The following is a 576,716-nucleotide window of genomic DNA, read 5'->3' as shown; positions in this document are numbered from 1 at the left end:
TGTCACGGGGGGATGCTGGCACAGGCCATAACAGTAGGACACTGGCACAGCCTATAATGGGGGACACTGGCACAGGCTGTCATGGGGGGATGCTGGCATAGCCCATCATGGGGATGCTGGCACTGCCCATCAAGAGGGTATGCTGACCCAGCCTGTCACAGGGGTGATGCTGGCCCAGTCCGTCATGGGGGGATGCTGGCCCAGCTCATTGCTGGGTGACAGTGGCTCAGCCTGTCACGGGGCAACGCTGGCACAGCCCGTCACAGGGGGATGCTGGGACAGCCCATCATGGGGGGACACTGGCACTGCCCATCACAGAGGGTGATGCACAGACCGTCATGGGGGGATGTTGGCCCAGCCCATTGTGGGGTGACACTGGCCCATCCTATCACAGGGGATGCTGGCACAGCCTGTCACAGGGGACGCTGGCATAGCCTGTCATGGGGGGACACTTGCACAGCCCATCATGGGGGAACACTGCCACTGCCTATCATGGTGGATGCTGGCACATCCTGTCACAGGGAGACGCTGCCACAGCCCATCGCGGGGTGACACTGGCCCAGCCTGTCATAGGAGGATGCTGGCACAGCCTGTAATGGGGGATGCTGACACAGCCCATCACAGGGATGCTGGCACAGCCCCTCATGTGGGGACACTGACCCAGTCCACCATGGGGGGATGCTGGCCCAGCCCTTCGCAGGGTGACACTGTCCCAGCCTGTCACAGGGGGACACTGGCCCAGCCCTTCACAGGGGGATGCTAGCACAGCCTGTCACAGGGACGCTGGCACAGCCCATCTTAGGGGGACGCTGGCACTGCCCATCACAGGGGTATAAGAGAAGTCCTCAGAGTCCTCCACAAATAGCCTCCATAAGGGAGCTGGCTGAGAATGGCCCCAGAAGGCACCACTGAGCAAAGGGCAGGAGGGGGAGAGCTCAACAAAGCTCAGGCAATGCAAGGGCTGAACGATAATCCCAATGGGCTAGAACTGCAAACAGCATGAACAATTAAACCTCATTAACTCCGCAGACAAAGAGCAGGACTGTTCTGAGAAGAGGACGTGACTGAGGGTTGGAAGGCACGAGAACACACACTGGTTACACAGACAGCCATGAAAAAGCTCTTGAAAAAAAAAACACACTGCCTTACCATGCAGCCCAGTTGGAAGCATGGTCCTCCGGAAGCCAGTCTGCCATTGGCCTCTCACCTTGAGTGGTGTCTACATTGCCTGTTAACAAACTGCAGTGACCCCCAACCTTCTGTGTGCTTCATCAGCAGGAAACTGCGAAAGGCCCAATCCTGCTCACCATATGCACCCCAGCAGACCCTTTATGTCCGGGGTGGGCAAACAACGGCAGGTGGGCCGCATCTGGCCCATCAGACCTTTTAATACAGCCCTCGAGCTCCCACCAGGGAGCAGGGTCAGGGGCTTGCCCCGCTCCGTGTGTGCCATGGCTTCGCGCGGCTCCTGGAAGCAGCGGCATGTCCCCCTTCTGGCTCCTACACATAGGGGCAGCCAGGGGACTCTGCACACTTCCCTCACCCCAAGTGCCAGCACTGCAGCTCCTATTGGCCAGGAATCATGGCCAATGAGAGCTGCAGGAGCGGCGCCTGTGGATGGGGCAGTGCGCAGGGCCACCTGGCCGCGCCTCCATATAGGAGCCAGAGGAGGGACATACTGCTGCTTCCAGGAGTTGCTTGAGGTAAGCGCTGCCCGGAGCCTGCACCTCTGACCTCCTCCCACACCCCAACCACCTGCCCCAGCCCTGATCCCCCTCCCACCCTCCAACACCTCAGTCCCAGCCGGGAGCACCCTCCTGCACCCCAAACCCCTCATTCCCAGCCCCATCCCAAAGCCCGCACCCCCAGCCAGAACCCTCACCCTCCCCCTGCATCCCAACCTCCTGCCTCAGCCTGGAGCCTCCTCCCACACCAGAACTTCTCATTTCTGACCCCAACCCAGAGCCCGCACCACCAGCTGGAGCCCTCACCCCCTCCTGCACCACAACCCCCAATTTTGTGAGCATTCATGGCTAGCCATACAATTTCCATGTCCAGATGTAGCCCTCAGGCCAAAAAGTTTGCCCACTCCTGCTTTAGGGTCACGGTCTACTCACTGTTACACTGCTTGTCAAGCCAGAGTTGACGGTGGGGTGACTGAGGACACCAGTGGCATGCTGCATTCCTCTCCCTTTTGACCAGACACAGAAGATCCCAGTCCAGGTTAGGAATTGCCTTAGGAGCCTCACCAGGAAGCTCTCCATGCGACTGAGCTAAGTCCTTGAGGAGGAATGATCCCTGGTGATTATTTACTGTGGCTTTTTCTGCTCATACCTGCTGGGTTTAGGGCAGCATTCTGCCCACCTAGCCAGCCATTCTGCCTGTGCTATGGAGCTCATAGAAAATTGTGACATGGCTTCTTCCCCACGCGATGTCCATGACCTCACAACCATCTCCACAGCAGCCGCAGGTGATGTCACATCTGAGGATTATGACACCATGAGGACCAGCATTTTCAAAAGTAGTCTTGGATTTGGGGCACCTCTGTTTTCCCTGGGCCTGATTTTCAGGGGTGCTGGCACCCTCAGCTCCCCATTCACTGTAATTAAAGCTGGGGGTGCTCAGCGCTAGGTGCCTCAGACTGGATACCTGACCCTGAGGCACAGCGGCTCCTGTGGCAAGTGCTGGCTTGTGGGTGTAAGTGGAGAGGTGCTGAATGCCCTGAGTTGCTACTGACTCCACGGGGCTGAGCACCTGTGACTGTAGGGGCAAAGAAGACCTTGGGGGCTGTCCAGTACTACCTTCCCATTGCATCTCCTCCTTCCATCATCAGACCCATTTGTGAGCCTTGAAAGCTGGAGCCTGATCCTGTACCCAATGAAACCCGTGAGAGTCTTTCCACTGACTACAGTGGGCTTTGGGGGCTCCTCTATCCCCTCATGTCTGGGCTTTTCTTTCAGGCCAGTGCTCCTGTGTGGGTTATATGGTTAGCTGCATGACATCCAGCTACTCCAGGTCCTGCTAGTGCAGGGAAACTCTTATGCCTGCTCCCCAGGAAGAATTGCCCACTGACACCAAGCCAAGAGGCCCCCACTGCTTCCTTGTAGCAAGAGGAACTCATGAGACCTTCCAATGGCCATTAGGGTCCCAAAGACAGCCCCCTGGATGGCCCAAGGGAGGCCACGTAGATGTAGTATTGCATGCTGGACCTGTAATCTTCTCTGGCAGAGTTGGACAAGGGTGGGTATAGATTACATGGTTAGTCCTTTTGTGCATACATTTTCTGTCCCCAGTGAATGACAAGCAGTGAAAGAAGATGGTCCCTTCAGAACCCCAGCTCCTGTGTTCATGCAAATGGCCGTATCTCCTCCGCAATGAAGAAGCAGGGAAGAGTCGGCCATGGTGGAGAGGCGAAAGCAGCATGTAATTATTCTGAAATAGAATGTCTCTCAGTGTTGTGCAGGAGGCATCAGATGCTCTTTAATGAAGCCTGGGTTTATTTTTAAATGCCTTGGCCATCCGTGATTCGCACGCTGTATGTTCTTGTGTATCCCTGGCAAGCCTGGCATGACAAATACAGTTAAAAATAGATGTTCTTGAAGGAATCAAACATGTGGCGAGGACACAAATTGTCGTTCTCCCTGTATGTGTGGGGAACCAGACTGCCAGGCAGATTAAACACATCAGCGGCTCAGCTGACAATGTGGTGCAGACCCGTTGGGAGGTGCATAGTGAGGAGGCACAGTCTGGAGAGTGGTCGCTTTCAGCAGTTCAGTCATCAGGGCAGAGTGCAGGAATTAGAGACTGGCAGAGGCACTAGAACACACCTCACAGCAGAGCTGGACAGGAGCAGATGTAGGATGGCCTCATTAGAACAAACCACTGGCTTCTGTGAGCGAGAGCATCAACAGAGACAGCAGCTGATCTGAGCTAACTCCTCTTCTGATGTTTCACCTGATGCCCCAATTGCCTGCTCCTGCCTCCTGTGCTCTTCACTTCTCTGGACTCCAGCTGACCCTTTTGCCTCTCTCCCCCAAGACACAGGCACTCTCTGAATCTTATCACTATGTGCCTTACTGCTGTGTCTCAATGACAAGTCACCCTGCTCCCTGGGCCGGGACAGCAGCCTTGGCTTTGTGCATGTGAGGGACGGCTACTCCGTCCCATCCTGTTCTGAGGACAATTGGTTTTTTGAGGCATGTCCCACTGCTTTTCGTAATGGCAGGTAATACTTGCAGCAGAGAGATCATTTCACCTAGCACCTAAATGCAGCCACCACTCAGGTGGGATGAAGCATCAGTTATGAGAATACTAGCCATGCTACAGAGCAGCTTGGGACAGGACAGGAAGAGGAAAACCTTATCTAAGTGAAGCAACAGCAGAATATTTTCACTGGCTCAGCTGGAATCTGGCCAGCCCAGCAGGGTTAACACCTCAACTCCCATGAAAAGGACCAGGAGCAGAAGTCAAGAATCTTCTTTTACGCATCATCGATGATGCCTCCCCTACTGCAGGACCCCCTAAAACTAGGCTGAGGCATTGGGTCAGTGCTCTCTGTCAGAGAAGCATATCCCTGCCTCAGCCCCCACACTCCCAGGGCTCAGCACCCAAGTACCATGTCAGTGCATTGAGCCAGTACAGCCTCTTCCAGTGTCTACTTGTATTTTCCTTGGCAGCTCCCATGCCCGCACTGAGCAGACACAGATCGTCATAGCTGATAAGCTCATGGCCCAATTTGCCAAGGACTTTCCCCAGCCATTGGGAGGCTGCAAAGCATCTCTGGATGGAGAGCATTGTCAAAGTTAGAATCAAGACTCACAGTTTGTCAGACCACTCTGTTTATTAGCGCAGCGCTCCGCCAATAACATTCAGAATATGTGAGTGGCCATGCAAGGCCCAAACAGTCTTATATATACAGATAAAAGAGCGGGAATTTAGACAAAGGGACAAAGAAATCAAAACAGTAAAATTCACCTGGGGCGCAGCATGCATATCCTATTTCCTTACTAACTGTTATCGATCTAAGGCTAATGCTTCACCAATTGCCCTTAAACGGTGCAATTGTTCTATGTTAATGTCTGTATTCCTGACACCTGGTTGCAACATTCCAACAACTTTGCTTAAAGGTACAGACAACATTTCTTTAATCCTTTCTATTCTTACTATATAATTCATTCTACTTTCACAGCATCATGGCGCTAAAGCACAATTCCACCCAGCACTGATTTTCTCCTTGGGAGGATGGGCATTCTGCATAGCTCCTCCTACCTCTGCCATTCATTCTACCTTAACCCCCCACCAAAGCCCCTATGACATGGTGACCTCCTCCCAGGGCCCATTTGTGTCTGCACTGCTCCACGGGGCCACTTGACATTACACAGCAATCACAGCTTGGGATCCTGGAGCAGAAGCCATGCTGGGTCCTCCCAGCCAACAGGTCTGCATGCTCCCACTGGCCATCACAGCCAGCAGATATAAAGCACCTGTTTGATCTTGAAAGAAGTGGGGGATAGAGGAAGAAAATAACAAATGTAAATGCAAAAGGAAGGCAATATTTTCACTTGATCATAAATATCACCTAGTAATTGCCTCCCTGCAGCTTTATTGGAACAATCTGGGTTAGTAATTAAATCCCCAGCAGGGACCCAGTGTCATTGTGGGTAAACACATGATAAATTATCTGATACTTAAAGGTCAATTGCATGGAAATTTTCTTTTGTTAACTTCATGGCAATAAAGAGCTCCCCAGGGGCCTGGGGAGGCTGGTCACTGGCTCTCAGCAGAAGGAGGACCAAGACGTTCTCTTCCTTCACCTTTGGGTAATCCATTTCTGGGTGCAGACCAACTCAAAACCCATCATGAGGGTGGCTGGGAAAACCTCTTGAACTCATTCTCTGGTCATGCCATCTTGGAGGGCTGCTGGTGATCTTTCTGGTGCCATACTGTGGTGCATGGTTTAATGCCTGGACTCATGTAGGCCCATATTGAACGCTGAGCATGTGCAAATCCCATTGCCTTCAACTGGAGCTGCAAGTTATCAGCCAATGTCAGGGTCATTGTTACTTCTGGGTAACACTAAATCCATGTAGTGTTCAGGGATCCAACCCTTGCCCTCTTTCCTGACTCCGTGCCTTCTCCATCCTCCACCTCCCCACCTGCTCTACCATCTCTGTTGCAGTCATCATGCCCAGGAACTTGCTGCCTTTGAGAGCAACGCTTGCAGGAGAGATGTCCCATTGTGAGGCGATGTTTCTTGGCCAATGTCAAGATGTTAGAGCTGAAACTGTCTACTTCTAGGCTATGGCATTGCAGAGAAAGATGGAAGGGTCACTGCAGGCCCCACTGGTTCAGTGCCACAAGGGCTAGTTTGGAGATGTTGAAGATGCTCAGGGGTTCTGGGTACAAGTAGCTTGTCCTGTCTCTAGGATTACGGTCTGGTGGTATCCAACAATGCCATCTCATCCAGCCTCCCAGCACGTCACAGGAAGGGCTCCTCAGCATTCATCCTGCCAAGTCAGCCACAATGTTTCTGCCCTAAGAGAGATGCCAAGCCAGCTATATGTTGTGGTGATGAAGACACCCTTGCTACTCCTGAGTGTCTCTCGTCCCACACCTGATGGAGCCACCCTAGGGATGGCCCACCGCAAAATATAGTAAACCAGGGAAAACAAGCCCATTTCCTCTGTTTATGTGGGCAGTTCCAAGGCTTTGTCTTAAATTTTCCCCATGTTTCCCACGGTTACTTCCGCCAGTGGTTAGAGCAGTGAGGGCGCAAGGCTGGACTCCCACTGGGCTAAGTGACCTTGCTCAGAACTGGTCTCAACAACACAATGGCAAAGCTTCTGTAGACAGGGGCTTCTGCCATTGTTCCAGAGCAATAGCTAGTGTAGACAGGCTGAGTGTCCCACTATGCCCTGGATCCTGGCAGAACATGTTGCCATGAAGGGGTGAGGAAGCAGCTTTAACATCTACTGGAGACATCACAGGACCTCCCCAGGTGGACGTTGAGGAGGCCATGCCCTGTCTTAGCATATGCACCCAGCACCTTGGCCAAGCCTTCTCCACAACCAGTGCCACTTGCTCATGGCAGGTTCCTTGGTGAAGGGGAGATTGTTGCTGCTTCCTGCCTCTGGCATAAAGGCAGGCTGGATTTAGTCCTGTAGCATCTGGTATGGCAGGGAAAAGGCAGGACTTGGGGGCAGCGAATACAAAGGGATCCTGTATTGAGGCTGCTGGACACAGACAACTCTAGGGCTCTCCCTGGCTGTCCAGCTCCCAGACACCACAGAGGTCTCCCTAAGTTCTAGCCAGGGCTCAGCAGCCCTGGAATCCAGGCTATAGCTCTCCCCAGAGTTCCAGTCATCTGAGCAGCTCTCAGGCAGAGAAGGATGTCACTGAGGAGGGCTGGATGGATGACAGACAGGAAGCCTGCCATCATCTCTGCCGCCTAGATCAGCAGGGGCCAAAACTCATCCCCGGGGGTGACAGCTGGGAAACCTCCGGCCTGTGCCACATCCCCAAGCCCTCCAAGCCATCTGCACTCACTGACCCCCTTGTGGGCAGCCCTCAAGGACTGGCTGGGCCGTGGACACTGAAATCCCTTTGACCCTCCAGGGTAGGGCTCAGGCACATGGTGGGAAAGTCTGCGCTGCCAGTGCTCCAGGTGCCCAACTCAGAATGCAGCATCTCAGCAAAGTGACAGCATAATGGCCCGTTCCATGGGGCCAGCTGATGGAGAGAGGGATGCAGGGGTGAGAGTGAGGCAGGTGCTCTGGGAAGACATTTGTGTGGGGGCTGGGAGGACAAGGAGATGGCACTTGGGGATTCTGCATTCTGGCCAATGAAATACCTTCCTGAAACAGCAGCGGTGAGGCGATGCAGGATCTGTGGGCTGTGCCAGCACGACCCAACCTGCTCAACAAGGGGGTTGGGGAAAGCCACAGAAACAGCAGGCGGAGCCTCTGAGCACCTGGGCTGCTCCATGCCTCCCGGACCACGGCAGCCTGCTTTCAGTGGGGTGTTTTACAAGTGAGTTGGAGACCCAGATGGGCTTTGAATTATCAGCGAATCACTAGCCAGGGCTAGATCAATGTATCATTAACAAGAGGTGATGGGAGCTGGAGAAGGGAACCGAAAGCTGCTAACAGCACAGGAGGGAGTTTGAGCAGTGTTCCACCTGTCAGCATCGTCAATCACCTTAACGAGGGGATCGGATCCGGATTAAGGAATTGGGGAGGATAAATAATTTTTATTGGGCTCGCAGCTCCTATTTACTAACTGGGATCAATAGCAGGGCAAATTGAGTACACAACACACAGTGCAGCACAATTATTTAGCTCTGGGTTAAGATCCTTAAAGACACTGCAGCTTGCTTGGCTTGTTCCCTGTGTTTCTATCCCTTCTTTTTCTCTCATATTATGTGTATGTCTCTTTCCCTTTTTCTTCTCCTTCTCTGCATCTCTTCCTCCCTCTGTCTCTTTCTGCAGGTACATGTCTCTCTCTCACACTTTCTAGTTTACTCTGTAATGACTGGAGGGAGGAGGCTAGAAGCAGCAGCATGTGCCAGGCTGCTATTTATAAATGTAATCCTGAGCAAGAAGCAATCTGCATACTTTCCAGGCGGCAAAGTAAGGTGGTTTGCTTGCAGTTCCTCTCCTTGGAAAATATGCCTGGCTTGGGATCTCCATACCATAGGCTTGGTATGGAACATCCACACACCCCATGAAAGTTACCCGCTAGCAGAGCAGAGCCAGTAATTAGCAGGGGGTGATCTGATCACCAGTGTTGTCCTTTCTTCTCTTCATAAACTCTGCTGTGGAGCCTCTTGGCCATGACCATCTAGTCTGACCTCCTGCAGAGTACAAGCCAGAGAACTTCATCCCCCCATTCTTCCTGAACTGAGTCCAGTAACTTGGGAAAGCCACTTTAAATTTCACAACATTCACAGGCACGATCAATTAACATAACCCACAGACTTCCACCCCCACATGGACACCAATTCAGGACTGCTTTTGTTGGTAAGTTACAATAGTCATGTGATATTGTTCCCAGCCTCTGATTGGATCCCAACCTGTGGGACGGAGAAGGTTATAACTATGCAGTTGGACACTGGCTGCTTGTGCCAAGTGTTGGCTCTTTGTCAGGATTCACCCTCAGAAACCCTCTGGTTCATAAACCTCTTTGGACAGCGAACCCAAAAGGATCCCCAACAAGATTGAACCAAACTTAGTTTTCAATTTCAAATGAATGTTCAGGGACTTTTCCCCTTCTCTTCTCTCATCTCTGACACCATAGGATAGGTCCGAGCTCTTACTAGGAACTATTTGTATTCCTGCAGGGTCTAGCAGCTACAGTCATAAACCAGGGCCCCTAGAGACTAAGTGCTGCACAATACACAGAACAGACGGGCCCCAAAGAGCTGGCAATCTAAGCTGTGAGGCACTTGGTCAGATAAGGATTTTTGTACCTGAACCTCCAGCCCTATTTCTCAGCCCCATTCAGGATTTCAGTTATTCTCCCCACCAAGCCAATGTGGAAATTACAGGACTATTTACCAAGCACGCCAGTGCAAATCAGCACCCTTTCGGCTCGGATCCTTTTACCCTGGTGCGGATTACCACACAAGGTACAGGGACAATGGTGGATCTGTCCCCTAGGCCTTGTCTAGACTAGGGCACATCTAGGCTACAAGGACTAGCATGGCCCAGCGACAGTGCTGTAGCTATGCTGGCAGAACTCTGTAGGTGTAGGAACAGCACTTCCTTGAGCGACAGTAGCCAGGTCAACAGAAGTATTCTGCTGCTAGGTCGGCATTGCTCCCTCATTCAGTAATGTGGATTTTTCACCTCCCTGAGCGCTGTAGGGATGTTGACCTAAATTTAAAGTGTAGACCAGACCTAGGATTTAATGGAGCAATGTTACAGCAAGTTACCTGGCGTCTAATTAACTGTAAGAACCAGCAGCAGCTATAACTAACTTGCTCTCCACTAACAACCCACTGTGGACACAGAACACAGGAAGTTCTGCCTCAAGTGTTCTGACAGACAGTAACCTCATGAGTTTTCCCACATTATATAAACCCAAGGGGCATTCCAGGAAGTGTCCAGGAACAGCATGAGTCTTCTGTAGCTATCATGATGATTCCTGCTCTTGGACTCCTGGCTTCGACCTCAGTTTGATTTGTACCTCGCCTCCTGACTGGGACCCTGAAACCTGACTCTGACTCCCAGCCTTGGTATCAACCCTGGGCTGGAATTTGACTATGAACTCCTCCACTTCCCTCAGCCTCAAGTTTGACCCTTCTCTGAGTCTTGGTCCTGACTGTCTTTGTCACAATCCTGACTGTAACATCTTCTAAGGCGTTGTCTTCGCTGCACCAAGAGGTGTTAGCTAACTCCAGTTCAGAACACCCTCATTCTTCTCAGTGAAGACAAGATCAAGAACTCAAACAATTGTACTTTAGCACATAGTAAACTGAGTCAGAACTTGTAGCAGAGCCATAACTCTCCCTGCTAAAATGGAGCTAAATGTCTTATTCTGTGCCCCTGTGGGGTTTCCAGTCAAGTTAAGATGGCTAGATTTAGCTGACTTCATCAAAAATCACCTCTTTTTCTAGTCTAGGTAAGCTCTAATTTGGTCCTTTCAAAGGGAATGTCTTCACTGCACAAAACCCCTAACAGGGCCAGTGCAACCATTTACGTGACCTAGGCGGTCGCCTAGGGTGCTAGCATTTGGGGGGGTGCCATTTTCTTCAGCAGCGACCGCGGCAGCTGGATCTTTGGCCACCCCGTTGCCGCCGGCATTTAGGCGGAGGGAGCTGGGCAGGGAAGCGCGGGGAGGGCCACCTGCAGCAAAGAAGGGATGGAAGGCGGCACATAGGGGAACTCCTCACCCTAACTCACTCCTGCCCTGCCTCCTCCCAGAGCACATCGTAACCGCTTCACTTCTCCCCCCTCCCAGGCTTGCGGCGCCAATCAGCTTAGGCGCCGCAAGCCTGGGAGGCGGGAGAAGTGAAACAGCCACGGTGTGCTCAGGGTGCTTGTGCTCAGAGCAGGGTTGAGCTGGAGCAGGGGGGGTTGCCTCAGGGTGGAGGGTAGGGAGTGGGGAGCTGCCGCAAGGGGGGTGCCTCAGGACAGGGGCTTGTGGGGGGGAGGGCACAAGGTGGAAGTTTCGCCTAGGGCCCAAAACATCCTTGCACTGGCCCTGACCCCCAAGATGTGTTCTTACCCCCCCTTAGCTAACTTGGCTTTGAATAGCAGTGATGACGCAGCAGCTTGGCTTTTAATTTGGGTTAGCAGCTACTGAGGACCCTGGGACTGAACTGAAGCTGCTCATCCAAGATAAAACACACGTTAAGAACACACCGGGGTGTTTTGCAGTGTATATCTACCCAAAATGTTAAGTAGGTCTTGCCTGCTAAAAGGGGTGATGTTAGCACAGAAACGTATTCTAACAAACACAGAGGAAGAGTCTAGTGTAGACAAGGCCACTCTGGCTTTAACACACGCAAAACTGGTCAAGTTACAGTCTCTACTGTAACTTGACCAGCTTCTAGACAAGGCCGGTGATCTGGTTTGCCTCTGGTGCCCCCTCATGACCCATCCAGTTACAACTCACCCAGCCACAGGTCTCCACTGATTGATCACTGTCTCGTGTGAGGGACAGCATTGTCCTCCAACCAAGGCACACTTGTTAAGGTCTGACAGAAATCAGGAAAAGCCACGACTCAGAACAGGGTCATCCGATGAACCCTCAGTGTGAGACCCCACCCTTCTGTTCAGGGCTTGACTTCCTATAACCAATACTCTGGCCACCCTGCCAGGGTCTGGCCATCCCTTCCACTGGCCATCTGTTCTGGCTTGTCATACTGGCAAGTTACCTCAGCCTCTGGACTTCTCTCACATAAGAGAAGCTTTGCTCTCCTTCCTGGCCAGCCCTGAAATGGGCTAGGTCTCCTTTTAACTCCCTTTCCCGTGCCTGACATCTGCTGCAGGTGTAGGGTTGCCAGTTTTGATTGGATGTATTCCTGGAGGTTTCATCACAGAACATAATATTTAATTAAAGATTAATCTTTAATTCCTGGAGACTCCAGGACAATCCTGGCAGGTTGGCAATCCTAGGCAAGTGTAGCAGGAGGGCCCAACTGGGTCCACAGGCCCTCATTAACCCCCTCCTTGCCAGAGTGGGGTGTATGTGCCCCATCATAAGCTGTCAGTTTAGAAGCGAGCTAGTCAAAATACAGAACAGCTTTCCAGGAGAAAATGCAGCTTCATAGAAATTGAAACATTTTCTGGGAATGTGTCCATTTTGACAACATTTTTTATGGGGAAACCATCTGAATGAACCATTTTGCCTTTCTCTATTCATTTTAATAATGTCAAAACAGGTCATTTTTATAAGAGAAAAACATTTCTGTGGTATTTTTCAAACTGTTACAATTACAAGCTACTACTTTAATTGTAAGGGGTTTCCTGACTGCTTCAAGGTCTGTAGGAAAGCTGTGGGATCTGAGTCTGTCAGCTGTCACTCTGCAAAGAGTCAGCCTAGAGTAAGGTGGCATGAGTTGTGCCTCACTGCCTTGAGGAGCAGCCTGCTTTGTTTCTCTCTGGTTTTGGTCCTTGTATGTTAAGGTTCTCAGTTTTGAGAAATTAAGTTGCGTTACATTGCAACCTTCCAGAAAGATAAAAACATAAATAACTAACTTCTCTTATGCTGTGAACATAACACTTTTGTTTCAACTTTATTGTTTGACTTCATTCCATTTAGATTTTTATACCATTCATTTTAATATTATAATTACATTATACTATATTATATTATATTGAAATAAAACCTTTTTATATATCAATTTTTTCTGAATTTCCATTCCAGGAGAAATTTCAACTTTTTGTTCCATTTCAGAACAAAATGAATTTCACATGTAAGAGAAATCCCATTTCCCAACCATCTCTAGCCCAGACAAGGCCCTGAGACAGAAGAAAATGTGGCAGGTTGCCCTTTGGCCAAACCAACTAAAAAGGTAGGTGAGGAGAAGGCCGGTCTGGAGGGAACAAGGTTCACACAGAGAGCCCCAAGACCTGGCTTCTACTCTGCTCTGTCACTGCCTTGCTGAGCAACCTTGGGTGAGTCACTTTCCTTTCAATTTCTCCCCCTGTGGAATGGGGACAATGGGTACAATACATCTGGCCCATGTGACTGGGGAGGCGCTGTTTGTAAAGCACTTTGCAATAATTTGGTGGGTAGACACACACTGCAGCTTGATTCATGGATCCTGTCTGCTGCCTGCCCAGCTTAGAAAGAGGTGTTTTATTTTTCCAGAGCTGAGTTATTTAAAGGTTCTCATTAATTTTATGTCCATTTCCTCGGCTGAAACAATTCATTTAAACCAGGGCTTCCTGCTGAGCCCCAAGGACGGATTGGCCAAAACACTGACTGTGAGAAGAATGAATTTGCTTGTCAGATAAATGGAACACTTAAATAGGAATGCTGCTGTGATGGAGGGGCCCGGGTATCTATCAGCCTCTGTCCACCCTAAGCCAATCACTGCCAACAGCCAGTCCCATGTGACACCTGCCCAGGGGCCTATGGACAACCCTAAGCTGAGATATTTACCCAAGGTGATCCCATTTCATGCAGAGAGAAACTCCTCCCTCAGGCCCTGCAGTGATAGGGGCTCATCTCTAGAATGTCCCATCATCGCTGGTGTGGAACACATCAGCTCTTTAGCAGGGTGCAGCAGCACTGTATAAGAGCTGTGGCCAGGAAGTGAAGAAGAATCTTCTGTGATGCTGGCGAACCAAGTGCCAGCTCTGGCCAAGGCCTTAGGCGTTAGCTAAGAACTGACAAACTCATAGCTGGAAACCAAACCAGCTCCCCTGTACATTAGTTTTGTTCAAAATCAGTATTAATTGTATAAGAATGTATTTAGTGTTCAGACGCTATGAAATGCTTGCAAGTTGCTGCCTGCATTAATCTCACTGGTAGTGTCTGTATCCCAGGCTAGAAGGAAATACATATCTTGCTTTAGAACTTGGAAAATGTTTGCTCTGAACTTGTGAACCCAGGCACAGGAATCACACACCCCACCCCACCTTCAGGAGGCCTGTCAAGACTAAACGGGCCACTAAGGAGCATAATAACACAAAGGACTGGTGAATGGCCATCTTGTGCCTTGGAAATGCTACATGCCAGGGAGCTCGTCACACAGCCTGGAAGGCTAAATATAAGATGAAGCAGGATCACAGGAGAATTTTTCATGTCTTTGCTGTTGGAACTCACCCAGGGCCAGAGACTCTAAACTGAAGAGAGAGATCGTCCAGGGTTATCCTGGGTTTGCCCTGAAAGACATTTTGAATTGACAGATCACTCCAAAGCGGTCACTCATCGGATTTAGATTGCAACTTATTGGTGTGTATATGTTTGCTCGCTTTAACTTGTCAATAATTCTCTTATTCTTTTTCCTAATTGATAAACCTTTAGATAATTTATTACAGGATTGGCTACAGGTGTTGTCTTTGGAGTAGAATCTAGGGTCCCAACTGATCTGGGGTAAGTGACTGGTCTCTTGGGACTGGAAGCAACCTGACCATTTTGTGATTTTTGGTGCAAGTGACCATTTATCATCAAATCCAGTTTACTTGGCAAGACAGACTGGAAAGCCCCAGGGGACTGTCTGTCTGTGACTCCATGATAGGTCTGTTACAGTGATCCAACAGCTCACATTTGTTATAGGGTTAATGAAATCTATAGAACACACCACCAGTTCGGGGTGTCTGCTCTGTTCCTGACAGTCTGCCCTGGAGCCAGTGCTCACAGCCATGAGCCCCTCCAGACAGCGGGATACCCCCATGCAGCTGGACCAACACACGGCATTTTCCTTTCTCCTTTGACCAACAGGTTGCATTAGCAGCCACGCTATCCCCAGCACAGATGGCGATGCCTGAGGACTGCTCTTCTGGAGATCCCTGCACGCAGAGCCATGGCTGCAGCACTGAGTGCAAGGGAGGAGGGACCAACCACGTGGCCAACACCCTGGGGTTTCTGTACGAAGGCTCCATCCTGACCCGACACCAGTCTGCTTTGCACGGGAATCGCCATGCTCCTGCAGGGGAAGAGTGTTATCTCACGATGACAGAACAAGCTTGAGAATTCATATTAGGAGGGTGCTCAGTGGCCCACCCAGATATCCTCATTAGCAAGGGGTTACTGCATGCCTCCCCAAGAGCCTGCTCTGCAGGAGGCGGGGGTCCTAACCCTGTCACTCACTCACTGTTACCTCAGACGAGTCCCTTCTCTCTGTTCCCAGGTGGGGAGCAGCATGAGGGTCAGTGAATGCTGGTGGAGCACCCTGAGTTCCTGGCAGGGAAGATACAGAGGGTGCTGACACTGGAGGTCTCTGTGGAGCCTTAGGGCAGGTCTCCATTCCATACAAGCCCAGCAAGCCGCAGCACAGGGAGGGGGGACGAGGCAGCAACAACTAATGCACCAGCTGAGCTGCCTCTTGCAATGGGAACCTGCCAGTGGATGAATTCTGCAGGAGCAGTAGCGCTGGGCAGGAAAATACAAGTGAAGTAAGCAGGGAGCAAAGCTGTCCACTCCAATCTGCGTCCCAGCTGTCAGCAAGCAGAAGTGCCACTGCCCCTTTGGTGACCAGGGGCGTGGACTAAAGAGGAATTAAGTTAAGATCCTTATTGTTGCATCAGATCTAATCACGGTGCCGTGTAGGTGTGCGATAAAGCCAGGCAATGGGCAGGCGGCCTGACAGCGATCAATGAGAGAGAAAAGCCAGGAAACCAGCAGCAAGATTCCCCAACTCATCCCAGGAAACAGTGTTATTGCTTGTGACGGGGCACCCAGAGCAACAGAGCAAGGGCCGACACGGCCAACCGGGGGCTAACACAGCCAACTGGTGCCCGACACGGCCTTGTCAGCTCCAATGAGTGAAGCAGGAACGTGGAGCGGAGTCATGTCTTCCTGCCTGTAAGACGGGGCCTATATAGCATCGCCTGCAGCCAGGGGGTACTACAGAGAGATACAAAGCACGCCTCCCACCTCCTACTGCTGCCCCTCAATCGTGCCCCGCCCGCGTATCCAACCCACAGCCCCACTTGCCATTCCAGCTCAGAGCTGTGATAACATAGAGCCCTGGATAGGCCCAGACCATGTCTGCAAAGGTGGAAAGCCCAGGAACCAGAGACAGGGCCAGAGAGTCTCTACAGCAGGCCTGCACAACTCGTAAAGTGGCGAGGGCCATATTACTCAAAAGAAAACAGCTGAGGACTGAAACCCCCCCACCCACAAGCACTGCCCAGCACCACTGAAATACACCCCCACCAATGCCACCCAGCCCCCCCAAAACACATCCCCCACCCCAGCGCCGCCCAGCCCCATGGAAACAACCCCCCTCCAGCCACCGACTCGCCGCTCGCCTCCTCACCCCCCGCCCAAGTATAAAGCCTCGCCGCCACTGCCTGCCCGCTGCTCGGCTCGTCAACCCCCCATGAAATAAGGGGAGGGGAAAGGGGACAGTTTGAAGGGATTTTTTTGGGCTCTGAACTAAGGGAGGGGAAAGGGGGGCAGTGTGAAGGGATTAGATGTGACTGTCCAACCCACAAACACAGGAGCCACAGAGAGCTGGGGGTGGGGGACGGTGTGATAGGGGCTGGGGAGGGGGAAGGTCCCTGGACTAGCGAAAGGGGCAGCAGTCGGCAGTGGCATAGCCAGGTTCTAACAGCAGGGGGAGCAAGCAAACATAAAAAAGGCGCCCCCCCTTTGGCTCCTCCTCCAGCTACGCCCCCGGCTCCTCTGGCCATGCTGTGCCCCATCGCCCCCTTGGCTGGCTCCTCCAGCCACACTGTGGCCATGCTGCCCCTCCCCCCCATGGCTGTACAGGGAGGCTGGCAGAGCACAGAAGTACGAGGGGAGGTGAAGGGGAGGGAAAGGCAGGGGCATAGGGTACATGGGAGGGGTACACGGGGTATGGTGTTTGGGGAGGGGTTACCAGGGATGGGAGTGGACTGGGCTCCCCGGGGCTCTCTGTGCCGAGAGGGCTGGAGTTGCCCCCAGGACCAGGAGAGCCTGGGAGGAGCTAGCCGCTTGCAGCACCAGCCTAGGCTCAGCGCTGGCCCTGCCCCTTGGGGGGTGGGAGAAGAAGGCAGCGAGCCGCGCCAGGCGCGGTCCGAGCGAGCTGCAGTCCAGCTCGCCCGCTCAGCCTGGGGGGCACTGCCCTGCCCAGGGCTGCTGGCGGATTCTAGCTGTGGGTGGGTCGCACTGACAGGCCATGGTGGGAGGGGGGAAGTGCTCTCCCCTCCTCAAGGGAGTTTTATTCCAGTGAGCCGCGGGCGGTGCCGAGGCTCCTGCTGGGAGTGACCGGCCATGGGTCTGCCCAGTGTGGCTGCCATGAGCAGCACAGAGCCGTGGCATCCACTCCTCCAGCATGCACGGGCTCTGCTGCTGCCTCTGCTTTGCGGCTGCCTTGAGGTGAAGCAGCTGCTTCCATTGAACCCCTCTAGCTACGCTACTGGCAGTCGGGCCAGGGCAGGTGACACAGAAACACACACACACACGTCTCCCCTGGAGATTTCCTGGCTGCTCACAGACAGGTCAACGCCCCCCACCCCCCCCATCACTACAGAGGCTGCCCTGGGACCAACAAGCGCAGTAGCCGCCCTGCCCCCAACCGAAGGGGGGAGTTTACGTGGGTCTTGGCCCAGTCCTCCCCCCCATTCCCCTGAGCTGTGGCTCGAGTCCTGGCCGGGTGCCCCTCCCCTCACTCAGCACTTACCATCTCTGACTCGTGCCCAGCGCTTCCCGCCTCATAGACTCATAGACTAAGGTCAGAAGGGACCATTGTGATCATCTAGTCTGACCTCCTGCACAATGCAGGCCATACAATCTCACCCATCCACTTCTATAACAAACCCCTAACCTATGTCTGAGTTATTGAAGTCCTCAAATTGTGGTTTGAAGACCTCAAGTTGCAGACAATCTTCCAGCAAGTGACCCATACCTCATGCTGCAGAGGAAGACAAAAAACCTCCAGGGCCTCTGCCAATCTGCCCTGGAGGAAAATTCCTTCCTGACCCCAAATATGGTGATCAGTTAAACCCTGAGCATGTGGGCAAGACTCACCAGCCAGCACTCAGGAAAGAATTCTCTGTAGTAACTCTGATCCCATCCCATCTCACATCCCATCACAGACCATTGGGCATACTTACCTGCTGATAAAATTAGGCTGTCCCACCATACCATCCCCTCCATAAACTTATCAAGCTTCGTCTTAAAGCCAGATATGTCTTTTGCCCCCACTACTCCTCTTGGAAGGCTGTTCCAGAACTTCACTCCTCTAATGGTTAGAAACTTTCGTCTAATTTCAAGTCTAAACTTCCTAGTGTCCAGTTTATATCCATTTGTTCTTGTGTCCACATTGGTACTAAGCATAAATAATTCCTCTCCCTCCCTAATATTAATCCCTCTGATATATTTATAAAGAGCCATCATATCCCCTCTCAACCTCCTTTTGGTTAAGCTAAACAAGCCAAGCTCTTTGTGTCTCCTTTCATAAGGCAGGTTTTCCATTCCTTGGATCATCCTAGTAGCCCGTCTCTGAACCTGTTCCAGTTTGAATTCATCCTTCTTAAACATGGGAGACCAGAACTGCACACAGTATTCCAGATGAGGTCTCACCGGTGTCTTGTATAATGGTACTAACACCTCCTTATCTTTGCTGGAAATACCTCACCTGATGCATCCTAAAACCGCATTAGCTTTTTTAACGGCCATATCACATTGGCGGCTCATAGTCATCCTGTGATCAACAAATACTCCGAGGTCCTTCTCCTCCTCTGTTACTTCCAACTGATGTGTCCCCAATTTATAAGTAAAATTCTTGTTATTAATCCCTAAATGCATGACCTTGCACTTTTCACTATTAAATTTCATCCTATTACTATTACTCCAGTTTACAAGGTCATCCAGATCTTCCTGTATGATATCCCGGTCCTTCTCTGTCTTGGCAATACCTCCCAGCTTTGTGTCATCCACAAACTTTATTAGCACATTCCCACTTTTTGTGCCAAGGTCAGTAATAAAAAGATTAAATAAAATTGGCCCCAAATTGATCCCTGAGGAACTCCACTAGTAACCTCCTTCCAGCCTGACAGTTCACCTTTCAGTACGACCAATTGTAGTCTCCCCTTTAACCAGTTCCTTATCCATCTTTCAATTTTCATATTGATCCCCATCTTTTCCAATTTAACTAATAATTCCCCATGTGGAACTGTGTCAAATGCCTTACTGAAATCAAGATAAATTAGATCCACTGCGTTTCCTTTGTCTAAAAAATCTGTTACCTTCTCAAAGAAGATCAAGTTGGTTTGGCACAATCTACCTTTTGTAAAACCATGTTGTATTTTGTCCCAATTACCATTGACCTCAATGTCCTTAACTACTTTCTCCTTCAAAATTTTTTCCAAGACCTTACATACTATAGATGTCAAACTAACAGGCCTATAGTTGCTCGGATCACTTTTTTTTCCTTTCTTAAAAATAGGAACTGTGTTAGCAATTCTCCAGTCGTACGGTACAACCCCTGAGTTTACTGATTCATTAAAAATTCTTGCTAATGGGCTTGCAATTTCATGTGCCTCTTCCTTTAATATTCTTGGATGAAGATTATCTAGGTCCTCCGATTTTGTCCCATTAAGCTGTTTGAGTTTGGCTTCTACCTCGGATGTGGTAATATCTACCTCCATATCCTCATTCCCATTTGTCATCCTACCATTATCCCTAAGCTCCTCATTAGCCTTATTAAAGACTGAGGCAAAGTATTTATTTAGATATTGGGCTATGCCTAGATTATCCTTAACCTCCATTCCATCCTCAGTGTTCAGCGGTTCTGCTTCTTCTTTCTTTGTTTTCTTCTTATTTATATGGCTATAGAATCTTTTACTATTGGTTTTAATTCCCTTTGCAAGGTCCAATTCTACATGACTTTTAGCCTCTCTCACTTCATCCCTACATGTTCTGACCTCAATAAAGTAGCTTTCCTTGCTAATCCTGCCCATCTTCCACTCCTTGTAGGGTTTCTGCCTTTTCTTAATCACCTCTCTGAGATGCTTGCTCATCCAGCTTGGTCTACAACTCCTGCCTATGATTTTTTTCCCCCTTTCTTGGGATGCAGGCTTCTGTAAGTTTCTGCAGCTTTGACTTGAAGTAACTCCAGGCCTCCTCCGCCTTTGGATCCATGAGTTCTTCAGTCCAATCCACTTCCCTAACTAATTTCCTTAATTCATTAAAGTTAGCCCCTTTGAAATCAAAAACCCTAGTCTCAGATCTATTTTTGTTTATCCTTCCATCTAGTTTGAACTGAATTAGCTCATGATCACTTAAACCAAGGTTGTCCCCTACAACCATTTCTTTTATGAGGTCCTCACTACTCACCAAAACCAAATCTAAAATGGCATCCGCTTTTGTTAGTTCTTCAACTACTTGGTGAAGAAATCCATCAGCTATCACATCCAGAAAAATCTGAGCCCTATTATTGTTACTAGCACTTGTCCTCCAGTCTATATTTGGGAAGTTAAAGTCTCCCATGATCACACAATTCCCATTAGTGTTTACTTCATTAAAAACATTAAAGAGGTCTCTATCCATATCCAAATCAGATCCCGGCGGTCTGTAGCACACCCCAAGCACTACCTCAGGGGAGGCTCTAGTAGCATTCTTCCCCAATGTGATTTTTGCCCAGACAGACTCTGTCTTATCCATTCCATCACTTCTTATTTCTTTACAGTTAACCTCATCATTGACATACAATGCTACTCCACAATGTTTGCCTTTATTTCTGTCTTTCCTAAACAGCACATCGCTTTCAATACCTGTACTCCAGTCATGACTACTATTCCACCATGTTTCTGTTATCCCTATAATATCCAGTTTCACTTCCTGCACCAGTAGCTCTAGTTTCTCCATTTTGTTACCTACACGCCTCGCATTAGTGTACAGACATCTTAATTTTTGCCGTTTGGCCTCACTGCCATTCTTTACCCAGTTAGGCACAGACATTCTACCACCAGTATCACCCATTAGACTGGTATCTACAGTACCCTTCCTCCTTATGTCCATTTTTCTGCCCATGGCTGTATCCTCTCTTACTTTGTTTTCTTCCCTCTCAATGTTGAATTCCGGCGTGGAGATTACCTGGACATCTCCCAACCATCTCCCCCAAATTCCTAGTTTAAAGATCTCTTAATCAGTTGTGCCAGACTCCATCCTAGAAGCCTATTTCCCTCCTTACTCAGGTGAAGTCCATCCCAAGAGAACAGTTATCTGTCCATGAATGTTTCCCAGTGGCTGTACATCCCAAAGCCCTCCTTATAGCACCACTGCCTGAGCCATCTGTTCATCGCCATAATCTTGTCATACCTTTGTTGCCTTTCTCTAGGAACAGGCAAAATCCCACTGAAGATCACCTGAGCCTCCATTTCCTTAAGCATCTTACCCAGTCTGGCATAGTCTCCCTTAATACGTTTCAGTGAGAATCCAGCCGTATCATTCATTCCCACATGAAAAACAATCAATGGATTCTTTCCCGCTCCTGTTAGGATCCTTTTCAGCATCAGGTCCACATCTCATATCTTAGCACCCGGCAGACAGCTCACTCTTCTGTTCTCTGGATCAGCTCTAGTTACAGGCCTGTCTATTCTTCTCAGTAAGGAGTCCCCAGTCATGTAGACCTGCCTTTTCCTGGTGACAGTGTGATTCTCCGGTCTATCCCCTGCTCCCACTGGCTGCAAGTCCTCTCGATTCCTATTCAGCCTTGCAATCCTCTGCAATCCATCCCGTATCCTCCTAGGGCCCATATTTGGTGTTGTCTCCATTGACTCTTCCCCTCTTCCTGTACGACTAGCTGCTCTTCTCTTTTTCCTTGCCCTCTCACCATCAGCGACCACCTGCTGTGCCCCTTCTTCATTTTCCAACTCTGCAAATCTGTTCCTGAGTTCTATTTCTCCTTCACTGGCCCGTCTTTTCCTCTGCCTGGTTCTCTTAGCCACAGGTTTCCATTGTCCACTTTCCTCAACCAGCAGTCTCCCCTCAGAATTCTTTGGTCCTGCTTCCATCTGCAAGTCTGAGCTTGTCCCTTCAGCCTCCTCATGTCTTTGCTCCATCATCTGCTCGAACCCCCTTCTAAACTCAACCAGAGTTTCCACCTGCATCTCCAGTCCTCGGATCTTTTCTTCCATAAGCTCTATCAGGCGGCACTTCATGCAGACAAAACTCTTTTCAGGTACCCCCTCCAGGATCGTGTACATGCCGCAGCTTCCACATCCAGTCATCTTCATTGTCTCTTTCACTGCTGCCTCTGTATCGGTCATAGCCTTCCCACCTAAAACCTGTTAGTCCAAGAAACACAAAGCAAAACAAACCCCCACAACAGGCACCAGAACACTAGCAGACCACCACCCACTCCCGTCACTGACCTGTCTGCTCCTCTGCCTAGGTCTCTACGTCTCCCCTGCAACCTCCCCCTGTAAACTCCCACTGAAACTCCCCTGTTTACTGCTCTGTTTGCTGGCTGCTGTGCTGCTGCGGTTGTCTATGCCACTGCCTGACTGGCTGGCTGCCTTTATAGGATCCGTAAGCAGGGAAGCCCCGCCCCTAAACAGGGCTCAGCTTCTCTCCCAGCACACTGCCCCTACCAGCCTCCGTGGGCCCTGGAAGTGGTGCACCTGCTGTACGCCAGGTCGGGGGAGCAGGAGTCAGAGACATGTGCGGTTCTGGCCCTAGGACGGTTGGAGCGTGGCGCATGCACGTGGGGCTGTGAGGTGCCTCCCCCCACCCCAGGCAGGGGGTGAACCCAGCAGCCCCACCCCACCGCTTGCCCGCGGGCCGCACAGTGAGCCCATGCAGGCCGCATGTTGTGCAGGCCTGCTCTACAGCCAATGGGTGGGGGAGGGGAGCTGACTAGGAGGCTGGGTGGGGCTGGCAGGTGGTACGGTGGCTATCCGGGAGAGGGATGGCCCTTGAAGAGCACATGGCCTCAGCCAGCCTGTGGTCAGTCTTACTAGAGTCTCTGCAAGGGGACCTTGGCTGGCAGGGATCAGACACTACTGAAAGGTGGGTACAGGCCCAGGTCGAGGAACCCTGGCCCCCCTGATAAGACTTTCCTACCCCTTGCCCCTCTGATTCTGTGGCCCTCTGAGATATGGTGAGGAGGCTCATGTTCATTTCCCCTTTCATTATTATGAGATAGGCTGGCTATCGATTGCATACATTGTTCAGCCTGGGATGAAAGAATCTGCAACCTCGGAAATGGGATGTCTCTGGGCTGTCCCACCAAAGGCCCATGACCCAAGAGTGCTGCCACCCTCCCACAGCTGCACTGGGAGTGGAGAGAGACCCCTTTGCCCTTCCCCTGCGTCCCTCCCCACCGCCCGTCCAACAGATTAAACAAGCCGCAAGTTTTAATGAAGCCGGACAGGTCCATAATGCAGAACAGAGGGAGAACAATTGCAAGGAGGAAATGAAGGATCAATACCCACAATCCAATTCATTAGGCAACTTTTAAAGAGACACAAACAACCTGCCAATAGCACTGTAGTCATCTGAAGCCCATTAACTCTTAACGGATGGTCATCTGGCTGGGTTTGACAGGCAGAAATTGGATTTCCAGGGCCCTGCATGAGTCTTCCCATTTAAAAGGCAAAGTTACTTGGCAATCCAGAGGGCTGGAATCAGTTTTTCATTTGTAACAAAAGAGGTGCCAGGGCTCAAGCAATTAGGTGCTGGGGCGCAAGCAATTTTTTTATGTTCATAACTGATGCAGCAAGCCCAGAGGTGCCGGGGCTATGAACTGCTGAGCCCAGAGGTGCCAGGGCTATGAACTGCTGAGCCCAGAGGGGCCAGGGCTCAACCCTGGCACAAATTAAGCACTGGCTGAAACTGGAGAAGGCCCTAGGCAGCCTTGGCCTCGCATTCAGTGTAACACATATGCTCAGGCTCCTGCTAGCTACATTGAACACCAGGCCATAGCTACCACAGAGCCTTCCCCAGTTCCGGGCTGAGCCCTGGCATGTGTGGGCTCAGCAGTTCATAGCCTCGGCACTTCTTGGCCTGGCAGTTCAGAGCCCCGGCTCCTCTGGGCCTGGCAATCCTGCTATTGGAGAAAGATGGGCCATGAAATTGTTAGTTGGCGCTGTGCAAAAGTGCAGGGCCCCAAGCAATTGCCTCCTTTGCTTGAGGCTCTGCACCCTTTTTCCCAGCCACCCCCTGTGATGGTGCACTCCATATGATGTTATGAAAATATGATCGTGAGTGTGAATATAATGTAACTGGAATATGTTTCATGCAAAAGGTCTCTAGTAAGGTATCATTACAATGCTTATAATCTACTAAATATATTCATTCTATTTGTTTGCATGTATAATTTTTGTATTTGAAGTTATGACTACTGGCTATGTACTTGTTTGATTTTAAATAGCCTCAGTGAAGCAGTTGGTCAGCTTCTTGAGAAAAGACTATTCTCAGTAAGTGCCAAATCAAGAAATACTTAAACTGACAATGAACTTTGAGAGATGCCAATCCACATCTGAGCTTTCCTGGGAATGTGGAATCTGCCTGTAAAGTTCTGAGTCATGCATGGACATGTGCCTTGCCCATGTGACTCCAAAACTCCATCTTGCAGCTGGATTCTGCATAGGAGATGTCATGGTATAATTCCCCACTCTGAACCTTAGCGTCCAAAAGATGGGTACCAGCATGAATTCCTCTAAGCTCAATTACTAGCTTAGTACTTGTAGCACTGCCACCAACCAGGAATTCCAGTGCCTGGTACACTCTGATCCCCTCCAAAACCTTGCCCGGGGACCCCTAAGACCCACTCCTTCTGGATCTTAACACAAGGGAAGTAAACCTTTTCCCTCACCGTTGCCTCTCCCAGGCTTCCCTTCCCTGGGTTACCCTGGAAGATCACTGTGATTCAAACTCCTTGAATCTTAAAACAAAGAGGAAAATTCACCTTCCCCCCTCCTTCTCTCTCCCCCTCCCAGACTCTTCCTGAGAGAGAAAGTAATCCTAACACAGAGAGAAAATAACCTTTCTCCCCACCAATTCCCTGGTGGATCCAGACCCAGTCCCTTGGGGTCTCACCAGAATAAAAAAAACAATCAGGTTCTTAAACAATAAAAGCTTTTAATTAAAGAAGGAAAAACAGTAAAAATTATCTTTGTAAATTTAAGATGGAATATGTTACAGGGTCTTTCAGCTATAGACACTGGGAATACCCTCCCAGCCTAAGAATACAAGCACAAATTAAAATCCTTTCAGCAAAATACAAATTTGAACTCCTCCCAGCCAAATACATATTTGCAAATAAAGAAAACAAACATAAGCCTAGCTCACCTTATCTACCTAATACTTACTATTCTGAACTTATAAGAGCCTGTATTGGAGAGATTGGAGAGAAACCTGGTTGCACATCCGGTCCCTCCAAGCCCCCAGAGTGAACAACAACCAAAATCTAACAGCACACACAAAAACTTCCCTCCTTCAAGATTTGAAAGTATCCTGTCCCCTGATTGGTCCTCTGATCAGGTGACAGCCAGGCTCACTGAACTTAACCCTTTACAGGCAAAAGAGAGATGAAGTACTTCTGTTCTATTAACCCTTAACTATCTGTTTATGACAGGAGAGCAGAAGGGGTTTCCACCCACAAGAGAAAGGCTATTTAAGCTCCTGGGAGACACCTCCATTTTGTCTTCAGCTGGCTCAAGAGATGGCCTTTCCACCCCCAAAAGATACCTGAAAGAAACTAGAACAAAGGACAGTAACTACAGGGGTGTGAGTGTTTGCTGGATCCAAACACTTTTACAGACTGGAGGCTAGTCTGTAAAAGAGGCTTATTGGAACATCTCTGAGGGTGAGATTTATCTGTATTTAGCTTTTTACTGTATTAGCCTTAGACTTGCAAGTTTGATTTTATTTTGCTTGGTAATTCACTTTGTTCTGTCTGTGATTACTTGGAACCACTTAAATCCTACTTTTTGTATTTAATAAAATCACTTTTTACTTGTTAATTAACCCAGAGTAAGTATTAATATCTGGGGGGAAGGGAAAACAGCTGTGCATGTCTCTCTATCAGTGTTATACAGGTTGAACAATATAAGAGTTTACCCTTGTGACAGGGTCAGGCCAGATGGCTACAGAAGAGTGTTAGAAGGCAGATATATTAGTCCCAGATTAAGTAGATCCTTTTTCCCTGGATAAGGTGTCAGGGACAGTTCCAGAACAAGTAGGAACTTGCTGGAACCAACAAGGCAGGCAGGCAGGCTGGCTAATTAAGACACCTGGAGCCAGTTAAGAAGAAACTGCCAGAATCAGTTAGGACAGGCTGGCTAATCAGGGCACCTGAGTTAAAAAGGACCTCACTTCAGTTTGTAGTGTGCATGTGAGGAGCTGGGAGCAAGAGGCACTAGGAACTGAGAGTGAGAAGACCTATTGCTGGAAGACTGAGGAGTACAAGCATTATCAGACACCAGGAGAAAGGTCCTGTGGTGAGGATAAAGAAGGTGTTGGGAGGAGGCCATGGGGAAGTAGCCCAGGGAGTTTTAGCTGTTGCGCAGCTGTACCAGGAGGCACTCTAGACAGCTGCAGTCCACAGGACCTTGTGCTGGAACCCAGAGTAGAGGGCAGGCCCAGGTTCCCCCCCAAACCTCCCAACTCTGATCAGACACAGGAGGAAGTGACCTGGACTGTGGCTTCTACCAGAGGGGAAGGTCTCTGGGATGTTTCCTGACCCACATGGTGAATCTCTGAGGTGAGCAAATCTGCTAGTAAGTGCAGGACCCACCAAGGTAGAGGAGGAATTTTGTCACACTCTGTATAAGCTTTATACAGGGTAAAATGGATTTATTTGGGGTTTGGATCCCATTGGGAGCTGGGTATCTGAGTGTTGGAGACAGGATCACTTCTTAAGCTGTCTTCAGTTAAGCCTGCAGCTTTTGGGGGATGTGGTCCAGACCTGGATTGGTGTTTGCAGCAGGCAAGTGTGTCTGGCTCAAACAAGGCAAGGCACTGAAGTCCCAAGCTGGCAGGGAAAACGGGCTCAGAGGTAGTCCTAGCACATCAGGTGGCAGTTCCCAAGGGGATTTCTGTGATCAGGGGCGGCTCCAGGCACCACCACAGCAAGCATGTGCCTGGGGTGGCAAGCCGGCACGGGGAAGCAGCGTGCTGGTCGTCATGAGGGTTTCAGGGAGCCTTCGGCGGCAGATCACCCGCAGAACTGCTGCCAAATCCATGTTACCGGTGGACCTCCCGCAGAAATGCCACCAAAGGCTCCCTGACTGCCATGTTTGGGGTGGCAACAAACATAGAGCTGCCCCTGTATGTGATCCAGCCCATCTCCCCCTCACCTGCTCTTGCGCTGGGAAGCAGGTGTAGGGAGCTGCAGTGCCAGCTTTACACCTTGTAGTGGCAATTCTCAGCTCACTGGATCCACCAGGTTTCTGGCCGCTTTGCATCTCTGGAACGTGGACTGAGACATGTCCCAGTCATGCTGCATGGTTTATACTGAGCGGTTATCTAAGCAGCCATTCTTTCATATAACTGCTTCTCTGTTGGGAAGGGAGTGGTGATCAAGGGATTCATGCATAGCCAGAGCTGAATCAAGCAACCCAGTCCCCCTGCCAATTACACGGGGAAGAGAGGGAGGAGGACAGCCATGAATGAGGGCATGCAGAAGAAGGTCTCAATGCTGGCGTACTCCTCATGGCTAGGTACGGCACAGCAGCTCTTTCCTCTCCAGCACTCCCTGCAGACAGTCACTCCAGCCCAGCAGTGGTCTCTGTCTCTCTCTCTCTTCAAAGCCCTTCAGGCAGGATCAGCCTCTTCCATGCTAGGGTAGCAAGAAGTCCAACAAATAGTCTCGATCCTTAACTGGGATCTTCAGCGCCACCTCTGGGCCCTGTGGGACCTGCTCTCCTTGTCTCCAGGTTTTCAGTTATCCTTATTCTCTTATGTCAGGGGCCTCATGCTACCTTCCTAAGGGCTGGGTGGGAACCAGGCCCTCCCTCCACACTGGGTTCCAGTCCAGGAGCCTAGGACAAGCACCCACGGTCTGCTCCGTCATGCATCTTGCTACTGCCTCTTGGAGTCCTTCCTACCTTTCTTCAGGCCTTTTCCCCATCCCCTCCCTGGGCTCTTTGTGACAAGCACCACCACGGGTTCCACCTGTGGGGCAGGGTCAGCTGTTGGAGATTGGAGAGGGTTCAGAGAAGAGCCACAAGACTGAGCCGAAGCCCGGAAAAGCTCCCTTACAGGCAGATTCTAAAGGAACTCCGCCACCTGTTCTTCCATAAGCTAAAGAGATGAAGTGACCTGATCAGGGTTTATGAAGGCCTGCCTGGGGGAAGATGGCCAATATTGAAAGGCCCTTTAATCTAGCAATGATATGACCAGGAGCCAATGGCTGGAAGTTGAAGTCAGCAAAGTTCCATGTGGAAATAAGGCACTCATTTTGACCAGTGAGGGGAATTAACTACTGAAGAGATCCCCACGGTATGTGGTGGATTCTCCTTCACTTGGTATGTCTGAAGTGAGCCTGGATGTTCATCTAAATGACCTGCTGTAGCTCAACCAGATGTGAGGTGCTTGTATACAGGAATCACTGGGTGCGGTCCTCTGGCCTCTGCTATAGCACTGCAGAAATGTAGGGCTGGAAGGGGCCTCAAGAGATCATAAACTCCACACCCCCATTCTGAGGCAAGATAAAGTAAACCTAGACCAACTCATTCTTAAAATCCACCAGTGATGGGATTCCACATCCTCCCTAGGTAATGGGTCCCCTATGCAGGAGGTCAAACCAAAGGATCACACAGGTTCCTTTCTGGCCAGTCACACCCCCAGTTGCTATCTGACCCCTACATAGGCACCCTGCAGGACAGATCTAGGGATCTTCTGCCCCCAAAACACACCCCTCCCTGACTGAAACTCAAGAGAAATCATTGCTTGTTACAGCAGTGGCAGTGTGTACAGCCACTAGGGGGCACACAAGCATGAGATTCTCTCCTGCCATTATGGTGCATGCTGCATGCAGACAGGGAAACAACAGAAGAAACAGGAATGACAAGTGGGGAGGGGGGTTGTAATGATCAGCCAGATTCTGGGTCCTAGCCACAATGGGGCAAAGACACTCTGAATCATTGGGCTGCCTTTCCAAGGAGTGCCTGCTTACCCTCTAACCAATCCAGTCGACCACACATAGGGTGGGGGGGCTCAGTGCTGATGTACAGGAGACAGGGCAAGTAGTGACTTACAAAAGCCATTAACCAGGCCTGGATTCTATTCCCAGCACTGCCACCAACCTTCTGGGTGATCTTGGTCAAGTCACTTAGCTGCCTTCTGCCTCAGTTTCCCCGAGGGTTGCCAATTTTGGTTGGCTATATTCCTGGACATGTCATCACATGACACAATCTTTAATTAAAGATTAATCTTTGATTTCTGGAGACTCCAGGCCAATCCTGGAGGGTTGGCAACCATAGTTTCTCCTCCTAACCTTTGTCGTGTCGATTTAGTTTGTAATCTCTTTGGGGAAAGCCGGCAAGCTCAGGAAGTTTTGACAGGGCCAGCCATGGATCCAGCCTTCAGGGCTGGTCCTCATCTCTGGAATGGGCTGAAGTTCTGGATCCAGACTCTGTAGTTCCAGCCTCTCAGCCATCCATCCCTGGGGTGTCTCCCCTACCACCACCATAGTGTCTAAGCACTTCAGACTCTTCACAGCCCAGCCTCCTCAGCAAATTCCCTTTTCACCAGCACTGCCTCTTTTTGCCGCCTCCTTCTCTCACTGCCTTTTCTCTGCCCCCTTCAGGCAGGTCCCAAGCCCCATCCCCAGCTCAAGCTGCCTCTCAGTGACTCTCTCTCCCTCCAGGCCTGTGTTCTGTGCTGCTGCATCCCTGCTGGAGTGGGTGCTAGAGCCAGGGTCAGGGACACAGCACTCACCCTCCCTTAATGGTCCATGTCCTCATGTATACTGTACTATCTTAATCATTGGATATATTTAAACAGGTGACATTTTACTGTCCTAACATACATGTAGCAGATTCCACCACTCCCAGAGCTCCGGCACTTCTACCCCAGTCACCTCTTCAATCAATCCTTTCAGAGGGATCCCCAGATTTGATCTCACACTTGCCTGGGGATTTGCCAGCAGCCCCACCTCCAATACCAGCCTGTTTTCGCTTCTAGGTGTCTGCCCTGCTATCAAAACCCACTTCTCGATCAGACCCCCACATCATTTCCCCTCGTCAAGAGCTGGACCCTGCCGTTCACGCACAGTACCAGGGTTCTGAGCCACCATTTTCACTGGGAGATTAACTTCCGCAGATTCCTGTGGCCAATATTAGTCACATGCTCATTAGATTCCATTCAGATTTCATACGCAGGTAAATTTGCATAGGGGATGTCAGTCACGATATATGGCTCAGGCATCCATCTGTCAGCTAACTTTCCACCCCCTGTGTGTTTCAACAAGACTTTCTCCCGTTATCCAGGGCTCTGGACTGGCTGTTTTATCATAGTACTCTTTTGTGGGAACTTAACTTTTTCCATTTTCTGTTGCACTTGGGTTCTTGCCACGTTCATTAGTTTATGCTGTTCATATACCCAATCGGACACATTAGGGATGTTTTACTCTATCTTAATCCATAAAGCTATGTCCATCGGCAACCTTCCACGTCTACTGAACATTAGATAGTATGGAGTGTAACCAGAGGAGCAATGCACTGAACTATTATAGACATAAATTAACTCAGGTAATAACCTAGGCTAGTCTGCTCTCTCTTCCTGTTGCAAATTGTTAATCCTTCCAATTATAGTCCAATTCATTTTTTCACACAATCCATTTGTTTGAGGGTGATATGCTGTTCTCAGTTTATGATCACCATAAAGTGTACAAAGTTCTTTAAACAACTGGGACTTAGAAGCAGCTCTCTGATCTGTCAGTGCTTTCACTGGGTATCCTTAAGACCTTGCAAAATATGCCTAGAAGGCCTGGCCCCTAGTCTGCGCAGACAAATCCTTCACAGGAACAGCCATCACAAATGTTGTGCAATGATCAGTCATGATATGTACCTCGGAAATTCCATCCCAGCTGTGTTCCAACTGTAAATGATTGAAGGCCACCAATTCCACTGGACTCTTGCTATCAACAGGATGTAAGGAGGCTCTATCAGAACTGCTGTGAATTTTGCAACCTGACAAATGAAGCATTTCTGACACCGCTGTGTGATGTCATCCTTCATCTCAAGCCCACAGAAGATCTGTTTTAAATTTAATTCTGTCATTTTATGTCCAGACTGTCCAGATGCATTGTGATAAGCTTCTGATGCCAGCTTTACTCCCTCTCTGGGCAAGACAATCAGTATTGGATCTTTGTTAGATTTAGGATCTATAACCTTCCTTATTAACCTCCCATTCTCATCCTGGAGATGCTTTTGTTGTCTCTACAGTTTTACTACCTCAGCTGGTAACATTTTCCAGCAATCAAACATCAGCACTTGATCTTTTCTCAGATGCCTCACTAATTCTTGGATTACTGGACTTTGTGATTGTATCTCCTTCCATAAATCTTGCTGTACGTCGAGTTCTAGCTCTTCATCCCCAACTTCATGCCTTACGTAGAATTGGCAATAAACCTCTTTGACAGGAACATTCAGAAATGGAGGCATTTCCAAATCCTCCCTTTCATCTGAGTCTTCATTTGGAGTCACCTTTTGTGAAGGCCTAGGCAATACATGGACATTGACATTAATTCTGCCTCATCGGTACCTGATGGTGAAGTTGCAATTCACCAGATGAGAAGCCCACCATTTCTCCAATGCCCCTAGTTTGCCTGGTTGCAAATATGGCACCAGTTTAACTGTAAATGCTTCAGATGGGGTTGCTGTAAGATAATGGTGACACTTTTCTGCCACTACCCAGACCAGTGCTAGGAATTCCAATTTGAAAGAACTGTATTTCTCATCATTTCTTTCAGACCCCTTTAAGCCCTGACTTGCATAAGCAATCACTCACTCCGTACTATCTTGCTCCTGAGCAAAGGCAGCTCCTCATCCTTTGTTGCTGGCATTAATATGCACTCTGAAAGGTAGTTCCTAATCAGAATATGCCAGGATCAGTGGTTGCACGAGAAGAGGTTTTAATTCTTCAGTGCTACTTGGCACTCTGAGCTCCATTTTACCTGGGCAGCTTTAGAAATGTTCTTGTATCCAGTGTCTCATAACAATTCATGTAATGGCAGAGCAACTTGGGCAAAGTCCTTAATAAATCAATGATGCTAACTGAGAAATCCTAAGCACTTCTGAATGTCTTGTACTGAAGCAGATACTGGCCACTCCTCTGTCACTGTCTGGGTCAGGAGCCTTCCCTGCGGCAGACATTGGGTGTCCCACATAGTCATCTTTTTTTAGGAAATGACACTTTGAAGGTTTTATTTTGAATCCATACTGTGTGAGTCTATCAAATACCACATATAAATGTTGCAAATGTTCCCCAAAGGATTTTGAATATACAATGTCATCATCTAGATACATTAAAATGGCATTAAAGTTCTCAGAGCCTAGACAATGCTCCACCAATCTCTGAAGTCCAAGGAGCATTACATAACCAAATTATGAATTTACAAGAATGCCAAATTCCAGGTTTTTTTCTTGATCTTCTGGTACCACTGGAATTTGCCAGTGCCCACTTGCTAAATCGATAGTAGAGAAGAAACTTGCAGACTTTAATGCTGTTAAGGAATTTTTATTTCTGGGTAAGGGATAGACGTCCTTATGGGTGACCTGGTTCCATTTTCGGTAATTAACACAACCGTGTCGTTTCCCATATTTTTTTTTTTTTTTTTTTTACCTAGAACAATGGACACAACCCGTGGACTCTGACTCTCTTTTATTACGTTAGCTCCAACATCTCCTTTTTCATTTCCTTCACTGGCTATGATAAAGCTGTAGCTATTGATCAAAATCATTCCCTAATTGGAGGATGTACCCCTGTGAGTATGATGTGCTTTTCTGGGAGGCTCACCCAAGATCCAAAGGACGTTAGGCGAAAGCTTTTTCATGTTTCTGAATCAACTGTACTAATCCTTCTACTTGCTCTGCAGATGCTGAAGGACTTCCCAAGTCTATTTCCTTCATCCATGTATATGGATCTATCTACTCCACCATCCCAGATCACTGTCTGACTTCCCCAATCTGTTCCCCAGGCACCAAGATCTCTGCCCAACCTGTGCACATCATATGCCAACCACCTGATTTCTATATAGTGTCACAGGTCTGGCCCCATAATTCACACCCTAACTCAGGAGTGGCCAACCTGTGGCTCCTGAGCTGCATATGGCTCTTAAGAGGTTAATATACGATTTCATACCTAGGTACTGATTTCCGGGGCTGCAGCTATAGACGCTAACTTTCCAATGTGCTGGGGGGTGCTCACTGCTCAACCCCCTGCTTTGCCCCAAGCCCTGCCTCCACTCCCCCCTTTTCCCCAAGGCCGCTGCCCCTTCCCCTGAGCCTGACATGCCTTCACTTCCCCCTCCTCCCCTATAGCCTCCTGCATACGTGAAACAGCTGATTGAGGTGGGCAGGTGGAGTAGGGGCTGATTGGTGGGAGGAATTGGGGAGTGGATGGAGGTGCTGATGTGTGGCTTATTGTGGCTCTTTGGCAATGTACCTTGGTAAATTCTGGCTCCTTCTCAGCCATCTCTGCCCTAACTGGTACTAATCCTGTTTCCACTGTGATAACACTTTTTGCCACCATTGTGGGATCTCCTTCTGTACCCCAACAAGGTTGCAGTAAAGCAATATACACCTGACCCTGTAGACCAGCTTGTGGTTTACAAATGAGAATAGTTTCTGTATTGGGTGTAGCTGATGGGGATACAGATCTTTTATTCTCCCTTTCCAAGGTTCCCCGCATTGACTGGCAAAACATTGATAACTTCTTACACACTCTGGTGTTCTGCCAAAGGTTCTTGTTTTGACTGAGGAGCTGCTGCCCCTGCTTCTTTAATACTTGTAACAACTCCTTGTAACAATGCTGCCATGGATCCAGTCAGGTGATTGCTGGAGGTAAACATTCACTGCTGACATTTGCTAACAGAAATACCCAGGGCTGGAGATTTAGTAGTTCCAATTTGAATATCAGCTGCCACATAGCCAGCCCATGGGATAGCCAAACCATTTCCTGCTGCCAGGCTTACCCTGTTTTTAGCATCAACAACCAATCAGGAGTTCAATGTTTCCTAAAATGTGGCTCTGTAAGGTGGTGACTTGAGATCCGGTATCTAGCAAAGCCCACATGTCTATCCCATTAGCCTTAACCAACACAGTTGGGCACCTCCCCGCAGCTGTAGCCTGTCCTTTAATGCCATTTGGGTCTATCTCTGTCTCTGCAAAATCCCACCCCCACTCCAGGACACTTAGCATGTTACACTGAGGATAATAATGATTGTGTTTAACGAGGTTCTCCTGTTTGCCCTTGCACTTTGTAACCCTGTGCCCACAGATCAGCCGGAGACCTCTTCTGGGTGCAATCACCAGTGCCTTTTATTTACAGTGTCAGTTCCCACCACCTTCTATTTACAGATTGTTCCAAACTGGCAACCTGGGGGACAGCTCCCTTCTCTAGCCAGCAGGGAGAGACAGCCTTTGGCTCCTTTTTTTCCCCCCACCTTTCACTTCCTTCCTGCCAGGCCTATATAGCCCCCTGGCTAATGAGGCCCACAGGTGCTTTCCTTCTATCAATTAGGCGTGGCATACTCAGCCAGCCTCAATTAATGCTTCTTAGTTGGAGCTGGGCTAACAAGGGCCTGGCTCAGGACCTCCTGGCCAGCACCCTGTTATAGGAAGGAGGGACACATCTGAGTGTATGTCTCCCATCACCACATCTTCTGCAAAAAAGGTTACCATCATGATCAGACTTACCAGTTGTCCTGTGTCCAATTCTTCAAACCCTCTAGCTCCCTTCTACATCTCCTCTGAAAAGTATTTTCCATTGCAGAATTACCATCCTCTGACTTCAGGCTAGCCTGCACCTCACCATTTTGACTGAGGAGCTGCTGCCCCTGCACCTGCCCCCAGGATCTCCCAGCCACGAGGCAATGACACATTTGTATCCATGCTGGGGACACACCACAACTGCCCTGCCTGGTCCTTTACCTCCTAGAAATTGTATAGCATCCTCCTTAATGTCTAGGAAGGAAATGTCTGGATTCTGTCTTTGTGACAGCCTTAGTTCTCTCCGTAATGTATCAGCATGTAACCGCTCAACAATGTGTCCTTCGGCATTAATCTGTATCTTGGGCTTCAGGCAGTTCTAACTTTTCTGTTGCTTGCAAAGTCTCTTGTAATCCGTTGTGTGTTCCCTTAGACTCCGCTGGACTCTGGGGAAGAACTTTTGCTTTAGCTCTGACAAGGTGCGAGTGTCCAACATATAGCCCAGCATTCTAAGTATCTACCCTACAGTTCCTTCACTTTCCAGCCACGTCCACACTTCCCTTCTAGCTGCACCCTCTAACTGCCCTAGCTGCAGAACCTCTGTTTTCTATCTTTCCAGCAGCTCATGCCATCTAAACACTGCCTTCAATTCCCCAAAGGAAACAGCCCAACTTTCATAGTCTTCTTCAGAAAACCTAGGTAACCCAGGTGCTCCAGAGAAATACGACATGCTTAGGGGTGTCTTTTCAAGGATCGGTTGGACTGCACCTCTCAAGCCTTTCTCCTGACTGACTCAGGTCTGTAATGATAACCTCCTGCTCTGGACTCCTCCAATACTAATTGTGAGGCCAATTGCAGTGACCCAGGCCTCAGTTAGACTGCGCCTACTATGAGGAGTGGAGGAGACAAACCAACACAATGGAGATAACCTTCCATTTTTAAATTTTATTAAAGGAAACCCCCAGAAATTTGGCAGGAGCGTCAGTAACAGAACAATAGAATAACAAGTAGCATCCAACACTTGCTTAGCAAAATAATAAACTGTAAATTGTCAGCACTATGAAAGAAGGTTTCCAACCCCATGCTGTGTCATCCCAGGATGGGGAGCAGCTCCTCCTCTGCCTGGCTGCAAACTCCAGTTCACCCAGTTGAAGTGTCTTCACCTCTCTCCAGATTGCCATGCTCCTTTTCTCAGATGCTGCAGCTCCACCTGCAGCCCATGGTGCCTCACCTACAGAGTCATGCCCACTCCCCAGGTGCCCAAACCTTAACCCTCTGTCAGTGTCCCAATGGTCAACCTCACCAGAGATAGCTCTGTGGTCCTCACGGCCCAGCTTCCTCAGCAAATCCCCTTTTCACCCAGTGCCGCCACTTTCCTTTGGGTCCCAAGCCCCTTTCCCAGCTCAAGCTGCCTCCCGGTGACTGTCTCTCCTCCCTGGGCAGTGTTCTGTGCTGCTGTCTCCCTGCTGGAGCAGGTGCTAGAGCCAGGCCTACTACACCAAGAGACTTGCCCAACATTATTGGAGTCTATGGCAGAGCAGGTAATCAAACTTACGTTTCCCACATCTCAGGAGAATGCCCTGGCCCCTGGGCCTAACCAGATGGCCATCCTTCTCCCAGTGTAACATATTGCTTGTAGCTCTGGCACCAGGTGACTTCGGAAAGCATGTGTCTGCACTGCAATAAAGTTGGCTTGGGCTTAGGCTGTGTGGCTATAAAATTGCAGTGCAGACATCTGGGCTTGGGCTGGAGCTGGGGCTTTAAGACCAAGTGAGGGGAGAGGGTCTCAGAGTCCTGGTTCAAGCCCAAGCCTCTACACAGCTATTTTGAGCCCTGCAGAAGCCAGCAGCAAAATCATAATGGCCACCACTGGCTCCACAGGGCCCACTGACCTCCATGGGCCCCAAGCATGCCCAACTGAGGGCAGAATCAACCCCAGTGCTCATTCAAAGACACTCAGCCTTGCCTCATCCTCTTTGGAGCTACAAACATGGAGGCGCGGGAGCCGGCTCCCTGGATGGGCTCCCATCTCGTTAAGGATGCAAATTAAGACTCAGACATCAAAAGAATTGAGTTCCACTAATCCTTTTTACAAAGGTGTAAATTGCTAATCTAATTTCAGTGTAAGGCTGGCTGATTTGTTTAACAATCAATTGAATACAAAGGTATCCCTGGGGCGTCGAGATGCTGGGAAGCGTGGGGCTTCTCCCAGACAAACTGTATTATTCCCCAGGGTGGTTTCTGGCTGGTGTTTGCGTCCCCCGCCCCCGACGTCACTGCCAAGGCCCAGAGCCCAAGCTGCTCCCAGCTGGCGAGGCGAGAGCGGGAAGCCAGCCCCTCCCCGCCCGATCAGTGCCTGTTCCAGAGAGGAGGTAAAGGAAGTGGAGTGGCACGGCAGATATTGGCATGGCAATTTTCTTTGTGGATGAGCTCTTCGCATGTGCATTCTCAGCATGTAAAGCAGCTTTAATGGTCTTTTCTTCTCTGTTTAGAGCCGCCATAAATAGTAATTCTCTCCATTCCCCGCTCGGAAACTCTTTGTTTGTTTCCACCTTTTGGGGGATGAAAAGTGACTCGGAAGAGAACCAAACTGCAATCACGGTCTCTGCGGCCTAGTCCTAAACAGATGCTGCTGAGTTTCCAGCAGGGACTGTGGCTTGCCTGACGGCTGTTCCTCTAAGCACACTCTACCTGGCTCTACACAGGGGTAGATGGCGAAAGCTCTCCCAGCTAGCAGTCTAGGCTGGTGTTCAGCACTCCAGTATGTTTGTGTTCACTTTCCAACACAGCAGCTGCAGCTGGAAATTATTATTATTACAGTAATACCTAGAGGCTACTTAAGATCAGGGCCCCATTGTGCTCGGTGCTGTACACAGAGAAGAGCCGCGCCCAGAGTGCTTACAATGGTAGCTTCTCTGCAACATCTTTATCATCACTCATTGCTTCCTGGTGCCTGTGGGGATCCCCCCAATTCCCACACAGCCAACTGCTTCTGGAAGCTTTTCCCTATGCAATGGGTGTGGTGACTCTCAAGAGAGAGTGGGGCATGGCCACAATTTCCCTGAGGGTCCGGAGCCACCTCCTATTCATTGCTGACGCTTGTTTCCTGCTGAGGCAGATCTGCTCTGACACTTGAAGCAGTCCCGCTCAGATGCCAGGGCTCACCCCAGCGGCTCAGGGCGGGGAATTTCCCTTCAGCCTCCATCTCCCTTTGGCAGTCACTGAATGCTTCCTTTTTAACTAAAGGGTTCCTTGCAGATCTAGGCAGGATCTCAAAGCACCACCTGTGTGCAAGCCCTGGGAAGCAGGTCAGTGTTTTCATCCCCGTCTCACTGATCGAGAAACTGAGGCACTGAGAGGGAAAGTGACCGGCACAATGTCACCCAGCACACCAGTGGCAGATCCAGTGCACGAGCCCAGGCCAAGAGTGGCAGTAGGCTGGTAGGAGCCAAGGGAGGTTACAGAGCAGCACTGCCTGTCTCACATGTTGCTTGCTCCCTTCAGGCTGGGAGCAGGAACAGCAGGCTGCCATGACAGCTGTCAGTCACTTGGTGACCTCATTGGAAGGGCTGGGGGGAGGGGCTCTGCCAGAGACTGCCAGCGAGATCCAATGTCTCCAGCCCGCTCCTGTCAGCATCACTCTCCCTTACATCTGCATTGGAGCACTGACCCTGCTGCTGCACTGGGATGCTGAGCAACGGGCATTTCACCCAGGGGCCACACACGGCTGCCTGGCTAACAGAGGGAGCTGCTCAGCCATAAGCGCACGGACCCTGTATGACTCGAGTGCCCCCGGCAGGAGCTATTATTGATGATTATCTGCCTGGTGCCCACCACCGCAGTGTCTGGGAGCATGGCCCGTGGTTCAGATGAAGGCACAAACACTCCCTGGCTTAGGAAGATATGCCCCTGCCAAACCTCTTGGCACCAGGACACAGAGAATGGATGGTGGGGGAGTCACTGATCAAAGGCCTGGAGAAACAGCTGCATTCAAGGGCATTTTCTGTCTGAGGCCAGACTGAGGCTCTGAGGAACTCCTGGCCCTTGTGAGAGCCAGAGGAGGGCCCCAGCTCCTGAGGACATGCTACCCCCAGTTAACTCCGTGATGCTTCCCAAGGCTATGCAGCACCTCGCTCCAACCGGCCCTCAGCATGAAGCTTGGATCAGGCTGGCAACACAAGCAGGCCTCGTTTGATCATCCTCCGGCGCCCTGCCCCTAATCCACTGAGCACTCCCTGGACTCTGGGAACAGTGCATCTGAGGAACAGCAAACATCGGCTGGCAGGAGTCAGCTCAGGATCCTGGCTCTGCTTAGCACAGCACTGAGATAGAAAGGGTGAAAACAAGACTCTTACCAACAGATTTGAGCGATAGAAAGTAAGAATACCGGAAACAAAAGGCTACATATAAAATAAAATCCTAACATGCTTTCTAAAGCCTGCCCTTAACTCACAAGGCATATTCCTGTCTCCTACAGCAGTGGTTTTCAGCCTTTCTTCATTTACGGACCCCTAAAAAATTTTGAATGGAGGTGCAGACCCCTTTGGAAATCTTAGACGCAGACTGTGGACCTCTAGGGAGTACATGGACCACAGGCTGAAAACCACTGTTCTATGGTAACGACCACCCCCACCCCCGTTTACCTCTTCCCCTTCATTTCCTCCTGAAGCCTCTGCCAGCTCCTCATTAGCATTTGATTCCATATGCTAATAGGCAGCTGTTGTATTACACACAATACACAATGGTCCCCCAGGGAAATAAATGTTTCCCCCGTCCTGCCTGGAGAAGTTTGTTTCAGACATGCTACCTTTGAGTGACCTGTTTTTACCTACAGACGATGAGCACAGAATTGTTAGTGTATGTACGTGTATATCTGTGCCTTCTGCCAGCTGGCCTCTAGAGGCCTTTGGGTCACTGCAGCCCAGGCTGGAGGGCTGAGCAGGTAGGGTAAACTGGCCCTAGGACTCTAGGAACCTGCCTCTTGAATTCCAGGCAGCAGCCTCCCAGCAGGCAGCAAAGAGCAATAGGCTCCCCTAGCCAGCCCGGTGGGGAGGTGAGTGTGCACTGCTGTTGGCTGGCCCCTGCACTTAGTCCCAGGTGGCAGCAGTGCTGTAGCCCAGCATGGGTGATGGAGGCGAGACGTTTGTCACACAGGAGATCCCACTCAGGCAAAAATGTCTCAGGCCATTTTGACCATGGGTGTGGGAGGGGCAGATGCCCTGGAGTGCTGAGGCTATGCCAGCCTTTGCCAGGTCTCAGGATGCTTCCCCCTCCCAGCTGGCCTCACCTTCATCTCGTCCTAGTTGAGCTGAAGCCAACTGGCTTTCATCCAGGTCTGTGTCTCTGCCAGACGCTGGTAGGGCAGGGAAATGCCTTTGTCTGGATCTGATGGAAAGGAGACGTAGGGCTCTGCTATTAGCATACTGATGGCCCCTGGAGCCCCTCACCCCAACAGCTGTAGGAGACTCCCCAGCCAAGGGGGTCGGGCAGGCCCCTGAGATGCTCCCTGGGATCTCTGCCACAGGATGAGTGGAAACACTCTGAGCTTCAAAGTCACGATCCCTTATTAGGTCACTCGTATTCCTCTAAGCCTGACTCCTGGATAATGACTCCCCTGCCCTCAAATAAGCTACTGGATGAGACTCCATGAGCTACCCTGTCTGGTAGCAACGTATGTAGCGCTGTGGGTATATTTGTACAGATCTGCACTTGCGGTATGGTTCCATGGAATGACGTGGGTCTCCAGCGTGTTGGTGTGAATGACTCGGGAGCTGGGTGAGCCATTGGGAGAGCCAGATCCCTCTAAAGCCTGACGGATACACCAGTAGCTCGTTCTCCCCATTCAGCCATCGACTGCCCTCAGTGTGGGGTGAGCGGGTCTGTAACTGTGCCAGGGTGTGCCAGGTAAGCCTACTCTCAGGAACGGCTCCTATCTGATGGCAACTGTATGCAAGCCATGGCGGTGATTGCACCAACTTCACAAAGACCCCATGTTGGGACATGCCTGCCACAGAGAGCCTGGCAGCTGCCACTATCTGTGCGCCCAGATGGCAGGCAGTAGTTGCACAATGCGCACAATCCCAGCAGGCAGCCCATGGCAGGCGCAGCTTGGAAGGGCCAGGGGAGAGCTGGAGTGGGAGGAGCTGAGGAGGGAGTTCACACCTGATTGGGTCCAGCCAGACATTTAAGCCCCACCTCTGCACACCTCCCATTTCTCAGCAGCGCTAGGGTGACCAGACAGCAAATGTGAAAAATAGGGACAGTGGGTGGGGGGTAATAGGAGCCTAGATAAGAAAAAGACCCCAAAAGTGGGACTGTCTCTATAAAATTCAGACATCTGGTCACCCTAAGCAGTGCTTATTGGCCCAGTGCCCTATAGCCGGGGATCCTTCCCAGACTGGGTCTCTCAGGGTGTGACTAGGCCTCTCCAGCCTGAGCTGTGTCCCTGGGGCACCCCCAGTCCAGCTGTTACCATGGAGGGGCAGAGGAGTGTCCAGAGGTCTGCTTTCCACTCCTTCTCCCCCCATGTCTCGCTCACTGCCTGCCTCTGCCTGACACTGCTCCAAGGATGGCACAGCAGACCCAGCAGATCTGTAGCCAACATGTCCCCACAATTTCCCCAAGACTCCTATTCTGGCACCAATCTCCTTCCCATTCACCTACCCCCAGCTGCTGTTCCTGGCACTGAAGGGGTTAACACTGGGATATGCACTACATCAACTTGCCTGTCTTTACCCAGTCTTGGTACTGAATGGGTTAATGTTGTGATACGCACTAGCCCAGTCCCCTTCCTCCAGATATCGGCACTGAAAGGGTTAATATGAGGGTGGGCCCTAGTCCAGCTCAGCTCCCTTCCTCCCCCTAACCTGCCAGGGGGGTAGATGCCATGGTATTCACTGGACCAGACCAGATGCCAGTATCCTCATCCCACTGTTAAAGGAATTACTGTTTGGAGGGATCTACCCAAGCACAGCATGTCTCTCTGCCCGCTCCAGTCCTGGCACTTAAGAGACTAATGCAATGCTATACACTTGCCCAGGCTAGCCACCATCTCCAATCCTGGTGCTGACGGAGTTAATACTTTGAAATGAACTAGCCCAGCCTGGCCCTCTCCCCCTGCTCCAGTGATCAAGGGGTTAACCCAGTGGCAGGCCCTAGCCCTCCCTCAATCTAGTGCTGAAGGGGTTAACTCAGCGGTATGCCTCCTCTCATCTGGCGATAAAGGAGTTAACCCAGTGGCATGCCCTAGACCTTCCCCAATCTGGCAACGAAGGGGTTACCTGAGTGGCATGCACTAGCCCTCCCCTGGTCTGGCGCTGACGGGGTTAACTCAGTAGCATGCCCTAGCCTGGCCTTGCCCACATGGTAACAGACGGTCACAGTGATTTCACCTGTACTTTTCAGTGTCGACACTTAATCCATTCCCATAAATCACAGCGGCCACCTCGATTATTCCTTCATTATTTCCTTCTATTCAGCAACATGGTCCCTCGCTCAGCCCAGCCCGCACAGCACTGAGCCAGGCCTGGCGCATGGTGTTCTGCAGCTCCCGCCCCATCTCTGCCCCTGCCCAGCCTACCCTTCCCACAGCAACAGGGTCACCTTGAGCTGCCCCTTCCCCTGGGACTGGGCTAGATCCCCAGCTAGGCTGGCTCCCAGCCCTTTCATCTCTTGCACAAGGGAAGAGTCTCAGGCTTAGGGAACATTGCAGTCACGCCCATACAGGAAACAGCTATAGATGATCCTAGACAGGCTCCTCTAGATCCTAGAACCTGCTCCTTCTTGTTGCCATTAACACTTGGCAAAGGGTCACACTAGGTAAGAGCCTCTTGATTTCATGTCCACTCGATTCTCCCTCAACAAGGACCTAACCCACGCTAAGGCCTGATTTCTAAGGGATCCAGCATGGGAGAGATGGGCTAGCCCAGGAGAGACAGCAGAGAGCAGCTCTTAAGGACATAAATGAAGGCCTCAATGCCTTGTTGCACCTGGGACTGAGCCAGTTACTCAAGCCCACACAGTTGGGAGGAGGGTTGGAAAATTACTGATTATCCCATCAACATGGCAGATTCAGTCGGTGATTCAAATGACTTGGAGCTGTCATGTCCCATTCTGCAAGTAGTGGGAGTGGGAGGAGCTAGAAAAAGTCCAAGCCCCAGCTGAAATGTCACCCTCTCGAAATGTATCTGAACTGACATGGCTCCTCGGCATGATCGACTTTTGGTGCTAATTCAGACCTGATCTGGCCCTAATAGGCCAAGTGCTCTATGAATGGCTTACAAAAGACACTCAGGAATCAAGTGCAGTTGAGGATCTACAGCTTCAACTGACCACCTCCCACCATGTGAATGTTAGGTTGTTTCGGAGCCTACAACCATTTGGGCAGTTGCCGGCGGGGTGGAGTGCTACTCCACTTATACTGAGATGACTGGGAGCCCTTAGCATGTTTTTCCAGGTGACTTTCACTCTTCAAGAGCACGTATCCCCTGCTAGAGAGAGAGAGGGTGAAATCCTGGCCCCATCAAAGTCAGAAAGATTTGCCATGTTTCCTCGATTGTCTGGTATGGGCATGGGCAGGCAAATGGGTCCTAAACTATTTTCAGGGTCTTGATAATATCAAGTTTGTGACAGACCATGAGCCACCCACACCATTAATAAACAGCAACAGCTTAGTCAAGGTGTCCTTCGGTCCCAGAGATTTCTCATAGACTCATATACTCATAGACTTTAAGGTCAGAAGGGACCATTATGATCATCTAGTCTGACCTCCTGCACAATGCAGGCCACAGAATCTCACCCAACCACTTCAGTAACAACCCCCTAACCTATGTCTGAGTTATTGAAGTCCTCAAATTGTGGTTTGAAGACCTCAAGCTGCAGAAAATCCCCCAGCAAGTGATCCGTGCCCCACGCTGCAGAGGAAGGCATTTGGAGAAATTTAAACCTGTATGAATCATAGAATCATAGAAGATTAGGGTTGCAAGAGACTTCAGGAGGTCATCTAGTCCAATCTCCTGTTCAAAGCAACTAAATCATCTCAGCCAGGGATTTGTCAAGCCCAGCCTTAAAAACCTCTAAGAATGGAGATTCCACCATCTCCCTAGGTAACCCATTCCAGTGCTTCACCACCCTCCTAGTGAAATAGTGTTTCCTAATATCCAGCCTAGACCTTCCCCACTGCAACTTGAGACCATTGCTCCTTGTTCTGTCATCTGCCACCACTGAGAACAGCCTAGCTCCATCCTTTTTGGAACCCCCCTTCAGATAGTTGAAGACTGCTATCAAATCCCCCCTCATTCTTCTCTTCCGCAGACTAAACAAACCAAGTTCCCTCAGCCTCGCCTCATAAGTCATGTGCCCCAGCCCCCTGATCATTTTTGTTGCCCTTCGCTGGACTCTCTTCAAATTGTTCACATCCCTTCTGTAGTGGGAGGCCCAAAACAAGATCTAGATCTGGCTCTAGATCTCTCTGGACGCTATCCCTACCCTCCAGGGTATCTGCCTCTCCTCCCACTTCAGTGTCATCTGTGAACTTGCTGAGGGCGCAATTCATCCCACCATCCAGATCATTAATAAAGATGTCGAACAAAATCCTGAGTGATCCCATCTTTTCTTCAACTCTGGGTAACAGAGAAGCCCACGTAGTTACCACTTTGAGGGGCAGGTCAGCCATGGCAGAAATTAGACCTGATTAAACTAGCCCCTAGTGTTATACAACTAACTGTACTCATGGCTACCAGACATGGTTGGCTCAGTCACCAATGGGGATCCCACATCCAGCCTATGACTCCTCTGCAATGAGATGGGAACTCTCCAAAACTGCAGGTCTGATCTCCTATGGCCATCATGTTGTAGACCCACAGACCTTGCAGGACATGATGGAGAGGCTACATGTGAGACACCAGGGCCTCACAAAATGCCAGGCGTGATTCTCAGTACTGTGGCCCAGCACAGAGCAGGAAACAGTGAGGAAGGATGGCCCAGTGGTTAGAGCGCTAGCCTATCACTTGAGAGACCAGCTCTGAAGTCCCAGTTCTGCCACAGACTGTATGTGTGACCTTGGGCAAGTCACTTGTCCCTCAGTTCCCCCTCTGTACTATGGGGATAATACCCTGCTTTGCCAGGGGATGGATAGATTAAGGATTTGTGAGGTGCTCAGGTACTATGGCAAAGGAAGCCCTACAAGCCCCTAAGATAGTTTGACGTGAAAAGGAGGGTGGCACCATGTGACTCTTACCAAATGACCAGAGAGACACAACTCTAAGGAACTCTTAGCATGATGTGAGAAGTTTGGAGGAGCCTAGCATGAGAGCTGCGTAAAGACCAGGACTTACCTATCAGGGAGCCATTGACCTAGGGCCATAAAAATTGTATTTCTCATTGGATCACCAGGTCACAGAGTAATAGAAAGGCAACTTCTCTCCTTCTGGCATCCAAGAGTAATAACCCTGGCCAACAGGCCATTGTCTGCCCACTTTGAATGCCAAGCTTGGGGAATACAGTATTTTTTCAGGCATATTTATGCCAGCGCCCACCACCCAGCAGGGGATGGACTGGCCAAGAGAGGAGCACAGAGAATTCCACCCTAAACCCCCCACGCTAACACTGCTGAGTTACACCCCACCAGTCCCTGCAGTCAGCCCAGGGACTCATCAGAACAACTCTGCCCCAGCCCTAGACATAACCTCCATCCCACACGGCCCTGAGGAAATAGCTCCAAATCCAAGCACACTCAGGCCTTCTGTAACTGGAGGAGTGCAGCCCGACTCTTAAACCAGTTTTGGTTATCACCTGTCCTCACTGCACCCTGACACCCTACCTGGCTGAGACTGGTACTAAGTACTCAGTGCAGTAGACCAGGGCCATCCTCAGCTGCCCTGAAAGCCTGCTGATTGGCTGTGTGACCCTCAGAGAAAAGGCGCTTATCCCACAGCTGAAGATTGTTATGGTGACACATGCCCTCACCTTCCGGAACAGACTTTACACATTGGGATGTGAAGTCCAAGTGCATCCACTAGACAAACACAAGCTGAAGGCCAGCTGAGTGGATCCAGGCAGGGGCTGAAGCAGGTGACGTGGCTGGATCTCTACAGGCTGTTGTTAAGTATTTACTCTCGCTAAGGATGGTTTGTGCTAAAAAATGGTGGGTAAGATGTGTGTGCTGTGTCTTTGAATTGGTAGCAAGAAGCCAGGTGGGGTGGGGCCTGGGAAGATTGTAGCAGAAGTGACAGAGAAGCAGAGAGAGGGAGGAGATTCTGGGATAATGCTGGTTCCCTTATTCTAATAAAGCTCCTTGTTCAGTATTAGAAGAAAGTGACTCTGGGATTCTTTACCATTGGTACATAGCAAAGTATTAATCTGAGCCTTTCGGGTGGAGGCAGGGAGAGCATCTCTGGAGGTGGTGGGGGGCAGACACAGCCTTTATCTGAGGCCCTTGGGCAGGCATGGGGAAGTGTTTAAATGGTGGCATTCAGCGGGCTCGGCACAGGATCTGAGCCCCTCAGGTGAGTATGGGGCAGGATTTCAATGGTGATGATTGGCAGGGGGGACTGGGCACGGGATTTCTCTGAGTCCTTCCAGTGGGTGTTGTGTGTAGGTAACTAGGGAGCCAGCCTTAAACAGCGTGGCCATGGCAACCAGGAGCCCAACCGGCATGCGGTAATGAAATGCCACCTGCAGCTGGACCAGCAGCCCCCTCCTGGGCCAGGCACCTGCCAGCTCCATGGTGTGGGAACTGCTGCATCATGGCAACTGCGCTAGCAACCAGGAGGGGCCTACCAAGCCGTTTGGCAAGCAGCTGCTGGGAAGCCAACTGACCTCCTGGATGTGCCCCCCCTGCAGCTGCGCCCAGTGCTGCAGAAGAATGGCCCCTAGGGAAGGTGGTGCTGGCAGGACTAGAGAGCTCCCCTCTCTGCCCCATGCACAAGCAGCTGCCAGCGAGACTCTGCTCCCTCCAACGAGTCCCCAGCATGGACTCTCCTGCTTGGCCTTGGGCCTCTCAGCCTGCTATGGGGTGGGATGGCTCCGGAGAGGTGAGGGGTGAAGGGGGTGCTCTCACTAAGGTCAATGGTGGAGGAGGAAGAGGCTGTGCAGCCCACGGTAGGCCACTGGGAACCAGAGGCAGCTGTAGAGGGCATTCCTCGAGATCACGGGTGAGAGCATTTGGAGAGGGAGAGGAGAGCTCTGGTGACTGCGGGACAGGATCTGGGAGGGGATGTCACATGGCATAGCTCATACAGCCCTTGGAAGAGGGGAGGGGAGCAGTCCGTTACCACACACACCAGCATGGCTGGCTCCTTGGGGGCAGTTGCATTGAAGGCCAAGGACGAAAGGGGCCACGGAGAGGGGTGTTCTCCTGCCTAGGGCTGATCTCTACAGGGCAGGACAGCCTGGGGTAAGTGGGCCCTGCTGCCTGCACTGCACCTGCCCTGTGGATAGACAACAGCTGCCAGGTGCTTTTCACTCAGCATCCCCACTGCAAAGCTCTGAGCAAGGTAATAATCAACCGTCTGCTCTTCCAGCGGAGCAGAACTGGAGGATGGAAAGCTGCATGCAAGAGCACCACACAGCGGGGACTCAGGGTCACCAGCTGTGCCCTCCAGATCTCAGCTCTGAGCTCCTAGCAGGCATGGAGGCCAGCAAGGTGTGGGTTCACTTCTCAGGGGGTTCAACAAATGGCTGAGGCAAAACCAGGAGAGCAGCAGCTTTTATTTCAATGGCAAATACCTTTTCCTAAGCATACCGAGCTCTGGAGATTTCCCAGCTCCTGGGGGAAGGGTTTACACACTGGGGAGCAAGTGAGAGAGCATCAGGCTGCAGATGGGGTATATCCAGGTGTGTTTGGGCACAGCTGAGTGATACGTTGGACATGTGCACACACCACACACGCTTAGGGGCAGAGCGTGCAAGCATACCCGCAGACCTATGAACATACACGTGTGCACGGTGCTGCGGGCATCTGACAGCATCTGGCTGTGCAGGTGGCTATAGATCTCAGATGGGTACACGTGGCTGTGGCAGGACAGCTGGGCGAGCGTGCCTCTGGATGCGTGGCTGTGTGTGTGATGGGGCATGGCGGATGCAGGTGTTTGGTGCGAGCATCTCTGCGTCTGGTGCACTCAGGGCACTGACATCTGCAATGGAGCTGAGTCCTGCTTGCCAGCCAACAAGGGAGAGACTAAGGCTGCTCCTAAAGGCACTAGTGGCATGAGGTGCCTCCACTCTCCAAGGCAGAGGCTGCTCCACTCCAAGGCCATAACACCAAAAGTTGTGTTACTACCAGCTCTGTTTGCTTCCTGGGCTTTTTTTCCTCTCCAGAGAGAAGGAGCATTTTCACTCCCACTAAATTGTCACTGGGCTGTCAGTCACTACTGTGGAGTGTCAGTGCTGGGATGGGCTCGGCGCACTGCTGACGCCATTGGTGCCAGCAGACAGGTGGTATCATTGGCTGTGCTTTGCCTCCCCCACACCAGACGCTGCAGCAATGACTAACTCCATCTGCTTCTCCCCAGCCCCCTCCATGCTGTGGCCCCTCACTTCCATCCCCTCCCCTCTTCATAAGAGCCTGGGAACACCAAACCCCCATGTGTGGCTCCTGGACTGAAGTCTGGGGTGAGCTTCCTGCCACAGGTAGCTCTGGCCAGAGCCCAAACTTGCTTCACAGGGGAGGCTTCCCTGGTATCGCTTGGGGCAGGGTGGGGGGAGCCTTGTGTGCTGGATGCGGGGGTACACTGAGACCCATCCATCGACCTCAGCGGTGTTACACCAGGGATGAATTTGGGCCTTGGCTCTCAACTTCGCACATGGGACTCAAGAGTCAGCTGTCACCCTCTCAAGCTGCCTCCTTGTCTTAGCAGTGTTGGGCAACTCTCCACAAGGCCAGGCCGCAGTAGGGCAGCTTGTGGGACATCAACATCTGCTCAGTTCTGCAGCCAAACCTGGGCCCCCATCTCACAGGCAGTCCGAAGCTGTGGGTACAGAACAGGGCAAAGCTAGGTAAATCTCAGCCCCCACCATGTGTGCGCAGGACCATAGTTCAGCTGAGCGGAATATCCAGCTCCCATTGGCAACACCTGGGAGTTCCCCCTGAAGCACCCATGGGTGCAGCTGAATTCAATGGGAGGTGCTGGGGCTCAGCACTTCTGACAAACCAGCCTATAGGCAGCGAGTCAGTCACTCCAAGGCCGCTGCTGGAAATCTCTGATCTTACCTAAGCTTGGGTAAACCAAACTGATCCTGGCCTCTGGGTTACTCCAGCCTGATATTCACAGCAAATCCCTGATGTGGATCGGGCTGCTTTGTCCCATCTGCACCTCCATTGCATCCCATGGCCTCTGCAGCCTTGTCCAGACAGGCAGCAGACTGTCCTCATGCTGTGGAGTGCAAGAGAGACAGCAAGGTAGCCCAATGGCTCTAGGAACAGGGAACGGGACAGCACCTTTGCCTCCAGGCTTGCACGGCAGATCCAGCCCAGGCTGACACCATCACAAGTCAACACCAGTAGATGGTCACTTGGTGGCCAATGGGAGGGTTTCTGACTCCACATTACAGCTGGCCCCATATGGGTAGGTGCAGCAGAGAGACCGAGGATCAAATGGAGTGTGGGAAGTCTAGTCTACTCTCTAGAGGTTCTCATACTGTGCCAGTCACCTCATACCAGCTAGGTGGTATGCTGATGGGTGCTACAGGGGAAAGTGACCCTGCTGCTATCTGTGCGGGGCCGGGCCGGTCCTGTGTCCATCTAGCCCCGTTCCTCACCTCTGGTCTGGCAGCTCCATGCCGGGCTAAAGACCCCCATAGTGGCTGCTGAGCTGCGGTGAGGGGTTGGCCCTTCGACAGCAGTGTAAGACATTTTACCAACAGTCCCAGAGCAGCTGACATACGGGATGCAAGAGCTGGTGAGGGGATGGGGAGGGGAAGAGAGGCAAGAAGTGAGGGTGAAATAGGCTGAGAGGAGGGAAACACCCCGCTCTGGGTGGGGGGAGAAAGAAAAGGCTGGAGGCAGGAGGTGAAAGGAGCAGTCAGATAGAAAAGACATATAATGGGAGGCCGAACCCCTCTCTTCCATGCCAAACAAGCAAGGCCCTTTGCTACCAGAGCACAGAAGAAGCTCGCCCTGCTACTTCTCAAGCTGTGCCCATGCTGTGTGGTAGAAAGGGCTCCCCAAGGCAGCCTCATGTTCACCGCAAACTGATTGGAAAGCCAGCCTATGGGAAGTGTGTGTGGGGGTGGGGAGGAACAGTGTCTCTGCTCAGAGTCCAGGTGGCCAGGCCTGACAGCACAACTAGCAGCCCCAGGAGTGTGCACTTCTGCGGCTGGGCAGGAGGGCCCCACTCTCCTCACCCCTGTGCTCTGAAGCCAAGAACGGGCGCAGTGCGAGGCAACCCCTGCCAGTCAGCTTCTGCCTACCTGTGCCGGCTTCATGCAGAACAAAGGCATCTGCGCCGCATAGTAACAATTTACACTGCATGGGAAAAGCTACAGCCACCTTTAAAAATAGAAAGGGATGAGAATCCTTCCCCTTCACATGGGCCACTCCTCGCAGCTCCTCACAGAAAGGGAGAGGGGCACTCGTCTCCAGAGCAGCACTGCCCCCAGCTGGCACCTCAGCCACACTGCCTGAAGTACAAACAGCCATTCCAAATATGATCAATGTCCACTGGTATCTGCCTCCCCCAGCCCTGTGACTGTGCCAGGAAGCCTGGCTGAGGGGTGACTGGGCGGTGTTACACTCAGGAATCACTGCCACAAAAGGGAAACCAGGCATGATCCCCAGCGGGGTCACCCAGAGCTGAGGCCCTACTGCCAGTGAGTGTGGGGTCGCTGGGGGAAGAGGCTTAGGGGGAAAAGAGGTAGAATGGGGGTGGGCCAGGGGCAGAGCAGTGGGGGAGATTAAGAGGCAGGGCCAAGGGAGTTGTCCCAGGCCCCACAGCCACTAGGGATGGGCCTGCCCCTTGCAGTAGGCTCAGACCGTGGGGGGCCAGTTGGGGGATAGAGCTGGCTGCCAGAGCTGGTGCTGCCACGTATGCAACGTGCAACTGGCTAGGGCACCATGAAATTTGGGGCAATTTGGTGCTGCAAATTTCCTGGTGCCCTACGCAGCTACGTCTTCTGCGTATGCTAGGGACAGCCCTGCACGCAGGCCTTGCGACCCCACTCAGAGAGTCAAAATGGCCCCAGTGCATCCGCTCTTTCTGGCCACAGGGGGAAAGATGGAGGCAAAGGAAAGAAGCAAATGTTGCCACAGTCCTGTCTCCCTGTTGTAGCTTTTACTTCTGTTCCCTCCCCCACTCCTCATGGCAGTTATAATGGCAGGGGGTACACGGCTGCCTTCTGAAGCTGGGCCCATGCACCTTACATCTGCTCTCTCCCTGTGCAGCACACAAACTTTAAATGGCAAAGCCCACTCTGCATGGCAAGTGGGTGTTTGGTATGTGCCCCTACAGAGCAAGCAGCATATCTCACCCTTCAGCAAACATCCAACATAATTAGGCTTGGAAGGAGATGATTTTCAATCGGTCAATGTCAGTTGAGGTCACCATACACACACAAAGTGAGGAAAAAATATTTCCATCAATAATAATCAAAATGTATAGCTAGGCAAAGTAAGAAAAATGCTGCTTGAGAACTTGATTTAAGGATATTTACTTTGTATATTTTGACATGTGATGTTCATAATTTGTGTTTTAACAGTTATAAAACTTTTTGAATCTCAATATCGACTGTCATTATAATTGTGTTGCCCTCCCCTCCCATAATTTCCCATACCTGTGAAAATTTAAATGGATAAAAACAAAAAAAAGTGCTTAAACAAACATTGATATTATCTGACAAAATTATATTAAAATAATCAAATTCTGCTAAGCTTAAACATAAGAATGGAAAGGAGTGTAACACTTTATATTGCTACAAAGGCATTTAATCACGTATTAACAATATCAAGCATTCCAAAATCATGATTCAACGTCCACCCCACCAAAAAGAAGTCATGAGGTTGCTTTAAAAATCATGAGATTTAAAAAAAAAAAGAAGAAATGTTGGGATCTTTTTATTCCCCTTGTGGAGTTTTGAGCCCTAAGGGGTCATGTTTTCAAGCTTATCCCCGCACCAATGAGGGCCTGAAGTTTTTAAAACAAAAGCTGAGATCTCACATGACTCCAGGAGTTGGGGCTTCAAGAAAAAATACCAAGCAGTGCCAGTCTCACGATGAAATCATGAGAGCTGGCAACACCTTTTAAGATAAAAATGTATCTGGATTTTCCAGAAAATTGCTCTCAATAAGTTGAATGATGTTTACAATAGTTACAAACTTACATGATAAAAGCAATACTATTGCCTAGCTCTTCTATACTGCTTTTCATCCATAGACCTCAGAATTTTTATCATTCCCATTTTACAGATGGGGAAACTGGGACATGGAGAGGGATAAGTGACTTGCCCAAGGTCACCCAGCAGACCTAAAGCGGAACCGGGAATGGAACCCAGGTCTCAAGTTCCAGTCCAGTGCTCTAACCACTAGGAAACATGGCTTTCCAGTGATCTTTATCATAAAAATCATGCATATTAAACCACTTGCAACTAAAGGCACCAATTTTTAATACTGCATTTGGGAAGTCTGCCTCATTCAGCACAGAATGTGTGGCACAATCCAATGTACTTTAAAGACAGCAGTTTCCTATTTTCTTTTTTGTTTTGTTTTTTAGTAACATACATCGTAGGCAGTAAATTAATTTACCCCCTTCTTTAAATTAGATACAGTGATTAGGCTGTTTCAACTGTTCTTACCCTGTAGGTCATGGCACTGCTCAGATTGCTGCCTGGAAGGGGCACTCTACTATGGAAAAGGTTGGGACGTGCAATACTATTTCATACTATAATGCAGGGTCCCTGGAAATGCTCCCTCTCCTTCCCTCCATTTAACAGCACCCTCCATGCATATAGGCCAGTACTGAGGGCTTTAGCTCGGCAGTGATTTTCAACCTTTTCTCATTTGCAAACCCCTAAAACATTTCAGATGAAGTTGTGGATCCCTTTGGAAATCTTAGACAAAGACTGCGGACCCCCAGGGGTACATGGACCACAGGTTGAAAACCACTGGCCTACAGAAACAGCAGATCTCCCAAGTCTGTCCCCTAGTGGTGACAGGAAGGACTGCAGACAATCATCCCTTTAAGAATATACTCTAGAACTAGAGATGAAAAATAAATTGAAACTCAGCCACTTCTGGATATTTTTAATGAAAATGTAACAATCATAACATCTGAACAGTTGTAGAGAAGTGACAGCCAGAAGTGGCTCATTTAAAGCAAAGTTGCATAGCGTTCCTATAGTGCAGCATCTTGTCCAGTACAGAAAAACTAACCCAAAACCAGATACCAGTTGGACTTTCACCAGGAGATCCTATCTGTCCAAGACAAGTGTCTCAACTCACTGATCATCCAGTGAACAGCTGAGCTGGTCCCTACCTCTACGAGTGTACAATAAATTCAAATGAAGACAAGAAGATGATAAATCTGAGCCAACCCTTGCTGCAGGGACTCCACCGGGAGGTTGGATACACTGACTGAGAACTGTGTGAGGCTGCATACCCAAAGGGACTGGCCAGTGAGGGCCCAAATGGGATTGTAATATCGTTGGGCAATTCTCTTAGAGCTTCCTAAAAAGGAGAAGGCAAGAAGGAAGCTGAGGGAGGAATCTGGAGTGACTGCCTCATAGAGGCTTTGGGGGGTCACTCTCTTGAGACAGGCAAGAGAAGGCGGCAGCATCCAGGGTAAGGAGCAGAGGCAATGGTATGAAGAGGAAAGCACAACTGGGCTGTAGGCAGAGTGGTTAGGAGGAACAAAGGGAAAAGAAACAGCAGAACAAACAAGGGCTGGGCTGAATGGCCTGGGCTAGCCAGTCCCCACTAACAGCTTGTGCTTGGTGTGGAGAAAATCTTACATGCCAACGGTGTGTCCACACTAGGAAACAAGGGGGGGTATTACCACACAGTAACAGTTTAGCATGGAGAAAGTAGTCTGTAGTTTTAACACCTTTAGTGGTCAAGGTAAAAGCTAGGCAGAGCCTAAGGTTTCATCTGACCAACTAAAACTACAACTGCCTGCCCCACCTGGCTAAACTCCTTGTGCCCCCAAGACCTGAGACCAGTCACAAGCTATATAGTTAGGCACACAGCACGAGCCAGGCCAGCCTGGCTTCCCAGCAACATCATCATGCTCAGGCATGTCCAGGACAGGGAGCAAACCCTGAGTTGAGGCCTCTGCTCCCAGAGGTAGGCAGGCATGGAGGTAGATGGGAGTGGAGTTGTTCTGCTGCACTAGGAGTCAGGTGCAGTAGCACAGGCAGTGCACAGGCAGGGCAGGGTCTGCAGGTTCCCATGCTGGTGGGAGGTGGCAAGTGTCTGCTCTGAAGTGACGCTCACACTGGTACTGCGGTGCTGCATATGTCACTACAAAGTAAAGAGGCTTTGTAGCTGCCAACCTGGCAGCTCCAGCCTGGGCTCTTCTACACACCAAACCCTGTGCATCCCCAGTGTGATAGCTGACTGAAGCCCAGCAAGCTACCCTGCTGCAGATGGGCCAGGAGCCTCACCCAGCCTGCTCTAGCACTGGGACGGACTGGAGAGGCACCTTCTCTCTTTGGGACTCCTCCTTTATTGTATTTAAAATTCAAACAGTAGAAAAAAGGCAAAGTATCTAAATCAGCTCATTGCAAGAACAAGAGCAACAGGGACGCCCTGTAGCACATGGGAGCAGTTATCATCCAAGAGACACACACAGCATGCAGGGCAAAGGGGTGGGGGCAGCTGAGCTCTCCATTCAGAACCCACTGTATTCAGCATCACAGTATCCTGTAAAGAGAGGCTGCGCCGGGATGCCTCGCCTGGAACAGAAGAGACATAGGGATGTTACACGGAACCCAGGCATTCAGGCTTCCAGTCCTTAAAGGGGAAGGAGTTACTCTAAATCTTTTGGTGCCCTGATGAAGGTGATGTGCTGAAGTAAAGGGTTCATTTCTTCTCTCCCCGGCATACTGAAGTTTTGAGGTATCTGATGATATTTTAGGTCTCAGGAAAGTGAGAGTTAAGATCAGTTTTCACAGGCTAAGCAGGGTGAAGCCTGGTCTCTACTTGAAGGGAGACCCTCAAGAAAAATCCACATGCTACAAGAAGCAGTGCTGGCAACTCTGTAGGGAGTGTTCTGCCATTTAATCAGCACAGAACCAATGCTTCAGCATGGCACTAGGGGTGCTGTGCTGCTGCGCGGTGCCATCTACCAGAGTTGGCAAACTAAGGTCCTGACCACTCATGGGAATTAATGATGCCATGGCACTTTGCATAACTCCAGTGCCCTGGTGAAATCCCAGCTCCCAGTTATGGTCTGCCTCCCTAAATTCCCTAGCAGTTCCAAAGGGACTGCTCACTGCTGCATCACCCCAGAGGTGACTCAGTGATTTCCTGTGTCCAGCTGGAGTCTGGATGAAAGGAGCTAAGCCAGTCACCATTACCTGAGCAGCGTGCAGCGGAAATCTGCCAGTCGTATATATGCATCTTGCAGATCTCTCACCGTCTTATTGCTCCACAGTCTCTCAGCTATGGCCCCAGCTCTTGGCCTTGAGAAAATGAGATGCAAAGATATGTTACTCTATGCAGGAGGTCAGAGGGCTGCTAAAAGCAGGGACTCCCAAACACTCCTGCACTGAACTGTGAGATGAGACTTTTCCTACTGAGGCAGAAATTCAGGGATGTCAGCAGAAAAGCCGGACTAACCCACTGGGGAACGCAAAAGGCTCCAGTAGCAATCCCTGGGAGTGGAAAGGCACTACTAACACCCAGGTCGCTATACTTTGCTATACGTGGGGTCAGCACAGACATGATTTAACTGAACAAAAGCCTCTCCAAGGCCAGGAAAAATTGGAACAATGATGGAAGAGGCTGGGGAGCTGTGAGAAAAAGAATGTCAAATATGCCTTGAATATTATTAGTAACTATTAGTCCTTAAGACCTTAAAAGAGAAAAGCAACCATTCTATTCCATTCTCCATGGTAACCAGGACTGCAGCCACTACCCTTCTGTCTGTTCCAAATGTTAGTTCCTCCTACAGCAGAAGTGGGCAAGCTATGGCCTGCGGGCCACATCCGGCCCATGGGACCGTCCTGCCCAGCCCCTGAGCTCCCAGCCAGGGAGCCTAGTCCCTGGCCCCTCCCCTGCTGTACCCCTTCCCTGCAGCCACACAGCCACATGGGCCACCGCTCCCAGTAGGCTGCATGGGGAGCACAGCTGGCTCTGGCCAGGTGTTGCGGCTTCAAGCTCCTGCTGCTGGTAAGGAGGCGGGGAGCCGGGGAGTTGGGTAAGGGAGCGGGGCGTCCTGGGGGGCAGTCAGGGAGGAGGGGGCAGTTGGATGGGATGGAGGTTCTGGGAGGGCGGTCAGGGGATGGGGAACAGGGAGGGTTGGGAGTGGGAGTCCTGGGGGGCCTGTCAGGGGGAGGGAATGTGGATAGGGGTCGGGAGAGTAGTCAGGGGACAGGGAGCGGGAGGGATTAGATGGGGGTAGGATCCCAAGGGGCAGTTAGGGGCGGGGGGGGTCTCAGGAGGGGGTGGTCAGCGGATAAGGAGCAGAGGGCAGTTGGATAGGGGGTGGGAGTCCCAGGGGGTGGGAAGTGGGAGGGGGAAGATGGGTGAGGGGGACAGGATGTTTGGGGAGGCACAGCCTTCCCTGCCCAGTCCTCCATACAGTTGCCCAACCCCGATGTGGCCCTCGGGCCAAAATGTTTGCCCACCCCTGTCCTAAAGGAACTCAAGACAACAAGAGATTAACATCCACCTCCACAGTGCAAGACAGATGGGGTTAAGAAACCACAGACCCCCAGAAATAAGAAATAGGAAACAAACTCTGCAAGCTCTTGTTACTCAGACAAGTTCCTCTCATGACCTGCATGTGTACAGAGCATCTTGTGATGCTAGCTGCCTGCTATGAACACCCCATTTCTCTTGCCCATCAAATCCCGAAGGAACACCTTGCTTTCCTACAGCAGTGACCATTAGCCTGTTTCATCCTAGGAGTGAATTAAGTGCCAGAGACTTTTTTTTGGGGGGGGGGGAAGGGGGTGAGCAACTATAAATCAAATAAACTGTTCAAATAGTAGCTCACTCAGAAAACTAAAGGTTCCACAGGCCAAACTTCCCAATACTCCAAGAAATCCAAACCAACTAGCTTTCACCTCAAATTTGAAGCTGTACATTTGCTTGCTTTATGAATAAAATGCAACCTCTCTCCAGTCTTGTTCCTCCAAAATATTTTCTCTTGTATTGCAAGCCCTCAAGGATGTGAAATGCTGTATATATAATCAAAGAATGAATGGACTAGGTCCACTAAATTTAGCAGAACTATAACGGATTTTGTTGGTTTTCTTTCTCAATGATTGTTGCCCTCTAGAAGTGATATTAATTGTAACGAACAAGGAGGAAAAAGCTCATTGACAGATATAAGCACCTATACAGGGTACAGCTTTGAAATATTGAAAGAAATTGCTTAAAGGGGAGAAAAGTCCAGTTAACAGTAGGGATAAACAGAGAAATACAGTCCTTGAAATAAAGAACAAAAACCTCGGATAAAAAAATCTCTGATGAAAAAACACCATTTACTGGATATTGAGGGAAGCAGCGGGAAAACTGAGTGCTGAAATCTGAGAGTTTGTTTGGTCAGTATCCAATTGGCAATAAGAGCCACGCCCCCTCCAACACTCCCTGTCCCTGAAAAGGTGTAAAACTGAGGTCACCGTGAGGGTGGGGCTCAGTTTGCTGAACCTTCTCTCCAAAAAATGCTGCAGAAGTGAGATTCAATACCAGACACCTGACCAGCCCCTGGAATGGGCAGACTCTCCCTTTCCAGAGTTCCCAGCACAAAGGAGGGGTGAGATTTCATTTCAGAGATTGTATTTCTTTCTGTTCTTTAAATAAAAATCTGAAAGTTCCCTTGTTGAGTCACCACCCCCTTCTAGTGAGACCTCAAGGAACCCGATATTGGATATATAAAATTGTCCTAAGAGAACCTCAAATAATAACTTGAAGCAATTGCTTTTGATGTTTTAAACTAGTCCTTTGTGTACTAAACACTAGGACCACACTGCTAAGATTGCCTTAAAACAAGCACATCCTAACTCTTTGCAGAATTACTAGAAATAGGACAAATGTACTACAGATACTAAAGAACTGATAACTGACAATTATAAGCATAATAAGAAATATTGGTTATTTGTACTATTCTATGGCATAAACAGCATGTTGTATTCAGCACACGCTAGAACTTCTGACATCTAAACTTGACTATAGACTATTGATTATATACTTATGTGGTTCTGGCTGAATACATAAACTTGTTGATTGGTTAAGAACAACTCAGTGTCCTGATTAGAAAAGCACTGTCCCAAGGTAAAAGTAGATCTGAAAAGAAGGCAATGTGAATGAGTAAGCTAGTGCTCCCTGTACTCAATAAAAAGGCGTTCTCTGCATTGTTTTCCATTCCAATATTGGCTAGAGCATTTATTCAATTGGCAAATCTAGTTCGTTAGATTTCAGCTTTAAAATCTAACTGACACCTGAGCACATTAATAACATTGCCCCATTCATGCTTCCAAGTCACTGGGAAAGCAGAGTGTCATTTGCCTGCGGGATTAATGGTGTGGCTGCAGCTCAAGCCAGCACACCCAAACTAGCTTTAATCTATCTAGCTTAGGGTGCAGATTAGTGAAGCTGGGAGCATGAACTTCAGCACAGGCTGTACAAATCTTTCCACAACTGCCATGGCTTCGCTGTTACTGGCACCTGAGCTAAAGTAAAGCTAGCTTGGATATGTCTACAAGTGTGGCAATCACACCCTGTGGTTGCAGTGTAGACAGACCCTAGAAGGTGGGTGGTGGGAAAGAGGAGAAATAGGAGTCTCTTAGCAAACAGGATGTTATGCTAGTCCACAGCCAATACACTGAGTGTACTTAAGGAAACCCGCCTGCTGGTTCCTCACAGATGTTCCTTAAACAAACAGCACACTGCTTGTGTGCACCAACATGCCTACCACTGCCATACCTGGAAACAGACTGAATGGGGTGAGATGGCAGAGCAGACAACACAGGATTACATGCTCACTGATATTTTGCAGCAAAAACATGAGCCCCCGCCCCTGCGTAGTAAAGTGAAAGTGGAGAAGAGGAGAAAGCTGAGCTGAGGTTGACCAGTCTTTCTACAGAGAATTTAAGACAGGAAGATTGGCTAAATCCTGCATAAGGGTCCCTGGATCAGGTATTGACCAACAGTTATATTCATTCATTTAGAGCTTCATAAAGGGGAAACAGCAGGAAGGAAACACAAGGAGGATGGTAGCATGACACCCTCACAGAGGTTTTACAAAGCCTCCCTCTTGGGGGAAGTAATGAGTCCCACAGAGCCAGAGAATGCTACTGACACCTCTCCTTTGCCAACTGAGCTGGGGGCCTGGAGCAGGCCAGTTTGGCATGAGAATGACAGGAGCAGAGCAAGGTCACTGGGCTGGTGGGACAACATTTTAAGTCAATGAAATTATTTTTTATTTTTATAGTAATTTAGCAAGTGAGTGTTTAAAAAAAACAAAAGCCCTTGGAAAACAAGAGCTCAAGGAAACACTTTGGGCCCAGCCTATGGTATCAGCCAGTTAACTCTGCTCCAGAGGGAACTGGAGACTGTAAATAATTAGGGCCATTCAGTTCAGCACAAGGCAGTTAGATGGAGGTGGGTTTCACAGTAAGGCACAAGGACCAAAGCCTGGTACCATTCAGCACCCAAAAGATGGGGACTCTAAAGCACTGAAGCAGAGTGGCTCATTTACAAAGGTTGCATGTGTGCCTACCACCCAAGGCCTGTGCATTTACACTGGATACATACCCAACTGGAAGGCCGCTGTCTGCCAAGATGTGCCAGTACATCTACATTCTGAAAACAGGGAATCCTGCACTGCACAGTCTTCCTCCCATAGAGCGTCGTGCTAGGCACAGGTCCCCTACACCCTGAGCTGCTGTGATGCACTCACACAACATGGGGCTTCCCTTTTGCTCCCCTCTGTGGAGTTTCACTATATCCAAGCAGATAGCCATAAATTCAGGTTTATAGGTGAGCCAGCCACTACAGTGATGGGAGACAGATTAGGAGACCACCACACCTGCAGTACTCCCACTGAGACACAAGGGCCCAATTCTCTTCTTCCCACAATCTCACCCTATTGGCCCCAGTGGAATGGAGTTCCCTGCAATTTACACAACTCAGTGGACAATCGGGCCAAGGACAGTTGCTCATGTTAGAAAAGAAGGGCTCATGCCAGCCCTCCATCACAGAATCATAGAATATTAAGGTTGGAAGAGACCTCAGGAGGTTATCTAGTACAATCCCCTGCTCAAAGCAGGACCAATCCCCAACTAAATCATCCCAGCCAGGGCCTTGTTAAGCCGGGCCTTAAAAACCTCTAAGAATGGAGATTTCACCACCTCCATAGGTAACCCATTCCAGTGCTTTACCACCCTCCTAGTGAAATAGTGTTTCCTAATATCCCACCCAGACCTCCCCCACTGCAACTTGAGACCTTTGTTTCTTGTTCTGTCATCTGCCACCACTGAGAACAGCCGAACTCCATCCTCTTTGCAACCCCCCTTCAGGTAGTTGAAGGCTGCTATCAAATCCCCCCTCACTATTTTCTTCTGCAGACTAAATAAGCCCAGTTCCTTCGGCTTCTCCTTGTAAGTCATGTGCCCCAGCCCCCTAATCATTTTCGTTGCCCTCTGCTGGACTCTCTCCAATTTGTCCACATCCCTTCTGTAGTGGGGGGACCAAAACTGGACACAATACTCCAGGTGTGGCCTCACCAGTGCCGAATAGAGGGGAATAATCACTTCCCTCGATCTGCTGGCAACGATCCTACTAATACAGCACAATATGCCATTGGCCTTCTTGCCAACAAAGGCACACTGCTGACTCATATCCAGCGTCATACACTGTAATCCACAGGTCCTCTGATGGGTTCTCTTACCAGAGCCTGGGCGTCAGGTTAGTTACATCCACAAATTCACCCCACATGCAGGCCTCTCCGCCAATCACAAGCGCCTTCTGCTCAAGGCTGCCTGTCAAAAGAGATGCTTGTTCAAATGACAAAGGATTGGAAGATGGGGTGAGATCCATGGAGCAGTGTGTGGCATGTCCCCTCTGTCTCCAGCCCACAGAGAGGAGTTTGTTACAGCCTCCAGCTACGGAGCCTGGCTCATCAGCTCAAGCTGTAGAGACTCAGGGTTCTGCCCTGGAGGTCCCCGATGGCAGCCATCAGCTGAAGGACAGTTTGACTGGTTTCATGCCAGAGGGAGGCTGTTCAGTGCCCATCCCCTGACTGGCAGGACAGCTGCCAGTCACTGGAGCCAAAGCCACAGGCACTTGTGCTCATTCGGTTCGGCAGCAGAAAGTTCTCGACTGGCTTGCTTGTTAGTTGACTGACCAGCCAGGATTGCCACATCACCCTGTTGACAGCTAGCTATGTGTGAGGCCCTGCAGGGGAGGCTGACACAGCCCACAAGCGCAAGGGACACACCTTCAAACTCCAGAGGCTCCACCTGGTAAGCCGCCTGCCAGTCCTGTCCATATGAGATGCGGTTGAGATACCAGGGGGCAGACAGCAAGGCCCTGTAACCAGCCTTGGTGACTCGAGCCACCTCCTGCTGGTACGGCCCAGCGTTCTCCCGCCACACATGGATGATGGTGTCCGGCTTCACCTGGCCACACATGACAGAAATACGCATGATGCTCCATGCAAGGCGTCACTGTGCCCCACTCCCCTAGCACTTGAGAAAAGCCAGGCCGACAGCCCGAGGCAATCTGCAGCACACAGCACTGCAAGGCACACACCACCCACATGGGGACCTTCAGCAGGGACATGGGAACAGTGCAACCCAAGGACGACCCTCAGTTCACACTCCCCAGAGCCACATACACCCCTGAGCTATACACACTTACCTCCTGCTAGCTCAACCCTGGACCCTGCAGCAGAAATGGGAAGTCACTGCTGCATTGATAATGGCAAGAGTTAGAGAGATGATTCTTCTAGACAACCACACCCCAACAGCAATGCAGCACAGGCACGCCGCGCCCTCATGTGAAACTGACCCCATGGAGGACACTCACGTCGTGCTTTCTACTCCACGGACCCAGCCCAAAGGGTAAACTAGGAAGGATGCTCTAGCAGCCAGGGCACTGGACTAAGACTCTGGACTTTCTACATGACCTCAGACAAGTGTCTGAGCTCTGCCTGCGCCTCAGCACCCCATGCTACAGCCCCTTCGGGCCTTCCAGTGAGAAAAGAGTGTGAGGTGCTCAGTTACTATGGCAATGAGGGCCAGGTAAGTACCTAGACTGCTCGCTCCCAGGGGAGTCCCTGCTGCTCTTCCCCTAGCTGACACCCTCTCTGACCCACACAATCCCCTCACGGTACCAGGCAGAAGTGGCTGGCTTCAGCTGGGGAAAGAGAAGCAGAAGGGGCCTGGAGAGAGAGATGCTGGGAGTGCCTTCCCTGAGGGGGGAGCAGCGAGGTTACAGCATCAGGGCAGCTCTGAGTTCTCAAATGCCATGCCAGCAAGTGACAGTGCCTGGCTGTATTCCTCATCCATCCCCACCACCAGCAGGGCCATGGTGTGAGCCAGGCCCCTGCGCTGGCCTGGAGTGGGTATAGCGAGCAGCTGATACAGTAGGCTGTGACTGAATAGGTACACCTACTGTGGAGGAAGCTATGGGTCCAAAGGGAGAGAGTGCCCGGGACAGGATCAAAGATCTGCCTTGATTATGGGATCAGGCCACAAGGAGCCAGGGGAAGAGCCATAGCCAACAAAAGAGGGAAAAAGCCCATGGGTGAGGGTGGAGAATTCCTGCCCCCCCTCTGCCAACCCTGGCCCAAGAGCGAACCCAGTGCCTGGCAGAGCCCAGCAGGGGATGGGCAGGAGGAGACCATGCAGTAAGCAGTCATCCCTCCACGCAGCCAGGCCCCTCCCTTCCCAAGGCACACTGGGACACACTGCATTGGCTGTTGCTGAAAGCCAGAGGCCTGTAGCAGGGAAAACAGAGCAGCTCTCACCTTCACACCATTATCAAACACCTCCTGCCACACCACGTAGCCCTTGCCATAGGAAGAGATGATATTCAGCAACCTGGAGCCAGGAGAGAAGCAGTACAGAATAAACAGGGACAGCTCCAGCCAGCAGAGTCCAGCCAGAGCCGCCATCACTTAAGTCACGACCTGTGTCTAGACCAGGGGTATCAAACTCAAATGACCACAAGGGTCACATGAGGTCTAGTGCATTGACCCGAGGGCAGCATCACTGACATCCCCACTCTCACTGCCCCTGGCCCCACCCCCACCCCTTCCATGAGGCTCCCCCCACCCCACCTCTTCCCACTCCCTTCCTCAAAGACCCCACCCCAACGCTGCCCCTTCCCTGTCACCAGGGGGTTTAGGAGGTGTGCAGGGTGCGGCAGGGGGCTCAGAGCAGGGAGTTGGTGTGTGGGGTGCAAGAGGGGTGCAGCAGGGGGTCGGGGTGCAGCAGATGGCTCAGCGCAGGGAGTACAGGAGGAGTGCAGGGTGCAGCAGGGTGCTCAGGGCAGGGAGTTGGGGTGCAGGAGGGGTGTGAGCTCCGGCCCAGCACCGCTTACCTAAAGCGGCTCCGGGGTGGCAGTGGCGTGCATCGTGGCCAGGGTAGGCTCCTGGCCCCATGCCGCTTCACTCCAGCATCCAGAACCACGCCGCTGGGGGAGCAGGGGTGGGCACAGGGCTCTGCTGCTGCTCCTCCAGGTACCTCCCACGAAGCTCCCATTGGCCGCGGTTCCCTGTTCCCGGCCAATAGGAGCTGTGGGGGGTGCTACCTTGAAGAGAGGCAATGCAGGAGCCCTCTGCCTCTTTCCCCCTCCCCTCCAGCCCAAAGGGATGTGCTGCCAGCCACTTAAGGGAGCAGCGCGGGGCTCACGGCGCCACGGGGGGCAATCCCGCGGGCCGAATCCAGCCCACGGGCTTTAGTTTGTCCACCCCTGGCCTGGAGGTAGGCAGAGGGGCAGAGGAAGGGAAGCTTGGCGGGCCGCACAAAAGAGCCCCACAAGCCGCCGCGTGTTTGAGATCCCTGGTCTAGACAGGAACATTACCTAGGCCAGGTGCTTACAGCAAGACAGGAAGTTACCTTGGTTCTCTCCCTTCCCCATTCCAAGGCAGGTCCTAAGCAGGGCTCCCAGTACATCCTCCACCCACTATCATCAACTCTGGTCCCCTTTGGGGTAAACTCTCCACACAAGCCTGTGCGGAACAAGGTATGGTGGGGCCATACCCAGGTACCAGCTTTGGAGTGGTGGTGGGTATTCTCAAGGGGTCTTGCTCCCCAGGAGGAAATAGAGCGGTGGGGTGGATGTGTGAGCCACAGAAGGCAAACTGGTTGTGCCACAGCTGCTGCTTTTCTGATGGCCCCTGCCATGGCCCTCACCTCTGGATGTAGAAAGATTCCAGTTTGGCGTAGTCTTGGCCAAACCCCATCCACTGCATGAAGGCCTGGATTTCCGGATTCGACCTCCTGCGCGCCAAAGAGAGGAGCAGTATGAAATCACAGGCCACACTGCAGAGTGTCCAGTGCCCTGGGGACATGTGCCAAGAGTGACAGGAAGGAGAGCAAGTCACGGCGTTGCTATGCCACACTGGCCATATCTACAGGGTGGGAGGGATCATCCCCGATGGCCCGATGGATGCAAGCCCGAGAGCTGTCTCTGGATGGGCTGGTGGTGTCTGCTTCTCTCAGGCAGCTGCTCAGCGCTAATGTCTCTTTCCTTGTGTAGTTAGACAAAGACTAGGGGCTGATTTGTTTTATTAGGCCAAGAGTAACTGCTAGTGAGGAAGAATGGTCTGTGGCCAAGGCACAGCTCGGGGGACCTGGGTTGTGTTCCCAGCTCTGCCACAAACCAGTGTGACCTCATGCTTCTCTGTGCCTTGGTTCCCCCTCTGTGCAATGGGGATAATAGCACTGCTCTCCCTGTCTTTCTCTTCGATTTAGCCTGGAAGGTCCCTGGGGAAGGGACTGTCTCTTGCTGTGTTTACATACAGTGCCTAGCACAGCAAGGTGCCAATCTCATTTGGGACTTCTAAGCACTGCTATAATCCAGACCCTTCCTAGCTAGTGATCACAGTCGACAGTCCAAAGCCATTTACCCCATGGACCTATCCCTGCTATCCCAGCCCCTGTTGACCAGCTACAAAGAAGCATAACCCACCAGCAGGTGAAGTCAACCTCGTCGCCGCCAAGGTGGAGGTAGAAGTCTGGGAACACGGTGCTGACCTCCCTAAAGAGCTCTGTCATGAACTGGTAAGTGCTGTTGAGGATGGGGTTGACCGGCCCATAGGCCCCCGAGGGAATCGAACCTGCATAGCAGGGCGTCAGCAAGCCCGGAGCACCTGGGTTAATACCAAAGAATGCTGTATGGAAGAGTTTATGTGCCACCAAGCTCTGGGTCACTGGCTGGCCAATGCCGCCTGCTGCTCCCCAACATGGGAGGGGACAGCCAGGCAACTCCAGGCAGAGCAAACAAGGGGGTCAGGGAGAGGAGAGTGCAAAGGCTCCACCCAGGACAAGCAGTTGCTTGGTTCGAGCCGTCTTCTCCCATCTCATGCTTCAGTGATACATATCCCAGCACACAGCCCCCACAACACCAAGTGAGCATGTCCCAGCCTCAGATCTCAACACTGCGCACAAGCGGACAGGGGCAGACTGTGGCAAGAGAGGGGAAGTGATGTACCTAAGGTCAGCCAGCAGGTTAGTGGCAGGACTGGGAACAGACCCAGACTTCCGGACTCCCTGTCCAGTGCTTCATCCAGGTCAGGCAGCCTCAGGCATGCCAAGTAAGGCTGAGAACTATGCGGCTGTGCTGGAGCGGGAAGCTGGATGCAGGGAGTCATCTCTGCAGGATGGGAAGGGGCCAGAACCTGACCCCCCTCCACACCAGGCTCTTAGCCTACGTGGGGAGATGGACTGGGAAATGCAACAGTTGCATGGATTAAGGTCCTACAAGGGGGCCATGGCTCCAGACTATTGTGCTCCCGAAGGAAAGCACAATACTAACTGGACTAGCCAAGATCTGGACCAAGACTGGATTACAGGCCCACACACACCCCATCCTCTCCCTTACAAATTCAGTACTTGTGAAGCAGATTAGCAAGCAATGTTCTGAGACAGGCATGAAGCAGGTGTGTGCAGAGATGAGCTAAGGCATACTGGCAGAGGCGTTGGGGGCCCACGACTAGGATAGCAAGGATCCTGTAGATCAGGAGTGAGGTGCACAGTCTGGTGAGGACAGCACAAACAGTGCCTCCCTGTACTATACCTGGTTATATCCTCCCCTGAGTTCCTCACATCCACCAGACAAGCAGACATGATAGCTAAGAGCAAGTTATTGGCCAGGCCCAGGCTCTGACAAAGGGATGCACACACATCTAGCTGGATATCAGTGCTAAGACCTAGATCACTGAGACCCATCTTTTGGCACAACCCCAGAATCCCCAACCCATCCTTTGTTCTGGGCCCCCTGGGCAGGCTCAGTTACTTACCTGGGCCCCAAGAGAGAGTGTGGCCAGGGGTGTCAAACTCCGAAATGACTCGGATCCCACGTAGCCTGGCATACTCAATCACCAGCTTCACGTCGTTCAGCGTGTACACATGGGTGGCGGGATTGTAAGCCCCCTGGGAGAGCACAGGAAGCATAGGTCCCTACTACTCCAACATATGCCCATTTCGACCCACCTCGCTCTACCGTTAGCCATCGCCACTAGTCAGCTCCCCGCTGTGCTGACAGGAAAAGCCCCGTGCCCGGCCCAAGCAATCTGTAATGACTGGAAAGCTTTGGTGCAGCGCACAGATATCTGCCTCCATCCCACAACAGTACCAGCTGGGCAGCAGCCACTGGCAGCACCACTTCCCACTTGGGGCAGAGGAGTCTGGATAGACAACCCCTGCTGAGTAACTGGCCGCACTTTACGTGCTCCCCCAGCAGGCCAACGTGTGGTTGGGAATTCCTCCTGTCAGGCTGCTGCCCAGTCCGGGTTTCCAGCAAGTTTCCAGGAACTGCATAAGTATGATTTCCTTACATCTGTTCTGACACGGTCATGTAAGAATGAAAGAAGATGGGGAACTGCCCCTGGGGGACCCAGATCTTGTCCCCAGGGCTGCTAACAAGGAAGCTCTTGCTCATTACAAGTCACCAGCATTGCTCCTTACATTCTAGGGTGAAATTAGAGCAGGGGTTCTCAAATTTCATTGCACCACAATCCCCTTCTGACAACAAAAAATATACAAATCCCCAGGAGGGGGGACTGAAGCCTGAGCTCGCCCAAACCCTGCTCCCTGGGTGGGGGGCAAACCAAAGCCAAGGGCTTCAGTCTCAGGCAGAGGGCCTGTAATTTGAGCCCCGATGCCCAAGGCGGAAGCCATTTGGGCTTCTGCTTCGTCCCCGGGCATTGGGTTTCGGGCTTCCATAGTTTGAAAACGGCTGCATTAGAGAATGCAGCTCTTAAACTGAGGCCAGTCATGCCAGCTAAAGTGCAGCACATGGCCACGGTCTCTCCATTCGCAGCCCTGGACCTGCATTTCCCACTGTCCCAGCTCTGACCCGACACTGCATTGCCCGTGCACCCCAATCCTGCCCTAACCCTCACCCTACTATCCCAGCCCTGGATCCATCAGACACCAACACTGCCAATTATGCTAAGTTATGCATGTTGCGATTCAGTGATGCAAATATTGTCCAGGGCCTGGACTGAGATCACTGGACTCATTTCACTTGTGATCCAGGCTTCTATTTCAAACCTGATCTTTCCTTGCAACACAAAGCCAAAGAATGCATGATGCTGCAGTCTCCAACAGATACTAACAGAATCAGGTACTGAGGGCAGCACAGAGGTTTGGCCTGGAGGCATATGGGCTGAGGACCACTTTTTACATAGAGAGCACATGCACGGACATCCATCAGGAGAGGACAAGAATACAGGGCCCACTTCTCGTTTGCAGGACATGGGATTCCAACTGGTTTTAATGGGGGCCTCATATATCAGTGGTGGGAGAACAGGGCCCCTGGAGCTTGCTCTGACAGCATGCTTTAGGGTGCTGCACAGGAAAGTGGATGCACTACCTTTCGGCTGAGCTCCGGGAAGGCTGTGCTCTCATACGGGAAGGAGGGGTCATCCACGATGTGCCAGTGAAATACATTGAACTTGTTATAAGCCATGACATCCTGGGGAGCCATAAGAGAGCAACAGTTCAGATAAACATACCCATGCCCTACTCTGGCAGCTCAGCCAGCCTGCTTTCACACACCTTCTATGCCAAAGTGGCCTCCAAGCAGGGATCAGGGCACCCAGGGCTATTACCTCTCGACTTCCACTTGGAACAAGCTCCAGTCACAAAGACAGGCTCATACACATACACGAGCCCTTCCTGTTCCCTCTGGGATCTGAGAATCACGGGGGATCTACCCATTGTTAATTGGAAAGAGGTTCTGCAGGTCTGCCCTTGACACTTGTGAAACTGCCACAGGATCTGCACAAGAGGAACTGATGGAACATAACTGTGTTGCCAACGCAAAGGAATCCTGCACTAACCCTTTTACCTTGGCTTGGCAGGGCTACAAGCACAGTAAAGCCTGGGATTTGTCACTAAGGTCAGAAACTAAGACTCCAAAAACAAAGTGGGCAGACCAATAAGGGCCATGTTTCAGAGCCAAACACCAATCTGAGGAGTGGCTGGAAATATTCTATTTCAGACTAATGATCTGGGGTCCCTTGCTAAGGGACAGTTACACAGACCTTCCCATGGCTTCTTATGTCTCTCCAAGCCCTAGATCACTCTCTCCTTCCCTGTCATTTTCAGAGTCAAAGATTCGAAGGGCAGAAGGGAGCATTATATCATCTGGTCTGACCTCCTGAATAGCACAGGCCAGGGAATTTCACCCAGTTACTCCTGAAGCAAGCTCAAGAGTTTTAATCCATCTTCTCCTCCCTTAAATTGGGAATCATTTAAAGAGACACTAGTCCCTCTCAAGACTGCCCCACACTTGTTCCTGTAAACCAAGCTTGTCCTGCTGTAGGAACTGCTTTGCATTTCGTTCTGTGAAAGAGATGCCAGCATCAAGAGAGGGTGAGAGAGATTAGGCTCAAGGAGGTGAACGAGTCCCTCATTTACAAAGATCCTATAAATAAGGTCAAGTAAGGAAATACCCTAGGTACAGCACAGAAAGGCCCCATGGGTACTCCCTTTGTACAGAAAAGGGAAACCATGTGGAGGCAGGTGAGGCCCCTTCATTAGTCACACTGATCTATAGTCCTTTACTCCCTGGGGCTGGCAGGAAACACCAATGCTCCCCAGCGTGGAGGTGAGGGCGACTTGGGGAAAAGATACCAGAAGCATAATTCCAAGGGACTGTCTGCAAGGATTCCATCTGGCCCTGTTCTTGCTGGAAAAGCACAGAAACATCAGCCACTGTGGCTTGCTCCAAGTGCAGTGGGCTAGTGTTCCTACTGCCTAGAGAAAAGGCCAGCTTTGAAGCGAAGGGAAAAGTCTGTGGGGCTCGCTCTCTTTCTCCAATTCATCTGCACAGAGAATGAAAACAGCTCAAATGAGGCAGCTGCAAGTTCCCCAGGGAGTGAATCTACAAGGGGCCTAAGGAGGACAGCAAACCAGAAGGAATACAGGGCATTAGCAGCATTTGTCCTTGGTTTAGATCCACCCCCACCCAATCCCCTTCCGACAGCCCCTCTCTCCACTATGGCTGAAACCTATCAGGTAGCTTCACTCTGTGAGCTCCTCTCCTCGCCCTTGAGCGTTGCCATGGTGCTTTATCTATACCCAGCTGTAAGGGCTGGCCCTGGCTGGGAGGAACTATCTGACCCTGTAGCACCATTAAACACGTCTGCAGAGCCAATGCAGTGCCCAGGCTCAGAGGCCCTCAGCTGCCCTGCAGAAGGGAATGGCTAGCCAGACTGCCCTGTCTACAATGCCACATCAAAGGCTGGCAAGCCTGCCAGCAAGGCAGGGCATGTGCTTGGGCACCCGGGCACACACCAGAGTCTCTAGGATGGCTCTCAGAGGCAGGTAGTGGCGAGATGTGTCCAGCAGCAGGCCCCGGTGAGCAAAGCGGGGAAAGTCCACGATGTTCGTCTTGTTGAGGTAGAACTGCAAGAAAGGGCATGTGGGTGATGAGCAGCCCCTCAGGGAAGGCTCAGAGCAAATACACAGACACCCTAACGTCATCAGGAGAGTGCTTTCTACAGCAGGGTTAGCTGCCTCCCCAGGCAGAGATCTCCACCTCCCTGGGGCACAGGAGGGCTGGGCAGGAGCACTTTCATTAGCCTGCAGATAGCATTTTGGAAAAGCCAGCTAGAAGAATCAGTACAGAGCTCCAGGACATGGCTCCCTCCAGCCAGGGGCTCGGCCCTATTCAGAGCCTTATACTGTCAAATCATGTGGTCCCCAGCCCTATCTGTGCTACCTCATTGGTGCTCCAGGAGTTGACTTGCGTCCCAGGTCTAAAAATTCCCCCCCTGAAGCCCCAATCCTTGAGGTGGAAGACTCAAGAGAATTCTCTTTGCAGTCCATCCACAGTGCGGCCACATTTAGCAGCTAAGCAATACTTCCCCCATGAGGCAGAGCAGGGCAGGGCATCCCCACTAGAGTTTGCACCCATCACCCTGCCCTACTTCAACGCCTCCCTCCAGTTCAGCAAGTGTCACACTCACCATCCCGTCCTCATCTCTCCAGATGAGCTGGCTGAAGGTCTCCAGGCCTGCAGGAAGCAGACAGACGGTTAGGCTTTGGGCATGGATTCCTCCCAAAGGAGAAAAGCCCAATTAACAAAGCAAGCTAGAACACATTGGAACAGGGAGACGCTCCATCCAATGGGCCTGGGAGTAGAGGCAGCAGCAAGGCTCAACAGAAAGCACTAAAGGGGACAGACACCCCAAATGAAAAATGCAGCCTCACCTCGGAGAGCTCCCCAGACACTCTCTGAAGATAGCAGCGAAGGGTCCTCCGAAGTGGACAGCTTGTCTGAAACACAGCAACACACAGGATGTTAGCACCTCTAGCAAAGCCCTCCCCAGCCAGGTGAGCCCCACTGCGAATTACAGCCCCAGCTCCATGACATGGATTGAACTGGACGCTGCCAAGTTTTAGATAGCTTAAAGAGGAATGTTTCAACAGGAACCCTTGCTCCCAACCAGGGTCCAAGCCACACTGCTTGCCTAGCTTAGTGCCTTTGGCACTCTTGGGTCACTTCAACAATAACTGGTGTACCCCAACAGATGAGACTGAAAGGTGGACTTCTGAAATAATGGAAGATGTGTGGGAGCCAGATATAATCAACCCCCTCCTTAGCCTTCCCATTTATACAGTCTCAGGTGAAAGTGTTTCAAGAAAGAACAGGGCAATAGTAAATGTGACTTTTGTATGAAAAGCAACATAGCCTAGCAGATAAAGCACTAGAGATGGGGTCAGAAGACCTGGGTTCTACTCCTGGTTCTCCCACTAGCCTGCTGGGAGACCTTGGGCCACTAGTCACTTCCCTGTCTGTGCCTCAGTTTCCTCAAATGTAAAATGGAAATCATGATACTGCCATCCTTTGTAGAGGGCTTGGAAATCTAGAGATAGAGAGCACTATATATTCCTGACAATTATAGGTCCAAAACCAGCCTCAGAGTCACTTGCTCACCAGTGAGGCACGACTCAAGATCCTGGGCATAACAGACAGAGCGCTCAAGTTTCAGAGGGGTAGCTGTGTTTGTCTGGATCTGTAAAAGCAGCAAAGAATCCTGTGGCACCTTATAGACTAACAGACATTTTGGAGCATCCGACGAAGTGGGTATTCACCCACGAAAGCTCATGCTCCAAAACGTCTGTTAGTTTATAAGGTGCCACAGGATTCTTTGCTGCTTAGACAGAGCACTGAAGTTTTCCACAGTAATGACCCGGGGTGGACACCAGCACTGTGGGTTCCAGAGAACAGGAGACTCCCTGGTTAAGTGTCTTATTGACAGCTGCCAGAAGTCATTACTCCCTAAAAGAGGGCACATTTTGTACAGCTGTGTACACCCTTCATTTGTTGCACTGCATCCAGGGCTTCCTGGCAATGCTGTTTGGCTGCAGCTTAAATCACCTCATGGTTTAAAGTGGGCCTAGATCTTTGGTCCTGATCATAGCTACCCAGCCAGCATAGTTCTTGCTTTGTGATAGACTGATGCTTACAGCTCTCCACAGAGTCCATGTCGGGAAAGCCATCACAATGCGGCGTGGAAACGGAGACCAGCAACTCAGTGCAAAGAGGCTCCCAGGGTCGCGTATCTTCTGCAACACACAGAGAATATGGATTAACCAAACACTGATTCAGCACACTCTGCCTCCCAAGCCCAGTTTTGCAGGATAACTGCTGTCTGTTAAGTGATGGAAATGCTGACTGATCCCTGCTCACGTGTGTGGCAGGTGTGGCTTTTAACTACAGGCTGGAGCTAAGGAAGGTTGGAAGGGCTGTGAGGGCAGAGTGAACTAAGGTCTGGAAGAGAGGTCCTGCAGAGAAACTTTACTAACAGCCTAGTCAAGGCGACAAAACTTAGACTGAGCTGAATGTCATGTTACTGTTGCTTCAACTGCAAATAAAAGAACTGCCCCAGCAAGTGGGGCAAATGCAGGTGTTAATCCAGAGAGAAGCAAGAACTCTGCCTGTTTATAGAGTCATAAAGGTCAAGAGACAGGGGCTTCATCAGACAAAAGGGGATAGCGAATTCCAAACTCAAAGGCCTGTTCTGGAAGACATTGCCAGAGCAAACAAACAACCCAGCCAACCCTTTGCTAGGCTGCTGCCTAATTCTCTCATTCCAAGAAAATAGTAACGTGAGTAATGTGTGTGGCCCCTCGGACCCTAACCCAAACACCTGGAACAACAGCCTGAAGTAGGAGAATCTGATGAGCGCTGCCTTGGACATGATGGGAGAATGAGCAATGGGACCAATACCTAACAAACCACCTGAGCAGGAAGTGCCACCCTCACCAGTGCCATAGGCCCTCAGTGCTAGAGAGGCCAAAGGACAGGCTGGCTAGACTGATTAGTGGCAGCTAAGGGAGACCAGAGCCCACATTATCACCAGCTCACACAGCACTTTGGACAGCAGAACTCTGTTTGGAAAGCAAAGAGGGGAGGTCATGTTTTATTAGACTGAGGCAGGCAAACTTTTTGGCCCGAGGACTACATTGGAGTTGCACAACTGTATGGAGGGCCGGGTAGGGAAGGCTGGGCCTCTCCAAACAGCCAAGCCCCTGGCCCCTATCCACCCCCTGACTGCCCACCTCAGAACCCCTAACCCATCCAACCCCCCCTACTCCTTGTCCCCTGACCGCCCCCTTCCCGGACCCCCGTCCCCTGTCCAACCCCCCTGCTCTGTGTTTCCTGACTGCCCTGCCCCCTGACAGCCCTTCCCCCAAGGTCTCCCACGCCCTATCCAACCGGCTTCTGCTCCTCATCCCCTGATCACCCCCTCCCGGGACCCCTCGCCCCTAACTGCCCCCTGGGATCCCACCCCTTTGTCCAACCCTCCCTGTCCCCTGACTGCCCTCCCGACCCCTATCCACATCCCCACCCCCTGAAAGGCCCCCTGGGACTCACACTCCCAACCTTCCCTGTTCCCCATCCAGACCGTCCCCCCAGAACCTCCACCCCATCCAACTGCCCTCTCATCCCTGACTGCCCCCTAGGACCTCCCGCCTCCTTACCCCCCCCCCCCACCCCGTTGTCCCCTTACCAGCAGGAAGAGTTCGCAGCTGTGACACCCGGCCAGAGCCAGCTGTGCTCCCCACACTGCCCAGCGGGAGCGGCAGGCCAGAGCACGGCCAGCGCGGTGACATGGCTGCGGGGGAGGGGTCGGGGACGAGGCTCCCTGGCTGGGAGCTCAGGGGCCGGGCAGAATGGTCCTGCAGGCCACTGTATTTTGCCCACGTCCCTATTAGACAGTCTCAGGGACTGCAGGGTCCTTGGATGGAGACACAGGCCCCAGGGCATTCCTCCCCATTTCCAAACACTGTGAGGGAAGATGATGATGCATCTCCGAGTGCATCAAGAGCTTATGGAATGGAATCTTATCACCAGGCTCCAATCCAATGAAATTAGTAAAGAGAGTCCCCACTGATCAGACCCCTCTCATGTGGTTGGCCAAGGCAACAACAGGGTCGGAGGAGACTAGCCCAAGCCAAATAAAAGAGTGGAGAGGATACAGTGGCACTTGGTGGCCCACTGGGTGAGAGCCCTAGTCACTCCTTCCTGCAAACCAGAGCCCAGTTTTGATTTGGGGTAGGATTTTCCGAAGTACTCATTATCAGCCTAACTCTGCTCCCCCTGGAGTCCCTGGGCAAAAACACTCATTGACTCCAATGGGAGCAGCTAGGTCAATCTGAGCAAAGGGTGGGACTGTCCAAAGCAATCTCAAGGATGATTAATTGAGGGGCCGTAATGTAAAGCCACCACTGGGAACCATGATCAGCTATGTCCAGTTTCAGCTCAGAAAGAGCTCAGCTCTAGAGTAGAAAGAGGTGCTGCCCACCAGGCCCAATGGCATCTGCTTATACTTTGCCCACTTTAACCAGCACCATTAGCTACTCCCCTCCCTGAGCATTAATTCATGGGGGGAACCAGTGCCAACACACTTTGGCTGAAGATGAAGGGGATCAACATGCTAAAGGATCCAAATGAGAGTACACACAGTTACAGAGACTAAGACTTCCCAAGGGCTCTGTCCCACCAAGTTTCAGATGGCATGAGGGTCCACATGCTGTGAGTTAAAGTTTGCAAAATACTTCCATGACAGATTGCAGGATATGGGGAGGGAAGAAGGGGTGGGTAGCAAGCCTTTTAATTTAACTCACAAATACAGAGAGGTCAGTAACAAAGGCTGCCACATTGCCCAGGCTGGGTAAAGCAGAAAATCAAGATCCCTGAGTGTATCAGGGATAGGAATGTCCCTTTCGCACAACCCCACTACTGGAGGGAGAGAGACAGCAATATCCACCACTGAACTGAAGAGGTAAGGCCTCGGCTCACCCCAGGGCTCTTCTTGGGACCAAGAGAAAGAAGGGACAGCATTTCCCAGCCTAGTCAAGTGGAGAATTGAGTCAGGTGAATAAGGGATTTTTTAGATGGACTTCTTTCTGAGCAGGCAGAGGAAGGCCAATAGAACAGGCTATAAACAGCTCTCTCCAAGTGCAGAACAACAGCTGTGGTTCTCCTCTTGCAAGGCTGAGCCAATAAGGGCAAAATCGTTTCTAATGCAAAGTTCTTTCAGAATTTTCCATCAGGCATCCGCTGTCCTTTAAGTAGCCTCGCTAGGAAGCAGTGGAGTTGTCTGCTCAGTGATGAACCGAGAGCTGGCAGGGCACTCACTAACCAAACAGCCCATATAATTCTAACCTGTCCCAGAAAGAAATGTAAACCACTGCCCCAGCTCTCCAAGGAGCATGCGAAGGGGAATACTACATGCAACAGAAGTGGGTTATGTAAAGAAAGCACTGAGCCTTGACGGAATCTCCCCCGACAACCTTGCCCTGACGACCGGCCCAGTGAGATCTAACAACCAACCCCACTGAATGCAGATAATCCTCTAATACAGAGAGTGCAGGGAGCATCAGCAGAGCAAAGTGCACCCATATGCCTTTGAGAGAGGGCCATCCCCAGGATGGGATGAAATCCACAGCCAGCAAGGAATTTAATGGTGCAACAATAACCAAGCAGAGCCTGCAGCTGAGTCCCACCCAGCCAGCCCCATGCATCTCAGCTAGAAAGAGTATGTTTGACTATCAGAGAGCAAGCAATCAGGCAGCAGAGCAGCCACACCCCTTTGAAAAACATAGATAAAGCAGGCATCCAGAGGGAAGGGGACATGCTCGCCACTTGAGCTGAGACCAGCTCTGGGACATGGAGATAATCACAAGGAACCAGGCTAAGAGCAGTGCCAGGAAGTTGTTGTATGAATCAGCTATTGTCAGAGACTGGAACACAAGCAAGGGTCTTTAAAAAAAACAAAACAAAAACAAAACCACAATCACAGGAAATTAGGGTCAGTGAAGCACCAAAAGTGATTGGAACTGGGAGTGCAGACTTGAGTTCCCAACAAGGTCCTGAGACCTGCACTGGCCACACTTGATTTCCAGGAATTTAAGATATTGAGTTTGCTGTTGGTTGCTTTCTTCAGGCAACCAATAGAAGTTACTAGATCACAGGCCCTGGTTCTCATGAGGGACGTCAAATCATAGATTCATAGATTCTAGGGTCAGAAGGGACCAATGTGATCATCTAGTCCGACCCCTTGCACAAAGCAGGCCACAGAACCCTACCCATCCACTTCTATAACAAACCTCTAACCTATGCCTGAGTTACTGAAGTCTTCAAATTGTGGTTTGAAGACCTCAAGCTGCAGAGAATCCACCAGCAAGTGACCCATGCCCCACGCTGCAGGGGAAGGCGGAAAACCTCCAGGGCCTCTGCCAATCTGCCCCGGAGGAAAATTCCTTCCCGACCCCAAATATGGCAATCAGCTAAACCCTGAGCATGTGGGCAAGACTCACCAGCCAGCACTCAGAAAAGAATTCTCTGCAGTAACTCAGATCCCATCCCATCACCGACCACTGGGCATACTTATCTGGCAATAATCAAAGATCAGTTGCCAAAATTAGGCTCTCCTGTCATACCATCCCTTCCATAAACTTATCAAGCTTAATCTTAAAGCCAGATATGTCTTTTGCCCCTACTACTCCCCTTGGAAAGCTGTTCCAGAACTTCACTCCTGTAATGGTTAGAAACCTTCGTCTAATTTCAAGTCTAAGCTTCCTAGTGTCCAGTTTATACCCATTCGTTCTTGTATCTACATTGGTACTAAGCTTAAATAATTCCTCTCCCCTCCCTAATATTAATCCCTCTGATATATTTATAAAGAGCAGCATATCCCCCCTCAGCCTTCTTTTGGCTAGGCTAAACAAGCCAAGCTCTTTGAGTCTCCTTCATAAGGCAGGTTTTCCATTCCTCGGATCATCCTAGTAGCCCTTCTCTGAACATGTTCCAGTTTGAATTCATCCTTCTTAAACATGGGAGACCAGAACCGCACACAGTATTCCAGGTGGGGTCTCACCAGTGCCTTATATAACGGTACTAACACCTCCTTATCTTTGCTGGAAATACCTCGCCTGATGCATCCTAAAACCGCATTAGCTTTTTTTAACGGCTATATCACATTGGCGGCTCATAGTCATCCTGTGATCTACCAATACCCCAAGGTCCTTCTCCTCCTCTGTTGCTTCCAACTGATGCGTCCCCAATCTATACCTAAAGTTCTTATTATTAATCCCTAAGTGCATGACCTTGCACTTTTCACTATTAAATTTCATCCTATTACTATTACTCCAGTTTACAAGGTCATCCAGATCTTCCTGTATGATATCCCGGTCCTTCTCTGTGTTAGCAATACCCCCCAGCTTCGTGTCATCCGCAAACTTTATTAGCACATTCCCGCTTTTTGTGCCAAGGTCAGTAATAAAAGGTTAAATAAGATTGGTCCCAGAACCGATCCTTGAGGAACTCCACTAGTAACCTCCTTCCAGCCTGACAGTTCACCCTTCGGTACGACCCGTTGTAGTCTCCCCTTTAACCAGTTCCTTATCCACCTTTCAATTTTCATATTGATCCCCATCTTTTCCAATTTGACTAATAATTCCGCATGTGGAACCATGTCAAATGCCTTACTGAAATCAAGGTAAATTAGGTCTACCGCATTTCCTTTGTCTAAATAGTCTGTCACCTTCTCAAAGAAGGAGATCAGGTTGGTTTGGCACGATCTACCTTTAGTAAAGCCATGTTGTACTTTGTCCCAATTACCATTGACCTCAATGTCCTTAACTACTTTCTCCTTCAAAATTTTTTCCAAGACCTTACATACTACAGATGTCAAACTAATAGGCCTATAGTTACTTGGATCACTCTTTCTCCCTTTCTTAAAGACAGGAACTACGTTAGCAATTCTCCAGTCGTACGGTACAACCCCTGAGTTTACCGATTCATTAAAAATTTTCGCTAACGGGCTTGCAATTTCATGCACCAGTTCCTTTAATATTCTCGGATGAAGATTGTCCGGGCCCTCGATTTTGTCCCATTAAGCTGTTCAAGTATGGCTTCTACCTCAGATGTGGTAATGTCCAGCTCCATATCCCCATTCCCTTTGTCATCCTTCCATTACCCCTAAGCTCCCCATTAGCCTTATTAAAGACTGAGGCAAAGTACTTATTTAGATATTGGGCCATTCCTAGGTTATCCTTAACCTCCTTTCCATCCTCAGTGTGTAGCGGTCTCACTTCTTCTTTCTTTGTTTTCTTCTTATTTATATGGCTATAGAACCTTTTACTATTGGTTTTAATTCCCTTTGCAAGGTTCAACTCTACTTGGCTTTTAGCCTCTCACTTTATCCCTACATGTTCTGACCCCCTAAAATAGCCTACCAGGAGTGGAAGAAGGGTGGGGTTAGCAAGGAAAGCGTTCTGCTTTTTCTTAATCACCTCCCTGAGATGCTTGCTCATCCAGCTTGGTCTACAACTCCTGCCTATGTTTTTTTTTCCCCTTTCTTGGAATGCAGGCTTCCGATAGTTTCTGCAGCTGCGACTTAAAGTAATTCCAGGCCTCTTCCGCATTTAGATCCACAAGTTCTTCAGTCTAATCCACTTCCCTAACTAATTTCCTTAATTCTTTAAAGTTAGCCCTTGAGAAGTCAAAAAACCTAGTCCCAGATCTATTTTTGTTTATCCTTCCATCTAGTTTGAACTGAATTAGCTCATGATCACTCGAACCAAGGTTGTCCCCTACAACCATTTCTTCTATGAGGTCCTCACTGCTCACCAAAACCAAATCTAAAATGGCATCCCCTCTTGTCGGTTCTTCAACTACTTGGTGAAGGAATCCATCAGCTACCACATCCAGAAAAATCTGAGCCCTACTATTCTTGCTAGCACTTGTCCTCCAATCTATATCTGGGAAGTTAAAGTCTCCCATGATCACACATTTCCCATTAGTGTTTACTTCCTTAAAAACATTAAAGAGGTCTCTATCCATCTCCAAATCAGATCCCGGCGGTCTGTAGCACACCCCAAGCACTATCTCAGGGGAGGCTCTAGTAGCTTTCTTTCCCAGTGTGATTTTTGCCCAGACAGACTCTGTCTTGTCCACTCCATCACTTCTTATTTCTTTACAGTTAACTTCCTCATTGACGTACAATGCTACTCCACCACATTTGCCTTTATTTCTCTCTTTCCTAAACAGCACATAGCCTTCAATACCCGTACTCCAGTCATGACTACTATTCCACCACGTTTCTGTTATCCCTATAACATTCGGTTTCACTTCCTGCACCAGTAGCTCTAGTTCCTCCATTTTGCTCCCTAGGCTCCTCGCATTAGTGTACAGACATCTTAATTTTTGCCGTTTGGCTTCACTCACATTTTGTACCCTGTTAGGCACAGACATTCTACGACCAAAATCACCTGTTGGTCTGTTATCTACACTACCCTTCCTCTTTATGCCAATTCTTCTCTCCACAGCTGTATCCCCTCTTACGTTGTTTACTTCCCTCTCAAGGTTAAATTCCGGCATGGAGATCTCCTGAACATCTCCCAACCATCTCCCCCAAATTTCTAGTATAAAGCTTTCTTAATCAGGTCAGCGAGCCTCCATCCTAGAAGTCTATTTCCCTCCTTGCTCAGGTGAAGTCCATCCCGAGAGAACAGTCTTCTGTCCGTAAATGCTTCTCAGTGGCCGTACATCCCAAAGCCCTCCTTATAGCACCACTGCCTGAGCCATCTGTTGATCGCCATAATCTTGTCACATCTTTGTCGCCCTTCTCTAGGAACCGGCAGAATCCCACTGAAGATCACCTGAGCCTCGATTTCCGTAAGCGTCTTCCCTAGTCTGGCATAGTCTCCCTTGACACATTCCAGAGAGTATCTAGCAGTATCATTCGTTCCCACATGAAGGACAATCAACGGATTCTTCCCCGCTCCCACTAGGATCCTTTTCAGCCTCAGGTCCACATCTTGTATCTTAGCACCCAGCATACAACACACCCTTCTGTTCTCCCGATCAGCTCTAGTCACAGGCCTGTCTACTCTTCTCAGTAAGGAGTCTCCAATCACGTAGACCTGCCTTTTCCTGGTGACAGTGCGCTTCTCCAGTCTATCCCCCACTGGCTGCAAGTCCTCTCGATTCCTATATCCCCTTGCAATCCTCCTGGGGCTCACATTTGGTGTTGCCTCCATTGACTCCTCCCCTCCTCTTGCAGGACTATCAGCTCTTCTCTTTTTCCTTGCCCTCTCTCCTTCAGCGACTACCTGCTGTGCCCCTTCTTCATTTTCCAACTCCGCAAACCTGTTCCTGAGTTCTATTTCTCCTTCACTGGCCCGTCTTTTCCTCTGCCTGGTTCTCTTAGTCACATGCTTCCACCGTCCACTTTCCTCACCAAGCAGTCTCTCTTCTGAATTCTTTGGTCCTGCTTCCATCTGCACATCTGAGCTTATCCCTTCAGCCCCCTCGTGTCTGTGCTCCATCATCTGCTCAAACCCCCTTCTGAACTCAACCAGAGTTTGCACCTGCATCTCCAGTCCTCGGATCTTCTCTTCCATCAGCTCTATCAGGCAGCACTTCATGCAGACAAAGCTCTTTTCAGGCGCCCCCTCCAGGATCATGTACATGCCGCAGCTTCCACATCCAGTCATCCTCATTGTGTCTTTCACTGCTACCTCTGTATCAGTCATGGCCTTCCCATCTGGAGCCTGGTAGTCAAAGCAACTCAAGCCCCCAGCAGGCACCAGACCACCACCGTATCCCTTAAGTACCTTGTCAGTTCCTCTGTCTTGGTCTCCCCTGCAACCTCCCACTGAAACTCCCCTGTTTACAGCTCTGTTTGCTGGTTCCTGTGCCGCTGCCTGACTGGCTGGCTACTTATATAGAATCCCTGATCAGGTAAGCCCCACCCCCTAATGAGGGCTCCGCTGCTCTCCCAGCACACTGCCCCTAGCAGCCTCCACACACACACACACACACACACACTACACAATACAATCCACAAACTACAAAAACCTGCTTCTCCAACAGAACTCCCACTGAAACTCCCCTGTTTACAGCTCTGTTTGCTGGCTCCTGTGCCCGATATCCCCGATATCTGCTGGGAGAGCAATACAGCAGGGCACAGACAATCCAGGAAGTTTTTGGGAAGTGTAGGGGACAATTTCCTAGTGCAAGTGCTGGAGGAACCAGCTAGGGGCAGAGCTCTTCTTGACCTGCTGCTCACAAACAGGGAAGAATCAGTAGGGGAACCAAAAGTGGATGGGAACCTGGGAAGCAGTGACCATGAGATGGTCGAGTTCAGGATCCTGACACAAGGAAGAAAGGAGAACAGCAGAATATGGACCCTGAACTTTCCCTCAGGGAACTGATGGGCAGGATCCCCTGGGAGAATAAAATGAGGGGGAAAGTAGTCCAGGAGAGCTGGCTGTATTTTAAAGAATCCTTATTGAGGTTGCAGGAACAAACCATCCTGACGTATAGAAAGAATAGTAAATATGGCAGGTGACCAGTTGGCTTAACAGTGAAATCCTTGCTGAAGTTGCTGATCTTAAACACAAAAAAGCAGCTTACAAGAAGTAGAGATGACCAGGGAGGCATATAAAAATATTGCTCAGGGCATGCAGGAGTGAAATCAGGATGGCCAAACCACACTTGGAGTTGCAGCTAGCAAGGGATGTTGAAAGTAACAAGAAGGATTTCTTCAGGTATGTTAGCAACAAGAAGGAGGTCAAGAAAGTGTGGGCCCCTTACTGAATGAGGGAGGCAACCTAGTGACAGAGGATGTGGAAAAAGCTAATGTACTCAATGCTTTTTTTGCCTCTGTCTTCACAAAAAAGGTCAGCTCCTAGACTACTGCACTGGGCAGCACAGTATGGGGAGGTAGTGACCAGCCCTCTGTGGAGAAGGAAGTGGTTCAGGACTATTTAGAAAAGCTGGACAAGCACAAGTCCATGGGGCCGGATGCACTGCATCCGATGGTGCTAAAGGAGTTGGCGGAGGTGATTGCAGAACCATTGGCCATTATCTTTGAAAATTCATGGCGATCGGAGGAGGTCCTGGCTGACTGGAAAAAGGCTAATGTAGTGCCCAACTTTAAAAAAGGGAAGGAAGAGGATCCGGGGAACTACAGGTCAGTCAGCCTCATGTCAGTCCCTGGAAAAATCATGCAGCAGGTCCTCAAGGAATCAATTCTAAAGCACTTGGAGGAGAGGAAGGTGATCAGGAACAGTCAGTATGGATTCACCAAGGGCAAGTCATGCCCGACTAACCTAATTGCCTTTTGACGAGATAACTGGCTCTGTGGATGGGGGAAAGCAGTGGATGTGTTATTCTTTGACTTTAGCAAAGCTTTTGATATGGTCTTCCACAGTATTCTTGCCAGCAAGTTAAAGAAGTATGGGGTGGATGAATGGACTACAAGGTGGTTAGAAAGCTGGCTAGATTGTCGGGCTCAACAGGTAGTGATCAATGGCTCCATGTCTAGTTGGCAGCTGGTATCAAGCGGAGTGCCCCAAGGGTCGGTCCTGGGGCTGGTTTTTTCAATATCTTCATTAATGATCTGGAGGATGACGTAGATTGCACCCTCAGCAAGTCTGCAGATGACACTAAACCGGGAGGAGTGGTAGACACACTGAAGGGTAGGGACAGGGTCCAGAGTGACCTACACAAATGAGAGGATTGGGCTAAAAGAAATCTGATGAGGTTCAACAAGGACAAGTGCAGAGTCCTGCACTTAGGATGGAAGAATCCCATGCACTCCTCCAGACTAGGGACCGAATGGCTAGGCAGCAGAAAAGGACCTAGGGGTTACAGTGGACGAGAAGCTGGATATGAGTCAACAGTGTGCCCTTGTTGCCAAGAAGGCTAACAGCATTTTGAGATGTATAAGTAGGAGCATTGCCAGCAGATGAGGGGAGAGATAGCTCAGTGGTTTGAGCGTTGGCCTGCTAAACCCAGGGTTCTGAGCTCAATCCTTGAGAGGGCCATTTGGGGATTGGTCCTCCTTTGAACAGGGGATTGGACTAGATGATCGCCTGAGGTCCCTTCCAACCTTAATAATCTATGATGATGTGATCATTCCCCTCATTTGGCTTTGGTGAGGCCTCATCTGGAGTACTGTGCCCAGTTTTGGGCCCCACACTACAAGGCGGATGTGGAAAAATTGGAAAGAGTCCAGAAGAGGGCAACAAAAATGATTAAGGGGCTAGAGCACATGAGTTATGAGGCTAGGCTGAGGGAACTGGGATTATTTAGTCTGCAGAAGAGAAGAATGAGGGGGGATTTGAATGCTGCTTTCAACTACCTGAAAGGGAGTTCCAAAGAGGATGGATCTAGACTGTTCTCAGTGGTATCAGATGACAGAACAAGAAGTCATGGTCTCAAGTTGCAGTGAGAGAGGTTTAGATTGGATATTAGGATAAACTTTTTCACTAGGAGGGTGGTGGAGCACTGGAATGGGTTACCTAGGGAGGTGGTAGAATCTCTTTCCTTAGAGGTTTTTAAGGTCAGACTTGACTTAGCCCTGGCTGGGATGATTTGGTTGGTAATTGGTCCTGCTTTGAGCAGGGGGTTGGACTAGATGACCTCCTGAGGTCCCTTCCAACCCTGATATTCTATGACCTACAAGCCCCTAAATGATTGAGGTTCTGACTACCTACGCAACTGCCTCCCTCACCACCTGATACCATGACAGTTGCCATCAGCTAAGGCAATTTGAGTTTGCAGCCCCCTGTGTGGATGGGAGAGTACTGCTGGGAGGGTGTTCTCAGTGTCAGTGTGAAACAACACCTCCATCTGCCAGAGGCCAGGTTTAGCAACCAGGTAGTCAGGCTGCAAAGTTTATTTGTTTGAACAGGCTCTTTCAAGGAGGGCAAGAGGAGGTTGAATAGATGGGAATATTTTGGGGAGCTCAGAGAGGGTTTAGTTTGCGGGAACTGGATGCTCACTCCAAATACAAACAATCCAGACCAACTAGATCAGAGTTCTGCATGGGCACATTTTGAATAAGTAGATAATCCACACTGAAGTCTCCCCAACTCTCTGAAATATGATCACTAGGCCCCTTTCTAACTGGAACTTCAATTCAACACTAGTTCAATGGAACACAATATTCCTTTCCATATATGGCTTGGATTTTTTCCTTTTCTGTGTTATACCTGACAAAACCTTGCAATAAGTTTTTTTTTTATATCAATAAAATTAGACAAGTCACAAGGGAGTAATTTTAGCCCATATGAGCCACTGTACTTTGGAAAGACTGCAAGGACATGTTGAAGCTGAGGAGGAAGATCTAAGCACACACGATCACGAGCCCAAACACTAAGAAATGTTCCAAGTGATTTGATGGGCATGTTTTCCTGCTGGCATAGATGGTGAAGTGTGAATAATAGTTTTATTCTTTGTTTTCAGTGTAGTGTAGCCATGTTAGTCCAAGGATATTAGCAAGACAAGGGGGGTGAAGTAAGATATTTTAGTGGACCAACTTCTGTAGGTAAAAGAAAAGATTTTAAGCCACACAGAGCTCTTATCAAAGAATATCAGGGTTGGAAGGGTGCTCAGAAGGTCATCTAGTCCAACTCTCTGCTCAAAGCAGGACCAATCCCCAGACAGATTTTTGCCCCAGATTCCTAAATGGCCCCCTCAAGGATTGAATTCATAACCCTGGGTTTAGCAGGCCAATGCCCAAACCACTGAGCTATCCATATCCCCGCTTTCGTCAGGTCTGGGAAAGGTCACACAATATCACAGCTAAATACAAGGTGGAACAGATTGTTTAGTATAAGTAGTTAACTCATATTCTAAGAGACCATTCTGTGTAAGTTTAGATTTCTAGCAACATCTAGAAATGTGGGGTCCTTTCAGATCTTAAATCAAAAGTTTTCCACTGCAATTTACAAGAGTCAGATTTGAAAGAGAACCACTTGTTTATTTTCCTATCTGGTCAAACCCCAGCTCTATTCACCTGTAATGTTAGCATAAGGTGCATTAACAGTAGATTGTGCAGAGTAAATTCTAATACTACCAATTCCCTTCTTTCCTTGTCCGCTTTGATCAATGGTGAAATGGTTCAAATTATTAGGCATCTGATTTACTGTTTATTTTTGATTAATGGGATGTATTTTGTGTTTCTCAGAGCTATTGCTTCAGGCTGTCTGCAGACTTAGGCAAACATTACAGCCTCAGTGTACATTGGTTTCACAGCCTCATGACAACAAGGGCTAGGGGAATATTTTTAAATGAAAGAGTAGATTCTGGAGGACAGGATGGCAGCCACAACAAAAAGTTACCGGCTTACTGGGAAGTCATGAGCCATCCCACACCAAGTTTCTGCCCTTCAGCACTTCACCTTGTAGCATGAACCCAGGAGTAAGTCATGTCCCCTTCCTGCCAGGATTAGAAAAACCTTGCTTTTTGTCTTGGGAACAGGAGTGCTTGACAATTTCCCCTACCAAAGCAGGTGCTCCTGAATGGAGAGAATGTGGATGGAGAGAATCTGAGGATACAGATGCCTTTGTGAGGGGGTAATGTGGAGGGGAATTCTTCCAACTACTCTTCATACAGCGAGTAGCATGTTCAGGGCCAGGGCTATGCTGGAAAGGGAAAGAGCTGATACAGTGGAGAAAACCAGAGCTGGTGCAGTTACAGCAGCAGCAACCCACTACAAGCGAAATGGGGGGACGCAAGGTAAAGAGTAGAACCCCAATGCCATGGATGGGATTTGAAGAGAATGAAAGAAGCCAAGAGACCCAAGGAGAAAGCGACAGAGAATGTATTCACACATAGAACCCTCCCAGAGAGCGAAGTGTGGCAGCTGATTCCTTACTGCCTCTGCACTGACAGCATGAAGGCTTGGAACTGGCCCAGCTTGTTTTAATAAGAGACTAGACCAGTAGTCCCCAAAATTTTGAGGGTCACCCCCCACCCATCTGCGCCCACCCGCCCAGGGGGATGAGGAAGACACGGACGGCGTAGGGGGGCCGAGGCTGGGGCCAGAGCTGTGGGGTGGGTCTTGGGCTGGGAGCAAGGCCAGTGGCCAAACCTGGGCAGGGGGCCGGAGCTGTAGCTGGGCTGCGGTGGGGACCGACAGCCAGACCCACAGCCAGGTGCGGCTCTGCTCCCATCCCAGCCTTTGCCCTGGACTGAGAACAGAACTGCGGCCAGTGGCTGAGGGTGAAGTTGTGCCGAGGCCAGGGATGAGGCCAGGAGAGGGGGAGGTGGCTGGGGGCAGGACTGGAGCAGAGCTGAGAGGGGCTGGATGGTGCTTCCTCCTTGCCCCCCATGGGGACTGGCCCAAGCCCACCGCACCCTCTCCCCAACGTTTCTCCACACCCCCTATGGGGGCCTATCCCACATTTTGGGAACTTCTGGACTAGACATATTCTCCTGCAGTGAATGCCCTCCCATATTTACAACAGTAATGAACTCCAATAAGGGGCAATCCTCCAAGTACTGACCTTGGGTTACAAGCACATGTACCAGAATTGTAGGCCTCACATCATCTACGCCTAGGTTACCATCACACCCTGTGAACACCCAAAGAGGATGAGGTGGAATAAAATAAGTGCTACTTTCATCTTCGGAGCAGGAGCATCGACTAGTAGTTGAAGTGCTAGTGTGAAGGACTGCTCTGGATTCTGTTCCCATACTTATAAACAGTTATGAGTTTGGGCAAGTCACTTACATCCAGATCCTCAAAGGCACTTAAGCACCTAACTTTGACTTGGAGTTAGGCACCTAAATGCCTTTGAGGGTCTGGCCTGTCAGCTCTGCCTGTTTCTCCATTGGTAGAATGGGGGTGACACTTCCCTGACAGCAGTACAGGTTAATTCATTAATATTTATGAAGCACCTTGAGGCCCAGGCACAAAAGGGAGGAATGTAATTCAGAACAGAACACACAGGCCAATTCAGCAGCCTCATCCCATACAGATGAGAGCTCAATGAGCATTCAGGTTACTTCCATATTTAATCAAGTATGGTCAATTTATCACAGGGGTCTGCAACCTTTCAGCAGTGGTGTGCCGAGTCATGTATACACTCTAATTTAAGGCTTTGTGTGCCGGTAATATATTTTAATGTTTTTTAGAAGGTCTCTCTATAAGTCTATAATATATAACCAAACTACTGTTATATGTAAAGTAAACAAGGTTTTCAAAATGTTTCAGAAGCTTTATTTAAATTAAATTAAAATGCAGGTCTTATCAGTTTAGTGTGATCCTTGCCCTTGCTTTTCCTTGCTGAGTTTTCCAATGTCTGGCATGTATTTGGATACTTTAAGCTGCACACAGGCTTCTGAGTGATTAGTTGTTACCCAGCTGGAACCCCAGATAGGCAGCTGAGGTGAGTGGAGCTGGCGGCTGGTAGGGCACAGCAGAGCCTGAGGCCTGGACTCTGTCTGGCAGTGGGCCTGCGCTGGAACTCCAACCGGAAGCAAGGTGAGTGGGGCTGCAGCAGGGGACCCCGGCTGACAAGGGGCCAGCAGTCAGAACCCAAGGGCAGTGACTGAGCGGCTCAGCCCGCCGCTGCTGCTCTGGGGTTTCTGCCACTGGCTTCTGCCAGCCAGAGTCTCAGCCCACTGCCAGCTTGTGGTTCCTTCACCCAGGCCAGCAGCACGCACTGAGTGGGACTGGCGGCGGGATGCCGGCTGGCAAGGGGCCAGCAGCAGGAACCCCAGAGCTGGGGTGGGCTGAGCGGCTCAGCCCGCCCTGCTCTGGGGTTTCAGTCACCGGCTCCTGCTAGCTGGGGTCTCAGCCTGCTGCCAGCCTGGGTTTCCTTCACCCAGGCCAGCAACGGGCACAGAGTGGGACCAGCGGCAGGCTTCTGGCTCGCAAGGGGCCAGCAGCAGGAACCCCAGAGCGGTGGCGGGTTGAGCAGCTCAGCGGGTGCTGAGTGTGACCAGCGGTGGGATCCTGACTGGCAGGAGCTGGCAGTGGAAACCCCAGAGTGGTGGCGGGCTGAGAAGCTCAGCCCGCACTACATTCCATCAAAAATTGGCTCGTGTACCATCTTTGGCAAGCATGCCATAGGTTGCCAACCCCTGATTTATCACAACTCTTAGAATTAAGATTGGATTGCCAATGAAAATGGGATCTAGTGTCTGCCTGTGTTAGACAGAACTAACAAACAAGATCCAGGAAGTGAGACGGGGAGCAAAACTGCTTTGTTCGCCTGTCTGGAGGCTTGGTAATCATTGATTTTAATAAACCAGAACAAGCCTCTTTTGCTTAAACAATCTACAGTGTATTGTTTGAGTATGCTTGAGTGTTTTATACACATGTTCAGGGGATGTTTGCCAAGTCACTGCTGTGCTTCATCTGGTATTAAGGATTGGGATATCTGCTACAAATGATTAACCTGACATCTCAGTGTGATTTTGTTTATGTTTCTTACACTTTTATGTTAAAATTGTTAGTTCTTTGGTGCAGGGAGAACACTGAACTAGGAATTAGAAGACCTGGGTTTTACTCCAGCTCTAGTACTAGCCTGCAGGGTGACCTTGGGCAAATCATTTCACCTTCCTGTGCTCCAGTTTCTCCATCTGTTAAATGAGGATAATGTTACTGACCTCCTTTGTGAAGCACTTTGAGAGTGTGGAAGTACAGAAAGAACTGACAGGGATTTGTAGGGGATCTTAATGAATGACAGGCTCTGTTAGCCAGAGTTAGCCTAGCTGTAACCCTAATAACGCGAGATTTGTAGAAGCGAAAATTGTGTGAGGCGAGTGGAAAAGAACTGCATGAGAAGTTATTTTTCAACTTTGTGTGGATAATACAATATGTAGACTGGCATCTCTTTAAGTGAGAAAAACAAGATATCAGAATGACCTATGTATAAACAAAATGCAGCTGTTGCTTATTATTGTCTGTAACAAAAGTATAAATGCTTGCTGTAATTGTTTACCTGTTGAAAGACCTGTCTAGGAAGGGAGACCCTATGTCCTAGTGCACTCTCTTCCTGTTGTAGCTGCTAAACAGAATAAAGTATCTGACTCTGCTGCACCTAAACAAAAAGCGAGAACTGAGTTTTTCTCTGACAAGAGGTACTGACGAAAAGTCTGATGTAAGAACTAGGTATTATTTTCATTCAGCAACTAGTACATCTTTAGCTTGATATAACGCTGTCCTCGGGAGCCAAAAAATCTTATCGTGTTATAGGTGAAACCGCGTTATATCAAACTTGCTTTGATCCACCGGAGTGCGCAGCCCCGCCCCCCCAGGAGCACTGCTTTACCGCGTCATATCCAAATTCGTGTTATATCGGGTCACGTTATATCAGGATAAAGGTGTACAATGGGACTCCAATCTATGACTGGGACTACTAGACTCCAATAGACAACTAATAGCCAGTTTTGTTCTCAAAGGAAGCCAGTTTGGGTATAAATCAAGGGAAGGGACCCATTAGGAGGGTTGAAACAACTGACTTTTCAATGTTTTGAAATCTCAGAATTCACAGCACCATACCACAGGTTCATTTTAAATGAGGAGCCCACTTTGGCTCTCAGTTTACCAACATATAATCTTACTATGAAATTTAAGAAGATTAAGCTTTTTAGAAGACGGAAAACAGATGTGTGTGCATTTAAAGGAAGAACTTACATATTACTTGTGTGACCCAGGGAGAGGCAGGTGGGCTCATATATACAAATCTAACTGTACCCACTCACAGCCTCCTGCCCCAATTGGGCTAACATGGTTTTGGCTTGTAGTATTTGTGGGACAACAGCTATAGGTCAATGCTACAGCCCAACAAGTCCAGTACTCACTACAAAGAAAAAGTTGTGTTAGAACACAGATGTTCCATAAGCTATTATTATAGGACATGTAGCATAGATGTGATCTAAAAGCATCGCCTGAATTATTTTTGCATAGCTGCTATTTGTTGCCCTCTATCCATACACGTTAATTTCCAACTGTAAAACCTGCTTTGAGGAGCAAGGGCATGTAGACCAGCAGGAAGCACAGACTTTTGGCTACTGTAACCAAAAGCCAATCCAGTGCATACCCTTTTCATAATCAGACATGCAAACACTTTGAGGACACCTTGTCCAAAGGCTGCCGTTTTGCAACTGACAGGAAGAGGGGCTACTGGCTAAGTCAATACAGTCACATTATTAACCTACACTGTGTTAAACCAAAGCACTCCATTTCCTTCACTCTCAGAATCAGGAGTCATGAAGCTGGTAGCATATTTGTTTGTATTAATTTTTTATTTCAAGTTGCCAGCGCTGCAAAGACTGCAGTGGAAGATGTGTGCCTGAAGAAGTGTCTCTATAGGTCTCTCTTTTAAAACTCCATGGAAATATTGCTACTGATCTTGAGTTTTGTAAAAGTTTTGATGTCAATGCCCAGTGCTGACATAGGGCAAGCTATCCCAGCCCCACCAGCCTCCAGTCCAGCCAAGCACCCCACTTTACACAAGGAGTTAGTGCTTTATTTTGTGCTTCCTGAACAGGACGGAGGTAGCAACGTGAAGCACCCCAACACAAATAAGCATTCTGGTCTGCAGTATCCCTACAAACCCCAGCCCAGGCCAAATACCTGCACCACAGGGGAATCAAGATGGTACCTGGCCTGCCAGCCTCGAGCCTTCATTGGGAATACCAAAATGTGGGTCTTCGCAGACTAGGGAACCATTTAGTAGAGCAGGATCACACCCCCCACTCTAGGGCAGTTCACCACATCCTCCCCCGACTATACCACCCTTCTTCACCAGAGCAACACACTCCATCCCCCTCTCACCACACCGCTTTCCCAAACTCCACGGCAGCCCGGCCCAGCCTCCCCTCACCATAGCGCTCCCCCCACCGAGCAGCGCTATATCCGTGGAGCCCCCGCGGCCTCGGGCCCCTCACCTGGCGCGCGCGGGACGGCGTCGCGTAGCAGCCGCCAGTAGCGCGCGAAGGCCTGGTCCAGAACCGCGCATCCCGGTCCCACCGCCGACGAGCGCGCGTAGCCGAACCGGAACCGGCCGGGGCTCAGGCGGCAGCGCTCCCCGCCCGGCGACTCGCGAACCAGCTGGGGCTGTGGCCACACGGCGCCCGCGGGCACCGGCACCAACCCCACCAGCAGCAGCGCCAGCCCTAGCTCGGCCATGACAACCGGCACCGGTCATGTGACTCCAGCCTGGTCAGGTGACGGCGGGTCGCGTGACAATCACCCCCGCGGGGCAGGGGCAGGGGCAGGGGCAGTGGAGTCCAGGGCTCTGGCTACAGGAGCGGGGTCTCCCAGGAGCCTGCCCAGGGGGCGTAGAGAGCAGGGTGTTCTGCGGCCAGGGCCTCAGCTTCACACCAAGGGCCTTGCACAGCCGCTCACCACAGTTTCTGGGGACCTCATTCCCTCCACCCCTTCAGCCTCAGGCCCGGGGATAGGGAGCGCCCAGCTCCCTGGTGCAGGACGGCGCAGAGCCTCTAGAGGGCCTAATCCACACACATGGTGCACAGTTACCACACAAAGGCTGCTTATACGGGGGCCTGGTTTCATTTGAACTTAAAAATTAGATCAACCAGCTGCATTGTTCAAGGCAGGCACGAGTACTGTATTAAGGGTACATGACACTGCTAGGGGGACATAATTCTATCACCCACCCACCTACTGCCTCCCAGCGAGATAGATTAATTACAATGACAGAAAGCCCCCTTCCGTCAAGATAGGAAGCATCTACAGTGCCATGTTGTAGCTGTGCTGCTGTAGCACAGATGTAGCCTAATACAGCTATTCTCCCATGAGAAGGAGTATGTGCTGTCCCAGTATAAGGGAGCTTTATAGCTCTATGACTTTGTCCTGCTAGGAGCTGTACAGCTATATTGGTAAAAAAAATTACATCCCTAATGGATATACCAATACCCTGTTTACACTTGACTACACTACTGGCTGGGTTTTATAATTACAGATTATACACTGTCATTAATCTCACTTGTCAGGGGAGCCTTTCAAGGAGCCCCAAACTGTCAGTGTTGGTAGCAATCCCAATGCCTTATAGTTCACAGGTTCAGCTGAAAGATGGCTCCCAAGGGCCTCCAGTTTGACTGTAACTTGCAATGACAGAAAAATAGTGCAAACAATATGTCAGTGATGGAGAGTTTGAACACCACGAGCACTGGAAGAGGTTACCTAGGGAGGTGCTGGAATCTCCTTCCTTAGAGGTTTTTAAGGTCAGGCTTGACAAAGCCCTGGCTGGGATGATTTAGTTGGGGATTGGTCCTGCTTTGAGCAGGGGATTGAACTGGATGACCTCCTGAGGTCCCTTCCAACCTTGATATTCTATGATTCTGTGAAATAAAACAAATGTTGTTTTGGACTGGAACATGAAGCATCAAGTCACATGGCAACATCCAGGGCATATTGGAGTTGGCAGGCCCCTAAGTTTCTTCTGTTTTTCACCCTATAACAATGCCACATAGCTTCACACACACACTTTTTTTCTTTTCCTAGCTCCCATTTCAGGAGGAGGTATCCACCCTCAGTTTACCCTGTATTTCTATGGTGGCTGGTCTGTCCAAAAGCAGTACTAATATTTAATCACATAAGAAGAGCAGGCTCCGGAGAAATAGCAGAACTGCACTGCCCAAACTCCAAACATTGCCATTGCCTCTTCTATCACATATTGCTATGTACAAGATGGCAAGAAGCCTTGTGACCTCTGAGCAGGTTTCAGAACAGAATTAGCTGTAGGAGCCATTGATCAGCTGTTATTTTCAGCTTTTTCATTGGGCTGGAGGGGTCTGAGCCATGGGGAGGGAAATGGGAAGTGTCCATAGTACATATTGGAGGTGAGTCCCCTGATTCCTGCTAGTTTGTGTTTGTCCTTGCTGAATGACCTGTTCTGGGGATGAGAACTGACTCACACCCTGGTGCTCTGTGCCAGAGGTGGGATGGGAGCCACTTCCAGCTTGTTCTGTTGGGCAGAGGGGAGCTCAGAGGTTTCTTTGGGGCCTTTGCTAGGGAGATTGGATGGATCCCCAGGGGGCACAGAGGCTGGGGGGTATGCGGCTGAGGATGGGAATAGGTCAGTTCGCACTCAGTGGGGCAGGGGGCAGCCTTAACTAGAGATGAGTGGGATCTGGGGTGGGGTGGAATTTGGGGTTTGCCCTCATTGTATCTGCAGCTGGGCCCAACCCATTTTTTGTGTCCCAGCTAGAGGTGCCCATGGGCAACACCAGTGTGGGCAGAGGTGTAGGGTGGTTTTGTGCCTCTGCGATTTCAGATTCTCAGGCAGAAGCTGCTTCTGGCTTCGACTTGTTATTGAGCTCCTGGGAGAGGGAGAGCTGCAGTCGCTGGCATCCAGAACCACAACCAGTTCCTGCAAAGGGATGGGGACTGTGGTGAGGCCCAGGGAAGGGCAGTATGTACAGTTGTGGGGACCCCAAAATCCCCTGGGGTCAACGTCTGTAAGGACATACAACTCACCCCCATGAGAACAGCCCAGTGGGTCCCCAGGGCCAGTGTGACTCTTCCCAGGTGTATCCAGGGTGTGAAGTACCTCGCTACCACATGCCCTTAGTGTGAGAAAGCTGTGTCTGTGCCAGGTGGGGGTCAGCTCCCCAACACCGCTGGTCATGGGCCCTCCGAGCACCTCCCTGGAATGTCCAGTCCCTGATTCACTGGACACTTGCAGTATTCACAGATCCGCTGCTTCCAAAACCCAGCGCACTCTAGCTTACCTGTCCCACCTGAGATCATCACTCTGCTTAACACACAGCACTTCAATTTGTTGACAGTGAAATCAAGGATAAGTTTATTAGCAAAGCCCAGAGATTCAAGTGATAACAAGTAGAAGTGTTAGAAACAAATGGTTACATATGGAATAAAATCATAACACACATTCTAACGCCTAGACTTCATTAACTAGGTACACTCATGTCTTGTAGAGTAATGCTCACCCAAAGTCTCTGCAGCATTTTACAGCCAGGTTGTCTGTGACCCTCTTTTTATGAGACAGATAAACTGTCAGCTTGCCTCCTCGGCAAAGGGTCCCCTGTGTTTCCTTGCACCACACATACACCAGAACAATCCTTTGTCTTTGTTCATAATCAGGATGCTTGCCCCTCCTACCCCCGCTGTTTCTTTCATCTTGTAGATTTTGCAATCTCTTATGTTGCCTAGAGGCCTCCATTGTGAGGCAGACAATACACACATGGCCAGATGGGGAGATAGTGTCAGTTATCTCCTGCCTGAAAGGAACATCTCTGAGGTGTGACACCTCCTGGTGACCTGCCTTGACTCCAAGACCTTAAGGGCATAATTGGACATATAGATACAGTAATTCCTCACTTAATGTTGTAGTTATGTTCCTGAAAAATGCGACTTTAAGCGAAACCATGTTAAACGAATTCAATTTCCCCATAAGAATTAATGTAAATAGGGAGGGTTAGGTTCCAGGGAAATTTTTTTCACCAGACAAAAGACTATATTATATATATACATACACACATGGTATAAGTTTTAAACAAACAATTTAATACTGTTACACAGCGATGATGATTGTGAAGCTTGGTTGAGGTGGTGAAGTGAGAGGGTGGGATATTTCCCAGGTAATGCCTTACTGCTAAATGATGAACTAGCAATCGGCTGAGCCCTAAAGGGTTAGCACGTTGTTAATGTAACTTCACACTCTACAAGGCAGCACGAATGGAGGGATGGGAAACAGCATGGCAGACAGAGACAGAGACACACACCATGTGTGAGAGAGAGTGTGTGAAAGATGCTCATTGCTCCTTTAAGTATGCTGACCCCACTCTAAGTACACTGCCTTTTTAAATAGATCAGCAGTTGAGACAGCAGCCAGAAAGCTCCCTCCATCCTGAGCCCTGTCATGTCCCCCACCCCCCACGCTATGGAAATGGGGTAAGTGGGCTGCAGGAGCAGGGGGGAGGGGGACACCCTGACATTAGCCCCCCCTCTGCACCGCCCCTTGCACAGCAAGCAGGAGGCTCTGGAGAGCAGCTCCAAGGCAAAGGGCAGGAGCAGCACATGGCAGTGGGGGGAGGGACAGCTGAACTGCTGGCAATTGATAGCCTGCTGGGCTGCTGCTGCATGGGGAACTGAGGAGAACGGAGAGCTGATAAGGGGGCTGCCAATCCAACCTGGTTCCAAGCCCCCATCAGCCAGCTCCAACAGGCTGCTCTTCCTACAAGCAGTGGACAAAACAGGTGGCTGCCAAACAACCTTATAAGGGAACATTGCGCAACTTTAAACAAGCATGTTCTCTAATTGATCGGCAATGTAACAACGAAACAACATGAACCGGAACGACTTTAAGTGAGGAGTTACTGTACAGAACTCCTTCAGTATTCTCCATACACACATTTCACAGAGATTATGATGACTAGTGGGTTATGGCTCTCAGTAGAGACCTGACAAGCTACCCTTTGGAGAATTGCAGATCTCCAACCCAGGGGATCCCTGTAAACTGCTGTGTATCCCCTGTGCCCTCTGCCAGTAGGCATCAAGGGGTCTCTGGGTCACAACTGGTCTCCTCTTTCCAGCAGTGGCCTATCCTCGACACTTCAGTGAGAGGCAGTATCCCTCATGCACCTGCTTAATTGTGCCCCTTGGACTGGGTGAATCCTCCCTGCCCCGGCTCCCTAGGGAATCAGGAGGTTTATAGCCAGGATCATCTGCTCCCAGCAGTGCTCTCCCATCCCCCACAGGGACACTGGCAGCTCCTGAGCCTGCAGGGTCACTGTGTTTCTTCCACACTCTACAGCTGGTGTGAAGCAAGGGTCCCATTGGAGCCAGGTGCTGGCCCATGACTGCTCTGGGGGATGGTGGCCCAGTCGGGTTAGGCTGGGGCTCTTGGTACCTAGGGGATGGTGGCCCAGCTGGGATTTGCGAGGAGTCTGGGAATGGGGGGCCCAGTTGGGTCAGGGTGGGGCTCTTGAGTCTGGAGAATGGGCACCCAGGTGGGTCAGGCTGGGTCTCAGGTTGGTGGGGTGCAGCGGTTCCCACTCCATGACATTGTGAGTCTGTCCCATTTCACAAGGAAGGGCTCGGGGGTGGGAGGAGCGGGGCAGAACAAGGTGCTCAGGAGACCTTGGAGGGACAAGGCTAGACGGCAAAGCAATGAGCTAGGCAAATGCAGCTACCCCAGCTGGGTTCTGCCTGGTGCCTTCGCCCCTGCCCCCTCCAAGCTCCATCACTGAGACCCTTTGTTTTGCAGATGGGGTCCAAGGAGCCCTGGGGATCAGAGCAGAAGAAAGGCTCTTGGGCAAGAGCGATGGGTTTGGATGGAAATCATGAGGGGGGAGAAGTGGGGTGAGGCAGATGTTGTTCGGATAGGGGTTGCCGGCCCACTTCTGGGACACAGCGTCAGCCCTCACAGGCTGGATCAAGGGCCCCTCAGGCTGCCCCCAGCTGAGCCCCCGTGCCAGGTGAGGGGAGCTCATGATGCAGCTGTGGGGAGGGGGGACCCTTCCTGACCCCTGTGGGGATCGACTGACGCCCTGATGCCTGAGGGCCCATTACAGCGAGGGGCCAGTGCAGCTACAGAGGGGCATGTTCCGGGGCCCCTTTAAACCAGTATGTTGGGGCATGAGTTCCGCAGGCCGCAGCGATGGGGAGACACCTTTGGGAGATCACACTGGGGGGTAGGAGCCCCTGCAGCCAGCACCCTCTCTCACATGGAGCACAGAGCCAGCGCCCCCCAGAGAGAGACAGGACAGAGAGGGACTGGAGATGGGGTTGATATTCAATAGGGCTCAAAAAGAGACTGGATTCTTAATAGCGACTAGGAAAAACAATTTATTATTATTACATTTTGTATTAGTATTTATTATATATTACTATTAATTAGGATGTTAATTATTATTATTTACTATTTATCTATATATTATTAATTGCTATTTTATTAGTTGTTACTATTAATCCCTAATTGTTGTTGTATTTTTGCACTTTTCCTGTTACTCTTTTAGGGATTTTTATTCTCATACCATAGTTAGTGGGAGCTGGGATGTGGCTGAGGTAGGGGAGGGGTAGGCAGAGGTGGGACGGGGAGGTGTTACTGTGGTTGTGTGTAACGGGCTCTCTGTTCCCCCCAACATCCAAGCAGCTGAGTCAATGGTTCTGGTGGCCAAGGTGAAGGAGCTGCCCCATCAGATAACGCTGACACTGAAGGACATCTCTCCCTGTCTCTGTGTCCATCTGTCCACATAAGAGGCAAGTGGGCTGGCTAGAGAGTCAGTGTCCAGCGATGACACATCAACTCTGGGCATGGGATTGCTGCTCACAAGCCAATCACTGTGCTAATCACTGTGAGTTGGGTGTGGGAGCTGACCTTTTCCATGACATTATTACAACAGTGGTTCTCTGGGGCCTCTGCCTCAGGAACAGATGCAGCGTGGCCAAGAAACAGAAGGAAATGACAAATAAATTAACCTTCCAAAAAACTCCGGTAACCTCAATCATGGGAAGAAATAGGGAGAAAAGAATCCCCTCTGAGAAACGCTAATCTCATCACTTCCTGCCCTTGTGGGTGGTGCTCAGGGCTTGGGTGAGATGAGAGTGGGAGAAACATCTGAGTACTTAGACTGTAACCTCTTTGGGGCCCTGGGGTCATCTGCTGTTCTGTGTCTGTGCAGCACCATGCACAATGGGGGCCTGGGCCATGACTAGTGCTCCCAGGTGCCACCACACCAATAGTCATCATGTGGCTCATAATAGTAGCCAGAAGTATAACTGCGTTCAAAAAAGAGTTGAATAGGTTCATGGAGGGTAGGTCCATCAATAGCTATTATTGATCATGGACACAACCCCAAGCTCTGGGTTTCCCTAAACATCCAACTGCCAGAAGCTGGGACTGGATGACAAGGGATGGATCACTCTATCATTGCTCAGTCCTGTTCACTCTCTCTGAAGCTGTCACGGAGTCACCGGGCTAATAGGCGATGCTCTGGAAATACTCCATACGAAGCCAGTCAGGACTCTGGGGAAGCATGTTTCTCTCTCTGAGCACACTGTCTCCAGAGCAACAAGCTTACACAGCTTCGACCTTTCTGGGTCTGACTTCAGAGCATTCAGCATCGTCTTTTCACACCGTGCACTTCCTGCAGCGAGTCCACACAGGCGGAGCTCCTGGGGAAGCCAGAGGGTCCTGCACCCCAACTTCGCAGTCAGCCATGACTCTCAGCCAGCCAGTAAAACAGAAGGTTTAATAGACAACAGGAACACAGTCTAAAACAGAGCCTGTAGGTACAGAAAACAGGACCCCTCAGTCATGTCCATCTTGGGGGCTGGGGAGACCAGATCCAGGTTCTGGGTCTCCCCTGGTCTCCCCAGCCAGCTCCAAACTGAAACTCCCTCCAGCCCCTCCTCTGGCCTTTGTCTCTTTTTCAGGACAAGGAGGCCACCTGATCTCTTTGTACTCCAACACCTTCAGTTGGCACCTTGCAGGGGAGGGGCCCAGGCCGTCAGTTACCAGGAGACAGAGTGTCAGCAATTCTCTGTGCAGACAGCATCACATCTGCCCTCTAGGGCTCTGCAACAATCATACACCCTTATTCCACCACCTAGATACTTCAGACATGCATAGGGGAAACCAAAGCACCCACACAGTATTCAGAGAAAACATTAAGAACATTCCCACTTCATCACAGAAGCATCTGGCACTGGCCACTGTCAGAAGACAGGATACTGGGCCTGATGGAGTCATAGAGTCATAGACTGTAAGATCAGAAGGGACCATTATGATCATCTAATCTGACCTCCTACACAACGCAGGCCGCAGAATCTTATCCATCCACTCCCACATCAAACCCCTAATCTATGTCTGAGCCACTGAAGTCCTCAAATCGTGGTTTAAAGGCTTCAAGGTGCAGAGAATCCTCCAGCAAGTGACCCATGCTGCATGCTGCAGAGGAAGGTGAAAACCCCCCAGGGCCTCTGCCAATCTGCCCTGGAGGAAAATTCCTTCCTGACCCCAAATATGGCAATCAGCTAAACCCTGAGCATGTGGGCAAGACTTACCAGCCAGACACCCAGGAATGAATTCTCTGTAGTAACTCAGATCCCATCCCATCTAGTATCCCATCACAGGCCATTGGGCATATTTACTGCCAATAGTCAAAGATTGATTAATTGCCAAAATTAGGCTATCTCATCATACCATCCCCTCTGTCATAACTATAAAGGGAAGGGTAACAATCCTCCTATATACAATACTATAAAATCCCTCCTGGCAAGAGGCACCAAAATCCTTTTACCTATAAAGAGTTAAGAAGCTCAGGTAACCTGGCTGACACCTGACCCAAAGGACCAATAAGGAGACAAGATACTTTCAAATCTTGGTGGGGAGAAGATTTGTTTGTGTGCTCTTTGTTTTTGGGTGTGTTCACTCTTGGGACTAAGAGGGACCGGACATCAATCCAAGTTCTCCAAATCTTTCTGCACAAGTCTCTCATATTTCAAACTTGTAAGTAACAGCCAGGCAAGGCGTGTTAGTTTTATCTTTGTTTTCTCAACTTGTAAATGTTCATTTTGCTAGAGGGTTTACCTCTGTTTGCTGTAACTTTGAACCTAAGGCTAGAGGGGGTTCCTCTAGGCTCTTGGAATCTGATTACCCTGTAAAGTTATTTCCATCCTGATTTTACAGAGATGAACTTTACCTTTTCTTTTAATAAAATTATTCTTCTAAGACCCTGATTGATTTTTCATTGTTTTAAGATCCAAGGGTTTTGGATCTGTGTTCACCAGGACTAATCGGTGAGGGTATACTCTTAAGCCTACCCAAGAAAAGGGGTGTAAGGACTTTTGGGGAGGAATTAGTCTCAAATCCGCCCAGGAAAGCGGAGGCTAGGGACTTGAGAAATATTTGGAGGAAGGCAGAGTTCCAAGTGGCTCTCCCCTAAGATTTGGAACATGCTTAGTGGTGGCACCTTACTGTTCACCTAAACTGGTAAATACGCTTAGGGGGTCTTTCATGCAGGTCCCCACATCTGTACCCTAAAGTTCAGAGTGGGGAAGGAACCCTGACACCCTCCATAAACTATCAAGCTTAGTCTTGAAGCCAGATTTGTCTTTTGCCCCCACTACTACCCTCGGAAGGCTGTTCCAGAACTTCACTCCTCTGATGGTTAGAAACCTTCATCTAATTTAAAGTCTAAACTTCCTGATTGCCAGTTTATATCCATTAGTTCTTGTGTCCACATTGGTATTGAGTTTAAATAATTCCCCTCCCTCCCTGGTATTTATTCCTCTGATATATTTATAGAGAGCAATCATATCTCGCCTCAGCCTTCTTTAGGTTACGCTAAACAAGCCGAGCTCTTTGAGGCCTGGTCTACACTACGAGTTTATCTCGCATTTAGCAGCAGTAAACCGAATTAACCCTGCACCCGTCCACACAATGAAGCCCTTTACTTCGATATAAAGGGCTCTTAATATCGATATCTGTATTCCTCCCCAACGAGGGGAGTAGCGCTGAAATCAGTATTGCCATTTCAAATTAGGGTTAGTGTGGCCGCATTTGACGGTATTGGCCTCCGAGAGCTATCCCAAAGTGCACCATTATGACCACTCTGGACAGCAATCTGAACTCAGATGCACTGGCCAGGTAGACAGGAAAAGCCCCGCAAACTTTTGAATTCCATTTCCTGTTTGCCCAGCATGGAGCGCTGATCAGCAGAGGTGACCATGCAGTCCCAGAATCAAAAAAGAGCTCCAGCATGGACCATACGGGAGATACTGAATCTGATCTCTGTATGGGGAGATGAATCTGTTCTATCAGGACTCTGTTCCAAAAGACGAAATGCCAAAACATTTGAAAAAATCTCCAAGGCCATAATGGACAGATGCCACAACAGGGGCTCAACACAGTGCTGTGTGAAACTTAAGGAGCTGAGACAAGCGTACTAGAAAGCCAAAGAATCAAATGCACGCTCACGGCGGGAGGGGCGACTGACAACTGTAGCTATCCCACAGTTCCTGCATTCTCCGAAAGCCATTTGAATTCTGGGCTGAGCTCCCAAAGACTGAAGGGTCAAAAACATTGTCGCAGGTGGTTCAGGATTTATGTCATCAGCCCCCCTGTCCGTGAAAGCAAAGGGGAAAAAGTTGTTTCTCACCTCGGCCAGGAGCACCCATGACAGCAGAAGAGGGTACAGTATGACTGATAACCATCATTGCCAACTTGCAAAAGGCAAGAGGATGCTGTTGAGTAGAGCTGCAGTACCACGTCTGCAATCCAGAGAAAAGGGCGTGAAATGATTGTCTGCCATTGCTTTCACGGAGGGAGGATTGACTGACGACATTTACCCAAAACCACCTGCAACAAATTTTTGGCCCTATCAGGCATTGGGATCTCAACCCAGAATTCCAATGGGCAGGGGAGACTGTGGGAACTATGGGATAGCTGCCCTCAGTGCAATGCTCCGGAAGTTGACACTAGCCTCGGTGCATGGACGCACACTGCTGATTTAATGTGCTTAGTGTGGCCACATGCACTCGACTTTATACAATTTGTTTCCAAAAATTGATTTCTGTAAAATCGGAATAATCCCGTAGTGTAGACATACCCTGAGTGTCCTTTCATAAGACAGGTTTTCCATTCCTCGGATCATCCTAGTAGCCCTTCTCTGTAGCTGTTCCACCCAGAACTGGGCCCTGTCATACTGAGAGGCTCTATCCCTGCTGTGAAGAGGAGGAAGAAGTAGGCATCTGCCATGACTCCTTACAGCTGGGACTGCTGGACATGCTTATTTCAGGAGTCTGATCCTGGAAAGTGGGCAGTGACACTTGGCTAATGCTGGGCAGCAGAGTCACCACTCAGAAAGGGGGGATGGGAGAGCTCAAGTGAGCATGTTAGTGTGGCAAGGGGCAGGGCTGGTGCAACCATTTAGGCGACCTAGGTGGTCGCCTAGGGCGCTAGGATTTGGGGTGACTCCATTTTCTTTGGCAGCAACTGCAGCAGCCAGATCTTCGGCTGCCCTGGTCGTCACTGGCATTTAGGCGGAGGGAGCTGGGGCAGAGGAGCGTGGGGAGGGCCGCCTGCAGCAAGTAACGGTGGGGGTGGCATGCAGGGGAACTCCCTGCCCCAGCTCACCCCTGCCCCGCCTCCTCCCTGAGCATGCCGTGGCTGCTTCACTTCTCCCTCCTCCAAGGCTTGCGGCGCCTAAGCCGATTGGCGCCGCAAGCCTGGGAGGCAGGAGAAGTGAAGTAGCCACGGTGTGCTCGGGGAGGAGGCGGGAGAAGTGAAGCAGCGACGGTGTGCTCGTGGTGCTCGTGCTTGTGCGCGGAGCAGGGGTGAGCTAGGGTGTGGGGGGGTGTCTCAGGCGGAGGGTGGGGAGTGGGGAACTGCTGCTGGGGAGCGCCTCAGGGCGGAGGAGGGGAGCTGCTGTGGGGAGGGCACAAGGTGGAAGTTTCACCTAAGGCATGAAACATCCTTGCACCTGCCCTGGCAAGGGGTAACTAGGGTCTCTGGGCAGTGCAGGCCTTTGGCTAGGGGTGCAATGGCCTCATGGGTTGGGTATTGGTTGCAGAAGCCCTGGCCCCAATGCTGGGTCTCATCTGCATTCATTGGCTTTTCACTTGGCTTCATTTTCCACATTGTGCCTGTTTGGGAGCATCAGATCCCTGGTCCAGCGGCCCAAACCCTTTGAGGATCTGAGTCTGGCCAGGGGACTCCTCTGCAGGGCTCTCAGGGCCCATCTCTGGGGGGAAGGGACTAGTGTCAGGGAACCCTGGAGTAGAGTTTTGGGCCCAGCTTTGTGGCTGAAGATAAATGACTCTTGGTTGTGGGGGTTTCCTGGGGGGAAGGTTACACTGGATGAAGCTGAGGAGATACTTGGGGGAGGAGAGCTCCAACCTCACGGTTAGAGGGGCCTTTGAGGAAAGTGCCTTCCTCTCTGGGATGCAGCCCTCTGGCATTCTCCTGATTTACAATACTCTCTCTGCAAAGACCCTAAGTGTGATCCATTAGTGTCAGCCCCAAAATATAGCACAAGAGGACTGAGTTAAGGATCCTTGGGAAAAGGTAGTTCAGGCACTTCTGAGCTTGTGAGTGATTGGCTTTGCCACCTAAATGTCTGTTTAACATCAGGGTGTGGGGTGAAATAGGGAAAGAGACAGAGCCCAGATTTGGGGGTTTGTCTCAGGAACTAGCCCATATTGTCTAATACATAAACTGATCGCAGGAGCACCTGGAAATGTGTCCTTCATTGAAATCCCCACATAAGAAATGCTTTGGGAAATATCTGTTACATTTTCCATGTTTCCATGACAACTAGCATCTCTGCCTTTACCCAGGGAAGGTGCTGTTGCAGATAGTGACACTGGCCCTTGTTCTCCTCCCACTCCCCACCAGTTTCACCCCTGTGCCTGCCATTCCTTTCTGTGGAGTTCCTCCTGATTCCTCTGGTGTGAGATCAGAATCAGACCTGCAGGTCCAAGTTAGGGGAAACGCACTTCTGGGAATGGGGAATGTTTCCATGAATTGACTTTTATGGCATGAGAGGCCCTGGTTCAGCAAAGCAGTTACGCATGTGCTTTATTTAAAGCATGTTATAAATCCTACTGGAGTAGAGTTTAGGTATATGCCTAAGTGCTCTGTTGAGCTGGGACCTGAGGGTCAGATTTTCAAAGGGATTTTGGCACCCAAAGATGCAGATAGGTGCCTAACTCCCTTTGATTTCCAGAGTGACCTGTGAAAATATGCCCCAGGTGCCTCCCAGACACCCAGGGCTCATCCCCTAGAACCGTGAGGAAGGGAAGCACTGAGGGCTTTGACAAGGTCACCCCAGGGTCTGTGGCAGAGCTGGGGATGGAGCCCAGGACTCCAAAGGCCCAGGCAGTGCTTCAACCACAAGTCCATTGGTTCCTTGCCGGGCGCCGGCTATTCCAGGGGAGCCTCATGGGGCTGGGATACTTGTTCTCTAAGTGCAGCCATGTGTTCAGAGAAGTGGACTACACTTTCGCTGCAGATACTGTCCAGAATGAGGCCAAAGGGCCTGATCCTGGGAGAGGCTGCGGGGAACAGAGTTTCTGTGGGAGTTAGGCATCTTGCAGGATTGGGCCTCCAAACAGCTGGCTGATGCTGCCATGACACACCTTCATATAGCTGTGTCCCCTTCGCAGAGCCCCACCCCTGTGGGTAGCTGCTCCCCATTCATGCCCCAGCTCAGCATGGCACTTAAGAATGTGCCCAAATGTGCTTGAGAGGAGTCCTACTGACTTCAGTCCCCATGGCACTGGCCTATTCCTCCCATACAGCAGTGCTAGGTTACTCAATGGTGTAGCAACACCTGTGGAACTCAGTGGGCAGAGCACAGGTTGCAGGATGCACATGGCTGGAACATTAGTTGCCCTGTCTCTGTTAATAGTTCTCTTAATGAAGAGCCAGTTTAGTTTTAGAAACATGGAGCCCTCTCCGATTATTATCCAACGTGTGGTACATGAAACAAGGGGCAGGTGCCCCAAAAGGTAATGCAGAGTTGGGTGTTTCTGAAGGGTCTTTCAATCCCTCTCTGTGTCTCTTCCTGCCTAAAGGCAGCCTCCAAGTTATTTAATATGGTTTGTTGCTCCCTGTTAAATATGGTTTTTGAAACTCTGGTTTGTTGTAATAATTCAGACAACAGTAAATGATTTTGGAGTTACCGAACAACACTGGACTCTTAACATAAGAACACAAGAACGGCCATACTGGGTCAGCCCAAAAGTCCATCTAGCCCAGTGTCCTGTCTTCTGACAGTGGCCAATGCCATGTGCCCCAGAGGGAATGAACATCCCCTGTCACCCATTCCCAGCATCAGGCAAACAGGCTAGGGGCACCATCCCTGTCCATCCTGGCTAATAGCCATTGATGGATCTATCCTCCATAAACTTATCTAGTTCTTTTTTGAACCCTGTTATAGTCTTGGCCTTCACAACATCCTTTGGCAAGGAGTTCCACAGCTTGACTCTTCCTCCAAGGAACTTAACCTTGTTCATGGTTTTTTAGTCCTTAACAAAAATGGGTCCTGATCACTTTTGTCCATTTTATGTCAGTGAAATTCCACTGACTTCAGTGGGATTACTGCTGATTTACACCTGTGTGAGAGAGGAATCAAATCCTGGGAGTGAAGGGGCCTGTCTACAATCCTAAATGTTGCCATGGTTAAAATCACATCTTCGGTTGAATCTCTGCAATGTTGTGTATAGACCAGACCTAAGTTAAACATTCTGCAACTGGTCCTTAGCAACGCTACAGTTCCACTTTTTGTGTATTATTTTTTGTTGTTGTTTTAGGGGACTTGGTGTCTCTCAAGTGTGATTCAAAGACTTTCACCTCCCAATCACTGGCTTAATTTGAAGCTAAGGTCCCAATTCACAAAAGCATCCTTAGTCAAGAAGGATGCTTAAGCATGTGTTTAACTTTAAGCATGTGCTTAAGTCCCACAGCCTCAAGTGCCGTTTGAATCTGGCCTAAATCAGTCATGGCCAAACATCATTAGCATCAGATAGCTCTTTGATGGCCTATGTGAAATTAATTGATGGTCTTAGTATACTACCTAGGGGAGAAGTTTGAGCCTTAAATTTAAAAAAAAATGCTAATTGGCCTCATTTGGGTAGTTCAGCAGACATCCAGTACTGAATAAATAGACTGAGCCCCCTTAAGCCTGGGGGGTCCCTTAAGGTGACTGATGAGCAAAGATGGGGTAGGGAATACTGTGGGGGATTTCACCATCGTCCATTTTGTACCTGTTGTGCAGATATTTGAAGATATATGTTGTGATCTCTTCAAATTGCATCAGCTGTGCCATGGTCCAGGAAAAGTTGCTTTAGGAAATGGTGCTGCTGATTCAATCTGGGACATACTTCCCCTTGTGCCAGTGCTATATTAGTGACTCAGCTGTGCTGCTGGAGGACCTGCCTGGTAATAAGAATCCCTTGCCATTATTCTCAAGAGAAAAGAGAGGACCTCCACTGTCCTGCTAATTTTAAACTTGGATCATTTTGGGCTGTCTAATTTCAGTGGGATGAAGACAGTCTGCGGGCTGTCAAGTGGAGCCTATAGCTTCAGCACTATTCTCTTCATGTTTTCGTAAAGCATAGAAATGTCTGATATCTAACACTTACTTGTAACATCATTTGAATCCTTCTGTAACTAGCAGCCAGATTTAATATGTATTCCTCCCCAGCAAGAACGGGGAGAGCTAGCATAAAGGAAATAGTAAGAACTGGTTGAACAGTGGCCCAATTCAGCAAAGCACGTGTAACCCTTCTGCCCCTCTGAGTTGGCAGCAACAAGGGCCGGGTTCAGTATCCAGGGGTTCTGTTTCAGTAACACAATGCATAACCGGCTCGAGCCCCCACCCAGTGACCTGGGACACTCACATACCACACCCCCCTGGGCGCCTCTAGGAGGCAATACTTCCCCTCTCGCAAGCACGGAGTCTGAGTGTAGCAAAATCTTTTTAATAAAGGAAGGAATTAATGCGGCATCCCATTGGAGAAACACCACAAACAGGGTTATAACACAACCCATAAACAAAAACCCACCTCCAAGTACGTTTGGCACTGTCCTTTTTCCCTTTAGGGTTTTAAGTCCAATCACCCCAAAGTCCAACAACCCAAAAGTCTCTGGTCAATGCCACCCCAGAGTTTGAGAGTTTATCTGTAGAGGTCCCTCCCCCCAGCATGGATAGAAAGGGGCACCTTACGTGGTCCGGGGCCAACTGCCCTGCCTCTCCGTGGGTTCTGCTTCCGCCTTCTCCACGAACTGCTCCACTTTACCAGCTGCTCCACGCTGCTCCTCCAGCCGTCCTCAGAAACTGCTCCGCTCCACCAGCTGCTCTGCTCCATGAGCTGCTCCAGTTCTCTCTGCAAACTGCTCAGCTCCGCTCACTCTGTGGGCCACTCCACCCGTCCCACAGCTACTCCGCTCTGTCAGCCGCTCTGCTGCCACCAGCTGTCCCGTGATCCGCTCCAGCCGTCCCCACAAACTGCTCCACTCCGCCAGCAGCTCTGGTCCACAGTATAGCTTTGGGCTCCCCACTAGTTAGCACCATACTCAGTGCTCTCAGCTCAGTGATTTTAGCTTTTCAGTGATTTTCAGCTCTTAGTGATTCCAGCTCATAGTAGGGGAGCCCTAGTGCTAGTGCACCATTAGCCCAAAGTGATTTCAGCTCAGTAACCTGTATTTAAATTCTTAAAGGAATAAAAAAAAAACAACTCTGACATTCCACAGTGGAGAGAGGAAGAAGTGCAACTGGTGCTTCTGGCTCCACAAAGCAACTACTGCACCGCCAGGCACAAATACCTGTCCCCAACCTCTCTCAATTCTCTGGGTTTTGGAACCCATGTCCCATGTCTAGCCAGTACCACCCAACTGAGGGTGAGCAATTTGTCACCAAGCAGTCCCACAGCTTGGGAGTCTGGGATAGGGTGGGCGTGCCTATGCAAATACACTCTCTGAAATTCTTTCCACCAGATGTCAGTGTAGAGCTTATCCTGACTCTGCTTACACACGTGCTTAAGTCCCACTGAATTTAAGCATATGCTCCAATGCTTTGCGGAAATGGAATCTAAATGAGGGTGCTAGCTGCTAAATCCGGACGGGTTTGCTTTCCACATCAATTAACATACATGATCCTGGAGATCTGATTGGACAGCTTGCTCTAATTCCCTGTTTGCTTTGCTCTTTGACCTAAAGGCTCCTTCAACACACTCAGTTCTGAGTGACACCAGCTTCCAGTCTTTGCCTTGGGTCAAGTGGACCTGTTTATATGGTGGGCTGAGGACAGCATTGGAAAACAGATTTATTCTTTCAGAAAAGCCAGCAGCTGCATGCATCTCTCTGACTTGAATTTTGACATTTCAGATTAAAGGGATTTCTTTTCCTACTTGCATTCTAGTCATTTCTATCAATCCCTTTTAATCTTCTTTAAGAGAATTAAGAGGAAATATTTGAATGGGATTTAAAACACAATGAGGGCCCGATGCTGTGAACATTTATCTGATGCAGGAACTTTACTCATGCCTGTGGTCTGCTGGGAGTAACAGTAATGGTGAACCCAAACATTTGCAGGATTGGGCCCTTATATTGCAAATCTCTGTACTTTTGGAACAAGGTAGCTCAGGACAACGTCACATAAGAGCTGGAATGTAACAAGCCACCTGGATGAGGTGGTGTCTGGCATATTTACTGTGCTATATTGGAAGTAAAACGAGAATGTATTTCCTTCATTGCTGTCATAAACAGATAAGTAAGAGTTAATAGAACAGAAGTACTTCGTCTCTCTTTTGCCTGTAAAGGGTTAACAAGTTCAGTGAGCCTGGCTGTCACCTGACCAGAGGACCAATCAGGGGACAGGATACTTTCAAATCTTGAGGGAGGGAAGTTTTTATGTGTGCTGTTAGATTTTGGATGTTGTTCACTCTGGGGGCTCAGAGGGACCAGACGTGCAACCAGGTTTCTCTCCAATCTCTCCGATACAGGCTCTTATAAGTTCAGAATAGTAAGTATTAGGTAGATAAGGCGAGCTAGGCTTATGTTTGTTTTCTTTATTTGCAAATGTGTATTTGGCTGGAAGGAGTTCAAATGTGTATTTGGCTGGAAGGAGTTTAAATTTGTATTTTGCTGAAAGGATTTTAATTTGTACTTGTATACTTAGGCTGGGAGGGCATTCCCAGTGTCTATAGCTGAAAGACCCTGTAACATATTCCATCTTAAATTTACAAAGATAATTTTTACTGTGTTTTCTTTCTTTAATTAAAAGCTTTTCTTGTTTAAGAACCTGATTTTTTTTTTATTCTGGTGAGATCCCAGGGGATGGGGTCTGGATTCACCAGGGAATTGGTGGGGAGAAAGGAGGGAAGGGGGAGAGAAAGGTTAATTTCTCTCTGTGTTAGGATTACTTTCTCTCTCAGGGAGAGTCTGGGAGAGGGAGAGAGAAGGAGGAGGGAAGGTGAATTTTCCTCTCTGTTTTAAGATTCAAGGAGTTTGAATCACAGTAATCTTCCAGGGTGACCCAGGGAGGGGAAGCCTGGGAAAGGCAACGGTGAGGGAAAGGGTTTACTTTCCTTGTGTTAAGATCCAGAGGGATTGGGTCTTGGGGTTCCCCGGGCAAGGTTTTGGGGGGACCAGAGTGTACCAGGCACTGGAATTCCTGGTTGGTGGCAGCGCTACAAGTACTAAGCTGGTAATTGAGTTTAAAGGAATTCATGCTGGTACCCCATCTTTTGGACGCTAAGGTTCAGAGTGGGGAATTATACCATGACAATTGCGTTTGGAATAATTTATCTGGGAGTCAGTTTTACTAAAGTTTTTACTGCTAATATATAGTCATTCTAAATCCTGTAATGTAAGCCAATCTCTTGGATGATCAGGGCTAAGAGTTAAAGTAACTGTAACCTGAATTGGTGGTTGTTATGGTTAAAAAATGACAGCTAAGTACAATGTAACACAGTTATTAGTAAAGAAGATCCTAAGCTAAAGACAGTTTTGATTTGGTACCTGATGGTGCAGAGAACTTGGATTGACTACCCTCTCTGTATCAGAACCCTGGTTCTAATGCAGAGATTCAGTCCGGGGTAATTTTGCACCAATTAAAAAGCAATCCATGACATTGCAGCTGGATTGGTTGTTGACATTCACAATATATATGGCTTCCTATTACATTATATTCTGCTGCTGAATAGGTTTAACAGATGAATGCGGTTAATTTATTTTTCAGATAGAGTGCAAGTGAAAGGACTTCTGGAGATGTGAGGGCACAAGGAAGCATGACAAAATATTAGCAATTTCAGTATTAGCAGACAGGCAAATTCTCAGCTGTGGATATATTTGTGAATGGGAGCATTTTAACAAATAGTAACTTAAAAGGCAAGTTTACTATAAAAAGTTTGGGATGAGATTTTCAAAGCTAGGGAAAGGATGTGGCTATCCAGTTCAGGCAGCTTTGGAAACCTTTACCTCACCCTTGAGGGGTATTTGCACAATCAAAAACATATTGGATTATTATTATTTTTTTTTTTGTAAAGCATCTGTCATAAACAGATAGCTAAGGGTTAATGTCTCTTTCACCTGAAGCACCTGACCAGAGGACCAGTCAGGAAACTGGATTTTTTCAACGTTGGGTGGAGGGAATTTTGTGTCTGAGTCTTTGTTGTCTGTCTGCCTGCTTTCTCTGAGCTTTGGAGAAGTAGTTCTGTTTTCTAATCTTCTGTTTCTAAGTGTAAGGACAAAGAGATCAGATAGTAAGTTATATGGTTTCTTTTCTTTGGTATTTGCATGAATATAAGTGCTGGAGTGCTTTGATTTGTATTCTTTTTGAATAAGGCTGTTTATTCAATATTCTTTTAAGCAATTGACCCTGTATTTCGTCACCTTAATACAGAGAGACCATTTGTATGTATTTTTTCTTTCTTTTTTATATAAAGCTTTCTTTTAAGACCTGTTGGAGTTTTTCTTTACTTCAGGGAAATTGAGTCTGTACTCACCAGGGAATTGGTGGGAGGAAGAAATCAGGGGGAGATCTGTGTGTGTGTTGAATTTGCTAGCCTGATTTTGCATTCCCTCTGGGTGAAGAGGAAAGTGCTTTTGGTTTCCAGGACTGGGAACGGAGAGGGGGAGTCACTCTGTTTGGATTCACAGAGCTTGTGTCTGTGTATCTCTCCAGGAGCACCTGGAGGGGGGGAAGGGAAAAAGGATCATTTCCCTTTGTTGTGAGACTCAAGGGATTTGGGTCTTGGGGTCCCCAGGGAAGGCTTTTCAGGGGGACCAGAGTGCCCCAAAACACTCTATTTTTTTGGGTGGTGGCAGCAAGTACCAGGTCCAAGCTGGTAGTTAAGCTTGGAGTTTTCATGCTAACCCCCATATTTTGGACGCTAAAGTCCAAATCTGGGACTAAGGTTATGATAGCATCTATTTATTTGTGGGTGTACAAAGCACAAATATCTTTGTTGTTTTCAGCTCACAGCTTTGTTGCTTTCAATACTGGGCAAACTGCAAATATTTGTATAGTATCTAGACTAGTAATACAGTGGTATTAGTTAATGAGTATATTGGCAGTCAATTAACTAGTTAAATCAGGAAGTCAAAGTCTAGTCTAGAAAAACCCTTCCTGTGTGATCACTTCAAATGTCTCCAGCTAAACAGGGCTGGGTCAATAGTGGGAATGGAGACCTCCAAAGAGTACCTATGGTGATGCTGCAGGAAGCGATATTGATCTAGTAGGTGGCACTCTTTCCTAGGAGCAGCCCTGTTGCCTTTTGAAAGAGATGTAAAACCAGAATCTTGACCATGTAAGAGGATTGTAAGCTCTTTGGGACAAGGTATGTTATTTTCTATATGTTTGTACAGAACCTAGTATAACTGCTGACTTGGTTGATGCTTCTGGATGCTACCACACTATTAATGATGGATAATATTAATAATTAAAGATCTTGTGCACTTGTCAGTATAGGAATGTTAACCTTCCTGGCCTGTCCAACTCAGATAGCTGCATTCTGCATATCTACAAATTTCCTGTGCTATTTAATTTGGATACAATCTTCTTATCTCTTTGGAACTGGTGCTGTGCACTGTTAAGCAGTTGACATGTTCCATCCCAAATATAGCTGCATTTCAGCACTGGGTGAAATTATTCCTATATTTCAGCATAAGTTTGTGAATCCCTTCGCTGTAATGAAAAGCATCTCATACTGTGCAAGTTATAATCCTAATACAACAAATGCATGCATGTATAAACCAGTTTAACACATCTGATGAAGTGGGTATTCACCCATGAAAGCTTATGCTCCAATACGTCTGTTAGTCTATAAGATGCCACAGGACTCTTTGCTGCTTTTTACAGGTTAACACAATGTGTCTTTGTTGCCCTCTAGTGGCTAGACTATTTAGAGGCATCTATGAAAGCTACTCACTGTCAGTTTTTGGGACCTACTCCTTTAATCAAGAAGTAGAGGCTCATGCTTTAATCCCCAGAGGTCCCAGAGATGACCTAACCAAGGGCATCATTATATGAGGAAAGAAAAAAAGTTGTAACATTAAATACAGAGGCTTGCGCCTTCTTATAGGTAGCAGGGAGGTTCCTCTATATTCAAGGGAGGCCTTGCAATAGATACAGTCTGATTTGTATCATCTGCTATTCTTCGACTCGGAGCATGGCCCTTTGTATGTTTGTTTTGACTACCCAATTCCAGACGTCAGCAGCATTGGCTGAGAGGTGGACATGTTAGTAGATAAGCTCCTGAGAATCATGCAGGCTGAGAATCTTCAATGTGTGAAATTCTCAGGTCTGTGTGTAGTGGGGGCAGGGTTTATGGAGCCACGAATTCTGTCTGTGAGGACAGTGACAGAGTTAAAGCAGTTAGCTGAACCTAAATCAACTAGTAGCCAGAGATGTACATTGGCAAATTGCTCAGTCTATAATGATATGTCTACACTATAAGTGCTACAGCAGCACAGCTGTGCTGTAGCACTGTAGTGTACATACTTACTACAGTATCAGAGGGGTAGCCGTGTTAGTCTGGATCTGTAAAAGCAGCAAAGAGTCCTGTGGCACCTTATAGAATAACAGACGTATTGGAGCATGAGCTTTCGTGGGTGAATACCCACTTCATCGGATGCATCCGGCGAAGTGGGTATTCACCCACGAAAGTTCATGCTCCAATACATCTGTTAGTCTATAAGGTGCCACAGGACTCTTTGCTGCTTATATTTACTACAGTGACAGAAGAGAGTTTTCCATTGCTGTAGTAAATCCACTGTCTCAAGAGGAGGTAACTAGGTTGATGGATTTTTCCAACCCTGAGCAGTGTATCTGGTGGACCTAAGTTTTATATGTAGACCAGGCCTAAATGAAATGAGTGTGTTGAAAGCCTCTAGTTCAATAAAGCAGTTAAGCATTTGCTTAACTTTACCTAGGGTGATGATTACAGTGCAATATTTCCTCTTGTAAGTTTCAGTGTTAACAGTTATTAAAACTGTTCATGTAATTATCATAGAGTGAAATAGCACAGGGTGCCCACTTACATCTAAATCACATTTTAACCTGGATAGAAACACTCAAGGAAAAATTAAAAACAAGAGCAAGCAAAATCTATACTTCTTCAAAAATTGTACTCTAGATACAATTGTAACTAGGCAGCAGTGTCATCTTACAAGGAAATATTCTCTCTAAGAAGTAAGTCGGTAATCAGTGAATATCAACATTATGGAATTGTGATGAATAATTAGCCCCTGGATAATTGAGTTCCATAAAATTGTATGAAAAGGAAACCAGAGAGTGGCAAAGTCTTGACACATATCTTGTAGTAAATGAATCAGTTTCTCCATGTTAAAGATTCTGTCAGTCGTAGAATCATAGAACTGGAAGGGACCTCAAGAGGTCATCTAGTCCATTCCTCTGCACTCAGGGCAGGACTAAGTATTATCTAGACCAGGGATCAGCAACGTTTGGCACGCGTCCCATCAGGGAAATCCACAGGTGGGCTGAGGCGGTTTGTTTACCTGCCGCGTCCGCAGGTTTGGTCGATTGCAACTCCAGCTGGCCATGGTTTGCCAATGGGGCCTGGAGGAAGCGGCATGGGCCGAGGGATGTGCTGGCTGTTGCTTTTCACAGCGCCCATTGGTCTGGAAGGGCAATGATGGAAAATCCCCAATGACGGAGATTCCACAACTGCCCTAGGCAATTTATTCCAGTGCTTAACCACTCTGACAGGAAGTTTTTCCTAATGTCCAACCTAAACCTTGCAGCAACTTAAGCCCATTTAAGCTAAATCCCTTCTCTTTCTGTAGGAGGAGAATTTCATTTTCCCCTTTTGCACAAGGGCAAGAAGATGATCTCGTGGCTGTTTATAAACATTTATCATTGGGATGAAACCCAGAAGGAAAAATTCAGGTGTAAAAGGCAGCTGAGGTCTGAAACTTCTCTGTTTGAATAACAAGAAGCAGGGTAGATTTGATTTAAATCAATTTGATTTAAATCATGATTTAAATCTCTAGTCAGGAAGACTCGATTTAATCATGGGTTTCTACATAAAAATACATTCTTCTTGGTTGTTATAACTTTAATACATAGTCTTCACAACTCAGAGATGGATGTAGATTTCATTTTTAGAAGGTACACACTATACATCTTTTAAATGATTTATTTTGAAAACTTTTCAGATTAGCTTTACAGCTATATCAGAAAATGAATGATTGTTTGGTTATTTCATTTACCAAAGGTAATTGAAGCAGATATTTATGAAGTCATTGGGAAGTGAACTATCTCCAGTTCAACAGGTTAATCATTAATATTTGTAGGATTTTCTTGCCATGCTGTATTAGGAGGAGAACATCACCAGACAGACATTTAAAGTGGTGTATTTAACTAAAACAACAACAGCTCCAGGTTTGCCACCCCAAGCGGCGAAGAAAAGAAAAAAAAAGAAAAGCCCAATTCCGTAGAGTGATTGAGCTGCCGCCAAAGTGCTGCCAAAGAGGAAGTGCGGCACTGAAGGGCCCACTGCCGAAATGCCACTGCAGGCCTGGACACGTTGCCCCAACAACGGATGGATTGCCACCCCTTTCTATTGGCCACCCCAGGCTTCCTTCACTGGTGTCTGGAGCCAGCCCTGACAAAAACGTTATCTATTCTGGATTTTTTTTCTTCAACAGCAAACAGGATTTTTTAATAAAACAAGCATATGAATTTTTGAATTTAGTTAAACATTCAAGTTTTTTAAATTCAGGTTTGTTTTTGTTAAAATTGTTTTGAACTAAAATAGTTAAATTAAATATAAAAGAAAAATTAAATTGACTATATCAGCCAGGTCAACATGGGAAGCCTAAAATATTGGCTTCTGCAACTAACTTCAGTCATCTTCACCATCATTTTCCTGTTCATAATCCGGAAAAGAATAACAAGCTTTCCTGCTTTTTCAGGTCCTAAACTATTTCTCAGTTTGGAATGAGTTAGTCCAAAGGAAGAAAATATTCTTTCTACACCGGCAGAAGAAGCTACTGCTGTTAAAAGTGAGATTACCCCTTCAACAGTCTCTGAATCCAAGTGTATCATGGTACAATTCCCCACTCTGAACCTTAGCGTTCAAAAGATGGGGTGTACCAGCATGAATTCCTCTAAGCTAATTACCAGCTTAGAACCTGTAGCGCTGCCACCAACCAGGAATTCCAGTGCCTGGTACACTCTGGTCCCCACAAAACCTTGCCCGGGGACCCCCAAGACCCAGACCCTCTGGATCTTAACACAAGGAAAGTAAACCCTTTCCCTCACCGTTGCCTCTCCCAGGCTTCCTCTCCCTGGGTTACCCTGGAAGATCACGGTGATTCAAACTCCTTGAATCACAAAACAGAGAGGACAATTCACCTTCCTCCCTCCTTCTCTTTCTCCCTCCCAGACTCTTCCTGAGAGAGAAAGTAATCCTGACACAGAGAGAAATTAGCCTCTCTCTCCCTCTTCCCTCCTTTCTCCCCACCAGTTCCCTGGTGAATCCAGACCCAGTCCCCTGGGGTCTCACCAGAATAAAAAAACAATTAGGTTCTTAAACAAGAAAAGCTTTTAATTAAAGAGAGAAAAACAGTAAAAATGATCTTGTAAATTTAAGATGGAATAGGTACAGGGTTTTTTAGCTATAGGCACTGGGAATACCCTCCCAGCCTAAGTATACAAGTACAAATTAAAATCTTTTCAGCAAAATACCGATTTGAACTCCTTTCAGCCAAATACACATTTGCAAATAAAGAAAACAAACATAAGCCTAACTTGCTTTATCTATCTAGTACTCACTATTTGGAATCTATAAGAAACTGTATCAGGGAGATTGGAGAGAAACCTGGTTGCACATCTGATCCCTTTGAGCCCCCAGAGGGAACAACAACCAAAACTAACAGCACAGCACAAAAACTTCCCTCCCTCAAGATTTGAAAGTATCCTGTCCTCTGATTGGTCCTCTGGTCAGGTGATAGCCAGGCTTACTGAACTTGTTAACCCTTTACAGTCAAAGAGATATAAAGTACTTCTGTGCTATTAACTTTTCTTATCTGTTTATGACAAAGTGCTTAAGTGACTTCCACCAGTTCACTGCTCTGACTTTCTTTAAAACATCATCAGCAAACATAGATTTCTTGAATGGTTCTTATTACCAAACTGGGTCTCTTTTACAGCCTGCTGCCATTATAGGTTTTCCCTTCTAGTGAGAGAATGGTATGGTAGATCTCAAATCAATGAAGGCTACACTGAAAAAGACCTCAAGACTTCTGGAATATGCTGCTCAAACAGTTTCACTTTTGTTTCTACTGCTTGTCCCTCCCTTCTTACATTTATCTAGCCAAAACAGCTAGCCAAAAACTCAAACAGCTAGCCAAAGCAGCCAAAAACTCAAACAGCTAGCCAAAAACTCAAAAGGTAATAACAAAATGTTTTTTAAATACGTCAGAAGCAGGAAGCCTGCTAAACAACCAGTGAGGCCCCTGGACGATCGAGATACAAAAGGAGCACTTAAAGATGATAAAGTCATTGCGGAGAAACTAAATTAATTCTTTGTTTCAGTCTTCACGGCTGAGGATGTTAGGGAGATTCCCTAATGTGAGCCATCCTTTGTAGGTGACAAATCTCAGGAATTGTCACAGATTGAAGTGTCACGAGAGGAGGTTTTGGAATTGATTGATAAACTTAACAATAACAAGTCACTGGGACCTGATGGCATTCACCCAAGAGTTCTGAAAGAACTCAGATGTGAAATTGTGGAACTAATAACTATGGTTTGTAACCTGTCCTTTAAATCAGCTTCTGTACTCAGTGACTGGAAGTTAGCTAATGTAATGCCAATATTTAAAAAGGGTTCTAGAGGTGATCCCAGCAATTACAGACTGCTAAGTCTAACGTCAGTACTGGGCAAATTAGTTGAAACAATAGTAAAGAATAAAATTGTCACACACATAGAAGAACATAACTTGTTGGGAAAAAGTCAACATGGTTTCTGTAAAGGGACATCGTGTCTTCCTAATCTATTAGAGTTCTTTGAAGGAATCAACAAACATGGACAAGGTGGATCCAGTGGACATAGTGTACTTAGATTTCCAGAAAGCCTTTGACAAGGTCCCACGCCAAAGGCTCTTATATATGTAAGCAGAGTCAGGATGAGGGCTACCCTGACATCTGGTGGTGAATTGTAGGGAATGTGGAAAGAATTCCAAGAATTTCAAAGAATGGGGAAAGATTTGCATTGGCATCCACCCCCTACTTAGCATAAGCCCACAGCAGACTGGGATGGTTATTTTAACAGCTCTGGGATCCCCAATTTCTTTGTTATTGGGGCAGGAGGAAAAAAAAAGTTTGTCACCCTGATTGTGTGAATGGGGAGCTGTGGGACTGCTTTGTGACGGAGATGACTCAATCTCAGTTGGGTGGTACTTGCTAAACATGGGACATGGGTTCCAAAACCCCATGAAGGGAGAGAGGTTGGGGGCTGGTGTGTGTACCTGATGGTATGGGTCCCCTGTGAGGGCCTAGAACACCAATTGCACATCCTCCTCTCTCCACTGTTAAAGAGTAGAGCTAATTTTGATTCTATTAGGAGTCTATTTAAAGACTGCTGAGCTGAATTCACATTGAGCCAATGGTGCACCAACCCCAGGGCTCCTCTACTAAGAGCTGAAATCACTGAATGGGCTGAGCTGAGATCACTGAGTGCTGTGTTAACCTGTGAGGAAGCCTGAAGACCTATTGTTAAGTGGCTGGCAGAGTGGAGCAGTTTGCAGTGTGTTGGAGCAGCCGTGGTTGGAGCAGTGAGCAGAGTGAAGCGGTTTGCATGGACAGCTGGAGGAGTGGCACAACTGGTGTGGTGGAGCGGGTCATGGTGAAGGCTGCAGCAGAACTTCACGGAGAGGTGGAGCAGTTGGCCCTGGCCCATGTAAGGTGCCCCTTAACACCCTGTGTGGACTCTCTCCCCTCCCTTTCCACCCAGGCTGGGGGGGTAAAACTTGGCAGATAAACTCTTGAATTCTGGGATGGCACTGACCAGAGACTTTTGGGTTGTTGGACTTTGGGGTAATTGGACTTAAGACCCTAAAGGGGAAAGGACATTGCCAAATGTACTTGGAGGTGAGTTTTGTTTATGGTTTGTGTTATAATCCTGTTTGTGGTGTTTCTCCAGTTGGATGCCGCATTGTTTCCTTCCTTTATTAAAAGGATTTTGCTACACTCAGACTCCGTGCTTGCGAGAGGGGAAGTATTGCCTCCTAGAGGCGCCCAGGAGGGTGTAGTATGTAAGTGTCCCAGGTCACTGGGTGGGGGCTTGAGCCGGTTATGCATTGTGTTATTGAAACGGAACCCCTGGATACTGAACCCGGCCCTTGTTGCTGCCAACTCAGAGGGGCAGAAGGGTTACATATAAATTAAATTGTCATGGGATAAGAGGGATGATCCTTTTATGAATTGAGAACTGGTTAAAAGACAGGGAACAAGGGGTAGGAATAAATGGTAAATTTTCAAAATGGGGAGAGGTAACTAGTGGTGTTCCCCAAGGGTCAGTCCTAGGACCAATCCCATTCAACTTATTTATAAATGATCTGGAGAAAGGGGTAAACAGTGAGGTGGCAAAGTTTGCAGACGATACTAAACTGCTCAAGGTAGTTAGGACTAAAGCAGACTGTGAAGAACTTCAAAAAGATCTCACAAAATGAAGTGACTGGTCAACAAAATGGCAAATGAAATTTAATGTGGATAAATGTAAAGTAATGCACATTGGAAAAAATAACCCCAACTATACATACAATATGATGGGGGCTAATTTAGCTACAATGAGTCAGGAAAAAGATCTTAGAGTCATCGCGGAGAGTTTTCTGAAGACATCCATGCAGTGTGCAGCGGCAGTTAAAAAAGCAAACAGGATGTTAGGAATCATTAAAAAAGGGATAGAGAATAAGACGGAAAATATCTTATTGCCCTTATATAAATCCATGGTGCGCCCACATCTTGAATACTGCATACGGATGTGGTCTCTTCATCTCAAAAAAGATATACTGGCATTAGAAAAGGTTCAGAGAAGAGAAACCAAAATGATTAGGGGTTTGGAACGAGTCCCATATGAGGAGAGATTAAAGAGGCTAGGACTTTTCAGGCTGGAAAAGAGGAGACTAAGGGGGGATATGATAGAGGTATTTAAAATCATGAGTGATATGGAGAAAGTGAATAAGGAAAAGTTATTTACTTGTTCCCATAATATAAGAACTAGGGGCCACCAAATGAAATTAATGGGCAGCAGGTTTAAAACAAATACAAGGAAGTTCTTCTTCACACAGCGCAGTCAACCTGTGGAAATCCTTGCCTGAGGAGATTGTAAAGGCTAGGACTATAGCAGAGTTTAAAAGAGAACTAGATAAATTCATGGAGGTTAAGTCCATTAATGACTATTAGCCAGGATGGATAATGAATGTTGTCCCTAGCCTCTGTTTGTCAGAGGGTGGAGATGGATGGCAAGAGAGAGATCACTTGATCAGTACCTGTTAAGTTCACTCCCCTCTGGGGCACCTGACATTGGCCACTGTCGGTAGACAGGATACTGGACTGGATGGACCTTTGGTCTGACCCAGTATGGCCATTTTTATGTTCTTATGTCCAGACTTCTTCTCCTTGTCCAGGTCTATTTCACCCCCAACAATTTTCTATTCATTGAACTTTTTGAAACTTTGCACTTTTAGAGAGAGGTAAGGTATTGATTCTGTGTACACAAATTTGCAGAGGGACAATAGGGTTGAGGTCTATTATTTCTCACCTCTATATATTATTTATGTATTTATTTAACAACATTTTTGCTGTTAACAAGCATGTTACCTCTGGAGACACAAATCCACAGTTTGAGAACTGCAAAACTAAGCATCTCTGATGGTATCTTTTAGACTGAGCACTGAGTCCAATTGGGTAGATAGAAAGATTAACCTAAATAATCTATACAGAAGCTCCATGGGACCCCATAAAATAGAGACATACCTATCTTACAGAACTGGAAGGGACCTTGAGGTTAGTAGTCCACTCCCCTTCCTTCACTTGCAAGACCAAGTACTAGTCCTCACAGTCTCCCCTGCCCAAGATCCCTAAATTGTCTCCTCAAGGATTGAACTCACAACCCTGGGTTTAACAGGCCAATGCTCATCCCTCATGAGAGTGGGTCCCTAATCCATGAACTATTGGAACTCATTTACAACACTTTTCTTAACCATTACATGAATATATTGTCTCATACTATGGAATTAGAATTTATAATCCCTATTCCATGATCACATATCTTTGAGCTATAATGTATCTTAATTCAAACTATCTTTAGATAGGTTTTTTCCTCAAAAAGTATTTTATCAAAAAATCTGATTTAAATAAAAAATCCATTTTTTTTAATCTTTAAAAAAAAATTATTGATTTGTATCCACCCTGACAAGAAGGAAGAAAATTTGGAGCATGGTCACCCACAGATTTAATGGGGTGCCTCTTTGAAAAGAAAAGACAGTTTGCTAGAGTCATGATCTGTTCTGAACTTAAATGAGGCTTCTTGACACAGGATGTTAAATATGTTTCAATATTAGCAACTGAGAATGGTTAAATATGTATTCTAGGTGAACATGTACTGTGCTGCCGTGTAAACAATGTTGATGTATTCCTACTAGTTACTTAAACAGGGAATTTGATATTCCAGAATAAAATTTAAGGATGTATAAAAACTAGAAATTAAACATGTGGCAGATGAGCTAGTGAATATTGCTGTTTCTTAGTGTCTGGGAGCCTGGGAAAGACAATCACTATATAGATGGTTTGGTGGTATAATATAATCACAGAAATTCTGCTCTAGGGCAAGATTTGAGGACCTCAGCTTGAACAATTTGTTTGGTTGGTAATAAACTTATGCACAAAAAAACAAGACAATTCTAATCATCACTGATAGCAGAGACTCAAGCATAGCTTTTTAGTAAGGGTGTTCACGATCAGTTGGAGAAAAAGGCAAATTACCAAAAACAATGGCGTGATCTCTTGTAATGTTGTCCTGAACAGCAGTGGCATCTCCTGTGAATGGATAGCTTTCTAACCTAGTTTATAGATGTGACTATTCAGTTGACGCAACTCTGCCACCCGGCCAGGGGCAGCTCTAGCTTTTTTGCCTCCCCAAGCATGGCAGACAGGCTGCCTTTGGTGGCATGCCTGTGGGAGGTCCCTGGTCCTGCGGATTTGACGTTATGCCTGCGGGAGGTCCGCTGGTCCCGCGGCTTCAGTGTACCCGCTGCCGAATTGTCGCCAAATCCGCGGGAGTGGCGGACCTCCTGCAGATGTGCTGCTGAAGGCAGCCTGCCTGCTGCCCTCTCAGGGACTGGCAGAGCGCCCCCCGCGATTTGCTGCCTCAGGCACCCGCTTGGAGAGCTGGTGCCTGGAGCTGCTGCTGCACCTGGCAATAGAAAAGAGAGATACAGCCCAGTGATGGGACTGAAGATGAGGAAAGTTAGTAAATAAACACAACTATGACATAGTTGGCATCACAGAGACCTGGTGGGATTATACGCATGACTGAAATATTGGTATAGAAAGGTACAGCTTGCTCAGGAAAGACAGGCAGGGGAAAAAGAGAGGAGGTTCATAGATACCATAGACTCTAGGACTGGAAGGGACCTCGAGAGGTCATCGAGTCCAGTCCCCTGCCCTCATGGCAGGATCAGATACTGTCTAGACCATCCCTGATAGACATTTATCTAACCTACACTTAAATATCTCCAGAGATGGAGATTCCACAACGTCCCTAGGCAATTTATTCCAGTGTTTAACTACCCTGACAGTTACGAACTTTTTCCTAAGGTCCAACCTAAATCTCCCTTGCTGCAGTTTAAGCCCATTGCTTCTTGTTCTATCATTAGAGGCTAAGGTAAACTAGTTTTCTCCCTCCTCCTGATGACACCCTTTTAGATACCTGAAAACTGCTATCATGTCCCCTCTCGGTCTTCTCTTTTCCAAACTAAATAAACCCAATTCTTTCAGCCTTCCTTCATTGGTATGTTCTCAAGACCTTTAATCATTCTTGTTGCTCTTCTCTGGACTCTCTCCAATTTCTCCATATCTTTCTTGAAATGCGGTGCCCAGAACTGGACACAATACTCCAATTGAGGCCTAACCAGTGCAGAGTAGAGCGGAAGAATGACTTCTTGTGTCTTGTTTACAACGTACCTGTTAATGCATCCCAGAATCACATTTGCTTTTTTGCAACAGTATCACACTGTTGACTCATATTTAGCTATGACCCCTAGATCCCTTTCTTCCATACTCCTTCCTAGACAGTCTCTTCCCATTCTGTATGTGTGAAACTGATTGTTCCTTCCTAAGTGGAGCACTTTGCATCTGTCTTTATTGAACTTCATCCGGTTTACCTCAGACCATTTCTCCAATTTGTCCAGATCATTTTGAATTTTGACCCTGTCCTCCAAAGCAGTTGCAATCCCTCCCAGTTTGGTATCGTCTGCAAACTTAATAAATGTACTTTCTATGCCAACATCTAAGTCATTGATTAAGATATTGAACAGAGCTGGTCCCAAAACAGACCCCTGCGGAACCCCACTTGTTATACCTTTCCAGCAGGATTGGGAGCCATTAATAACTACTCTTTGAGTACGGTTATCCAGCCAGTTATGCACCCACCTTATAGTAGCCCCATCTAAATTGCATTTGCCTAGTTTATCGATACGAATATCATGCAAGACCGTATCAAATACCTTACTAAAGTCTAGGTATATCCAGGGCCATCCTTAGCCATAGGCAGAATAGGCAGCTGCCTAGGGCACCAAAAGGTCTGGGGGCACCTCTCTGCAGGGAGCCCAGACAGAAGGGAAGCAGTGGAGAATGTAAGAGCAGGGCTGCTGGGTCCTAGAGAGAGCCGAATGCAGCACAGTCTGAGGGAGGAGATTGGCTGCTGGGAAGTCTCTGGGAAGGGGTAGGGGAAGGAACTCACCTGCAGGAGTGGCAGTTTATATGGGCTCAAGGTGCTCAAGCACCAGGAATATTCAAGGCTGGGGGCTGTGCTCCACCAATATTTGGAGCTGGGTTTCTCCTCTGCCCCCACCTCGGAACTTCCCTGGCTGAAAGAAAACAGCCAGTGCCTCTCTCCTTTGTTTGGGCTGCTTTTGCCTAAGGCTATAGAGATCATTGGGAGGCAGCCTCTTGGAGCACTGGGGGAGGGGAAGAGGGAGAGAGGAGGGGGAAGGAGGCACACACATGCTTGGGAGCTCTCTCCCCTGCCCCCCCCCCGGCACTCAGTGGCAGCAGCAGGGATGGGGAGGCCACACATGATGGCAACCCCCCCGCCCTGGTACCCATCATAGGGGAGGCGAGTGGGCTTTCTGGACCTGAGAGAGTCACTAGGAGCATGTGCAGTGACTGTAGTGCAGAGTGAGTGTGCTGCAGGTGGGGGGCAGGAGAGAGAGGAGGGGTCCCTTCCCTGGAGCTTGCTTCTGCCAGTAAGGAGGGGGGAGAGTCCTCTCTGGCCCCAGCCCTGGGCAGCCTGTCTGCATCCCAAGTTCCTTATCCCGAGCCCTGCCCCACCCCAGAGCCTGCGCCCCCAGCACCCCAACCCTGAGCACTCTGCTGCAGTGTGAACCCCTCATCCCTAGCCCCATCCCAGAGCCCTCACTTGAGGGGAAAAAACATGCAACTTAAATTTGGTGGTCAGTTTGGAGTATCATTGTGTTTAGCACAATACTTGATTATTTTACACCCTTTAAAGTATACAGGTGTTACAAAGTGGGAATGTTCTTAATGTTTTCTCTGAATACTGTGTGTGTGCCTCAGTTTCCCCTATGCATTTCTCAAGGATCTAGATGGTGGGATAAGGATGTGTGATTGTTGTAGAGCCCTAGAGTGCCAGTGTGATGCCGTTTGCACAGAGAATGGCTGAAACCCTGTCTCCAGGCAACTGATGGCCTGGGTCGCTCTCCTGCAAGGTGCCAACTGAAGGTGTTGGAGAACAAAGAGATCAGGTGGCCTCCTAATGCCTGGAAAAGAGACAAAGGCCAGAGGAGAGAGTGTCAGTGCCTGTTTGGACTTCCGGGAAGTGCATGGTGTGGAAGAGGATGCTGGGATGCTTTGGAACTACTCCATACAAAGCCAGTCAGGACTCTGGGGGAGCCTCCTCTCTCTAAGCATACTGTCTCCAGAGCAAGATGCTTACATCTTCCTGGGTCTGACCTCAGAGCATTCAGCATGCCCTTCCACACTGTGCGCTTTCCGCAGAAAGTCTGTCCAGGCAGGTCCTGGGGCAACCAGAGGTCCCTGCATCCCAACTCTGCAGTCAGACGTGACTGTCAGCCAGCCAGTAAAACAGAAGGTTTATTAGATGACAGGATCACAATCTAAAACAAAGCTTGTAGGTACAGAAAACAGGACCCCTCAGTCAGGTCCATCTTGGATGGTGGGGAGCCTAGACCTAAGTTCTGGGCCTCTCCCCATTTCCCCAGCCAGCTCCAAACTGACACTCCCTCCTCTAGCCTTTGTGTCTCTTCTGGATCTCTTCTGATCTCTTTGTCCCCAGCACCTTCAATTGGCACCTTGCAGGGGAAACTGAGGCACCCACACAGTATTCAGAGAAAACATTTAGAACATTCCCACTTTTTCACAAGTGCAACAAAATATAATACTGTATATTGAAGCAGGCAAGTGCTGCTTCTGAGTTTACACTTTTAATTGACCCTTGTAATCTTGTGGTGCCAATGCATTGTAGCTTCATTTTATATTGGCTTACAGGGCGACAGCGGGGGGGAGGTGGGCGGGCACCACCATTTTGGGCACCATCAAAAATTATACAAACTTGCTGCCTATGCTCACCTGTGAGTGTGACTCTTTCCCCTGGCATGAGGGCTGTCAGGGCTGTGTTGGGTGAGGTGCTGGGTGGGAACTGAGGCTGGCTGCCTACCTGCTGAGGAATGACAGTGAAAGTAACTCACTTCCTCGCAGGCAGCCAGGATTGGAATGGTCACACACGGCTCGGCTGGGGATAGCCAGATAGCATGTGCGAAAAATCAGGACGGGGTTGCGGTAGGGTGAGCAGATGTCCCACTTTTATAGAGACAGTCCCATATGTTGGGTCTTTTTCTTATATAGGCTCCTATTGCACCCCACCTCCCATCCTGATTTTTCATACTTGCGATCTGGTCACCCTAGGTGGGGGTAATTGGTGCCTATATAAGACAAAGCCCCAAATATCGAGACTGGCCCTATAAAATCAGGACATCTGGATCTGGTCACCCTAGCTGAGGAGTGCATCTCTCCCCCGGACTGGCAGTGATCCATCTCATCCGGGGGGAGCTGCACAGGGCAGGATGAGCTGCTGTGGCTCCATGGGTGCCCCGTCCCTGAGATCAGATGCTGTGCTAACTTCACCATGATTCGTTGAGCTGGCGGTGGTGCCCATTGGTGTGTGATCAGACCTGAGGATTTGCTGCTGCTGTTGCCGCTCTGCACCCCAAGACGTGGATTTTGGGGTCCTGCAGTTTTCCACCTCTCCTCTTCTACTGCAGCTGTTGAACCAGCAGGCTGGGGGGGTGAGCCAAGCATGAAAGCAGTACTGTGTTGCCATTTTGATTGTCATTGAGCAAATTTGTTTGCTAAAAATGCTTGCTAAGAATCCTGAATTCAATTTCAATATATATATATATATTTTTTTTAAAAATCAATATCTTAGCCAAAAACAGAAAATGAAGTTGTTGACAATTATTTGTGACAATTTTGGAATGGGGAAGAGAGTGGGCCAGTTTTCATCAGAGAAACAAAAAATGTTGACTGACTTTCCTATAGCCCTGTTACTGCTAAATAGAGCCCTCCAACAACTGTAATATGCTCATCTCCTTACTAGTGTATAGAGCAGGGGTCGGCAACCTACGGCACATGTGCCAAAGGTGGCACGTGAGCTGATTTTTGATGACACGCAGCGGTGGGCTGAATGGCTCAGCGCACCGCTGCTCTGGGATTCCGGCTGCTGCCCCATTGCCACTCAGGGTCCCAGCTGCCAACCCCACTCAGCACCCGCTGCTGCCCTGGAGACCCCCAAGGAACCCCAGGCTGGCAGCAGGCTGAGCAGGCCGGCAGCTGAGACCCTAGCTGAGCCACTCAACCCACTGTCGGCCTGGGGTTCTATTCACTCAGCTGGCAACGGGCTGAGTGGGACTAAATTCAACGAAATAGGAAAACAAGAGCAACTAATCACAAAGTGCAAGAACCTAGAGCAGTGGTCACCAACCTTTTTCGTCTGGCGTGCGCCAGACGAAGGACTGTGGTGGTGGACGAGCATCTGCCGAAATGCTGCCTAAATTCGACGGCAAGCAGTGTCATCCAGAGGCATTGGCGCCAAAATGCCACCGAATTTCGGCGACATTTCTGCAGATGCTCGTCCTCCGGCCAGTATGTGGGTGCACTGAGAAGCCCCTGTGGGCGCCATGGCACCCGCGGGCACCACATTGTGGATCCCTGACCTAGAGAGCCTCCTGAAGCATGGTGATCATTTTGATTTAAATGGACTTGAACTGTACGAAGAACTGAGTTGTTGCCACATGCAAAATCAGTGATGGACATTGTACAGTTTATTCATACCAGCAAACTTGCCACTCATATTCTACTGACAATTCCTGTAACAGTAGCATCAGGAGAATAGAGTTTCTCAAAACTAAAGCTCATTAAAAACTATCTGCACTCTACAATGAGTCAGGAACCTTGACTGGTCTTGCTATTCTTACAATCGAACAAGACATCACTTTGTCTTTGTCATACAATGACATTATTACTGATTTTGCAGCCAAAAAAGCCAGAAAGACTGCTTTTAATTAAAAACTAATCCTTGTTTCAATACCTCTTCATATAAATTTCCAATAAAATGTTGACAAATTTAAAAAAATATATTATTTGCATCATTCTGTCAAATCAGAATTTTTTCTATAGTGCGACTTTTTAGTGTTAGTTCATCAGTATTACAGTGTGCTTAATTAAGTTAAACTGGTTTTAGTAACATGCCTGTGGAAAGTTTTCCAATACTGTAAGCTTATGTTTGTGTTGCTAAGAGCAAGACAGGCACAGGGGCACCAGTTTAATAATCCCGCCTAGGGCACCATAAATCCTAAGGGCGGCCCTGGGTATATCACATCCACTGCTTCTCCCTTATCCCCAAGACTCGTTATCCTATCAAAGAAAGCTATCAGATTGGTTTGACACGATTTGTTCTTTACAAATCCATGCTGGCTATTCCCTATCACCTTACCACCTTCCAAGTGTTTGCAGATGATTTCTTTAATTACTTGCTCCATTATCTTCCCTGGCACAGAAGTTAAACTAACTGGTCTGTAGTTTCCTGGGTTGTTTTTATTTTCCTTTTTATAGATGGGCACTATATTTGCCCTTTTCCAGTCTTCTGGAATCTCTCCCATCTCCCATGACTTTCCAAAGATAATAGCTAGAGGCTCAGATACCTCCTCTATTAACTCCTTGAGTATTCTAGGATGCATTTCATCAGACCCTGGTGACTTGCAGGCATCTAACTTCTCTAAGTGATTTTTAACTTGCTCTTTTTTTTATTTTATCTTCTAAACCTACCCCTTCCCATAAGCATTCACTTTGTATAGTGTAAGGTATTGCCATATATATTAAAAATGTATACACTTGGACTGAGGTTGAGATGGAAATAGGAGACAGACTTGTTGAAAGTCTCTGGGGTAATGATAAAAGGGGTAAAAAACAAGTGTGATATCATGATAAGGAGGCTACTACAGACCACCTAACCAGGAAGAAGAGGTGGATGAGGCTTTTTTAAACAACTAACAAAATCATTCAAAGCACAGGAGTTGGTAAGTAAGGGGACTTCAACTACTCGACATCTGTTGGAAAAATAACACAACAGGGCACAGATTATCCAACAAGTTCTTAGACTACGTTCGTGATAATTATTTATTTCAGAAGGTGGAGAAAGCTAGTAGGGGAGAGGTTGTTTTAGATTTTATTTTGACAAATAGGGAGGAACTGGTTAAGAATTTGAAAGTGGAAGGCAGCTTGGGTGAAAGTGATTATGAAATGATAGAATTCATGATTATAAGGAATGGTAGAAAGGAGAACAGCCAAATAAAAAACAATGGATTTCAAGAAGGCAGACTTTAGCAAACTCAGGGAGTTGGAAGGTAAGATCCCTTGGGAAGGAAGTCTAAGGGGAAAAACAATTTAAGACAGCAGTTTTTCAAAGAGACATTATTAAGGGCTGTCATGGTATAATCCCCCACTCTGAACCTTAGCGTCCAAAAGATGGGGTACCAGCATGAATTCCTCTAAGCTCAATTACTAGCTTAGTACTTGTAGCGCTGCCACCAACAGGAATTCCAGTGCCTGGTACACTCTGGTCCCCACAAAACCTTGCCCGGGGACCCCCAAGACCCAGACCCTCTGGATCTTAACACAAGGAAAGTAAACCCTTTCCCTCACCGTTGCCTTTCCCAGGCCACATTGCTCCATTTCCTGCCACAGGTGAGAGTGGGGGGTGGGACTTCCCCTGCACTCACCGGTGGCGGGAAGTGAAGCGCTGCGGCTGGGAGCTGGTGGAGTAGAGTGGACTGAGGCTGAGTTACTCCGCTTCCTGCTGCTGCCAGTGAGTGTAGGGTCAGTGAGGGAAGAGGTGGAATGGGGGCAGGCTGGGGCTGGAGGGAGTTGTCCAGGGTTCTACACCCCCCTAGGGACAGCCCTGCCCCTTGCAGGAGGGGCCAGCCGAGGGATATGGTTGGTTGCTGGTGCTGCCACTGCCACGTATGCAGCATGCAGCTGTGTAGGGCACCATGAAATTTGGTGCCCCAAATTTCATGGTGCCCTACGCAGCTGCACATGCTGCGTATGCCTAAGGATCGCTCTGGGTGTATAACTAGCTGGAAAACTGCTCCCAGAGATTAGTTATCAGTGGTTCATAGTCATGCTGAAGAGCATAATGAGTGGGGTCCAGCAGGGATTAGTTCCGGGTCTGGTTCTGTTCAATATCTTCATCAATTATTTAGATAATGGCATAGAGAGTACACATAAAGTTTGCAGATGATACTGAGCTAGGAGGGGTTGCAAGTGCTTTGGAGTATAGAATTATAATTCAAAATGATCTAGACAAACTGGAGAAATGGTCTGAAGTAAATAGGATGAAATTCAATAGGGACAAATGCACTTAGGAAGGAACAATCAGTTGCACACATACAAAGGAGTACTAGGAAGGAGTACTGCAGAAAGGGATCTGGAGGTCATGGTGGACCACAGGCTAAATATGAGTCAACAGTGTAACACTGTTGCAAAAAAAAGGGAACATCATTCTAGGATGTATTAGCAGGAGTATTGTAAGCAAGACACAAGAAGTAATTCTTCCACTCTAGCGCTGATTAGGCCTCAACTGGAGTATTGTGCCAGTTCTGGGTGCCACATTTCAGGAAAGAGTCCAAAAGAGAGCAACAAAAATGATTAAAGGTCTAGAAAACATGACCTATGAGGGAAGATTGAAAAAAATGGGTTTGTTTAGTCTGGAAAAGAGAAGACTGAGAGGGGACATAACAGTTTTCAAGTACATAAAAGGTTGTTACAAGGAGGAGGGAGAAGAATTGTTCTTCTTAACCTCTGAGGAGAGGACAAGAAACAATGGGCTTAAATTGCAGCAAGGGAGGTTTAGGCTAGACATTAGGAAAAACTTCTTAACTGTCAGGGTGGTTAAGAACTGGAATAAATTGCCTAGGGAAGTTGTGGAATCTCCATTATTGGAGATTTTTAAGAGTGGGTTAGACAAACACCTGTCAGGGATGGTCTAGAAAATACTTAGTCCTCCTGTGAGTGCAGTGGCCTGGAGTAGATGTTCTCTTGAAGTCCCTTCCAGTCCTATGATTCTATAACTTCTGTTTACTCCAACTCCTCATCAGATCAAGCCCTTATGTACAGGGTGGAGATAAGAAGCTACTCCTGACACATGCGACCCCAGATCTGAGTTACCATTTTCCTGCAGGCGACCAACACTTGCTAAGAGAAGAAGCCAGCCCCCATGTTGCGCGGCTGCAATTGTGATGGGTGGAGGCAGTTGAGCTGGAGTCCCTTTGGTCCAAACCCATGTTTCCTGGGAGGTCCTTGCGTATAGAAGTCACTTCCACTTTGATCCACCTGAGCACAGCCTAATTCTGGTGATCTTTGTCACTTCTCTTCCCAGACATTTGGGAAGGGTGACGAGAGCATGAACTGTTGGGATGGGGTATGGAGGGTCTAAGAGGGGTTAATAACAGAGCACTGTAGTTTAGCTGGTTAAGGCAGCTGTCTGGTAACCAGAAGAGCCTGGGTTCAAATCCCAGTGGTGCATAATACAGGGTTTTTGGTAAGCGGTGTAGTCTCTAGTGCCTAGATAGCTAGAAGAAGCCTGAATTCTATTCCCCATTTGACCACTAATGTGCCATATGACCTTGGTTAAGTTATTTGCCTGGCTAAAATTCTCTAGCCTGTGTGATTCCAAAGGTCAGGCTAGGTGATCATAACAGTGCCTTCTAGCTTGAAAATTATGATTACTTAAGGGGTATTGCTGTATGGTGAGGGCAGTGGACAGTTTTGCCTATAAGTTAGTGCAGTGTTTGAATGGTGTCAGACACCTAGGACCAGAGTTTCAAAGGTTCTTAGGCACCTAAGGAAACAAACAGGCATGCAGGAGGGTTTTCAAAAGTGCCAGGCAGTCAATGGGAGTTAGGTCCTCTATGGTGCTTTGAAAATCCCACTGTGTGCCTGCATCTTTAGGCTCCTAAATACTTTTGACAATCTGCTCTTAGAATATTAAATAGAAAAAATGTTGTTAATGCATCGGCAAGACTGCCCAGTGATAACCCATGCTCTTCCAGAACACTGAGTTCAGCAAAATTAAAACCTCTGAAAAGCAGGAAGTAGAGAGTTAAGGAAATGTCCACACAAGCTTAACTTGGCTCCCAGGAGCTAGCTTTATAAAATTAACTAATAATTGCTGGCAAGCACAGTAGCTTATTTGGCAAGTTATTATTTAATTTATTTTATCTGTTTATTTATATTGTGGTAGCACCTAGGAGCCCCAATCATGGATCAGGACCCCATTGTCCAACAGATCCTTTGTTGCTGCCTAGACCAGTGTCCTTTGTTCCTGTGAGGCTGGGCTGGGTTTGTCCCATACACACCCTGTTATAGTTTTGGCCTTCAACATTCCCTGGCAAAAAGTTACGCAGGTTGACTGTGAGTTGTGTGAAAAAATACTTCCTTTTGTTTGTTTTAAACTTGCTAACTATTAATTTCATTGGGTGTGTAAGGAGGCGCCCTGGCTCCCCGCCGCGCCTGAGGGGGACGAGCCAGAACAGGCGCCTCAGTGGGCGGAGTCAGCACGGCCTGTCCCCGCCCCCTGGAAGTCAAGGGATGGGACAGGAAGTATAAAACCCCGGCCCCAGCACTCAGTTGGGCGCAGGCTGCCGGAGAGGACAGATGCTAGTGCCCGAGCTCCCGCCGGGCCGGACCTGCCCCGCGCCCATTACCCGGAGGAGCGCTGCCCGGACCTGCCTCGCGCCCACTACCCAGAGGAATGCTGGCCAGACTTGCCACAGACCTGGTACCCGGAGGAACGTCGGCCTGACCTGCCGTGTGCCCGATACCCCGAGGAGTGGCCTGAGCTTCCCCACGACCGGTACCCGGAGGAACCCATGGTCTGGGACCCACCAGACGACGCCGGCAAGAACCAGGTACCCAGAGAGGGGGAGGTTGGAAGTAGCCCGGGGATAGCCGACCCTGGTTCGGCTCCTGAAGAGCCCGAACCCATGTCAGTGTGTTGCGGCCAGGATCCCCACTGACCGCAGCGGGTCTTGACTGCTGCTAGGGCCCCGGGCTGGAACGCAGTGGAGTGGGAGGGCCTGCGTTCCCCCTGCCACCCGTAACCGGGTGGCAGACTCCCCCTCTTCCCGCCTATTGCCGCTGCTCTTCCCTGATCCAAAGGGCCAGAGCGAATTAGACTTGTGTTTGGTGCCCCGCCCGAACCAAGGGCTGGGCCCCATTGACTTTGCCACTGCTCTGCCCTGACCCAGAGGGCCAGAGCTAAATTAGACTTGTGTTTGGTGCCCTGCCCGAACCAAGGGCTGGGCCCCGTTGACTTTGCCATTGCTCTGTCCTGACCCAGAGGGCCAGAGCTAAACTAGACTTGTGTTTGGTGCCCCGCCCGGACCAAGGGCTGGGCCCCTTTGACTTTGCCACTGCGCTGCCCTGACCCAGAGGGCCAGAGCGAACTAGACTTGTGTTTGGTGCCCCGCCCGAGCCAAGGGCCCGGGCTGATACTGTGTTTGCTCAGCCCCTGCTAGGGGCCTGAGCCTGAACTATTACTGCCCGGCCTGTCCAAGGGCCGGGGCTTATTGACTTTGAGAGCCCCGACCCCGGCTAGAGGGCCAGGGCTCTACCCTGTTTACAGAACCTGTACCCCGCTCAACACCTGCTGAGGGCTAAACCTACCCGGACTGCAGAGCGTAAGGAGGCGCCCTGGCTCCCCGCCGTGCCTGAGGGGGACGAGCCCTGACACAACCGGCTTACACGTGGAGGCACCACTGGGAGTTACACAGCGCCAGGATGTGGGCGCGGACCCTTAACGCCGGTGAACGGAGGGCCACGGGAGAGGGAGCTCCCTCCCCCGAGATGGACCTGTCCCACCTCGCCGCCCTTCTGACCGAGAACCAGGATCGGCAGCAGGCGGCGCAGGCACGACGGCAAGAGGAGCAGCAGGCTGCCCAGCTTCAGCAGCAGCAGCAGCTCATCGAGCAGCTGGGGACTCAACAACGCCAGCTGATCCAGGACCTGGTTCAGCAGCAGCAGGAGTTCCAGCTGAAATGCCTCCAGCACCTTGCAGCGGAGCGGGGGCCCCGAGAGGGGGTCCAGTCGGGGGGCACCGATGGCGGCCCGGGGCCCCGCCCACCGATCTGACTGACCAAGATGGGCCCGGGTGATGACCCGGAGGCCTTCCTGGTCACCTTTGAGCGGGTGGCCACCGTCGCGGGGTGGAACCCTGACCACTGGGCCTCCATCCTGGCGCCGTATCTGACAGGAGCGGCTCAGGCAGTCTACCGAGGCCTGTCTGCCGAGGCCGCCCAGGACTATGGGCAGGTGAAATCCGCCATCCTGGACACCCTCGATGTGAGCCCGGAGACGTTTCGACAGCGGTTCAGGGGCCTGACGTATCCCACGGGGGCCCGGCCTCGTATGGTGGCCCAGGAACTGCGGGAGACCTGCCGGCGGTGGTTGCAGCCCGACCGTCGAACGTCGGAAGAGCTAGCCGAGCAGGTGATCCTTGAACAGTTCACTCACATCCTGCCACCATGAGGAAGGGCCTGGGTCCTCCGTCATCGACCAGCAACTCTGGCCGCCGCTGTCACCCTAATGGAGGACTTCCTGGCGGCAGAAGCACTGATGGGCCCGACAGGCCGACCAACCCCACCAGGACCAGAACGCCCCAACCCCGGGAAGAAGGCGACACCCACTCGGGCTGCAGCCCCACCAGCACGGCCGGCCCAAGCCCCAACGCCCGCTCCCCGGAAGGTGCCCGGGAACCCCGCCAGGGACTCCCCGAGGACCCGGCCCCGAGTCGGATGACCCGACTTAGGGCCTTCTTTCTCCTGTGGCAAGTCGGGACATCTCCAGAGGGATTGCCCCCAAAAGGAGTGTACCTTTGGCCAAGTCTGCTCTGGGGAGGCTCGGGCCCGGCGCCGACAGCCCGCCAAGATTACGGCGCCTGTGACGGTGGAGGGATACCCGACTGTGACACTCCTCGACTCCGGTTGCGGACAGACCTTAATCCGCAACCACTTAGGTCCCCCAGCGGATGCACGCCTGGGGGAAATTCGTTTACAATGCATCCACAGCGACATACGGCCGTACCCCAGCACCTGGGCGCAACTGACAATTGACGGGGAGACCCGACGGATGGTGGTAGGTCTAGCACCGAGTCTGGCCTATCCAGTAATCCTGGGCCGGGACTGGCCCGGGTTTCCAGCCGTCCTACGCCGACATGCCGGTGGCAGCCTAGGTCCCATACCAGCCTTAGAAGGAGAAGCCTCAGGAGGGAAGGATGATGAGCAGAGGCACCCAGAAATAGAGAAGGATGAGCTGGACCTCCCGGAGGACCCCTCCGCCGAGGATGGGGACGATGCTTCCCCGGGCGAGGCCAGGGATTCCTCGGCCCCCACGGACTTCTGCTGGGACCAGAGAGCGGACCCCACCCTCAGCAAGGCATATGAACAGCTCGCCGCCATGGATGGCACTATCCTCGATCCCGGGCGAGCTGCCCGGTGGCCACACTTCGAGTTGCGCCAGAACCGCCTGTATCGGGTTGAGAGGGACCCACAGACCAAGGAGCCCTGATCACAACTCCTCGTACCCCGCTGTCATCGGCGAGCAGTCATGAAACTGGCCCATGACGTCTCAGCTGCCGGACATCTGGGTACTGAAAAGACCCTGGCCCGAATATTGGGGCGCTTCTATTGGCCGGGGATATACCGCGAGGTGAAGGACTATTGTACCTCGTGCCCGGAGTGTCAGTTGACTGCGCCAGCGAGGACACCCAAGGCACCACTGGTCCCGATGCCGTTGATCGAGACCCCTTTCGAGCGGGTGGCCATGGACCTGGTGGGACCCCTCCCTAAGAGTATTGCGGGGTACCAGTACATACTCGTGATGCTGGACTACGCCACCCGGTTCCCCGAGGCGATCCCGCTCCGGAACATCACCGCCCGCACCATTGCAGGCGAGCTGGTTAAGGTCTTCGCTCGCGTTGGCTTGCCCCGGGAGATCCTCACGGATCAGGGGACCAATTTCACCTCGCGGCTGTTGGAGCAGGTGTGCAGGCTCCTGGGGATCAAGCAACTGCGAACGTCGGTGTACCATCCCCAAACAGACGGCTTGGTAGAGAGGTTTAATCGCACCCTAAAAGAGATGTTGCAAAAATTCCCCCCAGAAGACCTCCGCCGGTGGGACCAACTACTCCCGCCCCTGCTCTTGGCGGTGCGAGAGGTCCCCCAGGCCTCCACCAAGTTCTCGCCGTTCGAGCTATTATATGGCCGCCAACCGCGGGGCCTGTTGGACCTGATGAGGGAAACCTGGGAGCAAACCCCCTCACCCGCCCAGGGTCTCCTGCAATACGTGATCCAGCTCCAAGAGCGTCTCAAGCAGGCTGGGACCCTGGCACAGGCAAACTAAAAAGCTGCTCAAGAGATGCTGGCCCAGGCGTACAACCGGGATGCACGTACCCGAGACTTCCAACCTGGAGACGGGGTCTTACTCCTCCTCCCCTCCAGCAAGTCCAAAATCCTGGCTCGATGGCAGGGCCCGTACGAAGTGGTGCGGAAGGTGGGCCCCGTCACCTATGATATTCGTCAGCCCGGCCGGCAGAAAGAGCTTCAACGATATCATGTTAACCTCCTTAAACCCTGGCGGGAGCGAGAAGGATTGCTGATCAATCCCTGTCCACCAGAACCCGAACTCGGGCCCCAGGTACACACTACGGAGGACCCTGAGGGGCCCCAGCTCGGGGAGACGCTGACAGAAGAGCAGCTGGAGCAAACCCGCTACCTCCTTCGAGCATTCCCTCGCACTTTTACGGCCAAGCCCGGGTACACCTCCATGGCCTACCATCAGATTCAGACGGAGCCGGGAGTGGTGATCCGGGCCACAACCAGACCCCTGCCGTATCACCGGAGGCGAATCGTCGAAGACGAGGTACGGGCAATGCTAGACCTGGGAGTAATTGAGCCGTCACAAAGTGAGTGGCGTAGTCCCATCGTCCTGGTGCCTAAACCCGATGGCTCCCAGCGTTTCTGTATAGACTTTAGGAGCGTTAACGCCATCTCTAAATTTGACGCTTACCCCATGCCCCGAATAGACGAGCTGCTGGCCCGGTTGGGAGAGGCCCGCTATATTATGACCCTGGACTTAAGCAAGGGGTATTGGCAGATTCCCCTGGATCCGGCCTCCCGGGAGAAGACCGCGTTCGCCACGCCGACCGGCCTGTATCATTTTACGCGGATGCCCTTCGGCCTTCATGGGGCACCTGCCACATTCCAGCGCTTGATGGACCGCCTCCTCCAACCACACCACGACTACACCGCAGCCTATTTAGATAACGTGGTCATCTACAGTCGGCAGTGGGAGACCCACCTGGACAAGGTCGCCGCCGTTCTGAGGTCCTTGCGGGAGTCTGGGTTGACGGCCAACCCTAAGAAGTGTCGCATCAGCTGGCGTGAGACCACCTACTTGGGGTATACTGTTGGCAATGGACAGGTGAAACCTCTTGTGGACAAGGTTCAGACCCTTGCCGCCTGTCTGCCGCCAACCACAAAGCGCCAAGTCCGCCAGTTCTTGGGGCTGGCGGGATATTATCGGAGGTTCATCCCCCAGTTTGCAGCAGTGGCCGCCCCCTTGACCGGGCTCCTCACGAAGGACAGCCCGCCACACGTGCGCTGGATTTCCAAGTGTGACGAGGCTTTCCAGACGCTGAAGGCAAGCCTCTGCAGCAAGCCAGTCTTGTTTAGCCCGGACTTCCAGCGACCATTCATCCTACAAACAGATGCGTCGGAAGTTGGGCTCGGGGCTGTCCTCTCACAGGAGGTGGATGGGGAAGAGCATCCGGTTCTTTACATTAGCCGGAAGCTGTTCCCCAGAGAACAAAACTACGCAGTCGTCGAAAAGGAGGCCCTCGCGGCGAAATGGGCCTGCGACGCTCTGCGCTACTACCTCCTTGGGGCCCCGTTCACTCTGGTCACTGACCACTCCGCCCTCCAATGGCTAGGCCGGATGAAGGACCACAACGCACGGCTGCAACGGTGGTACCTAGCCATGCAGCCCTATGCCTTCACCGTCCGCCACAGGGCAGGAAAGGACCACGCCAAGGCGGACTTCCTTTCCCGCCTGGGGGGCATGGACGAGCCTGTCCCCGTCGCCCGGGAGCCAGCCTTGAGGGGGGGTGTGTGTAAGGAGGCGCCCTGGCTCCCCGCCGCGCCTGAGGGGGACGAGCCAGAACAGGCGCCTCAGTGGGCGGAGTCAGCACGGCCTGTCCCCGCCCCCCGGAAGTCAAGGGGCGGGACAGGAAGTATAAAAGCCCGGCCCCAGCACTCAGTTGGGTGCAGGCTGCTGGAGAGGACAGACACTGGTGCCTGAGCTCCCGCCGGGCCGGACCTGCCCCGCACCCATTATCCGGAGGAGCGCTGCCCAGACCTGCCTCGCGCCCACTACCCAGAGGAATGCTGGCCGGACCTGCCCCGCGTCCACTACCCAGAGGAGCGCTGGCTGGACTTGCCACAGACCCGGTACCCGGAGGAACGTCGGCCTGACCTGCCGTGTGCCCGATACCCCGAGGAGTGGCCTGAGCTTCCCCCACGACCGGTACCCGGAGGAACCCATGGTCTGGGACCCACCAGACGACGCCGGCAAGAACCAGGTACCCAGAGAGGGGGAGGTTGGAAGTAGCCCGGGGATAGCCGACCCTGGTTCGGCTCCTGAAGAGCCCGAACCCATGTCAGTGTGTTGCGGCCAGGATCCCCACTGACCGCAGCGGGTCTTGACCGCTGCTAGGGCCCCGGGCTGGAACGCAGTGGAGTGGGAGGGCCTGCGTTCCCCCTGCCACCCGTAACCGGGTGGCAGACTCCCCCTCTTCCTGCCTATTGCCGCTGCTCTTCCCTGATCCAAAGGGCCAGAGCCAATTAGACTTGTGTTTGGTGCCCTGCCTGAACCAAGGGCTGGGCCCCATTGACTTTGCCACTGCTCTGCCCTGACCCAGAGGGCCAGAGCTAAATTAGACTTGTGTTTGGTGCCCCGCCCGAGCCAAGGGCCCGGGCTCATACTGTGTTTGCTCAGCCCCTGCTAGGGGCCTGAGCCTGAACTATTACTGCCCGGCCTGTCCAAGGGCCTGGGCTGATACTGTGTTTGCTCAGCCCCGCTAGAGGCCTGAGCCTGAACTATTGCTGCCCGCCCTGCCCAAGGGCCGGGGCTTATTGACTTTGAGAGCCCCGACCCCGGCTAGAGGGCCGGGGCTCTACCCTGTTTACAGAACCTGTACCCCGCTCAACACCTGCCGAGGGCTAAACCTACCCGGACTGCAGAGCGTAAGGAGGCGCCCTGGCTCCCCGCCGCGCCTGAGGGGGATGAGCCCCGACACAACCAGCTTACAGGGTGACTCTTAGTTCTTGTGTTATGTGAAGGAGTAAATAACACTTCCTTATTCACTTTCTGCAAAACAGTCAAGATTTTATAGACTTCTGTCATATCCCCTCGTAGTCTTCTCTTTTCCAAGCTGGAAAGTCCCAGTATTTTTAATCTCTCCTCCTATGGAATCTGTTCCATACCCATAATCATTTCAGTTGCTCTTCTCTGAACCTTTTCCAATTCATATATATATATTTTTAGATGGGGCAACCAGAACTGCATGCAGTATTCAAGATGTGGGTACATCATGGATTCATATAGTAAAAGTGGAGGAGTTTGGTCTGCCAGACCAATCAGCAAAGCCAATACTGACAATCTACATGAAGAGGCTGCAAAACACCATGCCTCTGGACTGTATCGACATGCACAAAGCCTTATAAGACAATTACTGTCAAAGCCAATTTTAGAAGTACTTAATGAGGCTGTTAAGAATGCTGGACACACAACACAGTTTATGCGAACAAACATGGCTGTCGCATCATACTTTCTATTTAAGCAAGAGATACCACTGTGATGGGTTAAGTCACAGAGATCCCCTTGGGACTGTCACCTGATGTGCTGAAATTACCTCTGAGCCCATTTTCCCTGATGGCTTAGGACTCCAGAACCCTGCTTGTTGAGCCAGACACTCCAGCCTGCTGCAGCACAGACCCAGGTCTGAACCATGCCCCCAAAACTGCAGGCTTTAACTGAAAACCACTCAGCAGGTTATTTATCTCCAGCACCCAGACACCCTACTCCCCAAATAAATCCATTTTACTCTGTAAAAAGCTTATACCGGGTAAATTCATAAATTGTCTGCCCTCTATAATACTGATAGAGAGATATGCACAGCTATCTGCGTCCCCAGGTATTAATCACTTACTCTGGTTAATTAATAAACAAAAGTGATTTTATTAAGTATAAAAAGTAGGATTTAAGTGGTTTCAAGTAATAGCAGACAGAACAAAGTAAGTCACCAAGCAAAATAAAACAAAACATGCAAGTCTAAGCCTAATACATAAGAAACTGAATACAGGTAAATCTCACTTTCAGAGATGTTCCAATAAGCTTCTTTCACAGACTAGACTGCTTCCTAGTCTGAGCCCAATCCTTTCCCTGGTACAGACTTTGTTAGTTCCAGCAGGCATCTTAGGTGAAAAGCAGGGATTTCACATGACTAGGAGCCTTTTGTTCTGTTCCACCCCCTTTTATATCTTTGGCACAAGGTGGAAATCATTTGTCTCTTACTGGGTTCCGACTCTTCCTTCTAAATGGAAAAGCACAAGGTATAAGATGGATTCCAGTACCGGGTGATATGGTTACATGTCCTGTGAGACCCCCAAGCCTCCATTCTTTCTGGCCTGACTCACACAAACACATGAAGGCTTAAAAGTAAACAGAGCCATTTACAACCAATTGTTCTAGTTAATGGGAGCCATCAAGATCCTAAGCCACCATTAATGGACCACACTTTGCATAATTACAATAGGACCTCAGAGCAATACTTCATATTTCTAGTTTTAGATACAAGAATGATACATGCATACAAATAGGATGAACACACTCAGTAGATTATAAACTTTTGCACAAAAATATTCCAGTTATATTATATTTACACTCAAAAGCATATTTCCATAAAACGTATGGAGTACAACATTACAACCACATACTACAAACTGGAGGCCAATGTTAAATGCATTGTCACTTGTTAATCTTGAAGTTGGGCACTGGTTCTGAACAAGACCAGCAAATGCTCACTGTCTTTCTACAAGAAACTCATCTGACTGGTTAGAAGCATGAAGTGCAACAGAGAAAGACTCAGCAGTTGAAAAAGTGAAGAACTCTGTCACCACATTCAAAAAAATGTGCATACATGGTTGATGAATGCGCCAATGCAAATGGGCATCAATTATTAAGTCACTGTGTATGTTATCTTGCTGTCAGTGGTAGGCCAATAGATGCATTTCTAGATGTTAAGGTTATAGAACACACTTTGGCTGCAGGTTCAGGTTATAGAACCCACATCTTAGAAGAGTTAAATGCTTGTAAATTGAACCTGAAACAGATGGCTGCTTGTGCATTTGATGGAGCTGCAAAAGTCTCTGGAAGACATAGCGGAGTACAAGCTTTGACCCATCCCTATGCCAACCCCAAATCTCATCCACTCATCTCTATACCAACCCCCTACTGCAAATCCCAACCATCCATCCCTATGCCAACCCCCTATGTCAAATCCCATCCACCCATCTCTACGCCAACCTCCCACCCCAAATCCCATCCATCCATCCCTACCAGGGCTGGCTCCAGGCACCAGCTTATCAAGTAGGTGCTTGGGGCGGCAACTCTCGAGCGGGGCAGCACTTTCAGGTATTCAGCGGCAATTCGGCGGAGGGTCCCTCACTCCCGCTCAGAGCAAAGGACCTCCCGCTGAATTACTGCTGATCGCGATCGCGGCTTTTCTTTTTTTGGCTGCTTGCGGGGGCAAAACCCCTGGAGCCGGCGCTGATCCCTACGCCAACCTCCCACCCCAAATCCCATCCACTCATCCTTATGCTAACCTCCTACCCCAAATCCCATCCACCCATCCTTATGCTAACCTCTCACCCCAAATCCCATCCACCCATCCTTATGCTAACCTCCCACCCCAAATCCCATCCACTCATCCTTATGCTAACCTCTCACCCCAAATCCCATCCACCCATCCTTATGCCAACCTCCCATCCCAAATCTCATCCACTTACTCGTACACCAACTCCTCACCCCAAATCCCATTCACTCACCCACCCCTACTCTAACCTTGCAGCTCAAATCCCACTAGCCCATCCCTACGCCAACTCCCCACCCCAAATCCCACCCGCCCCTCCCTTTGCCAATCCTCTACTCAACCCCCCATAGAATTGCCTCCCCATCCCTATCACAAACCATCCCTGTGCTGACCCCTCCCAACATGCTATGGGATGGGGCTGCGGTGAAGGGGCTGCGTGCCCTGCTGGTGGGGCTTGGCAGTGTGTGCCAGACATGGGCTCACACAGCCTGAACTGGGCCCCCACCCCCACACAGAGGGGCCCATTGGTGACTTACTTGCTTAGCTACCACAGTGGACATTGCCTAGAACCTTCACCTACAGACTAACAGTGCAGCAATGGGGGAGGGGAAAGAAAAGGGCTGCCACACTCAACATGGCGGATACAATGCGAGGCCTAGCAGGGTTTCGCCACATCCAAGATGGCCTCCGTAACGGTGCGTAAACCAGCCGGCGGAACCTTTTGCCACACTCAAGATGGCCACAACACCACCCAAGATGGCAGCCGCAACGGAAATGAAACCCAGCGCTTTGCCACGCCCAAGATGGCCGTCGCAACGCTGCTGAAGGCCAGACCCTCCTCCGGCCTCACTCAAGATGGCGGCCGCGATGTAACGGCGCGCACGGCAGAACCCCGCCAAGCGTACGTGCGTGGTGCGTGCGTGTGGCGACGCGCGGTGACGGAGCTGGTCCGCCGCGTCCCTTTGTTGGCTCAGCGGCGGCGGCGGCGCTGTGTGTTGTTGTCCCGCGGGCAGAGGCAGGCCGCGGCGCAGGAGCAGCCAGGAGCCCGCGCGGGGGGAGGGCTCAGGGTCGGCGCGGGCAGCCCCGGGCCGCCGCCTCGCCATGGACTCGGACGAGGGCTACAATTACGAGTTCGACGAGGACGAGGAGTGCAGCGAGGATAGCGGCGCCGAGGAGGACGACGAGGAAGACGACGAGCCCGACGACGATAACCTGGACCTGGGCGAGGTGGAGCTGGTGGAGCCCGGGCTGGGCGTAGGAGGCGAGCGCGACGGGCTGTTGTGCGGGGAGACGGGCGGGCTGGGCCCCGGCGGCGGCAGCGGGCTGGGCGGCGGGCCGGGCCCCGGCGGGGGCGGCGGCGGCCACGAGCAGGAGGAGGACTATCGCTACGAGGTGCTGACGGCCGAGCAGATCCTGCAGCACATGGTGGAGTGTATCCGGGAGGTCAACGAGGTCATCCAGGTGCGGGCCGGCCCGGGCGGGAGGGAGGCGGCCGGGCCTGAGGGATCGGTTGCCGGGGACCCGCCCCTTAGTCGGGAGCGGTGCAAGCGCGGCGGTTTCGGGGAGTGGGGGTGGGGTTAAAGCAGCGGGCCGCCTTTGGTGACTGGGTGAGGGGCACACGGGATGGGGGGGCGGGTGGCAGTGGCAGGTTGGGGGATGTTCTCCAGAGTGGGTGGTATGTGGGATGCACCCACCAGACTGGCGGGGTTTGCCAAAGGCCGAACAGTTTCTCTGCAGAATTATCAATGAGGCGGGCGGTGATAATCTTTCTCGCATCCACGATAACAGCACAAGGGTCTGAATCGTATCAGAGGCAGGGACCCCGGGAAAAAATCTTCTGCTGCAGCTAATCTCTTTTGTCTCTAATGTCTGTACTATCAGACTAGCCTGTTGTGGATCACCTGATCTTTGTCTCCTGCGCATCCTTGGAATTCAGCTTCAGGTTGGAACTTGGGGTGTGGAGGAGTGGGGCTAAAATCATCCTCGGACTCCTGCAAGGGTTCAGCTCTATCTTGGTATAACAACTATTCCATACTTGACATCTCAGGAAACTTGTTGCTTGCAGTGTCTTAATCGAGAGGGCTAAGAGATGGTTCTAAACCTGTAGTAATTTATTAGCTAAAGTATGTGGTTCTCCCATCTCCTTCTGACTTCCCGTTTACCATTTTAATTAAGTATGACATGGTGTTTCCTTCTGTAGTCTGATTTGATGAGAGGATGGTAGCACATGCACAGAGAGGAATGAGAGCATGATTGCTTCTACTAACTCAGAAAATAAAATTTGGTTAAGAGGACAGGTTTCCTCAAATCCATGGTCTCCTGTTGATGAATTTGGATTGTTTCTTTTGATGTAACTACTTGATGTAACGTTCTCTCAGGACTGGGTGAGCCCAAGAACTGCCTCTTAAAAAAAAACCAAAAACTCCACCACCACCAAACAAAATAACAAACCTTCTGGTCAATTAACTGTGTTGGAGTTGAGCAAACTGAAGGTAGTTTTTGTTTTAATGTGTGTGGGGGCGGGGGGAAGAGGTTGGGGAAAAAAAATTTACTTAAAAAATTAAGATTTTTTTTTTTTTGGTCTATCCAAAGAACTTGTTGTGTGTATAGACCAGTATACATACCTTTGGCTAACTTTGCAAAATGCTTGTTCTATCTGCTTGAGTCACTATTCAGTTTATACAATAAAATGGAGATACATTTGATACTCAACAGAATTATTTCCTTACATCCAGATTCGTCCCCCTCACTTGTTCCTGAGTGTATTTAGCAAGTTATGTAGTTAGTAAGTACATACAATGTGAGTAATGAATGTGACACTGACAGATTATTTTTTCTGGCTGTCTGGCTATAGAAAATTTAAAAAAATTAAAGACTATAACAGAGTGGTCTAAGTATTAAACAGTCTTCCAAACCAAACCTCTTATGTAAAAATCTTCTACATCAGAACGCTATCAACTGACAGTGTAGAAGGTGCTCTCTATCCTAAGTGTTGTATTTTGTCATAAGGTAACTTAAGCTATCATGCTTATGTTGGTACTGTACTATGTTGCATTAAATTATTAGGCCACTTTCAGCATGGTTCTTTGCCTAAGATATGACATTCTATCACTAATGTAAAATTAAAAAACACAGGCAATTTGAACCAGATTAGCCTTACTCTAGTTCATTTGCGGACTGGATGCATTCACAGTGCCCAAGGTTTTGATTACAAATTAGTAAATGGTAGGAATTCTGGTGATGGTTAAAATTGTGTTGTTAATTAAAAGGGCTGCTTCATCTACTGCCTTCAGACAATATGACAATATTTTTATACTGATGACTCACTACTTAGTCTCTCTTAATGCATTTTGTTGCATCTGAACCAGCTTCCTGACTGCTTCATAGCAATGACATGAGTTTGCTTTACACAAGCTTACCAAGGCCCATATTAAGCTTAAAAGCAAGGCTATGGTATGTTATAAATCGGAGAGTTATTTTGACTATCATTTCTAATTTTCCTTTAGTCTTTTTCTGTTTAATTATAAGTTGTGTAGATGAGGCTTTGTGGATGAACAGCAGTGACCATGAATTGATAGCATTATTATTCTAGAACCAGAGAAAAGGTTGCACAGTTGTACTCACAAAAAACTAAATCCTGCCCTTTAGTATCTCTTCCATTCCAGTGCTGATTAGGATAGATGAATATGATTTTTATTGGATTTTTGTATTTAAATACATCTATATTTTTAAACTATTTACAATTAAATTTGAAATTGATGAACTTATTATAATATCTTAATATTTAAATAAAAATTAAGCAGTACATATTTGCTGCTGAAGTTTTAAAGAAAGTTAGACTGCAGAACTGGTGGGGAAATCACTTGCTAAGCGTCTTGCTAAGCCACTTCTTGACAGTAGTAGCCTGTTTTGCAGCTGCAGAGAATGTATTATCTTCATTTTTAGTTTGTTCAGCTAGTTCAGTTTAATGAGTAGTTTATTCAAAGTTGAGAAGCCGATTGGGAGCTGAAAAAGCAGGAAAGCTTGTTTTAGTATTCTGATCTGGGGGCGGGAATGAGGTGTGAGGAAGAGATCTACTAGTTCTAAACTCTTGAAGGACATTGCTTCTGGTAACTATCAGTTAAATACCTTAACGACAGAATACTTTCTTAGTTTAAATAAATCTGTTTTTAAATACAAATAATGTTTTATCAATTTTTTTCTGATGTATGCTGCACAATTAAGGTAGTTTTATTTAACTAATAAAAAGTTTTAAAATACTACTTGCACATTTTAATTGAATTCCAAGTTCCATCCAAATGCATCGTTACACAAATCACAAGTAAAAAGTTAATCTGTGTTAATATAAAAAGTTAAATAAATGTCATTCACCATTTTCTAACATCATAAATTCAAAAATTAAGAATCTGAATAAATGTTAGTTATTTAACTGCTTAAATAAATGTGTATAGATAGACTATATCTTCTGGTTAGGCAAAAAGTGCCAAATATAGTATAAAGGCTGTATTTAGCTGCAAATCAACATGTTTTAGTGAACCAATCAAAGAGAACCAACTTTTCCTTAGGAAAATAAAGTAGAAATGCAAAACAAAATTAAAATTGATGGTTTAAAAAAGGTTTCCTGCTTGCTGATTTAAATTGCTTTTAAAATTGGTGATTTAAATCAAAGTGATATAAATCAGTCCCGATTCATTCCTCAGCAGTCAGTCAGTTGTACCAAGTGTGTATGTAAAGTTCTAGAGAAGTATTAAGGGGCCACTGAAGACTAGATTGAAAATTGCGTTTTTCTAGACTTGAACCACTCAGCAGCTTCTCTGCCTCAGTCATTAATTTCTAAGTCAAGGTGTGGTCTTTTGTGCATATCTTTATTTTTTTAATATTGCCTCTTGGAGCAGTAGTAGTTATGTGTATGTGGTCACCTGGACTCCTATAGTGGGCCTCTCGAGACAAGACGTCCAGAGTTATGTAAAGTTTAAAAAAAAACAACCCCCCCCACAAAAACCCAAAACCAAAAAACCCAGCCCACTGCTCATATACATGCAAGATACCCTGATCCTTCATTACATTAATATATTCTGAGGCCAGAAGGACCATTGTGGTCATCTAGTCTGGACAACACAGGCCATAGAACTTCCCCAAAATAGATCTTAGAGCATGTAGTAGCAGAGACCATTAATTCCATTGGGGTCCACACAGACATTATGGTCTGTCAGTCCAGAACAACTTGTAGAATCAAAGCCATTTTACTGCTGTGTTATATTTTTATGGCTCTGAATTAGCCCTAAGTCTGCAAGACTTTTTTGTTTAATTCACGAGTTCAGAAAATCAGTTTCAGTGCTTGGGCTAGAATAGTAACAAGTAAACTTTTGACCTACAATCAGCTTAGGCGCTAGAGGGAATCGGAGGAGAGTTGTTGATTTGAATGCCAGTGGATTTAAAATCTGTTCATGGATAAATAAACTTTATTTGGTATTTATAAAGATATACAGTCAGGCTTTTTTTTTTTGTTTAAATTGATTTTCCAGTGATTGCTATTCTCTACTTCTCTGTTGCTTTCTGATAAAAGATTCCAGGATTCTCATCTGTGTTCTGTCTGTGACATTCAAGATTGCTGGTGCTGTTTTAGGTTCAGTAAACCTTATTTAGGATCGCGTAGTAGTACTGGCCCAGATTCTGCTGCAGATCTGTGGTTGCAGTCACACTTGTTCCATTAGATGTTTTGGCTTCTCTGTATCTTCATTCAGCTTACTGATAGTGTTCAATGTCAAGCAGTGGATAAAACGGGTGGGCAAACTTTTTGGCCCTAGGGCCACATCTTGGTGGGGAAATTGCACGCAGGGCCAGGAATGTAGGGCTGCACCAGGGAGTTGGGGTGTGGGAGGGAGTGCGATGTGTGGGAGGAGGCAGGAAGGGGCTCGGCAGGGGGTTGGGGTGCAGGACGGGTGTGGGGTGTGGCAGGGAGGGGCTCAGGGCAGGGGGTTGGGGTGCAGAAGAGGGGTGCGGTGCGGGCTCTAGCCCAGCGCCGCTTACCTGGAGCGGCTCTGGGGTGGCAGCGGTGCACTCTGGGGCCAGGGCAGGCTCCCTGCCAGCGGCGGGCACCACATCTCTGCAGCCGCTGGGGTAAGAGGGGCAGAGGGCTCTGCGCACTGCCCTTTCTTGTGGGTAGCTTTCCTTTTCTTGGCCAACGGGAGCTGCAGGGGTGGTGCCTGCAGACTTTGGCAGCGGTGTGGGGCCTGCGGCTCCACTGAGGTGGCAATCCCGTGGGCCGTAGTTTGCGCACCCCTGGGATAAAATCATGTTTACAGCTATTTTGTAATGGATGATCATTCATATCATATTAAAGTGAGATTTTTGATGAAGAGTTGCCCAATATCCAGGAAGTTTAGCATTGTCTGGCAGTTCTGCCAGAATTAGTGAATATACCTGTGTCTGATCAGAATCTAGGTGCAAAAGTTAGACTGACTTTGTAGAATTTTTTGACTAACAAACTTGCAGTTGTAGCAAAGGGAAAAATACTAATTAAAGCTGGAGAAGCTACACAAGGATAAAACACAGAATCTGGCTGGTATAATTTCCATGTGTTAGCAGGTTCAATGGATCTTTGGCTATATTAAAACATTTGTGAGAAAGCATAATAAAGGCAAGTCTTAAACAGGAACAGTTTATTATCGGATTTGATTTGGTCTGAGCCCATGCTGAAATTGTAACTTAATTGAAATAAAATTGTAGGGCACAAGCATAGCAAACTAACTGATAAGTCTCAAAACATGATTGTAGACAGGAAGTTATCATCGAGGAAGTATGTTTATAGTGGGGTCACACTGGGATCTATTGGTCCTGCTCTGTTTAACATTTTTATTTGAGAAAACAGAATCATTGCTGATAAAATTTGCAGGTGACTCAAAAATTGGGGGAATGGTAAATTTTGAAGAGGACAGGTCACTGGGAGCAATCTGGATTACTTGGTAAACTGGGTGCAAGGAAACTGTGTTTTTAATATGACTGAATGTAAATCTAGAAACAAAGACTGTAGGCCATATTTACAGAATGAGCGACTTTATCCTGGGAAGCAGTTACTCTGGAAAAGATTTGGGGGTTTGTGTGTATAATCAGCTGAACATGAGCTCCCAGTATGTTGCTGTGGCCAAAAGGGTTAATGCGATCCTTGGATGCATAAACAGTAGACTCTTGAATAGGAGTGGACAGATTATTTTACCTCCATATTTGGCACTGGTGCGACTCCTGCAGGAGTATTGTCCAGGACTGGTGTCCACAATTCATAAAGGATGTTGGTAAATTGGAGAAGCTTCAGAGAAGAGCTGTGAGAATGACTAAATGATTAGAAAACATGCCTTACAGTGATAGATAGACTGATCTCTTTGAGTCTATTTACAAAGAGAATTAAAGGGTGACTTGGTTAGTCTATAAATACCTCCACAAGGAACAAATATTTAATAATGTGCTCTTCTAGCAGAGAAAGGTGTAACGTGATCTAATGGCTGAAAGTTGAAGCTAGACAAAGTCAGACTGGAAATTAAGAGTAGTTTACCAAGGATCAATTTACTAAGGATCATGGTGGATTTTCCATCAGTGACAATTTTTAAATCAATATTGGATGTCTTTCTAAAATAAATGCTCTGGGAATTAATTTGGGGAAATTCCCTGGCCTGTTAGAAAGTCAGAGTAGATGATCACAGTGGTTCCGTCTGGCCTTTGAATCTATGAAAACTTAATTGCAAATTTCCTGATGATAGAATTTGTCATGCTGTTGAAATGCTGACTGATTATGTCATTTTTTTTTTCTGAGGCTGGATACTCTACATTACATTAAAACGTCACATAGTTTGCATCATCAACTCCCATCAAGAATGACCATACAATTCTAGGACCATTCTGGAGATTATGTTAAATGATATAAATTCTTGGCCCAATGTCAGTGATTCAGCAATCTGCAAATTCTTGACCTTTTAATCTGAAAATGACTGCTTCCAGAACTAGGTGAAACTTCTTTTTTACCTCTAGAGTCTGGTGTACCAGAGCCAATGGAAACAGTACCAAATTACTCTAAACTGCTGAAAACACCACATTTATTATATCTGCATGCTTGCAGAGACATAAGCAGAATTGCAGATGCTTGGTAAGGTTTGCTACATATAGCACTAAGCATTTATGTTGCTAATATCTGGTTAGAAACTCACTCTTCTTTTGAGGAAGAACTGTCATGGGGTGCAGCTAACACAAGGGGAAGACGTGTAAATAAGTCACTTAATTCCAGACGGGAACATCATGAGTTTTTCAGCTATCCAATCTTGTAACTATAGGTCAGAATGTTATCTGTGTTATTTCAGAATCTGATTGTGTACAGCACTGAACCACTTTGCAAACCACTTTGGGTTTTGATCATCAAAATAAGTATTCAGATTTCTTACATATTTTCCCCAAGGCTTTTGCAGAGTAACTTACTGGGCTGATTTTTAAATGAACAAACATATATGCTGGGAGATGTCTGAGATCTGATCCACTAACAGACAAGGCTTTCTTGTTAAAAGGGACACTTCTGATACAAGTGACTGTCTTGCCAAGTATTTCTTCTGTCAAATCTTTATTAATAGGATTATGCCTGAATAAATGATTCACTAACTATGTTAGTATTGAGGCTTTTCTGTATCAGGTCGCTACTTCTATCTTGACTCTATTTATTTGCATTCAAGTTTTATTTTGTTCTTCTGTGAATAACACAAAATTGTGAAAATTAAGTTTTAATCTTTTGATCCATATTTCTACTTATTTTGATGTCTCAGTAGAATGGTTGGTAATGTGGATAATTAGCTTTCTTTGTTATAGCTTTCTTTTCTTTTCATTTCAAGCAAAAGGCTTGTGTGACTTCAGTCTTTTCCCCATCTTGGTAAACAGGCTTTACTTGAGCCTCTGAGTTATATCAGTAGCACTGTTGCCCGTAGCAGAACTGGTCTTTTGCAGTCGTGGAATGGATAAAGGTATTATGAATATTTGACTAAAAATCCTAGGTGGCTGACATGGCAAAAACATTGCTCAAATCTTATGAAGAACCCATCGACATGTAAGGGAAAAACTGTTGAGAGTCTGGCAGGGTTTCATAATTGCATAATTTTGTAGTTTGGTGCTCTGTCCTGCAAGGATGTTGAGCATTTTGGCCCTGATTCAGTGAAGTGCTTAAGAATGTGCTTAGTTTTAAGCATGTGTTTAAGTGCTTTGCTGGATTGGAACGAAATGCTCAGCACCATGGAGGATCCAGACCTAGTACAAAAATACCACTATATCTTAAATTTAACATACTGGGTTCTCAGTAGTTGAACAGATGAAATGTAGTATATTTGAGTGCTTGTAGTATTGAAAATTAGTACCTCAGTTAGGGCCTAGTCCTGCTTCCATTGACATTAGCAAGTCTTGTTGATCTCTGTAGGGGGAGAGTCAGACCCCTACTGGATAAAAGCCTTCACACAGAGACAAAGAATATCCAGGGCCCTCCTAAGTTGCAATGCAGTGTTTGTTAAAAGTATTGAGGAACAGCCTTTTCAAGAGTACAGCACAAATGGGGCCATGCAAATTCCCCAGAATGCTCTCTGGCAGTTAAATAGAGCTCTTTTGTAGCAAGCGTGAACTTATTGTTGCTTGGAAAAAGTGGTACTATGAAACAATGGTTTTCCTTAATGTTCTGGTTAGTACAGAATGCACTGATTTCCGGCCATGGGATTTATGAAATATCCTCAATGTTGACTAGACTCAGTATTGCTGGCAACACAGTCAAAACGTGTTGCCCACAGCTGGATTGATTTGCCAGTGGCTGCAGAAAATGCTGATACCATCTTGGCTTGTATTAAAAATCTTACCTAATGTCTCAGATGGACTCTTGAATTATGTGCTCAAAACTGCCTGATGCTAGCATTCTAAGTAGGTGTATGTTGTAGGAATAGGCACATTTAAATCTAGTTGGCATTATGTTCTGATCTGTCCTAGTAGCCTGTATGAGGTAAATTGTGACACCTTGGAATCTGTCTTTTCAGTGAGTACTTAAACAGTATTTCATTACAAGCTAGGGTCCTAAGCATTGTGATGCTAGAAGGAAATGCTTTATTAAACTTCATGCTTCTGTCATATGGTGTTTATAAGGTGTTTCATTATAGCAGGAATGCATTATGTTTCCCAGGAGCAGGGCAGCTTTCATTCTGACAAAGCTCTCCTGTAAGAGCTGCTTCTTGTAATTATTGTGTAGGTTTAAAAATGATTATATAGTATTTGTTTGTATAAATTGGTCAATTGGCTCACCTGTCAGTTAATTTCAGACATTTTCCATTGCATAAAATAGCTATTCTTTGGAATTAAAGATTAATTTCTTATAGGATGGTTTAAACAAAAGAAGATCCTGCATCTTGGCAGGGGATTAGACTTGATGACCCTTGTGGTTCCTTCTAACCCTGTAGTCCTATGATTCTATATATATATTTTGAATTCTTTTCTTTAGTAGGATAGGCAAGTCCACTATATTTGTACAAGTTTACATAGCTCTGAAGTTCAGGTTACTAAGTGGCATATTTGGCTAATGCCTTAGACTTCTGTCTCTAGCAGTGAATTAAAATTCCAGCTCTGGTAATGAGTTTAAAAAAAATAATAATAATTTGCTGGTCTCATTCTTGCCCTTAGCTTGATTTCTTGCAAAAATCACCACAAATCAGTGGGATTGTGGCAGCCTTCACGTAAGAAGCCCAGGACTGTACTAGGAGATTGACACGGGTCAGCACTAGATGTGTTGGAGATGCTTTCATGGTGCCTGAAAACATTTCCTTGTTCTAGCTCCTGTTAAATCAGAGGTGGGCAAACTGTGGCCCGCAGGATCCTCCTGCCCGGCCCCTAAGCACCTGGCCCGGGAGGCTAGCCCCTGGCCCCCTTCCCTGCTGTCCCCCTACCCCACAGCCTCAGCTCACTGTGCCATTGGCGCAATGCTCTTGCTGGGCAGCGCAGCTGCAGAGCCGCGGCCTGACCTGGTGCTCTATGCTGCATGGTGGCATGACTGGCTCCAGCCGCGTGGCACGGTTACCTGTCCTGGTGCTCTGGGTGGCTTGGCTGTAGCGCTACCAGTGCTCCAGGCAGCGTGGTAAGCGGGCAAAGAGCACGGGGGGTTGGATAGAGGGCAGGGGAGTTCGAGGTGGTAGTCAGGGGTTGGGGGTATGGATAGGGGTCCAGGTGGTCAGAGGGCATGGAACGGCGGGGTTTGAATGGGGGCAGGGATCTCAGGGGAGCAGTCAGGAATGAGAGGAGGGTTTGGATGGGGAAGGAGTCCCAGGAGGGCCATCGGGGGTGAGAAGCAGTGGGGCGGGGGGGGGTCAGATAGGGGCCTAACAGGCCCTCCATACAATTTTGGAAACCTGACGTGGCCCTCAGGCCAAAAAGTTTGCCTGCTTCTGTGTTTAATGTTCACTTCCATGAGCACCAAAAGTCCCAACTTAAAAAATAAAAGGATCGGTGAAACATATTTAGTTAATATATAGCTAGGGCATTTAAATGAAGCAGGGTTCACCTACTAGTTCTCGCCAGCTGAAATGAAAGAACTTGACATGCCAAACTATAATGTATTACTAAATGAATGGCTCACTGTGTGCCACTGCACAGTTACAACTGAGACTGTAGTTTTCATGGAACTCTTAACTTGGAGCAATATATGTTGTCTTGGACATCACCTTACCTGTTCAGAGGCATGAAACCATAGTTCAGGTTTTGAAGCTTGCCACAACTGAGGATCAGTTTGCTTTTGGTTTTAATCTTGTATGAATTTTATTTTCTTATAGGAAATAAAAGTAAACTTGGTGCTTTACCATATTTTATGGTATGGCAATGATACAAGGCAGCCACTGTGCATCCCACTTGTGCATGTTTTTCACATCTTGCTCAGAGCTATACAGAATGCAAAGTTAAGTTTAGTAATATGAAGCACTGAGTTTTGATATGACAGCGAGTGTTTAGTTCGGGGTATATTAAAGTTATACCTGGAAAACTACAGCATTTGTCTGAAGTGACACCATTAACTCAGATTAAAAGTAGTTTCATAAACTGCATCTTCAAATCCACCTGCCAACTGTTGTACTTTTTCACATTCCTATTCTGAAAAGTGTTCCTCTTTCCCATTACTTTGTGAAAGAGCCAGCTCAATAGGAGAAACTGACTACGCAAAGTGGTGTCAGATGCATTAGAACAGGCTGGAGAAATTTACTTTCGCCTGTATCTTTGTGTTGTAACAATAGTGGGTTAAAAACTTTCATACAGAAGTTATGTTTAGGTTGTGCCTCTTAATGCAGAATATAGTTTCTTGTTCTATTAGCCAAAGTGACTTAGTGACTGGTACAGTTTAAAACACAAAGATTCTACGTCTTGTGGATGTGCAAATACAGACTGTTGCTGGGTTTTTTAAGTGTAGTTATACAATAGCATCTGGGTTTGCCAGAAAATTGAAGTCTTGTTGGTTGTAAACATACACAGATACTGTGTACTATGAATGGCATGTTAGAGCAGGGCCATGATACCAATTCAAGTTGAATTCCATGTAGGTGAGTATTAAAAACAACCTCTACCAAGCTTATAGGGATGCTGGTGAAAGGGTGTTATCATAAAGAGGAAGCGTCTGGCTCTGCTTTTAAAGTATTTGAATTCTGTTTTGTAATCTGATATGAACATAGTAGTTTGCCATTGAACATATCACTATTCTGGGCTTTTTTGGTCAAGAATATTGAGAAGCCAAAGATTATTTTTGATCAGCGTTTGGCTTCTTCACCTGCCATTCTTATTCCACACAACTTTATATTTTGTGCTGTGAGCAAAGTCATTTAGTTTGTGCACTCTGTTCAGTAATGTTTTTGATTATTTCCCATGTCAACTCAGTTCCAGTATAGTTTGTATTTTTCTGGAGTTCAGTGTCGTTTCCGAAGCATTTAAAATGCCAGTATCTGGAATACAGACAGATGACTTTCAAACACACACTTTTTACATGGCATAGTTCAGAGTACTTATTCTTAGTATTCAAAATACTTTGTACATACAAGTATAATGAATTAACTTATCTGAAAACAACAGCTCAAGCAACTATTTGCATTAAGCCTTTCACTTTCTCAGTGTTAGTGGTCCTAGAGAAAACTTTGGCCAATATCTATACTTGCAGCTATAAAACAATTTTTAAGTCCACATTTACATGCCTAATGCTATGATTTTCAAAAGCTAAGTGGGACCTGTGCTTCTAAGCCACATAGACACTTTTGAAAATCCAACCCTTAGTAGCCTACTTTAGGCACCTATTTCTGAAAACTTTGACCACTATTTCAGAATCAGCGTGCACATCATTGTAACTTCCGGAAACACTAACCTTTTCGACAGCCTCTTTTGAAGGCAGGGCCTACTGGTGCTACTGTTTTGGGTAGCGCTAGGGAGCAGATAGGCAGGGTTCCTGGCTGTTGAGAATTGGGACTCTGTCTATGGTGAGGAGTGCTCCCAAAGGACTAGGTTGTAGTGAGGGAGCATCCTGATCTTGTTGCACATCTCTAGGAAAAGTATGAAGTCAAACTCAGCTGCTGGCATGCAGTGCTGCTGCACAGCTATGCCAGAGCTGTGTCCTTCCCCTGCTGCCAGGAGCTGCCACAGCAGTCCTGCATTTTCCTTGGCAGCTGGGGCATGCTCCAGTTTTCAGCAGCTGTGGGGGAAGAGGAGGAATCCAATGCTGCCATTGGGGTAGAGGAGCAGTTGAGGATTTTGTAGCCAATGCCAGCAAGGGAAGTGACTGGTTCCTAACAGCAGTCTAGGAATACCTAAAGAAATCACCTGCCTTATACAAGGAGCACCTAACAAGAATTCTGCTCCTTAGGTTCTCTTGGCCCTAATGGAGTTCCCCTACTGTACTCTGTGGTTTCATCCTGAAACCATGGAGTTCCCTCACCCCACTTTTCAAGCAAGGTCATTTGCATCTGTCCTAAACAAAAAAAAACTCATATCAAGGAAATGTTTTAACTCAGTCTTTACTATCTGGAGACCTTGGGGAGCAGTGGGAGACTCTGGGCCACTTTCCCCCATACTCTGTACTAGGGGTAACTGTGGCTTGATTGTGAAGGCTAGAGTGAAGCATGCAAGTGAGGAGTCTTTTGTCCTAGCTGGCTCACCTCCATCTCTAATTTCTTGGTCTGAGCTAGCCCACTCTAAATGTTAAAAACATCTTAAAAGCATGCCTTTACCCTCAACAAATATCAGGTCGGAGAAATGGGGGAGGAAGGGGACTGGTGGCAACAGCAGCATGTGAAGCTGTGCAAAGCATGATGGGGATCTAGCTACTTCATAAATTGACATGTCAAAGGAAGCCTTCTGCAGCTGTGCTAACCAGTGACTTTGATTTAGGCATTGGGATGTACGTTAATTTGAAGGCCTGGCTGTAGTTTGCAGGATTCTTCATCTGTTTCTTCAACAGCAGACTAAGTTGGGTGAAATAAAAGGTTTTTTGGTGAGTAAGGAGCTGCGTGTGGGCAATAAACCCTGTCTTGCAGTTGTTTTACCTTTTGATGCACAACAAAAATGTGTGAGCAATTGGCTAAACTCACTGTGCAACTGCAGAACTACATGTCAACTGGCAAAATAACTTCTGTGTATTTTCTCTCAAGTATTTTAAATTTGGATCTACCCCATCCCTTAATTCAGGGGAATGTAGGAAGAGACTCTACTTCAAAAATTAAAATGAAACCGTCCCAAACCTTTCCACTTCACATATTTGCTGTCTTCACTCATGTCTGCTCAGTACCCTGAGAGGACAAAGTTTACAGCTGTCAGCACTGCAGAGCCAAGATAGTTGCTGAAGAACTAAGCTGTTTTCTGCCTCATGGATCAATGAAATAGCCAGTGAAGTTCAATTCCAGACTGTTTAATGGTGGTTATGATGTGATATGATATGAAAGAAACACAGCTTTGCTCTTGTAGGTACTGGATAGATTTTTATAGTGCTTGTAATTTAAGTCAAAACTTTTTTTGTTTTAAACATGGAATGTACATATATGGGGCAATGGGAAATAATCTAACACTGCCCTACTATGCTATGTCAGGTCTACATTAGAAGTGTTTTGCCATTTAGGGTACACGGATATCCTATGCTGGGAAAGCACACTTAGCATATATACAGTGTGTACTGGCAAAATTGTGGTTTTGTCTGTACTGGGATTTTGATGACACAGCTGTCTGGTTGCACCATCATACTCCTGACTGAAATGTCCTGGCAGCAAAAACACAAATAGAGGTTAAGGGAGCGTATTTTCTATTTTTAATACAATAGGAAATGTAAATTTCCCCAGAATTACACCTCAAACTCATCATTGTCAGTTGTCATGTTTTCTGCAGGCATGCTGAGAGAGATAGGCCTTAGGAGGAACTTGAATGTTATGAAGGTAGCTGAGTCCATGCCTTGTAGATGAGCTTGGGAAGGGCATTCTTTGCATAGGGACATGACATGGTATGGAGGGGCTTGTTTGAGAAGCTGACAGATGAGTAGATGAGACCAACATCACTAATGGGGCCATGGGGTGATACGGAATAAGATGATGACTGGATCTAGAATGGAAATAGTTGACATTCTGTTTCTTATGCGTGCGCACACTTGAACAAGTCCATTGTAACAGATATCACAATGGATTGTTTCACTGACAGTATCATTCCTATGAATCCTTTAGGTATGTGTGGTGAGAAATGGCAAATTACGTACAGGATTACAATGAGGTCCTTGGTTCAAAGAATGTAACTTTCCTTCAAATTTTACTTTAGAGTCAGTTTGATGCTCATGAAACTGAGGGATTATGGGCAGTTACTGATAAGCTTCCCATTATGACTCTGCTTGTAACTTTAGCAGACCCTTGCTGTTTCAATACTTAGGCCTTTCAAGCATGGGATATCAAACCGGACAAACTATGCATTCTGTTTGTGTTGTGAACATGCAAACCTACGAAGCTACTACCTCTTGCTTGTCTCCTAGAATAGGACTTGATCTTTGGGTTTGTGACCTCTGCATCACCAAGCCCTCATGTGTGTGTGGTGCATACACACGCTTTTACCTTTTGGAGAACTGCTGCAAGGCTGTTCCAAAAATCTTATTTACATCACAGTTGATATCATTGGGGATTGCACCTATTTTTGCTCAACAGTAGAAAGCAAACATAAGCTGTGTTCAGTGGAACTTACAAAATAAAGTGGGGAACAACATGAGAGAGCCAGAATAATCTGGACAAATAGGATTCCAATACACTGTTGTAGGGAGGAAGAGTAACTGGGTGAAAATTTATCTCTTCATATTGATGTTTTTCATAGGAAGAAAGTCCACAATCTACAGTCCATTGAGGTACTTGGATCCCTTATGCGGACTCTGGAGTTTGGAACTTTAGTATGCTGAGATTAGGCAGCTGGAGAGAATGATTAGAAGAAAGATTAGGAGTTAAATATATAAACCTTGGTTAGGAGACAGATAATGTGTGTGGGGTGGGGTTAGTGGACACAAATCTGGAAGGGTTTATATTGTGAAAGCAAGTGTAACTAGAACTAGTAGGACAAAATTGAAATTGAGTCTAAATGCCACCTAATGATGAGATTGGACTCCTGGACAGTCTCCCAAGGAAGTGTCAGAAGCCTCATTTCTTGATGCATCTTAAACCTAGACTGGACAAAATCCTAGGAAATATATCGAAGGGTACAATACTGCATTGACAGAGAACTCCTGGATAACTTCATCTCTTTTCTATGAGTCTATAAACTGAAGTTGTGATAATGCACTCTGTTTCTGTATAAATTCTGAATGCATCTTTCTAAATTTAACCAAACTTGTGCTAGATCTGTCTTCAACTTAACTGTCAGCTTTCACTATGGTGGAAGGTTTTTATGTGGCAGGAACTTAAAACCGCCTGGCAAGCATCTAGGACGGGGTGGGGAACCTTGTTTCTATCAGGGGCCACTGACCCACAGAGAAAAAAAATCAGTCGTGGGTCGCACTCCACCCCAGGAGAGGGGCACAGGCTTGTGTCTTCCCCTAGACTTGGAGGTGGGGCCAGAAAAGAGGAGATTGGGGTGTGAGGTCTGGGAGGGAGTTCTAGGCTGGGGCAGGGGGCTGGGGTGTGGGCTCTGGCCAGGCAGTGCTTGCTTCAGGAGGCTCCTGGTTGGAAGTGCAGTGTGGCTAAGGTAGGCTCCCTGCTTCCTGGGGCTCTGCGCTGCTTCTAGAAGTGGCTGCTGTGTCCAGCCTCTAGGCAGAGGGGCCAGAGAGCTGTGGAGCCTGCATTGGGTGAGCGGGCATTGCACGGAGCTTCCCTGATCGCTTCTGCTCCTAGAGGCTGCAGTGATATGCTAGTTGCTTCCAGAAGCTGTGTGGAGCCAAATGGGCTTTTAGTGGCCTGGGAACCCTAGCTTCCTCCTGCAGTGGGCTGGATCCGGCCTGCAAGCTGTAGGTTCCCCACCCCTGATCTAGGAAATGAGGGGTGGAACACTCCTGTACTATTACCATAAAGGTCTGCAGAACAAACCCACCCAAAGAGCCATTGTCAATGGCCAGAGAATTTCAAATAATAATTTAAGGACTTCTGGGTGGATTGAGTCAATTTTTTCTGTTTTTAGATATGAACTAGCCAAGGGGGTTTTGAAAAGCTTTTTTTTTTTTCTGTAGAAAGTATACATAAGACTTTTCTTACTTACATCTGAGCTTGTTTAGCTTTGAAGGATCTAATTCAAATAATATATTAAATAAATGTTCTTACCTGTATTGCTGAAAGCTGAAATAAATACTGAATTGTAAAAATGCAGTGTGTGTACTTGTAGGTTCTTATATTTTTCTGTCAGTTTGGGCAAAGGAAGTTGATGGTGCAGCCTAGTTTTGGATAAGCTTTTCTGTTAACAGTTCAGATAAATGAGGTTCATAGCCAAGCCTGTCCTATCAAAGGTGCTCTGTGTATCGTGGTATAGATCTTGAGGGCTGTTAGAAACATAAGATATTTTGCCCTTGGCTAGGAGTGTGAAAACTCCTTACTGTGCTATTGTAACTAGCCCTGGAGTCCCATTCTGGAAACTGGCTATGTAAATAGCTCACTATTTGATTCTTGCTTCATTTTCTCCCTGGGTCTCTGGATTTCTGTTGATGCACTTTCTCACATCCTTCTTTGTTTTTTGCCGTGGAACTTCTGATGCCAACACTTCATCTTCCTGTAAATGTGCATGTTGCTTCCTTTGTGCATAACGACGGACAAGCGAATCCTGTCCTGCTTACCTCCAGTCCTAGAAAGACTGGCATTGGAAGATTGTTTCAGCAGTCTTCGCTCTACCACTAGTCATAGCTATGGCTACGATTATGTCATGGAGGTCACGGAATCCATGACTTCCAGAGACCTCTGACATTTTCCACTTCATCCCAGGAGCAACTCTCAGCTGTTGCTGGTGGCAGGGGCCCTGTAGCTCCCAGCTGCTACAGGTACTGGACCCTCCTCCTCCTTTTTGTCAAGGATATTTTTAGCAAAAATCATGGGCAATAACCAAAAATTCACAGAAGCCCGTGACCTGTTCCTGACATTACTAAAAATATCCCTGGTCATGGGCTTCTGTGAATTTTTGGTTATTGCTCATGACTTTTACTAAAAATATCTGAGACACAATCTCAGCCTTAATCATAACAGAAGTTATTAAAACATGTTGGATATGCCAAGATGCTGCATCATTTTGTGGTGATCTTCTTTGGATATCAGAGTGCTCTGTGGTTTGTCCCTCTCCAGTAATGGGCTTTTCATTCAGGCTAGCCACAATGTTAGTGTCTAGTATTTTGGAGGAGGTAGTAATAGTAATTCTGTGAAAGCAGGGCCTGATATTCATTCAGTGCCTAGTGACTGATTTGACCAGACAGTGTCCAGGGAGCAGGTAGACTGTGCAGTCTGGAATATGGCATCTTTAATCCCATTAAAAGTGTGTTGATGATAGCATAGCAACATTTTTCCTTTACTCAAAGTACAAAAAATCCTGCTGTTACTGAGTGGAAGTAATCAAAGTAGTTCAGTGGGCAGGACAACATGCGGCCTGCTCCTTTTTCTCTTCCAAAAATTCTTGGAAACCTTGACTGACAGAGACAGCAGCATTGCCATCAGACATGGGCAAACAATGTCAGTCTCTTGAAATGTAGCTACAACAGAATTAGACAACCAACCCATTTCCAAGCTCATATGGTTGAGTGCCACATAGACTAGAGACCTCAGAGTAAGTGGTCCCAGCTGGAAAATGCTGGCATCTCAGCCAGATAAAAATGCAAGCAGTTGGAGTTCTTTATAAATTCAAATGATAAACTACATGGCCTAGTGTCAGAGCTAAGTTAGAACACTGTGCTATACAGTGCTAGCAAACAAACAAGTAATGATCCAGAGGAGCATTGTAATAAACAGTTATGCGACACTGTCAATAAACTCAAGTTTAGAAGATTTCCCCTGCCAATCTCAATAGCTTCAGTAGTTTGCAGTTTTTAAAGGCCTTGCCTTTTGTTGTGTGAAACTCTCACAATCAGGATAATACTGACTATGAGGAAGTGGTAAAATTTGAATGTGCAAATTGTCAAACGCACAAAGTAAACAGGGAAAAAAATCTCTTTTCCTAATCTTTATTTTATAGGAATCTTAGTGTTAGTTGCAAACAATAGTAGGTAAAATAGCTTCACAAGCTATTGTCAGATTTAGTCCTCTGCCATTTTTTCCCTGTTCTTCCCCTCCAAAAAAAGTAGTCTAGCAGAGAAACGTTACTACTTATGTGAATGAAACTGCCAGATCCACAGCTCTCTGAGGCTATGTCTACATTGGAACTTTGTCAGCAAAACTTTTGTTGTTCAGGGGTGTTAAAAATGCACCCTGCTGAATGACAAAAGTTTTCCAGATGAAAAGCGCCCCTGGCAGGAGAATTTTGTTGACTTTGTTGGCAGGAGAGTGCTCCTTGGTAAGAGGTGGCCTTACCATGAGGGGAACTGAGGCGGCTGCCTCAGGTGCTAGACTGTGGGGTGGCGCCACTAGGACCCAGAGTGTAGAAAATTGTCTGCTGCTGGTGCATATGTATTCTCTAGATTCACAGAGATGGTGGAGTGCTGTGCTGAAGGAAGAAGGGCCCAAGAGACATAATAGGCAGGCAGGTGAAAAGGTGAGGGGGAATAACAGAAAGCAGCAGGAGCTGCAGGGAGAGAGGAGGAGGAGCCTCTTACGTACCTCTCTATTACCCCCTGGAGCCTGGACTGATTAACACCAGCTTCTCAGGGAGCTTCCTGTTTCCTGCTGTTTCCCTGAACCCACTTGAGAACAGGCAGTGTAGGAGCCAGGTAGGCCCTTAAGACACTGATACCTTCCCTCACTCAGGCCCTGCTACCAGCCTGTTTATTTGTCCCCTTCAATTGAGTGTTGAGAGCCGGTATAGCTGGCACAGAACAGCAGTCGTGAGTGAAAGAAGAAAACGCTCCTCTGGGGCAGCATTCAGAAAAAGAAAGAAAGCAAAGGAAGCCTTTCTATCTAAGCAGGAAGGAGCTCTACTGAGATACATAAGATGCAAATGTTCACAGTGAGCCTTCCGGCCCCAGTGAGGATGTGAGTGGTGAGAAGATGCCTGATCTTCCAGTTAGTCAGAGTACAGGTGACCTGGCAGCTACTGCAGCATCTATATCTCCATCTCAAATGGATGTAACCATGCACATTCCTGAAGAAAAGTGTAGATCAGAGGAGAGTGTAGTGGAGGTGCAAGAAACAGCAGCTGCTGAGGCCTTGGCTACACTCACACTTTACAGCGCTGCAACTGGGGTGTGAAAAAACACCCCCCTGAGCGCTGCAAAATACAGCGCTGTAAAGCATCAGTGTAATCAGGGCAGCAGCGCTGGGAGCGCGGCTCCCAGCGCTGCACGCTACACCCGTAAGGGATGTGGTTTACATGCAGCACTGGGAGAGCTCTCTCCCAGCGCTGCCGCTCTGACTACACTCACACCCGGCAGCGCTTTGAAATTCCAAATGTAGCCATACCCTGAGTTTAGTTCCTTAAGTGCAGATGATTCAGGACTGTGGATCCTCTTGAGCAGTAGCCTGAGGGACTTCCTTGTACTGCATGGGCCACAGCAAGTGAAAAGCTTCGTGTTCCCCAAAGACAATGAAAACAGAAGTTTCCATTCAACACTTTACTGGCGTGAAATCCCCAATGGTGACGAAGTGGAGAGGCCATGGCTTATGTATTGAAAAACTCAGAATGCTGCGTACTGTTTTTGTTGCAAACTCTTCCAGTCTAATGTTCCAGCCACACTGGGTTCTACAGAAACAAAGGACTGGAAAAATCTGGCTAGAAATCTGTCATGCCATGAGAAGGCAGCAAATCATCAGAGAGCATTCCATAGGTGGAAGGAGCTTGAGAGGAGACCATAGATGATCAGCATCAAGAGAAGACTGCATCAGAGTCTCTTTACTGGCAAAATGTTCTGAAAAGGCTCATTGCCCTTGTGAGAGTGCTTGCTACCCACAACCTAGCACTGTGTGGCACTTCAGATTGGCAGTATGTGCCAAACAATGGAAACTTCCTTAAAATTGTGGAGCTGATGGCTGAGTTTGGTGCTGTATTCCAGGAGCATCTAAGAAGAGAACATGACCTATGAAGGAAGGCTGAAAGAATTGGGTTTATTTAGTTTGGAAAAGAGAAGACTGAGAGGGGACATGATAGCAGTTTTCAGGTATCTAAAAGGGTGTCATCGGGAGGAGGGAGAAAACTTGTTCACCTTACCCTCTAATGATAGAACAAGCAGCAAGGGAGATTTAGGCTGGACATCAGGAAAAAGTTCCTAACTGTCAGGGTAGTTAAACACTGGAATAAATTGCCTAGGGAGATTGTGGAATCTCCATCTCTGGAGATATTTAAGAGTAGGTTAGATAAATGTCTATCAGGGATGGTCTAGACAGTATTTGGTCCTGCCATGAGGGCAGGAGACTGGACTCGATGACCTCTTGCGGTCCCTTCCAGTACCAGAGTCTATAAGAGTCACCACCCAAGAAATGTACACACACCACTGCCTTGTAAAAGCAATTCAAAATGAGATCATAGTTACTGGCAACAAGAGTCAAACGGAAGATTGTGGCAGATCTGAAATCAGCAAGCTATTACTATGTTATTCTGGACTGCACACCTGACATCAGCCATATGGAACAAATGTCTTTAATGGTGTGTTTTGTAACAATAAGAGAACCTAGTGAAAATGTCCCTGCAATGGTGACTGTCAGAGCATTTTCTAGAATTTATTGGCATTGATGATACTACAGGAGCTGGTATGATAAGTGTGCTTCTTAAAAAGCTGGAAGATACAGGAATTGCGATAGCTGACGTGAAAGGTCAGGGCTATGATAATGGTGCCAACATAAGAGGAAAGAGCAGAGGAGTGCAGACATGGATCTGAGAGTTAAACCCTTTGAGCTTTTTTTGTCCTGTGCAGTTCTCCTTCATTTAACGTAGTGGTCAGTGATGCAGCATCAGCTTCTAGTGAGGCTGCTGAATTTTTTAATGTAATTGAAAGCATCCATTTTTTTTTCTCTGTATCAACTCACAAGCTATTCCGCTGGGTAGGAAATATAGAAAATGTGGCAAAAGACCAGCTTGGCTTAACCACGAGATCTTGCATGATCTAAAAAATAAAAAGGACTTGTATAAAAAATGGAAACTAGGACAAATTACAAAGGATGAATATAGGCAAACATCACAGGAATGCAAGGGCAAAATTAGAAAGGCAAAGGCACAAAATGAGCTCAAACTAGCTACAGGAATGAAGGAAAACAAGAAGACTTTTTATCAATACGTTAGAAGCAAGAGGAAGAAGACCAAGGACAGGATAGGCCCACTGCTCAGTGAGGAGGGAGAAACAGTAACAGGAAACTTGGAAATGGCAGAGATGCTCAATGACTTCTTTGTTTTGGTCTTCACCAAGAACTCTAAAGGAATGCCTAACATAGTGAATGCTAATGGGAAGGGGGTAGGTTTGGAAGATAAAATAAAAAAAAAACAAGTTAAAAATCACTTAGAAAAGTTAGATGCCTGCACGTCGCCAAGGCCTAATAGAGGAGGTATCTGAGCCTCTACCTATTGTCTTTGGAAAATCATGGGAGACGGGAGAGATTCCAGAAGATTGGAAAAGGGCAAATATAGTGGCCAACTATAAAAAGGGAAATAAAAACAACCCAGGAAACTACAGACCAGTTAGTTCCCTTCTGTGCCAGGGAAGATAATGGAGCAAGTAATTAAAGAAATCATCTGCAAACACTTGGAAGGTGGTAAGGTGACAGGGAATAGCTAGCATGGATTTGTAAAGAATAAATCATGTCAGACCAATCTAATAGCTTTCTTTGATAGGATAATGAATCTTGTGGATAAGGGAGAAGCGGTGGATGTCGTGTACCTAGACTTTAGTAAGACATTTGATATGGTCTCGCATGATATTCTTATCAATAAACTAGGCAACTACAACTTAGATGGGGCTACTGTAAGGTGGATGCATAACTGGCTGGATAACTGTACTCAGAGTAGTTATTAATGGTTCCCAATCCTGCTGGAAAGGTATAACAAGTGGGATTCTCCAGGGGTCTGATGTGGGGCTGGCTCTGTTCAATATCTTCATCAGCCACTTAGATATTGGTATAGAAAGTACACATATTAAGTTTGCAGATGATACCAAACTGGGAGGGATTGCAACTGCTTTGGAGGACAGGGTCATAATTCAAAATGATCTGGACAAATTGGAGGAATGGTCTGAGGTAAACAGAATGAAGTTTAATAAAGACAAATGCAAAGTGCTCCACTTAGGAAAGAACAATCAGTTTCACACATACAGAATGGGAAGAGACTGTCTAGGAAGGAGTACATCAGAAAGGGATCTAGGAGGTATAGTGGACCACAAGCTAAATATGAGTCAACAGTGTGATGCTGTTGCAAAAATAGCAAGCATGATTCTGGGATGCATTAACAGATGTGTTGTGAGCAAGACACAAGAAGTCATTCTTCTGCTCTACTCTGCGCTGGTGAATGTGTTCCATTCACTGTGAACCTGATGGATATCTGACCTAACAGATGCCCTGTCTCCAGTTTCTCTGGTACATAAATTAACTGTGATAAAGGACAGGAGGGGATAATATCTGTCCTAGTGGCCGCAGAGTTGAAGAGATTACAATGGGGCATCTCTCCAAACAGCGTGGCTATGCCCCCAAACTTGCTGATGGGTTGGCTAGTAAAAGGAAATACATTCTAGTGCTGAGTGGATTTCTTGGAAGTCAGATGGTGCATTGAGCTGCTGCATATCCCATACCCCCAGGCACTAGTGCTGTGTCCTGACATTAACCTGCCTCCTATCCCTAATTATGGATACACAGGGGCACTGTTTGGAACCTGATCCCTATGTACCTTCTCCCCTGAGATCCCGGTCGTATCCCTCAGAAGTGGGCGTCTTCAGTGCTGTCGGTATCATAGGTGAAGGAGCAGACTCTAAGGGCTTTGGAACATAAACAAAAATAGTCTCCAGGCAAATGCAAGGAGACTTTATTCCCTCTGTCACTTTTTTTCACTGTGTGATCCCACATGGTTCCATCCTCCTTCCCAATTACTGAATAATGTTACATTGATTTCTCCAGGATGCTGCTTTTTCGAGCCAAATTGTGATGGGACTACTAGCAGCAACTGGCTGAGAGTTGTTGACATCAATGCACTGTTGCATCATCTCCTGTGGAACATGAGGCTCCCAGCTGATCGTGATATCCAAATAGGCAGGCTTCCCTCCCCACTGGAATTCCAGGTCACACCACAGATTGCCTTCAGAACAAGAAAAACAGGAATAGAGAAGCAGGTTGTCCTGTGGCTAGTACAGAGGCATGGGAGTCAGGACCTATGGATTTGAATCCTGGTTCTGCTGCTAACTCCCTGTGACTCAAGCATTACACTTTTTTGGAAGCAAAGTAATGGTATTTTTGGACAAAATCCCAATCACTTGCAGTTAATGAAGGTTTAGTTACACTTTTTGCAGGACCGGGGGTTGTCCATCCTCATAGGGACTTGAGGCTTAATTAATGGTGAAGAGGATTCAGAGCCCGCTTACACTGGGAAAATCAACCAGCTTTTACAGTTTTCACTTCCAGCAGCCTGGGCTGGCTGGTAGCAGTGGAGTGGGAACTGCTTTTAAATGAGTTTTGGAAAGCAATTTTGAATATCATTTTGGTTAGAGCTTTGCCCTACCTACCTGTTCCAGCTGAGTTAATGTGAACTTTTACAGTCTACCATTGAAAAATTATTTTAGGATGTGGTCCACTTCCCTTTGTAGATAGAACCCATAAATTCAAAATACTCCATTAAAAAAAAACAGAGTGCCATTCCCTATGATGACACCATACTGGCTATCTCACTCCATGATGTAACACTGATGACCCCTGTCCTTTCCATTAACGTGCAGTGATAATACGTGCATCTTGACATTTGTGATTAAGACACTGGACTAGGATTTGGTGTCTGCTTTCAGTTCCCAGCTGTAACAGAGTACCTGTGCAAGCACGGACCATAACTTACTCTGTTTGTCCCCATTTTACAGATGGGGACGAGAATACTTTCCCTTCACTATTTAGAATATAAGCTCTTTGGGGCAGGACCTGACTCATTTTGTGTACAGTGTTTAGCAGTATTCAGCTCCCGTCTTAACTGGGGCCACTAGGCAAAACTGCAGTACAACTAAGAATTGGCACCTTTTACACAAATTCCACGTACACATTACCTTACATGGGGAAAAATGAGATCTGCTGGTGCAAAGCTAAGACAATCAGACCACCACGGCCTCCCCTAGCATCCTAGAAATCCCACACAAGGAACAAGCTCACTATTTTCCAGGGTGTAGGTCTGTGCTGCACCAGCTGCTGTACACTGAGAACTTAAAACATTGACATAGATAGATGTATCTATAAGGGGTGTGGATTTTCACCTTTCAAACTAACCTCGGTATAGACAGTGCTAGGTCAATGGAATAATTCTTCAGTTGACTTACCTACCACCTCGCAGGAGATGGTTCTGCTGTCACTGCAGTTAATCCCCTTTCGTTGCTGTAGACTAGAGAGTTTCAGTCCTGGAGTGCCACAGCTGCTGTGGCGCACTGGTGCTGCTGTAGCATGTTAAGTGTAGACATACCCATAGCTCTTTGTATAAGAGGCGTGGTTACACATGACAAAGTTCCTTAGCTACATCATTCCTTTTTAAGGCAAATCTAGTTTTCCACTGTCCTTGTGAATCTCTGAGCCAATGGAATATGTTTTTCATCTAACTCTATGCTTTAATGCAGGGGTCGGCAGCCTTTCAGAAGTGGTGTGCAGAGTCTTCGTTTATACACTCTAATTTAAGGTTTCACATGCCAGTAATACATTTTAACATTTTTAGAAGATCTTCTAGAAGTCTGTAATATATAACTAAACTATTGTTGTATGTAAAGTAAATAAGGTTTATAAAATGTTTAAGAAACTTCATTTAAAATTAAATTAAAATGCAGAGCCCCCCAGACTGGTGGCCAGGATCCGGGCCGTGTGAGTGCCACTGAAAATCAGCTTGCACGTGCCATAAGTTGCCTATCCCTGCTTTAATGCTTTAAGAGCTATGGCTATTATACTGGCTTGACAAGATGTGGAAATTGAAAGGGCTGCCAATCATCATTCCTGGTCTTCCAACATGAGGAAGTTGTTCTAAAAGACCATTAACAGACCAAAGTAAGTGTTATGTTGAAAGGTATTAATGGCTGCCATCTGATGCCTCTTTGATTCAAAGATAATCACAGACCTAGGCCTAGCCTACCCTAAAAAGTTAGGCTGACAGAGGTTCTTGCATTGACCTGTTTGTGCATGTGTCAGTTAGAAACAAATTTTGAGTGCAAATGTAAGCGCCAAGCTACAGCGACAAAGTAAAACCACCTCCCTGAATGATGTAAAGACATGCTCAACCTACTGATGTCCATGCTGTGCGAGGGCAGACACTGCGTGACCTGTGTTGACTCAACAATCCTCCAGCAGTTATTCACATTACCCTATTCCCTGCAACAGTGACCGTTCTGGTAGCAACTGTGACCTACAGTATCTAGGTGCCACGAAGACCGGAAGCCACCCCCTCTTAAAAATACCCTGCATATTTTTGAAATGCCTTTTCCTGATTGCCCAGGTGGCTGAGCACACCTAGCAGATCTTCCTTGTTGTGTGCCACTGGCAACGCTGGCTCCGTGTACTGGATGCATGCTGGCCTGGAGTAGACAAAAGGTATTGGATCTCCTGGGGGAGAAGAAGCTGTCAAGCTCAACTGTGGACCAGCCATAGAAACATGAACATCTATGAAAAGATTGCATGGGAGAAGTCAATGGTGTGTCAAGCATTCCTCCAGGCTCACTGGAAGGAGCAATTAACTACCTTCTGTTCTTTTTATATCTGTGTCTGCTAAATACAATTGAGGGACTGCCCCAAGCACAAGACTGGTCAGAGCTAAGTTCTGTGGACTGAGAGGATTTCCCTGATTGTAAACATGGGTTTTGATATTGGCTTTCCAGGCTGTGTGTGTTAGAAGGAGAAAGCCAGAGGAGAGCCTGTAGAAGCAGGTGAGTTTTTGATCATGAGAGGAAACAAAGCTTCTTGGGAATAGAGCTCGCTGAAGTTGACAACATCCTTGGGGATTTCTGAGCAAGGCAACTGCCTGCTCTTTCTACTGCATGCAGGGAAACAGGACTTGGTGTACACCTATTCTTTATCACTTACATATTGAATTCCCATCCTAAAAGAAACTAACCTGCAAGGCTCCAAATATTGATTAAATGCTTCGGTCTAAGGGGCAACAGTAGCATTTGCTAGAAACTAAAATTATACCTGGATGAAACTAAGGGCCCTCTGCACCTCAGGATTGCAAAACTCTCTGGGGTCCCAAAGTCGGGTATAGTATAGAGCTTCCAGAGCAGATGTGGGCAAACTACAGCGCATGGGACCGTCCTGCTCGGCTCCTGGCCGGGGAACCTAGTCCTGGGCTCCTCCGCCGCTGTCCCCTCTCCCCTGCAGCCGAGTGGGCCGCACTCTGGCCCGCCCCTCCTGCTGGGGAGCGCAGCTGGCTTGGGGAGGGAGGGAGGTTGGATAAGGGGGTGGGATCCTGGGGGGCAGTTAGGGGTGGGTTGGATGGGTTGTGGGTACTGAGGGGGGCAGGAAGTGGGAGGGGGCCGATAGGGGGTAGGGGGCCATGCTGTTTGGGGAGGCCCAGCCTTCCCTACCCGGCCCTCCATACAGTTGTGCAACCCCAGTGAGGTCTTTGGGCCAAAAAGTTTGCCCACCCCTGTTCCAGAGGCATCTTATCTAAGTGGCTCACTGTAGTACTTTAACCCTTGTGTGGAGTGTTACAGCCTTAGGGTAAAAATTGTTTGTTCTTTTTCTGTAATGACTATACTAAGATGCTGCTGGGTTATATTCTGCTGTAATGGCAGCCTGTCTTACAGCCCTGTGGGTAACATTTCAGAAATCTGTAAAGGGTTAAACCAATGGTTTTCAAACTTTGTATTGGTGACCCCATTCATATAGCAAGCCTCTGTGTGACCCCCCCCTTATAAAATAAAAAAAGGGGGGTAATTTAATTTAATGGGGGGCTGTCCCTAAGGAGCTGACTACTCAGTGATCTGCGTGTAACCATCTTGCAACCTCTTGAGGGATTCACGACCTCCAGTTTGAGAACCCTGGGTTAAACTGAAGAACTGTTTGCCAAGGGACCAAGATTCGGTGATGCTTTGTTTTCCGTTTCTTGAAAGGTGTCCAATGGCATTGGTCACTGTTTATTTGAAAATGCCTCTAAATTTGTGGGACTTTCTTCTGGTGTTTTTTAAAGGCTTAGCTTTATATACTAAGATGTACCACAATGAAATGCTAATAGTCAAAATATTCCTGATCGCAGATCTGTAAAAATTTCTGTTAAAAATCTGTCCCTATTCTGAAACCATTGATCCTTATCGTATAAAAACAGATGTCAAAATCTGACCTTTTTTAATGCCTTGATTGCCTGCAATCCATATGCAGTTTTTAATTGTCATGATGCAGTAGCAGAGCTTATGCAATCATCTGAGACTGCTTGAGGAGCTTGACAAATCAAGTTGATTTCTAGTTGAGAAATGTTACTAGTGCAGAGGCTGAAGTTAACATTCCTCACTTGGGAATTCATACTGGTATTGTCATTTGTGTATTCAGTGTTTTAAGAGCTTGATGAAGCAAAGTAACCTTTTGTGCCTGTTAATGGTTAACCTAGAACAGGGGTAGGCAACCTATGGTTCTGCACACAAGCTGATTTTTAGTGGCACTCACACTGCCCGGGTCCTGGCCACCAGTCTGGGGGGCTCTGCATTTTAATTTAATTTTAAATGAACCTTCTTAAACATTTTAAAAACCTTATTTACTTTACATACAACAGTAGTTTAGTTATATATTACAGACACAGAAAGAGACTTTCTAAAAACATTAAAACGTATGACTGGCACCTGAAACCTTAAATTAGAGTGAATAAATGAAAACTTGGCACACCACTTCTGAAAGGTTGCCGACCCCTGACCTAGCAGCTTTCCAGAGAGCACTCAAACAACAAAATATAAAGCAGCTGATTAGTCTCTTTCTGTCCATTATTAGGCTACATTAGTGATTGGCTATCTTTTTGTGCCATAACTATATATATCATTTGTAGAAATATTGAACTGAATTCTAAATCACTGCCCTGATGCGCCATTACCAGCCAGCCTTTTTTCAGTAGGCACTGCAGCAGTCTGGGCCTTTAGGTGGAACTTGGAGGACAGTGATGATGAACTGATGAGTTCTGGAAGGCCAATTCCAAGCTTAGGAGTGGCATGCCAGAATGCATGGAAATATTTTGAAAGTGACAAAGCAGACATATGAAACTGACCTAATTAGCAGGGTTGAAAACTAGAACACGCGGCAGGTTAGATGGGCTTGTCTACAGTGCCCCAGCTTGTTGTTCAGTAACTTGCTGCGTGGACACTGCTATGGCGCACTGAAAGTCCCAAAGAGTGGCTTGGCTTGCTTTTAAGTGTAGAGACATTACTAGGTGGCAAGCTTGTGTGCTATAGAGTCACACCTTGTTTTGCTGCAGAGTAACTTGCTGTGTATACAAGCCCAGAGTTCAGCAGGGCTTTGCAAGTGTTAAGTTCAAACTTGAACTGGGGAGGAAAGAGAAGGAACCAGCGGAGGGATTCAAAAGGGGTGACATGATCGAAAAAGGAGACAAGGTGTTCGATCTTAATAAGTGCATTTTATGTGGACTGGATAAGGTAAAATTGCAATCGAAGGTCAGTAAGGCAGAGCTTAGAAGAAACCAGATGGGAAATAGGATGTGAACAAGCTTCAGCTTTAGGGATAGAAAGGCTGCATCTTGGTTAGGAAGGATTTGGTTGTGGCTTGAGGGGTTGTGCTAGAGAGGGAGGAGTTTTGTGCAGGTCAGAAGCCTGAGTGACTGATGGTATTCAGTGGCAAAAAATTGGGGTTACAGCATGTTAGTTTAAACTGGCAGAGACACGTTTTGGAAAGAGTGTCAGAGGCTGTCACGTCTGATTCCCCACTCTGGCACTTCGAGTGCAGAAAGTGGGAGCCCGCAAGGACTCTAAAAAATTAATACTGGCCATTCCAGGCTTGTATTAAACTTCCAGGGTTACAGCTTTTCTCTGACCTTGGATAGGTAGATGCTGCCACCACCCAAGTGCAAAACCCCTTTGAGAGACCAGAGGGCACACTTGGGAATTCCTTCCTGTGGGGTACCCTCAAGCCCTTTTCATCCACCCCGCCCCCTGGAGAGCTGAAAAGAAAAATAAAGGAAATCAGCTGTTGCCACCAGCTAATTAAACAACATACGTACAAACCTCTTAGGACACAAAAATCCAATCCTGTTCTTAAAATGGGTAAATTTTATTAAAAGCAAAAAGAAAATATATCTGGAAACTCAGGCTATTGCTAGCTTTAAAAAAAATCACTTACAAGGATTATGCATCAAGAATAATGTTCTTGATGTCCAGCTTAAAGGTTACAGGTGAAACAAAAGCATTTGAGGTTAGCACAGAGGAGTCTACAAGCCATAAAGAAATAAAGAGAGAAACCTGATCGTGTCTTCCTAGACATTTCCTGATCTACTTACTTATCTGGGGTTTCAAATGAGTAGTTTCTAGGTATAATACCAATGAATTTTCATACCTGGCCCCGAGCTTCTTACAGCATAACTCTGCCCTGTCTGCTTCTCCCTGAGAACAACAGACAGACAAAAAAGGAGTATTGTTTCAATTTTAAAAAGTTCTAGTAGTCCCATTGGCTCTTTTGGCCAGGTGCCAACTCACTACTTTTAGCCCTTTACAGGTAGAGCAATTAGAGAACAGCAACTAAGAGGGATTTTATAGCTACTGGCTCGCTGGGTGTCCATAAAAGGGAGCTCTTCCCTCCCCACCCCCTTTCATTTATCACAGAGGCAGAATGGGTGAAGAGGAGTCCGGGAGTGTAGAAACATTTACAAGTAATCAGTACAGCAATAATAGCTGAAAACATGTAACAATACATGAAACGTGTAACGAAACATGAAAACAATAGCAGCTGAAACCACCCAGAGATGGTGTAGACTAAGAGGAGGAGGTGGCTACTAGTACAGCTCTGTGTTGCCTAGGGGGCAATAGGAGAGATGAAGAGGATCAGCCAGAAGACACTGAATAACTGAGCCTTCAAAAGCAGAAGCAGGAGAAGAGAATAATATTATGGAAACCCAGTTGAGGGTCTTTGAGGGTGGTGAAATCATGCTGTTTGATGCTAAAAAGGCAGAACTACAGAAGAGAACAAATTTGTAATGGAGGAAGTCCATGTGGTCACTGAGGACTGAGGGCTTGGCTACACTTGCAGATGTAGAGCGCTGGGAGTTAAGCCAGCCTTTGGAGACCGCAGCAGGGAAAATGCTGCCGTGTGTTTACACTATCTGCTGAAAATGCACTAGCGGAGCCACATTAGCAGCTCTTGCAGCGCCACAAAGAGCAGTGCATTATGGTAGCTATCCCAGTGTGCAAGTGGCTGCAGCATGCTTTTCAAATGATGGTGGAGTGGAGTGTGACAGGAAGTGTGTTGTGTGTATGTGGGGGGAGAGACAGTGTGTTTTGGGGGGCAGAGAGTGTCAGCATACTGTCTTGTAAGTTCAGACAGCAGCTGACCCCCTCCCCCACCTCTCTCTCACATTCACAAGGGCAGCATTCCACAGTAATGGTTTGCTTTGTCCTGGAGCAGATAAACATGCTGGCTGCCAGAAATGGAGCTTTGAAAGGGGATATCCACATGCCTGTAGCAGAGTTCAAAACAGTGACAAGAGTAGCCACTTGACTTCGGGGGATTATGGGACGTTTCTGGAGATCAGTTACAGCACAGTAATGCAACTTGTTGTCCATACTGACACCTGGGCATTTCTGCTGGGGCACAGCAAGTGTTATGCTTTTCATGGAGGTGGATTACCAGGAGCGCTTCAGCTGCAGAGTCCAGGCACTCTACATGCTTTGCCAGTGTGGACATCTCAGGAGTTAGGGCGCCTAGGGCTGATTTAATGTACTCTAATTTGCAAGTGTAGCCAAGCCCTGAGTCATGCAATAGCAGTTGAGTGGTTGGAATCTGGAACTGAGCCAGGATTGGGGTTTATTTTAATAGGGTGGACTTTGTGCTGAAAGAGAAGGGTAAAGAGTCAAGTGGAGGGGAGAGGAGTGGGAGGACTTGACAAGTCTGCAGAGGCGAGGGAGGTGGCAGAAAAGTGAAACTGGTGCATTTGGTGTGAGGGGTAATGTTAAATGAGATAACTTAGCGGTTGATGAGAGGAAACTCTGATATGGAGAAAGATGCAGGGGCAGTGTTTAGCTATGCAGCCTTGTCTTCACTGTTTTGGTGAGTGGGGGAGTTGATGGGGTTTGAAAGTCAATTAAGGAAGTGTGGGTAAGATGGGGGAAATTAAGAGATAAGACTGGAAGTGTGGAAGCTGAGCCCATGTGGATTAAGGTGGCAGGCTGACTACAGGGCAGAGCCAGGTGTCAGGTCAGAGGAGGTAGTTGACAGCTGTGGGGGAGGGAAGAGAGGGTGAGTAGTTTGATGCAGTGTTGCTTGGAATAGGGAAGAGATAACAAGTGGGAGAGAAGCATGCCCACTATATCTGGGAGTAATAATGGGTTATGGGGAGGAGAAGCCACGAAGAGTGGAGCTGCAGGGGAAGCGTAAGATGGGGAAATCCTGGCTTCAGTGAGGGCAAGGAGATGTGGGGAGTAAAAATAAAATGTGAATGATATTGGTTTTTTAGATGAAACAGGTATTTGAGAATGGGGAAGGGTGAGAATGGAGGTGAGGCTGCAGATTATGGGGTGAAATATACTGGGCTGTTGGCTGGCAAGGGTTGGCTGGTGGTGGAGGGAATGCTGGCTTGAGAGATATGACACCAAAGGGGGGAAAGGGGGATTGCAAAATAGGAGAATATAGGGGTGAGGGTGGATTGGCAGTAGGTGGCAGAGCCTCTTGTGGAGGGGATGATGAGATTGAGGAAGAGCTGACAAAAGGATAGGAGGGAAGGGAAAATGAAGATTAGGATGGTACAAAGACCATGTCTATATGTACAGTACTGCTGCTGCATGTGTGGTGATGATGCTCTATGCCGACGAGAGAGCTCTCCCATCTGCATAAAACTACCTCCGCAAGTAGTAGAAGCTGTGTTAGTGGGACGAGCTCTCCCACGGATATAGCGCTGTGCACTCGAACGCTTATGCTGGCATAATTTACGTTGATTGAGGGTGCTTTATTCACCTCCCTGAGTGACATAAGTGATGCCAGCATAAGCTAAATGACTGCTGATGAAGTGATTTGACAAAGATTAGGCAGAGGATTATTAGGCAGCAGTTATTTAAATTATTGAAGAAGCCCCCTGGACACTCAGTCTGAGTTTGTTGAACATTTACATGTTTCAAAGCCATGAGTCCTGGAATTACTCACCTGTAAGGCCCAAGATATTTAACTTTGGTAAACTGAGAGATGCCTGTCTGGGATTTCTATAGAAATCCCCTGTAAGAGTAAATGGCCTCTTTTACAATTAGAGCGCTCACAATAGAAGTGTAAAACAAATTGAGCCTTGTTCTGGCAATGTTCTGTTAGTATGAATCAGGCTAAAAGAAGGTGTAAACATACTGAACAACAAGTGCATGTAATGTTTAAGCTCTAATTCAGTGACGGGGCCGGTTAGGATAGGAGAAGGCTAAAATAGCACAGATGACTAGGTTATTGTTTAGTAGGCGGTAGTGTAGATTTCAAGTCAGCTACTAAACGAACAATAGAAACAGGTATATAATGTTCAGTGCCTCCTATCAGTTGCCTTCTTTTGTGTAGCAGTATGGGACTTGAGCCATTGCCATCAAGACGGAGATTTAAAGCCCTCTACTCACTTAGGTAGGACATTGGAGATTTGTTGGGATGTTTTTCTGAGCTGCTCTTGTTGGCATTGGTGCACTTTTATATTGGATATTTGCATCTGAGTCCTGACTCCCATGTTTAACTCCCCCACCCCATTAATTTAGACCATTCCAGAGAGCTATGGAAGTGTGCGCAACCCAGAGGTAGTCCTGGAAATGAGTAGCTTGAGGTCAAGAAGCTTGATAGCTACCCTTAAACTGGACCGTGAATATGCACAAACGGCTGTGGAGGGGACAGGCTTTATTATATTGCTCAGGCAATTGAGAGGATATGATAGATTTTTATACAGGTTGCTACGTATAAATGAGTTTACCTTTAGTGGTGGTGTTGCTAAAATACCCAAGGTATAACATTTCATATCAATATGTGGACCTAGATCAACACTACACAATGCTGACCTGACCTGTACACTAGTTTTATAAGACAGATCAGTGACTTGGCAGAGAGAGGATTTTCTACACATGCTCAAAAATGCTTGGCATGTCAATGTTGGCAAACCCCCTTTGACTGTTTAAATATTTGCAGCATGAGATGACTGCAGCACTAGCTTGATGCTGCTTTATTAAAGGAAGATGTCTGTGGTGGTTGTACATGTGGTTGGCAGTTGCCAACTTTCACGTGGTAAATAAGCACCCTGACTTTCACAATAAAACAAAAATCAAGCTAATCCCTTTTGAAAACAAGTCAATCCCAAAGAACCCCAACACTCTGTGATTAGATCCCCCCCATGTGCAATCTAGGACTGTGGTGGGCCCACTGTGCACCCCTGACTCTTCCCCCCCCCCCATCCCTGCTTGCCTGGAGCCGATCCACCCCCCCCCCCCCAGGGCAACAAGCTGCAATGAGCTACAAGCCAAAAACTAGCCAACAAGCAACTAAGAAGCCAGTTAAGCCAAAAACAAGCCCGATTTCTGCGCTTTTTCCTGCAGGTTTGGCATGTCTGGGCTGTTTCAAGCACTTAAGCAGTTTAAAAACTGGAAGTTATCTTAGAGTCCTGTCTTACACCAGCTTATATAAGATGTCATCGCCAGGTAGAATTTTGCATTCTGTATGTTCAAACACCTACTTTGAAACCAGCCGGCTGCCACTTGGTAAGGAAATTAAATACCATCTTTCTTAGCGCACGTCCAGACTAACCCGCGGCATCGGCGGGTTAAAATGGATTGCTCGGGGATCGATATATCGCGTCTAGTCTGGACGCTATGTATCGATCCCCGAGCGCGCTTACATCGATTCCGGAACTCCATCAACCCGAACGGAGTTCCGGAATCGACACGGAGAGCCGCGGACATCGATGCCGCGCCGTCCAGACGGGTAAGTACCTCGACTTTAGAAATTCGACTTCAGCTATGTTATTCCCGTAGCTGAAGTTGCGTATCTAAAATCGATTTTAATACCTAGTCTGGACGTGGCCTTAGAGTGTATGCCAGTGGAATGTACCTGAGCCTGTCATTCAAATACTTGAGCCATTTGAAGAGCTGTAGAGAGGTTCAGGCAGAGTCAGCATTTTTGAGGGTCTCTGCATGGTCAACTCATGAATATGAAGTAGTACGACAAAAGACATAGATAGCATGTTCAATCAGAAGTTGTATTTGAAAGGTTTGACCACGTAGAGTCCAAATAAGGCTTAACAGTGGCATGTAGGTTCTATTCCCTGCTGTCAATTTAATCCTTTGATGTAAATTTTCGAAATGCAGAAGCTGCCACATTTAAATAAATGCTGTATAATGGCAATATCCAAGATGAGGAATTTATCAATGCCCTTGTCTTGAGGGAGTGGAGGAGTTTTGCTGGGGAGCTAACCACGAGCTGAGTTATTATTAAAAGGCTATTTTATGTGTACTGAACACTCAGATTGGAACAGCAGGTTGGTGAGAAGCTGATTTCTTCAAATGCGTTTTTGTTTATCATCATCTAAAAGAGTTAAACTGCCTAGAAAACTTGTCTTGAAACTGAATGCAGTGACCAATCAAGTACTGCAAAATGTCACTCAAATGCTGTTTTCAAAAGCCCCATTTTAAATTAATGTTCTCATAATCTCTCCTAAACTAGTTCACAATTCATATATTAATGTATGTACAGGGTTTTAACTTTTCTCTTTGGGGAGAGGGACTTTCCTCTTTCATGCCCCCCATATGGGAATTGGCCAACAATATATGGGAAGGTTTCTTTTGGTAGCCAAAAGAAATTGAATCTAACACTAAGTGGAATTGTAGCTTAGCTATAAATACAGTCAACCCCTCAAAATTAAGGCATTTGTACTTCAATCACCCATCACTTCCCAGTAGAAGTACTCCAAAACTCCATCAAACCTGCATTCTAAAGTTTATAGGATCCTCATCTGTGTCTTCCCTGCATTTTTCTTTTCATGTTTGCTCTCTACTTCTGCTGTATCTAAACACCAGAAATAGGAAGGTTAGAGATACTCATTTAGAACAGATTGAGTCTTCAGACAAGTAGTGACAGTCCTTCAAATTCTGTGAAGCAGTTTGGATTTTCTTCCCTTCCTCTATAGGCAGATTTACTATATGTATATTTTACTAGAGTTGTCAAAGCTTGTCTTTAAAGTGTTGCTAGAATTTCTTTCAACAAAATGGCTGCTTTCCTCTTTTTTAGGTTTCCCTTACTATCAAGATATCAGTAGCTTTTTGACTACCTTCTAGTGAGCAGTAGGCAACCTTCTTTCTAGCTCTAAACATGTACAGTTAACATGTCTTGTGTGATAAATCTATTTTGGCTGTCCTCTCAAACATTGTTTGAATATAAATCTAATATTGGAACACAAGTTAGTTTTTCCCTTGCTTGCCATCTGTTTCTGGCTGCTTTATTTGGTTATTAAAATGTATTTTTGTAAACAGGAGATGTCCTTATAACCCAGTTCTTCCTGCTACTGCTTCAGACTAAATCCTATCTTTGCATCATCACAGCCTGCCTGTAGCGAATGTTTCTGGTGGCACAAACAAAGGATTATTATCGTGTGCGCAAGAGAAGTAACTCAACGAATAGAGGAACAAGGAAGCAAGATGATATGCGGTTGATGTCTATTAAAATGCATCAGTTTAACTGTCCTGTAAAGTTCCAATTCATTGTATAGGGAATAAAAGAGCAATAAGAGTAAGTAAATATATGTTCATACAGTAGTAGCAGTGTTAAAGCATTGCACAGTCAGGTTTCACAATGAAAGTAACTTCCTTCAAAAACGTAGTCTGAGGCATCAATTGCACAGATTATTTTTTTGGGGGGGGGGTAACTTTATATTGGGCTGCTAGTAGTCCCTTTTAAAGTAGCACAATCCTTAAAGCCAAAGATTTTCACATCTGCAGTTAATTGTGCCTAAAATAACATGTTGATTGTTACCAAATTAAGCCTTTAAAACTTTTCTACTCCCTGGTTTCCAGGGTGCTGTATTGCTTAATTCATGGACAAAGATTTTACTTCTGCTAATACAGTAGGGACAAAGGGGCAAAGATGTTGTGGCCTGCCTTCTGTATCAACAAAACAACTAGCTAAGTTTTAAATCTTGAATTTTTGCTGTGGAAAACAGAACCTAGTGTTTTGGATCTGGTAGGAGCTTGGTGTGCTGCTAGTAAATCTTTGACTACATTTGATTAATTTGGTAGTGAAGTAGCTAAGGGAAACTGAACCCCAGCAGGTTTGTAGAGGTGAACCACTTTTTTCTGACTGCAAACACATTGCAACATACTGGGCCTGTAATGTGACATTAGTGTCACAGGTATAATTCTGGTGTAGCATACCCTTTAGTGACACTGAAGTCTTCCACTATTGAAGGAAGAGAGGAAAAGAGTTTCTCTTCATTGTTACATTGCTGAAGATGTCTTGGGGACCCTGACTTAGAGGATTTGCTGTAGAAAGCTGCAGTGCCACTTCGCTGGGAAAAGAGCAGAATCCATAAATGAAACTAATTCATCTTTCAGTCTTTCAAAATACTTACTGTAAAATGTCAAGTCAAACAAAATTTTTTCACCAAAGTGCAATCTGTATCCAAAGCATTTAACTAAAAATTGTTGCTGATCTTCAAAATAGAATAGCCACTGGTCTTAAGATGCCTGATGCGTCTGTATCCACACTGTCCTCCTGCTTTCCCTCCTGTGCTACACAATTTATTACAAAAAGGGCCTACCTATCTGCTGCTGCTGTCCCAAGTTGATATCTGAAGTGCTTAGTGGGAACTCGCAGAAGTGTGAATTTAGTGGTCCAAGGGCCTGGTGGGTGCTGTAGCAGAGGGAGGAAAGTACTTCAAGATAATTAAGACCATCTTCGCACCTTAAGGGGGGAAAAAAATAGGAAAACATTGCTTCCTTGTGCATCCTTCTGACAAATTCACTGCAACAGGAAATATCGTAGATTACATTTGTAAAAAGGCTACATGTTCATAGAATCATAGACTATTAGGGTTGGAAGGGACCTCAAGAGGTCATCTAGTCCAACCCCCTGCTCCAAGCAGGACCAATCCCCAGATTTTCACCCCAGTTCCCTTAATGGCCCCCTCAGGGATTGAACTCACAACCCTGGGTTTAGTAGGTCAATGCTCAAACCCCTGAGCTATCCCTCCCCCCTCCATGTTGTTGGAGATTTGCTTAGAATTCGAGTGCAAGGCAAAGCTAACTGTCTTTGATTTAAACAATGTGTTTTATTTTAATGTGTGATGATGCTGGGATGATTAGCTGGAGAAAACCATATATGGCATTTGTCTGATATGCTTGGCAGGACAAGTTTTGGTGATTGTAAATTTTGAAATTGTAACTTGTGGCCTAGGTAGTCTGGTGGTAAAATCTACTCAAACACCAAAAGGGCAGTGTCACAGAGGGTCGCCCTTTCAAGGGAATTAGGGACCAGTCTTTCCATGATGGGCTCTGATAAGGGGAATGAGCCAACCCAGATCCACCCAGGTGACTGTATGGAAGTTAACTCTTTAGGGAACACCTGGGCTTAATAAAGGCTTACGAGGGTTCAGTCAGCCCCAGAATGCAGAGGGGATGCTCTTAGCTCATCAGAAAAAGGAACCTAGGAAACCTCCTCCTGCAGAGAGCAGGTTCCAAAAGGGCTACAAGTGAGAGAGCCCTAGGAAGGCCCAGTGCCAACAACAGGATCTTGCCAGACAGTAGCAAGAGGCCCAGGTCGTTGGGGAACTGCATGCTGCTCCAGAGAAGAGCTGCATCAGCTTGACCTCTGCAAGGGCCCTGAGTCTGCAAAAGGAACCCTTCCCAAGGTGATGGCAGGAGGCCTGACTCCAGAAGAGGGTCCCAGGTTGTGAGGGCATTAGTAGTGAAGAGCCTGGATAGAGGACTCATGCAGAAGACAGACTGATAGTAAGTTGGATATTAGGAAAAACTTTTTCACTAGGAGGGTGGTGAAGTGCTGGAATGGGTTACCTAGAGAGGTGCTGGAATCTCCTTCCTTAGAGGTTTTTAAAGTCAGGCTTGAGAAAGCCCTGGCTGGGATGATTTAGTTGGGAATTGGTCCAGCTTTGAGCAGGGGATTGGACTAGATGACCTCCTGAGGTCCCTTTCAACCCTGATATTCTATGATTCACTCACCTACCCCCAAGCTAGGATACAGGGAGTGAAGACTTGATTTCATGTCTATTTGGCCTTTGATTAAATAAACTGCACTCCCAAAGAGGCAACAGTAGCATTATACAAGTCTCACTGAATTTATTGATAGCCCACAAGGGGAAACTAAGGCAGGGACACATTAGCTGCTCCACACTGGGCTGCCAGGAGAACATAATAACGGCCATACTCGGTCAGATCAGTGGTCCCTCTAGTCCAGTATCCTGTTTTCTGACAATGACCAGTGACAGATGCTTCAGAGGGAATGAACAGAACAGAGCAATTTATTGAGTGATCCATCCCATCGTCCAGTTCCAGTTCCTGGCAGTCCAGGGTTTAGGGACACAGAGCATGGGGTTGCATCCCTGACCATCTTCATTAATAGCTGTTTGTGGCCCTATTCTCCATGAACTTATCTAATTGTGTTTTGAATGAATATATATACTTTTGGCCTTCACAACATCCCCTGGCAACTAGTTTGATAGGTTGACTGTATTGTGTGAAGAAATACTTCCTTGTGTTTGTTTTAAACATGCCGCCTATTAAGAACCGGGGTCACCCAATTAAATTATGTGAAGGGGTAAATAACATTTCCTTATTCACTTTCTCCACACCATTCATGATTTTGTAGACTATCATATCCCCCTTAGTTGTCTCTTTTCCAAGCTGAACAGTCACAGGCTTTTTAATCTCTCATATGAAAGCTGTTCTGTACCCCTAAACATTTTTGTTGCCTTTCTCTGCACCTTCTTCAATTCTAATATCTTTTTTGAGATGGGGTAACCAAAACTTTATGCAGTAATCAAAGTAAGGACATACAATGGATCTATATAGTGGCATTATGATATTTTACTGTCATCTTATCTATCCCTTTCCTAATGGTTCCTAACGTTCTCTTGGCTTTTTGACTGCTGCTGCACACTGAGTGGATGGGTAGTTCTCTGAAAACATGATTTCTTCAAGATCTTGAGTGGTAACTTCTAATTTAGATCCTATCATTTCGTAAGTCTATTTGCAATTTTTTCCAACATTCATTACTTTGCATTTATCAACATTGAATTTCATCTGCCATTTTGTTGCCTAGTCACCCAGCTTGTAACTCTCTGCGATATGCTTTGGCCTTAATTATCTTGAGTAATTCTGTCATGTGCTAAAGTTGGCAGCTCACTACCCCCTTTTCTAGATCATTTATGACTATGTTGAACAGCACTGGTCCTAGCACAAATTCTTGGGGGACTCCACTATTTCTCTACTGTGAAAACTAACCATTTATTCTTGCCCTTTCTTTCTTAGCTTTTAACCAGTTACCGGTCTGAGAGGACCTTCCCTCTCATCCCGTGACTCCTTTCTTTGCTTAAGAGCCTTTGGTAAAGGACTTTGTCAAAGGCTTTCTGGAAGTCCAAGTACACTATATCCACTGAATCATCTTGGTTCACAGGCTTGTTGACTCCTTCAAAGAATTATAATAGATTGATGAGGCATGATTTTCCTTTACAAAGGCTGTGTTGACTCTGTCGTGCAGCGCAATGCCAGTGTTGACACAGATGCTCTGAGGGCAAGCTCTCACGCTATAACAGGCATCTATTTTAGTGTTCAGTTACTACAGGAAATATTTATGGTTATATTGGACATAATTATGTGATTATCTCCTGTCTGTTCAATACTTGCATCACCCCAGTACTTCAAGGGCTTTTCCTGTCATTCCCATCCACTAAGAAATGGATCTTAACCCACTTTGATTTTGCTTGCACTAAACAGAGAATATCTGTGGGATGTTAAGATAACTGTTGTCCAGAGCTTCCTGAAGAAACATGATTGGGTTGTTGTGAGTTTATGTATCTAGGGTCCGAGTTGATCATGTGAGAAGGGAAGTGTAAGAAGATAATGAGTCTTGTCCCTTCTGTAACAGCCACGGTATGCTTTCAGACACCTGGTGGTTGGTTGATCCTAGTCTGTGGGATATCATTAAATTACAGATCATATGTGATGGGGACCGCATCCTTAAAGAAATCTCTCCCAAACCCCTCTTCTGGCCTTCAAACTCTCTTCCAACCTTGCCAAGTTCAGCATCAGAAGTAAGCTTCATGTAGATTAGGACCTACCAAATCAAAGTGATACCAGACCCTACCATAACAAATGCAAAGCCGGCGGACATATTTCCACTGCTGTGATGAACAATACCTGCCACAACATACTTTTTAAGATCTCTGGGTCCTACCCATGCATATTACAACATGTTGTGTACCTCATACAATGCACTAAATGCTCCAATAACTGTGGGTGAAATCAAACAGTCATTATGATCTCGAATGAACTCTCTCAGAAAAATGCTAAAAGACAAAAACACTATAATCTGTGGGTGACCATTTTTTATACAGTCGCTCAACCTCTGATTTCAGTCCTCATCCTCAAAGGAAACCTGCATACCACCTTCAAAAGACAAGCCTGGCAGCTTAAATTCATATTTTTGCTAGATACTAAAAATCATGGTCTTAACAACACTGGATTTATGGCTTATTACAACAGTCTGTAACCCACTAACCCAATTTTTTTGTCCTATGACTTGCAGGGGTGTTAACAAGCCACTTCACCTTGATTAAGCAGCAAAGAGTCCCTGTGGCACCTTATAGACTAACAGACGTATTGGAGCATGAGCTTTCATGGGTGAATACCCACTTCGTCGGATGATGTATTCACCCACGAAAGCTCATGCTCCAAAACGTCTGTTAGTCTATAAGGTGCCACAGGACTCTTTGCTGCTTTTACAGATCCAGACTAACACGGCTACCCCTCTGATACTTCATTGGTTCCTTAGAATGTGTTAACTTCTTATGCTAAACAATCTGTTCCACTTTGTATTTAGCTGTGACTCTTAAGTACCTTTCCCAGACCTGAAGAAGAGCTCTGTGTAGCTTGAAAGCATGTCTTTTACCAACAGAAGTTGATCCGAAAAAAATACTACCTCACCCCCCTTGTCTCTTTAGTGATAAGCAGTAGAAATGAAGTCAGCTGCTGTGGTGACTTATATGGAGCATTGAGTCTACAAAAGTTTTTTCCATTTTGCTTAAATGAATTTCTTAGGGTAGCACTTATGAAAAATGCTTATATTCAAACAAATTTTAAGCCTATTTAATTTTTCAAATGTGTTTATCTACTTGGACTAATAATTCACCCAGTGTGGAGATGAGGACAGTACAACTTGTCAATAAACATTTAGAATCCGTGGCCTCCATGTTTGCTTGTCAAGTGCCTTATTCAGGTCCCTGATCACCCATAGACTGAGTTACAAGAGTGTACTGTTGTTTGTTGTACATTATATTATTATTATTTTTTTTCTAGAATCCGGCAACTATCACCAGAATACTACTTAGCCATTTCAACTGGGATAAAGAGAAGCTGATGGAAAGGTAAGTAGCCACCTTTTCGATAGACAGACACCTTTCACTTGAAACCCATAAGAAGTGCAGATGACTGGATTGATCTAGTCATGGATTAGATGAATACAACGTGTATGGAGACTCTGTGAGATAGAGGAAATCTTTCCTTTTTACATAGCAGTGCACACCAGCTATTGTTTTAGCCGTGATAATTTTCAGAGGCTAATGGGGAAAGTAAATACCCATGAGGGGTATTTTTTTGCTTTTTTTTGAGGGGGCATTTGTTGCTCTTGACTCTTTTTTCCATCCCCCAATTCCCTTCCAGTTTCATGTGTATATGCTCTCTGAATTTTGTATTTCTGCAAGAATTCCAAATGCCCCAAGACAGGGTGGGCAAACTATGGCCTGTGGGCTAGATGCAGCCCACGAGCTGTTTTAAGCCAGCCCATGCGCTCCTGCTAGGGAGTGGGGGCTGGGGCTTGCCCCGCTCCAGCTGGGGCGCTGGGTTGGGGGCTGCACTGCGTGGCCCTGCTCCAGCTGGGATGCTGGGTTGGGGGCCGCACTGCGTGGTCCTGCTCCAGCTGGGATGCCGGGTTGGGGGCCACACCGTGTGGCTCCTGGAAGCCACGGTATGGCCCCGCTCCAGCTCCTAAGTGTTCCAGTGGAGCTGCAGGGGGGTGCCTGTGGATGAAGCAGTGTGCAGAACCGCCTGGCCACACCTCCAGGTAGGAGCCGGAGAAGGGACATGCCACTGCTTCCGGGAGCCGCTTGAGGTAAGCACTGCTCTGAGCCTGCGCCCCGAGCCTCTCCCCATGCCCCAACTCCCTGCCCCAATCATTCTCCCCACCCCACCCCGCTCTCCAAACTCCTTGATCCCAGCCTGGAGCATCCTCCTGCACCCCAAACATCTCATCCCCAGCCCCACCCCAGGGCCCGTACCCCCAGCTGGAACCAACACTCCTTCTTCCCATGTTCCTACCCTGATCCCCCTCCCGCCCTCTAAACCTCTCAGTCCTAGCCCAAAGCATCCTCCTACACCCCAAACTCCTTAACACCTGCACCCCCAACCAGAGCCCTCCCTCCACCCCCATACTCCAACCCAAATTTCATGAGCATTCATGGCCCGTCATACAATTTCTATTCCCTGACGTGGCCTTCGGGCCAAAATGTTTGCCCACCCCTGCCCTAAGAGAAGCAAGCACACACACGTTTCTGTTACCTTGTAAATTCTTACAATACTCAGATTGGGTGCGTTCTGCATGTCATCCTTGCATGTTGGTCTTTTTCTGCGTCTAACATGTTGAGTCTTGGGTGGCCAGAAATAGACTCTGCATTAATCCTGCAATGACTAAATTGCTCTTGACCGATACAGGGCATCGGTATAGTATGTTCTAGCCTACCTTGTTTTCATCTTTTGGACACTGATTTTTTTTTGTCTTTTTTGGGGTTGTGATTTCAATCTTGAGTTTTCTATGGAAAAGTATTTTGCTGCTACCTTTTGATTTCTAGTCAATGTTGCCAGAACAGAATGTTTCTTCTGAAAACACAAAGATTTGTACTTTTGGAGTGAAAGAAGGCTTTGCTAGTTTGTGGTGTTGCTGTATAACCTCTGAGCCCAAATCCAGCAGCTAGATTGGTAACAAAGACAAATATGATAGTCTCTGTAAAAGAGAATACGGGAGCCAGGGAAGTCAGGGTTCTCATACAAGTTGATTAAACATTGGGACATCAGTCTAGAAACACTGGTAAGGCAGTCGTGCTGGTTCTTTACCTTGACCTCACTTATCTCCTCCTTGCTGACGTTAGAACTCCACTAATGAAGACAAGAAAAATGTAACTTCAGAGAGAGAGAGAGAGAGAGTGAGTCTATGCAGTGCCGTGCAGTAGTATGGAATCTTGTAGGATAACTGCTTTTTCTGGCCTGCATTGGTTACAGGGGGATCTCTGGCCTATGAAGCTGTTTAGAAGAGATAGTAATAGGGTGATCCATGGCCTATTTTGGGTACATGTGGAAACCATTTCTTTGGTATGTGTTGGGAGAATGTGGTAACTGATCAGTACAGGTTCAGTTAATTGGAGAAGTGATGATGGTGGATGTCCATTCCACATAATGGAAAAAGGCAGGATCTCATGTGACCCATATATAAAGTAATGTGGGGTTTAGCCCATAATGGGAGTATGGAAGGAGTCTGACTTTAGCTAATTAGTGGGTGGGTTTGCAGTTCAGATGCTCTTATGTAGCTTTGCTGCAGGATAGTAGAGATCTGTAACAGTAGCTGAATCGTATATGGTAGTCAAGGGTAAGGAGACAAAGATAAGGCTGATATTAAAACCTTAGCCATTACCAAAGTTTTGACATTGAGATTTTCTGAACTACTGGTACAACTTTCTAGATTCCTGACTTTCAAACTTAGTAATATTTTAAGAGCTAATATTGAAAATATCTAAAGGGTTTTTTGTTTTGAAAGAATGCACTTATGTTGAGGTCACTTAACTAGCTGACTGCAAGCAGTAACATTTGGATTCTTCTACATAAAGCTGCTGTCTTTTTCTGTGGTCTTATTTGTCTGAATTTCCCCATGTTGAGTATTTCAGCCAGGTCAGATTCTAATCTGGCTGCCATCCTGGAGTTTTCACTTTGCAATAGTGGACACCTGGACATGCTTGCTTAAGCATCAACACTTGTTCTTGGCTTTCTCACTTACCACCTGTATACTGGCCAGTAGGAAGTAGAATCAGTTTGAGAAAGGAAGACCACAAGTGATATTTTAAGGGGACATTGTTGTAAGATTAGGCATTTAAAAGGATTTTACAGAACCCAGCAGAAATCTTTTAAATACACATGTATTCTTGTAACATACTTCGGTAAATATCAACCTTGAGTAATGTCATTTGTTACAATGCTTGTCTTTTGTGCAAAATTTGAAAATTACAGCCATAAAGCAAGCTCTGTAATAAGTGATCCTTGCCAGCCAATGCTAGTAAACAACATTATCAGCTTGCTAACAACATTTCCTACTACATCAATGGTATTAAAACAATTCCTCCCAAGCCACTATTGATGCCCCCAACCCTCTTTTCCCAGAAACCCCCCCCAGCAAAGCTTTGTAGCACTCCCCTGAAGCTCAGATGTGTGAAACCGGGGGGGGGGGGGTGGTTTCATGAAAGTTTGTGTGTTCATTTTTCATAGAGAACACCCAGCTGACAGCCTCTTTTTATACCAAGGTACTAGCTTGAGCGCTTCTGATGACTAGTTGGTGTTACGTAATATAGTGGCGAGGAGATAGTCAGTCAGTCAGTCAGTCAGTCAGTCAGTCAGTCATTTGAGCATTCAGGGCTTTAAATTTCACTCTGCTTCAGTGAGTTGGGGGCAGAGCTGGAAATGAGCCCAGGGTCCCCAAACCCATCTTTTGCTCTCATCCCTCTATTTCAGTGAGAAGCTTCTATTTAAAAGAATGTGGCCACCTACTTAATGTAGATATGGTAGTCTTACAAAACCAAATACATATTTTAAAGGCTTGTTTAGCTTTAAATATTCTCTGGCAAGTGTTAACTTGGCATTGTGCTAGTGTAGGTGATACTGAAAATGACTAGTGTTTTCCTTGTCTGAGTAGAGTGGAATCCAGAAGTCAGCCAAAAACAAAATAAATTCTGTTAAAATGTATTTAAAGATACTAGCAATATGCCTTTTTTTTAAAGAAAGTAACTTTTGACCACACACTGTCCACTTACACATCCCCCTCTGGAGTGTTGGAGAGTCAGACAGAACGACGTTTGCAGCACTTACTGGTTCTTAATATTATTAAACTTGTGTTCCTAATATAAAGCACATAAATAAGTAGCCTGATTTTTTTCATAGATTCTGAGTATCCACATACCCTCATTCCTTCAGCGGTATAAAACACTTCCTCTTGAATTATAAGAAGGCAGTACCATGGGTGAAAGCTATCATGATATAGTCTTTTCGCAGAATATGGAGATCTCCTCTCTGTCCCTTGGTACATTTTGCAATTGTCATGCACATTTTATATTGAACAGGTTAATTTTTATACTTTTGTGATGACACTTTTGGTGTGGCATTATGAAGAGTCCAGATCATGGTCTATGCGTTTCTCTTATACTCAGAGCAGGTTTCAGCAGATTCTGTTTAATGGTATTAGCAAGACATTCAGTCAAGGGAAACAATTCTATCCGATGACTAAGCATCCATTGTCCTCAATGTGTGTCTGAAAGCAAAATTGGTATTTGGAAAGGATCGCTGGAAGGTTGAGGTTTGCGTGGAAGTAATATTATTTAGCAGCAGTTAACATTTGATGCCCAACATGCTGCTCAACTCCAGGAGAACAAAAAATGCTCAAGTCTTGCTATTTCTCCCTCTTGATCTCAAAGATTTAACGTATCTAAAAGGGTGTCATCAGGCGGAGAGAGAGAACTTGTTCACCTTAGCCTCTAAGGATAGAACAAGAAGCCGTTGGCTTAAACTGCAGCAGGGGAGATTTAGGTTGGACATTAGGAAAAAGTTCCTAACTGGCAGGGTGGTTAAACACTGGAATAAATTGCCTAGGGAGGTTGTGGAATCTCCCTACATCTCCATGTATCAGGGATGGTCTAGACAGTATTTGGTCCTGCCATGAGGGCAGGGGACTGAACTCGATGGCCTCTCGAGGTCCCTTCCAGTCCTAGAGTCTATGAATCTATGAATATACTCAATCATATGCTGGTTCATTTATAAGCTAACCCTCCCAAGATGGATAAGTAAAAATGGAAAAATTTTATGACCTGTTCATAAACCCACCCTATAATTCAGGGGTAAGCAAACTTTGACTCCTGGGCCATGAGGATAAGCCGCTGGTGAGCCAAGATGGTTTGTTTATCTCGAGTGTCTGCAGGTACGGAGGTAAACCTAAGTAAACAAAATGTCCTGGCACGCCAGCTGCTTACCCTGACGGGCCAGGACAGCAGCTGCTGAGGAAACTTTTTTTGTGGGGGAGAAGCTGGGAGTCAGAGGAGTAACCCCATGACCCTCCCCTCCTTAACCTGGGACCCCCACACTCTTTCCCTGTCCCATCCCATCTTATCTAGGAAGGGCCGGGGAGGATGCCTCTGGCCTGGCCGCAGCCTGCTCCGGCGGGCCAGACCGGGCGGCCTGGCCGCAGTCTGCTCTGGAGGGGCAGGGCCAAGTGACACGGCTGCAGCCTGCCAGCCCTGGAGCTGCAGCTGTTTTGGAGGCTGAGGGGAGAGCAGCGTATCCAGAAGCAGAGACGCTCTTGCCCCACCTCTTCCCTTCTGGCACTGCTGCCTCTCCTTGCTCCCTCTGTTGGGGGGAGGGGCTGTGTCCCACCTCTCCCTCTCTATACCCATTCATAAGCCGACCTCCTTCTCTGGTGCTTCCCTTTTTTACTTAAATTCAGCTTATGAACGAGTGTATAGGGTATGCTACTGTCATTGCAGTTGGCAGAATGCTGATGCTTGAATTTCCCCAAAGCTTGAACATGCCTCTGGATGTATAAACGTTACTAGTTAGTTTGTGACAGGAAGATATACATCCTTATTCTCTATATGACTTGTTTAGAAATGACAAATGTGCACGGAACTGAAGTTTTGCTACCTTCCATAATTTACACTTTTATGCCTGGGCTTTGAGCTACTACATCTGAATCTCTTACTGCTGAGTATATCAAAGATGAATCTAGGATTTTTCCATTTAAGTGTCTTCTGAATGGTTACTTTTTGTGATCAGATGTGGTAGTCTTCAGCTTATGGAGTAGTATGTTTAGTTTTATTGTTTTCTAATATTTCTACTTCTGAAGATAAGTTGGAGTGGGATCAAGACTACCAGACACCAGCTTGCAGGATCCTGAACCCTCTTCCTTCCAGCCCTTGGCTCAACCTCTCTTCGAAGTTTTAATGGTCAGCCTGAGTTAGTCCATCTGTACATATGTGAAGTTTATGAAGTGAACAGTTGCCTTTCATGACTTTTCATATTGTGACAAAGCTCTGTCCTTGTCTCCGTGGGTCCTGTGTTTCTTGGTGGATTTCACTAGCCTCAGAGGCTCACTGTGACTCTCCACGTAGCCCTTCTCTCACTAGAGGCAAGGGTCACAGCCTACTGAGCCATTTTCATCATAAGCCAGTGAGGGAGGTGAGGAGAAACTATCCTCCGTTGCACAGTCTCTGTTGTCTCCCAGTCTCAGTGATTAATTGGGGGAGTAAAGGAGGGAGCCATGGCCCACCCTCTACTCTGGGCTACAGCCCAGGGACCCTAATAGTATCAGCTATGGTAGCTGACCTTTTAGAAACAGAATGCGTACAATACCCTGGGCAACTTCCCCACAGCAATCCCCACTTCCTCCAACTCCACTTCACCCTTACCTCAGGGCCTCCTTCCTCGTGCCTGATATGATGTGTGCTGCTCAGAGTTTGGCTACACTTGCAGCTGTACAGCGCTGGGAGTTAAAGCTGTCTTCGTACAGCTGTGTAGGGAAAGCGCTGCAGTGTGGCCACATTTGCAGTGGTTTTGGGAGTGGTGCATTATGGGCAGCTATCCCAGTGTTCAAGTGGCTGCAACATGCTTTTCAAAAGGGGTGGGGTGGAGTGTGACAGGGAGCGTGGTGGGGAGAGTGGATTTTTGGAGCCAACACTGTGTTGTCAGCTCCCTGCCTTGCAAATTCCGACCACTTCTACCACCCCCTCTCATTCACTCTTAAATGCAAATAGCCTTCAGACCAGATAAGCAGCTGCTCTGACGGACTTTCCCCCCGCCCCGTGCTGTTTCTCTCCTCAAGCAAACACTAGCTGTGGACATTCCCTGCCTGCCTCTGCTCTAGCAAACAATTGCTGTGTTTGTTTTTTTAGATAAGCAGCTCTGGGAGCCCCGAGTTCACAACAAAACAGAGAGGCATCACAACAAAACAGAGTTCTTTAGTTAAAAGCATTATGGGAAAATTCCGGAGGTCAGTTACAGCATAGTAAGATTAATCACTGTTTACACCGGCACTCCAGTGCTGCAGCACAGCGCTGTTCCCTTTATTCCTCTCGTCCATGTGGAGAGCACTGTAGCCAGGGAGATACAGCTCTGTATGTGCCTTGCCAGTGTGGACGGGGAGTAAGTTACAGCGCTGTAAAGCCACCACCAGCGCTGTAACTCTCAAGTGTAGCCAAGCCCTATTAGTCTCTCCAACAGTGCAACTTCCTCCCACAGCTCCTGACGTGTGTCCACTTGACTAACTGGGAGGTTTTTAACAAGTTTCAGCCAGCCCCTGATTGGTTTCACGTGTCCCAGGGTTTGGCTACACTTGCAGGTGTGCAGTGCTGGGAGTTAAAGCTGTCTCCCTACAGCTGTGTAGGGAAAGCACTGGAGTGTGGCCACACTGACAGCTACCAGTGCTGCAGTGTGGCCACATTTGCAGCATTTGCAGTGGTGTTGGGAGTGGTGCATTATGGGCAGCTATTCCACAGAGCACCTCGTCCCATTTTGGCTCCATTTTGGCCCTGTGGGTTGTGGGAAGGGGGCGGAGGGTGCGGGTCATTCTGCTTCCTGTCCCAGCGCCCCGTGATGCATCGCTTCACATCCCAGCAATCCCTGCTTTTCCGTCCACGTTTGGCGCCATCTTGACTCTCTCAACGGTTTCTGTGCAGCGCAATTTCTATGGGAAATGGAGCCTGAACTGCTGAGGAATATGCTGACGAGTCTCGCCAGCACATCACGTTTGGCAGTTGAGCTATTCCTTAAGATACAAAGTGATGAGGAGTCTGACGATGATAGCGAGTCGCCTGATGCGTATGACACTTAATTGCTTCTGGCATTCACGGAAATGCTCAGCACCGTGGAACGCCGCTTTTGGGCTCAGGAAACAAGCACTGAGTGGTGGGATCACATCATCGTGGAAGTCTGGGATGACGAGCAGTGGCTGCAGAACTTTCGGATGAGAAAAGCCACTTTCATGGGACTGCGTGCTGAGCTCGCCCCCACCTTGAGGCGCAAGGACACGAGATTGAGAGCTGCCCTGATGGTGGAGAAGCGGGTGGCTATTGCCATCTGGAAGATGGCAACTCCAGACAGCTACCGATCAGTCGGGAACCAGTTTGGAGTGAGAAAGTCGACCGTTGGAATCGTGTTGATGCAAGTTTGCAGGGCCATTAATTGCATCCTGCTAAGAACCGTGACTCTGGGGAACGTGCAGGACATTGTGGATGGCTTTGCACAAATGGGTTTCCCTAACTGTGGAGGGGCGATAGATGGGACGCATATTCCTATTCTGGCACCACCCCACCTAGCATCCGAGTACGTTAATCAGAAGGGGTATTTCTCTATGGTTCTCCAGGCGCTTGTAGATCACCGTGGGCATTTCATTGACATTAACACAGGCTGACCTGGAAAGGTGCATGATGCACGCATCTTTCGGAACAGTGGCCTGTTCAGGAAGCTGCAGGCAGGGACTTTTTCTCCAGACCGGAAGATCACAGTAGGGGGCGTTGAAATGCCTGTTGTGATCCTTGGAGACCCCTCTTACCCGTTAATGCCTTTAGCTCATGAAACTGTATACAGGGAAGCTTGACAGGAGCAAGGACCGGTTCAACTACAGGCTGAGCCGGTGCAGAATGACTGTGGAGTGTGCTTTTGGCCGTTTAAAGGGATGCTGGCGATCTCTGTATGGGAAGCTAGACTTGAGGGAAAGCAGCATCCCTGCGGTTATATCTGCATGCTGTACCCTCCATAATATTTGTGAAGGGAAGGGTGCAACATTCAGTCAGGCATGGACCTCCGAGGTTCAACACCTGGAGACTGAATTTGCACAGCCAGAGAGCAGGGCTACTAGAGAGGCCCAGCACAGGGCTTCAAGGATTAGGGATGCGTTGAGGGAGGAATTTGAGACTGAAAGCCAACAGTAATGTTTGGTGCCTTGCACGGGAGTGAAGTGCAATGGTTACAATGTTAGTAGGAATCTGTTTTTTCCTAAGCTGATTTTCAGTGCCTGTTTCTTTCCTAGGCTAAGGTATCTTTGACTTTCTGCAATAATAGACTGTTTTCAAATCCAAGAATTCATTTATTGAAAAAATAACTGTATTGACAGACACACAACATTTTGGGAACCTAAAAGGGCAGAGGGGTGGGGTGGAGAACTGTACAGTCACAGGTTTGAATATGTCCTGTCTGGAGTGCTGTGCAATGACTGCTGCACTTCAGGATGCCTATACTGCATGGTGATGGGGGTTGAGTGCAGAGGGTAAGGATCGTAGTTCTCAGGGCTGGTTGGTGAACGTACAGGTGTTGAGGGCAGCCGGTGGTGGTAAGAACCTGAATGCTGGGGAAGGGGGTTTTGAGCTGACATTGGGGCACAAGGGAAAGAGCTTTGGGATGGGGAGGGGCCGGCGCGGTATGTAGTGCTCTGCCTGCATGACTACGAGCGCCTGGATAGAGTCTGCTTGGCGCTCCAGGATGCTTATCAGCTGCTTTGTGCTTTTTTTCCTGGCCGCTGTGTTTTTCTGGTGGATCCTGCTTTCCCTTTCCCTCCAGTCCTGCACTTTTTGATTCTCTGTGGCAGAGTGATCCATAACTGCTTGCAGCAGGTCTTCTTTGCTTTTTCGCGGCTTCTTCCGGAGGTTTTGGAGTCTTTGAGCTGTTGATAACACGGGCAGCCGAAAACTCAAGGTTGCTTGTGGAAAGGCAAGAAAGGCAACACTTAACAGAGGCGGCATTGTTTATATCTCAGACAGTTATTCCCACACAGTGAAGGAGTAACATTCTTCACAATAGCATAATTTTCCCATACCGGTGAGAGTGCACAGGAGCCCCGAAATGATGAGTAAGGGGAACTGATTGCTTCAGGGCTGTACTGTCCTTGCGGTTTCTGTGCGTTGGGGAAAGCAAACAGCTGCAGGGGGCACCTACACTGAACACTCTCCCAACATTTTCCACAGGAGTTGATCCTGGAAGATATCTCGCTGCTGCGGGTCACCTGGGAAGAGCGAGAGGGTCTTCAACAGCAATGCAGATTCCACCCTGGCCCCTATGCAGCTTGCCTGTGTGCAGCAATGGTTCCCCCCACCCCTCGCTATTCCACATCTAGGCATGCATGCATGCAGAACCCTCCCTCCTCTCCTGAAAAATTTCTATCCTGAAAATAAAAGCCGCTTACCAGGAACCCGCTCCTCTGTTTGTCCTCCACCAAGTACTTGTTGCTGCTACTGGCTACCTTCCTCCTGGCTTGAGAAGAGCTCCTGGCTACATGCCTCCAGGGACTCTGGGGTGTCTTCGCCCACCCCTCACTCTCGGTTTCCTTTTCCCCCCACTCCGCCGCCTCCTCCTCCTCCCCCCCCCCCGGCTCTGAAGTGTCCATTGTGGTCCTCGGATTGGCGGTGGGGTCACCCCCAAGTATCGCGTCCAGCTCTTTGTAAAAATGGCAGGTCTTGGGAGCAGCGCCGGAGCAGCTGTTTCCCTCGTGGGCTTTGCAATAGGCACTCCACAGCTCCTTCACTTTCACCCCACACTGCAATGCGTCCCAGTCATGGCCCCTTTCCAGCATGGCCCTTGATACTTGCCCAAAGGTATCGTAATTCCTACGGCTAGAGTGCAGCTGGGACTGCACAGCTTCCTCCCCCCAGGCACTGATGAGGTCCAGCAACTCGCCATTGCTCCATGCTGGGGCTCATTTGGCATGTGGAGGCATGGTCACCTGGAAAGATTCACTGATTGCATTCTGCACCTGGCTGAGCAAACAGGAAGGGGATTTTTCAAATTCCCGGGGCATTTAAAGGGCGGGTCACCTGAGGCCAGGACAGTAGAGTTCGAACTGATGAGCAGAGTGGCTGAACAGGCATTCCGGGATACCTCCGAAGGCCAATAACAGCGCTTTTGGTGGCCACACTGGCGGAGCAGTGCTGCGTCACCAGCACTGCAGTCGTTATTCCCCAGGCCAAGGTGGAGTACAGCCAGCGCTGTAGCCAGGGAGATACAGCGCTGTATGTGCCTTGCAATTGTGGATGGTCAGTGAGTTGCAGCACTGTAAAGCCACCACCAGCGCTGCAACTCTCCACTGTAGCCAAGCCCCCAGTCAACCTAGCTGTCTCTGCTATTCTCTGGAAGGATCTTAATTGGCCCCAGGTGTCTTGATTAACCTGGAGCAACTGCCATTTGACTACCATGGTAACAGGGATTTGTTTAGCCTGGGGCTAACATACCTGTTTCTCACTACTTTCTTATAGCCATCTGGCCTTGTCCCGTCACAATATCTTTCTAGCCACTGACCTGACATCACTTCTTTGGATACTGAAAAAAGGTATACTTGTTACTCAGTCTTCAAGGACCGCTCTCGTCTGAAAATGACTGTTAAAATGGTATTGTGTGGGGGTGCTATGTTCATGTGTCAATGATTTTATGGCAAAAGCTTGTGGTTAACAAAGAAAAATCACTGTTTGTCCACTATATAAACTTGGGGGATATGAAAGTCAGGCTCGGTTTTGTTCTCATTCATCACCAGCAATGAACATGGTCTTTTCCCCATGTCATGGTATAATCCCCACTCTGAACCTTAGCGTCCAAAAGATGGGTACCAGCATGAATTACTCTAAGCTCAATTACCAGCTTAGTACTTGTAGCGCTGCCACCAACCAGGAATTCCAGTGCCTGGTACACTCTGGTCCCCCCAAAACCTTGCCCGGGGACCCCCAAGACCCAGACCCTCTGGATCTTAACACAGGGAAAGTAAACCCTTTCCCTCACCGTTGCCTCTCCCAGGCTTCCACTCCCTGGGTTACCCTGGAAGATCACTGTGATTCAAACTCCTTGAATCTTAAACAGAGAGGAAAATGCACCTTCCCCCCCCCACCTTCTCTCCTCCTCCCAGACTCTCCCTGAGAGAGAAAGTAATCCTTACACAGAGAGAAAATAACCTTTCTCTCCCCCTTCCCTCCTTTCTCCCCACCAATTCCCTGGTGGATCCAGACCCAGTGCCCTGGGGTCTCACCAGAATAAAAAAAAACAATCAGGTTCTTAAACAAGAAAAGCTTTTAATTAGAGAAAAACAATAAAAATTATCTTTGTAAATTTAAAAAAATGGAATAGGTACAGGGTCTTTTAGCTGTAGACACTGGGAACACCCTCCCAGCCTAAGTATACAAGTACAAATTAAAATCTTTTCAGCAAAATACCAATTTGAACTCCTTTCAGCCAAATACACATTTGCAAATAAAGAAAACAAACATAAGCTTAGCTCGCCTTATCTATCCAGTACTCACTATTTTAAACTTATAAGAGCCTGTATCGGAGAGATTGGAGAGAAACCTGGTTGCACGTCCGGTCCCTCTGAGCCCCCAGAGTGAACAACCCAATTCTAACAGCACACACACAAACTTCCCTCCTTCAAGATTTGAAAGTATCCTGTCCCCTGATTGGTCCTCTGGTCAGGTGACAGCCTGGCTCACTGATCTTGTTAACTCTTTACAGGCAAAAGAGAGATGAAGTACTTCTATTCTATTAACTCTTACTTATCTGTTTATAACACCCTATGAAAGGGAGCGTTGGTCCATTATCTTAGGACTTGTGTTTAACTTCAGTGGTGCTGCTAACCTACTCCTGTTCATATACACACATCTCTAGCTTGAGTTAGCTGGAGCTGAAAGCACCATCTATCTGCTCAATTGGAGGGCGAATTGAAGCTTGAGTGCTGCTGATGTTCAAGTTAGTAATGTATTGGGATGCAGCAGCTCATCATCTGCTAACCTGATCACTCTGTGTCGTTCTAGTGATATTTTTTAGTGTATCTGCTCTCACTTGAGCTGGCTAGGCTAGGCTAGCTTGAGTGTAGTAACTCAAGCCATCTGTTACAGTGAAGGCAAACCTTAGTTTTCTGCTGGAGGAAAAAACAGCACTATCAGCAACTTTCATTTGTGATAACTGTCTGTGTTACACTTCATTCTTTATTTAACCCCAAAGCATAGTAGCAAATGGTGTGGCAACAGTAGACTTAGCATCAGAGCCAGTTAGTGCCTGATAACCAGGAGTTTTTCACTGTCATGACTCAAGAAGAACGAATTGTTTGGATTTTCTTCAGTTTTCTCTCACAGGCCAATCTAGCGTCCAGTGGAAAAATCCAGTTTCATGCATTTGTGGAAGCTGTCCTCAGAGATTCTAGGGTATGGATTAATGATAGTTCTGTCAATTTGGCCCAATTTTTTTTGTAAAGATGAGCTTTTAAAATACCCAGTTCCAATAGAAGTGCTTCCATGAGATTTACAAATGCCAGTGAAAGTACTTTAAACATAAATGCCCCTATTATGTTTGCAACTCAAATATTGTGATAATACATGAGAATACGTCACACCTATAAAGGTAATCGGCATGTAGTGTTTCTCCAGAGCCATATAGTCCTTAACACATTGAGTCCACTAAGGACTTCAGGGAGGGCTGACTATAGTATTCAAATCCTTGCTTTGATACTAGATAGAATTGGTTGCCTTGGTTTGTCACCATAGAAATCAAAATATGATTTAAGACAATGATTTTCAACCTCTTCTGTATTAAGACTTCCTGTTACAACAAAGTGTCAGTGTCCTCCATCTAACCGTAAAAAAAGGAAAGATGGTTGCAGTCTGCTTTTACCTGTTTGACAATCTATGGCGTAGCCCACAGGCCCTTTGCCTGTTCTGGTTTCTCTTAATCAGTAAGGCACTTGTGCCCACTCTGAACCTTAGCTTTCAAAAGATGGGGTACCAGCATGAATTCCTCTAAGCTCAATTACCAGCTTAGTACTTGTAGCGCTGCCACCAACCAGGAATTCCAGTGCCTGGTACACTCTGGTCCCCCCAAAACCCAGTCCCTCTGGATCTTAACACAAGGAAAATAAACCCTTTCCCTTACCGTTGCCTCTCCCAGGCTTCCCCTCGCTGGGTTACCCTGGAAGATCACTGTGTGATTCAAACTCTTTGAAACTTAAAACAGAGAGGAAAATTCACCTTCCCCCCTCCTCCTCTTTCCCCCTCCCAGACTCTCCCTGAGAGAGAAAGTAATCCTAACACAGAGAGAAAATTAACCTTTCTCTCCCCCTTCCCTCCTTTCTCCCCACCAATTCCCTGGTGAATCCAGACCCCATCCCCTGGGATCTCACACCAGAATAAAAAAAAAAAAAATCAGGTTCTTAAACAAGAAAAGCTTTTAATTAAAGAGAGAAAAACAGTAAAAAATTATCTTTGTAAATTTAAAATGGAATAGGTACAGGGTCTTTCAGCTATAGACACTGGGAATACCCTCCCAGCCTAAGTATACAAGTACAAATTAAAATCTTTTCAGCAAAATACCAATTTGAACTCCTTTCAGCCAAATACACATTTGCAAATAAAGAAAACAAACATAAGCCTAACTCGCTTTATCTACCTAGTACTCACTATTCTGAACTTATAAGAGCCTGTATCGGAGAGATTGGAGAGAAACCTGGTTGCACGTCTGGTCCCTCTGAGCCCCCAGAGTGAACAACAACCAAACGCTAACAGCACACACACAAAGACTTCCCTCCGTCAAGATTTGAAAGTATCCTGTCCCCTGATTGGTCCTCTGGTCAGGTGACAGCCAGGCTCACTGATCTTGTTAACCCTTTCCAGGCAAAAGAGATATGAAGTACTTCTATTCCATTAACTCTTAACTATCCGTTTATGACATGCCTTTTCCTTGAATTCCAAGGTGTCAAACAGCTTGAATTTCCAGGGGCTCTGGCAAATGGGTAAATATCTGAAATTGCACCAAATCAGGTTGGTGTCATCATGTTATGTCATCTGGTAAGATACCAGAGGAAGGTGACAAGGCTATAGTGGTACCCAGAGGGTATCTCATGCATCCTCATTCTTGATAGCAAAAAAGTCAGTTTGGGCTGATTGAAGGGATAATGTATTAACTCCTTCCCCACAGTGCCCAAAGGAAGTAGAAATCTGGGTTGCTTGATTGGTGATCTTTTAGGATGGTTCTTAGGTGGCTGTGTCACAAACATAGTCTTCTCTGTTTAGCCTAACAAAAAGAAGGCTGAGGGGGGATATGATTGCTGTTTATAAATATATCAGAGGGATACATATTAGAGAGGGAGGGGAATTATTTAAGCTTAGTACCAATGTGGACACAAGAACAAATGGATATAAACTGGACACCAGGAAGTTTAGACTTGAAATTAGATGAAGGTTTCTAATCATTAGAGGAGTGAAGTTCTGGAACAGATTTCCAAGGGGAGTAGTGGGGGCAGAAGACATATCTGGCTTCAAGATTAAGCTTGATAAGTTTATGGGGGGGGATGGTATGATGGGATAGCCTAATTCTGGCAATTAATTTGGCAACTAATCTTTGATTATCAGCAGGTAAGTATGCCCAGTAGTCTGTGATGGTATGTTAGATGGGGTGGGATCTGAGTTACTACAGAGAATTTTTTTCCTGGGTGCTGGCTGGTGAGTCTTGCTCACATGCTCAGGGTTTAACTGATCGCAGTATTTGTGGTCGGAAGGAATTTTCCTCCAGGGCAGATTGGCAGAGGCCCTGGAGGTTTTTCGCCTTCCTCTGCAGCATGGGGCACGGGTCACTTGCTGGAGGATTCTCTGCAGCTTGAGGTCTTCAAAGCACAATTTGAGGACTTCAGTAACTCAGACATAGGTCAGGGGTTTGTTACAGGGGTGGGTGGGTGAGATTCTGTGGCCTGCACTGTGCAGGAGGTCAGACTAAGGTCAGACGGGACCATTACAATCATCTAAAGTCTGAGTCTATAAAAGTAAGGAACCTCTGGGAGTGGCATAGCTGACTCAGTAAAAGATGTGTTGGCTGTATATAATAGATAAGCTGTGGCATAACATGTTTACTGTACTCTGCACACAGCAGATAGCAGTTGGGGCCATAATCTCCTCGTATAACCTTGCATCAAATATTGAGATTTTCAGGAGTATGTATATCTAATTTTTCTAGGTTTCAAACCTTTAAAATCTTTTAACGTATTTGAATCTTAACCTTAACAAGGAATTCTTGGATTTGTAATATTTGTTTGGGAAGTAATTCCCGTGTTCATGTAATGCATTTTACTCCCAATTATTGATAGATACTCTAAATTTTAACTCCGTGTTAATACAGCTATTGTCTGGGTATGATATAAGATTTTCAAAGGCACACATGATGGTTAGGCACTTAATTCCTTTTGAAAGTCATTGGGAGTGGGCACCTACTCTCTCCCCCTTAATCACTTGAAATCTGTGTCCTTTTAGAAAAAATAAATTGTCCGCTAGAACAACTAATACCCATTGAGACCGTTTTCCAAATGCCTCTGGCATGTTTCCATATTACAGTAAAAGCTCTTTATCCAGCACTTCCCCAACTGGCAAGTTCTATAAACTGGCATTTCTGATCTGCACAGAAAGTCTTGTTTTATAGTGCGGTTGATGTGGGACTGGCAGGGGGCTGAGGCGCAGGAGGGGTTTCAGGGCACACTCTGGGAGGGAATTTGAGTTTGGGAGGGAGCAGGGGATTGGAGCACTGGAGGGGCTCAGGATGCCAGATGTGGGGAGGGGTACTCACCTCTGGCAGCTCCCCTCAAGTGGCTCCCCATCCCTGCTGTTACTGGTGGAGGCATGGCCAGGTGGCTCTGCAGGCACACTGCCTCCATCCCACTCCTCGAGCGCTGACTTCAGGGCTCCCAGCCTATTGGCTGGGAACTGTGGCCAATGGGAGCTGTGGGGGGTGCCAGGAGCAGCAAGGACAGGGAACCACCAAAGGTGAGTGACGAGGATCATCTCCCTTCCCTCCCCCCCACAAATAAAGGCAGCCCAAGCCCCGTCCTGGACTTACTCCTAGAGCCTGTTTCCCATAGCCCCTCCCCACGCACCTCTCCGAAATGCCAAAGCCCTCCCTCTGAGTTAACCAGCATTTTTAATTTTACTGGCACTGCCCCCATTCTCCTAGCATGCCGGTTAAAAAAGCTTTTACTGTATTCAGATCTCCAGTCTAAGTACAGAATTTTATTACATGGAAGAAAATACCTTTTGAATGAACTTTTCATATGCAATTGTGATCAGAATGACTGTTTACTAAAGATTAGTTGAACGGGGAACTTGAAAATGCATTTACACTATCATCTGCTAATAACTCCCATTAAATCAGGGAAGTTGCTTAATAGCATGTGAGTTCTGAGATTGAGTCTTGTTACTAAGAGTATTATAGAATCATAGAAGACTAGGGTTGGAAGCGACACAGGAGGTCTAGTCCAACCTGCTGCTCAAAACAGGACTGATCCCAGCCAGGGCTTTGTCAAGCCAGGCCTTAAAAACCTCTAAGGATGGAGATTCCACCACCTCCCTAAGTAACCCATTCCTGTGCTTCACTTACCCTCCTAGTGAAATTGTTTTTGCTAAATATGAAATAGTTCTTCCTAATGGTGTCCTTGAAACCTCATGTAGTCTAGATAGATGGGCAACAAAAATGTGTTAATTAAAAGATGGACTCCCTAATGCCTGTACTCTCCAATGAGCATAATTTTATCAAGTGTGAAGAATGGGCATAATTTAAATTCTCTAGTTCTAAAACTGGATGTTAAGACCATGATTCAGTGCTGGATAGCTGTTATCCTACATGCTCATAAATGGGAATTCATTTGCTATATTGGTTGACACTTACCCAAATTAGATTTCATATAATTCCATTTCACAGGAATCTAGCTCTGATAGTTAATGCAAAAACTTAAAATACAACATTGTAAGAAACACTCAATTGGAGACATTACATAAGACTCAAGACTACTTCAAGTCAGACTGTTTCTACTCAGGGCTTGTCTACATCAGAAAGTTACAGCGCTGGTGAGGGAGTTACAGCGCTGCAACTTAGGAGGTGTACACATCTGCAGGGCACCACCAGCGCTGCAACTCCCTGTTTGCAGCGCTGGCCGTACTCCCGTTTTGTCTCGGGTATAGAGGATCCAGCGCTGGTGATCCAGCGCTGGTAATCAAGTATAGACACTTACCAGCGCTTTTCTTGACCTCCGTGGAATAAGCAGGTATCCCAGCATACCTGAGGAAGCCTCCGGTAATCAAGCTGGTCTCCTTCCCCGGCTTGCTCTCGCGTTCCCCGAACCCCGAGCAAGCAGGTCTCCGTCCCTGCGGTTTGCAGGGTGGTTCCGGGAACGCGAGAGCAAACCGGGGAAGGAGACCAGCTTCGCCGCGGTTTGCTCTCAGCGTTCCCCGAACAAGCAGGTCTCCTTCCCTGCGGTTTGCACGGTGGTTCGCGGAACGCGAGAGCAAACCGCGGCGAAGCTGGTCTCCTTTCCCGGTTTGCTCTCGCGTTCCCCGAACCCGAGCAAGCAGGTCTCCTTCCCTCCGGTTTGCAGGGTGGTTCGCGGAACGCGAGAGCAAACCGCGGCGAAGCTGGTCTCCTTTCCCGGTTTGCTCTCGCGTTCCCCGAACCCGAGCAAGCAGGTCTCCTTCCCTCCGGTTTGCAGGGTGGTTCGCGGAACACGAGAGCAAACCGCGGCGAAGCTGGTCTCCTTTCCCGGTTTGCTCTCGCGTTCCCCGAAACCCCTTGAAGCCGCCCAACAGCGCTGCAGTGTGGCCACATCTAACACCACTTGCAGCGCTGGTTGCTGTAAGTGTGGCCACTCTGCAGCGCTGGCCCTATACAGCTGTACAAATACAGCTGTAACAACCAGCGCTGCAAAATTTTAGATGTAGACATGGCCTCAGATTTTCAGAGCTTGAGAAATGACTAAATGTCCTAGCCGGAAGGTCTTTACTACAAATTTGTCTGATACATTGCTGTTTACAGTGGAATGTAAATTGTCCTGTTCTTCCGGGATTGACATTATCTTCTGTTCTAGTTATGTTTCTGCAGAAAGAAAAAATGTCATTAAAATAAATAGATATCACTGATTGTGTACAGGGAACAGATCTCTTCTTTCAGTAAGCAGGTGCTATTTTTACATAGTCCCTTTCCAGAGTGAGACTCACAAATACAGTAATCTTGAACTAGGAAAATGTGGTTTTTAAAAACACTGACCTGGATATCCAAACTGCCTACCAAATCCTTGTAACTAGTTGTCATATCGTACATCTTCATTGTCTGTTCGCATATTTCTGTAATTCTCTTCACGCAGCATCCAAGAGTATTTAAATAGTCACATCAGTTTCTTCAGAATGATGTGGCTAAAAGTCTTGAAGCAGGAAATAGGTGGAATAAAAATAATTTCATTTATTTTGAGCCTTCCAGATACAGCATAGCTGAGAGTGAGCTGAATTTTACTTCCTGTGCATCACAACTGTTCACAAGCCTGCAATTAGATGGGTAGTTAGTTACTCACTCATTCAAATCCTCTGAAAGTATTGGGGTCAGAGCAATGTCTGGCCTACAGAATCTCCCTTCTTTCAGTCCCATCAGTGCATGCTTTTGACTTAGGTAGGCCCCTTCTGGCAGTGTTAACTCCCTGACCCTTTTTTTGAGGATGTATTACCAAAATGCTTGAAACTGTGATTTTGAAGACAGTTGAATATGTGACTTATACTTGGAGGTATCTCAGTACTTCCAAATCTGCTCTGAAATCTGCCAAAGAATTCCAGTTTACTTATGTCTCTAACTCTGAGCCAGTTTTATCCCCAACCTTTAGTGCAGTGTGACATGTTGAGGATCATTTAAAACTTTTCACGTTGTAACCGTGTAGCTGTTGGCAAAAATTGAAAGGAGGGAGGGAGGGGAAATAGTCGATCTGAAATTGTTACTAATTTGGCATTGAGAGGAGGAAGACCACCTCAGGTGAAAAGTAGTAGTTAGTGGTGAAAAGATGATAATTAATGGGATACAGTAATACCAAGGTACAAAATGTATACAAATGACAGAGTAGGTCATGCTGATGGAGGAGTAGTACTATATGTGAAAGAAAACGTTGTTAAATGTAATAAAAAACTTAAATAAATCAAACTGTACCACTGAATCTCTATGAATAGAAATTCCATACTTGAATAATAGTACGGCAGTAGGAATATACTACCAACCACCTGACCAGAATGGTGACTGTTATTGTGAAATGCTAAAGTAGATTAGAGAGGCTGTGAAAACAGAAAACCCAGTAATAATAGGGTGAGAGGTTTCAATTATCCCCATATTGACTGGGAACATAACACCTCGGGATGAGGTGCAGAGATAAAATTTCTAGATACCATTAATGACTGCTTCTTGGACCAGCTAGTCCTGGAATCCACAAGGGGAGAGGCAATTCATGATTTAATCCTAAATAGCACACAAGGTCTGGTTTAAGAGGTGAATAGAGCTGAACTGCTTGGTAATAACAGTTATTAAGGATATAATTTGATCACGAAGATAATGGAATCCATGACTTTAACAAACCTCAGTGATTTCCATATCAGCCCCATGTGGCAGGGCTCAGGCTGCCGGCCTGTGAATTTTAATAAAAATCCCTGTGCCAAAATCTTAACCCTAGCGATCATAATGAAATTTAATTTTATAGCCTTTGGGAGGGGGAGAGAGGAGAATACCAGTGAAACACACCCAATAATTAACTTCAAAAAAGGGAACTACACAAAAATGAGGAAGACAGTTGAACAGAAATTAAAAGGAACAATTACAAGAGTGAAATGCTTGCAAGCTGCATGGAAACATTTTTAAAACGCCACAATAGAGGATCAAACTAAATGTATGTGCCCAATAATAGTAATAAAAACAGAGAACCAAAAATGCCAGTCTGGCTAAACAACAGAGTAAAAGAGGTGGTTAGAGACAGATATCCATTAAAAATTGGAAATCAGATCTCACTGAGGAGAATATTAAGAGGCATAATAAATTCTGACAAGCTGAATATAAAAATGTAATTAGGCAGGCTAGAAGAGAATTCAAAGAGCAACTAGCAAAAAACTCAAAAACTAACAGCAAAAATGTTAAGTACATCAGAAGCAAGATGCCTACCAAACAATCAGTGGGGCCACTGAACAATCGAGGTACTAAAGGAGCACTCAAGGAATACAGGATCATTGCAGACAAGCTAAATGATTTATCTGCACTAGTCTTTGTTGAAGAGGATGTGAGGGAGATTCCCACACCTGAGCCATTCTTTTAGGTGACAAATCTGAGGAACCATCCCAGCTTTAGGTTTTGGAACAAAGTGATCAATTGAACAGTCACTGAGTTCTGAAGGAACTCAAATATGGAATAACAGAACTATCACTTTATCAGCCTCTGTACCAGATGATGGGAGGATAGTTAATCTGACACTGATTTTAAAATCAAAGGCTCCAGGAACTCTCATGGCAATTGTGGGCCAGTAAATCTAACTTCAGTACCAGACAAATTGGTTGAAACTATGGTAAAGAACAAAATTATCAGACACATATATGAACATATGTTGTGGGGAGGGAGAGAGGCAACATTGCTTTTGTAAATGGAAGTCATGCCTCACCAATCTATTAGAATTCTTTGAAGGTGTGAACAAGCATGTGGACATGGGTTATCCAGTGGATATGGTATGCTTGGACTTTCAGAAGCCTTTGACAAGGTCTCTCACCAAGGGCTGTTAAGCAAACTAAGGATTCATGGGATAAACAAGAAGATTCTCTAAAGGATCAGTAACTTGTTAAAGGCTAGGAAACAAAGGATAGGACAGGGGTCGGCAACCTCTGGCATGCGGCTCACCAGAGTAAGCACCCTGACGGGCCGGGCCAGTTTGTTTACCTGCCGCACTGGCCGTGGTTTGTCGTCCCAGGCCAATGTGGGTGGCAGGAAGCCGCGGCCAGCACATCCCTCAGCGCTTCCTGCTGCCCCCATTGTCCTGGGATGGCGAACCGCTGCCAGTGGGAGCCGTGGTCCACCGAACCTGCCAACGCAGCAGGTAAATAAACTGGCGAGCTGTGGCCCAAAGGCTGCCGACCCCTGGGGTAGGAATAGGTCAGTTTTCACAGTGGAGAGAGGTAAATAGTGGTGTCCCCCAGGGACTGCGAAATATTACGAAGGGATCTCATGAAACTGGGTGGCTGGGCAACAAAATAGCAGATGAAATTCAGTGTTGATAAATGCAAAATAATCTGCATTGTAAATCTAGTTAGGAATATTTTTTCCAAAATGGTGGGGTCTGAATTAGTTGTTACCACTCAAGAAAGAGATCTTAGAGTCATTGTAGCTAGTTCTCTGAAAACATCCTTTAAATATGCAGCAGTAGTGGGGAAAAAAGTTAACGATGTTAGGAACCATTAGGAAAGGGATGGATAATAAGACAGAAAATATCATAATCCATGGTACGCACATACCACTGCTGTGTGCATTTCTGGTCTCCCCATCTCAAAAAAGATATATTATAACTGGAAAAGGTGCAGAGGGGGCAACAAAAATGACTGAGGGTACGGAACAGCTTCCATATGAAGAGATTAAAAAGACTGGGACTGTTCATCTTGGAAAAGAGACTATTAAGGGAGATGGTGATAGAGGTTTATAAAATCATGACTGGTGTGGAGGAAGTGAATAAGGAAGTGTTGTTTACTCCTTCACATAACACAAGAACCAGGGGTCACCCAATGAAATTAATAGCAGCATGTTTAAAACCAACATAAAGTACTTCTTCATACAAGGCGCAGTGAAGTTGTTGAACTTATTGTCGGGGGATGTGAAGGCCCAAAGTATAACTGGGTTCATAAAACATATTATGTTCCTCTGTGTCTGATAATTCTGTTCTTTACCATAGTTCCAGCCAGTTTGCCTGGTACTGAAGTTAGACTTATTGGCCTGTAATTGCCATGAGACCCTGGCACCTTTTTTGTGTTATAAATCAGTGTCATATAAATTATCCACCCATCATCTGGTACAGAGGCTGATTAAAAAGGTAGGTTACATACCACAGTTAGTAGTTCTGCAATTTCATATCTGAGTTCCTTTAGAACTCAGGTGAATACCATTTGGTCCTAGTGACTTATTACTGTATAATTAATCAATTTGTTCCAGAACCTCAATCTGGGACAGTTCTTCTGATTAGTCACCTAAAAAGAATGGTGCAGGTGTGGGAATCTCCCTCACTTCCCTTGCAGGAAACACCGATGCAAAGTATTCATTTAATTTATCTTCAATGGCCTAGGCTTCTTTGTGTGTTCCTTAAGCACCTTGATTGTCCAGTGGCCCCACTGATTATTTGGCAGGCTTCCTGCTTCTGATATATGTGAAACTTTTTTGGCTATTTTTTTTTTCTTTCGCTAGTTGCTCTTTAAATTCTCTTTTGGCCTGCCTAATACTTCTACACTTGACATTGATAAAATAAATTAATATAATGGGTATGCAATGAGTTTATTAAACCATTCTAGATTTTTTTGGCTCCTTATCTTTGCTGTATTTGAAGAGAATTACAAGCTGTGATCAAATTTAGTCTCTCAACTAACATCAAAAACTGTTCCAAGGCCCAATATATTGTGGTGTTCCCAAATTTACCACTTCCTGCAGAATTCAGAAATTTTACACTGAGCTCTGATACCTATGCAGTGTTTCTGGGTCTGAAAACCCCTTCAAACAACTGCTCTAACAGATGTGAACTGTCCATTATCTTAATGGTATGTTAACTCATAACCCTAATGACATTTGAAATGTCAGCATCATTATATAAACTGCTGGCTGGTGTGGCATGCCAAATTAATATGCTCATTTGTTGGACGCAATGGTGGATATTGAGATTGGAAATAGTGGGGTAGCAGCTGGCTGTTTGGATGGGGAAACTGGAAATTCAGGTCTCCAGCCTGCCCTTAAAGGAACGTAGGGGAGACAAACATCCCCATCTCACTCTTAAAAGCCTCAACACCTTCTTGTGAGGGGACAGATCCCTAAAATCTCTCCAACACTTTCCCAGGGATCAGAAGCCCATTCTCCATCACCACTGCCAGAACGCCATCTAACATAAGTTTAATTCATTAAAACTCAATTCGTAAATTTAGCTGAATCTGTGGCACTGTAATGTTAGAAATCAAGGTCCTTGCTGCAACATTTATGACCAGCTTGTAGGTAGGGTCCTCTGTAGTCTCAGGTACTTACACACTGAGAAAATAGCTTTGCTAAACTGGATTGTTATAGACGATACATTGGGGAAATGGACTAAATGAGCCCTAATAGGACACTTCTGATTAGTTTTCAAGTACATAAAAGGTTGTTAATGAGGAGGAGGGAGAAAAATTGTTGTTCTTAACCTCTGAGGATAGGACAAGAAGCAATGGGTTTAAATTGCAGCAAGGGCGGTTTAGGTTGGACACTAGGAAAAACTTCCTAACTGTCAGCAGTTAAGCACTGGAATAAATTGCCTAGGGAAGTTGTGGAATCTCCTCCATTGGGGGATTTTTAAGAGCAGGTTGGGCAAACACCTGTCAGGGATGGTCTAGATCAGCGGTCGGCAGCCTTTCAGAAGTGGTGTGCCAAGTCTTCATCTAGTCACTCTAATTTAAGGTTTCGCGTGCCGGTAATACATTTTAAAGTTTTTAGGAGGTCTCTTTCTATAAGTCTATAATATATAACTAAACTATTGTTGTATGTAAAGTAAATAAGGTTTTTAAAATGTTCAAGAAGCTTCATTTAAAATTAAATTAAAATGCAGAGCCCCTCGCACTGGTAGCCAGGACCCGGGCAGCGTGAGTGGCACTGAAAATCAGCTCACGTTCCGCCTTTGGCGCACATGCCATAGGTTGCCTACCCCTGGTCTAGACAATACTTAATCCTGCCTTGAGTGCAGGGGGCTGGACTAGATGACCTCTCGAGGTCCCTTCCAGTTCTCTGATTATACTATAAGAAGTTTGCTCATGTCCTTAGTATCTCTTCAGTTGCGAATGTTTTGATATCCTTTTGGGGCTCATTGAATCAATTTTGGTTCTCATTTTACATCCTTCCTTTGTAATTATAACTTGCAAACAATGCTGGTGCACAAGCAGCAGAATTCTTAGTTGATGGTGGTAGAGAATAGAATTTCATTTACAAAATATTAATAAGCTTTTAATTTGGCATGTAAAGCCTTTTAATACATGTACAGCTGGAGGAGAATTGCTGAAAACTCCTGGGCTCTAGAACAATTGAAGCAGCGTTAGCCCCCACTGACAGGAAGGCGAGGTTAGCTAGTTATTCTTCCAGCTGGCATAGTCCCAGGCTTTTGTGTGAAACAGGTGTTTCTTTCCAGCAAGCAGTTTCGACTGCCCAGTGAGAGGAGGCTTTGTTGTTCCCACTAGAGCCCAACATTCAGATGTCTTGATTTGTGGCAAATTGGATACATGGTTTTTAAAGACTCTCTTTGACCATGACTGGTTCTCCACACACCTAGCTACATGGACAAGTGTCTGCTGGAAATAGAATTAAGACAATCAAATCCAGTTCTACTGAATCACTATCAAATGGTGGCAACTTTAGGGCAATTGCCACCTGGGTTGGATTTAACTGTCTGACTTTTGTTGGGGAGGAAGTGCTGTCACAACAAATAGCCCTTTTTGTTCCCCCATGTTGAGCCATTTACAATGAATTGAGTTCAGCTGTTCATCTGTCTGGCTTGGTGAGTCACCGAGAACTACCACAGCCTCATGGAAGATCTTGTGATATCTTGATGTTGTGTTTTCAAAGTCAAATCCTCTTGGTGCTCTGTAATTCACGGAGAAGGGAATGATGATCTCCCTGAACCCTTCTGCCAAAGCGGTCTTCAACTTGCCAACCTTATGATGGAGGAGGAGGGGCATCAAAATACTGGGGTGACCATGGCTGTGGGATTTGGAAGAAAAGTGGTCCTTTTTTAAAAAGGGAAGGGCAGAGGGGAATGAAGATGAAGAAAGAATAATGGCAAATTGGCAATCACTAGAGAAATTTTTTTCTCCTTTGGTTTTATTAGTGTGTTTTAACTAGTTCCAAACATGGAAGGGATGGGGGAAGGATAGCTCAGTGGTTTGAGCATTGGCCTGCTAAACCCAAGGTTGAGAGTTCCCTCCTTGAGGGTCGATTTGCGGATTTAGTTGGGGATTAGTCCTGCTTTGAGCAGGGGGTTGGACTAGATGACCTCTTGAGGTCCCTTTCAACCGTGGTATTCTATGATTCTAAGCCTCTCTGCTTGGGACACCACTCAGCTAATAAAACGCTTCATGTTATAATGTTGATGATGGATTAGATACTACTGGGGGGCATTCTGCACCAAAAAAAAAAAAAATCTGCACACACTATTTTAAAATTCTACAAATATTATTTGTCAAAATAATGCTACATAATCATGCCAGTTTCAATTTTGGTATTTATTTCCAAATACCTGTCAGCAAGTATGTCTGTAACAATACAGATGCACGCAAAAATTTGAAACACAGTTCCTATTTCTCTGCCCCTCTTACCCCCTCCCTCCCCCCAGCCCAATTGGAGGGCCAGACAGACACCCACAACCTCTCCCCTCCAGAGCCCACCTGCGGGGGGTCCCCAGCCAATACACCTGAACCCCCTCCTCTCCAAAACCCAACCATGGGGACCCCTAGCCCAGATACTCACACCCCTCACCCATCCTCCCAAAGTCCAGGGAAACTGCTGTCTGTGGGGCTGAAGCACTCTAATCAAATAGTCCTGTTAATTTGTTTGCCTGTCTCATTCTTATTGCTCTGTACAATATCAATTAAAAAAAAAAACTACTTGCTTTTTTAAATAGCCGGTGACTCTGTCAGAAAACCTAACTAGCTTTTTGGTTCCAAAACACATCATCACTTCTACTTTACTGGCCCTGAATCAAATTTGTCCTATGAAATTTTATTGAAGGATGCCTTTATTCCTGTTTCCCAATTCTGGCAATACCTAGTTGTCACTCAAATTCATAACCACACAATCTAAGTTTTACTTTATTATAGGAAGCGAAGGCTAAACATGCTCAGTCTTCATCTTCCTCAGATTTGTGTACTAACTTGGCTGGAATTCATGAGGTCTTGGCAATGCCCTGTGACACACCCATAGGTTTCCACAGGAAATGGACTCAGGCCCCCAAATCTCCTTTAAGTTATACATTTGGCAGTTTCTTAAGTCTTTATAGTACAGTCCTGGACAGTGTTCCAATGAAGAGTTATTGTGTGGACCTATTCTTTTTAAAAGTAACAGGGCTTTGACAGTTTTTTCTGAAACTTTGGACATAACTGTGAATTTAGTACAATTTACTCAAAAGCACAACCTGATCAAAGACACTAACACAGAATTTGAATTGAAATTATCATCTGGTACAAGCAAAATTCTTTCATTCATTAAAAATTAGTGTCTAGCTTCTTTGAAAAGAAAGAATTGTTAGATAATTTTTGCCTCTGTTTTATTTCTGTTCAAGTGTGGTGGCTACATTCTCATCCCCTTCCTGTGTGCATCATGCAGGTATTTTGATGGCAACCTGGAGAAGCTTTTTGCTGAGTGTCATGTAATTAACCCAAGTAAAAAGTCTCGAACACGTCAGATGAACACAAGGTCATCAGCCCAGGACATGCCTTGTCAGATCTGCTATCTGAACTACCCCAACTCGGTGAGTACCTGGCCGCTCAAGGCAGAGAGCAATTGTTTATAGCCCAGTGCAAGTCTCTTTTCTTAAACTGAAGAATCACAGTTAAGTTTTCACTCTGACTATAGACATGTTTTATGGGCAAACTGATTCCTTTAAATGTGTTACCACTTAAAAGTTGTGTAAGCACTGAGAAATAGGAAAGCAGCTCCAAACAAAAAATTATCTTTGCAAAGGGACATTGAAGTCACTAGGGCAGGGTTCTCAAATGTTATTGCACCGTGACCCCCTTCTGACAACAAAAATTACTGGGAGACCCCAGGGGACCAAAGCTGTAGCTGCCGCTTCTCTCCACCGTAGGGGGCACCGAAGCTTGAGGGCTTCAGCCCTGGGTGGTGGGGCTTGGATTTTGGCTTCAGTCTCGGGCCCCAGCAAATTTAACAGCCCTGGGGACCCCATTAAAACAAGATCATGACCCACTTTGGGGTCCCAACCCACAGTTTGAGAGCCACTGCACTAGGGGTTGAAACATCTAATCTAGGTAGAACTGAAAAGCCTTTGTTTTCCAGGATCAGAGTTCAGGGTGCTATTTCTCCTGAAGCAGTTATACTTCACAAGTATTGTAGGCCTCAGTGTCCTATAGCAGCACATTAAATCCAAATTACATGGAAGGGACTATGGAATTATGTAATCTCTTCCTTCCCTCCTCCCCCCCGGAATCCTCTACTTTTAATTTCTTCTCTTCAGTTCAGTACAGAATGGTTAAACAATTTATTTCCTTAGTCATTTAGAGTTTATTTTTAAAAACCAAATTGAGGACAGGATGGTAATTCATCAGAGAAGCAAAAGAGTACAAGCACATCTTCAAACTTCAAAGTTTTGCAAATGCCAGTTCTGATTTTTTTTTTCATGCAGATACAGTAGAACAGGGGTGGGCAAACTACTGCCCATGGGCCAGATCCAGCTGGGGTTGCCACCCCTGTGGCGCTGCGGGGCTAAGGCAAGCTCCCTGCCTACCCTGGCCCTGTGCCACACCACTCCTGGAAGCGGCCAGCACCACAGCCCGGGGAGAGCGGGGGACAGAGGGCTCCGTGCACTGCCCTCGCCTGCAGGCTGGCCTCCCCCCCCAACCCCGCTCCCATTGGCTGGGAACGGGGAACTGCAGCCAGTGGGAGCTTCGGGGTGGTACCCACAGGCGAAGACGGCAGGCAGAGCCCTCTGCCCCCTTCCCAAGGCTGGGACCCTTCCTGAGTGCACCATTTCCACCCCAGAGCCATTCAAGGTAAGTGGTGCCAAGCCAGAGCCCACACCCCAAACTCCTCCAGCACCCCAACCCCCTCCTCAAGCCCCCTGCCACACCCTTTCTGCACCCCAACCTCCTGCCCTGAGTCCCCTCCTGCATGCCACACACCCTCCTGCACCCCAACCCCTACTCTGAGCCCCCTCGTACACCCCTCATCCCTGCTGTGCCCCTTCCTCCACACTGCACCCCTTCCCACACCCTGCACTCCCTCCTGCACCCCAACCCCCTGCCCTAGCTGTACATTCATGGCCCCACATGCAATTTCCCCACCCAGATGTGGCCCTTGGGCCAAAAAATTTGCCCACCCCTGCAGTAGAACCTGAAAGATACGAGCACCAGTGAACCAGACCCAGTGGAACGGGAAGTCCTCAATCAGGCAGCAGTGCAAACCAAAAGAAAGCAAAACCTCAGGACTTCAGCCATTGAGGGTTGAGGCTGCAGCTTCCGCAGGGGACGGGGGCGTTGTCAGGGCTCAGAGGTGGAAGGACTGGGAGCTTCTGACTCACGGGAGCACTGGGGTTTAGGCTTTAGATAGGGGATGGGAGCACTGGGGCTCAGGGCTTCAGTCCTGCGGTTCCGCTCCTGGTTTCAGCCTCGGGAGGGGGGGTGCCAGGGCTTAGGGCTTCAGCCCCGTGTCTGTCCCAGCTTCAGGTGCCAGGGCTTGGGGCTTTAGCTACAAGGGGAGGACCAGTTTCAGTCCCAGCACTCCCCCCGTAGTTAAAGCCCCAAGCCCTGGCAGACTCTTTGCTCTTCCTGCCCCGCTCCCTGCTCCCAGTTGAAGCCAGGAGTGGCACCGGTACCCTCCGCAGGGCAGAGGTTGGGAACGAAGCTGAGGGGCTAAAGCCCTGAGCCTCTGGTGCCCCTCGAAAGATGGAGCGGGGCTGAAGCCCTTTGCTCCCCCTATGTTTAAAGCGCTGAGCCCTGGTGCTCTCCCGTGGGGCAGAAGCCCTGAGGGCCCAAATGTGGCTGAAGTCCATAATCTCTTGTTCAGTGTTATGGAACATTTCAGAGTTAGACATTCTCCATTCCTGAGGTGTATGGAACTCTTAGGTTCTACTGTATAGATAAAATATAATCACTTTGAGTTACACTATTAAATTTGTGATGCACTAAATCTTTTCATATAGAAGTGATTAGTTTCAGATAAGATTGTGGCATAACATTTGAGTAATGAAAGAAAGGTGTTACTTAACAAAGCGTGACTAAAGGCTGCACTGAAAACCGTTGCCATGTATCCAGAGTTAGGTTTGTTACATTCCAGCTGTATATTGACAGTTACTGTATTTGCAGATACATTATGGTACACTTTAAGGCAGTGGTCCCCAACCTTTTTGTGCCCAGTAGCACATTCATGTTTTCAGAAGAATGTGGCGGGCGCCATCAATTTTTCAAGGCTTATTTGTATTTGTACATTAAATAATACGAAAAACAACATATTTAATATAACACATGAACCCAGAGAGAAGCCGGAGAGAAGCTGCGAGGACAGAGAACACCGGCGCCCGCAGTCTGCAGACCCGGAGTACTGTCCCCGGCAGGCATGAGGCCGCTGCTTCCCTCCGGCTTAAGCCGCGGCCCTGCGCCTGCCAGGAACCAAGAACACCAGCACCTGCAGCCCCGGAGTTCTCTGTTCCCATCAGGTGAGGGGCTGCGGCTTGTCTTTCCTGCTGGGCAGGAGACAGGCCCCGCGCCTGCTGGGAAAAGAGAACACCGTGCTTGCAGCCTGAGTTCTCTGTCCCCATCAGGTGCAGGGCCATGACTTCTCTCCCCTGCTGGGCACTAGGCGGGCGCACATAAATGCCCTGGTGGGCACGATGGCGCCCATGGGCACCACATTGGGGACCATTGCTTTAAGGGGTGCTGTCAGGTTGTGGGCAACAATGCACTAAAGCCGTTCGCAAAGCATAAACCAAACCATTAGATCAAATTATTTTTTAAAAGGTCAGATACTCAATGAGACATGCAGAGAAACGTCACAAGTCTAATACTGAGTGTTGTAAAAAACACTAGAGGAGAAGCTGGTGGATATAAATAAAGTAGGACAAGATAGAAAACTTTTTAAAAGAGTACATGATAGGATTAAACTGAAATGTGGAGTCTAGGGAAATGACTGGAAAATGAAATTACACTGTTTTCTGCAGCGAATAAAACTAGCAGATGTGGAATTATCTATCTAATTCTTTATACTATATGCACAGTAGTTCTGTGTTTGTGGAATAGCTTAGGTGGAATGGTCCTCCAGTGGCTGTAGTTCAGCCTGCTGAGTCGTTGTGGCAGTTTACTTTCCCAAATGTAAGTTATATGTATCAAGGTTTCAGGGCTGCTATGTGCCATGCAGACAAATAACATAACAATTCCCGTCCCAGAAAGCTGACAGTTTGGGTGTTGGGATACTACAGATGGACAGAACAAACAGGGAGAGGTAGGATAAGATTGGTAGAAAAATGTTAGTCTCTGAAACACAGAAGTCTCAGCTTTTCTGTGGCTTTGCCATCAATTAACATCCATCAGGAACTTAGTTTTCTTTATTTGAGCTTGCAGTTCCATATGGAGTGGGAATGATCTTCAAAAACAAGTGGCACCCTGGTTTGATCTCTTTTGAAAACAGGCAACCTTTATATAATCAAGACATGAGAGCTTTCCATTTTTATGCTAGGTTTGTTTATTAGCCTACTTTTGAGGTCTCCATTTTGCACTTTGGTTTCATGAGCTGTCTTGAAAAAGAGTACTGTTTTGTTGACTGGCATGGCTGCAAGACTTTCCCCAGTGAGGAACGGGACGTGCGAGCTCTGTGTGCAAGGAAGAGCAATGCACAGATTCTACCACCTGCGAGAGTCTCAGCATTGTGCTGCACTGGAGGAATTCACCATTGGGTACCCTCTAGCCAGTAAGGAATAAAACATTGTCTCCAGAAATGCAAATAAATGGTTGAGGAAATATAAACTTGCCCAGTCCTCCTCCCTTTATATCTTCAGAGTCTTCTGCACTCCCTCTTTGCCTTTAAAGGTGAACTGCAGGGGAGATGAGTGTAGATCTGCTTTGTTGTATAAGGATATTTAAAAAATCTGCTTGAGTAGAAATTCATACTTGTTTTTCATTAGAAATTCATGTCTAGTCTACCTTGGAAAAGTCTGACTGAAGAGTTAGTAGGGTTATGACATTGCAGTATTGAGAAAGTGAAACTTGGCTAAGAGCGAAATGATTTTGATTGACTATTAAACTGCCTAACTTAAATAACTGAGAAGGGACATCTTTACTCACTTTTAAATATCGGTGTTCATTTGAGAATTCCAGCAAGTCTAGCAAAGCCAGGGACAGGCAAACTTAGCATTCCTAATACAGAGTTCTAAGAAAGCAAAGAAGCCATCTTAAACAATCTATCATGAAGAAACAGAAAGGGCACATGTCTGATTTCTCTCCCCTACCCCCCCACTTACAGGTCACCTTACCTCTTAGAGTGTGCATGCGCACCCCCCACCCCCAAATAAAAAACCACTTTCCACTGTTCTATATTGAAAGTGGAGCATAGTAAATACAACGCAAACCTCCTGCCCCAAGTGGGCTCCTCGCCCATATCTGTACTACCACTACATATTTATACCTTGCCCATCACTGTGACATCTGCCATAGCCCCTTCTCCACACGCTGCTTTTAAGCATCTGGGTATTAGTCATATCCATGAAGTTAATCTTACACTTTCAGGCACTGGATTGTTTGGACTGTTTTCTTGGCTGAGGAATGGGCACTGCTTACTCAATATCACAGTGGGAAATTATCTAGCTCAAAGATTCTTATCTTTTTCTTTCTGATGCCCCCTCAACATGTTATAAAAACTCCATGGCCCACCTATGCCACAACAAATATTTTTCTGCATATAAAAGCCAGGGCTGGCTTTAGGGGGCAGCAAGCAATGCAGTTGTGTGACCCTGCAAAGCTAAGTTGCTCAGACTTTGGCTTCAGCCCCGGATGGTGAGGCTCGAGGCCCTGGGCTTCTGCCCCGCACAGCAGGGCTTTGGCTTTCCTTCCTGGCTCCAGCAAGGCTAGTGCCAGCCCTGCTTGACAGACCCTCCCATAACCTGCTCGGGGCCCCCCCAGGGGGCCCTGGAACTCTGGTTGAGAACTGCTGATCTAGCTGAAAGTGTGGAAACATGGTGTGGTGTTACTCCTGCTCCCTGGTTTTTCCAAACCTGTGCTTTGAATACATTTGCCAGACTCCATGCTTGTCTTCTGGAGCTCTTCATAAACTTCCTGTTCAGTAAAATCTCGCCCTTTTTTCCCACAGGCAAATAGACTGTCTCAGTATTCTGCTTTCGTGTGTGTGTGTGTGTGTGTGTGTGTGTGTGTGTGTACGCGCGCATATAATTGCTTCCGTTCTTTCAGTTTCCAGTAAATCTTCCATAATAAGTAATTTTAAAGCAGTGACAAAGACAGACTGCATTTGGCAGTTCTGTTTCTCATACCACCATGGGAATACCAGTGAGTTAAGTATGGAGGGTCTTACACACAGCAAGCTCAGCACAGTTGGCAGTAGCGTATTGGCCAAAACAATGTAATAACTGAATTGCCTATCGCTCTTGGAATAGGGGTTCTCACAGGTCAGGGTTGAAGGGAAGGGGGCATCAGATAATGATCTGGAAATTTCGTACTGACACTTGACATGGATTTTCATGTGGCCAAAGAAACCCCTGAGGTTGAATAAAGTTACTGTGCTATGAACAGCAAAGGTAAAACTTACGACTGCAAGTCTTCTCCCTGTCACAATTTTGGGACCAGTATATTGTAACAGTATGCTCCCTGCTGTATGTTCCATTTGCTCCATTTCCTGTTCTCTCAGGGAGCCTGAGTGCTCACTGTAGGTGTTTCTGCTTTCCTTTGTACCTTGAGAGCAGTAGCGTAGGGGTCAGTAGGAGAACAGTCTAGTCCTTAGCTTAACTGGAAGGAGGCTAGTGTCTGTTAGGGAACGCCTCCAGGGTGAGGGTATAAAGTTTAGGCAAAATGGAAGGAAATCCTCCGTTTTTTTCAGCATATGAAGAATCTGGGGGAAATGGTGCAGAAAAACCAGGCCCTTTAATCTCTCTCCTTTTTTTATGAAAGGCATGAGTCTCTGTTCATGCCTGAGGTCGCTGTCAGTCACCTAGTTTGGATTTGAATTGAAGCTTTTGCGTTGGGGGTATGACTGTGCTGTGGACAGTAGGGATTATTCAATGAGGAGTGGAGGAATGATAACAGAAAATGTGGAAATAGCATAAATATTTTGTTTCAGTTTTCACCAAGAAAGTTAGTAGCGATTGGTCGTCTAATATAGTGAATGCCAGTAAAAATGAGGTAGGATCAGAGGCTAAAATAGGGAAAGAACAAGTTAAAAATTGCTTAGACAAGTTAGATGTCTTCAAGTCACCATGGCCTGATGAAGTACATCCTAGAATGCTCGAGGAGCTGACTGAGGGAGATATCTGAGCCATTAGAGATTAGCTTTGAAAAGTCATGGAAGACGGGAGAGATTCCAGAAGACTGGAAAAGGGCAAATATAGTGCCAACCTACAAAAAGGGAAATAAGGACAGCCCAGGGAATTACAGACCAATCAGCTTAGCTTCTGTACCCAGAGAGATAATGGAGCAAATAATTAAGTAATCAGTTTGCAAACACCTAGAAGATAATAAAGTGATAAGTAACAGCATGGATTTGTCAAGAACAAATAATGTCAAATCAACCTGATAGCTTTCTTTGATAGGGTAACAAGCCTTGTGGATGGGGGGAAGTGGTAGATGTGATCTATCTTGACTTTAGTAAGGCTTTTTGATACTGTCTCGCATGACCCTCTCATAAACTAGGGAAATGCAAGCTAGATGGAACTGCTATAAGGTGGGCACATAACTGGTTGAAAAACTTTTCCCAGAGAATAGTTATCAGGAAGGGCATATTGAGTGGGGACCCACAGGGATCAGTTCTGGATCTGGTTCTGTTCAGTATCTTCGTCGGTGATTTAGATAATGGCATAGAGACAATACCAAGCTGGGAGGGGCTGCAAGTGCTTTGTAGGATAGGATTAAAATTCAAAATGATCTGGACAAACTGGAGAAATGGTCTGAAGTAAAAAGGGTGAAATTCAGTAAGGACAAATGCGAAGTATTGTATCTGATGCGCACATACAAAATTGGAAATGACTGCCTAGGAAGGAGTACTGTGGAAAGGAATCTGGGGAAATAAATTGCCAAGGGAGGTTATGGAATCTCCATCACTGGAGATTTTTAAGAGCAGGTGAGACTAAAACCTGTCAGAGATGGTCTAGATTAGTGGTCTCCAATCTTTTTACACCGAAGATCACTTTTTGAATTTAAGGGCATCCCAGAATCTACCCTGCCCTGCTCACTCCATCCCCATCCTCTGTCGTTTGCTCTCCCCTACCATCACTCACTTTCACCGGGCTAGGGCAGGAGGTTGAGGTTCAGGAGGGAGCGCAGGTTCTGGGCTAGGGTCGAGGGGTTTGCAGTGTGGGAGGGAGCTCTGGGCTGAGGGTTGGGAGCAGGATGGGGTGAGGGGTGCAGGCTCTGGGAGGGAGTTTGGGTGCAGGCAGGGGTATGGGGTGCTGGCTGTGGAAGGGGCTCACAGCTGGGACAGGGTCTTGGGGTGCAGGAGTGGGTATGGGGGCGGGGCTGGCTTCGGGAGGTTGCAGGTTGGATGGTGGAAGAGAAATGCTGGTCCAGGAGCAGTGCAGAGATCCCTGCCAGCCACGGGGGCATGCTGGCCACTTCCAGGTGTGGTGTGGGGCTGGGGCAAGCAGGGAGCCTACCTTAGTGGCCCTGCTACACCACCGGAGATCGCGGTTGACTGGGAGAGTCTCCAGGATCGACCAATGGATCGCAATGGACCGGTTGGTGACCAGTAGTTTTAGATAATACTTAGTCCTGTCTTGAGTGCAGGGGAGTGGACTAGATGACCTCTTGAGGTCCTATCCATTCCTATGAAACTATGGGGTATATATAGACCTAAATAGATATTTTTAAAAACTGAACATTTAACCTAAAAATCCCAGAATCCTTTACCTACTTAGTTTAGAAGAACTTTGATTTCTTTCCTCGGTCATCCAAAACACTGCAGTTTTGCTAAGAGTTCCTTTCTACTTTTAGAATGCTGGGGATTTCGGAGGTTTTAAATTTTAAAAAATGCTAGAAATTCACAAGAGACAACTTTGTGGTGCAGAGATTGCAGATAGTATCACACTCTGCCTTCTCTGACTAGTGGGAGTGTAGATTTTGTGTTCCTTTATAGTAACCCATCTGACCTGTTCAGGAGAGGTTTTGATTGAATCCCAAATTCTACTGGCAGAATGGTGGCCACCATGACACAAGTTTTGAGAATGATGGGGAATACCTGTTGGAGAAGAGCCTTTTGCTGCTATGTCACAAGTCTGAATCCAGCAGTGACAGTTGGCCTAAGTGAAACTTGTTGATCTGTTTGGTTCCTAATGGATTGGTGTCAGACAGTCAGTAATCACACCGTGACATCTTGTTGGCAGTCTTAGAGGTGAGGATAAGAATTGAAAGGTAGACAGAACTTCGGCCTTCCTCCCGCCCCAGTGTCCCTTCAGATCAGGTTTGATGGGAGCATTAACAGGGTAGTGTTTCTGGGAAACTTGTTCTGTAGCCCATGTGGTGCACTTGTTCTGTGGATATATAGATGGCTTCTGTGGAATTGTCACTGTGGTACCTTTCACTGAGCTATTTACTAAAGAAGAAAAATGTTTTGAGTGGAGCTGCTCTCAAAAATGTCAGTCTTGGATCAGCAGAGTCCTTGCTGTGTTTGCTCAGTTATTGCTTACAAAAGAGCAGACACTGATATCAAAAGGTAGTATAATATTGATGCTAGAGTTCTTGCAAATAGGAATATGCAAAACGCAGGAAAATGACTGTTCCTGGTCCCCCCCAAATGGGGTCATTAGAATCTCATCAGTATAGAAAGGTAAGGTGAGAGTAAGGTAATGTCTGCCCATGATATGCCATTTTTGGAACAGAAGCATTACTTATCAGCTGTCACAATTTCCAGGGGTGTGTGGAGGGGGCAGCTTTATTGGTGGTTCTTCAAGTGCTTGCTCCTGTGTATTCAACAGTAGGTGTGCGTGCTTGCCACGTGCACCGGTGCCGGAAGTTTTTCCCTCAGCAGTACCCGTAGGGGGAGTGCTGCTGCGACCCCTGGAGTGGTGCCTCTATAGTGTGCTATAAGGGGAGCCGCACGCTCTCTCCACCCTCAGTTTCTTCTTGCTGCCAGTGATGATGCATCGGAACTACTTGCTCCAGATTTGCTGCAGCTTGTCCCATAACGTGTTTAGTTATTAGTAGTATCTGTGTTAGTTCAATAAAGTTTCAGCTTAGTTAATTAGTTAGTGTTCGGGCCGGGGCATGCCCCGGGCCTCAGGGTTTAAATCGTTCGAGTCTTGCAGGTGTTCGATGCCTAGAAGTGACCTGCACACCGATTAGCTCTGCTGCTTGGGCAAATCTCATATCGGTGATCACTGTAAGATCTGCAGGTCCTATAAACCCAGAACTTAAAAAGAGAGACATTAGACTACAGGCCCTTGTCATGGAGTCGGCACTGGCCCCAACCCCGGTGCACCGAGTGGAATCAGCACCGGGCACTTTGTCTTCGGTGCGCAGCGATCTCCCGACACTGCTCCCTGTCCAAGAAGCAGAGAGAGGCCCCATCCTCTCAGAGGCATTGAGGGAAAGCAAGGGACGAGGCTGGACCCCGTCAGGTAGCCCCAGTTTCCCTCCCCCCTCGGGCTCCAGAACTCTGACTCGGGTTGAGCGGAGCAGCCCCGTTGCATCAACTCAGGCCTCTCCTGATGTCCGCATGCCTTCGACACCGGGGGCCCTGCAGGTTACCAAGGACATTATGACTCGGCAGGTGCCCGGGGCCACCGGCACCTGGACCGCGCTCCAGAGGCAAGCCATCACTGGACTCCCGTCAGTCAACACTGACCCGACACAGATCCTGGTCAGGGGGATCGCTCTTGGGCTCACTCGGTGCTCAGTGTCGTGTCAGGACCTAGCCTCTGCTTTCATCGCCCAACGAGTTGTCTGGTCAGGTGCCATCAGAGCGAAGTTCCAGGAACCACTCCACGCTGAGTTCAGAGTATTGGCGGGACAGGTGCAGATGCCATAGACACTCCCATTCTTGGCGGAGCTACCGAAGCTGCTCCTGACGTGGGTGCCGTCGCTGGTCACGCTCCAGCTCTCTTGCCTTGAGGCACTTTGCTCCTGGCGGGAATCGCCAACTCCGCGTTGTCGGGGATCCAGGCATCGAAGCGTCTCGGAGTACCAGCTCAAGGCTACACTTTTGCTCTACGTCGGAGTCCCAGTCCCATGGCAGATGTTGCTCCCGGCACCACCGCTTGTACCGCTCCCATGGCACTGATAGGTGGTTGGTAACCCCAACCTTGACGTGGCGCCCTACAACTCAGCTGGGTCAACCCAACCGTCTGGTGCCACCAGTGCTGCACCAGAGTCAATGGCAAGGACCCCCATGGCAAAACCAGTGATACCACTGGACCACCTGGCCCTCCGTACACGCCCAGCAAGGCTCTTGGTCACTAGCAGGGCCATCGGAGGCTCCTTCAGCCAAGCTATCCAGACCCCCGAGGGATAGATCAGCGAGTCATGGATCCTCGGCACCGCATGAGGAGTCTGACCAAGGGTTGGATTCTGTGGCACCGGCCGACATGCAGAGCCCTGTGCCAGCCTCCTCCCCCACACCAGATGACACAATTGCAGCCCCACCCACCTCCACACTGCAGGAGGATGTCAGGGCTCATCAGGAGCTACTAAAGCAAGTAGCATCCAGTTTCCAACTCCAAGCTGAGATGGAGGGACCCACAGACTCGTCGTTTAACGTGCTCTCATCCTCAGTACCGGGCAGAGTGGCCCTTCCGCTGCACGAAGGATTTTAAGGCGCTGGTGGAGGAGGGCACTGCCGCCACAACGGCTACTCTGCAGGCGGCGTTGGATGCAGCTGACACGGCTGCTTGGTCCATGGCCTTGGCCATGTCCATGCGCAGGGCATTGTGGCTACTGCTGTTTGGGCTTTCTGTGGAAGCACAGTCTCTGATGCAGGATCTTCCCTTTGACGGCAAGGACCTGTTCGCAGAACAAACAGACATGAGGCTCCATGGCATGAAGGACTCATGTACTATCCTTCAGACCCTTGCGCTCTACATCCTGTCCGAGGTAAAGCCTAAGACGTAAGCCTTCGTCCCTGTGCCCCAGCCGAGATACAAGCCCGCCTCCAAGAGGTCCAGGACCCAAAAGAGGTGACCTCAGAGGCAGCTTCACTCTGCCCCGCTGCCTGGGCCCTCCAGGGGCAAACAGCAGGGCAAGAGGCAGTTTTGACTGGCTGCAGGAGGGTACCCCAGTGACTCCCAAGAGGACCTTCCTACCAATAAAATTTACCTTCAGAAACCTCTTGTGTGCGTTCCTTATGGAATGGTCCCAGATAACATCGGACTGATGGGTCCTCAACACCATTTCCCAGGGTTACACGCTACAATTTCTCACCCCCGCCCTCCCACACCCCCCCCCTCGGACGGCAAGGGGGATCCATCGCATTTATCCCTGCTACAGCAGGAAGTGGGTCAGCTCCCCAGCTTGGGAGCTGTGGAGAAGGTTCTGTGAGAGTTCCGGGGAAAAGGGTTTTTCTCTCATTACTTCCTGATCCCCAAGGCGAAAGGGGGGCTCAGGCCCATCCTGGATCTGCAAGACCTCAATCAGTTCATGGCAAAATGCCGGTTCCGCGTGGTCTCTCTGTCATGTATCATACCCACTCTGGACCCTGGTGATTGGTATGCGAGCCTGGACCTTCAGGATGTGTACTTCCATATCCATATATTTGAGGGGCACAGACGCTTCCTGCATTTCCTAGTGGGACAGGACCACTACCAATTTACGGTCCTCCTGTTTGGCCTGTCCACCGTGCCCAGGGTATTCACAAAGTGTTTGGCGGTAGTGGTGGCCTACCTCGGATGCCGAGGGGTACAGATATTCTCCTACCTCAGTGACTGGCTGCTCAAGGGCAGCTTGTGGTCCCAGATGCAGAACCACATGGACCTGCTCTTGGCTACGTGTGCCAACCTAGGCCTCCTAGTAAACGAGGCCAAGTTGACATTGGTTCCGGTGCAGCGCATAGAATTCATAGGTGCTATCTTGGATGCCTCCAAGGCCACAGCCTCCCTTCCCCTGGACAGGTTCCAGACCCTGAAGGGGCTTATAGCCTCGGTCACAAAGTTCCCCGTCATCACAGCCAGGCCATGCCTGTGGCTCCAGGGCCACGTGGCAGCATGCGTGTATGTGGTCCGCCACGCCAGGCTTTAGATGAGGCCCCTCCAACTCTGGTTGGCCTCAGTGTTCTCCCAAGCCCGGGACAAACTAGACAAAGTCCTCTCGGTATCAGCACGGGTGATTGCCACGCTACAATGGTGGTCCTGTCCGACCAATATACTCCAGGGAGTTCCCTTCCAGGACCTGAGCCCATGTCTGACGCATTGGACCTGGGCTGGGGGGCCCACATAGGGAACTCACAGACCCAAGGGATGTGGTCAGCCACAGAGCTGTCCCTTCACATAAACGTCAGGGAACTCAGGGTGATAAGCTTAGCCTGTATGGCATTCAGCTCCCAGCTGCATGGCAAGGTGGTCAGAGTACTCATGGACAACATCACTGCTATGTTTTACATCAACAGGCAAGGCGGGACAAGGTCCTCGGTCCTCTGCCTGGAAGCCTTCAGCCTCTGGGAGTTCTGTATAGCCCATGACATCTCCCTGAAGGCTTTCGACCTACAAGGCATCAACAACGCACAGGCCTATTGCTTGAGCATGGTTTTCTCCTCCCGACACGAGTGGTCGCTCCACTTGGAGGTCACTCACCAGCTCTTCCGAGCATGGGGCACTCCGAGCATGGGGCACTCCCTAAGTAGACATGTTTGTAACCTGACAGAACCGCTGTTGCCACAGGTTCTGTTCCGGGCAGAGGAACGCGATCTCAGATGCCTTCCTCCTGTCATGGTCGGGTCAACTTCTCTACGCCTTTTCCCCATTTCCCCTCATTGGTAAGGTCCTGGAGAAAGTGAAAATGGACAAGACGTGCGTCCTCCTGATCACCCCAGCTTGGTCCCGGCAGCATTGGTATGGGACTCTCCTGGGGTTGCTCGTGGCCCCTCTGCAGCCGTTGCTGCTCCGCCCGAACCTACTCTTCCAGGACCAGGGCCACTTCCTCCACCCCAATCTGGCCACCCTCCATTTGACAGTGTGACTGATCAATGGCTAGATGCGGAGGAGAGAAGGTGTTCGGAAAGGGTCAGGCATGTCCTCCTTGAGAGTAGAACGCCATCCATGCGCTGAGCCTACCTGGCAAAGTGGTCCAGGTTCTCCAGGTGGGCGGGCGAGTGGGATACTTCCCCAATGTCTGCCCCACTCCAACTTATCCTTGAGTACCTTATTCACCTTAGAACTCAAGGCCTGGCCCCTTCCCCCCATCAGGGTGCACCTGGCGGCTATGTTGGCATTCCATCCGCCGATCCAGGGCTGCTCAGCTTTCTCCCATGCCATGGCCGGGCTCTCAAAGGGCTAGACCGGTCCTTTCCTCATGCTATTGCCCCTGTCCATCAGTGGGGTCTAAATTTGGTGTTATCCCGCCTCATGGGGCCCTCTTTCGAACCTCTGGCCACAAGCTCATGGTCTCACCTTTTCACAGAAGGTAGCCTTCCTTGTGGCCATCACGTCAGCCCGGCGGGTCTTGGAGCTCAGGGCCCCGACCTGCGACCCCCCCTTACACAGTCTTTCACAAGGACAAGGTTCAGCTTCGCCCACACCCGGCATTCCTCCCTAAGTTGTTCTCTGCTTTTCACATGGGACAGGACATCTTACTGCCTATCCTCTGCCCCAAACCTCATGCCTCTAACAAGGAATGTCACCTCCATACACTGGATGTGCACAGAGCACTAGTTTTTTATCGGGATCAGACTTAAGCTGTTCCGCAGGTCTTCACAACTCTTCGTTGCTTCAGCCGAGCACATGAAGGGTCAACCGATCTCCACCCAGAGGCTTTCCTGGTGGATTACATCGTGGATCCACACATGCTACAACCTAGCAGGGGTTCCCGCACCACCTATCATAAAGGCTCACTCAACAAGGGCTCAGGCCTTGTTGGCGGCCTTTGTGGTCCATGTCCCTATCCAGGACATCTGTAGAGCCACTACCTGGTCCTCAGTACACATGTTCACATCGCACTATGCGATCATCTCCCACGCCAGAGATGATGCTGGTTTTGGCAGGGCTGTGCTTCAGCCAGGGAATCTTTAAACTCCTATCCACCTCCATCAGACATAGCTTGCAATCACCTACTATGGAATACACATGAGCAAGCACTTGAAGAAGAAAGGACAGTTACCTGTTCCCTAACTAGCGTTCTTCGAGTTGTGTTGCTCATGTCTATTCCACATCCCGCCCTCTGTCAGAGTTGGTCCAGCAAGAAGGAACTGAGGGTGGAGGGAGCACGTGGCTCCCCCATAGCGTGCTATAGAGGCGCCACTCCAGGGGGCTCAGCAGTGCTCCCCCCTACGGGTACTGCTGAGGGAAAAACTTCTGGCACTAGTGCATGTGATGAGCACATACACCTACTGTGGAATAGACATGAGCAACACATCTGGAAGAATGCCAGTTACGGAACAGGTAACTGTCCTTTCTTCTCAGTTTGCCTGCAGCTGACTGGCAAGAAGGGAAGTTCCTCAAAGTAAAGGCTAGATAGAGAAGCAGATGTTCTGTACAGCTTGGGAGGAGGCAGTGACTGACAATGATAGTTCCCTATTTCAGCTTTCTTGCTGGAAGCCATCAAAATCAGTCTTGCATTAAGGACACACATTTATCTCTTCTCTTTTCTGGGGATGTTGTTTCCTTTGGTATAGTTGCTTCCATAAGGATAGTTAAAGGATATCTTTGTTAATGATAATTTTAGGCTGTGAACCCCCACCCCATGCAGATCAGCCTTCTGTGCCATGGTAACCATAGATCTGGAGTAAATCAGTGGAATCGTCAAATCTGTGGTCTCCCAGAGTTCCACCCAAATGTGCCAGAGACTTCTCGAAACCTCAAAAACAAACAAACAAAAACTCTTTCCATTTGACTAAAGCTCCATCTCCAGGGGAGTACTGTTTGAGCACAGGAATGTTTGCAGAGCCTCAGATGTCGTATTGAATGAGATGTTCAAATAATAATTGAAAACTGAACCAGTTCTTCTCCCATGTGGAGATTATGGCCTTGTAGCTGCCTGCATCATTGATAACTGAGTGCTGACAGAAGATTAAGGTCTTCTCCCACAGGAAGCTTCCACTTAGAGGCAAAGCCCTGTGTAGATGTCCCTTGGCCTTCACTTGAGCTGTCTAGGTTAGTAGAGGGGAAGGAGGAGTGGACCTGAGAATGACTCCAGGCAGAACTACTAATCTAGACAGCTCTAGTGGAGGCCAAGGGACCCTCTAGCAGGGCCTTGAGACGAGTGTGTAGGTGAGTGCCCCCCCAACCCCCCCGGAGCGGTACCTGAATAGGTGGTCATGCTAGTGAAGGAAGTATAAACTAATTATACTCCAGTGTCAGATGCCCAAAATAAAGAAACATAAAACTTGTAATCTTGAATGTTGTTTGTAACAATACTTTTTCTGAAAAATTGATTTTTTTTTTTCCAAGTTGAAGGTCTTTTAATTGACAGAATCTTGCTGCTGTTGTATCATCCTGCTGTCCAGGAGACATCCTGTTATCTGTATAACCTTATGCAAGTGTATGGTGCTTTACAGGCAGAATGTAAAATGAGGGTTCAATTAGAACTTGCACAGTGGCAGTAAGAGAGATTCTTCCCCTCCCACCCCCCCCTGTGATTTGAAACATAATTGTCCTGTCTGAATCTCATTTATGTAGTACCATCACTTCAAAATTACTCTTCTTTAGCAGTCCTATTTATTGCGCTTGAGTCCCCTCCCCTATCCCCCCCCCTCCCCCCGATATATGCCATCATGTGCCAGCAATGCCCCTCTGCCATGTACATTGGCCAAACCGGACAATCTCTACGTAAAAGAATAAATGGACACAAATCAGACATCAAGAATGATAACATTCAAAAACCAGTTGGAGAACACTTCAGTCTCCCTGGCCACTCGATTACAGACCTAAAAGTTGCAATATTACAACAAAAAAACTTCAAAACCAGACTCCAGCGAGAGACTGCTGAATTGGAATTAATGTGCAGATTGGACACCATCAAATTAGGCTTGAATAAAGACTGGGAGTAGATGGGCCTTTACACAAAGTAAAACTGTTTCCCCATGTTTATTTCCCTGCCCCCCTAGTTCCTTACATCTCCTTGTCAATTGCTGGAAATGGCCATTTTCATTACCACTACAAACAGTTCTTTTTCTCTCCTGCTGATTATAGCTCACCTTAACTGATCACTCTCCTTTCAGTGTGTATTGTAACACCCATTGTTTCGTGTGTGTGTGTGTGTGTATGTGTATATATATATATATATATATATATATCTTCCTACTGTATATTCCACTCCATGCATCCGATGTAGTGGGCTGTAGCCCACATTTATCTTTATGCTCAGATAAATTTGTTAGTCTCTGAGGTGCCACAAGTACTCTTGTTCTTTTTACGTAATCACTTGAGTCCCAGAAGGTGTTTTGGCACACTTTGTGTAGAGGATAATGCACATAAAGTCAAAGTTGTTCTTGCTGGGTCACTGTCTGCATGATAAACATATCAAATCTCGGTTAGAAATAAGCTACCAACGATAGGTTCTTCAGCCTTCTGAACAGATGAACATCTGGGTTCCAAAGGGGCTAAAGAGTACCAAGCAAGTTGACATACTCAAAGTTAACTTTTTTCACTCCATGCATCTGATAAAGTGGGTTATAGCCCACAAAAGCTTTTGCCCAAATAAATTTAAGTCTCTAAGGTGCCACAAGGACTCCTTGTTGTTTTTACTAATACAGACTAAGATGGCTACCACTCTGAAAGTTAACTGTATACGTCAGTTCACATAGACCTCTAATGCTGTAAACTCCTGTTACTCAGTGTTAGTCCTATAACCCATCCTATTCCCTCTTTTTTCCTTGCTGCTTCTACCTGCTTCGGCAGTGTCTTAGCTGCCTTGGGCAGAATGTGGTAGGTAATCATTCTGGAACTGTGAGCGATTGAGCGTGATCTCCAAGTGGAGGGATGAGAGTGCAGGAAACAAAACGCATGGGTATCTTTTTAACTCTAACCATAGTTCCTGATGCAGCATTTGTTAGTGAAGGCTAAGATTTAGTCATGGGTATTTTAGTAAGTCATGGGCAATACACAAACATTCATGGCCTGTGATCAGTCCCTGACTACTTCTATATAAATACCTCTGACTAAAACTTAGCAGCTCTGGGGGCCAGTGACTAACTCCTGCACTGGCTGCGGGGGCTACTACCCCCAGGCAACTTGTTGCTCCAAGGCCTCCAAACTGCTCTTCGGGGCCTCCCCAGGGCCAGCTACCCCAAGGACTGCTGCTCAGATGTTCCCCGGGGCCTCCTGAGCAGTGGCTAGTGCGGATGACTCCAGGCTGCCCCCAAGACCACTGCTTGGGGGCTCCCTGTGGCTGCTGGAGCAGTGGCCATTGTGGCTGACCCCCAGGGCTGCTCCTGGGACCACTGCTTGGGCGCTCCCCGGGGCTGGCTTCTCCCAGAGCTGCCGGTGTGGCTGGCCCCGGTGCACCTGAGCAGCTGGCCCTGAGGTCAGCCACCCCAGCCACTGTTGCTGCAAAAGTAATGGAGGTCGTCAAATTCACAGAATCCATGACTTCCACGACCTCCGTGACAGAAAGAGCTGCCTTACTTACAGTAATAAAGATAGGAAAAAAGGTGTCTCATACCAGGTGCATGAGTCAAAAGCTACATCTAGCTAGAGGTGTTGGTGTGATTCCCAGCTTGAGTAGACCTACTCACGCTAGCTCCTCTTGAGCTAGCATGCTGAAAATAGTAGTGTAGCTGTGTAGCATTAGCACTGGAGGCATGGTCTAGCTGCCTCAAGAACATACCTCTAGAGTCCAGACAGGTTTATACTCGATGCGGGCTAATTTGTGCTGCTGCTTTCGCTACCATGGGTACACTACTGTTTTCAGCATGTTAGCTCAAGAGGAGCTAGCGTGAGTAGGTCTACTCCCGGTTCCATGTAGACATAACCTAAAATGAAGGACAACTTAGAAGTATTTGAGGAAGGAGGGGCAAATCCTACATCTCCATTTTTCCTGCTGCTGTTAGGGATGCAGACTGCAGCTACATTGAGTGCACATTTAAAGCTGCTGTAACAATGTGGTGGTATGATGATGATGCAAGGTAAACAATACGATATTGTTGGAACAGTCAGATTCTGTACTGCAAGTAAGAGATGAGTAAGCGAAACTGCACAGCTCCAGGAAGGATGAATGGATACAGTGTCACATGTCTTTATTGTTGCAGTACTTTACTGGCCTAGAGTGTGGACATAAGTTCTGTATGCAGTGCTGGAGTGAATATTTAACTACCAAAATAATGGAGGAAGGCATGGGACAGGTAAATATTGGATCTCTGTGACTTGTGCTGGTCTTGTGTTGGGGAAAAGGGAAGGATGGGATGGAGGCAGGGGTCTTTTCTAACAAAAATGAATAAACAAGGCTTGGAGGTTGAATTCTTCATCTATAGAGTGCATGTGGGTTTCATAGGGAACTGTATGGGCTCTGTCTAAGCATCTCATCCCTGGTTGATGGTCATGCTGCTCAAGGAGGTATGTATATGGAGTTCTGATTTTGTTGAGCCAATATGGCCAGTTTGCAATGAAATCCTGTGGGGTTCCTCATGAGGATAAAGGGGCACAAAAAACATTCCAAGACCTTACTTGACCCATTTTTCCTTTTTCAGACTATTTCATGTCCTGCTCATGGCTGTGATATCTTAGTTGACGACAATACAGTTATGTAAGTACCACAGTTGAAGGGTGGCATCATGTTACCCTTCCTCTGTTAATGATTTTCCATTTTTCCCCTCCAGTAAATGTTGTGTGTATGAAATGGCTCATTTAAAGCTCCTTTAAAGTCTTAAAGTGTAAAGAAATTGATGTTCAAGGCACTGTGTTGGTGTACTGATTCTCAGCTCTGTGCTAGAGGGGAGAATCTCTGCCATACTTATTAAACTTACAAATAGAATAAATGCACTTGCACACTATCACCAAAACCCCAGTTAGTTGCCTATACAGTTGTTAGTTTCCTCTCATCTGACTAGGAATATAGAACTTCCTACGGCAGGTCAACATGCTGGTCCATCAAGTCCTGTATTCTGCTTTGGCAGTGAAAAATACCTGAAGCTTCAGAAGAGTACTCTTGTAATGCGTTTGGCCAACGCTGATGGATTCCTTCACCAAGTAGTTGAAGAACCAACAAGAGGGGATGCCATTTTAGATTTGGTTTTAGTGAGTAGTGAGGACCTCATAGAAGAAATGGTTGTAGGGGACAACCTTGGTTCAAGTGATCATGAGCTAATTCAGTTCAAACTAAAAGGAAGGATAAACAAAAATAGATCTGGGGCTAGAGTTTTTGATTTCAAAAGGGCTAACTTTAAAGAATTAAGGAAATTAGTTAGGGAAGTGGATTGGACTGAAGAATTTGTGGATCTAAAGGTGGAGGAGGCCTGGAATTACTTCAAGTCAAAGCTTCAGAAACTGTCGGAAGCCTGCATCCCAAGAAAGGGGAAAAAAACCACAGGCAGGAGTTGTAGACCAAGCTGGATGAGCAAGCATCTCAGAGAGGTGATTAAGAAAAAGCAGAGCCTACGAGGAGTGGAAGATGGGCGGAATTAGCAAGGAAAGCTACCTTACTGAAGTCAGAACATGTAGGGATGAAGTGAGAGAGGCTGAAAGCCATGTATAGTTAAACCTTGCAAAGGGAATTAAAATCAAGAATAAAAGGTTCTATAGCCATATAAATAAGAAGAAAACAAAGAAAGAAGTGGGACCGCTAAACACTGAGGATGGAATGGAGGTTAAGGATAATCTAGGCATAGCCCAATATCTAAATAAATACTTTGCCTCAGTCTTTAATAAGGCTAATGAGGAGCTTAGGGATAATGATAGGATGACAAATGGGAATGAGAATATGGAGGTAGATATCACCACATCCGAGGTAGAAGCCAAACTCAAACAGCTTAATGGGACAAAATCGGAGGGCCCAGATCGTCTTCATCCAAGAATATTAAAGGAAGTGGCACATGAAATTGCAAGCTCATTAGCAAGAATTTTTAATGAATCAGTAAACTCAGGGGTTGTACCGTACGACTGGAGAATTTGCTAACATAGTTCCTATTTTTAAGAAAGGGGAAAAAAGGTGATCCGAGCAACTGTAGGCCTGTTAGTTTGACATTGGTAGTATGTAAGTCTTGGAAAAAAATTTGAAGGAGAAAGTAGTTAAGGACATTGAGGTCAATGGTAATTGGGACAAAATACAACATGGTTTTGCAAAAGGTAGATCATGCCAAACCAACCTGATCTCCTTCTTTGAGATGGTAATAGATTTTTTAAACAAAGGAAACGCAGTGGATCTAATTTACCTCAATTTCAGTAATGCATTTGACACGGTTCCACATGGGGAATTTATTAGTTAAATTGGAAAAGATGAGGATCAATATGAAAATTGAAAGGTGGATAAGGAACTGGTTAAAAGGGAGACTACAATGGGTCGTACTGAAAGGTGAACTATCAGGCTGGAAGGAGGTTCCTAGTGGAGTTCTTCAGGGATCAGTTTTGGGACCAATCTTATTTAACCTTTTTCTTACTGACCTTGGCACAAAAAGTGGGAATGTGCTAAGAAAGTTTGTGGATGACACAAAGCTGGGAGGTATTGCCATGATATCATACAGGAAGATCTGGATGACCTTGTAAACTGGAGTAATAGTAATAGGATGAAATTTAATAGTGAAAAGTGCAAGATTATGCATTTAGGGATTAATAACAAGAATTTTAGTTATAAACTGGGGACACATCAGTTGGAAGTAACAGAAGAGGAGAAGGACCTCTGAGTATTGGTTGATCACAGGATGACTATGAGCCGCCAATGTGATATGGCCGTTTAAAAAGCTAATGCAGTTTTAGATGCCTTCCTGACCCCTTTGTAGGGAATTGTATTAATTACACCCTGAGTCATGAGATTCAATTACCCTTTTATGTGAGCCAGTGTGGGGTGGAGCAAGGCACATTGTGGTGTTGTAGTGAGACTTAATTTTAGTTTTTGCGTAGTATTTTAGATGCCACCTTTTTAAGTACACTTTCTTTGTAGGGGTCTTCTATTAGTGGGAATCCAAACTTACCCACCAGTGTGGCTTAGACTACAACAGTGCAAAATGAGACTTGCCCAGAGGCATGTATCTACACTAGGAACTTGCAGCGGTGGAACTATCTCTCTAAAGTTCCACCCAGGAATTACTCTTCTCTGAACAAGCGCTTCGATTTTAAATTCCTGTTTCCATTCTTCCCTAATCTTGCAGAAGAACCTCTGGAACGTTTCGGAGGTATATGAGCCGTAACACCTTAACTGAAAGTGTGAAGGATGCTCAACTTTTAAGAGGCTTCAAGCTATTAAGTAATTGGAATTAAACAACTGCAAACAAGTTGTTTTTAATATTCTGACTAAAAAGCCCTTCCCTATAAACTTTCATTCTTAGCTCATGTGATGTCACCTTTTCTCTAGCTCTCCAGCCTTAGCCTTCCAGACTACACAGTACCTGAATTTCTACTTCCATTTTTTTAAGGCATATTTAAAAGAAAAAACACTTTTTTCAGGGCTTCTTAAACCACCCTTAAAGCAGAGAAATAATAGACCCAGTTCCACCTTACCCGAGCCTATGAAGCAGTGGAATCTCTAAGCTGCTCTACCTGTGAACAGGCCAGTTTCAGCAGTGAAGATACTCTTTCCCAGATCCATCACTGTATAGCTATATTCTTGTCAGTTATGCTTCCTATGGCTTTTATAGCTATTGATCTTGTGGGGAAGAAGGTTATCTTAAATCGTTCAAGACCTTCAAACCAGCTAAAGATAATCTGTTCTATCCCTTCCTCACCCTATCTAATGCTGCTGGTAATTGCTTTAACCTACATGCCATGTTGTTGCTTTCATTAATAAGCACAGCAAGCTGCCTTTATTACTGGTGCCAAATGGCTGCTGCTGTCACGTAGCCTCTGCAGTCCAGTAGCAACTGGCTAGAATCTTCCTTCTCAGCTTCTCTACAACTTCTGGTGACATTTATGGTACAACAGTATGTCTCATTCCCATTTGGTCTAGTGCTAAGAAAGTTCAGACAAAATTGAAAGGACAGTGTTGAGGAACTCTGTAAAAGAGTGGAGGATGCAGCAAGACAGAAGTGCTGTTCTCCAGCATTAGTGCCTTATTTTTTAAGTTAAAGGACCACTTAGGTGAAGCTTAATGGAGCTGTTGTAAAAACATTTCCCTAGTATATAGCATTTATTTCCTGTCCTTTTGTTGCCAGTAGAGGTTAGTGAGTAAAAAATTTTCAAGCAGCTGCTTCTCCTGCTTGATTCCTTCAGTGAGGTCAGTCTGTATGTGTACCTTAGTTTGTTAATGAAGGAAGAAGGAAGCATGTCTAGTTGGCTAGAGCATGGGGGCTGGGAATTGGAAAGAGATGGGTTTTATTCCAAATGACTATTGATTTATGACCTTGGGCAAGTCACTTACCCTGTTTGCCTCAGTTTCCTTATCTGTTTAATAATTCCCACCACCTTACGGGAATTTGTGATCCTCCGGTGAATGGCACTATAGAAATGCAGTTGTCATTTTAAAGTGACACTTTTTCAAATCCAACAGACAGGAGCAGGGTGCAGTTGTGAAGGTGGCTTATTTGCCTAGTTTGGTAAACAGCACATATAAGGGATTCTAGTGCCACACTAGCTGTATTCTAGTTAATTTGGGGGTAGCTCTTGCATCCTAAATTTTGTCTTCGATTACGTGGAGCTTTTGGAAAATTTGGAGCTGAAATTTATCATTACTATTCTCATCCCAGAGGTGTACTTCTTAGTAAAGTTCCATACATGTATATTATGAATTAAATTAAAATTAATTGTATTCTCAGATAACAAATGGCTTCATTTAAAAACTGGTAAATTAGCTATGGACTTGGTCCTTAATGATAAGTTTTTGACATGTTTGAAGACATTTTAGTTCAAAAATGCTTACAAATTTGAAAATCCCATTCTGCGTATGCACCATTCTGTGCTTTGCATTAGGTCAAAATCTATCAATACTTGTATGTGCTAGAGTTAGTCTGGAGTGCTGTACGATTCAATGCAGGTTCATTTCAATCTTTATTATTAATATGAATATGTGAATGCTCATTTGATTACACCATGAAGTGAACACACATCTATGGATGAAAAGTCCTACATAAGAGCTTGGTACTATAGTATTTCTTACTGTGTACTAGTTTCAGTATTTACTTCTAAGTGGCCCTCTGGATATAAACAGATTAGTGTGCATGTATGTAGTAAAAGTTTTTAGTATTTATTCCAGTGTGTGATTACAAAGTGTTTTTAACAATAACTTGTGCAAAGTGTAAATCATTTCAACTTCATAGGTTGAGATTTTAAATACTCAAAAGGAAACTCATAGTCCTCAAGCAGTCATAAGTGTGCTGCCTTATACACATGAAGGCTTTAGGGCTGTCAAACAATTATTAAAAAAAAAAGGCAATTGTGAGATTTTTTTAAAGTTGCAATTGCAGTTTTAATTGCACTGTTAAACAATAATAGAATACCGACTTAAATGTATTATACATATTTTGGATGCTTTTCTACATTTTCAAATATATTGATTTCAGTTACAACACAGAATACCAGGTATACAGTGGTCATTTCATATTTTTGATTATAAATATTTGCTCAAGTTATTTAGTTAATTTGTTTTGCAATAATTGCTTGAGTTAACTGGGATTGACAGTCCTAAAGTCTTGTTTGTGTAAGTGTTTCCAGTAATGCATAATTTAATGTTGTTATTTACAATGCACCAGTCCTAAACTCAGCATATACAACATAATTATAAAACCCAGAATCATGCAGATTGGATCAGTAAATATAACTGAAAGTGCTCCCGAACTCCCCTAAAACAATTGAAATGATTAACTTAGTGAGATTTTATTTGCTTTTGCCGCTGTCCAGAAGACAATGTATTTTGCTGATCTTGCAGCTTTAACTTGTTGCCTTTCTGTATATGACTGTATCAGCAATATATCATTAAAGTTTAAGCTGATGGTCATTAACATTCAGTTGAAATCCAAATAACATTTGGGCATACCTGGTGCTGGTCAGTAGTGCAGCGAGTGCTGTCTGGAGCTTTTGAAAGCAGTTTATAGGAAACATGCAAATCTGACATGAATAGAAATTAGCAAAATTGTTTACTGTACATCTTGGACTCTTCAAGAAAGCCTTAGAAAATTCAGGTACACTCCTCAAATCAGTCTTGTTTGAACTGTACAACTTTCATTTGTGCTTCTGTATTAAGAATCTGAAATGAAAGTTGTAAGGTTCAAAGTGTTTGTATTGTGTTGTTGTAGTGCTGCACAAGTAGGAAACAAGTAAGTGTTCCCGGACTGTGGATCCTGATACATGTTTGTGTAACTGCAAGCATATGGGAAAGCAACCACATTCTTACACTGTCTCTTTAGTTGTTGACTGTGTAAATAAATGAGTTTTCTACTACAATGAATGTTTCTGCATTTCTCTTCTTTCCATAGGCGTCTGATCACAGATTCAAAGGTTAAATTAAAGTACCAGCATTTAATAACTAATAGTTTTGTAGAGGTGAGTTTTTTTATTTGAAATTATTTAATGAAAGAAATCATTCTGTTTTAATCTTTTTATTCTTCTACACAGAAACAGTGAGATCCCTTTGTTACCTAGCTTTGATTATTTCCATTTGTAGTGGTGTGTTGAACACATTTTTGATTGCATTGTGGCTCAGTGGTTGGTGTTGCGGGATGGGGGCTTGCTTCTGTTTAAGTCTAAAGGCTTATTGTTAACACCCTTTTGTTTTAATTAGGTGGGTTCTCTTGTGCTAGGGGACAATGTAGATTTCTAAATTGTGAGAGGATGTATGCATGTGAGAGCTAGTTGTCAACATTTTTCCTTTTGCTATGTTAAAGCTTTCTTAAAATGAGCAAGCATTTGTCATTGAAGGCGGAGTTTGCATTGACTCTTATGGCAATATGCTCCAAGTCAGCAGAAAACGAAGAGCTTTCCAAGTTTAATGGCTATAGACTTCTGTACAGGAGATGATCTAATTGTTTGTAACAAGGTAGCGCTCGTGCAGCAAGTGTTTATAAGCCATTTAGCCTATGTGCAATTATGGGGAAAATATTTAACACAGTATACCAGGAAAACACATGACCCAGAAAGATATGTACTGGGTGAGAGGGAGACACAGTGGAACATTACTTAGAAATTTAGAAAATTACTGTCACAGTAGATGGGCAAAATGCAGTAGGTGTTACATAAGTCCTGAGAGGGATTTAATGGTCCTTGTCTTTCCAATGTGGTAATCACTGTATTTGGGTAAGCTTTTTTCAGCCTCAAAACCAGGACACACCTAGCATTAAAGTGTAAAGGGTACCCCAAGTGCCAGTCTTTAAGACATGATGATGTATAACTGCTTTGAATGAAATGTCAGTGTTCTGTTAACTACTGGCTCCATAACTGACAAATGAATAAACCTAGATACAGAAACGAAGATTTAAAAGATGCAAGTTGAGAAATTTTCATTGTATTAACTCCTTCACTGCATCTGTGTTGCAAATATTCAGGTATACTGTAAGTAGCCTGTTCAGTAATCAGAAATAGCTTGGGAAAGTTAAAGTTGCAGTCAAACAATAAACTTCTTGACTCTTGTTTAAATCGATCTTCTTGACATTGCACTAATGCAGCATTGGGGATGCACGGTTGTTACAATCCACAAAGGTTTATAATGGTTAGAAGAAGTCCTAGAAGTCCATTGGTGGCTGCAGTAAAAATGCAAACAAAGCAGTGGGATGTGTTACCAGAGGGATTGAGAATGTGTATGGCTTGTAAAGGTGAGTTCCTGGACATGGCTGTAGGTAGACAGTGTTTCATTAAAAGGGTGTCACTGCAGCACAGAGGTTGGGAGATGGGCCAAACTGCTCTACGTTAGTTGAACCAATACTTCCCCAAAGGAAAGCTTAAACATTTTACACTTTCTTCATGAAGAAAGTATCTTCCAGGTAGCCTAGTAGATGCGTTCAGAATACAGGAAATAAAAGTGGGACAGCAGTAACTGTTCACACTACTGCTTGTTCAGAAAAAAGGTTCAACAGTGAAGTAATTGACTGATTTATTCAGTCACTTGTTCTGTGGGGATAGTGTGAACATGTAGAATAAGCAGACGTGAGGCCACTGCGGATAGGAATTTAAGACAGGAAGGATATGTCTACATTGCAGCTAGACACCCATGGCTGGCCCATGCCCATGCCAGCTGGCTTGGGTTCAGGCTGCAGCCCAAGCCTGGAAGTCTACACTACAGTTAAACAGCCCTGCAGCTCAAGCCCGTGTGCTCAAGTCAGGTGGGATCAGCCAGCTGCGGCTTTTTTATTGCAGCGTAAACATACCTGAAGACTCTTAAGGTTAAAGGATACTGGGACAATGGGTTACAAGGGGGAAGGAAGATTTGTTAGGTTGAGTGTCCTTTTCCTGGTAGTTCTTCGTGCCATGTTTTCTCATTTTATTTTCTAGTGTAATCGACTGTTAAAATGGTGTCCTGCCCCAGACTGCCACCATGTTGTTAAAGTTCAGTATCCTGATGCTAAACCTGTTCGCTGCAAATGTGGACGTCAGTTTTGGTAAGAACACTCCTCTGAATTAATTCAGAGCTTCCAGGACCATTCAAAAGTTAAGAGTTAAGTACTATATAAATATCTTGTTGAGAAATTGTTTTAAGTGCCAGAGGTGTCAATATGAGCAGGGAGAGCTTAGTAACCATTTGGAAGAAGGGGAGAGGTTTTAAAAGCAAGGATTAGTTTTGTGGTTCATCTTTCTTTTGCTTCAGTTGAAAATGTTCTTGCCCATCTTTCTAATTGGAAAATAAAAATGTCTTTTCAAGTGAAAATGTCTAGCAGCTGACAAGGAGAAATCTCTCTCTCAGAGAAATTTCTGGTGCAATTCCAAATCTCTTGGCTTCTCTCCCTCAATTGATTCACTTAATGAAGGGAACAGGAGTCATGTTCAGCAAACTGAAGATGCTTAAGTCAGTTCCCTCATTAACCAAATCATTCTGAGAAATCATTCTGAGAGCACTTGGTGATGGGCATATATGAAATTAAAAGCTGAAGCTGGGAAATGTATTGATAAATGCCTGGAATTTCATTTTAGAAATGGCAAAATTAACATGTTGACAGTGTAGGGTCATCTTGTGGATAAAATCTAGGACTGAGAATCAAGTTAGTACCATTACTCACTCAGTGGCCTTTGAAAATTCAGTCATCCTCTCTCTACATTGGTATCCCATCTAAAGTGAAGGTAGTTCATGTTCACAGGCAGGTTAAGGCTGAATTAATCAGTTTGTCAAGTGGGAAAGTGCCTCATGTGAGGCGCCTACAGCAAGGAATTATTATTTATATTGTGCATAAAGTGCTTTTTAAAGGGGCTTTCAACCCTAATTACATCTTTCCACATTCAATGGGAGAATCAACAGCTGTAACCAAAACCCAACAAACAAGTTTTTAAATGCTCTTGAAATGAGCTGGGAAAGAACTGCCTGAGACCTGAGTTACATGGAAATCTGCAAACTGTTAGGGCAGTTAACCTCATTCAAACAGATGATGTTATTCAGTAGAGGAAACACTTTTGGGGAAAAAAGTTTTAAAACCGACATGGAAACTCCCTATAAACTAAGGGGTCCTTTTTTATACCCCTCTAGCCATTTGAAGGGCCGTGCATAGATGAAGTTTTCTGTTCAACATTATACTTTTTATTAAGAGCCCAGATGTCTGTTTTATTTTACAAAACAGCCTTTTACTTCTGGATGGAAAACTAATCCATTTCAGATCTAATGTTAGTAGCCGGGCCCCTTTGGGAAAACTCTAAAGTGTTTCATGCACCCATCAGGAGGCATGGGATTCTAGTTTAACTGATTATCAGAGGGATAGCCGGGTTAGTCTGTATCCAGAGTAACAACAAGGAGTCCGGTGGCACCTTAAAGTCTAACAGATTTATTTGGGGATAAGCTTTCATGGGTAAAAAACCCCCACTTCTTCAGATGCATGGAGTCCATGCATCTGAAGAAGTGGGGTTTTTTTAACCCACGAAAGCTTATGCCCAAATAAATCTGCTAGACTTTAAGGGTACGTCTACACTACAGGATTATTCCGATTTTACATAAACCAGTTTTGTAAAACAGATTGTATAAAATTGAGTACACACAGCCACACAAAGCACAATAATTCGATGGTGTGCGTCCATGTACCGAGGCTAGCATCGATTTATGGAGCGTTGCACTGTGAGTAGCTATCCCATAGTTCCCGCAGTCGCCCCCGCCCATTGGAATTCTGGGTTGAGATCCCAATGCATGATGGTGCAAAAACAGTGTCGTGGGTGATTCTGGTTAAATGTCGTCACTCATTCCTTCCTCCATGAAAGCAACAGCAGACAATCATTTCACGCCCTTTTTCCCTGGATTGCCCTGGCAGATGCCATAGCATGGCAACCATGGAGCCCATTTTGCCTTTTGTCACTGTCACCGTATGTGTACTGGATGCTGCTGACAGAGGCGATACTGCAGCGCTACACAGCAGCATTCATTTGCCTTTGCAAGATAGCAGAGACGGTTACCAGTCGTTCTGTACCGTCCGCTGTGCCATTCTAAATTGGCGATGAGATGATGGTTATCACTCGTTCTGTACCGTCTGCTGATGTCATGGGTGCTCCTGGCTGATCTTTGCTGAAGTCGGCCGGGGGCGCAAAGACAAAAATGGGAATGACCCCCCAGGCCATTCCCTCTTTTATGGCGTATCTAAAAATAGTCAGTCCTGCCAAGAATATGGGGCAAGTGTACTAGAGAATCAGTGTATCAGAGAACCAGAGAGCACAGTCGCTCTGTGTCAGATCCCACAGAAATGATGAGCTGCATGCCATTCTAGGGGGTGTCCTTGCAACAACCCCACCCGTTGCTTCTCTCTTCCCCCAACCCTTCTGGGCTACCGTTGCAGGGTCCCCCATTTGTGTATGAAGTAATAAAGAATGCAGAAATAAGAAACACTGACTTTTTAGTGAGATAAAATGAGGGGGAGGCAGCCTCCTGCTGCTATGATAGTCCAGGCAGTACAGAATCTTTTCTTTAGACATGAAAGGGGGCGGGGGGGCTGATGGAGTTCAGGCCCCAGTTGCTATGATGAGGACGGTTACCAGCCGTTCTGTACCATCTGCCGGGAATAACCGGGAGTCATTCCTATTTTACCCAGGCGCCCCTGGCCGACCTCACCTGAGGCCAGCCAGGAGCTCTCACGGGCTGATGATGAGGACGGCTACCAGGCCTACTGCACTGTACCGTCTGCCACCGGGGAAGGGAGGGAAGAGGATGCTGCTGTTCATTGCCCCAGCACCTTGTCTACCAACAGCATGCAGTAGACATACAGTGACATTGAAAAAAGTCAATAAACGATTTTTTCCCTTTTCTTTCACGGGGGTGGGGTTGTAAATTGACGAGATATACCCTGAACCATCCCGGACAATGTGTTTGACCCTACAGGCATTGGGAGCTCAGCCAAGAATGCAAATGCTTTTCGGAGACTGCGAGGACTGTGGGATAGCTGGAGTCCTCAGTCCCCCCCCTCCCTTCCTCCATGAGCGTCCATTTGATTCTTTGGCTTTCCTTTACACTTGTCACACAGCACTGTGCTGTGCTGTGGACTCTGTATCATGGCCTGGAGATTTTTTTCAAATGCTTTGGCATTTCGTCTTCTGTAACGGAGCTCTGATAGAACAGATTTGTCTTCCTATACAGCGATCTGATCCAGTATCTCCCGTACGATCCATGCTGGAGCTCTTTTTGGATTTGGGACTGCATCGCCACCCGTGCTGATCAGAGCTCCACGCTGGGCAAACAGGAAATGCAATTCAAAAGTTTGCAGGGCTTTTTCTGTCTACCTGGCCAGTGCATCCGAGTTCAGATTGCTTTCCAGAGCGGTCACAGTGGTGCACTGTGGGATACCGCCCGGAGGCCAATACCGTCTGTTTGCGGCCACACTAACCCTAATCTGATATGGTAATACCGATTTCAGCGCTACTCCTCTCGTTGGGGAGGAGTACAGAAACTGGTTTAAAGAGCCCTTTATATCAATATAAAGGGCTTCTTGTGTGGATGGGTGCAGCATTAAATCAGTTTAACTCTGCTAAAATCGGTATAAACGCGTAGTGTAGACCAGGCCTGAGGTGCCACTGGACTCCTCCTTGTTTTAGTTTAACTGAAATACACTTACAGTAATTGCCTTCAGCAAGATCTGGTGCCCAGATCCTTTCAGTGGAGTAATCCAAGAGACAAAAACTACTGTAAAAGTAAGTTTAATGGAGTTATGATTTAATTATAAGCATAGTGTGATAGCTAAACTTCTGTGAATTAATTCTCTTTTTCACGTACAGCTTTAACTGCGGTGAAAATTGGCATGATCCTGTTAAGTGTAAGGTGAGCATGTCCAGCTTCTTCGCTGAACCCACAGCTTTGCAGAATTAAAGGGCTAAAGTTAAACTGCTTGTAGGACCCCCGGCAAAGTAGCATGGTACTGTGGGTGTTTAGTGTCTAGGTACGAGCCCATAGCTGCCTTACAATAACCACTCTCACCCATGAGCTTAGTTTGGGCGGGTGTAAGCAGGGTGTTGCCTTCAAACTGCAAGCCTCGTGCACATGCAGAATTTGTTCACCCACGTTTGGCCCCATTGGCCTGACTGGAGATGAGAAGTCTGACTACGCCTATTCTCACACCAAGGAGCACTGTAGGCTTCTGCCTCTTTATGTGAAGGAAGTGACAAGCAGCACCTGAAGTCTGTTAGTGGTCTTTCGGGTCACAGCTCGGCGTTGCCTTTGTGAAAAGAGTGTTTTAGATTCAGTTGTTGTGGGATAATGTTACATCAGTAGAGATGGGTGACCTCAGGAATAAACGCTTCACTCTACAAGGAGTATTCCTATTCTCACAACACTCCTGTGAGTGCTTTAATACCTTAGTAACCTCATAGATTGCTTTTGGTTTTAATATTTAATCTCAGTGGTCCTGATTTCAGCAAGATCTGTGGAAAAGATTATTATTTTAATACAGTAGCACCCAGAGGCCATAATAAAGATTTTGTGGGACCCCCTTGAGTTAGGCGCTGTGCAAACACACAGGAAGACTTGTTCCATGTCCTAAAGACAATTCAACCTAAGTTCTGAAGTGGAAGAATGAGCGCAGTTAGCTACCATTGGGGCAGTAAAGGAGGGCAGGGGGTTGTAGCTCAGTTTATCAGCATTTCCATGAGAGGTTCAATCAGTTCCTGATCTACAAGGTATAAGAAATCCCATTTTCTTCTTCAGTGATTTAAATCATTGACTTAGCACTGTTCCTCTAGAAATGTAGGGAAGTAGATGAAAGTAAAGGTTGTGTAGGCTTTTCAAGTAGCCCCAATGTGCATCTGAAATGCAACACTTGCAGCAGCTTTAATACAAAAAACAATTTACAGGAGGGAATAATATGTAATTCTCTCATGACATAAAACTAGCTAGGACATTGTAGGAATCTTATCCTGTGGAGGCTTTGCATCTTTGAGTTTATGCAGAGAAATGTTTGAACGCTGCTAGTCAATGGAATGTAGCGCATGAAGATCCCCAGAGACCCAACATAGCAAATTGGGGTAATACACATTATCATTAGAGAAGAAAAGCAACCCTGTTGTACAGCCTGCCAGAATATCACAGCTAATGTGAAGGAGGGAAAAAATAGCATTAGTACTCTTTCCTTGCTTTTCTTAGCTGGTAGACTAGCAAAGGGAAACTGAGATTTGTTAGTTTAGTCTGTGTGCTTCTACTAACTGGGCCATGTTGGTATTTGGGGCAGAGCCTGCACAGAAGCAAGTTACTTCCAGGGCTTACCTTCCAAAAACTTGTTGTTCTTCTGGACTCACGAGTAAGACAGTCCCTAGAAGATGGCATTCTGGTATATCTGTGGTCCTATAATACTCTTTTCTAGGGTTTATCTAGTGATTCTGGCAGACAAATTTTCTGCCACAAAAGGAATTGTCAAGTTAAAGCTCACTCACTCCACCCTGCTTGGCAAACAGTGTCATTCAGGTGTACCTTTGCCCCTCTCCTTTTATGTTAAATGCTTAGTGTTAGCTTATTGTAATGTCTGTGCTAGAAAGATTTAAACTGTATAAAGTCTATGGATTCTATTTTTTCACTTTCTGAACAGTGGTTAAAGAAGTGGATTAAGAAGTGTGATGATGACAGTGAAACTTCCAATTGGATTGCAGCAAACACAAAGGTTGGTTTCAATTTCCTTCATAAACATACTACACAGAAGCGCTGATGGAAGCCAGAACAGCAGCTTAAACCTTTGGCATTAGGAGTATGCTCCACCCCAGCACAGTGTTGTTGTCAGCGTCAAACGCTGATGACACCAGTAAGATAAAATGATCATCCTAGGTGCAAGCAGAAGTGCATCTGCTAATGGATGGATAAGATTCTTCATATTATAGCCGAGGGACTGGCATTTGGTTATTTGCTTTTGTACTAAAGAGTTAATTGGAAATCCAAAGCATGATGAAGCTATTGCTTTTAGGGCTTCTGTCCAGCACTGATTGTCCTTCAGCAAATTTGTGCTTCGTTCTGTTGTAAGTGTGGGAGATGTTTATGCCCCCCGTGGCTTGGTTAGGCTGGGTTAATTTACATCTGCCTTTAAAAATCCCTTTGGTTTGGCTTTTCAGGGGTTGTTTATTTCTGTTGGGCAGGATTCCAGATGGAGACTGGCAAACCAGCTGTTAATATTTTATTATGCAAATATATTGGTTCCAGCCAGCCCATCTTTACATAAAACTTCAGCGGTATGTTTTTGTGTGCTTTGTGAGAAATAAAAACAAGGGTTGGCATGGTAGCAAGGAGGCAAAATATGTAACTATCATGTGGGGAATGTAGTTCAGGAGCAAACCTGGGCCTTTGCCTGTGAAGACAAGAGGCTGCGTGTGTGAGAGATTTTGCTGGGAATGGCAAGGGATTAGGAAATGGCCGCTCTGTTTTCTTATTAGTTTTGCAGTGTAATCTGGTAACAGCATTGTTTGCTGTAGACAGCTGCTCCTGGTCGGGGGCGTGCATTGCTTATTTTCTGTTTAAGTTGGATCAGATACATTTAGTGGGATCAGAACTACCCACTGTACTGAGATGTTTGGTTGAAGTGCTGCTTCCATTGCAAGACTCTGTTCATTTTCTGTCTTTCTCAAATTCTGAAACTTGCTATGCTTGTGCTCTGCTTCTAGGCAAACTTCTGGGAATTTCTCAGTAACACACTTTTTTTTTTTAAGCTTCTGTGGAAAATACAATGATTTCCTAATGCGTTCTGAAGCAATGGTTTTCAGCCTTTCCAGGCTACTGCACCCCTTTCAGGATCTAATTTGTGTACCCCAAGTTTCATCTCACTTAAAAACTACTTGCTTACAAAATCAGACATAAATACAGAAGTGTCACAGCACACGATTGACAAATTGTTTCCTTCCTCATTTTTACCATATAATTATAAAGTAAATCAATTGGAATATAAATATTGTACATACATTTCAGTGTATAGTATCTAGAGCAGTATAAAACAAGTTACTGTCTGTATAAAATTTTAGTTTGTACTGACTTCATTAGTGCTTTTTATGTAACCTGTTGTAAAACTGTCTAGATGAGTTGATGTACCCCTGGAAGACCTCTGTGTACCCCCATGGGTACATGTAACCCTGCTTGCGAACTACTGTTCTGAAACATACTTACAACAGCAGACACCACTTTGTTCAAACTTTGCTTGCTCCTTAGAGCTCACTAAAGCCAAGCTTGAAGGAAATTGGTTCCGTAGCTTTGATAGAATCATCAAAAATATATATTGTTTTCCTCTAGGATTTTTTGCTTAACCTGAATCTGAAAAATTAGGGGGATGCAAGCATAGTAGACTTAGATGCACACTTAGGATGACCAGATAGCAAGTGTGAAAAATTGGGATACCTTTTCTGGGAGGTGGGGAATATAGTTGCCTATGTAATACAAAGCCCCTGATATCAGGATGTCTGGTCAGACACAATAGACTTTGCTACTCAGTACTGTTAATTTAAAGTAGCGTTAAGGATTGGTAGTACCATGAAGTGCTTTTGTAAATACTTTGTCTCTCTTCTAATCTTGAAAGATGGAGGTGATCTTCCTTAGCGCGCTTAAAAATGTTTAAAATGGGAATTTTAACTTTACCCGGATCTGAAATCTGTTGCATGGGAGCCATACCTAGTAGTGGTGCTGAGAGCTGGAGCACAGTGGTGTGTCAAGATCCAGGATCTACCTGGAGGGGCAGGAAGCCTCTTTAGGAACAAACATCCGTAGAGGGTGAGGGAAAAGGAAGTTGGGGGCTCGCCATGCTAGTATGAACCCTGCTAATCTGTCAGCTCCTGAAGTTCTGAGCTAGCAACAGTAGAGATGTGTCCTAGAACATCCCTGATTTTTTAAGTTACTCTTTATAATATAAGTGTACAAGACACATCTAGAGCAAGAAAATACTTTGATAGCCAAGACTGTGCAGTAGCAACAAAAACCAGTGTATGGTAATTACATCAGACATCTGAGCAGACCCACTGCCATGGAGTCTTATGGTATGTGTAGCAATTGGTTTAACTACAGGACAATGTCACAATTATTATTCTCATAGAAGTGACTGGATTGAATTGAGGAAAGCTGGCATGAAATGTTATCTACCCCCACTAATGAACTCTCTGCCTGCTAGTGGGCAGTGAAGACATGGACGATTGTAATTTTACTCTAATGATTAAGTACTAGCAATGATGACCGGAACACACTCAGGTTGAGCCTTGTCTGGTGATTATTGGTATGCCTCAGGAGAACCAGAGCAGCACAACATTCTGGCAGGTCTGCAGGCTTGCCAGCAACCTTCCCCACTCTCCCTTCCTCATTCCTTCCCCCCCCCACCCCCACCCCCCAGGCTGAGTTGCCCACTGGCTGCAGTCCAAATTCCCAAAGAAACCTGAGCGCACATCTGACTGTGGCAAATGTTTACCACCAGTCAAAAAGGAACTAAATATTTGTATTCTAAAAAATCCTTTCCTGCTCAAGCACAAGAGAAAGAAACAGCTATACATAATGATTCCAAAGGGCTTTTAGGCCCAGAATAATTCTGCAATTTATAAACTGAGGTACTTCTTAAAGCAAAGGGCCTTGAAAGGAACTGAAATAATCCAATTTTGAAACTCCCTCTTGGGTGAAATAGTCTCTCTTCATCAATGTCTTATGAAAAATCTAGCTTTAATGTTGAGTTTCATTTACATTGCTTTATTTTCGGCCAAAGATATTGCTGCTGCTTTTAGCCTCCAAAAAATTGCTGTCCTTATAAGAGATGGCCTCATTGGCGCAGAAACGTATGGCAGTATTCATTCTTTATGGCCTCCTCTCTGTGCGGGAAAACTCCCCAAATTTTACCAAGACCAAGGCGTAATTTGGGAAGATACCTGGTCTGTGTTCTGTATATTCAAATTCATGGTGGTCTTGTTGCAAATACACTAGGATAACATGGAATACATTTTGTTCAAGCTTGTCTTATAACAAAGGAGTACCATGAGGCTTTAAGGAAAGTAATGGTAAGGGGAAACCAAACAACTGCTCTGTGAGAGACCACAAATGAAACCTAGCTTAAATGTGGTTTGCATTCGGGAATTACTGTGCATTCTTCTCTATGATTTAATTGATTGGATTTAAAGTGAAAATTGTTGTTAAATTATGTTTAATGTTGGAGTTGGCCTGGAGGCTTCTAGCAGGAGTTAGCAAAACTTTATTCTTTGGCACATTGGAGCTTTGTCAGATCACCTAACAGATGGCTGAAAGTACCACTTAGCCTTGTCTACATGTTAAACCAGTGAAGCTTTCCCTAAATCAGTTTAAAATTACACCAATTAAACCAGTGCAACTTCAAGTCATTAAGGCCTTAAATTCTCTCTCTCCTTTTTTGGGGAAGCCAGGAAATTGAAGAGGCTTTTTGTATTCCTTGCTCTGTTTTCAATTTCTATCAGATTCCAACCTTATAGTATCTGAGGATATGTTCATCTAACCTTTTAGACATGGTTTTGGGCATGAAGACAACTTCTGCAGAACAAATGGATACAATGCTGCATGGCCTGAAAGACTCCCGCACGACCCTCCAAACTCTGGGTCTCTGTGTTCCGGCTCTGGCTAAACCTAAGTTCAAGCTGCCACAGCCTCCCACTCAGGCCACCCACCCAAAATATGAGACTGCTTATAAGAAGTCACGGGACTATAAGAGGCACCTGCAGAGGCAGTCTCGCCCTGCCCCCCCAGCCTGGGTCTTCCAAGGGCAAGGAGGCGGGGAAAAGACGGGTTTGACGGGACACCCGGGGACGTCCTGCCAGTTCTCATAAGGGATTCACCCCCAATAAAGCTTCCCTGCTCCAATCGGTTGTGTGCTTTCCTCCCGGAATGGTCATGGCTGACCTTGGACTGATGGGTCCTCAACACCATCTCCTGGGGCTACGCCCTCCAGTTTACTTCCTCACAGCCTAACTACCCCCTCCCCCTGTCCCTCCTGGGGACCTCTTGCACGAGGCCCTGCTTGAGCAGGAGGTGGGGTGGCTCCTGGACCTAGGAGTGGTGGAAGAGGTACCCAGGGAATTCAAAGGCAATGGGTAGTACTCCTGCTATTTCCTTATTCCGAAGGCCAAAGAGGGGCTCAGGACCATCTTAGACCTGTGCCGCCTAAACCAGTATGTGGTGAAGCTCAAGTTCTGCATGGTGTCCCTGGCCTCTATCATCCCCTCCCTGGATCCCATGGACTTGTATGCCACCCTCGATCTGCAGGACGTGTACTTCTACATTCATATATTTGAGGGGTACAGACACTTCCTCCATTTCACGGTCCTTCCGTTTGGCCTGTCCACTGCCCCCAGGGTATTCACAAAATGTATGTCGCCCACCTAAGGCTCCGGGGGGTCCAGATCTTCCCCTATCTGGACGACTAGTTGGTTAAGGGCAGCTCCTGTCCATGTGCACCACTTTGGGCCTGTTGGTAAACGCCAAGTCCACGTTAGTCCTGGTTCAACGCATAGAGTTTATCAGGGCAGTCCTGGATGCTTCATTGGCCAGAGCCTCCCTCCCACCGGACAGGTACGAGACCCTGAAGGGGCTTATCAACACGGTCACAAGGTTTCCGGTGACAACAGCCAGAGTGTGCCTCCAGCTCATTGGTCATATGTCGGCATGCACGAATGAGGTCCATCACGCCAGACTCAGGATGAGGCTGCTCCAGCTCTGGTTGGCCTCCGAGTTCTCCCAGGCCAGAAACGGGATGGACAAAGTCCTCATGGTACCCGAACCAGTGATCACCTCCCAACTGTGGTGGTCCTCCCCGAGAAACATGCTCTAAGGGGTCTGTTCAGGGGCAGGGCTCTGTTGCTGGAGCTGGTGTCCATCCCAGGTCTGATGGGTTGGGGGCCCATGTGGGGAATGTTCAGACCCAAGGTCTGTGGTCAGCTCGGGATCTGATTGAACACATAAACGTCAAGGAGCTCAGGGCAGTATGGCTGGCGTGCATGACCTTCTGCTCGCACCTGGAGGGCTGGGTGGTCAGGGCCCTCATGGACTCATAGACTTTTTAAGGTCAGAAGAGACCATTATGATCATCTAGTCTGACCTCCTGCACAATGCAGGCCACAGAATCTCACCCACCCACTCCTGTAATTAACCTCTAGCCTATGTCTGAGTTATTGAAGTCCTTAAATCGTGGTTTAAAGACCTCAAGGTGCAGAGAATCCGCCAGCAAGTGACCTGTGCCCCACGCTGCAGAGGAAGGCGAAAAACCTCCAGGGCCTCTGCCAATCTGCCCTGGAGGAAAATTCCTTTCCAACCCCAAATATGGCGATCAGTTAAACACTGAGCATGTGGGCAAGACTCACCAGCCAGCACCCAGGAAAGAATTTTCTGTAGTAACTCAGATCCCATCCCATCTAACATCCCATCGGGCATATTTACCTACTAATAATCAAAGATGAATTAATTGCCAAAATTAGGCTATCCCATCATACTATCCCCCTCATAAACTTATCAAGCTTAGTCTTGAAGCCAGATATGTCTTTTGCCCCCACGACTCCTCTTGGAAGGCTGTTCCAGAACTTCATTCCTCTAATGGTTAGAAACCTTCGTCTAATTTCAAGTCTAAACTTCCTAGTGTCCAGTTTATATCCATTTGTTCTTGTGTCCACATTGGTACTAAGCTTAAATAATTTCTCTCCCTCCCTGATATTTATCCCTCTGATATATTTATAAAGAGCAATCATATCTCCCCTGAGCCTTCTTTTGGTTAGGCTAAACAAGCCAAGCTCTTTCAGTCTTCTTTCATAAGACAACACAGCCTCTATGTCCTACATCAACAGGCAAGGCAAGGCCTGATCCTCTGCCGTGAAGCCCTCAGGCTGTGTATAGCCCATGACATCTCCCTACAGGCCTTCCGTCCGCCGGGCGCCCAGATCGCGTGGGCAGATCGCTTGAGAGGGACATCTCCTCTCAGCACGAGTGGTCTCTCCACCCAGAGGTGGTGCACAGGCTTTTCCAAGTGTGGGAGACTCCCCAGATGGACCTGTTCATGAGTTGGCAGAACCGTTGCTGTCCCCGGTTCTGCTCGGGGCTAGGGGGGGCTCTATCTCTGATGTCTTCCTCCTGTCCTGGTCAGGCCAGTTTCTCTGCGCCTTGCTCCCATTCCTGCTTATCGGCAAGGTCCTGGAAAAGTTAAAGACGGACAAGGTCCAGGTCCTTCTGATTTGCCCCGGCATGGTCCACACAGCATTGGTAGGGGACCTGCATGGGCCTGGCAGTCACCCTGCCATGGCCATTGCCATCCCACCTGGACCTGCTCTCCCAGACCAGGGCTGCCGCCTCCACCCCAACCTAGCAGCACTCCACCTCAGGGTGTGGCTGCTCAATAGGGAGGAAAAGACACGCTCTGAAAGGGTTCAGCGTGTCCTCCTAGAAAGCAGGAGGCCCTCCACACGCCGAGCCTACTTGGCAAAGTGGTCTTGGTTTTCCAGATGTGTGGACAAGTGGGGCATTTCCCTGGGGGCAGTCCCAATCCATCTTATCCTGGATTACCTCCTTCACCGTAGAGCCCACGGCCTGGCGCCCTCGTTAGTCAAGGTGCACCGGATGGCCATATTGGCCTTCCATCCGCCGGTGTAGGGCCACACTGTATTCTCCCATGCTATGACTGGCTGATTCCTTAAGGGTTTGGATCGTCTCTTCCCGCATGTTAGGCCCCCAGTCCTGCAGTGGGACCTAAGCTTGGTGTTGGCCCGTCTTACGAGGCCCCCATTTGAGCCACTAGCCATGTGCTCCTGGTCACACCTCTCGTGGAAGGTGGCCTTCCTGGTTGCGATCACATCGGCTAGGCGGGTCTCGGAGCTCAGGGCCCTGACCTCTGAGTCCCCATACACGGTGCTTCTTAAGGATAAGGTTCAGCTCCGCCCACATCCCTCGTTCCTCCCAAAGATGGTCTCTGCCTATTACATGGGTCAGGACATCTTTCTGCCTCTCCTCTGCCCCAAGCTCCATGCATCTAGTGAGGAGCGCGACCTCCACACGCTGGCTTTCTACCTGGAGCGGACTAAGCCATTCAGAAAGTCCACACAACTGTTTGTTTGCCTCGGCCGAGCACGTGAAAGGTTGGCTGTCTCTCCACTCGGCGGTTCTCCAACTTGTGCATCCATACCTGTTGTTATGTCCTGGCGGGAATCCCTGTGCCACCAATTGTGAAGGCACACTCAACTCAGGCGCAGGCCTCGTCGGCTGCCTTTTTGGCCCACATCCCCATTCAGGACATTTGTAGGGCTTCCATGTGGTCTTCAGTTCACAGATCACACGTTCACCTCACACTATGCGATCGTCTCCCAGACGAGGGTGGAGGGATAGCTCAGTGGTTTGAGCATTGGCCTGCTAAACCCAAGGTTGTGAGTTCAGTCCTTGAGGGGGCCATTTAGGGAACTGAGGTAAAAATCTGTCTGGAGATTGGTCCTGCTTTGAGCAGGAAGTTGGATTAGATGAGGTCCCTTCCATCCCTAATATTCTCTGATTCCATGACGAACTCCTACCCACCTCCAACAGATATAGCTTGGAATCACCTATTGTGGAATACACGTGAGCAATCACTCGAAGAAAAGACAGTTACTGTTTCCATAACTGGTGTTCTTCGAGATGTGTTGCTCATGTCTATTCCACATCCCACTCTTCTTCCCCTCTGTTGGAGTTGTCTGGCAAGAAGAAACTGAGGGTGGGGGGAGCTCGCAGCACTCCTTGTACTGCGCCATGGAGGCGCCACTCCATGGGTTGCTAAGGCATTCCCCTACTGGTACTGCTAGGGGAAAAACTCCCATCACTGGTTCACGTGGCGAGCACGCACACCTGTTGTGGAATAGACATGAGCAACACATCTTGAAGAACACCAGGAAAAGGAACTGTCTTATAATACACTCACTTAGGGTTACTTCGTGCATCACAGCAGGGTAGATAATCTAGCTGGAATAATCCACTGATCTGATTTCCTGACCAAATGTTATTGCTTGGCCATAGTTCTTTATGTTCAAATCTTCCTTCCCTTAGTCCTCTCCCCCTTTCCCCTTCCCCTCTGCTTCTTAATCCATAAATGATCTCTCCTATGCATTTTTAGTGACTTGAATAGTTACTGCTATTGGTTTTTCTGCTACTGTTCAGCATTTCTTCTAATTGGGGAACTCGTTCATAGACATGCTGATCTTGCTGTTTATTTCACCTTCCTTGGGCCTTGAAGGAGTATAGAGATTTCAGTGATGTGATGAATCAGGTAGCACAGTGGTTATAGTTAGGGTCTTTGTACCTGTTTGCATTGTGGCAATTTAGGATTCCCAGTCATGGGCCCAGGGCCACATTTGGCCATACACTGCACAAACACATGAGAAAAAGATGGTCCCTGCCCCAAAGAGCTTAGTCTCCTGAGATACTTTTTAGGTGAATTTTAATGCTTGTAATTGAAGAAGTCAGAGGTACTAGTTAAGGATAATATTAAACAAGCAAGTGATCTGGAAGTTGCACCACACAGTTCCCAGATGCACCTCATTCCTGAACTGTCATCCTGTTTCAGTTCTAAATGGATCATAAACAGGGACTGCCACCCCTACTGATTTGTAATTCCTTGTCCTCTTTTTCTGTTCTCCCACCACCCCCATAAGAACACAATACAAAAAATCATCTGAAACCAAATATATATTCAAAGGGAATTTTTCATAATTGCACCAGACACCCACTTCCACTCCAGAGCAGCATACCTTGGGACCAATGTTTGGTTAATTGTTGGACCAGTAACATAAAATGTTTTTTAATTTAGCAGCATAATAAAAACAGATATGTTGTTCATAAGTCTCAGCAAAATTATGCAGAAATTGTGGCTTAGTTGTCTTGAGTCTTTCCATGCAAGTGTGAAAGGTATCCATGTGGTAAATCATTTCTGACTCCCTTGCATTTAAACGAAGATGACAGGAGAGAGAGAATGAAATCTCATTAGAAAGAAATGACATTAAAATCCCCATTGTAAGCTAAAATGTTGGATACCCTCCTGGAATGGAGACCTGTCTGAATCTCTGTGGCTCATAGAACTGGAATAAGAAGCCCATACGGGTGGATACTTCCCAGCAATATGACCAGCTGGTGGATAGCCTGGCAGGCTATCCAAGTTCTTGTGCATAACAATTCATACTGAGACTCCCATGTGCCCTTCTCAGCTTTATTCTTCTAGATCACTTTTGCTTAGTGATGTAAATTTTCTTTGCTCTCTGTGGATAGGATGGTTCCATTTCTGGTTAGAAACCTGAATTTTGGCCATTTTTATTCACAGAGAAGCTGTAGGAGCTATAGGAGCACCAAAATCCCTTTGCTGCTCAGCCAGTGAAGATACTGGGGCCCTTATTGAAGATGGATTGGAAGGATGCAGTGACACAGTTCCAGCTTCTCTTACAGTAGCAGTTATCAACTTCCAGAGGGGGTTCTAGTATCACCAGTTACCACCCAGTTTCTCTCTGATCATCTCAAAAATGGTTAGAAGGTGGTGAAGCATTTTTGTTTGTGCATAGAGTACTCAGTTTTCCTTAATCCTGGTCAATTTAGTTCTGGGCTTGAATGTAGCCCTGGTTTCCTTGGCTGGTTGGGTTTCTGGTGATGGAAGAAAGCAAAGCATCTGATTCTCCTGCGTCTATCAGCTGTCTTTTCAACTATTGGCCATGAAGTGTTACTACTTAGTTGGAGACCCTGGCATGGATACAGCTGCTCTCGGCTGGCTCAGTTTCTTCACTTTCATGTGACCTAGAGTGTTGTGTTCAGCTGCACTGTTTGCTCTCGTGAGGTCCCACAAGGTTCTATATTGTCATGCACCCTATTTATGTGAATGTGGAGATAGTGAAGAACTGAGATTTCTTATGAATGGTTTGGCTCGATTTCTGTTTTGTTAGACTTAGCTAGTGCATTTGATTGGCTTGTCCAGCATCCTGCTAGGATCAAGGTTTTGATTAGGGTAAGTTGGCAGTGATTCAACCTGGAAGAGTTGAGTTGTGCTATAGGGGAACCAGCTATAGGGAACCAGCTGGAAGAAATAGCAGGGTTGATATTTGCTTCCTTTGTTATAGGAAATCTGTTCTCTTATTACTGTTTTGCAAACTTGGTGTCCTCCTGGATCTCCAACTATTTCCAGGTGGCCAGGTACCAACAGTGGGTAAAGCACCTTTTAATTAACACAAAGGCAGTGATATCTTAGTCAGTGACCTTCTCTCAGCAATCTAGGCCATTGTCATAATTGGATTACTGCATGTGGGGCCACACCTAAAGATGGTGCAGAATGCCACAGACTGTTAGTTGAGGGGTATTTCTTGGAGAGAATCATAGAAAAATAGTATATCAGGGTTGGAAGGGACCTCAAGAGGTCATCTAGTCCATCCCCCTGCTCAAAGCAGGACCAACCCCAACTAAATCATCCCAGCCCAGGGCTTTGTCAAGCCTGACCTTAAAAATCCCTAAGGAAGGAGATTCCACCACTTCCCTTGGTAACCCATTCCAGTGCTTCACCACCCTCCTAGTGAAAAAGTTTTTCCTAATATCCAACCTAAACCTCCCCCACTGCAACTTGAGACCATTGCTCCTTGTTCTGTCATCAGATACTACTGAGAACAATCTAGATCCATCCTTTTTGGAACCCCCTTTCAGGTAGTTGAAAGCAGCTATCAAATCTCCCCTCATTCTTCTCTTCTGCTGACTAAACAATCCCAGTTTCCTCAGCCTTTCCTCCTAATCATGTGTTCCAGCCCCCTAATCATTTTTGTTGCCTTCTGCTGGACTCTTTCCAGTTTTTCCACATCCTTCTTGTAGTGTGGAGCCCAAAACTGGACACACTACCCCAGATGAGGCCTCACCAATGCAGAATAGAGGGGAATGATCACATCCCTCGATCTGCTGGTAATGCCCCTACTTATATAGCCCAAAATGCCATTAGCCTTGGCAACAAGGGCACACTATTGACTCATATCAAGCTTCTTGTCCACTGTAATCCCTAGGTCCTTTTCTGCAGAGTTGCTGCCTAGCCAGTCAGTCCCTAGTCTGTAGCAGTGCATGGGATTCTTCCATCCTAAGTGCAGGACTCTGCACTTGTCCTTGTTGAACCTCATCAGATTTCTTTTTGCCCAATCCTCTAATTTGTCTAGGTCCCTCTGTATCCTATCCCTACCCTCCAGCGTATCTACCACTCCGCACAGTTTAGTGTCCTCTACAAACTTGTTGCGGGTGCAAACTACGCTGCCCTCCAGAACATTAATGAAGATATTGAACAAAACTGGCCCCGGGACCGACCCTTGGGGCACTCCGCTTGATACTGACTGCCAGCTAGACATGGAGCCATTGATCACTACCTGTGGAGCCTGACAATCTAGCCAGCTTTCTATCCACCTTATAGTCCATTCACCCAGCCCATACTTCTTTAACTTGCTGGCAAGAATACTGTGGGAGACCGTATCTAAAGCTTTGCTAAAGTCGAGGAATAACACGTTCACTGTTTTCCCCTCATCCACAGAGCCAGTTACCTCATCCTAGAAGGCAGTTAGGTTAGTCAAGCATGACTTGCCCTTGGTGAATCCATGCTGACTGTTCCTGATCACTTTCCTCTCCTCTAAGTGCTTCAGAATTGATTCCTTGAGGATTTGCTCCATGATTTTTCCAGGGACTGAGGTGAGGCTGACTGGCCTGTAGTTCTCCAGATCCTTCTCCTTCCCTTTTTTAAAGATGGGCACTACAGTAGCCTTTTTCCAGTCATCTGGGACCTCCCCTGATTGCCATGAGTTTTCAAAGATAATGCCAATGGCTCTACAATCACATCTGCTAATTCTTTTAGCACCCTCGGATGTAGCGTATCCGGCCTCATGGACTTGTGCTTGTCCAGATTTTCTAAATAGTCTTGAACCACTTCTTTCTCCACAGAGAGCTGTTCATATCCTCCCCATACTGTGCTGCCGAGTGCAGTAGTCTGGGAGCTGACCTTGTTTGTGAAGACAGAGGCAAAAAAAGCATTGAGTACATTAGCTTTTTTCACATCCTCTGTCACTAGGTTGCCTCCCTCATTCAGTAAGGGGCCCACACTTTCCTTGACCACCTTCTTGTTGCTAACATACCTGAAGGAACCCTTCTTGTTACTTTTAACATCCCTTGCTAGCTGCAACTCCAAGTGTGAGTTGGCCCTCCTGATTTCACTCCTGCATGCCTGAGCAACATTTTTATACTCCTCCCTGGTCATTTGTCCAATCTTCCACTTCTTGTAAGCTTCTTTTTTGTGTTTAAGATCAGCAAGGATTTCACTGTTAAGCCAAGCTGGTTGCCTGACATATTTACTATTCTTTCTACGCATCAGGATGGTTTGTTTCTGCGCCCTCAATAAGGATTCTTTAAAATACAGCCAGCTCTCCTGGACTCCTTTCTCCCTCATGTTATTTTCCTAGGGGATCCTGCCTATCAGTTCCCTGAAGGAGTCCAGGTCTGCTTTTCTGAAGTCCAGGGTCCATATTTTGCTGCTCTCCTTTCTTCCTTGTGTCAGGATCCTGAACTCGACCATCTCATGGTCACTGCCTCCCAAGTTCCCATCCACTTTTGGTTCCCCTACTAATTCTTTCCTGTTTGTGAGCAGCAGGTCAAGAAGAGCTCTGTCCCTAGTTGGTTCCTCCAGCACTTTCACCAGGAAATTGTCCCCTACACTTTCCAAAAACTTCCTGGATTGTCTGTGCCCTGCTGTATTGCTCTCCCAGCAGATATTGGGGTGATTGAAGTCCCCCATGAGAACCAGGGCCTGTGATCTAGTAACTTCTGTTAGTTGCCAGAAGAAAATCTCGTCCACCTCGTCCCTTTGGTCTGGTGGTCTATAGCAGACTCCCATCACAACATCATCCTTGTTGCGCACACTTCTAAACTTAATCCAGAGACTCTCAGGGTTTTCTGCAGTTCCATACAGGAGCTCTGAGCAGTCATACTGCTCTCTTACATACAGTGCAACTCCTCCACCTTTTCTGTCCTGACTGTCCTTCCTGAACAGTTTATATCCATCCATGACAGTACTCCAGTCATGTGATTTATCCTACCAGGTCTCTCTTGTTCTAATCACATCATAATTCTTTGACTATTCCAGGACTTCCAGTTCTCCCTGCTTATCTCCCAGGCTTGTTGCATTTGTGTATAGGCACTTAAGATAACTTGCTGATACATCCTGCTTTCTCAGTATGGGGCAGGAGTCCTCCCTTCATGTGCTTTCCTGCTCGTGCTTCCTCCCAGCATCCCGCTTCCCCACTTACCTCAGGGCTTTGGTCTCCTTACCCCAGTGAACCTAGTTTAAAGCCCTCCTCACTATGCTAGTCACCCTTCTTGTGAAAATGCTCTTCCCTCTCTTTGTTAAGTGGAATCCGTCTCTACCTAGCACTCCTTGGAATACCATCCATGGTCAAATCTAAAGTCCTCTCTGACACCACCTCCGTAGCCTTTCATTTTCCTTGCACAGGGAGGATGGACGAGAATACCACTTGCGCTTCAAACTCCTTTATCCTTCTTTCCAGAGCCATGTAGTCTGCAGTGATCCGCTCAAGGTCATTCTTGGCAGTATCATTGGTGCTCATGTGGAGAAGCAGGAACGGGTAGTGGTTTGAGGGCTTGATGAGTCTCAGCAGTCTGTCCGTCACAGCATGAATCCTAGCTCCTGGCAAGCAGCGCACTTCTTGGTTTTCCCAGTCAGGACGGCAGATAGATGACTCAGTTCCCCTGAGGAGGGAGTTCCTGACCACCCCCACGTGCCTCCTTCTTTTGGGAGCGGTGGTCATGGAACCCCCATCCTTAGGACAGTGCATCTCATGCCTTCCAATTGTCATCTAGTCCATTCTCTGCATTAGTACCTGTGGAGAGAACATGAAAATAGTTGCTCACCTGTATCTGCATTACTGGTACATGGACATTCCTCTTTCTTCTTCTGGAGGTCACATGCTGCCAGATTTCTTCACTGTCCTTCTGTCCCTGTTGCACAGCTTGCTCTGATTCTTCAGAATATCGTGGTCCACCACTAGGGAGCTACGGTAATAAAAATAAAAAATTAAACGAGTGCAGGTCCTGGGGCACTAGCTTTGTAATAGCTTCCTGATGCAACTTAACTCATTGTCTTTAACCTAGAAAGCCTTAGTTGCATTAGGGTCTGGTGGAGATAATTCTCTCTAGGTGTGATACTGTGGAGATCAGAGGCACTTGAGCTAAGTGCTCCCTGTGCAACTGTGAGGGCAGAGAAGAGGCGACCATTTTGGTGAGAATTTGACCTTTGGGTCACATTGCAAGGTTCGCTTGCTCTTCCTGGTTTTTTTTTTTTTTTTTTTTTTCCCCCTGGAAGAAGGGTCACAGGTGGATGATGGGAAAGGCTTGAATTTTAGCCGGTGACTTGCAGAGGAGGCTTGGTTTTGGATACTGATCCTTAGTTGTATTTTAAATGTGGACATGTGCTCAGAGTAGCTGGATATGAGTCAGAGTAGTGGGTGGGCACTCTTTAAAATCTGAATGAAGAACAGTGCAGACTGAAGCAAAAGAAAAGCCATCTACTTTATAGACTGAACCTTTTTCTTTGAGCTCCTTCTGTGCAGGGGATGTGTATAGAAAAGGAATAATTCAAACATCTGAAAGTTTAAACTTAACATTTTAGAGGTCCAGTGGTTATGGCACTAGCCTGGGTCTTGAGCAGTCTGGATTCATTTCCTCCTTTGCCACAGATTTCCTGCGTGACCTTGGGCACTTGCCTTTGACACTCAGTGTCTCAGTTCCCCATTTGTAAAACTGAGGTGGTATTGCTGCTTTACCTCTCAAGGGTGTTGTGAGGATGAATACATTAAAGACTGAGGTGCTTAAATAGTACCGTGATGACAGGGTAGGGGGCAGCCAAGCACCTAGGAAATTGTTTTCCTGATACTTCTGAAGACTTGAGGAGAATAGTTACCTACTCGTTTCTAATGCAACATGGCTAACCTGGGATCAGGGAGCTTAAGGAAGTTTTGATTGGTTGCACGGTGCTCTGAAACAGAGAAATAACATTTCTTCCCTGTTCCCAAGCCAGGAGTTACATTTAGAAATACCCTATTTCTGCCTCAAGACTCCAATCCTCAAATGTAAATGAGCAAAACTGAAGTTCAGATTGTAAAAGTGATTTTGTACAGTGTGTTGAATTGTGTTCCGAAATAAATGAAGTGACTGCTGAATAATACCTGTAAACCAATTTTAAATCTGTTTTAGCCCATTGTAGAGCATCTCTCTACTGCACAGGTATGCCCCAAGAGTGCAAGAAGTAGAAATCATATTCTTGGTATTTTTGCAATTTGGCAAATAAAGTGTAGAGATGTCCCCTTAGCTGGTAATGCTGACTGTACCCCCACACACACTCTCTACTGCTGTAGCCACATAGCAGTTTGCATATGGTTTGAGAGGTCTTGGAAATTTTTTTTCTCTGGGTCTTGCTTCAACTGTTTACCACACAGTAGGCAAGTCAGCAAATATCTTGTGTCTAATGTAGAAATCATTAAATTACCCTAAAGAAATATGTTTGATTTCCTGACAATACCATGTAGGAGGGAAGGTAGCCCATGAATACAATGAAGGATGAAACAGTGTCTTTCTAATGACATGGATGGTTCACGTGGCTGGGGCACTGGCTTTAGGAAAATCTGTTTTGGAAATGGTTGCCACAGGTAGTGCTGCATTCCTGGCACCCTTTTACCTAAAGCCAACTGAAAACTGTTGGCAGGCTCCAGAGGGATTATCACCTAGGCCCTTGCAGTAATGCAAGGCCTTGATTGGGGTGGCACGTGAGGGGAGAGGAGAGTACAACAGGAATGTGGAAAGCGCTACTGGGAAAGTGTGTGTGAGATGAGAATCCTTAATTCCATTCTAGTTTCTTGTAGGCATATTCGGTGAACTAATGGCCTGTTTAGTTGATGGGGTGGGGAGGTTGAACTTTAGAAGGAGGAACTTTTTTGTGTGTCTGAGATGTTTTTTTAGATGAAATGTGATAACAGTTATTGTCACTGATCCAGGACAGCCTCCAGGGCATTTTAAGCTCTGATATTGAGTGTATGTGTTGGAATAGACCAAAAGTTTTGCTGTGAATAAAGCAGGATGCTGCAAAAGAACTTCTGGTGTTCATTACAAGAACTGTCTGCAAAACAAACTGCTGCCTAAATTGGGATGTTGAGACGTTCTGCCCAAACAGAGGAAATATTTGAGTACAGTAGCTCTTTACATATTGGGGACAACTTTAAAAATTAGCAGTTTACATCAACACAGATTGGCTTCTGTACTTGACAGCCAGATATTTAAATACTTCACAATTTTCAGCCAATCCAAAAAGTCTTGCTAGTATAAGTCTATCTTGGCCTATCTCAGCCTTGGTCTTCAAAGTTTAAAAAAAAAAAAAAAAAGTGAATCTCCCAACATGTATGGAGCACATTTAGTCTTACTACAAAATACTCTCCTGTTCTGTGAGCCACTCCATTAGGTGCTGGTAGCAGTAGAGCAGTTGTTGATTTTACTGAGGATCATAAAATTACCTTTTTCCTCTGGAGTACCAGGGCAATATTGGCAAGTCAGCTAACAGGGACTAATCATGTAACCATATGAGTTATTCTTCAAGCTTTTATAGTCCTGCCTCTTCCAGTATTTGAAAGTCTCTTGGGGCCTGATTCAGGAGAGAAGAGAATCATATTGACTTTTCTCCTGCCTATTTCGTTTCTGAGGGCGTGTAATTTTTTACAGCTCTGTTGTAAACTGAGTTGGCTATATTAGGTTCATATTTGTGTTGTGTTCTAGCAAGATCTGAAAGATTAGAGCACATGTCCTGCTTCTAACATTAATAGCAGTGTCTATTCTGTTCACAGGAATGCCCAAAATGCCATGTGACCATAGAAAAAGATGGAGGCTGCAATCACATGGTCTGTCGGAACCAGAACTGTAAAGCAGAGTTCTGCTGGGTATGTCTTGGCCCTTGGGAGCCACATGGATCTGCCTGGTAGGTTTAGTACCTTAAACTGGCGGAAGGACAGGGCAGCTGTATTGCCAACATTCTACATGTTTTAACTTCAGCCCATGAATTCGGTCTTTTGTCTTTTTTCAGGTACAACTGTAATCGCTACAATGAGGATGATGCAAAGGCAGCAAGAGATGCACAGGAGGTGAGTACATAACTCTTGGTGGAGATTGAAAGAACCTCCAGTTTTGAGGAAAAATTTATTTTGAGTTCTGTAAACCTTTAAATACTGTATATTGTCACTTCTTGTTAAAATACACAAATAGTGAATGAAGGTTGACCGTTAACCTCCAGGAACTGAATGAGCCAAAGTCCAAAAGACATTTAAATTTGATCATAACGATGAAATTTTCCTTTTGAGATAAGGTCAATGTACAGTGTCCTCAGAACATTTTAAACTATGTGCTGTTTTTGCCTGCTGGTTTGTTGATTGCAGGCATCACATTCACTGAGATGTTCTTGAAAGGCAGACTTACTGAATTGCAGCTGGGTTAAACATTGTAGTGTGAATATGGATAATGCAATCAGGAGGACTCTCTCAAACGGAGGGATTGCACCCTGTATACTGCAGATTGCAGCAATTCATTTCACCCACTTTGGCTAAGTATTCCTATATAGCTGGTAACTTGCTTATTTTCTGAAACACCCTCTACTACAAATGGCTGTAACATGTACTGAAGTATATTACAAGCCATCATCTTCACATCATATTTATCCTGTGCATGTCATTAGTACCTCAGCTAATCTGCTGGTGAAAAGAAAATTAAGATGCTTTTGATTCATGCCTGTACTATTAATCAGTGATGCATTTCTCCATACTAAATATATTGCACCTCTTTCCCATACTCTGAGATCAGGTTTTTCCTTGATATAATGTAAATATCGGTATTGTGAAACTATTTAATATTTCATCTCTAACTGCTAATCTGAAAATGTAATTTAAAATTTTTTTGGCTGTACAATCAGTCTTGGTCATAAGTATTATTTCTTACAACCACATTGTAGTAACCTATAAGCAGCACTTAACTTGGAAGGGTGTAAATCAGTGTTCTAATTAGGATATTAATTTCCTTTGTGGGTTGGACTCAGAGGTTGCAGTCAGGATCAGGCTCTTGTGTGCTGCACTGTACACATACTGGAATGAAATGACCCCACAGTGGATCACTTCCTGTTGTTAAATTCCTGAAAACAATTGTTGAATGTTCATAAGGAGATGATTTTGACATCCCAGTGGTCTATCGAGCATCTAACAACTGTACTGAAGATGTGGATTTACTTTGTGGGTCTAACAGCATGGAATGACAGGGATTAGCAGTGATGCTGAGACAGAAGAGATTAATCACCATTCTGGTCTGGTTGGGGTTTTGAGTGGACAATTTTATTTTCCACTTAGAGGCAGTAGTGGCCCCAAAGGAGCTATGGTTGAAATGGGGGCACAGATCTTGAGGTATCCAACAGGAACCAGCGGGCCTCCTTTTAATAAATAAATAAATGTTCTTCCTTAGATTTTGTTTTTTGGGTGCCAGCATGCACGCAGTCCTGTGCTTCATCTACAGATAACTGGCTTTGTAAGGAGATGCATGCTAACTAAGGTCTTGTGACAAAGATGTATGCCTACTTGTCAAGTGCCATTTAAAGGGTACGTAATACCAGATGACCTGTAACAAGTCATCAGTACAGATGAGCTGTAATAACTCCTTTGATATAGTTGCGTAACTCTTCCCATTATCAAAACTTCTTCGGCAGTTTTTTTGACCTGCTCTAATGTCTGCTTGGTTTGCAGCAGGGATTTGAAATCTGCCAGGGGGGTGGCCCTGTGGTCAGAGGGGTGCCTTTTGCTGCCTGGCAAAAATACATTAAGGGATTGGATAAAATGAGCTTTGAAGGGATAGTAAGTTGTTTAAGGCCAACCCTGGCTGGCTAGCCTACCTTTCTTGTGTGTCTTTAATGCTGTAGGGACAGGGTGGATGCCTGTTTAATATTTAGTACTGAACAAAATTTCCACTCCCCTCATTTTCTTATGGTCACACATGCAAACAACAAAACCTCTGGGCAGGGGACACACCACTGCTCTTTCTTCTGCTGCTGACATGGCCTCTTCCTTGTCGATCTCAGTATTTTTGACTTAAGGCATGAATTCTCTGACTGCCTTCCCTCTCCCATAACTAGATGGGAGTGGGAGGCCCTAAATTTCTGTTGTAATCTGGGTCTAGAAGAGTTGACTGCGCATGCGTGCGCACACTCTCATGATTTGATTTCCCCCATCTTCTGAAACTCAGGGGTGGGTCATGATCTAGAAAAGGTTGAGAACCACTGACTTAAATGAAGATACACTTGACTGGGAGCAAGTGAGGTTCTAGAGTTATGTTCCTTGCTGACTGTTGGTGTTAATTTTGTACCTTTCACAAACTTTATTAAGAGCAAAGCCTCATACTCCCCTGAGATTACACAAGGGTCACTTCTGGCAGAACTGGGAAGAGACCCGCTATCTCCTGCATAGTGGAACATAGTCTCACTTGCTTAGCCATACTGCCTCTCAGAATCTGCCATATCTGCACATGGCTGTGCTGTCTGTAAAATGGGGCAGCTCTTGTGTATATATAACCCACTGCCTTCAATGTAGTGCTCATCCTTCAGTGGCTGTTCCACAGAGGAGAATAACTTTCTCCTGCTGACAGCTGCTGAAGTTACTCTATTAGCTCAGGTACAGAAGGTCCAGAGTTCAAACCTTGCAGATAATTGGGTTGGGGTATTAGTTGCGCAAAATAGAATGTTTTTTCTTTTTAAAAACCTACAAAATTACATACGAAAATCTACATTGGATTATTAAAGAAAAACCAGGCACTCAGCAGTTAGTACATGCCAGAATTAAACCTGCTATTGTGCATATGCACCAACACATTCCTCCATGCTTTCCTCTCCTCTCCAAATAGGAACCGTGCCTTGGTCAGTGCTTGGCATGACAACCCATGTGAGCATGTGTTCTGTAAATGGATTGTGTTTTAGAAATGTGGTTTAATTATTCTTCTAAATGTCATGGGTTGGGATTGCCTCCTGAAGTGCTAACGCCCTCTGTGTGACTTGATTTTCCCCAGAGGGTGTGGACCTGCTTACTCAGAGCTGCACAATGTCTGGGTGTGTTTCAGTGGTGCCCTGGTCCCAACTGAGCCTGATCTTTTGGAAGGTGCAAAAACATCTACCGAATGGAAACTCTCTGGTCTGTTGGTCACAGCTGGATTCCTTCAGACTATTTGTTCTCTCTTGGTTTTCAGCCATTACTTTGTTGTAACTATTTATTTTCTTTTCTCTAATGGGAATTAACACAGCGATCCAGAGCAGCCCTGCAGAGGTACCTGTTCTACTGCAACCGCTATATGAACCACATGCAGAGCCTGCGCTTTGAGCACAAACTCTATGCTCAGGTGAAGCAGAAAATGGAAGAGATGCAGCAGCACAACATGTCGTGGATCGAAGTGCAGTTCCTGAAGAAAGCAGTTGATGTCCTCTGCCAGTGTCGTGCCACACTCATGTACACTTATGTCTTTGCCTTCTACCTCAAAAAGAATAATCAGTCCATTATCTTTGAGGTAGGGAAAACACATTTGTACTCCTTACTTCCGGCAAGCAACACTACTGGGTACCATGGGGGGACTTGATCCATGGAAAGGAGTTACTCAGAGGCCATACAAATGTGGGTTTATTGAGTATTCTTGAGTGCTGGTGAGACTGTGTAATAATCAGAGGTCATCTAAGATCACATGAAACATTCCCTGCTAAGGAAAGGGGAAAGTAAAGTAAACTGGCACTGTAAATCATTGTCTAACTGCTGTCTCATGCTATAAAATAATCACTGTATTATGAGACCTACAAAAAGCAAGTTTTAGGTTTGATCTGTTGAAAGTGTCACCTAGATCTTAGCTTTCTTCTTCGAGTGATTGCTCATATCCATTCCAGTTAGGTGTGTGCGCCGCGCATGCACGTTCGTCGGAAAACTTTTACCCTAGCAACTCAGTGGGCCGGCAGGATGCCCCCTAGAGTGGCGCCGTCATGGTGCTCGATATATACCCCTGCCGGCCCACCTGCTCCTCAGTTTCTTCTTACCGCCCGTGTCGGTCGTTGGAACAGTGGAGCGCGGCTTAGCTGACCTCCACTTCCCTAGCTACTCGTAGTTCTCGTATATAGTTATGCCGTTATAATCCTTTTATATATATATTTGTATAGTTATACGTTTTTTCTTTGCTAACATAGTTAGTTCAGTAATAGTTAGTGGGGTTCAGGAAGTAGCCCCTTCCCTGCACCTGGTGCCGGAGCCCATGCACGGCTCACCGGGTTTTAAAATGGGCTCGGCCTGCCAGAAGCCGATGCCGAAGGGAGATCTACACGACTCCTGTTTGAAGTGCCTCAGGGAATCACACTTGACAGCTAAGTGCCCCATTTGCAAGGCTTTTAAGCTGAGAACAAAAAGGAGCGGGACTTTCACTTACCCCTCCACCTTTGGCACCGAGCGATGATCAAGCGGCTGGCAGAAGCGCCTCCTCGGCACAGGACCCCGCCGGTACTGCCAAGGCCTTTCGGCACCGGCCGTCGCCAGCACCGAAGTCGACTCGGCACCGCTCCCTTCCTCCGAGGTCGAGAGAGCCTACAATTCCTGCTGGTGCCTGACGGCTCCCCAGCACGCGCCGTGGTTGAGCCCCCTGCTCCTGCTGCTTCCGTGCCACCTGCATCGCAGCCAGAGAGCTCGTCTAAGTCGGATCGCCCGGCACCGACACCTGCTGAGGCACCGACGACGTCGGCACCGTCGATCCCGGTCCCACAAGGGCCGTCGAATCCGGTGCCTGACGGCTCCCCGGCACGCGCCGTGGTTGAGCTTACTGCTCCTGCTGCTTCCGTGCCAACTGCACCGCAGCCAGAGAGCTCGTCTAAGTCGGATCGCCCAGCATCGACACCTCTGAGGCACCGACGACGTTGGCACCGTCAATTCCAGTCCCACAAGGGCCGTCGAATCCGGTGCCTGATGGCTCCCCGGCACGCGCTGTGGTTGAGCTTACTGCTCCTGCTGCTTCCGTGCCGACTGCACCGCAGCCAGAGAGCTCGTCTAAGTCGGATCGCCCGGCACCGACACCTACCGAAGCTCTGACGACGTCGGTACCGTCGATCCCGGTCCCACGAGGGCCGTCAAATCCGGTGCCTGACAGCTCCCCAGTATGCACTGTGGTTGAGCCTGCTGTTCCCTCCACGCCGGAGACATTACCAACGGCGAGGGATCTCATTGCCATGACAGAGTCGATGCTGCCTGATCCCGGCACTGCCGGTGCGGGTAATACAGTCTCTTCATATGACCGTCCTCTGTCAGCACAGCAGAGCGGCACCGTTCATGATCACGGTCCCGCAGACGCTCCAGGTCCCGTCGGCACACCCGACACCACTTGCAGTCCCGGTGCTGTTTTCCTCATCGGTACTGGTCACACTCGCCGCACCGGTCGGTATCCCGTTCGCCGACCCGCTACTATCGGCACCGTTCCGACTCCCGGCACCGCGACAGGTACCGTGACTCCCGTAGCCTCTCCCTGAGCCTCGAGATCTCAGTCGACCTCCCGGCACCGTTCTGGTTGCAGGTCTGGATCTCGTTCCAGGTACCAGTACGCCTCCCGGTGCCGGTCCCCGGTGCCGAGTTGGGCAAGGTCCGATAGAGTCAGAGACTCTGCCCATGCCTTTTTTTAGTACCTCCATGGCCATCCAGACACGCATCCGTGTCATCCCACATGCGCAGATCTTATGCTCAGGACCACGATTCTGATACGCCCCCCGACAACCTGAGGTGGAGGAAGTCCCAGAGGTAGAGGACCCGGTATGGGGCCCTCTAAGGGGTACGACTACTCGTCTGTCCGCTCTCCTCTCTGCTCACTAGTCTTTCAGTCTGCTAAGGAGAGGTATTGGCATGGCCAGCGGGCGCCAGCCCTGAAACCAAAGGAGGCTTGGCGAATGAACCTACTTGGCTGCCAGGTGTGCTCTGCAGAGGCCCTGCAGCTCTGGGTAGCAAAGCAACAAGCCTTGCTTAGCTGCTATAATTATAGCACCTGGGTGAAGGTAGTTTAGTTTATGGAGTTTCTCCCTCCAAACTGCCGCCAAGAGTTCGCTGCCGTCTTGGAGGACGGGGGAAAAAGGTACCCAGAGCGTCCCTCCAGGCCTCGTTGGACGCAGCAGACTCAGCAGCCAGGACTCTGGCCTTTGGAGTCGCCATGAGGTGCATCTCATGGCTTCAGGTTTCAAACCTCTGGCCGGAGCTGCAGTATGCCATTCAGGATTTACCCTTTGTTGGTAAAGGCCTCTTCGCGGCAAAGATAGCCCCAGGCTGCGAAGCCTGATGGACAATAGGGTCCTAATGCACTCTCTCAGCATGCATATGCCAGCGACCAAACGCAGGCCTTTCTGTCCCCAGCCGCCATACTCTGTGCCTAGCCAGAGACAGGACTTTGGCAAACGGCGAGGCCAAGGTGGTCGCAGACGAACGTCAGGACCCCTAAAGAGCCAAGGTCAAGGTCCCTCGCAATTACCACTGGGACCAAAGACGAACCTTCCAAGGTGCGCCTGAGGGCGGTGTACCAGTCACAGGCCTGGATCCCAATCCCGCTTTCTCCTGGCGTGGCCCCAGTTAATTTCAGATTGCTGAGTCCTGCGCACGGTGGAGCATAGGTACCACGTCTAATTTGTTCCAGCCCTGTCCCCCTTCAGGGACCCCTCTCATGAGCAATTCCTCGTACAAGAGGTGCAGACACCGACTGACGAAAGGGGCAAGGGGGTCTACTCCCGTTATGCCCTAGTCCCCCACTCGAACAGAGGTCTCAGACCTTCCTAGTCCTGCGCGGACTCAACCAGTTTAGGATAAGGTTGAAGTTACGCATGGTATCCCTGGGAACCGTTATTCCATCCTCGCCTCCTGGGGGCTACTATGCCGCCCTCGATATGAAGGACGCGTACTTTCGCAACGCCATCTTCCCTCCGCACAGGAGATACCTCCGCTTTCTAGCCAACCGTCAGTACTTCTGGTTTACGGCCATAGTCGCCGCCTACCTTCGCTGATGTCGGATATGCGTTTTTCCGTATCTGGACAATTCGCTTATCTGAGGAGACTCCGAGACACAACCCACTCAGCACGTGGGCATCGTCACGGTCTTATTCACAGGTCTAGGCTTGATGATTACTATAGAGCAATCCACTCTGGTTCCCACGCAGAGGTTGGACTTCTAGGGGCTATCCTGGTCTCCGACCTAGCCGGAGCCTGCTTATCACAACTGCGGTTTTAGGCGATGGCAACAATCATCCGAGGTCCGCAGACTTTCCCAACGACCTCGGCTCGCACTTGTCTCAGTCTCCTGGGTCCATGGCTGCCCGCAAGTTTGTAACCAAACACGCCAAGCTCCGCCTCCGTCCTCTCCAAGTCCAGCTCACCTCGGCGTACCACCCGGACAGGGAGCCAATGGTCATGGTAGTCACCGTTCCTTCGAGCACCTTAGGCTCCCTAGAGTGGTGGCTAACTCCCTCCCTGGTGTGGGCAGGGATGCGGTTCCATCCGCCCCAGCCCTCACTGCCCCTGACGCTGGACGCGTCATCTCTCTGCTCGAGTGCTCATGGTCACCTCCGAGCTTAAGGCCTTTGGTCTTCTCGGGAGCTGGCATTCCACATCACTGCCCCAAAAATGAGAGTAGTCTTCCTGGCGTGCCAGGGGTTCCAGCGGCAGCTGCGAGGCTGTGGTGTCTCGGTGTTTACAGCCAACACAATGGCCATGTGCTTCATAAATAACCAGGGAGGGACATGGTCCTCCCCCCTTTTGTCAGGAGGCCATCTATTTCTGGGACTTTTGCATGGCCCACTCGATGGAGCTGGTGACGTCCTTTGTCTCAGGCGTTCGGAACGCCTTGGCGCTTTGACTCAGCAGGTCTTTCCTGTCTTACAAGTGGTCACTCTGCCCCATGTGAGGCGTTCTGCTTTCCAGAAGTGGAGATTTTTCCTCACATAGACCTGTTCGCTCACCGCGAGAGCAGAAAATGCCAGATGTTCTGCTCCTTCCAAGGTCTCTCCTCGGGATCGATCTTGGACGCATTCCTGATGCCGTGGAAAGGCCGACCCCTTTATGCCTTCCCACTGTTCCCACTGGTTCATTAGGTCCTACTCAAACTCCGCAGGGGCAGAGCGCGCATCATCATGATCACTCCAGCATGGTCCAGGCAGCACGGATATACCACGTTGCTCGACCTGTCAATAACCGACCCAATTACCCTGCCACCTCTCCCAGACCTCATCACTCAGGGCCACGACAGGCTTCGTCACCCGGACCTGCAGCCTCTTCGCCTCACGGTGTGGCTGCTGCGTAACTGAGCCGGGGTGACAGGAAGCCTTCCACCTGGTCAACGTACCGGGCCGAGTGGAAGCGTTTCTTCTACAGGTGCAATACGCTCGATCTTGCTCCTACTGAGGTCTCGATCCCCTCTATTTGGCCTGCCTCTGACCTTCAGCGGCAGGACCTGGCGGTATCATCGCTGAGGGTACACTCGGCAGCCATCTCTACCTTCCAGCCAGGCTAAGGTGGACGTTCCGTGTTCTCACACTCTGTGGGTTCGAGGTCCCTCAAGGGCTTGGAGCGCTTGCACCCTCGGGTGCGCCGCCCAGCCCCAACCTGGGACCTCAACCTAGTTTTAACCAGACTTATGTCTCCCCCATTCGAGCCGTTCGCGACCGGCTCTCTGCTATACCTGTCTTGGACGACAACTTTCCTCGTAGCTGTTACATCGGCCAGACGAGTCTCCGAGCTCAGAGCTCTTACGGTGGTCCCGCCGTACACTAGGTTTCACAAAGACAAGGTGCAGTTATGACTGCACCCGGCTTTCCTCCCTAAGGTGGTTTCGGCCTTTCATGTTACCCACAGCTCAACGCAGTGGGCGCAACAATTGCGCTCCCTGGACATCTGTAGAGTGCTCGCATTTATATTGCGCTGACAGAACCATTTCGTAAGGTGCCCCAGCTCTGTCACGGTAGCAGACCAAGGGGAAGGCTTGCTTGTTTTCCTCTCAGAGGATCTCATCTTGGGTGATGGCGTACATCCGCACTTGTTATGATTTGGCTCATATTTCCCCAAGCCACATCACCGTGCATTGTACCAGGGCTCAGGCTTCATCTGCCACCTTGCTGGCTCGTGTTCCTACCCACGAGATCTGTCGCGCAGCTCCATTGGTCCTCGGTCCATACCTTTGCTTTGCAGTATGCCCTGGTTCAACAGTCAAGCGATGCTGTAGCCTCTGGCTCAGCAGTTTTCATTCTGCCACATTTCACTGCGACCCCACCGCCTACGTAAGGCTTGGGATTCACCTAACTGGAATGGATATGAGCAAACACTCGAAGAAGAAAAGAGGGTTACTCACCTTTGTAACTGTTGTTCTTCGAGATGTGTTGCTCATATCCATTCCACACCCGCCCTCCTTCCCCACTGTCGGAGTAGCCGGCAAGAAGGAACTGAGGAGCGGGTGGGCCGGCAGGGGTATATATCGAGCACCATGACAGCGCCACTCTAGGGGGCGTCCTGCCGGCCCACTGAGTTGCTAGGGTAAAAGTTTTCCGACGAATGTGCACGCGCGGCACACACACCTAACTGGAATGGATATGAGCAACACATCTCGAAGAACAACAGTTACAAAGGTGAGTAACCGTCTTTTAACATTGTTTATCTATCCAATATTGCTTGGTTTCAGGGCAGTAGCAGTAGAATAGTGCTCAAAAGCTAAAACAGTCCCTGAGTGTATGCTACATAGATAGAAGCAGTGGTGGCTGTTAACTTAAAGTCATTCACCATTATTCATGCAGGACCTAAGCAAAATGGTGTATGGCCTACAGTCTGTAGAAGAAGCATAGAGTAACAGACCTATATTAAAAGCTGTGCTTTGTCATTGATTATGGACGCACCAGCAAAGACGTTGTTAGTATTGAGCGGAGTTAGATGTACAAAGGATAGGAGGGGAAAGGATTCTGCTTGCCCTACAGGAAAAACCAAACCGGGAAACAAGCATTATGTTAAAAAAACATAAAGGAAATTTTTGGTTGAATTGTGAAATGAATTCTCCTTTCAGCTCTGATCTGTAGAGGGGTGCACTCTGAAGTGTTATCCAACATAATTGTCCTCACTTGCTTCTCATTTAGGTTAGGATTTGTAGTTGATTTGAGGAAATGTCTACAAAACACTGGACCATCTTTGTCTTTACAGAATAACCAAGCAGACTTAGAGAATGCTACGGAGGTGCTTTCTGGGTATCTGGAGCGAGATATATCCCAAGATTCGCTGCAAGACATAAAGCAGAAAGTACAAGATAAGTACAGGTATACTTTGAAATGCGTGTATGTCATATATTGCACAGACCCTGACATCATTCCTCCGTAGGTCACTTTTGATATGGTAGGTAAGGGCCTGTGGAGAGTGCACGTGTAACAGCCAGGCTGAAAGTTTCTTCCAGACCTTATCCCTTCCAAGAGTCTCACTCGTTGTTGGCCTTCTGCCATGTTTCTTGATCAGATCTCTGACCAGTCAGATAAATCCAGCAGTAGCAGCAGGCTTATCTCTGGCGCACACAAACCAACAAGCATTAGCAATGCTGGATTCCTAGTGAAGACATGCTGCCAGCACAGTTTACAGCATGGTCATCTAGCCCTCTTGGGAGCAAGTTGAACTGATGTGGTGCTGGAGGGAAGCCCACAGCAGGACTCTCAGCACTGTTAATTCTTCTTCTGCTGAGTAGTAGTGGGAAACTTTCAGTGTCCCTAGTGTAGATAAGGCTCCTCTGTGTGTGGTTGCCTTTGGACCATGCAGTTGCTGCAAGGAAGGAGATTCTGAAAAAGATCAAGGAAGGTTCATGTGTAGTGAAGGGAGAGGGATGAGTTGGTTTAATGTTGTTTTCCAATAATTTTGCCCTGGGATGAGTCAACCAAAATGTTTTTGTAGTTGGGCAGCTAGACTCCATTGCATCTTTGCCTTCCCTGACTGCAAGCTAACCAATGAATAGGCTATAGTGAGAGAAGAGAAACATGCAAGAAAAGGGGGAGAGTCATGTACTCCCTCCCTTAGAGAGCACATATCCCACTGCTCCTGAAAGTCCTTGAGGAAGTGTTCCTACAATATGGAAAAATAAAAGCTATAAACTAGATGGATCACAGTACTATGGGCTTCAGTTCTGAGGCAAGAGGCCAGAGTTACTAAATGTCTGTTATGTCTTGCAGGAAAAGCAAACCACTGCACAAGTAAAGTGAGCTCTACTGACTGGAAGTTTCCCTTGTGAATATAAACACTAATGATTGTATGATAAGAGGTACAACCCACTCTTGTAGTGGCTGGCAGCACTACCAGAATGGAACATTTCCATTAGACTCTGGTTTTGAGGAGTTTGTAACTTGCTCATTTTAACTGGCATTAGGCTGTTGTTTTGGCTCTGATGCAGTTGCTCTTAAAATTTAATTCTGTTATCAACTATCCAAAACAAACAGACACATTAAGACTAAAAATGGTCCGGATTGCCTGAAAACACAGCAGGCAAACCCACCTTTATATTTCTGGGGAGACTGTGGCCTTCCAAGCATGTGCAGGTCCTTGATTAACCAGATACTACCTTAATCACACAGCTTTAAAGAATTCTTTGGGGAGTTCCAGTGAACATCCACCTTGTTCATTCAGCTCTAACTGTTTTTGGCCTATCAGCTTGTGATGCCCATGACATTTCTGGAAAACAGGAGTTTGAAAAAGCTAGCAAAATAACTGAAGATTGGAAAGCAATTACTGTGCATGTTCCATTTATCACATGTTCCATGAAATCAATGGGACTTTGTGCTATGATTTACATTCCAACAGCTGATACCAGTGGGAAGAACTAGAATAGGTTCATTCAGATAAATCTGTCAGCTGGATCAGATGCTGAGTGTTAAGGCAAGACAATTCTGAGTGCTGCCAGTCTGTGGCTTTCCCTCTTGTTCCTAGATATGGTAGCATATGTAATCAAGGATTGTTGGCTGTTTGAAGATTCCTGCAATAGACATACAGAGACAACTTTTTTTCCTGTGCTAATGTGTATCTTGCCTTAGCTAGGGTGAGAGATATTTCGCTTTTGCAGAGAAGACATGGCTCAGCTGTGAGAGTTCTTCAGATGACACTGACAGACAAATATGCCTGGAAACTGAACTTACTGCTCTGGTTACATACCACTCTACCTCCAGTGGGAGCCTTTAACTCATGAGTTGGTTCCTAAATTCTAGCTTTTCATATTACAGCTCAACATTTCTGTGCAGCTGAATGGATTTGGCTCAGCTAACTGCTTTTCGGCTGGTGGTATTCCACCTGTGCTGTCAAGCTGCACTGATTAGCCATGGAATCAGTGGCATGGTCATGCCTGCTGTACTGGGAAACAATTAATGGAGTAAAGGTGTGGTTTTTGTTTTTGTTTTGGTCCCTAACATGCAAGTGGGAGAGGGCAGAACTTGACATAGCCAGTGAACAGGGATTATGTCCAGAAATGTGTCAGTAAATAACATTAAAGGGACACTGAAGACTTATTTCTTATCTTTCTAGTTGGCTACTACACCTGAAATGAACATGGTTCCTTTTGATTCATTGCTTTGCCCCAGTGTCACTGATATTGGTATGAGTGTACCTAGCTCTGGGATCAGTGTTAATTGCTGCTTCACCATCAGGGAAATCATCATGTTTTGAATGTATGCAGATCGGAGAGGCTTTTTAGGACATAGTGGGCAAACTTTTCAGGCACATGCAGTGGTGATTCCTAGGGCAGATCTTTGGTCCTTGGCTAACCAGCCATTGCTTTGTCTTTGTTGCTTCCATCTTTACTATTTTGGAGGTGAACAAAATTGGACCCAGTCCCTTTGCGTTATATTGGCTTTTCTCGTCTGTCGTCATAACGTGGTCCAATAGCTAGGGCACGAGGCTGAGAGTCAGCAGAACTTGGTTTCTGTTTCCAGCTCTGCCACTAACCTGTGCTGTGTTGTAGGTATGTTGTAGGTATTACTTCCTTCTCTGCAGATCAAAGCACTATATTACGCATGTTTGATGTGTTCCTCACAGACATCTTGATTGACTCCCAGGACTTGTCAAACCATGTCAAAGCATGACAGTCACTTGTGTACAGTGGCTAGAACAGCATACATGCAATTCCTAACCTGCATCTCAATGTGCTCTCCCCCTTTGCTGCAGATACTGTGAGAGTCGACGAAGGGTTTTGTTGCAGCATGTGCATGAAGGCTATGAGAAGGACCTGTGGGAGTACATTGAGGACTGAGACTGGCCCTGCATAAAATGAACTCTGAAAACTTTACCATCTAGAGTGCTCATGCAATTAAAACAAAACACACACAAAAAGAGGCACTATGCCTATTACACCGCTGGGTCTGTAGTACCGGGATTCTGTTTTTCTAACAGAAAATTTAAGTAAATTATATTGTAATAAAAAAGGTAGATAAACCATTGTACAACAGTATTCTAGGCGGCCAATAAGAGTGTGACAGACGCACTAAAAAAAAAGACCCTCCAACTTTAACTTGTAACGTAGCTTCATTCTCCAAGCCGACTCCTTTTTTCTTTTCTTTTTTTCCTGTGTGTAGTACAGATGAAATTTAAACCAGTTTCTCGACACTGCTTTTCATGTCCAAACCAGCCATTTTGATGTACTTCGGTAAGGGGTTCTCCCTCTCCCTCCTCCTCTCATACACCCAAGTTCATGAATGAATGTTGATTGGCTCATTGTAAAGATGATTCTTGGGGAGGGGAGGAGGGGGGTACACAGCAAGGAAAAAACTTTGTATATGACTTTTAAAACAAAGAGGACAACACAGTATTTTTCAAAATTGTATATAGCGCATATGCATGGACAAAGAGCAAGCGTGGCACGTGTTTGCATAATGTTTAATTACAAAAAAATATTTATTCTTTAAAAATCTTCAAGATTATGTCTATTTGCAGTGCATTTTCTTTGTTTGCTTTTTTTAAGCCCTGGGATTGGGGTGGGGGAAGTGTGTGCTCGTGTAGTGACTCTTTTGCAGGTTTTTACCTGAGAAGTTTTCTCCTCTTCCTGCATCTTTGATTCCTTGGCCTCCATGGTTTGTGTGTCCATTGCTGGCAACGGAACCACCCCTTCAAATTTCCAGCTCCTAATGCAAACTGATTAACTTGGTGTGCGTTTCATTAGAGATGAATGTATATTGTGATGCAGGATGCTTTGTCTTTTTCACCCAGAATGTCACCACAATCAAACCTAGCCATTCCCATGCACCAAGGACATGCGCTCTGAACCTGGCTGATGTTCAAATCTATAGGAAGTGTGTGTTAGAATTTTTTCTTTTGGTGGAAGAAAAGGGGGATTCTCTCTTACACCACTTCTCAAAGAGCATTGAAAGAATTCAACTGTGGATCTCCTCTCCCTCCCCCTTTAGCTATCAAATGGAACATTCCTTGCTGTTTTTAAGTTTCACTTACATTATTACAAATCGTGACGTTGAAAAGGAAGATGGTGGAATTGTCTGTTTGTTTTGGGCTCAGTTATTGGGCAAACTGTCCTGGCAAGTATTAAACACTCCATCTAGTGCAGTAACAATTGAAATCACTGGGATTTTTTTTTTCATTTAAAAGGAGGTAAGAGCTAATGAGTTTTAGCTACTGAGTCCATTTTTATTATTTCTGTAACGAGCTATGTTAAAGTACACACTTGGTGGTGGTTTTATTAAATTTACTTCTGTATAGGAATCCCTTCTGTGGTATTTTTCACCAGGCCAGTGTCCTGAAAGCTTGCTGATAACCTGCCAAGTTAAGGGGGAAGGAATAAAGAGGGGTAGCTGAGGCAGTCAGCAGAGGTCCCTAATATGAAACACCAGTTTCTGCTGAAGTAGTCTTAGACATTTTCTTCAGCTCTCTTGCACCTGGAGAGGATGATGCTAAATGCTGACACCTACAGAAGGTTAGCTTTGCAATTCCACTCCTGCTGTGCATCAGCTTCCACTGAAAGGGCTTGTTTTCCTCAAGCCCTCTTTCAGAATGACCACATGCACCCTCACAACTTGTGTCCTGTGCACTTTTCTTTAGAAGGCTGCTGTGAGGGAAAATAATCTAAGGGTTTATATCTGTGTGTATATAGTAAAGAGCTCTGTTCTGACAGGCTGGGCACACCACAATGTAGACATCACTAAAGGACATCATCTGGCCTCATTTCTCATTAAAACTGCTCTATCCTTGCAGCTCTCTGCCACCCAAACTTTACTGATTGGCTCTTGAAAACATCAGGCCCAAAATGTATATTTCACTTTAAAAATATAAATCAAAATGTTTCCTAAAATAACATCTCCACCTGGAGTCAACTGAGGGGCACAGCTAGCTGTGCTTTGTGGGTGGATGAGAGTCCCCTGAAATGAAATGTTCCTCAGCTGTTTAAATTTCCAGTGGTCAGGTTTTATCCTATTTGCTTACTGTCCCATCACCTGAGAATTGAAACCCAATGTACACATAGGAACTTCAGCTCCTAAAGATTAAGGGATATATTGTGTTCTTAAATCTTGATCTCTGTAGACCTCATTTAAGACAACTCATTAAAACCACCATCTCCCATGTAGTGTTTAAGTTCTGCAAAGGCTGTCACTGTTCACCTACTTGCTGACCCTTTATCACAGCTCTCAATACTCTAATTCTCCATATTTATTGAAAATTATCTTTTTCAGTAATGTGGGCTGGGCAGAGTCCCTTGCCCAGTCTGAGACTGTTTGAGCATTCACATCAGCTGGCAGGCCCTTTCCTTCTTTTAAGGGCAAATATACCGCTACCTTGATATAACACCACCTGATATAACACAAATTTGGATATAACACGGTAAAGCAGTGCTTGGGGGGGCTGTGCACTTCGGTGGATCAAAGCAAGTTCAATATAACATGATTTCACCTATAATGTGGTTAAATTCTTTGGCTCCCAAGGACAGCGTTATATCGAGGTAGAGGTGTATTTGCAATTAGAATGTATGGACTGGATGCTTGACAGCAGCAATATGCAAAATAGTGAATGGGCCTCAATAACACTGAGCTAACTTTATGACAGGGTCCTACCAACAGAAAGCAGAATAGCAACACTTAGCTTGCCTTCAGAACCCTAAATCCCTTGTAACTCACTGCTGCTCTGGTGGTTTCTATACTATCTGGATCAATGACTGTTTTTAATTAAGTGTTAGTACAACTGCTGTATTAGAAGTTGAGTGATGTAGAGCCACCTCCACAAAACAAACACACACTCTATCTTAACTGAGCTTTCAGCTGAAAGGGCCCTATTAAGCACTGGGGGATGGTGAGACAATCAGATTGGTGGCTTGATTGATCTTAACCTCCAATTTTCCATAGAGAGAGCACCTCATGCTATGGAAATAACTCTTCTTAGGCAATTTCATTGTAACTGCTGGACTGTTCCATGTTAAGGTTACAGAGGGGGAGAGAGCATTCCTAATGCTAATAAACTTTTATTTTGTTATTTCATTAGTTATTTTTGTGTTTGTCATAAATTCCTCAGGTGCCCTGAAGGTACTTTGAGTGGTGTTGTAGGTAGAGTGCCTTATTCATAGTTTGTCTACTGAATGACACACCTCTATCTAAAATAGTGACCCTGACATCATATATATATATATGTATTTGGATTTTTCTTATTAAAGTGTCCACTCAGATTCTGATGTCAGTCCCATGGCTGAGTTGTCCAGGACAACAACGATTCTTAACATCCATATATTATAAACGTACTGCCAAGCACTAACAGTGACAGAGTTGGTGGCAGCCCATAAAAGCAGTAGTTCCGGTCTCCTTGAAACCTGCACATGGGGAAAGAGGCATGTGTGGGTCAGAGCTGGGTGGCTACCTCCAACAGTTAGAGCAAAACAGGGACAAATTGCATTGTCATTCTAGAAATGGGCCTTTGTAGCCTCCAGTAGTCTGTCAGCAGTGGAGAAGCTTGCAGTTGATTAGCCTTCCTGATGACTAATGTTTGACATCTGGCTGCAAAGAGCCAAGGCATTCATGCTGCAGATTTCAATAATAATGCTGTTTAGCCTCTGCATCCAAAGCTGGAGTTCTTGTATTTATACAAAATATCAGTGTCTGGGTATCTTCCTCCCCTCTTATGAACTGACACTGATTTTTCATTTGTCACTACTTTACTTGGGGTGGGGGAAATAGTGTAATGACTTCTGAGTTCAAAAGAAGTCATAAATTGGATGGGGGAATGGGATTCTTTTATAAGAGTTTAAAGCAATGAAAACTTTGGGGTAAGGTAATTAGCCCTATTTTCAAAAATGTTTGAAATTGAAAAAATTTGAGTGTTAAATGTTATCACTTCAGAATTTAAAAATCCTGTGTCCTTAGTTGGTTGAAAACCACAAAAATTCCCTTTGTGCTTCTGTGATATACTGTTCTCTGTCTAAAAGACCCACCTTCCGTAAGCTCCAAAAGGAGAGAGCAATGGAATCGCTGCCCTAGGTGCCAGAACACGTGAACCCTTCTCTCCCAAGGTAAATCATACGATAAGAATACACAAGCCATTGAAACAAACTTGCTGGGGCCACTTAGCTTTTAACGCTACTAGAGTATTGCTAGTTAGCCAACTTGACCCCAGTCACTGTGGGGTTTTGGTTTTAATCACCTTCAATTTTGTCTCAATCCAAGTCTTGTCCGTAAAGGAACCTTTGACAAGAAGTGACAAGCGTGTTTTCAGTTGTCTACACTGCCACTTATCTAGTTTAATGTTTGATTAGCCACTCTTTTTTTTTTTCTTTTTCGAATAAGGCCTGTATTCTCAAAGGTATTTACATGCCTGAATGAATTTCAATAGGAGTTAGGTGCTGAATACCTTTTGACTATCGTGGCCCTTAGTGACTGCGTGCCCTTTTGGGGTTCTAGGTTTGTGTCTTATGCCAGCTTGAACTTGCTCATTTTATAAGTGAAAAGATTTTCCAACTGCTAGCCTGGCAATCCCAGATCGGGGATGTATGAGTCAAGATGATTTATTGTCTAATCATGACCACTCGCAAGAGGTTGTTGAGGTCACTGCACATAGTGCAGCCAATTGAGCCCATTGTTTTCAGTGGCATTATGCAATGTAACTGAGGTCAGACTCTGGGCCTGTAGTTGAAACTTGGTAAACAATTCTAAAAGCATAAACAGGACTAGAATCCAGCCACTTTTAGGGTTGTCAAGGGTGATCAGTGCCTTGCTAAGGTGGCCACGCAGACATAAAAAGGGTGTGAGAGGAGGCATTTTAAAAGTTATGAAGTCATGGCTGTTAAGGAAGGTGCCATTTTCACATAGCCACTTTTCAGAGCAGATAAATTTCCTTCTATTATGCTAGCTTCTCCAAACTTGTGTATTGATAGTGCTTTCTGTTTCTTACTGGTCTGGATGGTTTTATTGGTGAGTGTGAAAAGCAGCCATACTTCATACATAAGCAATAACTTACTATATAGCTTGCCTATAACTCATGGCTGATTGTACCAGGTATTGGTACTCTTTCCACTTTGTTTAAGAGATGTGCCTTCAGCCACCCTGGGATTGCCGGTGTGCCAGGTAACTAGCTTCCTTAAACGACACAGGGTAGCTCTACTAAAAACTTGTTCCTTTCAGCTGCTTCAGTATTTTTTGTAAACTCTCCTCCCTTAAGTTCTAACAGCATGGTGGGTGTTAGGGGTTAGGTAAAGAGAGGCATTTTCCTATGAGCCAGCAAATGATCCTGGCAAGGGATTCTAATTCAGCTGGTGCCTGCAGTTCCCATGGCAATGCTACCTTTTCTTCCCAGAGCTGTTATCCAGTTCTGTGAACAGAAAGGCAGCCAACAGCTGAGGTGTTAAGACTTTCACAGCCATTTCTGCCAGGGGTCTATTGGTATTCTCTTCTAACTAGTACATGCAAGCTGTAGGATACACATGGCTCCTACAGGCTGTTTTAAACTGTTTACAAACTTAGTCTTCCTCCTGTTTAATTGTAGAGTTTGGGCATTTCTATGCTACAGTTACTACAGTGGCACAGCTGCAGCACAGTAGTATAGACACTTCCTGTATGGAGGGAAGGGTTTTCTCTGTGTATAGATGCAGTTAATCCATTTCTTTAAGATGTGGTAGCTAGGTGGGGGAAAGAACTCGTCTGTCAACTTTCTCTACAGCAGGGGTTAGGTCTACATAACTATAAATTTTTCATAACCTGGAATCACAGAGTTAGGTCAAGCTAATTTTTAAGGATCAGGCCTCAGTTGATGTGACTGTCTGAGTTCTGTCTATGCTATTCAATTTAGAATCATAGAATATTAGGGTTGGAAAGGACCTCAGACGGTCATCTAGTCCAACCCACTGCTCAAAGCAGGCCCAGTCCCCAGAGATTTTTGCCCCAGTTCCCTAAATGCCCGCTCAAAGATTAAGCTCCCAACCCTGGGTTTAGCAGGCCAATGCTCAAAGCACTGAGCTATCCCTCCCCCTGAATAATATGGAATAAAGTTTACTTGGTTTAAGTATAAAGATTGGGTTTTACTTAGTTCTTGTATGTTCTTTATTCAGACTTGCTCATGTGCAAAGTTAGAAGCAAGGAAAATTACTACTCTAGCCTTAATTCTAATCAATGATTTGGCTCTAGTCTATGGAGTATACTGAGCTGATCCTGCATTTCCTGAAGTTCATGGAAATTTTTGTATCATCATTACTGAAAGTAAGTCCACAGAGGGTAGAATAATTCAAGCTTTTACTGTTATCAGCTTCGGCTTAAGGTCACCCAGGCGTTACCACTGCTGTAGGATCACACATTGACTAGAGTACTTTTATATTTTAAATTCTGTTTCCCTACCCAATCTTTTATGCTGCTCTTCTAAATAATGTAGGCTCCGCTAGTTAAGACAAAACAAAATAGACCCAGATCCTCAAACGGCTCTAGGCCCCTCACCTACATTCAGATCAGGGGGCTAGAATTATTGCCTACGTGCTCTGGAGCCTTAGCCCTTACACCCTGCTGAATGCAAACAGCAGGAAAGCACTGACCTGGGCTTTACGTGACAAACTACACCAGAACAATCAACCCTGCAGTGACCTGGAAGCGAAAACTGACAACGACGGCCAGACCTGCCCCTACGGCTACCCTCCCCCCTGTGCCCCCTACCCGGCCATCTCCCCTGAGAGGGACAGCTGAGCAAAGTCCTCAGCTCGCTTCCGCCCTCCCCCAACCAGCTCTGGATTCGCTTCGCTTCACTCCACCCCCCGAGGCGGGGATCCCCTACTGGCTCCTGGCAGTTGCGCTCTCAGGACGAGCTCCGAGCTGGCGAGCACTGGGCTGGGCCCATTGTCGACACCGACGCCCTAGTGCCCGCTGGCGGCGGCTCCCAGCCAGCCGGGCCGAGCACCGGGCGCCAGGGCAGCCCCCACGCGTGGCTCAGCGATTAACTGGACGCAGCGAGGAGGCTCCTACCAGCCCCGCCCCCAGAGGCCAGTGTGGGTAGGGGCGGGGCTCCCCGGCCTGAGACGGAGAGACGCGCCATCCACGAGGGGCGGGGCTTTCTTTGGGGCGCCGCCTTGTGGTTCGCTCCTCTCTATGGTTCCTCCTCTAAGCTCTTCCGGGTCAGCTGGTAACCTTGGTAACTGACAACTTCCGATGAGCGGGACCTGAGGGTAAAGCGATGGCGGAGCCGAGACTCGGAGCCGAGCTGGTAAGGGGCCCAGGGACCCTCAGGAACCCCCTTCCCTGCTGGGAGCCTGCTGCTGGGGTCCTCCTTCCTCTGCCCCGCCCCCATGCGAGCTCCCTGGGGCGCGGCCGCGGCCCTGCACTCAGCTCCCCGCACAACCGCGAAGTCTCTTAGCCCTGACCCGGTAGCAGAGACCTTGGTCCCCGGGGCGCTGCTGTGCACGGGGCTTTTGGCGCTCAGGGGGCGCAGGGCTGAAATACCAGGTCAAGCCTCGTCTGTAAGGAGGCTCCCTCCGCCCGCGGCGTTAGCCATCGTAGGGCCCCGCTCGGCCTGGCTGCGCCTGGAAATTAGACTTCGTACCAGATCGAAGTGTCTCGGTGCCCTTGTGGAGGAGCCAGCCCAAGCGGTGGGAGACGCAAAATGAAGGACCCTTAAAAGGGGGGACGGGGTGGACCCCTCTGACTGGGATTGTTGGGGAGTGGGGGCAATGGGGACAGGGGTGCAGATGCAACATTAGTACCTGTGTTGTAACAGCAGGGCAGCTGCACCAGTACTAATGCTGCAAAAGCAGCAAAGAGTCCTGTGGCACCTTACAGACTAACAGTCGTATTGGAGCATCAGCTTTCCTGGGTGAATACCCACTTCGTCGGATGCAGCATTTACAGATCCAGACTAACACGGCTACCCCTCTGATACAGTACTAATGCTGGTGTAAGCTCTGCTGGAAACACAGGGTGCTGGCATTTTCCCACCACCTTATCTAGATGATTTTCCAATCCAGTCCTGAAAACGGCCCAGATACACTATTGCTCTGATGGGGATGGTGACCTAAGCCTTGAGGTAAATGAAATACTGGGAGGAAACACAAGGAGGAGGGTGCAACAGAGAGGGCCTCCTGATTCATACTGAGAAAACAAGGCAATCAGCTAGTTACCTTACGTACAAAAAGAGCACTTAAAGATGATAAAGTAATTGCAGAGAAATTAAATGAATTCTTTGCTTCAGTCTTCCCAGCTGAGAATGTTAGGAAGATTCCCAAACTTGAGTCGTCCTTTGTAGGTGACAAATCTGAGAAATTGTCACAGATTGAAGTGTCACTCGAGGAGGTTTTGGAATTAATTGATAAACTTAACAGTAACAATAACCAGATGGCATTCACCCAAGAATTCTGGAGGAACTCAAATGTGAAATTGCGGAATTATTAACTGTGGTTTGTAACCTGTCCTTTAAATTGGCTTCTCTATCCAGTGACTAGAAGATAGCTAATGTAACGCCAACATTTAAAAAGGGCTCTAGAGGTGATCCCGGCAATTACAGACAGTAGGTCTAACATCAGTACCACGCAAATTAGTTGAAACAATAATAAAATTGTCAGACACATAGAAGAACATGACTTGTTGGGCAAAAGTCAGCATGGTTTCTGTAAAGGCAAATCATGTCTTGCTAATCTATTAGAGTTCTTTGAAGAGGTCAACAAACATGTGGACAAGGGGGATTCAGTGGACATAGTGTACTTAGATTTTCAGAAAGCCTTTGACAAGGTCCCTCACCAAAGGCTCTTATGTAAATTAAGTTGTCCTGGGATAAGAGAGAAGATCCTTTTATGGATTGAGAACTGGTTAAAAGACAGGGAACAAAGGGATAGGAATAAATGGTAAATTTTCAGAAGGGAGAGGGGTAACTAGTGGTGTTCCCCAAGGATCAGTCTTCGGACCAGTCCTATTCAACTTATTTATAAATGATCTGGAGAAAGGGGTAAACAGTGAAGTGGCAAAGTTTGCAGATGATACTAAACTGCTCAGGATAGTTAGGACTAAAGCAAACTGTGGAGAACTTCAAAAAGATATCACAAAACTAAGTGACTGGGCAACAAAATGGCAAATGAAATTTAATGTGGATAAATGTAAAGTAATGCACATTGCAAAAAAATCACCCCAACTACACATATAATATGATGGGGCCTAATTTAGCTACAGCTGATCAGGAAAGAGATCTTGGAGTTGTCATGGTATAATTCCCCACCCTGAACCTTAGCGTCCAAAAGATGGGGTACCAGCATGAATTCCTCTAAGCTCAATTACCAGCTTAGTACTTGTAGCGCTGCCACCAACCAGGAATTCCAGTGCCTGGTACACTCTGGTCCCCCCAAAATCTTGCCCGGGGACCCCCAAGACCCAGTCCCTCTGGATCTTAACACAAGGAAAGTAAACCCTTTCCCTCACCGTTGCCTTTCCCAGGCTTCCCTTCCCTGGGTTACCCTGGAAGATCACTGTGATTCAAACTCCTTGAATCTTAAAACAGAGAGGAAAATCCACCTTCCCCCCTCCTTCTCTCTCCCCCTCCCAGACTCTCCTGAGAGAGAAAGTAATCCTGACACAGAGAGAAAATTAACCTTTCTCTCCCCCTTCCCTCCTTTCTCCCCACTAATTCCCTGGTGAATCCAGACCCAGTCCCTTGGGGTCTCACCAGAATAAAAAAAACAGTCAGGTTCTTAAACAAGAAAAGCTTTTAATTAAAGAAAGAAAAAAGAGTAAAAATTATCTTTGTAAATTTAAAATGGAATATGTTACAGGGTCTTTCAGCTATAGACACTGGGAATACCCTCCCAGCCTAAGTATACAAGTACAAATTAAAATCCTTTCAGCAAAATACCAATTTGAACTCCTTCCAGCCAAATACACATTTGCAAATAAAGAAAACAAACATAAGCCTAACTCGCCTTATCTACCTAGTACTTACTATTCTGGACATATAAGAGACTGTATCAGAGAGATTGAAGAGAAACCTGGTTACACGTCTGGTCGCTCTCAGAACCCAGAGAGAACAACAACCAAACACTAACAGCACACACACAGACTTCCCTCCCTCAAGATTTGAAAGTATCCTGTCCTCTGATTGGTCCTCTGATCAGGTGACAGCCAGGCTCACTGAACTTAACCCTTTACAGGCAAAAGAGACATGAAGTACTCCTGTTCTATTAACCCTTAACTATCTGTTTATGACAGGAGTCATCATGGATAGTTCACTGAAGACATCCACGCAGTGTGCAGCAGCAGTCAAAAAAGCAAACAAGATGTTAGGAATCATTAAAAAAGGGCTAGAGAATAAGATGGCCCTTATATAAATCCATGGTATGCCTACATCTTGAATACTGCATACGGATGTGGTCTCCTCATCTCAAAAAAGATATACTGGCATGAGAAAAGGTTCAGAGAAGGGCAACTAAAATGATTAGGGGTTTGGAACTGGTCCCATGTGAGGAGAGATTAAAGAGGCTAGGACTTTTCATCTTGGAAAAGAAGAGACTAAGGGGGGAATATGATAGAGGTATATAAAATCATGAGTGGTGTGGAGAAAGTGAATACGGAAAAGTTATTTACTTGTTCCCATAATAGAAGCATTAGGGCCATCAAATGAAATTAATAGGCAGCAGGTTTAAAACAAATAAAAGGAAGTTCTTCTTCACACAGCGCACAGTCAACCTGTGGAACCCCTTACCCGAGGAGGTTGTGAAGGCTAGGACTATAACAGGGTTTAAAAGAGAACTAGATAAATTCATGGATGTTAAGTCCATTAATGGCTATTAGCCAGGATAGTAAAGAATGGTGTCCCTAGCCTCTGTCTGTCAGAGGATGGAGATGGATGGCAGGAGAGAGATCACTTGATCATTACCTGTTAGGTTCACTCCCTCTGGGGCACCTGGCATTGGTCACTGTTGGTAGACAGCATACTGGGCTGGATGGACCTTTGGTCTGACCCAGTATGGCTATTCTTATGTGCATGAACATGGGAAACAAGCAGGAAGAATTGGAAGTTTTGGCGCTGCCAAAGAACTATGATGTGATTGGAATAACAGACTTGGTGGGTTAGCTCACGTGACTGGAGCACTGTCATGGATGGGTATAAACTGTTCAGGAAGGACAGGCAGAGGAGGAAAGGTGAAGGAGCTGCACTGTATGTAAGAGAGTGATATGAATGCTCAGAGCTCCAGCATGAAACTGGAGAAAAACCTGTTGAGAGTCTTTTGGAAGTTTAGATGTTTAGAAGCAAGAGCAACAAGGGTGATGTCATGGTGAGCATGTGCTATAGACCAAAAAATCAAGAGGATGAGATAGACTAGACTTTCTTTGGACAATTAACTGAAGTTTCCAGAACACAGGCCCTGGTTCTCATGGGGCACTTCAGTCACCCTAACATCTCCTGGGAGAGCAATACAGCAATGCGCAGACAATCCAGGAAGTTTTTGGAGGGTGTTGGGGACACTCCTCTTGACCTGCCGCTTACAAACAGGGAAGAATTGGTAGGGGCAGTAGAAGTGGGTGACAACCTGGGCAGCAGTGACCATGAGATGGTTGAGTTCAGGATCCTGACAAAAGGAAGAAAGGAGAGTAGCAAAACATGGACCCTGGACTTTAGAAAAGCAGACTTTGACTCCCTTAGGGAACTGATGGGCGGGATCCCCTGGGAGGCTAATATGAGGGGGAAAGGAGTGCAGGAAAGCTGGCTGTATTTTAAAGAAGGCTTACTGAGGGCGCAGGAACAAAACCATCCTGATGTGCAGAAAGAATAGCAAATATGGCAGGTGACCAACTTGTCTTAACAGTAAAATCTTTGATGAGCTTAAACACAAAAAGGAAGCTTACAAGAAGGGGAAACTTGCACAGATGACTAGGGATGAGTATAAAAATATTGCTCGAGCATGCAGGGGTGTAATCAGCAAGGCCAAAACACAACTGGAGTTGCAGTTAGCAAGAGATATGAAGAGTGACAAGAAGGGTTTCTACAGGTATGTTAGGAACAAGAAAAAGGTCAAGGAAAGTACTATACCCACCTGGGGAAGTGAGGAAACAGATTAACAGAGCGAGATGGGTACCCAGAAATCACCTACTACAGGACTGGGCCAACAAGGAAAATAACAACACCACTGGCCATCATGTACAACCCCTTGCTAAAACCTCTCCAGTGCATCATCAACGATCTATAACCTGTCCTGGAAAATGATCCCCCCACTCTCACAAGCCTTGGGAGGCAGGCCAATCTTTGCTTACAGGCAGCCCCCCGACCTGAAGCAAATACTCACCAGCAACTACACACCACACCACAAAAACACTAACCCAGGAACCAATCCCTGTAACAAACCCCGTTGACTTCTCTGTCCTGATATCTATTCTAGTGACACCATCATAGGACCCAGCCACACCATCAGAGGCTCATTCACCTGCACGTCTACTAATGTGATATATGCCATCATGTGCCAGCAATGCCCCTCTGCCATGTACATTGGCCAAACTGGACAGTCTCTACGTAAAAGAATAAATGGACACAAATCAGATATCAGGAATAGTAACATACAAAAGCCAGTAGGATAACACTTTAGTCTCCGTGAACACTCAATAACAGATTTAAAAGTAGCCATACTTGAACAAAAAAAATTAAATAAATAAATAAAAGACTTCAAAGAGAAACTACTGAGCTACTATTCATTTGCAAACTTAACACCATCAATATGGGTTTGAATAGGGACGGGGAGTGGCTGGCTGACTACAAAAGCAATTTTTCCTCTCTTGGTATTGACATCTCATCTTCAATTATTGGGAGTGGACTACATCCACCCTGGCTAAATTGGCTTTCGACATTGGTTCTCCACTTGTAAGGTAACTCCCTTCTCTTCATGTGCCAATATATATTTATGCCTGTATCTGTAATTTTCACTCGATGCATCTGAAGAACTGGGTTTTTACCCATGAAAGCTTATGCCCAATAAATCTGTTAGTCTTTAAGGTGCCACTGGACTCCTTGTTTTTATTAATGATCTGGATGATGGGATAGATTGTACCCTCAGGAAGTTCACGGATGACATTAAGCTGGCGGGAGAGGTAGATACACTGGAGGGTAGGGATAGGGTCCAGAGTGACCTAGACAAATTGGAGGATTGGGGCAAAAAGAAATCTGATGAGGTTCAGCAAGTATAAGGGTATGGCTACACTTGGAATTTCAAAGCGCTGCCCCGGCAGCACTGTGGGAGCGCTGCCGCGGCAGCGCTTTGAAGTGTGTGTGTGGTCGGAGCAGCAGCGCTGGGAGAGAGCTCTCCCAGCGCTGCATGTAAACCACATCCTCTACGGGTGTAGCGTGCAGCACCGCCCTGATTACACTGAGGCTTTACAGCGCTGTATCTTGCAGCGCTCAGGGGCGTGTTTTTTCACACCCCTGAGCGCGAAAGTTGCAGCACTGTAAAGTGTGAGTGTAGCCAAGCCCTAAGTGCAGGGTCTTGTGCTTAGGATGGAAAAATCCCATGCATCACTACAGGCTGGGGACCGACTGGCTAAGCAGCAGTTCTGCAGAAAAGGACCTGGGGATTACAGTGGATGAGAAGCTGGATGTGAGTCAGCAGTGTGCCCTTGTTGCCAAGAAGGCTAATGGCATATTGGACTGCATTAGTAGGAATGTTGCCTGCAGATAGAGGGAAGTAATTATTCCCCTCTATTCGGCACTGGTGAGGCCACTTCTGGAGTATTGCGTGAGATTTGGGCCCCCCCCTATAGAAAGGATGTGGACAAATTGGAAAGAGTCCAGCGAAGGGCAGTGAAAATGATCGGGGTCTGGGGCACATGACTTACAAGGAGAGGCTGAGGGAACTGGGCTTGTTTAGTCTGCAGAAGAGAAGACTGGTGGTGGTGGTGGGGATTTGATAGCAGCCTTCAACTACCTGAAAGGGGGTTCCAAAGAGGATGGAGCTCGCCTGTTCTCAGTGGTGGCCGATGACAGAACAAGGAGCAATGGTCTCAAGTTGCAGTGCGGGAGGTCTAGGTTGGATATTAGAAAACACTATTTCACTAGGAGGGTGGGGGGCACATAACAATCTTCAAATATTTAAAAGGTTGTTTGAAAGAGGACCATGATCAGATGTTCTCCATGTCCACCGTGGATAGGACAAGAAGTAATCGGCTTAGTTTGCAGCAAGGGAGATTTAGGTTAGGTATTAGGAAAAACTTTCTAACCATAAGCAGAGGTAAGCACTGGAACAGGTCATGTAGGGAGGTTGTGGAATCTCTGTCACTGGAGGTTTTCAAGAATAGGTTAGACAAACACCTGTCAGCGATGATCTAGGATTACTTGTTCCTGCCTCAGATCAAGAGGCTCTGGACTAGATGACTTCTTGAGATCCTTTCCAGCCCTATATATTTGTGAAGTCAGTTAACAATTCTGTTAATGATGAATGATTTAGAACAGAATCCAGCTTGCTCACTCAGGGCTCTTCCAGGCTATTATAAATAAAATGTAGTCGCTAAAATGAGCAGATTCTGAATACCCCTGGGGGATATTGGTTGAGTAAGGTGTTGATCAATAGAGTAGTACTTTGCTGTAGCAGTGGGTTTGTAAGGAGTGCATCCATCCCTACTTCCTTTCAGAGGTGGAGTGAACCACTGATGTTAAATATTATAGACATTTTGGTACCCACAGCTGCAGAGTTTGACTAGTAACTGGGCTCTCAGTGAATTCATCCCAAGATTGATTTTCAGATGAAAATCAATTTAATGTTGAGTCTTTAATCATTTAATTGCTGTGTTTCAGCTTGGCATGACACACCTGGTAAAGGATTATGCTCTGAGAGCCAGTGTGTGACCTATTTTTATTTAAATCACTTGAGCGTGTCGTTAAGAATTTTTCAGTTTGGCATTACAGTCTGAAACTACTAACACTTTGATCTATGAAAAGTACAATGCTTATCACAAAGCAGCATCAAAACTTAAATGTGCTACTTCACTGCTTGTGCTAGATCTGTTGTCCCACATGTTATTTATTTAAATGTCCCCCAGATTTTCTTATCTTTGTGCTACTTTCGTGGACAGTAATATTTACAATGTAATAGACATTCAATCTTACTCTAGCTTTCAACAGGGGCAAGGATATTCTCCTTTATCTGGAGAGTTTTCCTTTGCCTTGACACCCGACAGGTAGTCTTAACTCCGTCACCCTCTGCTGTCAGTATAATCAGCTTATGTTTTAATTTTTGGAGACCTGAAAGAGATTTATGAACTGATTACAACAGAAATGTAATCACCATAATTAGTTTCCTTACTGAATCTAAGACTTTCCCGAAGGTAGAATCTGTCAGCTGTGCTCTAGGGAGGTGGAGAAGGTCTTTTCATAGCACCTGACAAGCAGGCTTCATCATGGGAGCTCTGAGGTTTTATCATCTCACTGGGGACACGGAGCTTCAGCAATATTTCTTGTTCTCCACTGAGTTGCTTCCAGTGTAAAAGAGAAGAATGTCCATACTCCAGTCTAAATGGATTCAGCACTTCCAACAAGTGTGCTGAAGTCTAGAGATGTAGCAATCTTGGATGAAATTGGATAACATTGTGTGGTGTGGCTAATTCTGTGCTGTGACTGTTATCTGGGATGTAGTAACATGACACATAAACGTGAGATTTAGACATTTTAAGTCTAGACTCCCCAAACCAGTAGAAAATGTACTTTAGGGAATTATCTTGTACAGGACCCTGGGAAGTGGCAGGACACTCCACAGTAGTAACTTCCTTCACCCACCTTTGTGAGTCTATAAGAAAATGCCTAATAGGAAAGACTGGTGTTTGGATTTTTTTGCATTACTGAAAGTCTGAACTGTGGAAGTGGAAGGAGTTGCTAGTCAATTTAGAGAGAGAGAGGGAGGTTTTCTACTTTTATATCCATACTTCTGTTTAAGTCTTTTCTGAGTGTATGATTAACAATTTGTAGACCTGCCATCCCAAGGCAGATGTGATCATATAAAATTTTCACAGCTAGGCACTGGGTTGCCAAAGGGAGATTTACAAAAGAGCTGCCCACAATCTCCAGTGTTGTAAGTGGCTAAAATTTGTTCTAGATTAAGGCCTGGTCTACATTTACAAGTTAGGTTGACATAGCTACAGTTAACAGGAGTGTGAAAAATTCACTCCTCTGAGCATCATAGTTAAATGAACCTGACCCCTGGTGTAGACATGGCTAGGTCAATGGAAGAAGTCTGCCATTGACCTAGCTATTGCCAGTTGCTGTGGAAGAAGCATTCCACTGCAGGGAGAGCAGCTCAGAGACTACCAGAGAAGGAAGGCCAGCTCACGTGTGTAGGGGTGAGGAGGCGGAGACAAGGATCAAGGAGACAAGGTTTAGATCCCCTAAAGGGACGGGGGGCCCCATATCCTGGAATATATACCAGGGGAGAATGTGGGGCCAACAGGCATGCCTGCATCTATTCTCCCCCAGTCTCCCTTCCCAGTGTCCCTCCTCCGAACCTCCCTATCCCTCTCACCTCCCATCCCTATTTATTGATCCCCCTCTCCATGATGCAGCCCCAAACCCCTCTCACTCCTCTTCCCCCTAAAATGCCCTTCACTGGAAACAAGCCTTTGCACATCTAATTTTACTTTACAAGAATACTTTATTACATTTTCCACCCATTCTCCCACCAAAAAACCCTCCAAACACTGATGCACAGATTTTAAGCAATATGCCCTGAGACCATGTCCAGATTTCTGCCTAAGATTGGGTTCAAACTGACACTGGCTGTGTGGGTTAGAGTCAAAGAAGTACTGTTTATCTTTTGAGCTATCCTGGTGGTGTGAAATTTTGAAGGTTACACATTCTGTTAATTCTTCTGTCCATGTCTGCACAGTGTAATCTATTACAGTGGTTTTCAAACTTTTCTGGCGACCCAGTTGAAGAAAATTGATGCTCGTCACCCTATGGAGCTGGGGATGAGGCGTTTGGGGTGTGGGAGGGGCTCAGGGCTGGGGCAGAGGGTTGGGGTGAGGGCTGCAGGGTGGGGCCGGGAATAAGGGGTTCAGGGTGTGGGAGGGGGCTCTGGGGTGGGACTGGGAATGAGGGGCTTGGGCTGCAGGAAGGGGCTCCAGGTTTGGGGGGTTCTCAGGGCAGGGACAGGAGATTGGGGTGCGGGCTTACCTCGAGCGGCTCCCGGTTAGAGGTGCAGTTGGGGTGCCAAGCCAGGCTTCCCGCCTGTGCTGGCACCGCGGACCATGCTGTGCCCCAGAAGCGGCCAGCAGCAGGTCCAGCTTCTAGTCGGAGGCATGCAAATGGCTCTGCGCAGCTCTCACCCTGGTGCTCGGGACAGGGACAGGATGCAGAGCCTTGTAGCCGCCCCCTGCCTAGGAGTTGGACCTGCTGCTGGCCCCTTCTGGGGTGCAGCATGATGTTAGAACAGGTAAGACCTAGCCTGCCTTAGCCGGGCAGCACCGCCAATGGGATTTTTAATAGTCCGGTCGGCAGTGCTCACCAGAACCTCTGTGACCCAGTGCCTTACATTTTGCGACCCAGTACTGGGTCATGACCCGCAGTTTGAAAACCAGTGATCTATTATGCACATGATCCTTAGAACTGTGTGTTATGCACCAAACTGTAGCAGCAAATTCTTCTTCAAATAATGTTTTAATTTGATTTCTACCAAAAGGCCGGTGGGTGCCAGGCATTGTATTGGGGGAAGGGTGTGTGATCTCAGCCCTGGTTTAATTCCTATGGCAGCTGTTCTAGGGTTGTTCAAAAAACCTTGCCAGAATGACGAAGAGGTCAGTGTAGCTGGAAAACTTGTCTCTCTCACCAACAGATGCTGGTCCAATAAAAGTTATTACCTCACCCACCTTGTCGTTTTAACATCTTGGAACCAACATGGCTACAACAACACTTCAAATTGTCAGAATGTATCAACTTTAAGAAAAGCAGGTTTTTTCCAGAGGCTATATCTTGAGAACCTCTTGATCAAATGGTTCCAAAATTCGATCACTGACAGAACCCTGAGACCCTATGAGATGCATATAATTTCACAGCAATCAAAGTAACCAGGCAGATTTTAGAGCACTTAGAGTCGAGCTTTAAACAGAAAGCTGGTCTTAACCTTAACTGTTGGTGATGCATGAGATGGAATAGAATCTAGCTCAGTTGTATTGGCTTGCAGGAGTAAAAAAGCAATCAAACTCAACTTTGTAGATGCACATAGGAAGTAGATCTGCCCAATGTTTTGAGTGTAGAAACCTACTTTGAGTCAGTTGTGCTTTTTGTGTCTAAAGGATGTTTCCCGTTTGTCAATGCCTGCCTTAACTTCCTAAGTGTCTGCCTTAGCTCCATGGTAAGAGTCATATGTAAGAACAGCAAAAGGATTTTTGTGATCTTTATATGAATACTCTCCTCTTTGCTGTCAACAAATATCTGTCAGGTCTGCTACAAGCAGCACTCTTCTGCTTGAGAGTTTGACGTGTTTGGAATCAAACGTCGGTGTCTTGTGTGCAGCGCTCTGGCATTTCTCTGAAGCATTTACCGTTTGGCACAGTCAGAGGCAGAAGTCTGGGCTAGGTGTTCCTTTAATCTGCTCCAGTGCATTGCTATGATCCTAGTGTATATTCTCTCATTGTAGAAAAGATCTCATCTTCACTAATGCTCAGCAATTTCACAATTAGCTTTGCATCAAAAGCAGTGGGAGTCGATGTCTCTAAATGGCCAGGGATGCTAAGAATGTATCCTCCATCTGGCAGCATAGGCGCAGACTTCCCCTCTTTCCTCTAGGAGCTTGACACCTTCTCTGCCCCCATCCTCACTCCACCCCTTCCATGAGGCCCTGCCCCCATTCCAACCCCTTCCCCAAAGTCCGCACCCCAACTCCTCCCCCTCCCTGCCAATATACCAACTCCTTCCCCAAATCCCTGCCCCAGCTCTGCCTCCTTCCCTGATTATGCCATGTTCCCACTCCTCCTGCCCTCCCGAAGCATGCTAAGGGGCTGGGCGGGAAGCGCTGGGAGGTAGGTGAAGGAGCAGGGATGTGGCGTGCTCAGGGGAGGAGGAGGAGGTGGGGCGGGGGGTGAAGGGAGTTTGGCTGCCGGTTGGTGCAGAGCACCAACTAATTTTTCCCTGTGGGTGCTCCAGCCCCAGAGCACCCACAGAGTCGGCGCCTATGTTTGCCAGTGCCAAGAATAGAAAAGGGGTTAATAGATCTCCCCACCATATCACAGCAGAGTAGTTTCCATAGCTTACATTTCCTCATCCAGAAAAGGTGGTATGCTAGGGTACAAGAATTAGACCACCCTATTTCAGCACCAGGCCCTACCAGTGATGTCTTCAGAACAGCACAGAGAGCCTTTTGAAACACCCTGTTAATCAAATGCCTCTCACAGTTAATATTAGGACTCATTTCCTTAGGGCCAAATCCTGCAAACCCTTGCTCGTGTGAGTAGTTCCAGCAAGTCCCATGGGACTACTCATTACTACACTACTACAGAGAATCTTCCATTCTCCTTTCCTGAACCACTTCAGACCCACAGTGCTGTAATTAACTGTGTAGGCAGCTAGTGTTCTTGTGTGATGGACTTCTGCCATTCCCTCTGATTTTTAAGGAGCTTTTTATACGGTTGCATTTTCAATAAGCAAAATATGCCCATGTTATTCTCACTTTCCAAACCCTAATAAATGTAGGCGTACTAACTATATTGATGTTAGCTAGCAATAAAAACACTTGTACTTATTAAGATCAGAGTTTTTTCTTAATCTACACAAATAGCAAATATCTGGATTGAGCTTCCAACAGGAATGACTAGCATCTGGCTAGTACAGTAGATTCTGTTTAGCAGAGATACTGCTGTTTTTGCTTTGTGCTTTGACATTTGCCAGCTGTCCTTTTGGGGGGTTTTCTGGGGGAATTCCTTGAAGAAGTCTTGTCATTTTAACGCTGTCCTTTTCTATCATTTCAGGCTTCACCATTCCCAATAGCTACAGAACCTCAGAAACCCCGCCCAAGAAAAGGTTTGTTTAAGGATGTGCTTACAATAGTATTACTTAGGTAGGAGAACGTAACAAGATTGCTCTGTAATGCGTAAACCTGTCTGAGAAGCACACATGTCCACTACTAAACTTACTCCCACTTGTGATCCAATCTGTATATGAATCATTTGTTTTCAGAGGTGAAAAGCGAGTATGCTCATTTACTGCACAATGTGGTCTTTAATCACTACTGTGTATGGCAGTGGTGGCCAAACTTACCGACCTTCTGAAGTTTAAGAGCTGGGGCGTGCCTGCCAGTTGCTTGGGGCTTCAGCCTTGTGGCAGGGTGATGGGGCTAGGGGTTTCTATTCTGCAGGGAGGTGGATCTTGAGGCTTCAGCCCCGTGGGAGGCACTTGTTTGGGCTCAGGGCTTCAGCCCTGCTCTTGCTGAAACCCTGAGCCCCAGCAGGCATTCCATGTGTGGTTTAAGCCCTGAGACCCCCCATTCCTGCTGGGCAGAAGCCAGAGGTGACACAAGAGGTCACATGGCCCCCCCAGATTTTTGCCAGGATTTTCTGGCCACACTTGGTCACACAGTGCCACTGGGCTCCCTCCCACACAGCAGCTGCTGGAGCTAGCAAGCTGGAAGCTGCAGTCATGGGGAGAGGCAGCGGCAAACAGCTGGGAGTTGCAGGGAGAACTGCTGAGGGTAAGAGAGGGGTGTCTCTGGGGGGGCAAACCTTTAAATTGTGCCCCCGCCCAGCAGGCACCAGTTGTCTCTGACAGAAGTCCAAGCCCCACCACCCTGCAGCAGGGCAGAAGCCCTGAGCATGCACAGCACCTTCCCCTTCCCCCCCCCTCCTAGTCTGGTAGACGGAGAATGGGGGTGGGGGGCACTGCAAGCCGCACTTTAACTGTAAAAGAGCCACAGTTTGGCCACCCGGGTGTATGTTTTATTAGATATATACTTATTGGGCTGTTCTGCAATTTTGGTTTTCATTTTCCTCTTGATTAATATGGGTTTGCTTATTATCTATTCTATAAATTCCTGGATTCTTTAAAGCGATACTTTACCCTAAAGATGCCATTGTGGAACTCCAGATTCATTAAGCTTAATGATTTTTCATATAAAATTTCCTTGGTTTGGAGGTAAAGAGTTGTTTTTGTAACTGCCCTCCTCAAACTTGCTGTGGTATTTAAGTGGGTTTGCACAGATTTAAAAGTAAGGCCTAATTTGGCCTGCAGAGCCTCTTATTGGTGATGCTATATGAAATGGGAGGAAAAATACAGCTTGACTCTCAGATCCCTGAGGGTTTGTGGTGCTACCAGATAGATTATTATTATTTTTACTTGCAAACTGAGCAAATTTGGTCTGGAAATATCCTTAATCACTTTTTAAGACAATTCAGGGAGCACTCAGCTTTGCTTCCAACACAGCTATTGATGTTTGGCATACACTCTGCCTCCCTGTCTGTGGGAATATGTAGTTCTAAATGCCCTGTGATGCAGAGAGCCTTAGTGCTAACTGTCATCCTCTCCCTTGACTCTCTATTTAAAGGGTGTAGATACAATGTGAGTACTAAATGGGCACTTATTTGCCATCTTAATGACAGCGGGATAATGTGTCATAACCTCTGGCTTCTAAAGGCAAAGCTCTTCCTTAAAGATCATCCCTCACTCTCACAGATCCTGGGAGACAGGCCAGTCCTTGCTTATAGACAGCCTCCCAACCTGAAACAATTACTCACCAGCAGCTGCACACCGTACAACATAAACACTAACCCTGGAGCCTATCCTTGCAACAAAGCCCGATGCCAGCTCTGTCCACATATCGATTCAAGTGACACTGTCATAGGACCTAATCACATCAGCCACGTCATCAGGGGTTTGTTCACCTGCACGTCTACCAACGTAATATATGCCATCATGTGCCAGCAATGGCCCCTCTGCCATGTACATTGGCCAAACCGGACAGTCTCTTCTCAAAAGAATACATGGACACAAATCTGACATCAGGAATCATAACATTCAAAAACCAGTGGGAGAACAGTTCAACCTTTCTAACCACTCAGTGACAGACTTGAAGGTGGCAGTTTTGCAACAAAAAAACTTCAAGAACAGACTCCAAAGAGAGACTGCTGAACTCAAATTAATACGCAAATTAGACACAATTAACTCAGGCCTTAACAGAGACTGGGAATGGCTGGGTCATTACACTAATTGAATCTATTTCCCTATGTTAAGTTCTCCTCACACCTTCTATGGGTCATCTTAATTATCACTTCAAAAGTTTTTTTTTTTTCCCCTGCTGACGATAGCTCATCTCAATTGATTAGACTCTTCCTGTTGGTATGCATACTTCCATCTTTTCATGTTCTCTGTATGTATAAATATGTCCTGTCTGTGTGTTCCATTCTGTGCATCTGAAGAAGTGAGCTGTAGCTCACGAAAGCTCATGCTGAAATAAATTTGTTAGTCTCTCAGGTGCCACAAGTACTCTTGTTCTTTTTGTGGGTACAGTGTAACACGGCTGCTACTCTGAAATTTGTTGTATTGGAATTCTGCCATGGCTGAGCTCAGGAGTTCAGAGAAGCCATTTTGTTTCTCCTGAGGGGGAGGTTAAACTAAATGAAAGAAGGCTGTTAAATCCTGTCAGCTGAATTCTAGCAGTGGAACAGGATATGAGGCCATATCCCAAAGCTGCTACTTCATGGTTACAGAACGCAGATCTTAAGGTTGCTGACCTGTGCATTGAGTCCAAGCCTCTGTACAGCAGATACCAGTTTTCACGTAGAGCTGAGAGGGAGAGACTGTTATAGCTGCAGGGTCTCTGTCAAAGTAGTTTAGCCCCAAAATGTCTTTCCCCTGACAGCGTTCTGTTCTGGGGTGCAAATGATGGCTGTATCATCCTGAAATGACTGACCCATGTCTTCCTAGATAGGCTGATCCTCCCACTTGCTGTGTGCTCTGGTCCTTTCCTAGTCCTTCACATCCATCCTTTTCTGTGAAGCCGCCTACTCTGATCTCCTCTCCCGTGATGCTCCCATGCCTGAGTTGTTTTGCAATGTCTTGTGTATGCATTATGTAATATTTGTATGAATTATATGGGGGTGGGGATATTGTCTTTCTGTTTCTAGAGCATGGTGTAGACTTACAGTGCTCTATAAATAGCAACTGTAGAGGGCCACAGATCTGATGTGAAGTTTCATAGAATGTCAGGTTGGAAGGGACCTCAGGAGGTCATCTAGTCCAACCCCCTGCTCAAAGCAGGACCAATCCCCAGACAGATTTTTGCCCCAGATCCCTAAATGGCCCCCTCAAGGATTGAACTCACAACCCTGGGTTTAGCAGGCCAATGCTCAAACCACTGAGCTATCCCGCCCCTTGAACTTTTGCTTCAAGGCCCTTTCCTGTAGTGCTATGATATATTAATCCATTCCTTCATAATTTGTAAATTTAACAATCCAAAAAAAAAATGTTGCCATCAACCTAACACACCAGTGGAGGTGGGTTGTGGTTGAAGATGGCATGCATTAGCTTAGTTTTTAGCTTAGTTGTTAAATCGAGAGTCAGGTGTCTTGCATCTGTTTGTGTGAATTTATGTTAATCATTTGGGGAAACATGAGCTCCAGCAGTTAAGACTTCCTTGATGGGTCCACCGTTATGGCAGGTGAGATTTTTGTTCTGTGTAACCCCCTGACCATGTGCTATTGAATAATAATTTGGGAAAACCTCTCCAAAATCTTGAAGTGTCTCCACACTAATTCTATGAACTTTACATAAAAGTGCATTCTTGTTGGTTGTTATAACCTTAATGCATATTCTTCACAACTCAGAGATAGGTATAGGTTTCATTTTTAGAAGGTACACACTATACATTTTTAAAGTGATTTATTCTGAAAACATTTCAGATTAGTTTTACAGCTATATCAGAAAATGAATTGTTGTTTGGTTATTTCATTTACCAAAGGTAATTGAAGCAAATATTTATGAAGTCATTGGTAGGTGAGCTATCTCCAGCGCAACCAGTTAATCATTAATATTTGAGGATTTTCTTGCCATGCTGTATTAGGAAAAGAACATCAACAGACAGACATTTAAATTGTTTTATTTAACTAAAACAACAACGCTATGTATTCTGGATTTTTTTCTTCAACAGCAAACGTATAATATTTTAACAAAACAAGCATATGAATTTTTTAATTGAGTTAAACTTTCAAGTTTTTTAAAAGCAGGTTTGTTTTTGTTAAAATTGTTATTAACTAAAATAGTTAAATGAAATATTAAAAAAAAAATAAATTGACTATGCCAGCAGGTCAACATGAGAAACTTAAATCATGGCTTCTGCAGCTAACTCAGTCATCTTCACCTTCATTTTCCTGTTTTTTCATAATCTGGAAAAGAAAAGCAAGCTTTCCTGCTTTTTTTCAGGTCCCAAACGATTTCTCAATTTGAAATGAATTAGTCCAAAGGAAGAAAATATTCTTTCTCCACTGACAGAAGAAGCTACTGCTGTTAAAAGTGAGATTATCACTTCAACAGTCTCTGAATCCAAGCTCTTAAGTGATTTCCACCAGTTCACTGGCGTGACTTTCTTTAAAACATCATCAGCAAACATAGATTTCTTGAATGGTTCACCCTTAGCTCTGAAGTTTATTATAGTTGGCATTAGGGAGGGATGATTGCTGGATGTCCATGTCATAGCCAACTCCTCTTCTTCAGCAGTTAAGGTTTGGCCCTGGTTCCAAGTATTGAGAATATTTGGAAGAAAATGAGCTGGAAATAGTGCTTGCCCCATTCGTTTTGTTTTTTTTTTTAATGTTTGTAATTTAACTCTGTCATTGCATCTTTCTCTTTTTAAGATCTCACTCAGTTCCTTCCATATTTCAACAGTGTCAGCAATAAAACAGCTATTTCCCTGCATTTTGTTCAAGACTGCAGAAAGAGGCATCAGGGCACTCAGCATGTGTTCAACATTTCTCTTAAACCCAATGTTGAAAACTTTGGCAGTAACAGTGTCATCTATTTTTTCGTGATTTTGTTCACAAACTGTCATCAGATTAGGCCAGTTTTTGATATAGTGCTCAGAACAGTCCACTACTGAGTTCCATCAATCGTCTTGTGGGAGAGTTAGCTTGGTTCCTCCCACTTTTTTCAGAGCAGCTGCTGCAAAGTGGTTCTTACAGAACTATTTTTAAATTTCTACAACATTAGCCTTTATTTCTGGAACACCGAAGTCTTTGGCTAGGAGGTGCATCAAATGAGCACTGCAACTATATGTTATTAGCTTGGGACTCACTTCTAAATAATTTCTTCTCATCTTGGTTACATCTGCAGCCTTGTCTGTGACCAAGCTGTGTACTAGACGTTTGATTTTTTTTCACAGTTTGTTATAGCTTTTTCTACTGCTACTTCATGTAAGTATTCTGCTGTGTGTGCATTTCCTGATGTATCAATTGTTTCTGTAAGGAAGACATTCCCTTCTCCTGTTGCCACATACAACAGGATCATTGTGGACATTGCTCCACCCATCAAGACTCAGGTTAACAATTTCATCCTCTAGACCTTTTGCACACTGCTCAATTTCTCTTTTATACATTTTATCCAGCAATTTGCCTGCGACATCTGCTCTGTTGGGTGGACTGTATCCTGGTCTTAATGACTGAACCATGTTAATGAAGTGTGGGTTCTCAGTCATATGTAAAGGAGAGTTTGTTGCATAAACAAGCCGGGCAATTTTTTCATCAATTACCTCTTTTTGTAATGTGCTGGTTCTTATCACAAACTTATCTATGGTTGTTTCTGAGTGATGGAGATTTTTGTTCTTTTTGCTACAGGTGATATACTGTGGCTATGTGACATACACGATGTGACTGAAACACTATAATTGGCAGATAACTCTGAAACTATAGAAAATTATGGTGATCTTGAAGGTGGATAGTCTTCAGAATCCTTTATGTTGAGGATGGATTCTCCTAAACAAAATAAGCCAATGCAGTTATTTAATTATTATTACTATATTGCTCATTTAGTATTACTCATTGCATTCACTGACACTCAGTACTACTTTAAAGGTGAAATTGTAACAGGAAAATCTGCCTATTTCAACTATTTATTTTTTATCACGACTGTATCTAAAATGATAGTACCATAGAGTAACAACTATATTTTTTGCTCAAACATGAGAAGTCAAGAATAGTCCAGAAGAAAGACAGGCAGTCCTTAAGAAAGAAGTATGAAATAAAAAAGTTTACCAACCTGAAGAAGGGAACATGTCTGAACATGCTGGATCATCATCTTCAACGCAGCTTCCTCCTGAGAAGAAACACTTCTCATGATGTTTCATTCAGGCAACCAGGCACTGCATTTCTTTGGGTATGGCTACATTTGGAATTTCAAAGCACTGCCCCGGCAGCGCTGCGGGAGCGCTGCCGGGGCAGCGCTTTGAAGTGTGAGTGTAGTCAGAGCAGCAGCGCTGGGAGAGAGCTCTCCCAGCGCTGCATGTAAACCACATCCCTTACGGGTGTAGTGTGCAGCGCTGGGAGCCGCGCTCCCAGCGCTGCTGCCTTGATTACACTGACGCTTTACAGCGCTGTATCTTGCAGCGCTCAGGGGGGTGTTTTTTCACACCCCAGTTGCAGCGCTGTAAAGTGTGAGTGTAGCCAAGGCCTTTGTTGCACTGTTTGCATTTTGCACGCATGCCTGTCTTACCCACAGGTAGAGGAACTTCATTAAAATATTTCCAAACTGGGTCCTTTTCACGTCCTGCTGCCATTATAGGTTTTCCCATCTAGTGAGAGAATGGTATGGTAGATCTCAAATCAATGACAGCTACACTCAGAAAGACCTCAAGACTCCTGAAATATGCTGTTCAAGCAGTTTCATTTTTGTTTCTACTGCCTGTCCCTCCCTTCTCACATTTATCTCCAGACTTCTTCTCCTTGTCCAGATCATTCCGCCCCCAACAATCTTCTATTCATTGAACTTTTTGAAACATTGCACTTTTAGAGAGAGGTAAGGGGTTGACTCTGTGTACACAAATTTGCAGAGGGACAGTAGGTTGAGGTCTGTTATTTCTCACCTCTATATATTTATTTATTTATTTAAAAATATTTTTGCTGTTAACAAGCATGTTCTTTCTGGAGACACTAATCCACAGTTTGAGAACTGTATAACTAAGCGTCTCTGATGGTATCTTCTATACCGATCACTGAGTCGCACTGGGTAGATAGAAAGATTAACCTAAATAATCTATACAGAAGCCTTTGGAACCCCATAAGACTGGGTCCATAATCCATGAATTATTGGAACTAATTTACAAAACTTTTCTTAACCATTACATGAATATATTGTCTCATACTATAGAATTAGAATTTATAATCCCTATTCCATGATGAGATACGTTATAGCTCAAAGATAGGTTTTTCCTCAAAAACCATTTTATTAAAAAAATCCAATTTAAATAAAAAAAATCTGTTTTTTTTGTTTGTTTGTTTGTTTGTTTTTAATCATTGATCATTATCCACCCTGCCTGAAACATTGTGTTCAGTTCTGGGCACCACATTGTTAGAAAGGACTTGAGAAATGGGGGGAACTTTACTTTTGTTGCTCATCTCTGATTAGAGGGCTGGATCAATGGATTTGGTAGGAAAGACTCGAGAGCAACATACGTGTAGCTTGGCTAAGTGACAACTAACAAGGAACAGGAACATTCTCCTTTCGTTTAGTTCTCCTTTGCACAGCAGTTATGCAGAATGTATGGTGCTGGGAGAGGAGAATCAGGCCTGTGCCTCTTTTTTTCATCATGGCAGTGTCCCTTGCACTAAAGGTGGGCATTCTCTCTGCAATACCTGGCATGGCTGAGGTAGTATTTGAGGGGAAAGCTTTGGAAGGCTCCATGTTTGCCAGATACTGTTTGCCTGCATTGCTTTTAGAATGGTAAGCAAAAGCTTATTTGATCAGCCTGTTTGTTAATCTCTGGAAAATGAGGGCAAGAGCAAGATTTGTAGTGGGAAGTGACATAACAGTGTGTACTGTTTGTGTGTGTGTGTGTGTGTGTATGTGTGTGTGATGGTAAGGATGGGAAGGGAGAGTGGCATATGGTGTGTACTTTTACAGACAGGCGTTGAGGGAGGAGGAGCAGAGCAATATTCCTTTTCAGTGATTCATTCTAGTACTTTACTAGAGTCTCTTGATGAGGCTCCTGCATTAACCAAGAAGCCTATTCTAATTCAACTAAAGAGTTGATGATTTAAATTAGGGGACTAGAGACATCTGCATAAGCTTTGCCCTATAACGAGGTGTGTTTGCGCTTGTTTTAAAGGAGCACTGTCAAGATACTCAAGCCTGAAAAGGTAACATTATCTTGTGTCAGTTTTCCTTGTTTTAGATATTAAAATTCAATCAAATCAACATCAGTACAAGCAGAGCTACAAATTGATAGAGACCAGTTAGTTGGTTAATTGCAGACCCAGCCCCGCAAGCTGCTCTAGCTGAGTGAACTTCTGTGCCCACATGGAGCCTCCCTGACTTCAGTAGGGCTCTGGTATCCGCCTGCACACAGATGCTTGCAGGATCAGGGCCTTGGAATTTCAGCTGTTTGTTCAGCACTTGGTACACTGGGGCCCTGATTTTGGTTTAGCACCTCTGGGCTTTACAGTAGTACAATGCACATTGGAAAGTTTTCTCTCAGTTGACCAGATATGGTAATCACATAACTAGATTTATCACGTGGTGGTAGCTGAGATGTTGCATCCTGGGCACGTCACCTCAATGAATGTGAATTCTTTTGTATTATGGAGAAAGTATTTTGCAGGCATGAGGAGTGAGCTTACTTTCTACTCTGTTGCCCTAAGCTAGCCCTACTGTAGTAGGTATTTTCATTCAAGTCATCTAGTCCAGCCCCCTGCACTGAAGCAAGACTGAAGGCTTGTCTATACTTATGGCTAAATCTGCACTGCTGTGATTGGTGCAGTGATGTCGATTTAGCGGGTCTGGTGAAGACACCCTAAGTCGATGGCAGAGCACTCTCCTGTTGACATCTGTACTCCACCTCCCTGAGAGACAGAAGATAAGTCATGAGGAGAGCATCTCCTGTTGACAGTGCGGTGTAGACACCAGTGTAAGTTGATCTAAGTCAGGGGTTCTCAAACTGGGGGTCAAGACCCCTTAGGGGGTCATGAGGTTATTACATAGGGGGTTGCGAGCTGTCAACCTCTATCCCAAACCCCACTTTGCCTCCAGCATTTATAATGGTGTTAAATATATAAAAAGTTATTTTAATTCATAAGGGAGGTCACCCTCAGAGGCTTGCTGTGTGAAAGGGGTCACCAGTAAAAAAGTTTGAGAGCCACTGATCTAAGTTACTTAAGGCTTTAGTGTAGACCAACCCTAAGTATTAGTGTTTGTCAAATCTGTTCTTAAAAACCGTAAGTGACAGAGATTCCACAACCTCCCTAGGTAATTTGTTGTAGTGCTTAACTACCCATATAGTCAGGAAGCTTTTCTTAATGTCTAACCTAAATCTCCCTTGCTGGAATTTAAGCCCATTACTACTTGTCCTGTCCTCAGTGGTAAGGAGAACAATTTATCACCTTCCTCTTTATAACAACCTTTTACATACTTCAAAACTGTTATCATGCTCCTCTTGCTCTTCTCTTCTCCAGACTAAACACACCTGATTGTTTTTCAATCTTTCCTTTTATATCATGTTTACTAGACCTTTAATCATTTTTGTTGCTCTCCTCTGAACTTTCTCCAATTTGTAGACATCTGTCCCACCCAGTCTTTTTTTTTTTTTTTTTCCACTTAAGGCTGCCGCTCGTCAGTTCTTGGAAAGTTTCAGGGAAAGGCACTGTAGGAAACGTTGCACTTTTTTTAACGAGGCACTAGTATCTGAGCAGAACTTGGCTGAGCAAATCTGCTTCTCCAAAAGAGCAGAGGCTGGGAGTGGGTTTCAGAGCACAATCCCCTCTCCTCTGCCTGCACAGTAATGGTTGCTGGCTGCATCCATTTGGGACTAAAGATCCACAAAGGAAGAACTGAAATAATGTCTTCTCTGTGTAGACTTTTATATACCAGTATATGCAATCTGACTATTGATGCCTTCTAAAAGCAATATTGCTTCGACTCAGGAAACCGGGGTTCTAGTCCCATCTGTGCCACTGTCTTGCTATGGCACCTTTGATGAGTCCTTTTCCTTCTGTGCCTCAGTTTTCCCCATCTGTAAAAAGGGGATCTCCCCCTTCTAGATCTACTTATGAAAAGTTCAACATAAGAGCTAAGTAATATTATTATTTATTATGCTGAGTTGAGATCCTAAGATTGCATTTGTTTGTGCTGGGTAGAAGACTGCTATTAAACTTCCTTTCCTGACTGTGGATCATATTTGTGAAACAATTTAAAAGCTGGTTATAAATTAGCTATTTCTACACACAGTGTGCAAGTGACCTGGTCCTAGATTAGTGGTTTTCAAACTTTTTTCTGGCGACCCTGTTGAAGAAAATTGTTGATGCCCATGATGCAACGAAGCTGGGGATGAGGGGTTTGGGGTGTGGGAGGGGCTCTGGACTGGGGCAGAGGGTTAGGGTGCAAGGGTGAGGGCTGCAGCCAGGAATGAGGGGTTCAGGATGTGGGAGGGGGCTCTGGGATGGGGCAGAGGTTTGGGATGCGGGAGGGGGTCAGGATTCTGGCCTGGGGGTGCAGGCTCTGGGGTGGGGCTGGGGATGAGGGGTTTGGTGTGCAAGAAGGTGCTCTGGGTTTGGGGTGGGGCTGAGGGCTGGGACAGGGGATTGGGGCCCAGGCTGACCTTAGGTGGCTCCTACTCAGCGGCGGTGCTAAGGCAGGCTTCCTGCCTGTCCTACCACTGCAGACCGTGCTGCGCCCCGGAAGCAGCCAACAGCATGTCCGGCTCCTGGATAGATGTGTGCAAGTGGCTGTGCACGGCTCTTGCCTGCAAACGCCGCTCCTCTACTCCCGCTCCCATTGGCCAGGGAGTGCGGAGCTGGTGCTTGGGGTGGGGGCATTGCAAGGAACCCCTTGGCGCCCTGCCTAGGAATCTGTTGCTGGCTGCTTCCAGGCACCGCGCGATATTGGAACAGGTAGGGACTAGCCTGCCTTAGGCAGGCAGCACCGCCGATGGGACTTTTAACAGCCCAGTTGGCAGTGCTGGCCAGAGCCACCGTGACCCAGTGCCTTATGTTCCACAACCCAGTACTGGGTTGCAACAGGCAGTTTGAGAACCACTGTCCTAGATAAGGCTCCACAGAATACTGTTACTACAGATCTTTAGAATCCCGAGACTTCCTCCTGGTGTTTATGCAATGGCTTTCTCATTTTGATGCAAAGTTGAAAGTTTGCTCCTGTCTTTGCAAACTTGTGCTACAAGACAGGAGCAGTAAGAAACTTGGAACCAACATCTTCCAACCTGCTTTTAGGTTCCTTTCACAAAAGATTTACCCTGTGCTGAAAGAATTGTGGTTTGAATTATCTGCCTGTCAAGGCTAACCTGTCACATGGCTCTTCGACAGCTGAAGACTTGAAGGTTGAGATTAAAGAGTGTCCCTTTTACAGACAGTTCAATCTAAAAAGGAAATGATGAGATCATTCTGAGAGTGTATAAATAAATGGTCTGGGGCAGGTTGTCAGGTTGGGAGGTGATGCAGGAATCAGGTTAGAAATCTCTAAATCTCACCTTAAAGAGACTGGTGGGAAATGAACACCAGAGAGCAGTGTTCTGTGGCAACCATTATGCAGGAACTGACATGTTAATAGTTAAAACCATTCATTATTTTGTCCTTTATTCCCCATGGGGAGAGTTGCTCTGAAAATCAGTTCCCTTTGTTGCCACATCAAGATCTATAACTCTCTGTGTTGTTTATTTTTCCCAAACAAATGGTGATAGAATAAAGGGAGCTCTGCTCCTTGAATCAGGCTGGAGTTAATATCAGCCTTCTGAGCAGGGATTTTAATCTCCCTACTGCATTTTAAATTAATCAGTTATTTTCTGAAATGCTTTACTTGTTTTAATTGAAATTGACTGGCTCCCATCTTTCCAATTTCCTTTCCTCAAGCACTCCAATCAAATCATTTTACAGTAACCGATAATACTATATAGGCAAAGGCACTTTTCCCAGTGTGTATTGTTGGTCTTACGGAACATAATTCCAATTTATTTCCTTTTGTCATGAAAAAGGTTATTTAGAAAATGAAGTTTGGCCTCTTCTGTTAGTCTAGTCACGGCTGATAGGTTCGTGGACTAACTTTAAATACATTTTGAATCATACAACATTTGACCCAGGCTTTGGCTCATATATATCAATAGCATTTACGGTAGGGTAGAAAAGCTTTAAACGGAAACCTGAATATGTTTCTGAATGCAGTAGATAGAGTATACGTCCAGTAACGTTAGTGAATATTGAGCATACACTTCTGTTGGATTACAAAGAAGCAGGTTGTTGGATAGATACCCTCCTTAGAATCATAGAATATCAGGGTTGGAAGGGACCTCAAGAGATCATCTAGTCCAACCCCTGCTCAAAGCAGGAACAATTCCCAACTAAATGATCCCAGTCAGGGCTTTGTCAAGCCTGACCTTAAAAATCTCTAAGGAAGGAGATTCCACCACCTCCGTAGGCAGGGCCGGCTCCAGGCCCCAGCACGCCAAGCACGTGCTTGGGGCGGCATGCCGCGGGGGGCGCTCTGCCGGTTGCCAGGAGGGCGGCAGGCAGCTCTGGTGGACCTCCCGCAGACGATCCACCGGAGCCGCAGGACTGGCGAGCAGCAGAGCGCCCCCCCGTGGCGTGCCGCCGTGCTTGGGACGGCGAAATGGCTAGAGCCGGCCCTGTCCCTAGGTAACCCATTCCAGTGCTTCACCACCCTCCTGGTGAAAAAGTTTTTCCTAATATCCAACCTAAACCTCCCTCACTGCAACTTGAGACCATTACTCCTCGTTCTGTCATCTGGTACCACTGAGAACAGTCTAGATCCATCCTCTTTGGAACCCCCTTTCAGGTAGTTAAAAGCAGCTATCAAATCCCCCCTCATTCTTCTCTTCTGCTGACTAAACAATCCCAGTTCCCTCAGCCTCTCCTCATAAGTCATGTGCTCCAGCCCCCTAATCATTTTTGTTGCCGTCCACTGGACTCTCTCCAATTTTTCCACATCCTTCTTGTAGTGTGGGGCCCAAAACTGGACATAGTACTCCAGATGAGGCCTCACCAATGTCGAATAGAGGGAAATGATCACTTCCCTTGATCTGCTGGCAATGCCCCCACTTATACAGCCCAAAATGCCACTTATATAGCCCAGAATGCTGTATTTTGGGCTGTGCTTCCTCAAAATGGACTCCTGTAGATCATTTTCTAAGTGACGATCTTCTCTCATGAATTTCAAGGAAGCAGTGGATATAAAAGCTGAAAGTGTTCCCCCAAATCCTAGCCCTTCTGTTATTTTATGGAAGTGTTATCTAGTGGTTAGAACAGGGGATTTGCTTCTGTTCCTAATTCTGCTTCTGATTTCCTGTGTCCTTGGGCAAATCACTTCACCTCTCATTTTCCCCATCTACAGAACAGGTCTAATATTTAGTTACCACACAAAAATGAAGTAGGGTTGCACTAATGCTAGCAAAGCACTTTGATACTGTAGATTTAGGATGCTATATAATGTACTAAGTATTATAATCTAGAACTAAGTCTTGTATAATTGCTACTAAAGGAGTAGCATATGGTGTTGCAGGGTGGAGGCAAGTTGCATGGACATAGCAATGTAGGGGAGTTTCAATCTGAAACGATGCAATAAAATCTAGCTAGCTAGGCATTTATACCATGCTCATCACAGCAGGGAATCACAATTTAGGCCTCTCTCAACATCCTTTTTTCGCAAGGACTCCAATAAAAAAAAAAATCCAGCACTCAAAAATGTAGAGAGAGAAATAACTATATTAACCCTTTAGATTCAGGAAATTGGTAACTTCTGGATTTTACTTAGCATCCTTAACTAACATTACGATGTTTCCAAACACCACAGGTAGGGACCTGGACATTCACTAAGTCCCCAGTTCAGCAAAACACTAAGCATAGGCTAAACTTTGCTGAATGGCTTTGCTTTGAATTGGGGCCTAATTTTATTTATATGCCTTGGGTATTGGTTTGTTTCTTTAGAATAAACAGTGTTTTGATATTTCAGGTCCTGCGAATCATTATCATTAGATAAATTTTGCTTCTGTTCTATACAGCTTACATGGCAGCTAATCAAAACACCTCATTGGGCCACTAGTGCTGGAACTGAAGTTCGTTCTATCTTAATGTATTCTCCATCATTGAGATGAAGCAAGTTACTGCACTATGTTTAAAACAAGTGATGAAACAGGTTTATCAGAGATAAACACACTAGGATCCAGTGTCCTATGTGTAAATAATAACACCGAATAGTAGGAACTAGCTGTTGCGGATAAATTTAATGGGAATATAAGAAGCATGTAATGTAAAAATGTCTTAAAACTGTAGTTTAAATCTACTTGTACACTAATTGGTACCGGAACCGTCCCTATGTATAGCTTAAAACTGTTACTTATTCAGCATGCAGAGATATGATTCACATGCGATGACCTTTATAAAGTTTTCACAGCTAATTCTAACATGTCAAAATATAGTTTGCTTTTTAGACACTGGTGTTGCAATCTTCTCAAGTAATTTATGTTGTTTTTGTCCAGCTAAATTTCCTGTGTCAGCATTTAACACACAGCAATATTGATAGTCCATTATTTTTTGGACAGGCATAGAGCTGGTCTTTGAAGGGAGGAAATAGTGATTAAAAATGTATATTTTTAGAAACGATACTTGCAGATTTGACCAGCAACAGCACAAGCCCCATCTTCTCTAGTATTGCTCCTTCACAGTAGCTAGGGAAGTACGCTTACAAATAAGTAATGCAACTCAAAATACACACTTTGTCTCACAGCTTTTAGTTAATAAAATAGCTTTAGCTTTTGCAGAAATTGACAAGTCTGAAGTTTATGATCTGTCCCTGGGATGCATCTGACTTTCTCTCCAGGTACTCCCCACGCTGGCAGATCAACGGGTGGGTATCTCTTCTGCTCCTGGAAACGTGCTAAAGGATAAAACACACTGAATATCACTAATGGTTTAGTACCCTGATAAGCTGACTTTGTGCATTGCAGAGCTGGTCATTTCTGAACTCCTAATACTTTCAAATTAATATAAATCCAAAGGTGCCTTTGAAGTTCTAAGAGTGAAACTCTGCCTGAAAAATCCAGATTAAAACCACCACCCTGAATTAAATTAATTAATGCTTTTAAAGTGTGCTAAATAGAAAAGAATTTAGAAGAAATATCAGAAAGAAATGCCACTGCAAAACACAGTATCTTGGCCTAAGGAATAGGGGAACTCAGGAGACCTGGGTTCTATTTCTGGTTCTGCCACTGGCCTGCTGGCTAACTTTGGACAAGTCACGTTACTGCTCGGTGCCTCAGTTTCCCAGTGAGTACAATGGGGATAATGATACTGACCTTTTGAAATGTACTTTGATATCTGGTGATGGAAAGTGCTCTATAAGAGCTCACTAATTATCATCATCCAAATTATTATCCAACTTTTTGTGAGTTACAAACTGAAATAAGATTTTGGCCCATCTGGACCTAATAATCCTGGAGGGGGAAATAATTTAAAATATGAGTAAATGCTTCATGTATAATATATATGAAATATGCTTTTAACCTTCTTATTGAAATTGTGCACTTTAATTCCACATCTGGTGTAAATATTACAGTGTGGAATAGAGATTTAAATTAGTTTTTTTTCCCCGGTAGAATATTTCTTATCTAGAGTATTTTCATTGCATTTTCCTGACTATAGTAAATCTGTAGGTTTTATCATAGATTTAAATGCAGAAGTAGTCATGGTTATAACATAAATCACTCAGAAGTCAGGGAATGTCAAAGTGAAGGTTCAATGTGTCAGTACACCTCTGTGTTCTTGTGCGAGTACATTAAAATCTGTAATTACATGATCAAGCACTATTTCTCAAATAATACAACAACATTTGTTTTTTTCTGCTGAGGTTGGTGTTGCCTAGTGATTTCAGCACAGGACTGGAAATCAGGAAGTTCAGTGTTGTAATCCCGACTCTGCAGCTGTTGGCAACTCACTTAGCCACTCTGCTTCAGTTTCCCAACTTGTAAAAATGAAGATCCGTATCTACATCGCAGGTCTGTTATGACGTATATTTAGGTAATGATTGAGGTTTCTTACTTTTACAACTTTAGATAAACACTGAATCTCAGATAACATCTTATCATATAATCAGAGAGTATATGGTAATATATAAGCAGCAGGTGGCAGAGTTAAGGATGATTTCCTGGCTTTTAATTGTGTGCAACTTTGCTATTGCTGAATTCATAAAAGGTTTTATTTATTTATGCAATTTCCTAGGTTATTTTGTTTTATTTGTTTTTTGTTACAGAAATGAGAAAAATGAGGGGGCACAAAAAGGGAGCCTTAGTCTCCCAGGCTTTCAAGCTCCTTGAAAAATCCTTAATCCCAAGCAAATTCCTTTGTGTAATTTACAAACCTTACCACCTTTACATCTACCTTTATGTGCACCATTTAAAAGTAAACAATATTTCCCAATCTGCATTCTCAAGCCTGCATTTTCAAACATTCAGAACTTTATTTTAATTACGTACAAAGCTAAACAAAAAGCCCTATGTTGAGAGAACATTAACTTTGCAAACTCATAAGTTAGGAAATACCAGAATTAAGATTGCACAGCAACTGTAGTTCACTACTCTTGTACATATGCATTATGCTAGAGTCTTCAATGACATGCACATATTCAGTTTTTTGGCCATGTCCCCAACCTCAATCAGTGCACAGAAACGAAGGTGCTCGCTGAATGGGTAATTATTCAATATTTTATCCTCATCATTCAGTGTATGGCCTAAGCCTTATTTACCTTATACTATCCAAATCCTGTGTTGATTTCAAAATTATTAATTTCCTCGTGGGCTTTTCTATGGAGCTCATCACTGAGGTGTCTGAGAGCTTTACAAACATTAAATAATTTATCTGCACAACACCCCTGTTAGGTAGAGTGGTGTTATCTTCAGTTTACAAAGGGGTTCTGTGGTACAGAGAGATGAATGGCAACATTGTCAAGTGTCCTCTAATTTGATGCTCAACTTAAGATGCCTACGGTCTTATTTTTCAGAGAACTTAGTATTTTTATAGCGCTTTATATGTTCACAGCAGAGCTCCCTTGCCCAGCAGCACATAACACTTATGGAGCAGAGTCACGGATAGTATCCTGTTCTCTAGGGTAGCACTGGACTGTCTTAAAAGAAACCACCCTTTCTCTTCCTGCAGTTTCCTGCATCATTCCGTGTATGCTTTCCAATTTCTGCAACCGATGAGGCAGGGTTCTGTAAACAGCTTTATTCACTGCACATCCTGATTCATTTGCCTGAACCCCATCTATCTTGTACACTGTATGGGGCAGATGTCCTGTGGGGGGGAGGGTGTGTGTGTGGTGGTGGGGGGAGTATGTAATCATGCAATTAAAGACTGTATCATAATGCATACACACAAGGGGGAGGAAAAAAGTTTGCATAGGCAAAAGTTCAGCCTGAGACAGACATTGGACATGGAACATTTAAGCTAGAATGCTTCAAGTTTGGCAGAGTAATAAACAACTGAAAACTGGGTTTTATAATGGAAAGTGTTAGACACCTTAAACTATAGGCATTGCTGCCAGACCTGACTGTTACACATTCTATTTTTTACATTTAGAAAAGAAAGTATAGTTTACTGGGGATTGTTAACATATCAGGTGTGAAGTTTCAAAGAAGTCATTATTGAACTACCATACCTCTTCCTTCTCAGTATTTTCTTCAATACTTCTTTTATCATAACTGGAAAATGGCTTAAGCTTGGTTCACCACACAAAAAAGACCTTTCAGCAGAGACCAGGCACAGAAGAATTCAGGCCAAAGGATGCATCTTTCCGAAAGGGAACAGAGAACTAGACTGGAAACTTCTACAATACTGATCAAATCTAGTACTCCTGCTACGATAAATAACAAGCCAGTTATGCACGTTACAATAGTAATATCTATTCAGGGTTATAAGTGTTTCTTTTAAGAGGGAGATATTCCCCTTCATGGGCTCTGGGGTTTACATGGTAATCAACTATTGATATTAATGTCCAAAACTGCACCACTTAGATCTTAATGCTGATCTCATTGCACAGCCTATGCTGCTTCCATTATCGCACAAAGCTGCTCTTTTCACATTAAGTGTCTCACTGTAAGGTGGTAGTGAAGACTGCCAGCTTTGAACAGGCAAAGTGTCTCCCCTTGCTGGTGGGGTTCCATGTGATGATGTTAATTTCAAACCACTCTTCAAGGATGATTTTATGGCTAATAAGTTTTGGAATCAGTATTGCAAAAATAATCCTGAAAAGGAACATGCGGCTTCTTAGGAGAGTGCTTAGCTGTCCAGTTCCATCTCCCTACCTGTGATTTACAGACCATGCAGATTTTATTCCCTACAGATTTGTCCTCTCTTCTTTCACTTTCCCGTTTTCTTTGTCAAAAAGTACTATGCTTTTTCTCACATTGTCTCCCATAATCAATGGGTCATCAAACATGCTAACTGTTGACTCAAGAGTTCCCTTCTCCACTTCCATCCTGGATCCTCTCCAATCTGCTTATCACCCTTTCTACTCTGTTGAAACTGCTCTCACCTAAATTTCTTATGACTTCTTCCTGGCCACATCACAGGGCCTCTTCTCTATCCTCATTCTTGACCTCTCTGCTGCTTCAGCACTACTGATCATACCTTCCTTCTTTTTAGCTTGTTCTGCTTTGATTTCTGTGCTGCTTTCCTTTCCTGGTTCTCCCCCTGCATAGCTATACCTTTAGTGCCTTTATAGTATAGGCGCTGTTCTCCTCTTCCACTTTCCATAGGGAGGACACAAGGCTGTCATTGGCCCCCTTTCTTCTCCTTCTTTGGGAAATCGTATCTCACAACTCCAGTTACCATCTTTATGCCAATGACTCAGAAAGCCCTCCTTCACTCTTCACCTATCTCTCTCTAGCCAGACCTGAATATCATCTAATTTCTCCGACATCTCCTCATGAATGTCACATCAACAACTTAAACTAAACATGGTGTGACGTTGCACTCCATATGTTTTATTGAAATATGCTAATGAGTGTGAATATAATGTAACTGGAATATGCTTTGTGCAAAAGGTCTCTTGTGAGGTATCATTACAAAGCTTATAATCTACTGTGTGTGTTCATCCTATTTGTATGAATGTATCATTCTTGTATCCGAAACTAGGAATATGAAGTATAACTCTGGAGGTCCTGTTGTAATTATGCAAAGTGTGGGCTATTAATGGTGGTTTGGAAGCTTGATGGCTCCCATTGACTAGGACAATTGGTTGTAAATGGTCTGTTTACTTGCAAACCTTCCTGGGTGCCTGCAGGCCGGCCTGTGGGTAATGAAGAATGAGGTCTCACAGGACATGTGACCATGTCACATGATACTGGAATCCATCTTAAACCTGGTGCTTTTCCCTTGGGGGGGGGGGACGGGCAGGGACCCAGAGAGACAAAAGATTCCCGCCTTGTGCCAAAGCTATAAAAGGGAGTGGAACAGAACAAAGGGAGCGGCAGTCATGAGAAAACCTCTAGTTTCCACCTAAAGTGTCTGTTAACAAGGACTGTACCAGGGGAAGAGATTTGGGCCCAGACTAGGAAGGAGTCTAGTCTGTGAAAGAAACTTATTGGAACATCTCTGAGGGTGAGATTTTACCTGTATTCAGTTTCTTAATGTATTAGGCTTAGACTTGTGTGTTTTTGCTTGGTGACTTACTTTGTTCTGTCTATCATCACTTGAAATCACTTAAATCCTACTTTTTATACTTAATGAAATCACTTTTGTTTATTAATTAACCCAGAGTAAGTGATTAATACCTGGAGGAGCAAACAGCTGTGCATCTCTCTCTATCAGTGTTATAGAGAACAGACAATTTATGAGTTTACTCTGTATAAAGCTTATACAGGGTAAACTCATAAATGATCCTCCCTCTATAACACTGATAGAGAAATATGCACAGCTGTTTGCTCCCTTGGGTATTAAATGGATTTATTTGGGGTTAGGATCCCATTGGGAACTGGGTGCTGGAGATAGGTGACCTGCTGAGCAGTTTTTGGTTAAAGTCTGAAGCTTTGGGGGTGTGGCCCAGACCTGGGTCTGTGTTGCATCAGGCTAGCATGTCTGGCTCAACAAAGCAGGGTTCTGGAATCCCAATCTGGCAGGGAAAACGGTCTCAGAGGTAAATTCAACACATCAGGTGACAGTCCCAAGAAGGTCCCTGTGACTGAACTTGTCACACATGGTCATACTGAACTCCTTATTTTTTCCTCCAAATCTCTCCCCATTCCTCTTTCTCTAACACTACTGATGACAACACCACCACCCTCCTGTCACTGAATCCCACAACCTGAAAGCCATGTTTGACTGCTCCCTCCCTCACATCCAGACTGTGTCTAAATCCTGCCATTTTTGCTTCACAGCATCTCTAATAGCTGACTTTTCCCCTCTGTTCAGACAGTCAAAGTTTTCTTCTAAGCCCTATTAAACCTTCCACATGGATAACTGCAACCTCCTCCTCTCTGGTCTCCCTAACACCCAGTTAGCCCCTACTTCATTCCATTCAAGCCACAGCTGCCAAGATCATCCTCCTTGCTCAGTGCTCTGTCAATGTCAACTGACTCTTAAACTATCTTTTCTAACTTTGCCACCACCACATCAAGCTTCTTGTTCTTACCGTCAGTACCCAGTGTAACTGCACCCCTCCTTGCTTACCTGACCGTCTTTTTTTTTTTTTTTTTTTTTTTTTGGTATCTCTATTCAGACCTCCACTTTGCCAGTGATGCTGACCTTGTTGCCCCATTCATCCATTTCTCCCATAGCCACCTTCTGTCTCTTGTACTCTACCCCCGTGCATGGAATACTCTGTCTGAGTTAATGCACCAGGCCACTTACTCTCTGATCATTCAAAACCCTCCTCAAGACTCTCTTTTGCTAGGAACCCTACAATAAATGAGCCAGCTAATAATTGATGTGTTGGAGGGCAATTGGGGTAATTTATGCAAGTAAATACAAAAATAATGATGCGACCATTGCAGACGTGTTAACAGGCCATTCTACCTTGAAGGTCCTTTACAGTATGTGCCAGCTATGTATGCTGCACAATCTGTTCCACCTTGCATTTTGCTGTGATACTGCAAGTTCCTTTTCCAGACCTAAAGAAGAGCTCTGTGTAGCTCAGAAGTCTGTCTCTCACCAACAAAAGTTGATACAATAAAAGTTATTATCTCATCTGCCTTGTCTCTCTAATATCCTGGGACCAACATGGCTACAAATACACAGCATCCAACCACCTCCTGTCCATTATTTCATCTCCTTCCCTCCACCTTTGTCCAGTTATTTTGTCTTTAAGAGCCTAAGCTCTTTGGGATAGGTACTGTGTCTTTTTCTGTCTCAGAAAACACGTAGCATAGTATGGGTACTATCACAGTCTAAGGCTATGGCTACACTAGAGCGTATGGCTTCACCACTGTAAGCTCTCTGTGTAGCTGCTCTCTTATAAAGTTCTCCAGCCCCCATGAGCAGTGGTAGCTGTGTCAGTGGAAAAAGTTCTCCCATTGACTTAACACTGTTCACGCTGGTGCTTAAATCGGCATAAATTATGTCACTCAAGGGGTGGTTAGTTCAGACCCCTGAACAACATAACTTACATCAACTTAAACTGTAGTGTGGCCATAGCCTAAGGAAATAATTAAAAAAAAAAAAGACATAAACAAGATATACTCTGATGTTTAGTTACATTAAAAATACCATCACCTTGTGTTTATTCTTAATGATGTAAATGGAAACTGGGTACTCAGCAGTGACCCTTCTTCTCTGTCCAATTTAGGAGCACCATTGACCAAAAGGGAAGCCCAGCGGGAGCTCCACCCATTTCTTGGCTAGCAAGATGGTGAGCATGAGACAGGATCTGAGGATAGAATGCTTTAAATAGGAGTAGAAGTTTTCAAGGCTGAGCTCAGGATTTAGAGGACCCTCAAGAATGGTGGGAGCTAACTGTTATGGTAAAGATAGTTCTCCTTCCAGATTAACTTGACATTTTTAAAAAAAATACCAATGTTTGTTTTAGATTCTTACTGGTAAGACTCAAGTTCTTGTTTCTGTGTTAAGAATGCAGCTGCCTGCACTGCAGTTTTTTTTGTTGATCTCATTGGTTCATGCAGGGAAACGCAGAATTGTGAGCTCAGGTTCTGGCAGGAAAGTAAAAGAGGAAATAATTTTCAGATTTTTTATTTTAAGATGCATATGTTTGTAATCTAGTTTTATCCATGTTAATGTTTTTGGATCTGAAACAGTGTTTTGTATTGTAATAAACAGGGAAGTGCATGTGTGCCACTGCCTTTTGTTGAATGATATCAGAACTTGTCCAGCCCTATGCTGCTAACATCTAGTGGAGATTCTTCAGTAACTCCAGTGGCTCTATTTTCACTGAGTTCTAAAGTTGTGAATTTCCAAATGGCTGTGGCAACTATGAAGGCCTAGGTAGCCAAAGGTTACTGGTGAGTCTCATCTTACGCGAGGATTCCGTTCTGCGGTTAGCGTGTAAAGCGAAAACTGCGTATAGTCAAAATTACATTGAGTTGAATGGTGGGCAGAAACGCCTGCACTACAGGTACAGTATTAAATTATTTTTCTCTTTTCTTTTCGTTTTTGCCAACCACTTAAAGCTGAAATCGCACATGTTAAATGCGCGTAAGATGCGACAGACCTGTATTTATTTTCAGATCCTCCCTGTTCACCTTTAATGGGTGAAATTTAAGCAGTATTTATTGCCAAAATGTTCCATTTAAAATAATGAATGGAGCTATTTGCAAATTACAGATAAAAACATTTTTACTTGGAGTAAATCGGAGTTGTAATTGTCTTAAATGAGACACAGACTATTTAACTTTGGGCTAATATCTTGTTAGTTATGCAAAGTAGCCTAACAATAGAAATTCTGCAAATTTGCATTTTCCCCTGTAGCTTACTGAAGGAGTCTGAAGATACAATTTTTCAGTAACAGAAAGCTCTTGTATTTAACTTTGGCTCATTTTCCACTAGGGGGAGGTGTAGAGTCAGGAATGTTTGCTTTTTGTTTAAAACTGTTTATTAATATTATTTTTTAGTTTCATTCCAGCTTTCTGTGTGAAGTGAAGATATTAATATATGATAGTGAGATCACAGCTCTGAATTATGGCTTTCTTACCAGCATCAAAATTGTATATGACAAGTTTTATTAACCCCAGCTGACTGTAAATGACTAAACACCATACAGGTTTATTGTTTGATTTAAAGGTGCTTTGGCTTCAGTTTGCAAAATAGAAAGAAGGGGAAAGTGAACAAAGAGGATGGCTACAGCTAGAGGAGCAGAAAGGTTTAAAAGAGATTTCTCGTCTTTTCATGTGTATGCGTTTGTATATGCATTGTGTGTGTAATTTTATATGCGACTATGCTCAGTGTGTGGTGTGCAATATCTAAAATTTCCTGTTTAGTGTTTTTATATTTTGAGGTATTTTTCTAATAGCATTAATGAGTTTCTGAAGACAGTGTCGCCTTGATTATGATGTCCTCAACCCCCAAAGATGGGTCTGTGTATATCATGGGCTATGTTTTTTTGTATTGGTTTTCTTTTAAAGCTTTTACTATATTGTTATAGTCTGAATATAAACCTTTGGGAGAGAAGCAGAATCTCTGTGTTAAATCCATCTGCTTACCTGCCCAGCAAGGGATTCCCAAAACATTCACCATGTACAAAACAGTAGTTTGTTTCTAAATCTAAAAATCTCAGTATTAGAATTCAAAAATGTTTTCTATCCACCATCTGTACTTTACTGATGAGAAAGCAATCCAATGGATGTTTTGAGGAGTTCATTGTATCTCGTTCATTTTGAGCCTTATTATTTTGTTATGTTAAAGTTCTTTAAAAGATCCTTTTTACCATTATTACCACTACTATTTTAAAATTGTATTTTAATTCACTGTGCGGCAGATTTGGAAGCTGAAGCAAGAAGGAGAAATACACAGATGTTTGCAGCCCTCTTTCCCTTCAGTATTTAAATAAATATGGCAATGAAAGCAAGGGGCTTGAATCTGGAATGTTACCACAGTCCTGCCCAGTAGCTAATTGTCCGCAGACTACATGACAACTCTGAAAAAAATGTAAGCTCCAGTTGTCTTGCTCCAGTAGATTAAGAAATTACAATCATTGCTATAAAGTGTTGGAGCATCTCTCGAATTTCAGAATGCTTATGGAATTACTGCCACATTCCAAACTTAGTTTAAAAATAATATTAATGTTTTAAATGAAAATGTCTAGGATTTCTTTCCCCATCGTGTTTGATCCCTGGAGGGGGTATCTGTATAAATAGAAACTTGCTTCTTTTAAATTGGTCAATATGACACAAACACTGGATTATGGCATCCCTTTTTTTTTATTAGTGACGTGTAATATGTCAACATCACCACGGCATGAGTTCTCCCCCCCCCCTTTGTGGACAGTGTCAACAAAGACACCACAAGCTTAATGGGCCATAGTGACAGAACTTCTGTGCCATCCCTGAGCTGATCCATCCACCTGTAAGGGTCCGGTGCTGGGGCTTGTCCCTCTCAGGCGCGGCGGGGAGCCAGGGCGCCTCCCTACAGGCAGCAGTTCATGTAGGCCGAACCCCTCAGCAGGGGCTGAGGGAATAGAGGGTCTGTAAATAAGGCAGAATCCCAGCCCTTCATCAGGGTCGGGTACACACAAAGTTTATAAGCCCAGGCCCTTGGGCAGGAGGCAGTCAGGCTCAGGCCTTTCAGCAGGCTGAGCAAACACAAAGTCTGTAAGCCCGGCCCTGGGGCAGGGCGGGGCAGTAAGCAGTTCAAGCTCAGACTCTTAGGCAGGGGCTGAGCAAACAAAGTCTATAAGCCCGGCCCTGGGGCAGGGCGGGGCAGTAAGTCGTTCAGGCTCAGACTCTTAGGCAGGGGCTGAGCAGCAGTTTAAACTGTAAGTCTATATAGAAGGCCTCCTCAGGCCAGGGAGAGGGGAAAGTCTGCCACCCTTGGAAGGGTGGCAGGGGGGACGCATGCCCTCCCACTCCACTGCGTCCCAGCCCGGGGCCCTAGCAGCAGCAAGGGTTCGCTATAGTCAGTGGGGAATCATGGCCGCAACACACTGACATTGGTTCAGGGTCCCCTGGAGCCAGACTGGGGTCGGCTACCCCCGGGCCACTTCCAGTCTCCCCCTCTCTAGGTACCTGTCCTCCGCTGGCATTGTCCGGCTGGTCCCAGACCATGGGCTCCTCTGGATACTGGGCGGCGGGAAGCTCCGGCAGCTCCTCCGGATACTGGGCACGAGGCAGGTCAGGCCAGCGCTTCTCCGGGTAGTGAGTGCGGGGCAGGTCAGGCCAGCGCTCCTCCGGATACCGGGCACGAGGCAGGTCAGGCCGGCGCTCCTCCAGGTAGTGAGCGCGGGACAGGTCAGGCCGGCGCTCCTCCGGGTAGTGAGCGCGGGACAGGTCGTGCCGGCGCTCCTCCGGGTAGTGAGGGCGGGGCAGGGCAGGCCGGCGCTCCTCCGGGTAGTGAGCGCGGGGCAGGCTGGGCCCGGCGGGAGCTCAGGCACCAGCGTCTGTCCTCTCCGACAGCCTGTGGCCAACTGAGCGCTGAGGCCGGGCTTTTATTCTTCCTGTCCCGCCCCTTGACTTCCGGGGGGCAGGGACAGGCAGCGGTGACTCCACCCACTGAGGCACCTGCTCTGGCTCATCCCTCTCAGGTGCGGCGGGGAGCCAGGGCGCCTCCCTACACCACCCAACTCTGGTGATGGTCAGATCAAGGTACAGCACTTACCTTTTTGATAGAGCCTTCCCATACCGTCAATGCTCCAATTCATTAAAAAAAAAACCCTACACAAAGTCTGCCCCAAAGGAGCAGAGAGAGAAAACCACCTCTTTTTGTTCAGGTTTTTGTTGTCATTAATTTTGTGCAGCACTTGGCTACCATGGTGACAAGTTCTATATAAAAGCTTTAGATAACTCTGTCTAAGGTCAGCTTGGATTCGCTTGTTCACAAGTGGCGTTAATTGTAACCCCCTGCAATAAAATCTGGACCAAATAGGTCATGGAGATTGAATTCTCCTTTCTCTGCACATATTCGCTGCAGAACTGGTTTGAGAAGTGTTGGTGCAAGGCAGTGTGTGAAAAGCTTTCACTGCCACTGTCCAGTGTATAAATCCCCACTAGCTACACTGAGGTCTTCAGGCTCAAGAACTGTCAGGCCAGCACCTTCCACCAGCACTAATTTTTGCCAACTTTGATTTTTAATTTTTGCCCCTTAGGGTAATTTGACTTCTGTTATTACTTTGATATCTTAGCATAGCCTCCATGGACTGCTGTTGACATTACGATGTTCTCTCCATGCACATACCCATACACTGGCATGAGTTCATTGTAAAGTCAATTGGCAGCTAGGATTTTAAAATAATGAAAAAAAAATCTTTGACAAAAGAACTATTCAGTACATTCGGGGTGAAATCTTGGTCCCACTGAAGTGGCATAACTCCCATTGACTTCAATTGACAAATCCATCCTTATTATAATCCCATTAATTTAAAAAAAACATAGTTACAAGAAGGATGAACTTGGTCAATTATGTCAATTTCTCTTAACTTTAAAAACACCTAAAAGCCCAAGCTCCTAGGGATTGACTGCATGGTTCATGTTAAAATGTAGCCTTTTTAGTTAGAACTTGGCAAAAAGCAATTGAATCCATTTCCAAATTCAGTGTTTCCTATTCTCTCTAATAGTGCAACTGATCCATCTTTTTCAATTATTTTTTCTCTTGTTAAAAAAAATATTTGGTACCCCATGTTAGCCCATCTGGATTTGTCCAAGGTTTCTAATGGAGTTGCCAAGTTTCATTCCACTACAGAGATGCTATTAGAGACAGTACAGTAAGTAATGTACAGAGGGCTTTAATTTCAAGGCAGAATCACATACACAAACCCACCCTTAAATGAGAGGATTCAAAAATTTAATGGACAGGTTTTATTTCTGAATTTCTTATGCTGATTGGCCGAGTTTATTGCAATAAGTAGTTAAATCAGCAGCAAAGAGAAACTCAGGTATAATCCCCTGTTGATGATGGCTGGAAGTGAGCGTGCTAAGACTGCTGCTTATTATAAGTAAATTGGATAGCTTCACTCTTATCTTCTCCTCCTCCTCATTTATTTTCAAAGGCTGTGCTTCTTCATATGTCTAGATTGTAAGCTTTAGGGAAAGGATGATCTTTTTATTATGTGTGTACCATGCCCAGCACAATCGGGTTCTGATTAGGACCTCTGGGTACTACTGCATACAAATAATGCATTAATAAGAAATCCTGATTCTGAAATGAAGTTCTTCTCCTCTGTTTGTACCGTCTCTCTCTCTCTCTCTCTCTCTCTCTCTCCCCCTAGTGTCTATGTTCTGGGATTTTTTGAGATTTTGGGTTTTGATCCCCATCTTTTAACGTGTCCTCTGTGTGATGGTTCTCTCTTCCTCTTTACCCCGTCTCCTTGTGACTCATTTGCTTGCCTCTTGTCATGATTGGTGGCCTTCCTCCCAGTTTCACCTGAATCCATTAAAGCTTGGCTTTCAAAGCTCATTTGGGGGGAAGGTGAAATGGAGCAGGGCTCAAAGTATCTCAAATAAACAGAGGTGCTAGAAGAGATGAGCTTATTGAATGGGGCCATGACTCTGCACCAGTTCAGTTCTTCATCCATTGAGTCCAGTAGCTGAGAGCCTGAGTGCAGGAAGCATCTGTGAATCTCTTCTCCACCCCAAGAGGAATGTCTGGCCATCCACTGATCAAAGCTCTGAGCTGGAACAATGCTAAGGTCCCCCCACTCGGCTGGCACAACTGAGAAAATCTGAGAGCAAGTGAAAAGTCAGTTTGATGGCCTGTGTACTCTAGCTGTGTTCACAGTATAAAGGCAGTTCTTTTTGGCACCTGGCATCCTCTTCTTCTAGAGGATGATTGCTGCTCTTGGAATCATTTCTCCTGATATCTCATTCCCTGTATTTCGAGCCTTTCAAGATATTTTTAACACTCCAGTGGCTTCATAAGCCTTTAATTAAAATTGAAGAGTGCTGTTTAATGGCTTGTATATACATATGCTGCAATTACACGATATGAAGAATCACAAATAAATTAATTTCATGTGGATGTTTTCACAGAAGGTATGAATTGTGAGTTTCAATCCTTGGAGAAAAATCTCTAATAGGGCAAGCAAAATGAAGAGAAATGACAGTGCTACAGAGACACACAGTCCTTGACATCTTATACTGTTCTGTCTGTGTCTTCCACTACAATTAGTTCCTTAAAGGGCCACTGTCAGAAAAATCACATAGGTGGAAGTGGGCTGTGCAATCAATCACTAGTCACCAGAAAAACAGTGAGTCTGCGCGGATTCCCCTTTGGATTCTATCATACCATGTCAGAGAATCTCACATCTGCGTTGACTAAAGTATTTAAGCATAGGTTGAGGCCAAAATCGCTGCCTGATTCGCTGAATGAGACTTGCATTTGTAATCTCAAAAGAGAGGAGCCCAGAAGATTAGGTTGAGAGTCACGGAGCAGTCTCCCTCCTTAACACAGAGGTAAAAATTCAGGCCAACTCTGACCTGGGTCTTGGACAAACTGCTTCACAGAGAACAGTCTGTTTTATGTCTAGCTGGAATGATGTAAAACCCGTGTGAGCAGCTTGATAAATGTACTCCACTGAACCTGGCAAGGGCCTAGCCACATTCAGTAGTCTCTCTCAGTGCTGAAAAGATCATGAGATCAAGTTAAGTGAGAGTATATGTTTCAGTCTCCAATTAGGATTGGATTCCAAATACATAGTATGCCATGTAGAGGTCTCCAGTGTGCTGCTATAATAACTAGTTCCTGATCTTCTTTTTTCAAATTCATTAGAGGGTTGAGGCATGGTGCCCTCATTCATCTCTTCTCTTTGACCTCTCACTGCAACCCCCATGGGTTGGTCTGGTCAAACCCTGCTATTTAGGCTATTACAAAGTCTCTGTATATGAAGATGACACACTGCTGTTGCTTGGCAGCCCAGCTCACTCTAGTTCAGATGTTCTGTGGGTAATCATCAATATAGAAAAATGCCTGGCTATTGAACCAGTAGTCCTTGAGGCTGAGAAAAAAACAATTGGTGTATGCCTTTTCTTTGTAGTTCGGGACACTGAAACAGCTAGGGATTCATATCATTTCCTCTTGTATCTGTAAATTATCTCCCTTCCCTTCAGAAAAAGCACACTGACCCCTGGCACCCACCCTGGGAGTCTAGCTGTCATTCTCCCCCTCCATCTCCAGCCTTCTCTCCGTTTATTTTTAGTAAAAGTTACAGGCAGGTCATGGGCTCCCATGAATTGTTGTTTATTCCCTACAACTTGTTAGTGATTTTTACTAAGAATAACAGAGACAAAATCTTAATCTTAAACATAATTATAGAGTCATTGCATAGTGCCACAACAGGGCAGAGTTAAGGTTGTTTGTGTGTCCAACTGTGCATTTCCACACCTTAACATATTTTGATTTCTTTTAAATCTAACTCTGAATTTCCTGGGCTTAAAATTCTAGTTTTTTGCAGTAATTAAATCATCCCTGTAGTGTGTGTTATCATAGAATATCAGGGTTGGAAGGGACCTCAGGAGGTCATCTAGTCCAACCCGCTACCCAGACAGATTTTTACTCAAGTTATTGATGTGTGCTGTTCTTAACTGTGCTGCCATTTTAACATAGATTTTTCTAGAAATGTAGTGTGAAAAGCAAATTGGCTTTTAAATTTTTTTTCCATTTCAATTATTCAAAGTGATATTTCTAGCACAGCTGAAGAAACTTGTCAGCTAACATTGGGTAGGAGGAGGGGGGAGGTTGTGTTGTTCTTCACTTGTTTTTAACCTGCATTCTTTAAGTACTCTCTGCTTCTCACATGTAGCAGTGAGCTGTGAGAGACCGCCATAGTGATAGTATAGAATGCATGTTTCCTATTCGCTGCAAATCATAAAGTTAAAAGTAAATGAGTAAATTACATTAGTAAAGTTAAAAGTTTCTAAAAGATGATAATAGTTGGATCTCCTGCCATGACCCACTCTGGATTTCTGAAATCTGCTGGATTTCCTCTTTCTCCTAGCTGATCTTGACCTGTGCTGAAAGCTGGTGGCAGTTGCTATGGAAATTTAAAGTGGTATTCCTATCTGTCTGTGCTGTCATTATGAAAGCAAAGTGCACACCTCTATTTGACAGTTGTATAGATGGGTCTGCATTCCACGGGGTAGGGAAAGGGAGGAATGTGTCCTAGTGCTCTATCATCCTTTCTGCTGCTGCAACAATCTTTGCCTTGCTTTGCTGCTACTCATCTGTCATTATATTGACTTGCAAACATTTAGCTTTTTTGCCAGTTGCTATGGTTGCTTCTGGGCTGCCAGCATCTGCACTGCAGAAATTAGAAACAAATAATATATTTCAAGTCTTAAAGAAATGCACAGGAATGGGTTAAACTTTTAAACCCAACATGAGCATTACCTGCCAAGCAATACCCATTTGTGACTTGCCATGACTGCTGCAGGCTCCTTACAATTGATGTACTAGAGCATATTTCTCTTTCTTCTTCACTACATCAGAGATTTTTCATCAGTGGCATCACCATATCCCACAAAGGTATGATATTTTGTAATCTTGCACAGTTTCAAAGAATTAAATTTGACTTCTTTAAATTATTAACAGCTTCCTTAGCATGTCCATTCCTCAAGCTCTTTCTGTGTCTGTGGAAGCCCAAAACCGAACAAACCATTGTTGGCATTAGACCAGCATTTCTCGAACTGGGGTCCACGAGGGTATTCCAAGGTTCTGCGAGCCCCACTGATCAACTCGCCCCCTTCCCTTCTTCATCTCCTCCCCCTCTCTCCCAGCACCTCCTGCAGGCTGTGGAACAGCTGCGGGAAGTGGTGCAGTGGGGGCAGGGCCTGGAGCTGAGCGGGGTTTGGGGGTCTATGAAAATTTTTTGAATCAAAACGGGAGTCCTTGGATTGCTAAAGTTTGAGAACCTTTGCATTAGACTACAATGTATGCAAAGGCAAGGTGTTGGTATTGCTTGCTCCAGCAAGCTGCACTAGAAGGAGCAGATGTCTCACGTCTTATGAAGTGCTATTGTTCGGATTTTCAGTGAAAGATGCTTATTTAGGCTATTCATTGAACAGTATGTTCTATCTATCTGTTTGGAACTCCTTTTGCTTTCTAACACTGAAGGGCAGACTCCCGGCTTTGAGTCAAGAGACTAATAGTGCTCCCTGGTGCAGTTTTCTAGTTTAGGTTGTACTGCATGTGGAGACTTTCCTTACCAAAGAGAAATTTTTCTGGCCTGACCTGTGTTGGGTGACAAGATAAGTGTGAAAAATTGGGACACGTTTTTTTTTTTGGGGGGGGGGGGTTGGGGGGGAGGGAGCATAGTTGCGTGTATAAGACACAGCCTCTAAAATCAGGATGGTCCCGTTAATATTGGGGCATCTGGTTACCCTACATGTGTGAGTGTTCTCTGCTGGATCATTTCTCATTGTTTTGAGTGTTCTGCTAATGTTTTCCACACAGTGCCAGAGCTGCCAATCTTGGAGAGAAGGAACTGGCTGATACACCTGCACTACATCCGCAAAGATTATGATGCATGTAAGGTAAGAGCTGGTCAATGGGAAATGGTTCACTTGTTTCATTGTTTAGTTCCTAAGCCAGATCTGTATTTTCTATAGGAAGTCTTAGTTGTGGTAAACACGTTTGGCTAGGGTCTCAGGTGGTGTTAATATGTGTAGCTCTATTGATCTCAATGGAGCTACAACAATTTATAGTACTTAAGGATCTAGACCTCTGGTTAGCATTTCTAGGTATAAAACCTAAGGAGTATTTGCCGAATTAGTCGTCTTAGGTAGAGAGTAGTATGGGTCCCAACTACATTCTTTCCTGAATTGACAGAGAGAAAATATAGGTAAAGCAAATGTGAAAACTACTTTGTTTGTCTATATTTTGCCTGTTTACAAATCTGTACAGTTTAAGTTCTTCTTCAAGTGCTTGCATATGTGCATTCACAGTAAGTATGGGCACGCCCTTGTGCACCAGTGCCAGAGAGTTTTCCCTAGCAGTAACCATAGGCATGGCCCCATCCCTGGCCAAACTCCTTCTTACCGTTGGTGGTCAGGTCATTGGTGCTCTTTGTGAACTACTACTCGATCTAACTAGTGTTTCTCAGAAGTCTTTGGACTTCTTTTCTTTTCTTCCTTTATAATTTTAAGTTTATTTAATTTGATTTAGAGCTACTTTTGGGATTTTTCCAGCTGGCAGGTCCCTGGGATTCAAACCTTGCCTAGAATTCAAGAAATTTATCCCTGTTAATGACCCTCGCTCCTACTGCCTCAAGTATTTGGGTGATGACCACATCAGAGATGGGTGCTTTATCTTTCATGGCTTAAAAGCTAGAACTAAAACACGAAAGCCACCTTGTTCATCTAAAGGAAGCTCTTTGAAGTGCTCTCCTGGTCATATCAGCTGAAAGAGGTCTCAGAAGATCTCCATTTCTGGGTCCGTCCTTTTCAAGGCCTAGAGAATCAGAGTTCTAGCCTCAAAAGTACAAGCAGAAGTCTATATTAAGCTTCTTGATGTCTAGGGTGCAGGACTCTTCCACAGATGGTCAGTCAGGTACCAAAGGTAGAGAGTGCCCAGTGCCTTGCTACTCCCCAGTACCAGGTCACTCAGAGTGCCTTCTCAGGGACCATCAAGACAGGCTACATTGGTGACAGAACAGTCTTCCCTGATCACTACAGATCAGCAGCTCATGTTGGTATCAACTATGATGGAGGCTTATATCACAGCTAGAGACTTACTATGTCTGTTGGTGCTGCCATTGCCTTTGCTTCAGAGCAAAGACCTTGTGCAGTACCAATGCAGCCTTCTAGAATAGATCATCGTACCATGTCATTCATCCATAGCACTGTCTGCCTTAGGCTCGATTCTGCCCCCTAGTGTGGGACTGGTTCTCGATTCCTTACACCACATATTATCAGCCGCCAGGAAGCCATCTATGCTGCCACTGGTACCGTATTCCTGACATAGGCCCTGATTAAGATTGCCAAAGACCCCTCCAGGCATCACACCACCCTGTTCTCCAAGTCATCATCAAACTCTGAAGTCAACTCTCAGGTGTCCTGGTACCCAAAGTCTAAAGCTTACTCTGGTAATTGCTATCATTATTGTGGCTTTGAGAAGAGATTGTCCAAGAATTGGGATGCTTGGGCCAGACAAGCCTGAGGCCTGGTATTGTACCGGGGTGTGTGTGTGGCCTTAATAGTTGCCTTAGGGGAAAACACCTCACATCTCTTCTTCATCACCTGGCAAGGTTCTGGTATGGGAGGCATCATCCCCAGTACTGGATGACTAAAGTATGCCAGGAGTTACTCAGGATGATGGCAGCCTTTCTGGAACTTGTAGAGGAGAATACACACAAACTCATTGACATTCTCCATCTTTCTGCGGCAGGGAAAGTAGCCCTGCCTATGAACAATGCTATCATGCAGCCAGCTGAAACAATATGGCAGACCTCTTCGTCCATTCCTCTGGTGGCCAAATGAATGGATCAGAAATACTGGGCTCCATCTCTGGAGTTTGAATAGTTCTATCTACATCCCAGCTGTGGCCACAGTGAATGAGCAAAGTTGTCAGGGCCAGGCTAAGACTACCTCCAGGACAAAAAAGACTGAAAAAGCTTGATCTCTTCCGCAGAAAAATTATTCTATGCCAAGTCTACAACTCTGGCTTGCCAACTATCATTTTGGTTGTGTTATGATTTGTCCAACTGGGAAGCCATATCCCACTTTGTCACCAAGCTGCCTGAAGATTCAAGGGCGCAGTTTGAATTGGTCATGGTCAGGGTTTTTTATTCCCAACACTTTCTCATTCTCAAAGCCAAAGGCAGTCTCATATCAGTCTTAAATCTTTGGAACCTGAACAGGTATGTCAAGAAGACGTTCTGGATGGTTTCCCTGGCCATGATTATCTTTTCTCTAGGTCCAGGAGACTGGTATGCTACCCTTATAGTATACCTTTTTCAACATCTGCTAGGGCATTTCTGCCTCTCTCCAGGTTTCAAACTCTGCAGGACCTATGTGTGTTCCTCAAGGAGCATCCCTGGACCACTGTAAGGGATTGCCTCAGGATTCTAGGTCATGAGGCGGCATGTATATACGTCACCCCACACACCAGACTTCAGACCGCTGCAGGCATGGCTCAGTTCAGTCTATCATCCTCAGATTCACCACTTGAGACAAGCTGGTTTGTGTTTCAGACACCGTGTTATCTTCTCTGAACTGGTGGCTGAGCCAACCCAACATGTGCAAAGAAGTTCCCTTCGCTTCCCTTAATGACTATGGTAATAGATGCCTTAACCATGGGGAGGGGAGCAAATGAAGTGGGGGGATAGCGCCCTTTTATGGACACGCAGCCAGCCAATTAACTACAAAATGCCTCTTAATCCCTGAGTCAGAATCCCTGTAAAGGGTTAAAAAAACCCATAGGTAAAAGGGAGGGAGTGGGCACCTGACCAAAAGAGCCAATGGGAGGGCTAGAACTTTTAAAATTAGGGAAAAAAATTTCCCTTTGTCTGTCTGTCTGGTTGTCCTGGAGAGGAGACACAGAGCAGCATTGCTGTAAGACGCTTTAAGCCAGGTATGGAAAGCCATCAGATCATACCTAGAAACTCCTCATTTGAAACCCCAGATATGTAAGTAGATCAAGAAATGTCTAGGAAGACACAATTAGGTTTCTCTCTTTTATTTCTTTATGGCTTGTGGACTCCTTTGTGATAACCCCAGGTGCTTTTGTTTTGCTTGTAACCTTTAAGCTGGACTTCAAGAAAACCATTTTTTATGCTTAATTATTATATTTGGTCTTTTTAAATCTAGCAAGAGCCTAAGTTCCAGATGTGTGTTTTTTGTTTTGTTTTTTAAATAACATTTACCTTTTTTAAGAACAGGATTGGGTTTTTGTGTCCTAAGAGGTTTGTGCATATGTTGTTTAACTAGCTGGTGGCGACAGCTGGTTTCTTTTTCTTTCTCAGCTCTTCCCTGAAGAGGGTGTATGAAAGGGCTTGAGGGTACCCCACAGGAAGGAATTCCCAAGTGAGCCTTCCTGGGTTCTCAAAGGGGTTCTGCATTTGGGCAGTGGCCACATCTACCCACCCAAGTTCAGAGAGAAGCTGTAACCCTGGGAGTTTAATACAAGCCTGGAGTGGCCAGTATTAATTGTGCCAGAGTGGGGGAATTAGCCTTGACATCATCCAAGCCTCATCCAGGTCCAGGGGTTGTGGACTGCCCACTAAGCCAGGCTCCATATAAATGTTTTAGAGTTGCAAGTGATACTTTATGCATGTTAGTAGTTCCATTCTCACATCCAAGGCAAGACTGTCCAGGTTCTCACCAATAACACCACAGTAGTGTTTTATGAGAACAAACAAGGTTGTGCCAGATCCAACAGCCTTTGCAAGGTGGCAGTCAAGTTATGGAACTTGTTTATTTGGAACTCAGTCACTGTCAAGGCATCGCACCTACTACGGGTTCAAAATGGCCTGGTGCATTGTCTGTGCAGATCCTTCAACTTGGACCACAAACATCTCTCAACATGAATGTTCTAGTTTGGGTGTTTCACGTAGGGGGCTTTCTGTCTGTGGGACTATTTATGACTCGATCAAACAGGAGGGGTTCCCATTTCTCTTTCAAGGCAAGTCACAGATGAGGGTCAGTATTGAAACCTTTCCTGTTTCCAGGGAACAAGGACCTCCTCTATGTGTTCTCACTCGTACTCCGATTCCCAGGGTCTTCATCAAACTCAAGCAAGATCACAGCAGAATGATCCTTATTTCTCCAGCTTGTCCAAGACAGACTTGGTATTCAGACCGCCACAAACTGTCCTCTCAGGAACCCTTTCTGTTGCCAGTGACCAAAGATCTCCTAATGCAGAACCATGCATCCATGCTGCACCTGAATCCTCTAGTACTGCACCTCACAGCATGGTTCATCAGTGGTTGAGTGCAGAGGAAGTGCATTGGTCAGTGGCTGTCCAGAATGTCCTTCTGAATAGCAGAAAACCTTCCCCCAGAGCTGCCTACCTAAGTGGAAACATTTCTCCATTTGGGGAACCTCCCATAATGTGTGTCCAACTCAGGCCAGCATTCAGACAATCCTAGACTGTTTTTTGCAAATTAGAGTTCAGTCTAGCATTCAGCTCTGTTAGAGTACATCTGGTGGCCATTTCAGCTTTCCATCCTCTGATAAATGGCAAGACTGTCTTAACTCACCCCATCTCTACCAGGTTCTTGAATGGTCTGAAGAGATTATTCCCACCGGTCTGAAAACCAGTACCTTCCTGGGATTTGAATTTGGTGTTGTCTGCACTTATGGAACCTCTCCAAGTCTTTTTTGCACCTGTCAGCAGAGGTATAATTTTTAGTGACCATCACTTCTGTCAGGAGGTAGGTGAACTGAATGAATAGGTCACTGATTTACCGTATACTGTTTTCTACAAGGTCCATCTTAGATCACACCCTCAGTTCCTCTCCAAGGTGATCTATGAATTCCACATGAACCAATTTATGTACCTGCCAGTTTTCTTTCCAAAGCTGCATGCGCACAGGGTGAAAGAAGGCTCTCCACTCTCAATGTTTGTCGCTTGTTGGCTTTTTACCTGCATAGGAAAAGACCATTTGGGCCTCTTCCCAGCTCTTTGTGCCATACACAGAACATATGAGGCACCATCCAGTCACAACTCAGAGACTTTCCAAATGGATCACCAGCTGCATCGCAGTGGCTTGTGCTGCTAAAGGAGTGATGCTTCCTGATAGACTCACAGTGCATTCAACCAGAGCACATGGAACCTCAGCAGCATTTCTGGCACATGTCCCAATCGTGGACATCAGTACAGCAATAACGTGGTCCTCAGATCATGCTTTCATCAGACATTATGCGCTCTCTGCCGCTTCAAGGTAAGATGCAAATGTAGCAAGGTGGTCCTACAATCTCTCTTCCAATGAGGCTCTGAGCTCTACCTCATGAGGTATACCATGCATCTACAGTGTAATTGATATATGCAAGCACTCGAATAAGAAAAAACAGTTACTTACTTTCTCGTAACTGTTCTTCAAAATGTGTTGCTTATGTCCTTTACATGACCCACTTTCCTTCCCTGATGCATCAGAGTCTACTAACAGGTTCCAATGTGAAGGAGCTGAAAGTGGAGCAACTCTGCCCTTTATATCTTGCTCATAGCACAAAGAGCTAGATAGTCAGCCGGGCCACCCCTACATGTACCACTAAGGAAGACTTTCTGGCACCGGTGCACAAGGCATATACACACCTGTAGTGTAACTGACATGCAACACATCTTGAAGAACAGTTACTCTTAACTGTGTGTGTGTGTGGGGGGGCGGTTTCCCAGTTGATTCTTCTTATTGCCTTTTAAAACTCAAATATCAAAATGAATACAGGTTTTCCCGGATGATTATATCTGTATTGGATAGTGCAGAGTCTCTCAAAGGTACTGCAGAGGCAACAGAAAGACATTGCATTGGGCAAACACCTCCCATAAGAGAGTGAGAGGAAAGATCTTGACTTTGCTTGATTGAAGGCCGTTCATTTACACATAATATGTTGCACCTTTTGATATGTCTTCAGATCGGCGAATAGGCTGGAACTGTTCAGTGGTGCAGAACTGTAACACAGAGCAAAGAGTATAGTAAGTCATTTAAACAGTATGGTCTGTAGACAAGATTAACACAGTTCATTAAAGGGGATCTGCAAAGGGATAGTAGGAGGGGAATTGGCGATTGGATTGTTTTTTGCTACTCCTGCTGGTTTCCTTCCCTCCTCCCCACCCCCGCACCCCCTTTAGAAATGTCAGGGATGTCAGATCTTGGCTTTCCCTTATCTTTGTTGGAGAACTTCTTGGCTCACTGGGAGCTCACTCAGATACTAATTGAAGGTGTGCTTTGAATCCTTAATACAGAAAGCTTTTCTCTCAAATCTTGGAGTTAAATAGGTGTAAACAAAATCAGTGCTGACAATCTGAATAAAAATCACTTCCCCTCTCTATTAAGCTCGTTGCATTTAAAGAGGAACAAACCTAACTTTCTTTTCCTTTGTAGATCAGTTGTGAATCAGCAACTCTCACACTGGTCTGTGAAGCCACACTAGTCTGTAAAATCCTTCTTGGTGGCTCATAAAATGAAATGTTGAGAACAAATTCAGAAGGATTGGTCAGGGCTATGGCCTGTGAAAGGATATCCCTTTCTCTCTTGCTCATGAATGTGCTCATGTGCACACACATGTGGGTACACGATCACAAAGCAGACTCCAGAAAGAAGTATATGAAGGTCTAGCATCTTAAAGAATGAGGGAATGAGTGGATCAGCCCCTCCCGTTGTCACGGCCCCGGCGATCTAGTCCACTGCAGAGCATGAGGTTTAAATAATGTTTGAGTTATTCCTTAAAAATCCATTATTGCGCAGATGTTTATTGAATGAACAGTTGCCCTGTCAAGGCTTAGCTAAGAAGTGACTCTGATCTGTAAACTCTAATGGCAACAGTCATTCCTTTGTCAGCTCTCGGAGAGAGGCATCCTGCTTTGCATTAGTTCTTGATTTTCATAACTTTGACCTGAATTCTGCTTGACTTTTTGCCCCGACTTCTGTCTATTAAAGAGTTTTTAAAATCCCCATATTTACCAGTGATGCTAAGCATCAGTGCAGAATGACTTGTTCCGCCGCCCACACCTTCCAGAAATGAAAAGGTTAACTTGATTAGTACTTTTACACTTCCACTCCCTCCAATTTTGTTTTGGTGTTTCTGAGATTTTTTGGTAAATTTTGCTGCTTGTGGAAATAAGAGACTGATGGTACTGGCTGTTAAAACCTGATGGCTTGGAAGCCGGCCAGAAGCAAGACAAACTTCTGTACACAGCCCTAGGCTGCGACACCCTCTGCTATTTCTATACAGTCAGTAGCATAGGCATTGGTGCTAGACTGTGTTCAGTAGTTTTGTGATGCAGATATACACTTACCCGAGAATAAACAGAGATTGTCAAAGACTTCACTTTGAAATCCAGCTCTTCATTTTGTGCATCTTCATAGATTATTTTGCAGCTTCAAATCCAGTTTCTTCCCCCATCATCCATTTTTAAAATCCCCTCTATTTTCTGTTGCACACAAGCAAGGAATAATTTAAAATAACCACATGTTTTTAATTAATTAAATTCACCCTGTTTGGTCTTCTACCAGGATTCCTAAATTTTGTCAGCAAGTTAAGGAAAATTGGGGAGGAAAAACTGGGATTATAGTTCATTGTCTTTAGCACAAGCACTTTTGCTACGTGATTTTTCAGGGCTTAAAGAATTAACCAAATGTCTCTAAAAGAGAGCTATTTGTTGCTCTCTCTTGCTCTAAGAGACTGATACCATGTGGATGGAAAAATGTGCTTCCTCTATAATCAATAAGAAGGTGTCACCCAGGGCTTTCTGATCCCAAAGCAGTGATAACTTAACTGTTTCTCTTCAGGAATAGATCCAAGGGACACAGCTCCTCCGTCTGATAAATGATTGGTACAAACGAGTGCTTTTACCTAAAACTACTTTTTTATTAGCTTTCAAGCACATATACACACTCATGCTGTAGCAGTAGGTTTTAGAGCATTCCAAAACTTTATAGTTACCCAGAGTTTGAGATGATTTTGAGTAATCAACAGCCAGGTTTCTAGGGGCCCTCCTTCTGTCCAGCTGCTGGGGAGTTTAGGTGTCAGCTCCTTGCCCAAAGAACAGCTCCCTCGGGCTGTTCCGAGGTGTTTAGTTTTACTTTTTTTTATAGCTAACTTTTACAAATTACATAACTTATAGTAACTCCTAGTGAGTTACCAGTTTTTCTAGTTTTAGCAAATTGCTTATTATTTTTATTAATAAAAAATTCCTAATATTTCTAGCCAAAATAAACTTGTATATTAGAGGCACCCAAATACAAGATAGACTTTAGGGTCAGAAGGGACCAATGTGATCATCTAGTCTGACCTCCTGCACAATGCAGGCCACAGAACCCTACCCATCCACTTCTATAACAAACCCCTAACCTATGTCCGAGTTATTGAAGTCTTCAAATTGTGGTTTGAAGACCTCAAGCTGCAGAGAATCCACCAGCAAGTGACCCATGCCCCACGCTGCAGAGGAAGGCGAAAAACCTCCAGGGCCTCTGCCAATCTGCCCTGGAGGAAAATTCCTTCCCGACCCCAAATATGGCGATCAGCTAAACCCTGAGCATGTGGGCAAGACTCACCAGCCAGCACTCAGGAAAGAATTCTCTGCGGTAACTCAGATCCCATCCCATCCCATCCCACATCCTATCACCGACCACTGGGCATACTTATCTGCTGGTAATCAAAGATCAATTGCCAAAATTAAGCTATCCCATCATACCGTCCCTTCCATAAACTTATCAAGCTTAGTCTTAAAGCCAGATATGTCTTTTGCCCCCACTACTCCCCTTGGAAGGGTGTTCCAGAACTTCACACCTCTAATGGTTAGAAACCTTCGTCTAATTTCAAGTCTAAACTTCCTAGTGCCCAGTTTATACCCATTTGTTCTTGTGTCTACATTGGTACTAAACTTAAATAATTCCTCTCCCTCCCTAATATTAATCCCTCTGATATATTTATAAAGAACAAGCATATCCCCCCGCAGCCTTCTTTTGGCTAGACTAAACAAGCCAAGCTCTTTGAGTCTCCTTTCATAAGGCAGGTTTTCCATTCCTCAGATCATCCTAGTAGCCCGTCTCTGATCCTGTTCCAGTTTGAATTCATCCTTCTTAAACATGGGAGACCAGAACTGCACACAGTATTCCAGGTGAGGTCTCACCAGCGCCTTATATAACGGTACTAATACCTCCTTACCTTTACTGGAAATATCTCGCCTGATGCATCCTAAAACTGCATTAGCTTTTTTTTGACACCATCACAGGACCTAACCAGATCAGCCACACCATCACTGGTTCATTCACCTGCACATCCACCAATGTAATATACACCATCATATGCCAGCAATGCCCCTCTGCTATGTACATCGGCCAAACTGGACAGTCTCTACGGAAAAGGATAAATGGACACAAATCAGACATTAGGAATGGCAATATACAAAAACCTGTAGGAGAGCACTTCAACCTTCTTGGCCACACTATTGCAAACCTTAAAGTGGCCATCCTGCAGCAAAAAAACTTCAGGACCAGACTTCAAAGAGAAACTGCTGAGCTTCAGTTCATCTGCAAATTTGACACCATCAGCTCAGGATTGAACAAAGACTGTGAATGGCTTGCCAACTACAGAACCAGTTTCTCCTCTCTTGGTTTTCACACCTCAACTGCTAGAACAGGGCCTCATCCTCCCTGATTGAACTGACCTCATTATCTCTAGCTTGCTTGCTAGCATATATATACCTGCCCCTGGAAATTTCCACCACATGCATCTGAAGAAGTGGGTATTCACCCACGAAAGCTCATGCTCCAAAACGTCTGTTAGTCTATAAGGTGCCACAGGATTCTTTGCTGCATTAGCTTTTTTAACGGCCATATCACATTGGCAGCTCGTAGTCATCCTGTTTTCAACCAATACTCCAAGGTCCTTCTCCTCCTCTGTTACTTCCAACTGATGTGTCCCCAATGTATATCTAAAATTCTTCTTATTAATCCCTTAGTGCATGACCTTGCACTTTTCACTATTAAATTTCATCCTATTACTATTACTCCAGTTTACAAGGTCATCCAGATCTTCCTGTATGATATCCCAGTCATCCTCCATGTTAGCAATACCCCCCAGCTTCGTGTCATCTGCAAACTTTATTAGCACATTCCCGCCTTTTGTGCCAAGATCAGTAATAAAAAGGTTAAATAAGATTGGTCCCAAAACCGATCCTTGAGGAACTCCACTAGTAACCTCCTTCCAGCCTGACAGTTCACCCTTCAGTACGACCCGTTGGAGTCTCCCCTTTAACCAGTTCCTTATCCACCTTTCAATTTTCATATTGATCCCCATCTTTTCCAATTTGACTAATAATTCCCCATGTGGAACCGTGTCAAATGCCTTAATGAAATTGAGGTAAATTAGGTCTACTGCATTTCCTTTGTCTAAATAATCTGTCACCTTCTCAGATCAGGTTGGTTTGGCACGATCTACCGTTAGTAAAACCGTGTTGTAATTTGTCCCAATTACCATTGACCTCAATGTCCTTAACTACTTTCTCCTTCGAAATTTTTTCCAAGACCCTACATACTACAGATGTCAAACTAACAGGCCTATAGTTACTCGGATCACTTTTTTTCCCCTTTCTTAAAGATAGGAACTATGTTAGCAATTCTCCAGTTGTATGGTACAACCCCTGAGTTTACTGATTCATTAAAAATTCTCGCTAATGGGCTTGCAATTTCATGCGCCAGTTCCTTTAATATTCTCGGATGAAGATTGTCTGGGCCCTCTGATTTTGTCCCATTAAGCTGTTCAAGTTTGGCTTCTACCTCAGATGTGGTAATATCCACCTCCATATCCTCATTCCTGTTTGTCATCCTTCCATTATCCCTAAGCTCCTCATTAGCCTTATTAAAGACTGAGGCAAAGTACTTATTTAGATATTGGGCCATGCCTAGGTTATCTTTAACCTCCTTTCCATCCTCAGTGTTTAGCGGTCCCACTTCTTCTTTCTTCGTTTTCTTCTTATTTATATGGCTATAGAACCTTTTACTATTGGTTTTAATTCCCTTTGCAAGGTCCAACTCTACTTGGCTTTTAGCCTTTCTCACTTTATCCCTACATGTTCTGACCTCACTAAGGTAGCTTTCCTTACTAATCCCACCCTTCTTCCACTCCTTTTAGGCTTTCTGCTTTTTCTTAATCACCTCTCTGAGATGCTTGCTCATCCAGCTTGGTCTACAACTCCTGCCTGTGGTTTTTTCCCCCTTTCTTGGAATGCAGGCTTCCGATAGTTTCTGCAGCTGCGACTTGAAGTAATTCCAGGCCTCCTCCGCATTTAGATCCACAAGTTCTTCTGTCCAATCCACTTCTCTAACTAATTTCCTTAATTCTTTAAAGTTAGCCCTCGAGAAGTCAGAAACCCTAGTCCCAGATCTATTTTTGTTTATCCTTCCATCTAGTTTGAACTGAATTAGCTCATGATCACTTAAACCAAGGTTGTCCCCTACAACCATTTCTTCTATGAGCTCCTCACTGCTCACCAAAACCAAATCTAAAATGGCATCCCCTCTTGTTGGTTCTTCAATTACTTGGTGAATAAATCCATCTGCTATCACATCCAGAAAAATCTGAGCCCTATTATTCTTGCTAGCACTTATCTTCCAGTCTATATCTGGGAAGTTAAAGTCTCCCATGATCACACATTTCCCATTAGTGTTTACTTCATTAAAAACATTAAAGAGGTCTCTATCCATATCCAAATCAGATCCTGGCGGTCTGTAGCACACCCCAAGCACTATCTCAGGGGAGGCTCTAGTAGCTTTCTTTCCCAGTGTGATTTTTGCCCAGACAGACTCTGTCTTGTCCATTCCATCACTTCTTATTTCTTTACAGTTAACCTCCTCATTGATGTACAATGCTACTCCACCACCTTTGCCTTTATTTCTGTCTTTCCTAAACAGCACATAGCCTTCAATACCTGTACTCCAGTCATGACTACTATTCCACTATGTTTCTGTTATCCCTGTAATATCCGGTTTCACTTCCTGCACCAGTAGCTCTAGTTCCTCCATTTTGTTCCCTAGGCTCCTCACATTAGTGTACAGACATCTTAATTTTTGCCATTTGGCTTCACTGACATTCTTTACCCTGTTAGGCACAGACATTCTACCACCAGCATCACCTGTTAGTCTTCTATCTACACTACCCTTCTTCCTTATGCCAATTCTTCTGTCCATGGCTGTATCCCCTCTTACTTTGTTTACTTCCCTCTCAAGGTTAAATTCCAGCATGGAGATCTCTTGGACATCTCCTAACCATCTCCCCCAAATTCCTAGTTTAAAGCTCTCTTAATCAGGTCAGCGAGCCTCCATCCTAGAAGTCTATTTCCCTCCTTGCTCAGGTGAAGTCCATCCCGAGAGAACAGTCTTCTGTCCGTAAATGCTTCCCAATGACCGTACATCCCAAAGCCCTCCTTATAGCACCTCTATCTGAGCCATCTGTTGATCGCCATAATCTTGTTACACTTTTGTTGCCCTTCTCTAGGAACCAGCAGAATCCCACTGAAGATCACCTGAGCCTCAGTTTCCTTAAGCGTCTTCCCCAGTCTGGCATAGTCTCCCTTGATACATTCCAGAGAGTATCTAGCCGTATCATTCGTTCCCACATGAAGGACAATCAACGGATTCTTTCCCGCTCCCACCAGGATCCTTTTCAGCCTCAGGTCCACATCCTGTATCTTAGCACCTGGCCGACAGCACACACTTCTGTTCTCCCGATCAGCTCTAGTTACAGGCCTGTCTATTCTTCTCAGTAAGGAGTCTCCAGTCACGGAGACCTGCCTTTTCCTGGTGACAGTGTGATTCTCCGATCTATCCCCTTCGCCCACTGGCTGCAAGTCCTCTCGATTCCTATTCACCCTTGCAATCCTCCTGGGGCTTATATTTGGTGTTGCCTCCATTGACTCCTCCCCTCCTCTTGTAGGACTATCAGCTCTTCTCTTCTTCAGCGGCCACCTGCTGTGCCCCTTCTTTATTTTCCAACTCCGCAAACCTGTTCCTGAGCTCTGTTTCTCCTTCACTGGCCCATCTTTTCCTCTGCCTAGTTCTCTTAGTCACATGCTTCCACCATCCATTTTCCTCTCCCAGCAGTCTCTCCTCTGAATTCTTTGGTCCTGCTTCCATCTGCACGTCTGAGCTTATCCCTTCAGCCCCCTCATGTCTGTGCTCCATCATCTGCTCAAACCCTCTTCTAAACTCAACCAGAGTTTCCACCTGCATCTCCAGTCCTCGGATCTTCTCTTCCATCAGCTCTATCAGGCGGCACTTCATGCAGACAAAACTCTTTTCAGGTACCCCTATTCATTTACTTTTTTTTATTTTTATGGTTTGTTAACGTTTTCCCCTCCTCCCATTTTAATTAGCAAAACTGCAAACGTGAAGCTATTTGTCCTTGTCTCTTAGCTAGGAATAATTTTTAGGACTCTGTGTGGTGGTTGGTTTTCAGTTAGCAGTGGCTGGACACACAAAATGGCTGGCTACAATTATGTTAAGTTCTAGTGTTACAATGGGATATTTAGAAATGCATGAGAGATCTTTTTATGAACATCTAATACTAATCTAATCTGTAAATGCAAATGTGCAGATTTCTGGGAGGAGTCTGTTAGCTAAAAGACCAGCAGATACAAATCCAAGCGGAAGGACAGCTTGGGGTTTCTTTTCTCTTGTATTGTCTTGCTCTCTCACCCCGGGTTTTCTTTCACCTTGGATCTTAGCATATGCATCTTCCATCCACACATGCTAAAGTGAGTGTGTCCTCATTTTCGACCCCACAAAACATTTCACAGTGATAAGGTTTCACTGTAATAACTTCACCACTCACTCTGCCTCGAACTCCTTATAAGCTAGATTTTAGGTCAATTTTCCCCCTTATTTTCAGTCCCTTCCTTCAGCTCCTTGCTTGAGGTGGGGGTTGCTGGTGCTGATAACATTGCTGGCAGGAGTATCAGAGCAGCACCAACTTACTGCTAGAGTGGAAAGAGACAAAGTCCCCTTTCCACCTCTCCCACTCCAATCTGCTCCACTCTTAAGGAGCCAGTTTGTGGATGAGGGAGAAACCTCAGAGCCCTTTTTCTGTGAAAGATCAGTGCAATCAATTCTTAGTCATACTCCTTATCCTCTCAAAGATCCAATCTGGTTTTTGAAATGTTTTCATTCTGTTAAATGACCAGAGTATAGTAGAATGAAATCTTCAGATCCGCTGGCACTATGGAGTATCTCCAGGCTGATCCCAGATCGTCAGACACATGAACATAGCCAGTAGGAGTTTGACACTTTTATCAGTTCCTTCCTCCCCTTACTCCGAGAAGTATCACTTGTTCATTCTGCTTTTGTTGATTCAGTTGCAGCTGCTCCAATTTTGTTAATTTCTTCACAAAGCGCCTCGAGTGGAGGCCTCTGTTAGCATGGGATGTTTTTATAGATTCCATGTGGGATTTTCTCTGGGGAATATCTAATTATCTTTGGCAATAGAAATTAAGGGAGCAGTAGTAGAGGGGCCACAATTCTCCCAATGTAGTTCTCCCATATAGACTGTAAAGGGGTTCTACTGAAACTTTCCCTGATAGAAAGCTTCTGTCTTGGATTTCTTCTCCCCATTCTTCTGTTGTATGGTTACCATTTTTATCGCGAACAACCTTCTCTCACACTCAGAAGGGTGATCAAAAATATTCCTTTAAAAAAATCACACATCCATGCGCGCTGTCTACAGTTTCTCAGGTCCAGTCCTGTTGCTGCAAAAGTGCTGTGTGATGGAAATAAACAGTCTTTGAAAGCTGAGCTCTGCAAATTACAAGTATTGAGAATTTAGTTATGGTTCTTGATAGCACCATTGTTAACATTTTGGAAGTCTAAAACATTAATAGAACTGGAGTTTATCTCCAGGAATTTGCTACAGCTGATGGGTGAAGTGGAAACATTTATTTCAGAAGTCATTTTACAGGGCATCTCAGAGCACTAACTCTGATTGATGAACATTATTGTTGTTATATAGCATGCGGAAGTTACCTAGTGTCACCTTTGCCAGATCCATAAGTGGAAGGAAATCAGCAAGAGCAGCGCAGTAAGGCACTATATGGTGTTTGTTGTTAAATTCAGGGTAAACTAAAGATTGAAGATATTGTGCCTTTGTGTTATGAGCACTGGTGTAGTGCAGTTGAGTTAATCACAGTACGTAGAAAACATGCTTTCCAACTAGATTGAGGTGGATATTTAGCCAGCCTGAAATAAACATCACCTTAAATATACAGTTTCGCTTTACTGAAATACTGATATCTGAAGGATTTTTATAGGGTTTTTTGTAAACTACTATATTATTGGATTGCCTATTTCTTTAATATGAGGGACTAATGTTCAACTGTCCAACAGATGCTCTGGTGACAAGGAATTCTGTTTGATATAATTTTCACTTCATTGTTTCAGATTGCTATCAAAGAGCAACTCCATGAGACTCAGGGAATGTGTGAATATGCGGTCTATGTTCAAGGTATGTCAGATGAAGACTTTGAAAATAATCTGTCATCCTGAGTTACTTCTGGTTTGAAATGCAATTCAATGTTTTAAAAAACCAACAACCCACAAATATAAATACCATATGTGAACTCTAGCAGGACTTAATGAAAATGTGTTTGAGTGAATAGACATGCAATAACTTCTGAAATGTTTCTGCTTGTCTGGTTTAATTTTAAAATCCAAGGTTATCACTTTAATGAACAGATGAGGATTGGTTCTTCTTGTGAGTACGTGGGTTTTTCTTGGTAACCCGATATCTTCACATCTTCCTGGAACTGCTGATGTTTGGCTCTGGTTATAATTGGCCCTCTACATTTGACTGTGTCATGTGAAATGTGTTTTTTGTTAAAGCCATGTTCTCTATGGTAACTGTTTGGTTATGGTTTCCTTCAAGGATGCATTAAAGTTCAGTATGCAGTGGCTGCTGTGTTTGCTTACACAGTCAGAACATAACCAGTGCCAATTCATTGCCTTGGAATGTTATGAGAATGAAAAGCATTATCTCAAACCACCCTCGATTCTTTAGAGCAGCACAATCTGTTCTAGAGATGAAAAGAAAGAGATTTATTTTGTAAAGGAACATGGCCCTAAAGGCTGAAGTTCCCTGTGTCGTGTTGGCAGAATGCAGGCGGGAGGATGATCTGAAGGTCATCAGTGGGCGTCAGTGCTGTAGTTCAAATTGCAGTACACTGGAGCATTTCAGGGGCTAAGAGAATTTCAGACTTTCTGTTACTGAAGACTTAGGGCTCCCTGCCCTCTAAAGTGGTTTTCAACTTCGAAGCAAACACAGTCCTGTGTGCACCCTAGCTCAGTCAGTGCTGGCACCTTAGCCCGCTCAAATGAGTTATGTTGCTGTAATAGAGGGAGCAACTGAATGGAAACTGTTACAGTTCATCTGTCCTCCCTGTACAGTGGAGGCCTGCCAGTGATGCAGCTTGTCTTCCCTACAGGGTAATGGACTAATTTGTCTTGTGTGTGTTGCTTTGCAGCCTTGGTACTTCGTTTAGAAGGGAAGATTCAAGAGTCCCTAGAACTTTTTCAGACATGTTCCATTCTAAATCCTCAGAGTGCTGACAACCTCAAACAGGTGGCACGATCATTGTGAGTGTAATTTTATTCTTACACTTTGAAGTGTCTCACAATACATGGGAAACTTTGTTTTTGTTCCAGATGCAAAGTTAATACCATTTAGATCCCAAGTATGTTTCCTCACCATTGGCACTTGGATTGGCTTCCATAGACAAGAACTCCCTATTAAATTAGGATCTATTAAATTAGACAGTGCATCTGTCTAGTTGTAATCATTGATGCTCTTTCATGACTTTTTTCTTCGTTGTATTTTTAATGCTTGGGGAAAAGTAATACTGATGATTAGATCAAGAGCTGTTAATACAGGTATGTGCTGTGCAGGTTTGTACCATCAAGCCCTGCCTGTGTGCATGTGATTGTGTTGGGCACCTGTCTCTTTGGGAGTTAGGCGCCTTTCTCCCTGGGTCAAGGGAGTATTGCAGAGGCAGTGCATTCATGCTGATGAAGGGAGCACTCACTTCTCTCATCAGTGATGTCTCCATGGCTCCATGTTTAGTTGGCAGCCGGTTTCAAGTGGAGTGCCCCAAGGGTTGGTCCTGGGGCCGGTTTTGTTCAGTATCTTCATTAATGATCTGGAGGATGATATGGACTGCACTCTCAGCAAGTTTGCAGATGACACTAAACTTGGAAGAGTGGTAGATATGCTGGAGGGTAGGGATAGAATACAGAAGGACCTAGACAAATTAGAGGACTGGGCCAAAAGAAACTTGATGAGGTTCAACAAGGACAAGTGCAGAGTTCTGCACTTAGGATGGAAGAATCCCATTCACTGTTACAGACTAGGGACCGAATGGCTAGGAAGCAGTTCTGCAGAAAAGGACCTAGAGGTTACAGTGGACAAGAAGCTGGATGTGAGTCAACAGTGTGCCCTTGTTGCCAAGAAGGCTAACGGCATTTTGGGCTATAGAAGTAGGGGCATTGCCAGCAGATCGAGGGATGTGATCATTCCCCTCTATTTGGCATTGGTGAGGCCTCATCTGGAGCACTGTGTCCAGTTTTGGGCCCCACACTACAAGAAGGATGTGGAAAAATTGGAGAGAGTCCAGCAGAGGGCAACAAAAATGATTAAGGGGCTGGAGCACATGACTTATGAGGAGAGGCTGAGGGAACTGGGATTGTTTAGTCTGCAGAAAAGAAGAATGAGGTGGGATTTGATAGTTGCTTTCAACTACCTGAAAGGGGGTTCCAAAGAGGATTGATCTAGACTGTTCTCAGTGGTACCAGATGACAGAACAAGGAGTAATGGTCTCAAGTTGCAGTGGGGCAGGTTTAGGTTGGATATTAGGAAAAACTGTTTCAGTCAGAGAGTGGTGAAGCACTGCAATGGTTTCCCTAGGCAGGTAGTGGAATCTCCGTCCTTAGAGGTTTTTCAGGTCAGGCTTGAAAAAGCTCTGGCTGGGATGATTTAGTTGGGAATTGGTCCTGCTTTGAGCAGGGGGTTGGACTAGATGACCTCCTGAGGTCACTTCCAACCCTGATATTCTGTGATCCTCTGGCTTGCTAGAGATCACCATTGACTCACTACAAAGAGATCCTCCTCCTACTTAGATTGTAGACCTCTTAGGACAGAGATATGTCATTGGTAGACTGCAAAGCAGTATGCAGACCTTTGGGGTATGTAAATAATATCATTCTCCTTGGTTGGTAGGTTGGTGACTGCACAGTGTGGCCTCACGCTGAAAGGGCAGGGAAAAGTAAAAATTGAAATTCTTTCACAGGTTTCTGTTGGGGAAACACAAAGCAGCTATTGAAGTATACAATGAAGCAGCTAAACTCAACCAGAAGGATTGGGTAAGTACAGAGCCTTTTGCCATATGTAGCTCATTAGAATCTTTCTTGGGGCACAGTCAAACATAGACCCAGGCAACATGTTTGTATTCTGCAGGAAATCAGCCTTCCTGTCAAACCCTGCATAGTCATGTACAGTACACACTGAGCTAGATTACTTCAAGGGTAGATATGGAAAGCACCTGTCCACCCCAGAAACCCTCCAGTACCACTGATATAGAATCATAGAATATCAGGGTTGGAAGGGACCTCAGGAGGTCATCTAGTCCAATCCCCTGCTCAAAGCAGGACCAATCCCCAGGCAAATTTTTGCCCCCAATCTCTAAATGGCCCCTTCATGGGTTTTAAAGAGTGTTTTAAAAAAGAAAATGAATAATTTTTGGTTGAACAAGATGTTTCATTTTGACAAAATAGCAGTGTTTCAGCGTAAACAAAACATTTGGACCCATTTTAAACCTGTTGGATTGTTGTAAAATAAAAATAAAGAAAATTTCTACATGCAAGTTGTTTCCAACTGAAAAATCAAAATGTTTAGATTTTTTTTTTTAATTTTTGTTTGTTTTCCACCAAAGCAATTTGGCAAAACCAGCAGTAATTTGGGAAACATTTAGGGGTCTTTGAATCTGAGTTTTTATCTGGAAAATGTTTTAGCCAAAAATTGTCACCCAGCTCTGCTTTTATCAAATGGATTGGCTTTCAAACCTGTTCTTTCCTAAGGATAGGTTTGCACTGCAGTCGGGAGATGTGATTGCAGCATGTGTAGACCCACCCCAGCTATCTTTGATCTAGCTAGCTCGAGTAACAATAGCAGTGACGCCATAGCAGTAGGGACAGCAGCTGCATCCTAGGCAGGTGACACAAGCCCATGCTGCAGCCGCTTCACTGCTGTTGTTCCTCGAGCTAGCTTTGATCTAGCTAAATTAAAGCTATTTTGAGTATGTCTCCAAGTGCTGCGAATATACCTCCTGATTTCAGTGTAGACCTACGCTAAGAAAACAAACTATCTGTGGCATGTGCTGGGCATGGCTTTAAACCTATAGTTCTTCTTCGAGTGGTTGTTAATGTCCATTCCAAGCAGGTGTGTGCGCGCTGGGTGCACGCCAGCTGGAAGATTTTCCCATAGCAGTGTCTGTAGGGTCGGCCCTGGAGTGGCCCCACTACGGCGCCCTATAAAGGGGCCCGCTGACCCTTCACCCCCTTCTCAGTTCCTTCTTACCGCCGGTAATGGCTAGCTGGAACTTCTCTTGTGCATAGCAAGTTAGCAGTGTCCTATCCTCGTGTATAGTCCATGTATATAGTTAGTTTACTTAGAGTCATTTGTATATCGTTTTTGGTAGTTGGGAGGTTCCCCCCATGTTTTCGTCGCCCATTGGGGCATGCCCGGGTCCCCCGGGTTTAAACTCTGCAAGGACTGCGGGAAATTCATGCCTAAGAGTGACCCGCACTCTGCTTGTTTGAGGTGCCTCGGAGAGAGCTGCACCAGTGCTCTATCTGCAGTGGCTTCCATCCGAGAACTCTCAAAGACAGAGCTCAAAGCTTAGAGTCCTCCTCATGGAGGCTGCCCTGTGGCCACCCTATGACTGGAACCAGCCGAGATGGTGCCCAGCACGTCTTCCTCAGTGCGGAGTGCCCCGGCACAAGCATCAGGACTTAGGGCCCAGCCCAAGTCATCTAAAAGCCGGCACTGGACGGAGTCGGGTCATAGGAAGTTGGCCTCAGTGCGGCACCGCTCACCGTCTCCGGTGCCCGCTAAGAAGAGGAAGACGGTGAGGGAATGGTCACCCCAGCAGGACCCCCAGAGGCCAACGCCGTCCACAGGTGCAAGCGGGCAGGCTGGGCTACAGCCCTCAGCTGCTCCGTCGACTCCCGCACCGCAGAGAGGGCGGTCAAGTCCGGACCGGCCTAGATCCCCGGACCTCAGTGGAGACTTGCGCCACTCTTCGACACCTGAGGCATTCGAGGTGGCCTCAGACTTGATGAGACTTCCAGTGCCGGCCTCCCCACACCGTAGTAGGGAGTTGCCTACCACGGCCCGTCCCCAGTACAATTGAGAGGCAAGCCAGCTGTCACCTCCCTCCCCGCACCGCGCCGCTAGGGCGGCACCGGACCAGATAAGAGGCTCCCCACCGCCTCAGCATCGCTCTCCAACAGCACTGGATGCTGCTCCCCCCAGGTCCTCTTACTCAGAAACTTCAGATTCAGAGGCAGACTCCTACTGCTCCAGCCGGTCACGGAGCAGGAGATTGGTTTCAAGGGTGAGCCACCAGCGTTACCCACAGTGGCAGCAGCAATGGCATCCGCCCTCACAGTGGCCGTTTTGGACCCCCTGGGCCTACCACCAGTCGGTAGGTGTCACGGAGTGTGGGTGAGTCCGGTCCATCACCCCTCTTCCTGGGACACACAGTGACTCTCAGCCAGCCAGTAAAACAGAAGGTTTATTGGACAACAGGAATGCAGGTTACAGCAGAGCTTGCAGGCACAGTCAGGACCCCTCAATCGAGTCCTTCTGGAGTTTCAGGGTGCTTGGGTCCGGCATAGGATCTCCTGAATTACCCTCACCCAGCCCAAAACTGAAACTGAACTGCCCCTCCTCCAGCCGGCGGATTCCTTTGTCCAGATTCCCAGGCCAAGGTGCTAACCCCCTCCCTCCTACCTGGCTCAGGTTACAGGCTTAAAGATCCTGTCCCTCACCTAAAGACATCCCTGGCTCTCCCATCCCCCACACAGACAGTCCCTACTCCATCACAGTAGGCCAGGCGTTCGGTCCTCGATCAAGGTTGGCCTTGGTCTCCTCGGCGTCGGTGGCCCCGGCGCAGATGCCTCCTCCACCGGCACCATCGCCGAGCAGGGGTGTGCCATATCCAAGTTCAGCACCCCTTAGCCGGACAGTGGCACCGGCAGCGGCTACAGTTCGGGCTCAACAGGCACTGCCAGATACGCCAAACCGTTCGCGGTGCCACAATTAGAGTCAGAACTGGCCCCACAACCACAGTACTGTGTGCTGCAAGACCCCGAAGGGCTGCATGCACCTGAGGAAGGGTCGATCCAAGTAATTTCCTCGTCTTCCTCCCCAGACAAAGCGGTCTCGGGCACGGCTGGGGCACCGGCCTTGGAGGACACTCGGATCCTCCAACAACTACTCCGATGAGCAGCTCAGAGCCTCGCAATCCAGGCTGAGGAAATCGAGGTGGACGCGGATCCAGTAGTAGACATCCTGGCTCCCTCAGGGCCATCCAGGGTGGCTCTTCCATTGATCAAAAATAGAGCGGATACGTCCCGCACCCTATGGCAAACGCCAGCCTCACTGGCCCCTACTGCCAAGAGAACGGAGCGGCGGTACTTCATCCTCTCTAAAGGGCACAATCACTTCTACACCCAACCCCGTCCCCCAGACTCCCTGGTGGTGGATGCAGCCAACCCATGGGAGCATCAAGCGTTTCAGGGGTCAACACCAAAGAGCAGGCATGCTAAAAGACTTGACCTCTTTGGTAGAAAAGTGTACTCCACAGCAGGCCTACAACTCCGTATTGCCAACCAACAGGCAATCATAAGCCGATATGCTCATAACACACGTTTAGCCATGTCGAAGTTTACGGAGCTCCTTCCCCAGGACTCGAGGTCAGAGTTTTTGGCCCTGGTAGAGGAGGGGAAACTGATCTCCCGAGCCTCTCTCCAGGCTGCCCTAGATGTGGCAGACTCAGCCTCGCGGACCCTGGCCACAGGTCTGGTCATGAGGCAGGGAGCCTGGCTCCAGGTCTCGGGCCTTCCTTATGAGGTCCAGCAGACCATTCAAGACCTCCCCTTCGAGGGGCAGATGCTGTTTTCAGAAAAGACAGACAAGCGTCTGCATAGCCTAAAGGACTCGAGGGCCATGCTTCGCTCGCTGGGCTTGCATACCCCTGTGACCCAGCGCAGGCAGTTTAGGCCGCAGACGGCCCCACGCCCCTACCAGCCTCAGACTCGCCAGGAGCTGGGGCGCAGGAGGGGCAGAAATGGCAGGAGGCTTCACCAACACCACCCCTCCGGCCAGGTGTCCGGTCAATCGAGACCAGTATCGGGGCCTAGGCCCCTATCTGATTGTATGCTCAAGGGCGACCTACCTATCGAGACTCTGGATCCTTCTACCCCTACCTTTGGGTCACGTCTGTCCCCCTTCTACCGTGCCTGGTTCCGGATCACATAGGACAGCTGGGTGCTCCGCACGGTAGAGAGGGGATATTCTATCCAGTTTTCCTCCCTCCTGCCCCACCAACCCCCCTCCCCGTCCCTCTTCAGGGACCCATCTCACGAGCAACTTCTAATTCAAGAAGTGAAGTCCCTCATGGAGGCAGGGGCGGTGGAGGAAGTCCCTTGGGAGCTCAGGGGCAAAGGCTTCTACTCCCGGTATTTCCTAATACCAAAGGGGGCCTAAGACTCATCCTGGACTTGCGGCGACTGAACAAGTTTGTACGGAAGCTCAAGTTCCGCATGGTCTCCCTGTCCTTGATCATCCCTTCCCTGGATCCAGGAGATTGGTACGCCGCCCTCGACTTAAAGGACGCTTATTTCCACATCGCCATAATTCCTCGACACCGTCAGTACCTCAGGTTCGTCGTGGCCGACGCCCATCTGCAATTCACAGTGCTCCCATTCGGCCTGTCAGCTGCCCCAAGGGTCTTCACAAAGTGCATGGCAGTCATGGCGGCCTTCCTGCGCAGGCGGGGCATTCAGGTATTCCCCTACCTGGACGATTGGCTCATAAAGGGTTGCTCCAAGGAGCAGGTGAAGGCCCAGGTGTTGTTCATAAGGTGGACCTTTCTCAGTCTTGGCCTCCTCTTCAACGAAGCCAAGTCCACCCTGTCTCCTACACCACGAATAACATTCATAGGGGCGGTTCTGGACTCCACCCACGCCAGAGCATACCTTCCGGAATCCAGATTCTGTGTGATTTCTGAGCTCATCCTTGGACTGCACCACGCCCTGATTACCACGGCGCAGATCTGCCTCCGGCTGTTGGGTCACATAGCGGCATGCACCTATGTGCATGCCAGACTCCGGCTTCACCCGCTACAGTCCTGGTTAGTGACAGTATACCGCCCGGCCAGGGACCCCTTGGACTCAGTGGTGTCCGTTCCCCACTTGGTGCTAAGCTCGACCCGCAGAAAGTATGCATGGGCGTCCCCTTCGCTGCCCCTCAACCCTCCCTCTCCCTGGTAACGGATGCCTCGGATCAGGTTTGGGGAGCGCACCTGGGACACCTCAGGATGCAGGGCTTGTGGTTGCGGGAGGACCTCGAGTTGCATATCAATGTCAGGGAGCTGAGAGCGGTTCGCCTGGCTTGTTTGACCTCCGGTCCCACCTGGCCAGCAGATGTGTTTCAGTCCTCTTGGACAACACATCGGCGGTCTTTTATATCAACAAACGGGGGTGCACGCTCCTCTCCCCTGTGCAGGGAAGCCCTCACGTTGTGGGATTTCTGCGTCCACAATGCTACCCACCTGACGGTATTCTACCCTCCGGGGGAGCAGAACGGCCTGGCAGACACCCTCAGCTGCTTGTTCCGGGGTCACGAGTGGTCCCTCCGACGGGACGTAGTACGCTCAATCTTCCACCTCTGGGGCTTTCCCCAGTTAGACTTGTTCGCCTTGAGGGAAAACAGAAAGTGCCAACGATTCTGCTCCCTCCTGGGCCGCAGTCATGGTTCTCTGTCGGACACCTTTCTCCAGTCTTGGGGGGTCGGTCTGCTCTACGCCTTTCCTCCGATTCCCCCTGATACACAGGGTGATTTTGAAGATTCGCAGGGACCAGGCACGGGTAATCCTGATAGCTCCGGCGTGGCCATGCCAACATTGGTGCACGTCACTCCTGCACATGTCCGTTCAGGCACCCCTGACGCTGCCCCTACTCCAGGACCAGATCACATAGGACTGGGGCTCCCTCCGCCACCTGAACCTGGAACCTCTCCACCTCACAGCCTGGATGCTCCATGGCTGAACCCCGCGGAGATGCAGTGCTCCCAGCAGGTCAGACAAGTGCTGCTGGGTAGTAGGAAACCATTAACCAGGACCACCTACCTGGCCAAAGGGAAGTGCTTCTCCATATGGTCGGGTCAGCGAGGTCACAATCCTCTGGGGGGTCCCTATCTCTATTATCCTAGACTATTTGCTTCACCTCAGACAACTGGGCCTCTCCCTCTCCTCGATATGTGTTCACTTGGTGGCCATCTCGGCTTTCCACCCGGGAGAGGGGTGTACCTCGGTGTTTGCAAACCCGCTGTTCAGGCGTTTCCTCAAGGGTATGGACAGGCTATTTCCGCATGTTCGTCGGCCAGCTCCTGCCTGGGACCTGAATCTGGTCCTCTCCGTTCTCTCAGGACCTCTCTTTGAGCCCCTGGCTTCGTGCTTCCTGTTGTACTTGTTATATAAGACCGCCTTCCTCGTGGCGATCACCTCGGCCAGGAGGGTGTCGGAGCTCAGGGCATTAACATCCGAGTCCCTGTACACTGTCTTTTATAAGGACAAGGTCCAAGTTAGACCTCACCCGGCCTTCCTCCCCAAGGTTGTATCACAGTTCCACATGAGACAGGATATTTCTCTCCCGGTGTTTTATCCGAAACTTCACTCTTCCAGTGAGGAGCGGAGGTTACATTCCCTGGATGTCCGCAGTGCCTTAGCCTTTTACATTGAGCGTACCAAGCCATTCAGATGCTCTACTCAGCTCTTCATCGCGGTGACGGATAGCATGAAAGGGCTCCCGGTCTCCTCTCAGCGGATCTCTTCATGGATCGTGACCTGCATCCGGGAATGCTACCACATAGCTAAGACCTCTGTCCCTCCGGTCACGGCCCACTCCATTAGGGCGCAGCTTTCCTGGCTCAGATCCTGACTCAGGAGATCTGTAGAGCGGCCGCGTGGTCCTCCATCCACACGTTCACTTCACACTATGCCATCACGCACCAGGCTAGGGATGATGCAGCCTTTGATCGTGCAGTGCTCCAGTCATTAGTGAACTCCGACCCCACCACCTAGGTTCAGGCTTGTGAGTCACCTGCTTGGGATGGACATGAACAACCACTCGAAGAAGAAAAAACGGCTACCCACCTTTTAGTAACTGTTGTTCTTCGAGATGTGTTGTTCATGTCCATTCCAATACCCACTCTCCTGCCCCTCTGTCGGAGTGCCAGCAAGAAGGAACTGAGGGGGTGGAGGGGGGGTGGAGGGTGGGCGGGCCCCTTTATAGGGCGCCGTAGTGGCACCTCTCCAGGAGGCACCAGGGCTGACCCTACGGACGCTGCTATGGGAAAATCTTCCAGCTGACGTGCACGCAGCGTGCACACACCTGCTTGGAATGGACATGAACAACACATCTCGAAGAACAACAGTTACCAAAAGGTGGGTAACCGTTTTTTTACTACCCCATCTGGCAGGCATCAACAGATATCTCCATAACACGCTCAGTGCTGGAGTCAGAGTTGATACTTTCACTTTCCTTGTGTGGAAGCACCCTACCGACTCAACCCAGCCTTGACCTGTGTTTTGTGTCTTTACCGTTCTTCACAACTGGAAGGGTTGTGCATAGGAGAGGGCCATTCTGTTGTGATAGGAGGGTAAAATATTCCACAGACTGCATTCTCTCTCCTAGAGATCTACCTAGGGAATGTAGAGAATTTCTACACTGGTAAAGTGGGGTACGTTTTTAGCAGAAAAAGAAGGGAAACTTATGGGGGTGCTCTGCTGCTTGGCATTGCTCCTCACATCCCCCAGAATGGGAAAAGACAGGCTGTAGCTTGTCTGTTAACAAATTCTTAGCCATGAACTGGATTGGTGTAAATGTTTCCTATGGTGCCACCAGCATAGTTAGGATGCTGAAAGGATCCCAGCCTCTCTGGTACAGGACCTGTATTTTGGTCAGTTAGGCCCACTTTCAAATTGTGTTTATCATAGACTAAGGATGTTTTGAGAGGGTCTCTTGGTATAATAGAGGTCACATGTGATGGATTCATATCTCCCCACTGGGAATCCAGTGCAGTCTCAGCCAAGTATAGATCCCTTTGCACAGGCCTTCCCTCTGTTGTCCTCACTGCTCTCTTGCTGTCACCTCCCCTGGGATGTACTCTTCTTTATACTGAGGGTCAAGACAAGTAGATATCAAAATGGCTGAAGTGTAGCAAGTTCTTTGAACTACAAAGTCCATGGAGGTTCCCATCCAAACCAATAACCGTTACTAGTCTTTTTCTGATTATCCAATGTCAAATTCACCCTTATGCAGCTTTTTCCTTTTATATGTAGGAGATCTGCCACAACCTGGGCGTGTGCTACATGTACCTGAAGCATTTCAACAAGGTAACTCGAGTGCTTGTCTTGTCCAAACAACATCACTCAGAGCCTGTCTACATGGTGTGGCAATGCGCACCAGATGGGTGTGAATTCTAATGCGTACCAACGTGTTGTGCACTAACTAGTCCGTGTAGATGCTGCTGGTGTGCACTAAAACTTCTCACATTAGGGAAGTTTTAGTGTGCACCAGCAGGGTCTACACAGGCCAGATAGTGTGCAACAGAATTTTGTTTAAACTTTGTTTAAAACTGTTTAATGTTGCACAGTTAGGGTATGGGTATGTCTACACTACCCGCCAGATCGGCGGGTAGCTATCGATCAATTTATCGCGTCTAGTGTAGATGTGATAAAATCAATCCCTGATAGTTCTGCCATCATCTCCGGAACTCCACCATGGTGAGAGGCAAAAGCGGAGTCGACGAAGGAGTGGCAGCGGTTGTCTTGCCGCTGTCGTCACAGCCAGGTAAATCGACCTAAGATACGCCAACTTCAGCTACGCTATTCGCATAGCTGAAGTTGCGTATCTTAGGTTGACACCACACCCCCCACAGTGTAGACCTAGCCTATGTCTACACTGCAAAATTAGGTTGAATGTATAGAAGTCAGTTTTTTAGAAATTGATTTTATACAGTCGATTGTGTGAGTCCTCACTTAAGACCATTAAGACCATTAACTCGACGGAGTGCGTCCACAGTACTGTGGCTAGCATCAACTTCCGGAGCATTGCACTGTGGTAGCTATCCCACAGTTTCCACAGTCTCCCCACCCACTGGAATTGTGGGTTGAGATCCCAGTGCCTGGTGGGTCAAAAATATTGTCACAGGTGGTTCTGGGTACGTTGTCAGGCACCCCCCCCCCCACCCCCACCCCAGTGAAAGTAATGGCAAACAATCATTTCTCACCTTTTTTCCTGGGTTACCCGTGCAGACGCAATACCACGGCAAGCATGGAGCCTGCTCAGCTCACCATCACTGTACATCTCCTGGGTGCTGGCAGACGTGGTACTACATTGCTACACAGCAGCAGCTCATTGCCTTTTGGCAGTAGATGGTGCATTACGATTGGTAGCATTCGTCGTCGTACTCCTGGGTGCTCTTTTAGCCAACCTCAGTGAGGTCAGCCGGGGCATCTGGGCAGACATGGGTGCTCCTAGCAGACCTCAGTGAGGTCTGTCAGGGGTGTCTGGACATAAATGGGAGTGACTCCAAGTCATTCTCATTATAAGTTTCATCTCCTGGAGATTCAGTCCTGCCTGCAGTCGTACTGCACCGTCTTCTGACAACCAGCCAGGAGCCAGCGATGGCTAGCAATCGTACTGCTGCGTCCTCTGGCAAGCAGCCAGGAGACAATGATGGCTAGCAATTGTAGTGCACCATCTTCTGGCAAACAGCCAGGAGACAACGATGCCTAGCAGTCATACTGCAACGTCTGCTGCCAGCCTAAGATGTATAAGAGAGATGGAGTGGATCAAAACAAGAAAGAGACCAGATTTGTTTTGTATTCATTTGCTCCCCCCTTCCCTCCCTCCCTCCGTGAAATCAACGGCTGACAGTCGTTTCGGTGAGGTCTGTCAGGAGCACATTGAAAAGTTTAATGGAGATTCAGTCCTGCTTGGAATAGTGGGGGGAGGGATAGCTCAGTGGTTTGAGCATTGGCCTGCTGAACCCAGGGTTTTGAGTTCAATCCTCAAGGGGGCCATTCTGTGTGACAGTTGTGTGTGTTTTTCCTTGATGCAAACACATCCCCTTTGTTGATTTTAATTCCCTGTAAGCCAACTCTGTAAGCCATGTCATCAGTCGACCCTCCCTCAGCACTGCTGTGAGTACCTGTTATAGCCTCTGTCCTTCATGCCCTTGGAGATTTTTTTCAAATGTTTGGGTATTTTGTCTTTTGGAACAGAGTTCTGATAGCATGGATTCATCTCCCCATACAACGATCAGATCCCATACCTCCGGTTCAGTCCATGCTGGAGCTCTTTTGCGATTCTGGGACTCCATCATGGTCACCTCTGCTGATGAGATCTGCACTCACCTGCAGATTGCCATGCTGGCCAAACAGGAAATGAAATTCAAAAGTTCACGGGCCTTTTCCTGTCTACCTGGCCAGTGCATCTGAGTTGAGAGCGCTGTCCAGAGCGGTCACAATGGAGCACTCTGGAATAGCTTCCGGAAGCCAATACCATTGAATTACAACCACACTACCCCAAATTCGACCCAGCAAGGTCGATTTCTGCACTAATCCCCTCATCGGGGGAGGAGTACAGAAATCGATTTAAAGAGCCCTTTAAGTTGAAAAAAATAGCTTCATCATGTGGACGGGTGCAGGGTTATATCAATGTAATGCTGCTAAATTCGACCTAAACTCGTAGTGTAGACCAGGGCTTAGGGTATATTTACACTGCAGTTTGTTTAACACCCACAGCTGACCCATGCAAGCTGGCCCAGGCTGCGGAGCTGTAAAATTGCAGTGTGGACATTTTAGTCTTGGGCTGAAGCCTGAGCTCTCGGACCCTGCGAGTGGGGAGGATGTTTAATTGCAGTTTAGACATACTCTGAAGGTCATGTTAACACTTTTGATTCTTTGGGCCTATTTATTCCATCTACGTTAATACAGCAGAGCTCTCTGTTTATAAACTCACAAGCGCAGCTACATCAATAAAATTCTGGCATTCAGCCCTTTACAAATCAGCCACTAATGAGTCCCTAACTAATAGATGTATCCTCCTGGCAATGTGCATAGTGAAGTGAGGTTTGGAGATAGCCGAAAGGGGATGGTGGAAGCCTCCCAGACCCTGTCTAAACTAGACTTCTTGGTCATGCTGTAACTCAGGACTGACACTTCACTCAAGTTAAGCAACAGGACTATAACTGCAAATGTGGACATCTTCCTAAATGTTTGTCGTTCACTCTAGGCTAAGCCATAGAATAAACTTAATTTCCTGTTTAAAAGCAATGTGGGGTGTTTATATGTGCCATTGCAGTTGTGGGAATTAATTTGAGTAAACTGGCAACCAGTGAACTTGGGTTACAAAGCGACCACGAACTCTAGTCCAGACAGGGTCCAATGGGCCTTGTCTGAACTAGGATTTTCCAGAGGGTATTTCCATTTTTCAAAGAAGTCTTCTGGCCATTCTGAGATGACCCCTAGAGTTTGCCTGTCTAGCTGGATAACAAACCACACTCTGACATGAGGGGATGCGCCTCCTGTCTTTGGAGCCTTTTACAAAGGTGTAGATGAGTTTCTAGCCTCTTGGAGGTGGTTATAACCTGTGGGATGTACCTTCCTGAAGATGGGAAAGGTGTAAGGCCCAAATCCTGGCCCCAGCATATGGTCCAAGCAGCTGGGCTTAGTGGTGTGAAGTTCTCAGGGGCTGAGGAATGGCTCTGCACAGGGCTGAGGGCAGGATTTGGAGATTCTATGTTGGAGGTACCAAGGGGTCCTATACACTGCAGAGCAGCTGAGCTCGAGGGGCTCACCTCTTTTCCGTGCCTCCATTGCATGGGCTTGCTAGTGATGTGGAAGCTATTCACACAGGAAGCCTGGAGCAGAAGTCATAGAGCAGCCCCACTGCTGTGGAGTGGATGGATGGGGGTGGATGCATTGGCAGTGCTGCTGGTGCTTAGCAACTAGTAAAAGAACACCTAAGAAATTTGAAATTGGACTCTCAATCCCCTTGCACTCCCTCCAAACATGTCATTTCATGCTACTCACTTAGATGTCACTGCATGGCTTCACTTGATGAGAACTAAGCTGCTGGTGTTGATTTTGTGAGGTGTCCATTTTAGATGGAGAACACAGCATTTCAAGGGAACGAATGGTTCCCAATTTGATCTTCCCACTCCCCGCTTCTAAAAATGTAAAAATTCCCTTACCAATCAATCCCTGGCAGAGATCAAATATTGTCTGCTGCCTCAGGTGGGAGCTATATTCATCTTAAAATTCATACTGAATTACACAATCTAAGTGCACCATCAAGCAGGGTGGTGGACTCATTGTGTCTGTTACAGTCAGCATCACAGCAACGTTGTAGTTAGGTCAGGCCCCCTTTAAAACTGCTTCTATTAAGAATACTGCAATCCTTTGTTGAGCTCGTACTTACAGCCCTGCACGGATACAAAATGTGTATTTGCATCCGATCCTCAATCTGCAAACACGGTCCGCGGATGTCCGCATCCACAGGTGTGCAAGGCTCTACTCATACTCCTTTCCCTATCATTGCAAAGCAACAGTGAGATGTTTAGAAGGTAGGTCCATATCTGGGACCTGCCATCTGTGGTGATGTCCCTTCATTCATTTGGCTTATGGGGAAAATATATGTATATGAGACTACTTTTGAAAGAAAAAGGTATCTCAAATTTGGGACCTGTTATGCTATAAAGTGTCCCATTAGTCGGACAGCCTTACCTCTGGGGTGTGCATACTTCTTACATAACATCACATGGACCTATAAAATGTAATGAAGCCCATGGAGACTGCTGGCTGTTTAACATTTGCTGGTAATGAATATCCGGTACTGCATAAATCCTTTTCAGTCTTTTACCTTGTCAGCATCTCTTCTTTTAACGTGCCATGTGCTAGAAAGCTGCAAACTTTTATTGCCCTCCTACTGGCTCAGCTTGGGAGGAAGAGGAAGATGTTATAGTAACATGAGTTTGGAAGTGTTTCCCATTGGAGGGGATTTACGTGTGCCTGGCTAGAGCTGATGAATTCTTTCTGTATTTACATGGCAATCATGCTAGCAATGAGCCAGGAGCATTTTGCAGAAAAGCGAACTGTAAGTGCATATGTTAAGGTAACAAACTTAGCAGCCCTCAAGGGATCTCGGTTACTCTACAGGAACAAACAGGCCTCTGTATCTCTCTTGGCAGATCAATATGTTTTGCTTTGGCTTGAAGTGCTCAGCTTTGAAGTGCTCTCCCTAAAAACTCATGACTCCTGTTGCAGAGCTTTATTCAACAACCACCTCATAGGCTGGGCCTTTATAATAAGATTCTTCAAGCTTGGCTGGAACCTTTGATCCCTTTTCTCTCCATGTAGTAACACGAGGGTTGGTGCTCACAGCTGACAGCTTTTGGGTCATTGCTTCATTGTGAACTGTGCAACCACATTGATTTTACTCTCTGTCTCTTCTGTGTGTGGTTTTGTGTGTAGGCAAAAGACCAGCTGAACAATGCCTTGCAGCTCAACAGGCATGATCTGACATACATGATGCTTGGAAAAATTCACCTGCTGCAAGGGGAGACCGACAAAGCCATCGAAGTCTATAAGAAAGCAGTGGAGTAAGAATTTCATCCCCCACCTCTTAGGAGAATTTTGATTGGTGAATTCAGGAATGTGTCTTATGTTTTTAAAATGACAGTGCTCCTGGGCAGATCTGGAGTTTCTCAGCTTTGTACTATTTCTGATCTTGGCTGCAGTAGTCTTACTCCAGCTGACAATGTGTTAAGGACAGAGGTACCTCTTTGAAGTCCTTGCCAAGAGAAGAGTGGAAGACACATGAATGGAGGTGCTGGCAGCAAATGTATACAGAATCCACTTCTCAAATCCCATGATCCATGTGCTAAAGCCTGAAACACAGAGTTGAATGATTGCTGCTCACAACTGTCCCCGCTTTACTGTTGGCAAGAGCAGTGAGCAATCAACAGCCATTTTGAACTTACTGGATTATTATATACTTCACTGGGTGAATCTTTGGTGCATGAAAGTGAGGGTCTGAAAGTGAGGCTTGAGTCAGGCTGATGCTGTGAGTTTTCCAGCCCAGTCCCTCAATCCTGATCTGCATTGTCCCACACCAGCTAAATTAGCAGTGGTTTTGCATAGTGGACAAATATCCAGGAAAGACTACTGGCAGTTACTGCTGCTCATTGGAACTGTGCACACAGCTAGTCTGAGCTAAAGCATCCTATTAGTTTTGTTACCCCATTCTTTCCTGTTTCTCATCCTCCTGTCAGTGGTGGTGTAATTTATTATTTGTATTATCATAACCAAACAGAGAACACAAAGACCTTACAACCGAAGTATGCCTCGCCTATTGGAGATTCCAAACTCTGTCCTTGCTTTATCCTTGTACAGCACTTTGCACAATGGGATTTCAACCTGGTTGAGACCTATAGGTGTTAGCACAATGCACCTTCCAAACTGGGGTTTGGAACCTAACTCTCTGTATAAGCAGCTAGTTCATTAGTATGTGGTGTCCGCAACCTGCTTTTTCTCTCTCTGCTGCTTATTATTCATTATATTTAGTATTTGCTTGAAAGGCCTTGAAAATGGGGAGGCTTTTTGAAGAGCCTACAAAACTGTACAGATGAGGGCTTGGGAATCACAAACGGCAACTGAAAACACGTGACACGTTAATTTTAAGTGTCCATTTTGGGTGAGTCAGTGTTGTTCTCAGTTCAGCTGAATGGGGTAGTGTATGTTACCCATCAACCATAAAGCTATCGCCTGCATTCTGCCTTGGGAAAGGTGATCTGTTTCCAGCTCTGACACTGACTCACTGAGAGATCTTAAACAAGACATTTAACCTCCTGCACTTCACTTTACCCACATAAAATACTCCCTACTTCCCAGAGGGGCATGAGGAGTGATTCATTTTTGTAAAACATTTTGAGGTGTTTAGATATAACATGTGCCATAAAAACCACGCGGAGGTGGTGAGGGCGATGTTATTAGTTGGTTTTATTAGCAGTAGTAAGAGGGATCTTTCTTATATTGAGTGGAGTCTCGGGTTCCGTACTGCACCCTGTATTAGTACCACCAAGACATTGTAAAACTTTGGGTTTTGTATTTCAGGTTTTCTCCAGAAAACACAGAGCTGCTTACGACCCTGGGTTTACTCTATTTGCAGGTACTAAACACTGTTGCTACTATGTGGACCTAATTATATTTTAAATAGCCTGGCAGTTGCATCTGGAGTAAATTTCTATTCATCTCCGTGTGCGTTTGACATATTTCTCAAAAGGCCACATCAGACAAGATGGAGCTTGCTCCTCTGTCTCTTCTTTTCTCATTTGGCTCCTGAAGGGGGGTAACTTGATTTCCTGGTTCTGAGCCAGAGCAGGAATTCTGTTTGGCTACTGCCCTAATTGTGTTGCTCATTCTCCTAAGTACAATAAAACTTGACTAGTCATCATCTTGTTTCTGGGGATGGAGCTTAGTGAGTTATTCTCCTAGGAGAGCAGCCGTGAAATTGTTTAACACTAATGCACCTTGGAGAAAATTGGAATTGATTTAAATAACACAAGCACGTTTATCACTGGGGACTTGGGTCATGAGCAAAAGATCATCTGTCTCCCAATCTACCTCCTCACTGCAGTATTTGGTACAGCTGTCATCCTTTGCTGAAGGGGCTGCAGGCCAAGATTGAAGGACATCAGTAGAGCTGTGGAGGGAGCAGGAGAGGCAGAGCGAAGTATGGTACTTGGGCAGAGTAGCGTGGGCAGAAACTTGCACAACTGTCCACGCTGTGACTTCCCTTGTTTGTGGTGTGTCACATCCCTGGACTCCAAAATTCACTCCAAATACCTTGCCAGTCTTGATTGTCTCCATGAGTCACAGCAGGGTTAGATACCTTCTGTCAGTAGGCACTGGGGCAGTTCTGGGGGAGGAGGAAGGTAATGGAGTTTGAATAATGGGTTGAATTGATATCTTAATTATACCAGTGTAATTCCTGAGCATCTCCATTGAATCCAGTGGGACTTAAGCATGTGATCAGGGTTAGCCTGACTACTGTATGGGCCTGCAATGCTGCTGAGCACTCAAGTCCCATTGACTTCAGTAGCTGAGGGCAGTCTAAGCAGATAGACTTTGGGGCATTTCTGTCCAGGGAAGGGCGCTGTGAAGAGCACGGGGAGGGAGGAAAAGTGGTCAGGGAATCTGTGCTGTGGCTTATGGTGCTCAGGAAGTCAGTCCCTGCTCCTTTGTAGAAAAAACTCCAATTCATTCTTATTCCCCAACACAACTATATAGAAATCTATTTTCTGGGCTAGACAGTCTGCATCAAGTTGAGTTGTGTTCCCTCTTTTATCAGAGGAATCCGTTTTGTTCCAGCTGGTTGTGGATTGTGAAGTAAGAGCACTGCACACGTGAGAGTGTAACTGCAACAGAATAAAGCTAACTCTTCTGAATCCCTTACTTTAAGTGATAACCAAAAACACTGTTTGTTATCTGCACATTTAACCCTTCTGAGCCTGCATTTCTGACACTCCTTTGTCTTTTCCCAGCTTGGGGTTTATCAGAAGGCATTTGAACATCTTGGAAATGCACTTACATATGATCCCACCAATTATAAGGTACCATGAAGAATATATACAAGCCAATTTAGTGATGGCATTAGGCCCATAAAAACTAATTCTTGTGTAAAATATCCCCAGTACCAGAGCATGGGCTGAAAAGGGGGCCATGCTCCCAAAAAGCTTGTTCCAAAACGCATTTCTGTGGCCTCCATTTGATGAGGCTAGAGGGTGTTATCTGTGGGGCCTATTTGCTTATAATGGAAAGTTTAATATATTTTCCATAGAAGAATTTTAAACAAATGGAAATTGCTTTTCTCTAACCTATTACTTCAAACTGTTGCAATTCATGACGAGAGCTGTGCACCACATTCCTGGGAATTCAGTGTACCTCTGCAACTTTCTGGAGCAGAACACAGACACAAGTGAATAAGGATGGTGTGGTGGAACATCATTCCTTTGCTAGTCTGCACAGATCATAATTCTTACACGGTCTCTCTGTGAGCTATAGTGAGGGGTAACTTTGGTCTAGCTAGTTGAGGATGGGATCTGAATAATGGGGATAATGTAAATCATTTTGAGATCTATGGATGGCAAAGCAATGAATAAATACAAACCAAGTATTATTATGATGAAGACTACATTACTTTTCCAGACTTTACGCCAGCTCACTGTGAAGTATTACAAATAATTTATTAGACAAATGTAGTTTAGTTTAAACTAAGTAAATTTTGGTGCAGTATCTTTGATTTCTTTTTAATCACATATGTTCAGTAGTTTGCTGTCACCCTCAGCCAGTAGTGTGAGCTGTCCAGGGTTTGCTGTACATGCCTTGGAGTTAAGGAATGTTTTCATCTCCTCTTAAGTTGCCCTGAGAAGGTTTCTGTTCCAGTTTGTCATATAAAAGAAACCTTTTCAGAGCCCAGACTTCTGGAAGCTGTTATTGTGAATCACTGAAAGAGTATTAGCTAGTCAGGATGCAGCGTTTATTAGCCACATTGAACAGGAAAGAGAATGTGGAAAGTGTGGGACCCTTCCCAATGCCCTGCCCTCTCCGAGCCAGGATGTAGATTTCCCAGTTGTTCTCAATTCTCTAGCAGAAAGTTCCCCAAAGAGACTCTTCACTCAAACCATTGGTCTTGTTTTTAGTTTAATAACTTCATAGCATTTTCTCCTCACTGTGTTTGGGGAAGCTCAGTGTCTCAACCACTCACTGTCGAGCTCTTTTGAAGGCTATCTTGGCAGCTGGCAGTATGATGCAGACTCACGGTGATTTTGATGTAGCCCTCACCAAGTACAGGGTAATAGCCTACACCATGCCTGAAAGCCCCCCATTATGGAACAACATTGGAATGTGCTTCTTCGGCAAGAAGAAATACGTGGCAGTAAGTGCCTGGTTCCCTTCCATTTCCAACTATATTTAATTTGATTTGTGTAAGAACAAATATAAAACAAGGAGCCTCCCTCTGTGGTGGAGACTGGAGAAAGTCTTGACCACTCAGGGCACGTTACTAGCAGTGTTGTTCCTCTTTGCAGGCTATCAGTTGCCTGAAGCGAGCCAACTACTTATCTCCTTTTGACTGGAAGATTCTGTACAATTTGGGGTTAGTCCACCTGACAATGCAGCAGTATGCATCTGCTTTCCACTTTCTCAGCGCTGCTGTCAACTTCCAGCCCCGGATGGGAGAGCTCTACATGCTCCTGGCAGGTAAATGGCCCTTCCCTTCTGCCCCTTCCCCTTACTCCTACCCCACAGAGCTGTATGAATATCGTCTTTGGGAAATACCAGATTTTACGGTGGGAAAGCAAGAGCTGATGCCAGTTGTTATCTGAGACTGGATAACTCAGCACTCTGGTATTCAAAAGTTTTTCATCACCAGGTCATGGGCTGGTTTGAAATCAGATCAGCAGTGACCAAAAGTCAATGCCTTCTTGCTCATCGAAATACAGTTTTTGCTATAGACTAGTGTGTAGTCCCACCAAACCACCATGGCTGATCCCAGCTTTTGTGGGAGGACCATTGTGGGGTGATGCAGAGAAGCTTGCTCTGGTGCTGGTCATGCAATGACTTCTGTGCTTAGAGCACTGGGGTTTCTGTGGTATCCTCAGTCTGGCACTCCTCACCAGCACTAAATCCAAGGTTAGAAAAACTAGAAACCAGGCATTGCAAGCCCACTGGTAAGGGGATTGTGTACATTCAAGAGGGGGATTCACCTTGTTCCCTCTACTCTGGTAGAGGCGCTGGGAGATTAAACAACCTGGGTAAGCACAGAGGTGGATTTACAGTAAAACACAGGGTGCCCTGGCATGGGGCCCACCAACAACAGAGGGCCCAAGTGTCGGGCAGCTGCAGGGGCAAAAGCTTGGTCCTGCCGGCTCCTAGGGCTCATGCTGCAGGTTCTGCACCCACCAGCCAGGCTCTTCCCTCCCCCGCATCCTCCCCTGAGCGTGCCGCTTCCCCCACCACCAAACAGCTGTTTGTTGGCGCTCAGGGGAGGAGGTGGGGGCAGGGCCTTGGGGAAGGGGATGGAATCGGGGCAGGGCGGAGCAAAGGTGTGTCCCCCACATTCACCCTACACATACTCCCCCAAACCCCTGCTGTGAGCCACTCGGGGTAGGGGGCTGGAAGCACCCCCCCCACCCCAGCCCCCTGCCCTGACTCCTGCCCCCTCCACTCCCAGCAACCTGCTCTCCCTGACTCCTGTACCTCCCACACATACCCCGCCCCCCATGCCCTGACTCCTGCACCCCCCTACATCACCACCCTGAACACCAAATGGGAGCTTCTGCACCTCCCCCCCCACATTCCCACCTGCACCCCTTTGCACCAAATGGGAGCTGCCTCAGGTAAGCGCTCCACACCCTAACCTCTTACCCCAACTCTGAGCCCCGTCCTGCATCCTAATTCCCTCCCAGACCCTGCACCCCCAGCCCTGACTTCTGCACCCTTCTCACACCCAGCCCCCTCACGTCCCGTGCCCTGACTCTTGCACCCCCCACATCCCCACTGAGCACCAAACGAGCTCCTGCACCCTCTCCCCCCATTCCCACCTGCACCCCTCGCACCAAATTGGAGCTGCCCCAGGTAAATGCTCCACACCCCAACCCCAAGCCCCCTCCTGCATCCTAACTCCTGGCCAGACCTGAGCCCCCTCCTGCACCCTAACTTCCTCCCAGACCCTGCACCCCCAACCCTGACTCCTGCACCCCCCTCACACACTCCCTGTCCTCCCTGACTCCTGCACACACCCTCACCTGCACCCCTCACACCAAATGGGACCTGCCCCAGGTAAGCGCTCCACACCCCAACTCCCTGTCCCAGCCCTGTGCCCCTTCCCACACCCTAACTTGTGGCCAGACCATGTACTCCAATGTTGTTTTTACAATTTTTTTTTTAAATAAAACGCTCTTATCCAAAGTGCTTTATAATAGTTAGCTAATGGTACAAACAGTGTTTGGAAAAATCATTAAGTGGTCCGCCGAGACCCTCAGCCATTTTCAAGTGGTCTCTGGAAAATGTTAGACAACAAAAACAATCAAGATACCTCAGTTTATTTTCATTTACTTGCTATTACTTATAGGAGGAGGATGAAGAAAAAAAAGAATGAAAAACAGGGGCAGGGGGGAGATAAGAGTGTGTGTTCTTTTTCTTGGCTGGGTCCCAAAAATGAAGCTGAGCACAGGGCCCCACTAATTCTAAATCCGCCACTGAGTAACCTGTATAGAAGCCCTGACTTTGAGCAGGTAGCTTAATTGCAGGATGCCTAGAATCCAGACAGACAGCTAATGTCTCTCTTCTTTCTGGAACTCAACTTCTGGTCTCATACACTTTAAGATCAGAAAAGGCAGCAAAGAATCCTGTGGCACCTTATAGACCAACAGACGTTTTGGAGCATGAGCTTTCGTGGGTACAGATCCAGACTAACACGGCTACCCCTCTGATACTTTAAAATCAGAAGAAACCATCGTGATCATCTAGTCTGACCTCCTGCACATCGCAGGCCACAGAACCTCTCACACCTCCCACCCACACTCCTGAAATAGACCCATAACCTCAGGCTGAGTTACTGAAGTCCTCAAATCATAGTTTAAAGACTTCAAGTTACAGAGAATTCACCATTTTCTTTCCATTTACTTACTTTACTGCAGTTGGCTGGGTGTGGAGGTGTTCATAGTGGTATTGGTTTCTGCATAGAAGCAAGACATGCTGTGGAGTGGGCATAGCTAGCTACAAAAATCTTGATTGACAGGTTTAATAGGAATGTTTGTCCCATGCTTTCAGCTAGCTAAACAGTTTAAAATCAGTTCCTGTGGAGGTGTCATTGCTGTTCCTGATTCCAGTGCAGAGGTTCCAAGAGAAGTGGAATAAAGCATTGACATTTAGAACTATCCTTTGCAAATAGGCTGTATGCCTGGGAAATCAGAAAAATCCATTTCTGAGGAGTGCATTGGAGGCTTTGCATTGCTAGTGATCTTATTTGTGTTCCTGTGTTTCTTCGGACAGTGGCTCTGACAAACCTCGAAGATGTTGAGAATGCTAAACGATCCTATGAGCAAGCTGTAGCGCTGGACCAGTAAGTCTTAATCCTAATGTATTGAGAGTTGACCTGCTCACTTTAGTAGCAAAGTTCTTACTCCTGTTAGCCCTACACAGCACTGGGAGAGACAGCTGGAGTCTCTTCCCAATCATGCATCAGCAGAATTGTTAACTGTGGTCAAATCATGTGGACAAATCCTGCCCTCAGTTCCCACTACAACCATGCAATCTCATTGAAGAAATGGGGCCTGCATAATGTTACTTGTGAAGAGGTGTAAGGAGGAAAATCTGAGGCTGACTTAGGGAACCTGATGAGAATTTGCAAGGCTGTTTGAAAGCTCATAAACTGAGCACATTTAGACACGAGTTATTGAGAGACAAGATACACAGTTCCCCACTGTGCTCTTTTTACTGAGTTGCTTTTGAAAGTCGAACTGCACCTTTGCCAATAATGTGTCATAGGTAACTTGGGAACACTACACAATATACCTACAATAAGGGAGCACGCTGCATATCTGAAACAAGCATTCAAATCAAATTCACTGCCCACCAAGTCCTTTATCTTTCTTCCAGCTTTCAGAATCTAAGCCCCTCTGTGTGTTGTCAGGGGATCAGATGAGTTAAGGAGCGCATTCTGGCTGCTTGGTAGTGTGTTTTGTGGGTAGATCAAAGAATTCAGCTTTACAAACGCTGCCTAACTACCTGGCACTCTCATGATGCCGCAGCCATGTAGAATTAGCAGAAAAACAAAACCGCATAAAAGCTGACATTAAAGCCAACGGCTATTAATTGCTGAGAGGCAAACTCAGGCTGTTTTAAGCCTTGGATCTCTGTGGTTTGTTCAGTTGACATCCCTTGTACTCTCTCCAGTTATCCCATTCCCACGGATATTCTCTTCTGGCATATCTCACAGTTGACTGCAGTTTCTGTTTCCATCTCAATAAATAATTTTTATAGCAGCAGCAGCAGCAGCGTGATATTTGCCCTGGGTGCCAGACTGAGGTCTGGAAAGAAAAGGAGCTTGTGGGTGTCTTTATAAAAGATGTCTCCTCTTTCTGGCAGTGGCTAATATACAGGTCTCCTTTCTCCCGTTGCTTCCGTAAATAATGATTGTCTTACCTGTCCACTTCCTTCTCTGCTCTTTGGGGACAGCTCATCTGAATCAGCTCTCGCCTACCCCCACTCCAGTGTTTTTTGCATAAAGGTGGTTCTCCATGGTGTATCTATTTCCTGAGCTCTGACAGAGGCAGTGAGGTTTTTAGATGTGGGATCAGTTCTTTAGAAATTAGCTTCTGTGTTGACAGAAATTAATAAGTTAGGTCCTAAACGCGATCAGATCACTTTTTTAACAGTTTCCTTAGTTACGGCATTGTCGCATTGTTTACTCGTGACCCATAGTCATGGCCTAAATTTCTGCTAACCTGCGCAGCTGCCTATTATACGACGTGCTGAGACTCAGGGCTGCCACAGGGAGAGATGCCTCTCCTCAAGCCTCAGACCTGCTGCGGAGCCCCTCCCCCTTCCCTGACCCAGCCCAGACCCAGACCTGCCGCAGCCGGGGGACATGTGCCCCGGCCCCGACCCAGCCCAGCCCCAGACCTGCCGCGTCTGGGGGAAAGGTGCCCCAGCCTGGCCCCGGACCTGCTGTGGCAGGGGGAGAGGTGCCCCTCCCCCGGCCCTGACCCGGCCTGGATCTGCCTCTCCCCCCCGAGCCCAGGTGCTGCAGCGGGGAGACAGAGCCGGGGCGGGGAGTCCTCCCTCTCCACTGTAGCCCTGGGGAGCCCTAGTGCACCACAAACTCCTCATCCCCAGCCCCACCCCATATCCCACACCCTCAGCCCCGCACCTCCACCCTCTGCCCCAGCGCTGAGCCCCTCATCCCTGGCCCTACCCCAGAGCCCACACCCCCAGTCAGAGCCCTCACACACCCCAACCCACACCCTGCACCCCAACCGTCTGCCTCACCCGGAGCCCCCTCCCACACTGAACTCCTTGGCCTCACCCCACCACATGAATTTTGTTATGTGCACCAATAGGAAGGTGATGTGTCACACAACAAAATTTATTCTGCACATGGGTGGGAAAAAATTAGAGGGAACACAGGTCAAGGTCTGCACACAGTCTGATTTGCTGCTTCTCAATGTCTGCAAAGCTTCAGTCTCCAGCACTCGAACCTTTCACAAAGAGCGTGACCTCTGTCTTGTAGGAGAGAGTAAAGGTGCTGGTCTCCATGGCCAGCACCAACAGCCTCTTTTCACACCGGGACTGGGTGTCAGCCCCCTCATGCGACTTTATTGATTAGCGTTCAGAAGCACTGCCCACTTGCTCTGCATGTGTTGCAACAGATGCAGATACTTCATCCTTGCTCTTACATGCAAGGTCATCCTCCCTGGGGGAGAAGTACAACTATAAACTGTGCCTCTAATCCACTTGCTTATTAGTCTCCCTCCCCTTGGAAGGTGATTCTGATTCTATAGAGGACCTTGCCAAACACAGCCCATGGCCCTCTACCTCTCAGCCTGCAAGTCAGAATGAACTGCGAGCATCAGGCCACTTGGATCAAGACAGAGCATTGCCTGCTGGGACCTGTTGTCTCAGTGGATCACCTGTTTGTATCCACAAGGAGGCAGACACACTTTGCTCAGTTTTCTACAAAGTTTGTGCCGAGTTCAGACTCCTAGTGAGTTGTCAGTGCAGGCAAATTTGGGAATCTCAGAATGTAAGCCATGTTATCTGTTCAAGGAAGAAAGGGGACCTGGCCACTGATGTCCATAAACCAACAGAGAGCAGAGGGAGTCAACTGTTTCGCTTGTTTAGCTTGCCCACACAACTGGCGCTGTCAGAGCACTGCAGGAACTGCCGGAGGGAAAGCAACTGCATGGGGTTACTGTGCATTAACTAAGACCCTGGAAGTTTTGGAGAATGAGAATTCTGGGAGACAAACTGCGTTTCTGAAATACGCACAGCATTGCATCCTTAGGACTGCACCACACAGCACCCCGACATCGGGGAATGCCACAGCCTCTTTGTACACACGCGTTAAGACAGTCCTCAGTTACAGGACCACCAACTGTTTCTCTTTGACTGTATACACATAAAGAAGCAAAGTTAATCTTTGACACATTTTTAACATTGTCCTTGTATAGAACTTTTTACAGACTTTTTGGGTGGAAGGGAAGGAAGATGGGGGGAAAAAAGGATGTGAGAACTTTGTTCTGCAGCATCCTGAGGCTCTGCTGGCTTGTCAAACACTGTCAGTGGCATGTGTCAGTTCCAGAACCTGGAACCGTGTGGTCTTACGCCACCAGCTTGTCTTGTCCCACAGTTGTGAGGAGAGAGCCCTTCTGCAAATCTTCTGAGCAGCGGAAGCCTTATACGGATCAGAGCAGGGCTTTCCCAGCACAGTGTAAAGACCCCCCGAACACTGAACCTCTGGGCACTTTAAGATTTGCGGGTGCTCAGATGAGGGGTCCATAGAATGCTTCCTACCTCCTCCTGTTGACAAGCAGCCTGACTTCACAGCTGCCAATTCACCCAGCTCCCCTGGGGCAGGGGATGGGAGACTTGGATGGAATTTGTACAAAGGTGCCGCACAGTGCAGCTCAAAGTGTCACTCACAGGCACTTACTCCAACTGCAGATCTGCTAAGGAATGCAACAGTGGGGCTCCCCTCCAGTGGTCCTTGGATGGTCCTTGGGCACAAAGACACGTGGCCACCCAGGTTTAGCTCGGAGAGAGAGACTTTAGCAGGAGGCTAAGCAGTCGGAGGAGCCATTAACATTGAAACCAGGTTTGCCTGGAATACTTCACTTGCTCAGTGCACAAAGTTCACTGAGCACAAATTTCCCCACCAAACTGGGGGTGCCTGCTGCCATTTTGGAGCAAGTTGTATGCAACTGTGCACACAAACCCAGTTTGTGTTCATGGCTTCTCTGTCAGCCAGGCTTCCCCAGGTGCCTCCATAGCTACACACCTGCCAAGAAGCAGAGAAGCTCACCCTGCCCTGGTGTTCTCTAGGAGCTCTGCAGCAAACCCGCTCTTAGCCAGAACACACTCATGCACACCGTCTCATTGGGGCTGTTCCTGCACCCCACTGTAAGTGACAGCCCCAGCCATTTAGCCTGTAGAGCTGGTCCCAAACGTTGCACAGTTTTTTTGTGGGTGAGGAAAAGTGTATTATTTTTCCTACTTCAGAATTGCTGAACCAAATGTGCTCGGTCTTTCCAGCAGAGATCAAGCACGGAACATGTCAGCCTGAAAGGTTAGGAGCAGCAGAAACCAGAGGCTTCAACTAGAAACAGCTGAACAACTGGCTCATCCATTGCACTGCAGGTGTGCTGACCCCTGTGATTTCCCCAAATGAGGGAAACTCGACTGCATAATTTGTGGTAGTGGGGGACTGCGTTCACGCTCAAAAAAAACAACGTTAACACTAGAGCAATCTCACTGCATTGCTCTGAGCACTTGCTTCCCAGGAAGGTTGCCATGGTTACATGTGGAGCACCTGGAGGCTGTTTGGTTTAGTAGTCTGTGTAGCGTGGGATCGCCAGCTTTGCCGGATGTAGCCAGCTCAGCACAGTGCTAGTATCAGGATAGGTTCTCACCTGAGATTTAAGAATGGTACTCTTGGCAGTGTATGTTACTGATCCTGTGGTATATCTGCTCCAGGTGCAATCCCCTGGTCAATCTGAACTACGCTGTGCTGCTCTACAACCAGGGGGATAAGAAGGGAGCACTATGCCAATACTACGAGATGGAGAAGAAGGTCAATGCCCTGAAGGAGAACAGCACTCTCGACTTTGATCCTGAGGTACGTTAATAAGAACAGCCAGCTGGAAGCAAATAGCTGGTGATCCTGTGCTGTAAGAGGACTTGTCCGCATGGTGGGGTACGGGGATGGGGGGATATCTGGAGTGCACTGATGTGTGGTGCATTAATTGGTCTTACTAGACCCTGCTGGGGCACACTGAAGGGTCCCTAAAGGTTCTGAGGTGCACCCTAGCTGAGTCAGAACCATTAGGGAATCTTCAGTGTGCCTCAGGAGGGTCTGCATGGCTCAATTAATGTGAATCTTTCAGTGCTCTTTGGAAACCACGCCTCTGTACAGCATGTTAACCCACTGAGTGGTATCCAGAAGCAGGAGGGTCCCTATATCTTTTGGGACCTGAGTCCAGTTAATAGAGAATGGGTCAGTTATCTAGCTGGACCAGGTGCCCAGTGAAAGCTACTTGCTTCATCTCTGCTATTAAAATAGGTTTTTTCAATCTGTGAACAAAAAGGATTCTTTCAGAAGCAAATGGATTTTCAGAACTGTGCTTCTCTACAGCACTGTGGCTGCGCTAGCCAGTTACATGTAACTCTGTGCAGTGTATTGTGATACTGAATCTGAGCTCGTAGCTCCTGGTAAGAAACAAAATGCAGTGTCTCTTTCCATCTCCCATCCTCTGAGTGTGTGAGATTTGGGGAAGAAGTCAGTGACCTCATCTGAAACCTTCACAATCAGCTCCTTCTCACCCAGGTTTCTCAGGGCCGAGTGTCGAGCTGTAGTGTATTGCATAGCCTGCCTTTCTTGAAAAAGAATGCACCTTTAGCGAGGGGCACCACTTACTCCCGTGCCTACGACCAGAGTGGAGGCCACTGTGAGTTGCCATTTCCTGTTGGGAAACCCTTACACTGTGTGTCACGTTCCCTCCAAGCTGGTCACGGTTCTTGCTGTAAGCCCAGCTCTAGAGTGAAGCTGCTGCTAAAACCCACAGTTGGAAGCGGAGGCATAGTGGTCCCCGCGTGAACAGGTGCTGCTACCCTGGCTCTTGCCGAAAGTGTTCCTGATGGTGATTTTCTCCTTTCTTTCTTTCTTTCTGTTGCACGAGAAGATGGTGGATGTGGCCCAGAAGGTGGGAGCTGCCCTGCAGGTGGGGGAGAGTCTGGTCTGGACTAAACCCGTCAAAGATTCCAAGTCAAAGCAGCGAGTTGCTACATCTAGCAAACCCTCTAGCACTCAGCAACCTCTGGGCTCTAACCAAGCCCTGGGTCAGGCCATGTCTTCAGCAGCTGGGTATGGGAAGACTATGCAGCTTTCTACAGGTAGGTCTCTTTTGCATCTCTGTATGGCATGAGAGGAGAGGGTGTTGGGATTAGAGGAAGTATTCACTGCCAAGTGGGCACATCTGTCCCACTCCCTGTACCCTAGGATATGGAGTATATTTCGCAAGACACTTGCATGTCTCACATGTAGGCACAAGAACTTGGCATGTGACAAGCCCAACTCCATGAGTTAAGTGTGTGTGGAACAAAAGTGTTCTCCCTATGGAGTACGAGCACTGTGTTTTATAGCGTAGTGCTCCTATGAGGTTGCTGAAATCGAACAGTTTCTCTTCCTGTCCTAGCTATGCTGGTGAGTGTGTGACCATGAAATCAGTTTCCTCCCTTGGCTCTGGGATGGAAGTGATGTCAACAGTGGGATCCCTTGTCTTCCTTCATTAGAAAACAAGTGGCTGAGATTGGAGGGGGCAGAAGAGAGAGGCAGGCTCCTGGTAGAGGGGAGAAGATGGAGGGGGGCCATCCTTTCATATTCACAAAACAAACACTGGGCTGTTCCAGGTAACTCAAGCAGCAGCCAGACCCCCTCCCTTTTAGTGAGTTCCATCCTACTGCAGATAGAAAATAGAATAAAATCATCATCAGTCAATGGGCAACAGCGAGACAGGCTACTCCTTGTTGACACTGTTGGGGCATGTTGTGTTAATGTGGATGGAACAGATGGTCATGTAACAGAATACACTCATCTCTCACAAGCACCCCTGGTCAAGTGTGTGTGCACCTGCAGTGTCCTCAATTTCCTCTGCTCACAGTGCCCCCTGTTGGCCACTGCGCTTCTCAGCAAGTCTTTGGTGACTCAGTCCTCTGGCCAAGTCACACTCTGTCCATGTGTGCAACAAACAAACCCCTCCCGGGGTACACAATCCAAAATGTTCACAGTGTCCTGGAGCCCTCCCTGGGCGCAGTCTTTTAAAACAGTCCAGCAGGGCCCATCATGGTGCCCTCAGTTGGTGTGTCCTCCTCTGCAGCTCTGCCTGGGCTCAGTCTTTAACTAGTCCAGCAGGGCCCATCACGGTATCCTTGCTTGGTCCGGCTAGGTGGCAAGGCTCCTACTCTGGAACTGAGCAGTGTCCCAAGGGGTTCTTCCCTGGGGACTCTGCCCGTACTTGAGTCCTCAGTGACCCCAGCTTCCTGCTGAGCCACCCCCCTTAGGCTCAGTTTGCTGACCACAGCTCCCTGCTGAGTCAGTCCCAGTGTAGCCCGCTTCCATGGGGTGCCCCAGTTCTAATTCCCTCCCTTCCCAGTCCCACACACTACTCTGGGTCCCAACCCAGGGAACCTTTTAAGTATAGCAGCTTCATGCTGTGTCTCTTTAGTAATTGCTGCTCTGTGTTTCCCTGGGCCACTTCCCCGTGGCCCATCTTAGTTGAATCCCAGCAACCAGCTCCTTCCTCTCCCCGGACTCCCCCAGTCCCTGTCAGTGGACTGATCTATCCAGCCCGCTGCCGTTCTAGGCAGCTTGGAGGACCTTTCTATTGCTCTTTTCTGGGGGGGGGGGGGGGCAGGCCCACAAGGCCTCCAGGAGGGGGCCTCAGTGCCCAGTCCACCTGGTCACAGGTCCAAAGAGTCAAAAGTGTGAACTTGACTCTGAAACTATCCAACATGAAACAGCATTAAACATGGTTCAGTGTTTAACACACAGAGACCTCAGCCTGCCCAGTACCATGGCAAACACACCATTGAATGCCTTTGTAAGCTTTCAGTAAAGATACAAAAAAAGAGGGAAAAACAGTTATAGTCTTTGAAATGTAAAGCATTAAACAAGGCTTTCATTTGAACAACAGGGGAGCATTTTTAGAAGAGTTTTATTAACATAGTAATAACTGTCCTTTGGAGAGAAAAGAGAAGTTAGTTGAGCTGGGCTGGAGCTGCTGCTGTTGTTGCTAAAGTGCGACCCTGTTTCCTAAGAAGACAAAATAGGACAAACTCCGACAAAAGGGGAGAGAAAAAAACAGCACAGATAAAAATGCAGCTTCTGTCTCTAGTGTTGACTTTCACTTGCAAACTCACTGCTGGAAAAACACAGGCCTAGCACATGGTCCCGTCAGCCACTCTGATACCTGGCAAACTTGTACCAGCCTCAGGCTCTTCAGGGCATTGCTTTTCATTTCCTCTCTGGGCATAGGCTCACTGCAGTATTGCAGAATATGCAGTCTTGGTCAGCTAAGCCAGACTCTTATTAGACGGAAGGGAAAAGGAGAGGGATGGGAAAGAGAAGAAATAACATGAAGAAGGAAGTGAACACACAAGAGGTGACATGTAACATTTTGGAGGGGGGAGGAAATGTGACCACTCCATGCATTGCCTCTGGCCTTTCCTACTCCCCCCATGCCTCCCACACCCACTCTAATCCAGCACCACTTTGCCCCCACACCCCTTACAGCTCCTTCCCCACTTACTGTTGAAATGGTGCTTGTTAAGAACAGAAGATGCAGAACTGGAAATTAATGAATGTGTCAGATACTAAGCCTAACTGGTGGACACAATAATGTGGGGCTGGGCTGGGGTATTCCACCCACCACTCCCTTTCTGAGTCCTTAAAAGAAATATTTTGTGGGAAAAGTATGAAGGAACAAAAAGCAGGGAAGAACAATCAGAGGCAACTGGAGGAAGCTCCACCATCATGGGACCCCAGGCCTTCTTCCTCCTGCTCCTGAGAGGTGTCCAGACGAGGCCAGAGAGAGGGACCCAGACAATACCACCACCTCTGCCAGCTCCAGCTGAATCCCAGCCACCACCAAGGATGAGAGGACTTTACCAACAGTAGCAATAACAAGAGCTTCAGCTCACCTCAACTAACTTCTGCTCTGTTCCCGAAAAGGACAGTTGTTGCCATCTATGATACCATCAAAGAGACTGTCAAGCCAAGCCGTGTTTAACACTGGTCAGTGCTGGACACTGACTGGGCTGTGCTAATGCCTTTAGCCCATATAATCCATCCAAATTCATACTACATGCCTAGGTCACTGCACAGGCACGGCCTTTTGCTGTAACAATTAGAGGACGTTTCCTGTGGCATAAAGAGGAGTGTATGGGACTCTAACCCTGTGTTGTATCATCAGGTGCTGGAGCATCGGCTCCCCTTGCAAAGCCCCCGTCGCTGCCTCTGGAACCTGAACCGGGCTCAGAAACAGGCCCCGAAGAGACCACACCCTCTACAGAGCCCCAAGAACGGAGAAAAGAGAAGCGCAAAAGCAGGCTGACCACAGAATAGAACAACAGCACTGGACGGACTGGGCAGGCGTGGGGCCTGCTGGGCTGTTGGGAGCAAAATCTTCACTGCCACCCCTTAACTCAAGCAGCGGGGAAGGGCAGCTGCCCCCAGCATGGCCTGCAGTGACTTCACCATACTGTGAGCTTAGGCAAAATGCAGCTGGATGCTAATACAGTGACATTAGCACCTGGCCTCATCCTTGTCCCAGTGATTCTTTGCTCCATGGCACCCAGAAGAGGTTCTGATGAGCTGCCCATTAGTGCTGCTGTGGGACTGCATGAGGTAATTGAGGTGCAATCCCCTCCTTCCTTGAGGGCAGGGCTGCTGTAGCATTGCACACAGTGCTTAGGTGCTGAATCACTGAGATGGGCTGAGTCAGCAGGATGGTTTAGCAAGGGCCAACCACAGTGACTGCACAGCTTTTAAAGCAGTAGCTTGGACCAGTTCTCTAGTTAGAGCCCAGAGAGGATCATGCCCCTTTAGCAAGTGAGCCTTTTAGCTGGCTCAGAGGAAGCTCTACCAGCCCCCTGTAGTAAGGTCAGTGGAAGAACTGGAGGAGGGGAGAAGCTAGAAAAATTAACAGGACAAGTGAGTGGAAGCCAGATCAGTCCAAGAAGTGAAACAAGCCTGAACACAGGCCTGAAGGAGGGGCACCAGTTCAGGCTATGCTCATTGACGATAATGTGAGAGGCTACTCTGCATTGCCCAAAGGGAGATGTGTGCAACCTGCATGCCTGTTTACCAAGGCCCAGCCTCTCATCAGGGTTGTCCAAAAACCTGGGGAAAGCATTTCCAGCCCCCTTTTCTCAGGCAGCTAGCTCACACTGGGAGAGGAGCTCCCTCCCTCAGAGCTGGTCACAGTGCTGTCAGTCCTACAAGGTAGAGGTGACAGGGACTGGGAGGGAGCAAACTTCTTTGTAATAGACTCACCCTTCAGCCAGTAGCAAATGAAAGGAGATTGGAGTTTCATCCATAGTGTAAGTTTCTTGCTGGCAGAGCAGAGCAGACTTACGGCAGGCAGGGGGCACTCTGATACCCTACTAACTCGCTGCCTCAGTTTGGTGGGAGTTTTAAAGTGTGTGGAGTAATTTGCCTTCAACGTCCAGCTCTCCTGTTTGTTCTGGTGGTGACAGGCTTGAACCAATTCCATTCCCACAGTCACTAAGTGACAAGGGACAGGCTGACAGAGCCAAACAGAATTGGAAAGAGTGGCTGCTTCCATTTCTGCCTTTTCCAGCATCCCTGGGGAAGTTACAGCTGTAGCCTCTTTTGGGAACTTACACCTGTAGGGAGTTCTCTTCCTGAAACGTAGGTAGTTCTGGGAGGTAGCAGGCACGAGGATGTGTTGGAACTGAGAATTAGCCTGTTTCCTTAGGGTTACTTACCTTCTGATCCCCTTCCTCCCTCCCCCATAAGTTAAATGCAGTTGACACGAACTGGTCTAATCTTATTAAAGCCATTGAGGTTGGACAAGCTGGGTAGTGACCGTCTCTACAGTTCCATCAGTTCCCACCCTTTCCAGACTCGACTGCAGCCTACAAGGGAAAACTGGCACCTTGTTTGTTTTTTAAACTTCACTCCATTCAGCCCCACACGTGCTGGGAGGGGAACGATTATTACCACTAAAGAAATGGTGGTAACCCAAAGCGCCTGTGCACTTAGGCTGTCTTGTTCTCCAGAAGTGATGGAGAAGAGGGGACCACATTAAGGGCTTCTCAAATATAGCCCTTTGTGGTAATCCCTAGCACTCAACAAAGTAACATAATTAGCCTGAGCCAGGGCTGTTGTTGGGACAGCCTGAGTGAGGAAGATGATTTGGCAAAGACAACACAGCAAGATCCTCAGTGTGCTCCCTTCCCCATAACTTGCTGCTAGTTATACCAATTTGGTCATTTAAAGTTTCCTGTTGCTAAGATAGCTCTCACCTTTTGAACAATGTAGCTATTGTCAACTTTACCCTAGCCTGGCAGGGGAAACTTCTTCCAGCAGCTGCCGCTAAGCTAAGCACCTCACACCTGAATGGAGCCATCTGAGGCTGTTTTCCTTCTGAGTTAAGAGACTAGTTAAACTAAAGGTGAGGCCAGTTTCTCTGCCCTTCACCCACTAACAGTTTGTATCTCCTAGCTGCCCTAACCCTCAGTTCCACAGAACACTCCAGCCAAAAAAAGCTGCTTTTTCAACATAAAACAGAACCACTGCCATCTACATAAAATGTCAGGATGGTGTAGCCCTTGTCCGCCTTGCCCCACAGTGATTGCGATCACTCTAATCACTGCTCAAACCCCTAACACACCTTAGGCCACTGAATTAAAAACTTGTGCAAGGAACCCTTTGTTAGTGTGATAGGAACCTACAGTGTGTTTCACAGGTTTTCTGTACCTACAGCTTCCACTGCTGTCTGTGTATCAGGTGCTCAGACCTCTGAAAGGCCTAGCCTAGGCATCATTTACAAGTCCTATTCTAGCTGTATTATGCGATAATGACCTTCAAGTTTCATCAGTGTTATTCTGCATAATCAACAGTAACTAATCAGAGTGTACAAGAGAGGGCAATTAACGTTACTGGATCCTTAGTTTAGTCACCGAATGCCTGGTGCAACGTGGGCCAGGTTCTGGGAATAACAGCAGCCCCCTGTTATACATTCCAATTAGCTACTATTGTGCAAAATGACCCTAATGCAATTTTAAGGTTATTAAAGCGCAATCAGGAACCAAAGTTAATGTATTTTGAGGGTTTAGCTGACAAATGGCTGATGAAATCTTGCTCTATTAAACACTCTAAATGAACAGCAACAGTTCACAATTTGTGGTTTGTAACCAAAGAAGTGCCCTGTTTAAACTAGGTTTGACTTCTTCACAACCCATTTAACTGGTTTGCAGTTGTTTTGTATTACAGTAGCTCCTAGAGGCATCCCTCTGGATCAAGGCCCCCCCTAGGCTAGCTGCTGTACAAAACAGAGTTCTTTCCCTGGAGAGCTTACAATTTAATTATACAAGACAAACAGTAGGTGAAATGGGAAGCAACTTACTAGAATGACCAGTTATGATTTAGGTGTCATGTTTATTTCAATATAAAATTGCACCTGTCATGCTGAATGTTGCACCCCATGGAAATGACAGTATGTGAGAGGATTGATTTTTACTGGAAGAGCACAAAGCTGGGCAAGGAGTGCTCTTCACTTCTAAAGTATGGAGAGAATTTTTTTTTTAATAAACACAATTTGCTTCAGCATCCCCCCTTCAAACCTCTCTGTGCAGTTTCTTCAGCATTTAGGTGCAATACAGTTAAACGTGGGCAAAGGAAGGTTTATTAATTTTATAAGCAAAACAAAGTTGCTTTAATCCCTCTTGTTGAGGTACTGCTTTGTACCTTACATTAAAACCCCTTTCAGACGAGGGAGGGGACAGCCACTTGTGTTTGTACATAAAATAGGTGACCAGACCATGGAATGGTGACTGCCTATGCCCATGGGAAGGTGATCCACTGAAATGGGAAGACTGAGGCCTTGGCTACACGTGAGAGTTACAGCACTGGTGGCGGCTTTACAGTGCTGTAACTTACTTACTCCCCGTCCACACTGGCAAGGCACATACAGCGCTGTATCTCCCTGGCTACAGCACTGCATGTACTCCACCTCGACAAGAGGAATAAAGAGGATAACACTGAGGTGCCAGTGTAAACAGAGAATAATCTTACTATGCTGTAACTGACCTCCGGAAGCTTCCCATAATGCTTTTAAGTAAAGATTACGCTCTTTGTTTTGTTGTGAACTCGGGGCTTCTGAAGCTGCTTATCAAAAAAACAAACACAGCTACTGTTTGCTGTTAATGAGCTCCCTTTGGAATGCCCACATCCAGTGTTTGCTTGAGGAGAGAAGCAGCATGGCGTGGGGGGGGCAGGGGGAGTGTCCGTTTCGGGGAGGCTGCTTATCTAGTGCTTTCAGTGAGCGAGGGAGGGGTGGAGGAGGGGGTCAGAAATTGCAGCTGCTGACAGTGTCGGCTCCAAAAAGCCTCTCTCTCTCTCTCTCTCTCCCCCACACCCCACCCCACCCCTTTTGAAAAGCATGTTGCAGCCATTTGAACGCTGGGATAGCTGCCCATAATGCACCGCTCCCAATGCCACTGCAGATGCTGCAAATGTGGCCACAACAGTGCGCTGGCAGCTGTCAGTGTGGCCAGACTGCAGCGCTTTCCCTACTCAGCTGTACGAAGACAGGTTTAACTCCCAGCCCTGTACAGCTGCAAGTGTAGCCATACCCTAACCCTAACCCCCAAATACTAGTCTGCATGGTAGTGAACTGTTGGTTGAACTGTTAATCTTACTCTGAACCGTATCTGTGGAAGCAGAGGAAGGAAAGGGGTGGGGAAAGGACTGTGAGGGCTGTTTCTAGCAGGTTATGAAATACATTTGCTACACTTAATTGATTCAAGCAGCTGCTGGCCTACTGACAATTTCACAATGTGGTGTGGCTCATGAGGAGCCACAAACCTTGGTCTTCAGAACAGAGGAGATACCTGAAGAGCTACACCCTATTTGCCCTGTCCCCAGAAGTGTGTGGCCCCTTTTTTAGGCTCCTGGATGCTAAGACAATCTGATGCTTTTACAACAGGGATTTCATGTTTACAGAGTACACACATGGATGGTATATTGAGAGGTGTTTTAAATAACCTTTGGGGAGAAGTAGACAGAGAGGATCAAACAGACAGGGGCAGCTCCAGGCACCAGCACGCCAAGCACGTGCCTGGGGCGGTAAGCCCCGGGGGGGGGTGCTCTGCCAGTCGTCACAAGGGCAGCAGACAGGCTGCCTTCGGCGACATGCCTGCGGAGGGTCCGCTGGTCCTGCAGCTTTGGCGGACCACCCACAGGCTGCCGCGGGACCGGGGACCTCCTACAGGCAAGCTGCCGCAGACAGCCTGCCTGCTGTGCTTGGGGCAGCAAAATACCTAGAGCCACCCCTGCAAACAGAGCATTTGCCTTCTGTGGACTCAGACTGTGGGACCTTGTTACTCTCTAGACTTGAGATGAGTGAAGAGGGAATTTAAATTTGGGGAGCATGTTTAAATGTGTAAGTATAGACTGTAGATGAGGATAATAAATGGAACTGGAGCTCAGCATGTGGTTTTGCATACAATGGATTCACAGTAGTACTCTCCACATTTGACCTCGCTGATGGAGAGTTAGGAAGACTGGTAATGAAAGAAAGGTAAGTGTAGGGATGTTTCAGTGGAATTTCTGCTGTTTTTGTTCCCCTTTCCCCTAAACAAGTGGCTGGCCTGAAACATAATACTGAAGTGACAGTTTTCCATCAAGAGGTATGTAAGAGGGAAACACCAGCAGCTCAGAAAGAGCTGAGAGTTTGATTTCTAGAGCCATAGGTGCCCAAGCTTCTTTTGTGCACATCCACATCAGACCTGCTTACACTGTCCCATCTAGCTTCCGGGAAAAGACAGGCGTGCTAAGCCACCTCACAAGAACATGTGCTAGAATAAGAGCCCTGCAAATTTATATCCACTGATGAAGATAGCCATGGACCATGTTTGCGGATACAAATTTTGTGTCCACATCGGGCTCTAGTAATAGGCTCTAAGGGAAAGGACATGCAGCAAAGGCTGTCATTTCAGCCAGGAGTAGCCTAGAATTAAGTCACACACATGCTGTTCCAAGCTAGGAAGATGGGTTTGCACTTAAAAGAGCCCCTTCTACCAAACCAAGACAGACAACTTTATAAGCTGATTGGGAAAAAAAGCTTTACTAAAATAGTGTGACAAACTCTATACAGAAATGCACTACAAAAATCAAAGCATAGCATATAAAAAGTACTTCACATACCAGGATGTTTACAATAGAAAAGAGACATTAATTTTACCTCAAGGAAGGTTCCCCCATGCATTCTCCCCTCCCCTAAGTCAAACTGTACAGAAACAGAATTTCCTGTGGCAGTGCTTCACAGATATTGTACAGTGGAAAAAAGGTAGGTTCAGACACTAGTTCACGGATCGGCAACCTTTGGCAGGCCGGGACAGTTTGTTTACCTGCAGCATCCACATGTTCGGCCGAGCACAGCTCCCACTGGTCGCAATTCGCCGTTCTAGACCAATGGGGGCTGCAGAGAGGGGTGGCCAGCACATCCCTTGGCCCGCGCTGCTTCCCGCAGCCCCCATTGGCCTGTAAGGTGAACCATGACCAGTGGGAGCTGCGATCGGCCGAACCTGCGGATACTGCAGGTAAACGAACTGTCCCAGTCTGCCAGCGGAGTTCCCTGATGAGTCGCGTGTCAAAGGTTGCCAATCCCTGCACCAGTTTGTTTTGTCAAACAGCAGCTTTCCTGAGAAGTTCTTAAGGAAGCTTTTTGGCTCTTGCATTTTAACAAGATCATTCACCCCTAGCTGCCATGGTTTGTTCTTCAGATGCCATTCCCAATGCAGGATGACACCAGATTGAGGCCATGTCTACATCTAAAGTTTTGCAGCGCTGGTTGTTACAGCTGTATTAGTACAGCTGTATAGGGCCAGCGCTGCAGAGTGGCCACACTTACAGCAACCAGCGCTGCAAGTGGTGTTAGATGTGGCCACACTGCAGCGCTGTTGGGCGGCTTCAAGGGGGGTTCCGGGAACGCGAGAGCAAACCGGGAAAGGAGACCCGCTTCGCCGCGGTTTGCTCTCTCGTTCCCGGAGCCACCCAGCAAACCGCAGGGAAGGAGACCTGCTTGCTCTGGGCTCCGGGAACGCGAGAGCAAACCGGGAAAGGAGACCCGCTTCGCCGCGGTTTGCTCTCTCGTTCCCGGAGCCACCCAGCAAACCGCAGGGAAGGAGACCTGCTTGCTCTGGGCTCCGGGAACGAGAGAGCAAACCGGGAAAGGAGACCCGCTTGATTACCAGAGGCTTCCTCCTTCCACGGAGGTCAAGAAAAGCGCTGGTAAGTGTCTACATTGGATTACCAGCGCTGGATCACCAGCGCTGGATCCTCTACACCCGAGACAAAACGGGAGTACGGCCAGCGCTGCAAACAGGGAGTTGCAGCGCTGGTGGTGCCCTGCAGATGTGTACACCTTCAAAGTTGCAGCGCTGTAACTCCCTCACCAGCGCTGCAACTTTCTGATGTAGACAAGCCCTAAGTTTTAAAAATCACAGCCGGTTTCATATATGCCTTTCCCATTGCTGGTTCTGAAATAGCAGGTGCTGTGTATACAATGGCCAACCTGTGTTTGTTCCTTTTTCTCAGGGAAACCCAACAGACATAAGTCTGACATCCCAGAATGCCCTGAGATTTCAGTCTGGTCAAGGGTTATATCCCACTTGAACTATTATGCAAGAAACTTCATTAGAACATAAAACTGGGTGACTGGGCAACAAAATGGCAGATGAAATTCAGTGTTGAGAAATGCAAAGTAAAACATAATCCCAACTATACATATAAAATGATGGGATGTAAATTAGCTGTTACCACTCAAGAAAGATCTTGGAGTCATTGTAGATCATTCTCTGAAAACATCCACTCAGTGTGCAGCAATAGTCAAAAAGGCGAACAGAATGTTGGGAATCATTAAGAACGGGATAGATAATAAGACAGAAAATATTATATTGCCTCTATATAAATCCATGGTACATGCACATCTTGAATACTGTATGCAAATGTGGTCGCCCCAACTCAAAAAAGATATATTGGAATTGGAAAAGGTTCAGAAAATGGCAACAAAAATTATTAGGGGTATGGAACGGCTTCCATATGAGGAGAGATTAATAAAACTGGGATTTTTCAGCTTGGAAAAGAGATGACTAATGGGAGATATGATAGAGGTCTGTAAAATCATGACAGGTGTGGAGAAAGTAAATAAGGAATGTTATTTACTCCTGATAACACAAGAACTAGGGGTCATCAAATGAAATTATTAGGCAGCAGGTTTTAAACAAAAGGAAGCTTTTTTTTGCACAACGCACAGTCAAACTGTGGAACTCCTTGCCAGAGGATGCTGTGAACTATAACAGGGTTAAAAAAAGAAACTAGATAAATTCATGGAGAATAGGTCCGTCAATAGCTATTTGCCAGGATGGGCATGGATGCAGCACCATGCTTTGAGTGTCCCTAACCTCAGTTCACCAGAAGCTGGGAGTGGACAACAGGGGATGGATCACTCAATAATTGCCTGTTCTGTTCATTCCCTTTGAAGCACCTGGCACTGGCCACTGTCAGAAGACAGGATACTGGGCTAGATGGACTTTTGGTCTGACCCAGGATGGCCATTCTTATGTAGTTTGATTACATTTTGAGAACATTCCTGTTATAAACCCAATGTAGATGGCACCAGCCCCACATATGTATTTAGGCTTGGAAAGATTAGTCTTTACATTTCAATAAACCGTGATCTCACTGTACACACACAAACCCATGAAAAAGTAATTCCAGCTGTGATGATCAAAATGTAGATAGCCCAAGTAAAACCAGTGCTGCTTGAGAATTAGTTAGAGTTCCACCTTAATGTGTACAAAACATACTGCATTGCTTGCATTACTGCTATTTAGGTAACTAACTTTTTGAATCTCAATATTAATTTTGTCATTAAATTACTGACCCCCAATAATTTCCCACAACCATGAACATTTAAATTAATAATCTTAAAAAAAAAAGCTTTTAGAATCAGTATCTAACTATAAAAAAAAATCAAATTCAGCCAACTCCCTGTGTGTGTGTGTATTCTATTACGAAAGAAGAGAGCAAGAAGGCAGCAAGAAGTGATCCAACTCCATTCATATATCCAGTTTAGACTTTCCAACCTCACTCAGAGCTGGAAGGGGGCTTGTCTCATCTATTTAGTAATATCTCTGCTGTATTCTCACATCTGTCATTCAAATAAAATATTTTGTTGTAGCCTCTGCTTTAGTTGGCTGGTGAAAGACAAAGGGTTGTAAACAGTAAGTCTCACCCAGTGCAAAGGAAAATAAAGGCAGTGGATCTGCTTTGAGAAGCATCCGTTCCTCTGGCTTGCTCAGCCATTTCTTATTGCTGATAACTGCCTGGTGCATTATCCAGGCTGAGTACAGCTGCTGCATGTGTGCTTTCCATGCTTTTTAGTAGACTACGTTCTAATAGCACTGTATTATATTAGTTAGTGAATAGATACCTAGATTCTAAAAACACAAGCACCACCACCACCATCCTCCTCCAATAGCTTGGTTTTGGGCCAGAAGTACTTGACAGCGCCACTTTAAAATAATTTGCTCTATGCATGTATACCAGCACCTATGCCAGATATCTCAAGATTAATGCAAAAAACCAATGGGATATCTACAAATGAATAGTGTTCTTTTCCCAACTAAGCAATAAGCTCTGAGAAATAAATATATGCAGAAATTGGTACAGATTACTAATGTAATCAGACTGGGTTATGCTATGTTTTTGCCATTCTCTCAAGAGTCTGTTCCTCTTGAGGGCAGGAATCACAGCACCAAGGACACTATGAAGCAACTTCAAGGGCTATCTGCCCTGCACTGATCCACAAGGTATTTTTGCCAGACTTTATTTTAAACAATTTAAAGCAAGGTTTAAATTATGGATTGTTTTGGTCAAATTTAGGAAAGGATAAGGGTAAATATTGCAGCTGTATAGCTAAGCAAGTTCTGTGCTGGATACTGATAGAAATTAACATATCACAAATGCAGCTGCCCTTAACCAGCAACTAAATGCCAAGGCCTGCTGGCTTAGTGCCATGCTGGTGAGCTCAAGCATTGTGTAAGCAGCAGTTGGAAGGTAAGACACTGCCCAGCCTACAGAACAGCTGGGAAAGTCCTGCTCAGGAGCCTAACACTAATCAAGTTTTGGATCACCTACCTATGTGGGTTTCATAGCAATATAGAGAAGAGAGAAATGCAGGTGAGAACGGTTTCAAAGTTATTTTAAAGCATATTTGATACTCATGCTACTCTAGCCTTCCCTTCGCGAAAGTGAAACAAGTACTGGATTTTTTTTTCCCTAGCCCATTTGGCTAACAAATTCATTCACATGCCCACAGTTGGGGGGGATTTTTTTAATGCTCAGAGAGAAAACCAGCTTTTAACTCTGCTGATTCATTTTCTAGCTCAGAGCTTCAAAGCAATGAGACAACTTTGAGTATAATTTAGAGCTGGCAACAATGACTTTACAGCTCACATAACTGAAACAACAGCACTTGGAATAGCTAGAGTAATTTTTCCACTTCTATTAGTCAACAAAAGCAGTTCAAAATACCAAGCAGTGGCGATGAGCTGGCACTATTGCTGTCAGATATAGGAAGGAGACCCTCATAGACATACAGTGTCCTACAAGTGTATGAGAAATGTTCTGGGTGAAACTCGTGTTTTGTTTATTCCATTGTTTGGCCTGGAAAAGCACATTTGAGTTAACTGGAGCTGGTTTGGGGCACAGAAAGCATGGAGTGAGGAACTGCAGGATGCTGCCTTCCAGTTTCAGCTGCTTATTGTGTGGGCTCTTTCAACAGGTAGCCAGGAAGATAGTACCAACATTTATCAACCATTACATACACATGCCAGTCATATTGAGTTTTCAATCAACACTGAAGTAGACTTCTATTTTGCTTCTGTGCCAGCGTAGGCTTACAGTTTCAGCTTATTCTCAAAGGGAAGCAGGCAACACAGAAAGCCTTAGTACAGTGCTGTTGAGACAAGTGGTACCAAGAGAAAAAGGATACCCTAAACAACATGTTTAATTAAAAAAAATGCTAAGCTAAATATATGCTACAAGGCAATTTTCTTGTGGTGCTGACAGTAAGATGCGCATGCTCTGTTTCTGTGATGTACGAGGTTGCCTACAGCAGTGGAATTATATGCACATAGGCAATTCATAATAAATAAACTCTGCTACACACACCAAACATACTTCCAATCTCAACTGGAAGTCTTCTTCCTAGCATTTCTCACTAGTACTTGGAGAGGATTTCTAGCATGTGAAGGACAGGTCAGTTCAGCTACCTTAAAACCAGTAATGACTCTCCTATCCAGAGACCACCCAAAAGAACAAGACCCCTCCAAATCGAAGATATGCAGGTCCAAGAATTACACAACAGCACTAGCATAAAAATAAATCAAGTCTTCATCAGCAATAGCCTATCCATAAACTGGAGGATGAGGCTGGCATGAGCATACACCACAAAGGAAAGAATGGTGAGCCTTGCTAGCTGAAACACAAGGCGATTTCTGTGCAACTAAGCCACATTTAGATTTGAGGATCATTTTAAGGTAAACAAGCACCTAAGCTATCTCCCAAAGGACAGGTCTTCAGTATCTTATTCTGACCTATCCAGAAATTAAAAAAGGAGCTTGTGTGTATTCAGGCTCTCATCCCCAGCTGCGCACATACCCAAAACAATTTACAGAGCTTCCAGCGAAGCTCTGTGCATTTAGGGAATATGTACAGTACATGTCACATTTCAGCACTGTTTACTCTGGCTCCCTCCTATGCTTGGGGTGCTGAGGTTGAGAGGTAATTTTGTCAATAAGTGATATGATCACAATACTGAGCAAGTGGAAGGGTTGCTCTTGTCATGTAGCAATATGCTGCTAGGAGATAATGCAAGAGCCTTTTATTTTTGCTTTATCAGAAGCAAGACAGGGCTGAGGACTGCTGTGTACTCCCTGGGATTCATAAGCATGAAATTCTGTCTGGCTGCCTTGCTTTCAAGCACTATAGACACAACTGGCTTAAATTAACAATCAGCAACTCTGTTCCAAACATGGATTTTGGTATCAGTTTTCCTCCTCCAGACATGCTTCAGACAAAAAGCCAGTCTCCAAATTAAAATCCTACAACTTTTACATTAACATGAGAAAACACTCTCAAGTCACTGCCAAGTGGCTGGAATGTATTCTTTGGCTCTTCTCAGATAATATCCAGAGACTGTTTAATATCCCAAATTCCACCCCCAACCATACTGTCTGAAATCCCCTTGAGAACACCACATTTCCTCAGACACTATATTCTTGGAGAAAAAGGTGTCTCGTTTCCATAGGCTACTGAGGGTATAGTTCTGAATATAGGAGTCCTTCAGCTGAAATAGCATCTCCAAGTCCCACGGTCCGGATGGGATCTTTACACACCAAAACAGGGGTGAAATGGAATGAGATTCCCTCTCTGTGCCATTGTGCCACTGGATCACCTGGATTTAAAGAGATTTTGGAGGGTGCCTCTGTATGGGAGGTCACAAACTCCAAGGGAGCTTTAAGAAAGACTCTGTCAGTATCAATGGTTTCAGTTGCACAAGCCTGTGTCCCTGCCACTCTGGCTCCAGCAGCCACAGCTGCTATCTGGTTGCCCCAATACCCATCCACTGTAACCAGAATGTGATAGGCCAGTGTGTGGAAGTGGATACGGGTAAGATCAGATGTCTTGTCCATGGTCCTTCCATGCTTCTTCAGGATCCAGAAAAGGATGTCACTGACAATGCCCACATCTGGAACTCCATTCCAGGAACCAAGGGAGGCATGAGGACCAGAGGCTGACTGGGTAAGGAACAGCAGCTCCTGTTCATTTAGCCCGACAGAGTTCACCAGGGGGAAGACCTGCTAACAGAAACAGAGTGAACGACAGTTTTTCTTCAGACTTAGAGGTAGAATCAGATTTCCCAGCTTCCTAATTTTAAAATTATTATGTTGTCTCAGTACATTCTTAGCTATTGTGCATAATGGAGTGGGGGTGGGGGACTCCTGACCCTTAGGGCCACAGATTGCATGCACATAGGGAGGAAATAAGTTTGGTTTCTTGGGAAGGTTGAAGCATATTTCTCTGCACAAGCACCCTATCCAACTGATTTATACTAAGGCAGCAGAAGAAGCCAGGCATTCTACTTTCCAACTGAATACATGTGGAGAAAAAGAAGGGGAAAGGTTCCAGTGACGACCGAGGCTGTGGAGGGGACAGAAATCATATCCAAACTGGGTTGAGTTAGCTTTGCCTTTATCTAAGAGGAGCAAAATCAGAATACAACTAAAAAAAATACACCCAAGACTCTACTCACTTCTACTACATGAATACAAACAAAATCTAATTCACTCCTCTTAATACAGCTGTGCAGCAGTTTGGAAGAGATGGATCAATCTGCCAAGGCCCAAATGTGGGACACAACCTGACAAAGATCCAAAATAAGGGACACAAAATAATTATTCCTGCAAGAAACGTAACATGCTGTGGAATTTGTTCGTTCAGCACAGATAACTTTCTGTAGCCTTCATTTTGTCATTTTATTTCCAATATAAATAACTTTCAACAATGAAAGTAACAGAATATGAAATCCATATGAAACACAGGTAGGCTTGGCAGAATTCAGTTTTTTCTCCTATAATTGTGACAGATGTGTATTTTTAAGCTTTTTTAAAAGATTTTTATCTATTTAAATGTTCACAATTGTGCAAAAGTATGGGTTTTAAACATTTATTTTTACCTTCAGTGATTTAAATTTTCACAGTTGTAGAAAATTATGGGGGGGAGGTCAGACATTTATTTAATGACAGCAGATGTTGAGATTCAAAAAAGTTAAAGCTTTATAACCATTAAAACACAAATTGTCAACATCGCCTGTCCAAATATACAAAGTAAACAGCCTTAAATCAAACTAATAATTTCTCAAGCAGCATTTTTCTTACTTTGCCTATCTGTAAATTTCAACAATCATCGATGGAAGTATGTTGGCTTGTGCATACACAGTCAAATTTATGTTTATTGACATTTAAAAATAAAAATCTAATCCTTCCAAGCCAAAATATATGCAACTTGGGGACTAAAAGGAGTGACATCCCTTTGAATGAGGGAGCATTGAGTGGTATGTATGCATGCAAAAACATCTGAAAGAAGCTTCAGAAGCCTAAGTATTTTTTTTTAAAAATAGCTCCAGTTCAAATCATGGTTCTATCAGAAAGTTATAGGGCTGCTAAATCTGAAACAACTGTCTGAGATTATTCATGTCAAATCATCTAAATCTACAGAGAGTTCTTGGGTCCATTTGAATGATCATGGCTTGGGTTATTTCCCGACCGCAGTTGCAAAGGAGATTGATGGCTGTGAGTAACAAGGCAGTAGAATCCAAGTGTTTGCCTACAGTAAATCATGCAACTTCAGCTGCTGAGTACATTCATTTTTGCACACATCACCTAACGCTGACCTCAGATAATTTAGGAAAACAGAGTGTTGATTGGCTGAGAACATCAGATGATATCCTCTCAGTAGGATATTCCATTTATTCATTATTCCAAGACAGATATTCCCTTTATACTAAAGAAAACACTGTCTACTACCAATTATGAAAACAGACTGTTACACTTCTCCTGTTAATGCACTGTTGAGTGGGTGTGGGAACCTCAGCGGAGCAGTGACCTCAGCCGGAATACAATGGCTCTGCAGGCTTTATACCTAAGATACTCATTGCTCTCAGAAGAGGCAACTCCAATCCTAAATTTCCATTTACGATCACCCACCAGTCAGTCTGTATGCTGCACCCATGATGGATACAGACAGAGAGTGAAATGGGCATATCCTGTCCTTTTGGTTACCTGATTCATAATCTTGCTCATGAGATCCTGGTCAGTCATACTGGCCAATTCCAGGTGTATGGGGATATCAGTGGGGATATCAGAGATGGAAGTCACAGCCTGCAGAAGGGAAGGCAAGACATCTTTAAGAAACAGAATGAATAAAAGCTTTTGGGCTCAGATATAGGCACCCTAATCTGCTCATGTCTGGATGCCGTCAGATTTCTATTTCTAAATTATCTAGCTGGCAAAAGGACTATGTTGCTCAGAGGAAGAAATAGGAGCAGCCTCTGCTTTCTCACTCTCAGAGCACAGCAGCAGCAGACCATAATCTAGATCCAATCCTGCATTCATCTAACTGCCCAATGCAGAAGACTTTCCAGACATGAAGCAGCCCCAAATGCTTGCTCCTGAAGCACAAGAGAACACACTGAATCAGGAGGCAGTCAGCTGTAAGATAAACAAAGAGCAACTTCCACACAAGAGAGGCTCAGTGCAACTTCTGCTTCAAGCAGGAAAGAATCCCTTTTGGATTACCTGACACAGCTACTGCCTACAGAATACAGGGGTCTCAGTTGCAGCCTTGACTATGCTAACATGGGATGGAACACAGTGCATTCAGCCACTGGATGAGGCTCCAATAACTAGATAAATCCACCACAACCTAGCACCAGCGTGGCAGCTTCTTCCTTGAAGACTCCGCTAGATCCAACAAACAGTAATGTCAATGTTAGAGGATCTCAACCAACCCATAAGACTAGAGCTCATGATGTTAGCTGTACAGTTTCAGAGTACAAGCCTTTGGCCCACAATAGGAGGAAGGCAAATCGAGCAAAGACATCCTATAACTGCATGCTGAATTCTCAGGAAGTCAGCAGCCTGTGCTACAGTGTTTACTGAGGCTGGAATGAAGGAGATGGTACGGTGCTCAGGTTCTTACCTCCAGAAGTCTCTTCTCACGCACTTCCCTGCTCTGCCCTTCCATCATGTGAAGCCCTGAGAGCACAACAAGGTCTGGCTGAAACTCATCCAGGCTGGACACAAACACTTCCAGCATGTTCATGGCTCCATTTGATAGGTCATGGGAGAAGATAAATCGGTTGGCATTGGGAGCTCTCAACTTTCCCCATTCTTCACCTAGGAAGAAATCCCCCAATCAACAATAAAACAATTAATCCCAATAACTAGAGGATAGTTTCTGGATCCTCACTGGAATCCCAGCATCAATCAGAGCTGGCATGGCTCCCTAGAAACCTAGCTAGGTAGAGTTTGACCACCTGATCAATACTTGACACTTGTGCTGTGTGTCATATTTAGGCCCGAATATATACAAAATGGTTTCACCCATCCCCACTGGGTACCTCTGGACACCGAGGTAAAGGGGAAAAATAGGTAAATTTGTGTTAGAGTCTAACAGGGACACAGATTATACAAACCACAGTCTAATTGGTCAGCTGTTCACTAACTCCCAGCTGTCTACAGATATAACCTCAACACTGGAGTACACACAAAAAAATCCATATACCAGCTATGGTAAATGGGTTGTGGCGGAGTGGGGCTGGGGGGGGGGGAACAGCCTGAAGGGGATGGGGAATGTAGGGACACAGCCGGGTGGAAGGACAAAAAGCATTACTTGTATTGCTACCTGCAATTTGAAGGGAGGAAAAGTTACGAGACTGAAAGTTGCCCAAGCAGGAGCATTTATGAGGTAATCAGGGAGAGAACCTCCAGACGTGAGAGCCAGAGCCAGTGGGTGAGTTTGTTTGCTCAGATCTTACAGACTGATGGAGGATGAAATCAGTGTCTGATTAGGCTGTTTTCATGCCGACATCAAGCCAACAACACTGGATTTAACTCAAGCTGCCCATCAGAAAAATGTTATAAAGAGCTTCACAGTGCAGTATGTTAAGGTCTATGGAGGACACAACATCCATAGCTCAACTGGTCCACACAAGGGAACTATAAAGCAGTGCATTTCACACCAAAGCAGCATCGAGGGAAGACAAAGGTGCCCGTCATCCACATGGAATGTGTACTTCATACATGCTTCCTGGAACAGAGGAAGAACAAATCTACACAAAGCAAGCAGCATTTTCCATTGGCTATAAGACAAAGACATGTCAACTGTGGTTAGCTGGCCCATATCGAGAGTTCTGGAGGAAGAAAACTTTGAGGAAGAAAGCTCTCAGTTCATACAAACAGGATGCAATAAAAAGGGAGGTACTAGAGAGTTTAATTAGCATAGGCTTTTGTAAGTGTTGGGGTCATTCTGGAGCCTGCTGCTATGATAGAGTAAACTTTGTAACCACACATGCAGCATTTCAGATACCTATGAAGTCCTGCTCAGTTTGTTTGGAAAAGACAGCTTTCACTTGTTGTCTTGTTCATTGCCACTATGCAAAAGAAAGCCAAGTAGTCTTAGTCCTTGGGTTACAGGTAGCCACATGCAGAAAGAGTTCAGACTATACGGTGCCCTCTTTTTGAACTCAGGGAAGGCTGTCAGTCTATTTTAATGTTAAACACAGAAGTCCAGATGTTTTGTAATTATACCCATAGAAACTGCTTAGGACATACACTTCTAATCAAACCTTCTAAGCTAATACTGTTTTAGGGCAATGGTGAGACTATTTACATTCCTCAGCTTACAGCACACAGAGATATATAGCTCTGAGTGAAATCTGATAGGACAGCAACATAACAGCATTGGAGCAGGATACAGCATTGATAGGGACCACAGTTCGAAGGAAAAGAGAGTTTCAAAATAGTTTAAGATGATTGTTCACCTAGCAGGCTACCACAGCTCACAGAACAGATGGAGCTACCAGATTAACTCCAACACTGACAGCTGCTAATACTGATAACTTACACAGTCCTTAAGTTTACTGACATGCAGAAAGCTTAAAAATACATTATAAAACCAGAAACACCTTCGAGCTTTGAATAAGGTATCTATCACCTTGACGCTTCACCACCATAGTACACAGGTTTGGGTTTTTTAAGTCTCATAGTTTGGGAAAAACCAGGACAATTGTCTCACCTGTAAATTGGTGCCCTACAACAGCCTTCTGCTAAGTCAGATCTACTACGGGGAAGCCGAAGTCACTTCAACTTGAGGCGCAGGTTTATGCCAGTATATTTTTCATTACAGTTAAATCTAACAGGCTATGGTACAGCATCAGTTACTGAAAATATTTCCAAAGCTAAAGACAATCTAAAAGACAAGTAAAGAAGCTCTGGATTGGTGATCTCCTCTCTCAGAAGACCCATTCACAGGTAGCTAGATGTCCAGTTCTATGCAAGTGGCCACCACCTACCAATACAGACCTACTACTGGGACATACAAAGAGCTAGAAAGGGAGGAAAACATAATGAGAAGAGGCAAAAGTTAATAACTAGGTGCAGTCAAGGATTCTTGGCATAGCCCCTTCATCCAGAAAGATCCTAAAATAATTTACAGACTACAGTGGGATCACCGATCACTGATGCAAAAACACTGGGAATGGAACATGGCAGCTATTCCGTTATCAGCAAAACTACACAACAGGTTTTAGGAAGGAAAGTGAAGAATAGCTTCTTCAACTGAAATCATAGATGGACGTTTAAGAGGCAAGATGTAATTCTCTCAGGTTAGGATCTGATCAGCATATTTACCAGATGATACAGTAATCACAAAGGGTCAATAGTTTGGTTTTACACTGCATTCCAAAGATGGCACTCTCTAGGAACACAGTGCCCAAGTCATGACTCTGGGGCATCTGGTTCAGGGGCACAGTGCCACTTAGTGAATTGTCAATGCCACTTATTGCCATGGCCAGGTTTTCCTCAGAGGTCTCCCAAATGACTAAATACAATCCTCTAATTTATGGGGGATCACCATGCAATGGGAAAGGTACTGTTACTGCAGTGGTTTTCATGCTCTATGTGAACTATTTAATAAGGAAACCATCTTAGGGATTGTCTCTTCTGAACAATCCCACACATCCTTATAGCAGACGTAGAACCTTATTGTATGAAAAGATAAGATGAATCACCTGCTTTGATGCAATGAATATGGCTGGTTGGTTCCATTCTCACCATTTCCTCTCTCAATGTACAGTAGGACTTTTAGTATGGGACCATTTTTCCTTGCCTTCTCTACTCTAGCTCATTTTACAGTTTGGGTCTCTCCTCTTGTCACCACCACTCCAATTCTGGAATCTGTATAACTGGGGTTGAATTTGCACCAGAAAGAAATCCCAAAGATTAATGAAATAGCTACACGGAGTTTTGGCAGGGGGTTTTTTTTAGTTGTTGTTTTTCGTTGATGGGTCAAACAAACCTCTGGAAATCCTTGATTAGGGCTGCAGTGGAAAATATTTGGCAATGAACTAGACCTAATCAGTCTTTTACCCCTTTAATGTTCAATGTACTGCAATATTCAAAGTACCTGCTTGATACTCCAAGATGAGGTGGAATTCATCAGTTTCCTGCATAGATTCTGGTGGAACAATTACATCATCATCAAGTAGTTCATGGAGTTTAGGACCAATTGGACCACAAAGAAGGATCTAGAAACAAAACAAAACACAATCTAAACAAGGATGCAGTGGCATGTCCTCTATGAGCAAAATCTGTAAGCATCTTCTCTGTACTCATTAAGTAGCACTTCATATTTTCCTGAAGGTAACAGTCACTTTGACTGCTCCCACATTCACTCACCTGTTTGCTTAGCAGTAATGGTGGGGGGCAGAAGGGGCATGTATGCAGACAGTGCACAATACTTTCTCAAGACTTGTTTTTTAATTTATTTATTTATTTTTTAAAAGATTTGAATCATGGCTACCAGTTTCATTAAAGTGAGGGGCTGATGATCAACTGCTGTACAAGTTTTTCAAGACTATTCCAATAATGCACATCTGTTCCTACTCACAGCACCCTCCATATTCCAATACAGTTTAAGAAAGAGGGTGGGGGAGGGACACTCTCCAAAGACTGCTAAACTGTGCAATAACTGTAACATGAAAAAACACCTATTAGAAATATCTTCTAAAATTGAAGTGTTTCTTTAGATGAGACTTGAAACCACGGTGAATTCCTAGTACATTCACCCAGTGACTTGATTTGCTTATCAATGTAGCTAAATTTCTATATGAAACAATATTGCCTAGAATGAATATCTGTATTTTGTAGTGTATGGAAACCCCAACTTCAGGCATCACAGGATTAAAACAGGAAGTGTAGCAGTTGCTCCACAGTACCATACTGACAGCCATCAAATACACCCATGGCTGAATTTGTTTCAGACAAACAATCTGGCTACCACTCACTGCACCATAAAGAGTTCCCGAATTTCACAGACCTATCCTACAGGACAGCAGAAATTAAAGGAGGACCAAGACCACCCTATCATGCATATTTGGTCTATTAAAGACCATGTCAATACATAATTAGTGGTGATAGAAAGATTAACTCATGGGATACAGCAAAAAGAATGTTGTTATTAAGACAAAATATATTGGATATAGAGAAGCTTACAAACCAGATACATTTCCTCTTTGTGTGGCATAACAAGCAGTTGTGCTGGGTCAGACTCAGCTTCCACTAAGGAACATAATCTAGTGATGTGATCCCCAGAATATGCATACGAGTGGTTTGGAGCCTGATTACAAACAATTAAATAAAACCAAGTCTGAGACACTTACCTTCAGGTTTGGATTTGTTGCAAGTTTCTGACCAATTAGGGCAGCATTTCCTCCCACATAGAGCTGTAAGAGAAAGCATATGTGTGTAAGATTAATAGTTTTATAGATGGACTTCTACATATCTGCAATAACTTTGTCAGAACAAATGAAGTTAACAATGTGCTTTGCTGGGACTGCGTCAGAATAATTCCATAGTTCTCTGTCCAAGACTGTTTCCTCCAATTTAACAATTTTTGACCCAGGATGTTGTTATTTAGCCAGTATTAGCCTTCTGACAGCCCACTCAACCATACATTTCAATTTGTTCACCCCCTAAGCTTTCCCAAATGCTGTCCATTTAATTTGTTATTTTCATGGGGGGAGGTTATGTTTTATCCTTTTTAGTGAGCTGTGCAAACAATCATTTTACAATATAAAAAAAGATTTATCAAGCTCACAAATGAGAGAGAATCTGACACACATCATAAGCCAAACTGATGCCAGAATTCCAAATAATTGAAAAATCAAGCAAGATTTACTGAGCTATTGTGATTAACTGTTTCTGTTGATACCATTTTGCTAGATATGGAGCTCCTTCAGGTAAATTCATTACCACTGGCATCACAAGACAAAAGTTGTGAAATTCATAATCCAGTCACTGTGAACATGTACAAGACCAAACCCACAAAGCAGCTAAACCACAAAATGGACTTGTTTTAAATCACAGACTCATAGAATATTAGGGTTGGAAGAGATCTCAGAAGGTCATCTAGTCCAACCCCCTGCTCAAAGCAGGTCCAACACCAACTAAATCATCCCAGGCAGGGCTTTGTCAAGCCGGGCCTCAAAAACCCCTAAGGAAGGAGATTCCACCACCTCCCTAGGTAACCCATTCCAGTGCTTCACCACCCTCCTAGTGAAAAAGTGTTTCCTAGTATCCAACCTAGACCTCCCCCACTGCAGTTTGAGACCATTGCTTCTTCTGTCATCTGCCACCACTGAGAACAGCCGAACTTCATCCTCTTTGGAACCCCCCTTCAGATAGTTGAAGGCTGCTATCAAATCCCCCTTCACTCGTCTCTTCTGCAGACTAAATTGATCTTCAACTCCTCCCCACCTTGCAGTGTAGAAATCAGGGAATTGTTCAAAAGCTATGGGAATTATGAGAACTAGTTTTAAGAGAAAAATAGGTGGAAAGCCAGAGACCAGAGGAAAATGAAATAAAGAGGACTGGAATGTCTAGAGAAAAGGTCACTTGAAAGTCCAGTGAACTCAACAACTCACACAAAAGCCACAACATCAACTCCCTCCACACAAATGGGCCCTTTGGAGCTTGGCTTCTACTTGGATTCCATCTGAACATTCCCCGAGCCTGCTACCTGTGCTCAATAGGCCCTATATACAGAGAACAAAGCCTTAAAGCTTCTTGAGATGAGCAAATCCAAAATGGTGCTCTGGATTTCACAGCTCAGCTAGACCCAAACAATATGGACTACCCATGGTATCACAACAGTGTTCAAACAATGGTTGGGAAGGACTGGAGAATGTAATCCTTTTGACAGGGATAAATGACTGGAGTTAACAATTTAAAGGAGTGACAGAAAATGAAAAACAGAAGGGAAAGAGGGAGTGATGACAAAGGAAAACTCCAGTTACAAATCAAACCCCGGGCATGAAAGTCAAGGTGCAAAACATGCAACAGAAAGACAAAATTGCAAAAAAGTCAGAAGATCATGGAAACCTAGAATAAGAAGTCAACTACAGAGGAATTCAGAGCTTTTCCTGGCTTGGAAGGGCGTTTGGAAAACTCTACATAAATAATCTGCAGAAATTATCTACCTTAACATGAAGTGCCAAACAGACACATCGCAAAAAACTCCAGAAGGCCCAATGTACACCAGAGCAGATGAGCCAACTAGGAGACAGGTGTTTTAGAAAGATTGCCTACTCTCTTTAGTTTTCTCTAATGCCAGAGAGTTGTGCATTTCCAAGCCTTATTTCGTGCAGCTTCTGAAATTTATGGAAATGTTTTCAGTTCTTTATTCTTGGATCCACGCCCTCAACACCTGCACCATTTAAAAAAGTTAGAGCCTTCTTTGTGGTATCAGCCCTGCCCCCTGTCATAAAACAGACATTTCATTTGTTGCCTACATTATATTCAACAGCATTCTTGTAAATGCCATTTAAACTATCAGAGCCAAAGTATATGCTATGCAGATTTTGGCAGGCTGGGATGTGCAGAAGGAAGAGACAATTCAACATTCTGCGATTTAGGATCCTACCAGATAGGCGGAGTTGGAGGAAAATTACACTTTCAAAGAAAGAATCTGTGCATTAGCAGAGTGTTTAGATTCTTAGCAGCTTCATATAAAGTGATCAAGTTTTTCTAGAGTTAATACAGTAAAGCAGCTGTGTAAATTTTTATTTCCGGAATCTCTTGCATGATCATTCTGAAGCATGAAAAGGGCCGTGAAAGCTGCTATACAGTTTGTTCATGTACAAAGAATAAGCCTTCTCAGTCTAGCCCTAAAATAGAGAACACACCTGTGCCCCAGGGTACTCTGAGGCTGCTTGTGCAATGTGATCGAAGGTCTCCGCATCACTGAAGAAGCGCTCAGCAGCTGCCCCCTTCTGCATGAAATGGATGAAGGCTTCTTTCAGGTCCTTTCTGGAATTCAAGATAGCATGATCTTTCCCATCCCCAGGATCAAGACCAAGTGCCTGCAACAGCTTCACACCGGAGACGATTACATCTACACAGGCATTGACTCTGGAGAAAGAGGACAGAAAGGAAAAGTGAGCTGGGAACACAGAGAAAGAGAGACTTGGGGGGACGTCAAAAAGTTTTGGGAGAAAGTTGCTGTGCTTTGGCTTATTGAAATTGTTAGCACTCGGATTCCAGAGAATTTTACAAGCAGCTTCAAGAACTGCATCAAGCATTGCTTTAACTGACAAATGCTTTTGACCCATTTTTATTCAACTAAAAGACTGTGGACTAGGGACAGATTTCCAACTTTTATTCAATCCTCACACAGGCAGGAAACAAAATTTGCACAATAGCAGTGCTTATACTGCAATACCTGCCAGGGTGGATAAAAATCAATGATTTTTTTAATCAATTTTTTTTAATTTAAAATCAGATTTTTTGATAAAATGCTTTTTGAAGAAAAACCTTATCTAAAGGTAAGTTTAATTAAGATATCTTTGAGCTATAATGTATCTTATCATGGAATAGGGATTATAAATTCTAATTCTATAGTATGAGATAATATATTCATGTAATGTTCTAAGAAAAGATTTGTAAATGGGTTCCAGTAGTTCATGGATTAGGGACCCTTATGGGGTTCCACAGGCTTCTGTATAGATTATTTAGGTTAATCTTTCTATCTACCCAATTGGATTCAGTGCTCAGTCTAAAAGATACCATCAGAGATGCTTAGTTTTGCAGTTCTCAAACTGTGGATTTGTGTCTCCGGAGGTAACATGCTTGTTAACAGCAAAAATATTTTTAAAATGAATAAATATATAGAGAGGTGAGAAATAACAGATCTCAACTCTATTGTCCCTCTGCAAATTTGGGTACACAGGGTCAACTCCTTACCTCTCTCTAAAAGTACAAAGTTTCAAAAAGTTCAATGAATAGAAGATTGTTGGAGGCGGAATAGATCTGGACAAGGAGAAAAAGTCTGGAGATAAATGTGAGAAGGGAGAGACATTTGCTTGTTTTGTTAAAATATTATATGTTTGCTGTTGAAGGGAAAAAAATCCAGAATACTTAGCATTGCTGTAGTTAAATAAAACAATTTAAATGTCTGTCTGGTGATGATCTCCTCCTAATACAGCATGGCAAGAAAATCCTCCAAATATTAATAATTAACCTGTTGAACTGGATATAGTTCACCTCCCAATGACTTCATAAATATCTGCTTCAATTACCTTTGGTAAATGAAATAACCAAACAATCATTCATTTTCTGATATAGTTATAAAACTAATCTGAAAAGTTTTCAAAATAAATCACTGCTTAAAAATGTATAGTGTGTACCTTCCAAAAATGAAACCTACATCTATCTCTGAGTTGTGAAGAATATGTACTACGGTTATAACAACCAACAAGAATGCACTTTTATGTAGAAAACCATGATTAAACCGAGTCTTCCTGACTAGTGGTTTAAATCAAATCCCCCTGCTTATGGATGCAGGGTCGGAAAAGAAACAAGACTGGACTGGAACTGGGTTCTGTCTGATAAAGACTTACCCTCATTATCACATTCCGGTGTAGAACAAAGGAATGTTTCTTATTTCTCAGTAGTTTTGAGGACTCTGGTCTTCCATTCTGACCCAAGTTTTACCATTTTATATTTGTTCACCGTTCCAACCCCCAGAGAAGTCAGTCAGCTCTCTGCTACAGGTGAGAAAATCTATTTGGGACATGAAGATCCCAATGGTGCATAGGGATGTACAAGCATACGTATGCAAAATGTATGACATATAAGCATGGAACAGGCACTTGTTTATAGCCCCAGAGAATTCTGCCGTTCTAAAAGGCACTCTGATACCGAAGTGATGATAGTGCAAGAGCCTGAACAGAATCAGGAACGGTGCTTATACTTGTAATACATCTGTAAGGGGGACTAGATGGCTCAGGAGATCAGCAGTGACACTCAGAGCTTTCAGCTACCGGCCACAGATTCAAACCCACATCAGCTCAGTAACCGGTGTGGCTTTAACCCAGTTCCCCATTACTTCCGCTCTCTTCCCCCAAACACACAAAATTTGCAACCTTGTAGTCAATCTCCAGAGAGGCTAAGGAGATGGGCCCACTAAGCCCACGTCCAGACTAACCCGCTGTATCGGCAGGTTAAAATCGATTGCTCGGGGATTGATATATCACGTCTAGTCTGGACGCGATGTATCGATCCCCGAGCGTGCTTACATCGATTCCGGAACTCCATCAACCCGAACGGAGTTCCGGAATCGACACGGAGAGCCGCGGATATCGATCCCGCGCCGTCTGGACGGGTAACTCGATCTTAGAAATTCGACTTCAGCTACGTTATTCACGTAGCTGAAGTTGCGTATCTAAGATCGATTTTCCTCCCCTAGTCTGGACGTGGCCTAAGTCATGATTAATTTACAGAGGACAGCATGGGGAAGCTTGCATTGATACTGTTCATACTGCACCTGTTCGGTGAATATACAGGACTTCACATGAGCAAGGAAAAAGGGAGAAGAGACAGAGACTCCATGAAGTCCAGCAGGGATTTTGTTATTGCTGCTAATTTTACACGGAAGGTGTTCTGATACGATGGTGATATAAAGCCCTAACATAGCTAGCTGGAATACATACAGCACCTTTCACTAGCACTGAAATTCACACACCTAACTGAAGAGAAAATTCGTTAAAGCATATTTATGGTTCAGAAAATTCCTCTGCCAATATTACATGTACGTTTAAGTGCAAGAGGTTACAAAGGTTTGCCAATATACTTAATATAATAAGGAACAGGTTTTTGTTTTACTTTTGAGGTTTAAACACGTGTGCAATTTAAAGCTGCTAATAACAAAACTGAAAGTTTCTCAGCTCAAACTGTCTGAGTGCCACGGTTAGGCCACTGTCAAAGAACACCAGTGAATGTTGCTAGTAGCTGGATCCATTTGTAAGGAGCTAGGAGAGCATCCTCAGCTGGAAGATTTGAAGATCATTTGTACAACACACAGATAACACCATTCCAAGCTCCTGTAAATACCATATCTTCCTCTCTCCTTGAATGAAACAGGAGCCAGTATTATTATATTTAGCTATTTGCAAGAAGTTTTTGGGACAAATTCAGAGTTGGATGTAAGGAAGCCTAAACTGCTGCAGCATCTTCCAGCCCTTCACCATACAAATTACATCAACTGATTCCATGAGATTCACACCCACTTACCAATGTGTAATTTACACCCCCTTACATATAACCTCTGGATTTGACCCAATGAGTCCAAGTTAGTGTAACCTACATGCCGAGAGGCCAGAAGAGGGAGGTATAACAGGAAAATCATCTAACACAGGGGAGGGCAAACTTTTTGGCCTGAGGGCCGCATTGGGTTTCATAAATTGTATGGAGGGCTGTTTAGGGGAGGGGGTTGCGGCCCTCCCCCGCCAGGGCTCCTGCCCCATCCAACCCCCGCATTCCCTCCAAACACACCCACTCCCTATCCCCTGACTTCCCCCAGAACCCCACCGCCACCCCATCCAATCCCTCCTCTCATTCCTGACGCCCCCACAAGACCCCTACCCCATCCAACCACCCCTTCTTCCTGTCCCCTGACTGCCCCTGAAACCCTTGCACCTGACTGCCCCCCCGGGACCTCTGCCCCCATTCAACCCCGTTTCCCCCCAACCCCATCCACACCCCCACCCGCTGACCAGCACCCCAACCTCCCCTGCTCCCTGGACCCTTACTGCGCTGCCTGGAGCACCAGTGTCTGGCAGCACTACAGCCGTGCCGCCCAGCTGAAGCCAGGCTATGCCACCACCATACAGCACAGAGACTGGGTCAGGCTGGGCTCTGCAGCTGTGCTGCCCCAGGAGTTCACAGCCCCGCCACCTAGAGCATTGCACCGGCAGCAGAGCAAGTGAGCTGAGATGGGGGGAAACAGCAGGGATGGGGCGGGGGGTGGCCTCCTGGGCCAGGAGCTCGGAGGCCAGGCAGGATGGTCCCACAGGCCATAGTTTTCCCACCTCTGATCTAACAGGAGGAGAATGTAAGACTCACCTCTGAATTGCGCCCTTTTGTTGCTACAGAAAGATGTTGAGCAGGCAAAAATGTTTCCTTTCCAAATACATCCCACATTTAGAACATGGCTAGATAGGGCTAGTGACAATGGTATTCATATTTCAGTGTCTTGTCTAAATTTGAAGGGAGTGGAAAACAGTCTGAGGTCTAGTTTATACTAGAAAATTAGGTCAGCATAACTGTGACTCTCAGGGGTGTGAAAAATCCACGCTCTGAGTGGTGTCGCTAAGGGCATGTGCCATGCAGCGCTTTAACATGGCTGTGTAGGCGCAGCACCAGCGGTGAGAGAGCGAGCTCTCTCAGCGCTGTAAAAAACCCACTGCCACAAGGGGAGTAGCTACCAGCACTGGTGCACTGTGTACACTGGCACTTTAGAGCACTGAAACTTAGCACTTGGGGGTGTGTTTTTTTACACCCCTGAGTGAGAAAGTTGCAAAGCTGTTAAGTGCCAATGTAAACAAGGCCTAAACCCCTGTGTAGAGAGCACTAGGTCAACAGAAGAATTCCCTCCCATTGGCATAGAAAGTGTCAACACTTAAGCACTACAGCAGTGCAGCTGTGCTGTTGTAGCATTTTAAGTGTAGACACTCATAAGATTAGTAGTTACAAATCTGTCACTCTTGGTGAGACAGTGCTTGGTACCACCAAAGATTAATACCCAAATTCAAGGATTGTTGCCACTCTGGGATTTGTTTTTCATTGTTTTCTATAGGGTGGGGAAGGTGACAGAGAAAAATCCATATGCACCCGTCACACATTTCAAGGGTATGGATGGGGTGAATGGGAACTGGAGAAGTACCATTAAACTGATTATTAACTGGAAGTCATGCAAATACAATCTCTACCCTAAAATTAAACAATTTGCTTCCCATTCCCCAAGGTATCTCTCTTGAAGTTCTGGTTCCATTGACTCTTCTACCAGCCTCGCTACCTTAGGTTTCTTTTTGTTTCACTCTTTCCCACTTGTTTGAGGTTCTCCTGCCCGCATTGCCCAACTTCATCTCAAAGACCTGGAAAAATACAGGAAAAAAAAAAAAAACAAAAAAACTACACACCCACACAGTGCCCACTTCTCCAGGCCAGGATGCAGCTACCAGCATGATCCATGTTATACCTTTGGCTGGCCAGGATGGGTTGTTGGGCTGAGGGAACACACTCTTCTCCTAGGATGGTTCCAGCCCTTGAGAAGAGCCTTGCATAGATCACTGGCATATTTTAAGGAATGCTTATGTGAACATTTCTATTCATTGTGTTTGGGGTCAGCATTTCTCAGATACCAAGAAAGGATACAATTACTGGGGCAAGTCAAGCAATTACTATACTATCATCTTTCTGAAGACAGCTTTCAGTCACATCACTTCCCCATACTAGGAATTCCAGCCATCCACACAGCTAGTGCAGCACATCCAGTTTACACTATGTTCTTACATGGCCCTAATTACCTGGATACCTGAGTGCCTACACTTGCACTTTCAGTCAAGAATGAGAAGGATAAAAGTGGTAGGCAGACTCACTAAGCACTGCTCCATGTCGGTGACCTTTCTTGCCTGATTTGCACTGCCCACAAGTGAATGCAACAAGATACAAACTAAAGGACATTAAAGGCCTGGCGGGCTCTCAGAGTATGAGCTGCAATACTTTGTGAAATATCAGAAACTCCTCTGTATCCTGCAATGAGCTTATATACTACAGAACCGAGAATCCACACACAATAGGAGGAGAATGAAAAAACAGTAAGATCAACCAACATTTCCACCTCAAAGCCACCAGAGCAAAGGTCAGCAGCCCGGTGTTTTAATATTGCATTATTAATGGTATAATGACATGAACCAGTTATGGTGTTTGAAGTGAGAGCTGCTCCTACACCTCTAATAATTTTCCAGCTATCTTCCTTCTGCCTCCAACCCCATTTCTCTACCACACCCTCCATGCTGTTAATGTACTCCTTTAACATTAATGCCAAATTAAACTATTTTTAGGAAAAATCTGCATCCGTTGTGAAAAGTTTCACTCTGATACAATTTCAAATGATCAAGACATACCCTGCCCAACCGTTTTAACACCAGCCACAAAGTAATAATTTAGGGTTGAAAAGAAATTACTTCACACCTGAGGATTAGTCAGCTAGCCATGGTATAATTGTGCTGTCATGCTCTGAAATGTAAAGGAAGCAGAATCAAGTATTTAGTTGCACCTTCATCAGTCTGGTGGGGCATACTAACCCCACCTACTGATTTCTGGAAGGCATTACTGAGAGCCTGTGGGCTCAATCAGCCTCATCACCCTGCTGCTACACCTGCAGTAGGTATCAAGCCTGGAGGGAGGAGTTAAAAGAGATGAACAACGCAGCTCACCTGGGGGCTGATGAGAAGAACAGCAGGCTGCTGGCTCTCAGTGACAGAAAGCTGGTGACAATCAGGCACTTGCACGTGACTTTTGTAGCTGGCATTACTAAACATTCATATGCCCCTTCATGCTTCAGCCACCATTCCAGAGGACATGCTTCCATACTGATGAAGCTCATTTTAAAAAATGTTAATTAAATTTGTGACTGAACTCCCTGGGGGAGAATTGTATGTCTCTGTGTTTTTTACCTGCATTCTGCCATATATGTCATGTTATAATTGTCTTATATGATGACTCCGCATATGTTGTTCATTTTAAGAACACTTTAGCTGCAGATTTGGCAAAATGCAAAGATGGTGCCAATGTGAGACTTCTAAATATAGCTACAGCACTCGACCCAAGATTTAAGAATCTGAAGTGCCTTCCAAAATCTGAGAGGGATGAGGTGTAGAGCATGCTTTCAGAAGTCTTAAAAGAACACCACACTGACACGGAAACTACAGAACCCAAACCACCAAACGAAAATCAACTTTCTTTTGGTGGCATCTGACTCAGATGATGGAAAATAAACATGCATTGGTCTGCACTGCTGTCAAGGTTCCTTCCCCACTCTGAACTTTAGGGTACAAATGTGTGGACCTGCATGGACACTTCTAAGCTTAATTACTAGCTTAGATCTGATACACTGCCACCATCCAGAAGTTCAGTGTCTGGCGCACTTTCTGTCCCCCAAAAACTTTCCCCTCCCTGGGTTGCCTTGAGGGACGTCACCAATTCCCTGGTGAACACAGATCCAATCCCCTTGAATCTTAAAACAAGGAAAAATCAATCAGGTTCTTAAAAAAGAAAGCTTTTAATTAAAGAAAAAAAAGTAAAAAATCATCTCTGTAAAATCAGGATGAAAATACTTTACAAGGTAATTAGATTCATATAGCCCAGAGGAACCCCCTCGAGCTTTAGGTTCAAAGTTACAGCAAACAGAGGTAAAATCCTCTCAGCAAAAAAAAAAAAGGAACATTTACAAGTTGAGAAAACAAAAATAAGACTAACACGCCTTGCCTGGCTATTACTTACAAGTTTGAAACAAGAGAGACTGATTCAGAAACATTTGGAGAACCTGGATTGACGTCTGGTCCCTCTTAGTCCCAAGAGCGAACAACCCCCAAAACAAAGAGCACAAACAAAAGACTTCCCTCCACCAAGATTTGAAAGTATCTGTCCCCCTATTGGTCCTCTGGTCAGGTGTCAGCCAGGTTTACTGAGCTTCTTAACTCTTTACAGGTGAAAGAGGTATTAACCCTTAACTATCTGTTTATGACAACTGCTTTGGATTATTATTGAGCAGAACCCTTAACCAGCATGGATGCATGTCCTCTAGAACAGTGGTTGAAGCACGAAGGGACATACATGAATCTTAAGCACATCTGGCATGTAAATATCTTGCCACGCTGGCTACAATAGTGCCATGAGAATGCCTGTTCTCAATTCCAAGTGACATGAACAAGAAGCGGGCCACATTATCTCTTGAAAATGTAAACAAACTTATTTGTCTGAGTGATTGGTTGAACAAGAAATAGGACTGAGTGGACTTGTAGGCGCTAAAGTTTTATAAAGTGAAACCCTGCTATAACGTAATGTTTGGGGTCCAAAAACTTGCATGCGCTAAATGTGGGGTCGCGGTATAGCGGGGTTTCAAGCCAGTCAGTTTGTCAGTGGTCCCCACCGCAGTGCATTGATGTGCGCCGCCTAGTGCCACTAGTGCCTAGTGCCCAGCAGGGGAGAGGAGCCACGGCCCCCCACCTGCTGGGGACAGAGAGCTCCAGGGCTGCGGGCACCGGTGCTCTCTGTCCCCGGCAGGCGTGGGGCCGCGGGTTCTCTCTGGCTTCAAGAGGAGCTGCGGCCCCGCACCTGCCGGGGACAGAGAGCACCGGCGCCTGCAGCTTCAAAGTTCTGTCCCCGGCAGGCAGGGGGCCCCAGCGCCTTTTGAAGCCGGAGAGAAGCTGCGGCCCTGTGCCTGCTGAGGACAGAGAGCACCGGCGCCCGCAGCCTCGGAGTTCTCTGTCCCTGGCAGGTGCGAGACTGCAGCTTCTCTCCCCTGCCATGGTGTTGGGGACCACTGGTACAGTACTGTATTATGCCTTAAAGGGGAGCCAACCTATGATCACGCTATATGCGAATTCGCATTATGGCGGGGCACATTATTATGAGGTTTGACTGTATTTTATTTTTGATTGCAGTTTTTTTGTACATAATCCTACATTTGTAAGTTCAACTTTCATGATAGAGATTGCACTACAGTACTTGCATTAAGTGAACTGAAAAATACTATTTTGTTTACAGTGCAAATATTTGTAATAAAAAATAGATGTGAGCACTGTACACTTTGTATTGTTATAACTGAAATCAATATAGTTGAAAATGTAGAAAACATCCAAAACATTTAAATAAGGTATTCTATTATTGTTTAACAGTGCAATTAATCAAGATTAGGGCTGTCACGTGATTAAAAAAATAATTTAAACATAACTTAATACCTCTACACTTGTATTATACCCTTGCTTTTCTTTATTAGAAAAGAGTCTTCTAGCATCTTCAGCCATTTCCTTTTGCTTTCTCCCTCCATCGCTTATTTTTCTTGTTCCTGCTCTACATCAAGTTCTCTACCTCCAGCTCTAAATTTCTTTCCACTCCCACAAAAATCCCCCTCAGTGCTCTACTTTGTTATCCTACTCCCCACATGCTCCTTACTCTCTGCTCTCATCTCCTACCTCCAGGGAATGAGCCAATAGCTCCCCAACCAGCCATTCAGCCCACTAATATGTCCAAGTTTTGCACTCACTTTCAGTGAGAAGGGTTTTCAATCCCAATAAATATGATCTTATCTAATAGTCTCTCAGTAGTCCTGTGACTTCTGGAACCCTCTTACAGGAAAGTAAACTGAGGGCTCATCTATGAGCACTATACCCAAGATATACTCTCAAATATATGACCAAAAATAGAAAAGCCAAGAAGCTTTCTGCACAAGTGGTCTCTAAATGAAGACAGACAGTAGTCTGTACAGTCTTAGCCTCCCACACAGCTCTGCCAATACACCTGACCAAGAGTTACAGTTTACTTGTCTATTCCCTCTCAGACCTCCTGTGCAGAGATTAATACTGATGTCAATTTGTGAGATCAGGATGAAATCAAGTAACGTCCACTTCAGACAAACAAATTAAATACAGCTCTCCAAAAAGCCTTGCGTAATCAGAACCCTGATTATAAATGCAATACACTATACCTTTCACATTTCCTTTCTAACACAGTGCTCACCAGGGATGGACACTGCTCCCAGTGTCACTTCTAGCTTTATTTCCTACTTTTAGCATGTATTTTGAGATAACCTCTTAACAGTTCTCAGAGTAGCAGCCGTGTTAGACTGTACCCACAAAAAGAACAGGAGTACTTGTGGCACCTTAGAGACTAACACATTTATTTCAGCATAAGCTTTCGTGGGCTACAGCTCACTTCTTCTGATGCACAGAATGGAACACACAGACAGGAGATATTTATACATACAGAGAACATGAAAAGGTGGAAGTATACATACCAACATGTACTTTGCACCAATGTTGGGTGGATCAGTATTAGTGTTACAGTAAGTGACAGCCTTAGAATATTACATGTATGTTGGTATGTATACTTCCACCTTTTCATGTTCTCTGTACGTATAAATATCTTCTGTCTGTCTGTGTGTTCCATTCTGTGCATCAGAAGAAGTGAGCTGTAGCTCACGAAAGCTCATGCTGAAATAAATGTGTTAGTCTCTAAGGTGCCACAAGTACTGCTGTTCTCTTAACAGTTCTGTGTTCCTACAGCTCCGTGGGGAGCGGTGATAGAGAAATACGCCCAACACGTTGACATAGCACAAACTACAAGACACAGCAGGCCTGGGTTTGTCTCACAGCGACTGCCTGGTCTCTGGGCTGGCTGCCCCCGGGAGCCCAGCCAAAGATCTCTGCCCCATAGGCAAAGCCCGCCCTGCACGTCGCCCCTTCCTGCAAGAGCGTCTCTGCCTCGGTGCTAGGCCTGATCGTTGCCCTGCCGCCAAGAGCACTCGGTGCGGGGTGACTCCGGCAGGGCCCAGCCCCAGGGACCGGAGCCCAGCTCAGGACTCCGCCCGGGATGGGACCCGCGCTCCGGCCGGGCAGAGCCGCGCCGCCCTACGTGACTCACCCCACGGCCACTCTGCTCCACGGCCGGGCGGGCCGGGTGATAAGCGCCTCCCAGGCCGCCGCCATGCTGCTCTCGGCCGGCTCGGCCCACAGGCGGCCGGCCAGGTAGCGCAGCGCCGCGCCAGGCAGCTCGGGCTCCCGCACCAAGAGGTAGCCCGCGGCCAGGGCCAGCAGGGCCACGCACACCGACCGCGGCCACATGGCGCGGCCCCGAGCCCGGCCCGCCCGCCGAGAGCCGGGGTCGGGGGCTCTAGCTGTCCGGCTCGGCGGCCCCCGGCAGGCGGGTCTGGCCCCAGCCCAGCTGCCCGGACTCTCCTCGGGGGTCTCCTGCCTTCTAGTTCAGGCGACTCTGCCTGGGACTCGCCACGTCCTAGGAGCAGGAATCAATTGACAGTCAGCGGGGCCTCCCTACGCTATCTCCGTAACGCCCCTCCGGCACGCGCCCCGACCTGCCTTAAAAAGGTTGGGGAATAGCGACTAGCTCTATAGGAACAGCGCAACCCGTCCCACCGGCATCTGCGTAACTTCCGACTTACCCTAGATGGGCTCCGGCTGCGCAGCCGCGCACCCAGAGTAGCGCAGTGGTCGCGGAGTACAGCAAACAGAGTGCATGTACCAACAGGGGAATAGGGAGAGGGGGAACAAGACTGTACCACGGGGCGGTAGGGGGTATAAGACCACATCCTTTAGCGATGAGGGACAGTCCAAGAGGTGCATGTAGCTCAGGCCTCTTGTAGCAGCCTGTCTCTGTGCCCCTAGGGCTGGATAGGGGGCAAGTGATCACTGGGGGTGCTAGGCTCGGGTTGCTGTGCCAGCCAGTCAATGAGGGTTGGTCCACACTGGGGGGGAAATCGATCTTAGATACGCAACTTCAGCTACGTGAATAACGTAGCTGAAGTCGAATATCTAAGATCGGATTACTCACCCGTCCAGACGGCGCGGGATCGATGTTCGCGGCTCTCTGTGTCGATCCCGGAACTCCGTTGGGGTTGATGGAGTTCCGGAATTGATATAAGCGCGCTCGGGGATCGATATATCGCGTCTAGATTAGACGCGATATATCGATCCCCGAGCAATCAATTTTAACCCGCCGATACGGCGGATAGTCTGGACGTACCCTGAGATATAAGAGTGAAGCGAAGTGAGATTACTCAAGCCCAGTATTGTGAACTTTGCGTAATTGTGAAAGTGTACTCGTGTTTTAAGATTTGAAGAGTATACGTACCCATTCATGAAGGACATATTTAATGAGATGCCAGAGATATCTACTGAACCGCTATCTACGCGGTGCTTCAATTCAAGAGGACAAAGGTGAGAAAAGCAACCTTTTGAACTGAAGGACTAAGGTTAATATTCTAAGGCTGTCACTTACTGTAACACTAATACTGATCCACCCAACATTGGTGCAAAGTTCAGTTTCTTGATGTTAGTATATTTCAGTTATTCTTAAAAAGTTTCTATAAGCTTAGAGAAAACAATTTTTTTATTTGCTTATATGTGGCATGACTAAATACAGATTTACAGATCCTAGCGTGCAAATTTGTCTTATATGACAGGGATAAATCACATACAAATCATGTATCAAAGTCATTAAATGGGATACAAATGCAATAAAAAAGGTACTCAAAGGTTTAACAAATGGTGAGGGCATGCCGAAGACACTCCTTGCCTGGGGTGCCATTTGGTCAGAGACAAACACCCACAAGATCTTTATCAAGCATTCTTAAAACTACAATTCCCACCTAGGGAAGTGAAGAAACACTTTTTGAAGTGCTTGTACAAATAAGCCCTGCTTTGGGTCCCATAAGAGAAGAGATTAAAGAGGCTAGGAATTTTCAGCTAGGAAAAGAGGAGACTAAGTGGGGATATGATAGAGGTATATAAAATCATGAGTGATGTGAAAAAAGTGAATAAGAAAAAGTTATTTACTTGTTCCCGTAATATAAGAACTAGGGGTCATCTAATGAAATTAATGGGCAACAGGTTTAAAATGAAGGAAGTTCTTCACACAGCACACAGTCAACTTGTGGAACTCGTTGCCTGAGGAGGTCGTGAAGGCTAGGACTATAACAGGTGTTTAAAAGAGAACTGGATAAATTCATGGAGGTTAAGTCCATTAATGGCTATTAGCCAAGATGGGTAAAGAATGGTGTCCCTAGCCTCTGTTTGTCAGAGGGTGGTGATGGACGGCAGAACAGAGATCACTTGATCATTACCTGTTAGGTTCACTCCCTCTGGGGCACCTGGCATTGGCCCCTGTTGATAGACAGGATACTGAGCTGGATGGACCTTTGGTCTGACCCAGTACGGCCATTCTTTTGTTCTTAGATTGACAGAGCAAGACGGGTACCCAGAAATCACCTACTACAGGACAGGTCCAACAAGGAAAATAACAGAACACCACTGTCCATCACATGCAGCTCCCAACTAAAACCTCTCCAGCACATCATCAACAATCTACAACCTATCCTGGAAAACAATCCTGCACTCTCACAGACCTTGGGAGGCAGACCAGTCCTCACTTACAGACAACACCCCCAACCTGAAGTAGATACTCACCAGCAACTACACACCACACCACAGAAACACTAACCTAGGAACCAATCCCTGTAACAAACGTTGTTGCCTACTCTGTCCCCATGTCTACTCTAGTGACACCATCAGAGGACCCAGCCACATCAGCCACACCATCAGGGACTCATTCACCTGCACATCTACTAATGTGATATATGCCGTCATGTGCCAGCAATGCCCCTTTGCCATGTACGTTGGCCAAACTGGACAGTCTCTACGTAAAAGAATAAATGGACACCAGGAATGGTAACATACAAAAGCTAGTAGAAGAACAGTTCAGTCTCCCTGGACATTCTATAACAGATTTAAAAGTTGCCATACTTGAACAAAAAACTTCAAAAACAGACTTCAAAGAGAAACTGCAGAACTAAAATTAATTTGCAAATTTAACACCATTGGGCTTTAATAGAGGCTGGGAGTGACTGGTTCACTACAAAAGCAACTTTCCCTCTCTTTGTATTGAAACCTTCTCATCAATTATTGGGAGTGGACTACATCCACCCTGATTGAATTGGCTCTGTCAACACTGGTAAAGTAACTCCCTTCTCTTCATGTGCCAATATAATAATGCCTGCATCTGTAATTTTCACTCCATGAATCTGAAGAAGTGGGTTTTCTACCCATGAAAGCTTATGCCCAAATAATTCTGTTAGTCTCTAAGGTGCCACTGGACTCCTCATTGTTTTTGTGGATACAGACTAACATGGCTACCCCCTGATATTTGGTCTAGAGCCAGTCTTGTGTGCCCTTGTGTAATGTCTCATGGGCATCAGGCCACAATGCCTCAAACCAGATTGAGCCCTTTCCCCTCCCCACCCCCCTAAACCACTCATCCCCAGGATAACCAACCCCACACCTGCAAAGATCATGAGTCTGACCCCCCAAAAGTCATGAGACTGGCTTAAAAATTAGATTTAAGAATAATTTGTGTGTTTTTACCAAGAAGTGGCTATTGTAACAAAGGGCAAAATTCATAAGTCATGTCAGAAATGATGGGATAAGTAAAAAAAACATGGAATAGCTTGATACTTGTGATGACAAATTGCAAGTGGGTGACTGTCAGTGGCTGGGTAAAAGCAGCAAAGAGTCCTGTGGCACCTTATAGACTAACAGACATTTTGGAGCATGAGCTTTCGTGGCTGGGTAGTGTGTGGAAGAGAGGAAGATATACCTAGACTTGGAAAGACTCGTTTTTTACTGGTAAATGTAGGTGTAACCCTTCTGCCAGTCAGAGTTCACAGCAACAAAGGCTGGCTTCAGTATCTAGAGGTTCCTTTTCAACAATACAACACAAAACCAGCTTGAGCCCCCACCCAGTGACCTGGGACAATTACGCAGCACTCTCTGGACACCTCTCAGAGGCAATACTTTCCCTCTCGCAAGCACAGAGGCTGAGTGTAGCAAAAAAAAAAATTAATACAAGGAGGGAAGTAACCCAGCATTAATTTGTGGAAACACCACAACCAGGGCTCATAAACATAAATCATGAGCATAGGACCCCCCTCAGAAAGTCCAGCAACCCAAAAGTTACTATAATGTTCCCATCCCTTCTCTGCACCCCACTCACAGTTGTTGTCCTTGGACAGTGCAAACCCAGAGTTCAGAGGTGCATCTGCAAAGTTCACCTCCCATCTGGGTGGAGGGAGGGATAAGGAGGCACCTTACTCACTCAGTTGCTTGGGTACTCACTTGCTGCCGCCCCTCACTGCGGGGCACTGCTCTGTAGGGTGACCAGGTGTCCAGTTTTCAACTGGAGGATCTAGTCGAAAAGGGATCCTGGTGGCTCCAGTCAGCACCGCTGACCAGGTCATTGACTGTCTGGTTGGCGGCACTGCACAGTGGGGCTGGCAGCCTCCCTGCTAGCCTATGCATGCCACAGCTCTTGGGAAGCAACTGGCATGTCCCCCACCCCAGCTCCTACGTGTAGAGGCAGCCAGGGGGCTCCGCATACTGCCCCTGCCCCAAGTGCTGCCCCTGCAGCTCCCATTGGCCAGGAACCATGGCCAATGGGAGGTGTGGGAGTGGCGTCTGCAGATGGGGCAGTGTGCAGAGCTGCCTGGCCATGCTTTCATGTAGGAACCGGAGGCGGGACATGCCAGCTGCTTCTGAGAGCTGCTTGAGGTAAGCACTGCCCGGAGCCTGCACCCCTGATCCCCTCCCAGGCTCCGTCTCTGGCTCTCTGAACCCCTCAATCCTCAGCCCTCAGCCCCCTCCTGCACCCCAAACCCCTCATCCCCAGCCCCACCCCAGAGCCCACACCTCCTCTTGCATTCCAACCCACTGCCTCAGGCTGGAGCCTCCTCTTACATTCTGAACTCATTTCTGGTCCCACCCCAGAACCCACACCCCCAGCTGGAGCCTTCACCCTCTCCCACACCCCAGCCCCCTGAGCCACCCAAGTGAAAATGAGCAAGTGAGTGAGGGTGAGGAGGCAAGCAACAGAGGGAAGGGGGACGGAGTGAGCAGGGGGTGGGGCCTCAGAGAAGAGGCAGTGCATGGGCAGGGACTCAGAGGAGGGGCAGGCGGCAGCACAAGGGTGTTCAGTTTTGCGCAAGTAGAAAGTTGGCAACCCTACTGCCCTGGCCCTCTCCACTAGCTACCCTGTTCACCAATTGCTACACCCTCAACCCACCACACTGTTGGCCACTCTTGCTGTACCTCTCTGCCAACCACCCTGCTGGTTGCTTACCAAGTTGTCTTCAGGGCCCACCACTTAACATAACTCTCAGTGATTTCAGCTGTTAGTGCAGGAGCCTCACTGCTGGTACACACTGGGCAATCTCTTGTATCAGATACACTGTCCCAAAGAGATTTAATACTTAGACCTAAGTATCAGTGATTTTAGCTCTGTAGTATGTAACAAAACTCTCAATTAAGTCTAAATTAGCTCTATTATGAGACAGCACAGAAAGAAAAGGTTAAATACTGTATACAGCCTTTAGAAAACAACCATACCACCAAACACAAATACCTGGGCTTTGGAACTCATGTGCCCTGCCTAGCGAGTGCCATTTAGTTGTGAGTGAGTTCCTCAGTTGGGAAATGCCAAGTACAGTTCTGCTGCTCTTGATTCACACAACAAGGATAACAACCCTTACAACCAGGAGACACCAGCCAGAAGTGACCATTTGGACAAGCAAGCCCATCATGCTGACTGCCTAGGCAAGATGGGAGTGCCCATGCAAATTAGATCAGTTTCTGAGGTCCTCTTCCACTAGATGTCATCCACTAGTTCATCACTAGATGCCAGGGGAGAGTTCATTCAGACTGTGCTTATATAGGTAAACACCAATTTCACTGTATACTGTGGCAAATTGCCAGTACTGTTATGCTGGGTCTCGCGCTCTCTCTTCTATGGGGAAGGTTTCAGGGCACCATTGCTTGCCTCTGAACCGGTATTTTAATTACCCCACTAGTGTCCTTGAGGAGGGGAGTGGAGAGGGAGGGACCTGGGCCTGCCCTCTTCTCCAGGTCCCAACCCAGGGGCCCTGAGGTTTGTGGTGAAACACTTGAACTAGCGGTTCCTTCCCCTGGGCTACTTCCCTCTCCTGCCCTTCAGCTTGGGAAGGAGCTTCTTGCCCTCCTTTTACACAAGCCAGGTGCCCCTTACCTAGGGTTTCTTTTGGATTTCTCAGCCCACCGCAGCACTCCTCCAAACTTTCCTTTTGTCTCTCTTCAATACTGTTCTCTTCTCCAACTCCTTCAAACTGCTCTCTGCTCCAACCAAACCTTCCTGCTCCAACTCCCACACTGTCTGGCTGAAGCAGGGGGTTTTTATCACATGACTGACTGCTGGTGCTCTAATTGGCTTCAGGTGCTCTAGTTAATCTATAACAAACCTTCCTCCCCTTGCAGGGAATAAGGCTCCCTAGTAACACTCTCCTGCTGCCTTCTGGCCATGCTGTATCACATATCCCGCCCCCCCCCCGCTCAACACCAAGGGGTTGGGCAACTTGGGACGAGAGGCAGTGCCGTCGCAATAGGCCATCAACGTTGCCAAGTTGGCTTCCAGCTCTATGCTGGACCCGAAAATGGAAAGGCTGTAGAGAGAGGAACCACCTCGTCACTCTGGCGTTCTTCTCCTTGTTCCTGTGCATCCATTGGAGTGGGGCGTGGTCTGTCACGAGGGTAAACCACCACCCCAGGAGATAGTAGCGGAGAGTCTCCATAGCCCATTTTATTGCCAGACATTCCTTTTCGACAATCACGTACTTTTGTTCCCTGGGGAGGAGCTTCTGGCCGAGGTACAAGGTGGCGTGCTCCTCCCCCCCAACCATCTGGGAAAGGACGGCACCGAGCCCCACCTCCGAGGCCTCCGTTTGTAGGATGAATTCCTTCTCGAAGTCTGGGGCTATGAGTACTGGATTGCAGCATAGGGCTGTCTGTAAATCTGCAAATGCTTCTTCTGTCGCATCAGTCCACTTCATTATCTTGGGGCCCCAAGCTTTTATCAGATCCGTCAATGGCCCTGCTCTTGTGGCGAAATGAGGGATGAATCTCCGATAGTATCCTACTATTCCTAAAAATGCTCTGACCTGCTTTTTGCGGATTGGTCGAGGCCAACCTTGTATTGCCTCCACTTTGTTCCACTGGGGTTTTACCAAACCTCTCCCTACTACATGCCAAAGGTATCTGGCCTCACCTAGTCCTATCGCGCACTTGAGAGGGTTAGCAGTGAGACTGGCCTTTCGCAGGGCGTCTAGCACTGTTTCTACTTTTTCTAGGTGCGTTTCCCAGTCAAGACTATGTATGACTATGTCGTCTAAATAGGCGGCAGCATACTTGGCATGGGGTTGTAATAACTTATCCATAAGTCTTTGGAATGTTGCAGGGGCCCCATGGAGTCCAAAAGGGAGGACAGTGTATTGAAACAGGCCATCGGGTGTAGAGAAGGCAGTTTTTCCTTTGGCATCCCTGGCCAGGGGAATTTGCCAATATCCTTTGGTCAGATCCAGAGTGGTTAGGTATCGGGCCTTGCCTAACTGATCAACTAGCTCATCAATGCATGGTATCGGGTAGGCATCAAAGTGGGATACTTCATTCAATTTCCGGAAGTCGTTACAAAACCTCAGGGTGCCATCAGGCTTGGGGACTAGGACGATCGGACTGGACCACTGGCTGTGGGATTCTTCAATGACCCCGAGTTCCAGCATCTTCTTCACTTCCATCCTAATTTCTTCCCTTTTAGCTTCCGGTATTCGGTATGGTCTTATCTTCACCCTTGCTCTGGGGCTGGTGACAATATGATGTTGGACTAGTGTTGTTCGGCCCGGTTGTGTACAGAATACGTCCTGGTTCCGGTGGATCATTTCAATGACCTCTGTTCGTTGTTCTGGGGTTAATTCAGGAGATATCTTTACCTGTCCCTGTGGGTCATCTGTCTGAGGTAGAGCTCCTCGAATGACCAGACACGTCTCTCTGTCATGCCAGGGCTTCAGTAAGTCGATGTGGTAGATTTGCTCTGGCTTTCGGCGGTCTGGTTTCTAACCTTATAGTTCACTTCCCCAATGGCTTCCACTATCTCATATGGTCCATGCCAGCTGGCTAGAAGATTGCTTTCTGCTGTCGGTACTAACACCATCACCCGTTCCCCCGGCTGAAATCTCCATACTTTCGCCCAACGGTTGTAATATGTCCGCTGGGCCTCTTGTGCTTTTTCCAAATGTTCCCATACTATCGGAGTTACTCGAGTTATTCGCGCTCTCATCTGTGTCACGTGCTCAATGACATTCTTTCCTGGGTTGGGTTGTTCCTCCCAATCTTCCTTGGCGATATCTAATATCCCGCATGGGTGGCGTCCATATAATAGTTCAAAGGGAGAAAAACTCGTGGATGCCTGGGGGACTTCCCGTATAGCAAACATTAGATACGGTAGAAGGGTATCCCAGTCTTTTCCATCCTGTGCTACCACCTTCCGGATCATACTTTTAAGGGTACGATTAAATCGCTCGACCAGTCCATCTGTTTGTGGATGGTAGACTGAGGTCCATATGGCCTGGATGCGGAGCAGGGCACATAAGTCTTTCATTAGTTTTGACATGAACGGGGTTCCCTGGTCTGTCAGGATCTCCTTAGGGATGCCCACTCTGGAGAAAACCTATAGTAGTTCTTTTGCTATTGCCTTGGATGTGGGGTTTCTTAAAGGAATGGCCTCTGGATACCGTGTGGCATAATCAAGGATGACTAGTACGTTTCGGTGGCCCCGTGCTGATTTTTCTAATGGGCCCACTATGTCCACGGCTATCCTCTCGAAAGGGACATCAATAATAGGCAAAGGTACTAATGGGGCCCGCAAGTGAGGTCGGGGGCTATGCAACTGGCATTCAGGGCAGGAGGCACAATAACGCTGGACTTCTGCGCGTATCCCTGGCCAATAAAACCTTCTTAGGATTCTATCCAGTGTCTTGTCTACCCCTAGATGTCCCCCAAATAGATGACTGTGAGCTAACTCTAGTACTGCCCTTATGTGTTTCCGTGGGACTAAGAGTTGCTCTACTTCTTCCCCTCGTATTTGCTCTATCCTGTACAAAAGATCGCGTTTGAGCACATATGGCCTTGGGCCTTTGATTTTTCCTTCCACAGGCACATCATTTACTTCCACTACCTCCTCCCTCACGTTCGCATATAATGGATCTTCGGCCTGGTCCTGCCCAAAAGTCTCACATGCAGTACTGAACTGACCTAATTCTAGGGGGCCTATTTCTACTCTTCCCCCTTGGGTGCTCCCACTTGGGCTAGGAACCGCCTCCGAGTTTTCCTTGGCCTGAATTATCTCCTGGTCTCCTGAGCGGGATCGCCTACCCACAAGGGAAGTTTTTTGATTTGCTGCTAGAATCCTGGTCCCTAACCTTTTATCTGCCCTTCGTTCTCGCCTAGACCTTCAGGGTTTTCCAGGGGATGAGAATAACTCTGGGACAAATTCAGCAAACACTGGGGTGAGGCTATCTGTAGTTGTCTCTGTCTCAGCCTGGGGGTTGCTACCTTGCCCTGGCTCTATTGGGGTAAGTAAGCTTTCAAACCCAGGGAAGTCTCTCCCAATCAAAACAGGGTAGGGGAGCTTGGGGACCACCCCTGCAGAAACCCTGGTAGTATTTCCCTGGATCTCAATCCGTACCAGAATTGTAGGGTAAAAATTCACGGTGCCATGTACGCACGTTACCCCTGTGTTTTTGGCCCGGGTTAGTTGGTCTGTTCCCACCAACTTCCCCGAGACCAGCGTGACAGCACTCCCGGAATCTATTAATGCTATGGTCTTTATACCATTCATTTTTACTGGTCTGGTATATCCATGTGAGGTCATTGTGACCCCTACTAGGCCGATTAGGCCACATTGCTCCCCGTAATCCCCAGATTACACTGCATAGGTTCTTCCTTGTTGGGGCATTGGGCTGCTATATGCCCCAATTCCCCACACTCATAACACCGCCCCCTTATTCCGGTTGTCACCCTCTGCCTGGGGCTATTTGGCCGGCCCCCCACCTCTCTCTCCAAACCCCCAGGTCCCTTCCTGGCCTCGAGCCATTCCTCGGTGTCTTTCCTCCCGGTTACAGTTCTCGACAGCCCGGGGCCTTGGGTTTGGGGTTGGTTTCCTGGAATGCCGTGTCTCCTCGCCTGGGGTCTGGAACAGTTCGCGGGCTGCCAGCTGTCTTTCCACGAGGGAGACAAACTCATCATAGGTAGAGGGATCATTCTGGCCAACCCAAGACCTGAGACCTGGTGGTAGCCCCCTCATATACCGGTCCAATACCAGTACCTCCATCATCTTCTCAGAGCTAAGGGCCTCAGGACGCAGCCATTTCCGGGTCAGGTGGATCAGGTCAAACAATTGTGATCGGGGTGTCTTGTCCTCCGTATATTGCCACTCATGGAACCTCTGGGCTCGCAGTGCCGTCGTTACTCCTAACCTGGCCAGGATCTCTGCCTTTAGCTGGGAATAATCTGCTGCAACCTCTGCAGCAATATTGTAGTAGACCTTCTGGGCTTCCCCACACAGGAATGGGGCAAGGATACCAGACCATTGATCTCGGGGCCAGGCCTCCCGCAGGGCTGCTCTTTCAAAAGCCAGGAGGTATGCCTCCACATCATCCTCCCGTGTCATTTTCTGTAGGCAATGGCTAGCCCGTATGGTTCAGGTCCCTTCACAGTTGCGATTCTGCTCCATAAGGGCCTTCATCTGGTTCACCAGGTCTTTCAGCAGGGCTCAGTCCTGAGCAGCCTGACTCATCAACAGATGATTGGTCTCCTGCTGCATTCTAGTCGCCTCCTGTTGGGCGATTGCTTGGACCCTGGTAGCCTCCTCCTGGGCTGCAGTGGCTTGTAGAAGGGCCTTGACCACGTCGTCCATCTTAAGGATGGGAGAGTTTTGCCTAACCCTAGACTAAGTCCCCAGCACGCAAATCCCACCTCTGACACCACGTGTGGCAAATTGCCGGTACTGTTATGCTGGGTCTCGTGCTTTCTCTTCTATGGGGAAGGTTTCAGGGTGCCATTGCTAGCCTCTGAACCAGTATTTTAATTACCCCACTGGTGTCCTTGAGGAGGGGAGTGGAGAGGGAGGGACCTGGGCCTGCCCGCTTCTCCAGGTCCCAATCCAGGGGCCCTGAGGTTTGTGGTGAATCACTTGAACTAGCGGTTCCTTCCCCTGGGCTACTTCCCTCTCCTGTCCTTCAGCTTGGGAAGGAGCTTCTTGCCCTCCTTTTACACAAGCCAGGTGCCCCTTACCTAGGGTTTCTTTTGGATTTCTCAGCCCACCGCAGCACTCCTCCAAACTTTCCTTTTGTCTCTCTTCAATACTGTTCTCTTCTCCAACTCCTTCAAACTGCTCTCTGCTCAAACCAAACCCTCCTGCTCCAACTCCCACACTGTCTGACTGAAGCAGGGGTTTTTATCACATGACTGACTGCTGGTGCTCTAATTGGCTTTAGGTGCTCTAGTTAATCTATAACAAACCTTCCTCCCCTTGCAGGGAATAAGGCTCCCTGCTAACACTCTCCTGCTGCCCTCTGGCCATGGTGTATCACAATACACACAAACCAATGAAAATATAGTTCCATTGATAATCAAAATTTATAGATAGGCAAAGTAAGAAAAATGCTGCTTGGGATCTTAGAATTTTATTTATGGATATTTCCTTTGTATGTTTTGACATGATGCTAACAATTTGTATTTTAACAGTTATGAAGCTTTAATTTTTTGAATCTTGACTATGGTCATTAAGTAATTATATGAACCCCTCATAATTTTCCACAATTGTGAAAATTTAAATCAATAAAAATCCTTAAAACCCTTAATTTTAATTTTAAATTTTTTAAATTTTTAATTTTAAATTCACCCATGAAAGCTCGTGCTCCAAAACGTCTGTTAGTCTATAAGGTGCCACAGGACTCTTTGCTGCTTTTACAGATCCAGACTAACACGGCTACCCCTCTGATACTTGAGTGTACAAGTTATGATAATTTACTAGTTGCTGAAAGCCTGTGTAATTCATATTAGGTGTAATTTGTAAAGTCATCTGTGTATAAAAGCTGAAAATGGGGGCTCTTGTTTTCCACATGCTTTGTTGTCATGAGCAGTGATGCTGTTTGCACGCATTCCCCATAGTTTGTGCATGAAGCTGGCCCCTGGTTGGCGGCACAACCACTGAATAACTGTTACTCCCACCTTATGTGATCAGTGGTCACATTCCAAGTGCTACAGACCCTTTGGACTCCAGCATTCCCATTGATGATTGAACCCTGGTCCTGTTCTAAACAAAAAAAGCACTCAGCCATGCTTGTAGAAGTTTCCTTTGCATCACACAGACTCAAGTTTGTCTCGTTGCAGCATCTGGTCTTCAAAGCCAATCAGTTGCTGGTATGCCTGTTCCCTCAGTGATAAGTGTACATTGTGTGGAGGCATCAGCATCAAAAGAGTTCATATAAGATGAGGAGGGTCCTCCGATTCAACCAGTTCTATCCTGCTCTATGAGTATAACAGAAATACCTGCTAAAACCATTCAGTGCAATCAGGTTTCAACCTGGGGGAGCATGTTTATTTATAGCCCTGCCATAGAACATCATAATTAGACATGCCCATAAGACAGTTGCAACTCATTACGTTGATACAGTTCTGGGATTCCATTGTTAGCACTGTTTCACCTGAGACTTGAGTTACAGGCAGATTCATAGAATCATAGAATATTAGGGTTGGAAGAGGCCTCAGGAGGTCATCTAGTCCAACCCCCTGCTCAAAGCAGGACCAGAACCAACTAAATTATCCCACCCAGGGCTTTGTCAAGCCGGGCCTTAAAAACCTCTAAGGAAGGAGATTCCACCAGCTCCCTAGGTAACCTGTTTGAGTGTTTCACCACCCTCCTAGTGAAATAGTGTTTCCTAATATCCAACCTAGACCTCCCCCACTGCAACTTGAGACCATTAATCCTTGTTCTGTCATCTGCCATCACTGAGAATAACCTAGCTCCATCCTCCTTGGAACTCCCCTTCAGGTAGTTGAAGGCTGCTATCAAATCCCCCTTCACTCTTCTTTTCTCCAGACTAAATAACCCCAGTTCCCTCAGCCTCTCCTCATAAGTCATGTGCTCCAGCCCCCTAATCATTTTCATTTTTGAATGATTAGTTTACAAATCATTGCCTATGTTATGACATTAGATAGTGGTTAGCCAGAATCCCAATTTGGGGAGATTATTTTTAAAATCTGATGCTGATCTGATTTTTTAAATCTGAAATGTGCTGGATTGTCAGCCCTGGAAACTAATTTCTTCTCTTTCCCCACAGAACAAGTACCACACAGGCAACTTTCCAACCATATTCTGCAGGAACCACCTCTAGGGACAACTGCGGTTCAGTCTCTATGGCCCATTCCATCACTGGACTCTAATGATAATACCAGTTAGGGATAACTGAATAATTAGTTTTATGATATTGACTCCTGCCTGCAAAAATACAAAACAAAACAAAACTAGAACACACTTGCCCCTGCAAAGCCTTTTCACTTAAGGAGCTAAAGAGGCATCAGTTGGTAATTACTTCTAGCCAGTACAGAGCTGATATTGATTCAAACTGCCAAATGAGAGGTGAAACAGTCAGTTTAGAAGTGAAAGTCTGTCCCTTATTCCCAATCCCCTGAGCCATCTGGTTTCCCATGTATTTTTGTATTGGGTAGGGGTGTATAAATGGGTGTTGGATTAATAAAGAACTGTGGCTCAGGCCCAAGAAGAGATAAAATGTTAATAAAAATCTTATTTACTTCTACAAACATTACAAATTTGGGGTTCAACTTTGTGTGACATGTTAGCAATAGCTTACCCCTATTGTAAGAACCACCATTAATAACTTCTTCTTAAACATGCAGAAAGAAGAGGGTGGGGAGAGGGTTAATGCACATGAAACTTAAAAAGTTAAATAAAAACTCCATTTTAACAATTTCCCCTAGTCCCTTCTGTGTAGTTATTCTTTTATAATGAAAACCCTTTCACTGACCGTTTTTGATGGTATTAACTATTCTCATTGGGGGAGGAAATAAAAGAGAGGAAGCCAGTTTAGATGGTCTTGAGTTATTGAAGGCGGCTGAGCCTGTTCCGGCAAGCTCACACAAAATGGGAGAAAAGATTATAGTAGGGACAGACAACAGATGCATTTTCCTCTCTGCTTGCACACTGGCTATGGGAAATTACAGGCACAGCACAAGGTTGTTAACCACTCAGAACTGGCACACTTTTACCAGTGTTAAGCGTTTAAAGGCCTTTCTTTGAGCTTGCCTTTCTGATCACAGGCTCACAGAAGGTTTGCAAAAGGTGGCCAAGTAAGTACCGGGTGCAGCTAAGGGAACAAGTCGCTTTGGAGATGTTTGCAATTCCCTGATCCCGAAACTGTCCATGGTATAGGAAACCTCAGCTCTTCAGTCCTAGTCCGCTTAGTATTGTAGTGGTACAAAGAATGCAGAGGGGAGAGGTGAGCCCTAATCTCATTTCCACCTATTCCCCATTTTGCACCCTCCGCTCCTCTCATTTTACTGCTTCTTTTGTTTTATGCATACTTGGCTTTATGCCTTTTATCATGTTGGCTTAAGCTACATCCCACTTGTCTACCTAACACCCGTTCTGCTCTATCAAACCAATCCTTTCACATCTATTTCCTACCTTCTCCTCTTCTCCAATAACCTTTCTACAACTTTCCCTTTGAGTCCATGCCTTGTTTAATTTGGGTTGTAAATGCTTTGGGGCACGGACCATGTCTTGGTTTCTGTTTATGAAATGCTGTGTGAATTCCTGACACTTTTTATGTGATGTTTCATAATAGCCAGTGGCTATGGAGTAGAATTTGTCTGTTAGCCAGTGGTATCTGTTCTAGATAATAGAATATGTCACAGGACTAGGAGCTTTTGTGTAGGATGCTAACAAACATTCAGAAAGAAACAGTTTGTGTGGAACTGTGCAGAAGAACAGGTGAACACTGATTAAAACAGGAGCTTTGTGTGTTCTCAGAAACTGGGCAAGGTTCCCCACCTTCGCTCTGCCAATGTACCTCAACCCTGAAGTGCAGCACCCCTGCTAGTCTGCTCCATAAGATACACAGTGCTGCTAATGCGTCTCACTCTTGATCTGCAGTACCCCCGGCTATTCCAATCCTACCAACTGTACTAAATTGTGCCAAGTTGTTTGGTTTTGGCTACAAAACTCATTTTCACTTGTCTCCTAACAAGACACCGAGTGACTTTCATCCAAGCACTGTCAGCACCAGAGAAAAGGAAGAACATGTGAACACCCAGCCTCCTGCTAAATTCTCTAATTATGTAGTGATGTGTTAATAACAAACACTTTCAAGTCTTGGCAATCGCCAAATGCATGTCAGCACTGTAGTCTATCAAAAGCAGGATCACACAGGAAAGGTGTGTCTGGTTTTAAATCACTTCATTAAGTAGCTTAACAGTCTGGACCCAGAATTTAAATTCCAAATAGACATCTAATGTAAAGCCCTGAAATGTCAATTGTTTAAATGGTCTACAGACTCTGGGATCATCATGTTAGATGCATGTGCTTTTGCAGAAGCGAACAACTCAGAGCAACTCTCCCCCACTCCCTTTAATTTTAAATGCTGCTGGTTTTAGAAGATGAATAATTTAAAATAGGGGCATCATTTCAGAAAAATTCTTTGGTGGGGGGGCAACGTTGTGCCAGCATATAGAATATCATATGGGATTATATTATATCCTGCAAAGTATGGAGTAGGGAAGGCAGGGAGGCTAGTAGATATCAGAAGTAGAAGATATCACAGAGCACATGGACCTATGAAAAATCTAGGGAGAGGCATCTGCCCCGTAGCAAATGCTGCTGCTAATTTAAGTCCTGTTTTTTAAGAACTCTGCAGTGCTGGTGTGATGGCTGTCAGCATAGCTGAAATGCAAGGACTGAACTGGGGACCTTTAGAGCTGAAATCATGAGCAGCTATAGCTTAGCTAAAGGGCTGCCCTCTGGAGGTGGGGCTGTAACAGACTCACATCCTCTGTGGATCAGGCAGTGAAGGGAACACAACATACACTGCAGCTGATGCAAGCATGAATTCGAAATGATGACGAAAAACCCTTAGCAATCAGAATTAATGCCAGTGACAGGACCTTACTTTATGGAGCAAAGGGTAAAGATCAACAAAGCTAAAAGAATTCAAAGTCTCAACAGAAGAGGGAGGTAAGGAAATTGTATCAGTAATCTCAAGAAAGGTGTGGAGAAGTTTGAGAATCAAGGTAACTTGGTTCTGTCTCCAGTCCTGACATGTTTGGCCAGGGCCGGCTCTACCATTTTTGCCGCCCCAAACAAAAAAAAAAAAGCTGCTCGAACTGCTGCCACTCGAACTGCCAAAGCAAAAAAAAAAAGAGCCACCCAGACTGTGCCACCCCAAGAATGGACAGAATGCCGCCCCTTAGCATGTGCCGCCCCAGGCATGTGCTTCCACTGCTGTTACCTGGAGCCAGCCCTGTATTTGGCTCCAGACTAGTGCAGACCCCATCAGATGCACTAGATGAAGGATGCTGCTTCTCTTTCAAGCCATCTGAAAAAATAAATCCATGGATTAGTAAGGCCCAGAACCTCAAAGTCAATCAGACACCTAACTCCCTGTGATTCCAATGGGAGTTCTCCCTCCAAGGACTTGCCTCTGCCACTCGCTCCTTGCCCGCCCCCATCGCTCGCTAGATCGTCCCCACCTTCCTCGTCCCTCCCCAGCTGGGCTTCCCCTGCTCCAGGGCTGGGATGGGAGCTGCTGCAGCCTGACAAGGAGCCTGCCTGCAGGTAGGAAGTGGCCCCATCTGAGCAGGGTCTGGTGCAGGTTGATGACTCAGTGCCTACTCCTGCCCTGCGGTAACTGGACTTTTGGTGTCCAGTCAGTACATCTGACTGGATACTTCCTGGTCCCCTTTTCAACCAGAATTTCCTGTCAAAAACCAGGTACCTGGCAACCCTAAATGGCACCTGGACAGAGAAGCCAAAAAATGGGCTGTCCAGGTAATGCCTGGTGGCAGGTAGGTGGCAACCCTAAGTTAAACACCTAAATATCTTTGAAGATCTTGACCCAGAGTCTACAACCAACATGCTCAGGGGAAAATAAGTAGAAGGAAAAGAACAGAACAGGACAAGAAACAAGGTAAAGACTCAGTAGAAAGAAGGGAGGGGGAGGGAAATGTAATTTATGACAGAACTTCAGCCCCAATTAAAGTGGAAAAGGGTGGAATAAGCATGGGGCAGGGGAGCCCAATCAGAATTTTGCTAAGAAGAGAACCCAGGTTACCTGCCCAGCTGACCTAAATTTGAATGGTGTTGTGACTCCATGCACCAGGCCCCAAGGCCAGTTGTTCAAATTTGTCATCCCAGCAGGGAAGGGGCCCTGCTGTTATTCCACCCAGCTCCTGCCAAGACACCCACCACACACCCACACACATTGTGTCCCTACGAGTATGGAAAAGCTGGAGATGGGGATAGCCTGAGGATCTGATGCTTTTCAGGTCTTTCCACTTGCAGAGGGGAGGCTGCATAAGGGCGTGCTGAGTTTACTCAGCCACTGTGCTTGTGTAGCCTTAATGGCCCTCTCACTGCACAACTGTTCAGTGTCTGGCTTGAACATCCAAACTGGACTCTAGACTTAGGATTGGGATGGGCAATTCTGGCCTCCTGTCCTAGGCCTATTCTAGGGGCATACAGGAGCTGTCATGGGCAGGGAAAGAATTGCCCTGGTGGAGAAGAAACATAGGGCTACTGACATGAGCCCCATACTGCTCTGTTCCTCACAAATCCCGCAACAGAGGGCAGTCCTGGGACGTGCCCTTGCCCTGCGAGGAGCCCCACTGCCACCTTTGCCCCCTTCTCTGCCCTTCTGAGGCAACCAAGCACAGAAACTGTGCCAGGGACTGAAACAACAGCAACTGGAAACAGTAACAACCAGGTCCCAGGGTCTGCTTCCAGCACACAGACAGGAGCTTCTGACTGACATAATTTGACTTTTGCAATATTTTTTGTCAGGCACCTTTCAACACACTCACTGAAAAATAAAACAGGATTTTGCCATGAGCCTATGCAGTGTTCAGCCGACAGACGGCTGTTTCAGAAACTTCACTGAGGAGATCCCCAAAACTATTGGTATATTGCATAGTCCATATTACAAACTACTCAAAGACATCATGGCTAATATATATTAACTGACACTATTCACAGAAACTGGTGTGTAACAAAGATTTCTTCCTAATGTCTATTTACTACAGGTTGAATAGATTCATCTTTTGGTAGTACAGCTATCTCTGGCATTTGTCACCTAGATGAACAATAGCATGTAGTGACAGAGAATTTGGTAGTAGTATAAGGGGAACCAATGGCAGTAATTGTGGCTGCATGTGAAAACAGATCTTAATATGTCAGTGAAAGGTGTCTCCAGACAGATGACAGCTTTCTCACGCAAGTAACCTGCAAAGAACTAGATAGCTGCATTTCTCCTTGAGAAGAATAGAGAGTGATACTGAAGAAAAAATATCAGAGGACTCCAAAACAGAGAGGAAGAAACCAAAAGTAATCAGGCCATGGAGGAACTGAAAAATAAAGCACAGGGAAAATACCTTCTTTATTCTCAATTAGCAAAATTAACCCCAGTGTAAAGGACTAGCACAAAATCTGATATCACTGAAGCCCCTTTTAAGCACTATTTTGAATACTTCAGTGATACATAGGCTTTATGCAGGTTCTCTGAACAGGGATGAATTTGAGTCTGCTTTTGTTATTTCAAAATACCGGTAAACAGGGCCGGCTCCAGTCCACAGCGTGCCAAGCGTGTGCTTGGGGAGGCATGCCGCTGCGGGGTGCTCTGCCAGTTGCCGGGAGGGCGGCAGGTGGCTCCGGTGGGTCCGCTGGTCCCGCGGCTCTGGTGGAGCATCCGCAGGCATGCCTGCGGGAGGTCCACCGGAGCCGCGGGACCGGCAAGCGGCAGAGCGCCCCCCGCAGCGTGTCGCAGTGCTTGGGGCGGCGAAATTGCCAGAGCCAGCCCTGCCGGTAAAGATTTCCACACACTTAATATTTTCCATTGCCTTTCCTTTGCTGAAGGCATGAGAAGGTGGTGTCCTGTACACAACTCAAGTATCATGCATATTCCACACTAAATGAAGCAGCTGCACAGATTGAAAAAGCACCCAGTAGCTGTCATCCAGACTAAAGCGGGTGGACCCATTCAGAGCCAAATGCTGCCAAAAAGGTATCAACCTGTGGCAGGCAGCCATACAATTAAATCCTCTTACCAAAAATGAGAAACACCAGAAGACGGACACTGTGAGCAGTAGGAAGAGAGAACAGGAGGAATAGCTGCAAAAATACAAAGACTGACTCCAGACTGTGCAAGGAGTAAGATGTGCGACACTGCTAGGCAGCATGTACTACGAGTCTGAAAAACATGGATGATAATTCACCCTAAATCAGCCCTCCCATTAACAGTGCAGCCTGTAGTTTGGAGGACTTTGTTCCAGAAATGACAAGAGATAAAAGAAGGCTATTATTATCCTTGGCTTTCCTGGGGTTCTGAGGAAATTTCATTGCTTTCCTCTCCGTTAAGAGATAATGCCCCAGTAAAGAGCTTGAGCTAAGAGACTACATGGAAGCAAACCTCCACTTCAAGTGGGAAGCCAGACCATGGGAAATACTATGGAAGGCTAATAACCATGAAGCACTTAAATGCCTGTAGAACACAGGAAAACAGGCAAAGACAACCTGAGAGCTCTGGATATGAGTGAAACATGAGCTGAAAAGCTCCACCAGGACACCAGCGACTTCCTAATGATGGAAGTGACTAGCAGATGTCAAAGAATATGAAAGAATATACACAAGGTGCCAAAATAAGATCCACATCAATTGCACCATCCTGTATGCTCAGAGCTAAGAGACATAAAGCTGCCATGTGTGAGCTGGCTGGGGTAACTGCGTCAATGAGGCTTTGCAGGTGCACTAAAGAATTCCAACCAGCCTGCCTATTGATGCACCCATACCAACCCTATATGTTAGACCAGTGGTTCCTAAACTTGTTCCGCCGCTTGTGCAGGGAAAGCCCCTAGCAGGCCGGGCCGGTTTGTTTACCTGCCACGTCTGCAGGTTCGGCCAATCACGGCTCCCAGTGGCCGCGGTTCGCTGCTCCAGGCCAATGGGAGCTGCTGGAAGCGGCAGCCAGTACGTCCCTCAGCCCACGCCACTTCCAGCAGCTCCCATTGGCCTGGAGCAGCAAACTGCGGCCACTGGGAGCTACAATAGGCTGAATCTGCAGATGCGGCAAGTAAACAAACCGGCCCAGCCCACCAGTGGCTTTCCCTGCACAAGTGGTGGAACAAGTTTGGGAACCACTGTGTTAGACAATTACTATGGTAACAGAGATACCTCCAGTAACCAGACCCAGCTTGGCTGTATCCAAAAATTATCAATTTGCTTTTCTCAAGGCAAGTGTTGTGACAATAGTCAGTTTCCCCTTAACCAGTAGAAGAGGTCAGTCAAGGGCTGATGGCCCACCTTGGACAGTAATCTTCCCTTCGAGGCAATCTAATCTCTCCTTTAACAGCTACATGGACAAACATCCCAAGAAGGGGGGCATCTGGGCCCAACACATAACTTCCCCAGGAGATCTATGTCACGTGCATCTTACAAGCTCAGAGGGAGCACAGGTGACGTTGCAGAGGTCTATGTCCTTATGCAAAATCTTCAGGCTAAGGCATTATGCGCTCTGCTGTTACAGTGACCCTCATGTCACATCTAATAATGTTTCGCTGTTTTGTTCACAGGACAGAGGACTCACCCAGTGAAGGCTACAAAGACAAAGACAAAAAGACAAACTGGACTTACGAGAAGACAGTAGGCAGTGTCTATGTTAGAACGTGAATGCACTGATTATGATGGAATGTGTGACTGTGGGGCTGAAGTATGTGGGGTTCAGGGATCACTCTGGGATCAGGGGCTCCCCAGACTTCCTGTCTCTGAAGCTAAGTTGCTTCAAGGTACAGTTCTCAATATCACAAAGTGAGCCACATGACTGAGTTATACGATGGGTTGCTCTTTTTAGTCTTTACTGTTTTAGTTAACATTATTTGATATAGAGTGGCAGCTAAAGGTCCTGACAAGATCATGAAGACATTGTGTTAGGTGCTATACAAACAGTCTCTGTTCTGAAGAGCTTACAGTCAAAATAGACAAGATGGATAATGAGTGGGAGTGGAAACAGAAGCCTGGAAAGAGGACGAGATTTGCCCAAAGTCACATGGCAAGTCAGCAAAGGGGTGGGAATAGACCCCAAGTTTCCTCATTCCCAGTCCAGTATCCTAACCAATGGATCACACTGCTTTTCATAATGGTACTCTACATAGGTGCAGGGGTCCACTTGACAGATCCAATTGCAAAATCAGCACCTTGGAGTTTCCAGGACCTGTGTTTTTGCTTGAAGAGCCTGGGGAGGATGTGAATTCCAGTGCATCATTCCCTGCAATCTCGCACGTGAGTAAAACCTTTATTTTTAAATGTATTTTTATTGGATTTTAAGTATGGAGAAGAAATAATAGTAATAAAACCAATAATACAATAATATTAATACTAATACCTAGCTCGTATATAACTTTGTTTTAATCCAAAAAACTCAGAGCACTTTACAAAGGAGTTCAATATCATTATCCCCATTTTTACAGAATAATAGTAATGTAGGCCCGGAAAGGACCTTGAGAGGGCATCAAGTCTAGCCCCTGGGCTTAGGCAGGACCAAGAAAACCTAGACCATCCCTGACAGGTGTTTGTCTAACCTGTCCTTTAATACCTCCAGTGATGGAGATTCCACAAACCCCTGTGAAAGATGGAGAAACTGAGGTACAGGAAGAAGAAGTGGCTTGCCACAGGTCACCTAGCAGGCCAGTGGCAGAGTTAGGAATAGAACTCAGGTCTCCTGAGTCTCAGTCTAGTGCTCTACCCACTAGGCATGTGCCATAAAAAGAAAGCATTGCACAGCAAGGGAAAAAAAGAACAGAAATCATGATACTGTATGTACCCTCCAAGCAAGGACAGTACTTCTTATCAAAATTAGACCCACAAGATTAAACAGAAATTTCAACATCATGGGCCTATTTTATAATAGAACCCTAGGAACACAATATAACAGGGCCTGAAAATTGGATCACAATATCCTGATAAGTATCAGAGGGGTAGCCGTGTTAGTCTGGATCTGTAAAGCAGCAAAGAATCCTGTGGCACCTTATAGACTAATAGACTTTTTGGAGCATGAGCTTTTGTGGGTGAATACCCACTTCATCGGATGCATGTAGTGGAAATTTCCAGGGGCAGGTATATATATCTGTATAGTCATTAGGTATCCTGATAGTCATTTTCATTGGTGTGGAATAGACTATTTAAAAGTTATGGATAATTTAAAAGTTACAAAACCTAGATTAACAATAAAGAAAAAGAGCACACAACAATGTGGCAACAATTCAGAATGGGTAGTGTGATGGGGTGTATACCCCACACTAACAGAGAAACAGTTAACTGGAGCCAGGAGCAATTAGCACACCCAGTTGCATCTGGAGGGTGGGCCAGGCCCAATTTAGAATAAGGACCATGTGGGGAGGACCTGGGTGACTGAGTCCCAGGTATGTGTGTGTGGGACTAATAAAGGACTTCAGGGCAGAAGAAAAGAGGCAGGAGTTCAAGGGGGATAATAGGTCTTGGGATCTTCCCCTGAGAAGGAAGCTCTGACAAAGGGGCCAGGAGAGAGAGACAGACACACAGAGAGCCTGAGGACAGGCAGACAAGAAGCTGGACCCTGGAGATAAAGTTCTGGGAAGTGTTGCTCTGTGCAAGATCAGGAAAGAATGCTACAGAGCCAGGGAAGGGGCAAGGGCCCGGATCCACAAAGGTGAGTAGGCATTACAATGCTGAGCATCACAACACCCGACTCTGAGGCTCCTAGAAAATCACTGGAATGCACAAACCCTAAGTTAGGTGCTTAGGCTTCCTGTACAGTGCATGGAGAGGGACAGGCACCTGAGAGCAGGATCCAGAAAAGCCAGTATGCTAGGTGCGGAGTCCCCTTAAACAGCCACTGATGCTGCTGAGAGCAGTGTGTGCTAAGCCTAGCGAAGGAAGCAGGTGCCTGGGGTGTCCAATAGAAGGGGGCAGCACTCTGTCCGTTATTGGAGTGGCATGTTGAGGTCTTCAGTGGCACTTCGGCAGTGAGCCCTTTATTCCCTCTCTTCCTCTTCGGCGGCACTTCAACAGTGGCTCAATCCAGCTTTTCTTTTCCTTTTTTTTCTTCACCGCTTGTGGTGGCAAAAGAGCTGGAGAGAGGTGCTGAAATCCAAGCTGCACCTATCTCTGCTTGCGATCCACAGCCAGGAGCCTCTCTCCAGAAATCACAGGGCCTAGACACCTGGCAAGAACGGTTTAGGCTTCTACCTAACCCCATACAAAACAAGCCGAGAGGGAGGCAGAGGTCTCCTTTGTGACCTTTAGCCCAGTGATTAGGGCACTCTCCTGGAGAGGGCCCTGTTCAAATCCCTTCTTATCAGGCCAAGGGGGAACTGAACTGGGGGGAACTGAACCCACATTCTGGTTGAACACCCTAATTGCTAAGCTAAAGGTTATAAGGGAGGCCTTGGCACCAGCTCCAGCTGTTTTATGTGATGTTAGGTGGACTCAGGAATGGATCATGCTGAGGATCAGGCCAGGATAGGTGTCCTGAGGCAGCCAGGCATGTGCCCCTAGCAGAGGCGGGATCTGAGACAGCAGAAACTGTTACGCAGGTTAGTGTATGTTTTCACAATGGATGAATGAGTTTGTGTGCCTCAGTTCTGGGGTCCAACCTGAGGCACTTTAAGGGGAGCTGTATCTCAGCCCTTTCTGAGCAGCAGGCCCCTTTGAGGCACCTCAAGCTGGGCTCTCCAAAACTGAGGCACCGAGAATCACTCTTCACAACTGAAACTTTAGGCGGGGGAGTCTTAAATGTTTGCACTGATCTCTTCTGAGGTAACAATTTTCAGAAGCAGAAGCATTTCCATAATTCAGGGTACAGGAACCAAATGCTCTGGAAAGTCCAGAATTTGGACACTTTGAGCCCTTCTTTAGATTTCCATAGTTGCTAATGAAGAACTTTTTTTACTGGAAATATTGCCAGTTTAGAGTCCCAGAGTCTTTTATGATCTTAATCTCAGTCTTAACCTGGCTCAGTCACTGCTCAGGACTGGTAAGGCAAGCCCTAAAAGAGAAATAGATTCATACATTTTAAGGCTAGAAGAGAGCATAGTGACCACCTAGTCTGACCTGGAGCCCCTTCCCCAATGATTCCTGCATCCACCCATAACTTTTGTTTGAGCTAGAGTGTGTCTTTTAGAAAGACAGCCAATCTCGATTTAAAGACTTCATGTGATGAAGAATCCACCACATGCCTCGTTAAGTTGTCCTAATAGTAAACTGCTCTCACACTGTTAAAAGTTTGCCCTGTATTTCTGGTCTGAATTTGTCTAGTTTCAGCTTCCAACCATTGGATTTTTTCTACCTTTTTCTGCTAGATTAACAAGCTGTTTACTATCAGAAATCTCTTTCTCATGCAGATTGTGATCAAATCACCTCTCAACCTCCTCTTGGATAAGCTAAATAGACTGAAATTTTTTAGTCTCTCACTATAAGGTAAGTTTTTCCAGACCTCAAATTGCATGTGTAGTTCTTTTCTGAACCTTTTCAATATGTCAACAATTGGACAAGTCCCACATGGATTCCATCCTTCCTTCTACAGAAAACACTGATTAATATAAAATATCCAATTTAACCTCTATCGCAGTGATCAGTTCTTTGAGGGACTGGCCTTCCTCCTTTCCTGCACCTCCTAAGGAATACAATGGTGCCAGTGCCTTCCACCCCAAGAGTTAATGAACTGGAGTAGTTAGCCCAGCCCTTCAGGGTTGGCCTTACTTTCCCCATTTCCTTTGTGATCTCTTACTGGTAGGACAGAGAGGAGATCTGACACTCTCAGAAGAAACATGTTGAAATGGTTTTTCCACAGGGAATTGGGGAAAATGGTGGTCCTCAGTGCTGGAATCGTTCTGCTGCACAGCTGCAGTTGTTGGTGCCAGGCTCCGGCCTCCAGTGAAGCCTTGGGTAACACCCTTTATGCTTCTCTGAATTGCTGCAACTGTTCATAGAAAGAGAGGGGACAGGACATGTTGTGGGAAATGAGGCCTGAGATTGGGAGGAGGGATTCAGCTGCCTACAGGAGTTGAAAGGCGACTGGATTTGGCCCAGAGTTTTGGGATGTAGTGCTTGGAAGTCACCTGCTACCTTTTCCCTTCAATGGGAGCTGCAGGAGCTCAGCGCCTGTGAAAGAAACTAAGCCAGAGTCCATGGAGTGAAGGAAATCTGACTTGTGATGGGGGCGGGGGGGAATAGGGAGAGATGGAAATTGCAGATCTGGCAGATGAGGGAATTCTCATAAAGTCACAAACGAGCAGAACAGGCAGCAGGGTGTATCTGCGCACAAGCGCACGCTGGTTGTGGATCTTGTATGTAGTTGTGCCCTGAGGGCTGCAGAAGCTGGAGTGTGGCCAGAATGCACTAGAGGGCGCTGTGTGCTTTCCATTCTGTTCCCTTCCTGCTTCACAGCATGGCACATCCTATCTTTTCTGCCAGTTTTATTGCAATAGCACATATTCCATGGATTAGGGACAATATGTTGGATAAAACAGACAATAACAGGCAGAAAATAGGAGTGGAAGATTCACTTTGAAGCCCAGTGATTCCAGAATTTAGTGGGAAAAAATAAAATGCTAGAAACCTTAGATCTGTCCAGCCCAAAGGGAAGAGTGGACAGAAAAACAATGTGGTTTCAAACCATGATTGCTAGTGAATTTTGTTACAATTCCATCAGCTAGTTATCTAGACACCGCCAGCCACAGTAACAGTCTGAATGGGAGAGGGGTCTAATGCCTCTGAGGTTTGTGTTCTCCTCTCATTTCTGTGGAAACATCTTTTGGATCTTTAGGGGTATGGATGCATCATAAACCACCTTGGGGAAAGTGGCCCTGCAGCTCTTCTGAGGCACTGCCTAGCTCCCCCATCCAGGAAGGGATCCCGGGGAAAACACATGTCACCAGAGTGTGTTTTGGCATCACCACAGTTGCGTGGTGCCCGTCTGGCCCCGAAGCAATGCCTAATTTATTATTTTTAAAAATAATAAAGAGATGAGATTTGTGATACCTCTTCCTACTCTGGTTTAATCCTCCCATTCCCCCATCTTTCCCAGGGCTTGGGCCCATTCCACTGTGAACACACTGTACACCACAGGGTAACATTTTTAATTTCCTGGGAGGAGCACATCTCATGCCAACTGACAGGCTTTTTTGTTCTGCATCAGGCATTTTATTAACCCCCTGCTAGATCGTGCGCTCTCTCTGCCTACCTACACCCGCTGCGTTAGTGATGAGTGTGTTTGTAACAGCAGGCCTGCCTTGGGAGATTATGGAGTCCTGCGGGCAGAGAGCAGTGGGTTTGCTGGCCTGTGTGCACAGATTGCTAGCTGGAGCTTTGGCTCCATCTACTTTCTCTGCTGAGGTGGGGGGGGGGCAGGCAGAGAGGACCTTTCATTCTTCCTCCAGCTCCAGCAGTTTCATTTCAAATCCCACCAGAGCTGCCCCAAATCTCACTTGCAGATTTGGTGTCACACCTGTGAGGTCGGCTGGATCCTGGCGGAGGGGTGGATGCTGAGAGGCATATGGTAGGTGATGTGTTGCTGAGGGATGATGAGAGGGTTAGCTAATGCAAGGACATCTGCCATGTTCCTAAGCGCTCTGCTATCCTTTGCCTTCTAGTAACCGACATCATTTATCTTGCATCTCAAGCAAAACCTGAGCATTTCTAATCAATAACCTCATCCATTTCCCCTCACGTATTTAGTGCCTTAGTTCCATAAAACATTTGTCTTACACAGAAACAAAGAATTTATGGGGAAGACCTAGGACTGCTGGGTAGTTGATGAGGCTGGATTATTCAGACAAATGGATTTGGGACACACGCGCACACACACACCTCCATGTTTCCCTCCCACAACACTGCAATTTCCAAATATCATCCTACCAAACCATTTTAGATACCTGCCGTGCAATAATTATCCTCCAGGCCAATACAGCATCTCTTAATCTGAGATCAATACCATCATCTGACAGCCACGATTAATTAAACTAAGTACCACATTCAGCACTTTGATTCATATCATCCTAGAACAGCCTTCTATGTATTATAATCCATACATGGGTCTAATAACGTCCTCAAGTGAAAGGGAGGGAAAGATTGACACATCAAAAACAACTTCATTAAAAATCTGAATGATATAGGAAATCTCAGTCTAAGACAAGTGGTAAACAGATGAGCCAGATCCTTCTCTATTGCTTATATGGCTCACACCATGAGCAAAATCCTACATCCAGTGAGTAAGAGTAGCAGAATTAGGCCTACGATGATTATTCTGATCTCTAGCCAGCCACTGAGGCTGTATTTTATCTCACATTTTGTTCTCATTTTTGCTAGTGAAGTTGTTTTAAAATTGGAGATGGGTCTGAACCAGACTTTTGAATCCAAATCCTTTCCCCCTGAGCTATGGGGGAATTCACATGGAGATCTGAGTTTCCCAGCTCAGGGCTGTCTCTGTGACAGACTGAGGCACAACATCAGATAATAACAACAACAACAGTAAAGCTTTTTACTTCTAGAGCACTTTTAGCTGGGCACTTCAAAGTGCTTTATAATAAGCTCTGATTTTACAGGTGGGGAAACTGAGGCAGATAGTGCTGTTGTGCCAGATGATACAGTGAGTCAGTGGCAAAGGCAGAAATAAAATCCAGGAGTTGGATCCCTCCTCCATTCTGCTGCCTTCCTCAAACTGGGCAAAGTCTCAGATGTAGATCTGGGTCTGGATCCAAAAGCTGTGATCTGAGCCCAGCTTTAGTTTAACCTCAAAGCGGTCAGCCAGCCAGTCACACATGCTGCTTATGTGTATGGTTAGAAAGAGCCTCTCTGAGAAAATCTGGTTTCAAATATTTTTTAAACTGTGCCCTGCACTCATCCTCTTACAGCTGCTCCTTTTCAGATGTGATTTAGAGTCCTTTGCACTTGCTCCCACGGAATTTCAAATGACATGCCTGGGAACCGGGGTGCAGTGGTTTGTGGGAAGCTCCTGGTGTCAGTGTGGAGCCTATGACTCAGCAAATCTACTTCAACAGAAGTGCTAGGAACCTCACTGTATGTAGCATGGTTACACTACAGAGACTGTACTGGCATAGCTGGCATAAACCCACAGTATAGCTACCCACAACCCCAGTGGAGAGGAGTTTTCTATCGGAGTAGGAACACCACCTTTTGGTAGGCTTGGCTACACTACAGACCCTACAGTGGTCCAGCTACAGCACTGGCTGCTGTAGCACCATAGCGTAGACACTTGCTAAGGTGATGATGGGTTATTCTGTCGCTCCCACTAGGGCCAGCTCTAGGCACCAGCGCTCCAAACATATGCTTGGGGCAGCACTCTCCAAGGGGCGGCACACCGGCTCCTTTTTTTTTTTGTGCTTGGGGCGCAAAAAGCCAGGAGCCAGCCCTGAGCAGAGGTGAGCTGTGGCAGTGGGGGGTGTGGGGAGGGCCGCAGGAAGTAACCCGGGGGGGGCAGAGGTACTGGTCCCCCCCAGCTCACCTCCGCTTCACTGCCGCCTGATTCCTCCGAGTGCGCCGTCGCTCTGCTTCTTCCCCCTCCCTCCCAGGCTTGCTGCAAAACAGCTGATTTGCGCTGCAAGCCTGGGAGGGATGGGGGAGAAGCAGAGCGGCAGCGGCGTGCTCAGGGGAGCAGGCGGAGCGGAGGTGAGCTGCAGCAGTGGGGGGTCGTGGGGAGGACCGCAGGAAGTAATCTTGGGGGGAGCAGAGGAACCACTCCACCCCTCAGCTCACCTCTGCCTCCTCCCCCAAGTGCGCCACCACTCCGCTTCTCCCTCCTCCCTCCCAGGCTTTCTGCACGAATCAGCTGTTTTGTGGCAAGCCTGGGAGAGAGGGGGGAGAAGCAGAGCCAGGGATTTGGGGAAGGGGTTGGAATGGGGCGGGGAAGGGGTTGAGTTACCCTTCTCTCCCAAATCCTCCTGCATGCCATGAAACAGCAAGGAGTGGGAGGCCCTGATCAGCGGGGCTGGTGGCTAGGGTGACCAGATGTCCCAATTTTATAGGGACCATCCTGATATTCGGGGCTTTTTCTTATATAGGTGCCTATTACCCTCCACCCCCTGTCCCAATTTTTCACTCTTTCTATCTGGTCACCCTACCACCGGTGGGTGGGAAGCACAGGGAAGGAGAGGGAAGCACTGATTAGTGTGGACTGCCGGCGGGCAACAAACACTGATGGGGGAGAGGGGCAGCTGATAGAGGGGCTGTCGGTGGGTGCTCAGTACCCACTATTTTTTCCCCATAGGTGCTGTGCCTATGGTCGCTCCATAGCTAGGCCAACAGAATAATTCTTCTGTCAACTTAGGGGTTCTACACTGGGGTTTAGGTTTGCTTACCTATGTCTCCAGCTGTGTAAATTTCTCACTTCCTTGAACAACATAGCCAGGTCAACCTCAGTTTTGGGGTAGGCCAGGCCTCAGTGACAGTAGCTACATTAACGGACATATTTGTTTGTCAACATAGCTGCATCTATAGTGTATCAGATGTCAGTCAGGAGTGTGGCTTTTTTCATACCCCTAGCTGATGCAACTATGTTGACCTAGCTATGTAGCTAGATTTGATGTAGCTATGTAGACCAGGCATGAGAGTCCTGATCCACAAGACTGAGAGTGGCAGATCTAACCATCCCTAAGCGCTCTGATAGGTTTGACATCTCATTTCTCCAGTGCAGCCATCTGGGAGATCCACAAAGCATGCAGCATCTTCCAAATTATATAGGTATTTCCTTTCTGCCCTTGTAGGACAAATCACCATGTATAGTCATTGAAGGGAAAAACTCAAGCGTCTAGGTCAACTCCAGATCCATGTTTCCTCTTTAGAAAGAGGCTATGCTTTCCTAAAGAGCACATAAACAGGAATGTGCCCCTGATGCTGCCAAGGAGTGACATGCTTGACTAGGGCTGGCTAATAACATTTACACTACAGGTGTCCATAATGGTTGGAGAAAACAACAGAGATGTGCCAGGGCTCAGAGTCTTATTCTCAGTTACAACAGCTTCAGGCAGCCTCAAAACCTGAGGCATTCAAAACTTGAACTTAACAAAGAGTGAAAAAATGTGTGTATGTCCGTTTGAATTTGAAAGTGCATTCCAATTCAACCCCATTACTAGTGCTTTCAGGTTTGCTTTCTGCAGACTTTCTAGCAATCAACCTCTACCACCATGAATACTTGCAACAAGCAAAGGTGAAAGCTTAAATGTTTGTCAAAAGCAAATTTCATGTCGCATATCTGATGCCACATCTAATGAGGGAAGAGAAATGATAGCATGTGATGTGTGTAAGTGACCTGATGAGTATGTACATTCCTGCTAGTAGAGAATTGTTCCCTGTAAAATCTTGCAAATTATTTTGTGCTCAGCTGAGAATTTTGCAAATCAACTGACAGAGAAGAAGAACAGTGAATTCTGCAAAATAAATTATTTATTGTGAATTCTCTTCCTCACTCAATTTAAACCCCTGCTTGCACCCTCATGTTGGAACACAGGATGGATCCCTTGTTGTTACTTGCACTTGTTGTTAAGTGTCAGTTCATAAATAGCAAATCCTGTGTTTGCCATCAGGCTGATTCTCTGTACGAATGAGCCAAAAAAATACAGATCTCTATCCCTCCTTTCTGAGGAACCTGAGGTTGTGGATGAAGCAAAGGGTGACCAGGCAGCAAATGTGAAAAATCGGGATGGGGGTGGGGAGTAATAAGAGCCTATATAAGAAAAAGATCCAAAAATCAGGACTGTCCCTATAAAATTAGGACATCTGGTCACCCTAATGGAGCAATACAACACAGTGTGTTTCTGGATTAAAACTGCTAGCCTTAGGTTTGTTGCACAACTGAGGAACAAAGGCCACTGTGCTTTCATCAGCCACACAGTGCAATTCCGCCTCCTACACACACACAGTGAAAGGCACTGCTGGTGAGGTTTTACTGCCAGTATAAAATGAAAATTATATACAAAATAAAGAGGAGAAAATTCTTATCTCTGCAGTGTACTATTGTTCAGGGTATGACATCACTGGGAGCCAATCAGCAAGCACCGCTTATGCCTGGACTTCAAATAAAAGCCACTTCATCAGAATAATTTACAGTAATAATTTATTCACCTTCCATGGAATGATACTGCCTAGTCCTCGCCCTGCCACAGAGAAAGCTGAGCACTTCACATTGGATGACTGCATTGCCAGGATTGCATCCAACTAGAGATTTTATTATCAATAATAATTGTTTGTATTGCTAGAGCACTTAGAAGCCCCAGTCATGAATCAGGACCTTGTTGTGCTAGGTGCTGTACAAACACAGAATAATGTCGATCCCTGTAGCAGTGGGAACTGGTATAGAGTGGTGGTATTGGACAGGCAGCTTAAGAGAGCCAGCTGATGAACTATGGGATTCACTGCCACCCCAAAACTCAGTCAAGGATCATCGGGGTTTCAGAACCACTTGGTGAACCTGAGCTGTGGTGGGTGAGCACCTCACTCTCCTTGGGCATGCAGGGAGGGGCAATAGGGTTTTTTGGTGGGAACCATGAAAAATTCAACACTTTCAGCTGAGATTCACTTTGAGTTTAGCGGGATGTCTGAATGCAGAAAAAGTGTGTGACCCCGAACTGCAGAGATGCTCGGCAGCGTCTGTGACCCAGGTGTGTGCAGCGTGGCTTGCTGGGCTGCAGCTGCACTGAACAGAGAGAATACTAATGCACAAAGTAGTCCTGAGTGTCCTCGACTAGTCAGGTAGCTGCATTAGTCTCAGAGCATCCCCTTGGAGCCTCCTTCAAACCTGTAATGTTCTCCTGAATGATCCTGAGGCTGTTAGATGTGGCAACCAGTCTGCTCTTTCCAGCCAGGCACAATAGCCCTGCAAGCAAACGTGCAGCCTTCTGCACGCTCAGGGCAAACGTGTAGGGGCAATTCAGGAGTGGGTAAAAGAGAGACGCAAAGCCTTGGGGATTCCTCTGTTTGCTACACCAAGCGGTTGCTTTGAGCTGCAGACTCAGCTCCATGGTAATTTGAAGAGGAAAACTCACTGGAGTGCAGTGGCAGCCCACATATTGTATTGCTCTAAAGCCATTTGGGACTCCCATTCAATGTCTCTATGAAGAAGATCTGCCATCTCCAAATTCGTTGTCCTGATGTCTGTGATTTGAAACTCTTGAGGCATATTCAGTGGGCTCGAGTGTGCTCCAAGGCTCATTGCACCTGGCAGACTGGCACCAAATACCTCCCTGAGACGTGGGGAGCACAGGGGGAAGTAGACCACTGCTGCAGCACACTTTAATTGAGTGACCAGATAGCATGTGTGAAAAGTTGGGCTGGAGTGGGGGTAATAAATGCCTATATAAGATAAAGATACTAAGATAAAGCCCCAAATATTGGGAGTGTGCCTATAAAATCAGGACATCTGGTCATCCTAGCTCCAAACAGTCGTCAATCTTTCCCTGTCGTTTTGGAGAGATGCACTTTGGAGAGCAGCACTTGAATAGATCTTAAATATCCAAATAATTCTTTATTTCAGCCAGATCCCTCCAGCAGCAGGTTTTGTCTCCCCTACAGCCTGCAGCAGTGCAACCCCCTGAAAAGAACGCATGGTTGTATTGGCTATTCCCCGTGCATCTCTCCAACCTGTAGCCCAGCAGTGTGGGTGTGGACGCCAACTGCAATACTATACACTCATACTCCTTTTCAATAAACTTGCCACATGTTAATGACTTGACTTGCACAAACTCCTCCAGCAGGTATTACACCCATTCCACAGGGGGAAGAAGGAAACTGAAATGTATAGGCTCAGATTTTCAAAGTGACCTCTTATTTTGGGCACCTTTAATTTTTGGGGCCAAGTTGAGATGGTCTAAGCCTGTTTTTTTTAGAGATGCTGGTCTCCCATGGGCTTCATTTGGATTTGTGCTCTGCACCTCTGAAAGGCAGGCCCTAGCTGCCTCAAGTTGGACATCCAAAATCAGTAAGTAATTTGCTTTAGGTCACATGAGAAGTTAGTGGCAGACCCAGGAACAGAATCCCAGGGTCCGGAATTCCCACATTGACTGCTAGAAAACAATTCCAGTATTGTCACTGATCTGTTGAAAGTGCTTGTGAATACATTTTTCCAATACACAGTTGGGTTAAAAATGTTTGTTTTTAAGTGGAAGGAGTTTGGCACAGCACAGATGCATGAGTCAGTTACGAGGGTAGCAACCAATGGGAATGCAGGGATTTGTATGTGTTCCAGTGACTGACACCAGTGTTAGTAGCTAATCAGAATGCAGGGATTTGTATAATATGGCACAGTTATTGAAAACTGCCAAATTGTCATGTGTCCATAATTGGACATCTTTCCTCTCTGATTGGCTAAGACAATGTCATTTTAGCATAATAGGCCACCATAGGGACTAATCACTTTTGCTCTTTTGAAATTCAAAACAAACTAATTCAATGAGCTAAATTAATTTGCTTTCGAAATCCTTTTGCAAACACACCCAGCCAGGCTTTCTGCTGGACATTTCTTAAGTAATTTTAGCCCCTCAACTTAATGTGCTGCATTGATCCCAGCGAGCAGAACAACCCCACAGGATAAATAATCTCTCTCTCAACAATTCCGTAATGAAGTGTTTAGCCAACAGTCCATAAAGCTCTGAAGGAGTCTAGTGTAGCAGTCTGATAGGAGTCCACCCGGGCTATAATCGTGCTGCACTGAAAAATTATTCTCTTAGGGTTGCATTCTGGCCTTTGTACAAGTGTATGGAGGGGCAAGAGGAACATACACAAAGCCACGCTGAGACAGAACAGCTGCCAGAGCTTCCCTTAGGGTTGCGTTTTTCATCCCACCCCTAACTATGGGCTGTGCCTGACCTCCTCCATGGGTTCTGCTCTGCATTGTTACCTTCCATATGATAAGAACTGAGGGCCTGATTCTGACAGGTACTGAACACCCTAATTGCAAACAACTTCAGCAGGAGTTCCTGGTGCTCAGCACCTTTCAGGATCAGATTGTTGTGCTGAGCCCTGAGATCTCTGTTCAGTGTCTAGTCAATCCTTATCACTCAGGCAAACACCCATGGGGCCATGTCAAATTTCAGGGTAACTAACCATGCCTTGTTCCCCCTCCATGGTCCCTTGAGGTCATCCACAAAAGGTTTCAGACTCCCAACCATCACCTCTCTTGGGTGGAGACCTGCATCTCTCCCTCCTGACCAGCTCTATGTCTTACTCTGTGATATCCTCAGCGAGCCAGCCTGCCTATAGGCGATCACCTGTGGGTTACTTTCTCACCAACAGCTACAATCAGCGTATGGCCAGAAGTTACTAGGTAGCATCAGCTCTTTCTAAGCAACCATCTTTATTCTTAGGGTAAAAGCATTATGGAGAAAACAGTTCTTATGTGCATGCTAGAAGCTCACCAGAGCTTACCCCTCAGTCTTATGAGGCCCAACTAGGCCAAAGACTTTCCAACCCTTCTGCAAAGGTTGGGGGCCCTGCTTAGGGAGAAGGTGCCATCCATTTGACTCAGGGTCTTCTCTCTGATCCAGCACTTTAAATCCAGCCTTTTTATACCAAAGGTCCTTTCTTTGTTTGTTGATCTCTGGAAAAAACAGCTTGAACCATTCTATGGAAACCCCACCCACCCCTCCCTGGGGAGTGGTACCTCTTTGGAGGTGTTTATAACCTAAGTGGTTCACCTTAATCATCAACACACACACACACACCATCCCTCCCTGTTTTGGTTCTTTGAGGTGACCCTTCCTGCCTTGGAGTTACATACGCTCCCTGGCCCACAGTCAGACATGCGATTAATACAACAAAGGCCCCAATGATGTCACCTGGGATTGCAATATCTGTGATTAGCCACATCCCAGAGTCCTTGCACTGCTTTTACTTAGTTCTTGCTCAGGCAAAAAAAAAAAAGTCCATGAGAGTGCCATTGGATGGCCACATCCTGGGTTCTGTCTTGTGGCATTAGGTCAGCTGTGTGAGCAGCTCCTGCCTCAGTTTCCCTGAGGATAGCTCAGTGGTTTGAGCATTGGCCTGCTAAACTCAGGGTTGTGAGTTCAATCCTTGAGGGGACCATTTAGGGATCTGGGGCAAAAATCTGTCTGGGGATGGGTCCTACTTTGAGCAGGGGGTTGGACTAGATGACCTCCTGAGGTCCCTTCTAACCCTGACATTCTATGATACAAGGGGCTTTTTCAATAACTCCCAAACTCTTTTGCCCATTCAGGTTCTGGTTTATTAAATTAACAAAACAGTAAAAATAAAGTCCTCAAGTCCCCCCTCAAACCCATCCATTTCCCTCCCAGCAGGTTCCCCCGGCCTTTCCTGCCTAAATCTGCCTCCCCAAGTCCAAGGTTTCTCTGCTGGAGCCTCTCTCCTCCCCTCTGTCCTCCTTAAGAGCTCTCTTCCTCTGCAGCTACTAGCTGCCCTTTCTGGGGGAATCAGATGATCCCTGGTCAGGTGTGCCTCCTTCATAATCAGGGTTGCGGGGGCCCAGGCCTCTAGTCCTTAAGGGACAAGCCATTTGTTTACAGGGAGTTTTGCCTGAGTGAGGACTGATCATGGCTGTCAGGCAACCAAGAGAGATGCCTCCTTCCTCCTCAACACCTTCCGTGTCTAGTTGTGTCACTCTGACAGGTGCTACTTTGGACTTTAAGTCATTAGCTACCCAAGGTGAAATCCTAGCTTTGTTGAAGTCAATGGGAGTTTTGCTACTGAAACAGTTAAGTGGAGTCAGGATTTCATGCCAGGCATTTTAGTCCAGACTCCTTAGCTGGTTGGACTACATCTGTGCCCGTAAGCAATGTTCTGACTAAAACAGTGCCCTGGGGTGGAAGAGGAAGACACAAGAAATGGATGGGGCAGGAACTTGGGAGGAAGGATGGCTGAGGTATTCCATCTCCATTGTTACCTGCAGGACCCCTTTAAGAGTTGTGTTTTGATTTACTTGAAACTACATCCCTGGTCTCACATGAGTGCAATCAGAGGAAATGGCAGGCCAGCTTCGAGGAGTTCATCGCACATTTTCCAAGAATTGCTTGTCATATTTGAAGATAAAATGAGAAGATAACCTACTCACACACAGAGACTGAGGCTGAAGGCTGTGAGAGTACACAGAAAACAGTTTCAGAGCATGGGAGTGATATGATGAAATTCTATAATAGGAATGAGAATAAAGCTGTGCTTGATAGACTTAATGCTCTTGTAAATGGAGCCATGTTGAAAGTATCAGAATTGCTGGTGCAGTTAAGAGGCAGAATCTGGAGACAATGGGCCAATTTATCCTTCATGTCACTCCATTATTTACTGGCCAGTAGCTGTCAGGCAAACTTTGGAGCACTTAGTCCCATGGAACCAATTCACCTTAGCTCTGTCTAGGGATGATGTGTCAGAATTAACTCCTTATACCCCAGGACAATATTGTGATGTGTGTGTCAGTTGACTAAGGAACAAAATCTTTATGTTGATGAGTTCTAGTGGCTCTACTGGAATTTTTCCATATTAATAGAGAGAAGGCAGCACTTAGGTATGGTTCAAAATTGACGCTAATCTCTCACCCCCTACCAGGGGCTAACATCTGAAGACTAAGAGAAGATTACAGTTGTCACATTTGTATTTCTGAGGAACGAAAACAGGGTGGGGATCAAGGATGTCTTGAGTTCTAATCTTGTTGCTAGCTCAGTGTACCAGTAAGCAGAGATAGAAAACACATGTATTTATCAGTCACCCTGACAGCAAACTGAAGATAGTTTTGCCCTAGTTGAGTTTTTTGCATCAAATGCATATCTGTGATGCTTAGGTTTCTGGTTCATTCTCCCTCTGTGGAGTTCTGATGATGGGAAGAATCAATCACTGGGCACTCTCTGCTGATCAGGGTAATTAGGCACAGCTGTCTGAATTGCTGGTTCTGTTTGTGGTTCCTCTGTAACAGCACTAGACCCATCCACATTCCTGGTAACTCCAAGGGCCACAGCCTCAGGACCAGCCATTTGGGGCCTCATGCAGCCCAAGGAGAGAGCCACTTTGTGGCTTCCTGTCCCTGGTACCTGTTCAGTTCTGAGGAGCAACCTTGAGCTGCCTCAGGGCTGCTATAAGCTGCTTCACCTGTAGCAGGCCCCAAGACAGGTTCCAACAGCCAAGGATCTCTAGGTCACCAGGAATTGTTAGTGTACACCAGTGCCCCAGACACACTCCTTCCCCCAACCAGACCCAGAGCCAGCAATGCTGACTCTATGCTGTATCCTGTAGGTGTAGGTATTTACTAGGTAAGGCGTGGGTATAAGCTAAGGCAGTAATGCTTGTAAGACAATAGCTTAGCTAAACGAATCAAGGCTTAAGGCCCCAAAAGCCTGAGCATAAGCAGCTAAACAGGAGACACCCTAGACCCTAAGAGATCACAAGACAGATTGCTGTAATGACTAAACTGCTGACAGTGACCACAAGATGCTAGTTGATATCAGCTTTGGATATTTATAAGTTAGAAACATCTGCAGATGTCTGACCACAGAGTGCCGTGGTAGCTAATTGACATCTGTGCTAATAAGTTTGAGGTAAACAGCCTTGTAACCTATGAGGGAAAGACACCTCGATGTAATAGGGTGAGGAAGTTCAAATAAGAACAAGGGATGAAACCCCTACTGAATATGCATAGTTGCATCAGTGTAAGACATTATAAAAGTTGTATCCCAGTCTGTGTGCTTTGGGAGATGTAACATTTGGGAAATGCCAGGAAGGTGATTTCTGGTGATGGTGATGAGGAAGATGAGGAAGATGAGGTGGAGGAGGAGGAGGAGGAAGAGGAAGATAATGACTGACACTTCAGATTGTACTGTGAGGGACAGTATGAATATATGGATGCTCAGACCTCATCCTGTATTATCTCTATCTACCTTGCTAGCTTGGAGTGTTAGTAACTTTGCTGACTGTGTTCATAAAACTATTCCAGACACAGAAGGTTTTTTCCTAAGTTTGAGTGTTGGAACTGTGCACATTGGGGTTCCCACTGGACAGTCATTCTAACAATACTGGATATGATCTTGGGACAAGCACCTACCAAACCTCAGAGTATTAATGAGGACTTCTTAAGTAATCAACATAATTAATACATAATCAATAGATCAGGCAGCAACATCATTAGGGATTCACCTACACTTGAGAAATTCCCCAGAAAGGAATGTAAGGCTGGAGTGGCATAGAGAAGCCTTAGCAGGGGCTGGGTGCTAAGTGTGGAATGGTAAATGGTGAACTATCACTTCTTGGCTGTGTGAGGAATTGCAGACATCTCATTTGTCTTGAATGCACCTGTCTTGTAGGGCCAAAGAGTCCGTCAATGGTCTTGCTCAATGGCAGAGGTCCAACTTTTCCCACTGTGATGAAGTGTATAAACTCTTGAATGTGCTGTTGCAGGAAGGGATTAGAATAGAACTAGAGGGAACCTGAGTATTCCAGCTGAACCCAAGTGCAGCTGAGGATATGAAAAGACCTATCTTTCAGTAGTGGGGTGCTCTGGGTAGAGCAGATTTCAGAATGGTAGCCGGGTTAGTCTGTATAAGCAAAAACAATGAGGAGTCCTTGTGGCACCTTAGAGACTAACAAATTTATTTGGGCATAAGCTTTCGGTGGCTAAAATCCACTTCATCAGATGCATGGAGTGGAAAATACAGTAGAAAGATAATATAACAGTACATGAAAAGATGGGAGTTGCCTTACCAAGTGGGGGGTCTGTTCTAACGAGACAATTCAATTAAAGTGGGTTATTATCAACAGGACAAAAAATCACTTTTGTAGTGGTAATCACAGTGGCTCATTTCAAACAGTTGACAAGAAAGTCTGAGTAACAGTAGGGAAAAAATTAGCATGGGGAAATTAGTTTTTAGTTTTTGTGTGACCCATCCACTCCCAGTCTCTATTCAGGCCTAATTTCATGGTACTCAGTTTGCAAATTAATTACAGTTCTGCAGTTTCTCATTGGAGTCTGTTTTTGAAGCTTTTTTGTTGAAGAATTGCCACTTTTAAATCTGTTATTGAGTGTCTGGAGAGGTTGAAGTGTTCTCCTACTGGTTTTTGAATATTATAGTTCTTGATGTCTGATTTGTGTCCATTTATTCTTTTGCGTAGAGACTGTCCAGTTTGGCCAATGTACATGGCAGAGGCGCATTGCTGGCACATGATAGTATATATCACATTGGTAGATGTGCAGGTGAACAAGCCCCTGATGATGTGGCTGATGTGGTTAGGTCCTATGATGATGTCCCTTGAATAGATATGTGGACAGAGTTGGCAACAGGGTTTGTTGCAGGGACAGGTTCCTGGGTTAGTGTTTTTGTTGTGTGGTTGTAGTTGTTGGTGAGTATTTGCTTCAGGTTAGGGGGGCTGTCTGTAAGCGAGGACTGGCCTGTATCCCAAGGTCTGTGAGAGTGAGGGATCATCCTTCAGGATAGGTTGAAGATCCTTGATGATGCGCTGGAGAGGTTTTAGTTGGGGGCTGAAGGTGACAGCTAGCAGGACACTTACACTGAGAAGCCGAGCAGCAGGGCTTGCTCCTGCATGGAGTGAAAGAACTTGTGTAGGTCTGAGCCCAAAAATACTCCTATACCCAGAGGAGAGAAGGAGCCTCCTGCAGGAATGGATGTTAAGGTCTGCTGAACTTTTTCAGAAGCTTCAATTTCCACAACTCTTTGCAATTTTGCTGCATCTGTCACCTTCATAGACTGGCTCACTAGAATTATCTGGACATGCAAATGAACCAAGCAGGAATAAGACACTTTCTCGTGCTGTTACTTTTCTTATTCTCCCCACATGGCAAAATCACCCCTTTTATTGCCTTTCCTTCATTACAGCCTTTTAGACTCGGGAGTTAGTGTCACATACATGTCCTGTGCTGTTGAACTCCGAGTTGTTTGCCATGCTTTAATTTATCTCTTTTGTCTTCAGAGGAAGAACTCAAGTTTCCATGCTGCCACATCTTGTCCTTTCATGGCCCTCTGCTCCAGAGACAGATTAGGGGTTTTGGGGCTGTGGGCCAGAGCAAGTGGGAGCTCCTCCCCACCTGTTCTGCCTGCAGTCCCCTTGTCTCCCCTTTGCACCTGCCAGGGGGCAGGGTGGGGCACGGGGCGGGGACTTGCCATGGTCCCTGACAGGAGTGCCAGGTAGGCGGGCAGGGAGAGTGGGGCAAGCCTCCATGCCCTGTCTCATTCTCAGGCAAGAGAACTAGGTGGGCAGAGCACATTGGGGCACACGAGTGCCCATTTTTCTGGGCCCCCTCATTGGCCGGGGCCACTGGGCAAGGGCCACATTGGCCCAGTGGCTAATCCACCACTGCTCTGATCACTGCTTGGCTTCTCATACATACAGAATTAAGGTTCACCAGTAAGGTTTTCTCCAGAGTCAGATCTGACTCTAAGTGCCATTTCTGGGAAAGTACTTTATCTAAGATTCCGGTGACATGTTTGTTTCCTATGGGCTCCCACTCAGCCTCTCTGGACTCACAATTAACTGGCAATTTAGATGAACTCAAATATTTCTGTTGTTTTCACAGGTTTCTGCTGTAGTAATGTGCTCTCTCTCGTGAATTAGGTACATCTAGAAATAAAGAATGTAGGCCACACATTCAGGATGGGGGACTCTGTCCTTGGAAGCAGAATTTCTGAAAAAGAATTGAGAGTCAAAAATGATAATCAGTTGAACATGAGCTCCCAGTATGATGCTGTGACCAAAAACGTTAATGCAATTCATGGATACATAAACAGGCAATCTCAAGTAGGAACAGAGAAATTCTATTGCCTCTGTGTTTGGCACTGGTGGAACCACTGCTGGAATACTGTGTCCAATTCTGGTGTCCTCAATTCAAATAGATTGTTGATAAATTGGAGAGGGTTCAAGAGAAGAGCCAAAAGAATAATGAAAGGATTAGAAGACATGATAGACTCAAGGAGCTTAACAAAGAGAAGGTTAAGGGGTGACTTGATTGCAGTCTATAAGTACCCACATGGGGAACAAATACTAGATAATTGGCTCTTCAATCTAGCAGGCAAAGATATAACAGACTCCAGTGACTGAAATTTGAAACTAGACAAAGTCAGACTGGAAATAAGGTGTACATTTTTAACAGAAAGTGTAATTAAACACTGGAACAACTGACCAAGGGGTGTGGTGGATTTTCCATCACCGGCAAGTTTTTTTGGTAGTTTTTCTAAAAGATCTGCTCTAGTTTAAACATAAATTAATTCAGGGCAGTTCTATGGCCTGGGCAACACAAGGGGTCAGACGAGATGATCCCTTCAGCCTTAGAATGTGTGAAAATGGGCAGAATCCAGCAATACAACTCCTGGCCCAGCCAGATGCTGAAGTGCCTTCAAGGAACCTGCTGCAACCACACCCTGCCTTTAGCTGTGTTCAAGCCTTAAAGAGACAGAGCATAGGAAATATAGCTCCGGCACACCAACAAGCTTTGAGGAAAACAAAATTATTATTCTGCCTCATCCCTCAACCCCACCCCCCCCCAAAGAGGCACCACTGCAATGTACAGTTACTGTTGAGTGCTGCATAATCAGACAAGCTTCGAAATTGTGTCCAGTCAGATCTTTGCAGTTTAAAATTCCTCTCTCTTCTTAGTGCTAATGATGCAGTGTGTGCTTCCACTGCCACAGAAAACAAAAACAGGATATTGAAATTAGCTGCCAGCAGCCAACACATTCCTATTCTCAACACCCCCGGATCTGAGACAACATTACAAGCAATGCCCATACTGTGCTGGATGTGGAGCTGCTATGTACTAATCTAGACATACTGCACTGTAACCATGAGGTGAATACTGGGGGGTGACCTGGTCAATGAGACAGTCACTGTATAGCTTATACCATGGTGTTGTGCTTTCCTCTATGAATATATTGGTTTAGTTTAGTAGGGTTTCTTGGAAAAACAAACAGGAAGGCAACACAACAGCTATAGATAAGTGGCCTCCCAAGAAACACTTGGGAACAATTCCAAGAACTTAGCAATGAAGACGCTACTTCCAGGCTCCAGCCCAGAGTTACATGGCTGCTTGCCAGGGCTGGGAGCCCAGAGATCAAAGGGACACTAAGTAGTTAAAAAGACTCTGTGGAGAGACAAAAGAGGAATGGTCAGTGAGTGTGGTGAGATGGACACAGACACAGACTGCCTTAGACTCGTCCTGTGTCTGAAGTGGTTGGAGCCTTCTCTGGCTCCTCGTGGGATTGTGAATCTTAGAGGGAGGCAGGCAGTATGCATGGAGATGGTTTGTTGTTTTAAGATCTCAGTAAATAATACTTTGCTTTAAGGAGGCTGCTTGATATCTGGATACCAAGGTCATTTCTCCTGGAGGGAACAGAACAGCAGAGTCTGAGCCTAAGTTGGACTTTCTGCAGTGACCACGGTTAGCACCAGGGGAGGGAACTGCAGCCCAAGGCCCAGTCTTTGGGGAGAGAATCACATGATTCCACCCCAAGAGAGATGATAGCTTGAGGCCTGAGACCTGAGGTGCAGGTAGCCTTTGAACTCTGACAAACCCATTCTCACTAAGGACCCAGGCCCCTCCTGTTTACAGACAACTGCTATTTAATGGCACACAAGGCTGACATTTTAGGTTTATTCCCCGCACCACCACATGCACACTATAGTCAGAGCACTATCTGATGCCAGGGACTGAACGTTACATCTGCATTTTGTTATATGTCCATTCCAGTGTCTCTCTGGAAGAGAGGAAAAGCCCATGGGAGTGAACTTACAAAGATTGCCCAGAAACCATTGGCCAACACCGGATCACGGTCTGCAATCTTCAAACCTGAGTGAGGACAACCAGATCCAGCTCTTAGCCAATCATGTCAGCATGTATGTGATTTGAGCCTGCACCTATTAAAGTGCCCTTGTTGGAGAGCTTTGCACACAATCCATAGCGAGGAGGTGTTCAGTTTAAGTTTCCAACACTCGAGATGGAGCTATGCCAAATCCTGCAACCAAGCATGGCCTATACTTTGAAGGAATTAGGATACAGTTGATCCGGATCTGAACTCCAGTACTCCACACGCACAAAGGAAATGACTTCCATTTTTCTTTGTTTTAATATCTTCCCGTGTTGTAATAGCAATAATGACCTCCCAGTCAGACATTTCTGGACATTTAATGACAATCTATGATAAGGTTTCTTCGCTTCACCTCAGATCCTCCAACCAGTCATAAACTGCCAGGAAATGTCTGACCCCAAAATTATTACTGGTGAGCACAGAAGCACTAATGTTACCTTGGGTTTAGCAAGGTAAAGGCTTTCAGTGTCATTCCTTTTACTGCCTGAATTCTGCACTAACTGGGTTCACAAATACGTATTTATACAAGCAGAAAATGTCATTATTCTGTCCAATTATAATCCCAAATTAAGAAAATTAATTGAAGTATGGTTTGAATAAGCAAGATATTGAATTGAGCAGGTTTTGCCTAAGTAAATATTTTCCACTTTGAAACCTAATCTATTCACTTAATAATCTAAAGATCAGTTTTATTAATTTATTCCCCCCCCTTTTTTTTGGTTTGCAGAAAAAAAAAGTCTATTCCATTAGGAGCTGTCACTGGTTTAAGAGGATTTTACTCCACATTTTATAGTTTGACTCAAAGAAAATTTATTCTTGCAATAGGTTTAATGATACTTAGCTAAAGTCAGCTGCAATAAAAAAAGCTTTGGCTTTTGTCAGACTTGCACATTCTTGGCTGCCAGCAATGATTAATCTTTCCCCTCCTCAAATTCAGCTCATTACTTAGGTTTGACTCAGGAGTGCCTATTCGCTCTAGAGTTTAAGTCAGGCTTTCTTGCAAGGCTCCACCAATGTGCTGCAGGTGTGACCATGGGACCCAGTTGTCTTCCCTTCTTTCCAGGCTGCCTTTGCACCCTAACACCAATCTGCAGCACCCTCCATTTGAAACATCCAAACTGGATTAAGCTAGTTTGAAAGAAATGCACTTTCATTCCAGAATAAGATTGTCCAGACATGGAATTATTCAGGAAGTTATTCTGGTATAGCTGTTCTTGAATAGCTATTCCAGAATATCTCCATGTGTAGACAAACCCTAGAAGGCCTAAGGCTCTTCTGGAGAGAGAAGCCTGGCCAGCGGGAAGGATAGTCCAGTCATTATGGAAAGAGGAAGACTGGTGCAGAGAACGTAGGTAGCCCAATGGTTATGAAGATAAGCTGCAATTAGGAAGATCTGGATTTAAGTCTTTGCTATCCTACAGCCTGCCTGCGTGATTGTGAGCTAGGTGCCCCAGTGCTGGTTTTGGCACCACTGCAGTGCACAGAACTGTCCTGCACTCTATGAACACATAAAGCACCGAAGCTTTCAAGGTAAAAGCTCCCTTAGCATCTGCATTCCTGCCTCTGAGCATGTGCATAGCTGCCTCCCTGTAGGTGTTCTGGTGCACATTTCCTGCTGAAGCCCCAAGGCAATTCACAAAGCAGTGGAAGGTAAGTGTTCAGCCACCTAAGTCATATATGGGGCCTGATCCAGCAGAATGAGTCCTGTTCAAAACAGGGGTGCCCTGTTCTGGGGGGATCTGAACAGGGGTCTCCTACCTCCCCTGTGAGTGCTCTGAAGGCTGAGCTAGGGGATACATTGGTGGGGAGTGGGGACTTAGTCTCTTCTATTGGAGCTGTTCTACTGTGGATAACTAAGGAAAGCATGACTGGAGCAGGGGGACTGGACCTGGGGCTGCCCATCTCCCAGGTGGGTGCTCTAACCAGCAGACTACAGCAGTTCCCATTCATGGACAGCTAAGCAGAGACAGGCACCTCCCTGCACCTGGACTAAGGTTCCTACCTGTCATCAGCATCTCTCATTGGCTGGCTTAGGCAACTCCCTGCCTAGTGTGCTGCCTTTAGTGAATCACATTTGAAGGCACGGATCTCTCCCCATTCGTGGTATAGGGAGCCTGGATGCCTCACTCCAGCTTTGTGGATCACGGAGTTATTCCTGTGATTTTTCTAGCTGCCTAAAAGTTAGGCGCCGTGATGCTCAGCGCTGCAAAGCAGAAGTCCCTTCATGGATGCCACCCTTAGTCTCTCTGTGCCTCAGTCCCCCATCTATAAAATGGGGATAACAAAGCTGCCCTATATCACAAGAGTGTTGTGCAACCAGCACTCAGATGCTAAGGCAACAAGAGCTGGTCACAGGGTGGCCGGCCCCTTTTAGGGAAGTCAAGGGCCAGTCTACCTAGGAAGGACTTCTTCAAGGAGAACAAGCCCACCTGCAAGTAATTCACTGCCTAGGTGGCTGGTTGGCAGCTAATTGACTAATGAGCACCTGGACAAGAAAAGGCTACCAGAGCTCAGCTGAAGGAAGAGATGCTAAGAAGAGGAGCTCCAAGGAAAACAGCAGGAGAAGGCCCAGGGAAATGAATGTAGGGCAGGACCTCCCCAGATAGTTGCAGGAGGCCCAGACTGCAAGGAGCTGTGAACTGCCAGGCTGCCTGAAGGGGACTCTGCATCAGCCAGCATAAGGAGAGAGAGAGAGCAGTATAAGGAGCTTTTCTGTGAAAGGGGCCCGAAAGTAGGAACTAGCCCAGGGAAACAGCAGCAAGTCTGAGGGCGTAGGCCTTAGCTACTTAGCGTGGGGCACCTTGGGCAACACCCAGAGTAGAGGGAGAGCCGAGTTTTCCTACTGACCCCAAAGGAAGGGGATGTAAAAGCCCCCAGAGGCAAGGGGGGACAAGGACTATCAAATACAGGGTGGAGTTGAGATCACTAGACTTCTGCTTTGTTAGACTCTGCTTCCCTGAAAAGGGTGAGGACTAGAAGTGGCTGGGCTGTAAGGCTGAGGCCACGTCCAGACTACCTGCCGTATCGGCGGGTTAAAATCGATTGCTCGGGGATCGATATATCGCGTCTAATCTAGACGCGATATATCGATCCCCGAGCGCGCTTATATCTATTCCGGAACTCCATCAACCCCAACGGAGTTCCGGAATCGACACGGAGAGCCGCGAACATCGATCCCGCGCAGTGTGGACGGGTGAGTAATCCGATCTTAGATATTCGACTTCAGCTACGTTATTCACGTAGCTGAAGTTGCGTATCTAAGATCGATTTCCCCCCCTAGTGTGGACCAGCCCTGAGTCTGAGAAGGGGAAAATCACTGAAGGCTTGGAGGGGCTGTAAATAGGAGGCACCAGTGTCAAAGAGGCTGCTGCACCATGCCCAGCAAAGAGGGGGTGTGCTGGCTGGCATGTGGTCTCCTTGACTTTAGCTAGACAGCATGTCAGTGCCTTACAGTGTGTGCTTTTGTGGTGTGGCCAAACAGCTGTGATGTGAAACTAATGTTTTAATTCATGGCCAATTCTGGTAAACAAATGCAGCCCTTTAATGACTTTTATAGATTAAAGAAAAAACATGGGAGGGAAACTGAGGTACTCAACCTGTTTTCCAAGAGAGACCTTTGGCATTACAAAGACACACACTTTTTATGAGCACTTTGATTCACATTAGAAGTGAATTAGTTAGTTATGAATCTGCTGCTTGCACTCCCTCTCTCTCTTAACACCTGTATCCTTTCAGCTTGGAGGATTGTAAAACACTCTGCATAAAGAGATCATTTCACCCATGTCTGAAAAGCAGCCATTTCTGGCATGGAACATGGCAGCTGTTTAGCAGTACCACACAACAGTTTGTAAGAGGGGAAGCGAAAGTAGAATAGGAAATGTACAAGACACCTGAGCTAGCATCTGTATGTTTTGAGAAAGGGTTTGTTAATAAGCATAAGGGGTCAGGACCTTTGTTTTATATCTTCTCAGATGCCTGCTCCATGCTAGAAAATATCCCTGTGCTGACAATGGCTGTCAGTAATAGGAGCTGCTAAGCCGGTGCTAATACTGTCTAGCTCCAAGCACAGGGAAAGACAAGCTGCTTTCAAGGACAGTTGAGAAAACAAGATTAAGTGCCAGGCTGGTCTGAGCAGGTTTTATGAGCAGCCCTAAAACAACAAGACCATGTGAGCACAAGGACAAGGCACCAGTGCTTTTTGGAAGGGAAAAGGGAAGTTTCTAAGTGCTTATGATAAATCATAAATTCATTCCCACAAGAAACACTTTGGGCACCTAAGCCACCTCCAAGCAGTGGGTTCCTGCTCATGGATTGCAAAGCTTAGATAGGCACCCCCCCTGCAGTCCAGACTTACCCACTGAGTCTGGGAAAGGGGTGGGGCTTAGTACACACCCCTGTGCTCGGCACCTCCCATTGGCTAGTTTAGGCAGCTCCCTGCATTGCCTGCTGGCTTTCATAACTTGCAACCTAAGGTAGCATTCTCTTCCCATACCTTGTATGGGGAACCTAGGTGCCTAACTCGGTTTTGTGGATCACAGTGTTTGTTCCTGTGACTTTTCTCGATGCCTAAAAGCTGGGTGCCATGATGCTCAGTGTTGCAACATCTAGATCCCTTTCTGGATCTGCATGGGTGTCCATGAGCTAATGCACTTTGATAAGAGACATGCAGTGTGCGCTGGTGTCTTAGGGTGGCTGGCACCTAGAAATGAAGCAGCTTTAATGTGCCCAAATTGATACTCCCAGACTGGCCAATTAAGACAACAGGGCAGCTCCTGGGACCATGAAGAGCCAGGCTGTCAGTAAGGAAAGGGGAGATAGAGCAGCAAGGAATTCCCTTGGAGATGCTGCCAGGGGAGGCCATGGGAACCTACTGGTGAAAGTCCCCAGGCAGAAAGCCCTGGATGGCAGTGCTCAGTTAAAAGAGCATGGAAGAATCATGCAGCTGGCTCTGAAGCAGGCGGGACTGAGAGAGGCAAAGGGGCAAATCCCCTGGGAGCTGTAGCCAGGGGTGAGCTGAGGACCTGTCTGGAGTTTTTACCTATGTTTGGAAAATAAAACTGCCCAGAAAGAGAGACTGGGTGTGGCAGCAGGTCCTCATGGGCTGGGGACAAGCAAGCACCTTACAACTGCTTTGTGCAATGGGTCATAGAAGAGGTAAAATATAGTGATGTAGCATGGATTTCATACACAGTACATGGCTACTGTCAAAGGAGGTTGGTTAGGGCTTAGCAGCCCTGACAGTATCTCTTAAATCTCAGGAAAGTCTTGACTGTGAGCAGTGCCTTATCACCCATTGATGTCAGCAGGAGTTGGGAGTCAGGACAAATGTGGAGGGGAAACATATAGTGTCTGTGCCCATGCTGTCTATCTGTCTGATCTGATACCCATTCCTCTTTTCATCCATCTAGCCCTCCTTTCTATAACTACTTAGCCCTCCTCACTGTAATTGCCGGATGCCTCCTATTTCTTAAGGGATGCCCGTGTTTTCTGTATCTTCCTTCTCCTTTTGTTTTTCTCATGAATAAACCAATGAGAATACTCTCAGGGAGGAGGAGGGGAGGAGACACTCACAGATGTGTTTTATATATGGCTTTGAGAGTGGCAAGATCAATGGCCAGTCTCATTTCCTCCAGCAACGAGTTCCATATTCTTGGTCTGGCTCCCATGGAAGTTCTGTCACCAGTGGTCACAAGCCTACTGGCCAACAGCATCATTTTGCCAGTGGAAGGCAGCTCTCAGGGGAGGTCCTGGTAGCCAAGACCAATTCCATTTGCCTGCTCTGTGGAAGTTTCCATGGCTGTCAATCTCCCAGTGTTCTCTAGCACTGAATTGACCAACTGGTCCTGAAGACTCCGCTATGTACATTCCTCATTCGCACCCATTCCAAGTGCATGTCAGCTTTACTCCCAGACAAGACCTGGGAAGAACATGGCCCCATCTGCTGCTCCTCCATCATTCCTCATTAGCCAAGTAAACAATTTACAAGGGGTTTATACACAGCATGGTTTGTTTAGGATATTGTCTGCATGTCAGCCTGAACAGCTCCTCATCCTGCAGGGCAGTGGGAACTCTACACTGATGTCTGCATGTCTGTGACTGATCTAGTCGGAGGAGGCAAAGGGTGCAGCAAGGAACAGCTGGGACCGAGCAGCTTGTCAAAGGAGTTGGGATCACTTTGGCTGAGCCTTGGGAGCACAGTCGAGGTGAGGAGTGGCAGTGCATGTGGATAGCATGTGCCGAGTGGAAGTGTCTAAGAGGAAGGAGTTGTGTACACCCACGAATTAGCTGGGAGCCTGATGGATTTAGAGGATCACGCCAGGGTCACACGCACACACCATAGCTGGAAAGGAGCTTCTCTGTGTTGAGATGAAGAGGAAAGTTGGCTTGTGACGCTGCGCCCTTTGCTGGACATGGTTACATAGGAGAATGGAACAAATCTGAATGGAAAGTCATTAACTGTACACCACGTGAGTACTACTAGAAGTGGTACAGGAACCTCCAACATTTGAGAGAAGCAGCTGCATTTGAGAGAAGCAGAGACTACTTGGGCATTATCGGAATTTGTTCTGAATCTCTTTGCCAATCGCTCATTTAGGAAAATAAGGCAGTTAAATCAAAAACTCCTGCATCCCAGGAGGTTAAGGTTCTAAAATGCCCATTCTACATGCAGTCCATTCACAGCTACTAATTCAGTAACCAGGGGGCAATTTTCCACTGTGCCATGTCATCTCTTATTACACCTACTTGGCACAGTTATATGCCACCAAATCAGAATAACTTGACACCACTTTGCACCCCCCACACTGGTGTAAATGAGGCTGTGGTCACATGGCGATGGAGAATGACGTGGATAGGGTAGTTCTTCTCAATGAAGGATAGTTGCAGGGGCAGTTGCATCCCAGGTAGCAAAGCACCATGCTGATTCTCTAAAGCAGCAGCAGGACATCTGGAAGGGCTCTCAACAGATAAACCCACAAAGGCACTTTGGGGTGCCCCTTCTGAGTGCATATATGGCTAAGGAGGGTTACAGTGCCCTGTCCCTAATGTCAGTTGTGGAGGGAGAGGGATTCCTACCATGCCTGAGAAAATAGCACAGTGTGTTTGCCAGCTCCCCCAAACTGTATCTCATCCATCTGAATAGGGACTTCTGCCATGCACATCAGCAGGGTCTTTGATCACTTCATAAACAAGCAGCAAGGTGCCAGAGTAGGCTGGGTAAGAAGATGCATGCGTCCACCTCTCTTCCTAGCAGAACTATATCCAGCACTGCCACAGGGAGCTTTTCACACTGGAGCAGCATTTACCCCTGGCCAGAGACTAAACTTCAAATGTAGAGACAGCATTAAAAAACACCCAGTGAAATCAACAGGGGCAGATTTCAGAGCCAGAGCATGGCCAGCAAACATGCAGCATGGAGCCCAATGATCACATCACCTTAGGCTTTTTTAAATCTAAAAAGTTTAAAATAAAAGCTGTGTCTCCTCCCTAGCTTGTGTATTTCCAATTATTTCCAACTATTGCAGCCTTGCCCCATAGGGACACTCTTCCTTGGTACATTGTTCTATGATGCTGTCCAGCTCCCGCCTTGCAGTCTCATCTTTCTCATCTGTAAGAAGAGCAGTCACTCCGCCATGTCTGTGAGAGTGTCAAACACATGTACTTTTTGACACATCTTCATGGGCTCATTGTGTGTTCAGCACTAATCGTTCCATGACTAGTGGTGAGAAACAGTCGAGGCACAACATTTCCATTTCTGATAAAATGTTATCAAGAGGACCCGACACTATGAAATTCAAGTAGCTCTGGACTCCAAGGGACAAACTGATCACCCCGATGTCTTTTGTAAAATAATACATCTTGAAAGACATAATCTTGTGAACTGAGTCTAAAGAAAAATATGAATATTTTCCCATATTAACAAAGCAAAATGACCATTTGATCAACATGGCTAATATCCATGGTTGCATCTGCAATGGCAGTAAAAGCTTTGCTTATGTGCAGTTATTAACTATACGCCTCCCGGTTTCGGATGCTAAAAGACTCAAAGTTCATCAGCAATTGTCTTGCTCAAGTATTTGATTCTCTTGGTGTCACTGATCTGTTGGGCAAAAATTGGATTATGTCTGGCAAGTAGCTTAATGATGCTCAAGTAAATACCACAATTGTTGCTCTCTAACATTTCACGCTGATCATGAAAAGGGAGACCTAAATTAGCTAACACTTTGACTGTGTCAAACAATATTTTTATTACTTCTTGCCACTTCCTAATATTTTCAGATGCTTGTGTATCAAAACATGGATTGATACTATGGTCCTTCGTGAACTATGACTGCATATGTTTTTGCTCCTCCCATGAACAGAAATTGATTTTGGAAAATTCTTCCAAACTTTGAAACCTGTTATAACATCTCAAAGATCAATGGGGCTATCTCCAAACAACCAATAAATGTGATAGTATGCATAATCTGAAAGATAGGAGTATGCTAGCCACTTGACACACAAATTGTCATGCAGTGCATTTTTCATTCTGTAAAATGAAGATGGAAAAATGGTGGCTTGTTTGTGGGAAAAAGGAAACTGTTCATTTGGCATATCACTTTCAGTGGACTGGCAAGGATCAATCTGTACAAGCATACACAATTGCTCTGGTGATAAAACGGAATCTTGAAAGCAGGTGTTACCAGATGAGAACTTTAAACCTATTTCAGCAGGAAGACTGCTTTGACCTGCTTCATTGTTGACCTGCTCATCTACAGGGCCTTTGGCTTTGATTGTTTCAAGTTCATCTCCAGGGTCTTTGAGTCTTTCGATTTTAAGACAGTCTATTGGGTTGTTGGTTTGTAGCTCATCTCGGGGTCTTCAGTTGTGCTGGTTTCAAGCAAATATTGTCAGGAAATATCATCGACTACTATTATAGGTGCAACTTCAGTGGTACTGCATGATTTGTTTTCCTGACTTAAACCCTGACATGATAGATTCATGCTTGCTGAATTGAGATCCAGTCCTGGACTTTTTATTTCATACTGTGGGGTTGACCTGGAAGTTTACAAACCAATAGTTGCTGCTGCTTAGGATTTTTGGAGGCAGTTCATAATAACAAAATCTTTCTTCTCATTTTCTAAACTTGTATTTGTATTTATGGTTTTCATTTTCAGATAGTTATTCTCATACTGGAACATAAGTTGGAACTATAGGCCTAAATAAAGTATATTTTGTGCTGCTTAATTTATCCTTCAGTTATGGGGATAAATCACAGGATTTATTTTCTATGCACATTCTAGCAGATTCTATCAGTAGACCTAGAGTGGGGAACGAGTGAGGAGAGGCCAGAGAAAGCACACTTCCCTCTCTGTGTCCCATGGAAAGAGGAGGATATGGAAATAAATTACATTTTCCAACAGCAGCCCTTTCAGCACTGCAGCATGGCCAGTGGCGGCAACCCCTGCTGGATGGGTAAGAAACTCCTAGTACTACTGGGCATGCTCAAGTGCTGTGGGATTTTGCACAGGCATTGCAGGACAGGTGGGTGGGGTCCCCTGTGACCCCTATAAAATGGGGCTGATGGCCAGGCATGGTATGATACATACAACCCATGCAATTGCATAAGCCCTGATGCCCCTTGGAAAGGTTACTGACTCAGCGACTTGTGAGGGTGGGGCCTCAGAATCAAGCGGGGCAGATGGGAATGACAGAAGAATAGCAGGTGCAGCTAGGGTTCCCAACTTTCTAATCACACAAAACCAAACACCCCTTCCCCAAAGCACCTCCCCTCACTCACTCCATTCCCCTCCCTCTGTCACTCGCTCTCCTCCACCCTCACTCTTATTCACAAGGCTGGAACAGGGGGTTGAGAGTGTGGGAGAGGGCTCAGGCTAGGGGTAAAGGCTCTGGGGTGGAGCTAGGGATGAGGGATTTGGGGTGTGGGAGGGGGCTTATGACTGGGGCAGGGGGTTAGGGTGCCAGATGGGGTAGGGGCTCCAGGAGGGAGTTTGGGTGCAGGAGGGCGTTCCGGCCTGGGGCAGGGGGTTGGAGTGTGGGAGGGGGTGTGGGCTCCAGCTGGGGGTGTGGGCTCTGGGGTGGGGCCAGGAATGAGGGATTTGGGGTGTGGGAGGGGGCTCAGGGCTGGGGTAGGAGGTTGGGGTGTGTACAAGAGTTCGCCGGGGATCAACCCTCTCCAGGGCGGTGGGAGCCACACCGGCTCACTACAGCCCATTGGTTCTGGGAAATAGTCCGGCCAGGGGGTCTCCACTAGGTAGCCCTTGCTGTAGCTGGCTGAAATGCGGTTGGCCTGGCCCCGGATCAGGGTGAGGCCACACCGCGAAGTCTGGGTTCCGGCCCTCAGTCAGGGCTGAGCAACCTTAGTACACAGCATTAAGCCCCAGCCCTAGGTCAGGATGGGGCAACAACCACTGAGTCAAGGGGCTCAGGCCCTCCGGCAGGGCTGAGCAGTAACAATCAGTTTAAGCCCTGGCCCTAGGTCAGGGTGGGGCAACAAACGCTGAGTCGGGGGCTCAGGTCCTCAGGCAAGGCGGAGCAGTAACAATAGGTTTAAGCCTCCTCAGGCCAGGGAGAGAGGGAGTCTGTCACCCAGAAGTTGGGTGGCAGGAGGGACGCGGGCCCTCTCACTCCACTGCGTCCCAGCCTGGGGCCCTAGCAGTGGCTGAAGATCTGCTACTTAGTTAGTGGGGATCCTGGCCGCAAGACATTGACATGGGCTCTGGCCATGCTGCAGTCAGACTGGGATCGGCTGCCCCTGGGCTACTTCCACACTCCCCCTCGGGCCTACCTGGGTCCTGGTGTTGGCCTCTGGGAGATCCAAGAGCATGGGTTCTTCGGGGCAGGATGCGATCAGCAGGTCCGGCAACTCCTCTGGATAGCGGGTGCAGAGCAGGTCTGGCATGTCTGGGTGACCACCTCGGGCCACAGGGGCCTCCCAGTCGCAGGCACCAATAGGGACGTCTGCTCTCTCCGGCGGCTGGGCTCCTACTGAGCCCTGAGGGCCAGCTTTTGTAGTTCCGGGTTGCCACCTGACCCTCTGAGGGGCAGGCTCAGAGCTCCCTAGCTCCGCCCACTCCAGCCTCCGGATGGGCTCTTCCCCCTCTGGGGTAGCAGGAAGCCACACCGCCTCACTACAGAGTGCATGAGAAAGTGAGAGGTGTGGTCTCTGGCAGGACAGTGCTTACATCAGGCAGCTCCCAGAAGTGGCCAGCATGTATGGCTCCTAGGAAGATGGGCAGCGGGCTACGTGTGCTGCCCGCTCTGGCGGGCACCACCCCCACCGCTCCCATTGGCCGTAGTTCCTGGCCAGTGAGAACTGTGGCGAAGCCGGCGCTCAGGGTAGGGGCAGCATGTAGACCCCTCCAGGCTGCCACTATGCCTCGGAGCTGGACAGGTCTTCCACTTCCAGGAGCCGCGTGGAACCAGGGCACGCAGGAATCCTGCCTTAGCCCTGCAGCGCCACCGACCGGACTTTTAGTAGCCTGGTCTCTTTTCAGCTTTCTGTTCCAATAAAAAAATGGATGCCTGGCAACCTTAAGTGCAGCTGCTGAGGGCCCTGCACTTGGAGGATCCCTGCAGCTCAGGGCTGCTCAGCCGCACAGCACGTTTCCGGTCCAAGCAGCTGCCAGTGTTTGCGGCCTGCTGGAACATCTTGGGAATGCCATGTGCCAGTCCCCACTGCCACGCTTGAATTTGTGCCTCCAAAATGGTGGCTCATGAATTGTGATGAGTGGGACCACCAATGGCAGAACCTCCAGCTTGGCCGGAGGCCCTTCCTCTCCTCCCACTGCCCGGGAAATTCAAATGGGGAGCAGGACCCAGCACGCTGCTCTTCCCAGGAACTCTGACTCTAGTTCTGGTGGGAGCAGCTGCGGTGTAGGTTAGCTGCTTTGGCTTCCATAGCAGCAGTTCTGGCTCTGGTGGGATCAATGGTTATGGCTCTAGTGGTACAGGGCCCCAGGCCAGAGGGAGCACATGGCATGGCATGGGGATGGGCAGGGATGAGGATGGGGATGCAGAGGCAGGAATGAGTGTGGGAGGTGGGGGCAGTGAAAGGTTATTTAAATGTGGGAGATGTGATGGCAGGTAGGACCCCCAATAAAAACCTCTTATTCCTCTGCCACTGGCAGATCGGGGGGGCTGGATCATGTGGGGCCTTGTCAGCATTTGCTTACACTGTTAAATCTGCCACTGGAATTCAGCCCTCCCTCTGCAGGTAAAATAAGTTACTATCCCATAGTGCTGCAGCCACAGGGCTGTTACAGTAAGGTGCACTGTAGTATGCTTAGGTATAGGGTGATAGCTAGGAACTTTTGTCTACACTGCAATCGGAGTGTGATTGCAGCTCAGACAGGCGTACCTGCACTAGGTTTGATCTACCAACCTAGCATGGGTAGAAATAGCAGTGGGCATGTGGTGGCATGGGCTGCAGCCCAGGTAACAACCCAAGTATGTACCCAGGGTTACTGGTGATCTTCTAGAGCCCACACTGAAGTTTGCACCACTGCGTCTCCACCTCTGGTTTTACTGTGCTAGCTAGATTAAAGGTAGCGCAGGTATGCTAGCCCGTGCTGCAATCATAACTCTGATTGCAGGGTAGACATCCCCTTAGAGAACATTGCTGTCAGGATGGGAAAGGACAGCATACACGGAGGAAGGAATAAAGCCTGAATGTTGCACTATCTTGGCTGCCCGGTTTTATGCTTGTACAATATCCATTAAGCTCTCTGTTTCTCAACACTCAGCTCTTCTGAGCATCAATATATCGCAGGTCCCCCCCAAGCCACAAAATCTGGATCTAAACTTCTCCCAAAGCCCCGAGGGTAGGGTTGGGGGGAGATAGCTTTTGGGCCCCACCCTAAACGATGATGTCAGTCTGTCTGAAAGCAATCGTGTATTATTATGCAATTCCTTTTCTCACTGCCGCCCAAGCCAACAAACAGTTTGAAGTTTGAATCTAAAAATCCTGACTTAAAAAGGAAGATATTCCAGAATTGCACTTCTAATCTATAGCTGAGTGATCTAGCTTCCAGAAGAAGCAAACAGATGGACAAAGCCAAACATCATCAGAAGCCAGATCCGACCACGTTTTCTATCTACAGCATCACACTTTCCAAATATTTCATTCAGTGTGGTCACCAGCAGCGATTCCAGAGATAATCCACTGTCTCCTGTTACAATTTCCTCCATAACTGGGGCTCAGCACGAATGTGCCCTTATTCATTTGCTTCAATATCATCATCCTTAAAGAAAGTTCAGCAATTTCTTCCTCCCTCTTGTGTCTGCACTTCTCTCTTAATGCATGGGATGGCCCCAGTGTGACCTGAGAAGAATTTTGGAGGGCTGCATTCCGGACATTTCTGTGGATTCTTAAAATATTCAATTAAAAACATATTTTCCATTGAGGGAGAGTGGCTATTTGACTGCTGTCCAGCAGGAGCCTAGCTTTACAACGGGCTCTCACTGTAAATATTTAAACAAAAAATAATCTTGTCTAGCTAAATTAAATCTGGTTTAAGTCACATGTGGAAATGAATCTGGTAGTTTCAGCCTAGCCCCTTGTGACTGTTTGTTCGCTTCATTGCAGAAACCACCAAATAGTTTGTCACAGTTGGCAGTCTGTGCTCCAGCAAGAGCAGTAGGGGCTGAGGTGCATTGGCTGAGCTGTAGGAGGCCCAGAAGTGCAATAGCAGGATGGCTGCAGGCCACCATGGATGTGCATTGGCAGACTTGCATGGTGCTGAGGCCTGGCATATTAGGGGAAGCTGCGTGTCAGGAATGGGGGGAGTCGGGGGTGGGGCAGGGCTGGAATAGCCAGGAGAGGTGGGAATGAAGTGCATCAGCCAAGCGACATGGGCACCAGAGCTGAAATAGCAGGGGGACTGCAGGTCAGGAATGGGACACTGGTGGAAAGTCACTCCACCATGGTGACAAAATTATATTTCAAACAACGAAGTTTTTGCATGATCAATAATAATCTGTGATAGGCAGCTGCACCCAAATGTCAGGACTGTCCCTATAAAAGTGGGACACCCAGTCACACTAATTCTGCCCTGGGAAAGCAGCTGCATCGCTGAATCCATTTGCAGAAGGGCAGCGGCAGTGGCAAATGGATTCAATGATGCAACTGCTTTCCCAGGTGTCCCACTTTTACAGAGACAGTCCTGATATTTGGGGCTTTGTCCTATACAGGCTCCTATTACCCCCCACCTCATCCTGATTTTTCACACGTGCTTTCTGGTCACCCTGGGCGGAGTAACCACTGCAAAGGAGCTGTTGTAGTCTGATGATGCAGCCAGTGGGGCAAAGTTTAAGTAACATTATGGGCAGTAAGGCCTGATTCTCTGCTTCCTTGCCTCTTGTGTTATCATCTGCCTCTGCACAAAGTGAGCGTGAGATGCTACCGCAGCAGAGTGGCATGTTCCATGCCCACTTGGCACAGGTGTAAATGACAATACCTGGAGCAAGGAAATAGAAAATCAAGCCCAGTGCAAGATCTGGTGTGAATTTTATCCAGAAGATGGTAGGGAATGAGTTAAACCTTTCTCTCTGCCTCCCTTCTTCTGTGGGGCTTGGCTAAAGTTACCACACATTTGACCTTTGCTTGGCGGCATCCAGTGTGCCTCACCTCCTTACTCTGCATTTGAGCTGAGGGAAGCCCTGTTGTATGCGCATCTGGCCTTTAAAGAGGCAGGATATTCTTTCCAGCTATGTCTGTGTTGTACAGTAAAGCTTGCCATGCAGCTGTCCAAGCCCCTCCTAGCCCCACAGTGTCCTTTACTGCTGTAGCTGACCTTATGGCCTTATCTTCTATATCACCACAGCAGGAAACTGGTGACTGTACCAGCCTGAGAAATCTAATAGTTCACTGAAGTTATCAGGCTGCTGGTTAAGACATTGCCAGCAGCCTGAAATTTTTGAATGAATTCATCACAGCATCTGCTGTGAGAGGGAGGGGGGAAGGGGCAGTGATGGGAAGCTCAGTATGAGCTGGTGCCAGAAGTGAAGGAAAGTCAGAAGACCCCCTCCACAATCAGTCTGCCTTCAGTGCCCTGGATGGAGACAGGTGGGAAGAGGATGAGCCAACATCTCAGTGACTGAGTCCCCTCCACCACAAAGAGGGACTTGGAGCTCAGCTCTCAGTCTGCCAGCGCTTCCTTGACAGAGAGGGTGCCCCTCGTGCCCAAAAAGCTCATAATCAGCATGCAGCTGGGGGTGGAGGGATGAGGGGGGGAGGGCAGGCACAGGCCAAGGGGAAAAGCCCAGAAGGTGCATTAATGAAAAATAACTGAGTTTGAAAAGTGATGCCGTTGGGTCAAAGCAGTGCCGTGGATTACAACAGGGCAATCCCCAGCCTATGGTGTCAGGCAAGAAAGCCCCAGAGCGGGAGTAGTTCAGCCTTCTGGCCATGTTTTACTGTTCTTGCCTTTCAGAGCTCAGCCAGTGTGTGTATTATGGGGTCATAGCTGAGATGGTAACCTATTGATGGAAAGCAGTGTGGTGAATGGTTGGAGCACACAACTGGGAGTCAAGCCATTTCCTTTCCAGGCTCTGCAACCACTTCCCAGCTAGGAATTATGAGTTAGCATGGAAAGCACAATGTAATTGATAGGGATGATGATTAATAACAATGTAGGTAGCAAAGGCTGATTAATGATTTGCAAATCCACTTTAGGAGCCTGTAAGTTCCCTGAATCTTATGAATATACACTTAGTATATTGGGATTATTGTGCTCAGATCCTGCTCTCTCACACTGAGCTGTGCGTGTGTATGTTTCAGTCCTGGCATGCCGGGCCTGGCTCCAGAGGTGTGTACTCTACATGCATCCAAACTGCTTTGTGTTTGGATGTATAAGAAGCTGTAATGATTCCCATTTGGGTTTGACCTTTTGCTCGATATTAAGCCTCACTGTGACGCACTGAGATGAACACTGCAGTGAGTGCAATTCCTCACGATGAAATATCTCTCCAGTGGGTAATTCCAGCCTCATCTGAGCTATTTTTTCCCCCACTGAATCATTTATTCCTGGTGTCAGAAAACTGCTGAACGACTCTCCCCACCAGCTCTTGGTGCTCAGAGCCTCATTGATTCCTCAACTCTTATGCCGGCAAATCTGCTACCGCAGCAACCTCCTTCCACTTAGATTTTTTCCTGGGGGATGTTGGGAGAAGGGGAGGATCCCAGGAAGGGGAGAGCTTCTCTAACAAGTCCATTCACAATCAAGGGGAGATGTGGTTTATTTAAGCTTCCTGATCCCCAGTCCATGTCTTTCTGTTTGGAGGCTTTTCACACTAGTCCTGATGCTGTGAAATACCTTCTCAGTACATTAGAGAAGCAACATGGGTGAGGTAATTTATTAGCCTAACTTCTGCTGGTGAAAGAGACAAGCTTTTGAGATTACACAAAGTTGTTCTTCAGGTCTGGGAAAGGTACTCTGAGTGTCACAACTAAATACAAGGTGGAATAGACTGTTTAGCATAAGGAGTTAATGTTGTAAGAGACCATTCAAGGTGAAGTAGGTAGCTAACACCTCTGCAGTCATAGGACAATGGAAAGTTAGTGGGTTATAGATTGTTGTAGACAGCCATAAATCCAGAGTCTTCCATGATTTTTGACGTCTAAAATTATGAATTTAAGCTCCTAGGCTTGTCTTATGAAGATGTTGTGTAAATTTCCTTTGAGGATAAGGATTGAGAGATCAGATGTGGAGTGATCATTTTGTGAAAAAGTGTTCACCCCTGTGTTTTTGCTTCTTGCCATTTTTCTGTGTGAGTTATTTGAGAGTGTAGTGATTGTCTGTTTTCATCAACAAAGATGCTATTGGGACATTTAGGGCACTGGAAGAGATACCTATCACAGCATGTGGTGTATATGTAGGACCCATGGATCTTGAAAGGTGTGTTGGGGGGGATATTGATCATTGTAGCAATGCAGATATGTCTGCAGGTTTTGCATCTGTTGTTCTGGCAGGTTCTGGTGTTGCTTTGAGTTGTGGGTCCTGGTGTGTGGGGAGCTTGCTTCTGAGGATGAGCTTGGCAAGGTTGGGGGGTGGAGTTGAAGGTCAGAAGAGGGTCTTTCAGGATGTGGTCCCCATCGATTTTGGATTGTAATTGTTTAATGATATCTCTATGGGTTTCAGTGTTGGGTGGTAGGTGACAACAAAGAAAATGAAGTCAGAGGGTTTTTTCCATATTGAAGCAGGCCCATTCCATGATGCAATCTACTTCTTTCATGGAGTGATCTTCTTTGGTGAAGGTGGTTTTAAGTGTGTTAATGTGCATATCTCAGACTTTCTCCTCAGAGCATATTCTGTGATATCTGAGTACCTGGCTGTAGATAACAGATTTCTTGGTGTGTTTGGGGTGGCTACTGGATCTGTGATGAGAAGTGTGGTGATCCATGGGTTTCTTTGTATATAACTGCCTGTAGGGTTCCACTGTGGAAGCTGATTATGGTGTCCAGGAAGCTGATGCTGGTTCAGGAGTGTTCCAGAGAGAGTTTGATGGATGGATGATGGTTGTTGAAGTTGTGATGGAAGTCTGAGGGAGTTTAGGTTGCCCGTACAGAGGATGAAAATGTCATAGATGTATCTGAGGTATATAATTGGTTTTGTGCTGTATTTGTCCAGAAATTCTTTCTCAAGATGGCTCATGAAGAGGTTGGAGGAACTATCTTGGTGCCCAGGCCTGTTCCCATGGTTTGCCCAAAGTCTTTGTTGTTGAATATAAAGTTGTTGCGTATGAGGATGAAATGGATGAGTTTGGCGATGTGTTTGGGGTGGATCTCTGAGGGTTGGCCATTGTCTTATAGATATTTGAGGCAGGCAGAGGTGCTGTCTTCATGAGGGATTTTAGTATACAGGGAGATGATATGTATGGTGGCAAGGATGATGTTCTGATGGAGGTTGCTAATCTTGTGGAGTTTCTGGAAGAAGTTAGTTGTGTCCTGGAGGAAACTGGCCCTCTGTATGGTGAGTGGTTTGAGGAAGGCTTCTATGAGTCCTGATACCCCTCCACTAAAGAGTGCTGTGGCCAGATGTGATGAGTCTGCCTTGATTTCCTTATTTGTGTATCTTGAGATGCATGTAGAAGGTTCCTGGAATGGATTTGTGGGGAATGAGATTGTAAAGTTTCTCTTAAAGTTGTTTGGGGAAGGATTTGATGATATCCTTAAATCTCTTCCATCATGTAAACTCCTTATGCTAAACAATCCGTTCCACCTTGTGACACACTGAGTTCCTTTCCCAGACCTCAAGAAGAGCTCTGTGTAAGCTTGTCTCTCTCACCAACAGAAGTTGTTCTGATAAGAGATTTCTTCACCCATCCTGCCTCTGTAATATCTTGGAACCAACACTGCAAACAACAGTGGAAGATATTGAATTTTCTCAGTACATGGCTCCCATTGTGGGCTTGGAGACAGGGCTTGTCAGAGCTTCTCTGTAAAGTGTGTTATGCTGGAAGGTCATATTTTCAGGAATAGTATCAGAGGGGTAGCTGTGTTAGTCTGGATCTGTAAAAGCAGCAAAGAGTCCTGTGGCACTTATTTGCATCATGGTGTTTAGGAAGTGGACCTCCCGTGTAGATTGGTTCAGGCTGAGGTTGATGGTGGGGTGGAAGCTGTTGAATGTCTAGCCAACTACAAAAGCAGTTTCTCCTCCCTTGGTGTTCACACCTCAACTGCTAGAAGAGGGCCTCATCTTCCCTCATCCTCGTTATCTCTAGCCTGATTCTTGCTTGCATATTTATACCTGCCTCTGGAAATTTCCACTACATGCATCCGATGAAGTGGGTATTCACCCACGAAAGCTCATGCTCCAATACATCTGTTAGTCTATAAGGTGCCATAGGACTCTTTGCTGCATTTTCAGGAATATGAATCATATTCCTCAGTCCCAGGCTAATAGGCAGTTTTAGGTGTCATGCAGAAACAGATACAGTTCAAGGAAGGCAAGGGCAACTACTCAGACATGAGTGTATCTCTGGGTATAAATAGGCGGAGATGCATTAGCACAGTGAATCTGGTTTCCAGGCACAGGGTTACACAGAAGGCCAGGTATTTGTGTGTGGGGGAGGGGGCACATTGCATTCCTTCCTCTGGAGCACTAAGCAACATTGTCTATGAGGATCAGGCTGTGTGTGTGTATCATACACAATGGAATTCCTGGGATTGCAAAGAGCCCTGGCCTTTCCTGGCTTCTAGTCTCATGCTTAACAGGCTAACTCCATTGCTCACAGCAGTGATGAATCTGAGCCACTCTGCTTAGGGGCAGAGAGAGCAGCTCCTTTCTATGGAAGTGAGTAAATGTAATCGCTCACACACCCTGCATGCAGGAATGAGAGCATGGGGACCTCTGGACTTGCCATGGTCAATCTGTTTTAGGCACTTTGTCTGGCCCCCATCACCATAGTACCTGAGCACCTCCCCCTCTTTAATGCATTTACCCTCCCAGTACCCCAGGTGATAGGGCAGTGCTATTATCCCTATTGTACATGTGGGGGAACTGAGGGTATGTCTACACTATGGGATTATTCCGATTTTACAGAAAGCAGTTTTTTAAAACAGATTGTATGAAGTCGAGTGCACGCGGCCACACTAAGCACTTTATTTCGGCGGTGTGCGTCCATGTACCGAGGCTAGCATCGATTTCTGGAGCGTTGCACTGTGGGTAGTTATCCTGTAGCTATCTCATAGTTCCTGCAGTTTCCCCCACCCATTGGAATTCTGGGTTGAGATCTCAGTGCATGATGGTGCAAAAACAGTGTCGCGGATGATTCTGGGTAAATGTCATCACTCAATACTTCCTCCATGAAAGCAACGGCAGACAATCATTTCGTTCCCTTTTTCCCCTGGATTGCCCTGACAGACGCCATAGCATGGCAACCATGGAGCCTGTTTTGCCTTTTGTCACTGTCACCATATGTGTACTGGATGTTGCTGACAGAGGCGGTACTGCAGTGCTACACAACAGCATTCATTTGCCTTTGCAAGGTAGCAGAGACTGTTACTGTCCCTATTGCACTGTCTGCCATTGTAAATTGGTGATGAGATGATGGTTATCAGTCATTTTGCACTGTTTGCATTTGGAAATTGGCAATGACAGTTATCAATCCTTTTGTACCGTCTGCTGTTGTCATGGGTGCTCCTGGCCGGCCTCACTGAGGTTGGCCGTGGGCGCATAGACAAAAATGGGAATGACTCCCCGGGTCATTCCCTTCTTTATGTTTTGTCTAAAAATAGAGTCAGTCCTGCCTAGAATATGGGGTAAGTGTACTAGAGAACCATAAAGCACAGCCGCTTCGTGTCAAAGCCCCAGAGATCCCGCAGAAATGATGAGCTGCATGCCATTCTAAGGGGTGCCCCTGCAACAACCTCACCATTGCTTCCCTCCTCCCCCAACCCTCCTGGGCTACTGTGGCAGTGTCCCCCCATTTGTGTGAAGAAGTAATAAGAAATTCAGGAATAAGAAACACTGACTTTTTAGTGAGATAAAATGAGGAGGAGGCAGCCTCCCGCTGCTTTGATAGTCCAGGGAGTACAGAATATTTTCTTTAGACATGGGGTGGGGAGGGCTGATGGAGCTCAGCCTCCAGCTGCTATGATGAGGACAGTTACCAAGCCTTTTGTACCATCTGCCGGGAATGACCAGGAGTCATTCCCATTTTTGCCCAGGCGTCCTCGGCCGACCTCACCGAGGCCAGCCAGGAGCACTCATGGGATGATGAGGACGTTTTTTTTTGCCATCTTGTACCATCTGCCATCAGGAAAGGAAGGCGAGGGGATGCTGCTGTTCATCGCCGCAGCACCACGTCTTCCAGCAGCATGCAGTAGACATATGGTGACATTGAAAAAAGGCGAGAAACGATTTTTTTCCCTTTTCTTTCTCAGGGGGAGGGGGGATAAATTAACGAGATATACCCTGAACCACCCCGGACAATGTTTTTGACCCTACAGGCACTGGGAGCTCAGCCAAGAATGCACATACTTTTCAGAGACTGCTGGGGCTGTTGGATAGCTGGACTCCTCAGTCCCCCCTCCCTCCCTCCATGAGCGTCCATTTGATTCTCTGGCTTTCCGTTACGCTTGTCACACAGCACTGTGCTGAGTCCCTGCTGTGGCCTCTGTCTATCATAGCCTGGAGATTTTTTCAAATGCTTTTTCATTTCGTCTTCTGCAGCGGAGCTCTGATAGAGCAGATTTGTCTCCCCATACAGTGATCAGATCCAGTATCTCCCGTATGGTCCATGCTGGAGCTCATTTTGGATTTGGGACTGCATCAAAACCCATGCTGATCAGAGCTCCACGCTGGGCAAACAGGAAATGAAATTCAAAAGTTCGCAGGGCTTTTCCTGTCAACCTGGCCAGTGCATCTGAGATTGCTTTCCAGAGTGGTCACAATGGTGCACTGTGGGATACAGCCCAGAGGCCAATACCACTGAATTGCGGCCACATTAACCCTAATCCGACATGGCAATACCGATTTCAGCGCTACTGCTCTCGTTGGGGAGGAGTACAGAAATCGGTTTAAAGATCCCTTAATATCAATATAAAGGGCTTCGTTGTGTAGACGGGTGCAGGGTTAATTTGGTTTAATGCTGATAAATTTGGTTTAAACGCATAGTGTAGACCAGGCCTGAGACACAGAGACTAGATGACTTGCTAAAGGTCACACAGGAAGTCTCTGGTAGAGCAAGGCACTGAACTCAGGTCTCCTGAATCCCAGCCTAGTACTATATCTAATGGACCATCCTTCCAACCAGTCAGGAACCTGCCTAGGTCTCTCAAATAAGAGTGACGTGACCCTGGTACATTAATTTGCTCCTCTGGAACCGTAAGTTGTTCTTTCTTAATTCTCCATTGGACACTGGGATTCCACCATCCTTTCCCCTCATGCAGCATTGCTTTCATTTCACAGAACAACACACCCAGGTTAGTGAAATCCTCCTTGGCGTTGGTCAGTGCAGTGCAGTTCCAGAACAACTGCACAATGAGTCCTGTCTCCTAAACCCTAGTGCAACTTCCATGGTACTTACCTCTCTGCACCCTCTTGGTGTCATTATCCAGTAAACTGCAGGAATTTGTCATTAGTTATGGGGTGTTTGGATAAAGCAAGAGCTGAACTGCCACCCAAACAGGAATCTGAACCCCAGACATTTCTGAAGTTCAGTGCAGCTGGGCTAACTTTGCTTCTCATCACTCTGCCTTCCCTGGATGTCACTGTGCCCAGAGGCAGGGCTGGGGAGGAGAAGGTGCTGGTGAGCTCTGGGGCCCAACTGGCAGCAGCAATTTAAATTCACCAAATCACCTCTTCTGCTGAGATTCCCAGCTGTGGTTTACAGGTACAGAGCCACTTGAAGTTTACTCAGCACTATGTTACCAAAATGTCAGGTCTGCTTAGCTGAGAGCCAATGACAGCCAGACAAGGATAAGGAAAGGTTGCTTTAATTTACAGAAGAAAGGAGAGTTTTGTACCTTGGTACAAAGACTCTACTTTATATAAAAACCAAGAATTTTTTATACACATTTATATGTAGGCTTTGGTTGTGTTAGCATTTGATTGGTGGTTAGCAAACCCTGCATTTTTGTAATTTGCTTAGCAAAAACCGGCTTAGAACCAGCTTTAACTGCCTTAAGACCGATAAGGGAACACAGTTTAAAAGTTTAAGCTACTGTGTTTGTGAGGTGTTTAATTTTTTTTAATGGTTGCGAGCTATTATAAGGCTACTAGTTGTTTGAGAGTTGCTGCTGACTGTTATAGGTTTTTTTTCGGGCCTGATAATTCAAATTGTCAGGCCCAATACGCAATTTGCGATTAAGCTCGAAGGAGAGATATTGTGTTTTTTTATGGACAGTAGAGCTTTTAGTAACAGCACTATATAAATATTTTGCATATTGCAATATTATTTAAACGACATATAGAAAGAAAAGAAAGAAAATAATTTATTTGATAATTTTACGGAAAAGGCCAGTAAACTATGACCCAAGGTCTAGGAGGAGGTTTTTTAAATTAAGGTTATGCTTAAGAGATATAGTGTAGAAAACAATAGCTGCATCCTTGATGGCCTCCAAATTTTTTTTAATTAAACCAGAGCGATTAACATAAAAACAGCATTATTTTTAATGTGAGCACAGGCCCCCTCAACTTTAGCATTTATGGCATTTAGCATGCGCTTATTTTGCCGTGTTACTTCTGCTATGTTATTGATTTTTTGTTGTAATTTTTGGAAAGCATTTAAGAAGGCATTAGCTGCTTTTTTAAGTTTTGCAGAAATGTTTACTACTGCCCTTTTTAGCTTTGCTACTTTTAGTTTAGGAATAAATTTACGTATAAAGGAATGAAATTCCGTTTGCCTAATTACTAGGGAGTTTTTGGCATGTTTAACCCGAGCCCCTTTTAAGGATGTGAAGAGCTTGTGAGAATAAGTCCTCAGGTTGAGGATTTGGCATGAGACCAGTGTGGTGTTTACTTGAACGTTTGGTAATATTCTGGCCACACCACACCGGCCGTGCCAACCCGGCGGGAGAGCTTTATAAGCATTATGGCTACAAATAAAATACAGACTGGGGCTTTGTAAATAAAGGGTGAGGGAGCTTCCTGCTACTCGGTGATGCCAATTTACCTTAACATTTTGATGTTTGGAGTTGCCAAATACCTGGCCTGGGCACCGCCAATAGGATGCATTTAAATGTCCCATGGCGTGGGTGTTGTTTAAGATACCTCCACAGTATGTAACAGCAAACAAGTGTGATGTAAAGCTTACTGGCGCCCCCTAGCATTTAGAAATTTTTACAAGGGATGAGTGAGGTGATAAAATGCCAGAGGAGATGTTTATATAATATGCATGGATTTTATTTATGGGACCCAAGGGAAGGAATGAAGGAAACCACTTTTTTTGATAATGTTTGCCTGTTAATTTTGCAATATAGGCTTTCTGAAACTGGCAGGGAGGTTTTTGGGTGTTTACACCAATCTTTAAGGGGTGAAAGGTTTTATTTTTAATACTAAACCTAAGGGTTTGATCGCAGGCTTTTAAGGGGATGTAACCCAGTTTTTTTCTGGTCCCGTTAACAGCTTTAAAACATAGGGCCAGCTTATACCCAAACCCAAGGATATCGAAGAGAAGGACCCCTTGGGCCTTCCAATTATGATGCCAAACCTTAGACTTTTTTTATACTTATTGGACTGGTATTTTTTTTTTACCATTATTTAGCTTTTTGCATCACTTGTAGAGAGAGAATTTTAGAGAGGTTCAAAGGTAGAGCTCACAGTTTTATTTTTTTTTTAGAATGAGTTCGGTGACACAACCAACAGTCAGACAAGTGTTCCAATGTGGCCAGTCGCTGAAGAGGTATAGCCGCTGGGTGCGAATTAGCTTGTACAAGAGGAAGGCTTAGAAATAATAGCCACCGCAGCACTATTTGAGAACCCATAGTCACAAAGTCTCAGGATTTTGTTTGTCAAAACAAAAGGTTTAGTCCCTTGAGAGGTTCAGTTTTCCAGGTATTGTCTGCTTCTGGCTTTTCCGGGTCATGGTGAGAAAAGCTGGTGGTGCTTCCTCGAAGTCCGATGCCGTCTGCTTCTGGCCCCGGCCTAGGGGCTAGCTTGATTCGGGTGTGGTGGATTTAGGTATTCCGTTTTTTTACTTGAATTGCAGTGTAGGAGGTAAGAAGGACTTGAAAGGGCCAGCCCACCAGGGTTGGAGAGGCTTTATTTTTTATTTTTTTACATAGACTTAATTCCCTGGCTGGATCTGGTGAGCAGGTACATCAGCCGGTAAGGACTGAAATTGGGCTGCATATTTGTGAAGAGACATGAGAGTATTTTGGAGGGAAACAATGTATTTGGTTAACTTTTTGTCCCCCTAAGTGGCTAAATTAGTTACAGGTCCTGGGTCAGCAAATTTGGTGTATGGCCTGCCCAATAAAAGTTTAAAAGGTGAGAGACCAAGCCGACCCCTAGGGGCAGTTCAAACTGCCAAGAGGGCCAAAGGTAGAGCCTGAAGCCATTTTAACCCAGTTTGTGCACATATTTTGGAGAGCTTAAGCTTTAAAGTTTGGTTTATTTTTTTTATTTGTTCAGAAGATGGTGGTCGCCAAGGAGTATGTAGAAGCCAGGTGATACTTAGGGCTTTTGCAAAGTATTGAATAATACTGGTCTACAATTTTTGGGAAGTTGTCTGCTTCAGAGATAAAATGTGATATTTATTATGTATTTTGATGTGCTGAATTCAAATATGACAATTAAAACAACTGATTGGCTACTGTTTCTAAGATATTTAAGTTTTTACATTTTATGTCTATGTATATTGTGCAGATAGTAGAGTTTTAATCATAAATTGTAAACCTAGGTCTTTTCATGTGTTTATGGTTGCTTTACATGATAATATTTCACCTGTCCTGTTTATGTAACACTTTAAAAATCAGCAAAAGGGTTATATACATAAAATTTATTATGAAACAAAAGGCAAAAAAACTATTATGTACATAGTTTAGTCCTATTCAGTGTCTACTCGGCACTTCTTGGCTTGTCTCTTGTATTCAATAAATGGAGCATCTCTTGTCACTGTCCAGCAATAGTCTGCAAGCATTGATGGGCTCCATTTGCCCTGATAGTCTGCCGGGAGATTCCACTGCTGTAATCTGGAGCTCAACAGCTCTGCCTTACTCTTGGGTAGTTCCAAATCCCTGACAAGGTCATTCAGTTCACCTTGTGTTATGAGGTGTGGTTCGGAGGAGGAGGATGGGAGAAAATGTGGGTCCTGTGACACTGATGGTTCAGGATCAGAAGTTTCATCCTCTTCCTCTTCCTCGTCTGACTCAAGGGAGAATGATTCTGGTGCATCAGGAACCGGCAGTCCTTCTCTGTGGGGTACTGGGCATATAGCTGATGGAATGTTTGGATAATGCACAGTCCACTTTTTCTTCTTTGACACACCTTTCCCAACTGGAGGCACCATGCAGAAGTAACAATTGCTGGTATGATCTGTTGGCTCTCTCCAAATCGTTGGCACTGCAAAAGGCATAGAATTCCTTTTCCTGTTCAACCACTGGCGAAGATTTGTTGCACAAGTGTTGCAGCGTATGTGTGGGGCCCACCTCTTGTCCTGATCTCCAATTTTGCAGCCAAAATAAAGGTGATAGGCTTTCTTAACCATAGTGGTTATACTGTGCTTTTGTGATGCAAAAGTCACTTCACTGCAAACATAGCAGAAGTTATCTGCACTGTTCACACAAGTACGAGGCATCTCTGCTCACTTTGGCTAAACAGAAATGTGTCCCTTTGCAAAATCAAACACTGACAAATAAGAGAGCACGACACTGTATGATTTCTAGAGCTGATACAGGGCAATTTGTTCAGCAGAGTGATGTAAGCTTCGTTATGATTGCATCATCCATGACTTCTAGGAATAACATGATGCAATTCATATCATGTATGACACAATACCAGCTTCAGATTGCATCATTCATTGTTTTGCCTCAAAAGCAAGTACTGTCCAAACCCAGTCATAGATTTATTCATAGATCCAGTCAAAGATGTATTTAGTCATTTCTTGTTTAAATTGAGATCCCTTCCCTTTATAACTCACTTATCCTCCGCCATTCCCAAGTCAAGGGTCGTATATACTGACCCAATAGCATATCTTGAAAACTAGAGCCAATCAACAATTTTAAGCATCATTTTCGTTCTCAGTGACCCAGAATTAGTAAAGTTGGACTACATTTATTTCAGAAGCATTTTGGCTGTAGAGCAGTGTAACCTGGGCAGTGAAATGAGTTCCTTGATTAGAGTCAATAGACCTAGGAGTATCAAACCTGGAAATAACATGGTTTAATAAGGTTTTTTCCACTTCCAAGGCAGTTGCTCGTTTAGTTGGGAATGCTTTGGTCCAGCCAGTCAGTTGGCATACAATTACAAGAAGATACTTGTAGCTTTGGCACTTGGGCATTTTTGAGTAGTTGATTTGGAGCCGTTTAAAGTGCGTATATGCCCATAACCTTGCTCCAGAGGGGCCTTTTGGTTTCCCCCTTGGATTGAATTTTGCACAAATGTTACAGGTGGAAAGGACTTTTTTGGCTTTTTGGAATACCCCAGGGGCATACCAAAGTCTGTTTACAATAGCTGCCATGGCCTCTGCTTTGCCGTGTGTTTTTTGGTGTAGTTTAAATAGGGCAGGCCGCAGAGCAGCCCGGGACAAGGCTCTTCTCCCATCAGGTAGCTGCCACTCTCCACTTGGTGTCTCAGTGGCCCCTACGTCCTCCTAGTGACTAACCTCTGATGGTTCAGGGACAAATGGGACCGGTGTTGATGGGGGAGAGGGTGCGAGCACCATTTGGTTGGTAATATAAGGTTGTAGGGAGATCGCTTTTGATACTGTATTAGCCAATTGGTTTTCACGGACAGTGGGATTATTTTTTTTTTGGTGGGCATGAACATGAATAATGGCAATTTCGGACGGCAGGTGCATGGCCTTTAATAGTTTCAGAATTAAGGGCCCATGTGCTACTTTAGTGCCACCGGAGGTAATAAAACCCCGCTCTGCCCAGAGCTGGCCCATGGCATGGCAAACGCCAAAAGCATATTTTGAATCAGTATAGATGTTTACAGATTGACCTGCTGCCAGCTCACATACTCGGGTGAGGGCTACCAATTCTGCCACCTGGGCTGAGGTGGAGGGTCCCAGGGGTGCAGATTGTAATACCTTAAATTGAGTAGATACTGCAAATCCAGATATTCATTGGCCCTCCACAACCCATGCCGAGCCATCTGTATACAGTTCCAGGTCAGCATTTGGAATGGGCACATCTGAAAGATCTGGTTGAGGTTTTTCCTGATAATGCACTACTTGAAGACAATTATGTGAAGGCTTATGATTGTTGTCCGGAAAAGGTAAAAGAGTCGCAGGGTTCAAGGTATGGCATTGCTTAATTTTTAAGTCGGTTTTGGACAAAAAAGAAACTTTTAAATGGGTTAGTTTTTGAGAGGTTAAATGCTGAGTGCCCTTTTGGACTAGCAGTATTTGGACTGCATGTGGGGTCCATAGGACCATTGGATGGCCTAAAGTAACCTTTTTTGCTTGGGGTACCAGAAGGCCATCAGCAACTACCGCACGAAGGCAACCAGGAAAGCCTTGTGCCACCGGATCCAATTTTTGGGAATAGTAGGCCACAGGTTGTTTTTTGGGCCCAAAAGTCTGGTCAGGACACCCGAGGCCACCTCTAGTTGCTTATGCACATTGATAATTGGGGAGCCCAAGGGCTGGGGCTGAGACCAAGGCTGTTTTAATCCCCTGAAAGGCTTTGACTGCCCCAGAATTCCAGTGCAGGGGCTCCTCGGCATCATGGGTTATTTGCTTATAAAGGGGCTTTGCCATTTTTTTAAAACCTGGAATTTAAGAAAGGCAAAATCCTGCAAGGCCTAAAAATCCCAGCATTTCACGTTTAGTCTCTGGCCGTGGGATGTTAAGGATTGACTGGATACAGGCACTAGTTAGAGTTTGATGTCCTGGGGTCAGTACATGACTGAGGTAGGTTACCTGGTCCTTGGCAAACTGGAGTTTAGAAGGAGACACTTTATGTCCCTTATTTGCCAAGCAATTCAGCAAGTAAATAGTGTTTGTTTGGCACGTTACCTGATCAGGAGACCAAACCAGAATATCATTTACATACAAGAGATAAGTGGACCCACCAGGTAGCTTAATATTAACTAAATTGCCTGTCAGGATAGAGGAGAAAATGGTTGACGATTCAACATATCCTTGTGGTAGCCGAGTTCAGGTCAGCTGTTCTGCCCTCCCGGTCTCTGGATCCGTTCATGTAAATGCAAAGATATTTAAGCTGTCTTGATTTAGGGGAATACTGGAAAAGTCATTACACAAGTTTATTACTGAATAGCAAGCAGTACCTGCTGGAATGGCAGTCAGGATAGTGTGAGGGTTAGGTACCACGTTGTGTTTAGCCTGAACAACTTTATTTACTGCATGCAAGTTCTGGACAAATTGGTATTCCAGTTTTTTTTCTGGATCTGTGTCAGGTTTTTTGACTGGCAGAATGAGGGTGTTGAAAGGAGACTTGGTGCGAACTAGCACTCCCAACCGCAGAAATGTGGTGATAAGGTTCCGGAGGCCTAGCAGAGCTTCTTGAGGGATGGGGTACTGATGAATTCGAGGAATTACAATGCCTGGCTTTAAGGTTATACACACTGGTTCTGTCCGGAGAGTGCCCAAGTCTGTTTTTAAAGTGCCCCATAGGGAGGCTTTTACCTTTTGTCTGAGTTGCTCGGCTACGATCGGGTCCGCAGGCAAGCTTGAGTCCTCTGAAGCCTGGGTCAGAACAGCACATAGCTGGGGAAGTTGGTTTTGAGGTAACCAGAGGACGATTCTGTCATTTGAAAAAAAGATTTGAGCATGCAATTTACACAACAGGTCTCTGCCCAAGAGGTTAACCGAGGAATTCGGAGCTAGCAAAAAGGCAGGGAAAGTGGAGGCACCAGAAATTTCCATAGTAGCCTCCTGCAACACAGAACAGTCAAATGGCTTTTCGCCTATACCCATTACTGGAATACTTTTATTTAGGAGGTTTCCCTTCTTTGACTTGACAGTGACAGTGAAGAGGGCAGCCCCAGAGTCCAGAAGACAAGAATAAACGGTTCCTCCCAAAGTTAGATGGACCTGGGGGTCATTGGAGGAACAAACATAAGTGGTAAAATTATTTGAATAGGTGACAGAAGAACTCCCTGGTCGCCGTCATTTTTTACTGTTGATGGCTGTTTTTTTTAGTCATCTGCTGTTGCGGTGGGTCTGGGTGGTGGGGCTGCTGCCCTGTGGGTCGGTATGGGCACTCCCTCTTCCATTGACCAAGCTGCTTACAATAGTTACACATATTTTTGGCGTGTCCTGGGGGCCCCCCCTTTCCGTTTTAGGTTGCATCTTGGGGGGTCCCCTCCACCCTCCTTGTTTTTTATTCCCAGCATTTACAAGAGCCCGGCATTCTTACCTGCTTTGTTTTTTGTACTTTTTTTGTGTGTTATATATATGGGTGGCAACGCTTACCAGTTTTTTCTGGGATTTTTTTTAGCGCCCTTAAGTCACTGTAACCGCTTTTTGATGTCCAGGTCTGACTGAGAAATAAAGATAAGACGGACCATGGATTGTGCATCTGCAGTCTTGGGGTCTAGGTTAGTATAGGTACAAAATGCTTTACAACGTTTTTTATAAAAATTGCAAGGGTGCTTCTTGTTCCCTTGCACAGTATTATGAACTTTTGACCAATCCAGAGTTTTTTTTGCCTGCCTGTTTGATACCTATTAAAATGGAGTCCCAGAAGCTCTTTAAATTCGCCTAGTGGGCCGGATTATTCGGGTTTCATTGGGCCAGATTAGCAAGGGTTATAAAGTCACGGGAATGGCCACCAGCTTCCGTGGCAGCCCGGGCATCCCGAAGGACTCAATCCTTCTCCTCTGTGCATAACAAACAATCCAAAAGTTGGCCCACATTTTGCCAATCGGGATTATGAGACTGGAAAATGGTATGGAATCGCCTATGGATGACATCCGGGTCATCCCTGTGGCGAGGTGTAGTGGTTTGCCAATTCATAAGGTCCACTGTGGTAAACAGAACATGAACGTGATGGTCCACAACCTTCCCTTCTGTCATTGGAACTGGGATGACCCGGAGGGGTGCTTGAATTAAATTGCCCATGGGTTTCTTCCCATAAACTGACCCCAATCTAGTGTGGCTAAGAGGCTAAAAGACTCTAATCCACTACTCGTCATCCCACCAGTAGCCGGTTTGTCTACTCGAGCTGTAGTGTCCTCAATTTTTCCGGGTGGGGTTTCTGTGGTAGGGCTGCTATCTCTGAACCCACAGCTGCAGATGAAGGTATAGAGCCTGTCCCACTTGGTAGTGCCACTGCTACCGGTGGCCGAGGTCAAGGATAATATATGGGGGGATTTTCCTCCCAAAAATCTGCCTCTTCAGGGGCAGAAGATTTTGGGTATAGAGGGGCTTGAATCTGTATTTTCTTTATGCGACAATGAGCTTCATCGTCGCACAAGAATGAATAATTCATTTGTCCCCGTGCCTGGTTTTCCAGCACCCCGCGCAGAGGAGTTAAGTGAGTCAGAACGTCAAAAGACCCGAACTCGGACCAATCGGTACCCAGAGCTGGCCAATCCTGGGTACAAAGCTGCAATAAGCGCCTCTTTGACATTCCTTTCTGAACACCAGGTAAAGGCCATTTATTTAACATGTAATTCAAAGGGCTATCCTTAGAGGGTTTCTGCTGAGACCCACCCATCCCCTTTTCTGGCACTCAAATAGAGAATTAAACAGAAAGAAGGAGAGAACAATGGTCTAATCCAAAAAATCCAAGCCAGCAATCTCTGCTTACACTGACTGCTACAGGGGACGGAACAGAAGGATCTTAATACGCACGCTGTGGTTTCCACCCTGAGGAATTACGAACAAGAAGCTCAGTTCCTCCCACACACCTAACACCCAAAGGTATAAGACAGAAATACAGTAACCAGGTAACCAGAATATAACCAGAACCCGGGAAGTGTTTCCTTATCCTATTAGGGCTCACCTTATTGGAGCACGAACCCCAGGGGCCATGGTGAAGTGAGGAGGAGGGGCTAAGCACCCCGGTGGCACCGCTCCTAGTTCGCTGCAACCATCCAGAGTCCGATGTCTGAGTTAGGAGGATCCCATCTGGGTCGCCAGAAACTGTTACCGAAATGTGGGGTCCCCCTAGCTGAGAGCCAATAACAGCCACACAGGGATAAGGAAAGGTTACTTTATTTTGCAGAAGAAAGGAGAGTTTTGTATCTTGGTTCAAAGACTCTACTCCTTACAAAAACCAAAAATTTTTTATACACACTCACACACAGGCTTCGGTCATGTTAGCATTTGATTGGTGGTTAGCAAACCCTGCACTTCTGCAATCTGCTTAGCAAAAACCGTCTTAACTGCCTTAAAACCGATAAGGGAAGACAGTTCAAAAGTTGAGGTTACTGTGTCCGTGAGGTGTTCAATTTTCCCTAATGGTTGCCCGCTATTATAAGACTACTAGCTGTTCAGGGGTTGCTGCTGACTGTCACAACTAGATTTTTTTTGTATTTAATGAAGGCTTTTGTAATCTCCTGCAGATACCCCCTTTGGATTCCTGACCGGGATTTTGGAACAACCAGAGAAGATCTTACCCTCTGGAGAATCCAGCTATTCTCCCCTGTCTTGCACCTTGTCACTTACACATGTGTGATATGAGAGTCCACCAGTCTTTGGGAGGTTAGTCAGGGCTGGCTGGGTGCCCATGCAGTGCCAATATGATCAGAGAAGGTCTCAGTCAGGCACTTCACCACTGAGTCTTGGGGCTTTGATTTAAAAAGTTCCCAGCAGCCTGGCCCTGGACATGAAGGCTGACTTGATTTCCATGCCCGGGAACATAGTGTTCCCATTATTTCTGTTCTTAACCATACTTTTCCAGTTTATTATCTACAGTGTGCTCACAATGTGACCCTGCTTTTTCCCAGCACCTCTTCTATCCTGGCTCAACCTCTTCCACCCATTTCTTGAGTGTTTGAAGACAAACACCAAAAGATGTGTGAAAAGGGCAATCTCCTTAGCCAGCTCAGCTGCCCCCACGTTGTGGGACATCCAAATGCACCTGTGCCTCATTGTGACACAGGACATGGGCTCCACCTGTTCAAAGACGGTTATGCAATGCTATGGACATCGTAGTGGCATGGTACTCAATGGGTTAAGGCAAATGCAAGAACAATAGCAAGTGCAAAAATGTACCGGCTAGTGATTGTGGGAGAGATGAGGCTAAAATTAGAAAGCTGATGCATATCAGAAGCTATAGAGGCTGCTCAACTTTGGCAGATACTTAAGTCACTGTTTATTGCAGTGCTGCATGGGAACAGAAAAGATCAATATTTATTAGTCACAGAAAGCATAATTTTGCATGAAAAGCATTGATTGGTCTGCCATCTGAAACAATGACCTTATATCTTCTTTGTTATTTGGTCTGGATTACCTTTAAATTAGAGTACTGCCCTCTTAACAGACAAAGATGGGAAAGGAAAGCAGGACTCAGGAAAACATACAGTGAGGATATGCTCTGGGGGGACCAACAACCTTCCTGAGGTTAGGGCGGTTGTATTGCTGTTGGCAATGGGAATTGGAAGAAGAGTCTTGGCATTGAGCTGAGGTGGCACATTTATGACTCACTCCACTCTTGTGTTTGGAAATAGAGGACAAAGGTCTGGGATCAGATCAGGCTCCCAGCCTATAACAAGGAAGTGTACACTAGTGGTTAGTGCAGAAACCTGGTCTCTCAGGTTCCACTCCACTCTCTGCTTCTAACTCACCTGTGCAGGTCACTTTCATAGCATATGCATGATGCTGGATTTGAACATAAACGAATCACCATTTTGGTCACCAGTGCACATTGTATATTAAGTTTTCATTTTTGTAGGTCCAACAACAAAACAGAAAACCCACACGAGGCTCCCGCTTGTACCTGTGCACAAGCAGTGAAACTGCCATTTCCAGAACCATGCTGGCATCACTGAAGATGCTGGTGCACAAATAAAGGTGGTTTTGCAGGAGGCTGAATAAGGACTTCTGGGTTCTATTTCCAGGCCTGCCACTGACTCATTGTGACATTTGGAGCAAGCCACAAGGTAACCTTTGTAGGCTACACTTTCAAGAGGGCTCAGTACCTACAATCAGGGCCACATTCCAAAAGAATCCCATTCCCATTTAGGCAACAAGCTGTGTCCTGCTTATCAAAAGAGCTGAGCATGTTGGGCACTGAGGGTATGTCTACACTACAAAATTAGGTCAAATTTATAGAAGTCAATTATTTAGGAAACAATTTTATATGGTCGATTGTGTGTGTGTCCCCACTAAGCCCATAAAGTTGGCAGAGTGTGTCCACAGTACTGTGGCTAGTGCCGACTCTTGGAGCATTGCACTGTAGGTAGCTATCCCACAGTTCCTGCAGTCTCCGTTGCCCATTGGAATTCTGGGTTGAGCTCCCACTGCCTGATGGGGCAAAAACACTGTTGCGGGTGGTTTGGGGTACATGTCGTCAGTCTCCCCTCCCTCCATGAAAGCAATGGCAGACAATCGTTTCACACCTTTTTTTCTGTGCGGGTGCCATACTGCTTTCAGCAGACGGTGCAGTAGGACTGCTAACTGTCATCATCAAACGACCGCTTCCACTGCCACTCTGCTCTCCCGCTCTCCTAGTGCCATGAATCCACTTAGCAAGTCCTCTTATCATTCTGAATAAATATCTATTCTTGTGGCATCCGCTGCAACTCTGCTGTCCTGCCCTTGTCTCGCCATACCACGGTAAGTATGCAGCCCGCTCAGCTCAGCTAAGGGACACCACCGTTGTTGTAACCTGGTGCTGCTGGCAGAAGATGGTGCAATAGGTCGGCAAAACTGGCCATCCAACCACCACTTCCTCTGCCACTTTGCTCTCCTGGTGCCATGAATCCAACTCACAGGGTCCTCTACATGACCGTCGTCATCCACCGCTTCTGCTACAACTCTGCTCTTGTCTCGCCATACCACGGCAAGCATGCAGCCTGCTCAGCTCAGCTAATGGACACTGCTGCCGTTGTGTCCTGGCAGCAGATGGAGCAGTAGGTCTGCAAAACTGGTCTTCCAACCACCACTTCTGCTGCCATTCTGCTCTCCTGCTCTTGTCTCAATCAATAACAAATTTCTCCATGTTGACTGTCATGGGCTCCCGCTTCTGCTGCAACTCTGCTTTCCTGCTCTCATGAATCCACCTCGTAGGTCCTCTTGTCGTTCTCTATAAATATCTATTCTCATGGCATCTCTCTATAAATATCTATTCCGTCATCCACCGCTTCCACTGCAACTCTGCTCTCCTGCAGACGCCATACCATGGCAAGCATGGAGCCCACTCAGATCACTGTGGCAGTTATGAGCATTGTAAACACCTCACGCATTATCCTGCAGTATGTGCAGAACCAGAATCTGCAAAAGCAGGTGAAGAGGCAACGGCAGTGAGGGGACGAGAGAGATGAGAACATGGACACAAATTTCTCTCAAAGTATGGACCCCAGCAATTTAGACATCCTGGTGAAAATGGGGCTGGTTGATACAGTGGAACTCTGATTCTGGGCCCAGGAAACAAGCACAGACTGGTGGGACCGCATAGTGTTGCAGGTCTGGGATGATTCCCAGTTGCTGCGAAACTTTCACATGTGTAATGGCACTTTCGTGGAACTTGGTGACTTGCTTTCCCCTGCCCTGAAGCGCCAGAATACCAAGGTGAGAGCAGCCCTCACAGTTCACAAGAGAGTGGCGATAGCCCTCTGGAAGCTTGCAACACCAGACAGCTACCGGTAGGTCGGGAATCAATTTGGAGTGGGCAAATCTGCTGTGGGGGCTGCTGTGATCCAAGTAGCCAAAGCAATCACTGAGCTGCTGCTCTCAAGGGTAGTGACTCTGGAAAATGTGCAGGTCATAGTGGATGGCTTTGCTGCAATGGGATTCCCTAACTTTGGTGGGGCAATAGATGGAATGCATATCCCTATCTTGGGACTGGACCATCTTGGCAGCCAGTACATAAACTGAAACGGGTAGTTTTCAATGGTGCTGCAAGCACTGGTGGATCACAAGGGATGTTTCACCAGCATCAATGTGGTATGGCCGGGAAAGGTACATGACGCTCTCATCTTCAGGAACTCTGGTCTGTCTGAACAGCTGCATCAAGGGATGTACTTTGCAGACCAGAAAATAATTGTTGGGGATGTAGCAATGCCTATAGTTATCCTTGGGAATCCAGTCTACCCCATGGCGAATGAATGCCATGGCTCATGAAGCCATACACAGGCACCCTAGACAGTAATCAGGAGCTGTTCAACTGTAAGTTTAGCAAGTGCAGAATGGTGGTAGAATGTGCATTTGGACATTTAAAAGCACACTGGTGCAGTTTACTGACTTGCTTAGACCTCAGCGAAACCAATATTCCCATTGTTATTACTGCTTGCTGTGTGCTCCACAATATCTGTGAGAGTAAGGGGAAGATGTTTATAGCGGGGTGGGAGGTTGAGGCAAATTGCCTGGCTGCTGATTATGTGCAGCACAGCAGGGTGCACTGAGCATGAGGGAAGCTTTGAAACCCAGTTTCATGACTGGCCAGGCTATGGTGTGAAAGTTCTGTTTGTTTCTCCTTGATGAAACCCTGCCCCCTTAGTTCATTCTACTTCCCTGTAAGCCAACCAAGACCTCCCCACTTCGATCACCACTTGCAGAGGCAATAAAGTCATTGTTGTTTCAAATTAATGCATTTTTAATTAAGCCGTCACACAAATAGGGACATAACTGCCAAGATAGCCCAGGACGGGTGGTGGAGGAGGGAAGCACTGGGTTGGGTGGTGGAGGAGGGAAGGACAAGGCCACACTGCACTTCAAAACTTATTGAATGCCAGCCTTATGTTGCTTTGGCAGTCCTCTGCGGTGGAGTGTTTGGGTACCCAGAGCCCCCCACATTCTTGGGTGTCTGGGTGAGGAGGATATGGAACTTGGGGAGCAGGGCTGTCAGTTACACAGGGGCTTCAACTGCCTGCGCTCCTGCTGCCTTTCCTGCAGCTCAACCGAATGCCGGAGCATATCAGTTTGATCCTCCAGTAGCCTCAGCATTGCATCCTGCCTCTTCTCATCACACTGCCACCACCTATCATCTTGCTCCAGCCATCTATCCTCTTGCGCGTCCCTCCTGTCCTTGCGTTCATTTTGTGCTTTTCTGGACTCTGACATTGTCTGCCTCCACGCATTTTGCTGTGCTCTTTCAGTGCGGGAGGACTGCATGAGCTCAGAGAACATTTAATTGTGAGTGCATTTTTTTCGCCTTCTTATCTGTGCTAGCCTCTGGGACAGAGATGATAGGGGGAGCGTTGAAACATCTGCAGCTGTGGGAGGAAAAAAAGGGAAAGTAGTATTTAAAAAGATACATTTTTTAGAGAACAATAGGTAGACTCTTTCACGGTGAACCAAGCTGTTAACATTACATATCACATGTGCTTTTGGTACAAGGTCACATTTTGACTCTGAATGTCCCCTTAATAAAATTCCCCTATTTCAACCAGGTGGCCATGAATGATATCACTCTCCAAATGCATTCCAGTAGTTGTACTGTCCGCGAATGCATCCCAAGTCTTCAGGGAAAATTAATCATTAAACACGCTTGCTTTTAAACCATGTATTATATTTACAAAAGTACACTCACCAGAGGTGCCTTCTCTGCCTCCAAGGTCTGGGAGCCCGTGTTGGGAGAATTGGGAGGATATTGTCTCCAGGGAGATAAACAGTTCCTGGCTGTCAGGGAGAACACTTTCTCCGCTTGCCTGCTGTGCGCTACCCTCCTCCTCCTGATCATCATCTTCCTCATCCCCCAAATTCTCATCCCTATTGCATGCGATTCCCCCTTTGCAGGAGTCCACAAACAGGGGTGGGATAGTGGTGGGGGTACCCCTTAGAATTGCATGCAGCTTATCATAGAAGCGGTGATGTCTGAGGGTCTGACCTGGAGCGGCCGTTTGCCTCTTTGGTTTTTTTGGTAGGCTTGCCTGAGCTCCTTAAGTTTCATGTGACACTGCTGCAGTTCCCTGTTATAGCCTCTGTCCTTCACAATGGAGCACTCTGGGATAGCTCCCGGAGGCCAATTCCATCAAATTGCATCCACACAACCCCAAATTTGACCTGGCGATGTCGATTTCAGCGCTAATCCCCTCATTGGGGAGGAGTGCAGAAATTGATTTTAAGAGCTCTTTAAATTGACAAAAATAGCTTCATTGTGTGGACGGGTACAGGGTTAAATCAATCTAATGCTGCTGAATTCGACCTAAACTCATAGTGTAGACCAGGGCTGAGATTTCTTGAAACTCTGGCCATGTGTGTCATAAAAGGAGTTGCCAGTTCTGAAACCCCTGCCCTGAGTATGGATGCTGAGCCCTTGGAAATCTGGCCCTAAATGTCTGATTTTTCTGTCTGTGAAATGAGGATGAGGATGATAATACTACCCAGCAGTGAGACTGAATAGTTGTGTCTGGGAAGTTGAGTGATTCTGCCTGGTTATCTGAACAATGAATTCAAACAGGAGTGAAATTCTGTACAGGTTATGAAACAAAATTTTTGAAATGCCATCTTTTCTTGCCCTAATGGAACTGCCCATTGTCATCTAAATCACTAAAGGCACTCAAGAAAAATCTGGCACACTTAGGTGAGGCATTGGGGAAAACACCTGAGAGCCTGAGTCCTATGTATATTACAGCTTCCACCGTTGCTACCACCATGGCAGAGGAATTATGAGTCTCATTTTTGCTAGTGTCGATACAGTCTAAGTGGCTGGACGCACACTCCCCATGAGGGCTGAACTGTGTCAGAGCTCTTGAGATGTCAGGCCCCTAAAGCCAAACACAAAGGGTGTAAAGAGGAGGAAAGTCACTCCCAGGCCAGATTAAGCCCCAGCCCAGCTCTGTGGCTCCCAGGAATAAGTTAGGCAAAGGACATGTTCTGGTAACACTTAGACAAACAGCAAATGTGAAAAATCGGGATGGGGGTGGGGGTAATAGGAACCTATATAAGAAAAAGACCCAAAAAATGGGACCATCCCTATAAAATCGGGACATCTGGTCACCCTAGTAACACTTCTCACTCCAGAGCAGTCTGAAGTGGACCATTTAGCAATAATCTGGTTTATGTATGGCTAATTCTTCCATGAGTCCTACATCAACTATGTAGGAGACTGAGGAGCACGGTCTAGGAGACTGAGCCCAGCACAGGGATTTCAGGAGTTATTATTAACTTGCTGAGTAACTTTTGGGCAAATCTCTTCTCCACTCTGCCTCAGTTTCCCACTCTGGAAAAGGGGGAGAGTAACTGACCCACTCCACGGGCTGTTGTGAGGATTTATTTGTGTCTGTAAAGCATTTTGACAAAATGTCATCCTGGCATTGCTGCTTCTGGCTGCTGTGGCCAACTCTTGTGCATCATTCTCCAGACTCTTTTTAAGAAATGCAAGTGTTTAAGTCACTCCTTGTACTTTTTCTCTCAGAGACTGAAGCCAAAGGATATTTCAGAGTGGGCTATCTAATTACATCACCACCCGGCAAAGAGGTACAGCGAGATGTGAGGAGAACACACAACTTTGCTGCATGGAGTCTTATTGAGAGAGCTATAAATTTTGAATTAGGATATAAAAACTGCCTGTGCTGAACAGACCAATATTCCATCTAGCCAGTATCCTGTCTCCAAGAGCGGCCCATGCCGGATGCCTCAGAGGAAGGCATAAAACCCCCATAATGCACCTAATTGTGCAATACTATCCTATGGGGGGAGATTTTGAGCTGACCCAGCTGGTGAGCAGTTCTTGCCCCGAAGCAGAAGAATCAATAGCTGTTATGATATTCATCTTAGCTAGTGTCACTGTGGATGCTGTTCTTACTCACATAAATGTCCAATCTTGTTGAGAAACTTACTAATGCTATTTGTTCTATTGCTCTTTCGATAGCCTGTTGTGGAGCTGGTATTCTCATTCTCAGGGACATGTGCGCAGGCCACATCCTAGGTAAACTGCTGCTGTTTGCTGTCAGAACCAGAAAGGGGTTTAATTCCCACTCTTCTTCCTCCTATTGATTAGTGATTAACCTCCCACATGTTCCCTCTATAGAGAGGCCAGGATGTGAAGGAGGAGGATTGGTGGGCTTTGCTGGGTACACTGATTTTCTGCTGGGGCAAGATGTGGCACACAAGAGGTTAAGTTCCTTTGACTCTTTGTTATATCCAGAGCCTTACAACACACCTTAAAGAGATGGAAACAGGCGATCTGATTCCTTGTTGGCAGGCTGTGATCCCCTCACCCTCTACACCTGCTTGGTGTCATGGCTTATGTTTAGAAAGCATTTCCACGGTCTGGCAACACCCTGGTCTTGTTACCCCTTTGCTTGACAGGTGTTCCAGCCAAACCCTGCTGTCTCCTGGGCTGCAGGGGAGAGACACCTCAGCCCTTCAGCCAGCATCAGCAATCTGACAGCAAAGGCCTCTCGTGACACATCCTGCCCTTGAGCTGGGCTGCCCTTGCCAGGGCTGGACTCAGTAGCTGGTAGTTTGATGGGTGGGCTCATTGCACTGTCATGCAGCAAGCACGGTTGTGGTGGAAACTCCAAGGGACTTTTGCAAAGGGAACAGGTTTGATTCTACAGTTGGGTGAGGGAAAGCATCCTGTTCAAGGAGCCCTGTCAGCATCCCTCATAGAGGAGGCTGCTCTCACTTATCTTCTCCCCCACCCCCTTGTGTTCCTGGGTGCACAGGCCTGAAAGGATTCAGTGAGGGCAGCAGATGGAAATTAGAGCTAAAAGTGGCTTGTCAGGGGTCTAGTTGGTGAAGGTCTGCACTGCCAAGTGGGCGACCTGGATTCTGCTCTCTGCGTGGGTCACTTGCTCTCCATCAGGGAGTGCTGGGAGCGGGAAAATCAGCCCCTGGGTGAAGATGGCGGGTGTCTCAGAGTCCACCACCAGCAGGGAGCACTCAGGCCAATGTCATGGTAAGGTGACAAACTTCAACAATAGCCTCATCTGTTCCTCAGGAGTCCTGAGCTGGGAGCAGCCTGGAGCATGGGAGAGGGTAGAGAAAAGGGGAAGGTACAGGAAACAGAACCCAGGAGCGGTGGAGTTGTGCTTGCCTGCTAGCAAAAACAGCAGAGCAGAATTGAGCGAGGAGAGCATGTCTCAGCAGAGGTACCAGGCAAGGAGCTGACTGAGTCCAAGCTAATTAGACCATTAAACCTGGCAAAGGCACAGACACTTGTGTAGCATGGCACAGAGAAATGAGCGTCCACTGATAACTCCCTAATAATAAATGTCTCCAGAAATTGTTCTGTTCAGCCAGTACTGGCTATTGTTGCTTATGTTCCTGGCCAGATTCTCCTCTCACCTCCAGGCAAACCTCACTGATGCTCGCGGAGATGCACAGGTGTAACTCACATTCCTTCCACATGTTCCCTTTGGGTATGGCTACACTTGAAATTTCAAAGCGCTGCCGCGGCAGTGCTTTGAAGTGTGAGTGTGGTCGGAGCACCAGTGCTGGGAGAGAGCTCTCCCAGTGCTGCACATAAACCACATCCTCTACGGGTGTAGCTTGCAGCGCTGCAGCACTGTTTACACTGAGGCTTTACAGCACTGTATCTTGCAGCGCTCAGGGGTGTGTTTTTTTCACACCCCTGAGCTCGAAAGTTACAGCGCTGTAAAGTGCTAGTGTAGCCAAGGCCTCAGTTTCTTTCTCCTATTAAGGGCTTCATGCCTTCTCTTGTACAGTGCTTCCACACACTCTCATGTACTATGGAATAGCTGCCCCCTTCCCAGGCACCAAGTAACCATCTCTCCTTCTTAAATCCCATGTTTCCCATGGAGAATTCCAATACTGCATGCAGCAGGCCTCAGAAAATCATGAGATTTGCTTAAAAATGATGAGAGTTTTAAAGATAATATTTTTAGATTCTTTTTATTTGCCTTCAAGTTTGAGATCTAGAGGGTGTTACCATCTCAGACCTTTCCCTGCAACCACGAGAGCTAGCAACAAACTTTTTTTATTAACACAAGTTGAGAGTCTCACCTGACCACATCACTCCAGGAGCTGGGGCTTTAATAAGAACACCAAGTATCACAAGATTCACATTAAAATCTCAAGAACTGGCAATATTGTAATTCCAGGGGAGATCTGCCTAGGGGTGACATCATTACAGATTCTTAGCATGAACTGTTACATTTGTCTGTCAGGGTTTTGTTGTTGCTCAAGTTACAAAATTTGCATCCAGGTTTTGAATAGTCCAAACCACTGGGGTGTTCAGAGCTCAGTTTAGTTTCAGGCTGCTATAAAGCTAGGGGCCTGGTCAGATGACAGAAGCAGATGTAGATCTCTGGGTTCAGAGTGCAAAAATCCACAAAGGCCAGTGGTGGTGTTTCAATGCAGGCAGGTACTCTGAAGTGATCTCTAGCTGGCAGCTCTCCAGGGCAGAGGCTGTGTCTGTCTGCATGTCTGTACAAGCACAAAATAGGCTACTCCTGGGGGGCATTCTGCACCAAAAAAATTAAAATTCCGTGTACAATATTTACAATTCCACAAAATTCTGCAAATTTTATTTGTCAAAATAACACTACACAATCACATCAGTTTCAAATATTTTGGTAATTTATTTCAAAATACAAAAAATTCAAGTATGTCTATAATAAAAATTCCCCCAGGAGTAGAGTTAAAGAAACCCTTATGACAACCCAGTTCCTGTTTCTCTGCCCCCTTCCCTCTCAGAGCTCAGCCAGGGTGCCAGATACCCACAACATTCCCCCACCTGAGCCCAGCTGCAGTGCCACCCCAAACCCCATCCCCCTCCAGAGCCCTGTTGTGGGGCCCCCATGGCCAAGAAACCTGAACCTCTGCCCCCCAGAGCCCAGCTGCAGGTCTCATTGCCCAGATACCTGCACCCTCTACCCTAAAAGCAGACACTTACTCCTACCCCCCTCCAGAGTCCAGCCATGCACCCCCCCAGTCCAAACACTCACTCCCCTCCCCTCCAGAGCCCAGCGATCCAGGGGGAGAAACAGCCTGATGCTTGGTCGTGGACTTGTGTGGAGTTTCCTGCATGCCCTGTCTCCTTCCCTCAGGGCATGCAGGGAACTGCAACTATCGGGAACCCTCTAGCTCCCTCACTTCCCCCCCAGCAGTGTCTTCTATTTGTGAGCTCAGTCCAGCGTCCCCTAGTGGCTGCCAGCTGCACTGAAGCCCATTTCTGTGGGGGAAAGGAAATTCTGTGCACACAACATTAATTTCTGCAAAATTCTGCATTGCGCAGTGGCACAGAATTTCCCCAGGAGTAATAGGCTTATGGCATGGCTACACTGCAGTTTAAAGCCTGCAGTAGCAAGTCTCAGAGCCCAGATTTACAGACCTGAGCTTGCAGGACTTGCGTTGCAGTGCTAAAAACAGCCATGTAGGCCTTCGGGCTCAGGCTCTGAACCCAGGAAGGAGAGGTAGGCTTCAGAACCCAAGCCACAACATCTGCATAGCTGTTCTTGGTGCTGTAGTGTGTTTTAAACTGCATTAGAGAAATATGATAGAATAGCAGGGTTGGAAGGGACCTTGAGAGGTCATTTAGTACAACCCCCTACTCAAATCAGGACTAATCCCCAGGCAATTTTTTGCCCCAGATCCCTAAATGGCCCCCTGAAGGATTGAGCTCACAACCCTGGGTTTAAGCAGGCCAATGTACAAACCACTGAGCTATCTCTCCTCACCTCAATGGGTAAGAGTGTCACCCCTGTTCTGGGCCCTTTATGCTGGGCAAAGGGTCTGGAGTGCCATAAGGGTGCTTTAAAAGACCTGGATCTGGCTCAGGGAGAACGCATGTAGCCCCCTAGAGATTCTGACCTACCCTGCTATAATGTAGACAGCCTCCTGATTGACTGGATTACATGGGAATCACTTTGGACTTGGGAGCAGCCTAGAAGTGGGAGGGTGCAATTGTGGCTTGACATAACCTTAGTCTCTGCTTCCCAGTAGGTGCAGCATAGACCCTCACCCAGTAACTTCATAACCAAAGCATCGGAACATCACTGGAACTGAATTGCAGCAGCCAAGGAGCATGACTTTTCCCCTAAGAACAAGTATTCTTGTCTTTAGTGTTGCTAGTTTAAAAGTATGCAGTGCAATCCTTGCCTGAAGCCGTCATACCTGGGAATACTCCAGCCTTCCTGAATTCTAATGAATGAGCCTGGTTTCTGAGAACAGCTACTGTGTTTGCATGACCAGCTAATCCTTTGTGAATGGCATTTACAATCATTCTTCAATGAAGAGCAATTTCTTTTTGCATTTCTTTTGGAACTAACATTTTTCAGTCAGGTACTGCTTTAATTAGTGTGGCTTTCTCACTGAGGGTACGTCTACACTACGGGATTATTCCGATTTTACATAAACTGGTTTTGTAAAACACATTGTATAAAGTCGAGTGCACGCGGCCACACTAAGCACATTAATTCGGCCATGTGCGTCCATGTACCGAAGCTAGTGTCGATTTCCGGATCGTTGCACTGTGGGTAGCTATCCTGTAGCTATCCCATAGTTCCTGCAGTCTCCCCTGCCCATTGGAATTCTGGGTTGAGATCCCAATGCATGATGGTGCAAAAACAGTGTCGCGGGTGATTCTGGGTAAATGTCATCACTCAATACTTCCTCCGTGAAAGCAACGGCAGACAATCATTTCACGCCCTTTTTCCCTGGATTGCCCTGGCAGACGCCATAGCATGGCAACCTTGGAGTCCGTTTTGCCTTTTGTCACTGTCACCGTATGTGTACTGGATGCCGCTGACAGAGGCGATACTGCAGTGCTACACAGCAGCATTCATTTGCCATTGCAAGGTAACAGAGACAGTTACCAGTCATTCTGTGCCATCTGCTGTGCCATTGTAAATTGGCAATGAGATGATGGTTATCAGTTGTTCTGTACCGTCTGCTGCTGTCATGGGTGCTCTTGGCTGGCCTTCGCTGAAGTTGGCTGGGGCTGCAAAGACAAAAATGGGAATGACTCCCTGAGTCAATCCTTCCTTTATGGTTATCTAAAAATAGAGTCAGCCCTGCCTAGAATATGAGGTAAGTGTACTAGAGAACCAGAGGGTACAGCTGCTCTGTGTCAGATCCTGCAGAAATGATGAGTTGCATGCCATTCTAGTGGGTGCCCCTGCAATAACCCCACTCGTTGCTTCCCTCCTCCCCAACCTTCCTGGGCTACCGTGTTAGTGTCTCCCCATTTGTGTGATGAAGTAATAAAGAATGCAGGAATAAGAAACACTGAGTTTTTAATGAGATAAAATGAGAGGGAGGCAGCCTTCAGCTGCTATGATAGTCCAGGCAGGACATTAAATGGTGGCGGGGAAAGGAGCCCAGCATCCCTCTGCTATGATAGTCCAGGCAGTACAGAATCTTTTCTTTAGACATGAAAAGGGGGGGGGGCTGATGGAACTCAGCCCTCAGTTGCTATGATGAGGACAGTTACCAGCCGTTCTGTACCATCTACCGGGAATGACCGGGAGTCATTCCTCTTGTTATTCAGGTGCCCACGGCCGACCTCACCTGAGGCCAGCCAGGAGCACTCACAGGATGATGAGGACAGCTATCAGTCCTTTTGTATGGTACCGTCTGCCACCAGGGAGAGGACGGGAGAGGATGCTGCTATTCATTGCCGCAGCACTGCGTCTACCATCAGCATGCAGTAGACATAGAGTGACATATAAAAAACTCAAGAAACGATTTTTTCCCCTTTTCTTTCATGGGGGGGAGGGGTGGTAAATTGACGACATATACCCTGAACCACCTGGGAAAAAGTTTTTGACACTTCAGGCACTGGGAGCTCAGCCAAGAATGCAAATGCTTTTCGGAGACTGTGGAGACTGTGGGATAGCTGGAGTCCTCAGTACCCGCTCCCTCCCTTCATAAGCGTCCATTTGATTCTTTGACTTTCCGTTACGCTTGTCACACAGCACCGTGTTGTGGACTCTGTATTGTAGCCTGGAGATTTTTTCAAATGCTTTCTCATTTCGTCTTCTGTAACGGAGCTCTGATAGAACAGATTTGTCTCCCCATACAGCGATCAGATCCAGTATCTCTTGTACGGTCCATGCTGGAGCTCTTTTTGGATTTGGGACTGCATCACCACCCATGCTGATCAGAGCTCCACGCTGGGCAAACAGGAAATGAAATTCAAAAGTTAGCAGGGCTTTTCCTGTCTACCTGGCCACTGCATCCGAGTTCAGATTGCTTTCCAGAGCAGTCACAATGGTGCACTGTGGGATACAGCCCGGAGGCCAATACCGTCGATTTGCGGCCACACTAACCCTAATCCGATATGGTAATACCGATTTCAGCACTACTGCTCTCATTGGGGAGGAGTACAGAAACCGGTTTAAAGAGCCCTTTATATCTATATAAAGGGCCTCATTGTGTGGACGGGTGCAGCATTAAATTGGTTTAACACTGCTAAAATCGGTTTAAAAGCGTAGTGTAGCCCAGCCCTGAGGTACATGCTCCCGCTTCCAGCAACCGGCATGTCTTACAAATTGGAAAAATTAATGAATCAAAAGACCACCCCCAACCTGAAAAATCATATTTCTGCCTGAAAAGCATGGTACCATTGCATCGAACCCCTATGTGACTAATACTAAAAGAATATGTATATATTTTCCATTTGTTTCCTCTTGTTTGTTGGACAGCATTTTGGAAATAGTCTGTTTCACTGTTTCCCCTGTATAATTGGCTAGACCGCAATCCTACAACCATTAATACAAGTGAGTAGTCATGTTGCATAGATTCCCAAGAGTGCATAGGCATTTGCGGGATCCAAGCCTTTGAGAGTCAGGTTTTTTCCCTTGCTAAAAGAAACCTTGTAAAAAATCAACAGGGGAGTAGAAAAACCCTTAAATTTTTGTAAAATATTTTTATTTCAAATTTTGCTGCTGGGTGTGGAATTTTAAAAAAATTAGTCAGTTTAAAACAAATCAAGTTTCTAGTGTCCCTTTTTTAGCCCTATTAGAAAATATCGATCCTGTACTTTTTACTTGGGCAAAATTCTCCCTGGGATCTGGAACGTGAGGCTACAGAATGGCCAGAGAGTGGGGAGGCACTACAAGATTTCAATATTTTGGGGACCAGCTATCTAGGAACATCATGGTTTGCGGTGTGTCTGGATGCTAGCAGTGACCTAAGGGTGGCATGAAGTCCTTACGGGGAGGGGCAGGGAAGCAGAGGAAAGGCTGAGGGTTGTAGGAGGGGTTGTTTATTAGCCAGTATGAATAACAGCTCTTTCCAGAGTGAGTCACTTCCTTCACATTCAGCTTCAGGTATGATTTAAATCTAAATAAATTGGACCTATTTAATTTGGTTTCTGAAAATATCAGAAACTCACCACTGCCACCACCTATGATGTGGTGTAATTAGGGATTCCACTTTGAACAAATTGGCCATGTTGCATCATTGTCATGGTTACAAAGTTGGATGCACGTCCAACCCCTCTCTGAGTGCACCCCCATAGGAGATAGGCCTGGTGTAGTTAGCTGTCCTGGAGTGGAATTAGGTGACTCTCTGTGACATACAGTGCTGGCTGTAACACCATGGTCACTTAGGTAATTTTGTAATAGAGAACATTACAGGTTCAGCTGGACTCAACCTGTTAGGTGAGGATTCTTGACACTTGTGGGCAATGACTGGGCTAATGAGGTAATTACACCTCTACCTCGACATAACACTGTCCTTGGGAGCCAAAAAATCTTACTGTGTTATAGGTGAAACTGTGTTATACTGAACTTGCTTTGATCCTCCGGAGTGCAAACCCCGCCCACCTCCCCTCGGAGCACTGCTTTACCACGTTATATCTAAATATATGTTATATCGGGTGGCATTATATTGAGGTAGCAGTGTAGTTCAATAACAGAGCTATATGATTGGCAGGAACAGGAAGTAAGGAAGAGTCAACTGGGTGTGGTAGAGAAAGCTGGGTGGAAGGTTCTTCCTGACAGGCCTGTGCTATGTTCTGCAGTGCTTGGAATCTGTTTAAAGGTATAACTTCGGAAAGGAAATGCACTCTGTAGGTCATGAAGAAGAGACTATGTAAATGGGCTAGGCAGTGCATTACACTGGGTAGCTTAGGGAGCACCCTATGACACTTCCGCTCCTAGATTGGGACCTGGGTTGCAGCATCCTGTGGGTCAACCATGCTTACCTAGCTGGTGTGACTGGGTTTAGTGTTTGCTGGCCTTTCCTTTGGGAGTCTGTGACCAATAGTGAATAGAGTTGGGATGCTGGCCAGGGTTGGTGCAAGGATATTTTGCGCCCTAGGCAAAACTCCCACTTTGCGCCCCCCCCCCACCCCCACCCCCTGGAGTCACACCTTACACGGGGGTTAGGTTCTAAGGTCAGCGCTTAAGAGGAAACTAGCATATAGGGAAAATTACCATAAAGTACAGCACACACAGTATGCACTGTATACACTAGAACAGGGGTCCTCACCCTATGGCATGTATGCCAAAGGTGGCACGTGAGCCGATTTTTTTTAATGGCAGGCTGCGGGGTTTGGCCGCTGCTGAGCCCGCTGCCGGCAGTGGGCTGAGTGGGGCCGGCAGCGGGCTGAGCGGGCTGGTGGCCAGGACCCTAGACCAGGAGCGGGCTGAACTACTCAGTCTGGGGTTCCATCCACCGGCTTCTGCCAGTCGGGGTCCCAGCTGCCAGCCCCGCTCAGCCCGTGAATGGAACCGCAGGCTGGTGGACAGAAGCCTGGGTGAATGGAACCCCAGACTGTTCACCCAGGCCAGCAGGAGGCTGAGCAGAGCCACCAGCTGGGACCCCGGCTGGCAGTGGGCTGAGCAGGGCCAGCGGCTGGGACCCTGGCTGGCAGCGGGCTGAGCAGGGCCAGCAGCCGGGACCCTGGCTGGCAGGAGCCAGCAGACGGAACCCCAGACTGGCAGTGGGCTCAGCGGTGGCTGGGACCCACAGCCTGCCATTATAAAAAAATTGGCTCACGTGTCACCTTTGGCACATGTGCTGTAGGTTGAGGACCCCTGTTCTAGTGTATACTGTGTGTACTGTACTTTATTGTTATTTTCACTATACGCGATTTTCCTCTTATGCTCTGACCTTAGACTCTAACCCCTGCATAAGATGTGACTCCACTGTAGTGTAAAAAAAAATTTTGGGGCACCGCTTTTTGGCACCCCCAAATCTTGGTGCCCTAGGCGGCCGTCTAGTTTGCCTAGTGGTTACACCGGCCCTGATGCTGGCAGACCAGGTGTTAGCTGGTCTCACCTGAGCACTGACAAATATGTAGCTGGAATCAGTCTGGCTCAGCTGTGTGTAGTATTGTTAAAATAGGGATTGGAATTATAAGAATGTATTTAGACTTTATTGAATGCTTGTGAGTTGCTGCAGCATTAATCTCATAACATCCGTATCCATATTGTAAGGAAACATTTGAACGCTTGTATTGTCAGCCTCTGTATAAATTGTGACTGTGTAAATCACAAGCCAGGAAAGAGAAGGGGTCTTGTAACACTGTCTGAAGTAACTTGAGCATGAATACCACCGTCAGGGAACATAATACAGTTAGGAGCCAGGGCACAAACCCCAATTTGGTTGCGAATTGTCTACTTAGATTTCACCAACCAAATATCAGTATGCTTGGTTAAAAGGCTAATCTGTATGTTAGCAACAGAATGCTTAACCCTTCTTTAACTATGCCATGGAGATTGGCTGTAACTAGAGCCACGAGCCAACATAAATTGCTTCTGTCAATGTTTTATTGGACTACGTCAAAGTAAAATCGATGAAGATTTAACAAAAATAAACCAACTGATTTGCTAGACCAGACTAAGACATAAACAGATTAGTGCGCTGTGGAGGGACGGCTCCTGCATGCATATGTGAGCAGATCTGGCTTCTGGGGTGATTTCCCTTCCATCAGGCTGATGGAGGTGAAGGAATTCATAAAGAGGCAGACAGTGCTTAGCCCTAAGGGGATCGGGGTTCATAATGTCTCCAATTTTGCTATTGGCCTTAATGTCACAAGGTATCAATGACCTACTTACAGTTAATATAGAGGCAAGCTAGCATATGATTATTGTGTTGTAGGTTTGCTGGAACTTCATTAATTGACAATAAATTCAGACTAATTAATTTTTAAAATGTAGCTTATTTTCAGTGGCTTTTTTGGGCATGCTTTACAGGCGCATATGTGAAAGCGATTTCCTTCACCATCTTGTAACAAAAGAGCTGAGCTGGCTATGTGCACTTTGCAAGAAAAATAACTGCTCCCTGGAAGAGAAATTACACAGTGAGGTTTAGCCCCCAAATGAATTCAAATATCTGCAATATAAATCTCAGGGGGAAAACAGGGTTTGTAATGGAAATCTTCCCTCACTTTAAATTACAGTGATGCACATGTGAACATGAAATTCATCCTGCAGTATCCAGGCAGCTCCCAGCGCTGGCCACGTGTCCCCACAAATAAAGCGAATAGTACAGAGTACCTGCAAAATGACCTTTCTTCTAACAGCTCCAATGCTTTTGTGCTGTAAGAGGCAGGATAAGATACGTGAAGTGACAGATTGCTACCAACAGTGTAAGGCTATTTCAGCTGCATTTCTCTACAGCCACAAGGATATATCCAGGGGTTTGTTAGGCGAACAGCAGTGCTTGCCAATAACCAGATGGTCTAAGCCCTAGAGACAGGCTGATCATAATATATTTGCTATTTTGGTGGAATTACTATCTATAAAATCAATAGATATATGTGTGTATAAATGTGTAGTTATGTATTTATGTGTATGTACATCATAAGCAGGGTTGAAAGCACTGCCTTTATTAAGGATGGCCAACAATTCCCATTTTAAGACCTTTGGTCAGTTGCTTAATTTTGCCAAATTTTAACTGTTTGGGCTGAATTTTCCCACGCTAGGTGTCTGCCTCAGGCTGAAATTTTCCAGAAAGTTTCTGTGGAAATGGCTCATATGTTTCTGAGGATAAAGCTAGGGGCAAACACATTGTTTTGCCATTTAAAAATATTTGGTAACTTTGTCTTTGCAAAGCTGTGGTGCCCCCAGGCTGTGGAACAGGGATTTGAAATTTGGCACAGCGGTGCCCTTTATGTGAGGGTTGTGCATTTGGCTATTCCTGCTGCCCCCCAGCAGTGTGGTGGAAGAAGGCACCTGACTCAAATGCAAAGGGGGCAAGAGCTGGACAGAGGAAGGAATAGATCAGGTCAAGGACCTGATGAGACAAGGACAAAGAGAGAAGAGAAAATGGGTCTAGGAGCTAGGGGGTTGGGGTGAGAGGCTGATTCCTGTTGGGCAAGGAGACTGGGAGCTGGAGAAGACTGGGCCTGGGAAACAGTAGGTGGGGAAAATGGGATGGAGGTGACAGATCTGACAAGGAGCTGAGGTATGTGGGAAAGACTGGGACTGAGGTAAGGAACTGGAGTGAGTGGGAAGAATGAGATTAGATGAGGACCCTGGAGAGGGAGCCTGGGACTTGGGACCATGCAGGGGTAGGGAAGAGGGAGTAAGGAGGGGGACACCTGGAGACCAGGGGGATGGGAGAAACAGGTTAGACAAAGAATTGGAAGGGATGAGAAGTCTGAAGGGTGGAGACTGGCATTGGGTAGACAAAGAGAATATGACTGGGACAAGGAGCCAGGAATGGGGAAGAGACAAGACTGGGACAGGAAGACAGGAACTGTTGGCTGAGATGGGAAAGAAGAGTCCTGTTTGCGGGCCATAGGAAGAAGGGTCTATACCCACTGCAGCTCACTCTGGTCCAGAGCGTGGAATGGAACTCAAGAATCCTTAGTCTCCCCATTCCTCTGCCATGACCAATGTCTCATTCCAGCCTACTATTGCTATCAGCACCAGTGGCAGAGGTCTGTGCAGTGGATTGAAAGGTTCCAACCCTGCTGATGAACCATGTGGGTCTCAATATAGTGCCACATGATGGAATTTCTGATTTTTTTTTCAGTTTTCTTTTCTTTAAAAACCTAGGCAATCGCACTTGTGTGTGTGCGCGCACCCCCCCCCACCTATATTAAAAGAACATTTAGGTTGCAAAGTCAAGCACTCAAAAATTAGAAAATGACAAAATTAAAGATGATGGGGATGGGGGGAAACTGACTGGTTGAAGAGAAAATGTAGCTATATTAGTTGCTGTTGCATGAACACTGTATACAAATGATGTTAGTAGCTAATTTGGATATTTGAAAATAATTGCCATTATAACCATAGATTTGTTGTTTTTAATGCTGAGGAAGGTTGGCATGGACAGCCATAGTGAATGGAGCCCTCTGTTTATCTAGGCAGCATCAGAACAAGGTTCTCACACACATTACCCTGCCAGCTTGCCTCAACCCCAAGATGGGGTGGGGAATACTTCCTCTGGGGTAGCAAGCATAGTTTGGTGTCCATGGCCCATGCAGTTAGATCATAGATTATTTGGTTTGGAAGGGACCTCGGGACATCATCTAGTCCAACTCCCTGCTCAAAGCAGGACCAGTCCCCAAATGGCACCCTCAAGGATTGAACTCACAGCCCTAGGTTTAGCAGGCCAATGCTCAAACCACAGTTCTTGGCCTCTCTGCTGAGTCATCCAATGGGTGCAAAAAGTGGTGTTGAGTTTATGATGGGAGAGCTAGAAATGAGACCCACCAAACTCAGCTCACATAGGGGCCTCTAAAAATCCATTCAATGAGAAATACTTTCAACCTCTACTGAGCTGAGCTATATTCAAACTGGCAACCTACTGGTGAAAGGCTCTGTAATCTATTAGCAATGGCCTGAGACATCCAGTCCCCCAGTAAGTGCTAACTTAATAGGAAGTCCTACATCAGGTGTTGGCAACCTTTCAGAAGTGGTGTGCCGAGTCTTCATTTATTCACTCTAAGTTAAGGTTTCACGTGCCGGTAATACATTTTAATGTTTTTAGAAGGTCTCTTTCTACAAGTCTATAATATATAACTAAATTATTGTTGTCTGTAAAGTAAATAAGGTTTTTTAAATGTTTAAGAAGCTTCACTTAAAATTAAATTAAAATGCAGAGCCCCCAGACTGGTGGTCAGGACCCGGGTAGTGTGAGTGCCGCTGAAAATCAGTTTGCGTGCTGCCTTCGGCACACGTGCCATAGGTTGCCTACCCCTGGCCTACATACATAAAGTATGAATGGGGATGAAGAGATAGACACTGAATATACAATAGATAGATCATGTCTATACATTTTATTTGTAGTATTAAAGGAGAATTAAAATTGCAAAAGTTAGAAAATCCAAATTAAGCTGAATGAGGCAACCTTAACTCTGCCCTCTTGCATAGGTGCAAATATAAAAAAGTTGGGGGGATAGGGAAGGAATGAGTGGAGTAATTTCTTTCACCCCAAAGTTGCAGGGACAAGGTGCAGGCTTCAAAAATGTGCTTGTTTCCTCCCTCTATCCCCTCATACCATCAGTGTGCGTGTGCCAATGTCTGTGCACACATGCAGGGCTCTGTGTCCCTCTGTCTTCTCTCTCTCCTGTCTCCCACCAGGAGGAAGTCCTGCTGTATCTGGGTTTCCTCCTCCCCCTGCGTGCAGCGCTACCTGTTGTCACTTTGGTTCCTGTGATGTCAGTTGGATCCAGCCTAGGGTAAATTACAAACATTTCTAGCCCAGTACAAAAGCAGAGTGGAGTGTCCAGACCAACCTGAACAAACATGTTCACTGCCTTGAGTTAGCTGGCAATCAATTAACGTGAGGTAAAAGTCCCTAATGTAGACACAGCCTTAGGTAACATAAGTAAAATTATACGTTTGGAGTAAAATTTTCAATGTGTTACTTTGAAGCCTCCATAATTGAAAGGGTTTGGGCAATTGCCATCAAATTTCCAAAATCAAAACATTTCTACTGTGCACTGAACATAAATCACAGCCATACTTTTCCTGTGTAACATTGTAAGGGGCAATGATTATAGGGGTTATAATAGAGCCTGGGTTACATCCTAACAGTGGCGCTGTTGCTGAGCAGTTTGTAGCCAGTGATGTTTTTTCTAATGGTCTGTAACTCAGAAACTGCTCAGCAATTTTCTCTAAACTTGAAAAAATAAATATAAAAAATACTTTTCCTTTAGAAAAAGCCTGTATATATTCAGACCAAATCAATTTTGCCAACCAAAATTTTGGGGCTAAGAGTGCTAAATAAGTGGCTTATAATGGAATCTGGCAGCAACCTTTACTATGGAGAGACTATTGTTTCTTCATAATAATTCAGCTTCCTATAAGGAAACCCACACACACAAACCTCTCTCTGTTGACATTTGCCACTGGAGAGATTTATTTTTGTAATAAGTTCTTTGCAGGAAGACTTAATAAAAAACAAAGGGGAAAGTTTATTAATTATATTTTTTACAGCTAATGAAACATAATATTCAATTGAAATAATTTCAGGCATCTGCTGTGATAGCATGATCCATTTTCAATAATAAATGGTTTGTGCTTTCCCCTGTTGGCCTGCTGGATCAATCTGTTATAATGACAAATCTGCCCCTTTCCCCATATTTTGGTTCAAAAGGATATGAAACCTTCTCCTGCTCTGCCCACAAAGAAGAGGCTGGAGCCAAATTGGTAGCTTTTTAATACTCAGGAAGTCTCAAATAAATCAGTGCTTTTTGTTTAATGTTCTGATGAAACTGGTGCTCATGAAATAGTGCACCAGTATCAGGATGAGAAAGGGGAGGGAGGTGTGCTATTCACATACTGCTCTGCCTATGCACCACAGTCCTGGCCTAGGCCATCCTATACTGCCCCATCCCTGGCAACCCCAGCACCACTCCTTCCAGTGCACTTCTCCAGCACTTCCTGCTATTGCAGCCCTGGAGCCTCTTCTAAGCAAAGAATGTCAGCTTGTACTGAAATGCCATGCAGGAATGAGACTGGTCAAACTCACTTCAGCTTGCTTTCAAACCCCCTTCACCAGCGGTGACAGGTCAGTGCATTAGATACCCTTGTAATAACTCAGATAGTCACTGAAGTAGCTCATGTTCAGTATCTGATGTAAATGGTGGATGTAAGCCATCTCTTACACACTGACATTTGTTGCCCATAAGGGCCAGGAAGTTCCTCTTTTAATATTGCTCTGATACTTTGCTATACTGCTGCCTCCTTCCTGCCAAAGTGGGGGCCTGTACATTATATACTGGCCCTGCCACTTGAGCCAAAATCAGAATCAGTATAGGGCCTATGTCACACACCTGAGTGATTCTGATGCTATCCGCTTGGGGGCAGTTGCTTACAACCTGCTACACTGCAATAGTTTATTGCAAACAGTCCATTACACTTCACATATGATTGAAGTGCAGCCACCTCTAGGGTAGAACATATTTTTAACATCACACAACAAAGCTACAGAACAGTTTAGGACAGGAAGTGAGGAAGAAATCTGTATCAGAATTGTAACCATGCAGATATTTTATCACACAGAATGAGCATATATCCCTGCTAAATGCAAATACACATCCTATGTGACATTCACTCTCATTTTTACTTTATAAACTATCAGTACAGTTGGTGGTTTTTCCCCATGGGGTTCACTGCAAATAAACTGTGATGGGTGAAGTTATTAGCTCTAATGGCTATGGACACCTCAAGACAACAGTCCTTCATGCATAAGAGGTTGTCTGGAAATTCTAAAAGAGGTGTTTATACAATGGCATGCCACAGGGATTGGTGTTCAGTCTGATTTTATGTAATATCTTCATTAATGACCCGGGTGAGGGAGTAAACAGCATATTAATGGCATTTGCCGATGACACTATATTAGGAGGTGAAGACGAAATAATGCAAAGGTAGGTTAGAAACAAGTAACGCAGTGGGAAGTTAGAAACAGAAACAGGCCTGGAAATAAGGAGATCTGAGTCCTATCTGCTGCTGGCTTTCTGATTGGATCAACACCAATCTTTATTCTGACAAAAAAGAGGTGGAGCCTAATGCTGAACATGACCATTGGGTATATTGAAACATGGTGTATTTTTTCAAGCTAGATATGCTCTTTGTGGCTCCCAAACATGCAAATGTGTAAGCATTCAAGTAAGTTTGCTCAGGTGAGTAGTCCCAGTGGAGTGTCCTTGTTCTCCCCTGTTGGTGTGTCTGAAGCCATCTGTTGTCTCTTGTAGCATTTTGGGGCAGGGATGTCTTTTTGTTGTGTGTGTGAACAGCATATAGCACACTGAGGTCCTAGTCCATGTCTGAGACTCCTAGGCTTTATAGTAATATTGCTGCTGCTGCTTCTACTACAATAACAATGAGCTGTTATAGTTGTGGGAGCCAATGCTGAGATGGCATGGAGGAGGGGACGATAGGGTGTTTGTCTTGCTCATCTCCCGCCTCCCCCCCACAAACTAGAATGCTTTCTAGAACCTCTTTTGTCCAAAGATCTCAAAGAGACTTTCCCAGCATTACTCAGATGAGCCAATCAATCCTCCTAAGAGGCTGAGAACAGTTCTCAGACTCTCAGGAGGATTGGTCTGCTCATCTGAGAACTGTTCTCAGCCTATCAGCTGTTGGGTGGGGGAGGGCTGGGCTGTGTTCTGTTTTTGGATAGGATGTAGCTCATTGTACTTAGCACATACTTACTGCTATATGTATTTTTGGATCACCCCAATCTTAGAGGGCAAGCAGAGGGCTAGTTAGTCCTGTGAGTATGTGCTCACTAGTGTGAGTGATGGCTCCACGTGCAATCTTATCCTAAATGTTTGCCCAGCAGCAGTCAGCAGTAGAGGCAGGGATTGAAGCCAGGGGCCTTCACCCCCTGCTTCAACCACTAGCAAATGCTTCCTCGCCCTCCCCACCCCGGAAACCCCTCCGCAGAACCCCCCATGCAAGAATGGCTTTGTCTTTTGGAGGTGGGATGGGCACCACCGTAGTGAATGGCCAGGCACATTTTTGGGGTTGTGTGTTGACTGAAAACTTGGCTGTGCTGGTCCAGGGAGAACAAAGGGTTGTTGTTCAGCCGCCAGGAATTGGCGTCTCACTGCCTGTCTGTGTACATAGATCTGTAGATTTAGGCTGGGCTGTGTGGAATGACCGTGGGGAAGCAACCTGTTTGTATTAGCAGCCATGGCTCTCCCCTGTGATAAACGCATCCCTTGTTACCGGTCCATGCTGACGCTACCCTGGCTTCTCAGGCCCTGTGTATTGACCTACTTGTCCACTTTGCCTCTGGGCTCTTGCTATTGCTGAGGCATTTTTTTTTTAATAGTGACTCCTAAAGAACTGGCTCCTTCACAAGTGACTCACTCCTGGGACTGGTTGTCTCCTGGGAGACAGGTAGGGGTGAAAGTGTGAAGATCACAGTGGGATAACAGGTTGGGGGGCAGGGCTGTCTGGAGTGAGCCCCACCGCCAGCCCATCAGGAACGCTAATTAATTTCCAGCCAGCACCTTCCGCCTCCCCCCTCCCCCTCCTGTGCCTTCCCAGGCAAAGTGCCTCCCTGCTCCCAGTTCTTCACCTGGCCCCAGGACCCAGCAAAGGAAGCCAAACAGGGCAAGTGTGCATATCCTAGGGGGAAGAATGGACCCTAGCTGGGAGGGGAGCTACCAGCAGAAGGGGCATACTGGGAGAGCAGGAAAGTAATCTGTTTAGGGAGGGGGCTGCAGGTGGAGCACTCAGCAGGAGATTGCCGGAGAGACAAGTGGTGGCTGAGGCCCAGCTCTGTTGGGAGGAGAGAGAAAGGCCAGGACATTGGGGGGCGGGGAGTGGAAGAAGGGGAAGATTAAGCATGTTTTAGTCTTCATAAATTTCAGCTACTTGGCATGGTGTGGGATTAGCGCCTCAGCACTGCAAGGTTTAATGAGGCTGTTAGTTAATAAAAGCAGATGGGAGGCATTTCCACTGTGTAACTGGCTGTCAGCTGAGGGATCGGCTAATGGGATTTTTTTTTTTAAGTCATACGTCCTAATGCTGAGTCCCAGTCTGGGACTGAGCACCACAGGCACCTGGCTGATCCAGAGGGACATGCTCCCTTGGCACTCTAGCCCAGCTTGAGCAGTCATTTTGCTTCTTTAAAGTATCTGATTTTATTTGACCTCTGAAAATATCTCTGGGTTCTGCTGTTGTGCCTGTGGCTGCCGACACGGGGCACTCAGTGATCTGAGCAGAAGTCCATCAAATTGTTCTGTATCTCAGATCTGGGGAGATAGAACCAACCACTCGTCCTCCCACTATTTTCATCTAAAAAGAACAGGAGTACTTGTGGCACCTTAGAGACTAACACATTTATTTCAGCATGAGCTTTCGTGAGCTACAGCTCACTTCTTCGGATGCATAGAATGGAACACACAGACAGGAGATATTTATACATACAGAGAACATGAAAAGATGGAAGTATGCATACCAACAGGAAGAGTCTAATCAATTGAGATGAGCTATCATCAGCAGGAGAAAAAAAACTTTTGAAGTGATAATTAAGATGACCCATAGAAGGTGTGAGGAGAACTTAACATAGGAAAATAGGTTTGATTAGTGTAATGACCCAACCATTCCCAGTCTCTGTTTAGGCCTGAGTTTAGTTTTTGGAGGGCTTAAGCACATCAGAGGGATCCGATGGCTCAAGATGAAGGCCTGTCTCTCCTCACCCTAGGAGGAGCAGGGGAGCTGTGCTCTTCAGAGGGTTGGGTTTGAGATGTCCATTCCAGGGTAATTCCCCTTTAGGACATTGCCCCTTTTGCCGAGGAAGAACTGTTGTCCAATGGAGTGTACATCTGCATGGTGCCTTTGCCAGCAGTTTTCTGCAATATCAGTAGGGTTGCCAACTTTCTAATCACAAAAAAACTGAACTCCCTTGCCCTGCCCCATCTCTGAGGCCGCTCCCCTACTCACTCCATCCCTCCTCCCTCCATTGCTCATTCTCCCCCATCCTCACTCACTTTCACTGGGGTGGGGCAGAGGGTTGGGGTGCAGGCGGGGGTGATGGCTCTGGTTGGAGGTGCAGGCTCTGGAGTGGGAGAGAAATGAGGGGTTCAGGGTGTAGGAGGGAGTTCTGGTCTGGGGCAGAGGGGTTCGGAGTGTGGGAGGGGGCTTAGGACTGGGGCAGGGGATTAGGTGTGGAAGGGGGTCCAGGCTTTGGCTGGGAGTGTGGGCTCTGGGGAGGGGCTGGAGATGTGGTGTTTGGGGTGCAGAAGGGGTTTCAGGGCTGGGGCAGGGGGTGGGAGTGGGGTGCGGGCTCCAGGAGGGAGTTTGGGTGCAGGACGGGGCTCAGGGCTGGGTCAGGGGACTGGGGGGTGGTCTCTGAAAGGGAGTTTGGGTGCAGGAGGAGGTTCTGACCTGCAGAAGGGGGTTTGGGGTGCAGGGTCCAGCTGGGCAGTCCTGACCTCTGGTGGCTCCAGGAAGTGGCTGGCATGTGTGGCTCCTAGGAGGAGGGGCCAGGGGGCTCTGTGCACTGCCTGTGCCCACAAGAGCACCCCCACACCCACAAGCTCCCACTGGCTGTGGTTCCCAGCCGGTAGGAGCTGTGGAGCCAGCGCTCAGCATGGGGGCAGTGAGCGGAGCCCCCATAGCTGCCCCTGCTCCTAGTCTGGACATGCCAGCCACTTCTAGGAGCCACGCAGAGCCAGGGCAGGCAGGAAAGCCTGCCTTATCCCCCTGTGCTGCTGACTGGACTTTTAGCAGCTCAGTCAGCTGTGTTGATCAGAGGCCTCCGGGTCTCTTTTTGGCTGGGTGTTCCAGTTGAAAACTGGACACCTGGCAACCCTAACCATCAGTGTGGTGCCTTTGGCCCTTTCCACAACAATAATTGTATTAAAAAAATCACAGGGGCAAGATGGGGTCAAAATAGCAGTGTTTATAAATTTACCCAGCATGCAAGGCCTAGTTACACATACACACCACTGCTCTGGCTGACTTCTAAAACTGAATACAGTGATCACCACTAAAGGACTCACTGATTATCTAAGGGGGTATTACTCAGTTCCTGTATACTACATTCAGGGAATCAGGGCTGACAAGACACTTTGAATCCTGAGGCCTGTTATGTGTTGTGCATGGGGAAACTGAGGAAAACAAGGGTGTGTCAGAAGCTAAACCCTTCTGTGCATGCTTTCACTTTGGAGAGGGAGGTGTTGGAGGGAGAGGTCCCAGAGGGAGCCCTGCTACCCTGCGGGGGACAATATTCCTACAGAGGGGCCAGATCCTGGGATGCCACTTCCCTCCCCTGATGACTACCCAGGATTTGGAGGTTGTGCACCTGGCCTCCTCTGCAGGGCCCACAGCCTCTCCCCATTCAGCAGATTATTTGGAGAAAACTTGGAGATGTGTTGTCTGTCCCTCTGTCAGTTTTACAGCAGGAAAGAAGACTGTGGGCCAAGTGAGGACTTCAGGAGTGGAGCTCTGCAGAATTCTGGGGAGAGGAAACTCTTGCCCCAAATTAGTTAAGGGTCTTTTCCTTTTAACTCTTTGGTGGAAGATCCTTGTAAAAGTCTGGAAGAGAGTCTTGGGCAGTAAACGTTAAAAACAGATGGCTTATGTGTGCACGCATTGGAAAAAATAATCCCAACTAGACGTACAAAATGATGGGGTCTGCATTAGCTGTTATCACTCAAAAAGGTGAACTTAGAGTCATTGTGGCTAGTTCTATAAAAACGCGCGCTTAATATGTAGCAGCAGTCAAAAAAGCTAACAATGCTAGGAGCCATTAGGAAAGGGATAGATAATAAGACAGAAAATATCATAATGACTCTCTTTGAATCCATGAGATGCTCACACCTTGAATACTGTGTGCAGTTCTGGCCACCCCATCTCAATAAAGAAATATTAGAATTGGAGAAGGTATAAAGAAGGGCAATGAAAGTGAATAGGGGTATGGAGCAGCTTTTATATGAGGAGAGATTTAAACTACTTGACTGTTTTGCTTGAAAAGGAGTTGGTAGAGGTCTACAGAATTATAAAGGGTGTGGAGAAAGCGAATAGGGAAGTGTTATTTATCACTTCATATAACTCAAGAACTAGGGGTCACCTGATGAAATTAATATGCAGCATGTTTAAAACAAACATAAGAAAGTATTTCTTCATACAACACACAGTCAACCTGTGGAACTCATTGCCCTGGGATGTTATGAAGGCCAAAAGTATAATGGGGTTCAAGTTCATGGAGGATAGATCCATCAATGGCTATTAGCCAAGATGGTAAGGGACACAACGTCAAGCTCTGGGTGTCGCTAAACTTCTGACTGCCAGAAGCTGGAACTGGACGACAGGGGATGGATCACTCAAAATTGCCCAGTTCTGTTCATTCCCTCTGAGGTCTCTGTCACCAGCCACTGTCAGAAGACAGGATACTGGGCTAGATGGAACATTGGTCTGACGCAGTATAGCTGTTCTTATATTCTTGTGTGGGTGGATGTGGTAGCTGACTGGAGAATTTGATTGGACTCTTTCAAAAATCTGTGCTGCTTCCTTGAGTGAACCATTGGAGACTGCAGCTTTGCATGTTTCCTTTTCTGATACTGAGGATTACATGGTGTCTTTATAAAGACACTGTTTTCCCTAACGATTTTCAGACTACATGGGTGCTTCTTCTGCAGATACCACACCTTCAGCAAGACCCCCATCCCTTTGAGAATGTACCATGGTGCTCTCAAATCTGGGAGGTTCCTTTATAGCCAAAAGTTGTTCTGACTGGATTTTTATAAAAAATAAGTTACAGTGAACAGTTGTTTTGTTTGGTAACACTTCAGTTTACCTGCATATTATATTTTCAGGTGTTTCCTCACCCGCTGGCTTGAAGACAGGCCTGCAAGAGTCATATCAAATCCTGTACACAAGGGCAACCAGTTTGGAGAATAAACCAAATACTGCTGTTGTATGGGTGAAATCCCGCTGGCCTCAGTAGGTAGCACTAGTGTCCCTTGGATGGCCTCAGTGGTGTGATTAGCCACTGACTGGAACATTTCAGTTTTTAACAGAGGGACGGATTCTCAGTTAGACTCATGTAAATCTGGAGTCAATTCAGTGGGGTTATTCTGGAATTAAATCAGTGTAACTGTGAGCAGAGTCTCTTCCTGAATTTTTGCCCCCTTTGTTGCGTCCTCCAATACTGCAGCTCAGAAAAGCAGAGGCAACCAGAATGCCCTGAAACCAGCTGTGGATTCCTGTTGCTCTCATGTAGTAACCTTATCTGATCAGCCTATATGAGCAGAAGCAGGATTTTCTTAAAGGCACAGACGCATTCCAGGTCTCATTTCCTGGTTTATCTCAAGCTTCTCCATCAGCTGTAGTTTCTGTCCTAAAGAGGAGATGCCCCAGCTACTCTCTACAGATCTGCACCCCTATTGGGTGGGTGGGTGTGCTGTGGAGGGACATCTGAGCTGAAGAGCTTGGGACGCATGGATTCTCTACATCCTACTCTATCATCCTTGCTGCCTTTATGCAGCGCAGCTTCAACTATTCCTTGCTGCAATGAAATGTGGTTTGCAAAGGAACTTTCTCACTGAGAGAAAAGCTGCCAGGCTCCCAGTAGACCAGCACTCCTGAAACTCCTCGGGCTTCCTCCTCTGTCAATGTCAAGTGTAAGAATTGCAGTGGTGCTCAGGCTCTCTTCCCCCTGTGCCTCCCACACTGTACCTTGGCCTGATGTTCTGGCTCCCTGGTTCCCCTTAGCACTGTCATAGATGGACCAAGGCTGCCTTTCCATAGCAAATTCCCCCTGCTCCCCCTAATCCATTGATCCAGCTCCTTTCTCGGGACATACAAGCTGTCTCACTCCTCCATCCCCCTTCAGTTGCACACACCTCGCTGCATGTCATGGAGGGCCCGCTGACTTCCAGGCCCGCATCTCTTGTGGTCCAAAAGTGCCTCGTTCTCTGCAAAAGGCCATCCCTGCCTATAATTCTGTACCATCACCATCCATGGGGGAGACCAGTGGTTGATGTCGATCACCAGCTGCCTTCTCATCTCTCCTTTCACGCTTCCCTTGGGAATATCCCAGAATTCCTTGACATTGTTTCCTGATGTCCTCCCTGATTTCCCTCTTCTGGGCTCTGGCAGCTCATTGTGTTCGGCTGTTTCTCCTAGTGCCACTGCCTCCCCTGGACCTTCTCTGCTTGCCCATCCTGTCAGTTGATTTTCTTGCCGTCTCACTGGAGGCTTTGCTTGCTGCCTCTGCTCCCTATTTTGATACCTTTTCCCTTGTACTTTATACCTATGGGGAGGACATACTTTGGGTGTTTACCAGCAAAGCAACCTGTCAGGTAGTTAAAAAGCATGCGCTGGCTCTACCCAAAGATCCAAACCTAATTCTTACTAAAAATGAAAACTCCACAAAGCCCATCAGCACTGGGCTGAAGCTCATTAGACAGAAGAATAAAATGAGGCACAGAGGCAAAGTGATTTGGCTAAGATCATACAGTGAGATATTGGCAAAGCTAGGAGTAGAATCAAATGTAAACCTCACTCCCTCTGCAGGGCCTGCCATAGACCGAAAGTTCCCACTTGCAAGACTTCATGAACATAAAATTCCTTCTTGGAGACTGATAATATCCCTCCCATCACTTAGTAGGTGGGCTATTCCTGCTTCGTTCAGGGAGCTGTCTGTAGCTCACACATGCCTCCTTCACTGAATCTCAGCCCTCTCTTTACTTTGCCATCCCAGCATTACTCAGCACACTTGACAAGCCTTCCCCGAGCCTGGCCTTGCTGAATGGCTGGCCTTGCTGAGTTTCAGGGCATGTTACGCCACAATTGCCCAGGGAAGTTAGGAATCGACTTTGAGTTTGGTTCTTGCTCTTAAGGCTAGAGTCCATTTCTGTTTGACTGTCTTGGCTGCATTGTCTGGTTGTGAGTTGTTCTAGCTGTGGTGACTTTTGCTCTCTACACAACACTAATAATAATAAGAAAGCACCCAGACATGGCTGGCTCCCAGTAACCATACACAAACATACAAGGCCTAGCTACACACATCCAGCTGCTCTTGTGTTTTAAAAGCCTTCAGAAATCCACAAAAGATTGTGAGGGTCACTGGTGGGGTCACAACGTATTTTAAGGTTATACTGCTCTATTCCTATACACAAGGTAAATTTCCTTTATCAGAATAATCAAACACCTCTGCTTGCAAGGGCTGGGACCAATCATTCAGTGGTTCAGAAATGCATCACTTAGCCTTCTGGGAGAACCTAACACAAGGTTCCCTCAAAGAAAAAGCCAGTCCTATTCTACCTAGGGCCAGAAAGGGAATCTGCTTTATTTCCATCAGATGCTTAGACAAGGAAAATTCTAGCATTTGGCTCCATGAGGGAGGGGCAGAGAGCTGAATGCAGCCCCCAGTTATGTCACATGAGTTAATTATTACAACCCACCATTCCTTACTGCACTTTGTCTGGCACAAGCATATGTTCTGGCTCCCCTCGTGATAGCTCTTTAGAGCAGCAGCCAAAGACCGGCTCCATTTCAGTTATGATTTGTTAATGTTCCCTCTGGCTTTATTCCTAGCAGACATGTCTTGGCATTGTGAAGGGAAGCTGATATTAAACATATGGCTTACTGTAGAGCACTAATCTTCCCAGAACTCTTGCACTTTGAGGCAAAGCCAGATTGTAGGATAGAAGGTTGGCATGTCCGTCAAGTGTCTCTTTAAAATATACTTGATAGTGTGGAAAGCCATTGCACCCGTTTAGGAAAATTAAACCTTTGCATGTGAAGTGCACTTGAGGTTGTCAAGTTATTCCTAGCTATAACACTGTGTAGCCCTTTAAGGGTTTCACACGCCCTTTTTATAATCAATAATGCTATGTTTTTGGGCCTATCTTGTAGGGTTCAGTGACTGGCAGATAAGCCCCCACTCCCTCTAGAGAATGGCTTCTAAGGATTAGAGTTATAGGGACACTGGTTGGGTCATCTATATAAAGCTTCAGTTACGGATGCAGCGGAAAATGTGAAGGATTTGCTTGAAAGGCAGGATTAGTATGGCCTAGTTGATAGCATGCTGGCCTAGCACTCAGGGGATATAGGTTCTAGGCCTGATTCTGCTGCTGGGTGAACTTAGGCAAGTCATGTCATCAGTCTGTGCCTCTTTTTGCCCAGCTATAAAAGGGGGGCAGTGATGGCGCTCTGTCTTGTAAAGCATTCTGCATTGTGTGGATGAAAAATGCTATATAAGAACAAGGTATTATTTATATTAAAGTCCTCAAGCTGAATTACATTGTCCCTAAATAAAGATTCTACAATATCTGACTTTATTACAGGACAGGCCTGCAGGGACACTGAAATTGTTTACGAAGCCACAATGCTTTTATTATAGAGCTTTCACTTTTTTCCTCTCCTTCATACCTTCAGGTCCCATACCGTTATATGGGAATTTGAGATGCTCAGTGTATCTATTCTGATGGACGAGATCATGTTTCTTACTGTTGTCTGTTTGCTATAGATCTGTTCTATTTATATACAGGCCCTGCTGGTTTCTCCATAATGTTCTGTTAATGATTATGATCCCATATATTGCACCTTTCATCCAAGTAGACTGAAAAGCACTTCATAAATCATATATGCAGTATGCTGGAATCACCTTGCCTGTCACTAAAATGCGGCCACCTCTGGGGTGCGGCACAGCAGCTGTTTAACACCACAGAGGAAAACTACTCAGCAGGTGAGGATAGGAAATGAAGATTACTGTGCCTGGTTGAAACGACAGGGGAATTCAGATAAGCTGCACATGACTGACACTTCCTGGAGGTACCCAGGGCTGTGAGGCACCTTGCTACCACCCGCCCTTAGTTTGAGGAAGCAGTGTCTGTGCCAGCCAGGGGTCAGCTCCATGAATCCACTGGCCATGGGCAATACAAGCCCTCCCTTCTAGGCCTCACAGGTCCCACTCTCTGTACAGATTAGTGATAGGCCTACCCCAACCTCCAAGCACCTCCCTGGCATTTCCAATCCCATGTCCACTGGGGACTCCCAGCATTCACAGAGTTGCTGCTTTGAAAGAAGCAACATACTCCAGCTAACCATTTTGTCATGAGCAGGACATGGACAGTCTGACCTAGAGGTCAAAGCAGGAGTCGGGAGACAGGCCAGGTCACATAACAGGAAGTCAAAGTCCAAGACAGGCAAGAGGGCAAAGCTAAAGTCGAGCATCAGGAGGCCGGCAGGGTTAGGTTAGCAGGAGATCAGAGGTAGGAGACAAACTTGGGAGCAAAACCATGGATTGATAACTAGTCATGATGGGTCAGGATATTGGGAAGTCAAGCCAAAGAAACAGGAACCACAAGGCACATGGTCCAGAGCAGGGTGGATCTCAGTTGCATGGACAGGTTCCTGGTCCTGTGCTGGGTTTATATAGGAGCTGTCTGTGGACCCCCCAGCTTCCTGCCAATCAGGACCAGAGTCCTCCGAGGTTTCAGCTTCTGCTTTAGCTACTGTTAGCAGGTGGCAGGTTGGAGCTTTCTAGATCCTGAGCCCCGTGGATGCAGGTTCACCACTGTGCCACATGACACACAGCACTTGAGTATGTTTGTGCCGTAGCACTCCATATATTTATAGAAATATGCTTATAAGGGTAAATATAATGTAACAAGAATATGCTTTACGCAAAAAGTCCCTTGTAAGGTATCATTGCAAAGCTTGGTATGGTGATAGGGAATAGCCAGCATGGATTTGTAAAGAATAAATCATGTCAAACCAATCTGATAGCTTTCTTTGATAGGATAATGAGCCTTGTGGATAAGGGAGAAGCGGTGGATGAAGTGTACCTAGATTTTAGTAAGGCATTTGATACGGTCTCACATGATATTCTTATCAATAAACTAGTCAAATACAATTTAGATGGGGCTCCTATAAGGTGGGTGCATAACTGGTTGGATAACTGTACTCAGAGAGCAGTTATTAATGGCTCCCAATCCTGCTGGAAAGGTATAACAAGTGGGATTCTGCAGGGGTCTGTTTTGGGACCGGCTCTGTTCAATATCTTCATCAACGACTTAGATATTGGCATAGAAAGTACATTTATTAAGTTTACGGATGATACTAAACTGGGAGGGATTGCAACTGCTTTGGAGGACAGGGTCATAGTTCAAAATGATCTGGACAAATTGGAGAAATAGTCTGAGGTAAACAGGATGAAGTTTAACAACGACAAATGCGAAGTGCTCCACTTAGGAAGGAATAATCAATTTCACACATAAAGAATGGGAAGAGACTGTCTAGGAAGGAGTACGTCAGAAAGGGATCTAGGGGGTGTAGTGGACTGCAAGCTAAATATGAGTCAACAGTGTGATGCTGTTGCAAAAAAAAGCAAACGTGATTCTGGGATGCATTAACAGGTGTGTTGTGAGCAAGACACGAGAAGTCATTCTTCTGCTCTACTCTGCGCTAGTTAGGCCTCAACTGGAGTATTGTGTCCAGTTCTGGGCACCACATTTCAAGGAAGTTGTGGAGAAATTGGAGCAGGTCCAGAGAAGAGCAACAAGAATGATTAAAGGTCTTGAGGACATGACCTGTGAAGGAAGGCTGAAAGAATTGGGTTTGTTTAGTTTGGAAAAGAGAAGACTGAGAGTGGACATGATAGCAGTTTTCAGGTATCTAAAAGGGTGTCATCAGGAGGAGGAAGAAAACTTAGCCTCTAAGGATAGAACAAGAAGCAACGGACTTAAACTGCAGCAAAGGAGGTTTAAGTTGGACATTAGGAGAAAGTTCCTAACTGATAGGGTAGTTAAACACTGGAATAAATTGCCTAGGGATGTTGTGGAATCTCCATCTCTGGAGATATTTAAGAGTAGGTTAGATAAATGTCTATCAGGGATGGTCTAGACAATATTTGGTCCTGCCATGAGGGCAGGAGACTGGACTCAATGACCTCTCGAGGTCCCTTCCAGTCCTAGAATCTATGAATCCTATTTGTTTAGATGTATAATTCTTGTATCTGAAGCTAGAAATATGAAGTACTCTGAAGTCCTATTGTAACCATGCGAAGTTTGGGCCATTAGTGGTGGCTTGGAATCTTGAAGGCTCCCATTAACTAGGACAACTGGTTGTAAATGGCTCTATTTACTTTTAAGCCTTCCTGTATATGTGTGGGTGCCAGCCAATGGGTAATGAAGTTTCACAGGACATGTGAACATGTCACATGATACTGGAATCCATCTTAAACCATGTGCTTTTCCATTTAGAAGGAAGGGTGGGAACCCAGAGAGAGTCAAAGGATTCCTGCGTTGTGCCAAAGCTGTAAAAGGGAGTGGAACAGAACAAAGGAGGCTGCAGTCCTGAGAAATCCCCTAGTTACCACCTGAGCTGGAACTAACAAGAACTGTACCAGGGGAAAGAACTGGTCCCAGACTAAGAAGGAATCTAGTCTGTGAAAAAAGCTTATTGGAACATCTCTGAGGGTGAGATTTACCTGTATTCAGTTTCTTAAATGTATTAGGCTTAGACTTGTGTGTTTTGTTTTATTTTGCTTGATAACTTACTTTGTTCTGTCTGTTATTGCTTGAAATCACTTAAATCCTACTTCTTATACTTAATAAAATCATTTTTATTAATTAACTCAGAGAAAGTGATTAATACCTGGGGAGAGCAAACAGCTGTGTATATCTCTCTATCAGTGTTATAGTGACCAGACAATTTTTGAGTTTACCCTGTATAAGCTTTATACAGAGTAAAGTGGATTTATTTGGGGTTTGGATCCCATTGGGAGCTGGGTGTCTGGGTGCTGGAGATAAGTGACTTGCTGAGCAGTTTTTGGTTAAAGCCTGCAGCTTTAGGGGCGTGGACCAGACCTGGGTCTGTGTTGCAGCAGACTAGCACGTCTGGTTCAACAAGGCAGGGTTCTGGAGTCCCAAGCTGGCAGTAGAAAATGGGCTCAGAGGTAATTCCAGCACATCAGGTGACAGTCCCAAGTGGGTTTCTGTGACTAAACTGTCACAATGTTTACAGTAAAAACAAGAAAATGTTTACTGAACAAAGCACAGAGATTCATGTGATAACCGGTAGAAGTATTGTGAACAAATAGCTACATATAAAATCATGACACACATTTCATGTCTTATACAGCAATGATCACCCAAGGTCCTTCCAGCGTTTTACAGCCAGGTGAGGCTGTGACCTTCCATTCCTGGGACAAGTTAGGCTGTCAGCTTGCAAAGATTATGATGCCCAGTGGGCTACTGGCTTTCAGTGGAGATCTCACATGCTGCCCTTTTGTGAACTATTCTGCGTATGTCTGACTCGGGATTCCTCTAAAACTCTATGCGCCCCCTCTGGCAGCTGGCACTTAGTCCCCTCATCACAATAACTCTCAATGACTTGCCCAGGTCTTGGTGGGAAAAATCTTTGAAGAGGATTCTCTACTGTCTCCCAAGAGCATCTACAGATGCTGAGGCTTCCATGCCAGGGCTGCTTCTTTCTGGGATTTACTTTCCTCCAGACCTTGAAGCCCACTCTCCTCTCTGGGCCCAGATCTCTGGGCTAGTACATCTCTCCCTCTCTCTGGCATCTGCTCGAAACAAAATGATTTCTGCTGTATTTTCTTTTACTCTACAATGACCTAATTAGTTAATTTTGCATTACAGCCTCTTTCAAAGTCATTTGTCAGAGCTCATCAAAGCTTCCTGACCCTTGCACTGTGGGGAGGTGGATCATTAGCCTTTCTAAGGTCAAGGTCAGGGGAGTTGTTTCCTTCACTTGAGGACTAGCATTGCTTACAAATTAATCTTTTTGTCTCCTCATTCAAGATCAAAACCATGATCAGCTGGAAGAGCATTAGTGTAATGCTCATTCAAGTACCATCTATGCTGCTAATGCAACGAAGCGACAGGCGTCATCTTTCCCAGCAATCAGCCCCCTCCACTCTCAGGATGAACTGCAGGCAGTCCCATGCAGACGTGCAAGCTGGCGGGGTAGGACATGAGGTAAGGGGCCTTCCGGGCCCCTGTATTGGTGCTGGACACAATCAGGCTCCTGCACTCATGAGAAAATGGACAATAAAGTCCAGATTGTGCCCAGCCCCTATGCAGAAGCTGACATCCCTTGGACAGTCAGGACAGTGATGCTGCCTCCTTCACGTGAACCATGCCCAACCCCCTGTGCTGGCCAGTGGAATCCAAAGGGCAAGGGCCACATCCTGGCAAAAGGTGGAGCAGCAGCCATGCCTCTCCTGTGCTCCCTGGCAACCCTGTGTCAGTCAGGCATATTGCCTCTGGGAGCTGCTGTTGGAGCAGTGCACCTCTGCACCACATACAAGGCCAGGATCGGCTTTGAAGGCTCTACATACATCCCTAAAGAGTGACCCGTGTGAACAGGAGAGCACCAGGAGAGCAGGGGATGACAATGACTGCTACTTCAGTAGCACCAAAGTGCTCACAAACTAGGGGCAAATCCTGCTTTCCCCTCATCCACCTTTGAACACACAACCAGCTCTGAGGTGCAGCATAGCAGCTGTTTAACACACCATTTGTAGAAGGGGGCTATAAAGGGAAGGTATTATATCACCCCTCCACCCTCTATTTCTGAGGGCTGAGAAGAAATTTGGGCCATCACTTTGGGGCAGTGGGCAGATGCCATCACTGTGCGCTGTTGCTGCCAGCACTGAGCACGCAGCAAACATTCAGAAAAGGAAGCAAAGCAGAGCTCATCCACTTAAAGCTGCAGGGGAATTGAAGGATCAGAAATAATTAACCAAGATGGAACTCAGTCAGAACACTGGGGCTAACCCTTTACCCTTGCAAAAAGGGCCATGGGAACTTTAAGGAGTACAAGTCGCCAGGCCCTCGAATTTAGATCTCCTCTGAAGTCGGGCTAGAGTCAGTCCACGTTTCAGTGTAGGTAGCACTATACACCCTCCTTGAGCCTGTGTGTTTATTTTCCCTAAGCTGACAGGATATGCCATTTCCCCTACTATATTATTCTTGTTTGGTGTTGACCACAGCTCTGTCATGTGCCAAAAAAAGTCCTCTTCCAGCCAAGCGCCTAACACATTGACAGGAAAGGACATAAGAATGACCAGGCTGGGACAGACCAATGGTCCATCTAGCCCAGTGTCTTGTCTTCCGACCATGGCCGATGCCGGATGCCCCAGAGGGAATGACCAGAATAAGGCCATTTATTGAGTGATCCATCCTCTGTCATCCACCCCCAGCTTCTGGCAGTCCGAGGTTTAGTGACACCCAGACCATGGGGTTGCAGCCCTGGCCATCTTGGCTAATAGCCATTGATGGACCTATTCTCCAGGAATTGATGTAATTATTTTTTAAACCCAGGTATATTTCTGGCCTTCACAACATCCCCTAGCATCCACAGTTTGACTTTGTGTTGTGTGACAGAGTGCTTCCTTTTGTTTTTTTAAAACCTGCTGTGTATTAATTTCATCAGGTAACCCCTGGTTCTTGTGTTTATGTGAAATAACACTTTTTCTCCACACCGTTCATGATTTTATAGACCTCTATCATATCCCCCCTGCGATGCTGGCAAACCAGGTGTCAGTTCATGCCAAAGGTCCAGGGCATCACTGAACTCTGAAAAATGCATAGCTGGAAACCAGTCTGGCTCACATGAGGGTTAGTACAGTTAAAATAGATATTAGTGTCATAAGACTTTATGGAATACTTGTGGGATGCTGCAAGCTCATCATCCTACTTTATAATATCTGCATCCCATCCTATAAAGTTATATTGAGTGTTTGGTGAGTTAGGTGCAGAAGTTAACAATGCAAACAGGAAAAGAAGCATTAATTAAGACGGAGTTCTTGGTCTGCACACAAGATGGCCCATTCAAGGCAGATGAGGCATTGTGCAGTGTCAAAGGGCAGAAACCTTGTTGACTGCATTCCTAACTCTCTACAGGAAGGGGAAATCCACACACGAACTCATCCCATCAGCTTGGATTCTGGTGGGGAAGGGAATGATAATCCTTGACAAGCAGAAACAGGGATTGTTGTACTGTCTGGACTAAGAGGGGTAAAGATTCCTAAACATAAGCCAGAGAGCCCCATGCTGCTTGGCATGGATCAGCCCTAAAGGACATATAGAGCTGTCCATTAGAGAAGCTTATATTACCTTTTTAAATCTAAGACTGTAGCTCATTTGTGTGTGTGTATGTTTCCTGTTTTAACCTTGTAAATAACTCTCTTTTTAGTTAATACATTTTTAGTTAGTTTGTTACAGGATTGACTACAGGTGTCTGTGCTTTGAGGTCTGAGTACAATTGACTTGAGGTAAGTGACTGGACCTTTGGGACTGGGAATACCCTAAATATTGTTGTGATTTTGTGTGTGTGTGTGTGTGTGTGTGTGTGTGTGTGTGTGTGTGTGTGTGTGTGTGTGTGTGTGTGTGTGTGTGTGTGTGTGTGTGAGACCATCTATCACATAGTCCAGCTTGCTTGGGTAGCAAGATAGACTGGAATACCCAAGTAGTAAGACTGTTATAGTGCTTTAGGAGTTTGCACTTGTTACTGGGTTGGTGAAATATAAATACAGCACATACAACCAGTTTGGGGTGTCTGCCCTGCTTTTTGACAATCTGGCATGAGGTTGACTCTTTTCTAAGATGAACAGTCCTAGGCTTTTTAATCTGTCCTCATATGGAAGCTGTTCTATACCCCTAATAATTTTTGTTGACTTCTCTGAACTTTTTCCAGTTCTAATATATCTTTTTGAGATGAGGTGACCAGAACTACATGCAGTATTCAAGGTGTGGGTGTACCATGGATTCATATAGTGTCATTATGATATTTTGTGTCTTATTTTCGATTCTTTTCTTAATGGCTCCTAACATTGTTCGCTTTTTTGACTGTTGCAGCACACTCAATAGATGTTTTCAGAGAACTATCCACTGTTTCTCCAAGATCTTTTTCTTCTGTGTTAACAGCTAATTTAGACCCCATCATTTTGTCTGTATAGTTAAGATTGTTTTTCATTGTGCACTTCTTTGCATTTATCAACATGGAATTTCATCTACCATTTTATTGCCCAGTCACTCAGTTTTGTGAGATCCCTTTGTAACTCTTTGTAGTCAGGTTTGGACTTAACTATCTTGAGTAACTTTATATTGTCTGCAAACTTTGTCACCTCACTGTTTATGCCCTTTTCCAGATCATCTGTGAGTATGTTGAATAGGACTGGTCCCCGTACAGATCCTTGGGGGACTCTGCTATTTACCTCTCTCCACTGTGAAAACTGATTGTTCATTTCTATTCTTTGTTTCCTATCTTTTTAACCAGTTACCAATCCATGAAAGGACCTCCTCTCTTATCCCATGACTGCTTACTTTCCTTAAGAGCCTTTGGTGTGGAACCTTGTCAAAAGCTTTCTAAAAGTCCAAGTACACTATAATCACTGGATTCCCCTTGTGTCCATACTTGTTGATACCTTCAAAGAATTCTAATAGATTGGTGAAGCATGATTTCTCTTTTCAAAAACCATGTTCATCTATGTTCATCTATGTGTCTGATAATTCTGTTCTTTACTATAGTTTCAACCAATTTGCCTGAAGTTAGGCTTGCTGGCCTGTAATTGCCAGGATCATCTCAGGAGCCCTTTCTGAAAATTGGTGTTACATTACATATCTGCCAGTCATCTGGTACAGAGATTGATTTAAGCTATAGTTAATAGCTCTGCAATTTCATATTTGAGTTCCCTCAGAACTCTTTGGTGAATCCAATCTGGTCCTGGCTAATTATTACTGTTTAATTTAATAATTTGTTCAACTCTGCTACTTCAGACTTTCTCCATTCTTGATGAAAGCACCTGCTGGAAGACTCTAATGATGCTAGATGGCAAAGATTATTGATTTTAAAGAGGAATAAGTCTAAAAATCTAAGAATCATTCCAAAGCTTTGTGCTATGTTCAGCTATTGACATCTGTGGAGTGTCTTATTCTTATGCGAGAGCTTAATTTGACCATTAAATCATGGAGTATCTGGATGAACCAGAACCTGGGTGTTGCACTTTGTGTTTAGAGTTCCAAGTGCAAAGTTTTGCTGCATCCCATGCTGACAAAATAGGTATGTCTTTAAAATAACACCTTAGCGTGTCTCACTCCTTGCAGCATGCAAATTAAGAACAAGGGGGCCAAATGCACTGAGACTAGGGCACGGATGTACAAAATATCCCACAAATGCAAGTGTGCCCTATGTTCCTTCTGCATTCCAGGGGAGCTGTGCTGTGCTCACTTGTGCTATCTCGAATGTCAAAAGGGGATATGACCAGACAGGGCCGGCTCTAGCCATTTCACTGCCCCAAGCACGGCGGCACACCGCGGGGAGCGCTCTGCCACTCGCAGGTCCTGCAGCTCCGGTGGACCTCCCGCAGGCGTGTCTGCGGAGGGTCCGCTGGTCCCGCGGCTCCAGTGGACCTCCCGCAGGCATGCCTGCGGATGCTCCACCGGAGTCCGGGACCAGCGGACCCTCCGCAGGCACGCCTGTGGGAGGTCCACCGGAGCTGCCTGCCGCCCTCCCAGCAACCGGCAGAGTGCCCCCCATGGCATGCCGCCCCAAGCATGCCAGCCCTGTGGCCAGAGCAAGAAAGCATGGCTAATTACCAATGCTGGGTGCAGATTACATACAGTAAGACACAAGGCATGGTTAAATACCAACACATCAGAGGTGCCAGAACAAGGGCGCTCAGGGGGGTCGTACCCATCCCACTTTTAGAAAGTGGAAAGGCCTGGCCCATCCTCTTTTCACCACAGCGGACCCTGTCCCCTTCCCCACCTCTTCCCCCCCAAGGTTCCACCCTCAAGCCAGCCCAGCAGCTGGTGGAACCCAGCCAGTTGTGGAAGCTGCATGGACCCTCCACCTGCCCGCAGTGCGAGGGGGCTGAAAGCGGCCCCCAGTTTGTGTCCCCACCCGGCCCAGGGCAAGTGGAGGTGGAGGGTCCACAACTCTGTGCTGGCTCACCACAGTTGCCTGCGTGGCTCTCCCTGACCTGGCTCTGGCCAGGGGCAGGGCCTCAGAGCTGCAGCCTGGCCATGATAAGAGCCACAAGGCAGCTGTAGGGAGCCAGGAGGTGGGAACACGGGCTGAGGCTGCTCTCCTCAGGCCCTTCCACTGTGGGTCCCCACAGCTGTCTGTGTGGCTCTTATCATGGCCAGGCTGAGACTCTGTCCCCCTGCCTGGGTCCCTCCACCTGCCCTGGGTGGGGACACGGGCAGGGGGCTGCTTTTGGCCCCCAACCTGAGTAGTGGGGAGGCAGGCTCCCCAGCCCCACTCCAGCTTCTGGCTTGACCAGGGTCAGGGCCTCTGGGGGAAGAGGAGGGGCAAGGCGAGGCACTGGGTAGAGAAGATGGGGCCTCAGGGGATGGGGGTCCCCCACTTTTGGGAAGGCTTTGACACCCTTGCTTAACATTCACACATATACAGGTGCATACATTCCCCTCAACACACACACACAGGCTGTATATAAAGTAAGGCAGCCTTGCATACATATCGGCATGTGGCACTGTGGCTGCGGTGAATGCAGTAGCATAGGGTCCATGAACAAGCAATGAAGAGTGAGTATTCTGAGTGGCAGACATGTAGGATCACACTCAATAAGGACAAAAGGCAGGAATGTACAGTGAGGGTCCGGGAGGAGGTAAGATAGGTCCCAGGAATGCAGCAGGGGAAGCAAGAAAAGTGTTTGATCTCACTGGACCGAATCACCTTGGGCATCGGCAGGGACTCGTCCCACTCTGAGGAAGGAGTGTGCTGCACCCTGGCAATATCACTGAGATATTAGCATAGGGCCTGTTAGCACAGCTACACTTGCTGGGGTAAAGGAAAGACTGAGATACCATCTGCCCTATGGAGTCATCGCCACAATTCCTTGCGGTACATGCACTCACTTGGACTGGCCCAAGCGAAGAATACAGGTCTCCTTAGGCAGTGTTGTCTTAACTCTCATTGGGGGATTGGCAATTGAACCACTGGAACAACTGTACTAATCATTAGAACATGACCAAGAGCCGTGGGGAGTTCTCCATCACTGACCAAGACTGGATGTTTTTCTAAGAGAGCTCCTCTAAGCATTATTTTGGAGAAGTGGCCTGTTCCACAGAGGAGGTCAGACTAGATAGTCACAGTGGTCCCTTCGGGCCTTGGAAGCTATGAATGTAAAACCTCCATCACATGCTATACGTGTGCCAGTTTTGCTGCTGTAGTTATGTGGCAAACAACCATGTGCCTCCTTCATCAACTGAGCCCCTCTTCACTTCCCCCCCCCCAACAGCTTTTTGTGCACAGTCCTTTGTGAACTCCTCAGTGGGGCACCTCTGGGTGCCCAGTGTTTGCAGTTGGGTCCGGGCACCAGCTGGTACATCCATTCACTTAGCAGGTCTGTTTCTGCACTGCTTGGAAGAGTGGGCCCTCTGGAAGGGAAGAGGGGACAGAAGGGCAGAGGAATGATGCAAGAAGGAGAGAGGGCAAAAGGAAAGGAGAGTGAAGCAGAGATAGGGAATGGAGCAAAAGCGGGTAGGGGTGGTGAATGGCTGGGAGAAATAGAGATGGAGGGCGGAAAGGGCTGCCTTGCCTTGTGTACTTGCCATACTCAGGGGTGTCTCTGCTTTACACTGAGTTATCTCTTCTGTCTGCTTGTTTCCTAATTGCTGGTCTTGTAAACTGTTTGATTTATGGCTCTGTTCATCAGTTCTGACCCTCGGGTATAACATGCTTTCCCTTCCAAGTTGGGAAGTGAATAGCGAATTAACAGCCTAGCCTTGCCTTAGGTTCAATAAGGCGCTGAGCGTTCAGGGATCTTTATTGTTTTACATGTGCCAAGTCTAACTGCTTAATTTTTACTTCTAATTCATTGAGTTTACGCAGCGGCTCCCTCTCCTGAGCAGCAGCTGCATCATGGATGCTCGGTCATCAAGGCAGCCGTTGCAGTGTCCCACTAGAGGAGCCTCCAAGGAACAGTGTCATTATTAGTTTGCACAGAGAACTCAATCTATGTCCTTGCAGAGGGTTGGAAGCTAACGTTCTGTGTAATGCACGTTTGTCTGGGGACAGTTGGGTCCCTTACCTCCTCCAGCTGCAGAACAGGGGTGAACATCAATCTGCTGAGCAAAAATCATCCTGACAAAAGCTGGAGACAGAACTAGTAAAGTGCAAAGGTGCAGTATCTGTAACTAAGTCAGCACTTAACCGCTGGAACAGATTACCAAGGGCTGGGATGGATTCTCCAACACTTGGGAGACCTTCAAACAAGAATATGTCAATCGTTCTAAAAGATATACAAGTTCCATGGCAAGTCCGGTTGCAGGAATCGCTGAGTGAAATTCTCTGACCTGTGCTATGTAGGAGGTCAGGTGAAATGGTCAGAAAGGTACCTATGACCTAAACCAATGATAGTCTGACCTCAGTGGGGCAGGAGCTAAATTAGCGACAACATTTCCCAAAACAGCTACCGTAGCGTGAATTCATGGTTTCATTTACTACATTTATATTATTCTCACAGAAAAATGACATAGTAAAAGCATCCTGATTGATTAATAACTTAGATTTGATTCTTAACCAATCACACAGTGTTTGAATATCATGTGCTGCAAAGAGCTGCAGGAAACACATGAAAGAGCCACTTGGGGCTTGTGAGCATGACTCTTGAGTATCGCTGATCTAAACACATCAAATTATTGGTTTTCAGGGAGACTTGATGAGCTGGAATTTCCAAAGGAGCTATAGGGAATTAGGCACAGGCTGAAATTCACTGGGCTCCGAGTGCCTAACTACAGTTAGACTGTCCCAAAAATCCCTGCCTTTGATCCCACAAAGTTATATAGTGTGCGGGAGACTTCTGGTATATGGGTGAGCCCCTAATTTATCATTGGACTGTATGCTGGGTGAATCCTTAAAAACAGAAGTGCTGGATCACACTTCCAGAACTATTCCTCATTGGTCTGGAAGTACCAGAATGCCCCCAAAAGTGCCAAAATGGCCTTCTGGAGTCTTCTGGCACAACTCGAACCCTGGGAGAGCAGGGTCTGAGCACATCACTGGGAGTTCTGCTAGCTGCAAACAAAGCTCTTCAATGGCCTGGCCAGCTTGTTCTCTGCATTCCCAGCTTGGATGAAGCAAGGAAGGATCTGTCCACCTCAGCCACCCAAGCGGGGTGGAAGAAGGCCATGGTGGGGGGATGGCAGAAGAGTAAATAAAGGAGCTATTGTGGGAATGAGGAGCACACTAGTGTAAGAGCAGCAATGGGGGACAATCATGCCTTGGGCCATTGACTTTTGGCACCCTAAATGACAGTGTGTGGGGGAAGGAATCCCTAAATCCTGGCCTAAGTGGATGATAAAGGTCCAGAAGAGAAACAAACCTCAAACCAGCCTTGAGAGGAAAGAACATATTTATTCTTCTGAAGTCGTACAAACCACATTAGCCCTAAGGGACCTGTTCAGCAGAAATGTTATTTTCAGAGGTCCTAGGTCCAAGCATCCAGGACTCTGGCAGCTGCTAGAGGATGGTGTCTCCAGGAGGGTTTCAGCTTTCTTGACCATGGGACGCTGTTCCAGAAGGACTACTATGCAGAGATGGGGTCGACCTATCAAGGAAGGGGAAGAGCATATTTAGATACAGACTGGCTAACCTAGCAAGAGCAGCAAAGAATCCTGTGGCACCTTATAGACTAACAGACATTTTGGAGCATGAGCTATATCGAAAACCTACCGACCGCTATGCCTACCTTCATGCCTCCAGCTTCCATCCCGGACATATCACACGATCCATTGTCTACAGCCAAGCACTGAGGTACAACCGCATCTGCTCTAACCGCTCAGACAGAGACCAACACCTACAAAATCTCCTCCAAGCATTCTCAAAACTACAATAACCGCACGAGGAAATAAGGAAACAGATCAACAGAGCCAGACGTGTACCCAGAAGCCTCCTACTGCAAGACAAACCCAAGAAAGAAACCAACAGGACTCCACTGGCCATCACATACAGCCCCCAGCTAAAACCCCTCCAACGCATCATCAAGGATCTACAACCCATCCTGGACAATGATCCCACACTTTCACAGGCCTTGGGTGACAGGCCAGTCCTTGCCCACAGACAACCTGCCAACCTGAAACATATTCTCACCAGTAACTGCACACCGCACCATAATAACTCTAGCTCAGGAACCAATCCATGCAACAAACCTCGATGCCAACTCTGCCCACATATCTACACCAGCGACACCATCACAGGACCTAACCAGATCAGCCACACCATCACTGGTTCATTCACCTGCACATCCACCAATGTAATATACGCCATCATATGCCAGCAATGCCCCTCTGCTATGTACATTGGCCAAACTGGACAGTCTCTACGGAAAAGGATAAATGGACACAAATCAGACATTAGGAATGGCAATATACAAAAAACCTGTAGGAGAGCACTTCAACCTCCCTGGCCGCACTATAGCAGACCTTAAGGTGGCCATCCTGCAGCAAAAAAACTTCAGGACCAGATTTCAAAGAGAAACTGCTGAGCTTCAGTTCATCTGCAAATTTGACACCATCAGCTCAGGATTGAACAAAGACTGTGAATGGCTTGCCAACTACAGAACCAGTTTCTCCTCTCTTGGTTTTCACACCTCAACTGCTAGAACAGGGCCTCATCCTCCCTGATTGAACTGACCTCGTTATCTCTAGCTTGCTTGCTAGCATATATATACCTGCCCCTGGAAATTTCCACCACATGCATCTGAAGAAGTGGGTATTCACCCATGAAAGCTCATGCTCCAAAACGTCTGTTAGTCTATAAGGTGCCACAGGATTCTTTGCTGCTTTTACAGATCCAGACTATCACGGCTACCCCTCTGATACTTAACCTAGCAAGCAGGGCTTCAAATTAGGTTTGACGGGGCTGATGACAAAAGTCCACAGGTCAGTCCAAAACATGGAGACCTGGGAGAAGGTTGATTCTGGAGGGAGTATGTGTCATTATAACAAAGATAAGGGAGAGGCAAGAGAGAACAAAGTGGGGAAAACAAATCAATATCTTAGATGACTGTATACTAATGCAAGAAGTATGGGGAATAAGCAGGAACAACTTGAAACGGTAGTTAATAAACACAACTATGACATAGCTGGCATCATAAAGACCTAGTGGGATAATAGACATGACTGGAATGAATATTAGTATAGAAGGACACAGCTTACTCAGGAAGGACAGGCAGGAAAAAAGGGAAAAGGTGTTGCTTTATATATAAAAAATGCATGCACTTGGACCAAGGTTGAGATGGAAATAGGAGACAGAATTATTGAAAGTCTCTTGGTATGAATAAAAGGGGTAAAAAACAAGGATGGTCACAGGTGCTGACTCTAGGGGTGTTCTGGGGGCTGGAGCATCCATGGAAAAAAATAGTGGGTGCTCAGCACCCACCAGGTATCTGCTGATCAGCTGTTCAGTCGCAGGCAGGGGGCGCTCAGGAAAGGGGGCAGGGGCTGGCCTCAGGGGAAGGGGTGGAGTGGGGGTGGGAAGAGGAAGAATAAGGGTGGGGCTTTGAGGGGAGGGAAGGGGTGGAGTGAGGGCAGGGCCTTGGGGCAGAGTAAAGGTGGGGTACTCACCCAGAAAAACTAAAGTCTGTGAGGGTGATGTCATGGTAGGGCTCTACTACAGACCATCTAACCAGGAAGAAGAGGTGGATGAGGCTTTTTTAAAACAGCTTACAAAATGATCCAGCACACAGGAGTTGGTGGTTATGTGGACTTCAACTACTCAGACATCTGTTGGGAAAATAATACAACAGGGCACAGATTATCCAACAAGTTCTTGGGATGTATTGGAGACAATTTTTTATTTCAGAAGGTGGAGAAACTACTAAGGGAAAGAGGCTGTTCTAGATTTCATTTTGACAAATAGGGAGGAACTAGTTGAAAATTTGAAGTGGAAGGCAGCTTAGATGAAAGTGATCATGAAATGATAGAGTTCCTGATTCTAAGGAATGGTAGGAGGGAAAACAGCACAGTAAAGACAATGGATTTCAAGCAGGCCAACTTTAGCAAACTCAGGGAGTTGGTAGGTAAGATTCCCATGGGGAGCAAGCAGGGCCAGATTTCCAATTAGGCACAGTAGGCATGTGCCTAGGGGCACCGGTGTTCTAGGGGCACCTTACCTCTCTAAAACTGTGTGCAACATGAAGGTCAACTGTAGGCAGGGTGGGGCACTGAAGATGCTGTGCTTAGGGGTGCATAAAGTGTAAATCCAGCCCTGGATGCAAATCTAAGGGGAAAAACAGTTCAAGAGAGTTGGCAATTTTTTAAAGAGACATCAGTAAGGACACAAGACTGTGTGATCCCACTGCGTAGGAAGTACGGCAGGAGACCATCCTGGCTTAACCAAGAGATCTTCAATGACCCAAAACTCAAAAAAGAGTCCTGCAAAAAGTGGAAAATAGGTGAAATTACAAAGGATGAATATAAATAAATAGCAAGTATGTAGGAACAAAATTAGAAATGCCAATGTATAAATGAGATCAAACTAGCAAGAGACATAAAGGGTAACGAGAAAACATTCTATACATACATTAGAAGCAAAAGGAAGACCAAGAACAGGATAGGTCCTTTACTCAGTGCGGGAAGGAGGGAACAATAACAGAAAATGTAGAAATGGCAGAAGTGCTAAATAACCTTTTTGTTTCAGTTTTCACCAAAAAGGTGAGTAGCGATTGGGCATCTAACATAGTGAATGCCAGAGAAAATGAGGTAGTATCAGAGGCTAAATAGGTGTAACCCTTCTGCCAGGTGGAGCCATCAGCAACCAGGGCTGGGTTCAATATCGAGTAGTTCCTTTTCACTGATGCAACACAGAACCAGCTCGAGCCCCCACCCAGTAATCTGGGAAATTTACACACCACTCCTTGGCACCTCTGAGAGGCAATACTTCCCCACTCACAAGCACAGAGTCTGAGTGTACAAAAGAAACTTTTAATAAAAGGAAGGAAGTAACTGGGTGTTAATCTGAGAAAATACCTCAAACAGCATTCATAAACATAAACCATGAGTAAAAGACTCACTCTCAAGTAAGTTTGGCAGTGTCATTTTCCCCTCAGGTTCTTAAGTCCAGCAACCCAAAAGTCCCTTTCGCATGCCTGCCCCTTCTCTGCAGTCCTCCCTCAGTTGCTGTCCTTGGTCAGTGCAGCTCCGGAGTTCAGAGGTTCATCTACAGAATTCACCTACCCTCTGGGTGGGGTAAAGAGGTACCTGACTCGCTCCACTGCTTGGGCACTTGCTTGCTGCCCCTCTCTGCCAGCCACCCTTCTGGCCACTTCCACCGGCTGCCTGCTCACCGTGCCTGTCCACCAGCCACCCTGCTCGCTGCTCATTGCACCTCTCCACCATACCAGACATTTGTTCACCAACTGTTAGTTGCCTTCTGCTGCTACCTGCCTCTCTACCATAACCTCTGCATATCAATCACCTAATAATTTTCAGCTCTTTGCAGACTAGGCAGAAACACCACCCCATCTCAAGTTATATCAGCTCTCAGTGATTTTCAGCTCTTAGCAGAGAGGATAGAAATACAGTCCCACCACAACTGACTTCAACTCTGATCAAGCATTTAACATAACAAAGAAGCTGCTAAGGAAATCTATTTAGCTCTATTGTTTGAACAGTGGGGAGAAACAGATTAAATCAATCTAGCCAAGACCCTTAATATGGTCTATAGCCTCCTGACCCAGGATTCTATACTCTCTTACAGGGCTCTGGCATTCAAGCCCCTGGCTTAATGACATCCTTTCAGCTGAAGGTGACCTCCCTCATTTGGGACAGGCTAAGCACAGTCCTGCTTCCCTGTATTCCCATAATAATTACAACATTTTGGTAACAGTATTTCACTACCCCTGCATTCAGTACCAAAGCTATTTATACCCAACACCAGCCATAATTGATTACTTTGACACTGTTCTATGTGCTGAATATCTAAGCAGAGCAGGAGCAAACTGTATTTACATAAAAACACCCAATTCTTTCCGCATGCCAGCTGCGCAAACCTCCCCTGCCCTTAGCTAGAGGACTCCTCCATTGGGCTGCCACTGAGTGTGATGGCATGTCCCAGTCTCACACACACACACACACACACACACCCTGCCAGTCCCCCATCCAGGAAAGGCTTTTCCTGTGTCTGCTGTGGGAAAGTCTAATCTGAGCATGCTCTGAGCACCATGTAAAAGGGAACAAAGAGAATGAGTGATTTTCTGCCTTGGGCCAGGATTTCTTCAAGGCAAACACATGACTTGCTGAACGGCACCAGTGGCATGACACATGTCTTACTGATGGTTTTAATAACTAAACTTTCCCTCTTAATATGTTTGAATGTGTTTGTTTAATCCCTATCTTCCCGCTGCGAATAGGGTTGCCAGGCACCCAGTTTTTGATCAAAACACAGGGTGAAAAAGGGACCCTGGTGGCTCCATCTGACACCGCTGACCAGGCTGTTGAAAGTCTGGTTGGTGGCATAGCGGGGGCCTGGGGCTAAGGTGCTCTGCGAGGCTCTCAGAAGTGGCTGCCAGGTCCCTGCAACCCCTAAATGCATGGGTGACCAGGGAGGCTCCACGAGCTGCCCCTTCCCTGAGGGCCAGCTCCGCAGCTTCCATTTACCGGGAACCATGACCAATGGGAGCTGTGGAGGTGGCACCTGTGGGTGCGATGGCAGTGCGCAGAGCCTCCCTGGCTGCCCATGCATCTAGGGACTGCAGGGACCTGGTGGCCACTTCTCGGGAGCCACCATAAGCACCGCTGGGAGCCCACACTCTGAACCTGCTTCTGCTCCCTATCTCCCTGCCCCAACCTGGTGAAAGTGAGTGAGGGTGGGATGAGCGATGGAGGGAGGGGGCAGCCCCTTGAGGAAGAGGTGTGGCAGAGGTGGGGCCTCAGGGAAGGTGGGGCAGGGGCGGGGTAGGGTGTTCAGTTTTCTGCCATTAGAAACCCTAACTGTGAAGTGCTGACGTTATTTTTCCAGGAGATTGGTATTATATACATTTTGCCATTGATAATGTCCAGGCTCTGAGAAGAGGCATTTCTGGGTTATGCATGCATCTGAGGAAGCGGGTATTCACCCACGAAAGCTCATGCTCCATAACGTCTGTTAGTCTATAAGGTGCCACAGGATTCTTTGCTGCTTTTACAGATCCAGACTAACACGGCTACCCCTCTGATACATTTCTGGGTTATGCACCATGCTTAATCTCAACCAGGCAGAGTTGAAATACCTAGGTATATGTCTGAGGAGTGTGCTTAACACATCCTGGGGCTGTCCATATAGGCCTATGTCTCTTGACATGGTGCACTTGTCCTGAGCAGCCACTCTGTTAAATGCACATGGATCAGGTGTCACCTTTCCTGAACCTCTCCCAATGGCATGACGTGCCCTGAGGCACAGTCTCCATGAGCCTTTGAGTGGGGTAGAGTCTGGTGGAGTGAGGTAGCCAGGTACCATATCCAGCTGGGATCACAATCTGGCCCTTAATGTCAGCACAGTGCTTTGAAATTTTGGAGGGAAGATGCAAAATATTATGATTAAATGAGCTGTCAGCATTCTCTCCTTCCAAATACCTTAATGAGCCTACAACAGGAAAACATCTCTTGAAATGCAAGGCACATGCATTTGACTTCTGAGACCCTTGCAGCACAAGCAACAATACTACATTAATGTACATTTGGGAACTTTTGGTGCATGTCAGCAGGGTCCACATGGGCTAGTTAGTGCATAACACACTGGTGCTCATCAGAACTTACACCCCTCTGAAGTACATTTGGATCTAAATGCCTCACAGTCTGGGATGCAAAAGCGCAACAAAAGGAGATCAGAAGAGCATTCTGCGCACATTCTGCCTTCCACTTCATTAATTAGGAATTACTAAACGAATCTAAACACCCATACAAAGGCCAGGCATTATCACTTACTGATAAAAAGCTTTTTAAGGGCAAAATGCTGTGGGAGGAAGGGGGGATTGGAGCAGTAGCATCTGTGCAGGAGGTCTGTAATATTTCCTGAGGTGCGTGGCAAGCAGGATGGCTCAGACAGAATGCACGCAGGGGGTTCAAGGGTTAGGCCATACCTTGAAGCTGGCTAATCATGCCACCATGGGGCTGCTAGCAGGGCCCCATCAAAGCTCAAGAGAGCAGTAGCTTGGAATCCTGACTGTGTATTTGGGGAGAAGGCAGAAGAAACTCCCTGCACCCTTCTCTCTCTCATCTCCATGTGCCCACACTTGAGAGGGTGCCCAGTGGTCACTGTCTCTAGTTCGTGCAGTGCTTTCCCCATCAAAATGCTTGTACCACCTTGCCCAGCAATGGAGGTGTCTGTGGGAGCCAACTGTTATAATTCCACTACTGAACTGAAGGGAAGGTTGGGGTAATTTACCTTCCTAAGACAGTCCCCCACCTCCCTCTTACATGGGTTCCTCAAATCTGTTCCAATGTTGGACTCTCGGACTGTCAATCCCTTGCAGCCTCACAGAAAAAGACCAAATGGTGAATGATTGCTACGGCCGACTGTTCATCTAAGCACTGAAGAAGAGAGAATGTTATAAGAGAACGTTTAAGTGTTTGCTCTGTAACTATAAAAATGTTTGCTAAGACTAGCAGTCAGGGAAGAAGCATTACCGAGTGTGAAATACTAGTTCATCGCAAGAGGTGGCATCTCCTCCCCAACAGAAGAAGCCTGGAGGCACCACACAAACTATTGAGGAACATCTGTGAACAAAGGCTTTTTCTTTCCCCAACATCCATAAAGACGGTATGTGCACAAGCCCTTGTCCCATCACAGCTTGAGCTCTGAGAAGTGGGATGAAAATCCCTGTAAAAAAAATTATCACTATGCTGCTTGAAATTTGAAAAGGGCAAGATTTCTAAGCATAAGCAAGGGATCCCCAAGCTGTTTGGCTTGGGTTAGCCCTACAGAATACATAGAACTTGCATATTATAGCAGCTACTATTATCTTCTGGAACCTAAGACTGTATCTTGTTTGTGTGTGTGTGTTACCTGCTTTATCCTTGTAAAAAACACTCATTTCTTTTTCTTGGTTAGTTAGTATTTTCTTTGGTTTGAAATCTGCGGTACAATTGACCTGGGTAAGAAAGTCCTTTGGGACTGGGAGTAACCTGAATATTGTTGAGATTTTTGGTGTAAGGGACCCTCTGTGACAGAGGCAGAGGAGTCTGTGACTCCATGGTAAGGCTGTTACAATGCCTGAGGAGTTCACACTTGTTATGTGGTTGGTGAAATCTAATTACAGAACACACAATCAATTTGGGATTTGAGCCCCGTTCTTTGGCAGTCTGCTCTGAGGCTGGCGCTCATGCTCGTGAACTACTCTGGACAGCTTGACCCTCTCCATAGCTGGAATGTTATGGAGGAGAAAAGTTCTACGAAGTGCTTCCCACTTTGTACTAACCTAATTTCTACCTTGGTCAGTGATGTGCAGCAGCTGATCTCTGCTAGGTATTGGGAGAGCAGGGTGGTGGTGTTCTTGGCATCAGCCATAAGAGAGATGTGCAGCTGGGTATCATCTGTGCACTACTGGCATTTGTCTGGGTGCTGTCTAATCAGCCCCACTTGTGGCTTCATATAAACGCTGAAGAGAAGGAGAAACAAGATTGGGCATTGTAGGATCCCCACAGAGAAGGATTCTTGGAACAGAGGAATAGGTTCTCAACACTATCGTCCTCCCCACACAAGCTGAGCATTGTGTGACACTCCCAGTATATTTAGTGGGCTTGATTCAGCACTACACTGAGGCTCCTTTACATCACCTGGCAGAGTTAAAGTGACCTAAAATGAACAGAACTGTGACCCTGAGAATAGCCACTCTGCAGGTGCCCTTCCTGGCCAGGGTAGTACTAGTGTCAGGGTGGATCTGGGATGCATAAGGGGAATGGCTGCACTATGCTTTCTGCTTTGAAGGGCCTAGTGGGCTATGGGAAGGGAAATGTAAGTGAAGGCAGCCCTACGGCTGCTGTAACTTACATTAGGGACCAGGCAGGGCTCTGCACAGAATATAGGGAGCATGAAGATTGCTTACATTTAATAGAAAACACCCCTTTCCCTGTCTCAGGTACTGGACTATTGAATTGAAAAATCAGACTGTGATAAATGAAGGGGGGGAAGTAGCTCCCTTTTAAGGACATCCAGCCAGAGAGTTAATTCCATGGGGAATTAGCCTTGACATGGTGGCAAAGCAGTGGGATCATTTTGAACCAGAGGCACAGATGTCAGGATTTTACAAAGACACATTTTTCCTTTTGAAAGCCTGCAAAGCCAGAGAATCCTTTTCTTTGCTGCCTGAGGGGGAACAGGCACGCAAAGGGTTCGGCCTGCAAAGCCAGGGAATCCAACAAGCAGTTTATTTTTCCCTCTAGCTTTGTGGCAACGAAATAGCTAGGCTAGATACCCCCATCACCTGATCGCTTCCAGTGAGACCAAGCCCAAGTCTAAAACCCAGCGAGGAGCTAATACCTCCAGCATCAAGGAGGCAGTTCCAGGCAGAGCAGGAAGCAGATGAAAGCCTCAAGGGAGCTTGGATGGTGGCATGGAGCGATCCACCACCTCTCAAAGGAGGACTCTTATAGAAGGAAACCCTTTCTGGTTTACACAAGGAGGACTGGCATCCTCAGAGACAGTTGGTTGTTCCAACTAAGTATAGGGAAAAGCTCTTGAGCTTAGCCCACGATCACCCTAGTGGCCCTGCTGGGGTGAACAGGACCAAAGACCATTTGGGGAAGTCCTTCCACTAGGAGGGAATGGGCAAGGATGTTTCTACCTATGTCCTGTCTTGTGAGGTGTGCCAGAGGGTGGGATAGCCCCAAGATCAGGTCAAGGCCCCTCTCCAGCCACTCCCCATCTCTGAGGTTCCATTTCAGCATGTAGCTGTGGATATTCTGAGTTCTTTCCCTAAGAAGACACCCAGAGAAAAGCTGTACATACTGACCTTCATGGATTTTGCCACCTGATGGCCAGAAGGAGTAGTTCCAAGCAACAACAGTACTAAAAAAGTGTGAGCCAGGCATTAGCAGACATTTTTGCCATGGTAGGCTGGCCCTCTGACATCCTTACAGATTCAGGAACTAACTTCCTGGCAGGGACCATGAAATGTCTTTGGGAAGCTCATGGGCTGAACCACTTGGTTGCCACCATCAAACAAATGGCCTAGTGGAGAAATTTAATGGGACTTTCGGGCCCATGATACATAAATTCATGAATGAGCACTCCAATGATTAGGACCTAGTGTTGCAGCAGTTGCTTTTTGCCTACAGGGCTGTACTACATCCCAATTTGGGATTTTAACCCTTTGAACTCGTTTAAACTCATTAAGAGGCCATTACAGATAGTGAAGCAGCAATAGGAGGGGGTTACATCTTCTCCAGGAGCTAACATTTTGGACTTTGTAACCAATCTGCAAAACACCCTCAAAGACTCTCTAGCCCTTGCTCGAGAAAACCTACAGAATGCTCAACAAGAGCCAAAGACCTGATATGATAAACATGCCAGAGAGCATTCCTTCAGAGTAGATGACCAAGTTATGGTCCTGAAAGTGCTTCAGGCCAATAAAATGGAAGTGTCATGGGAGGGGCCATTTATGGTCCAAGAGCACCTGGGAGCTGTTAATTACCTCATAGCATTCCCTAAAAACTAAAAGTATACCATGTTAATTCTCTAAAGCCCTTTTATTCCCAAGAAATCAAGGTTCTCCAGTTTACAGCCCAGGAGACAGATGACGTTGAGTGGCCTGAAGAAGTCTACTATGAAAAGCAATGGTGGCATAGAAGAGGTGAGCCTTTCCATAATCCTTGGGCGTAAGGAGGGACAGCGAATCCAGGAGCTGTGCACCAGCTTCGCTAATGTTTTCAGCCACCCCAGGATGCACAGAACAAGGATACCACTCCACAGACACAGGTGATGCTCACCCAATTAGAGCCCAACCCTACTGGATGGCTCCTCAAGCTAAAACCACGATAGAAAGGGAGTTCAAGGACATGTTACAGATGGGTGTAATCTGCCCCTCTGAGAGCACACGGGCCTGGTTCGCAAACCAGATGGGGAAATCCACTTCTGCATGGACTACAGTAAGCTAAATGCTGTAACTCACCCAAAGAACTATCCAATGCCATGCACAGATGAGCTATTGGGGAAACTGGGACATGCCCAATTCATCTCCACCTTAGACTTAACTAAGGGGTACTGGCAAGTGCCGTTAGATAACCCAGCCAAGGAAAGGTCAACCTTCATCACCTATGTAGGGCTCTATAAATTTAATGTGCTCCCTTTTGGGCTGTGAAATGTACTCGCCACCTTTCAGAGAGGTAGATAACTTTCTGGCTGGAGTTGGGGAATTTGCAGTCGCCTATCTTGACGATGTGGTCACATTCTCAGATTCATGGGCAGAACATCTGGAACACCTCCAAGATGTCTTCCAGCTCATAAGGGAGGCAGGATTAACCATTAAGGCCAAGAAATGTTAAATAGGTCTAAACAGGGTAACATACCTTGGACACAGGTGGGTCAAGGAACTATCAACCCCCTACAGGCTAAAGTAAATGCTATCCAAAATTGGTCTGTTCCTAAGTCAAAAAAGCAGGTCCAATCCTTCTTTGGCTTGGCTGGATTTTACCAATGATTTGTACCACACTACAGCCAGATTGCCTCCCCACTGACCAACCTAACCAGGAAAAAACAGCCAAATGCAGTTCATTGGTCTAAGAAGTGTCAGAAAGCCTTTAACCAGCTTAAGGCAGCCCTTACGTCTGACCCTGTACTAAGGGCCCCAGCCTTCAACCAACCTTTCGTTGTAACCACAGATGTGTCCGAGCATGGAGTAGGAGTAGTTTTAATGCAGGAAGGACCAGATCAACAATTTCATCCTGTCGTGTTCCTCAGCAAATAACTTTCTAAGAGCGAAAGCCATTGGTCAGTCTCAGAAAAAGAATGTTACGCCATTGTGTTTGCTCTGGAGGAGTTATGCCCGTACATTTGGGGATGGCGTTTCCACCTGCCGACTGACCATACTGCACTGAAGTGGCTTTACACAGACAAAGAGACTAACAAAAAACTTCTTCGGTGGAGTTTAGCTGTACAAGACTTTGATTTTGTGACACAACACTTTTCAGGAGCCTCTAACAAAGTGGCTGATGCACTCTCCCGGGAAGGTTTTCCAGAATCAGCCAGGTAAAAATGTCCCTATATTCTAAGTCATTATAGTCCTTAAAATGTGGAAAATACTGTTTAGTTCTTCATGTAATTATTAGTAAAATTAGAGGTCTGTGTATCTTATTAACTCTGTTTCCTAAACCTCCAGGAAGAAATCCAAGCCAGTGTGGACCCAACCTGGACCAGGCTGGCCAGCACTGGCAGTGATTTGGGGGGCATGTGATAAATGAAGGGGGACACCCAGCCAGCCAGTTAGCTATAAAATCCCTCCTAGTAGCTGTTCTCTACTTGCTTTACCTGTAAAGAGTTAAAAGTCTCACTGCTATACATAGGTAAAAGGAAGTGAGTGGTCACCTGACCAAAAGAGCCAATGGGAAGGCTAGAACTTTTTAAAATTGAGAAAAAACTTCCCTTTTGTCTGTCTGTGGTTGTTCTCCGGGAGACATGGACAGGACGAAATTATGTTGTAAGCAGCTTAGGCCAGGTATGAAAATCCATGAGTGTCATACCTAGAAACTACTCATTTGAAACCCCAAATATGTAATTAGATCAGGAAATGTCCAGGAAGACCTGATTAGGTTTATCTCTTATTTCTTTATGGCTTTTGGATTCCTCTGTGCTAACCCAAGTGCTTTTGTTTTGCTTGTAACCTTTAATCTGGACCTCAAGAAAGCGATTCTTGATGCTTAATCCTTGTAGTTGTTTTTTTTAAATCTAGCAAATCCCCAAGTTCCCAGATGTATTTTTTTTAATTAATAAAATTTACCTTTTTAAATAACAGAATTGGATTTGTGTGTCTTAAGAGGTTTGTGCACATGTTGTTTAATTAGCTAGTGGCAACAGCTGATTTCCTTTTTTTTTTTTCTTTCTCAGCTCTTCCCCATAGGGGAGGGGGGTGAAAGGGCTTGAGGGTAGCCCACAAGAAGGAATTCCCAAGTGTGCCTTCCTGGTTTCTCGAAGGGGTTCTGCACTTGAGTAGTGGCAGCATCTACCCATCCAAGGTCAGAGAGAAGTTGTAACCTTGGGAGTTTAATGCAAGCCTGGAGTGGCCAGAATTAATTTTTAGAATCCTTGCAGGCCCACCTTCTGCGCGTGAAGTGCCAGAATGGGGAATTAGCCTCGACACAGGCCCAGTGCATTTTCCATGAACAAAGTACAAACATCTCCAGTAAAATGCTGGAACTGTATTTGTTTTGCTTGTTTCCCCTGTAGTGCTGCCTCACAGCTTGATTGTGGCAATGGGAGAGAACTGTTGTTTAAATGGGAAAACAAATTAACATATCCCACAGTCCCTCACCCTCTTTTCAGCAGGGCACACATATGTTCCAGGGAGAAGTTGGTGGAAGCCCCTTGCTGAAATATCAGTAGGCTATTGCTGCCTGGATCTCTGCTCCTTGAGCTGTGTTCTGCAACCCCCAGATTGCTTCAAGTCAAGAGTGAACATTAACTTACTAACTCGCCTCCTGTTCCCCACAAAGTGCTGTAGCTGGCTCTGCTGCCTCATAGAGAAGATGTGCTATTGTGCTCTAATTGGAAAGTAAGGGAAAGTTACCCTGTTAGGTGGGGTGAGCGGGCTATGGGGGAGGGAATCAACATAACCAGTTCATATAGTGTGGTTCCTTACCATGGTAACTGCAGTTCATTGAGACCATCACCTCTGCAGATTCACTCTTGTGCAGAGCAGTACAAATATCTGATTTTTTAGTTTGCTGATTTGTTCCGAAAAATTTGGTGGGGGTTTGTTTTGGGGTGCCCCAGAAGAAAATTATTCCAAATTTTTGGTGAACAAACAAACAAAATATCCTTTAGGATCAAACAAAAACTTTTGTTTCATTTTAGAGCATTTTCAAAAGTTTAGATATTTACATTAATTTTTTTAAAAAAATTATAAACAAAAAGTCATTTCAAATGGAAAGATCTAAATTTCATTTTGAAAACAGTGAAACAAAACATTACAATTATTTGTTTTAGGCTTTTTTCCCAGCTGAAATAATTTAGTGAAATCTACCCCAATTTGAATAATGTTTTGGTTGAGCTGAATCTGCATTTTTCAGCAGAAAAATTTCAATGGAAGCATTTCACTCACTATTTGTCCCTCTAAGGAGACCAGAAATTAACAAAGAATACACTGTTGTCAAGAGGGTAAATCAAGAACACACCTCCTCTTATTCCAAGCACCCCAGGTCCAAGAGGCGAGTGAATGAAAATCCTGAAAGGTCTGACATGAGGTTAGCGATTATCCCCTCTCTATGGTCACCCCACACCAAGATTTGAACCCTTGGAGCATGAATAGCTTGAGAGACACCCAATGGAAAATATAGCCATAACTGCAAAAGAGAGGGCCAAACACCGACAAAGAACAAATCTGTGTGCATGGGAGGAACTGTTTCCCCTTCTTTTACTACAGCCATGTCACTTAGGCACTCTAGTGCAGAGATCTGAAGTTCTGTTAATAGCAGGTGGAGGTAGGGTTGTTTTTTCCCCTCAGTTTCTTTGTTCAGTGTTTAGGTAGCTGGTGGCTGGAAGGATTGCCTGTCTGGCTACATTAAGGAAGCCCTCAGCTAAACAAAAGCTTAAGTGTTTTTTCAGGGAAGGAGGGATTTGTTTGCTTATGGGTTTTTTTATGAATTGTGCAATTTATTTTAATTAGCTCCTCTCTCTTTACATAGGTCTCATTTAGCCAGAGAACAAAATTCTGAAAGGAGGATTTAAAGAGCGAGTGAGAGAAAAGAACACTCATTCGGGTTGGGATTATAAATTTATTCAATCATTTTATCACCCAAGGGAAGGAAAAGGATATGCCCTATACTGAGTTTAAGATAAATGTAAGGGATGCTTTTTACTATTCTGTCCCTCTCTCTGGAATCTGAGTTCACCCCAGAGAATGAAATAAAATGAGGCAAGCTTTAGTTACTATAGCTCTGTCATGAATTGTATGACATCATGGGGGGTGTACAGAGTTTATAAAGTATCAGAGGGATAGCCGTGTTAGTCTGGATCTGAAAAAGCAGCGAAGAGTCCTGTGGCACCTTATAGACTAACAGATGTATTGTTGCATGAGCTTTCATGGGTGAATACCCACTTCGTCGGATGCATGTAGTGGAAATTTCCAGAGGCAGGTATATATATGCAAGCAAGAATCAGGCTAGAGATAATGAGGTTAGTTCAATCAGGGAGGATGAAGCCCTCTTCTAGCAGTTGAGGTGTGAAAACCAAGGGAGGAGAAACTGCTTTTGTAGTTGGCTAGCCATTCACAGTCTTCACTTAATCCTGAGCTGGTGGAGTCAAATTTACAGATGAACTGAAGCTCAGCAGTTTCTCTTTGAAGTCTGGTCCTGAAGTTTATAAAATCATCTAGTCAGGTGTTCATTGAGGATGCTCTTCAACTGGATGTGGCTGGATCTATGAGCCTTTGAGGGCAAACAGTGATGGGACTGATGTCTGGAGTTTGGATGTCTGCTCGGAGGAGACAGGGACAAAACGACTGAGGTCTGACCAGAATAGGAGAATGCTTCTGAGGAGACCCATATTCACCTCCAAACAAGGTGTCCAGTCTAGAAGTAACCAACATTGTTGGTCTGGTGATCAGCTGTGGTAGGCATGTGGTGGATGGAAGGTGTCATTGACCAGCACATAGGTGGTCATGCCTATACAGGAGTTGGTAACTAGGAACTGGAGCCCAGGGTCAGAGGTCAGAACCAAGGGTCACAGCCGGAGTCAGGAGCCAGGAATTGGAGTCGAGGGTCAGAACTGGGTTACCTGGAGTGAGGAAAGGCTGGGAACTATGGGCTAATGCTTTGAACTGTCACTGAACAGTCTGCTGACTTTTCCAAGCAATCAGGCACTGTGGCCAACAAGGCAGCTTGGAGACTGGCTGCCTGGAGACTGGCTGTGTTGCAGGCCTTGATTCACGACTGGAGGTTTCTTTGGGCCCTTGAGTGAGAGGTGTTCTCTGCAGGGACGTTGAAGTCTCTTAATTCAGTGAGATCTGGGGACTGCATCACTATGTCAATGAGCATCTCTACCTGCTCTCCTGGGAAGCCTCCCCTGTCTGGAAGTTAGTAGGATTTCTAGGTTGGCTTGTCAGCTGCTTTGTAAATGACAATTCTCTTCCTTCCACTCTTCTGCACTTGAGGCTGGACTGAGGTCAGATGTTTTACTCTGCCCCCATTGTTCTGGGGGTTTGGTAGATGGGGTAGGTGACTGAGATGAGATAGCTTGCAATCTGTCCTCTCACCAGGTGCTGATAACACAGACCAGAAGGAGGAAGCCCATCATCTCATGATGCGGGAAGGCCTTGTGAACCATGGCTCTTGCTTTGACAAGCATGACTTTGAGACCTGGGTTACAGCTGAGAGTGGTGCTCATCTGAGGAACAGCTGCAGGCCCATCTCCCTGGGGTGGAGGTAGATTATAGTGCCTTTCTGTTGAGGTGTGGGCTGACCTCAGACATCCACCTGTCCCATTAGCACTGAGGCTGGGGGGGCAGGGTAGTGAGCAGCCACCTTTGAACTGGATGCATTGGAGAACCAAAAGAGTGGCAAAGCTGGCCCACATTATGGGTCCTTTGTACCAAGCTGTAGGAGAGGGTGGAGCAGGGGTAGTTGTGGCTCTGATTCTGAGCACCAAAGAGTGGACTGAGGAGCAGGTGGCCTTTCCCTCCTCCCTTTTCTTACTTCTGTCCTTTCCCACCACCCTTCTTCCTCTCCACTCTCCCTCTCTTACCTCAGCTTTTGGGGGAGAAAGTGCCTTTCTGCCTGTGCACAGACTCTGGAGGGGATGCTCAGCTGCTGCAGCTTGGGAGCTGGGAGGAAGAAGGAAGGTGGCGGTGGTGGGGCTGGGGAATTGGACCCTATAAAGTCCATCTTCCTACTGGTATCAGGATCTTTTGCCCTCCAAGCTGGAAGGTGATTGGTGGTGGCAGCAGCTGGGAAGCAGGGACAGGCAGCTGGAGAATAATTAGCTACGGATCAAGGTAGGGTTTGCCTTTTGTATAAGACTGTGAGGAAGGAGCCCTCCTGGTACAAAAAATTAAAAACCTCTCCATCAAAGCAGTATAAAGCACACCCTGCTGCTACAAGACATCCAGTCCATATCTTAAGGCCGGCAGCGTTGCCTGCAGACTTTTGCCCTCCTAGCTGAGCTCTGTGACTTCTATCTCCACTTATTCTTCCTCAGGGCACCTCCCTGCTGTCTGACCGAGCTCAGGGTCACCCTCCCCATCCCCCACTTGAATTCTCTTTCTTCCTTCCAGCTCCTGAAACAAAGATACTAATGGAATTTATACCTTGTAGACAGGCAAAGTATAACAAGTTTTGACCCCACATTTCATATATGGTCCTTAAAAGTTATCTTGTTGATTGTAAATAGCTGTTTCCTTTAATGGCCATTCTGTTGCCAAGGCAACAGTTCTCACTTATTTTTGTGTTTAGGGCTCTCAAAAAAGTGTATTCCTTGTGCTAGGGCAACACTTACCCAACACTATTGCTGAAAGAGTTATACTACTATGAATAGATGCTGCTGCTTTACAGATGAAGAAGTTCTAGCAAGATTTAAATGCCACGTAAGTTGAAGCTGTTGTTAAACAAAAGCAGGCATGTTAATTTCAGCTCCATTCATTTCCTTCATTCACATATTTCAGACCTCTATGTCTGCTAAAAGGATAAACCATGGAAGGGAACAAATATCTTGAAACTTACAACAGGGTAGTAAAGGCAAAGAAAGCACCAAAAAAAAAAGTTGGAGTTCAAAAACTGATTAAAAACTTTTACCTGCCTTTGACTGTGTGGCAGGGCAACAACTCACCTGCACAGCGCCTCCTGCTGGTCGTCCAGGGAATTAGCTCTTCCAGCCTGGAGCGCCCTCTGCAGGCTGGTGTCTTGCCTGCTGCTGGCCCCCCTGTCCCTACAGGACCCCGATTCCCTTCTGTGACAGGGTCCGGCCCCAGGGAAACCCCAACCCCCTATCCTCACCTTGCCTCAGTGATTACTGCCAGTTATCATCTAGCCCCCGCTCCCTGGGGCAGACTGCAGTCTGTAATGGCTACTCATCATCAGCCAGGGGAGTTGGGCTAGCTGCCTCTACCTATATCTGGGCTACCCCCTGCAGCCCTAATACCATTTTATGGGCCCTTACTTCGGCCTGCAGCCTGGGGCTTTGCTAGGCTGGAGCTCCCCAGCTCCCTCTACCCTTCACCAGCACTACTCCACCCTAGATACCCTTCTCAGCTTCCCAGGCATCCAGGTCCTTCTTTCTCTAGGAAGCTAGAGAGCGTGTTTTTTAATTCCTTCTGGCCCACCGCCCTCTTATAAGGGCCATCTAGGCCCTGATTTCACTGGCTGCAGCTGTGGCTGCTTTCCCAGCTTTTCCCCTGTCACAGCCCTCTCCCAGGGCTGTTTTAAGCCTTTCAAAGCAGGAGCGGGATGACCATCCCGCTATAGACTGGTATACAACTTTGATATGTTTGCAGATGGGAAACATACTCAGAGTGTTACAGCTAAATACCAGGTGGAACAATTGTTTAGCATAAGTAGTTAACACATATTTCAAGGGACCATTCAAGGTGAAGTGGCCTGTTAATACCCCTCCAATCACAAGGAGAAAGGAAGGGGTGGGGGGAAAGGCAGCGGTGGGGGCAGGGCTTGTTAGTAGGTTATAGATAGCTGTAATAAGCCATAAATCCAGCGTCTCTGTTCAGTCCATGATTTTGAGAATCTCACAAAATTATGAATTTAAGCTCCGAGGCTCATCTTTTGAAGATGGAGTGCAAGTGTCCTTTGAGGAAGAGGACAGAGAGGTCAGATGTGGAGTGATCATTTTGTGAAAAGTGTTCACCCACAGGTGATACGGTGTTTTTATTTCTTACCATTTTTCTGTCAGAATTCATTTGAGAGCGTAGTAATTGTCTGGTTTCACCTATGTCATTGTTATTGGGATATTTAATGCACTGGATGAGGTACATACGTTGTGGTGGACCCATGGATCTTGAAAGGTGTGTTGTGGCAGCCGGTATTACTCATAACAGTGGAGATATGTCTGCAGTTTCTATACCTGTTTTCCCTCCTCCATTCCTCCTCTCTCACCTCCCCTCCACGGAGTGTTAATGGGCCTCTTCACTTTAGAATCATAGAAGATTAGGGTTGGAAGAGACCTCGGGAGGTCATCTAGTCCAATACCCAGCTCAAAGCAGGACCAACACCAAGGAAATCATCCCAGCCAAGGCTTTGTCAAGCCAGGCCTCAGAAACCTCCAAGAATGGAGATTCCACCAACTCCCTAGGTAACCCATTCCAGTGCTTCACCACCCTTCTAGTGAAATAGTGTTTCCTAATATCCAACCTAGACCTCCCCCACTGAAAATTGAGACCATTGCTTCTGAGACTATTCTTCTGTCATCTGCCACCACTGAGAACAGCCAAGCTCCATCCTCTTTGGAACCCCCCTTCAGGTAGTTGAAGGCTGCTATCAAATCCCCCTTCACTCTTCTCTTCTCCAGACTAAATAAGCCTAGTTCCCTCAGGCTCTCCTCATAAGTTATGTGCCACAGACCCTAATCATTTCCGTTGCCCTCCGCTCAGGAGCGGCTCCAGGGTTTCTGACGCCCTAGGCAGACGGCCATTTCGCTGCCCCCCGCGGGTCCGGTGGACCTACCGCAGTCATTCCAGCGGACGGTCCGCTGCTGGATTGGCTCTGGTGGAGCTGCCGCAGTGATGCCAGCGGGTGGTCCGCTGGTCTAAAGGCTCTGGTGGACCTGCCGCAGACATGATTGCGGTAGGTCACCCAGAGCCTTTCCAGCAGCAGACCGTCCGCCGGCATCACTGCGGTAGGTCCACCGGACCTGCGTACTGCCTCCCCGGCAAAATAGCACCTCCCTCAAAATTCTGGCGCCCTAGGCCATTGCCTAGATCACCTAAATGGTAGCGCCAGCCCTGCCTCCGCTGGATTCTCTCCAATTTGTCCACATCCCTTTTATAGTTGGGGGATCAAAACTGGATGCAATACTCCAGGTGTGGCCTCACCAGTGCCAAATAGAGGGGAATAATCACTTCCCTCTATCTGCTGGCAATGCTCCTACTAATACAGCCCAATATGCCTTTGACTTTCTGGGCAACGAGGGCACACTGCTGACTCATGTCCAGCTTCTCGCCCACTGTAATCCCCAGGTCCTTTTCTGCAGAACTGCTGCCTGTAGCGGTGCATGGGATTCTTCCTTCCTAAGTGCAGGACTCTGCATTGTCCTTGTTGAACCTGATCAGATTTCTTTTGGCCCAATTCTCCAATTTGTCTAGGTCACTCTGGACTTAAGCCTACCCTCCAGCATATCTACCTCTCCTCATAGATCAGTGTCATCTGTGAACTTGCTAAGGGTGCAATTACTCCCATCATCCAGATCATTAATAAAGATGTTGAACAAAACCAGCCCCAGGACCGACCCCTGGGGCACTCCACTTGATACCAGCTGCCAACTAGACATCAAGCCTTTGATCACTGCCCAGTGAGCCTGACAATCTAGCCAGCTTTCTATCCACTTTATAGTCCATTCATCCAAGCCATACTTTTTTAACTTGCTGACGAGAATACTGTGGGAGACCATATCAAAAGCTTTGCTGAAGTCAAGATATGTCACATCCACCACTTTTCCCATATCCACAGAGCCAGTTATCTCCTCATAGAAGGAAATCAGGTTGGTCAGGCATGACTTGCACTTGGTGAATCCATGTTGACTGTTCCTGATCACCTTCCTCTCCTCTAAGTGCTTCAAAATGGATACTTTGAGGACCTGCTCCATGATTTTGTTGGGGACTGAAGGGATGCTGACTGGTCTGTAGTTCCCCAGGTTCTCTTTCTTCTCTTTTTTAAATATGAGCACTATATTTGCCTTTTTCCAGACCAGGTCCTCCCCTGATCATCATGAGTTTTCAAAGATAACAGCCAATGGCTCTGCAATCACATCTGCCAACTCCTATAACACCCTCAGATGCAGAGCATCCAGCCCCATGGTCTTGTGCTTGTCCAGCTTTTCTAAATAGTCATTAACCTGTTCTTTCACCATTGAGGGCTGCTCATTTCCTCCCCATACTGTGTTGCACAGTACAGCAGTCTGGGAGCTGACCTTGTCTGTGAAGACTAAGGCAAAAAGAACATTGAGTACATCAGATTTTTCCACATCATCTCTCACTATGTTGCTTCCTTCATTCAGTAAGGGTCATACACTTTCTCTGACCTTCTTGTTGTTAACATACCTGTAGAAAACCTTCTTGTTACCCTTCACATCCCTTGCTAGCTGCAACTCTAATTGTGCCTTGGCCTTCCTGGTTACACTCCTGCATGCTCTAGCAATATTTGTATATTCCTTCCTAGTCATCTGTCCAAATTTCCATTTTTTGTAAGCTTCTTTTTTGAGTTTAAGCTCACCGAAGATTTACTGTTAAGCCAAGCTGTTTGCCTGCCATATTTGCTATTCTTTCTGCACTTCCATATGGTTTGTTCTTTCTTTACAATACAGATAGCTCTCCTGCAGTCCTTGCCCCCTCATATTAGCTTCTCAGGGGATTCTTCCCATCAGTTCTTTAAGGCAGTCAAAGTCTGCTTTTCTGAAGTCCAGGGTCCTTATTTTGCTACTCTCCTTTCTTCCTTTTGTCAGGATCCTGAACTGAACCATCTCATGGTCACTGCTGCCTAGATTGCCACCCACTTCTACTTCCCTACCAATTCTTCCCTGTTTATAAGCAGCGATCAAGAGGAGCATGGCCCCCAGTTGGTTCCTCCGACACTTGTACCAGGAAGTTGTCCCCAACACTTTCCAAAAACTTCCTGGATTGTCTGTGCCCTGCTGTATTGCTCTCCCAGCAGATGTCAGGGTGATTGAGGTCCTTCAGGACCAGGACCTCCAGTACCAGGGCCTGTGATCTGGAAACTTCAGTTAGTTGTCTGAAGAAAGCCTCATCTACCTTAGCCTTCTGATCCAGAGGTCTATAACACATGCCCAACACAACATCACCCTTGTTGCTTTTGCCTCTAAACTTAACCCAAAGACTCTCAACAGGCTTGTCTCCAGTTTCAAACTGGAGCTGAGCAATCATGCTGCTTTTTTACGTACAATGACCTTGAATGGTCCCTTGAAATATATGATAATTAGTTATGCTAAACAATCTGTTCTACCTGGTATTTAGCTATAACACACTGAGTACATTTCCCAGACTTGAAGAAGTTTAAACTTGAAAACTTGTCTCTCACCAACAGAGGTTGGTCCAATAAACGGTATTGCGTCACCCACTTTGTCTCTCTCATATCCTGGCAACAACATGGCTACAACAACACTGCATGTCTCATTATTGTTATAGCTAATGCTAATTGATAACAGTCAGTTAGTAAATGAAGTGTATCCTTCAAACCAGGAGAGGGAGGCAGTAGGGGAGAAGAGTAAAGAACTACTACATGGTGGAGAGCTGGTAGTGACCCACTCACTGCTTAGCTGCTGTGAGAATGTGTTTACTGTTTCTTCAAATCCCCGGCAGGCCAAATCATGTGCTGCCACACAGCAGCTCAGCTCAGCAGTCTCGATCAGGCCTTTTAAAATCCTTGCTTTTGGCCTCTCAGCTGCTTAAATCACAGAAACAGTTTCCTCAGCTTCAGTGGAACAAAGCATTAGAGAGGAAAAGCAAAGCTCAGCTGGCCAATAGAGTAGGAGCACAGTGGAAAGGACAGTCAAGTTAATAGAATGAAGCCCAGGCACCTGTCTGCCAGCATCACACCAACAATTACCCTACACCTGACTACACTGGCATCTGGTAAGTTTTCAGAAGTCAAAATGTGTCTCAGTGCTGCCAAGGAATGAAAAGGGGGAGATTTCAGCCTCGGAACAAAGGATGACGACCTCCTCTGAATCACCTCCAGCAACATTCTTGACTTGCCATTGCAGATATAAACAGTGGTCCCACTTCCCATCCTCCTGTCTCCAACATGTCCCATATTAGATGCTTCAGATGAAGGTGCAAGATACCCTAAGTCAACAATTATGGTATCACCTACCCACGGAGGAAGTTTCTTCCTAGTCCCTTTGTTCTGAAGTTGCTTCAGCCTCATGTTTCTCGGCATTGTATCTCTTCCATATGTTTGGTTGTGGTGGTGATTTTTTCAATACTAACTAATGTAACTGTTTAGTTCCTTGGGAAATAGTCACTTGTTTTTTATTAATAATATTTTATTATTTGTTTGTATTGCTGTAGCACCTAGGAGCCCTAATGCAGAGGATAACATTTACAATCCTGAGAACAGAGGACGCCACCAACTCAGTGTATGACCCCTGGTTCTTCCCGTGGAAAATAGGGTTGCCAGCTTTCTAATGGCACAAAACAGAACCCCCCTGCCATGCCCCGAGGCCCCGCCTCTGCCCCACCCCTTCTCTGAGGGCCAGCCTCTACTTGATCCATTCCCGCTCCGTCCATCACTCGCTGTCTCCTACCCTCACTTTCACCAGGCTGGGGTGGGAGTTGGGGTGAGGGAGGTGGGTGAGGGCTCCGGCTGGGGGTGCAGGCTCTGGAGTGGGGCTGGGGAAGAGAGGTTTGGGGTGCAAGAGAGGGCTCCAGGCTGGGGTCAGAAATTAGGAGTTCAGAGTGCCAGAGGGGGCTTCAGGCTGTGAAAGGGGGTTGGGGTGGATGAGGGCTTCGGCTAGGGGGGTGGGCTCTTGAGTGGGGCCAGGGATGAGGAGTTTGGGGTGCAGGAGGGGGCTGGGGTAGAGGTTTGAGGGGTGCAGACTCTTGGAGGGAATTTGAGTGTGGGAAGGGACTCTGGGCTGGGATGGGGGTTGGAGTGTGGGAGAGAGGATTTGGGGTGTGGGGTCCCAGTGGCACTTACTACAGCTCCCATGAAGCAGCTGCCAGTTCCCTGCAGCCGCTAGAAGCATGGGCGGCCAGGGAGGCTCCACATGGTGCACGCTGCCCTCGCACCTGCAGGCATCTCCCCAGCAGCTTCCTGGCCAATGGGAGCCATGGAGCTAGTCCTCAGGGCAGGGGTAGCGCATAGAGCCTCCCAGGCCGCCCATGCGTCTAGGGGCTGCAGGGACCCAGTGGCCACTTCTGGGAGCTGCGCAGATCTAGGGCAGGTAGGGGCCTTAGCCCAGGCCCCCACTGTGCCACCTACTGGACTTTTAACTGCCCGGTCAGGAGTGCCAACCAGAGCCACCAGGGTCCCTTTTCAACTGGGTGTTCCAGTCAAAAACTGGATGCCTGGCACCTGGAAAATCCTGATCTAATGAGGGTTTTCCCCACCCCCTCTCTGATTGAATCCCAAAACTACTGGAATTAGAGTTAAAGGGACAAAGTTGCAAATAAATAGAGTTTATCAGGCACCAAGAGTGTCTGCAAGGGACAGCCACGTCACTATGTGCTGACAAGTGTAAAGACGTGCAGACTGCCATGAGAAAGTAAGATCTTACTCAAATGTGGAAAATGTCATTTTCCCAGGATTTTTCTTTCCATTCATAGCTGTAGAAAATTGCATTTAATCTAGCAAGAACCCTGATCTCTGAGCAGTTTATCTGATGTTACTTTATTCCTAGGGACTGCAAATTTCAGAGTTTCCTCAGGGTTTTTAAACATGAAGCCTTGTTCAAAGACTCAAGTGTAGAAAAACCTCATTTCAGAGAGAGTCTTAAGGCCCTTTTTATACTAAACAAATACAGGTATGCAATCAGAAGGGGAATACTATTTGAAATATGTCAATAATCCATTTTTCTTATTAAAAATATGATATGAGGTTAGTTTCAGTGATGATCACATGTAACTAATAGGGAACAGCTTCTGTGATACTTTTATTACTTTGATTGCACTGATTGAGAGCAGGCTACGCTTTCCTTATAGTCTACAGATCAGGTACTAATTAAAGGGTTTGCTGTGAAACATCATGAATATTCTTTGCATGCAGATAAATGCCGAACATGCTCAATATCCTTTTACTTTCTATGGTTCTTAGACCTAACTAAAGCCCCAATCCATTAAAGCACTTAAGTATGTGCTTAAACCCCTTTGAAGTCAATCAGATTTAAACATATATTTCAAGTAACCTTTTACAGGGCCATAGACTGCTGGTTAGTAATAGGCTTAAGATCCTACTTTCAGTGAAGGACTCAAAGACATGATTAATGACGAACAAATCCCACTTACAATATTTCGATGACACCACTCTGATTTTGCCAGTTAATTTTATTTAATGTTAAACACAATAAGCAAATTTCATAGTGCTTGAAAAGCTCCTTCTCCAGGAAATACAATAAAGAGGATAAACAGAGAAGATAGAGAGCATTATCTGTTGCTACATATGTTATTGATACCAATCAGTGAGGAATCATTACAAGAGTATTTCTGTACAGTTATAATAATACTGGTTCTGTGATAGCTTTAATGACTGGACCTTTGTTCTGTCTTCCAGCTGTGACTGTTGAATAACCAGTCTGCTTACTTTGCAGGATGTTTTATGGAGTTTAAGTGCATTTAAGACCATTGTTAAAATTAGAAATGTCATTTAAGTATTCATTTGGCAGCAGATAACTTTCCAGTGGTACACCTATGGAGTGTGCCCTAGGAAGCATCATTGTACACAAAAGAGCCGATTTAGACAACAGTTCCTTGGATACAGACGTTAAGCAACCAGCAACCTCCCACTTTATCTCTTTTGCGTTCTTTAAAATTCTGTATGTGAAATATTAAGATAATTAGCCACCAGTAAAACTCTTCCAAAGATGGATATTGCGCTAATTCAGGAAACACCTCTGCATATCTCTGAATGTAGTTCATTGAAAAAAGACCAAGTATGACAAGTATTTGTTGCATCCTACATTGCTTAGAGAGGGGTAGCCATACTAGTACATAAAAATGTACCCTTTAGTATGATGGATTAAGGTCTATATCAGAGTGGCTTTCTCCATGGGTTGGAGAGCCTGGGACTAAGGGCTTGTCTTACTACTAGTGGGGAAGAGATTGCTCAGTGATTTGAGCATTGGCCTGCTAAACCCAGGTTGTAAATTCAATCCTTGAGGGGGCCATTTAGGGATTGGTCCTGCTTTGAGCAGGGGATTGGACTAGATGACCTCCTGAGGTCCCTTCCAAACCTGATATTCTACAATGACAGGAGAGCTTCTCCTGTCAGTACCGGATTTATAATGGTGCCAACATTCAGAAGGGGCCCCAGCACCCAGACCATGGCCCTGTGCCCCATCCTGATGCATCACCCCCACTTGGCCTCTTTCCCCCTCCCCAAGGCCCTGTTCATTCCTCTCCATCATCTCGCCTGACTTGCTTCTCTCTGCCCCCTCTCCACACACTTCCCACACCCACCACCGGCAGCTTGCTCCTTTTGGCCCCCTCCACCTACATGAGCAGCAGGCAAGGCCTTGGGGAGGAAGAAACCAAGCATGGTGGAGTGCAGGGCAGGGCCTTAGGGTGGGCCCGTTAGGCAGATTAGAGGGCTATGGGGCCCTGAGCCAGAGCAAGTGGGGGCCCTTCCCCACCCCTTTCACCTGCAGTCCTCCCACACCCAGCAGGAGTGTGAAGTGGATGGAGTGGGTCAGGGCATGGGTGTGCTCATTTTTACATAACATTTTTACATGACACAGGTCCCATTGGCCCAGTGGCTAATTCACCATTGGCTAGGGCCCACAAAAAATTAATCCAGCCCTGGGCATAGTTAAACCTCCCCCTTGAGAGGCAGTAGCTACATTGGCAGGAGAAACTCTCCCATTGTCATAGCACTGTCTACACAGGGGGATAGGTCAGTATAACTGCATTGCTCAGGCGTGTGGATTTTTTACACCCCTGAACCATGTAGTTATACCAATATAGGTCTGTAGTGTAGACCTGGCCTAAGCCAGGGTGAATCAGGTGATCCAAGTGTAAAAAGAGCAGGAAGTTGCAGTATAGAGCATGTGACAAGGCACCTCTTCTCTCTTGCCAGCCTTAGCATTTCTCCCCTCTGCCAATGGTGGGCCTGGGGTAATCAGTCCCACTTAGGCAGAGTTTGCCTTCCCCTCTCCAGTGCTCCCTTGACTGTGTCTTCAGGGTAGGCCTGAGGGTAAGCCTAAGGGGTGCTCCTTCCCCATTCAAAAAAGGAAAATGGTCCCATAGATGCACACAAAGGGTGATACCGTTCCCTGCCTCCTCACATGGACAGGGTCAGGGTGTCATCCTGTTGTTTGTCCTGGGGTGTCAGTCCTTCCCCTAGCCAGCACTTGGCCTTATCTGCTTCCCCTATGAGAAGGGGCACAGCCTCTCCTCCTGGAGATGCTAATTCCCTGCTGCTACTAGCCTGGTAACAACTGGTGTATCCATATCTTTCTCTCCACCCATTCTCTCACTAGAGGAAGGGTTTTAAAAGGTCTCAGGCAGCCCTTAATTGGAGTCAGGTGTCTCTAATTAACCTGAGGTTACCCCATCTCAGTTTGTAGGAAAAAGGGCCTTTAACATTCTAGGGCTAATACCTGTCTTCTTCAACACTCTCTTGTGGGTGTGGAGCTGCTGCTGGGCCTAGACCTCTTGTTATCTCAGCTTCTGGTCTGGGCTAGTCACCCCCCTCCCACACTGGCTGGTGGGCACCCGGAGGGAGGAACCCTGCCCATGCTGCCACCACCTGAAGTGCCAGCCCCTGCTGGTGCCCCTGCTGCCACCACCTCCCGCCTCGTTGCCAGCCTGCCTGCTGGTGCTGCTGCTGCCTCTGCTGCTTGGAACCCTGCTGGTGCCCCGAGGAGGAAAAAGACCTCTGTTGCTGGGGAACATGCAGGAACCCAGCAGGACACTGTGAAGGGGGCCTCCTGAAGGACTGAGTAACTTTTCAACTTTGCTGTTGTGGTGGAGGTGTCTACTGTTGCTGTGGGAAGATAGGATAGGGTGTGGTGCCTGCCCCATCTGTCCACCCTACCCCCACCTCTGTTGCTTCCTTCACCACCCCCACTTACTACCTGCCTCCACTTCTTACTCTGGGAGTCGGCTGTCTGCCTTGTCCCTTTTCCACCACCTGGGCCTGAAGCAGCATCATGTTCAAACTGAGTTACAAGCACATGTGCTGCTCCCCCGGACTGCTTCCTCCTCCCTGCAGCCTTTGGCTGATGGACTCTCCCACCCTCTGCCTTGCCCACCAGCCTTCCTGCTGCAGTCTGCCCCTTTTCCCATTGCCACCTGCCCCTTGCTAGCCCCCCCCCCTTTTTCCCTGGACCTTAGTAGCTTCAGTTAGTTTGCTTGCCCTGCCTTTCATGCTTGCAAGTTTTGTTTGTTTGTTTGCCTGCCCCACTCCTACCCCTGAAGAGTCCTTTTGGTTTGCTTGCCCTGCCCCCACTCTGCTTCCAGCCCATTTGTCTCTTTCCCCTCCCTCTATAGTGCCCCTGCCTTGCCACCTCTCCTCCTGAGGGCCCACATCCTCTCCAAACGTGCTTGTACCCCTTCTCCCATTACATTGAGCCTTGCTATTCACTGCAACCCCCCCCCTCATGATATTACAGACCTTCTCCCTTCCCCTAGTGCAGCCAGAGGAGCCAGAAATCCCATCTTGTGTCAGTGCCTGCACCACTCCTTTCCTGCCTTGGTAGGTGCCCCTGTTACATCTCCCCCGCCTTGGTGCCCTCCTCCTCTGCCTGCAGCCTGGCAGGGAGGAGTGGTTGGCCTTAGTCCCCTGACTATGACAGGCAAAAAGGTGGGTGGGTCCCCTTGGGTGGAACCCACTGCCTCTCCTTCACCTGTTCCCATGTCCCCCTCTGTGGCTACCACCATGACCACCACTGCCAAACTACCTGTCATCACCCTCATTGGGGCACTGGCATCCATAGTTGCCCCTCCTTCTTCCCAGCCTACCACTGCTTCTGCTCAGACCCCGGGAGCAGCCCCCTACACACACACAAATGCCCAGACTAGTGTGCGGGCCACACCTCCGCTGCATGAAGTCTGGCAGAGTCCATGGAACAGAGTGCAGTGGGGTCAGTGCCAGGCATAGGAGAGGGCCCGTCCTAGGGGAAGCTTTCTCTTCCCCAGGCTGCCCCTCCACTTCCTCCCGACACTCCATACCATCACCCTTGTCCTCTGGCCCTGCCCCTGCTAGCCAGCCTTCTGATAACACCTTAGAGGTCTTGGTCCTTGTCTAGGGGAAGCGGGGCAAGCTCCTCCCCACTGATGCGGAGAGGGCAGAGGACCCCTGTAAGACCAGGAAAGGGGCCACTGGGGCTGAGCCTTCTGCCTTGCCCCCAGATAAGCTCCAGCTACTGGGGAAGTTGTGGCAGCAATGAGGGGCAGTACTGCCCCTCTTTTGGGGTTCCTCCGCATGGGGGGCCTCTGATGGACCCTCCTCCCCACCCCTTTGCCATCTGTACCCCCTGTCAGCACTGAGGCAAGTGTTGCCTCGGATGCTGGCCTGGAGGCCCCTGGGGTAGTGGGTGGAGATTTCTCTATTTTCGAGGAGATTGAGGCTCTGGGTCTGGCTCCAGTCACTCAGGGGGAGGATGATCCTCCATCAGCGGGTCTCGATCTGGACAGCTTCACACCATCCTCCCTTCCCTTCCCTTCCCCCAGCCACTGCGCCTATTCTTTCTCTTGGGGAGCTCCCAGACTCATCCAGCCGTGGCTGGCACCCCACTAGTGGCCGCTAAATCCGCTGCAGCGACAGCCAGTGCCATGCAGACAGGCCCTGAGCCGTCTGGTTGCCCCACTCCAACAGGGGATGCTTCCAATTTCCTTTCCAGGTGGGGGCCCCGCTGTTGAACTTCCATGCCCTGATGCCGTGGCTGCGGGCGCACCGCCCACTATGGTGCTTGAGCCTGGCATCTCCTGCTCCTTTTCCCCTCACCTCTGAGCCTGGCCGAGAGGTGCCAAACCCCAGTAGCTCAGCTGCTGGGTCCCCTGATCCCAGGTCTGCTCCCCTCCCTAATCCTGCCCCTGATCCCAGTCCCATCCCTGTTCCCGATGCCAGTCCCGTCTTCCCCCCTACATATACCTCCCATGCTGACACTGCCCCTGGAGTCATCTTGTTCCCCTTCCTGTTGGACAACCCTCAGGGGGCGGCCTTTGTGTTCCCCTGTCCTGATCTCTTAGGGGCTGGTATTTTCCCTCTGCCACCTGCTTCAGAGATGGGGTCTGAGATGAGCTGTGTGGCACCAGTACAACAGATTGCTGTGAGGTCCAATGGGGGCCACAAGTGTCCCTGCCAGCAAGGGTCCCCTGCAGCCCTCACTATGACACCAATCACCTTTGCCACATTAAACACCCAGAGATGTAGGATGGGTTCTCTGCAGGTGCCATGTGCTCACCTTCCTTTGAGAGGGGGATACTGTGTTTCCTTCATATAGGAGACCCATATGGATCCAGCCACCAAAGCTAGCTGGCAGCTGGAGTGGGGAGACAGGGTATATTTTAGCCATCTTACAGCTAGTACGGCTGGAGTGGCTACCCAGTTCTCCCCCAACCTACGACCTAAGGTGCTGGAGGTTGCTGAGGTTGTGCTGGACTGCCTGCTGCACCTCTGGGTCCGCATGAAGGGGCTAGCGGTCAACCTCATCAAAGCCTATGCCCCGACATCGGGCCCGGAGCAGCTGCACTTTTTTCAACAGGTGTCTGCCTTCTTCGGCACCTTGGATCCTCTCAAGTGCCTGGTACTGGGTGGGGACTTTAATACCACCCTTGATGAGCAGGACTGCTCAGGAACCAAGAAGTGCCCAGCTGCTGTGGATGTCCTTCAAGAAATTGTCTACCATCAGTCTCTGGTGGACTGTCTGGCACGACCACCACCCAGACGATGTCTCGCCATTCACCATCGTCCGGGTGGAGGCCCTGCCGATGCGCCAGGGCCGGATTAACCTTTTGTGGGCCCAGCAGCAAACATTTGTGGGCCCCTATGGGGTCAAAGGAGCATGGTGTGGGGAGGTCGTTCCACAGAGTGAAGGGCCACCCAGGGGCAATTGGGCATAGCATGGTGGGGCCGGCCCTGCTCCACTCAGCCCAGTGCAAGGACACTGTATATAAACTGACAGTTGCCAGATGCACACTGGCACTCCCAGCCCTGTGCTGCCAGCATGTCTCTTCCCCTCGGGGGTGGGCCCATGCCTTGCTACACAGCCTCGACTCCCTATGCTGAGCATCCCCCAGAGCTGCTATGCCCAGCACCCGCACACACACACAAACCCTCCATCACAAATGCACAGTGGCCTGCACACCACCCACCCCTGCCAAGCACCCACACAAACACAGACACACAACTACTGCCCAATGCACTTCCCCACAGCCCACCACCACAACTACACAGCACCCCACTCAGATCCCCCATTGCCCAGCATCCCAACACACAGACCGCCTTCCCTGGAGTCTGACAAAAGATAACCCAAAAAAATCAATTAGATTTAAAAAAAAAAGAGGAAAACTTTAATAAAGAAGGAAAAACATAAAAATTGTCTCTGTAATCAAGATGGTAAATATACAGGGTTTTTTAGCTTATAGACAATAGAAAGAAGTTTTCTCCAGCAGAAACACAATTTAAGCTACTTCCAGCAAGTACACATCTGCAAATAAAGAAAAACAAGTTAAAAGACTATAACCACCTTTGTACTTACTTACTATTCTGAATAGATAAGAGACTGTAGCAGGGAGATTGGCAGAAACCTGGTTGTACCTCTAGTCCCGTCCAGGATCCAGAGAGAACAAAGCCAAACCAAAAAAACTAATAAAGGTTTCCCTCCACTGAGGTTTGAAAGTATCTTGTCTCCTGATTCGTCCTCTGGTCAGGTGTTGCAGGTCATTGTTTGTTAACCCTTTACAGGTGAAAGAGACATTAACCCTTAGCTATCTGTTTGTGACATCCCCCCCACACACACACCTCCAGAGACCCACTCCATCACTCCCTGGCCACACTCACTGGCCCTGCTGGAAGGTGACAATGTCTGCCAGGCTGATCTGGAAGCACAGCTGGGGCCGGTTCAGTGCCAGGGCGGGGAATCACTCTGGCTTCTTGGGAGTGGTGCGATTAGCCAGGTCAGGGTCTGCCCCTGCCCTGGCTGGACTCCTTCAGGACCCACTTGCCTGGAGATAAGATGACTGGAGAGTAGGGATAGGGTACAGAGGGACCTAGACAAATTAGAGGATTGGGCCAAAAGAAACCTGATGAGGTTCAACAAGGACAAGTGCAGAGTCCTACACTTAAGACGGAAGAATCCCATTCACTGTTACAGACTGGGGACCAAATGGCTAGGAAGCAGTTCTGCAGAAAAGGACCAAGGGGTTACAGTGGATGAGAAACTGGATATAAGTCAACAGTGTGCCCTTGTTGCCAAGAAGGCTAACAGCATTTTGGGCTGCATAAGTAGGGGCATTGCCAGCAGATCGAGGGACATAATCATTCCTCTCTATTTGACAATAGTGAAGCCTCTTCTGGAGTACTGTGTCCAGTTTTGGGCCCCACACGACAATGAGGATGTGAAAAAATTGGAAAGAGTCCAGCAGAGGGCAACAAAAATAATTAGGGGGGCTGGAGCACATGACTTATGAGGAGTGGCTGAGGGAACTGGGATTGTTTAGTCTACAGAAGAGAAGAATGAGGGGGGATTTGATAGCTGCTCTCAACTACCTGAAAGTGGGGTTCCAAAGAGAATGGATCTAGACTGTTCTCAGTGGTACTAATGACAGAACAAGAAGTAATGGTCTCAAATTGCAGTAGGGGAGGTTTAGGTAGGATATTAGGAAAAGCTTTTTCACTAGGAGGGTGGTGAAGCACTGGAATGGGTTACCTAGGGAGGTGGTGGAATCTCCTTCCTTAGAGGTTTTTAAGGTCAGGCTTGACAAAGCCCTGGCTGGGATGATTTAGTTGGGGATTGGTCCTGCTTTGAGCAGGGGGTTGGACTAGATGACCTCCTGAGGTCCCTTCCAAACCTGATATTCTATGACCATATGTCCCTGTTTGTCCAGGACAGTTCCCTTTTGAAGCTCTGTCCTGGCCATCCTGACTTTTTTTTTGGACAAAACCGGGCATTTATCCCATTTGCTCTTGCCAACTGATTAGTTGGCAAAAGCAAATGAACAAATGCCCAATTTACCAAAAAAGTCTGGTGCGCCCCTCACCCCCCCCCCCCCCAAGTGGGGCATGCAGGAACATGTGTAATGGGAAGTGGCAACACGAGGTGTCAGACAGCAGAGCTTGGGGGGTTAGGGGCCAGCCCCAGCCCCTGGCAGCAGTGTGGGGAGGGTGTCAGCCCCAGCCCCTGGCAGCAGTGTGGGGAGAGTGTCAGCCCCAGCTCCTGGCAGTGGTGTGGGGAGCTGGGGCAAGGAAGGAATAAGCCCCTGTCCTGGCAGCTTCACACAGATCTCGGGGATGAGGGAGTCAGCCCCTGGCTGCAGCATGGGGAACTGTGGGGGAGGGGCCAGCCCCAGTGGCAGATTTAGAGTTAGTGGGGTCCTGTACTCAGCTTCATTTTTGGGGTCCCCCCATTGGGACCTAGCCAAGAAAAAGAACATTGTCTATCTCCCCTGCCCCCATTTTTCTTTCATTTTTTCTTCTTCCTCCTCCTATAAGTAATAGCAAGTAAATGAAAATAAAGTGAGGTACCTTGATTGTTTTTGTAGTCTAACTTATTTTTTCACAGACCATTTGAAAATCACTGAGGGTATTGGCAGACCACTTAATGATCTTTCTGAATACTGTTTGTACCGTTTGCTAACTATTGTAAAGCGCTTTGGATAAGAGCACTTTTTATTTAAAAAAAAGTAAAAAAAAAAAAAAGAGTTGAGGTGTGGTGTCTGGCCAGGACTTAGTGTGCGAGAGGGCACTCAGCTGGAGGTGCAGGGTATGGGAGGGAGTTAGGGTGCAGGAGCAGGCTGGGGGTTGGAGTGCAGGTTCTAGCCAGGAGTTAGGTTGTGGGAAGCGGCTCAGGGTTGGGGAAGGAGGTTGGGGTGTGGAGTGCTTACCTGGGGCAGCTCCCATTTGGTGCAAGGGGTGCAGGAGTCAGGGAGTGCAGAGGGCCCTACCTTTGCTCTACCCTGTCCTGATTCCACCCACAGCCCCTCTGCCTCTTCTCTGCCGAGCATGCTGCAAACCCGCTACTCCCCCTCCCTCCTGCAGCAGCAGCAAACAGCTGTTTGGGGGCAGGGGATGCGCTGGAAGGGAGGGGGAGGAGGCAAAGAGACAGGGGGTGGGGGAAGCTTGGCTGTTGGTGGGTGCGGGACAGAGGCAGGGGATGGAGAAGAGCTGACAAGGCCTTGGACTGCAGCCCAAGCAGAGCAGGCCGGGGTCCCTTTGGAATCTGGGCCCGGCACCAGTGGTGCCATTGTAAACCCAGTACTGGTCACACCACTCCTGGTTGGACCTCATCTACTTATCACGCTGACACTTTTCATGGGCCCACTTCTCCAGCATCTAGCTGGCCCTATTCTTGGATTACCATCTGGCAACTCTGACCTCTCTCAGTGTGGAGATAAATGGCATTTTAATAACAGCTTACTGGAGGATGTGGGCTTCATGGCATCCTTCTGGGAGTTCTGGCTAGCTTGATGAGGGCAGAGGCACACCTTTCCCTTGGTGCAACAATGGTAGAATGTGAGGAATGTACGCCCCAGGCTTTTCTGCCCTGACTACACTCACGGCTCCAGCCAGTGGAAGGATGCAACAATAGAGCAGTTGGAACGGGAGGTCTTAGAGCTGGAGAGGTGTCTGGTCACCAGCCCCAAGGATCTATCCCTCTGTGGAGTGTGCCGGGAGGAGCTCCGGGTATTCAATGACCACCGGGCCTGGGCACCTTCATTTGATCTTGCATCCATCTCCGAGAGATGGATCATGGCTCTCGCTTCTTCTATGTCCTGGAGAAAAAGAGGGGGGCAAAGAAGCACATCACCTGCTTTTTGGCAGAGGATGGCACCCCCCTCATGGATCCAGAGGAGATGCATGGAAGGGCCAGGGCCTTCTACACCAGCCTTTTCTCCCTTGATCCAACTGACACCGCTGCCTGCATAGTGCTCTGGGACGAGCTCACAACAGTCAGTGTGGGCAACTGGGATCGGCTAGAGCTGCCTCTTGCTCTGGCTGAGTTCTCAGAAGCCCTCCGTCTCATGCCCACTAATAAATCTCCGAGCATGGACAGGCAGACTGTGAAGTTTTACTGCATTTTCTGGGACTTCCTTGGCCCAGACTGTGTCACCGTCTGGACTGAGTCCTTCAGGAGTGAGGTCCTCCCTCTGTCGTGCAGGTGAGCCATGCTTGCCTTACGTCTGAAGGAGTGGGACCTCCATGACCTTCTGAACTGGCGTCCCATCTTGCTCCTCAGCATGGACTATAAGATCATAGTGAAGGCCATCTCGCTGGGGCTGGGAGTCTGTGCTGGTGAACGTGATCCACCCTGACCAGACCTACACTGTCCTGGGCTGTACTATCTTTGATAATCTGTGCTTGGGCTAAGATCTCTTGGAGCTCAGGTGCAAGAGATGGTCTGTCATTCACCTTTCTGTCCCTGATAAGGAGAAGGCATTCGACAGGGTGGACAATGGGTATCTCCTAGGCACTCTGCAGGCATTTGGTTTGGGGCCCCAGTTTGTGGGTTTTCTCCAGCTGCATACTTCCATGGAGTATCTGGTCAGGCTCAACCTGACCCTGACTGAACCAGTCAGCTTTGGGCAAAGGGTGCACTTTCTTTATCTCCTCCACCAGAGGTTGATGGAGTTTGTGCTCTGTGAGCCAGAGTTGTGGCTAGTCCTGTTGACATATGCCGACGGCATGCTCCTCATGGTCCAGGACCTGGGTGACCTGGTGTGGGTGGAGACTTGCCAAGCCATCTATTCAGCAGCCTCCTCCACCTGGGTCAACTGGGTCAAGAACTCTGGCTCAGTGATCAGGGATGTGTGGCAGTGAGCTCCCTCTCACCCACGCTTCAGGTCATTCAGTGGAACACGGGTCCACTGTTCTGTTTCGGCGTTTCTTTCTGCCATGCATCCATCTCCTCTGAAGAACTGGCAAGGTTTAGAGGACAGGGTGTTGGAGAAGTTGCGGAGGTGAATGAGACTACTCTGGTGCTTCTTCCTATGGGGAAGGGCACTGATGCTCAATCAGCTAATCCTGTCCATGGTCTGGAACTGGCTCAAAACCCCGGTACCAGCCCCAGGTTTCCTGGCCAACCTCCAGAAGTTGGTTCTGGAGTTCTTTTGGCCAGGACTGCACTAGGTCTCAGTGGGGGTTCTCCATCTCCCCCTGGAGGTGGGAGGACAGGGCCTGAAGTGCCTGCACACTCAGGTCCATGTCTTCCGCCTCCAGGCCCTGAAGAAGCTCCTTTTGCGGTGTAGGTAGTCAGTCCAGTGTGGAGCACATTGGTGCACACCTTCCTGCTCTGCTTCCGAGGGCTCCGATATGACCGGCAACTCCTTTATTTCCATCTGAGCAGTCTTCTGCAAGACCTCTCTGGGATGCCAGTCTTCTACCAGGACCTCCTCCGGACCTGGAGGCTGGTTTCAGTGACCAGGTCCATGGCAGCCACCGAGGGGGAAGACCTTCTCATGGAGCCCCTGCTACACAATCCCCAATTTCATGTACAGGTGGTAGAGAGGTTAGTACTAGTGCACCAGAGGTTAGTCCTGGAAGAGTCACCAGAATCAGAGACCTCCTGGACTAAGACTGGGGAGACTGGGTGGACCCCATGATGCTCTCTCAGTGCATGGGGCTTTCCACCCTTCGTACTCCCCAGAGCGTACTTCAAGAGGTGAGGGCAGCCTTACTGCCTACTGCTCAGGTTTACCTCAACTGGGTCCTGCAGGAGGGTAGTCCCTGCACCCTGGGCCCTCCAGACCTTTTCATTGGACCTCTGCCCTGTGAATCCCCTAGATGAGAGCCGACTGAACGACTTGCAGTCAGTTTGCTTCCAGACTGCACCAAGAAAACTTCTGTACATGTTTGAGCTCCACGCCCTTCATTTCCTCACCCTCGTGTCCCACCCCGATATGAAGCTGCAGGACCTATTACCACCTCTTGAGGTGGTGAGGAAGCTGGTGGGACAGCCTGTACTCCATCTTCGTCCCATGGCCCACTGAGGATAACAGTTGGAGGCTCCTCCATGGAGCCATGGGCATGTACTTGGCGTGGTTCACCCCGTCCCTGATGCCTGTCCTTTTTGTGGTCTGAGGGAGACCCGGATACGCACATACCTGGAGTGCGCATTGTATGTAAGAGAGCAGTATGAGCACTCAGAACTCAAGTATGAAACTGCAGAAAAACCTGAGAGTCTCTGGATTAAGTTTAGAAGTGTGAGCAACAAGGGTGATGTCATGGTGGGAGTCTGCCATAGACCACCAGACCAGGGAGATTAGATGGACAAGGCTTTCTTCCAGCAACTAACAGACATTACTAGGTCACAGCCCTGGTTATCATGGTGGACCTCAATCATCCAGATATTTGCTGAGAGAGCAATACAGCGGTGCACAGACTATCCAGGAAGTTTTTGGAAAGTGTAGGGGACAATTTCCTGGTGCAAGTACTGGAAGAACCAACTAGGGACAGAGCTCTTCTTGACCTGCTGCTCACAAACAGGGAAGAATTTAATAGGGAAAGTAAAAGTGGATGGGAACCTGGGAGGCAGTGACCACGAGATGGTTGAGTTCAGGATCCTGACACAAGGAAGAAAAGAGAGCAGCAGGATACGGACTCTGGACTTCAGAAAAGCAGATTTTGACTCCCTCAGGGAACTGATGGGCAGGATCCCCTGGGAGAATAACATGAAGGGGAATGGAGTCCAGGAGAGCTGGTTGTATTTTAAAGATTCCTTATTGAGGCTGCAGGAACAAACCATCCCGATGTGTAGAAAGAATAGTAAATATGGCAGGTGACCAGCTTGGCTTAACAGTGAAATCCTTGCTGATCTTAAACACAACAAAGAAGCTTACAAGAAGTGGAAGATTGGACAAATGATCAGGAAGGAATATAAAAATATTGCCCAGGCATGCAGGAATAAAATCAGGAAGGCCAAATCACACTTGGAGTTGCAGCTAGCAAGGGATATTAAGAGTAACAAGAAGGGTTTCTTCAGGTATGTTAGCAACAAGAAGGTAGTCAAAGAAAGTATGGACCCCTTACTGAATGAGGGAGGCAACCTAGTGTCACAGAGTTTAGGAGAGACAAGGCCTGCACCCCGGCTTCCTGTGATTCAGCATGACTCTCAACCAGCCAGTGAAACAGAAGGTTTATTTAGATGACAGGAACACAGTTCAAGACAGGTCTTGCAGATACAGACCACAGGACCCCATCAATCAGATCCATCTTGGGAGGCCAGGGGAGGCCTGGAGGTCTGTCTGGCCTCCCCTCCATCCCAGCCAGCTCCAAACTCCAGCCCTTCCTCTCCCTTTGTCTCTTTCCCAGGCCAGGAGGTCACCTGATCTCTTTGTTCTTCAACACCTTTAGTTGGCAACTTTTCAGGAGAGCAGCTCAGGCCATTAGTTGCCAGAAGACAGGGTGTCAGCCTTCTCTGTGCAGCCAGAATCACACTGGCCCCCTAGGGCTCTGCAACATTCACAGTCCCCTAGACACTCGAGAAATGCATAGGGGAAACGGAGGCATCCACACAGTATTCAGAGAAAACATTAAGAACATTCCCACTTCGTCACACCTAGTGACAGAGGATGTGGATAAAGCTAACGTACTCAATGCTTTTTTTGCCTTTGTCTTCACGAACGAGGTCAGCTCCCAGACTACAGTGGCATAGCCAGGTGGAGGGAACAGGGGGAGTGATCAAAAAAAAAAGTATCAGGGGGTAGCCATGTTAGTCTGGATCTGTAAAAAGCAATAGAGAGTTCTGTGGCACCTTATAGACTAACAGAAGTATTGGAGCATGAGCTTTCGTGGGTGAATACCCACTTGGTCAGAAGCATATGGTGGAAATTTCCAGAGGCAGGTATAAATATGCAGGCAAGAATCAGTCTAGAGATAACAAAGTTAGTTCAATCAGGGAGGATGAGGCCCTCTTCTAGCAGCTGAGGTGTGAACACCTAGGAAGGAGAAACTACTTTTATAGTTGGCTAGCCATTCACAGTCTTTGTTTAATCCTGAGCTGATGGTATCAAATCTGCAAATGAACTGAAGTTCAGCAGTTTCTCTTTGAAGTCTGGTCCTGAAGTTTTTTTTGCTGCAGGATGTCTACCTTTAAATCTGCTATTTTGTGTCCAGGGAGGTTGAAGTGTTCTCCTGCCGGTTTTTGTATGTTGCCATTCCTAATATCTGACTTGTGTCCATTTATCCTTTTACATAGGGATTGTCCAGTTTGGCCGATGTACATAGCAGAGGGGGCATTGCTGGCACATGATAGCGTATATTACATTGGTGGACGTGCAGGTGAATGAACCGGTGATGCTGTGGCTGATCTGGTTAGGTCCTGTGATGGTGTCACTGGTGTAGATATGTGGGCAGAGTTGGCATCAAGGTTTGTTGAATGGATTGGTTCCTGAGTTAGAGTTACTATAGCATGGTGTGTGGTTGCTGGTGGGAATGTGCTTAAGGTTGGCAGGCTGTCTGTGGACAAGGACTGGCCTGCCTTCCAAGGCCTGTGAAAGCAAGAGATCATTGTCCAGGATGGGTTGTAGATCATTGATGATGTGTTGGAGAGGTTTTAGCTGAGGACTGTAGGTGATGGCCAGTGGAGTTCTGTTGGTTTCTTTCTTGGGCTTGTCTTGCAGCAGGATGCTTCTGGGTATACGTCTGGCTCTGTTGATTTGTTTCCTTATTTCCTCATGCGAGTATCGTAGTTTTGAGAATGCTTGGTAAAGATCTTGTAGGTATCGGTCTCTGTCTAAGGGGTTGGAGCAAATGTGTTTATACCTCAGCACTTGGCTGTAGACGATGGATCATGTGATGTGTCCAGGAAGGAAGCTGAAGGCATGAAGGTAGGCATGGCAGTCGGTGGGTTTTCGGTATAGGATGGTGTTAACGTGAGCATCATGTATTTGTACCATGGCTCCTAGGAAGTGGACCTCCTGTGGAGATTGGTCCAGGCTGAGGTTGATGGTGGGATAGAAGCTGTTGAAATCATGGTGGAATTCTTCCAGAGTCTCCAAGGGAGGACTGAAGGACCCGCCGCTGAAATGCCGCCGAAGACAAGTGGAGTGAGTGAAGGTCCCACCGCTGAAGTGCCACCAAAGACCTGGAGCACCACCAGGTGAGTAAAAGCGCTGCAATGGATGGCACATTTTTTTTCTGAATCGCTCCCCTTGTTCCCTCTGGGTGAGTAAAAATTAAAAAGATGCCAAAAAATTGACAAGGCACCACTTGTGTTCAGTGTGGGGGAGGGGCTGCTGCCCCGCTCCCCCGCCTAGCTACGCTACTGCCAGACTACTGCACTAGACAACATAGTATGGGGAGGAGGTTACCAGCCCTCTGTGGAGAAGGAAGTGGTTCAGGACTATTTAGAAAAACTGGACAAGCACAAGTCCATGGGGCCAGATGCACTGTATCTGAGGGTGCTATAGGAGTTAGCAGATGTGATTGCAGAACCATTGGCTGTTATCTTTGAAAACTCATGGTGATCAGGGGAGGTCCTGGATGACTGGAAAAAGGCTAATGTAGTGCTCGCCTTTAAAAAGGGGAAGAAGAGAGAATCTGGGAAGCTACAGACTGGTCAGCCTCACTTCAGTCCCCAACAAAATCATGGAGCAGGTCCTCAAGGTATCCATTTTGAAGCATTTGGAGGAGAGGAAGGTGGTCAGGAATAGTCAACATGGATTCACCCAGGGCAAGTTATGCCAGACCAACATGATTGCCTTCTATGATGAGGTAACTGGCTCTCTGGATATGGGGAAAGTGGTGGACATGATATATCTTGACTTTAGCAAAGCTTTTGATATGGTCTCCCACAGTATTCTTGTCAGCAAGTTTAAAAAGTATGGCTTGGATGAATGAACTATAAGGTGGATAGAAAGCTGTCTAGATTGTCAGGCTCAATGGGTAGTGATCAACAGCTCGATGTCTAGTTGGCAGCTGGTATCGAGCGGAGTGCCCCAAGGGTCAGTCCTGGGGCTTGTTTTGGTCAACATCTTCATTAATGATCTGGATGATGGGATGGATTGCACCCTCAGCAAGCTTGCAGATGATACTAATCTGGGGGGAGTAGATATGTTGGAGGGTAGGGATAGGGCCCAGAGTGACCTAGACAAATGACAGGATTGGGCTAAAAGAAATCTGATGAGATTCAACCAGGACAAGTGCAGAGTCCTGCACTTAGGATGGAAGAACCTCATACACAGCTACGTGCTGGGGACCAACTGGCTAAGCAGCAGTTCTGCAGAAGAGGATCTGGGGATTACAGAGGGCAAGAAGCTGGATATGAGTCAGCAAAGTACCCTTGTTGCCAAGAAGGCTAATGCATATTGGGCTGCATTAGTAGGAGAGTTCCAGCAGATCAAAGGAAGTGATTATTCCCATTTATTTGGTACTGGTGAGACCACATCTGGAGTATTGCATTCAGTTTTGGGGCCCCCACTACAGAAAGGATGTGGACAAATTGGAGAGAGTCCAGTGCTGGGCAACTAAAATGATTAAGGGTCTGTGGCACATGACTTATGAGGAGAGGCTGAGGGAACTGGGCTTGTTTAGCCTGTAGAAGAGAAGAGTGGGGGGATTTCATAGCTGCCTTCAACTACCTGAAGTGGGGTTCCAAAGAGGATGGAGCTCAGCTGTTCTCAGTGGTGGCAGATGACCGACAAGGAGCAATGGTCTCAATTTGCAGTGGGGGAGGTCTAGGTTGGATATTAGGAAAAACTTTTTCACTAGGGGGTTGGTGAAGCACTGGAATGGGTTACCTAGGGAGGTGGTGGAATCTCCATTCTTGGAGGTTTCTGAGGCCTGGCTTGACAAAGCTGGGGCTGGGATGATTTAGTTGGGGATTGCTTCTGCTTTGAGCAGGGGGTTGGACTAGATGACCTCCTGAGGTCTCTTCCAACCCTAATCTTTGATTCTATGAAGGTCTGGAGAGCCTGGGGCTTAAGCCAGCCCTTATTACAAGGATGAGTCATACCTGGGTTGAATCAGGTGTTCTCAGGAGAAAAAGAACAGGAAGTTGGAGTACACAGCGGAAAGCCCAGGAGACTGCAGCTCTGTCTGTAGACACAGCAGGAAACAAAAAGACCCCTGCAGGGACCTGAGCCAGCAGGGGAAAGGCTATAAAGGCCTGCTTGGAGGAAGACTGTGAATTTGTCAGTGTTTTGGATAAATTAGGAGAGAGACACTGAAATGACTGTGAGACCAAGAGGGCTAGTATGTACTAGAGGACTAGATAAATGAGACCCCTTGTGGGGATTGTTTGAACCACTTTTGAAGTGTGAATTCTTAAAGGGCCCTGAAGAGGAGGAAGCAGAGGCTGGTGCTGGAGTGAGGCCTCTGGCCTTAAGAGGCTGCTTGGTAAGTGTGTATGGCACTACAGGGTCAAATCAAGAACAAACCCTGTAGTGTGAAGCATTATACAAACACATAGCAAGAGTCAGACCCTTCTCTGAAGAGTGCTCAGTCCAAATGTACGAGAAAAACAAATGTTGCGGAGAAACCAAGGGATAGAGAGGTGAAGTGACTCACCCAACAGGTCAGTGGCAAAGCCAGGATTAAAACCAAGATGTCCTGACTCCCAGTCCACCATCCCATACATCAGACCACACTGGATCCCTTGGCGGTTAGATCAGTCATTAAAGATGAGAAAGGGAAATTACCCATGCAAGGTCTGTTGACCTTGCTGTTTGTTTCTGCTCTGGCTGAGGAGTGTATTTAATTGAGTTGCAACCATGGCTAGACACCTGCCAGTGTAGTAAGAGGCAAAATGTTACACACTTAGGACAAGATACCATCTCTCCCAGAGATTTCAGTAGGGGCCTGCCAGGCACTCAGTGGGTTGACCCTGTATTATTGCCTGCGTTAGGACCCTCACTTGTTGCAATTCAATTATCAGGCATACAAATTGCTGATTTTAGTGTTGCTAGGTAACCTCCTAATGAGCCTGGCAGCACAGAATCTCCTCTGCCTTCTGCAGGGTGCTCTAGCAGGGTCTGAAGGAAAATCAGATCAGCTCAAATCCCCGTTTTGAGTGGCACATGTCAGGTTGATTTCTGCTGCTCCAGCTCTCAGTGCCAGTGCCTTTTCCTTGCTTGGAACAACTCTAGCTTGAGAGAGAAGTATTTTGCCCCTGCAGTGGTAATTCCTGTGCCTCTGTGGCTGTACTCCAACCTGTACCCTTCCTGATGGCATGCAAGGCTATGTATGCTCCTTCACAGGGCTATCCAAATAGCAGTAACAAAGGCTGAAATATGTAAGTCTAACATCTTTGTTAGGAAATCTTTGGGGATGACCTTCTTTTACTGTTGGTTTGCAGGTGGATTTTGGACAGAACATTTACTGTAATAGATGTGAATCAGCAAGGATAGCAGGTAAATCATGTCAGACTAATTTGATTTCTTTTGCTAATGAAATAACTATTGGTCTAGGTTGTGTAAATCTATCTGGATTTCCAGGTTTTAACACAGTTTTGCATGATGGATTATTGTATGAACTCTCTACATTTAGGTTAAAGTAAACAAGTACTAAGATGGAAAAGGAACTGGCAAGAAGGCAAAGAGTAATGGCTTGGAGTTAAAGGTGAGTATCTTTGAGGAATTGACTGAGAGCTCTCTGAGACTCTTCAATATATTTATTAAAGATGTAGATAAAATTACAACACAAGATCATTTAAATTTGCAGCTAGTAGCAGGGGCAGCTCTAGGCATTTTGCCACCCCAAGCATGGCAGGCAGGCCCTCTGAAGCCGCGGGACCAGTGGACCCTTCACAGGCAAGCCGCCGAAGGCAGCCTGCCTGCCGCCCTCGCGGCGCCAGCAGAGTGCCCCCCGCAGCTTGCCGCCCCAAGCATGCACTTGGCGTGCTGGGGCCCGGAGCCACCCCTGGCTAGTAGAAAGCTAGGGGGAGTGGGGAGGATGTAGCAGTTTGACAGGATAAACTTGACAAAAGATGTAAACAGACTCAAAAGTGCAATATGGTATTGAATGGCTCATGCTGATTTTGATGGTATTATGCCAGGGATGAACCATTGAGACTTACTGTAAGTGATTTACTTGATAATAAGAGGAGAGTGGCAAGCTTGGCTACTCACACAGCAGGCCTGGATCTTGCAATGAGGCCAGGACTGGGCCACCAGGCATTTGCCACGTTGGTCTTTACATGGGTTATGAGAGCAGTTGCTGCCACTGTGTCAATATGAAACCAGTGCTTGATGGGAGAATTGCTTTGCTCTTTGTGGGCTTTGCCTGCTCTCTCACTAGGAAAGGCCAGGTGATTGGAGAGCAAATCTAATGTCATCCCTTGCTCCAACAGCTGCCAAGCCAGCAACACCCAAGTGCTTTGACTCCCTCTCAGTGTAGGTCAGGGTGTATAATAAACCCTTGAAGAATTCTTACCTTTTGATTCCTCTCCCACTGTCCCTTCAGAAGGGAGCTCAGCTGGCAGAGAATCTATCCCTAGAACACCTTTCCCACCACCCATTTCCCACAGTGATAGAGATGAGACTCCTACTGGTGCTTCTTCTATCCCAAAGGTTCCTGGAGTTAGCTGCTGAGGAATGTCTTCACTACAGAGTGAATTCAAGTGAATCTGCCCACAAATTGCTCCTCTTGAGTTAGCCAAGCTCACATGAGAGTGGCCACACTGCAAAATAACACTTGAGTGGCTGTGTCCACTCTGACATTGCACTCATTTGTGAGTGGCACTAAGCCTTTCGGGGACACATCCCATGGTTCTTTGCACTTAGAAAGCTGAGCCACTCTGTGAATTCTTTCCCATGGGATTGTGAGAGAACTTAACACTAGGGAGCACATGGGGGGAATTGTGGGAAAGGATTGTAGGACTTGTGGCACTTGCATGGAGCTGGCCTGTTCCATACCACAGAGAGGTCATGTTAGCAGCTGCTATGTGTTAACTTGAGCTTTAGCCTGCACCCCGTGTTGGACTAGCTAACTCGAGTTAAAAGCACCCCCACACTTGAGTTCAGGGAGTTTGGGAGTGGATGAGACTCAACTTTTTGTTTGGGCTTGGACTCCTGGAAAGGTACCAGCAGAGTGGAAGGAAGGGATCGTTATCCCGCTCTATAAGGGGAAAGGCCCACACGCTGAGCCCAGTAGTTATAGGCCAGTAGCTTTGCTCTCTTTCTGGAAAAATCTTCACACATGTCCTACTCACTTAGCTTCAGCCTCTCCTTGGGAAACACAAATGATTAGGGGGCACTGTAATAGATGTGAATCATCTATTACAGTGGGATTGTTTAGTCTGCAGAAGAGAAGAATGAGGGGGGATTTGATAGCTGCTTTCAACTACCTGAAAGAGGGTTCCAGAGGATGGATCTAGACTGTTGTCAGTGGTACCTGATGACAGAACAAGGAGTAATGGTCTCAAGTTACAGTGAGGGAGGTTTAGGTTGATATTCTATGATTTTGAGTCAATACTTGCCAGTAAATCTTGCCTCATAGGCAGAAATGTCATGACTCCACCCATTCTATATTTGTTTTAAACAGCTAGTTCAGTCTTTGTTTTAAATTAATATTGTTGCCCCTCTACCAGTGGTTGCAGATGTCGCAAGTCCGTTTCCCAGTGGAAGAGAAATCAGTGATGTGGAGTCTGGGCTTATTCCATGTGTACTTTGTTTTATGTACACATATAGACTCATAGACTTTAAGGTCAGAAGGGACCATTATGATCATCTAGTCTGACCTGCTGCACAAAGCAGGCCACACAACCCTACCCATCCACTTCTATAACAAGCCCCTGACCTATGTCTGAGTTATTGAAGTCTTCAAATTATGGTTTGAAGACCTCAAGCTGCAGAGAATCCTCCAGCAAGTGACCCATGCCCCACGCTGCAGAGGAAGGCGAAAAACCTCCAGGACCTCTGTCAATCTGCCCTGGAGGAAAATTCCTGCCCGACCCCAAATATGGTGATCAGCTAAACCCTGAGCATGTGGGCAAGACTCACCAGCCAGCACCCATCTTTGACACTAATCCTGGAACACAGGTGGTCAAACAGCCACAGGACAATCTTTTATTTCAGTAATCTCAGCCCATCACTACCACTACAGTGGTAAAATAGATGTGCAGTTACAATGTTATCCTTTATTTGCTTGATTATTATCTCAGGGTTTATGTTTGTCTGTCTGATCCCCATAAGATGTTACAGTAGC

At 46.7% G+C, this 576,716-nt stretch overlaps 4 protein-coding genes and 2 long non-coding RNA genes across 35 annotated transcripts; 3 read left to right on the top strand and 3 right to left on the bottom strand.

Moving 5' to 3' along the window:
• Positions 1–53,202: 53,202 nt before the first annotated feature.
• On the bottom strand, positions 53,203–91,290 carry HEXA (hexosaminidase subunit alpha). 4 transcript variants are annotated; one of them, XM_050968298.1, is made up of 14 exons: positions 91,036–91,290; positions 72,294–72,392; positions 71,034–71,099; positions 70,790–70,836; positions 70,116–70,226; positions 68,188–68,289; positions 66,611–66,743; positions 65,281–65,461; positions 64,503–64,589; positions 63,113–63,185; positions 61,580–61,760; positions 61,031–61,121; positions 55,491–55,595; positions 53,203–54,866 (listed from the first exon to the last, which is right to left on the bottom strand). In XM_050968298.1, exons 1-14 carry the CDS (start codon positions 91,274–91,276, stop codon positions 54,803–54,805), a joined length of 1,581 nt encoding a protein of 526 aa, XP_050824255.1. In that variant the 5' UTR covers positions 91,277–91,290; the 3' UTR covers positions 53,203–54,802. The 4 variants fall into 4 exon arrangements, 3 of the variants coding, with proteins under 3 accessions (XP_050824255.1, XP_050824256.1, XP_050824257.1); XM_050968299.1 differs by lacking the exon at positions 68,188–68,289; XR_007776349.1 differs by lacking the exon at positions 53,203–54,866 and having other exon boundaries at positions 55,497–55,595; positions 61,031–61,117.
• Positions 91,291–139,201: 47,911 nt separating this feature from the next.
• On the bottom strand, positions 139,202–141,572 carry LOC127058453 (uncharacterized). 2 transcript variants are annotated; one of them, XR_007776362.1, is made up of 2 exons: positions 140,946–141,572; positions 139,202–140,906 (listed from the first exon to the last, which is right to left on the bottom strand). It is a non-coding gene; the product is annotated as an uncharacterized LOC127058453 (long non-coding RNA). The 2 variants fall into 2 exon arrangements; XR_007776361.1 differs by having other exon boundaries at positions 139,202–140,867.
• A 298-nt stretch (positions 141,573–141,870) lies between these two features.
• On the top strand, positions 141,871–276,837 carry ARIH1 (ariadne RBR E3 ubiquitin protein ligase 1). Of its 3 annotated transcripts, none has more exons than XM_050968269.1 (14): positions 141,871–142,315; positions 184,308–184,375; positions 211,671–211,815; positions 230,616–230,708; positions 231,054–231,109; positions 236,922–236,988; positions 238,930–239,036; positions 242,830–242,872; positions 244,629–244,700; positions 261,907–262,037; positions 262,143–262,200; positions 265,382–265,642; positions 272,308–272,420; positions 275,293–276,837. In XM_050968269.1, exons 1-14 carry the CDS (start codon positions 141,956–141,958, stop codon positions 275,375–275,377), a joined length of 1,659 nt encoding a protein of 552 aa, XP_050824226.1. In that variant the 5' UTR covers positions 141,871–141,955; the 3' UTR covers positions 275,378–276,837. The 3 variants fall into 3 exon arrangements, with proteins under 3 accessions (XP_050824226.1, XP_050824225.1, XP_050824227.1); XM_050968268.1 differs by having other exon boundaries at positions 262,143–262,201; positions 265,371–265,642; XM_050968270.1 differs by lacking the exon at positions 230,616–230,708 and having other exon boundaries at positions 262,143–262,201; positions 265,371–265,642.
• Positions 276,838–282,529: 5,692 nt separating this feature from the next.
• On the top strand, positions 282,530–379,061 carry BBS4 (Bardet-Biedl syndrome 4). Of its 19 annotated transcripts, none has more exons than XM_050968279.1 (19): positions 282,761–282,789; positions 288,286–288,419; positions 295,494–295,545; positions 311,581–311,728; positions 319,654–319,823; positions 327,273–327,347; positions 342,907–342,970; positions 343,986–344,097; positions 345,804–345,876; positions 354,141–354,194; positions 359,340–359,467; positions 360,981–361,035; positions 362,411–362,479; positions 363,652–363,804; positions 363,956–364,127; positions 366,924–366,993; positions 371,625–371,766; positions 372,830–373,040; positions 376,118–379,061. In XM_050968279.1, the coding sequence occupies exons 6-19, from the start codon at positions 327,339–327,341 to the stop codon at positions 376,267–376,269; spliced, it is 1,464 nt and encodes a 487-aa protein (XP_050824236.1). In that variant the 5' UTR covers positions 282,761–282,789; positions 288,286–288,419; positions 295,494–295,545; positions 311,581–311,728; positions 319,654–319,823; positions 327,273–327,338; the 3' UTR covers positions 376,270–379,061. The 19 variants fall into 19 exon arrangements, with proteins under 19 accessions (XP_050824235.1, XP_050824229.1, XP_050824234.1 ...); XM_050968286.1 differs by lacking the exon at positions 282,761–282,789 and adding an exon at positions 332,411–332,700 and having other exon boundaries at positions 327,273–327,352; XM_050968273.1 differs by lacking the exon at positions 319,654–319,823 and having other exon boundaries at positions 282,760–282,789; positions 327,273–327,352.
• Positions 379,062–388,099: 9,038 nt separating this feature from the next.
• ADPGK (ADP dependent glucokinase) lies at positions 388,100–410,004 on the bottom strand. 6 transcript variants are annotated; one of them, XM_050968326.1, is made up of 8 exons: positions 404,511–407,355; positions 404,276–404,425; positions 398,984–399,209; positions 396,461–396,523; positions 395,206–395,326; positions 391,720–391,916; positions 390,801–390,899; positions 388,100–388,820 (listed from the first exon to the last, which is right to left on the bottom strand). In XM_050968326.1, exons 3-8 carry the CDS (start codon positions 399,074–399,076, stop codon positions 388,269–388,271), a joined length of 1,125 nt encoding a protein of 374 aa, XP_050824283.1. In that variant the 5' UTR covers positions 399,077–399,209; positions 404,276–404,425; positions 404,511–407,355; the 3' UTR covers positions 388,100–388,268. The 6 variants fall into 6 exon arrangements, with proteins under 6 accessions (XP_050824283.1, XP_050824278.1, XP_050824280.1 ...); XM_050968321.1 differs by lacking the exons at positions 404,276–404,425; positions 404,511–407,355 and adding an exon at positions 409,782–410,004; XM_050968323.1 differs by lacking the exons at positions 404,276–404,425; positions 404,511–407,355 and adding an exon at positions 409,782–410,004 and having other exon boundaries at positions 388,100–388,817.
• A 901-nt stretch (positions 410,005–410,905) lies between these two features.
• LOC127058466 (uncharacterized) lies at positions 410,906–423,774 on the top strand. Its single transcript, XR_007776382.1, has 2 exons — positions 410,906–411,091; positions 423,127–423,774. It is a non-coding gene; the product is annotated as an uncharacterized LOC127058466 (long non-coding RNA).
• Positions 423,775–576,716: the final 152,942 nt, after the last annotated feature.

The sequence above is a fragment of the Gopherus flavomarginatus genome, chromosome 9 (assembly GCF_025201925.1).
Source record: "Gopherus flavomarginatus isolate rGopFla2 chromosome 9, rGopFla2.mat.asm, whole genome shotgun sequence".
Classification (NCBI taxonomy): domain Eukaryota; kingdom Metazoa; phylum Chordata; order Testudines; family Testudinidae; genus Gopherus; species Gopherus flavomarginatus.
Note: the sequence above shows the minus strand (reverse complement) of the source record. Positions and strands in the feature narration are given on the sequence as shown.

Bases quoted from the DNA above. Each gene is read 5' to 3' on its own strand.
- ARIH1 (XM_050968268.1), top strand. From the start codon at position 141,956: ATGGACTCGGACGAGGGCTACAATTACGAGTTCGACGAGGACGAGGAG. The intron at 230,709-231,053 runs GTAAATATTGGA...TTCCTTTTTCAG, and splicing joins TGGAGGAAGGCATGGGACAG to ACTATTTCATGTCCTGCTCA. The intron at 262,038-262,142 runs GTAGGTTTAGTA...GTCTTTTTTCAG, and splicing joins GAGCCACATGGATCTGCCTG to GTACAACTGTAATCGCTACA.
- BBS4 (XM_050968272.1), top strand. From the start codon at position 282,760: ATGGCGGAGCCGAGACTCGGAGCCGAGCTG. The intron at 342,971-343,985 runs GTATGTCAGATG...GTTGCTTTGCAG, and splicing joins ATATGCGGTCTATGTTCAAG to CCTTGGTACTTCGTTTAGAA. The intron at 344,098-345,803 runs GTGAGTGTAATT...ATTCTTTCACAG, and splicing joins AAACAGGTGGCACGATCATT to GTTTCTGTTGGGGAAACACA.
- ADPGK (XM_050968321.1), bottom strand. From the start codon at position 409,981: ATGTGGCCGCGGTCGGTGTGCGTGGCCCTGCTGGCCCTGGCCGCGGGC. The intron at 395,327-396,460 runs GTAAGTGTCTCA...TTTTGTTTCTAG, and splicing joins CAACAAATCCAAACCTGAAG to ATCCTTCTTTGTGGTCCAAT. The intron at 390,900-391,719 runs GTAAGAACCTGA...TCCCTTCTGCAG, and splicing joins GTGAGAAGAGACTTCTGGAG to GCTGTGACTTCCATCTCTGA.
- HEXA (XM_050968298.1), bottom strand. From the start codon at position 91,276: ATGGCCGAGCTAGGGCTGGCGCTGCTGCTGGTGGGGTTGGTGCCGGTG. The intron at 68,290-70,115 runs GTGTGTGCCCGG...ATGGCTCCCCAG, and splicing joins GAGCCATCCTAGAGACTCTG to GATGTCATGGCTTATAACAA. The intron at 61,761-63,112 runs GTGAGAGCTGCT...ATGTGTGGCCAG, and splicing joins TGTTTGATAATGGTGTGAAG to GTGAAGCCGGACACCATCAT.